Here is a 576,716-nt window from a genome sequence, read left to right as displayed (position 1 = left end):
TCACTCCAATGTACCCATTCTTTCCTGTCAGCCCTGAAAATCATTTTCCCTTGATGCCTATCCAATTTCCTTTCCAAAGTTTTTAATGGTTTTACTTCTAACAACCCCAGAAGTACTTGGTTCCGGACATGACCAGAATTGGATCTCCCCAAATTGTCTTCTTTCTTTGGCTTGGCTTCGCAGACGAAGATTTATGGAGGGGGTAAAAGTCCACGTCAGCTGCAGGCTCGATTGTGGCTGACAAGTCCGATGCGGGTATAGAAAGGTTCAACAAAATCTTTCTGTTCTTTTCCTAGCTTTATGAAGTCCAGAATTCCATAAAATACGCTCTCACGAGATCTTGCTACTTCCAAAGATTGATGGGTAGTCACAGAGATTGGTGGCAGACACAGCGTGGCAGCGCAAGTATTTGGTGAAAATACTTTGCAGTTTCATGCGCATGCATACACTTCAGACAGATAACTTAAAAAAGGTTTTCAATGAGACCTTGATTCCATTTGTAAGATTTTGTTCCGATTTAAGAGTTGAATGTGATTTTCACAAAGATTTATGCCAGTGCAAACCAAAACTTAATGCTTAAGCATAAAACAAATGTGCTCACATATTTTGCATTAAACGTAATTAATGGTTTATTTGAAATACTCAGAGTAAACCATTACTTAATGTAACTGGTGCACATCTTTTTGGTACCAGTAAACATATCCTCATGCTTGTAAGCAATCCATTTACCTGCTTACAATACAAAAATTAGTCTACCTTAAAGTAGATTGAAGGAAAAATTTCTCTTGTAAAGATGCAGTTTTAAAGCTGCCCGTTTCTCTCAATTTCCCTCACCATTCATGCTACAGGAAGCAGTACTGTTTCATTTTCTAGGGAGGGGAAAGGAAATAATGCAAGACAGAGAAAATTGTTACCTTGACAAAACAAGTATAGTAAAAACCTTAGTTTCCGACACCTCTAGGGATTGGTATGTGATTTTTTTTTGCCAGTTGTTTGAGGATGCCAGCTGACTAACAGACATACAGAACAGTAACTGGCTGTTTTGGCCCACAAGCCAGTGCCGCCCAATTTACACCCAATTAACCTACACCTCGAGATGTTTTGAACGGTGGGAGGAAACCGGAACACTCCCCTCCCCACCACGGAAAACCAATGCAGACACGGGGAGAACGCACAAACTCCTTACAGACACCACGGGAGATTGAATTCCAGATACCAGGGATTTTAGTGTATGGAAATGAGTGCAGAAAATAACTTTGTGATATTAACTGCAAGCTCAAATCTACAGAAGATTAGCCATGCGACCTTTCGTCAACCAGGTTGAACTATTAATTTGGATAAAATCATCATTTTGTGTTGTGTGATGTTTAATTTCCCAATAATTACTGATGTTCAAACTGAATAAAGTAAGAAATTCAGATAATAATTTTTCTGATAAATGTTGAAAACTCAGTGATTTGTACAATGATTCAAAACTTTCTTTTAAAAGATTATGTTAAAGATCAATATTAAGTGCTATGAAAAAAAAACTAGTAAATGGAGCCTAATTTTGAGCCTGATGCTCTTTGTCAGTATCTTTCCCCACCTTCTGAATGATCTTTTATCGACTGACTCCAATGCTCACCTGCTGATCCTGATATGTAGGCTACCAGGTTGGTTGTAAGGCTTTCAAAAAGTATGAGGCATTAAGTCATTAGATTGGCAAAGGAACAGCATCGAGAGACTGGGTTGCACAGTGACAGAGAGACATGCAATGTTTGAGAAAACTTTGGGGAAAATAGAGGAGAATAAGGTGGGAGATGCATTCATGAAGAAAACAGAATTAAGGATGAGAATAGCGAAAAGCTAAATTATTCTTCCTTCTCATATTGAGCAATGCCACAGGAGATCTTTGGCTGAGTTACAACGTGCAGGAAGTGATTAAACAGTAAAATCGACTGTGTTGTTAATGAGAGAATAGCTTACCGATTGCTAGATGGAACTGAGTGTTGTTGATAGTGAGTATTCTGCAATTCACAGTTGGCTAAACAAGGGCACCAGCAGCAAAAGACATCATTTTTGCTTCTCAGTTTGTCCAGACCATGCTTAGATTCATCAGTAGAGATCGAGTACTGACTTGGGAGACATATCAGTTACGGTGGTTAAAAGAGATCCATATCCGAAATTATTTTTGAAGTCAAATGACCATGCTGAAATATGTGATCCATGTGAACATATAATAAACTTTGACTAAAGCATTTATATTAGCCATTCACCCTATGAAGCATCTTCCAAACCCACCAACTCTACCAGATAGGATAAGGGCAGCAAAAGCATGGGGACACCACAACCTGAAAGTCGCCCTTCAAGCCACATACAGCAGCGACTCTGAAATACAACGTCATGCCTTCACTGTTCCTTTGTCAAAAAACCTACAACACCCTCACAGCACTGTGGGAATATCTGCACCTCAATGACAGCAGCCTTTCAAGAAGACAGCTCACCACCACCTTCCCATGGGCAATTAAATGCTGATTCAGCGCCAAATCTGAGACTCAGAATTCTGATAATCAAAGTACACAGTGGTCCTTTTTCCAATTGCAAAACATTTTTTACTGAAATGAAACATGGGTGTCCTTCACTTTGATAATGGAAATGAACCGTGCACTCTGCCCCAACTTCCAAGTCAGGAGTGCGCATCATTCTCCGTGTACTGCTTTGTTAGGAGCACTGTGAAGAAACTTGGAGCGTGCTATCCTGGGAGCGTCCACGATAGGTATTCGCAGAACTTGGACTTCCTGGTGCGGTGCTTACCAATGAAGGCAAATTACTTAGTTTCATTATTTGGCAGCCTACCTCCTGCAATCCACCAGCCTCCTTGTTAACTCCAACCCCACCCCATTACCATGATTTCCAGTCCAGCTTCTGACGTAATGAATTGGAATCTCAGAACTGGATGAAATATGTCACAATCCTTCCTACATTCAAGATGCTCATTCCTTTTAATCCTGATATCCTTTCCTCCTTTTTTTTGAAGCCATTATACTGTCCTAGTGCCCACTCTACGATTTTTTGCAGTGCTGTTTCATCCTATTCCTCCACTCCTCAGTAACACACTCACGTTCCTGATTTTTCTCACCTGCAGACTCAACAACATAAATGTTAGTCTCCCGTTCACGCCCACCTCCAATATTTCGACGCCAAAGCCGCAACTCAAACCGCAGCCACAGCACACCACGAGCCCAACTGGGCAGGTAGTTGCCAACCCTATTCCCTCTCGCGAGAACCTGTTTCCAGAACGGATCTCACATTTCAGATTTCCATGAAGGGCCAATAACTGAACTAGTCTTCGGCACCTGATTGGTGTAATCATCTTCACCGGGTGCATCCGAATTTCAAAGATTCACTGTTTTAACATGACAGATGTCTGAAATAACAAACGTTTCCCTTTGAGTCAAATCTGAAATGGGGCATGGGGCATTCACCCTGGATATATTAAAAAGCTATTACTCACAAGTCTGCTACTTAAAGCAGCAATGTAATGATAGGGTCAAAATGCCAATATTTCCAAGAAACATATCAGCAGTAAAACCAAATATACTTCCCTTTAGTGTCAGCTTTATTGTAGGAAAATTTAAAAAAAAGTAGAGTACTTATGAATTCTATAGTCATGGAATCCCTTAAAGTCTTGTTTAGAGTTCAATGTTTTCAATTCATATCTTGAATTTTTATAGTAAACATTTATGTTGTGCATCATTTGAATGTTACTTCTCAAATGATAATAAAAAAATTACCCATTTTGAGATGAAAGAACCAGAAGTGTAGCAGCCCAGAGACAGCAGGGATGACCATCTAAATTTAATAAAAACAGAAGGTTAAAATACAAAACGCTACAAAATGAACACAAGAGGCAATTACTTATTTTAACTTTAAGTTTGCATTTAGCAGTTGCGGTTGAACCCTATAACATTAGTGGTTCTGAATGCAATGTTTTCAGTGTTGCTATGCATATTCACACAAGTAATAAAGAAACCCTGACTACAACCTTCAGCTCAGACCCAGCCCCCATTATGAATGTAAATACATGCAATATGCTGATGTAACTGCTCTTTTATGCCTGCAGAGCTACAAGCCATCAAGCTACTTTTTTTTAAATTAGATTTTCTCAAACAGCAAATAAATATTCTTTTAAAGGAGTGTTGAAGTGGTACAATCCATTTGAAATGTTCAAGATTCACATTAGGCCTGCAATTATAAACTCATCATTGCATTGAATTTTTCCATTGTGCAGTGAAGGCAAGGTTTGGAACCTACCTACCCTCAGTCTGCGGGAATGTTTAAATGCCTGAAGTGGCAGACCTTTCAGTTCAAAACTCAAGACACCAATGACATCAATCTTTGACTAGTTTTGTGAAAAAGCTGAGCTTAAATTTTTAAGATAAATGAACAGCACAACATTTTAAATGCTGAACTTTATCAATACAATGGCTCATTAGGAATACTTTGCCACTGAATAGACTTAAAAATATCAAATTAGAAATTCAGTGAAATTCTCTGCTATTAATCTCGAAGATCAACAATAAACCATTGACCATCCACATTCTAAGGCTTATGACTGATGTACAGATGTTGTGCTATTCTCCCTCTCCAAAAGCAGGATCAATACAACTGCACGATATTCATGCGCATGGTAGATTTCTCCTGCTATTAGTTTTCATCTTCCAGTCACTATGTGTCAGGCTTCAAATTACCTCATAAAGTTTATTTAGTATTCCATGAATACGTAACCAGTTGGCACAACGGTTTTTCATCATGTGTTTGAGATGGGAGTTCAAAAATCGATTGCACTGCCGCTACTTTTCACAAACGTTGCTCAATAGGTTGTAGAGTGTGCCATTCATGCATTATGATTTATGACCAGACTGCAAACAGTCACTGATATCCATCAGAGTTTGTGCAGGCTACGCTGTTGCAGTGAAGAGTTTCTCAAAATACAGCCAAAGAACATTTCATTCAAAAACAAATAGTCATTTGACTTCTTCCAACTTGCTGATGGGATAAAGGTGCTTTTTTTTAAAAAAAAATCGTGTTGGTTGATGCTTTTCTTTGTTAATGGTTTTGCTTTTTGATGGTTGTGAACCTTACACAGTAGGAGAAGGTAAACTTAAGTTCAAATATAAAAATAATTGTAATGGCTTTCACTGTTGCTGGTAATTTAATTCCATCTGTCAATAAAGTACAGAATCTAAAACAACCAATTCTTTTTAATGGACGATATGAACATTTGATATCAATTCCAAACCACAAATTACGTTGTATCTAAAGAGAATAAAAGAATGCTTCTTCCAACTTTTCCTCTCCATCTCCCATTTGTTCGGCTAAAATATACTTCTAATCAGCAGATGCAAAAATACTGAAGAGAGGGACCAAATTCAATAACGTAACAGCATTTCCAATTACAAGTGTCCTATATTATGTACTATTCAAGCCTTTCAGCTTTCTGTCACTGCGCCACTGTACGTATTAAAGTATATATTATAAAATGATGACAAGTGTGTACAGATTTCTGTAAATATTTTAGCTTTTGAGGGATGTGTACTGAAGCAATGCCCTGAGGTTACAAGGGAAAATAATAGTCTGGCTTAATTCACTCATCTTGAGGACATGATTGCAAACTAAAGGTACCTTTTGCAACTGATTTGATATTGCAGTTCAGAGGCCAGAAAATTACAGTTAATTATTTCATTGTTCACGAATGGTACTGTCACTGGAACATGAGTTGTCAGTCTACTTTTTTTTCCCCCACAAACAGCTCACAATTAGTTAAGTTCTTTAATCAGCCAATCATCCTGTGAGAAATGCATTAAACCTCCCTTATTGAGAATTGATGCTGAGCGTTGGTAACCTGCGAGGTTTGACTGAAATGGAGTGGGATCATGACAGTTACAGCTCGAGGTATAATGGGGTTATAGCTTGGGATTGAAGAAAGAAGACTCTCACATGAAGGGAGTGTAATTGACTCTGACTTTATTGGGCTGCAGTTCTGCTTTTTTCTTGGCAGCCGGACGCTCCACCACCGGGGCGTGGCTTGAGCAGGCCCGGATTCCAGCCCCGCCGCGATCCGCTGGCAGTGATTGGTCGATTCGACCGCTATTCCTGTGGCCTACGGGAGTGGATGTCTCATCCCGCGTGCTGCTTGCTCGATCGCCGTGTTCGACGGCCGTTTCCTGCGTACGCGGGCCACTACAACACAAGCCTGGATTTGTTGGCTGCAACGCTTGGCCCATCTTGACTTTCTCCATTTTTGGAGGATGAACTGGCATTACCACTGCCCCCTAACTGGCAGCCAATAAGCAAAAGCAGCCTCTTTGTTGCCACCAGGTCTCAGGTATTACTTTCCTAACAACTGGCTGAAAGGGCCTATATAATAGAGGAAGCTATTTAAAAATATTATATTAAAAAAAGCATATTAAAAGACTAAAAAAAAGTGAAATAAAAGGAGGAAATCACTTGCCTTTTCCCACAGGGCTGGCAACCCCATGAGGTTATCATTCCTATGTTAGCTCTTCATGATATAAAGGGGAGGGCAGGATGTGAAATACATCCAGAGCCACTTTTCAGCATCTCACTGATCTTCCACTGGGCTGAATGGTGAGCCTTATGTGCAGTGAATAGTCGGGGACATTGAAAAGCATGTGTGTTCTGGCTATTTTACAATAAACTTTAATATTCTTGGGAAGATAAATGTGAATCAAAATAATATGCGTGTTAAGGACAAAGCTTCTAGAGGCACAGAAAACTGAGAGTCTGTGGTTCTCTTCAGCGCATTTCTGCACTATCTATTCTGCATGAGACTATTTGAAAGATGAGAAATGTAGTTTATTATTTCCTAATGCATAAGGTTAGTGATGGCTAGATTTAGAACAGTACTGTTAAACATTTCACTCAGAACAGAATAATTATAAATAACAGTTCACATATTTCTAATATTATCAATAATGATGGTGACTTGATATAAAATGCTTTGTCTAAATAAATGCTTTAAAAACATGCACTGGATGACAATAAATCTAAATGTATTAACAAAGGTCATTAGGTTGAGTTTATTGTCATTTCGCTGCTCACAATAATTATCAAGGTGGATAACTGATCAGAAGTAGTATCAAAGGATCATAGATTAAACTATTTGAGCTGTTTGAATCATAATCATGTACAATCTCCCCCATGTCAGCAATAGTGTGGATCTCCCAATGTCCAACCATTTCAATTATCCATTCCCTTCTCTTGCTGACATATTTGTCCATGGTCCTCATGTACTGCCAGACTGAGACTACTTGCAAAATGGAGGAACAACACCTCATATTCTGTCTGGGCACCCACCAACAGATGGCATTAGCATCGATTTCTCTGGTGTCTATTAAAATCCACCCCCCATCCTCTTCTTTGTCCATCTGTCTCCTTTCCTTTCTCTCTTCCCTTTTCCCTTTGTCTCCTTTCACAGAGCTAAAATCAATTCTCACCTGTCCTCTTATCATTTTCTTTTGTTTGTTGGTCTGGACTTCTCCCCCTTCAATTTTTCCCCTTTCCTCTCATAGTCTTTATTCAGATGCCTGCCTGCTTTTTGCTTATACCTTGAGGAAGGGCTCAGGCCTGAAACGTCATATCTTTACTTCCTATGGATGCTGTGACACTGGCTGAGTTCCTCCAGCATTTAATGTATATTTTTAATACACTGAGGCAGGCTACACAATTCTGATAAAGTCTGGCTTTAAACATTTAAAAAAAAAGAAACTCATGCAAATTCAGAACTTGAAATTTTATTGTTTTTCTTTAGTGTAATAACACTCTTTCTAAAGGTCCACCTTTCATGGCCACTCATGTAAACTATTTTTTTCTGTTTCATTTCACAGTTAAACTTTCTAAAAAAAAACATCTTTTTTCTGCAAATCAAATTGATTTTCTAAATCTGTCTGTCTGCCCACCTGTTCTTCCCTGTAGAGTATATTGGATCATGTTGTCCCTCCAGTCAGTTTTTCACCAGTTTCATCTTCTTCCTCTCCTTATGAACCATTGTCCTTGATAGGTGCCTCTTGAATATCTCCTCTTTACCACATCGTTCACTCAGTAGAATACGCAAACATGCTCTCAACAGTAATGGGGCTTAATTGCCACACTATTAATATATTAATATTAATATATGGCGAGCTCTCCACTGGCCACCGAGACAGAGGTGCACCAAAGAAGAGGTACAAGGACTGCCTAAAGAAATCTCTTGGTGCCTGCCACATTGACCACCGCCAGTGGACTGATCTCGCCTCAAACCGTGCATCTTGGCGCCTCACAGTTCGGCGGGCAGCAATCTCCTTTGAAGAAGACCGCAGAGCCCACCTCACTGACAAAAGGCAAAGGAGGAAAAACCCAACACCCAACCCCAACCCACCAATTTTCCCTTGCAACCACTACAACCGTGTCTGCCTGTCCCGCATCGGACTTGTCAGCCACAAACGAGCCTGCAGCTGACGTGGACATTACCCCTCCACAAATCTTTGTCCGCGAAGCCAAGCCAAAGATTAAAAACCAACTTCTAACAATACAAGATTTAAGTAAAGAAACAAACTTAGAATGAAAAGGTAGCAATTCCAATGGAACTGTAACAAATGTTCTTTCTTCTTTGGCTTGGCTTCGCGGACGAAGATTTATGGAGGGGTAATGTCCACGTCAGCTGCAGGCTCGTTTGTGGCTGACAAGTCCGATGCGGGACAGGCAGACACGATTGCAGCGGTTGCAAGGGAAAATTGGTGGGTTGGGGTTGGGTGTTGGGTTTTTCCTCCTTTGCCTTTTGTCAGTGAGGTGGGCTCTGCGGTCTTCTTCAAAGGAGGTTGCTGCTCGCCAAACTGTGAGGCGCCAAGATGCACGGTTTGAGGCGTTATCAGCCCACTGGCGGTGGTCAATGTGGCAGGCACCAAGAGATTTCTTTAGGCAGTCCTTGTACCTTTTCTTTGGTGCACCTCTGTCACGGTGGCCAGTGGAGAGCTCGCCATATAACACGATCTTGGGAAGGCGATGGTCCTCCATTCTGGAGACGTGACCCATCCAGCGCAGCTGGATCTTCAGCAGCGTGGACTCGATGCTGTCGACCTCTGCCATCTCGAGTACTTCGACGTTAGGGGTGTAAGCGCTCCAATGGATGTTGAGGATGGAGCGGAGACAACGCTGGTGGAAGCGTTCTAGGAGCCGTAGGTGGTGCCGGTAGAGGACCCATGATTCGGAGCCGAACAGGAGTGTGGATATGACAACGGCTCTGTATACGCTTATCTTTGTGAGGTTTTTCAGTTGGTTGTTTTTCCAGACTCTTTTGTGTAGTCTTCCAAAGGCGCTATTTGCCTTGGCGAGTCTGTTGTCTATCTCATTGTCGATCCTTGCATCTGATGAAATGGTGCAGCCGAGATAGGTAAACTGGTTGACCGTTTTGAGTTTTGTGTGCCCGATGGAGATGTGGGGGGGCTGGTAGTCATGGTGGGGAGCTGGCTGATGGAGGACCTCAGTTTTCTTCAGGCTGACTTCCAGGCCAAACATTTTGGCAGTTTCCGCAAAGCAGGACGTCAAGCGCTGAAGAGCTGGCTCTGAATGGGCAACTAAAGCGGCATCATCTGCAAAGAGTAGTTCACGGACAAGTTTCTCTTGTGTCTTGGTGTGAGCTTGCAGGCGCCTCAGATTGAAGAGACTGCCATCCGTGCGGTACCGGATGTAAACAGCGTCTTCATTGTTGGGGTCTTTCATGGCTTGGTTCAGCATCATGCTGAAGAAGATTGAAAAGAGGGTTGGTGCGAGAACACAGCCTTGCTTCACGCCATTGTTAATGGAGAAGGGTTCAGAGAGCTCATTGCTGTATCTGACCCGACCTTGTTGGTTTTCGTGCAGTTGGATAATCATGTTGAGGAACTTTGGGGGACATCCGATGCGCTCTAGTATTTGCCAAAGCCCTTTCCTGCTCACGGTGTCGAAGGCTTTGGTGAGGTCAACAAAGGTGATGTAGAGTCCTTTGTTTTGTTCTCTGCACTTTTCTTGGAGCTGTCTGAGGGCAAAGACCATGTCAGTAGTTCCTCTGTTTGTGCGAAAGCCGAAATGTACTGAATTTATAACTCCCATGTTTTTTTTCAGGGGATATTCCATTTGTCCGGCAGGCGTATCATGTGGGAGCTTTATGTTATTAGGACTGACATTATTTGATAGTTTATTTTTCTGCAAATTATTCCTTTCCATTGTGTAGTCAATGTTTCAACTACTTTATCAACCCCATGCATACAAGATCTCACACATAAACCAATCTTGAACAGCTTCATAGAACTTGTGAAAGGTGCAGATAGGAATAAATGTAAGAAAACAACTTAACTAGGAAAGTAGTAGATTTAGAATTTAACCTTTAAACAGTATGCAAGCATACTGCAATCCAATATGTTATTGCCTTAAGGAATAAAATAAGAAAATCTGGTTTTTTTTAGGATTCAATTTGTTCTGCAATATTAACAGAGTGGAAAAGAGAGTTTGAATGAGGCTTTTAATAGACATTATTCAGATTGACCAATTATATAGGGCTTTAAAGACACTGATACAGAGTGAATGAGAAAAATTTGCATCTAGTAAATTGGTTTCTGACAGGACTGCAACAACCTTTCAAGTTGGTGATGCATGGAAATTAGAAAAATTTAGCAGGCAACCAGCTCCACCACAACGTTTTACCTTTATTTTGCAAATCATTCTTACATTCTAACTTGTTACACAGCTCACAAAATTGCAGGCCTTTTATAAATCTCTTGTTCTAAATCCTCGTTGGAGAAAAGGTGGACAGTGATTGTAATCAAAAACATAGATAGAATAAAATTCACTTCCAGTGCAATGTAATTGTTAATATCTATTTCATGATTATTTTGTAAAACCATTAACAAAACAATAATGTGACTCAGTATATCAGGATCAAAAGTCTGCTATACATTCCAAAAAAATCTCACTCAGGCCTACATCTTGTCACATGTCTGAGTGCAGATGTGAGAAGTTGTGACCATGGGCCAAATGCCATTGTCACAATCCACATAAAAAGCGAGTATCCTAATCCATGGATGCTCTGAAAGTATAACCTGGTATAAATATAGGACCACAAAGTTGTATTTAGTTAAAACTAAATGGAGATCAGCCATAAAATGGCAGCTTCAAGTCTCCAAAACAGCTGATAAGAGCCATATGTTATACCTGTATGAGAGTATTCAGTATTTGAGTCATCCCAGGGCTCAGGTCCAAAACATTGGTTATATATATATATTTGCCTCCTATGGCTGCTGCAAGACCTGCTGAGTTCCTTCAGAATTTCTGCGTTTTTATTCCAGTTATTGTGGTTTATTTGAGAACCAGTAACTCTAGTGGAAATATTAATCAGTATTGGAATTGAAATTTTGAGAAGCTTGGGGAAAATTTAAATTGCAATTCCTCGGGTAATAATCTTAATATTATACATATTGACATAGGAACGAATGGATCAGAAAGTTGCCTGTGTGTCTAAGAATGGTCTGGGACCCAGAATACTTGATGAGTACTTGGGACAAGGACATTACTACTAGGAGAAGAGAAAACTATCCCAACCAAAAAGGCCTCCAATTCGATTGGGCTGAGAAAATGCAAATTAACAGATGTGATCATGGGGCGATGGTGGTGGGGAGGTGGGAGGGGTGGAAGAACAGACAATTAATTACCTTGTGTAGTAAGACAAGAATAATGGGAAGTCAATAGAAAAGCGATCACAATTTGATAACATTTCAGATGTGCTTCAGGGGGGGATACACCTGTCAAAAACCAGTGCCTTCAATTTGAAGCCAATTATATAGGTTGAAATAATTCAGATGTCTGAACAACAAATGAAGCTTTAGATATTTAAAGAGATTAATAATGGTATTGAAGTAAAAGAGCACATACCAAAAAATGTAGCAAGCAAGAGAATTAGAAAAGTTAGAGAAAAGAATAATTAATAAAAAAGTCTTGTTACGAGCCCAGAGGACTCAAAACCCAGCAGCAATAGAAATTCACCAAGACAATGGTTACTTAAACAAAAGTTGCTTTTAATTTCTTTAAACATATTAACAAGATCAAACTTATAACTATTAACTTATTAACTTAACTTAACCCCCTTCTAATTCTAAGTGTATATGTATGTAATGTGTATATGATCAGGAAAGTTCTTTGTTTCACAGTCCAATCATTCACTGATATCAAGCAATTCTTATACAGTGCACAGAATTTAACATTGATGAATCTTCACCAGGCTCTGGTGCTTAAACTGGGCAGGAAGGTTCTTGTTGATTTCAGAGAGAGATTTGTTGCTCATTGGACACACACACAAACTTATTTCCTCCAATCAGTCACTTCAGTGTCTTGCTGAAGAAACTTGTCCCATTGTGGGTTTTGCAAATGATAACCTCTTCTTCCAGGTCAACACAGAGTTCCTCTTGTTTCCTTTATTTCAAGAGAAACACTCTAGTCAGCCATTTCCCCTTGTAAGAACCAAAAGGGTTTTGAACAGGCTGAACTCAGAACTCACAACCCATCTTCAATATGGGGTTTTTCAACAAGCCTGCCAGCTTGTCATGTTGCAGCCTCAAAAGTCACTGTAGAACAGACCTACCTCCCTCCCTCCCTCTCTCACTCACTCTCTCACTCACTCACTCTCTCACTCACTCTCTCACTCACTCACTCTCTCACTCACTCTCTCACTCACTCTCTCACTCACTCTCTCACTCACTCTCTCACTCACTCTCACTCACTCTCACTCACTCTCACTCACTCTCTCACTCACTCACTCTCTCACTCACTCTCTCACTCACTCACTCTCTCACTCACTCACTCTCTCACTCACTCACTCTCTTACTCACTCACTCTCTCACACTCACTCTCTCACTCTCTCACTCACTCTCTCACTCACTCTCTCACTCACTCTCTCACTCACTCTCTCTTTCAGAGAAGAATACTACTTTTTCTTTCCTCTCTCTGCTTGTAAAAACCAAAACCTCTCCCAAGGCTCCAAACCCAATCTTTGAAAGATCTTAGCAGTACTTCTGAGCCTGGACTCTGTTCCAATTTGCACCTTCTTTTGAAATTCTTTCCAAAGCATTTCCATTGTCTTTTGACAATGGAACTCCTTACAAAGAAATAGGCGTGCAGGTGGATGTGGTGGAAGAGGAGGTTCCATGCCATGGCAGGCTCAGAACTCAGAACTCAGTGACAGGCCACTCAGCATCAGGTATGGTGAAGACCCGGCAGGGATGGAAGTTGAAGTTAAGCATAGGTGGAGGAGGGGGCCCTTTGAAATGGGGAGCTGGAGTGGGGGGGGGGGGGCGTGGGGAAGAAGAGGGGAGGAAAGAACAGTGCTGTCTCTCCAACAGAGTGAAACAAGAAAGTTGCAGATGCTGCAATTGCAGTAAATACACAAAAGTGCTGGAAAAACTCAGCAAGTCCCGCAGCAACCATAGGGAGGCAGAGATACATAACCATTGTTTCTGGCCTGAGCCCTTCATCAAGGGATAAGCAAAAATCAAGCAGGTGCCTGAACAATAAGGTAGGGGAAGGAGGGATGAAGGGGCAGAGTAAGGAGCAACAGCCAAGAGGCCATAAGAGAGCATGGATAGGAGGGGAGGAGAGTAAAGGTGAGAATTCATCGGGACAGGGTCAGGGGGGAGTGGGGATATAGCTCTGTGATTAAAGAGCTGGAGGAAAAGAGAGAGAGGACAGGGATAGAGAGTCGCCATCCAGTCTCTCTGATGTAGAGGAAGCCTTAATGGTAGCACTGGATACAGTAGATGACCTCCTATCCATATCCAGCTATGGCCTGTTGGCTTGTGCCCCTTCTCTCCCTACCTGCCTGCATTTTGCTCTTTCCTCAGCGAAGTGCTCAGGTCCCAGACACTAGTTATATGTTTTTGCTTCCCATGGATGCTGCAGGACTTGCTGAGTTCCTCCAGCAATTTTGTGCATTTACTATGTCTCCACTATCCTGTCAAAACTCTTTTGCACTGTAGCGCGACGTATGACTCAAAGACTTGTTGATTCAAACCAAAGCTTTTATGATCAAAAGACATCGAGGTCGGCCAGTCCAGACTGAACTGGGTCTGGTTGGGAGCAGCCCTTTATGACCCGTCAGTAGGCATGGCTACGGCTCTCAGCCAATCACTACTACTATATGTAAATATATACAAATAGATACATTGGTGATAGTATCCTGTGCCATCACATGCACCCTCTCCAAAACCTCCACATCCCACTGCATCCAATTTAAGTAAATGACTCTTATACAAGGTTGTGTGTTGTTAGGAATATGCAAAGAAATTCCAGATTCCAGTGCATGTTTGTGAGAGGAGGGGCTTGCTCTGGTTTAGAAGCAAAAGATGAGCATATAGTTGCAGCAAGCAACAATCAGGATAGAAAATAATATGTTGATCTTAACTACAGGAGGGGTGGATTTCAAACATGAGAAGGTCTTGCTGATATTGTACAGGGTTTAAGTTAGGGCATACAGTATTTGGAATACTGTGGACAATCCTGACCTCTGGCTCTGAGAAAGAATTTACTGGCCTTGGAATCCATGAGATTTCTGAGTTGAGAAGATTGTTCTTTGCAGAGCAATTGAGGAAGATGGACTTATGGTCACTGGCATGTAGAAGAATGAGAGCAGATTGAATTGTGATGTGCAAGGCTCTGAGAGGGACTTACACAGTGGATACCAAGAAGTGGTTTCCTCTTGCTTGAGTTCAGGACAGGAAGGCATAGTGTTAAGATAAAGGGCAAGCCATCTTGGAATTGAAGAGTAATTTCTTTATATAAAGTGTTGCGAATTTTAGCAGTTCACCTCAGGGAGAGTCTGGCCATTGAACAGCAAGGCGATTAAAGGGGCATAGTGATTTAAAGAGAAAATGAACATGAGATACAAGACTAATCATGAATGTACTGAAAGTTGGAGCGAGCATGAAGAACTGTCGGATCTATTTCTGCCACTATTCAAGTTTTTCTATTTTTAGTCAAGAAGATTATGCTAAAAACATGGGGAAACTTTAATTATGGCAAGTCAGCATCTTTGGTGGTAACAGCTTTCCTTTCATATACTAGTAAAAATTATATGGAAAGGGCATAATTTTTAAACTGAATAACTCATTTATAATATGTCATTTACCTTTTAAGATCAACTTTATTCATCATCCGATTGTACAAGTACAACCCGACGAAACAGTTTTCTCCAGTCGTCAGTAGGCCTTTTCACACTGCTGTGTAAAATGGGGAACCCCAGGAAATTTTCCCAGGAATCCTCCCATGTACCCGTGGTATGAAAACGTCAGCGCAGGAAAATTATCCGGGTCCTCGGCACTAAGAGATAGGACCACAAACCCGAGTAATTCTCTTGGGTCACTGTCTCCCTGCAGTGCGAATCAGCACATGGCCAAGCAGGGAAAGCGTTGTGATGTCAGCGTCATACAGATGATCAAAATAAAGAATCATACAACAGTGGGCCACTTCGGAGACTACTCCGCCACCTCGCCATGGTGGCTCAATGCGGGATCAATGGCCGCCCTCATTATTCATAATCCCCCACACAGCTGGAACCGCTCTGCATTTCCCATTAAACGTTTGGACCACATCACCAAATCTGAATCTCATTCAACGCCAATTGGAGAACTGGGTAAAGAAAGGTTTGAAAGACACGTGCTCATGTGATGATGAAATGATCACCCTGTATCCAATTCACATATCAATGAAGGTCAGTTTGAATGAGCAATTTAAAGGTCCAATTCCAAGATCCTGAGAACTCTGGTTAGAGTAGCCTCTTTCTCCTGTGAGTGCATAACGCATCATCACTGAGACCGGAACCCCCCCCACCAAATTGCTGGGGAGGGCAAATTAAAGGGAATTTGGACCGCAGTGTGAAGGCCTGGGAGGTCATGCCTTCTTGGAATTTCACCTGGGTTTAAATACGGTCACCGCTCGCCTGTTGTGTGTAAAGGCCTACTGAAACACACAGAAAGCACCCATACAGACAAACAATGCATATGCACGGTACAAATATTAAAATAAATACATATTATTGCTATATAAATAGTTGAGTCACAGAGGGTTTGTATGAGCAGTTCAATAAACCAGCCATTGTAATTAATTGTTAAAAGTAATTCCCAAATTATTTTTCCTATGATTAGGTACATAAAATTATAATGGGCATATAGGTACAGTAAATGCAAACAGATTTTTTTTCACACTGAGGTTAAGTGAGATAAAAATTAGAGGACATGGGTTAAGGGTGAAAGGGGAAAAATTTAAAGGGAACAAAGAGAAGGGAGGGAGTATGGAATGAGCTGTCAGTTGAATTGGTAAACGTGGGCTAATTTTTGACATTTAAGAAAAATTGGACAGGTTCATGGATGGGAGGGGTATGGAGCGATATGGTTTGGGTGCAGGTCAGTTGGACAAGGGGCACAGATGAGTAAGATCGAAGGACTTCTTCCTCTTATATGGTTCCTATGATCGACAGTGACAAGATAGCGCAACGATGATACAGAGCTCATTATTGTTCTAAGTTTCTTTTTGTTACACTTTGGGGCATAATTTGTAAAGGACATGCATTAATTTTCACTAAAGTGAAATTAAATCGTTCCTTTGCATTGAGTTATAAATTATTTTTAGATAACAGTCCTTTCCGGGTCTTGAGCCCATGCCACCAATTACACTCCTATGACCAAATAACATCCTAATCCTGCACATGGGAGGAAAGAGGAGCACTTGGAGAAAACTGATGCGATCACGATGACTCAGAATAAACTCCTGACAGACAGTGGTGTACTTGAACTAGGTTGCTGGTACTCCAATAGGACTGTGCTAGCTGCTACTTCGCATGGTTTGGTATAATCTGGACAGTCAGCCTTTGACAAATTGTGCAGTATACTTCTATATATCTAATGTTGGTTTTATAACAGATGAAAAAAATGAAAACAAATCAAATATATAGGAATTATTTTTCTAAGATTTTAATATTGTTTTCCCAGATTTTGCTAACTTCTGTAAAAACACACATAAAGTAGTAGGAGTTTCTCTTAAAAAAAAACCTGAAGTTGCATTACAAGCCAATAATTTATAAAACACTTAAAAAAGGGTACATCTGCGAGATAATTTCTACCTAGCTTTGAGAAATCAAAATGCTGGAGATAATCCAAACAACTTCCTTCTACAAATAGCTGCTGACTGGGGAACATCAGGCAACTTCAGAAAGCAGGCCCAAGGAAACTGTGGTAACCTGCCTAAATGATTATCGACCAGTGGCCCTCACATCCACAGTGATGAAGCGTTTTGAAAGGCTGGTGCTGAAGCCTACCAGCTCCTGCCTGAGCAGTGATGTGGATCCGTTACAGTTCGCCTACTGGAGCAACAGGTCTACAGTGGATGCCATTTCACTGGCTCTACACAAAGCCCTGGAACACCTGGACAGCAAAAATGCAGGGTGCTCTTTATCGACAACATTTTGGCATTCAACACCATCATCACCTCAAAACTGATCAGCAAACTCCAAGATCTGGGGTTCAAAATTCCACTGTGTAATTGGATCCTGGACTTTCTCACCTCCAGACCCCAATCAGTGAGAATTGGTAAGCACATCTCCCTCCACAATCTTCATCAGCACCACAGGGCTGTGTCCTTAGCCCCCTGCTCTACTCACTGCACACCTATCACTGTGTGGCTCGGTACGACAATAATACTATTTATAAATTCGCTGATGATACTACAGTAGTGGGTTGTATATAAAGGGATGATGAGTCAACCTACAGGAGGGAGATTGAAAACTTGGCTGAATGGTGCACCAACAACTACCTTGCACTCAATGTCACCAAAAGCAAAAAGCTGATTATTGACTTCAGGAAGGGAAAACCAGAGGTGTACGATCCAGTGATCACTGGGGGATCAGAGGTGGAGGGGATCAGCAAATTTAAGATCTTGGGAATGACTATCTACAACATTAATATCAGCACACTAACAGGATTGTGAAGAAAACACGTCAGTCCCTCTACTTACTCAGGAATTTGTGGAGGTTTGGTATGGCATCAGAAACTCTGACAAATTTCTACACAGGTGTGGCGGAAAGTGTGCTGACTGGCTGCATCATGGTCTGGTATGGGGTCACCAATACCTCCGAGTGGAAACCCCTGCAAAAGGTAGTGGATGCAGCCCAGGATATCACAGGCAAAACCCTCCTCACCTTCAAGAACATCTAGAGGGAACGGTGCTGTCGGAGAGCAGCAGCAATCATCAAGAATCCACATCACCCAGCACACACTCTGTTCTTGCTGATACCTTCAGGAAAGAGGTATAAGTGAAGATTACTTATCAGCAAATCTACAAGAATCAGCTAATATTTATAAAACTAAATACAGGGAAAATTGAGGAAGAACTTAAAATGTAGCAGGGGAGGAACACAAGCTTCAGAAAGGTCTGAAAGATGTGAATAATATCAGAAGAATCAGGGTCCAGATAGTTGGGAAATGTGGTGACAGCAAATATCCAAGTATGATCATAATATCATAATGTTTATTGCCATATACATGGTACAGTGGTGTCACGGTTACTGGTAGTTACAGCATCAGTGACCTGCGTTCGAATCCAGCGCTGTCTGTTGGGAGTTTGTACATTCCCTTCGTGTCTGCGTGGGTTTCCTCCGGTTGCTCCGGTTTCCTCTCACCCTCCAAAAATGTACAGGGATTGTAGGTGAATCGGTGTATGGTGGGGGGGAGGGGGGGGGGCACAGGCTTGTGGAGAGGAAGGACCTGTTATCATGCAGTATGCCAAAATAAAGCACGTACACACAGAAATTTTTCCTTGCTGCAACTGAGCAGGTATTTCATAAAGAGAGATTAAAAACTCCAACATTATACATTAAATAACATTAAGAAGAGATAATAAATTCAAAAGATAGATAATAGATATTCAGTTACCACTGTGGAAGAAAAAATGTGCTATTTATAACATTACATTGTACTGTTGGAGCAGTCCATGATGAGTGTACCAAGGGGAGGTTCAAGAGTCCAATAGCCAAATAAACTATTCTTGAACCTGGAGGTGCTCATCTTCAGGCATTTATACATCTACACAAAGGTAGCAGGGAGAAGATGTGACATCCAGGATGATGGGTGAACACAAGAGTCTGCAAACGCTGTGATTGTAGTTAAAACACACCAAAATGCTAGAGGAGCTCAGCTGGTCTTTCAGCATCCATAGGAGGCAAAGATACATTGCTGACCTTTCAGGCCTGAGCCCTTCTTCAAGGAATAAACAGAATGAACAAAAAACAGGAAATGTCAGAATACAGACAGTGCTGGTTGAAGGAGGAATCCAGACCAACAAAAGGTATTACTTGGATATGATAAAGGGAGAGGTGAGAAAGGGGTCAGGGAAAAGGGAGAAGGTGATGGGGAAGAAGTGATGGGGTTGGGAGTGGGGCGGCAGGGGGAGTTTAATGAAAGCCAGAGAGTTGGAGGGTGCCCAGTTGAAAGATGAGGTGCCGTTCCTCCATTTTGCAGGTGGCCTCAGTCTGCCAGTGCATGAAACCATGGACAGACATGGCAGCAAGTCAATGGGATGGGGAATTGAAATGAGTGGCCACTACGAGATCCATGCTATTGCAGCGGGCAAAGTCAAGATGTTCAACAAAGCAATCTCCCAGTCTATGCCCAGTCTCTCTAATATAGAAGAGACCAGAATGGGAGCACTGGATGCAGTAGATAATCCTTGCAGATTCACAAGTGAGATGTTACTTCACTTGGAAGGACTATTTCGGGCTCCAAATGGGGGTGAAGGTGGAGGTGCAGGTGCAAATGGAGCATCTCCTGCGGTCACAGGGGTAGGTACCAAGGGAATGATCAGTGGGGTGGGAGGAGGGGACAAGGGAGTCATGGAGAGAGCGGTGCCTGCAGCAGATAGAGAGGGGACTATGCGTCTAGTCATGAGATCACGTAGTAGGTGGTGGAAATGGCAGAGGAGGATGTGTTGGATGCGGAGGCTGGTGGGGTGGTAGGTGAGAACAAGAGGAATCCTGTCTGTCCTTGTGCTGTGTGGTGGTGGAGGAGACTAGGGCAGATGTGCAAGTAATGGAGGATATGTGGGTGAGCGCTGAGTTGATGGTGGTAGAGGGAAAGCCACGATGTTTGAAGAAGGAGGACATCTCCGATGATCGGGCATGGATGTCCTCATTCTGGGTACAGAGGCAACAAAGGCGGAGGAATTGAGAGAATGGACTGAAATCCTTACAGGGGTCAGGGTGTGAGGAGGTGTAGTTGAGATAGCTGTGGGAGTTGGTGGGTTTGTAGAGGATATCTGTCAAAAATTTGTCTCGAGAGAGAAAGAGAGAGATTGTGTAAAGCGAGAGGAAAGGGAAAAAGGACCCCCTGGAAGATGGGGGTGCTTTATGATGTTGACTGCCTTCTTGAGGCAGCACCTCATGTAAATGTCTTCGTTGTATAGGAGGTCAGAGCCTGTTACAGTCCTGACTGTGTTTGCTACCTTCTGCTTCTCTGGGCACTCAAATGACCAAGCCAGTTGCAATGCAACAAGTCAGTGTGCTTCCACAGTGTTACAAGAGTATTTAACAATATGTCAAATCTACCTAACCTTCTTAGAATGTAGAGGCGTCAGTGTGTCTTCTTCAGAGTTGCTTTGATGTGCAGGCTCCAGGAGAATTGTTTTTTTAATATTTGGATTCCCAGGAACTTGAAAGTTCTAACTCTCTTCCACCTCCATCCTATCATGTGCACAGGTGCACGATTCCTCAGCCTTTCCCTCTTGAAGTCAACAATAAGCTCCTTGATGTTAAGATCAAGGTTGTTGTTCTGGAACCTCAATCTCCATTTTGATTCATCGTTTCCAGTTATTCAGCGAGCAACGCTGAGGTCGTCAGTGAAGTAGAGACTGTTTGCAGCAGAACAAGGCGACACAGTAACGAACATACCAGGAATATAGCAGGGGACCAAGCACCCAGCCCTGGTGCCCCTTGTTGGCAGTTAGCAAGGAAGAGCGGCTATTGCTGATCCACACGCATGATCTGATATGGAAGTCAAGGATTCAGATGGACGAACAGTATCCCAGATCCCTTAGTCACGTTATGTGGGTGTGGTAGCGTTGACAGCTGAACAGTGGGTCGATGGACAGCAGACTGACAGGGGTGTTCTTGTGGTCCAGGTGATCTAACACATGTAGAGGGCCAGTAGAAGGGTAAAATCAATACACAGAGAATATGTTGATACCATTTTGCCAAGCATCAATTTAATGTGAATGCAATACTTCAAAGATACATATTAAAATAGTATGAGAATGGTAATATTATCCTTTGAGAATGGGATTGTATGAAGAATAGCAACTAACCTGTGAATATTTATGATCAATCTACCTTTGGTATTTATTATCATTTTAATTTAATGCGCACTACTGTAGGTTTTTTTTTATTAAATACCTGTTCAGCTCCAGCAAATAAGAATTTCTGTGCATAAACTCATTATCATAAATTATACATCAAAGATGCAAAAATCAATTTCAACAGAAAACTTTGAAGTTCTACTTTAAATATGATGGGAACATAACTCCACATATTCACTGCCTTTTGCCATTTCTTAAACAAATGTATAAGAGATACACCAGGCAATTTGATTGTTGGCACAAATATCAAGTTATCAATGGCATTCAATCATTTTCCGATTCTGCTCAATACGACACTTCAGAAATAGGCAGTAAAATGCTTTGAGACATTCTGTGGTCCTGAATGCCTTTATATAAATACAAGAACTCCAACCCTCACCCACTCCCCCACCCCCCCACCCCACGTGATATTTTGACAACATACATTTTCTATCTATATGTTTTATATATCTCTGGTGCAAAGTAGCTCTGCAATTTAAATTCATTGGATTTTCCAATCAGCCTAGCTCGCTCCACCAGAAACAATAAAACAGTCTCCGCCGTTCTTCTGCTGACTAGCCATGCAGCAAAGCAGCTCCCAGCAACACACATCAGTGGGCCTCTTGGAGACCAAAGCTATTCCTGTAGTGTATGTACGCTCACTGCCTACAAAATGATTAATAAATCTGTAGGAGAGACAGAAAGCAAATATATTTGCCTCTTGTATTGTTAACTCATCCTATGTTTTATTGACAAAGAGTAAAGGCAACCATCAGCCTGAAATATGTTGACTATAATTTCAGATTTTTATAGGCATACTGTTTTCTATGCTTCCATCTCCATTAATAATGTGCAGTGTAAAAGCAAGATAAATCCATTTGAAAACTATGAATAGCCCCATTAAATTCTGCCTTTATTCTAATTTTTAAACAAAGCGGATGGTAGTTGCACAATACTGCAACTCTTTTCCTTTAGTCATGCTAAAGTAACTGTAGATTAATGAGGTTGTTTTTTCAAGCTGCATCCCCAGTTTTCCAGCGTGCACGTTTTTGTCCGAATATATTCGTAGTATTTTCTTTTGCCACCCTAAATGTCAGAAGCATCAAAACTCAAGCAACTGCAAAATTATGTACATAATCAAAGGAATCTCGAAGCTGGTATAACTTTTAAGATCCAGTGACATCTAGAGTGGAAATAAATTAGAGCTGCTGACAGGGATTCGAGGAAAAATCGCAGAAAATAAAACTCACACCCAGGTATCTGTTACAAGATTTTTTCCCCCCATCGTCTCTATTTAACGTCCAGCTTTCGCGGCCATGCAGAAAAAGAGGCAAATATAGTCGCAAATGTGCATTGAGGATGTCTGCACATAAATGTACGTCACTACAATAGATGCACCTGCATAGGTTAATATTAGAGACTCCTGATGATGTCAAACTAGGCAAAGGGTTAGGACAAAGAAAGGAGAGAACAAAGCAGCAAGATTAGGGGAATCAGTGTGGAACGAACCGAAGTATTTTGAGGTCGCACAAGTTGGAAGTAAAAATGAAGATTGAAAAACAGTTTAGAATAAAACAGTGGTTATGCAAAAAGCACAAATCCTAAGAGGTAGCAGAGAGATTGAAAGAGTTTTTACGAATGCAAATTGGATCCCTTCACCTGAAGGTGTTGAATACAGGTTCAACACAAGAGGTGTTGAATGCAGGTTATGTTGTTCCATGGCAAGCTGTAAAATTGAACTCAATAAATCCATTAATTAATGACCTCAGAAGTGAAAATGACTGATTTATTGTTAAAAAATCAAGTTCAGATTATGAAACTGGATATCTGGCAGTGCCTTGCACTTACGTATTTTAAAAACAAGTTCAGATTATGAAACTGGATATCTGGCAGTGCTTTGCACTTATGTATTTTTTCCTTAGTATTTACAGGCTAAAACAGGAAAGGGTAATCAGACCAGCTTGGTTGTATTTCCCACACTGCAAGAGCAAAGTGATTTTACACCTGAATTATTAGCATGCAGAGAACTAAACTGATTACCATGTTCAAATATATACTCAGTAACTATAGTCGATATAGAATGAAAATACAGAAAAAGGAATATAGTGCAATAGAAATCTTTCAAAAATTTACTGCAAGGAGTTAAAATTCCCAGAAGGAACAGCAAATTGGCCTGTTTCTCTCTTTAAGAAGTGTATAAGAACACCAGAGAAATCAATTTTAAAAGACTATCTGAATGTTTTCCATTACTTTGTGGGATGTGAATATAAAAGAGAACTACTCGCGCCAACACCAAGCTTCACAAAAGATAAACCGACCTTGGAGTAGGTGCAGCACCAGTTCACCAGAATGAAGCAAGATTGGAGGATCAGGAGTAATATTATTAAATTAGCACAATGGGTTTCATAAAGTTTTTGTACTCCCTCATTGCTGGGTTGAGATGAGTATCAGGTTCAGTGGGTTCACAGAGACAAGTCTGGACACAAGTGTTACAATCACATGTTACTTCTATTAACACATGGAAAGCAATCAACAATACAGAATTACTAATTCACGTCAGGGACGATACAGACATTCACCTCTGACAACGATAAACCTATATTCAACCCCACTCACTCACTATAAACAAGGACTCTTATACACGTTCTCGGTTCTCTGATCAATGGGGGTGCAGCTCTACTGCAAATATTCATCTATCCCAATACTACAGCTCAGCTCCAGTGTAGTGCACACCTTACCCACGACCCTTCCAGTGTCGTCCATGCTAGCGACCTGGCATGGAGCGGAGTCTGGGGCTTGGACCATGAGGCAGAGAGCACGACTGTGCTCTGCACTGATGCTAAATACAGTGCTAATCTGTGCTGCTAGCCAACGCTGACTCCAGGTGTCTTAAATTAGCCAACAGTGAGGTGTCCACTAATTAGTGGCCGGACAGAGTCCAACCTTGACTGACAGGTGATGTGACTTCTGAATAAGCTTCAGACGGGGTGGACACGTGACCACCTGCAAAACACACATTCCAGATAGGCAGGGAGACCATGGTTCCCCCATACACCACACTTTTGTGCAAGATTGAGGAGTGAAGCAATCAATGTGTTTAAAATACTGGCCCAGATTATGTGGGAAATTTCAGTATTTCCACATTTAACAATCAGTAACTTTGGGATATTAATGTGAGTATAGAAACCCTCAAGTTGCTGACAGCTGATTCGGTGTTTCTGAATATATTCCATCAATGCTTGGAGTCCAGTAGAGAAACTCATAAAACTGAGGCTTTGTTTTTGAAATCTGGACTAACATCTAGTGGCAGATTAGACCAAACACAAGGGCTGCTCTCTCAGTGGATGTGAAAGACTCCAAGCAAATTTGGATTAAAAAAATGTTATTGTAGAAAGATACAGAACAGGAAGCTCATAAACAGTGAGCCAGGCAACTTTTCTGCTTTCACATTAGTAGAGTAAGTTTCAGTAGGTGGAGTTATTCTGGGTATGAAAACATCACAAGGTACACAACATCTCCTCACTTGTCAGGAAAGTGCAACAGCAACTGCACGTCTTGAAAAGTCTGAAGTGGGAAAGGCTGCTGGCCACCATCATGTTAACCTCTTACAGGAGCTCTTTCGAGAGCACCCTGTTCGTCTGCATCCCAGTGTGTTGCTGCAGAGAATTGGATGGGTGATCAATCCACAGGACCATCAGAGTGGCAGAGACTCCCACTGGACTCCCACCCCACCATCGACATGACCTGCAAGGATTGTTGTCTGAAGAGGGCATGCAAAATCTTTGAGGACTCCTTCCACCGCCGTATACAGTACCTTTCAGCTGCTCCCATCGGGAAAGGGATACAGGAGTATCAGAGCCAGCACCCCCAGGCTGAGGAATAGCTTCTACCCACGGGCAGTGAGGATGCTGAATGATCAAAGGAACTGCTCACACTAACCATTCGAGACTCTTATATTCATGAAACAATATTTATTTATTAATTTGTATATATGAATATTTGTACTGCATATATTGTTTGACTGTATTTGTGTTTTGTCTGGTTGTGTGCCTGCGTGCCTTGCACCGAGGATTGGAGAGCACAATTTTGTTATGAAACGAGATGACAATAAACTTGAGTTGAGAGCCATACCTCGGTCATAAGATCTGAAAATGGAACGATGGTTTTGAAACGGTGGCACATAATTATTTTGCAGAGGGGGCCAGGGTTAAATCAGGCAGAGGTTCCATGTGCTACATTCATTTTGATGGACAGGAACAGTACTGAAGTGGATGGACAAGTTTCAGGCAACTTATATTTTCAGTTGGGGTGGGGGGGGGGGTGAAGGGGACTTGCTACTACTGCAATAAGGCCCTGTGTCGTGCCAACCTTGCTGATCAAGAGACAGCTTCAGAGGCCAAACTGTTTGTGCAGGGGCTGGGAGAGCAACAAGAGTATGAGGCAGGCCAGACAGAACTATGCTCTCAATTATCTATTTTGCAACACAACTTTAACAGATAAGAAATGGCATAAAGACCTTTACTTCACTCACACACTATAGGGTGAAAGTGAAGGTTAAGCCCCAGACCCTTAAATAATATGAGGAGGAAACAAATTATATCCTAAAAAACAAAGTTTTGCTGGCATAATATCTATCCTTATACCATCATGAAATAAGCAATTGTTCACCTGGTCTTGTTGACTGGAATCATACAAAGACTTGCATTCCAATGCAATTTTAGTACTTCCAGGCACCAATTAAAGTTCAAATGCACCAAATCTGCTACTCCATGCAGGACTTAAAAGAGTACTTATACAGATGTGAATGTACATTATTTTGCATAATGAAGGCTTCTATCAGAAAATCGGTAGTCTGCTTGGCCATGAATCACTGTCAACTGCAGTCGACTTGAACTCACTGATCAAACCCATCACACAGCAATAAATAGAGGCCTGGAACTGAATGTTTGCTATCTGATGCATATGGATCACAGTGAATGTGAACAGTTAGATCTGATTCTTAAATCAGCACAAGTAATTTGTGGAGCAGATTTCTGCACATCTGACAGTTTTACAAATGGACAATGATTTGAAGGGGCTGGGAAACAGCAGGCGAACATTACAATATGTTCAACCAAGTGAAAGAACATGGCCAGCATATATACGGTCAGTTCGAGTTTATTGTCAACATGCATGAAGCTGCAGTTAGAAAGTTTGTTTTTTGAGCCATCCAGCTGATCAATTCATACATAGTACAGCAGGAAAATACTGTACAGAGTGCAGATATACTAAAAGGGATCAGTTAGTATGTAATTTTACCAGTATGCTGTTCATTTGGGAGTCTGATAATGGCAGGAAAATAAACTGTCCTTGTATCTGTTGGTGCATGATCTTGCACTTGCATATCTTCTTCTGATAGGACAGAGAATGAAGAGAGTGTGGCCAGGGTGGAATGAGTCTTTTAACTTGTTGACTGCTTATCCAAGGCTGCAGAAGTAGAGATAGAATTGATGGAGAGGGGAGGTGGTGTTTGTGTGATGGTCTGAGCTCTATTCACAACTCTCTGTAGTTCCTTGTGGTCTCCGGTTGGTGTAATTATATACTATGCAGGGATGCACACTGACATGATACTTTCTTAAGGGATGCTAGTGACATGTAAAATTTCCTCATGCTTTTGAGGAAGTAAAGGTACTAGTGTACTTTCTTAGCCATTGCCTTGATGTGGGTTGGCCAGGGGAAGTCACTGGAGATGTTTACTCAGAGGAATTTAAAACTGATCACCTCAACCCTATTGATGTAGACGGGAGTGAGTTTCGTCCTTCTTCCAAAAGTCTATAACCAGCTCCTTAATCTTGCCAACATTGAAGAAGAGGTTGTTGTCCTAGCACAAGCCATTAGTCCCTCTCTCTATCTTCCTTCTAGTTCTGACTCAACATTGTTTGCGATCTGGCATATGATGGTGGTGTGATCCACACATTTATAGAGTTGGAAAAGTGTTTGGACACACACTCCTGGGTACTCAGGGAGTACAGAAGGGACTGAGTAGCCCTGTGGGGCCCTGATGTTGAGGATGATTATAGAAGAGATGTTGCCACCAGTCCTTGGATTGTGGGGTGTCGGCCAGGAATTCCAGGTCCATTTGCAGCGGTGGGGGTCGGGGGGGTGTGGGGGAGGGAGGTGTTGAGCCAACATTAACCTAGTTTGGGGTTGAGTTTATCCACCACTGTAATGTTGAAGTCAGAGCTATAGTTAATGAACAGTAATACAGATGCCCTTGTTATCCAAATGATCCACGCCTGAGTGTAGGACTTGGGAGATGCTATTATGGTGGTAGGTAAATTGGAGTGGGTGCAAGCTGGCTGGGAGACTAATGACAGTGAAACATCTCTCCATTTTTCTAACAACTTTCTCCCCCTGATCTTTAAGATACCCATTGTAATCACACTATCCCCATCTGCTCCTCGTTGTATGTGGACATTTCACACAAGTGTATAATGCAAAATGCCCATAAATGGAACTCAAATACACATTTCATACTTTACAAATAATACATTTTTTTGTTAGTTGGCACAGGTAAGCTGATGTCTAGGTTGCGAGCAGACTATTTTGCTGTAGTAGAGAGGGTTGTTTAAGACTGGGAACTTGTTAATTTTATGCCCTTCGTAATAACACACCAAAATGCTACAGGAACTCAGCCAATATTTTCAGTGTCCATAGGATATAAAAAATATATATTTGTCTCCTATAGATGCTGAACAGACCAGCTGAGCTCCTCCAGGATTTTGGTGCGTTTTTACTACAAACACAGCATCTGCAGACTTTTGTGTTTCACTCAATTTTATGCCCTTATTCCAGAATTTCTCTGGTTATGATTAGCTAGCTATGTGTTAATTGTGGACTGAACATGGGAATTTCATGGTCCATATCATTTAGTCTTTTAACAAATTAAATTATGCAGAAGGACTGTCACAATCTAAATATTTTATTTGAAGATATTTCCACCCAAATGAGATGGAATTGATGCAATGATTAACTTTAATTTGACAACAGTAACCTATTGTAAAGAAAAGCCAATTCAGGTATGAAAAGTTGGGGGGGAGAGGAGGTGAGGGGAAGGAGAGTGAGGGGTGTGTGTGTGTGTGTGTGTGTGTGTGTGTGTGTGTGTGTGTGTGTGTGTGTGTGTGTGTGTGTGTGTGTGTGTGTGTGTGTGGAGTGGATATGTATGGATACATACATGCTCATTGCTTGAATATCTAAAAAAATATGATAAAGTATGACATTTTGTGTATTTAAGTTCCATTTATTAGCATTTTGCATTGGACACGTTCATGTAATGTCGACATTCAAAGATGATGAAGGAAACCTTTTCATCTAATTGAAAGCAATCAAAGGAATTCAGTATCCATAAACTGTATCTGAAAGACAGTTTGTTTTCCTTCCACTCTTGCTAATTTAGCAGGTTGTGTTAGACAATTGCCAAAAATTGTCAAAGTGAGCAATGAGATCATCAAAAATGGTGAAGCTTGAATTATGATGAGAAGATTCTAATATCTTTCCAAATATAGACCAAACTGTTGTATGGAACTTATACCAATGCATGGACACAAAGATGAAAATCTACCAAATTTAATGGTTGTGAAGTTAAGAGAATGTGGTCATGTTACAACTCCATGGAATGTTTTTCAATCAACTTAGAAAATCATCGTTAAATTTAACTTATGAAATTAAAAAAATTAAATTTAGACATACAGCATGGTAACAGGCCATTTTGGCCCATGAGTCTGTACTGCCCTATTTACACCCAATTAATCTACAACCCCAGGACATTTCGAATGGTGGGAGGAAACTGGAGCTCCCAGGGAAAACTCATGCAGACACGGGGAGAGCATACAAACTCCTTACAGACTGTGTGGGATTCGAAACCTGGACCCGATCACTGGCACCATAAAGGCTTTTGTCCAACAAAGGGTTGTCTTCTGAGTCTTGGATTCCAATGTCTTTTTGAACAGTGGAGAGATCCTCGTCCCACTTCTGGACCTACTTTTATCTCACACTGTCCTTCCTTTTTGATTTTCATGCCTGAAACTTAAGCTAACATTGAACTTTTAGATGGCGTGTGTGCTAGTTCGCACTCATTGGAACTGTATTTTGACTCCCCAAAGTCATCGAGACAATTGAAAGGAAAGATTTTCATTCCTTCAATTCGGAAATAGAACTAGAAAAACAAATTTTCATCTCAGCACACTACCTGGTTTTTGACTGAAATGAGGATTAAAAAAGAGAATGATTTTAATGATTAGCATTCTATAGCATGGTTTGTGATTAATGATTTATTCTGGTGATCTTGAATAAAGTGATTTACAGAATACCATGCTACAATTTAAACAGAGAAAGAAATTATGACAGGTTGAAGTGTAAATATCTTCATTTAATGAAACCTACAATTTTTCAGTTTTTTTCCTGACTCACTAATTTAAAACATTTTATGGGCTTTTCCTTAATAAAATTGCTTGTTTTACATTCTATAAATTCATCATTCAGATGTCTTGTGAAGTCTCTGCAGGACAAATCTGGTCTTTATTAAAGATTTATTCTTTGCGAATACAAAAAAAGCACAAATGAAGCTTTGATTACCTTAATGTAAGTAAAGTTTATGAAATAATAGTTTATAACCTATTTAATGTGACAGAAACGATCTTCAATCTTTAAGTCCTTGATACGTGCGCAGACAAATTGGGTCTCCCTCCTTTGAGTTAGACTTGCTTTTTAAGCAACAGCAGGTTGTGAAACCCACACAGGTTTAATTTTACGAGAATGGGTTAAAATAGACTTAGCAGAAATTTAATATAAACTTAGATCATCCTCAATCCAAATGCAGGATGTGAAAAGAATGAAGGGAATTATTAAAAACATTAGATAATGAAGACAAAATACTGAAAATAGAGAAATAACAATGCTTTAAAAAACCATGAAAACAAAGTAAAACTTTCTCATTTAAAATGGTCAATTCCAGTTAAACACTATGCAGTGATCTATAAACCCTCCGTTCTCACCTCACTCAATAAAGAATGATAGCATGTATCAGTATGATGTCTTCCCCTCCAAAGGCATATAGAATATTATTGCAAAGGAGGCAAGTCCGCATGCTAAACGTGGAAGAATTGTGGAATGTGGGATCATGTTGTTTATTAGATAACGAGGAGGGCTTATTGAGCCCAGAATATTTAACGGCAGGTAGAAATTCCTTCATGCAGCACTTGTCCACAGGCTTTGACATTTTTCTGGCGACAAAGTGACAGCTGACAAAATCATTTGGGTCCGCAAATGGCCACTAGGCCACAGGTCATTTGTCTAAGAGAGCCCAGATCCTGGATTCATTACTTGAAACACTGCAAACGACACGGCCCTTCAGGCAAGCACTGCACACTCTACACTTGCTGCCACAAAATAAAAAAAAACATGCAATTTCCAGCAGCCCGAAGGAACATAGAAAATAAACTGCAGCTACATTAATTGCAAATTGGAGATGCTGCCAGTATTTTGTTTCAAGAAAGATGAAGTATAGTTGTTCTTCGTGTGCGACAAAGTGGAACTTAAACGACATTCAATGGCTATAAAGTTTAAATTAGAATGACAGAAATGTTGCATGCACATTATAATTTTCTTCCTATGGAGAATGCTGTCCACTATCTTAGCTATTTAAGAGTATTTTAGATTGATACACTTTTACATCATGAAACCATCCCAAACAATACTACATTAAACAGTTCAATATTCCAAATTTCAAATTGTCTACAGTACCTCTATTATCAAGAGTAACTGCTCTCTTTACATGTGAAGTGGTTTTTTGCTAGAGAAATGATGCTTTAGTACTCAGAAGGTTATGAAAAACTAAGTGGAGAAGGGCAAACTAATCAGTCTGCATGCCCTTTCACCTGCAGGACCACATGCAAGGCTAATACGTTCAGGCCCAGTCGCTTTACAAGTGACCCAAGATCCCATGCTGACAAAAGGCCTATCTTCCCTGAGCCTAAATGATTTAAGTTCTAATCAAACATCATTTATACTACATCTCATAGCTGTCTCTTGAGATCTACTCCCACGTGAGCTGTTGCCATGACAACTGGTGTCTCATTTCAAATGTGTCAGGTTATATTATTGTCTTCATGGTTCTCTGATAACCTGCATCTCTCCAACATGCTTTTCTCATTCCCAGGAGAAACACACAGCTACCCTTGAGTCTGCTTGTGTGTTTTTGTGTCATTTTATTTAGCTAGATATGAAAATGAGACACAGATGTTTTGTCTGCTATCTCGCTCCTGACTATTCTGCCGGTATAATCGGTCTGCTCAGCCGCTGCTGTGTTACACACTGACCACATCTACACGGCTAACTGCAAATGCTGTTTTACATACTGGAAAATCAGCTGTCAGCCGACCTGACAATTTGAAAACATTCAAAAGCAGTGTACTAAAATAACCACTTCTTCTAATAAATACTTGCTCAGAGAAAAATGCGTCAATTAATTTTTGGGATGGGAAATTAGCCTTTTTGTGTTTCAAAAACTGCAGTATCATTGCATTTCAATGTCACAGACACCACCAAATGCCGGTGAGGCAATGTTTCTTCATATCTCTCGCCGAGTTTGCATTTCTGAAGTAAATCATGAAAATCTACAGACACTGTGGTTGAAGTAAAGACACAAAATGTGGAGAAACTCAGCAGGTCAAACAGCTGTCCTTTATGTAGCAAAGGTAAAAATACATATCTGACGTTTGTGACTTGAGCCCTTTGACAAGGTATGAGGGAATGTTGGCTGATGTCTGAACAAGGGAGGGAGGGGACAGCAAATGATCAGGGGAGGGGTGGGAGTAATGGCTGGGTGGGTAAGGGGGGAAGGGAGGGGAGAACTGGAAAGACTGGAAAGGGGGAGTGGAAAGAAAAGGTGAGCAAGTTTTGCAGAAAGCAGAGAAGTGAACGTTAATGAAATCTGGCTGGAGAGTGCCCAGAGGGAAAATAGGGTGTTGTTCCTCCAGTTTGTGGTGATCAGGGTGGACAGACACACGAGTGTGAGAGTGTGACTCAGAATTGAAATGGTTGGCTACTGGGAGGTCGCTGTTGTGGAGGATGGAGTAGAGGTGCTGAGCGAAGCGACCTCCCAATCTGTGACCGGTCTCTCCAAGGTGGAATAGGCCACAAAGGCATTTCTGAAGAGAATATTTCATTTATTGAACTCAAATGAATGGAAAATAATTTGGAACAGCATTATGGACTGAAATGCAGATCGAAGCTACAAGAAGTACAATTTGACCAAATCTAAGTGCAAGATTGCACTCAATAAGCCCATAAAACTATCAAACCAGGAACTAAGGTTTACGTCTTGAGGGATGGAATTTAAAAGTAGATCAACTAGATGACTCTGACATCCATTAAAAAGTATTTGAAAGGACTTACCAGAACACTATCAGAATGATGAGGCAATACCTATTATCAGAATATGCACAGGACCAGCCTTGCTTTCCTTGAAAGGGCTGAAGGTCTCACTCTATATATCTTTAAAATGGTGACGATGCATCAGAGATGCACAGTGAGTGTTTACCACTTGTTAAAATTGGAGACTATTCAGTTACCAAGAAGTCATGTAGAAAATGCAGACTGAATTTGATAAATTAGGGTGGTGATGATGTAGAACTCACTGCCACAAGTACAGTAGTAGGGGTGAATGAGAGGCAGCAAAATAAACATGAGGGAAACAGCCCAGCACAGGAACAGGCTCTCCGGCCCCATGATGTGCCAAACATGATGTGTACATCAAACTAACATGCTCCTCCTTACACCTGATAGATAACCCTTCATTCATTTCACAATGATGTCTCTATGTAGACACCTTTTTAAAAGCACCTAATGTATCTGATTCCACCACTGCTTCTGACAGCCTCTTCACGAGCCTCACTGTGAAAAAAAATTGCGCTGCATATCTCCCTTAAACCCCCTGTAGAGCGCATCGAAAGAATCAAAGGCTTGTTGAACCAAGCCAAGGCTTTTATTAACTATCACATGTAGGTCAACCAGTCCAGAATGACCTGGTTTGGCTAGGAGCAACCCTTTAAGACCTGCCAGTAGGTGTGGCTACGCTCTCTGCCAATCACAATCATCCTACACTACAATCTATACATATACACATTGGAGATAGAATCTGTACTATATCACATTCACCCCTTCTTTGAGAACTGACCCCGGGGTGGATGGAGGGCTATAAAAAAAAAGAAAAAAGGGCCCGGTGGAAGTTTGGGGCTGTACCGGTCAGGGGGAAGGAGGTGGTCTTGATGAGGAGCTGAGCCTTGTCAGCATATTGTGGAACCCATTGGGCATAGTAGGAGAAGAAGCCCAGGCAGTGTCTGAGTGCCTTCTGGGTGTGGGGAGGAGGGGGGGCAAGTCCATGAGGGGATGCATGCAGTCAGGGTCTGACATTACCATCCTGTTCTCCACCACACAACCCAGAATTGCGAGTCGAGTGGTCCGGAAGACACACTTGTAGAAATTGTCGGTCAAGTTCAGCCGAGTTCCAGTCTGAAAAAATTTCTCAAGGTTGGCATCATGATCCTGCGTGTCATAGCCGCAGATGGTGACATTGTCCAGATACGGAAAAGTAGCTGTTAGCCCATTCTGGTCCACCCGCTGGAAAACCGTGACGCCATTCGTGACCCCAAAGGGTACCCTGAGGAATTGATACAGCTGCACATTCGCTTCGAAGGTCATGAAACGTCAGACTTCTCGGCGGATTGGGAGCTGGTGATAGGCCAAACGTAAGTCATTGGTGGAGAACACGTGGTATTGGGTGATCTGATTTTCCACATCCATGATCCGTGGGAGGGGGTACGCATCTAGTAGCGTGAAGCGGTTGATTGTCTGGCTGTAGTCAACCACCATCTGCGGCTTCTCCCCGTTTTTAACAACCACCACTGGGGCCCTCCAGGGACTCGAGCTAAGTTCGATAATGCCCTTGTCCAGCAGTCTGCGCACCTTGCTTGTGATGAATTTCCGGTCTTCATAACTATATTGCCGGCTTTTGGTGGCCACAGGCTTCCAGCCAGGGGTGAGGTTTGCAAAGAGCGCTGGCGGAGCAACTCGGAGGGTGGAGAGGCTACAGGTGAGGCCCTGGGGCACGGGGGCGGGTGGGTCGGGCTGTCGCTGGCAGGAGGCTTCCGGGGTGGAGTGGTTACAGACAGAGAGTGGAGCTTGAGGCCCCCCCCAAAGTGCAGGGAAACGGTTTGGAACTGGCACTGAAAATCCAGTCCCAGCATTACAGGGGCACACAGTTGGGGAAGGACTAATAGTTTGAAGTCTGTGAATGTGATGCCCTGGACTTTCAGGGTCACCACACAATATCCCTTTACCCCGGTCGATGTGCGATCTGGTCCCCAATTAAATCCTCTGGGCAGTGGGGAGAATAGCCAGTCCGCAATGGTGGGCCAGGTCTGGGCGGATAAAACTGTCAGTTGTCCCAGAGTCAAATAAGCAATTGGTACAGAGTCCGTGCACTTTAATCAATTCCATTGCATTTGTGAGGGGATGGGGGCAGTCTTGGTCTAGGGTTACTGATGCAGTGACTTGTAATCGGGACAGTGGAGTCCTACGTGATGACGTCACGCAATGTGTGCGTGGTGACATCACAGAAACAGTCAGGCCGGAGCAGTCAGTGTCGAGGAGTTGGTGCTGCTGCCTGCAGCCAGCTAGAGGTGTCGTCCAGCCAATGGTAAGTGCTGGGGGTCGCTGCTTGCTGTTGGCAGTGGGGCGGTCTGTTGGGCAGTCGCAGCAGTGGGTACCGGGTCAGTAGCATCATTCGCAGCAGCGTGTCCCTGGTCGGCAGTATCAGTAGCGGCAGTGGGTACCGGGTTGGTAGCGTCGGTCGCGGCGGCCGGTACCTGGTCAGCTGCCTCGGTGGTGGCGGGTCCCCAGTCAGCAGCGGCGGTAGCAGCGGCGGGTATGGAGTGTCCTTGATCAGCAGTGGTGGCAGGTCCCTGGTCGGCAGCATCAGTAGTGGTGGCAGTGGGCTCAGCGGTGATGGCGGTGTCGGACTCAGCAATGATGGCAGCGGCGGGTCCCTAGTTGGCAGTGGTGGCAGCAGTTGAAGTCGGGGCTGGGGCCTGGTCGGACGTTGCTTCATGAGGGACGATGAAGCAGGCCAACATCATTGCGGCGAGGGTGGGTTGTACCTTCCGCACTCAGCATCTGCCCCGTGATGTCAGGCGCTGCCACGTGGTGGAGCCCTCGCTTTCATTGGACGAGAGCTCTGAGGAAGAAATGTTTGAATGGGAGGGTGGTGGTTGGGCTTCACATGAGGCACTCTGTTTGACGGTGGCCATTTTGGAGCGACAGACTACAGCAAAGTGGCCATTTTTAAGGCACTTCTGGCACCTGGCTTTTCTCGCTGGGCAATGGACCCTGCTGTGATTGTGCCTCCCACAGAAATAACACTTCGGGGTCGGATCGGGAAGCGTAGCGGCAGCTGTCAGGCCATCGGTGTGCTGGGGGGGTAGTAGGGTTGAGGGAGGTCATCCTGCTCACATCAGAACATGGGGTCCAGCCCTGAGACTACGCGTACATACTTAAGACCGCATCCTCCATTGTCTATGCGATCCGGATATCCGAATCTGTACTATCACCCCCCACCCCCCACCCCCCACTCCCCACCCCCCACCCCCCACCCCCCACCCCCCACTCCCCACCCACCTTAAGCGTGTGTCCTCTCGTCTGCAATGATTTTACTCTGGGCGAAAGATTCTGACTGTCCACCCTAACAATGCATCTCATAATTTTATAAACTTCTATCAGTCTCCATTGCTTCAGAGAAAACAACCTCTCTCCATAACTCATGCCCTCTAAACCAGGCAACATCCTGGTAACTCTACTCTTTCCTATACCCTTTCCAAAGCCTCCACATTCTTTCAGTTATGGGCAACCAGAATTGAACACAGTATTCTAAGTGCAGCTGAACCAAAGTTCTTCTTAATTGCAACATGCTCACTTTTGTGCTCAGTGCCCCTCCCAGTAAAGGCAAACACACCATTGGCTTTCTTTACCACCTGACCTATTTGCCTGACCTCGTTCAATGAGCTATGGACCTGGAACCCCCAGATCCTTTTGCATATCAATGGCTTTAAGAGTTCTGCCATTAACTATATATGTTTTCCTTACATTTAACTCCCAAAGTGCAACACCTCAACACTTGTCTGGAATAAAGTTCCACCTGCCATTCCTCTGCACACATCACATCACAAAGAACAGGGGTTATGTTGACAAATCAATAAAAGAAGCTGGAGAGGAGTTTTGAATGGACCGCAAATGCAATGCAGTAGGTCAAATGACTAGCCTCTAGGATTAATTTATAGTGTAATTCCAAATTTACAATAACATTGTCATCTTAAGCACTTACAATAAATTGCAAGACTGTTCTTCAGTTACTCTTGACAGTTGCTTACAAGGTTAATATCAAGCCGAATATATTCTCAACAACCAAATAACTTCCTGTAAATAAGCATAAAATTCAAATGGTAGAACAATACTTCATTGTGCTGACCAGATAGCCCGAAGTTAGCATTAATTACCTTGAGTGTATATCAGTTAGAACACAAGCAGCAGAGGTAAAAACTTAGTTCATTTGCATAGGGAAAAAAAATCAAGCTGCTGAAACAAGAGCTTTGATTTGCTCCAATTAAAGATAATACCCATAATCCACCAGCTTCTGCTTCTCTGAAGTGAAATTTCATTTTCTAAAGATATAGAGGCAAGCTGAGTAGCTTTAGAAATCAAAACAAATGTCCAAATGTTTTTCAATAGTGCTAAAATATTGCAATAAAGATCTCCTGGACAGCAATTGCCCTTGGTTGCACGTGCACAATATTGGATGCTTTCTATAGTATGGCTCTATCGACTTCAGCTCAACTCAATTGCAGGAATGGAGTACAATACCCAGCTGTCATTCTACTGCATGCTTAGTGTAACTGACTAATTTCTAGATGCCAGCTTCTAGATATTGCCTTTATTTCATGTAACATTCCAAATCCAGAAACAGTCACAAAGAAGCATTTGCCACAACAACATCATCATCTTTTCGTATCTTGGGCCATCATCTACGTGCTCTATCTACCTTTCTGGTAAACTTGAATGATTCTCTCTTGGCTGCTCAGATGTGAGCATTTATGCCACTGTGCAAAAATAACATTATATAGGGTCCTCCATAATGTTTGGGACAAAGACACTTCCCCCCCATCTTTATTCCACAATTTTAAATTTGCAATCAAACAATTCACATGTAATTAAAGTGCACATTCCAGATTTTATTCAAGGTTATTTGTATACATTTTGGATTGACCATGTAGAAATGACAGGACTTTTTATACATAGTCCCCCTCATTTCAGGGTACCCTAATGTTTGGGACATTCAGCTTCACAGGTGTTTGTGAGGACTCAGCTATGTTTAATTGCTTCATTGGTGCAGGTATAAGAGAATTAGGCTTGTTTCAAAGCTTTTAATCAGCTTTGGGGTCTGTAGTTACCACTTTTCAACATGAGGACCACAGTTTTGCCAGTGGAAGTCAAAGAAACCATTATGAGGCTGAAAAACCACAGTAAGAGATTCATCCAAACCTGCACCAAAATCAACAGTTTGGAACATCATTAAGAAGAAAGAGCCTACTGGTGAGCTCAGGAATCACAAAAGGATTGCTAATTCCAAGGAAGACCTCCATTATTGATGTTAAAAGAATTCTCATCATCATGAAGAAAATTCCCAAACATATTCCTGACAGATCAGTAACTCTCTTCGGGAGGCAGGTGTGGATGTGTCAATGACGACTGTCTGCAGAAGACTTCATGAACAGAAATTCAGAGGTTGCACTGCAAGATGCAAACCATGGCAAAGGTGGTATGCTCCAGATCTTGGGCGGTTCTTCACGCCTCCACACTTTGCTCTCGCCATCACTCTGATACAGGTTAATTTTGGTCTCATCTGTCCACAAGATATTTGTCCAGAATTCTGCAGGCTCTTCTATATACTTCTTGGCAAACTGTAATCTCGCCATCCTTTCGGTGGCTAACTAGTAATTTGCATCTTGCCATGTGTCCTCTGTATTTCTGTTCATTAATTCTTCTGAGAACAGTAGTTTTTGGTATAGCCACATCTACCTCCTGAAGAGGTCTAGGACATTTTGCCACCCACATTTTGCCACCAGACATTTTGGCCTGCCGGCCCACTCACTGTCTGCTGGCCAACTTTGTCTCACCGCACTGCCTGAAATGCCAGCGTTGCAGAAACTCCCTCCCCCCAGGAAACCATTCTCCCTGGCAAACAAGGGGTTTTCATAGCTTATAATGGTGTATTTAAATCATTAAAAATGGTCAGGGAACAATCAAAAATAAGAGCATTTGGTAAATTATAATGATATATTTATTATATTTATTGTAAGTTTAATTACATATAATTGAGTATATTATTCATTGAATTAAAAATTATAAAATAATTAAAAACACTCGTTAAAACCCATCCAGTTGTTGTAAAATAGATTCTTTGCTCTGCACATCTGGTGTAACTCACTGCAACCACTGTGACTAGAACAACTATCACCATTCTCTCTCTGCAGTGTCGTTCACACAGCTTTTGACAAGAAATGGTGATAAAATGATTGAGAGTAAAACCCATCGTTAACCAAACAGAGTGGTCCATAGTCACAACCCTTAGTACAAGTGATAGGGTGCAGATAGGCATTACAAAAATAAACACATACACATACAAATAATTAATATCCAGCAATATATTATTAATGACAACTTCCATTAGATTTGTCACTGCCATTGCCACTAGGGGAGTGGTTTTCTGGGGGTGGGGGGAAGGGAGTTTCTGAAATGCCAGGGTTCAGGCCACGCTGCAATGCGCAGGAGTTGTCGGGCCAGCACCAAACTGCGGGTGCCAAAATGTCCGATTCTGCTCCTGAAGAATGTTTCTGATCTGTTAGACCTACATTTGGGGATTTTTCTTTATTATGATGAGAATTCTTCTGTCTTCAGCAGTGGAGGCCTTCCTTGGCCGACCAGTCCCTTAGCCATAACTGAGCTCACCAGTACACTCTTTCTTCTTAATGATGTTCCAAACAGTTGATTTTGGTCATCCTGATGTTTGGGAAATGTCACTTACTATTTTATTCTTGTTTTTCAGCTTCATAATGGCTTCCTTGACTTCATGTTGAAAAATGGCCACTGCAGACTCCAAAGGTGATCAAAAGCTTAGAAGCAAGCCCAGCTCTCTTATACCTGCACCAATGAAGCAATTAAACAGACCTGAGTACTCACAAAAATACCTATGAAGCCAAATGCCCCAAACATTATGGTGCCCAGAAATGAGGGGACTACATATATATAAGTGCTGTAATTTCTACATGGTTAATCCAAAATGTATACAAATAACCTTGAATAAAATCTGGAATGTGCTCTTTAATTACATGTGAATTGCTTGAATACAAATTTAAAACTGTGGAGCAAATAAAGAGTAAAAAAAAAGTGTCTTTGTACCAAACATTATGGAATGTTTGTGGGTGTTAGACCTAAGAATAGGGAAAACACAGACTTTATTTGAATAGCCTTCACTGCTAGAAAACTGAGATCCATTAGCTTTTGATTATTCCAACTGAATCAATAATTGCTCATAGGGCCACACTTAAATAAAGAAGCTAGAGTGACAATACTTCTTTGAAAGACTGTTGAGTTCAACTCAATTTTTAATGCATGCCCAATTCCCTAAATAATTTTAAAGTTTAAGTTTATTTCATTTGTTCATATATTCCATTTCTGTATTGATTAACCTCATTGTCAGTTGCAAAACTGAATAACCTAGTCCTCCTGAAAATGTCAATTTTGCTAATTTATCAGTTTACAGTAGCTCCATGCAACTGTTTTGGGACAATTGCTCTTTCCAATCTTCTTTGTCAGTTTCTCTGTAGGGCAAAGCTCTGCATTGTATGCATTGTGACAGATAATGTTATATTTTATATTATGTATAGATAAGTTTTGGAAGATTGATTTTGGGCTTTTTAGTTAGGTCACACACTTCAAAATAGATCCAATTTAAAATGCCAGCACTCTGCTCAAGCCAGATAGTCCAGGCTCTGAATGCCTTTGCAAAAAACTTTGAAGTATACCTATAGAGACTTCACAAGTAGGTGTTAATTGGGCATGCTGTGGAGTAATGGATTATTGATTTGGAAAGCAACAGATAAACTGACTCAGAAAATTGGATCTGGTGCCACTGTCTGAGTGCAGAGTGCTTTTCTAAGAGGGTCATGTGGTTTTCCCTGAGAGAGAGAGAGAGAGCGAGAGAGAGAGAGAGAGAGATAGAGAGAGAGAGAGAGAGAGAGAGGAAGATTTCAGTTCTACAGTTCAGCAACAGCAGCTGGGTCTGGAACAGGACAAGCTTGTGGAAAAACCCCATTTTGAGGATGGGTTGTGAGTTTGTAGTTCAGGCTGGTCAAAGTCCTTGTGGTCCATACAAGAGGAGAGGACTGGCTGCATAATGTTTCACCTGATATAAGGGAAAGAGAAAAGGAACTCTGTGGTGGCCTGAAATAAAGAGATTATCATCTGGAAAACACTGATGGGGCAAGTTTCTTCGGCAAGACACTGACGTGGCTGATCGGAAGGAATCAGTTTGTGTCCAATGAGCAACAAATCTCTCTCTCTCCGAAAACTGACAAGAACCTTCCTAAGCAGTAACCATTTACCTTTCAAGCACCAAAGCCTGGTGAAGATTCACAAATGTTAAATTCTGTGCACAATATAAGAATTGCCTGATACTGGTGAACTTGGAGGAGTGAGAAGTGAGATGGGACTGTAAATCAAAGAATTTTTCTGAACTTATACACACATTACATACACTTGTGCTTAGAATTAGAAGGGGGTTAAGTTAGGTTAAATTAAATTAATAGTAATAAGTTAGAGTTTGATCTGTTTTCATGTTTAAAGATAGTTAAAAGCAACTTTTCTTTAAGTAACCATTTGTTTTGGTAAATCTCTATTGCTGCTGGGTTTTGGGGTCCTCTGGGCCCATAACAGTATGCTTTTTATGGATTGTCATGCATGCTTTTTATACAGCCACTTCATTCTGGGACATTTTCTCCTTTTTTCCTGAATATGTGCAGGAAAAGCACAGAAACAGAACGGTGGTGTCATTTTAGCCCCTTTTTTTTAACCTCAAAGGGACCTAGTAAAATTCTTGGAATGCCTGCAGTGTAAACTGCACTTCAGGCATTCCGGGACCAACTCCACTAATTAATATGATGTTGCCATGATGTCTGATGACGTGATTTCAGTGCGAGATTTTAAAATTTGAAACCAACAGCCAGTCAGTTATCAGCATTGAGCAGCCAACTGTAAATCTGTTCTCAGCCAGTTATCAGCACCCAAATACCACGATATCTGCCAACTGGAGTGATTCTGAGATCCACGAGCTCCTCACTTTCTGTGTGGAGAATGAAATAAACTGGCACTTAACAGGCATGAACCGATATTAGATGGGATAGCTCAAAAGATGAGAGATGGGCTTTGCTTGGGATGAGCTGCAGGTGATTAGCAAGCTGAAATGCCTGCATAGGAAGCACCATCAGGTAAATGGCTACAATGGCCAGAGTGGTGGGGGGGTGGGGGGGGGCAGGGTGATTGGACTGGCTGCATTTTAAACTATGCTCTGCCATCTGGGGCACAGGCCATTCAGCACATCCAGTTGCACTACGGAGGAACACTGACCATCCATCATCCCCTGATGTGATTCTAGATGCGTCTCCCTCCTCCAGCATCAGTCTTGATGCCGCGGTCCTGAGTGGCATGGAAACCAAGCCCAGCAATACAGGACATGCACCTCAAGAGAAACCAGGTAAAAACTTATTTCTTCTCGTGATCAACAATTTTTGTCATGTGTTTTGTAAGTGTGTCTGCCCATGAAGAGCGGTCTTGTTAATATAGCTTGTGATCCATTGCTTTCCAGGGTGCCAGCCATATAAGAAGAGACCGAGACCTACCAAGGCACAGGTGGTGACCCAGGAAATGAGGGAGATGATGCTACACTCAATGGTCTGTGAGGATATCGAGATGGAGCGTATTCGGCAGGAGGCGCAGAGGGCTTGTGAGGAGCATATGAAGAGAGAGGCACAGGAGGAGGCGATGGCAGCATGTGAGGTGGACAGGCATACCCGGTCAAAGGAGATGGCAGGGTTTGGACAAATGTTCAAAGATTTCCAACAGGAAATGCAGAACCAGGCCTCACTCATGAGGGACATGATGACTCTAATGTCAACCTCTGCTTGACAGCGTCAACCTTCTGTGTCACTGCCACAAACTCCCATGTAACAGTACCACATTCATCAACCCCACAGCCAGTATTTCTATCAGACTTGACAGCAGAGTGACCTCATGCAACACTCAGACGAGGCATGAATCTTTTCAATCACCCTCGTCCTCCTCCCTCCTCCAGCTGCTGCAGTAATGTGACTTTTGCAAGTGGTCATCGATGATTGGTTATATTGCACAGCTGTAAATAGTTAAATGCAGTTGAATTAAAAGTTTTTATTTTTGTTTATCGTTTCCCTGTTCACTACTATTCTATGACAAGTGCGCTAGATACATCTAGTAAGAGCTGTCATTTACTAGCTTAATTGCTTACAGAAGGGACATAATTGCCTCACGGATTGCCTGGTGACTGTGTGCTTGTGCACCCGGGATGAGCCACCCGCGCAGGCTCCTCAGGGAGATCGGGTAGATCATTGTTCCACTCAGACAAGACGTGTTCCTTGTTGATCTCATGTGTATTGTGTAGAACACAACAGGCAGCAAGGTCTGATACAAAATGGTACAAATATCAAGTTGCTTAGCCAGGCACCTCCAGCGACCTTTGAGATGTCCGAATGCATTTTCCACCACCATCCTTGCCAAGTTCAAGTGCTGGTGGTAGCTATGCTGCTGTTGGTCAAGTGTGTTGCAGTTAGTGAACCCCTTCATCAACCACTTCCTTAGTGGGTAAGCTGGGTCCCCAATTAGATGCACGGGAATCTCTACGCCATTAACAGGTTTGGATTTCTATAGGCAGAACAATGTAGGTGTATATGTGACCTCTGAGAATGACACATAAATCACTGTACAGTGGGGTATATTAACGTACTTCACGTGGGAAGAGGTACCCCCTTTTTTTAGATGGGCAAGTCGGTTAAAACTTAAGCATCATGGGTGTGCCCAGGTCAAGCTTACATACACATCTACAAAGCTGGAACAACAAGAAGTCTGAGTTTAGAAAGACATATGAAACACATTATTTAATAAAGAAAAATAATTGTAACTCAGGGTGTGATCCTTACCAGTAGTTGTGGTCTACAACCGCCAGTAGAACAATGGAGTGCCAGTCTTTCCAATTGTAGTAGGCTAGTGGGTTCTCTGATGGGAATATGTGTGCCATTAATGGCACCAGCACACCATTCTGCAAGTCCGTCCATTGTCTCCTGAAGCCATGCACTATTCGACAGGTCAACAAAACGTTTAAATAGGGCCCTCTTCAATCCACCTGTAACTTGGTGTACCAAGACACAGACAGTGGCCACCCCGCCACCAAAAAAATACAACTGTAGGATTGATGTTAACATGGGGCAGCGTACCACCACAAAGCAACGGCAAGGCTCAGCCGAGGTTCCAGAGGTTGTCACCAGTTTGTTTTCTTGCACCTCTGGTGTGGCTCAACGTGTTCCAATACAAGGTCAAAAGTGCCCCAAGACATATGGAAATGAGCCCTCCACTCATCTTCATCAAAGTTATTTAAGACATTAGATTAGAACGTGGACCCTGATGGTATCAGTCTCCTCCACATTTTTCTATTTGACAGTAGCGCGAATTGACTCACAAGGAAATGCCTCTGTCTACGGCGTCTAAGGTCAGAGCATGTTTCTGCCGCTAACTGCTTCCTGCTTCTCTTCAAATTCTCCTCCGATGTATTTCCGATCGCACGAACACGTTGCTCTCACGGATTCTGCATCCATCTGCACATCCTGAAGTCAATGAATGATGCACAGGAAATTAGCCTGGGCTTGAAGAGTGCTGGACAAGTTCACGGCCAGCATATAGCACAAGCACATCAAGATCAGCCACCATTTTGTTTTGAAGGCTATGCCAGACACGTATGTTATACATTACAATTGATGTTGACGCAGTGGAGTTATACATCCTGCCTCTTTTGAAACTGCAATCCTGGCATGCTGTGCAAAAAGGCACACTGACCTGGAAAATTGCAGATATGGCTCGTTCCAGTGTGAACAACCAATGCCAGCATACTGGTGGGTGTTCATTACAGAAATATCGTGGGATTGTCATGTAAAAAAACATATCGGAGAAGTGATATGGTAACTTGCAAAGTCTATGTACTTCAACAGTGCTCTCTATAAGTAGGGAGTTCCAGGATTTTGACCTAGCCACAATCCATCAATATTGGTCTGTGCAGCGGAGATGAGGACATCCTTATGTTAAGGTTTCACATGGTGAAGAGTAATCATTTGCATGCTGAGATGAACGATCCTATACCATGCTGCTGTAAAGTATCTCACAGTGGAAAAATTACAGCCATTGTATGCTGGTAGTTGGTATTTTGAAAGGTAGGCTGTCCATCAAATGACCCACAGTTCTGGATTGTATAGTGCATTGTTGCCATTGCATGTATCCAGGCAAGGGGAGAACATATAATCAGTATCAGAACTTGGAATAGTGCAGGGATTTTGGAGAACTTGAGTTAACATTTCTAATTTTACCTATTCCATCTTTCTAAAGACATAGTTCAAAGGAAACAGAACACTCAAAACAACCCTTATAATTTTCAATTTTTAATGATTAGAAACTTTGAAAGCCAAACACATTCCCCAAATAGGTAGATCTTCACAAAATGACAGACCTCAGGTTGGGCATAACATACATTTACTATGCTATAACCAAATGAGTTTAACTTTATATTGACCATTGCATTGTCAAGTAATAATTTGGATAAATAGATATATTTCTTCATTAAACACCAGAGGAAAGTTTAAGGGAGACATCAAGGGTTAGTTTTTCTTTTAACATAGAGAGTCATGGAATGCATTTCCAGGAGCGATGGTGGATGCTGATACAAGAGGGATATTCAAAAGACGCTTAGACAGGAACATGGATGCAAGAAAGAGGGTCATGAAGTTCGAAGGTTTAATTTTTTGAGTAGCTAGATTGGCATGGCATCCGTGCTGCAATGCTCTATGTTCTAAGTCAATTCTTTTTCAAAGGTTATACATAATTTCACACTCTTCACCAAAATGCCCAATAGGAATGATTTTACAATCAAACTAAGGAGGAAACCAATATTCAGGTGGAAAAGTGCATCATATTTTACTGTGGAGATTTAAGAAGCATTTTCTTTGGCTATTCCATTCCAGGCAAGGTGAATTTTCTTTTACTCAATATGCAAAGACTGGGATGGCGCTGGACTGAAGCAAAATGCTTTATTGAGGCAGAAGAAAGCGAAATGTCGCAATCGGTCTCACTCTCTTCAGCTACTCAATGTTTAGTTGAGAATTGTGCCACAGGCCTACTCAAAAATTGTCCTTGCATCTTTTTAAATCAGGAAGTGATATCGTCATCAACTTCCTCATGTGCATTTCTATGTTAAATTTATAGCTGTGACAGAAAGACAATATTTATTTTTAAGTTTAAAAGAACAAATGTTATTAAAAATATACAGTAAATATCCTGACAAAAACTGGTCTGAAGGACACAAAATTGCTGATTGGAATAAGTTCCAGAATCGATACTAAATTAAACTGTCAATGTAATTATATACATTTCCTCATCACTAACATCAATTTTATTTAAAAATAGTTTACAGATACTTGACATCAATTAACAAGGTGTGATTAATGAAGTTATTCCTTCTTTCCTTAGCATTATTTGATCCTTGGTGAATTTAAATCGGTCATGATAGCTCTTAATTACAGCCAACAAAGAGGGGGAATTTCATTTCCAGAAGGACTTTATTTGCAAGAATTGACGTTTTGGAGTAGAAGGATGAAACTTACTTTCTGGAACTGCAGTAAAAACACAATGGTGGAGAAACTCAGCAGGTCAAACAGCATACTTTATATAGCAAAGATAAAGATGCATAACCAACGATTTGGGCTTGAGCCCTTCATCGAGGTATGAACAAAATGTAGACAGGCACCCGAAGAAAATTTCCAGAACTGCAGTTATTTTCTGTGAAGTAATCTTTCAGAGACAGGATACTGACTCAGCAACAATGAAGAGGAGGGGTAGTCCTTTTAAGGTAGTTTTGGTCAATAATGTCTTTCCACCTCCTGTTTTATAATTGACCCAAAAAGAACCAAAATCATTTACCTTGAAGCAAGGGTCATATATAACAGAACATTTCTAATTGAACTATAAATGTATATCAGCTGTTTACATAACAGAATGCAACCCATGCTTGGAGCTAATATTACATTATCAATAAATTTTGTTGCAAACAAAAATGGATGAAAATACCATTTAAAAACAACAGAAATGCATCATGAGAAAATATATAATTTATTAATTCAGTGAAGCAAGAGACCAGAATTCACTGCATCAAAAGAGACTGTTACATGCCCATTACATTCCCTTAAACTTTTACATGTTGTTGCTACAGTCAGGGAATCGAAATGGGTGGTGTCTTCCAAAGGTTGTAAAGAGTGTTAAAAGCAATTGCACATCTCTTGTCACACAAAGTAACAATCAGTGGAGAGACTGCATTTGGAAATGAATGTTAGAATGGTGAATGTAATGCAAAGACCAAAGGCAGGAAGTACAAAGACATTTAGAAAGTAGTTTAGCAGTTAAAAGTTGAAAGAGTGAGCCTTCACAAATGCAGAAGCAGACAGTGTGTTTGGCAGTAATTAAAATTGATCAGGCTGTTAAAAAAAAAGTAGTTAGACTGAAATGAGTAAGACTTAAGTTTATGAATCCACATTTTGCCATAGTCTAAAGCTTCTGTGCAGGAACTCATGGCATTGAGCAGAAATGGAGAAAAAGCCAAGCAGTGAAATTCTATTTTAAAGTAGCTTCCAGATGCATTGGATATATAAAAACTTCAGGATCTTCCCATTTAACCGTACATGTCCAAAGTTGTTGTCAGAGATGTCATAAATGCTGCTGACATTTAAAAAAAAGTATAAACAATAAATTCCATTCCAGAGCTTTAGGACAGAGATTCATTTGACTTTCATAAAGAAGTGATGTGAAAGACGCATAGTTAGACTGCAACTCCTTTTGGAAGGTCAAGACTTCAATTTCTTAATTCATGTCACTGCAAAGTGAGCTTTGCAAGCATATATAGCGTCATTTAAGAGCTCCTGCCCTTTAATAATATTAAGGCCAAAGTGCCTTGCCAAATTACAGAATAGAGACTATACCAATCATTGTGCAGAAGGAACCCAGTATATTTTTACATCAGTGCTGTACATACAATTGTATTTCAAGAGGTCTTTGGTCTTAATTATATTAGTGAACTTGATCAAACAGAATATAAAAAAGAATTACGAGTCTGAAATACCTGATAAAAAGAGGGATAAATCCGGGTCACAAGCTACGATAGTGCCAATTCAAGGTAAAGCTTATGAATGTAGACAGTAGAGTGCCTACTTTCGCATTCAAGATGAAGCACCAATTATTACCAAATTTAGTTAAAAGATTTTGATTACATTTTAAGGAACTCAATATGAAACACTTAAAAAGGCAGCACATAGAATAGTCTTACAATGGAGATGTTAAAATGTTCTTCTTCAATAAACTTGGATACCCAAGGTTGTGGTATTATGTGTTTCTCCTGCATTTTAAATAGCAGACAGTCATAACAGACACTTAAAAATCACAGCATGGTTTAGCACATTAGGAGCAAATTCAGTTCATTGTGTCCATGCTGGCTCCCAACCAAAGTAAATTGCTAAATCCAAATCCTGACCCCCCTCCCCCCACCACCTTCAATTCAGCTGTGTGAATTTTTCCTCATCATTTATTTATCTGGTTCCCCCTTGAAAGCCATCAAATCTCGAGGCAATGGTATTGCAAGTTTTCAGAGCATGCTGTCTAAAAAAAACTTTTTCTTCACATCACATCACAACAAGAATATATATATATAATATATATATAAATTTCTTATTTTTTTTTCTTTGGCTTGGCTTCGCGGACGAAGATTTATGGAGGGGTAAATGTCCACGTCAGCTGCAGGCTCGTTTGTGGCTGACAAGTCCGATGCGGGACAAGCAGACACGGTTGCAGCGGTTGCAGGGGAAAATTGATTGGTTGGGGTTGGGTGTTGGGTTTTTCCTCCTTTGTCTTTTGTCAGTGAGGTGGGCTCTGTGGTCTTCTTCAAAGGAGGTTGCTGCCCGTTGAAGTGTGAGGCGCCAAGATGCACGGTTTGAGGCGATATCAGCCCACAGGCGGTGGTCAATGTGGCAGGCACCAAGAGATTTCTTTAGGCAGTCCTTGTACCTCTTCTTTGGTGCACCTCTGTCACGGTGGCCAGTGGAGAGCTCGCCATATAACACGATCTTAGGAAGGCGATGGTCCTCCATTCAGGAGACGTGACCTACATAGTGCTGTTGGATCTTCAGCAGCATGGATTCGATGCTGTCGGCCTCTGCCATCTCAAGTAGTTCGATGTTAGGGATGAAGTCGCTCCAATGAATGTTGAGGATGGAGCAGAGACAATGCTGGTGGAAGCGTTCTATGAGCCGTAGGTGATGCCGGTAGAGGACCCATGATTCGGAGCCGAACAGGAGTGTAGGTATGACAACAGCTCTGTATACGCTAACTTTGAGAGGTTTTTCAGTTGGTTGTTTTTCCAGACTCTTTTGTGTAGTCTTCTAAAGGCGCTATTTGCCTTGGCGAGTCTGTTGTCTATCTCGTTGTCGATCCTTGCATCCGATGAAATGGTGCAGCCGAGATAGGTAAACTGGTTGACCGCTTTGAGTTTTGTATGCCCGATGGAGATGTGGGGGGGCTGGTAGTCATGGTGGGGAGCTGGCTGATGGAGGATCTCAGTTTTTTTCAGGCTGACTTCCAGGCCAAACATTTTGGCAGTTTCCGCAAAGCAGGACGTCAAGCGCTGAAGAGCTGGCTCTGAATGGGCAACTAAAGCGGCCTCATCTGCAAAGAGTAGTTCATGGACAAGTTGCTCTTGTGTCTTGGTGTGAGCTTGCAGACGCCTCAGATTGAAGAGACTGCCATCCGTGCAGTACCGGATGTAAACAGCGTCTTCATTGTTGAGGTCTTTCATGGCTTGGTTCAGCATTATGCTGAAGAAGATTGAAAAGAGGGTTGGTGCAAGAACGCAGCCTTGTTTCACGCCATTGTTAATGGAGAAGGGTTCAGAGAGCTCATTGCTGTATCTGACCCGACCTTGTTGGTTTTCGTGCAGTTGGATAACCATGTTGAGAAACTTTGGGGGGCATCCGAGGCGTTCTAGTATTAGCCAAAGCCCTTTCCTGCTCACGGTGTCAAAGGCTTTGGTGAGGTCAACAAAGGTGATGTAGAGTCCTTTGTTTTGTTCTCTGCACTTTTCTTGGAGCTGTCTGAGGGCAAAGACCATGTCAGTAGTTCCTCTGTTTGCGCAAAAGCTGCACTGTGATTCTGGGAGAACATTCTCAGCGACACTAGGTATTATTCTATTTAGGAGAATCCCAATGAAGATTTTACCTGCAATGGAGAGCAGTGTGATTCCCCTGTAGTTTGAGCAGTCTGATTTCTCGCCTTTGTTTTTGTACAGGGTGATGATGGTGGCATCACGAAGATCCTGAGGCAGTTTACCTTGGTCCCAACAAAGCTTGAAAAACTCATGCAGTTTGGCATGCAGAGTTTTGCCGCCAGCCTTCCAGACTTCTGGGGGGATTCCATCCATACCTGCTGCTTTGCCACTTTTCAGTTGTTCGATTGCCTTATATGTCTCATCCAGGGTGGGAACCTCATCCAGCTCTAGCCTTAGGGGCTGTTGAGGGAGCTGGAGCAGGGCGGAATCTTGGACTGAGCGGTTGGCACTGAAAAGAGATTGGAAGTGTTCTGACCATCGGTTGAGGATGGAGATCTTGTCGCTGAGGAGGACTTTGCCGTCTGAGCTGCGCAACGGGCTTTGGACTTGGGGTGAGGGGCCGTACACAGCCTTTAGAGCCTCGTAGAAACCCGTGAAGTCGCCAATGTCCGCACTGAGCTGGGCTCATTTGGCAAGGCTAGTCCACCACTCATTTTGGATCTCCTGGAGTTTGCGGTGAAGATGGATGCAAGCGCGACGGAAGGCTTGTTTCTTCTCTGGCCAGAATGGCTTTGTAAGGTGAGCCTGGTGGGCAGCTCGCTTCTTTGCCAGCAGCTCCTGGATTTCCTGGTCGTTTTCGTCGAACCAGTCCTTGTTTTTCCTGGAGGAGAAGCCCAGTACCTCTTCAGTGGATTGCAGTATGGTAGTCTTCAGCTGATCCCAGAGGGTTTCAGGGGACGAGTCCGTGAGGCGGATTGCATCCTCGAGCTTTGCTTTGAGGTTTGCCTGGAAGTTTCCTGTCTCACTTCGACTGACTGCAGGTTTCCAACATTGAACCTCTTTCTGGGGGCTTTACTGTTCCTGGACTTTGGCTTGAAGTGAAGGTTGAGCTTGCAGCGAACAAGCCGGTGATCAGTGTGGCATTCCGTGCTGGGCATGACCCTGGTGTGGAGCACATCTCGTTTGTCTCTTTCTCGCACCAGGACGTAGTCCAGGAGGTGCCAGTGTTTGGATCGGGGATGCATCCAGGTAGTCTTCAGGCTGTCCCTCAGCTGAAAAAGGGTGTTTGTAATGACAAGCCGCTGTTCTGCGCAGAGCTCCAACAGGAGGTGCCCGTTGTTGTTGCACTTGCCGACACCATGCTTGCCCAGGATTCCTGGCCAGGTTTCTGAGTCTTTGCCGACGCGAGCATTGAAGTCGCCAAGGATGACAACCTTGTCGGCTGTAGGGGTGCGTTGAATGAGGTTGCGCAGATCAATGTAGAACTTGTCCTTTTCTGCTGGTTCCGCCTGGAGGGTTGGAGCATAGACACTGATGAGGGTGATGCGACGCTTGTTTTGAAGGGGGAGTCGCATGGACATGATCTGATCCGAGTGGCCTGTCGGGAGGTTTTCGAGTTTGGAGGCAATGGAGTTCTTGACCATGAAGCCTACACCAGATAGGCGTCGTTCATCCATAGGCTTGCCAGACCAGTAGAGTGTGTAGCCTGCACCGTATTCTTGGAGGCTGCCTACATCTGCAAGGCGGACTTCACTGAGAGCGGCTATGACGATGTCGAGTCTGAGGAGTTCATGTGCGATGAGGGCAGACCGACTTTCAGGTCGGTGGCTCTCAGCCTTACCTAACATGGTTCTGATGTTCTAGCATGCTAGCTTGAGTTTGTGAGCATATTTTGAGGGGGAGGACGTGGAGGGGGAGGACGTGGACCTGTCCTCGGGCCTGCGCAAAGGAGCTTTTAGGTGGAGTGCAGTGTGCGCAGTACTGGCCCCACCCTTTACACCCATGGTTCGTGTGCCTCGGCAGAGCGAAGCAGGCGGAGGCCCTGGTCCGGGCAGAAGCGAAGGGGGAGGCGGTAGCCACGGCCTCGGCAGAGCGAAGCAGGCGGAGACCCCGGTCCAGGCAGAAAGAAGGAGGCGGTAGCCCCGGTCCAGGCACAGGGAAAGCAGCGGCGGCCCCGGCCCCGGTCCGGGCAGTATGGTCCGACCTAGGAGGGGAGGCAGGCCCCTCCAGCCCGAGTAAGAAACCTGCATAGGAGAAGGCCACTCCGATATAAAACCTACGACCCAAGGACCTCGCTGCCACGTCCCAGCTTGCTTGGCCACGGCACACGATATAAATATATATATATATATATATATATATATATACACATGGCCTTCGGTCATCAATCCCTCCATGAAGGCAAACAGCTTCCTACTATTAACGGTGTGCAGACTCATCAGTTTATGTACTTCTGATCTCTCTTCAGCTTTGTATGTTAAAAAAAAGACTCAACACCTCAAATCTATCCTTGCAATCAAGTCCCTCATCCCAGAACCATTCCAATACATCTTTCCTAGATTATAGATAATTTCTATAATGTTAACCAGAATTAAACACAGATTCCATTTGTGTCAGGACCAGTGATTTATAAAGGTTTGGTATGACATCCCTGTTTTTGTTCTTTTTATACACGATATTCTAGTGATAAAGTCCAGAAGACGCCCAGAAAATGTTCCTATCAGAAAATTCCAACAAATGAAATTTGGCCAACTAAACGATTTCCAAGTGGAGAATCAGCATATCAGAAGTTGAGCCAGTGACTTGATCAACAGAACTTCAAATTCACCACCTTATGATACCCTTGACTGGGTATATTAACAAGTTTCATTTGAGGATGTTATTCCTGTTAATGATGATGAAATTTAAAAAAAAAATGCAACTGGAGGTGATTGCTCCAAGTTGGCTTGATGAACTGCAGGAATTGAATAAAGCAACAAGAATCCCTGCCACTCCTATTCCACTATTCAACAAGATTATGGGTGATCTATACATCAGTCTATACCTCCTATAGCTTCCTACAAAGGATTAATTTTTAAAAATGCCAATCATTGAACCAGGACCATTTCATCAACTGTTTGTATAAAGGTGCTCCAAATTTCAACAATCCTCTTCAGAACTTTTCCCTCAATCCATTTCTGAAACATTTCACCAGAACTTTTCAATGCTAACTTCTTGCAGTTAAGAATTTCAATCCACCCCGTTGGTTTATTTGATACCGTGAAATCTTCAATCAAATCAATCTGAATTAGAGGGTATGAATTATAAGGAGAGATTGTACAAGCTTGAGATGTTTTCTCTGGAACGGGTGGCGGGGGTTGAGGGGAAGCCTGTAGAAGTTTATAATTTTATGAGAGGTAATGATACGGTAGAAACAATCTTTTTCCCAGGATAAAAATGTCAAAGACTAGAGGGCATGTATTTAAGGTGAAGAAGGGAGAAGAGAAGTTTAAAGGAAATGACTGGGGCAAGATTTTTTTTGCACATTAGAGTGTAGGAGTCTGGAAAGGGCTGCAAGGGGTAGTGGTGGAAGCAGACAGGATAGTTGCATTTAAGAGGCTTCTAGATAGAAACATTATCAGAATCAGAATCAGGATTTATTGTCATGAACAAGTCATGAAATTCAGTGTGTTTTGCAGCAGCGTCTTAGAGCAAACATTCATCTTACAACATTACTATATAAAAAAATAAAAGCGCACGAAAAGTAAGGCAGTGTTTTTAGTCCATTGATTATTCAGGAATCTGATGGTAGTGGGAAGTTAGTGTCCTTGTGTCGTTGAGTGTTTGTCTTTAGGCTCCTGTACCTTTTTCCCAATGGCACTAGAATGAAGAGGGCCTGGCCTGGGGGCTTGGGAGTCTTTGAGGATAGAGGCTGGATTTTTAAGACACTGCCTCATGTAGATGTCCTCAATGGAGTGAAGTCTGGTGCCTGTGATGTCAAGTTAACAGCCCTCTGGAGTTTATTTTTGTTCTGAGAGTTGGCACCTCTATATCAGGCAGCCAGCCATACAACCAGCCAGAATGCTCTCCACAGTACACCTGTAGTAGTTTATGAGATGATGGACCAAATCTCCTCAGACATCTCACAAAGTATAGCCACTGACAAGTCTTCTTTGTGATTGCATCAAAGTGGAGGCTCCAGGACAGAATCTCGGAGATGTTGACAAGCAGGAATTTGAAGTTTTTGACCCTCTCCACTACTGAGCCCTTGATGAAGACTGGGTCATGTATCCCTGACTTCTTCCTGAAGTCCACAATTATCTCCTTGGTTTTGCTAACATTGAACATAAGGTTGTTGTCATTACACCATTTAATGAGCTGATCTAACTCACTCTGCACGCTTCCTCATTGGCATTTGTGGTTCTGCCGACAACTATGGAGTTGTCGGCAAACTTGTAGATGGCATTGGAATTGTGCCTGGCCACACAGTCATGGGTATATAATGAGTAGAGCAGTGGGCTAAGCACACATCCTCGGGGTGCGCCTGTGTTGATAATCAGTGAGAAGACATTGTTTCCAATTTGTACTGACTGTGGTCTTCTGATGAGAAAGTCAAGGATCCAGTTGCAGAGAAGGGAATATGCCTTCTCTAAGACGTGCTTCTGAGTACTGTTCATGATTCCTCAAGTACAGTCTAACTGGATTTTTATTATCTGCATTTTGCTGCATTTTTATTATCTTTTGCTTCATCCATTTTGACAAAAAGGCCGGCATTTTATTAGCCACCTTTTGACACCCCACAATGATGCTTTACTGATTTGTCATCTTAGATCCCAAGTCTCTTTGGACCTTCAGTTCTCCAGGTTTTCAACATTTGGTAAAATCTAAAACCATAATCCCACGCACCCCTTTGAATTTTTCTTGGCTTGAAGATAATTGACACTTTATATTTGACAATAGCTAATTTTAAAGAATGTTGCCCTTCCACAGGTTCATTGACAAATTGTTAAAGATCAGATCCTTTCACTTTCCACACCCTCTCCAATGTCCCAAACCTTTAACTTGTATAAAATGCAGCTTTCATAAGCTTGATATGGTTGAGTTTTCACTGAAACCTCGACAAAAATTGGTTAAATTTGTATTAGTGGTTCAACAGTTGGTAAAGATTTCTCTCTCCCAGACGTAAAAGCAGAGGGCAGTGTTTTCCATTTCTGTTCCTCAACCAACATCACAAATTACAGCATAATGATAAACATGACTTTACTAGCGTTGAACTTGCAGAATTTCTGATCACTGGATTTTACTCAAAGAAACACCCAAAGCATTTTTGGGCTGTTGTTTCTGCACATATTCTGGATTAGAATAATACATTTTCCAGTGAACTTGCACTCCAGACCCATGCCTTACCCTCATTACGAATACATGAACCAGATGCAAAGGCATCAGGATTTCCAAACGTTGGATTATCAGGTTTACCATATTTGATTTTCTTTCTTTTTCAATCTTTTTTTTTAAAGGTTTCTACAATAAATACAGTACAAGGAATAAAAGAATGAAACTGAAAATACAATATCACATATATATCAAGATCAAACTTCAGAGAGTATAAACTTGGTCTCCTCTTCACTCTACTTAACCTACTCTATTTAAAAAAATCCATCTGAGCAGCTTATCCTGAGGGTTAAATATATTTTGTAGCTTTTGATTTATACCGCGAATTAAAAAACAAAGGTAAGACTATATCTCATCTGGAAGAGTGAGTACATCTAACCACATTAAAAACATTTACATCAAATGAAAATAAGACATAAAAGGTCACCATCTATCATCAAAATTTCACTGATGAATCAAATACATGATATCTAATATTTTTCTAATCTTAAACAGGACATAATATGAGAGAATCATTGAAACACTGATGGAGGACTAGAGTCTTTCTATTTGAATAAGATGGCTCTTCTAGCCAACAATGTAGAGAAGGCCACAACCTGTTGCATAGGGGATGTGTATAAGGCTGCCCTGCTGTACATCATGACACACATGTCATGTTGTCACCCCTCTATATATATGTGTGTCAGTAGCCATGTTAGCCAGATGGTATTAAAGAATGAGAAAAGCACCACGTCTCCAAGTCCTAATTGTGTAAGTACATACACAACAGTGGTGACGAGGAATGAAACAAACCCTACGTGTGCTCCATGCACCCACTGGGGGAAGGAAACAAAAAGGATAAAGGTAAAAGGTGACTACCTAATGAATTCCACGAGTTCCCGCCAAAAGATCAAAGTGTGCCAAGATGGTGTAGGGAAAGTTCAGAGAATTCTACGAAGCAGATGAAAGTTGGGGAAATTACGTAGAACGGTTTAACCACTACTGCATCGCCCATAATATTATTGAAGTCCTGGTAAACTGAAAATGTGCCCTATTCCTCAGCATAATGGGTGGTAAAACATTTGATCTCCTTAAAACTTTGCTGTCCCCGGGGGATCCAAGGACGAAGACAATACACTGAGTTATGCACAGCACTGGGGAATCACTTAAGCCTCAGACCACCAATTATGGCAGAAAGGCAATGATACTATGAATGAAAACAAATGCCAGGGAAGCAGTAGGTGAATACCTGGCAGTGTTGTGTAAACTGTCCAAGCACTGTTACTTCGAGCAGTTTCTGAACCAACCACTTCGAGACAGATTGATGATAGGGCTGGCAAATCTCCAGGCAAAGCAGAAATTACTGGCAATGGACAGCAAAGTAACACTCGAGATCGCTTCTGTGGCTCAGAAATGGCAGAGAAAAATTTGGATGTAGGCCAACAAGACCTTCTAGTCAGGAGGTTTTCCCACCAACAGGGCTTTGATTGCGGGAAGTACAACCATCGCCCTGAAAACTCTTTCTTCAAAATGTCCAAATGCCACCGTTGCAACAAAAAGGGACATATCAAAACTAGATGTCCGCCAGTTGAAGAAACAGTAAAATGTAGGTGGACTCAAAATTGTGATAAGCACCTAGCCGAGGTCAAAGCACTGGCAGAGAGAGAGAGAGAGAGAGAGAGAGAGAGAGAGAGAGAGAGAGAGAGAGAGAGAGAGAAAGGATGACAACAGCTCTGAAGACGACAAAACAATGGGTGAAGTCTTACACATCCAAGAGATAAACTGGAAAAGCACAGCAATCTATATTCAGCTGAAAATAAGCAACGAACCTCTGAAAATGGAGCTCAACAGGAAAAATCAAAAATGGTACTGTTATACGGAAACTAAAAACACAATTGATCAACTAAAAGAAATATTAATGTCAACAACTTCGACCCAAACAAGGAAGGTACTCTAGGTGTTGATGCTTCATCTGTAGGACTGGGAGCAGTATTATCCCAAATCATAGAGAAGGGTGAGCAACCAGGGGCATATGCTTCATGGACATTACCTGCAAGCGAACACAGTTACGCACAACTGGAAAAAGAAGGATTAGCAATAATGTTTGGTGCAAAAAGATTCCACAATATCTCTACAGAAGAACTTTTACCCTAATCACTGACAAGTTTGATTCTGGGCCCCCACAAAGGCGTACCAATATTAGCTGCAGCCAGAATTCAAAGATGGGCCATGCTACTAGCCACATACAACTACGAGGTAAAACATAAACTGAGAACCATCAACAGCCATGCGGATACCTTATCACACTTGCCACTACCAAAAACTGAACAAAAAGAAGAAATTATTAACTGGACAGCAGAAGCAGCAGCCATCAACCAAGAACAGCTACCACCAATGCCCATTACAGCTGAGATGATTGGCAAAGAAACTTGAACGGAGACAACATTATGCAAAGTCTTAATGGATGGCCAGAATCTGAGGCTATACCAGAAGACCTGAAAGCTTACTTCATATGTCACCATGAACTATCAGTTGAAGAAGGATGTACAATTATACCAGCCAAATGGCAAGCCACTATATTATCAGAGCTGCACCACAATCATCCAATAATGGTACAAATGAAAGCACTGGCCCAGATGCATGTTTGGTGGCCCTCCATAGGCAGAGACATTGAAACCACAGTGAGAGAAATCAAAATATGTCAGTCAATGCAGTCAAAAATGCCACAGGCCAACCCATGGAAATGAAATTCCAGACCCTGGCATCAGATTCACTTAGACCGTGGGGCCATTCATGGGAGAGACTTTCCTTATAGTGGTGGATGCACATTCCAAATGGCCAATAGTTTTGCATATGAAAACACCAAAGCCAATTCTATAATTGAACATCTATGGGCCATGTTTGCCACATATGGATTACCTCACGAATTGGTCATGGACAATGGACCCCAGTTTACAACAGAACCTTTTAAGAGATTTATGTATGACAACAATATCAGACATATTTTGTCGGCACCCTATCACCCAAGTACTAATGGGGAGGCAGAACACTTTGTGCACAATATTCAAAAAGGCCATGAAAACCAAGAAACTTCTATATGCCTCCTGGACTCAAGACTGCAGATTTCCTATTGGGGTAGAGAAACACACCTCATTCTACCACAAAACGCACCCTAGCCGAATTAAAGTTTGGCTGCAATCTGCGGACAAGACTGTCCACAGTTCACCCGGATCTGGGTCTCTGTTTAGAAAAATCCACATCACCACAAACTTTACCAAGAGCACTGGAGGTGGGCGAGAGAGTACTGGCACAAGATTACAGACAATACAAGGTGGTCAGGGTGATCCTATAAAAGTTGAGCCCCTACTCATACTCTGTTCTAGTGGGAGACAGACACATTGACCAATTGCGACCATTGTCGGACACTAAAGTCCACAAACTACCTCACGACCTGGAGGAGGTAGAACCAGACCTGCCATGGCCTGCCTCGGCAATCCAACCTCTTGGGCCGAGTGAGAGGGGTGGAGACGTGTAGCCCAGTAACTGCGACAAGCAGCCCAGCACGTAGAATGTCAGAGACCTGCAAAGGCTGGCAGTCGCCATTGACCTGACTATCTATGGGTCCCACCCAAGCAAATACTGGTCCAGCATGCCACACCAAGGTGGTCCAAGAGCAAAAGACAACCACCTGAGTGCTTTAAGGACTATGTTCCGTAATTATCATTGTTCCTTTCCATATAATAATCACTCAGTATATGTACTCTAATTCGCACTGGTAGTCATGGGCCCGATGTAGTAATGGTAGTTAGAGGGGGCCCATTCAACATTTATTACATGGTGCAGGGGGGGAAGAATGTTGTGTATAAGCCCACCATGCTATCCACATCATGATGTCATCCCCCTAAAAATGTATTTCTGTATGTTAGTAACCATGCTATTCTGAATGAGAAAAGCACCACGTCTCCGAGTCCTAATTGTGTACGTGCATACATAACAGCAGGTACAGAAAAAAAACTCCCTATGTCTGGTTCAATAACCCCAAAAAGAGCAGTTATTGGATTGGGTTGTAGCTCCATCTGAAATATAGTTGAAAAAATATATTAAAAATTTCTTTCTAATAGATTTCTAAAGATGGACAAGACCAAAACATATGCCAATGTAGCAATATCAGATTTGCATCTATCACAAGTAGGGTTAATATTACAAAAAATACAAGCCATCTTATCTTTGGTCATGTGAACGTGATGCACCACTTTGAATTGGATTAACAAAAGTCGAGCTCATATTGAAGATGTATTCACCAGTTTAAGAATCTTGTCCCATATATCTTCTGATAAGGGTCTGGCAAATTCCAATTCCCATGCCTTTTTAATCTTATCGTGAAGTACTGGACATAATTTCAATAATCGAATGTGCAGAATTTAAATAAAATATATAAAAAAGAGACATTAAACAACTTAAATAAATTTACAAAAGAAATATTATCTTTGATTTTACATGTAGAGAAGGATTGATCAATTATAGATGGTTGAAAAGAAATAATTAAGAGAGGTAGGACTAGATAAAACAAATTTTTTAAATTAAAAAAATCCTAAATTGGAACCAGATTTGCAATATATATTAGATATATCCTTATTGATCTTGGAAAAACTACATGGAAGAGAGGTACCTAATAAAGAGGCCACTGAATACTGCTGAATAGATTTCAATTCTAATTCTGTCCATAATGGATGATCCAATTTGTCAGAATAAAAAAAAACCCAAAAAGTTAGATAATGAACATTAACAGCCGAGTGATAAAATCTACAATTAGGTTGGGCCATACCTACATGGTTTTCAATTTTTGTAAATATAATTTACTAATTCTAGAGTTTTTGTTCTTCCAAATAAAGGAAGAAAAGTTTGGTCAATATTATATAAAAAAAAGGATTTTGGGATGAAAACTGGAATCGCTTGAAATAGATATAAAAACTTGGGTAATATTATCATTTTAACTGTATTAATGCGACCTATTAAAGATAATGATAAAAGAGACCATTTAGAAAAAGACAATCTCATGAAGAGAGGAGAAAAATTAAGTTGATATAAATCTTTAAATTGTTTAGTAATTTTAACCCCTAAGTATGTGAAATTATCTCCAACAATCTTTAATGGAACTTGAGTGCATTATGAGTGCATTAAGCTTTTATGAAGGTTTAATTTACATCCAGAGAGAGAGTGCTGAATTGAGAAAACACAGATAACATAGCTGGGACAGATCTTTCAGGATCTGAAATAGAAACTAATAGGTCATCTGCATACAAAGAAACCTTATGAGTTACTCCATTTCTGACAGTCCCTTCAACCTCATGAGTGTCTCTAAGGGCTACTGCCAGAGATTCCAAAGCTAGAACAAATAGCAAAGGGCTAAGGGGACATCCCTGTCTAGTTCCCCTAAACAGCCTAAATAAGGAGGATTTGTTATTATTAGTAACCACCACCATGATATAAAGCCCATACCAAAAGTAAATCTCCTTAATATTTCAAATAAATGGTTCCACTCCACTCTGTCAAAAGCCTTTTCAGCATCTAGAGAAACTACACATTCTGGAATTATATCTGAAGGGGAATAAATACTGTTCAATAATCTACAGATGTTAAAATGTGAATAGCAACCTTTAATAAATTCAATTTGATCTTTTGATTTAATAGAGAGATGTTTATTTTCCAACTGACCAGCCAAAATCTTAGAAAGAACCTTAAAATCTACATTCAGCAAATAAATTGACCAATAGGAAATACATTCAGTCAGATATTTATCTTTTTTTAGGAATCAATGAAATTGACACTTCATAAAAAATTGCCAGTAAGGTCCCAGGAAAAAAAAAACTCAGAATTTTCAAATATTTTACATAGTTGAGGGGGAAGTAAATCAGGAAATGATTTGGAAAATTCCATCATAAAGCCATCCGCCCTTGTCAGATTGAAGAGAAGAAATAGCTTGGGAGACTTCCAACTCTGAAATTGGAGCTTCCGACAAGTTTAGATCTTGTTGATATTTTGGGAATATTCAATTGTTGTAAAAATCTATCCATTGATATAGAATTATCACAAAATTCAGATTTGTATAAATCTGAATAGAATTCCTGAAACACTATTAATTTCAGCATGATCAAAAGTAAAATTTCTATCCTTCTTACATATCTTTACGATTTGACTTTTAGATGCTACTGCCTTCAGTTGACGAGTGAACAGCTTACCTGATTTCTCTCCATGTACATAAAATTGAGATTTAAGTTTAAGTAGTTGATTCTTGAATGGTTAAGTTAATAATAAATCATGCTGAGTTTGAAGTTCTACTCTTTCCTTATAAAGGTCCATACTAGATGTATAGAAGATTTTTTGAATCTCTTTAATTCTGTTTGTGAGTACTCTCAGTTCACTTTTAGTACATTACTAACTCCAGCAGAATAAGAAATTATTTACCCTCATTAAAAATGCTTTAAGTGCATCTCAAATGACCAGATTAACATTTCTTAAGTACAATTTGTCTGAGTAAAGAAAGAGATCTGATCTTTAATAAAGCTATTGAATTTCTCATCTTGAAGCAGAGTTGAATTCAACTGCCATTGTTGAATTCTGGAAGTGACACCGGAGATTTCTACAGAAAGCTTTAAAGGCACATGATCAGAAACAGCGATTGCTTTATATTCACCTTTCCTTATTAAAGGTACCAGTTGTGTATCAATAAAAAAATCTATTCAATAGCATTGATTTTCTTTTTTTTGCAGTTTGTTAGATCTTGGATCCAGTACATTGGCTGTCACAATTTAATATTATGCAGCAGATATGATGCTTCAAAATGATCTCATTGGCTTTAAGGTGTTTCAGGCAGCTGTTTTAAAACATGAGTGTCATGGTTTCCCATATTGAACTAGCAATATACTAACAGTAATATCTGAAAAGTTCAATTGTTCCTTTTATTGTCACATAATAATACATTAAAAATGTAATATACATGATGTATACCAACTTTTGACTGCCGTAAGGCAAACAAAGAGCTGCCATGAGCATTGCCAGGTGCCCCGAACAATAGGAGAAATAGAAGCAGAAGGGGCACTGAATGCTGATTAATTTGTCTTCGGCACTCACGCAACCTCTGTAACCACTCCACATGAAAAATTGGTGGAGTAAGAAATAAAGCTGGACCTGTTTTTTGCAAAATGTGAAACTATCGTGGAATTAAAAAAGATACACTTTGTTGTTTCCTTCAATACTTTTATCAGCTAGAATCTAATACCAACAATAGAGCCTTGACCATCTCTGAGGATATGCAAATCAATGCCTTAAACTTATCTCTACATTGACATGACTACCCTCAGGCAAAATGTAGCTAAGCATTGGTTTATTGCTTACTTGGCGAAATTAAAGCTGAAGTTAGTGTCCCTGGCTAGCAAGCTTGCATTTTATCTTCAAGAAAAAGGAGCATGAAGCATTATTGTAGTGTAAGCTCTGAGGAAAATAAATCCTTAATTCTATTTATGGTGCATGTCGGCAATGTGGTGTGGTGGTGGTGGTGGTGGAGATGGGGTAAGGAGGAAGAGAGAAAATCTGTTCATAGTAGTTTTCAGCAATAACCAAAATCTATATTTAATCCTCTGAAAAAACTTCAAACAAGGATAAGTTTACTCCAGTTTTAAGTTACAAGGATTTTAGATTGGGATCATGACAAAACCAGTTTGAACAGAGAATGAAGTTTACACAAAGATACTGGAGAAACTCAGCAAGTCATGCAGTTATTTATGTGGCAAAGATACATAACAAACATTTCAGGCCTGAGCCCTTCATCAAGGTACCTTGTGTGACTTGCATTTTTGCATAAACTACATTCACAGCGTCCATGGATATTCTTGTCTAATTCTGAACGTAGAAGGAAGGTTATGACTCTTTTGAAAAGCAAACTAAATTAGACAGATTTTTATCTTTTTTTAGTAGTTTCTGTTAAAGTAGACTGCATCTACTGTGATAAAAGTTGAAATATACAGTAGTGAATTTCTGACCCACTATGAATTAATGGTTTTAGAATTCTGTAACTTTAACATGCTTGAAAATTCATACAGTTCAGGAAGGACCCGTTTTGATCTTAGGCTGATAATGAATAAACTAATCTGAGCTTCAGGGTGCAATAACTGCGCTCAGTACACCTGGGACAGTGAAGGAATATTGGTCACATTGATGAAAACCATCCATTCACCTGTGGAATAGAACATAGAATTCAACAGCATAGAAACAGGCCCTTACTTCAGCCCATATCACTCCAAACCTATCCAAATGCCTTTTGAACATTGCAATTGCCCCAATTTTACCAGTTTGTTTTGCATCTCGTTCCATGCACTCAATAGCTCTGCATGAAGAAGGTCCCCTTTAAAATCTTTTTCCTATCACCTTAAATCTACACTCTCTAGCTTTGGGGATAAGTCTCTAACTATTTAACCACCATGCCCCTCATGATTTTATAAAGCTCTATGAGCACCCCCACCCCCGCCCCAACCTTCTATGCTCAAGGGAAACAAGTCATAGCATACCTAGTCTCCCCTGAGACTAAAACCCTAACACTCCTAGAAACATTCTCGTGAATTCTTTCCAGCTTAACTGCATCTTTCCTACAGCTGGTGTGCACAATATTCCAAGTGCAGTCTTACCAATGTTCTGTGCTGTTATAACATGACACCCCTACTCCTGCATTCAATGCCTTGACTGAAGGCAAACGTGCTAAATGCCTCCTTCTTCACCACCATGTCTACTAGTTTCACCACCTTCACGGGACTATCCATCTGCAACCCCGTCTCTGTTTCACAACACTCTCCAAGGCTGAATCATTCACTGTGTAAGTCTTTCCTTGGTCCAACCTACTAAAGTTCAACATCTCACACATATCCAAGATAAATTTCATCTGGCTTTCTTGGCCTGCTTTCCTAGTTCATTTAGCATACCTGGATGCTTCTCAAGGATGGGATAAAACCTGGGTATATTTATCTTGAAGAGCTGGATGACAAGTGAGAATCGAAACAGCACCAATCTGTAACCACGTATTCATGTATTGTTTATAGCTCTGTTGCCACGTTGGGGGGTTGGGTACTGTTGGCTATGACAGAAAGAAGCTTGGTAATGTTGATAGGGCCACAAACTCCGAAGCGAGTGCACATGCAATGAAATACAGAACTCTGAGTCTCCCTCAAAGATTGAGCCAGCTTTCCCCTGTGCAGTATTGAAATGGAGTGCAATGACTTGCCCTGACTTGCTGGGATTCCTCAGCCTTGGTGTTGAGCAGGTTATTTAGGTGGGCTCTTGGGTATGGAAGACGTGTGGTTTGCTCTCCACACCTGCATAAGGCCACAGTAAGCTGGTAGGTCGGCCCATAGCGGTGAAATAAGTAACATGTGGAGGCTATTGGCTGCTGTCACTGCTCTTCCAGGAACATAGTCAATCCAGAATTGTTGTCAAGTGCTGTGACCAGATTTTCACTGTTATAGCCACTGAACATTTTAAGCTTTGCTAACTGAATTGTAACTGAGATTTTAACAGCCCAATCACAACTATTGACAATCTTTCCCTGATCAATTCCCGAGAATTAGAATTGCACATGCCAAAATTTTAACTTTATACAACAACATTGCCAGTTTCTTCCTCAATCTCACGTACTTCACATTTTATTTCGCTTTCTCTGAAATGTTTAATAAGTTATCAAAGATCAGAGCCTTTAATTTTCTGAAACTGGTGATGAACATAGAACATTACAGCAAAGTACAGGCCCTTCAGTACTCGTTATGCCAACCCACATATTCCTGAAAAAAAGCACTAAATCCTCCCTACCCTCTATTTTCCTTCCATCCATGTGGCTGTCTATAAGTCTCTTAAATGCTCCCAATGTTTCAGCCTCCACCACCATTCCCAGCAAGGCATTCCACATACCCACAATGCTCTGTGTAAAAAAAACTTACTGCTGATGTCTCCCCTAAACTTTCCTTTGTACATAGGACCTCTGGTGTTTGCTATTCTTGCCCTGGGAAGCAGGGACTGGCTGCCCACCCTATCTATGCCTCTCATAATCTTGTAGATCTCTATTAAGTCTTCTCTCCTCCTTCTATGTTCCAAAGAGAAAAGTCCCAGCTCTGCTAACCTTGCCTCATTAGACATTTTTTCAATCCAGGCAACATCCTGGTAAATCTCCTCTGTATAGCTTCCACATCCTTCCTACAATGAGATGATCAGAACTGGACACAAATCTCACACGAAAGAAACCTTGACCTAAGCTTAGCACCAGCCCCAAAGAATGCTACTGATGAAGATTTAGTGGGGTTGGTGATGTGGAAGTTTACAGCTGGCAGACATGCAGCAGCAAGGATTGCTAAATGACCAAACATCAAATTGATAATGGAATTGGTGGATCTTCTTAAAAACTTAGAGATTATTAAGTCCCTGGAGCCGAATGCAGGTTGCCGTGGGGAGTGAGGGAAGAGGTAACCACGTATTCCTGTATTGTAGAGTTTCTATATGACCCATCTTATTTTGAACTCATTCCCCTATTAATGAAGCCTTGCAGCATCCCACAGGCCTTCTTAACCATCCTATCAACCTGTGTGGTCACCTTGAGGGAAGTATGGATTTGGACCCCCTAAGGTCATCCACACACCTAAGTAACCAACAATTATGCCTGCATTCAGCCTTTTGGTTTGTCCTTCCAAAATGAATCACCTCACACTTATCTGGATTGAACTCCATCTGCCACTTCTCTGCCCAACTCCATATCGTCTTGTAACCTTCGTCAACCTTTAGTTCCAGCCACAACTCCTCCATCCTTCGTGTCATCCGCAAACTTACTGGTCCATCCTTCTACCTCTTCATCCAGGTAATTTATAAAAATACAAAGAGCAGGGGTCCCAAAACAGATTCCACTAGTCACTGACCTTCAGGCAGAATACTTTATTTCAACTACGATTCTCTGCTTTCTACCTGCAATTAAAAAAAAAATCCACACAGCCAAGGTTCCATGGATCCCATGCTTTATGACTCTCTAATGAGTCTCTCATGGGGGACCTTGTCAAATGCTTTGCTAAAATCCACACCACATCTGCTCCCCTACTCTCATCAATTTCTTTTGTTACCTCCTCAAAAAAACCAAATTAGGTCTGTGAGGCACAACCTTCTCTTCACAAAGCCATGCTGACTATCCTTAAGTAGATTATACTTCTCCAAATGCTCAGAGATCCTATTAAGAATCATCTTCAAAGGTTTGCACACCACTGACATAATACTCAATGGACCATAATTCCCAGGATTCGCCCTAATGCCTTTTTTAAACAAGGGGACTACATTTGCTGTTTTCCCATCCTCCGGCTCCTCTCCTGTGGCCAAAGAGGATTCATAGCTACTGCTCCAGTTACCTCTTCCCTCACTTCCCACAGCAACCTGCATTCGGCTCCAGGGACTTAATAATCTCTATGTTTTTAAGAAGATCCACCAATTCCATTATCAATTTGATGTTTGGTCATTTAGCAATCCTTGCTGCTGCATGTCTGCCAGCTGTAAACTTCCACATCACCAACCCCACTAAATCTTCATCAGTAGCATTCTTTGGGGCTGGTGCTAAGCTTAGGTCAAGGTTTCTTTCATCAAATGCTGAGCCTCACAAACGAGATAATCGGAATTAGGGAATTTAGGTCAACCAGTCCTTCAAGTCTGTCCTGCCATTCATCAAGATTTTGATTGATCTTCTTCCTTCATACCACATCCCTACCTAATTGCTCTCTGCTTTGGACATCACCCTCTTCAGTGAAGTAATTTCTCCTAAATTTCAGTCCTTAATTTTTCTTTTGTCTCTGTTCTTGAATGCTCAGCTCAAGAGAGAGAGAGAGAGAAAAAAAATCATGCCTGCACCCATTTTGTAGAACGCTGAAAGAATTTTGGAAATGTTAAGGCTATTTTGCAATCAGACATGTCTTTCAAAAACGAGACAACATTTATTGAGAGGTGACTCAAAGTAATAGTTGGATAGACAGGGAGCATGATTATTTTTAGAATTGACACTATCATCTAAAACTGAACAAACAAGTAGATTGTCTCATTCTTTTATATTCTAGAATCTAGAGCAATGACTCCCAACCATTTATTTTTCACCCAGACACTGCTATGCTTGTTCTTTCAAGAAGAACGACTTTATGTGGGCTTAACACTTAACCAACATTATTTTCCTTGATCTACTGCAACCAACTTCCAGTGATAATGCCCATGACTCCCATTCTATAACAATTCCGGTCTCTGACCAAATATGCACATTGCCTGCTGGAAAATGTAATTCATAGTTACACACGTAATAACATATCTTTCCCCTTTAATAAAACGCAAAAACACAAACAGAAGACTATACCTACATAACAAAAGTATCAACATTCCGTGGCCAGTCTCTTTCCACTCAGCAGCTTTCAATCAGTCTCTGAGGTGGTTAACAGTCCTTTTTTTTTTCTCACCAAGATGTCCTTCATGTATCTTTTGGAGCATTTCCTTGTGTAGCAACATTGGAATCACAAACGTGTTCCCTTTGAAGACTCTATCTTTCACAACTGACAGTTCTACTCTGCATGCCCAGTAATCCCAAATACCCATTGGACAGTCATTATTAGATGCTGGCTATCCTTTCTGCATTGTAACTTTGAGCTTTTTCATTGTTTCTGTTGTTTTCCTGATCTGCTCTGTTCTATCTTGGGATACTGGAAGTGAGGTGAAAATCATGTTGACATAGGCCTGCTTGGTTGCTCTTTTTCTTTCTTGTCAACTACTCGCAACAGTTCATCAGCTGCAAACATGCATTTCCCTGGCATGTAGATCATTTTCACATCAGATTTCTGCAGCTTTATCAACATGCCCTGTACTCACATGGGGCAGTCATTCAGTGGTTTGGACACAATTGAGACCAGTGGTTTATGATCTGCCTCCACTTCAATAGCTTGTCCAAAAAAATGTATTGATGGAACCTTTCACATGCATAAATGCTGGCAAGAAGCTCTTTATCTATGCATAGTTGGCTTCTGCACTTGTTAAAGCTCTTGATGGATAAGCCACAGGTTGCCATCTATCCTCATGCTGCTGCAGTAGTACTGGTCCAAGGCCATGTTGGGATGCATCAGCCGAGATCCTGGTGTGCTTATCAGGATCATAAAATTTTTGTACAGACTCTTCTGTTAGGACTATTTTGAGTGCCTGGAAGCATTCCTTGTGCTCGTGTGGCCAGATCCATTCATTTCTCTGCTCAAGGAGTGATCTAAGAGTGCTGACACAGTTGACAGACAAGGGATGAACTTGCCCAGATAAGTCACCATACCCAAGAAATGTCTCACCTCCTCTTTGTTTTCTGACCTCACAACATTTTCAGTGGCTGATGTCTTTTTTGGATCAGGCTTCACTCACTGTTCTGATATGATATCTCCTATGAAGGTCAGTGTCTGTATGCCAAACTCACATTTCTCTTTATTTAATTTCAAATTGACATTCCGTGTCATGTCAAGCACTTATCTTATCACTGTGTATCATGTTCATCCTTGGTGGACTCCCATAATATGACATAATTCATCAAGGTCTCAACTCCAGGTATACTTTCAAAGATCACGTGAATGGTTTTATGGTTGACTTCAAGTGTGGACAAGATCCCATATGGTAGCCAAAGAAAGCAGTATCTTCCTTTTAGAGCATTGAAAGTGCATAGTCTCGAACTTACCTCCTCAAGCTTGATCTGCCAAAACCCCAATGATGCATTGAACTTGCTAAACGACTTGGCAACTGCAAACCAGGACATGATTTCCAAACATGTTGGCAATTTAAAATGCTCTATCTTGATGGCTTTATTGAGATCTCTTGGGTTCAAAAATTTTTCTTTTGCAAGATGACCCATGAGCTGACCCAATCTATAGCTTCTTCAATTTTCTGGATGACTTACATCCATTCCATGCATGCTAGTTCTTGTTTTAGTTTGTCTCTAAGAGGAAGCAGAGGTTTCCTGCATGCATAGACAACTGTCTCATCTAGGAGGATATTGCATATACCAGGCCAACATCCAAGCACTCAAAGACATGTTGTACTCTTCCATGAGTGTCGTGTGCTTATCTTTGGGCTGTGGACCACTATGAAAACACTTTTCACTAGGTCGTGCTCTTCACATCCACTCAGACCTAATATTGGCTGTACTCTCCTTTCTACAATCAATAACTGTGACTTTAGATGCCACTCTTTGTGTTTGAAGATCACCACACCCCCCCCCCCCCCCCCCTTTTACTGGAACATTCTCTGCAGTGTACCCTGTCACTTTTAATTTCACAGGATTAATCCTGCTCTTCACGGTGATGGTCTTGAAATTGTTCATAGATAACAGATTCACCTGATCTTAAATGGAATTACTGTCTCATTCACAGTGGATCACAGAATGATCCATTCCATTTTGCCAACAGTAGTCTGTAGTGAACCAATGAGTAACTCCTCCATTTCTTCATCCACTGTGTATACCGTTCTCTTGGTATCCCCTGCCTTGCAGCACTTTGCAAAATGATTCTTCTTCACACATTTATAGCAGGACTTTCCCAAGCCAGGGCATATCTTTGGAATATGTCTACCATCACACCTGCTGCATTTGCTGTTTGAGTTTATCACTTCACTTTGTTGTTGCTTTGGGAAACTCCTGGTGCTCTGCTTCTGTTTTCATTGCATGCACTGTTGTGTCTATCCTGTGCAGCTCCTCAACTGTTGTGTCAATCTTGTGCAGCTCCTTAGCTTGTGCATGCGTGGTCTCTGCTGCCCTACACATATTCACAGCCTTTTCCAGAGTTAAATCTTTTTCTTTAATTGTCAATTTTTAAAATTGGTTTTATAATAAATACGGTACAAGAAGGGGAAAAAAAAACAGAAGTGTGTGTATTTTGTGGCTTTTGATTCATAAAAGATGAAGGTGCGGACCCACTAGAAGCGAAGAAGCAGAGATGCAGCACTCCAACGGGGTCCAGACACCTAGCCAACTAGTTGGCTCTGAATGGGATTTGAACAGCCTGTTCACGGACCGACTGGGGTTTTATTTTAAATCCTACAACTGCAGGTCTGCACCCAACATGGGAGGGCCTATTAATTAGCAGCAGCCACGAGGGGCTGCAGACTCTGGGGAAGCGGAGGACTGGAGCAGGGCACCAGAGGATGGGAAGATCACACACAGTCTGACAGGAAGAAACCGAGGAGATGACCCACAGGGATGGTGACTATGGTGGTGGACCAGTGAGGGGCCTCTGGGGCTGATAAACAGTGCATGCAGTTGGGTGCTGGCAATTTGAGGTGAGCAACCCATGGCAACTGTGGGCTGTTGAAGACTGCTGTCAGGAGACTCGTGCCTGGCTGCGGACTGCTGGAGACGGGCTTGAGCTGGCTGGGTGGGTGCCAGGTATCGAAACTGGGTTGCAAGGAGGTGCCGAGGTTGCAAAAGGGTCCTTGACTGTGTCGGAGGTTCGGATCTGGAACTCGGGTTGCCAATAGTTTGGACTGAACTCTCTGTAGCTGCAGGGGCTGCGGAAGGGCTGAAGGTGAATCTAAAGACACTTAGTGACTCTGGGGGGGACTCTCCTTTGCTTCTCTCTCTCTGACTGACAATAAGTCAGACTGCAAGAGGCACTTAACCAATTCCTGCCGGTGGCGAATCTGTCTGCCTTGCAGCAGGCAAAACTAAATTTCATGTAAAATGACAGTTTTATTATTATAATATTAAACTGAATCTTGAATACCGTGAATCAAAAAACAAAAGCAAGACTATATCTCATCTGGAAGAGTCAGTACATCTAATCACATTAAAAACATTTACATCAAGTGAAAATAAGACATAAAAGGTTGCCATGCATCTTCAAATTTCACTGATGAATTAAATACATGATATCTAATATTTCTAAATTTAAACAGGACATAATATGAGAGAACCATTGAAACACTTTTGGATGTCTAGAGTCATTCCATTTGAATAAGATGGCTTTTCTAGCCAACAATGTAGAGAAGGCCATAACCCATTGTGCAGGTACAGAAAAACTCCCTATGTCTGGTTCAGTAACCCCAAAAAGGGCAGTTATAGGATTGGGTCGTAGCTCCACATGGAGTAGGGTAAATACCTCCATCTCTTTTTCAATTTTTGTAAAGGAAATTTACTAATTCTAGAGTTTTTGTTCTTCCAAATAAAGGAAGGAACATTTGAGTTAATATTATCAGAAAAAGACTTTGGGATGAAAACTGGAATCATTTGAAATAGATATAAAAACTTAGGTAATATTATCATCTTAAATGCATTAATGCGACTTATTAAAGATAATGATAAAGGAGACCATCTAGAAAAAGACAATCTCACATACTCAAAGAGTGGAGAAAAATGGAATTGATATAAATCTTTAAATTGTTTAGTAATTTTAACCCCTATGTATGTGAAATTATCTCTGACAATCTTTAATGGAACTTGAGTGCAGATAGGAATCTGCATATTAATTGGAAAAAAAAGACTTTTATGAAGGTTTAATTTACATCCAGAGAGAGAGAGAGAGAGAGAGAGAGAGAGAGAGAGAGAGAGAGAGAGAGAGAGAGAGAGCACTGAATTGAGAAAACACAGATAACATAGCTGGGATAGATCTTTCAGGATCTGAATTAGAAACTAATAGGTCATCTGCATACAAAGAAACCTTATGAGTTACTCCATTTCTGGCAATCATTTCAGCCTCATGAGTGTTGCCAGAGATTCTAAAGCTAGAATAAATAGCAAAGGGCTAAGGGGACATCCCTGTCTGTTTCCCCTGAACAGCCTAAATAAAGAGGATTTGTTATTATTTGTTACCACCATAGCCTCGGGGTGCTATAAATCAATTTATACCATGATATAAAGCCCATACCAAAATTAAATCTCCTTAATGTTTCACATAAATAGTTCCACTCCACTCTGTCAAAAGTCTTTTCAGCATCTAGAGAAACTACACATTCTGGAATTATATCTGAAGGTGACTACATACTGTATGGATTAACATTCTATGGATGTCAAAATGTCAATAGCAACCTTTAATAAATTCAGTTTGATCTTTGGATATAATAGAGGGATGTATATTTTCCAACCTACCGGCCAAAATCTTAGAAAGGACCTCAAAATCTACATTCAGCAAAGCAATTGGCCAATAGGAAGTACATTCAGTCAGATCCTTATCTTTTTTAGGAATCAATGAAATTGACACTTCATTAAAAAGTTGCCAGTAAGGTCCCACGAAAAAAAGAAACAACAGAATTTTCAAGTTCTTTACATAGTTGAGGGGGAAGTAAATCAGGAAATGATTTGAAAAATCCATCATAAAGCCATCCGGTCCTGGGGCCTTGTCAGATTGAAGATAAAAAATAGCTTGTTAAACGTTCAACTCTGAAATTGGAAATTCCAACAAGTATTAATCTTCTGGTGATATTTTGGGAATATTCAATTGTTGCAAGAATCTATCCACTGAAATAGAATTATCAGGAAATTGAGATTTGTATGAATCTGAATCAAATTCCTGGAACACTTTATTAATTTCAGCATGAACAAAAGTAAAGTTTCCATCCTTACATATATTTGTTATTGTCTTTTAGATGCAACTGCCTTCAGTTGCTTAGTGAACCACTTACCCGATTTATCACCATGTATATACAATTGAGATTTAAGTTTAAGTAGTTGATTCTCGATTGGGTAAGTTAATAATAAATCATGTTTATTTTGAAGTTCTACTCTTTCCTATAAATATCCATACTAGGTGTCATAGAACATCATTTTTTAAAATCTCTTTAATTCTGTTTGTGAGTATTCTCAGTTTACTTTTAGTACGTTTACTAAATCCAGCAGCATAATGAATTATTTGTCCTCATAAAAATGCTTTAAAGACATCCCAAATTACCAGATTGAGCATTCCTTCAGTAGAGTTTGACTGAAAAAAAAACCTGATCTTTAATAAAGCTAATGCATTTCTCATCCTGAAGCAGAGTGAAATTGAACTGCCATTGTTGAACTCCAAAAGTGACACTGGAGATTTGTCAAATTTTTTTTTTGCAACAAAGTCCTTTATCTGGGATTCCACAAACTATTCTGTCTTTAATGAATGAATTTTTCAAATCTTCAAATTCACAGGATTTACTCAGTATTGGTCAAAGCTAATACCTTGTTTCTGGTCACAGGAGAAAAACATTAATCTCTCAAATGTGACGTTTTTACTTGGAACACAATATTCCTCAAATTTGTCATCAGAATATCCCACTTGAAAGCTGTCTCAATTTGAAAACTGTTATAGATATCCAAGGCATCCTCACCCATCATGTGCAGAAACATAGATGCTTTCCATTTTCCATTGGTCTCTCCCATTCCACCAGCTTCTAAATAAATATTGAATCGCTAATTTGAAGTATTTCCAATTATCGGCTAGATTGCCAGCAAACTGCATCGGTGTGGGAGGACTTAAATTACAGGCATGCAAGCTTTTGAACTATTGTCTTCTCTTACCCACTCAGACACTTCTGACTCCATGTCATGCTTGTCCTTTCAAGAATGACTTTAAGTGGGTTTACCCAACTTTATTTTCCTTGAGCTGCTTCAACCGACTTCTCACGACAACGCCTGCGCCTCCTGTCATATACCACTTCCAGTTTCTGTACAACCGTGCACATTGCATGCTGGAAAATGTAGTAGACGCATAACACACACACCACCTTACTTACCATCCATTACAGACCACAGATACAAAAATGACCAGCCCAGCCTATTCAATCTTCCCTCATAGAGTGAACCCCTTACCTGAGGAACATGCCTTTGATGACTTTTCCACTGGCAGATTTATCCATTATTTTTAGATAAGGTAACTAAAATTGCATGTACACTCCAGCTGCTGCCTCTCTAAGGATCCATGCAATTACAGTACCTTTATTCAAGAAATCAAATTCTTGTAATCACAATCAACATGTCATTTGCCTTCCTACCTCTTGGTATATCTGCCATTAGCTTTATGAGTTGTGTATGATGACATATAGGGCACTTTAAAATTCACATTTCCCAATCCTCCACTCTGTATCAGTCGATTTTTCAATTTAATTCACCCAAGCAACTTCACATTTTTCGACATTTAGCATCACTTAGCTACATCTCCTCAAAGCCTCTTTATATGCCTTTCTCTATTCACAATCTCAGCTAGTTTTGCCTCAGTATCAAATTCTGTCATACTACTCAATTCATGTTAGTATGTTACTCCCCAAATTCCATATGCTCTAACCCTTTTTTCTTCAACATCCTGTGTGGGACCTTATTGAAATCCTTCTGAAGATCTAAATAAACCACATCCGCTTCTTCCACTGTATTCCCAAAGAAGTCCAGTGGAGTTATAAACCTGTTACTCTTACAAATGAATAGGCAACTGTGATAAATAAAAAAAAAAGACATAATTTTAATACAAAACTTCTGATCAATTTATTTATATAAATATACATCCTATTTTGATTGTCAGATCTAATTCTACTTTTGGATTACTTTAAATCAAGTAAAATCTTGGATGGAAGTTGACTATATTACTAACAGAAGTATGGGAGGCTGACTTCAAATGGCATCCAAGAGTCTACTCAAGGAATATTTTGGAGATTCTGGAGGGAGAGCTCAGCTGGAAGCACCTAAAGTATGAGATCAGAGTTGTGCTCAGAATACAATGTGGCCTGTGTGGGAAATGAGCTGTCAAGGCTCAAGACTCTGCATGTCTCATTAGTGAACCCATGTACAAGAAATCTCACGATATAGAGACAAAGGATTTTTGACAGGGGAGAGACAGTTCTAACAGTTCTACAGGTGATGAAAATAGGCTTCTGTACACTGAAAGAACGCAAGTTTCACCAATAGAAGTGGTGAACTCGTGCTAGCATTAAAGTGTTTTGTCTTCTTGCATAAAAAAACCATTTTATTAGTAATTAGATATTCTTTAACATTTACACAGTGCCATCTTCTGGATTATTAGCAGCATTGCAAGTGGTGTAGATATCCCATTCAAGACAACTGATAACAATAACTAAGAAGGATGCATTAATGTTTGATATTTTAAGTGTAATGCAGTCTCCAGGAGAACAAAAAATGAGAACTTGGAAAAAAATTTCCACAGGCATTCTTCTCCTTTTCACATGTTCATTGCCTTGATTGTACAGCCTTCTCTTGAACCAGTTCATAGCTTTTGCCAACAGGGCGATGCCTTTCAAAGTATCAACTGGGTAGGATTGGTTGCAGTCGAATGTTTCTGCAACTATTCCAATTCCCCTTCATCTTGTGAATATATCCAGGTCAACTGGAATCATGTGCTCACTAAAGAACAAAGCCTTAATTAATCTTCAGTTAACACTGGCAGCGTTGGTGTTCTCTTCCTTCCTGTTGGTATTAGCGCATTCAGCTGTCTGCTCAACACAAGTGATCCAGGATCATCCCTCGTTCACTCTTTTGATGGCTAATTTCCAGTAAGTGCTGCAGTTGAAATCTTAGAAAGTAAATCGTCACCATTTAGAATGATCATTCTGGAGGGGGAGGGTGAGCAGCCAGATGTCGTAGTCCACATGTGGACCAATGGCATCGATAGGAGTAGGGATGGGTTCTGAAGAGGAAATATCGGGAGTTAGGAAAGAAGTTAAAAACTAGGACCTCAAGAGTGGTAATTCAGGATTGCTGCCAGAGAAGATAGGAATAGGAAGATGAGGCAGACAAAGAGTAGGTGCAGGGGAAGGGGTTCAGATTTCTGGATAATTTCTTCTTGGGAAGGTCTGACCTGCACAAAAAGGTTGGGCTGAACCTGAACTGGAGAAACACCATCATCCTGGAGGGCAGGTTTGCTAGAGCAGTTGTGGGGGTGGGGGGAGGTGGGGTATCAGAACATGAGTACAGTGAGATTAGGATAGGACAAAAGCACGATGCTATGTGTCTTTGAGTTGGTGATGAAGGACAGGCAGGGGACAAAATATAAAGGTAGCCAGTTAGAGGGGTGGGGTTGAAATGTGTATTTCAACTCAAGGAGCATGAGCAATAAAGGGGATGAACTTAGAGGATGGATCAGTACGTGGAACTACAAGGGTGTGGCAATTACAGAGACTTGGCTGGAGGAAGGGCAGGATTGGCTGATGCAGGAACCAGGGTTTAGGTGTTTTAAAAGGAATAGAATGGGAGGTTGGGGGAAAGCAGAGTAGCATTACTGGTCAGGGATAGTATCATGGCTGAAGAAAGGGAGGCTGCTGCAGAGGGAGGGTCCACTGAGTCAGCGTGGGTGGAAGTCAGAAAAAGGAAGGGAGCTATCACTCTGCTGGGAGAAGTCTAAAGCCGCCCCCAAATAGCTGACAGGACACCAAGGAGGAGACAAGCAGGCAGATTTTGGAATAGTGCAGGAAATCTAGGGCTGTAGTTATGGGTGATAGTGACTTCCCTAATATCGACTGACATCTCCTGACTGAAAAAGTGATAGTTGGGGCTGAGTTTGTAAGGTGTGTTGACTGACTGATATGAGGAGAGGCCATCCTGGATCTGGTTCTGGGTAATGAACCCCGCGGACCTCTCGGTGGGGAAGCATTTTGGTGAGAGTGACCACAACTCCCTTAACTTCAGCAGTTATGGAAAAGGATAAAAACAGACAAAATAGGAAAGTGCTAAAATGGGGATGGGCTAATTATGAAGGGATGAGGCAGAAGCTAGTGACAGTAAATTGGAAACTGATGTTCAAGGGTGAAAGCACGGAAATAATGTGGAGGAAGTTTAGGGACCACTTGTGCAGTATTCAGGATAGGTTTGTCCCACTGGGACAAGGAAAAGATGGTAGGAAAAGGGAACCGTGGCTGACAAAACAGGTCAGGCATCTAATTAAGAAGAAAAAGGAAGCATGTTAGATATAGGAAGTAGGAAACAGGAAGGGCACATATGGTATATGGTAGCCAGGAAGAACTTAGGAGAGCTTGAAGGGGGCATGAGACGACGTTGACATGAAGGATTAAGGAAAACCCAAGGCATTCTATGTATATATGAAGAACAGAATGATAACAGAAATGAGGGTGGGGCCACTTATGGATAAAAGAGACAACATGTGCCTGAAGGCAGAGGAGGTTGGGGAGGTCCTGAATGAATACTTTGCATCAGTATTCACAGGAGAAAAGGATCTTGATCATGGTGAGTTCGAAATTGAACAGGCCTCTGTGTTGAAAAATGTGGAGATCAAGGAAGAGGTAGTGTTGAATTTTCTTAAAAAATATCAAGATTGTTAAGTCCCCTGGGCCAGACACGATATACCCAAGCTTGGTGAGGGAAGTGAGAGGAGATAGCAAGGGTAGTGGCTATAATCTTCGCATCCTCTTTGGACATGGGAAGAGCCGGAGGTTTGGAAAATGGCAAATGTAGTCACCTTGTTTAAAAAAGCTAATAGGGAGAATCCTGGGAATTATAGACCGGAGTCTTACACCAGTGGTGGGCAAACTATTGGAGAGGATTCTTAACGATAGGATTCTTGAGCATTTGGAGAAGTACAGTCTACTCAAGGATAGTGTGGCTTTGTGATGGTCATGCCTCAAAAGCCAAATTGAATTTTTTGAGGAGGTAATAAGAAATTATTGAGTATTTTAGCAAGGCATTTGACAAAGTCCCCCACGAAAGACTCATCCAGAAAGTCATGAGGCACGAGATCATTGAAACCTTGGCTGCATGGATAAAAAAAAATGGCTAGTAGGAAGAAAGCAGAGTAGTAGTGGAAGAAAAGTATTCTGTCTGGAAGTCACTGATTAATGGAATACCACAAGGATCTGTTTTGTGATCCCTACTCTGTGATTTTTATAAATGAGCTGGATGAAGAAGCGGAAGGATGGATCAATAAGTTTGCGGATGACACAAAGGTTGGAGGAGTTGCGAATGGAGCTGAAAGTTGAAGGTTAAAAGACGATATAGGATGCAGAGTTGGATAGAAAAGTGGCAGATGGATTTCAATCTGGATAAGTGTTAGGTGATGCATTTGGGAAGGACAAACCAGAAGGCTGAGTACAGGGTTAAAGGTCGGTTACTTAAGAGTGTAGATGAACAGAGTCCATGGGGTTCAAATCCATACATCCCTCAAGGTTGCCGTACAGGTTGATAGAATAGTTCAGAAGGCATATGGAATGCTGGGCTTCATTAATGGGGGAATTTAGTTCAGGAGTAGAGAGGTCATGTTGCAACTTCACAAACCTCTGGTAAGATCATACTTATTATGTTCAGTTCTAGTCACCTCATTACTGGAAGGATGTGGAAGCAATGGAGAGGGTGCAGAGGAGGTTTACTGGCATGTTCCATGGTTTGGGAAACAAGTCTTATGATGCAAGGTTAGTAGAGCTGGGACTTTTCTCTTTGGAGCAAAGAAGGACGAGAGGAGACTTAATAGAGGTCTACAAGATTATGAGAGGCACAGATATGGTGGACAGCCAGCACCAGTTTCCCAGGGCTGGTACAGCAAACACCAGTGGACACATGTACAAAGTAAAGGGAGGGAAGTCTAAGGGAGACATCAGGGTTAAGTTTTTTTTTTACACAGAGAGTTGTGGGTACCTGGAATGCCTTATTGGGGATGGTGGTGGAGGCTGAAACATTAGGGATGAAAGAAAAATAGAGATATTGGGGTAGAGAGGGTTTAGTCCTTTTTAAAGGAATATATTGGTCAGCACAACATTGAGGGCCCAAGGGCCTGTACTGTGCTGTAGTGTTCTATGAAAAACATCCAGCTTGATTTCTACTCAAGGAAAAATATTGTTCTGACAAAAACTGCACAGGACTGGATTAAATTGACATTTTTTAAGTGTTAAAACTGATATTTTTTCAAATTTAGCCTTATTTACATTGAAATAGGCATGAGCTGATATTTTCCCTTTACTGACTCAAACAGAATGCTCAATTTCCAACCAATTCTACACCCCTCCTCCCATGTGTGGTTACATTATTAATCAGTGTGGTTACAGAAGCAATGTTGGACTGGTCGCAAGAGCAGAACATTGTCTGTGTGAAATTTATTGGTTTGGAGAGAGGTACTGGAACTTGTTACCTGAAATTTTAACAGTTTCTCCTTCCATGGATGCTGTCCAACTGCTGAGGGTTTGCAGCATTTTCTGCTTGTAAATTGAGTTGAACGCTGATCTGCAGAATTTTAGTTTCTTGAACAGGTCCACAATTTTGTTCCATGATATCCCCATGAACTCAAAAAGCATTTTGTTCTTTCTCAGTATTTTTTTTGGGCATTTTCAAAATACCCTGATGTACCTCCTTTGACTACAAAGTGGACTTTAATGCATCTTACCACAATTAGTTTGCACACTTTAGTTAATCATTTAATATTCCATAGCTTTTGATATCTTTTGCTCTCACCTTACTCAAAGGCATCAGTAAACTTGGATATACATTTGGCAATTTCTTCATCTGTATTATTGATAAAAAAAAGTATAGATCTCTTGCGGGACTGCACAAGACACATCCTGTTGATTGGAGAGTGCACTCATTATTTCTGTGAATCAATTTCATACCCTGGTCAAAAGGTTGCATCCAATTCCATGTGCTTTTATTTCTCTTCCAGTATCTTACTGTGCGAAAATACAAGTCTGCTTTGTGGAAGTGCATACAAATAACATACAGCTCCCGATCAACACATTTCAACTAGATTGTTAGCCACGACTGCCCTTTGTAAATTTATGCTGGCTCTCTCTCGTCAATTCTGATTTGTTGAACTGCTCAGTCTGCTTATTGCCACAATGAACAGAAGGCATTTATCTATCCCACACCTTTAAACTACAATGTACCCAAGAAGGACAAATTTGAGATTAAATTTTTTTCACCACTTTGAGTTGAGCATACCAACCACAAATTGGAGAATAACACCTCATCTTCCATCTGGACACCCTCCAAAAAGATGGCATTAACTTTGATTTTATGTTAGGACCACCCCCTCTTTCCCTATATCTCCTTTCCTCTAGCTGTCTCTCTCTCCTACCCCCCCCCCCCCCGGCCTTTCCCTTGGTCTCCTTTCCTCCAGGTCTACATTCACAGAGCCACCCTGTTCCCCCGAGCAATTCTTACCTTTCCTCCCGTGGTGTGGGGTGATGGCTGTGTTGGGTCCTGGAGATTTGTCCATTGTGGCAATGAGCACTTTTTTTTGGAAAATTTTATTTAATTTCCACATATGCATTAGAACTTGTACATAAACCACCTTGTTCAAAACATTAAAGAGTAATACATAGTGATTTAAAAAAAATTAAGCCCCCTCTACCCCCGAAATCAGCCCGATAGAAAAGAAGGAAAAAAAAGGAAAAAGAGAACATCTGGATATTACTTTAGTAAAAATTTAATAAAACTATCAAATAAAATTAAACATATCTTAATTTTAGGAGTCAGAGATTTGGGTTGGATGATTACAACATAATTCCTACAATTTGAAAATATGGTTTCCAAATGTTTTGAAAAATTTCAAACGTATTACATAAATTATATGTAATCTTTTCAAGTGGTACACATCTATTTCAGTATGGCCATCTACTCCTTCCCAAATATGCAAGTTACTGCCACACATTTTCTAGCTACTGCAAGGGCTATTTTAATTTCAATTCTGTGTCAAAAAATATTTCCAATTTAAAAAAAATTGGGATCTTGAAGAAACTTAACTTTTGTAACTATTTCCAAAAATAAACCAAATTCTATCCAAGAGGGTCTTAGTTTTGAACATTCCCATGTCGAATGCAAAAAAAAGTACCTATTTCTTTATTGCATCTAAAACATTTATCTGAAAAATTAGAATGTAATCCATTTAATTTCTGTGGAGTAAGATATAGTTGATGTAAAAAATTATATTGTACTATTCTGTACTGAACATTAATTATATTAGTCATACTATCCTGACACAGACTGAGCACCTTGAGAAATCAGAATTGATGAAAGAGAGCCAGCATAAATTTATGGTCTACTACCTCTTTGATTGTTTAAACAAATAAATTGATCTTTTGTTTTATTTTTTTCTCCTCTGGTATTTTATCCTTTTATTTTACAAAGAATATCAATCTGAAGAAAGAATTTAGAACCTGCCATTAATTTATTTTGAGTTATAATACCCTGGATTACCACTGATCACTGATACTAAAAGAATAAATTAAACAAATATTTTCATGAACAATACACAGACCCGCACCAAAATGTGGGTATCGGACACGACCATGATTGCCCAGAAGGTTTGCTATTCAGGTACTTCATCAAGAACATGGATTAGTTGTTGATATTAATATTTTAAACTACCAAACATACCAAAAAATATGCAGGCATGTCCATTCTGAGCTTGGTAACTTTTTAATGCCATGATAGATAATCGTTGCCACACAATCTATCATATGCTTAACAAGTGTGAAATATAATTTCTTCAGATTGCTGGGAATTTTTCAGGAAGGAACTTCCTTGCCTGATTTTGTCCTGTATCCCACCTCCCCGATCCCTCAGCCTCTCTCTGAATTTATCTTGCTATGCAGCTCATTAAAAATATTTTCAGTGTGATTGGTTAAGGAGGTACAAAATTGCTTGCTCAGTTCGAATGGAAATGAATTGTTGCTACCACTGTCCATAAATCCAGTCTAAACTTCTGTTTGTCTCTAAATGACCTATTTTATACTTAAGAGTAAAACATGAATATCTTGTACCAAATATCTTCCATCCCCCATCCTCACTTTCATTCCCTCCTCAACACACATACACGTTTCATCTGCAAATTTAGCTTGTTAATACCTCTGCCCATCTAACTGGCAAGTTCCTGGTTGAATTCTTCACTTCTTCCAAATCACAAACCTCAGAGGATTTACTAGATGGTGGATTCAGAGTAAACACACTGGGATTGTTCTCTTTAGCGCACAGAGAAGGTTAAAGGCATTTTGATTTAGAAGCTTGCAAGATCATGAAGGGATTTGATACAATAAACAAGGGGAATCTCTTCTGATGGAAGGATAGTAAATCAAATGGCAGTTTTAAATTAACAGACAAGTGTAATATGAGCTTTTTCTTTTTGGTTATGAGCAAAAAATACACTCTCTGTGAAAATGGTGGAAGATTTCAATTGGGAATTAAATTTAAAAGAAAATCAGAGTTATGAAGTAGGGAAATCAGGAAGTGGCTACAACTCTTATAATGAGGTGACGCATATGTGATAGGTTGAATAGCTTGTAAGAATATATGATTCAAGAGTTCATCATTCATCTTTCTTCCCCTTAAACTGAGCTCAGAAATGTTAAGAGCATTGTGAGTTGGAGGATAGTCTATTGTTGTATTCTTGGTTAATAATTGACATTTGATGCAGCATTAATTTTATATTGTTTGTCCACTTTTTCAAAAACTTATTAGTTCTAGAAAACTGCCACAAACATACTAAAGTACTTTGCTACCTTTAGAGCTCAAGTAGGTCTGCCTCTGCAAATCTTAAAAGATTTATTTTCCATTGAGTTACAGTTGCCCTTTTAGTTCTGCCTTTTAAGAAAACTATAAAAATGTTGTACTCGAAAAGAAAAGTAGCTGAAAATGTACATAGCATAAAAACAAATGCAGATATACAGGTCAAGGATTCTAAATGTGACAATCATCTTTGAAGAATGCTTCTCAGTACATTACATCGTTCCTATTCTAATTGGCTGGGCATTTTTAAATGATGCTTTTTGCTGGCACATTCTCCTCCTGTTTTGAATTTTTACTCTTAAAAGATAAGGTTCTCTTTTAATTTGATTGTACTGTGACAGAAAATATAGAGATGTTTCTGGGAGATAAATTGGGAAAGGTTTGTTAGAATAGGTCACATGCAAGAGGAGAGGGCTGGCTGTCTAATGTTTCACTTGGAATAAGAGAAACAAAAAGGAACTCTATGGTGACCTGAAAGGAAGAGGTTATCATCTGGAGAACCGTGAAGGGGCAAGTTTCGTCGGCGAGACACTTAAATCTCTCTCTGAAAACCGACAAGAACCTTCCTGAGTGGTAGCCATTTACCTTTCAAGCACCAAAGTCTGGCGAACTTCATCGATGTTAAATTCTGTGCAAAGTACAAGAATTGCCTGCAACCAGTGTACTTGGAGGAATGACTGTTCTGAACTTACACACACATTATATACACGTACACTTAGAATTAGAAGGGGGTTAAGTAAGTCAATAGCGATAAGTTAAAGTTTCTGTTTTCATGCTTAAAGATAATTAAAAGCAACTTTTGTTTAAGTAACCATATGTCTTGGTGACTATCTATTGCTGCTGGGTTTTGGGGTCCTCTGGGCTGTGTTGGAAAATAACAATATCCTTTTCTGAGGTATTGGTTGAAAGCAGAGGGGGGCAAGGGAAGTGGGGAGTTCAGAGCTCATAGCCTGAGAAGTTAAAAAGTAGACTCATCAATGGTAAGTGTGTTTAAATTCAGGGTTGGTTAATGAGCCAGAACTGGAAATATTGCAGATATTTCAGAGAATTACTAGACTGGATGAGATGATGGAGATTAGCAGGTGGTGGTGGGCAATGGATAGATATGAAAACACATGCAATATTAAAACGGATACATCATTTAACTGGCAGCCAATTTTAATCAAAAAACGTTAGCTGAATGGATTTCATTGCATGTTAGAACACTTGATCACAAGTTTAGCATGGGCAAAATGAGGAGTCACCCATTCAAATCGTCCGATAAAGAAATAATGACATGGATTTGGGTTTCAGTATCTGACACACTGATGCATAATTGGAATTAAACAAACATAACAAGTGCTCTGTATCCATATTGCCAAACTGATACACTATTTGCAGTTTAGAAAAGGCTTAACACACCAATTGTATGTATAGAGACAAGTACATTTTTAAAATCATATCATTTAAAACTTTCAAGTCCCACTTAATCCACTCAAATGACTGTTTGTCCATATAAAGCATTGTCTATATTAATACACTGAATATTTATGTCTCTTGACAATTCTGTAAAAAACCATTCAAAACTACAAAATCAGCAAGGGTTGGCTTTATTTCATTGTGTAGGCATGTTTCCTTTTGATGCTCCCCAAAGTTACCCAGGTTCAATTTAATTAAAAAGGAGTCCAGTGCACTGTACCACATTTTTCCAATGTTGTGTAGTACATATCTTCTACCATTTGAAAAATTAAAAGCATTATGAATCCTGCTACAGTATTAGCAGTCAGACAAACAGAACTTTCAGAGAAGATATGAGTGCATTAGGCTCTCTATTAATGAATACCTAATTTAGGCTGATGTTTCACCTTTGAAATGAAGGTGTACCATACTGTTAGAATTACTCTCGGACGGAAAGTTACGAGACCTCATGAATCTGCTGATTCCATAGCACAATTCAGGAATTTCCTTTGACCTGGGAAGCAATTTTTCCTGAATTGGTAACATCAAGAATAAATCATAGAGTTAACCATTAATTCTATTTGCTGTTTTTGGTGAGACCTTGGCGTATTAGCTGACTTCAAAATGACAATAATATATAATCAGTTTACGATCAATAACAGACCAGAGAATGTGATAAATCTCCAAATATTTGCAAGTTACTTTTAATTTTATGACTTGGAGGGTGATTGCACAAGTAACCCAAGCCATAGAAATCAAGAACAACCCAGACCTGATCCACAGTTCACTGATCAGATCCCGGAACAGCAGAAATGTTGGCCCCAAGAGCCATTTTCTCACTGTACAGAGAGTGAACCTTACGGGAGATGTAATATTTTTATTCCATTTCAGTGCCATTATTCTTCAACATAAATTTCAACAGTTCTTTCCCTTTCTATGAAATTACTCAATTAAGAGAACCTATTTCAAAGGTCAGCTTTGCACAAGTTGTTTTATGTTCCTTTTCCACATACACAAACATAACTGATATAATTAATATTGATAAAGATTCCCCTTACTTTTCCCCCCCACAGATGCTATCTGGTCAGTTCACTGTTTTCAGCACTTGGTTTTATTTCAGACTTCCAGCATTTGTTACTTAAAAAAAAATCAACCCAACTCAAGGCACCTGCATAGGACTCACTGGCATACAAGAACCCTCCCCCCCCTCCCCCGCCATTTTTAGTGTGAAATTTTGGGAAAAAAGAGCTTTAGTATATTTACGGGTACCTGGTAAGTTGGCGAACGCTTCCTCCTGCAAGGCCTCTTGTAGACAACACACGCGTGTGTGCCTTCACTCACCTTGATGAAAACCCTCCAGCCTTACATGGCTAAGATGCCGAAGCCTCGTCACACATTAGCAACAGCACCAATACATCCTCCTGTCTGCTGCACGCTGAGGCCCAGGCCATGCCCCTCCCCCACAGTGAGTGATTGACAGGCGCACTGGGACTTGCAGGCACGTGAGGGTTGGAGGGAGAGAAGTCGGTCCAAGGGCAAGAGGCAGGGCCCACCATCGTGGGGAGCAGATGATCGATCTCTTGGTTTGAGGGAAGCGCTGGGCCTCAGTGATCAGGCTCCACGCTGAGCCCTTGGCTTGAGGAGTGCGGCTCCCTCCCCTGAGCAAACTGAATGAGGTGCGGGGAAGTAAGCGGGCTGTAGCCTCTGCGCCTCATTCAATTTGCTTGGGGGGGCGGGGCATGCTTGTTGAACAAATGCTCAGCAAGGAGCCTAATCATTGAGGCCCAGCGCTCCCCTCAAACATGTCAGTTGCGCCACTGATGGGGGCTGCCGAGGTTTGCCTTCTCACGGTGGAAGTGAGCAGCGGCAGCTCCGGAAAGCCTGGGCCACCCAAGGAAAGGTGGTCCGCGAAGCTGCGGGCCCACTTCCTGGACAGCTGCAGCACTTCCACTGGTTTTTTGAAACTGGGTGAGTAGTTTGAGCGCTTTGTATTTTGGTGCCCAAAATGGTGGCACCAAAATGTCACCTTCACATTTAGGACACAGCGTGATTTTTGAGGCGATTCTTTGGGGGGGGGGGGAAGGGGAGTGCTCTATATGCTGCCAAATACAGTAACTGAAGTTATTTATTTATCAGTATCGCAGGCAAGGACAACATTCATTGCGTATTCCTAGTTCCCTTTGGGAAGACACCTTTTACTGCTGCACTCTTTCTGGTGCTCTCGGATCTACACTTCCAGCATTTGGATCCAGTAATAATGAGAGAGATAATATATTTCTAAGATGAAGGATGAGGCAGGAGGGAACCTTGAGGTGGTGTTTCTGCGCATTTGTTTCCCTTTTCATTTCTGGTGGCGGATGTGGCTTTAAAAGGAGCTGCTAAGTAAGCTAGGTTTTAAAAAAAATCTACAGATCATTTTCTAGATGGTACACACTGCTGCCTCTGTGGATCAGTATTGGTGTGAATGAATGTTCACGGTGCTTGACGGGGTGCCAATCAAACAGGTTCTTTGATGGCTTTGAGCTCAACAGACATTGTCATTGCTGCTCTCATCTAGAGAAGTGTGTACTCCATAGTGCTCCTGACGTGTGCCTTGTAGATGGTGAAAAGATTTTGAGGTGATAAGAGCTGAGACATTCAATCATAGTGTAGCTACTTACCTGTTCTTTTAATCCAGTGGTTCTCAACCCTTTTCTTTCCACTCACATACCACTTGAAGTATTCTCTATGCCATAGGTGCTCTGTGGTTAGTAAGGGATTACTTAAGGTGGTACGCGGGTGGAAAGAAAGTTTGAAAACCACTGTTTTAATCGTACCTTATTGACTCGTTATGTGCACGGTTTCATCACTCCAGAGGAAATGGGCCAAATGACAATTTTTCTCAAGCACAATATTTCAGTAACAATTGGGTCTAGAACAGTGATTCTCAACCTTCCCTTCCCACTCACATCCCACCTTAAGTAATCCCTTACTGATCACAGACCACTTATGGCATTGGGATTTCTTAAAGTGATGTGTGAGTGGAAAGAAAAAGGTTGAGAACCACTGTTTTAGTCACAATATTTAAGTCCATTTCATTTGAGTTTTGAGTCAATGAGGACTCACCCGAGACTTAAATAGGGGTGGGGGGGAAATCAGCAATGGTAATGCCATTAAATATCAAAGGTAGAAAGTGTGACTTTATCTTTGAAGATTGTCAGCGCCTAGCATTTCTGTGGCCTGGCAGTAGATCAGTCCCAGTCTCACTCTACAAACTGATACACTGCCTCATTTGCTGAATAATTGCAAATGAAATTATACATTGTGCCACCATCAGCAAACATACCCTTGTGACCAAAAGATCATTACTGTTGCTGGAAATGCTTAGGCCAAGGAGGCTGTCCTAAGGAACTTCTACTGTGATATGTGGATCTGGAATGGTTGACCTAACACTTAGTGGGGGGGGGGGGGGGGTGTGTGTGCGTGCTACAACCATTCCCTCTAACTTCAGTGCTTCCCGAGTTTCTTTCTGCAGTCTTAATGTCAAAGGCAATTATATTCCTACTTCACCTTTAGAATGAGCTGTTTCGTCCTGCTTTGGTCAAAGAATGTGATGACGTTAGGTGTGCAAACTGGGCATCAGTGAGCATGTTATTGGAGGGTGGGTGCTTCTTGACAGCATTGTCAGTGGTGCTTTCCATCATTTTGCTGCTAATTGTGAGTAGTCTAGCTGGACAGAAAGCAGCATGATTGGATTTGACCTGCTTTTAGTGAACAAGACATGGAGCGTACCTGGGTAGTTTTCCATACTGCCAGCTGGTTACAAGTGTAAGTAATGATACAGCTTGTCCAGTCATATAATATTCATTACTACAGTTGGGGTGTTGCCTGGTCCCTGAGACTTTGACAACCTTCACAATTTCTTGATGTTAAGTGCTGGTGCTGTGTGAGTCAAATCGACTGAAGCTTTTGCAATAGTGGGGATCCAAGGACAAATCATGCACTTAGAACCAGGCTGCACATTGCTGCCCCTGCCATCTTTGAGGATGGAGATATTTTTTAGAGTGTCCTTTCAGTTTTTTTTTCCATATTTACTGCATAGAAGACTACAATTCTGGCCATTTAAGCCCGTGCTACCCAATTACACTCAAATTAACCTACAACCTCGTACGTTTTGTAATGTGGGAGGAAACCAGAGCACCCAGAGGAAATCCACACAGACCAGGGAGAATGTGCAAATTCCTTACAGACAGCACTGGATTCGAACCTGGGGCACTGGTGCTATAATACCGTAGCGCTAACTGCCACACTAACTGTCCCGTCCCACTCTTGGGTTAGCTGTTGTCTTATTGTCATAAATAAATGTGGCAGGAATGCAGAGGTAGACTCTGATAAAGTAGTTGCAGGATTTCTGAGCTTAGTCTATTGCACGCTGTCGCAATCTTTTGTTGCAGCTTCATCCAATTGGGAATTCAATTTTAGTAATCCTTCGTGCTGCTCCTTGATGTCTGCTTTCAATCCTCATAGAGGTTTACATTTGTGTTGTCTTTGATGATCCACAGCGCTTCATAAACTGGTAGATCGCTTATGAAACTGACCCATTTAGCATTATCATTGTTTCAGTACAATGGAAGGCATTTCTGATGTGAAGGGATATTTTCTCCACAAGATCCATGCAGTGGCCATTTAAAGAAATGGAGAGGCAACTGTCAGAGGTAGACTTGTGAGGGCACTGCTCTTTCTTTCTCAGTTTTGATGAAGGGTCTTTGCACTTCTTATACAAACATACCAAATTATGAAGGGGATAGATAAGATAGAGGCAGAAAAATTATTTTCCCTCGTAGGTGAGACCAGAATTAGGGGACACAGCGCCAAGATTCAGGGGAGTGTATTTAAAACAGAGATGAGGAAAAACTGTTTTCCTCAGAGAGTAATGAATCTGTGGAATTCTCTACCCAGGGAAGCAGTTGAGGCTACTTAATTAAACATATTTAAGGTTCAGTATAGATTTTTACATAAAAAAGGGAATTAAGGGATATGGGGAAAAGGTGGAGCAGGCTCTATGGCCTACTCCTGCTCGTATTTCTTATGTAAAACAGCAGATGCTGATAGACTGGCTGAGTTCTTCCAGCATTTCTGATTTTCTTTCCAGATTTCAGCATCTGAGAGTTTATATGTTTTCCAAGGTACGCTCCAGTAAGCTTATCCTTTTGCTGGTTTGCTCAGTATATGCTAGACTCTTAGCCGTGTTCTTCGGGTCTCTGCCAGCTGCAACATCAGACTTAGCTGTGCGAAGTCTCCAGCCAGAGTAAATCTGTGTTCTTTGTACATTCAGCACTCCTTCCAGCTGTCATTGAGCATCACCAATTCATCAGCAGAGGGAGGATACATGTGGTAATTTGGACGGGGTTCCCTTGCCTGTTACAATGAGACATCTTCAGATCTGTTTTCATTGTTGTGGACTTCCAGGACTATTCCTTTTCGCTCCCACTGGTGGGTCAGGACAGCTCAGGGACAATAATGGAAGAGTCTGGCATAATGCAAGGGGTGATTTGGTCAGTAAAACTATGCCGGGCCATTGCTTAACTAGTCTGTGGGACAACTATCCCAACTTAGACACTAGGTTTATGAGGACTTTGCAAAACAGAATGGAATGAGGGCAATTTAACTGTTTCTGAATTTATTACAAACGATGAGAAGCTGGAGCATCCACAAGCCAGTCAATGTATTGGGTCAAAACTCTTCCTCAATAAAGGGTTCCAACACGGAATGTTTATTAGAGTCTTAATAAAAGTTCTCACCCAAAATGTTGACAGACCATTTCTGCTCATGGTTGCTGCCGATCTGCTGTGTTTCCTCCAGATTCTCTTTTGAGACTTTTACGCAGCCTCTTTTTCTGGGATATTCTTGGCTTTTTTACGCTACACCTGCTGTCCAAAAAGCAATGACATGGAATGGCGGGGTCATTCTGGCTTTACCGGCAGCAGGCCCGGTGTCAGCTCCGGAATGCCGTCATTGTTGGCATTCCGGGACCAACTCGGGTAAGGAATATGACGTTATGTTGACGCGTAATTTGTGCAACGTATTAGCAAGAAATTTGAAAACTTTAAAGCAACAATAATGATTCAGCATTTAACTGTCACAATGTCTGTGAATTGGTTGGGATGGGAAATAAAGAGATCTGCGAGCACCTTTCCCTCTGTGCTGAGGATGAAATTAAGCGCCACATGACGGGAACTGTAAAGGTTGGCCCTTTGTTCGAAAGCTTAGAGACCGTGGCTTTGCTCGGGACAAGTCACAGGTGATAAACAAGCTGGAAAATTTGCAGAAGAAATACCACCAGGTAAACGAGCACAATGGCAGTAGTGGTAGAGGGCATTTGGACTGGCCATATTTTAATCTGGGCTATTCCACCTGGGGCACACGTCACTCAGGAAACCCGGTTGCTCTTCTAAGCAAAAGGGAGGATCCATCTTCCCCTGAGACCATTCCAGGTGAGTCTCCCTCCTCCAGCAGCAGTCCTGATGCCAGACTCCCTAGCAGCATGGATATAGAGGGCCAGCAATAAAAAGAACCTGTGCCTCATGAAGAACCAGGTAAAAACTTAATTCTCTTCATGATTAACATTTTTTTATAAGTGTGTTTGCCCACAGAGAGCATCCTCACTAATGTCGCTTGTGTTCTATGGTTCTCTAGGATGCCAGCCATGGCGGAAAAAGCAGAAGCCTACCAAAGCCCAGGTGGGACCAGGGAGATGAAGGAGATGTTGCTGGCTATGGACTGCGAGGATGCAGAGTGGGAACATCTTTGATTGGATGTGCGGAGGACCCATGAGGAGTGGCCAAGGAGACAGGTGCAGGAGGTGGAGATGACAGCACACGAGTCTAATATACGTGAGCGGGCTGAGGAAATGAATGGGTTCAGCAACATATTTCAGGACTTTCAGCATGAGCTGTGGAACCAGGCATCACTTAAGTGGGAAACGTTTGGTCTCGTTGTCTTCTACACGACAGTACCCTGCTCCCACTGTACTGCAACAAACACCCGCATGACAGTACCTCACTCCTGCACCCCAGAAACAATATTTTACTCCGGCACCACAGAAGGATGACAGCATGCAACACACAGACAAGGCATACAAATCATTTCAAACACCTTCTTCCTCCAGCTGCTGGGGTGATGTGACAGTTACTAGTTTAGAACATGGTTTTCGGTGGACAGTTGCAACTAGTTGAATGAATCCTTTTTAGTGTTGTTTACGCTTCCTATTCATGACAATTATCTGACATATGCAATATACATTTACTAAAAGTTGTTAGTTGCTTGCTCAAATTGGTTGCAGAATGGACATAATTGCTTCACAGATAGCCTGGTGACTGTGTGCTCCTCAGGGAGATCGGATCAGTGTTCCTCTCTTGCAAGAAGTGTTCCTTGTTGATTTCACATATATTGTGTAGAACACAACAAGCAACAATAATGTCTGATGCAAGAATGGTACAAGTATCAAGTTGCTTGGCTAGGCACCTCCAGCGGCCTTTGAGATGTCCGAAAGCATTTTCTACCACCACCCTTGCCGAGCTCAAACAGTAGTTAAAGCATCACTGATGTTGATTGAGGGCAAGGTGGTTAGTGAACCCCTTTATCAACCACTTCCTGAGGGGGTAAGCTGGGTCTTATCAGCTTAGATGCACAGGGATTTCCACTCCATTAATAGTTTTGGATTTCACTGGGCAGAGCAATGTAGATTTATAAGTACTTAATGCAATCTCTGAAATTAAAATCAGTCAGTTCCCTAATGTTTTCTAGTGGCTGTTTTACAATAATAGGATACAACCTGACCCTTGGACTTGACATAAGTCTCATTTGAAGTGGAGTCAGTCAGTCATTCCTTCAGTTTAACATTCATATATTTCATTATCATTGTATTCTATATGGTTAATGACAAAAAACCACGATTGATTGATCCACACATACATTGCTGTACAATGGAGTATATAGACTTACTTCACATGGGAAGAGGTATCCGCCTTGATCTTCGGCTTTTCTGTAGATGGGAGAGTTGGCTAAAACTCGAGCATCATGCATGCAACCAGGCCAACAACCCACATTCACATCTGTGAAGCTGGAACAACAAAAGTCTGTGTTTAGATCGACATATGAAATACATTAATTGTTAAAGACAAATAATTCTAACTCAGGCTGTGATCCTTACCATTGATTGTGGTCCACAACAGCTTGAAGAACAATGGAGTGCCACCCTTTTCAAATGTAGTAGTAATGCATCATCAGGTGGAGGTGGGGGGTGTCTAATGGGAATATTTGTGCCATCAATGGCACCAGCACACATTGGAAAGCCCTGCTCTGCAAATCCATCCATGGCCTTCTAAAGACCTGCACCACTTGACAGGTAAGAAAATGTTTAAATAGAACCTTCTTTAATACTCCAGTAACTCGGCAGACCAACACACAGGCAGTGGCCACACTGACACCAAAAATCCATCTTATGGATTGGTATTCGCATAGGGTAGCATACCACCACACTGCAACGGCGAACCTAAGCTGAGGTCTCAAAGGCTGTCGCTAGTTTGTTGCCTTGTGCCTCAGTTGTGGATCAACGAGTTCCAATACAAAGTCAAAAACGGCCTGAGACATACGAAAATGACACCACCACTCATCTTGTTGAGGACATCAGAACATGGGCTCATGTGGTCTCTCTCCTCCACATTTCTATCCGAGACCAGCGTGAATTGACTACCAAGAACTAAACGTCTCCATCTATGGAATCTAAGGTCCACGCGCCTTTCTGCCTCAAACATCTTTCCGATTCTCTTCAATTTCTCCTCCAATGTATTTCTGATCGCAAGAACATATTATTCGCTTGAATTCTGCATCCACCTGTGCTTCATAAAGTTGTGTACCATGTGCAGGAAATTAGCCTGTGTTTTAAAAGTGGTATACATATTCACAGCTAGTAGTATAAGCATCAAGATCTACCACCATTTTTGTGTAGAAAGTTATGTCTGACGCATACGTTATACATCACACCAGATGTCGACGCCGTTGAGTTACACAACCTGCCTTTTTTGCTCCCAGAATGCCGGCTTACTTTGCAAAATGACACACTGACCTGACATTATGCCAGCTTTGTTTGGTGCTGTGTAAATGACCAAAGTTGGCTTAATCCTGGGTCTTTCTTACAGCAATATCGTGGGATTTCCATGTGAAAAAACCCACCATTGTTTACTCAAGATTTGAGTATCTCGAATTTTTGTGCTTCTAAATCTAGTGCCTTGGTCAATGTTCAGTGATGTATCTGGTTTTATTACTTGCTTGGTTTAATTTATAAATTATGGAACAACTGAACCGCAGATCGGCTCCAGGGACTAAATGAACTTAAGTTGTGATATTCACAAGTCTTCATTTGTAAGTAAACAGGAATGTTGCTTTGAAATTAGCACATTCTTGGACTATGTTATGGACTTTCATTACACACAACTTCAACTTTGTTAAGTACCGAATATTAAACGTGAAAAATATACGTTTGTCAGAGGGTTCTCTATTTATAGTTGTTGTACAATTATTTTGTCAATCTAAATTTTGGATTAGTGCATTCAAATAGTTAGAATTTGCAATCCTGCATAGGCAGTTCAACAACTAATGCAGCTTAATCCAGCTTAAGTTTAAGAGATTAATATTATTTGAATTGCATCTGTAATTTACAAAACAATAATCACGCAAGGCAAGAGTTTAACTAATTAAAGAGCTATGCTAACAATCAAAAATAGGGCAAAGGAAAAAAAACCATTCTTAGTTGAGAAGAGCATTACTTCATGCATATACTTCGAGTTCATGACATTCAGACAAGATCTGTTTTACGGATGCAATGAGGCTAAAGTTATGCACATAACTAAAATATCAATGATTAAGTTACAGAATATCCAATCAGAAAAAAAGGATAGAAATAGTTAAGAGAGGAAATGTTGCAATTATAACTTTTATGGGGTGAAGTTATAAAATGTGTCAGAATCTAAAACAATAACCAAAATAGATCTCAATGCACAATTTAAGCAGGCATTTGTCTGAAGAACTAAATTCGACACAAGTACAAGCAGTCCAACTGCACAAGGACCTTGCCACTTAAGTTTTAAAGACGAAGTATGACATCTCAGAATATTATAGAAGCCAAAGTTATTTTAATGCACAAGTTACTTGAAATAACACGAAATAATCAAAATACTCTAAAATGCATCACACATTAACTTAACGTCTTCATAAATCACTGAACGTCTTTATGACGGCAAAAATATAAATTCAGGATTAAAAATATTAGTGGAACGAAGAACCATACCACCAACTTATCCAGGCTTCTTCTCAAAATATTTCCTGCATTTAAAAAAAAATCAAAGCAAAATATTTTATGCCTTTAATGAGCAAAAAAAAGCACTAATTTTCTACAAAAGTGGTCTTTTTTTTTCCTTGAACCTATAATGTTCATTGCTAGCTACTCATTTCCATTGTCAGAAATTCAATAATCGAACTGTTAGTCTTTGTGCATTTAAGACAGTCTGTATTTCAAACAGAAAATTAGTGCACTCACTGGTGTCCCCAGCAGGACTAATGTCAAGTAAAAGAATGATCAATCAGCGCTCAAACACAATGAAGTGTTCTTAACATTTCAGCAACAATTCTCAATGTGTTTGCAACCACCTCCACACAGCACCGTGATTGCATCCTTTCCATTTTGACCCTTGCTTTTTCACCCCTAACGTCAAACCCAAATCATTTTTTTCTGATTCTCCCTTGCAGCGAGGACTGACAAGTGAGAACGAAGCCCTTGAAAATCATCCTCTCCAATTCCCTTCATACGCATCAGCCAGACAAGCCTCGGTGATTTCTAGCTACAAACTGAGAAATTACCATTTGAAAAAAGTGCCATCAGACAGTCTTGTCTCGAGGGTGAAAATTAAAATCTTCTACCTTGCAAGATCCGTAGGGAATTCATATTCACGGAATTTCAACCCTCATCATCAGAGGAGTTTGCCATAGAACTGACATCTTTTCATTTCATCAGGTTTATGCTAATTTTAATAGTACATGCCCAACTTTAATATAGAAACAGGTTGAGCAGTGCAGCATGGCACACAATTCAATGGTTTGAAAGTATTGTTAATGTAACATAAGCTTAAACAATTAATTTTGAAGTATGAAAAGGAACTTGTTTGCTATTTGAATTGTGTTTTAAATCAAACTCTTGGAAATTGTAATCCATGTATGATAAAGTAATATTTTAAAGCATTTTTAAAATGTTATTCTTATAGAATGTAAAGGTGACTAATTTTGAGCATAAACAATGTTATAATACTCCTGAGGAATTTGGTCCTCATGTTAGAAATGAGAAGTCACATTAGAAAAAAAAATCTTGAATTCCCAGCATAGTTTAATGAATGTTTTATGCAAGAATTCTAAAATTATAGATACAGCTAATTTAGAGCATACACCATTTTTAAGTGTTCAGACAGATTTAACATTCTTGCCCTTTATTCAAATGGTACCAACGTCGAAGTACTCGAGATGGCAGAGGCCGACAGCATCGAATCCACGCTGCTGAAGATCCAACTGCGCTGGGTAGGTCACATCTCCAGAATGGAGGACCATCGCCTTCCCAAGATCGTGTTCTATGGCGAGCTCTCTACTGGCCACCGAGACAGAGGTGCACCAAAGAAGAGGTACAAGGACTGCCTAGAGAAATCTCTTGGTGCCTGCCACATTGACCACCGCCAGTGGGCTGATCTCGCCTCAAACCGCGCATCTTGGCGCCTCACAGTTCGGCGGGCAGCAACCTCCTTGGAAGAAGACCGCAGAGCCCACCTCACTGACAAAAGACAAAGGAGGAAAAACCCAACACCCAACCCCAACCCACCAATTTTCCCTTGCAACCGTGCCTGCCTGTCCCGCATCGGACTTGTCAGCCACAAACGAGCCTGCAACTGACGTGGACATTACCCCTCCATAAATCTTCGTCCACAGAAGACACATTGTGCAGTCCAACCAAATAAAAGTGAGACCCGCCTGACTAAGTTGATGTACTAGTAATGACGTGATGTTTATGTGACAATTAGAAAGTAACTTAGTTCTATGACCAAATTATAAGCCATATGTGGACATAACAGATGTATGAAGGGAGAAACTCTCACTTCAGAAATTGCACAAATGTAAAAACTTCATCTTAACCTCAACGTTAGAGATTTAGATCTTATTTATTCTAAGATCCTCTTGCTTAATGACTTATTTGAAATTACTGGCTTTAACAAATTACACTGAACTATTATACTGTCTATTTCATCTATTCTTGGAATATTTATTATTTTATAAGAATGAAAATTAGCTGCCAATATATTTGCATTATCTTTGACACATATAAAATTCTGTTTATGATCTGTAACATGTAATTCTACTAAACACAATCCATTGGAGCCGATTTTGAGCAATATTATTTTCCTGCTACATCACTGTACCTCATCAGTTTCATCTCTAGTTTGCAATATGCACTGAAACACACCTAAATGACAAATAACGGAAGATTTTGGAGTAATATTCCAATAAGATTTTTTTTCCCTCAAACTTAAAACATAGGCATAAAATTGCATCAGATATAAAACTATCTTTGTGGTGGACTCACTGGCAGCAAGCCAACATTTCACAATATTTTAGTAATCTCCTTATCATTCCATACATGTCAATGGCAGTAGTGGAGCTGTGCGGCTGAAGAACCAGTACATGCGGTGGGCCGTTGGGAGACTCGAGAGGAGGAACCCACGGAAGCTTAAGGCTGCTGTCAGGAGACTCGTGCTGGGCTGTGGACTGCTGCAGACTGACTCCAACTGGCTGGAAGGGTACCAGGTATCGGAACCGAGATGCGAGGAGGTGCCAGGGACGCTGAAGGGTTCCCGAACACGTCGGAGGTTCAGATCTGGAGCTCGGGTTGCCAATGGTTTGGACTGGAGTCTGTGCGGCCGAGGAGGGGGGGGCCGCAGAAGCGCTGGAGGTGAATCTACGGACAGTCAGTGACTTGGGGGGGGGGCTCTCTTTTGCTTCTCTCTCTCTCTCTGACTGTAAGAGGCGCTCGAGCAATCCTTGCCGGTGGCGAATCGGTCTGTCTTGCAGCAGGCAAAATTAAATTTCATGTAATATGACACTGTTTTATTACTTGATAAGGTGAATCTTGAAATATTGATTTACAGTCTTTTCTTGCAGCTATCGAAATATGTAAAATTGAGTGGGAACCAAAGACACACAGACAACAAACAAGGTTTGAAGGGTTTTTGCTGACTGTTGAAAACAGGAGGAGGAAAAATAAAAAGTAAAGTTTTTTCAGAACTGCTACATTTTTTTGGATAGATTCAATGAATGTTATATTATGGTTACTTCTAAGTGACGTATCTTTATGTAAACTGACAGTCATAATACCTCTAATAATGTACACATTTTCATGAAGAACAGAAAGTGTCCATCCATAAGAGTCACTGACTCTTGGCAGTTCTGAAGCCATATTCTTCACTATTACTTCTTCTTTCTTTGGCTTGGCTTCGCGGATGAAGATTTATGGGGGGTATGTCCACGTCGGCTGCAGGTTCGTTTGTGGCTGACAAGTCCGATGCAGGACAGGCAGACACGGTTGCAGGTGGAAAATTGGTGGGTTGGGGTTGGAGGTTGGGTTTTTCTTCCTTTGTCCTTTGACTACTTACACTCACATGTAAACTCATATAGAAGCTTTACTTTATACTTGTAGATTACCTGTTTATATTTCCAGACATTTTCAATCACTCGCATTTGCTCATAAATTAAAGTGGAAGAAAAAAATGAATGTAATCCACAACAAATACAAATATGTTAAACACATTTCTATGTTCAAATTTGGAATACTTTTGTGAAATTATTGTGTTCCTATTTAAAAGAGAAAGTTTACCTCAAAAGAGATTCTTGTACGTGTTAAATTTTGTACACAAATGTTTCTAATCTTATTTAATTCAAGTGGAACGTTGGTGTGACCTGTCTTCAAAGATGGCAAAAGAAGGTACCTTTTCTTGGACAGAACTTAAAAATGCCCCAGCTCATCACTAACTGAGAGGCAATCTGAAAACAGACTGCTCCTGTGAAATAGGATTAACCTATAACCATTATTCCACTTAAGCACACTTTAACTGTAATGATAAAAAAAATATAACATTTTGTCTGCATCCAATCTGACAATGTGTCATTTCCTCTCCTTTTCCTCAAGGACATGGGGAAGTTGTATCAAGCTCGTAAAACACTTGTTTGTTTCTGTTATTATTTTCCAAGCTTTAGTTATTTGTTCATTTTAGATGTTGTGGATACATCTACAAAGAACTTGCAGGTTATCAGATTTAATTAGACTTGTCCTGCATGCCAAGAAACAGTATTTTGTATTATTATACCATACAAATCCTAAAAGAAGCAAAAAGAATAATGAGAGAAGTGTCAGGTAACTTTACAACACGAGTTATAGTAATGTTGCATTTTTCATTATTACTCAGCTCATTAGTTAATGATTTTTTTTTGAAAAGGGGAGTGGAAAAAGCAGAACCATTCCAATGAAGGATATTAAACAGGAAAATAATATTTTATTTGAATCATATTTTACAAACTACGACTGTGACCATCTGCGCTATGCATCACATTGAAATTGCCCCGCATTAAAAATTCACCATCAAGTGAATTTTCAAGGGATTTGCAGTAATTAGATGACAAAATGCTGGGAAATCTCAGCCGCACTGAAGATGTTACTCCGGGGTCAAAGACTCAACACTTTCAGCTGGGTAATTTGTAAGTGTCAATCACGCTCAGCCATCAGAGAACAGATCTAACGGCTGAATTCTAAGTAACTTCACAACATAGCCTTCAGCTATGAAGCCTGCTTTTGAAGTACAAGGGTATTTATTACAGAGGCCAAATTTGAAACAAGGCACATATAAAAAAAGAAAAGCACATTATTGTACTGGTGTGGATTTTGAAGCACATTGCTCATCACCAAGAGAAGCAACCATTACATTCATCTTTTACAATCGTTAACATCGCCTCAAAAACATGAGAGCAGTAAACACATCTTAATGTTGGTAAACAGACCCTCGCCCTAAGACCAGGATCATTATCTACATGACAAGAAGCTTACAACATGTTATTTTAAGTGGCTCACTAACACATCTGTTGTTTGGTATGATACTAAGTTCTCTTACACGGCATCAAATTTGAACACGTAATTAGCTGCGAAAAGCAAAATAGAGTATTTGTGATAGCAACCACAATTCCTTATCACAAATTAATGATGCTCATTTCAAATTGACATCTCCATTAAAAGGGTAACTGCATTTTCCCTTTTCAGGTCAAATGGAACCAGACTAAACTGACATATCCTAAAGCTACAGTACATCAAATGTGTTATGCAAAACAAAAAGTTAGTGTGGGTCAAAGACTATGTAAATAACATTGCAGCACCTACAGGAGAAATCTTATCCTCTTTGCAACACATTGCCATTACATTTTTCTAGCTGTAAAAGAGTTAAAGGAAAGAAATCACGCAAACGTTCAACTCAGAATCTACTTGAAAATATTAAAACTGCCTTCATTGTCAACAAACTGCTCAAAATACAATTCACATTCTAACTTAAGACTTAAAGGTTAAGTGGATCAAAATGCCAATTTATAGCTTTTTCTGTAGATCAGTTTGCAAAAGTTTAATTTTGCTCACACATTATTGGTTTCTTCTCCGTTTTGGCTTTTTCACCATTTCTTAATATTTTCTTGAATCACCGGTTTAGTTCTCCTTCCCAATTTTTGTTCTGGCTTATTTATTTTCATTCTCAGCAGACTATTCTTCGACTTTTGAGAGACAATGAAGGACCGATGTGCCAGAGAGTGTCAAGACTGAATGTGGCATTTCATTATAACTCCCATCCTACTGTCTCCTTGTTTTTGCTAGACTCAATTGCTACTAACATTATAGCAGTCATTTAATATTTTAAGGAGGAAAACACATTTACAATCATTCTATATGTAGGCCATGCGCTTACACAACTCACCAGTTTCAAGCCTATTCAGTGTTGCTCTGGCTGCCAAGAGGTTAATAAAACTAGGCTAAATAGAGTGCCCGGCTTGACATATTTCCCTGCGAAGAAAAGACCTGCATCTGTCTTTTACATTTTCACAGCAGCATAGCTGAGATCAGAAACTTGGTGCCTCAAGGATTAAATCTATCGTGTATCTGCTTTTCTAAAGAACTCTAAAATATGTTACTTTGGAAGGTCAGCATTTTAAAATAATGGAGGTAATTTCTTCCTGGGAGTCTCCTTACCAAAACAATGGAGAAAATAAATTCCACACAACATCACATACCCACAAATGGATGATTCTAATCTAGGTCTCAAATTGAACATTGTTTTTAAATTGTTGAAATAGAGATATCAAGTTGTGTAAACAATAAAGCTGCAGGCAAAATCTTATCAGTTGACCTTTGCTTATCAATATTTTCATTTGATTATTTACTGATGAATTCCTTTATTTTTGCAAAGAAGTTATTAAACAGAAATCCTATATAATTCACAGAGGTAACAATCATATAAAAATAGCGTGGATAAGCAGGTAAGAGGAAAAGTTGAGAAAATGATCGTTTGAAAGATATGATATGCCCTAGGAGAGCATGGTGAAAGAGTTTAGGGAAGGGAATTAAAGTTAAAATATGGAGATATTGTTTGGAAAAGCTTTTTGCTACTGCAGATATGTCACCAGCAGTCTTCTGGACTTGTTTGCTTAAAATATCTTTATAGCTGACGAATCTTGTCACTTTAATAAGAATTCTCCCATAATTTAATTTCCTCACAAGACAAGGTAAATAATCTGCTTGTAGGTCATTTCCAATGTTTTTTAGAGGCTGCTGAACACTGGAGTTTGCGGCCATACAAGGGCTCTGCTTTTGCCTACTAATAGACACCGCAATTCAAAACTAATTCATGTGTGAAGTTGCTGCGATTCCCGTCAGCACTCGCAGATTGTTTCACAGAGCATAAGTTGTTTTTACAAATAAAAACACAGCAGATATCGGCATAAGAAAATAGTCGCAGAAATAAATTCTGTTCCAGAAATGAAGTTCAATCATAATTTGCTTTATCTAGTTATTTCCAGTTAAGTCAAAAGCCAATATTTTAAAGAAAATGATTAAGCTGACTATAGATTCATAAATAACTGCTTAAATACTTAAAACAAGTTCAAGTTTGTGTCCTTAAATTGTGACAAATTTAAATGAACTCTACTAACACCTTTCAAAATTCAGTAACCTTAAATGTATTTTTCAAGCAGAGTTGAACCATACCCTCATACAGCTTGTTCAGAATGACTTAAAATGCAAAATAATTCATGAATTCTCACATCTCTTTTTTAATTGCCTCACTTTTGTAGGTGTATTTTCACCATTCTTTTTAAATATGCAGAGAACCATTTGTCATGAATGAGTAATTACTCTGCATTATCTATGAAAATATATAAGTATGAGCAGGAGCCAGTGAATAATGAACACTTATTTTATTCAAGTGTACAATGAGTTTAATGTACGTGGAGGATCCACATTTGAAAGCAAAATACAGCAATTTCTAAAATCGTAAGAGTGCAAACAAGCTTGTTGTACACAAGCCTATGTACAATTGGTATTTGTGAGGTGAATTGTGCATATGCTTCAAGAAATAACGAATAAATAACTTTCAAAAAAAAACAACCCGACTCCCAGGATCTAATATTTTGTTTATGAAAAATAATCAAAATTCCATCTAGAAATTCTACCCAGAACATATTAAATGAATGTTTCTAAAAACAATATTTATGAGTATAAAAATAAAGTATTGAAAGATTGTGAATTGAGCAGAAGCAAAATCACATTAATATATTCACCTTTACCTGTGCTGTACACCCTAATAACCATTATTTGCCCAACAACAAAAAAATTGGAATAACTTTAATTGTGAAAAACAATTTACATTTCATTGCACGACACCTAAAATTATTAATTCAATCAATTTCCTAAAAATACAATTCAAGTTAAATTGACTGGCATTAGTTTTCTTCCAATAAACACTCAATTTACATTGAAAAAAACAAATTGGTCTCTACAAGTTCACAGCAGACCAAGGCTTTACCGAGTGTGGCTTACCACTGTACTTTATTGGAACGCTGATCTTGTTGACACAGACACAGCCAAGGGCCAAATCTCTGAGTGGCAACATGCCCTTGATGTAGCATATCAGGTGACACAGAACAAACCTTCCCACCAGCGTCCTCTGGAGGTGACTGGATTGACGCTTGATGCCTGTGGGAGAGAAACTCGTAAATTTATCTACTCAAGACCTGTCGGATTTGAGGGGCTGCTGCTGCTCTCCCCATCTACACAGCTATAACCGGAACTGATTCCAGTGGTATTTCTTGTTCTGCACATTCTAGGGCGAATAGGATGGTAAATTCTTTTGTTTGATTTTGCATGCGTTAGTTTAATGCGTCAATCATTTTTGCTTTGATTAATTTTTTAAAGATATTAATAATGTAAAATGAGTTACTTCACATTTATGTTTCTAACTTAAATGTAATGACAGCCTTGTCTGAAGCTAACTCTCCATCTCCAATTTTTGCCTTCTGTTAAAGCCCATGAGGGGCAGGATCTCTGCGTTACTCAGTTCAAGGTAAAGTTGCTGTACAAACCTTGCCAGCAAACTCAACACTGTCCAATTTTGTGGCATTCAAAATGTTTCAACAAAGCAAAAATAAACCAATCAACTAATAAAAATTTCAAACCACTTTTAAAAGAATTGAAAATAAAAGCACAAAAAAACCCCTCATCAACACTCAAATTCCTACAATTCCATTCAAATGAATGGGTTTAAGGGTTCTGCCACAGATCCATCATGGTGCCAGGTTTAAGGGCAGGTTTCTAGTCTAAGTGACAGGGTTGAGCAAGCTACTGCTTGATTGTTGAACTCCCTCTGAAGATCAGTATCTAAAATCACTGGAAGAACTTAGTTGGAAAGTTTGTGACTTCTACACAGAGTTGAATTGTTTATTAAAATGTGTACTGAGGAAAAGTTTTGTTTTGCAAGGAAGTCACCTGTACTTTTTAATACATAGAGTAATAACAAAAATACACGGTGGAGTATTACAAGTCCAAGAGTGCCAGGTATAGTATTCTAAAGAGGAAGTGGAGGGTAGTTAAAACAGTGCAAAAGCATCATCTTTTATCAGTGCAATATCCATTTAAGAAAGTGATGGCATCAGAAAAAAAAACTGTCCTTGAATCTGGAGGTTCATGCTTTCATGCACCTTCTGTCCGATGGATACATGGGAGGGGGTGGGTGGGGAACAGAGAAAAGTACAATGGTGGGATGGCAGCTTCACCAAGACAATGGGAAGTATAGACTGGGTTGATGGAAGGGAGGTTGGTTTGGGTCATTGCCTGAGTTGCATTCCTGACTCCGCAGTTTCTTGCAGTCTTGGGCAGAGCAATTCCCGTACCAAGTTGTGATGCATCTGGGCAGGATAATTTCTTCAAGGCATCTGGAAGAAATGGCAATATACCACAGGGATGTGCCAAGTTTCATTAGGCTTTTGAGAAGATAGTCATTGATGTGCTTTCTTGGTTGATGTAGTTGAAGCAGATTAGATAATTAGTGATATTTATCTCTAAGAAATTCCCAAAACTTGCTGCTACTTTAGAATTAAAAAAAAAATTACACAGGTAACAGGGCAATTCAGCCCTACGAGTCCATGCCGCCAAATTTTTATACCTCATTTACCTATATACTGGTATGTTTTTGAAGGGTGGGAGGTAACCACAGCCACCGGAGAAAACCCACGCAGAAGTGAACGTACAAACTCCTTACAGACAACGCATGATTCAAACCCAGGTCTGGTCCTGATCGCTGGCACTGTAAATGCTTTGCACTAACCGCTTCACCAACCATGCTGCATTATTCATGTAAACAACAAATCTTCAGATGCTGGGGTCTAGTACAGTACAAAAAAGTGCAGAAGAAACTCAGCATGTCCTGCAATATTCACAAATTGCATCCACGGCTGTCGACATTTTAGGCTTCAGACTTTCTTCTGAATTATTCAGATTTTTGACTGGAATTCTCTGCAATAGTAAGCTGCTCATGTTTCCTGACAGCAACAAGTGTCAACAAAACAAAATCACCAGAATTTACTGGCAAAGTCTAGAGAAAGAAGATCAGCTAAGATTTAGCTGAAAGAAGTCTTAATAGCAGGCCACGTCACACACCAGGCTCTATCCACTAACAAATATGTCAAACAATTTGACTGTGAATGACTCAAATATTCAAACTGAACTCTATTGCTGGAATCCTAAGTGTGTCCAATTATGGACCGTCTTGACAAACGTTAGTTGATTCAAAACGTCTACTTTTGCTGAGTAATGCACGGTAATTTAAATGGATAAATGCTGGTGAAGCAAAGCGGTTGGTGTTTATCAGCAAAGTTTGAGCTAATACAGTTAGGTTATTGCAAAAAGAGAAATATATGTAGCGGCAGCTACACTCTACTGAAAGCTCAGTGAGCAGAACTGATTTATTGCAGGCTGCTGGGCTGGACTTGTACTCCCAGCCCGGACCTGGCTGAGAATCGCGCTGGGGGGCGCTAACATCACCCGGGCGTCACGCGGTCCCCCAGCGCGGGCTTCTGTGCCCGGTGCTGAGAAGAAGGGGAAACCCCCAACGGCGCCATTTTGGCTGGTTGCCCCGCCACATGGATTACAAGCGGGGCTGGTTCTCCTGCCTAGTGGTGTGCCGCCACATATAGTTAATCTGAAGATCAGCTAAAAACCAACTGAATGATGAAATATACTCTGTGGACTAACAATTCTCGCCTTTATGTTTATCTAGTTATCTTCTTCCTGAACCAGAGGGTGAAAATTAACAATCAAGCAACTCTATAAAAGAGCCATGTGATGTAAAACTGCAAGCCACGCAAGTGTAGCTGCGAGCTACTCTAAAGAAGTCACACACATGTAGTGTAGTCAGGTGAAGTCCTGAGTTTCATTAGGGCTCAGGCCCAACTTTTATACTTGCGCTGTTCCCGTCGTGGCCCCCCGCCCCCCGGCTGATGTCACAACATGCATAACAAAAGCGGGTTTCCCGTGTGTGGGTACTTTGCTGCGTAACAATGCCCTTCTTCCCGTGTGCTAGCCCTGTCTGTTGGATGTACAGCAAGGCCAACACAACTTTGGGGTCGCTGGCCTTTAAGCTGCTCTTGCTGTTCATCCGCCAGTTCGATTGCCACCACGGCAGGCCACCACATTATCCACCCCCCCCCCCCCGCCACAGAACCGACAGTATGTTATCATCCTTGGTGTCTGGAGGCAAAGTCTCTGCTGTCTTCGGTGGCCTGCCTCTTCAGTGTGATGTTGGTGGGTGTGCCAGGTCCAGGTGTGCTGGCTTCAGCCTGTCTGTGGTGAAGACCTCCGTCTTGCCTCTGAACTCCAGCTCGAACTTGGCCCCATTGTTGCGGATGTCCTGGAATGGACTCTCATATGCCCTCTGAAGCAGTGGACGATGTTGACCCCTGCGAATGAAAACATACTCTCTGTCCTGCAGGTCTTTGGGTACGCTGGTCCTTGCGTGTCCGTGCCTGGAAGGTGGAATTGGGGTCAGATTGCTGACTCTTTCCCTTAGCCTGCTGAGGAAGGCTGCAAAGTTGTCCTGCTGTCTGCCTGGGGATGGTACAAATTCTCCTGGGACCACCAGTGGAGCTCTGTAGACGAGTTTGGCCGAAGCGGTTTTGAGGTCCTCCTTGGGTGCCGTGCGGATGCCCAACAGCGCCCATGGTAGTTCGTCTACCCAATTGGAGTCTGGTCATGAGTGCGATTTTGAGATGCCTGTGGAGACGCTCCATCAACCCATTGGACTGTGGGTGGTAAGCTGTTGTGCGATGCAGCTGGGCACCCCACAGGCTGGCGAGGTCGGACCACAGACAGGACATGAACTGGGCTCCTCTGTCGGACGTGATGTGGAACGGTAACCCAAACTATGCCACCCAGGATGAGATGAAGGTCCTGGCGCATAAGGCTGTGGGCGTGTCTGCCAGTAGGATTGCTTCTGGCCACCTGGTGAAGCGGTCGATCATCGAGAACAGATAGCAGAAACCCTGGAATACCGGCAAGGGCCCTACTACGTCTATGTTGATGTGGTCGAACATTTGTTCTGTGGGCTCGGAGTGATGAGGTGGGGATTTTGAACCCTCTCCAACATCATCACATCTTTTCTTAAATGAGCTCAAAACTGCTTATGAGGTTTCACCAGTGCCTTATAAAACCTAAACATCATATCCCTGCTCTTATGTTCTATTCCTTCTTCATCACCACCTCAACATGCAAGTTTACCTTTATAGGCTTTTTCAGGTGCATTCTACGCTAAGAATGCGCCTGAAGAAGCAGAAGCAGCCCTTTAAATTGCCGTTCAGGTGGCAGCATTTAAAGCGCAATGCTGGCCACCTGAAAGACACAGCTGCACAGGATGCAGCTCTGACCACCCTCTGGCTCCTGCCCAGTGTCAGCTGTGATCAGCAGCCTGATCCTTTAACATCCACTTTCAGCCAGTTGCATTCAGGTAGCTGGGGGAGCCACTGAGCTGAGCTGATTATCCCTCTCGGAGGAGGGTTACGTAGCTCGCCTCAAGAGCACCTCCTGCACATTCAGGTGGCCTCAAAACAGCCACATATTGCCTAAACATGTGGCTTTACATGCGGGGCAATTGGCCACCTGGAAGTGCCTTATGCTACCTTGCATGAGGACTCCCAGGTCCCCTTGCATCTGGGCATTTTCAATTTTCTTCCTATTTAAAAAAAATAGTTTGCCTGATTATCTTTTTCTACCAACATACATGACTACAGTTTTCAAAATTATATAACATTATAAATCTTCCAGGGCCTCTGCAATTTCTGCACAAGCATTGCAGAAGGTCTGAGGGAATACCTTGCCAGGCCATGGGGATTAATCCACCTTTATTCATTTGAAGACAGCGAGCACCTCCTCTTAAATTTGTATTGGTTCCATGTGCTTATTGCGTGTTTTCCTAACTTCCCAAGACTCTGTCCCAATTTCCTGAGTAAGACGTCGTCCAAACCCAAGATTACCAAAATCAGGTGTTTGGAACATCATTAAGAAAGAGTGCACCAGTAAGCTTAGTAATCGCCAAGGGACGATCATTCACTTCAATCCTGATACCAAATTCATTTTTTAATGATACTGTGGCGATGTGTTGCACATAGAGTTAGGACAAACAGATGTACTCAGTCGAAGCTAGTAGTTCAAAACTGGTTTAACCAGCATTCACTTGACTGGCCTTTTCGCACTTCTGGTTCTCGGCGCTCTCTCTGGAAGTGACATCACCCACGCAAACAAAGAATCTTCATGCGCGCGCTTTGCTCCACTAAGGAGAGTGGTAAAGCCTGACGCCATTTTGAGAGGATCTCCTCAGGTTTTCCGTTTTCGGCAGGTCGACTGCGTACTTAGTTGGCCGCCACAATATCCTTAATAATTGAGTTGTGCGAGTTCTGCTGATGACAGAAGAATTCTCATCATGATGAAGAAAAATCCCAAATGCCTGTCTGACAGATCAGAAACACTCTTTCGGAGGCAGGTGTGGATGTGTCAATGACTAATGTCCGGAGACTACATGAATAGAAATAGAGGTTACACTGCAAGATGCAAACCACTACTTCGCCATATAAACAAGATGGCCAGATTATAGTTTGCCAAGAAGAATTTAAAAGAGCCTGTAGAATTCTTGAAAAAGGTCTTGTGGACAGTTGAGACCGAGATGAACCTGTCAGAGGCATAAAGGAACTGCCCAAGATCCAGAGCATACCAACTTATCTGTGAAACATAGTGGTGGTGGAGTTATGGTCTGGGCACGAATGGGTTCCACAGGCATTGGTGCACATCTTTATTGGTGATTTAACTCTGATGGCATAGCAAATTTGAGCAAATGCCTCGAATCTAATTGAATGGTGCTTCATCCAACAGCAATGCAAAGATTCCCAACATACTGCTAAAGCAACAAAGGTTTTCAAAGCTAAAAACTGGAAAATATTTGAATGGTCAAGTCAGTCACCTGATTCAAATGCAATTGAGCATTCCTTCCATATACTGAAGAGAAAACTTTAGGGGACAAGCCCCAGGAACAAGCAGGAGCTCAAGGTGGCTGCAGTAGAGACCTGGCAGAGCAACACCAAAAAAGATATTCAGCACCTGGTGATGTCTATGAATAACAGACTTCAAGCAGTCATTGCATGAAAGGGATCTTCTTCTTCTGGCTATCCATCCCATAGAATGATGATGGTTCCTTTCACTCAGTTTGTGGGGTTTGAATATGAGGACACCCCACTCCTCAGAAAGGAACAGTGTGTGCATGAATGGATTTAGGTGAGTAGGCTTGCACAGGTCCAGACCCACCCTCTCACCATCCCCACCCAGATCCAGCAGCTTGGTGAGGTGGCCGGGAGGAATTCTGTTGCAATGAATGGCCAGACCAAGCTTCAATGCAAGGGATGCCCTTTCCGTGCTTCATGGCATGTGTTTGCTAGATGGCTGGTGGCCCTACAAGAGGATTAATCCGCCCTTCGACAGGTCTTGTTTTTCATTCTGCAGGGTATCTATCCACCCTACTCACCAGGCAAGCCTGATAGGGGAGACGATTTATTTGCCGGCCTCCCGATCATGTGACAGGTAGTACTGAGTTATATGGTACCAGTAGCACTCAGATGAGTGACCTGATGAATGAAATAGATATGCAACAAAGTACTAAACATGACTACTTAAATATGCTATGTTCCAAATATTATGGTGAAATGAGGGGACAATGTATAAAAAGTGCTGTAATTTCTACATGGTCAAACCAAAATATTCACAAATACCCTTTAATAAAATCTGGAATGTGCACTTTAGACACATATGAACTGTTTGATTACAGATTTTAAACTGTAGAGCACATTAGCAAATAAAGGAGAAAAATGCCTTTGTCTCACTTTGTTTTTGACTGTATCTGAAGAAGGCCTTAGGATTTTCATTCACCTTGGCTGTCAAAGCAACCTCATGTCTTTTTTTTTTAAAGCCCTTCTGATTTCCTTCTTAAGTTTCTTTAAAATTGCATTTTAAAAATATTCCTCATGTACTTCATTTGCACCTTGTTCCCTATATCTGCTATGTACCTCTCTCTTCTTAGCCAGATTCCCAATGTTCTTCGAAAACCAAAGTCTTTATGCCTGTTAACTTTGCCTTTAATCCTTACATGAACATACAAAATCTGTATGTTTCTGTAAGGATTAAAGGCACATTCTTGTTAGAAAACAACCCACTGCCATCAATACTTTGTATATCCTTTCTCATTTCCTCAAAATTAGCCTTTCTCCAATTTAGAATCTCAATGCAAGGATCTGACCAATCCTTATCCATAATTATCTTGAAACTAATGGGATTTTAATCACTGGGTCTAAAATGTTCCCCTTCAAATACTTCTGTCACCTGTTCTGTCTCATTCCCTAAAAGGAGATCTAGTATTGCACTCTCTTGAACATTAATATAATGATTTAGAAAACTTCCCTAAACACATCTGACAAACTCTATGCCATCCAGCCCTTTTACTGTATGGGAATCTCAGCAATTTGAGGAAAGTTAAAATCACCTACAATCACAACTTTATGTTTTCTGTAGCTGACTGCTATCTCTCTGCAAATTTACTCCTCCAATTCTTGCTCATTATGGCACTTTGTAATTTGATGGGGCTCCCCCTTAGCCTTACCCCCTCAATGCCCAGTAACAGAAGGACTTGACTGTGGCTCTTCCCCACAGTGCACTCACGATGGCAGCACCAAGCCTCAGTGTCTCTCTCAGCATGTTTTTCTGCAGCCTGTAATGTGCCAGACAGTGGCATCCCTGCACCAACTATACACTGAAAGACTAATACGGTTTTGCAAAGACCAAAGTGCTTCTTTAAACGATTCATATGTTTTCCAGCAGTTCTGGATGTCTGACTTGGTGTGCATCCCTGGAAACAGTCTGTAAATTAGAGTCTTCTGTCATACTGCTACTGAGGATTGACCTTGACAAGGACCCTTGTCTTCTTCTCAACATGCTCTGAGATAATCTGCATTTTTCAAAGAGGTGAGTGACTCTCTTCACTCTACCAGTCATATTGGGTACGATGCACATTGTGGCCGATGTACCAGATGTAAAGGAAAGATCTGATTGGGAGGGCTCTTCTTACTGCCAGCCAGGAGTTCTAATGCTTGTTTTGTTAGCACAGGTAATGAGGCATTCCACCAGATAATCTGCACGGTCCACTCTGGGAACCACTCCACCATATTCCACGCGTCCTCATCTCTCACCGTCTGCACAACCTTCAATGCTGAACTCTGCCTGATGGGCTTGTGGTCAAAAGGAGGTTGCCTGGAAAAACTTTTCCATTATTTAGATGATGTGGGAAAGTCAAGCTAACTGGAACATTGCACAACAATGGGATCTGGTCCATCCTTTGTAACACCTGGGACAGGTCCAACCTCAGTACACAATGGCAATTGGTGCCCTCATACTTCAGTTATAACCATATAACAATTACAGCACAGAAACAGGCCAGTTCAACCTTTATTATCTATGCTGAACATCTTCTCTCACCTAGTCCCATTGACCTGCACCCAGCCATAACCCTCCACACCTCTCATCCATATATCTATCCAACCTTATCTTAAATATTAAATTCAAACCCACATCTACCACTTTGGCCAGAAGTTCATTCCACACTCCCACCATCCTCTGAGTTAAGAAATTCCCCCTCATGTTTCCCCAAAACTTTTTCCCCTTCAATCTCAATTCATGTCCTCTTGATTGAATCTTCCCCACTCTCAATGGAAAAAGCCTGTCCACATCGACTCTATCTGTCCCCCTCATAATTTTAAATACCTCTATCAAATCACCCCTCAAACTATTACGCTCTAGGGAATAAAGTCCCAGCCTGCTCAACCTTTCCCTGTAAGTCAAACCCTGAAACCCAGGCAACATTCTTGTAAATCTCCTCTACACTCTCTCTATTCTGTTTATATCTTTCCTACAATTCAGTGACGAAAACTGCACACAAAATATTCCAAATTTAGCCTCACCAATGCCTTATACAACACCAACATGCCATCCCAACTCCTGTATTCAGTTCTCTGATTTATGAAGCCAAATGCTTTCTTCACCACCCTATCTACTTGTGACTCAGCTTTCATGGAATTATGTACCAGAATTCCTAAATCCCTTTGTTCTACTGCGCCCCTCGATTGTCCACCATTTATTGTGTATAACCTTTGCTGATGAGTCCTACCAAAATGTAGCATCTCACATTTATCAGAATTAAACTCCATCTGCCATTTTTCCGCCCACCCTTCTAACTGTCCTATTATCCAGTGCAAGTTTTGATAACCTTCTTCACTGTCCACACCACCACCACCATCTGCATACTTACTGCACAGCCTGATGCAGTCACACACGAAGGTGCTCATCAGGATGAGGGCCATGTTTTTAAAGCCCTTGCCCCCATTGTTTGGTGACTTGTACGTGCCGATCCTTCGGACCCTTTCCATTTTGCTTCGCCATATGAACTTGAATGCTGGTCTTATGACCACCAGTGCATAGGTGCAGGGGATGAGCCACACCTGTGGGAAGAATGTGGTGATCAGATGCAGCAGAACTGAGAGCACCTTGCACCTGACCACATTCTTCTGTTATTGAGGAAGCACTGTGCACACAGACCCAATTTCTGGTGGACTTTAGTGATTTGCTCCAACCAATTTTTGTTGTATGCCTAGGCCCCTTCAAACTAGATCATCAACATTTTCAGGTAGTCAGATCTAAGACCTTGAAGGGGATGGTGGATTGATCAGACCAGTTACCGAAGAGGACTTCCTTTCTCTTCTTCCAGTTTACCCTGGTACCCAACGCAGATTTAAAATGGCGGACCAATCGTGCGTCCAAACAGTAGACAATAACAACATCATCCCTGTGAAGGGTGGTCTTGACCTGAGTGGCTCCACTTTCTGGCATCATCACTCCTTCTATCCCCTTATCTTTCCCTTTGGATTCAGTAAAGAGCTCTACACAGCACACATATAAGACTGGAGAGAGCGGGCAACCCTGCCTCACTTCAGTCTTGATGGGGAAGCTGGTTCTCACCCATTGATTTGGATCTGTCATGCTCATATGGCAGACAATGACCATTGTAGTCTTCTCTAGCAGTGGGAATTTCTGCCCAGTGGACTATGACGTCCTAAAAGGTACATCAGGGTAATCTGCATACCTCTATTTACACCTTCAGAATGGTAAACACCATAATGGAAATGTATTTTTTGCAAATTTCTGAGTTTGTTATGCAAGATGTCAATCATCAACAAGCAGAGATTCTGTACCATGCATTTTATGTAAATAGAGCACTCGTATTACAATGAATGAAGATGCAAATGTTTATTGGTGCACAAAGTTAGTGGCAATCACAGAAGTGAGTCACTTGCATTGCACTGGGGTTTGTGCTTTTGTAATCTCTTTAGGCAAAGCTTCTCTTTTGGTAATTTGTTGGCTGTACTGGCAATCCTTCCTTTCACTTGGCTTTAAGAGACAAAGTTGTGATGCAAAGCAGGGCCATTGCCCAAGAGCTTACTTTTTTCTTGGTCCTCTTGCTTGTGCAGGTTTTCAGGCTGCTTTCTCCTTGCCGTTCTTGCTCTGGCACTTTCTGCTGTCTTCACTTTGTAAGGCTGAGTGACGCATAACAGTGAAGTCTCCAAACGCTGCTTGCAGTATCCTACAGAGCAACTCCTGAATGATGTAGGCATCTAAATCTCATCCTGAGTATACTTTCTAGTACTATATTTATATGGCTCTTATTGCGTCGGAACTCAGCTGCTGAAATTGGGAAAAAAAAACACTGCGTAGGTATTGCCAGATACAGAAGTTAGTCTTTGACCCAAGATCCACTCTCCCAGTATTGCTGACTACTGAAAATGTCTGGGAGTCTGGTTTTCCTGATGATGATGTCTTGAGTGTTTCACAGAAACACAACCTTCACCTTGAGGAATTCTTCATGAGATCCACAAGCAACAACCTGGAAAACAAGAAAGTTGATCTAAATGTACCATTGACAATGGAGGGTTTGTGGGATGTGGCATCTCTGAAAACTGTAGAAGTGCATATTAGCTTTTTACTTCCAACCCCAGGGCTTGTCAACAATCAGCCTGCAAAAACCATGATCCATGGAGTAATCTAAGCAGTGTCATTGCTAAAGAACTCATGCAGCAAGTACCTCAGGAGCTAAAGGCTGGAGAAAACATTCCGAGTTATTGAAGCATTTTTTGGGCTAAGGTGTATTCTGTAATCAGGTTTCTGGATGTCAGTTTAAGCACATCAAAATTTTTCAATGTACTGAAAATGTTCCATGTGACTGTAATGTCCAGTTTTACATTCCAATTTATATTGACCCAGGTGCTTGGTACAAAGAAAGTCAGGAACATTGACTAAAATAACATACAAGTTCTGTATTTGTCCCGATATCATGATTGGTCTTATTTCCCCTAGAAAAGCATGCAAGTGTGATCTACTTTGAGCAAAATCAAATAATGCTTTGCAAGTCCCTATTCTAAGTGATGATAAATCAACCAGTGTCAGAAAAAAATATATTGATATACTGTATATTTAACTCACACACACAGTAAAGACTTTTCAGCGCCATCCCTGAATTTACTCTTCCAATATATGTTTGCTTTTGTTCCATAAATTGAATACAGAACTTAGTTATTGAAATATGGCCTGAATGACTCGTGGGTGACTTTAGGGTAATTTCAGGTTTGCTGAAGTTGGCCACTTCAGGATTATCATCAATTTTATTTTTGAAGGCATGCTGATGTAAAGACAGGGAATAACTGATCATTTATAAAGGAATTAATTATTTGGAGGTTTTTCCCTGATAAAATGTGGAGGAGTACAATCACTTCCTTGAACAGCACTTTTCTGTTTAGATATTCAAATAAATGTTTTGTTTTTTCTGCAGAATTTACTTTAGGTTTATTTCACAGCCTGTATGTGCATCACTGGTTTTCCTTTTGAGCTTCTTTTGCTAAACTTTCTTTTTACCTGTTCAATGACCTTGGCCCAAATTTTCTGAGAATCACCAGGATATGCTGGTGAGCCACAATTTATAAGATGAGTTCCACAGATAATTTCCCAGCTGTGTTCTGCTGCTGGGCATACCCAGGGCCGGATTAAGGCCAATTGATGCCCTAAGGACAGCCTAACAATGGTTCCCTCTCGATTTTTTCATTGTCTAAATGAATTTTCGAGGTGCTTTATGACGATCAGTGTTATTCATGACTGTCTTGCCTAAGCAATGTGAACTGCAGATTACAGTATTCAACAGTTTACAACACTCAATAGTGATATCAAGGCACAGACCATCACATACCTCTATTGGCAATGGCTGCCTCACTATCGCACTAACTCATGGAAGAGCGAGCCATTGAGGTTGCTCTGTGTGACAGTTGCCAGATTCCAATTTTGTTGCATTTCCAAGTTTGAAATATATCATTAACCTCTTCAACATTATAAATATATTGATAGTTATTTTATTATTAATATTTTTGTTGCAGATATAGATCTTTTTTTGTGTGATCCTAGTTCAGCAGCACCGCGTGCTTATTTAGCTTAATGGTTAATCCAGACCTGGACATTCCATGAAGACCACCAGTTGAAAGAGAGCTTGGTCAGATTCCTCTGAATTTACCTTGGGGAAATCTGCCAAGGTAGACCGAATTTGATCTAAACATCCACTTGTTTGGGAGACGATTACCAACATTGTGGAGAAGAGATATGACAAGTTACATTTCAAAAAGTAATTTTGCTTTGTTTCATGATTTTAATTATTTGAAAGTTTTCTGCTTTTTGTTGATATTTCTTTCTTTTGAAGAATTTAATAACTATTTAAATTATTTAATTTCTAAAGCACGGCAGATTTTAATGTCAGTGCCACTGAGAAATGTTGACAAATCTGTTGACAAAGCTGGGTGAGACTTTGCTAACTAATAGGCTTCTACGGTAATGTAGCAGAACTTTTTCTGGCCAACCCATGTTTTTCCGTTATTCCATTTGAATTGCTGCCACTGCTCAGGGCGATGTCGGTCTGTTTACCTAGGGTTTAGTATTCCAGGCGTGGGGAAGTTTTGCCTTGGAAAATGGTGAATGTGTGTGGCTGTCCTGGGCAGCAGTTCCCACCAAGAACTATCTGGCCTTTTAAGTATCATGTTGAATTGATACTCAATATAAATAATGAGAAGTTATTCTCATGTATATGAGCACAGTGTAGATAAGAAGTGAAATTCTTGCTTGTTGCAGTTAGGCAAGTATGGAAAATATGCTAACAAATGATGAGTACAAATTAAATGACTGCACAAGAGAAAAAAACTTTTAAATGATTAATATTCACAGTTACAGTTAGTGCAAAAAAAATCTGAAAAATTTAACTCCATCTTTACCAAGATATAGCATGAACTTTATGAAAATGTATCCAAATAGTGTACACAAGTCAAAGATTTTGGAATTGGGGGACTAAAAATTGGCGATTTTTCATTAAAACATTTATACATACAGCACAGTAACAAGCCCAAATACTCCAATTAACCCACAATCCCTGAATGCTTTTTTTTAAAAAGGGTGGGAGGAAACCAGAGCACCTGGAGACAACCCACACAGACGCAGGGAGAATATATAAACTCCTTACAGAGAGTGCTGAATTTGAACATTGGTTACTGGCGCTGTAACAGCACTGTGCTAACCTTGCTGCCCTTATGCTAATTACGTTGCCTTTCTGTGACGATGGAAGAGAACTGTATTGGAAATAGCACCATATAGCACCACAAAAAAATGACCTGTTGAAATATTGGGAAGAGTGAAATATATGCATTAATGCGCACAGACACGTGTGTGTGTGTGTCCAAAATCCGGCAAGTGGGGAGAGAGGCGGGCAGGCGAAGGACCGGCAGCACGAGTTGGGTGGGCGAGGGGTGTGGGGGGAAACGGAAGGGTGACTGGAAGGGGGTGGGGGCAGATACGGCAGCACAATTCGGGTGGGCTTAAGTACCTGTGTGTGTGTGTGTATATGTGTGTGTGTGTGTATATATATATATATCTTAATATCGGCGTATGTGTGTGTGTATATATATCTGTGTGTGTGTGTGTGTGTGTGTGTGTATATATATATCTCTGTGTGTGTGTGTGTGTATATATCTCTGAGTGTGTGTGTGTATATATATATATATCTGCGTGTGTGTGTGTGTGAGCGTGTATATATATATCTGTGTGTGTGTATATCGGCGCGTGTGTGTGTATGTGTGTGAGTGTGTATATATATATCTCTGCGTGTGTGTATATGTGTGTTTGTATGCATATGTGTGTACATATATCTATATATGTATGTGTATATATATTTTGTGTGTGTGCATGTATGTATGTATGTATAAATACACACTCACAGATTATAGAACAAACACAAAAAACATGTTTGTAGGGAAACAAACTTCCATAGTTGGAAAATGCTTGGAGCTATCATTAAGGAATAGCAAGATACCCAAATAGAAATTGTTTCAACAGGCAGTTGCAGCATGGATTCAGGATGGGGAGGTATTGTTTAATGTACTGAAGTTCTCTGAGGATATAACAAGTACAGTAGATAGGGTGGAGCAGATATATATATGATATATTTGGATTTCCAGGAGGTGTTTAATAAGGTGCTGCACAAAATACTTTGTTATAAGATAAGAATGGACAGAGTTGGGGTAATGTATTTGCATGGATAGAAGACAAATATTTGGATAATGGATGCTTCTCTTGTTGGCAATCAGTGTTTCGTGGAGTGCTGCAGGGATAGGCCCACAACTGTTCACAAAATTATGAATGATTTGGAGGAGGGGACCATGAGTAGAAAATACAAGTTTGCCAATGTCATTAAATGGGGAGGAAAAGCGAATTGTGCAGAGCACACAGAGGGTCTGCAGATATATGGATGGGTTTAGTGAGTAGGCAAAGATCTGGCAGCTGAAGTAAAACTTTGGTAAATGTGAGGTCATCACCATGGAAGGAAATATAATAAATTGAACTGCAGTACTGTTACAGTGAATAATTATAGCATGCTGTTGCAGCGAGACTTGGGAGTGTTTGCACATGAATTGTAAAAGATTCGCTTAGAAGTCCAGCAGGTGATCAAGAGGGCAAATTAGATGTTGCTCTTCATTGATGGAGGGACTGAATTTAAGAGCAGGGAGGTTTCTGCTGCAACCAAACAGGGTACTGGGGAAGCCACACCTGGAGTATTTTGTGCAGTTGTGGTCTTCTTATTTGAGAAAGCTTTTTAGAGGCAATATAAAGGAGAACCACCAGACTGATGCCAGAAACCAGGAGTACCCTGGGACTGTACTCTTGGGAATCTTATAGAAAAGTGCAAAATTATGAATGGATATGTATTACATGAATAAACATAAAAGCAGGGAGGTTGCTTTGTTTCCACTGGCAGGTGAGACTACAACTAGCATATATGGCCTCAAGGTTCGGGGGGAAGATTTCAGAATCAGAATTTATTGTCATAAACATGTTATTAAATTCGGTGTCTTGCAGCAGCACAGTCCAAACATTCCTATGAAAAAAAGTGCACACAAAGTCAGGCCGTGTCTTTGGTTTATTGATTATTCAGGAATCTGATGGCAGCGGAGAAGAAACTGTCCTTGAGCCGCTGAGTGCTCGTCTTTAGGCTCCTGTACCTTTTCCCCCAATGGTAGCAGAGTGAAGAGGGCATGGCCTGGGTGTGGGGGTCTTTAAGGATAGAGGCTGCTTTTTTAAGACACCACCTCATGCAGATGTCCTTGATGGAAAGAACTCTGGTGCCTGTGTGTTGCAGGCCAAATTAACAACTCTCTCGAGTTTATTCTTGTCCTGAGAGTTGGCACCTCCATACAAGGCAGTGATGCCACCAGCCAGAATGCTCTCCATGGTATACCCGTAGAAGTTCACAAGTCTTCAGAGATGTACCAAATCGCCTCAGACACTTCACAAAGTATAGCTTCTTTGCGATTCTATCAATGTGGAGGCTCAAGGACAGATCCTCGGAGTTGTTGACACCCAGGAATTTGAAGTTCTTGACCCTCTCCACCACTGAGCCCTTGATGAGGATGGGTCATGTTCTCCTGACTTCCTCCTGAAGTCCACAATCATCTCCTTGGTTTTGCTGAAATTGAGTGCAAGGTTGTTGTCAATACATAATTTAATGAGCTGATCTATCTCCTTCCTGTCGCTTCCTCATTGCCCTTTGTGGTTTTGCTGACAACTATGGTGTCATCAGCAAACTTGTAGATGGCTTGGAATTGTGCCTGGCCATTGGGTGTATAACAAGTGGAGCAGTCGGCTAAACACGCATCCTTGGGGTGCGCCTGGGCTGATAATCAGTGAGGAGGATATATTGTTTCCCATTTGTGCTGATTGTGGTCTTCTGATGAGAAAGTCAAGGATCCAGTTGCGGGATTGCGGTGGGGGGGGGGAAGGGTACAGAGGCCTAGAGTTTGTAGCTTCTTGACCAGCATTGAGGTGATAATGGTATTGCAGGCTGAGCTGTAGTTGATGAAGAGCAGCTGTATGTATGAATTGCCATTTTTGAGCTGATCCAGAGCTGAATGGAGAGCCAGCGATATTACATCTGCTGTGGAGTGATTGTGACAATTGGGGAATTGCAGTGGGTCGATAATTTTGCTTAGTTACGTGTAAATTCTGGCCTTTCAAAGCATTTAATCACAGTAGAAGTTGGTGCTACTGCGCGGTAGTCATTGAGGCAGCTCCCACTACTCTTCTTTGGTACCGGGATGATTGATGCCCTTTTGAAGCAGATGGGAACCTCTGACTGCTGTAATGAGAGGTTGAAAATGTCCATGAACTCTCGGACATTAAGATGGAGATGAAGAAGAAGATTAGTGAGCTGGGTCTCAAGATTACACATTATATCTCACTTCTTTGCACCAACTTTGAAGGTAATGTTCTTGAGTCTTAATTTACTTTGGGACTTCCATCCTCAAGTAGCTGCAATCTGTTGAGACTGCTTAATGTTTATAAAGGTAAGTTTTAGTTGGTAAGATTTTCAGAGATCCAAGTTGATGACAATGAGTCAGAAAGCAGGATGGAGATCAAGAATCTGGTTGTGTGGTGCCAGAACATCAATCTTGCTTTCAATTTCAATAAGATTCCACCTGCACTGAATTCACCCATTGTTATTGAATGAAGATCTACCAGGACCAATGCCTGAAGAGGGCGCACAAAATCAGTGAACTGGTGCGGACTCGAAAGGCCAACATGGCCTGTTTCCACTCCTTACATGGTTACATGGTTATAAGTGCCTCTTCCGGACAGTAGTGTATCTGTAGAATTCCCTACCCTATAAATCAATCAAGGCATTCTCATCGTATGCATTTAAGACACATATCGATAGATTTTTAAAAAGTTGGGGATTAAAGGGTCAAGACCATAAGACATAGGAGCAGAAATAGGCTATTCAGCACACCAAGAATGTCTGACATTTAACCATGATCCATTTTCCCACTCAGACCCACTGCCACCTTCTCTCCTTAACCTTTGATGCCCTGGCTAATCAATATTGGTAACCTATTAATCATTGCTTTCAATACAACCAATGACCTGGCCTCCTCAACCACCTGTAGCAACAAATTCCAAAGATTTAATACCCTCAAAAATTCCTGAAGAAATTCCTCTGCAACTCTGTTCTAAGCGAATGTCCTACAATCCTGAAGTTGTGGCCTTTTGTCCTAAACTCTCCCACCATGGGAAAAAACTTTTCTACATCAATTCTGTCCATGCCATTATAGGAAAAACAGGTGAATAAGTGAAACTAAGTCTATGGCCAGATCAGCCATGTTCTTATTGAATGATGGAGCAAGTTTCTCAGGCCAGGTGGTCTTACTCCCATTCCTTGTGTTTACATATATTCATAATAAATTTTGATAGATGGGGTTATATATTATTAAAATAAAGTCATCAATAAATCCTTATTGGAGGAAAGAATTCTATGTTCACATGAATTATTTAAATTGATTTTTAGTTTGTGTAGAGGTTATCTCAACATTTTTAGAGCGTCAGCAGTCAGGATCAGAGTCCGAACCCTGCACTGTAAGGAGTTGTGCGTTCTCCCTGTTCTCCCAGGGGCTCCGGTTTCCTCCCACCATTCGAAATGTACCAGGGGTGCATGTTAATTGGGTGTGATTTGGGCGGCACAGACACGTGGGCCGAAATGGCCTATTTCCATGCTGTATGTCCAACATTTTAAAAATTAAACTTTAGTTAAATCTTTAATCTGATTTCAATGTCAGGTATGTATCAACCCAACAACTCCGATTATGCAAAACATTCTTCAGAAAAAAAAAATCAAATCAAATATAACATCAGTACATTTGTGTGCTTAAAAATTGAGGACCACCAAGCAAATGCCCCAACCATAAACGAACTACAAGAGTAAACTTGAAATGGATGCAAGTTTGTCTTTGGAGATGTTCAAAAATATACAAACTTTTGGCAGTCTTGATATCTGAAAAGCCAAAGGACATTTCTATGGGCCAATCATGTCAGAGCTGGCATCATAAACCAATTTTATTGTCAGTGTAAAACCACAAGTCAAACGGGGAAGAGTGACCATAACTCCCTGAGCTTTAGTACATCCATGGAAAAGGATAAAAATAGACAAAAAGGCAAAGTGTTTAATTGGGGAAGGTCTAATTACGATGGGTTGAGGCTGGAACTAGCGAGAGTAAATTGAAAACAAATGTTCAAGGGTGAAAGCACAGAACTAATGTGGAAGAAGTTTAGGGACCACTTATGCTGGATTCAGTTAGATTTGTCCCATTGGGACAGGGAAAAGATGGTACAAAAAGGGAAGTGTGGTTGACGAAGCAGGTGAAGCAGCAAGTCAAGAGGAAGGAAGGATACATTAGATATATGAAGCAGGAAACAGGAAGGGCTCAAGAGAAGTACATGGTAGCCAGGAAGGAGCTTAAGAAAGGATTTTGGAGAGCTTGAAGGGGGCATGAGAAGGCTTTGGCAAGTAGGATTAAGGAGAATCTCAAGACATTCTATGTATATGCAAAGAACAGAAGGATGACGAGAATGAAGGTGGGGTCTCTAAAGGTAAAGGAGGTAACATGTTGGGGAGGTCCTAAAGGAATGCTTTGCTTCAGTGTTCAGGGTGAGGTCTGAATAAAACACGCTTATGTGCCAGAGAATGTGGAGATTAAGAAAGAGGAACTGACGGATATTCTTAAAAACATCAAGATTGATAGGATCTTGGGGGCAGGAAGTGAGATTCTTGGACAGGATGGAATAAAAATAAGAGGGATACAGAGTAGAGGTGGTTTTTTTAAAGGAATACATGGGTTAGCACAACATCAAGGGCTGAAGGGCCTGTACTATGCTGTAGTATTCTATGTTCCATCTCACCAGCTTTGGCCTGTCAATCACATTACAAGTACACAATCTGCGACAGAGTATTGTGAGGTGGTTTGGGAGGAATTGCTAGAGCAGCTTGCACACAAACATTTTTAAACACAGAACATTTGCAGGACTTTTGCAGAATGGTTTTTTGCAGGAGGCACAAAAGTATCAATGTACAGCTTGCCTGGGAGAGCAGGTGATTTTTGCAGGCAGAGGTAGACAGTTTTGCTCTGAAAGAGGGAGGGAGTGAAACAGAGAGGAGAGACACAGAAATCAGTTCCAGAGGGACAAGCTGGCAAATTTTAGAAGGTTGCCTGGTCAAAGGAGAAGATTGGCAATCTGAAAGGTGACCTGAAAGAAAGGAGATCATCTGGAGAACCGTGAAGGGGGCAAGTTTCGTCAGCAAGACTGATTGAGAAATAATCAGTTGCGGATGTCCTGGAAGAGGAATCTCTCTCTGAAAACCAGCAAGAACCCTCCTGAGTTAATGCTAACTTCTGTGCACAGAACAAGAATAGCCTGCAACCAGTGAGATTGGACTGTAATCCAAATAACTTTTCTAATCTTAAATATACATTACATACAAAAGCAAAGCATAACAAAAATAGTGTACAAGAAATAGAAGATAAAGATACAGAGAAGAGAAAGAAGATGGCTTCCAAGAAGGAGAAAGTAAGAACTGGAAAAAAAAAGAAGTAAAAAAGTCGCTAGAGAAGAGAGAAGAAGGCCTTATCTGCAGAAAGGAACAGGTCGCTGTGGTGACGAGGAACGCCCGACCTTCGAAGTCAGTACCTGTCCTACAGAGTCACGCCCCACCAGCTGGTGCACTACAAAAATGGCTCTCGAAGCCAAAAAGTGCACAATCAGAGGAGAAAGAGGACACCAGAGGGAGGGGGGCTCAGCAGAGGAGCGGGCTGCCACAGACCGAGCAGCTGAGGGATGCCCGACACCAGGGCTCTCAGTTGGAGGATAAGAAAGACAGCAGGAGAGGGTGCGATGAAACAGATGTGGAAGACAGATGGAGGGAAGATCGACAAGAAGACCAACGTCAGGAAGCACAACAGACGAGCAGCCCAGGAGGGGAGGAACAGCAAGAAGGGGCCCAGCAAGAAGAGGCCCAATAAAGTGATACATCAGGAAAAACAGAAGAGACACAGACACAAAGAAGAGAAGACACAAACACAGATACAGACAAAGAAGACCAAGATCTTCACAGAGAAATAGAAGGTAAAACTGATGGACAAAGAGAAATAAAACTGATGAACAGAATATAGATAAAGTCTTTTTTGAAGAACAAATGAGATCACTAAAAGAATGGTTATCATTAGAATTTAATGCAATTAAAAGGAAAATGAAAAGAATAGAAGATAAAATGCAAAGGTTAGAACTGGTAATGACAGAAATAGGGAAAAGAGTACAGAATGTGGAAGAGCAGGAAACGGCCATAGAAGTGGAAGTGAATGACTTAAGAGAAAAATTGGAAGAAAGTGACAAAAAAAATTAAAGAGACACAAGAGTTGTTATCTCAGAAAATTATAGTCGGCAAAACAACATAAAAATAGTGGGCCTGAAGGAAGGTGAAGAAGGCACAGACATGAAGGAATTTATAAAAGGATGGATCCCGAATGTCCTGCGAATGACAGAAATGCAGGAAGAAATGGAAATAGAAAGGGCACACAGAGCATTAGCTCCAAAACCACAGACAAATCAAAAACCAAGATCCATCTTAGTAAAATTTTTGAGATACACGACAAGAGAAAATATTCTGGAACGGGCAAGGAATAAAATTAGAGAAGATAATAAACCATTGGAATACAAGGGTCAAAAAATATTTTTTTACCAACACATAAGTTTTGAACTCTTAAAGAGGAGGAAAGAATTCAATACAGCGAAATCAACTTTATGGAAAAAAGGTTACAAATTCATATTAAGACATCCAGCCGTGCTTAAAATATTTTTACCCTGGGAACAAAACAGACTGTTCTCAGATCCAGAGAAAGCACAAGAATTCGCAGAACGTTTGCAGGACAGAAGAGATGAAGAGATGTAACAAGAATGAAGAATGGCGATAAAGTATATATAAAGATGTAAAAACAATGTATATGTAAAGAACTAAAGAGGGAAAAGAGAAGGGAAGGAAGGGAGTAAGGGGGAAAAAAAGAGAGCTTTTCCTGGCAAGGGGTATGGGGCAACTCAGAGGGGGGGGGGTAAACTTTTGGGGTTAAGGTAAAGTATTAGTGGATGTGGGAACTGCGGGGGTACTTTATGTCTTAAATGTATTGTCGTACATTAAGTGTAATAAGAGAAAACTAAGATGAAAATGGGGAAAAGGGGGGTGGAGGTGGCAAAGAGGTGGAAAAGAGATGTATGCAAGATATAAGATGGCCATGTTGAACTATATGACTATAAACATTAATGGAATACATAACCAAAAAGGAAGAGGCTACTAAATTTATTGAAGAAGGAAAAAAATAGATATAGCATTTGTGCAGGAAATGCATCTAAATCACACATGTCAAACTCAGGCCCGCAGGCCGAATTTGGCCCGTGATATAATTATATTTGGCCCGCAAGATCATAACAAATATGTATTAGAGCTGGCCCGCTGGCCGCTGCGCCAGTATAGCGCATGCACAGCTAATACTACAAATCCCAGAATGCTTTGCAAATGCGTTGGCGCCAGCCCGCTAATCGCCCCCACCTCCTCTGTTTCCTTTCATTAGCATCTGCGACCTGTCGCCCAACTCACATGTAATAAACCCCTTACAAAAAATGGCCAAATGAAAGACAGAAAACAGGACCTTTCAAGACAGGTGGGAGGCAAACTCTGACCCCAGAGTTTGATGAACTTGCATCTAAGAAGAGATGCCAAGTATCTGGTTTAGACCCAGGTGCATCAGAGTAAATCACAGTGTAGCAAGCTAAGCTTGGATTCATATTTTCTTTGGTTAACTTTAGACTGTTCATAGTTGAAAGATTAGATTTTCATTGAAGCAAGTTGTTATTTTTTTGACTTGTTGGCTTGTGAAAAAAATATATTTAAAAGGAGCTTAAAGGCTATAGAGAAATATTATTTATTGAATATTTTATTTCTCATTTGTTAATGCTTCTTCTGGAAAGAGTTTAACCAAAACTATTATTAAACATTTATTTTAATAAGAAAAAGTTTAACATTACATATGTTGAAAGAAGAGAAAACATGCAGATTTTCAATAAATATTTAGTTTGGCCCACGACTAAATGAAGTGGAACATAACAAACTAAAGAGAGACTGGGGAGGTCATGGAACGGCAGCATCCTATAATTCAAAAGCTAGAGGTGTAGCCATACTAGTTAACACAAATGTACAAATCAAAATAGAGGAGGAAATAATAGATCAGGCAGAGAGGTATGCCATGATAAAGTGTCATATATACTCAGAATTTTGGAATTTGTTCAATATATACGCACCTAACGAGGAGGATCAAAAGTTTATGCAGGTTTTTTTTGAAGATTATAGACACACAAGGAAATATATTGATAGGAGGGGATTTTAACCTTAATTTGGACCCAATGTTAGATAAAACTAGATAAAAGACAAGTAAAAAGAATAAAGTAGCCAAATTTATGGTTAAATCAATACAGGAAATGAAACTTATGGATATATGGAGGAGACATAGAAACATAGAAGATAGGAGCAGGAGTAGGTCATTCGACCCTTCGAGCCTGCTCCGCCATTCAACGAGATCATGGCTGATCTTAAAGTTCAGTACCCCGTTCCTGCCTTCTCTTCGTAACCTTTAATACCCTTATACTGAATAAATATATCTAATTCCCTCTTAAATATATTTAATGAACCTGCCTCTACTGCCCTCTGTGGCAATGAATTCCACAGATTCACCACCCTCTGGGTAAAGAAATTCCTCCTCATCTCGGTCCTAAATGGTTTGCATATTATCCTCAACCCATGGCCCCGGGTTCTGGATTTTCCCATCATTGGAAACATCCCATCTGCATCCACTCTGTCCAGTCCTGCCAGAATTTTATATGTCTCTATGAGATCCCCTCTCAATCTTCTAAACTCCAATGAGTACAATCCCAATTTGCGCAATCTTTCCTCATAAGTCATTCCTGCCATTCCAGGTATCAGCCTGGTGAATCGCCTCTGCACTCCCTCCATTGCAAGCACATCCTTCCTTAGATAAGGTGACCAAAACTGCACACAATACTCCAGGTGTGGTCTCACCAAGGCCCTGTATAGCTGCAGTAAGGTATCCTTGTTCCTATACTCAAACCCTCTTGATATGAAGGCCAACATACCATTTGCCTTTTTAACCGCCTGCTGTACCTGCATGCTCGCCTTCAGAGATTGGTGTACAAGTACCCCTAGGTCTCTCTGCACTTCCCCATCTCTTAATCTATTGCCATTCAAATAGTAATCTGCCCTCCGGTTTGTATTACCAAAGTGGATAACCTCACATTTATTCACATTGTAGTGCATTTGCCATGTATCTGCCCAGTCCCTCAATTTATCCAAATCACACTGGAGCTTCCTGATCCCCTCTTCCGTGCACACAACCCCACCTAGCTTAGTGTCATCTGCAAATTTGGAGATATTATATCCAATCCCCTCATCCAGATCATTAATGTAAATTGTGAACAGCTGGGGTCCCAGTACAGATCCCTGTGGCACCCCACAGGTCACCGCCTGCCACTCAGAAAACGAGCCATTTATCCCAACTCTCTGTCTTCTACCTGCCAGCCAGTTCTCAATCCACAACACCCAAGAGAGAAGGAATTTTCATATTATTCGAGTAGACACAAAACTTACTCAAGGATTGATATGTTTTTGTTGTCAGCCCATATTCAAGGGAGAGTTAGGAAAACTGAGTATAAAGCTAGACTACTATCAGATCATTCACCCCTATTATTAGCAATAGAACTGGAGAACATCCCACCAAGAACATATTGATGGAGGTTAAACTCCATGCTACTTAAAAGACAGGAATTTAGGGAGTTTATTGAATGCCAAATTAAAACATATTTTGAAATAAACACAGGATCAGTGAAAGACAAATTTATACTATGGGACGCAATGAAAGGCTTCATTAGAAGGCAGATAATAAGTTATGTGACTAAGATGAAAAAGGATTACAATTGGGAAATAGAGCAGTTGGAAAGGGAGAGAGTACAGTAAAGGAATTAGTAAAAAGGAATGATATAATGAAAAGGAGAGAATTGGCGAACAAAAAAATTAAATACGAAACATTACAAACGTACAAGGTGGAGAAGAAAATAATGAAAACAAAGGAAAAGTATTATCAACAGGGAGAAAAAAAACACATAAAATATTAGCCTGGCAACTTAAAACAGAACAAGCTAAAAGAACAATACTGGCATCAAGGAAAAAGGACAAACAAATTACATATAATCCAACAGAGATTAATGAATGTTTTAAGGAATTTTTAGCTAAAATTGAACAGCCGAAATTGTAAGAGGAGGAACAAAACAAACTAATAAAACCATTTGAAATAGAGGAAGTACAGGATATATTAAAAAAGCTGCTGAACAATAAAACACCAGGAGAGGATGGATTTCCAATAGAATTTTTAAAAACATTTAAAGAGTTATTAATTCCTCCTCTCCTGGAAGTAATGAGCCAGAAAGAAGAAACACAAAACTTTCCAGATTCATGTAACACAGCAATAATTACAGTAATACTAAAGATGGGGAAGGATCCATTAACACCAGCATCATATAGGCCAATATCTCTACTTAACTCAGACTATAAGATAATAGCGAAATTATTAGCAAACAGATTGGCCGATTATGTACCTAAAATAGTAAAACAAGATCAAACTGGATTTATTAAGAAAAGACGAACAGCGACAATGTCTGCTAACTTATTAATCTAATCCATGCAGTTCAAGGAAATAAGAAACCATCAGTGGCTGTTGCTCTAGACGCAGAAAAAACCTTTGATAGAGTAGAGTGGAATTACTTATTTAAAGTATTACAGAAGTTCAATCTACCAGAAAAATATATAAATTGGATTAAAGCATTGTATAATGAACCATTGGTGAAGGTTAACAGTAGATGGATATGTATCGAGTCATTTTAAATTAAGTAGGTCAACTAGACAGGGATGTCCACTATCCCCCTCATTGTTTGCCTTAGCAATAGAACCTTTGGCAGAAGTGATAAGAATAGAAAATAAAATAAAAGGGATAAAAATAAAGGAGAAGGAGTATAAAATCAGCTTATTTGCAGATGACATCATAGTATACCTAACAGAACCAGAGGTATCAGTAAAAGAATTACATAAGAAATTGAAGGAATATGGAGAAATATCAGGGTACAAGATCAATGCAAATAAAAGTGAAGTGATGCCAATGAGTAACGCGGATTATACAGAATTTAAAAAAGAATCACCATTTAAATGGCAAGCACAAGCAATCCGATACCTAGGGATCAGGTTGGATAATAACTTAAGCCCCTTGTACAAACTAAATTATTAGCCACTAAGAAAGGAATTGCAGGAAGATTTAGAACATTGGAAAGAATTACTGCTAATGTTGATAGGGAGGGTAAACTGCATTAAAATGAACATGTTCCCAAGGATACAGTACTTATTTCAAACATTTCCAATTCTCTTAACAGAAAAATTATTTAAGGAACTAAAGAGAATAATAAGGAAATTCTTGTGGAAAGGGAGGAATCCAAGGGTAGCATTAGATAAATTAGTAGAGATGTATAATCAAGGTGGTTTACAGTTACCAAAATTTAGAAATTATTATAGAGCCACACAATTGAGGTATTTATCAGATTTTTACCAGACAAGGGAAAAACCAGACTGGAATAAGATAGAACTAGATAAAATAGGGGAAAAGTACCAGAACATATACTTTATAAGTGGGATGAAAAGCTGGTGCAATATAAACACTCACCAGTACTGCATCATTTACTTAATACATGGAAGAAGATCCACTTAGAAAAAAAAAAGATCAAATACCAAAATTACTATTGACGCAAAATCCGCTAATCCCTTTTTCAATAGACAACCTTTCCTTTAGAGAATGGGAGAGAAAAGGAATCAAAAGAATAGAAAACTGTTGTTTGGGGAAATAATTTATTAACATTTGAACAGATGAAGTACAAATATGGAATAACTCATGGTACAATGTTTGCATATCATCAATTGAAAGCTTGTTTAAAGGATAAATTGGGAAACAGCTTGAGATTACCTGAAGGAAGCAGCTTTGAATACGTGATTACAGACACAATGATAATCAAAAGATTTATAACCAGCATGTACATTAAGCTGCAAGATAAGGAAAATGAAATAAACTATAAACCTAAGCAGAAGTGGGAAAAGGATCTAAACATAAAGATAAAAAATGAAGTATGGCAAAAGCTATGCTCTGGAACTATGAAGAATACAATAAACACAAGGTTATGCATGATACAGTATAATTGGTAACACAGGGTATATATCACTCCTCAAAAATTAAAAAAAATAGGATTCAGTATTATCAGATAGATGTTTTCGCTGTAAGAAGGAAATGGGAACAATATTACATGCAACTTGGGCATGTATGAAAGTAAATACGTTTTGGGAAGAATTAAATCAGATACCAAATAAAATTACAAAAAATTACATACCAAAAAAAACAGAGATATTTCTTTTAAGTAACATGAGAAGTAGAGAATTAGGCCTCAATATGGATAAAGTCCAAAAAAAAAATTCATTATGATAGCCTTAGCGATAGAACAATGTATAATGTCAACTTGGAAAATGGAAGAGAACATGAGTATACAGCAATGGTACATGGAAATGAATAAATGTATTCCATTGGAAAAAATAACAGTCACAATGTTTGAAACCACCTTGATTATACATCTCTACTAATTTATCTAATGCTACCCTTGGAAAAAATAAAGTCACAATGTTTGAACAAATTTGGGAACCATACATGGAACATATCAGAGAGAGCTTGCCTACGACCTCCATCCCCTAAAATGAGAATGAAAATGATAAGAAGGCAAAACGACTAGATTCAGTGTGGAATAAATAGATGACGCATTTTTCTTGTTTATTTTCCTTTGTGTGAAAATATTGTTTTATTGTATATGTTGAATATTTAAGGGTTTTTGAAGGGGGGTGGGTAGAGGGGAAGGTGGGGGTGAAAGGGGAGAAAAGACCACTGTGTAAATTTAATGAGATGCGTTTGTACATATTTTGGTTAATATGATTCACAGTGTGAAAAATAAAAAAATATTAAAAAGTTAAAAATTTTCTTCCAGCAATATGCACTTTGTTCAACTGCAGAATGATTTTGAGATAAAATACAAAAAAAAACACTTACTTTCAAAAGGATAAACAGTGGCTAGTTTTTTTTCATGTCATCCATAAATTCATCGAGGATTTCTACCAGTTTCTTCTTACTTGGAGAATCTATTGTGAATGAACGCACAGAAATAATAAAGGGAATTTAATAGAAGATATGAATTTGAGGACAATCGATATACAATAATTAGATTTGATTAGCCCCGTTTCTTGAATCTCATTTGCTCAGCAGTAATAAATAGGGCATTCATACAATAGACTGGGAAATTGGATTTGGGGAGAAGTAATAGTGGGATACCTAGAAATAGAACAGTAAGCAGCAAAGCATGAACTGTCTATCATTTACATCATTAACATCAACAATAGACTGGCATGCTTCTGCAGATGAGCAACTGATTAAACCAATGGTTATTAATGCTAGGGCACAGTGATAGATTTAAATTCTGAGGTGAAGGAAAGAAATGAAAATTAAATACATGCAGCTTGGTGTCCCATTGTTTAAAGGCAGCTTCAGTATGTGGGTCATTTTCATGAAATTCTTATGAGAAAGGCATTATTTGGTTATGTTCTTATTCTTACATTACAAAATTATGCAGGGTTTTTGTATGCAGTCATCAAGATGTCTCATTTGGAGTAACTTTGTGAATAATCTTAAATATAAAGATTCAGCTAATTTATAAATGACACCAAGTCTCCCAGTTACATTTTCAATCAGTACATATTATTACGTTATTTTTTCATATATTTAATAATAACTGAATCTCTAAAAGAAGTAGACAAATTAACAAAAGTTGAGGCCACTACTGAAACATGACCATCGAAAAGGTTGCAGAGGGTGAAGCAAAACAGATAAAACAACTCTTTGCAGGTTGAAAATATAGTGCAAAAATCATACAATGTATAATTTTCTTATTAGATGAGATACTATATTAATTACACTAAAATAAAGGGGCTGTATTGAAAAATCATTCTTAGTTTTATTTTTCAACTTATAGCTTGTATTCTCTCATTTCACTTGACAAAGTCAATTCTGCAAAGAACAATGCAAAACAATAGTTTTTAATACAAACCTCCCAGTTCTAGCATTCAAAACCAACAAGCATTGCTACTCTTGAACAATCAGTAATTATTTGTGCATGAACAAGACAAAAGCAATTCCCAGCATGCTGTTTTGATAAAGGAACCATGTGTCAGAAGAGAGGCAGCTAGTACGGTGCTCAAGAAAAATTTAATCGGACTTTGTTATTATTTTGTGAATTAAAGGTTTACTTTCAGAAGCAGGGTAGCTTTATAGTACATGCAGCTTCTTTTTAAAGAGAAAAGATTGAGATGTTAGTTTAAAACCAGAGGAAGAAATCTTAAATTATTCAGGAAACAATTATGGCTTTAAAGATAGGGAACTACCTGAGCATATAATTTGGGAAAACAGTGTTTTCTGATGTTTAAAAGCCATAAACAATTAATGATGAAAATTAAATGTTTCACTGACTTAGAACCTCAACAGCCTGAAAAATAAAACAAAATGACTCGCAGAAACATGAATAAAGATTGAGGAAAATATCTTAAGGATAGCAAAGGCAAGAGTCATTCATAGAATCAAAAGGATGAGAATTAGGAAAGAAACAGGAAATCCCAGCAGCAACTGTTCAGTGAAGTTGAATATTTTGCATAATGTTTTGATGCTCAAGCCATTTATAAAACTGGACTAAACAATCAAAATCGATGTTTTTACAATGAATTAAAAGCCATTTAAATAAAATATTGTTGAAACTATATTTCATTGAACCAATTCATTGGTTCAATGCAGCTCTTCTCTTGACACAAGTGGCTGGTCGTCTTGCAAGAACTGGTGCAGTCTTTGGTCTTTGACAGTTACGACAACTCAAAATCAATGTTGAAGATATCACAATCGTTACAAATATTAGAGAGACGATTCTTTCCATGCTTCTGAAAGTTGTAGTCCAACACTATATTCTGCCATATAATTCACAATGTAACCATGTTATCTTTTTAATTCTTAGTCCCTTGCTACTCACAAAGCATTAAGCAAAATACAATAGAAAAGTTAACAATGCATATTAAAATTGATACTGTCACTTCTCAAGTTATCAGTTCAAAGTTCATAATTTTTTTTCTCGAAACTTTATTTATTAATTTTAACATATGAAGAAAGTAAGTAATTCACGTACAGAAAAAATACAAAATAAATTTAAAAAATACAAAATAAAGAAGTTCATAAATTTAATGTTTTTGCACATACAAGTGTTGTCAAAATGTCCAGTTAGATAATATTGACTGTCAGGGGAAAGTTGCCATAGCAATCGGATAGGAGCATTTAGAGACGCACACAAAGTAAAAGTTTGGAATAAAAAAAAATCCATACAAAATTTTGCACATTTAATTATGGAATTTAGAAAGATCAGATTTTTGATATGCCCTATATACCTTCGGACATGGATAGCATTTGTTTGAAGATCATACATCCAACTCGACAGAGTTTCTGAAATAATTCAAATTTTTATAAACAAGTCATCCATAAACATAGGGGTGTATATTCCACTGTCCTGATATCACATTTGACTGTGCCCTGAACGATGCAGTTTATTTCATTGTGGTCCTAACTACACTCTTATGCTTGGAAGCTGGCTCACAATTCATTGGTTCAATGCAGCTCTTCTCCTGACACAAGTGGCTGGTCGTCTTGCAAGAACTGGTGCAGTCTTTGGTCTTTGACAGTTACGACAACTCAAAATCAATGTTGAAGATATCACAATCGTTACAAATATTAGAGAGACGATTCTTTCCATGCTTCTGAAAGGCTCTGATGTTGTTTTACACTTCTTTAAACAATACTTTCAAGTGAACCTGACCTAAAAACAGTACTTTTGAGAAGTAATATATTGGAGTCATGCATTCATACACCATGGGAACAGTGACCAATCTTGACATGGGAACCAAGCTTCATTGCCATGTGTTCGGCACATAATCATAGAAAACTTACAGCACAATACAGGCCCTTTGCCCTACAAAGTTGAGCTTAACCTGTCCCTACCGTAGAAATTACAATGCTTTTTCTAACCTCCATGCATCTATCCAAAAGTCTCTTAAAGGACCCTAATGCATTCTCCACCACTACCATTGCCGCCAGCCTATTCCACACACCCACCACTGTCTGGGTAAAGAAAACCACCCCTGACATCTCCTCTGCACCTACTCTTCAGCACTTTAAACCAACGTCCTCTTGTGGTAACCATTTCAGCCCTGGGGAAAAAAAAGCCTCTGACTATTGTTAGGTCTGCTTTGTTCATGAATGAGTGAGACAAACACCAGACTGAGTCGAAATCAGGGTTCTTTGTTCTTTATTACCGGATTGTAACACTTGCGACTAAACATGTTAGTCGGAGAATGCATTCTGCCGTTATCAGCAAAATGGTGATTTTTTATACCCTTGGATATGCGCTTAGAACATCATCATATCATTACTTGTCCAATGACTAAAACTGTTGCTATCCTTTCCCTGCTAGCTTCCTGCCTCTCAATCCATCAATGTCTCTCTTATCTTGTAAGTACAAGGATGCATTCACATCTTGTTACAGCCCTGTACATTCCCATCTCATGATGTTTTACCTAACAGGAGTACAAGGACACCTCCCCTTCTTGTTACTGCCCTGTACAGGGTAACTCCCTACACATTCCCATCTCATGATGTTTTACCTTACACTATCTACACCAGAGGTCTTCAAACTGCTCCCCTAAACTCACATTCCACTTTAAGTAATCCCCTTGCCATCAGTGCTCTGTGATTAGTAAGGGATTGCTTAAGATAGTATGTGAGTGGGAAGGGAAGGTTGAGAATCATTGCTCGAGACCCAACTGTTACTGAAATATTTTGCTTGAGGAAAATTGTCATTGGCCCATTTCCTTTGAAGTTCTGAAACCGTACACATAACAAGTCTATTAGATATGATTAAAACAGTGGTTCTCAACCATTTTTCTTTCCATTCACATACCACCTTAAGCAATCCCTTCCTAATCACAGAACACTTATGACATAGGGATTGCTTAATGTGGAATATGAGTTAAGGGGGGCAGTTTGCAAACCAATGATCTACACGTTCAATGCTTCTCATCATCTTGAACACCTCTATCAGGTCACCCCTCATCTTCTGCCGCTCCAAGGAGAAAATGCTGAGTTCAAGCAATCTGTTTTCATAAGGCATACTCCCTAAACCAAGCAACATCCTTGTAAATCTCCTCTGCACCTTTCTATGACTTCCACATCCTTCTGGTAGTGAGGTGACCAGAATTGCACACAGTACTCCCAAGTGGGGTCTGACTAGGATCCTATATAGCTGCAACATTACCTCTCGGCTCCTAAATTCAATTCCACAATTAATGAAGGCCAATACACTGAATGTCTTCTTAACCACAGAATCAACCTGCGCAGCTGTTTGAGCATCCAATGGACTTAGATCCTCAAGATCCCTCTGATCCTCCACACTGCCTTACCATTAATACTATATTCTGGATTCATATTTGACGTACCAAAATGAACCACCACACCTATCTGGGTTGAACTCCATCTGCCACCTCTCAGCCAAGTTTTGCATCCTATCAATGTCCTGCGCAACGTCTGACAACCCTCCACACTATCGACAACACGCTCAACCTTTGTGTCATCAGTAAACTTACTATCTCTCCATTTCCTAAATCAAATAATTTATAAAAATCACCAAGAGTAAGGGTCCCAGAACAGATCCCTGAGGAACACCACTGGTCACCGACCTCCATGCAGAATATGACTTATCTACAACCACACTTTGCCTTCTGTGGGCAAGCCAGTTCCGGATCCACAAAGCAATGTCCCCTTGGATCCCAAGCCTCCTAACTTTCTCAATGATCCTTGCATGGGGTACCTTATCAAATGCCTTGCTGAAATCTACATACACTGCAGCTACTGCTCTTCCTTCATCAATGTGTTCAGTCACATCCTCAAAAAATTCAATTAGGTTTGTAAGGCATGACCTGCCCTTGACAAAGCCATAGTGACCATTCCTAATCAGATTATATCTCTCCAAATGTTCATAAATCCTGCCTCTTAGGATCTTCTCTATCAACTTACCAACCAGTGAAGACTCTATAAATTCCTGGGCTATCTCTACTCCCTTTCTTGAATAAAGGAACAACATCCAATCCTCCGGTACCTCTCCCATTCCCATTGATGATTCAAAGATCATCGCCAAAGGTTCAGCAATCTCCTTCCTCCTTCACTTCCCACTGTAGCCTGGGGTACATCTCATCTGAAAATTTATCCAACATGATGTTTCCAAAAGGTACAGCACATCCTTTCTCTTAATATCTACACCCTCAAGCTTTTCAATCTGCTGCAAGTCATCACTACAATCACCAAGATTCTTTTCAAATACTGAATATTGAAGTCAAATATTCATTATGTACCTCTGCTATTTCCCTCGGTTCCATTCACACTTTCTCACCGTCACACTAGATAGATCCCATTCTTTCACTTCTTATCCTCTTGGTCTTCACATACTTGTAGAATGCCTTGGGCCTTATGGCCCCTTCTGGCTCTCCTAATTTCCTCTCCTTCCTGTTAGTCTTAGAAGATTATAAGACATTACAAATCTCTAACCTTATTTAGCTCTATGAATCCTTTGTAAGCTTTTCCTCTTGACTAGATTTTTTTTAAAAAAAAAGAGCCTTTGAACACCACAGTTCCTGTACCTTACCATAACTTCCTTGTCTAATTTGAATCTAACTATGAAGAACTTCACACAAATATCGCCTGAACATTTGCCACATTTCTTCTGTACCTTTCCCTGAGAACATCTGTTGCTAATTTAAGCTTCCAATTTCCTGCCTGATAGCCTCATCATTTCCCTTACTTCAATTATCTAATCTCTCCAAACCTATTGTAAAAGAGATAGAATTATGCTCACTATCTCCAAAATGCTCTCCCACTGAGAGATCTGACACCTGATCAGGTTCATTTCCAAATATTATTGTGTCAAGAAACCTTTCTGAACACACCTAAAAACTCCACATTATCTAAACCCCTTGCTCTATAGACCAGTGGTTCTCAATCTTTTTCTTTCCACTCAGTATTCCTTATGCCATAGGTGCTCTGTGAGGGATTGCTTAAGGTGGTATGTGGGTGGAAAGAAAAAGTTTGAAAACCACTGTTTTAATTGTACCTAATTGACTCGTTATGGTCACCTTTTCATAACTCCAAAAGAAATGGGCCAATGACAATTTTTCTCAAGCAAAATATTTCAGTAACAATTGGGCATAGAGCAGTGATTCTCAACCTTCCCTTCCCACTCACATCCCACCTTATGCAATCCTTTACTAATCACAGAGCACCAAAAGCATAAGGATTACTTAAAGTGGTGAGTGAGTGGAAAGGAAAAGGTTGAGAACAAATGCTCTAGGGAGATGCCAATCGATAGCTGGGAATTTAAAATCTCCAATCACAACAAAACTTATTACTACACCTTTATAAAGTCTGTTTCCCTATCTGCTCCTCGATATTAAAAAAAAACACCCAGTAAAGTTATTGACCCCTTCCTATTCCTAACTTCTACCCACAGAGAGACTTTGCAGACAATCCCTCCAGGACATCCACCTTTCCTGCTGCCTTGACACTATCTCTGATAGCCATGTCCCCATTTCTTTTGCCCCCCACCCTGTCCTTTCTGAAACATCTTAAACCCGGCACTTGAAGTAACCAATCCTATCCCTGAGCCATCCAATTCTCCAAAATGGCCACCACATCATAGCTCCTAATATTAATCCACATTCTAAGCTCATCCGCTTTGTTCACACTACTCCTTGTCTGTCTGAATGTTTCCCTTCTCTATCACCTGACTATCTTCCCTCACACACCATGTTCAAGCTTTCTCTATTTGTGAGCCTACCTCCTCTTCCCCAGTCTCTTCCGTTTGGTTCCCACCCCCTAACAATTCTAGTTATAAACTCTCCCCAATAGCCTTAATAAACCTTCCCACCACAGGATATTGATCCCCCTGGAATTCAAGGGCAACCTATCCTTTTTGTACAGGTCCCATCTGCCCCAAAAGAGATCCCAATGGTCTAGAAATCTAAATCCCTGGCCCCTGCTCCAATCCCTCAGCCACATATTTATCCTCCACCTCATTCTATTCCTTTTCTCACTGTCGCTTGGCACAGGCAGTAATCACCTTTGCGGTCCGGCTTCCTAACTCTTATAATCTTTTTTCAGGACATCTTCCCTTTCTCTGCCAATGTCATTGGTATCAATATGTACGACCTCTGGATGTTCTCCCTCCCACTGCAGGACATCTTAGACGAGATGTGAAACATCCTGGAATTTGGCACCTGGGAGGCAAACCACCATCCGAATTTCCTTCCTGTGTCCACAGAATCGCTTGTCTGACGTCCTAACTATAGAGTTGTCTATCATTACCGCCCTCCTCTTCCTTTCCCAACCATTCTGAGCCACAGAGTCAGATTCTGTGAGAGCACTGCCACTGTTGCTTACCACAGGTAGGCGGTTCCCTCAACAGAATTCAAACAGGAGAACATTGTCAAGGGAAATAGCCACAGGGGTACTCTCCAGTCTCCATCTCTTACCCTTCTCCCTCCTGACTGTGACCCACTTGTCTGAGTGTGATCCATGGTGTGACTACCTGCCTATAACTCCTCTCTATCACCTCCTCACTCTCCCCGACCAGACAAAGGTCATCAAGCTGCAACTCCAGTTCACCTACCGGGTCGCTTAGGAGCTGCAGCTCAACACACCAGATGTAGATATGGCTGTACAGGAGGCTGGAACACTGGCCTCACACTCATACTTCCAGTCCACAACTTAACACCTGTAAACCTACTCTCCTTGATACTGGTGAAACCCATTGAGCCCTAATACCCTTCTACCCTCACACTCTGAGGCCCGCCCTGAAATATGCCACCGACCCACAGAAGACTATGGCGGCGAGAAGGCCGCAGCGCCCACGACCCTCGTCACACACGACGATTGATGCCCAGTACCTTACGCCTGCTCATTTCTTTAAAAGCTATATCCCTTTAAACCATTTCAATCCATAATGTCCAAATGTATTAATGTTACAATTGCCCCTGCTTCTAGAGGAATAGATACAAGAGCAGGGATGTGATGTTGAGAATGAAAAAGGCAATGTTGAGGCCTCACGGAGGACAAGGTACAGTTTTGGGCTCCTTATTTAAAACAGGACGTGCTGGTACTGGGGAGGATCCAGAGAGATTTACAGGAATGATTCCTGGAATTAAGCAATTAGCATATGAGGAACATTTGACAGCTCTTGGACTGTATTCCTCAAAGTTCAGAAGGATGAGGGGGACCTCGTAGAAGCATTTTCAATGTTGAAAGGCCTGGACAGAGGTAGAAGTGGCAAAGTTGTTTTCCATAGCAAAGGAGTCTTGGACAAGAGGGCACAACTTCAGGATTTAAAGGCACCCATTTGAAACAGAGATGTGGAGGAATTTTTTTAGGTAGAGAATTTGAACCGCTAGAATTTGATACCACAGGCAGCTGTGGAGTCCAGTTCGTTGGGTGTATTTAAGGAAGAGATTCAGGGCTATCTGAATAGTCAGGGTATCAAAGGTTATGGGGAAAGGGCAGGCCCTCTTACCTTAGATTTTACTCAAGTTTTAGACATATACTGTACCTTTTCTGCACCCCTCATGATTTTATAAACCTATAGGCTCCTCTTATGCCCCAGGGAGAAATATACCTACCTATCCAATTTCGCCTTGTATTTCAGCCTACCAGCCCCAGTAACTCTCCCATGAATCTCTTTTGCATCCTTTCCAGCTTAGTGATCTTTCCAATAGCTGTTTGACCAAAACTGTACACAATACTCCACGTGCGGTCTCACTAATGTCTGATACAATTGGCCCAAATTTCCTAGTACATCTTGATCCTATTGTAATCTCAGATTACCTTCAATTTTGGTATTTACAAATATTCCAGTCCTCCAAAAATGTATCTAACTAAAATGGTGCATATCACACATTAAGCTTTACAAAGACATGTCTGTCAGATGACCAGGACTGGGAACTGAATATATTACATTACAAGGTCCAGAGGAAAAGGAAAATAGTCAAGGGAGATGTTGACTTGCTGATTAAAAGAAAGCTATTTCAATTGCAATGACAAAACAAGGAGTAAATAGGAAGCAAAGATTAGGATAGCCTAATACCCATGGTTAGGAAATTAAGAGTTAATAATTAAGAGCTGAATTTAAAAAAATCTGTTGGTGGGGGAGTCTGCATCAAATTGTAAACTGAAGCTCATGATTGACATAATTGATTGATTTTCCTTTTAAGAAGAGGGAAATGTAGAGAGAACAAGTGTCTGTTGTTGATAATGGAATTCCAGAAGGAATTTCGAAGAAACCCTCAGAAGACTGGTAGCTAAACTAGAAGCTCAATGAAATCAAAATTTTGAAGACATGACTGAAGAATATGTACACCAGATGAGACTGAGTGAAGTGGGAACATATTCAAGTCAAAGAATATAGCCAGTTTTAAAGTAACATCAAAGCTGCTGGAGAAACTCAGCAGGTCAAGCAACAATGGGAGAAAAAGTTAATGTTTTGGGCCAGAATCATTCAACACCCATCCTCAACCCAGAGTTCCTTTGGCCAACTGTGTCTTGCTCCAGATTCTAGCCTCTGCAGACTCCTCTGAGTCACCAATTTTAAAGTGCTCACTTTTAAATGATAAACTTTGGTAAACTCTTGGCATTGTTGCTTTAGGGGCAACAACACACTGCATTTAAAAATCAACAAATATTCATGAATCAGAAAGGCACACATCTTAGTTTGTTGATGACACGAGCATTGCTGGAGATCATGAAAAGAGCAAAGTAAAATGAACACAAAAGGAAACAAGTAAAATTGTGGCAAAAAAAGGTACCAATAGAGGCCAATGCAAAAATCTTTTGAACCAAAATGGTTAAAGTACACTATTTTCTAAATTGTTGAAAATTAGGGACAGTGGAGTCCAAAGAAAATGCACCAAATGCCCTTAGATCATCAAATGGTATGGATTACACAAAAATTCAATACTCATGGTAACCTTTATACAGGTCACTGAATATTAAATTTACAAGGTGAGAGGGGTCATATTACAATAACAAACAGTCTCAGGTGATAGACAGAACAAACTAAGCAGCCTCTGCGTAGAATAAAATTATAGAAATTAGTGACATAGGGGATGTGGCCACTCACCCATGTCACCAAACCGAACTTTGGGTGAAACCTATTTCCCAGCCCTTGGTCCACAACACTGCACATCACGAGTTTCAGGACGCAGATCCGGGTGCTTTTTAAAATCTGGTGAAGATTTCTACGACCATGACCTCTTTCAGGCAATGAAGTCCATTTTCTCAATGCATCTTCAATTAACTTACACCTCTGGTGACTGGCCCATAGGAGTAATCCTCTACTGTTCACCATATCTAGATCTCTCGATTAAAAAAAAAGTTGCCACTCAGTCCTTCTACTTGGACACCACCACCATCACCCTCTCCCTCCCCAATGAAAGAAAACAACCCAAACCTGAACACTATCAAGTCCTATCTGTGATTTGCTAGCTCTGGCATACTCCAAGTCTCTAAATATGCCTTTTATTATCTACAGCTTCTCCATACATTCAAATATCCTTTATGTAATGTGATGATCAGAAATGCACCCATTGCTTCAACTCAAACCTGTGCTTTGTAATGTTCTGGCATGTGATCTCTACTCTTTACTTCTTCTTCTTTCTTCTTTGGCTTGGCTTCGCGGACGAAGATTTATGGAGGGGGTAAAAAGTCCACGTCAGCTGCAGGCTCGTTTGTGGCTGATCAGTCCGATGCGGGACAGGCAGACACGATTGCAGCGGTTGCAAGGGAAAATTGGTTGGTTGGGGTTGGGTGTTGGGTTTTTCCTCCTTTGCCTTTTGTCAGTGAGGTGGGCTCTGCGGTCTTCTTCAAAGGAGGCTGCTGCCCGCCAAACTGTGAGGCGCCAAGATGCACGGTTTGAGGCGTTATCAGCCCACTGGCGGTGGTCAATGTGGCAGGCACCAAGAGATTTCTTTAGGCAGTCCTTGTACCTTTTCTTTGGTGCACCTCTGTCACGGTGGCCAGTGGAGAGCTCGCCATATAACACGATCTTGGGAAGGCGATGGTCCTCCATTCTGGAGACGTGACCCATCCAGCGCAGCTGGATCTTCAGCAGCGTGGACTCGATGCTGTCGACCTCTGCCATCTCGAGTACCTCGACGTTAGGGGTGTGAGCGCTCCAATGGATGTTGAGGATGGAGCGGAGACAACGCTGGTGGAAGCGTTCTAGGAGCCGTAGGTGGTGCCGGTAGAGGACCCATGATTCGGAGCCGAACAGGAGTGTGGGTATGACAACGGCTCTGTATACGCTTATCTTTGTGAGGTTTTTCAGTTGGTTGTTTTTCCAGACTCTTTTGTGTAGTCTTCCAAAGGCGCTATTTGCCTTGGCGAGTCTGTTGTCTATCTCATTGTCGATCCTTGCATCTGATGAAATGGTGCAGCCGAGATAGGTAAACTGGTTGACCGTTTTGAGTTTTGTGTGCCCGATGGAGATGTGGGGGGGCTGGTAGTCATGGTGGGGAGCTGGCTGATGGAGGACCTCAGTTTTCTTCAGGCTGACTTCCAGGCCAAACATTTTGGCAGTTTCCGCAAAGCAGGACGTCAAGCGCTGAAGAGCTGGCTCTGAATGGGCAACTAAAGCGGCATCATCTGCAAAGAGTAGTTCACGGACAAGTTTCTCTTGTGTCTTGGTGTGAGCTTGCAGGCGCCTCAGATTGAAGAGACTGCCATCCGTGCGGTACCGGATGTAAACAGCGTCTTCATTGTTGGGGTCTTTCATGGCTTGGTTCAGCATCATGCTGAAGAAGATTGAAAAGAGGGTTGGTGCGAGAACACAGCCTTGCTTCACGCCATTGTTAATGGAGAAGGGTTCAGAGAGCTCATTGCTGTATCTGACCCGACCTTGTTGGTTTTCGTGCAGTTGGATAATCATGTTGAGGAACTTTGGGGGACATCCGATGCGCTCTAGTATTTGCCAAAGCCCTTTCCTGCTCACGGTGTCGAAGGCTTTGGTGACTCTTTACTTCTACAACTGAGGAAATGGCCCATGATCACCTTACATATCTGTCCTGCCATCTCCATGGTTTTGTGAAGATTCACTCCATGTTGCCCACGTTATTTATCATTTCCTTTGCTGTTTTTGCCCTTCCCATTGCATTAACTCACACTTTTCTGGATCGAACTCTCTACTTGACTGGTCCATTGATATCTTTTAATAATAATCTCAGACACTATCATTGTTGAACCTATTTATGGACCTCATGTCCAAATCAATATGAAAAAAAAAAGAAGGGATCTAGTATTGAATCCCATAAAACCCCACTACCCTTAAATCACAAAAAATCCTGTTGTCCACAAACAATAGCCTTTTAAGATTTAACAACCCTTGAAAAGTTTAATTTTGGTTCTGATTTTATTACATTGGTTAAATTGTTGTACTTACAACCATCCACCACAATTCTTACTAATTTACAGTAATCTCAGCCTTTCAAGGACACCCATTAAGTCCTTTTATTATTTGATCTGGCGACTGAATAATTGGCAATTGCATTTTGCGAGGGCAAGGACACCTTGGGGATACGGAGAAAAGGGATTGAACGCAAGGTCTCCCTTTATGTAGATGATCTTCTACTTTTCACCTCAGATTCAGTTGCCTCCCTCCCCCATATGATGGATTACTTTGACAATTCAGTCAATTTTCAGGATACAAATTGAATGTGCTTAAAAGTGAACTTCTTCCATTAAAGTCTTCTGCAGTACAGTATTGTATGATGGTTCTCCTTTTAAGAATGTTAAAAGCCAATTTACCTATCTTGGTATTACATTTACAAAGAATTACAAACATCTTTTTTAAAGGAGAATTATCTTGCTATGCTTAAACAAGTAAAGCATATTTGACAAGTGAAGCATATTTGACCCAATGGTCACCTTTGTGTACAACTTTAGTTGGCTGTATAAATTCTGTCAAAATCTTTGCTACTTCCTCCTTTTCAGGGTCTCGGCTGTGATTTATCCACATTGTCTAATCTTCATTATATGAAGAGCATTATTTCACATGCAAGTTAATTTCAGAAATAGGTTCAAGTCCTTATCCACAGGACTATGATAGGGTGGAGATAAGCCTGATGATTCTGGTTTTATTTGATTCTTTATGGAAATAACGGGACTTCAGTGACTTGACAAACTAGCTTCACTTTTTGACTTCGATTTATCAAAGGACACATTCTTTAAAAATAAATTCTGCAATTTAATGTAAAAGTCGCAGCAGAGGAAGAGAATGACAAACAAATGATTTCCATGCAAAAGAAAACCAACTCCTTATGACTTTCAACTTGTGCCTCCAATTTCTCCTTCTAAAAAGTCCAAGATTTTGATACAACGATATAATTCCACAAAAACGGTACTACGAGCAGTTCAGCCAAGCCCTTGGATATGTTGTGTACAATTAAATAACTATTTCTAGGGCTAAGAATCTAAACTGATTCACTCTTCTTCCATTATCATTCAAAACTCTGATCTATCAAGTCAGGCACATAATCTTTCATACAATGCTTGAATTTCTCCTTACATTGGAAACAATATTTAACGTATTATAGCTACATAAATCTGTGGTATGGACATATAAGAGAAAGCAGATTCTGGTTTCTGAAACAAAAACAATTGTTCTCAACCCTTTCAGCAGGTTGAGAAAAGAGACAGTAGACATTTCAGGTCAAGAGCCTGCCTCAGGACAGGATGTATAAGGAAGATAGCCAGGATAAAGAGGGAAGGATGAAACAGGGGCTGGAACTTGATAGGGGAGAGATGATAGGCAGCTGAAACCACAAAGGAGTGGAGATAGGAAGGGTAAGCCAAGGGAGAAAACAAAAACAAGAGGATCGTTTTGTGATGATGGCCACATGGAGCTAGAAGAGGATGGTGATGAATCTAGGTGTCGAGGTAATGGTTGGGGGGTGGGGGGGGGGGGGGAATGAAATTATGGGTTACCTGAAATTGGAAAATTTAATGTACACTCCATTGAGTTGTAGGCTAATGGTACATACAGGATGACTCCAATTATCCAAATTCCTCAGTTATCCAAAATCTGTTCAGCTCTGAAAATTGTTTTGGATAATTGAGGATTTCAGAAAAATTAGAAATCCCGGAAAATTTTGGAGCCGAACTGACGTCACTGGTTGAAAAAAACTTGGAATTTTGGAAAAACCTCTGAACAGAATTTAGTTTTTGGCGTGGGATTTATCTTATTTTGTTCAGGTTTTTTTTTTTGGTGAGAATTAAGCATTGCTTAAACGCTGTTACAAGTGATCTGCTGTTGCTATTGGGCTGTTTTAAAAAAAATGACAAGTTCTCCGAAATAGGCCCAGCCCCGACCATTTCAGATAATTGAAGTTGTACTGTAGTTATTGATTACTATTCTGCATTAGTTGAATAGGCTCAATGCCAAGATGAAAAGCTATTTAGCTTCTTTCAACGTAATCCAGAGCTGCTGCAGTCATTAACTTCACGTATTGTTGTATCTGTATTGTATCAAACTTCTGTATTGTATTGTATCTGTATTGTATCAAACTTCTGTATTGTATTGTATTGTATCTGTATTGTATCAAACTTTTTCACCATTAGTTTTTCAGCTGGATTCACTTCTGTTCACTTACTGATCTGGCCAAACTGCTAATGACCTCACTTGGCACATGGAAGTGATCCCAATGCCAGCCAATGCAGTACTTCTTCCTCTGATATATTTGCTCTCACAGCTACATTCTTTGCTTCAACAATTTTTTATTTTGCTCTATGGTAGAAGCATAGAAGAAACAGAAGTAGGTTGCTTGTAGGTCACTGAGACTTTCAAGGCTGCTCTAATTTGTCATACGTCATAAATGATTGTCTATCTTAATACAATATTCTGCTTTCTCCCTGCCACTTGCTCACGCCTAGAAATTTTGTTCTTAAAAGGTTCAAAAATATGGCCTAATGCCATAGATAATTCTTCATGTTTATCAATGAGTGAAGGAATTTTTTGTCACCTTAGTTCTAAGTGTCCTATCCTTTATCAGCGACTGTAACCTCTGGTTCTAGATCATACAATCAGCTTACATCCAGCTTGTTGGATTAAAGCTCTTAATGTTCCAATACCATCTCTTCTCCTCCTTCTTCAGGCTGATGAATTGAGCCCGAGTTGATCCATTCTCTCCTCAAATGATGTTCTTGATATCCCATTGGTTGTTTGGGTAAATATTGCTAAGCAAGTAAATATTCTCCTGGAAAGAATCAGAGGGCCATAGAGCATAGAAAAAAAGCCCCTTTACCCCACCAAGACTCTGTTTTGTGTCCCTGCTCTGCTTAATGATTCCTTTGTTCTGTCAAGACCATTCATAGACACAAACTTTTCTCCTCCCAGGATAAAGTTCTTGGATTTACCTGCACTTATTTACTTGGCAAATCTCTTCCAACTTGCAGTGCTTGTATCTGGTGCTTCTTCAGATAAAAATGTCACTCCCAATTAATGTGTACCAAATTTAACTGTGCTTGTAGCCTATTTGCAACAGAATAATTTTTGGTAGCTACCCAAATATTTACTTTCCAAACAACTTTCTTGCAAATTGTGGTCAAAGCTCAGAGCCAAGATGTAAGCTTACAGATATGCTTATGCTGTGAACTGCAATAATCCAATGAAAATCAAGCAATGACTGAATAGCAAGAAGTTTGTAGTTGATTGAGAATCTGGCTTTTCCCCAGGATCTGTGCTTCGGTCTGGGATGCTTAGGTAGTTGGGTGTTTTAGAAATCAGTGAATTTGGAGGAGAGTGAATACGGTGAATATAACTGCCAACAAGATAGACCTAATTTGCACTCAGATATCTGATGTGGAAAAACCCTGGCAATATCTCTCAGCTGTGCCCTTTTTCTTGGGGTTGGAGCCTTGAGACCACTCACCATTCCAAAAAAAAGGCACAGATGGAAGCTAATATCAAGGGCTTTCCTGTCTGTCATCTGTGAAACAAAGGAGGTGACTACCTCAACACGGGAAACGCTGAATGGAATGCATCAAGGGGTCCACCTACTGAACATAGTGGGAAGTGCAGCACACACATTTCAGGACAGCGACTTGGTGTACATTTGTGTCAGTAAACTTCTAACAAGTCATTGGCAGACAACCAAAAGGACAATCACGGGCAGAGTTTCAAGTCATGTTAGCTCCTTATGTGACACAGACAAATCAAACAACATACATTACAACCGACTCATAACAATTTTCTCCTGATATGTAGCCATTGTTAACTGAGTCCCAAAGGCTGCCTGTTAACCATCCTCTCATCCTGTTGGTCTCACTAAAATGGTGCATTTGCAGCTACCATTCTGAACAACTGATTCATAGACAAAAGTTCAAATTCTACCATGGAAGCTACGAGATTTAAATTCAAACAATTAAATAAATCTAGAATGAAAGCTAGTCTTGGAAATTGTCATCTGGTTCAGCATTGATCTTCAATGAAGGAAATCTGTCACCTCTGTGCCCTTTGTCATATGTGGAATTCCATAGCCTCTAATGTAGTTAATTCTTAACTGTCCCTTCAGTTCCAGAGTTAAAGGCCAGTTATAGCTAAACAAAAATGAAACAGCAGCAAATGACCAGGAAGGACAAGAAGAAAAGTTAAAAGTGATGTAAACAAAATTGAGGTTAACTTTGTTCGTTTACCACAACAGTGCAAAAACTTTGCCGCTCTACGAAGAGTTTTTTAAAAAAAACCATTGCTGTTTAAATTTACATACATTACTATTGTTGATCTCCCAAATTTTTCCTCTTTAAGAGGTAAAATTAAGCTCTGCTTGAATATGTTAACATTGCTACCACTCTTGAAATTGAATGTAGAAATTTGAGCAAATACAAAGCTTTTCACTTAAACGGATTTCATAAGTTTCAAACACAGTCTATTTGATTTTGTATTATACTCGCATGTCTAATTATAAACAATGTTTTAATCACTCTGACCTGTTGCATCGAATCAGCTATGAGACTAATTTCACAGATTTAAAAATACAATTTTCTTCAATGCAATTAAAAACCTAACAGATGTAAAAATTACAGTAGATGCAAATGGTTTAATTAAATAAGCAGCTGACATTTAATCATTTTAAGTTAACTGGAGAAAACACAAGATGTGAACCATGGTATGACAAACAGCAAACATATTGTACTTGACCTGTTGCAAGATACTGTGCAGTTTGTAATTTAAAAAAAAACATCTTGAGCTGCAGCAGTGATGATAATGTGTAAATGTTAAAAATATCAAAGTATAAACTAATTTGACAGACAGTTTTGAAGAAGTGTATTTTGTGGCAGTTAATAATGTAAATTTATTGCACGTTACTCTTTTCTATTTACTTTCCATTTTTGCTTCAAATGATCTTTCTTTTTTTAATTAATGTTTTTATTTTTCACACTATGAACCATATTGACCAAAATACACATAAACATTTCCCTCTTGAATATACACAGTCATTTTCTCCCCCTTTTCCCACTTCAAATTATTTTTCTGATATTACAAAGGCATCTAAGAGAATCAAATATTTCTGTAACTATCAAAAGTTAATGTTTCTTGCTGTGTTGCCATAATTTTGTGATTTTAACTATAAACCATATTTTCTTTTTAATTTTACTATACTTGGGGATCAACAGGTCATTTTATTCATAGCATTCTTCCATCCAAGCTATTCCATCTTGTCATTTATTTTTCCATTCTGCAAGTTTATTTATGACTTTTTGTAAAATACTACAATCCTTAATGGATAATTTGGTGGTGTTCACAAATTTAGATATATTGATTTTTGAGTCCAAATCATTAATACAGTAAGAAAAAACCCGGTTTCTGACACCAAGAGGGATTGCAGATGTCGGTTATGTAATTTTTCTAGATACACGAGACACACTCTTACAATGCCTAACTAATACAACTGCATTAAGAACAAACAATTTAAAAGACAAAAGACAGTGCAAAATGAAAAGTTATTTGAAAAAAAAAATCAGTATAGCTGGCCTTAACTGAGTAAAGTTCATTTTAATCAGGTAATTCCTGTAACTTAGAAAATTTAAATTTAACTTCAAACCCCAGTAGCTGGTGCTGCAACAATGTTGCACTAACCATGTTGCTGTGATAATTAACCCCCATTTCTCAAGTTTGCAGATAAAGCCTAATAACCTTAATATAATAATAAAGACTCTTACTATGCACAGGGATAGGGAAATACTTTGGGAGAGTCACCCCAGCAGCGAGTGGCATCAGCCAGCTCTTCATCCTGGACAACACCATGTTATTCAAACGCAACTTAGTTTAATGGCTGCTGAGGACAGGGCACTCTGCCGGCTGAATGTTTGCTCCCATCTTCACCAAGGGGTTGTTCATTGCTTTGGAGAACATTTACAATATTAGACTTATATTTAAATATTTATTTGTTCTTGTAAATATAAACCTGTTTATTTATGTCCTTTTCTTCCCGGTTGCTTTAATTCTGGATATTGGGGATTTTACAATACAAATAATGACGAGCAGTGGTCCTACCACCTAAACTTGTGAATAATGAATCTGTGGAATTCTCTGCCCAATAAAGCAGGAGAGGCTCCCTTATTAAATGTATTTTAGACACATTTCTATACATTTTTGAAATAATAGTGCTTATGGGGAACAGATAAGTGGAGCTGGGTCCATGGCCAGATCAACCATGATCTTGTTGATTGTCAGAGCATGCTGGGTAGAACATAGGGCCCACTCCTACACCTGTTTATGATGTTTGAAAACAATTACCCACCTTTATCTAGTGCAAAAAGCTACCAGTTACACTCACATGCTAATTGCTGTTCTTGTAATTAAATGTCTCCAGTTCATGATTCATTCATCTATAGTGAGGGACTTTATCAAAGGCCTTTGAAAAGTCTAGATAAAACTACATCTCCTGAATTATAACCATCTACACTTGCAGTTTATTTAGTGGTGGCTTCTGCAACACTTCAAAGATCAATGTAAACAACAACCATTACTCCAATTTTTTTCCAAGCTTCTAGACTCTGTAGATGTTTCATTGCACATCTATGCTCTCTCTCATTTTAACTCATCTAAACACTCTGACGTCAGGTCTGTCTTCAGCCAAATTCACTGTCAGGGTGAGGCAAAATTTAAACACACAATATTCTTCACAGACAGCCTTAAACTCAATGGTATGAACATAGAATGTACTCAATTTTATCTCTAAATTTTCCCTCCTCCTTCCTTAATGGTTTGACTCTCTACCTGTCTCTCCATCTCCAACACCATCTCCTCTTTATAAATGTCACTTTACTCAAGTCTTGACTAAGTGACTCATCTTGAAATGCTGACTTACTATTTCTACCCATGAATGCTGTCCGATCTGCTGAGTTCCTCCAGCAATTCTTTGCTGCTCAAGATTCTAGCATCTGCTGTTGTTGTGTTCCATCATTATATTTATTGATTGCCTCAAGAAGGACATGGAATAGTCAAGGGACCTTGGGTGTAAATTCAGGTTTTAAAACTCAAGCAGCCGAGCACTAATGGTGAAATAAAGTGTTCAAATGTACAAAAAGGTAGAATTCAAGACAAAACTGAGTATGTGCAAGATTACAAGGAGAGTTAACAGACCAATAGGAATTTAACATCTAAGGTAATGATACATAAACAAAGCTAGAATGATGGGTTGATCAGGTAATTTTTTCTGTCCCACGAGTCCATGCCACCCAAATACCCAATTAACCTACAACTCAATACTTATTGAGGGGTGGGAGGAAACCAGAGCACCTGGAGGAAATTCACACAGACTCGAGGAGCACACACAAACTCCTTACAGACAGTACTGGATACAAATCTGGGTCGCTGGCTCTGTAATAGAATTACACTAATTGGTAAGCTAACCATTTTGCCCAATAGTTCTGGCAAGGTCAGGCAGAATTTTAGATGCACATAAATTAACAGTGATTGAAGGAGAAAAGTCAATTAGGAGAACAAATGAACTCAACCATGGCGGTGAGATGGGGTGTTCAGAAATGGGTTACAGAGAGTAAGAATACAAAAATGAATATAGTGCTGAGTTGTAAATAGGCAGTCTTTCTGATGGAGAGGTGTCTTTAGGATCTTGGCCGAGGATCACAAAAGATGCTAATGCTTTGGACCTCAGAATGAATATTTAATTCAATGAGATGGTGGCTGTACAGGGAGAGAGCATTAGTAGCATGAGCCTTAAGCTTGTGGACAGTGTCAGATGACTGTTCATTCCAATGTTTAACTGGAGGAAGTTGATGTTCATCTTTATGCTCACACTTGTGTTTATAGGGAAAAAGCGGATGGTTGAGCGTATTGATGTTGAGAATGCAAGTTCTACATAAAGAAAAATGGACACCATCTTGAAATGTTTTATGGATTATTCAGTTCTACGAAATTTAAGTAGAATGAGAAGATAAGCATTAGACAACTGGGTTGAACAAAATAAGAAGCACCAATTTATTAAAATGTAGCAAAAGCTATTTTCAAATAAACAACTCATAAATGCATCACGAGTTAATCTTAGCAGACCCAAAGAAGTGGGATAGAATTTTTAATCAGCAAGGATGTACTGCAGCCAAGTTTACAAAGGGAAGCTAAAGAAATAGAGACTTTAAAAAAAAGTTCAGTTAATGCTGTTGAAATGTATAATAAATTAAATATTTTTGTGTAGCTCCTTGCCCATTTTAAAGATTCTATAATCTGGATAAAACTGGACAGAAAGTAAACCTGTTTAATAGTGCAACATTTACCACATGAATGGATATCGCTGCCATCCCCAAATAAAAATTAACAATCAAGATCAATTATTAAAACAGAACTATGCTGTTGTCATAATTAAAACAATTCTGTGCTTTTGAAAGGTCTAAATTATTTGCACAAAAGATGTGGATCTTTGACCCATAACTTGAGCAACTTAATCAGTCTCAAACTAGGCCTGCTGCCACACAGAAACATCATACCAGCAACACCCATGTCTATCAGTTCTGTTGAGAGAAGCTCATCTCTGTGTTGTCTCAAGCAAGCTATTTTTTTTGAGGAAAGCAACAATGTACAAAGTTGGCTGGAGATTTCGATCCTCATAAGTGGCAACACCCTTCTCAAATTTAGAACAATGACACCAGGAAAAATATTATAAGTAGGGAACAAAGACAGAAGACTAATTAAATTGGTGGCCCAGAATTTTCTTGATTGATGCAGCCAAACACTTGCACTAGTAATTAAACCAAATCTGATTAATATATCCCACAAGCGCAGAAGGCCTAAAACCCAGATTCTGCAAATAATAACATTCAGGAGAAAAGGGTCGCAATAAACATAAATTCTCAAAGTTATGTTTGTGTGTGGCATCTTACGTTCTTTCTTTTTGAAAATCAATGTTAAATGGCTACTTCCAGCATCTTCAAGTCACATACATTTTTGGAGCAGTCATCCAAAGAGGTACTCAAGTTATTCCAGTAAAATGCTGCTTTTGGGTTGAGTTAATGGACACCTACAGCAAGTAGAACACAAGACCACTGGAACTTCATGAGTCAGATGATACAAGGTCCTTATCCCTGACTTGTGAAAACCTTTTATGCTCAAGATTGACATGTTATGATATGATCATAATTTTTGTGCATATTTCTGGGGAACTTCAACAAGAGAGCTACAAGAAGCAAACGTGAAGAGTAACAAAATTACCATAATGGAATGCAATAAATACAGAATATAAGTGAATAAAAGAAATGAAATATACCTTTTACCTTAACATAAAATTATATTATAGTAAATAGTGAGCAGAGATAGAATAGGAATGTTTAGATATAACCAGTTGAGAAAGCTAGGCATAATAATACAGACTTAGACAATGTTTTCTCCACACAATATAAAAAAAGTACCAGGCAAAACTAAATTATGGCTTTTTCAGGACAGGACGACAGACAAGCAATGCTTTGCAATCACAGTCCATTGATTGTGACTTGGTGTGTTGTTTCAACGTGGTGGATATAATGAACATGAAATGAGAATCATCTAAATTTGCAAAGCCTTTGCTGACCGGTTTATACACATTCCATCAAGCTATGAACAAAGATATTTAAAGTTCTTTTTCTGTTTAATTCTCCTCTACTCTTCCACAAAATATAAAAAATAGATTTGACTACTAATTTTATCTTTCAATATGATCAAGACTAATCTTCACTTCCTGTACCTATTTCTTTCCGTACTGAAGTCAGATTCTGAAGTTCATTCAGTGAAACAGCAACTGAAATGGGCTGGATAATATACATTATATACACTATAAGATATCACTGAAATGACATACAGGGCTATCTATTCTGGAGGTGAAGATAGAATTATGGACTGTGCAATTTTATATCTCATTCTCATGTCTATTTATCCTTTTAGCTTTTTGACAGAAATGCTAGGACATTATCCAGTTCCAAAGTGCTGTAATTCTAATTTACACCTAAATCTACCCTCATTTTGGAGATGCACTGAGAACATGTCTGCTTGGATTGTAATCAGCAAGGTACAAAGTAAATTTTGTCCGCAGGTTCGGATGAACCTTGGGTTGTTTCTTGTCAGCACAACTTAATGCTGAAGATTAACATCAAATTTGTTACATTGACAGTGGTAAAGGATTTAGTAAAATATTATTTTCCAGGCAAGATTACTGCTATGCATGGTGGACACATCAAATAGCCTAGAAATACTAAAGCAATCAAAACTATGCATGAATACTGAATCTCACGCTGAGGTCCAATTACAACCCTTGGAGACTAGGAATTAGCATGAAGAAATTCAGTACGTTTGAACAAGATTTGTCTCAGGAAATCAGCATGCTGTTCAAGAAAACCCCTGGAGTGAAACATAGTACAACAAAACACCTTGCAGGATGAGGGATGCAACAGAAACCCAGAAAAATGTCCAAGAATTTTTAAAAAATCTTCCAAAAGCAAAGGATGGGAAAATATTTCATAGCAGAGGTGCTCAGTGGCAAGTGAGTAAGTAAGGAACAAAGAACAAACAGATTTTTTTACTTTCTTGAAGTGATACAAATATATTCAACACTTGCCATGAGAGAAACCTTCTGGCAACTGGATATTATCGTTAGTAATCCAATTACAACAGACCAAAGTGTGGAAAATCAATTGCACGTGAACACAAAACCAATGATATACATCAACATAATGACAAACTATAACAGGAAAGCAACCTTTATGAAACTATATTAGAGTCTATGCTCATTTCCAGAAATTAAATGGAAATATTTTTGGTAATTTAAAACAATAAAAAAAATCTAAACGAAAAATGTTCCATCGATCATTTTATCTGTTCATGGATAAATGTCACACATCACATGTTTTGACTGACGGGGGATTCCTGTGATGTTTACCCATTGTTACTCAAAAGCAAGATACAAACCAGAAAGCATGCTTTTGCAACCAAGAATAGAGTAGCAAAATAAAAAAAAATTACATATAGAAAATTTTGGAGATATTGTCAGAAGTGTTTTTTGAATCATGGGGCCCAATATTCAGAGTATAAGTGTCTTTGGATTTTGCTGTCATATTCAGCACGAAAAATAAAATTTCTGGATGTCAGAGATACATTTTTCAACACAAAACTATTGATGTTATTTATGTTTCAGCAATCTAATACAGGCTGCATTTTAGAGCTTTATCCACTATTGAAATTCTCTGACGAAGTGACAAACAGGATGGATAAGGGAGATGCAGTGGATGTTGTGTATTTGGATTTTCAGAAGACATTTGATAAGGTGCCGCAAATGAGGGTTCTTAACAAGATAGGAGTCCATGGTATATCAGGAAACATACTAGTGTGGGTAGAGCATTGATTGATTGGCAGGAAGCAGAGAGTTGGAATACAAGGATTATATTCTGATTGGGTGCTAGTTGCTAGTGGTGTTCCACAGGGGTCGGTATTGGATATGTTGAATATTCAAGATTTGAATTCAGGAATGAATGGCTTTGTGGCCATGTTTGCAGACATTATGAAGGTATGTGGAGGAAACACAGGGGCTGCAAAAAGACGATGAGTAGAATGGGAAAATGATATACAACGTTGAAAAGTGCAGTCATGCATTTTGATAGAAAAAAAATAAACAAGCAAGCTATTTTTTCCAAATGGGGAGAAAATTGAAAATGCCAGATGCAAAGGGGCCTGGGAGTCCTCATGCAGGATAACCTGAAGGTGAACTTGCAGGATGAGTTGGTGGTGAAGAAGGCACATGCAATGCTGGCATTCATTTCAAGGGAAATAGAAAAGCAGGGATGCGATGTTGAGGTTTTAAAAGGCATTGATGAGACCTCACATTGAGTATTGGGAGCTTTGGGCTCCTCATTTAAGAAATGACGTTGGGAGAGGGTTCAAAGGAAGTTCACTAGGATGATTCAGAGAATGAAAGAATTATTATTCAAGGAGTTTTGACAGATCTTGGCCTGTATTCGTTGGAATTTTAAAGGACAAGGGGAAATCTCATTGAATGATTTTGAACGATGAAAGGCATGGATGGAGTAGATGTAGAAACGTTGTTCCAATGGTGGGAGAGTCTAGGACAAGAGAGCACAACTTCAGGATTGAAAGGCGTGCACTCTGAACAGAAATGTATAGGAATTTCTTCAGCCAAAGGATGGTAAATCTGTGGAATTTGTTGCCTCAGGCAATTGTGGAGGCCAGGTCATTGGGTGTATTTAAGGCAGAGATTAATTATCTGATTGTACAAGTACAACCGAACAAAAAAGTGTCCTCTGGTCTTCGGTCCAAAAGCATGTAGACATGCGACTAGATATAACCAACCGCAAATAAATAATATATATGCAGGACAAATATTATATTGATAAAAAATATTGTTTTGGATAAATGAGAGTCTCAGATGGTGAGTGTGAGCAGTTCCTTGGTTCATTCAGCAGTCTCATTGCCCATGGGAAGAAGCTGGTGGTGCTGGCTCTGATACTCCTGCATCTCTTCCCCAGTGGGAGCAGCTGAGGTTGTGTGTGCTGGTGAATAATTTTGCATGTCCTCTTCAGGCAACAATCGCAGTTGATCACATTGTTTGGGGGAGGCGATGGGTGGGGGGGGGGGAAAGGGAAGACTCCAGTAATCCTCTCTGCCAGTTTTATGGCCCTGTGGATTGTCCTCTGATCCATTTCTCTGCAGCAACCATGCCACTGTGATGCAGTCGGCCAGGACTCTCTTACTAGAGCTCCTGTAGAAGGTTGACATACTGGTGGCCGGTAGCTTTGCCTGATTCAGTTTTCTCAGGAAGTGCAGTCGCTGTTGTGCTTTTCTGACAAGTGAGGAGATAGGTGTGTCCACGATAGGTCAATAGTTAAGTGTACTCTAAGAAACTTGGTGCTCTCCACTCTCTCTACTACAGAGTTGCTGATGTGTGGTGGAGGGTGATCGTTCCTGGTCCTCCTTTAGTCCATGATCATTTTCTTCATCTTGTTCATGTTAAGACTCAGGATGTTATTCTCACACTATTTAACAAGATTTTCCACCTTCATCTCTGTAGTGCGATTCATCGTCGTTGCTGGAGGCCAACTATTGTTGTGTCATCTGCAAACTTGATGACACTGTTGGAGCTGGATCTGGTGATGCAGTCATGGGTCAGTAGCGTGAATAGGAGCAGGCTGAGCACACAGCCCTGAGGTGTGCCAGTGCTCAGCGTGACCATGCTTGATATTTTGCTACCCACCCTGACAGACTGTGGTATTTCCATTAGGAAGTCCAGGATTCAGTTACAGAGAGGAGTGTTGAGTCCCAGTGAGGACAGCTTCTTCACCAGCCTCCGGGGATTGATCATATTTAACACTGAGCTGAAGTCAACAAACAATAGCCTGGTGTATGAAGCATTGTTCTACAGGTAGGCCAGGACAGTAAAATGTCAAGACTATACCATCATCTGTAGAACAGTTTTTCTATAGGCAAATTGAAATGGATCCAGGGTGGTGAGCTTTTTTAAAAATAAATTCTTGATTAGTCATGGCATCAAAGGTTATGGGTAGAAGGCAGGACAGTGAAGCTGAGTAGGAAAATGGATCAACTCATGATTAAATGGCAGAGCAGACTCAATGAGCTAAATAGCCTATTTCAGCTCTCAAGTCTTAATGTCTAACCAGAGAAAATTAGAGAATGGAAAAAAAGCATTCATAAAATAGACTTGCTAACAAAGACTCTAAAATGACTGTTAGCGATGTTGACTGAGAGTTAATGTTGTACCAAATCACAAATCTCTTGAACCCTCATTCTTTATTTATATGAATCGTAATTATTAGAGTCATATACAGTATCCAGTCAATCAGCCCATCCAGTCCTTGTTGAGTATCAAGTACCGATCTACACTGATCCCATTTACAAGCTCCTGGTCAATGCCTTGAATTCAAGCACACGCCAAGATACTTAAATATTGTGAGAGTCTATTATGGGCAGTGCATTCCAAGCTTCATCTTGTTGTTTGAATGAAAATAAAATCATTTTTTTTATCCCCTTCAATCAGACCCTATCCATCCAGTCCACATAACGGAGAAACTTGTCCCAGAAAATATCCAAGTGAATCTCCTCTGCACTCTTACATCAATCACATCCTTTTTATACTGCGGCACCAAAATCCCAGATGTGGTGTCATCAATGTATTTTAAAATTCATCTCTAATTATTTTGTATTCCACGTCCTATCTAAGAAACCCATTTACCTCCCAATTGATTTGTGCCACTTCTTTTAGTGATCACATAAATATTTCTAAACTGTTTCTAAAAAACTGAAATAAGGAAAATTATGATGTTAAAATCTCAGTTTAAGGAAAAAATGTACTAGATACACAGCAGGATTTGATTTTAAATAAGCTTATTTGAGCTATTTCAGTTATGATCTTATTTTATGTTTATGCCCCCAGTAAAGCTCGGGCTATGCTTTGCACATTTGCAGTTTTGACCACCAGCAGGGTGGTTATAAGTCAAAATGAAGACTTCATTGGTAAAAAATCTAATGCATTCCAAGGGCATTTTGTTCTTGAATTCAGTACTTGGAAGATTGCTTTTCCTTTTCTACTAAATGATTAGAATTTAAAGGTTTTCTTTTTTTTTTAAGCCCATCTGGCATTGTACCTTTTTATTGATCATTTACTTAGCCTAACTTAACTTTCCCCATTATTTGTCCTAATTCCCCTCTAAAATCTGACATCCATTTTTGTTAAATCTCATGGGACATCTTCTACAGTAAAATTGCAACATAAATGCAAGTTGCTATTCTACATTAACAGGGATATGAATCAACCAAAGAAGATTAGAAAGGTTATCATGCAGTCATTTTCATAAACTTTCAATCCCTTTACATGTCAAGAACTTGGGCAAGTGAAACTACTGACTTTATATCAATTGTGCCAACATACTTTTAAGTACCAATTCTCCTTGTGCACAAGGAGGAGATAGATTATGCTGAGGCTTTATTGTCATCACAGGGAGTGCAGTGATAATTTTTTAGGTGTCAGAGCTCACCAAAAATGTCAACAAGGAGGTGCTGGAGTGGAGCCCTGATGAACTATGGCACCACTGCACCCCTGGTCATCACACAATCCTAGATTATGAATCCCTCATTTTCCTGAAGAATGAATTGTCATTGTTTTAAAGTTCCATTTGAAAATTAATTCTGAAATTTGGATTAAAGATGCACTTTAATGAAATAAAAAGATGTTAAAGTTACAGCACAAATAGGGTTTTAGAAGGCTACACGATGAGAAAAACATTAAAATGATTTGATTTAAAATTGAAAATATTTTGTCATTTTCACCACTGAAAATTTTTTTACATCTTTTGAAACTCAAGAGAAAATACTTAATGGCACAAAACAAAAACTAACTGCTCAATCATCCACACAATTTCAGCAATGAACCAGGCCACGTGATAGGCTTTAAAAAAAAATGCTGTGTTTGGAACAGATATAAAAATTGTACAAAATAAATATATAATTTAAAATAATCATTCTGGAGGAGAAATAATTTACATCACCAAATTAAAGTAAAAGAATGAGAAAATTAGTAATTGTACTGACTCACTTTTTCCCTCCTAATTTACAGATTGGGTATCCCATTTGGAATGACAGGGCTTCTGGTGAAATGCTGGGAATTCCCAGCATGGATGGGCTTTCCAGTGGACTCCACATGGAGATTGGGTCACCTAGCTCTGGCCAGAAAGGGTAAAAACATACAGTTGGTCCCATACAAGTGTTGCAGAATTACACACATTCATCAAATACCCAGGATTTGAGTGACAGATTCCCACATATATACGGGCTTGTTTATGTTCAGTTGAGCATTTAGAAAAACAAAGCTCCTTGGCGGAATGGCAGAAAAGATGTTGATATGTTTCCTGGGTGGGAGAATCTTTCCCAAAAGACTGGAAGGAAACTGTCAGATATGGGAACAATGTCTTCCAGTTGGCATGTGTCATGATAATGAGTATGTATGAGATGTATTCACCTGACCGGAAGTCACATGGTATGAGAGAGAGAGAAGAGCGCGAAATGGAGGAACAATGAAAACTGGAGAATAAAGACACGGAGATGTTTAACCGGTAAAACGTGCGTTATTAGTGTTATTAGTTGAGGAACTTTGGGGGACATCCGATGCGCTCTAGTATTTGCCAAAGCCCTTTCCTGCTCACGGTGTCGAAGGCTTTGGTGAGGTCAACAAAGGTGATGTAGACTCCTTTGTTTTGTTCTCTGCATTTTTCTTGGAGCTGTCTGAGGGCAAAGACCATCCAGCGCAGCTGGATGGGTCACATCTCCAGAATGGAGGACAATCGCCTTCCCAAGATCGTGTTATATGGCGAGCTCTCCACTGGCCACCGTGACAGAGGTGCACCAAAGAAAAGGTACAAGGACTGCCTAAAGAAATCTCTTGGTGCCTGCCACATTGACCACCGCCAGTGGGCTGATAACGCCTCAAACCGTGCATCTTGGCGCCTCACAGTTTGGCGGGCAGCAACCTCCTTTGAAGAAGACCGCAGAGCCTACCTCACTGACAAAAGGCAAAGGAGGAAAAACCCAACACCCAACCCCAACCAACCAATTTTCCCCTGCAACCGCTGCAATCGTGTCTGCCTGTCCCGCATCGGACTTGTCAGCCACAAACGAGCCTGCAGCTGACGTGGACTTTTTACCCCCTCCATAAATCTTCGTCCGCGAAGCCAAGCCAAAGAAAAGTGTTATTAACTTTACATTTCGGGCCACAAATGTGACATTGGCGACGAGGATGGGATTCGAACTCACGCGTGCATAGCACATAACTTGGGTCACAGATCAGCTGCTTACAGCGTGCAACCTCTCCTTCAGATTTCACTCCAACCACACATCCATTTTCCATTACTATCTCTTCAACAGGCTTGTTCAACATATAGGTCCCACCATAAATGGCACTTAACCTGGCAAAACCCTGAGGCAACTCTCCAAGTCCATAAAGTGGATAAAGGTAGGGACTTTTCGCATAGCGAGCTAGTGATTCACTATAAAGTTTAATCCTCTTTATTGTCTCATGGCATGACTGGTCAAGGTAATCATCCGTTCGATACAAGGCAAGGGCATGACCTGTGAAATCCATAACATCCTTCCCAAGATTATATTTCTCATACACATTCTTCATTGTTGTTTTTTTGGGGTCCAAAACATCCCAAGTTGAAGGATAATTTTCATCATAAAGAAAAATATGCTGTAAAAGTTTCCTATATCTATTTTTTTCCAAAATCCCCAGCAAACTGGAGGTGAAGGCTTCGGTTTCAGTGGATGGGACTTTGTAAATTTTGCTTTTTTTGTAAACATAGCTGCCTTCAACAACCTTAAAATCAAGATAACGGGTGACCTCTGTTTCCACATTGATAACACTCCACATCATGTGTCGATGCATATCTTCGCTGGTTATGGCGATGCGAGAGCCTCTTAACTTGCTGGCTTGAGTTGACCTTCAGGGTCATGGTATGAAATTGCCCCTCAACAGCCTCTAATGCAGCAGCAATGGCTAAAGCATCGGTGAGCTTCAACTCACTCCCTTTTTCCAGTAGACGTCTCCTGAGCTTGTCTGATCTGCAGTGCTGCACGACTTGATCCAATAATTGGTTGTCCAAATCAGCTGCCACGTAATTGCATCCAACAGCCAGCTGGCGCAATCTCGTCACGTACTGAGCAATTGTTTGTCCATCTTCTTGTTTCGTTCTCCGAAACAAATGGCGTTGAAATGTAGCATTCGGTGTCACTACACAGTGTGCATTCAATGCATCGACCGCTTTCTGGTATTCATCCTTCCTTCCTGTATTCAAAAGTGTCTTAAAAGTTTCTTGAACTGCGGGCCCTGCGGTGAAAAGAAGTAACACCCTCCTCTGCGCTTTTTGTTCCACCGTACCGCTATCGAGAAATAGGCCACGACTGTCGGCGTAGGCTTCAAATTCTTCCATATACAGCTCTTTAATGACACCAGTTGAATCAGCCAAATGGATGTCAAGCTTTAGCATGACTCTTTCTGCTCATCTTGTAAGATGTCCTCCTTCTTGCTATCGTCGCTACTCGGTTGTTCACTCTCAGCGTCGGAAACTGCCTAAACGATACGAAGACTTTGTGCCGCATTATCACAAAAGGGAAAGTTTGTGATGGTTGGAATGATAAAAGAACATTGGGACAGTGATTTGATCATATATCATAAAGTGCGTGTATGTATGAGTGCTGTATGAAGTACATTTTGTTTAGTTGAGTTATTGTATTACAGTTAGATACGACATGTTCATGTTACATTGTGTGTAGAAGGAGTTTGAACTTGTTTGTTTGTTTGTTAGACATTGTTTGTTGGTTCCGAGGGATATTGATAAGGTGACGGTGTTTACATTTCAACATTAAGGTGCAAAGTTTATTTCTGGTAAAAGGAGGGATGTCATGATAATGAATATGTATGAGATGTATTCACCTGACCGGAAGTCACATGGTATGAGAGAGAGAGAAGAGCGCGAAATGGAGGAACAATGAAAACTGGAGAATAAAGACACGGAGATGTTTAACCGGTAAAACGTGCGTTATTAGTGTTATTAACTTCACATTTCGGGCCACAAATGTGACAGCATGAATCTCTGAAATTCTCTAACCTGGAGAGGTATGGAGGCTGGACCATTAGAGAATTGAGAGCAATGGGGAACTGGCTCTGAGGAATATCCAAACAAAAAAAAATTGGTCATGGGATTCCAGTTTATGTGGGTTAAATAGGCTAAATAGACTTTGGCAGGGAACTAACCTGAAAAATTAGTCCTATTTTTCCTTCCAGGGAAGCTGTATATCTAGCATTTCTGTTTCCTAACTGGTAGAGCCATATTTATTTTACAGAGCTGCTTTCAGGAACTGTTTGTGATACAATTTGTCTTGAATGCAAGTGAAATACCTGTATTGCCATGTGATAAGACCACGATAACCTGGTCGACTGCTGAAGTATCCACTTATTTTTAATGATTGAGTGTCACGGTGGGCGTAGTGATTATTAGGAGTGGACCGGAGTTCGAACCCTACACTGATTTAAAGGAGTTTGTATGTTCTCCCCATGTCTCTGTGGGTTTTCTCCAGGGGCTCCAGTTTCCTCCTACCATTCAAAAACATATTGGGGGGCTGCAGGTTAATGAGATGTAAATTGGGTGGCACAGACTTGTGGGCCTGCTATCGTGCTGTATGTCTAAATTAAAAAAAAATAATCACATGAAGATGACTGGAAATATCAATATCTCCATCTCTTTCAAGCAGTACAACTTTTCTAATTTACAGGAAATAGCTGAACGATGTGCGGAACTGACAAACACAATATTAGATCTATGTACAGTATTTCCTTATAAGCTTCATGCTGAAACCAAATTATGCAAAATATGTAGCTAAATAATACTTTGGAAATCAAACAAATATTAGTCTCTAAAAAATAATTCATTTTCAATCAAATTGAAATATTTCATTGCCAAACCATCCATTCCAAGTTCACCACAACATAAACTGCATACATTATCGTTTACTATTCCAATACCAGATTGTAATCATGTTAACTCTATGCTATACAAGAGCCTTGTTACTTTCAATTTTACAGTCCCATCAACATAGATCATATGTTTGCTTGTGTGATATCATACACAATTTGATTCCAGGCAACTGTGTTTCCTGGCATTTCTGGGGAGGAGTGAAGGAATCATTGGGAAGTCACTGATTTGAATAAAATAAGTAGGAAAAAACAACAAATGGAAATTCAACTCAGCTCCCAGTGCCAAAAAAGACATAGAATATCAATATTAGGTGGGAACTAATTAGAAATATTCTTTATGTTCCCAGATCACCGAAACAATTGTGCACATACCTAAAAAGTCATTCCTTCAGGAGGCTTAAAAGAAATAGCCTGCACCCACATGAACTGATTCTATTTTCTTCCTTTCATATTACCTCAAACTCCCCATCTTCAAAACTGCCCCATCATTCCATCCCCACCTCCAATTCTCCTCCCACTCACTTACACATGGAGCAATTTACAGTTATCTATATTTGGCATGCAAGAAAAATGCATCTAGTGACAAGGAAATTAACAGATGTAAGGATTAAACAAAGGTCACTGAAGCTGTGAAGCTGGAAGACTAACTGTGTTACTGTCAAAACTCTAGAATAAAAAATAGCCAATCTTGTTATCGAGCTTGCAATATTAACTACAAAGAAGCTGAAGAGAATGGACAGGAGTAGGTGAGTGTGGAGTAAAGGGAATACTTTAGGGATAAATAAGATGGAATCTATTATCTGAAAATCGGTTTCCAATTAAAACAAGTTGAAAACTCACTATTCTATCTACAGTAGAATTCCATTTATCCAAAATCAGATTCTCTGAAATCCTCATTTATCCAGAATTATTTTAAAATTTCAGATAAATGAGGATATCTGAAACAAATCAGAAATCTTCCTTCATCCAAAATTTTTCTGGAACCAACTGACCTTGCAGGTTGAAAAACAATCACCCAATATGAAAATAGAATGGCGATTGTCCTCGTTTCAGGTAACTCCCTCCCCTCTCTCTTTCCATTTCTTCTTTACCTTCTCTGATTGACTTTTCTCCCCAACTCTCCCTCTCAAACAGCATGCCACTGTTTCCCCGCTGTAAGAAGTCAGAAGAATTCCTTGTTCTGGCATCATCAAGGACAGCGACCTCCCAGGCAGGAGCAGGGACATTGGGCTCCTGGGCGGGAACGGGGACGTTGGGCTCAGTGGCATTCCCTCCCCCTTTTGGCACAGTGGAGCTCCCCAACGCCAACTCTGAACCCTTCTTGGTGTGCGTGTGTGGTAGGCCTAGCAGTGGAAGATTTGGAGTTGGGACTCGGGTGTGGGGGGTTGGGATCTCTGGTGGCCGGGGAGACAGGAGCTTGCTGACTTGCCAGTGAGTGTTCCACCGGGTCTGGAAGCCTTCCCTTCGATGGTAGCCAGCATATTTTTTGGTAAGAATTAAACATTATTTTAATGCTTAAAAAGCCTTCCCTTATTCTTTGTTGTTGCTTAACCACTGTTACAAAAGATTTGCTGTTGCTACTGGGCTGTTATAAAAAAATGACCAATTCTCCAAAAAAAATGTTTATCCGACATAGGCCAGGTCCCGACCATTTCAGATAATTGGAGTTGTACTGTATGTCAAGATTAGCCTTAAAGCACCACTGTCTATAGATATTTTAGCTTTGGCATTGCAAAAAATAATGCAAGTGCATAAACTTATTCATGCTGAAAGAATACTAAGCATTCTGGAATATTTTTCAATTTAAAAGGCACTATATAATTGATAGCTGACCAGGAAAAAAATCTCTATAATTTTTTGACTCTTACAACATTTTATTCAATATATCCTTAACCTTTGTGGCTGCATTTTCTCAGACCCAAGTTATATCTGCCAAACTACTCGTAATTAATCTGAGTGCTTACAATACTGCATCCTCTCCTTCATTTAACAGTGAAATCATTGGAAAGAACCACACTGTTCCTGAATAAATACACATCATAAATAAGTTATTGTTATAATTTTACCATTTAAAATTGCTACTGCTTATAAAAGTGAGTAAGACCATTAAACTGGTTCATGTTTCACAATATTTCAGATTGCATGGCTGTGACTAAAGAGCAATTGAAACCCTGCGGGCAACACATTTTATTTTCTCCGTTTGGGGCCTCATCAAATCTTGCTGTTAATACAGTTCTCCAGATGAAAGAAATACACATCATCTGATCAACAGTGCATCAGATTTGCTGTTGGCAAAATAACCTAGTGAGAACTCATTTCTCCCTGGTCAGGGTACTGGGAATTGCAAAAATACTAATAAGCAAGGATCAGAGCTTTATTTTTTCCAGGTGAAAACACTAAGGGAGCAAAAAGGTGCAGAAAATTACACCTTTTCCATTTTAAAATTAATTTAGAACAATAATTGCCCTAAAAGCTGATGTTATCGTTCATAATTGTACCTTAAATTTTTTTTATAATTTTTATCCAGAAATCTTTATACTAGTTCTGAATAATAGCACAAATATAATTCATCAATTTATGACAAAAATACAAATTAATCAAGCTTCATATCATTTCACGTATTTAAGTAAAAATAAATTTTGGTAAACAACATGCTATTTTGCAAAGAAAAAAAAATCCAAAAGCTGTTGAAATGCACTGAATGATAAAGTCAATGTTGTGCATTAGACACATGGACATTTTAACGCAGGTTGGAAAAAGGCAAAACCATCATGTGACTTGGCAATAAGGAAGCTCACCTTTTCTTGCATTACTATATGTACCAACCAGAGGCTATTTAATATTCACTTGCAAATATTTCAGATGACTAAATGACAACACTGTCTATGCTAATGCAATATTTGAATATATGTCTATAAATATCTGGAAGTCGTTGCAGTACTGTTTCACGGCTATTTGCCATGACAATCACGCTCACTTCTAGCACTTATCTGGCAGGTTTATCACTTGCTCTGCAACACTAGAAAGTAACGATGAATAAAATCTGAACAATTCGCCTGGGGAACACACATCAAAAAGAATTTTTGTTCTGGCAATAAATAGCTACTGATAAATCATTTTTGAAGGAATTGAAAAAAAAAGTTGTATAGTCAGACAAACCACTACCATCTGATTAGATGGCTGCCAAAGGGGCTGAAATGTTTGGACCCTGGTGCGTTAATAGGCTGAATTGAGCAAGATTTGGCTTACACCATTCACCCATATTTATATGACTTGGATGCAAGGGTTGAGCTCCCACATCTGGAAAAAACTACATATTTGCAGTATATAATAAATACTAACCAAATAGGAAGAAAAAAACCTGCAAGGAAGACAAAGGGACAAATCAAAGTTGAGAGAGGAATACGAAGTATATGAAGTATTATTTTGGGCAAACATGGATACTAAAAAAAAAATCCAGGCATTTTTTCCACCTGAAACAACACAGGTTTCTGAAGTACCGATGACAAATGGTATATTGCCTTGAATATCAAAGAGATTAGAACAGAGGAAATAGGAAGTCTTGCTGGTATTGTACAGGGCTTTAGTGAGATCGTCCCTGATGTATGAAATGTAGTTGGGGTTTCCACAAAAAAAATAAAGCATGGAGTCGCTGCCATGATGGCACCAAGTAGACTTCAATACCGGAAAAGTTCCTCAACAGGGAATCAATGACAGAGCAGGCAGAGCTCACAGATTAGGGACCAGAAAAACAACATGACATTTCAATGGAATAAAGCAAGATCCTGGACACAGACTGTTGCTGTCCTGTGTGTTGGAATATATAGAAATAGAGACTCAGAAAAAGGGACTAGCAATTTACAAATGAGATAGAGAAATTTCTTCACTCAGCCAGCTGTGAATCTTTGGAATTATCCGTGGCAGAGAGATCCAGAAACTTGATGGTTGAGTACACTCAAGGCCAGGATCTTGGAAAAGGGAATCAAGGGCAAGGTTAAGCCGGACAGGAAAGCAAATGCTAGATGGAAGAACAGCTATAATTTTATTGGATGATGAAGTAGGTTCAAGGAGATCATGGCTTTCTGTTCCTGAGAATAGATGTCACCTAGGCTAGCATTAGACAATGGTAATCTCCAACAGGAAGTCTGTGTTATATGCAATACTTCGAAAATCTCACAGATACCATATAGGACAATTGTGTTTAAGACTATCCCTGGAATTTTAACATAAAATGCCAGTTTTGAATAAGATAACCTCGCCAAATCTGGCACTTACCACTGACCAGTGGATGCTGTAAAAAGCAAATCACAATATTTTAATAACAAATAATCATTTCAAAGTTTCAATTTTATTTGGATATTTTAAAATAATCCACTGTTGGCTCCTGTAACAGCCTGTTTAAAGCTGGGTTAATGGAACCTGCAGAGGAGTGCTGAGACTCCACAGATAACTAATGAGGCTTGCGTGAGAATGCTTTGGAGTTGGCAGGAAGATGGCGGCGGTGTTGCAAATTCATCGTCAAGGTAAGAATTTTATATGCTTGGTATAGGACGACTCTGATTTTAAGGTGAAACTTTTAAGTTTCAACGATAGTCCTAGACAACAGCATAAACAGTAGTCAATGTATATTCACCATGAAATAATCAAATGACAACATTTTACCATTTGTTAATTCACAATACATACCCAAGATAAAAATCTTGCTGAAGCAGAATATTGAAAAAAACCAGAACATGCTGGAAATACTCAGCAAGTCAGGCAAGAGTCGATGGTCTATTGAAAGGTCACCTTATTTGTCACTTTTAGAAAAATAAACCCAAAACGTTTCCCCATACCTGTGGTGCTACATAAAAACAACATAACAACCACAAACAACATAGGAACAGAAGCACCAGGTCCCGAAGAGGCCGCTGCAAGTGACTGCTGCCCCACCATCTTGGGCCCTTAGCCACCACTATCTCCCCGCAGGTCAGTGAAATATCACATAATTAAACTCTCTCTCTTACACACACACACCTCCAATTACACACAACTACTTAAAATATATATAAAAAAAGAACCACATTGATTTTCAGAGGCTGAGTCAAGGTTACAGAAGAGACAGGTCGAAATATGTTTTTAGGTGTTAAAATGTCTACTAGAGACCATTCACCCGATCCGAAGAGGCTGCTGCAGGCTAACTACTGCACCACCATCAAGGCCAGGTTCCCCGGAATATGCTGGACCCTGAATGTTAAATTGTTCTTTTTTAAAGGGAAAACCACTCTCACTTCGCCGTCTCTCGGGGTCGAAGCCACAGCATCTCCCCCACGAGGCCCCAGCAATCCTGGACATGCATCTTCAGGACCCCCGAAATGGGCCCACGACTCTGCTCTTGCTTGGCATTCCCCAAATTTCAATGTCCAACACCCTGCGTTGTTCCAGTCTCCATCCTTGTCTGCTGAAAGATTGAGTAGGGCACCTACATGAGGTGGGGGGGGGAGGGGGGGCATGGCCCAGTCTGGAGATGCTGCTGCAGGCTACAGGCACGCTGCCATCTTGGACATCTTGAAACATCTGGTTGCATTGTACCAAACCATATAGTTTGTGTGCTCATTCCTCTAACCTTCTGCAACTCTGCAGGTGCAGGTCAGTGTGAACTCTAGCCTCACTGCTATAGATGTCCCAGTGAAGCAGAGTGGCAAGTTGTTAATTGGACTCAAATGAGAGACCCAAAGATTCGCCATGACCCCGTCAATGTTTTCTTAACTGTTTCTAATTATTTCTGACAATCCAAGTCAATCAAAGATAATTGAGAGATTTAAGTACACAAAATATGGAGAAATAATTAAAAAAAAAATTAAAAGTGGACATTTACTCAAAACAGTTAAGTTGTAGAATATAGTTTAAAGCACTTAGTTGCATAAATAAAAAAGTATTGAATTCTTACTTGCACTAACATTTTTAATCCAAGGCAATGATTGGGATCATACAGCTGAAGGGGGAAATCAGTTGGACCATCCAGCCTTTCAGCTCAGCCTGACTGTGCTCCATTTCTGGAGTCTTGGCAAGGCACTGTGGTTTGTTTACTCCATTTTTTTTCCCTCTCTCTACAGATGCTGCTTGCCATGGAACACTACCAAACCAGCTCAAGTAACTCAACTTTGATGCTGTACCCAATGCAATATTGCAAACTGCAAAACAAATGGCTATTGACAGTATCTGAAACAAGACATGTTAAATTCACATGACTGAATAAAGTCATTGATACATTATAAGGGAGGAGAAATTGTGTTTTCTTCTTTGCACTAAAAACAAAATCACATTGTGTCATTTTTAACTTTTTCTCATTTCCACGAACGTTTCAGTGCCTGGTAGTGTAACATTTTTATCTTGTGTGTTAATGCTTTACCAATGCTGTGAGCAACAGCACGCTCCACAATCATTTCCAGATTTCACCTGGCAGGAGACCACATATGTCTGTTGGCAGCAAAGGACTGAAAGGTTGGCAGCACACCACAAGAACAAGTCAATAGTAATTTAGCTCTGCCTTCAGGACGTTTCTTTGTGGCAACCGTCTGAATCCCTGGAGTCTAAGGACTGAAAGCTTGAGTCAATATTGTTATGTAATACACAAAAGCTAAAAGAAAAATACAGGAGTCTAATCTTACATCAAGAGTCATGAAATTGGCTCCACTGTCACAAAATATAGCCCATTCATTTAATTCCCTGCAAAACAACAAGTCAGCTATCAGTAAAACCTTTTTACTCGATTACCTAAACTTTGATTGTTGATTATTAACAGTAAAAGGAAAAAGTTTATTTTGATATAGAGGCATTTTAGCTGGAATCTTTCCTTTTCCACCTATCTCATAACCAATTTTATTCCATATTTCAATTAAATGTTTCAAAATTGGTGGATCCTTACCAATTAACAATTTTATCTAACTCTATACTTGCCCAAATAGAAGGTTTATTTAAATCAAAGATTGCATTAATAAATTTCAATTGTGCAGCTTTATAATAATTCTGAAAATGTGGAAGTTGTAAACCACCTAATTCAAATTTCCATGTTAATTTCTCCAAAGGTACCCTATTCATTTTCCCTTTTCATAAAAATTTCCTTACAATTGAATTAAGATCTTTTTAAAAAAATTCATTTTACTGTTAATAATCATTTTTTAAAGATATGAACTCAATTGGGGATTTAAAAAGTTGAAGATTGTTTTAGAGCAGGGAAGTATGTATCTTTTAATCGGAAGAAAGAGAAATTTCAAATTCCTAGTCATTCTTTTTTTTGTTATTATCAGGTAAAAACTTATTATTGGGAAAATTAGGTCAGTTTAAAATTTCCTAGACAATCTGCTTTGGAATTATTCTTTGGCTTGGCTTCGCGGACGAAGATTTATGGAGGGGGTAAAAGTCCACGTCAGCTGCAGGCTCGTTTGTGGCTGACAAGTCCGATGCGGGACAGGCAGACACGGTTGCAGCGGCTGCAGGGGAAAATTGGTTGGTTGGGGTTGGGTGTTGGGTTTTTCCTCCTTTGCAACAAATAAGTTTATTTCTGAAATGTAAAAGTTATTACAAAATAAAATGTCTAAATTAAATGTTCATAAGTAAGAATAAATTGGGAATTTGACTTAAATAGGAAGATAGATCAAAATGTTTGGACAAATTTGCATAAGGATAATATGACTAAGGTTATAAATGTAAGATATAGATTGGTACAATATAATTTTGTTTTTACATCACTTATATTTAACCCTTCAAAAATTAAAGAAATTTGATTCAATTTCTTCAGATTTGTGTTTGAGATGTGGACAAAAGAGGTACTTTTTTTCATTTGACTTGGACCTGTTCTACAGTTAAGACTTATTGGATACAAGTTAAATTGTTTTTGGAGCAAGTATTAAAAGTGAGTCTACCATTTGATCCAATGTTGTTTTCACTAGGTGTCATTAAGTCGATAGCTTTAGGACTAAGATTGACTATGTATCAAATTGAATTTTTACATTTAGCTTTGGCCGTTTCTAAAAAATGTTTGGTCATCACATGGAAATCTGATTTAGTTTTAGGAATGCAAAGATGGCATACTGAAATGAAATCCTGTATTCCTTTAGAAAAGATAACGCATAATTGAAGGATAAATATCATTTTTTTGTAAAAGTATGAGCCCATATTTAAAAATTCTTGGTTGCTCCAGTGGGTGTCTTGGTTTCCACAGCTAAAAAGTTGATTATTGTTGTATTTAAGTGATAAACTCCTTTCTTTGTAGGTGGATGTGGGAGGTTGGGAGGGGGTTATTCAACTATATATCTGTATGAATATATTATAATTGGATAACCAATTGAAGAACATGGTTATCCAACTGCACGAAAACCAACAAGGTCAGGTCAGATACAGCAATGAGCTCTCTGAACCCTTCTCCATTAACAATGGCGTGAAGCAAGGCTGTGTTCTCGCACCAACCCTCTTTTCAATCTTCTTCAGCATAATGCTGAACCAAGCCATGAAAGACCTCAACAATGAAGACGCTGTTTACATCCGGTACCACACGGATGGCAGTCTCTTCAATCTGAGGCGCCTGCAAGCTCATACAAAGACACAAGAGCAACTTGTCCGTGAACTACTCTTTGCAGACGATGCCGCTTTAGTTGCCTATTCAGAGCCAGCTCTTCAGCGCTTGACGTCCTGTTTTGTGGAAACTGCCAAAATGTTTGGCCTGGAAATCAGCCTGAAGAAAACTGAGGTCCTCCATCACGCAGCTCCCCACCATGACTACCAGCCCCCCACATCTCCATCAGGCACACAAAACTCAAAACGGTCAACCAGTTTACCTATTTCGGCTGCACCATTTCATCGGATGCAAGGATCGACAGACTCGCCAAGGCAAATAACGCCTTTGGAAGACTACACAAAAGAATCTGGAAAAACAACCAACTGAAAAACCTCACAAAGATTAGCGTATACAGAGCCGCTGTCATATCCACACTCTTGTTCGGCTCCGAATCATGGGTCCTCTACCTGCATCACCTACGGCTCCTAGAATGCTTCCACCAGCGTTGTCTCCGCTCCATCCTCAACATTCATTGGAGCAACTTCATCTCCAACATCGAAGTACTCAAGATGGCAGAGGCCGACAGCATCGAATCCACGCTGTTGAAGATCCAACTGCGCTGGGTAGGTCACGTCTCCAGAATGGAGGACCATCGCCTTCCCAAGATCGTGTTATATGGCGAGCTCTCCACTGGCCACCGTGACAGAGGTGCACCAAAGAAGAGGTACAAGGACTGCCTAAAGAAATCTCTTGGTGCCTGCCACATTGACCACCGCCAGTGGGGTGATATCGCCTCAAACCGTGCATCTTGGCGCCTCACAGTTCGGCAGGCAGCAACCTCCTTTGAAGAAGACCGCAGAGCCCACCTCACTGACAAAAGACAAAGGAGGAAAAACCCAACACCCAACCAACCAAGTTTCCCTTGCAACCGCTGCAACCGTGTCTGCCTGTCCCGCATCAGACTTATCAGCCACAAACGAGCCTGCAGCTGACGTGGACATTACCCCTCCATAAATCTTCGTCCGCGAAGCCAAGCCAAAGAAAAGAAATATCATAATTAATGTTAAATGCTTTAAAATTTATAAATAAAATATAAAAAACTTTGATTGTTGATGATTTATTTGATAAAGAACTTACTGACCAAACACCCATTTCATACGTCTATAGTCTTTAAAAAAAAAGGCTGAACTATTCTTGAGCTTCAAGTCTTTCATCATAACAACCCTCTAATTCTTGTGCTCTTCTATATACATCCATTATGGCTTGAATTTCTGCCTTGTCTGACTAACATGAGTCACAATATCGAAAGGTGTAATCTGCTTAGATGACAATTTCTTCACATCCTACATTCTATAAAAGTAGCATTAAAATTTAACTTGCTGATCGGCACCAAGCAGGTCTATTTACATGTCAGGATTTATTTCATATTCAGTTGAAAATAGTTCTGCATTTTCACCATAATCTCTCAGATCCCAAAATCTAAAATTCAAACTTCTGAAACCACAGTTCTTGATGGCAAACAATTCAAACATTCATATCCTACAAGGAAGACAAATTTCTCTTCATCTCACTTTCATGTGGCTGACCACTTTCATCCTCTCAGGAGCTAACTGGACAAGACCCTTCAGAACCTTAACAATTCAATGAGATCACCTTTCATTCTAAACTGCACGCAGAATATATTTACAGTGTTGAAGACGTCCAATTTACAAACAACCCGTAGTTATGAACCAGCAAGCCGACCGGAAGTAGAATGGTGTCAACTTCTGGTTCGAGCATGGTTGAGTATAATTTAAATTTCTTAGAGTCTCTCCCCCCCCCTCACCCCCACTATTCGCTCCGACATGGACACCTCCGCCCGCTCTGACGCAGCCTCAACTCTGCACATTCTGACGCAGCCTCAACCCTGCCCACTCTGGGACAAGGGGCACCTCAGGGGGGGGGGGGGGGGGGGGGTGTGGGGCGACATTTGGGGTTAAGGGAATTTTAGATGTGGGAATAGTGGAAATATTTTATGTTTTAGAAGTGTTGTCTTACAGCGTGTGCAAAAAAAGAAAACAGAAATGGATAAGGAGGAAAGGTGGTGATGAGGAAGCGGAAATGAAAGGCAAACAAAGTTTGAAATGGCCATGTTGAACTATATGGCTATAAATATTAACGGAATACATAACCAAATCAAAAGGAAGAGGCTGTTAAATTTACTGAAGAAAGAAAAAATTGATATAGCATTCGTGCAGGAAACGCATCTAACTGAAGTGGAACACAAGAAATTAGGGAGAGACTGGGTAGGGCACGTAACGGCAGCATCATATAACTCAAAAGCCAGAGGTGTAGCTATATTAATCAATAAAAATGTACCAATCAAAATAGAGGAGGAAATAATAGATGCAACAGGGAGGTATGTAATGATAAAGTGTCAGATATATTCAGAATTTTGGAATTTGCTCAATGTATATGCATCTAATGAAGAGGATCAAAAATTTATGCAAGATATCTTTTTGAAGATTGCAAATACGCAGGGGAATATACTGAGAGAAGGGGACTTTAACCTTAATTTGGACTCAAAGGTGGATAAAACTGGAAAAAAGACTAGAAGAAAGAACAAAGTAACCAAATTTATGGTTAAAGCAATGCAGGAAATGCAACTTTTGGATATATGGAGGAGACAACACCCAAAGGAGAAGGAATACTCATATTATTCGGGTAGATATAAAACATATTCAAGGATAGACCTATTCCTGTTGTCAGCCCACATTCAAGGGAGAGTTAGGAAAACGGAATATAAAGCTAGATTGTTATCGGATCACTCACCCCTGTTATTAGCAATAGAGCTGGAGGACATCCCACTGAGAACGTATAGATGGAGATTAAACTCCATGCTACTTAAAAGACAGGATTTTAGAGAATTCATTGAGCGACAAATTAAAATGTACTTTGAAATAAATACGGAACCAGTGAAAGATAAATTTATACTATGGGATGCAATGAAAGCATTCATCAGAGGACAGATAATAAGTTATGTAACTAAGATGAAGAAGGACTCCAATCGGGAAATAGAACAGCTGGAAAGGGAAATAGCAAGTACAGAAAAAGAATTAGCAATAAGGGAAGATACAACAAAAAGAAGAGAATTGGCGGATGAAAAATTAAAATATGAAACACTACAAACATATAAGGTGGATAAGAACAGAATGAAGACAAAACAGAAGTATTATGAGCAAGGAGAAAAAAATGCATAAAATAGTAGCTTGGCAGCTTAAGACAGAACAAACTAAAAGAACGGTATTGGCATCAAGGAAAAAAGACAAACAAATTACATATAACCCAACGGAGATCAATGAAAACTTCAAGAAATTCTACGAGCAACTATATCAAACGGAGAATGAAGGGAAAGAAGACAACATAGATGAGTTTCTAGCTAAAATTGAACTACTGAAATTGCAAGAAGAGAGCAAAAATAAATTAATAAAACCATTTGAAATAGAGGAAATACAGGATATATTAAAAAAACCACTGAACAATAAAATGCCGGGAGAGGATGGACTCCCAATAGAATTCTATAAAACATTTAAAAACTTATTAATTCCTCCTCTCCTGGAAGTAATGAACCAGATTGAAGAAACACAAAACATGTCAGATTCATGCAAAACACCAATAATTACAGTAATACCAAAGATGGGGAAAGATCCACTAACTCCAGCATCGTATAGACCAATATCTCTAATTAACACAGATTATAAGATAATAGCTAAACTATTAGCAAACAGATTAGCCGACTGTGTACCAAAAATAGTAAAACTAGATCAAACTGGATTTATTAAGATGAACAACGGACTGTATCTGTAAGTTCATTAACTTAATCCATGCAGTACAAGGAAACAAGACGTCAACAGTGGCGGATGCCTTAGATGCAGAGAAAGCCTTTGACAGAGTAGAATGGAATTATTTATTCAAAGTACTACAGAGGTTCAACCTACCAGAAAAATATATTAATTGGATTAAAGCATGATAAGGGACCATTGCTGAAGGTGACAGTAAATGGATATATATCAAACCAAATTAAATTAAGCAGATCAACTAGGCAGGGATGTCCACTATCTCCCTCACTGTTCGCGTTAGCTATAGAACCACTGGCAGAACTAATAAGAACAGAAAATAAAATAAGAGGGATAAAAATAAAAGAAAAGGAATATAAAATCAGTCTATTTGCAGATGACGTCATAGTATACTTAACAGAACCAGAAATATCAATAAAAGAATTACATAACAAATTGAAGGAATATGGAGAAGTATCAGGGTACAAGATCAACACAAATAAAAGTGAAGCAATGCCAATTAATAATGCGGATTTCACAAAGTTTAAGAAAGAATCACCATTTAGATGGCAAACACAAGCAATTCGATACCTAGGAATACAACTAGATAATAATCTAGGCCATCTATACAAACTAAATTATCAGCCATTAATGAAGAAATTACAAGATGACTTAGAAAGACTTACTACTAACACTGATAGGAAGGGTAAATTGTATTAAAATGAATATCTTCCCAAGGATACAATACCTATTTCAATCATTACCAATTCACCTAACAGAGAAATTCTTCAAGGAGCTAAAGAAAATAATAAGGAAATTCTTATGGAAAGGGGGGAAACCAAGGATAGCGCTAGATAAATTAACAGAATGGTACAAAAAGGGGGCTTACAGCTACCAAACTTTAACAATTATTATAGAGCAGCACAATTAAGATACCTATCAGATTTTTATCAAACAAGGGAAAAACCAGATTGGTCCAGATTAGAGCTAGATAAAATAGGGGAGAAGGTACCTGAACATATACTATATAAGTGGGATGAAAAGCTGGTGCAACATAGGAATTCACCAGTACTGCACCATCTGCTCAACATTTGGAAGAAGATTCACGTAGAAAGGAATAAAACAAATTATCAACCACCAAAACTAATATTGACGCAAAATCAACTAATCCCTTTCACAATAGATAACCTTTCCTTTAGCGAATGGGAGAGAAAAGGGATCAAAAGAATAGAAAATTTTGTTTTTCAGGAAATAAATTATTATCTTTTGAACAAATGAAGGACAAATATAATATAACTCACGGTACAATGTTTGCATACCACATACTGAAAACCTACTTGAAGGACAAATTGGGAAACAAGCTGAGGTTACCAGAAGGAAGCAATTTTGAATATGTGATTACAGACACAATGATAATTAAAAGATTTATAACAAACATGTACATCAAACTGCAAGAGAAAGAGAACGAGGAAACAAGCTGTAAACCCAAACAAAAATGGGAACAAGATCTAAACATAAAGATAAAGAATGAAACATGGGAAAAGCTATGCTCTGGAACTATGAGAAATACAATAAACACGAGATTACGAATGATTGGTTACACAGGCTTAACACCACGCCCCAAAAGTTAAATAAATGGGACCCAACAGTATCAGACAGATGCTTTCGCTGTAAGAAGGAAACAGGAACAACAGTACATGCAATTTGGGCATGTGAGAAAGTGGAAAAGTTTTGGGAAGATCTAAACCAGGTATTAAATAAAATCACAAAAAGCAACATCCCAAAAAATCCAGAGATCTTTCTTCTAAGTAATATTAGAAGTAAAGAACTTGGACTCGATTTGGATGGAGCACGAAAAAGATTTATTATGATAGCCTTAGCTGTAGCAAAAAAATGTATTATGTCAACCTGGAAATTAGAAGATAGCCTGAGAATACAGCAATGGTACATAGAAATTAATAAATGTATTCCACTGGAAAAATTAACATATAATTTAAGAAATAACATCACAGTATTCAAACAAATTTGGGAACCGTACATGGAACACAACAGAGAAGTCCTACCGCAGACCTCCACCGCCTAAAATGACAGAAGGAGAAGAAGACAAAATGAACTGACCCAGTATGTAAAAGTTGAAGATACAAATTTCTTGTCTATTTTCATTGTGTGATGACTTTGTTTAATGGGTTTAATGTATCATATATGTTGAACGTTGAGTGAGTGGGGAGGGGGGTGTGAAGGAGGGAGGGAAGGGAGGGGGGAAAAAGGGGAGAAAATGACACTGTGTATATTCAAGAGGGAAATCTTTGTGTGTATTTTGGTCAGTATGGTTCATGGTATGAAAAATAAAAAAAATTAAAAAAAAAACCCTGCTCACTCTGATGCAGCTGTAACCCCATTCACTGACACAGCTGCTGCCGTCAAACCCCGCCTTCCCAGCTAGACAAATGTAGTGAGCAAGCGGGGGGGGGGGGGGGGGGGGGGGAGAGCGTGAGCGAGTGGGAGGCAGTGAGTGAGAGGGAGGGAGGGAGGGAGGGAAAAAAAACACAAAAAATCCACAAAAGCCATTCCCACTATAATTTTACCTACAGTGCATGAAACAGGTTAGGCCAAACAAAGAAGGGAGTAATAGTTAATACTTCAGGACCTTATGAGCATGTGTAATTACTTTTATTATTATGTACAGTAGAGTAATGTTACTTGTATTTTTATTATGTTTAAGATGTTTGTGTTGGGAAGTGTTTTATATACATAGAAATGAAAAATATACCCTAAATATGCTGCATACTAAGAGAAGAATTTGCTTAACTGACACTAAATAAGGACCGTATGCACTTGTTCGAACAAATACAAATTCGAGTTAAAGACAGACATTGGGAACAGAACTCTTATTTAACCTGGGGACTGCCTGTAATCTCTTCAATTATCTCTCATAACACAATGACCTCTTCCAAGGATCAATATAGTTAAAAGTTAAACTTTGCTACACAGCTTGTAAGGCAATTATATACTCTCTTTCTCAAGATCAAAACTGTTTGTATTATTCCAAGTGTAGTCTCATCAAAGCCCTAGACAGTTCTAGCAAGCCTTTGCTTCTCTGGAAGATTATGACCAAATGTTCCATTTGTGGGAGATGAACTCAAGGAATACTTTCTCGATTTCTACATCAATCAGTTAGAAGCCCAAGATGTTGACCATCAATTCCAGCAGATTTGTCAGTATACAGTCCTTTTATTTTGCATGGTTCTTCTTCCTCCAGTCTCCTCAGGCCACAAGATGCATATGCCAAATGTCCAGCATTACAAGACGGGCAAAGACACAATATTAAATTGATTCAATAAGATTATGATTATATTAAACCAAAACTCAACTGCTCAGCGGGGCACTGCAAACTAGACAGTATTGCACATTATGTAAAAAACTCTTACTTCTGCACTTTATTGATTTTCTCTCTATATTCCACAGTTTGTTTACATATGTTATCTGATAGTTTTTTATTTGTTTACATGTTTACACTGTGTACAGTTTATTTTTGCACTATCAATTAGTGGTAACTCTGTTGCGCCTACAGGAAAAAGGAATCTCAGAGTTGTATGCGATGTCATGTATGGACTCTGACAAAAATTTTGAATCTGAAATGTGCAAGGCCACATGGGAGCAGGAGATACGATGAAATTTTTTTTTGTTTTGACATCATTAGTGCAGGTGATAAATGTATTAATTTGCCCTGGTGTTAATTGGGCATGTTAATGGTGATTAATTAATAGCCTTTGGCTGCCAGTTACTTTGGAGATAGTGTTAACCTAAGCAACAAGAATGGCTTTGGACACCACCAAACAATTATGGACTGTATCTTATCAACCATTATTATCTTTCAAAAATAATGTTATTCTATTATTGTTCAACTGAGTGATTGATTACAATACCTTTCTCTGAGAAAATTGTTCCAAAGCTGCAAATCTTTGTAATTTTTGTTTGTTTAGTATTAATTTGCAATTAAATTTGTTTACCATAGTAATGTTCAGCTGTTTTTCTGCGTAATGCCTCCACTGTATCGTTAGAGTCAGCCCATTCCAGTACTAAACGTCGACCATACAAGTGAGTACTATGGCAAAGGGCATTGAAAGCTTTCTGTAGAAGAAAATGAAAAAAAAACTGAATATTCTTGGTTTACTATAAATATATATTTATACCAATTGCAGTTGCTCCTATTAACATAAACCTTACAAATAACAAACAGCAATTAAATAATAAACTATTGACTTATTAATGTATATTTAATGCATTACATGAATAATCAATTTTTTAAGAGTGGCACTCACAGAACTAGTGTTTTCATGGTACAAATTTTTTTCCAAAATTGAAAATGAAACATGTTGGAAATGCAGGCCCCAGAGACACAAAAAGTTCCCTTAAAAATGACAAATCAATGTTAAGTGAAAGAGAAAATACATGAAATGAAATAAAGAATGTTACAAAATTCAACCCCCAGAATTAGCTGCCACTGTTGAGTACAACAGGATGTCAATTGAAGCCAAATTGATACATTGTCTAATACTTTTGGTAGCTCAAGAAAAAAGACATGTCTGAAATATCCTTGATCCCTGCAAATTTGTACGTGGACCAGCCATTGTTTTCGGGAAATAATGTCAGTAACCAAAAGCGATTCAGTAGAGAACAGAAACCAACTTGAATCAGGTTCACAATACTGAGCTGGAATCTAAACAGAGAAATCCTCTTCAAGTTGTGTAGAAGCAGCCTTTACACGTACGGTGAAGGGTTTGACCTGCAGATTGTATGGGCCACTAATGAATGAAAATTAATGAAAATCTTGGAATTGGAGTTTGCAAGCATCTTCACCCAGAAGTATCAAGTGAATAATCTATATCAAACCTTCCCAAGACTCAATCATTGCAAAACTCTGAATCAAATTGGTGGAAAACATTTCACTTTTCTCAAATAAAACTGGATAATTGCAATTGTATTGCTGAAGACTTATTCTCCAGAAATAATTGCTTCCCTAGCCTACCTACTGCAATATAACTACACCAGCAGTGTCTGCCAAACATTGTGGATAATTGCCAATGTATATCCTTTACTCAAAGGTGAAGTCCAAACCAGTCAATCATTACCCCATCTGTCTACTTTGAATGATCAAAATGAATAGAGTGTACTATCACTCCCTAGCAATACTGTTGGGAGCTATCAAGACAACATACTCCAAAGCTCATTACTAAAATGGACAAAAGGAAAAAAAATTCAAGTGGTGTGCGCTGACATCCCATGATATTGGAGAAGCTTGCCACCTATCAGCCAGAAGAAAAAATGAAGTCATTCGAGGGAAAAACTGACCACTGGTCTGTAATGATAGGTCAATCCTCTCAGTCATTGCAACAGTGCTTAAAACAAATTTTTAGGAAGCTCCTCAGGGAAATGTTCCAAACCCGACCATTTTCTGTATTTTCAGCCATATTTCTCTGCCTCAAGGTCATAAGTCCAAATGCCCACAGCTGATTAGCACTCTGCTAATCATCTCAGTACTTTGGATTATGAAGCCCATTACCACCAATTAATTTCCAGATCTGAAAATAATAGGTTGATAGGTAGCCAGTTAGGAACCCATCATACAAGTGCGGGCAAACACTATATCAGGCTGTTGAGAAATTGAGACACATCTGCAGGTTCAGAATTGCTTAACACACAAGATTTCAAAATTAAACCAACATTAAGATTTAGAGTTCAAACTTTAAGGCTAATAAAGACAAACTTCAAAGAGCACACTTGTAGTTAGGCTTCTGAGGCAGAGAAAATGGTTATATCTGCAAGTCGAAATAAAAAGCGAATTGTCTGAAATTTCTCCAGAGATACACGAACCACTCTTAAATAAAATCCAAGCCAGAAGTTTATCAGCAATAAAAACTCAACCACCTCGAAATTTGCTGGAAAGTTGATCAGATATAGAAGAGTGAGGCAACCACCTCTTCGTTCTTTGGTTTTCATTTGAAAATTCAGTGGCACATCAGAGCAAGATATGGATTGCTTCTGAATCTAGTATAATTTTGTTACATTTATATTAAGACTGAACTCAGTGGAAATTAATCTTGTATTAAATGCAGCCAAATGAATGTGATTCTTGGTTACAACCGCAATCTTCTTCAGCCTGTGTCATGCTTTATTTCATGTTTTTCTTTAAATCATTGCGTCCACAACATGATTCCAATAATTGAAAGTTAGCTCTATTCTAACTCAATTTTTTGAGGGGAAAAATATCTCTTCTTTGGCCAAGCCAATTTGGAATTCAAACTGTGTATTAATCTATCTTCCAGTCCCTCTGACGTAGAGGAGGTCATAACGGGAGTACTGGATGCAGTAGATATTCACAAGTGTTGCTTCATTTGGAAGGACTGTTTGGGGCCCTGAAAGAAGAGAGAGAGGAGATGTGGGCACATGTGCAGCATTTCCAACAGTCACAGGGTTAAGTACCAAGGGAGTGATTTTTAGCAAGAGATAGCAGGTTGAGGGAGTCACAGAGGGTCCGGTCCCTGTAGAAGGCAGAGAGGGGAAGATATGTCTGCTGGCGGGATCATGTTGTTGGTGGAGGAAATAGCAGAGGATAATAGACTAGATATGGAGGCCGGGGGTGGTAAGTGAGGACAAGGGGAATCCTGCCCTTGTTATGCCTAAGGGTTGAGTGCAGGAAAGGGCTGAGTTGATGGTGGTAGGGGAGAGGACATCTCAGATGATCTGGAATGAAAGACCCAATCATGGGAGATGAAATGGAGGAATTGAGAGAAAGGAATGGAATCCTTAGAGAGGTCAGGGTGTTGTTGAGGTAGCTGTGGGAATTCGTGAGTTTTTAGAAGATGTCCGTTGAGAGTTTGTCTTGTGAGATGGAGACAGATCGAGTCAAAGTAGAAAATATTGAGGGTGAAAACAAGTTCTGCCAGGTGAAGGAGGGTGTTGTTGTGAAAGAAACAAAGCGTTTTGAGGCCTTTGGAATGTGGAAATAGAGATGTGTGGAGATTGGATCTCCATAATAGTTTAAGCATTTTTAAAAAATCACTTGAATTGTTTTGAATCATTTTAGTTATCTTGGATCAAAGCTGTTGAAAAAAAACAATTGAATGAAGATCTACCGGCACCAATTATATGGTTATGGAAAGGTCATTGACAGCAGCAAGGTGTTGAATATTTAGGGATGATCAGTAAAAGCTGACCTGGCAATGATATTTGTTGCTCCCTTGTTACTGTCCCATTGTTATTGAACATTTTGCTGTTTCCAGGATTGGGATTAGGATGTGCTGTTTGCAAATTATTGCTCATGGCCGATCAACCAAACCATAAAGTCACCAATGATGTGCAGTTGGAGGAGCAATGCAAGAGATGAGTATGGGGCAAAATCCAGCCCATAGAAGGGATGAGTATGGGGCAAAATCCAGCCCATAGAAGGGATGAGTATGGGGCAAAATCCAGCCCATAGAAGGGATGAGCATGGAGAAAAATCCAGCCTATAGAAGGGATGAGCATGGGGAAAAATCCAGCCCATAGAAGGGATGAGTATGGGGCAAAATCCAGCCCATAGAAGGGATGAGTATGGGACAAAATCCAGCCCATAGAAGGGATGAGTATGGGGCAAAATCCAGCCCATAGAAGGGATGAGTATGGGGCAAAATCCAGCCCATAGAAGGGATGAGTATGGGGCAAAATCCAACCCATAAAAGGGATGAGCATGGGGCAAAATCCAGCCCATAAAAGGGATGAGCATGGGGCAAAATCCAGCCCATAAAAGGGATGAGCATGGGGCAAAATCCAGCCCATAAAAGGGATGAGCATGGGGCAAAATCCAGCCCATAAAAGGGATGAGCATGGGGCAAAATCCAGCCCATAAAAGGGATGAGTATGGGGCAAAATCCAGCCCATAGAAGGGATGAGTATGGGGCAAAATCCAGCCCATAGAAGGGATGAGTATGGGGCAAAATCCAGCCCATAGAAGGGATGAGCATGGGGAAAAATCCAGCCCATAGAAGGGATGAGTATGGGGCAAAATCCAGCCCATAGAAGGGATGAGTATGGGGCAAAATCCAGCCCATAGAAGGGATGAGTATGGGGCAAAATCCAGCCCATAGAAGGGATGAGTATGGGGCAAAATCCAGCCCATAGAAGGGATGAGTATGGGGCAAAATCCAGCCCATAGAAGAGATGAGTATGCGGCAAAATCCAGCCCATAGAAGGGATGAGTATGGGGGAAAATCCAGCCCATAGAAGGGATATGGGGCAAAATCCAGCCCATAGAAGGGATGAGCATGGGGCAAAATCCAGCCCATAAAAGGGATGAGCATGGGGAAAAATCCAGCCCATAGAAGGGATGAGTATGGGGCAAAATCCAGCCCATAGAAGGGATGAGTATGGGGCAAAATCCAGCCCATAGAAGGGATGAGAATGGGGCAAAATCCAGCCCATAGAAGGGATGAGTATGGGGCAAAATCCAGCCCACAGAAGGGATGAGTATGGGGCAAAATCCAGCCCATAGAAGGGATGAGTGTGGGGCAAAATCCAGGCTATAAAAGGGATGAGTATGGGGCAAAATCCAGGCTATAAAAGGGATGAGTATGGGGCAAAATCCAGCCCATAGAAGGGATGTGTATGGGGCAAAATCCAGCCCATAGAAGGAATGAGTATGGGGCAAAATCCAGCCCATAAAAGGGATGAGCATGGGGCAAAATCCAGCCCATAGAAGGGATGAGTATGGGGCAAAATCCAGCCCATAAAAGGGATGAGCATGGGGAAAAATCCAGCCCATAAAAGGGATGAGTATGGGGCAAAATCCAGCTCATAAAAGGGATGAGCATGGGGCAAAATCCAGCCCATAAAAGGGATGAGTATGGGGCAAAATCCAGCCCATAGAAGGGATGAGTATGGGGCAAAATCCAGCCCATAGAAGGGATGAGTATGGGGCAAAATCCAGCCCATAGAAGGGATGAGTATGGGGCAAAATCCAGCCCATAGAAGGGATGAGTATGGGGCAAATTCCAGCCCATAGAAGGGATGAGTATCGGGCAAAATCCAGCCTATAAAAGGGATGAGTATGGGGCAAAATCCAGCCCAAGCAAGGAATAAGTATGAGGCAAAATCTAGCCCATAAAATGGATGAGTATGGGGAAAAATCCAGCCCATAAAAGGGATGAGTATGAGGCAAAATCCAGCCCATAAAAGTATCTGAGATAATCGTTTTGAAATGAACAATTACAGTAAGCTATGGGTCTTGAAGGATCAGTCTTGCAATTAACTAATTATCCCAAAGTCACAAAAGTAAACACTTGGTACAAGACCAGTTTAATCAATTCTTCTGATGATTTGTACTTAGCTAAAAGATTATCTTACTAAATACTGTACCTTTGCTTCTTGTTTAGTGAGAAATTCAACAAATCCAAAGCCCCTGTGAATGCTAGTTCCTCCCATTTTCTTTGGCAACCGCACACTCTTTATTTCTCCAAAAGTACTAAAACAGAAAGAAAACATATTGATGGATACAATACAGTATGTACACGTCATTAGCCACATCCAAAACAAAACATTGCAACTAAATGCTGCAGATTCAATTCTGAATTCCAGGCAAAATTACTAACTTCACTTTGCATATTTTAGGAAAGTACACAAACTCATTTAGTAAATATGGAATGCACATGCCAGATTGAAAAATGTTGATTTCTGAGATCAAGCTTTAACATATTTTACTTCTACTGGTTCAAGAAAATTCCAGTCTTGTTTTTGTAATTGTTTTAATGATCAGTTTGTTCACTATAAAGTTGAAACATGTTAATGAAACCAAAAATTCTGTAGACATAGTAATAAATAAACCTTCACTAACTCAAATTAACTAATTTGCAGAGTTTTCCATGAAAGTAAATTGTAAACACTATTGTTGCTGTCCAAACCATTGGACTCCCTCTCCAATATTCTATCCTTAAAGTATTTAAACTTTCGATTTGACTATCTGGATCCATCTATCAATTTCATCTACTTTATCTCCTTTACCTCAGTTGTTACAATTTAAAATAGTCCTCAGCTGTTCTGAGTACATGATACGCAGGAGACAAACCTTCCTGGCCTGAAAAGGCATTTTGTTTGCTGAGATCGAAGATCCAAAAGATTTTCCCTTAAATCACTTCAGCTATTGTGATAAAAAGTCTTTTTTGTTGACATTGAACAGGGATAAAAAAATAAAGATAAGGGCAGATGTGGTATGTTGCAGATGGTCAATGACTGAAGAGGAACAGTGGAAAGATATTTCGATAAGGGAGAATAAAAAGCAAGTGGCAATTAGAATTTAAAGGTTCAAAACTTCAATCATAGTGTAATTGCAATGCACAAGGAATATGTGTGAGATTGAACCATCTGTAGTCCACCTCTGAAGATGGGCTCAAAACTAGTTAACATGATTGTGACATAAGCCAATCACGATACTCAATTTTAAGATTATTTTGTGCAGTCTCAAGACTCCGCATAGAAAAATGTAGTAGAGTCAGAGGCACAGATATTAAACATTAACACAAGAGTGAAGTTAAACACTTTTCTGGTATTGGTATTGAGTGACTAGATTTATTCTTGGCCCATTCATTTGGTTAAATCTTGTCTTCACGATCTACATTGAATCAGACACCGAAATGTTCAATAACAAAGGAACAGTAACAAGGGAGCAACAAATATTGCCAAGTCAGCTTTTAGAGATCATCCCTAAATATTCTTGAAAAGGTGATGAGGACCTCTCTTGACCAACTGAAATATTTGTAGTTAAGGATATTTCATATTGCCATTAGATGGAATTCCAGCATTGTGATCCAACGATGATAAAAGTTTGAATGTTAAGTCAATGTTTAGACTTTTGGACAACTCCACCCTCCCGCCGCCATGCTTCTGTGATTGGAGGTTCTACTGTATGTTCCTCACAACTGTTGTCAAGGATGTCTTGGTGGATTGCTGTAATTCATTCTGTAGATGGCACCCACTGCAGCTAACTGATATTACTGGACAGCAATGAATGTTCACATAAATGAGGAGGGTACAGATCAAGCTGTTTGCAGGATATTAAGTGTTTGAGGCTGCAGTTATCCAGTTAAATAAGAACTTCCTTCACACCCTGAATTGATATCTTGTAAATGTGGAAGATCTTTCTTATGTTGGAATTGAAATCAGCACTGAACAATATGCAAGAATTCTGCATAAGAACAAGTTGACTTCTTGCAATCACAACCACCTATGTTTTTTTTTACATATAACTGATGTTATTTCCCCCCACCCCCCCCCCCCCGGCATCGGCAATTATCACACCTACCTTCCAGAGTGACCGTTCACACACTAAAACAACTAAAACAGCAAAAATTTGAATCTCACCACGAGTTTACACTAAATACCTGAAGTGCGGAATTTTTGTTTGACGTGGGATGCCACTGTCTCGATGTCAGCTGTGACATATCACCTACACAGCATTGTGCGTCATCAATAACGTCCCATTGTCAAACACCTACTGTTGTGTTTAGACTACAGGCATTCCATGAAATTCTCCAGGAGTCCAGGAGGTAAAATATTGGAATGATATTTTACCTTCAGGATCTTTTAAACTGACTCCATTCCAAATTTTGGAAAATCTTTTCAGGAATACAATGGCTGTGTAAAAAAACACATAACTGAGTTTACAAATCCAAGGGCATCTGACAGCTGAGAGTCTCTTACTTGAAATTCTCTGGCCCACTTACTTCTGCAAAGCATCTTAATCATCCCCAGAGTTAGGACTGTTCTACCTTCTACTGGTGACATTATGATCCATCGAGCAATGGTGGACTTGCCCTAAATCCTGATCAATGTATTATGATCTTATATTTGAACAAAATTAATCATGCACAATTTTAACATAATTATGCTTTATGCACAGCACACATTGAGCCCTTCAGCCCCTGTTGTTGTCGTGCTGACCTATACAAGGGATTGTGGGAAAGGGCTAGCAATAAAGAGCAAAAGCCGACAATTTTTAAACAGGGTGGGAAAGTTTGTAATGCTATAGCATACAATTTATACAGCGTGGGAAAGTTTGTAACGCTATAGCAGACAATTTATATAGTTTGGGAAAGTCAGTAGCGCTATTGCGTACAATTTATAAATACTGTGGGGAAAAAGTAATGGCGGACTTGCCCTCACATAATGCTGTGTGGCAGAGAAAGGGATCTATGCACAGCTGCATGCACGGTGCATTCATGGAGGGGTTTCTCTGCTGCATGGGAGCTTCCCCCCCCCAGTCTTTATAAATTGTGCAATATAGCACTACCAACTTTCCCACACTGTTTAAAAATTGCCCACTATTGCTATTTATTTCCTCTCTCTCTCCTGCTGTGACTTTCCCATGGCAAAGCTTATACCTTCATTTTAATCTTTTCTTCTTTCACGTTCCTGCACTCACAAAACCTTGGGTCATTTCTATCCCAGAATGCAATTGCCCATTTTACCTTTGCATGGTTGGCAGAGAAAGGGATCTATGCACAGCTGCAGGCACAGAACATTCATGGAGGGGTTTCTCTGCTGCATGGCATTCTGGGAAGGCAGGTCCGCCATTGCTTTTTCCTCACAGTCTTTATAAATTGTGCACTATAGAGCTACTAACTTTCCCACACTTTAAAAATTGTCTACTATTGCTATTTATTTCCTCTCTCTCTCCTACTGCAACTTTCCCACGGCAAAACTTATGCCTTCATTTTAATCTTTTCTTTCTTCACGTTCCTGTACTCATGCAAAAACTTGAGTCACTTCAATCCCAAAATGCAATTGCCCATTTCATACTCGCATGATTACAATGCAGATTGCACTTGGGATTGAGGCCGTCAATCCCCGGCGTGAGACGACTTCATTCAATGCCAGTGTTGAGTTGATTTTGCTTTCACACTCGACTCTTTAAAGGCTGATTGGCCGTTAATTCCCAGGATCACTTGCAAGTGTGAAAGGGGCTAGAGTTACATAACATCACTTTCCAACGTTTCAGGCTTGAGCCCTTTGTCAAGGTATAGAAAGCTGGTCTATGAGGTTTAATTTCATTAATAAAAATCACATTTAATGCATTTCAATGAACAGTACACACTTAGATTTAAAACAGCTCAGCAGGATTTCATGGAATGCATCAAGTAATTATTCTGCACTGACAAAGAAAAGCAACATTCAAATGGCAGAAAACTGACAAACCAGCTAAAATAACAAACATGGAAACATGGACCAACAAAAACCATGCTTGCTGGAGAAAAATTGACACACATCATTTGATTTTATGCCTTTGCATTGCTCAGAGCTTTACAACTAATTTAAATATCAATGGTAATCTACAAATAAACAAACATGGAATTAACTGCTTTTGCACAAAACAAGCACCAGACATTTCAGAAAATCATTAAGAAAGGTGCATTGGAGTGATTATTCACAAAATAATGACCTCCTTAATTATACCTTTAACAATTTAAATTTCTTCTCTTCCATAACATTCCTTAGAGATTAGATTATTTGGGCACACTGCATCTGTGAGAATCTTATCCTTTCCTGTGAGAATCTCATCCTTTCCTGTGAGAATCTCATCCTTTCCTGTGAGAATCTCATCCTTTCCTGTGAGAATCTCATCCTTTCCTGTGAGAATCTCATCCTTTCCTGTGAGAGTCTCATCCTTTCCTGGAAGAGTCTCATCCTTTCCTGTGAGAGTCTCATCCTTTCCTGCGAGAGTCTCATCCTTTCCTGCGAGAGTCTCATCCTTTCCTGCGAGAATCTCATCCTTTCCTGCGAGAATCTCATCCTTTCCTGGGAGAATCTCATCCTTTCCTGGGAGAATCTCATCCTTTCCTGGGAGAATATCATCCTTTCCTGGGAGAATCTCATCCTTTCCTGGGAGAATCTCATCCTTTCCTGGGAGAATCTCATCCTTTCCTGCGAGAATCTCATCCTTTCCTGCGAGAATCTCATCCTTTCCTGCGAGAATCTCATCCTTACCTGCGAGAATCTCATCCTTTCCTGCGAGAATCTCATCCTTTCCTGCGAGAATCTCATCCTTTCCTGCGAGAATCTCATCCTTTCCTGCGAGAATCTCATCCTTTCCTGGGAGAATCTCATCCTTTCCTGCGAGAATCTCATCCTTTCCTGGGAGAATCTCATCCTTTCCTGTGAGAATCTCATCCTTTCCTGTGAGAATCTCATCCTTTCCTGTGAGAGTCTCATCCTTTCCTGGAAGAGTCTCATCCTTTCCTGTGAGAGTCTCATCCTTTCCTGTGAGAGTCTCATCCTTTCCTGCGAGAGTCTCATCCTTTCCTGCGAGAGTCTCATCCTTTCCTGCGAGAGTCTCATCCTTTCCTGCGAGAGTCTCATCCTTTCCTGCGAGAGTCTCATACTTTCCTGCGAGAATCTCATCCTTTCCTGGGAGAATCTCATCCTTTCCTGGGAGAATCTCATCCTTTTCTGGGAGAATCTCATCCTTTCCTGGGAGAATCTCATCCTTTCCTGGGAGAATCTCATCCTTTCCTGCGAGAATCTCATCCTTTCCTGGGAGAATCTCATCCTTTCCTGCGAGAATCTCATCCTTTCCTGCGAGAATCTCATCCTTTCCTGCGAGAATCTCATCCTTTCCTGCGAGAATTTCATCCTTTCCTGCGAGAATCTTATCCTTTCCTGCGAGAATCTCATCCTTTCCTGTGAGAATCTCATCCTTTCCCGTGAGAATCTCATCCTTTCCCGTAAGAATCTCATCCTTTCCTGTGAGAATCTCATCCTTTCCTGTGAGAATCTCATCCTTTCCTGTGAGAATCTCATCTTTTCCTGTGAGAATCTCATCCTTTCCTGTGATACCTTCTCAGGCCCAAAACATTCGTTATCCATCTTTGCCTCTGATGCACACAGCATGACCTGCTGAGTTTCTCCAGCATTTTTTGAGTATTATTAACTACAGTCGTAGAATCTGCAGACTTTCTCGCTCTAATTATCTTTTTCTGATCTGCAACGATTGTTATGGCTATGTGCAATACACTTTAATTTTTCAGGACCCCGTTTTTTTCCCATGCTTAACAATCCAAAAATAACTACATTTTGCACGTTAGACCTAAAATGAAGCATTAGCCTAGAATTTGCTGTAATGACTATCTTAATAAGCAATAGAGAGACTGAAACCATATACAGTGTTAACCAAGTGCACACAGCATGATCAAGAATTTTATCTGCTTCTTTTCTTGAAACGCTACAGTGTGCAAATTTGGTATTATGGAAACTACAAATGAATCTGCACGTTCTCTTTTAAAAATTCTGTCCACGCAGTATTCAAGGAGGAAAATTTAAGTTAAGCTAAAACGTTATGCGTAAACTCTCATGACTGTGCAGGCACCTTGAACAATCATTCAAAAATAAGCTGAATGTCCCTTAACTGCAACATCTGTGTAACGACAGAACCGATTTATTACATCTAATGGAAGATGCGAGAAGGGTGGCTGAAACAGAGGTTAAAGGTGACATCAAAACAGCTGCAGAACAGATGCAAACACAGTAAATCCACTTTGTTCTGCAGCCTTTTCATGACCTTTAATACAATGAAAATTCAAATGTTAGGCTTCAAGAGATGCCTGCCATTATGAAATTGGCACTGCTATACTGAAGGAACAAAGCATTAGTCATGTAGCTTTAAGCTAAGTCCACCATCAACCACAGGGATTACAAGTATATGCAGAGAAAACCCACTACAATGAATCTGAAGTATACACAGATACTTTGAAATGGTAATTGTAGAAAAAAAAGTTATTGCTTTTGTCCATGGACTCTTTAGCTTAATTGTAAACAGTGAATTATATTTAATCAAATTGACGTGCTAAATAGTGATTAAAATGGAGACATCTGAATATGCTATATTAACATATTACAATTTAAGGAATTCAAAGGTGTAGACCAGTCACTTAGCACCTGCTGCAATCACATTGCAGCCACCGTACTCGTGGTAGCGATCTACGCATGCGCGAGCTCCAGTTGGACAGGCAGTTAGTTCAATGGAGCCCAGGAGCGGTATGGTCACCATGTATCAAGCTCCCACTAATTTGTATATAATAGTAAATAGTTATTGTTATAGCTTCTCGAGTCAGGTCATTACTACCACCACCTTGACAAACGTGGTGTCAGAAGTGGGATTGTGAGCGCCCTGAGCAACTTGCAAGTGGGGAACCAGAACCACATTGCAGCAGTTGGCCATGGTGGATGGATTCAGATAAGCTGACCCACTCATCTTCGAGGGTAATGTTGCCGAGAACTGGTGTATTTCCGAACAAGAGAACGATGTGTTTTTATCGTGGCAGCACATAGTGACATGCCTGCCCACACCAGAGCTACATTTTATTAAATTTGTCGGTCTGTAAGTCATGGAGAAGGATAGATCATTCGTTTACGCAAGTGAAGTGCGTGAAGGGGAGCTGATTCTCAGTCCGGCAGAATCAAGAGAGGACCCTGATTGCTTGAAAAAGAAATTTAGAAAAATGTGCAATCCACAGATGAATATAACGATGCAAAGGCACAAATTTATTGCAAGAGATCAAAAGCCTAGCAATTGGTCAGTTCATATGTCAGCGATTTAAAGATAAGAGCAAAGACCTGTAACTTTGGAATGCTCTGCAAGGAACTAATCAGAGACAGGCTGGTCTGTGGCATTTGTAATGACAGCATGAGGAAGGTACTTCTGCGTGACAGTGACTTAACACAAATGTCACCTCTACCTGTCTGACTTATGAAAAGACCAAGGAGAATGGCAAGAAGTTTGCCTCTCCACGGCAGCATACCATAAGCACTGATTCAATCCAAGCAAGGTCTGCAAAGAAACAATGGCTGGAGACCAGGAGGAAGAGCCGGCCAGACAAACCACATGTCCATTACAGAGTGCAACAACTGCAGAGGTGGAAATGTGCCCAGCTATCAGCCAGCAGTATTGAGCTTGCAGAAGAGGAACCATTTTAAAAGATGCTGCATATCCAGACAGATCAATACTAGGCCCAGACCTAGCAGAACGATTGACCAACTAGAGCCTAAACAGGATGAAAGCATCATAGAAAAAAAACATATTTTGTCGATGGGCTGACATTGCAGATGGCAGTGAACTCAATGGAGACACAGATTAGGGGAAACAATGAAGTTTCCGTAACCATAAAGGTCAATGGCAAGGTATGGAAATGAAGGTTGACACAGGAGCCAAGTGCAAGGACACATAGGAAAAGACATTCAGTCGATTAAGAAAAGGGGGAACAAATCAAGCCATGGGTCAAGTCCTCAAGTCTCGTGGCATATGGGGGCAACGAGATCAAAACCATTGGCATGGTGAAGCTGCAGTGCTACCAACGAGGACAGTTACATTTACAGATGTTCTTCATTGTCCACAAAGATGTTATGTCTTTGCTTGGCCTAAATGTATATATGGATATGGAACTTGTCTCGTTTAGTAGAGTTATTCACCAAGTATGCCACTCCAAAGATGATCTGTTGCAGAAAATTTTCTATGAACACAGTGCTCTTCTCAGAAGTGCTTGGAAAGCTGCAAGTAGGCTTGACCCCAGAAGTAAGACCTATGGTGCATCGCATACCTGTGCCCATGAAGGACAAAGTCAGAGCCGAGCTGGACATAATGTAGGAGTTGGGGGCAGTTACTCTGGTTTCAGAGCCAAGCGAATGGGTGTCCTCCATGGTAGCTGCCAACAAGGACGGGCAAGAAATCCGGATCTGCATTAACCCATGGGATCTCAACGTGGCCTTGAATAGACCACACCATCCAATGCACAAGAACTCCTTTTGATGGATCATGCTCGAACATAAATCATTATTACTGACCACATTCAGCACTGGTTTTGGTTGGTACAGATTTCTGCAGATGTCATTTGGAATTAATTCAGCCAGTGAAGTGTTCCAGAAATCCATGGAATAGATTTTTGTCGGATACCCCTGTGTCATCATTGTCGATGGCATACTTGTGGGGGGAAAGAATGCAGAATATGATGCCAATTTAAAGAAAGTGCTCGATCGTGCCAGAAAGATGATCCTGAGGCTCAGCCCCCTCATGTGCAGGTTCCAGCTGAACCAGGTCAGCTACACTGGCCATGATTTTACTAGCGAAGGCCTGAAAGCAGACCCCCACCCCCCCCCCCGAAGATGATCAGTGAGATGCCAGTGTCAGGGGACATTACAGCCCTAGAAGTTTCTTGCTTTCATCCCGAACTCGTGAACTCATGGCTCCATTAAGACAGCTTATGCACAAGGATGTGAAGTGGACTTGACACGAGCAGTAGCAGAATGCTTTTGCCCACCATGCCCAACAAGCCATGCCCACCAGCTTTGTCGTATTACAATATCTGAAAGCCAGTAATACTGACCTGTGATGCCTCGCAGTATGGGCTCAGTGTGGTATGCTTGCAAGATTGAAAACCAGTGGCCGATGGTTAGAGGTCACTCATCAATGCAGAGACCAGGCAAGTGTAAATTAAAAAAAAAATTGTTGGTGGTGGATTTCGCAGGTTCCAAGTTTAATGACTATATCTATGGTAAGCCAGTGACCATATCCTTGGTCACAATATTGAAGAAGCCCATACATGCAGCACCAGCGAGGTTACAGAGGATGAGAGGATGATGCTCAGGCTTCAAAAATAAATTACCCTGGTATTCAAGTGCGGAAAAGAGATGCACTTAGTCGTCATGCTGTCTCAGGCCACCAGAGGCTCTACTGTCCAACAGGTTGAGAAGGAGGCCAATTTTGACATAATGAGAGTCACTCACATACCATCGTCTCGCCTGGAGGAGCCAAGGAGACACACAGCAGAGGACGGCACTTTAAAGACCATTGGCATTTTCATCAAGGGTAATTGGCCGAACAAGAAGCACAGTCTGCCCCCAGCAGTGGACCCCATACTTCCCGTTCCATGACAAGCTGCTCATCGAGGAAGGGATCGTTATGAAAGGCCAGAGAGCTGTGACTCCCAACTCAGTGCAGAAAATATACGTCAACATCCTGTCTAGAGGGCATTCAGGCGTAGAGGCAACAAAATGGAAGGCGAGGGACATAGTTTTTCCCTGGCTTGGGATGACTGAGAACATCGACCAAGAGGTGCAAGCTTAGGGTGTGAAACAGCACTAAGCCACACCGGCAAAAGGAACCATTACAGATTCATACGGCTCCAGACATACCTTGGTCAACTGTGGCAACTGACATTTTCGAGTAGCAATGTCAGCAATACCTCGTGTTGGTGGATTCGTATTCAGGGTGGTACAAAATAGATTTGTTACATGATACAACTTCCACAAGTCATAACCAAGTTGAAAAGGCACTTCTCAGTGCATGGAGTACCACACACCCCGCGGTCAAACATGGCAGACTGTTTATGAGCCAGAATACTGAGGACTTGGCAGCAGAGTGGAATTTCACTCACAAGACCAGCAGCCTGGAATATCCACAGTCTAATGGGTTGGATGAGAGAACTGGAAGAAGTGCAAAACAGCTCATGGAAAAGTCCTACAGGGAGAAAACAGACATATTCCTCAATCTGCTTAAGCTGAGGAACATCCCTCCTGACACCCGTTTGGGTCTCCGGCACAGAGACCAATGTTGAGACAGATGTGCATGACCTTACCTGCGGCAAGGAGGCTTCTGGAGCGTCAAATGAGAAATCAACAGATCAAAGCCTAGTTATTGAGCAAAACACGGTCGCACAAGGAGTGCTAAGACAAGGCGACCTGACTGAGCCTTTGACAAAGACAAGTCGTCAGGATGCAATCTCCACAGGACTATGACCAGATTGGCATGGTAGAAGAAAGCCACCAGGTGCCGAGGTCATACCTGGTCCAATCAGAAAGGAAAGTGTACAGGAAAAACCAACGACACATCCTTCCTGTAAGGGAGCCGGTCCCAGTTCAATGCAATTCTGACAAGACTGTTTGAGTGAACTGGCATGGACTTGAAGGGCCAGGGTGGCCTGTTTCCATGCCATAAACTGTTCTATGGTTATACAACACGGGATGTGAACATAAAGACAGTGGTGCTCCCTCAGTAGCCACTCCTGAGATAATAGACAGTGCACATTCTCATGCTGAGTTACCACAGGACACTACCACCACAGAGGGCTATTACAGGACGCGCTCTGGCCCTATCTGTAAACTGAACCCCAAGTACTGATCCATGTCTCCCAGCTAAAGTTGGTAGACAATTTATTTTCATGGGTGTTCATGTTGGCAGCAGTAGAGCAGCTGCTCCTCGGGGCAGACTTCCTCTGCGCGCACAGCCTGCTGTGGACCTGAAAGGACGGAGACTGCTCCACACAGACTTTCCAAACTGTCTCCCTCAAGGACACCAGGCTCCCGACTCCTCACCTCAGCTCAGTGCAGTTATCCATGGATGAATACACCAAGATCCTCGCAGAATTCCCAGCAGTGATTACCACCCAGTACACCACAGAGATGTCCCGGCACAGCTTGAGTCACCACATCCTTATGCAAGGCCCACCACTCCACGCACAAGCAAGATGACTCCCCCCCCCCCCCCCCACCCCAAGAAGCTCAAACTAGCAAAGGAGGAATTCAAAAAGATGCAAGAAGTCGGCATAGTACGGCAGTCAGAAAGTCCAAGGTCACTGGGGATTGGAGACCGGGCAACGAGTACCGTCGTCTTGATAAGGCCACCATGTCAGATAGTCACCATGTTAGATCCAAGACTTTGTGGCCAATCTGCACAGGGCAAAGATCTTCTCAAAAGTGGACCTCGTACGGGGATACCATCAGATCCCAGTACACCATCCCCAAGACCATCATCATCACACCGTTCAGCCTGTTCGAGTTCTTGCACATGCTGTTCAGGCTGAAGAATGCCATGCAAACCTTCAGGTGGTTGATGGATGAGGTGGGCTGGGACATGGATGACACCTTTGTTTATCTGGATGACATCCTCGTGGTGAGCAAAGACCGGCAAGTATACGGTGCACCTCCACAACCTCTGCACCCGGCTGAATGAGTTTGGACTGACTATCACCTCAGCCAAATGCCAGATCGGGCTGGAGATTATAGACTTCCTGGGCCATAGGATACCCAAGGAAGGGGCCACACCACTGCCCAGCAAGGTGGCGACCATCCAAAAGTTTCCTAGGCCCAGCATGACCAGGGAATTGCAAGAGTTCGTTGGGTAGGTCAACTTTTATTGCAGATTCATCCCCTCAGCTGCCAGAATCATGCGACCCTTGTTCGCCCGGATAACGGGTAAGGCCAAGGACTTAACATGGGACAAAGCCAGGGAAGCCTTTGAGAAGGACAAGGAAGCCCTGGTGGGTGCCGCTCTTTCAGCACACCCCAGGGCAGCACTCCAATGGCCCTGATGGTAGACACCTCAATCAGCCGTGTTCTGGAGCAGCAGATCGAAGGGAGCTGGCGACCACTGGCTTTCTTCAGCAAGCATCTGAGGCCTCTGGAACTGAAATACAGTGCTTTCGACAGTGACCCACTGGTGCTGTACTCAGCCATCCACCACTTGTTACTTCCTCAAACACAGGACATTCACAGCCTTCACCGATCACAAACTCTTCACCTTCGCCCTGGTCAAAACCTTGGACTCCTGGTCAGCTTACCAACAGCGAGATGTGCGACACATCTCAGGCAAGGAGAATGTGGTCCAGACAGAACATGCAGTGCTATCAAAGGGAGTGGACTTCGTGGCACTGGTGAAGACGTAGCAAGATAATGAGGAGATGCTCCTGTACAGGACAGCAACAACAGGACATCCCAATTGGTACAGGTAACACCACCTCCTGTGCGACATGGCCACCGGACAGGTCAGATCTATCAATCAAGTGGCTAGGAGATGACAGGTTTTTGATTCCATCCATGGGCTGGCTCACCCATCCATCTGGACCACGGTCCCACTAATGGCCAGCAAATAAGTGTGGCATGGTCTCCAGAAACAGGTAAGGGGGTGGGCAAAGGTGTGCATGCAGTGCCAAACAGCCAAGGTGCAGCGCCATACCAGAGACTCATCACCGCACTTTGAGTCCATGGAGCGAAGGTTTTACCATGTCCACGTGGACATTGTGCGACCCTACCAGTATCCCGGGGTTCCGCTACCTGTTCACAATGGTCGATCATTTTACCAGGTGGCCAGAACCAGACCCGATGAAGGACACCTCCACAACCTTGTGTGCCAGGGCCCTCATCTCCTCCTGGTTGGCACAGTTCAGCATACCCTCCCACGTTACATCGGACAGAGGGGCGCAATTCACCTCCAGTTTATGATCACCAGCATGTGGGGCACTCAACTACACCACCCCAGAGCCTATCACCCACAATCAAACGGGATGGTGGAGCGTTTCCACTGGCACCTCCAGTCCGCACTCATGGCCAGACTTCAAGGACCCAACTGAGTAGACGAGCTACCACAGACACTGCTAGGAACCTGCACGGCGCCGAGCTCGTCTATGGAACCCCATTGGTGGACCCTGGGAATTTGCACCAATTCCGGACAACCAACCAGATGATACAGCAGGACTCCCCTGCAAGCTACAGGAACGAGTCGGCAACCTGGCCCTGACTCCACCAACCAGGCACAGACAAGTGAGGACCAACATACCCAAAGACCTGAAGGGCTGTGAGTATGTTTTCATTCGCAGGGGTCCACACTGCCCACCACTAGAGGCTGTACAAGGGCCCATTCTGGGTTATACGCAACAATGGCACCACGTTCAAAATGGAGTTTGGAAGCTAGATGGAGGTCTTCATTATGGATAGGTTAAAGCTGGTACACCTGGACCCAGCTTGCCCAGTCGAGGAGCCAGCACCATGGAGGAGAGCCAGACCACCAAAGCCCACAGAGACTTTGCCTGCAGGCACTCAAGACAATATCTGGGGGAGGGGGTTGGGTCATGTAATTGGGCCAGCGCTCCGGGCGCAACCAGGGGTCAGAAGAGCGCGCAGTGGCACGGGCCCCAGCAAGCGAATCGGCGGTCAGGAGGCTAAGGCAGCATAGGGGGCCAGCATCTCCAACATGGCGCTGGCCCCACTGCATAGCCAACAAAATAAGTTAAGCGCGCAGGGAAGAGGCATTGTCACGTAAGAAAGTACCTGCACGCAAGAGACCCACTATTGTTATGTGGGTGGTGATGTTAGCCAACAGAGGGAACACAAACAATATAAAAGTCGGGCTTTCAGCCCCAACAAAGCTATACCTGATTACACTCGTGTGTGTGTGTGTCTGTGTGTGTGTGTGTGTGTGTGTGTGTGTGTGTGTGTGTGTGTGTGTGTGTCTTTGCTTCGAGTAGTGCATGGCTACACTACTGTCTTGTAAATTTGGAATCACACCTACCCATCTTTTACAATAGAATTAACATTAACATGAAGTCCAAACTAAATCATTTATCAAAATATTTCTCTTGTTATAGGCTGCTAGAAGATCTTAAAATAATTTCCAAATGACAAAACCCTCACAGTGAAACAAGACCCTGAATGACTGAGCATGGAGGAATTGTCATGAAGCACAAAGGCAATTTATTTCATTTGAAACCCATTCTGAGTTTATAGCCTTATTACAATTTAAGTTTCTTTTTCTTTTCCACAATATTCCTCAGAGATTATTTGGAATCATAGCATCTGTGAGAATCTTCTATTTTCCATTCCTGCAGTACTGTTCTTATCTAAATAATCAGCTCAAATTCTCATACAGGTTACTTCAGGAGACCAAAACTCAATCTTGCAACAAAAGCCATAAAACTCTCATGTTAATCATTTTGCATCATGTGAACTACTTCTTTTACCTCCTTAAAACTCCATAATTTGCAATTATAATGACAGTAAAACACCTGATATTGGGCACTTGTGGGGATTGGTAAATGCCAGACATGTGTATTTTCTGGTTGCTTGAAATTTACATTTACAATGGATAACTGATATACCTGCAGTAAGAATAAATAGTTTAAAAGACAATTATAAAACAGTAAAAGTCCTAAAATATGGACAGCTCGGGGATCACATCGGTCCAGATTTTCCATATTCTCAGGCAGTACTTCTAAAATTCAAATTTAAGGAGGAATACAGAAGAGATGAATAGGTAAATTTTGATAGTTTATTCAAAAGCAAATACAGCAAGCTTCATTTATCAAAATGAGCATTTTTAAAGAAAAAAAGTCAACAAACTTTTTTCACTACAAAAACGTGTGTCATGATTGAAACTATGTCTAAAAATGAACATTGTAAAATAAAAACACAGTAGACAAATGCATTTCCTTGTGATATTACCTGTGCACCTGTGGCACAAACACACCCACACACACACCCCTGCTAAATTTAAAAACCTCGAGAGCCCGGATTCTCAGGTGATTCCAATTTCTGGCATCTGGATTTTTGGACTTTTACTGCATATTGTACTTATACAGAAGAAACCACCTAAAAGCATTTTAATTTATTTTCAGTGTCATTCTTTGAAAACATTTAACATCTCTGCATCTGCAGATTCCTCCCCCTCCATGGAGCTGCTGGAAAGATGAATGATAACATTATAGATAATTAACACCACCTCCTCCAAGCCTCTGACTGGGATAACTCTTATTAAGCAGGGATAAGGAAACAGTAAGAGTTACTCCAACAGTGACTGGCACCAACTAGCTTTCTATTCTGGGCAACGCCACTGCTGTTTCACACAACTTTATTCAAACAGCTGCTACGAGCAAAGCACAACCAAGTCATTCCTCTAACTGAATATTTGGTCCCATCTTCACCAAAACTTTATATTTTACTTCGGAGAACATTTACAATTTTAAACATGCATAATCTTTGGCTTTTTAAAATTTTATTTTCCTCAATATTTTGCTGGTTGCTTGAGGCTGTCTGGGTTTTACTGTATTACCAATTACAATGTTTCCACTTTCAAGAAATTGTAGAATATCAACAATGCATTGGTGGAAAGTATAACATCACACTCCAGCAGCATCCCGCACAATAATATTTTTTGTGCAAGATTGTTCAGGTTTACTCCGTTGAGGGAATGATTGATAGGTTTCAACTGGAACTGCTAATTGAAGAAAAGAATTTCAGGATTAAAAATTAACAACATTAATATTTGAGCTATAAACAGACTATAAACTCAAAATCTTCTTTCTTTGGCTTGGCTTTGCGGACGAAGATTTATGGAGGGGGTAAAAGTCCACGTCAGCTGCAGGCTTGTTTGTGGCTGACAAGTCCGATGCAAGACAGGCAGACACGGTTGCAGCGGCTGCAGGGGAAAATTGGTTGGTTGGGGTTGGGTGTTGGGTTTTTCCTCCTTTGCCTTTTGTCAGTGAGGTGGGCTCTGCGGTCTTCTTCAAAGGAAGTTGCTGCCCGCCAAACTGTGAGGCGCCAAGATGCACGGTTTGAGGCGATATCAGCCCACTGGCGGTGGTCAATGTGGCAGGCACCAAGAGATTTCTTTAGGCAGTCCTTGTACCTTTTCTTTGGTGCACCTCTGTCACGGTGGCCAGTGGAGAGCTCGCCATATAACACGATCTTGGGAAGTCGATGGTCCTCCATTCTGGAGACGTGACCCATCCAGCGCAGCTGGATCTTCAGCAGCGTGGACTCGATGCTGTCGACCTCTGCCATCTCGAGTACTTCGACGTTAGGGATGAAAGCGCTCCAATGAATGTTGAGGATGGAGCGGAGACAACGCTGGTGGAAGCGTTCTAGGAGTCGTAGGTGATGCCGGTAGAGGACCCATGATTCGGAGCTGAACAGGAGTGTGGGTATGACAACGGCTCTGTATACGCTTATCTTTGTGAGGTTTTTCAGTTGGTTGTTTTTCCAGACTCTTTTGTGTAGTCTTCCAAAGGCACTATTTGCCTTGGCGAGTCTGTTGTCTATCTCATTGTCGATCCTTGCATCTGATGAAATGGTGCAGCCGAGATAGGTAAACTGGTTGACCGTTTTGAGTTTTGTGTGCCCGATGGAGATGTGGGGGGGCTGGTAGTCATGGTGGGGAGCTGGCCTCTTTTCAATCTTCAGCATGATGCTGAACCAAGCCATGAAAGACCCCAACAATGAAGACGCTGTTTACATCCGGTACCGCACGGATGGCAGTCTCTTCAATCTGAGGCGCCTGCAAGCTCACACCAAGACACAAGAGAAACTTGTCCGTGAACTACTCTTTGCAGACGATGCCGCTTTAGTTGCCTATTCAGAGCCAGCTCTTCAGCGCTTGACGTCCTGCTTTGCGGAAACTGCCAAAATGTTTGGCCTGGAAGTCAGCCTGAAGAAAACTGAGGTCCTCCAAACTCAAAATATCCATGCTAGAAATGGCTGACTGTATTGAGTTGCAGCAAAGGAAGTTCATTTTACTGACTGGGAACTCTGTTCCTTGAAAATAATTTTAAAATTAATTTTAATACTTCGTTTAAAATTTCTGTAGCAAGAGTTCCATTCTTCAACACAGCACCTCTCCTGTGAGACAGCTAAAGATGGTTTTCTAATTTAAAGGTGTTAGATAAAGGGAAGTTGTTAATTTTCAAGGTAGAATTTCTTTTGCTGTTTTCATCCAAACACATTTGCTACAGCAATATTTGTATTAATTATAAGATTGCAGAAGTTAAAGATTCAAAGATATGTCATCATATCTCATTAACTCTTGGTCACTAACATTTGGATATAAAAAGGCAATTTTCCAATTTAAATTATTTGTAATTTGTTAAATAAATGGTTCTTTTTCAGGTCTTACTTGTGGAATAGAAGAGTGTAAAGCTGGTACTGTTAAACAGAGATTCCCCGAAGATTATAGTAACATAGGAGGACTTGAAACAAGCTATCTAATCACTTGGGTCTGCTTTGCTGATGGGGATCAATGATCTAACACTACTTGCTACTTTTAATCTATATTCTTGAACACCTCATTGTCAACTATATCTTATTAAACAGAGATGTTTATCGAGCATCAATTAAAATTTGTGGAAGAATGTTTCAAATTTCACCCTGTGCCTGTTGTATTTCACAATTTCAATCCTGAAAAGCATGACTTTATGCTCTCCAGCCTGAGACCAAGTCCAAGCAAAAATAAATTCTCACCATCTAATCTATCTATTTCTCTTAATGTTGTGAGCACTTGTTTTTTTTTGACAATTCTTTTCTGCACACCTTTGTGATATTTCAATTATCCACCTTGACTGGTTCTTTTCCAACCACCATTTCTTCTCTATTTTTTTAATGTTAAAAAGTTGATAGATGCACGTTATTGACACAAAAATTCATCCAGAACACGTTTCCCTCCCATATCCCTACTCTGTTAGAATTTCTTTCATTTTACTGAAATGATTGAATTTGGAAATAAAAGAGCTGACTCCTATCTCTAAGTCAACAAAAATACACTTAAAAGAATGGTTTCTGAATGAGGAGAATTTTCAAAGCATAAGTGAGGAGATCTGTAAGGTTACCATGAGTTCTTATCAAGCTCAAAGAAGGAAGCCTGGAATTGTTGCCCCTCAGTGACAATAGAGACTCTACTGATGTTATTTTGCTTTTTGTTAATTGCAACGAGACTCATCAAATGTTAGCTTCCTTGGCATGCTCAGCATATTATCCTGTCTACAACATGTACTGGGACAAAGTAGTTATAATTTTCGTGAACCCCACATTGCTACCATCAACATCTTTTCTTCAGGAAATTGAACAAACATACACATTTTTTTTTGTAATTCTGGTCTCAAAAGGAAGCAGTACAAATATATCGTTTGTCACAAGCCAATGTTGATAACTCCATTGGCATTAAAATTCTAACTTAGTACTTTCTTTGATTTATAATCCTCAAACTGAGCAAAGGCTAAATTAGCACTGTAATTCAGAGAGAGTTAGCCTCTTGCCTTCATGCTAAGATTCAGTCTTGATAGCAAAGGCTACATTAAAGCTCTATTTGAATATCTACCAAAGTGTTAAATATGTCACTTATCTGAACAATATCATCAGTTGAATAGTGCAATGAGGTATGCCACAAAGGTTGCAATATTAATCAGTGGGTAACAGAGAGAAAATAAAACAGACGTGAATGTAATTTCTACATTGAAAGGTATAGTTGCATCTTTACGATACAGTAGTATAGATAATGGAAAATCAGCTTTGTAGAAATCACAAATCACTACCAAATATTTGAGATACAGAATGAAAGCTCACTCTCACAAAATGTCGGAGAGGAAAAAAATAAGCAAAAAGTTCAAGTTTATTTATTATCCGATTGTATCAGTTCTCTGGTCCACAGGGCAAAACAGTGAAAACACATGCAAATAGAACCCATATACACATGTTGAAATAAATATTGTTAATAAATAGTAGAGTCACAGGGAGTTGTTTAAGCAGTTCAACAGCCATTCAGCAGTCTCATGGGAAGAAGCTGATCCTCAGCCTGAAGGTTCTGGCTCGAATACAGTGAAACCCCAATTTTACATGCCATGATTATAATGGGAATTTGGATAGAACGCGATGAGTCATTGGATGTGGGCATCGGGTTGAACGTGTTGATAGCAAAGGCTACATTAAAGCTCTATTTGAGTGGGAGCAGGAATGGGAACGTCGGGCTCCTGGATTGATTTAAAAAAAACATACTGAATAACTGGGATGGTCCAAATAGAGGAGAAATACAAATGATGTAGTTATGCAAATTAACCAGGGGAATGCAGCGAAACCCTGATTTAGCGTGACCCTGCTTTTTACACAGTGAGATTTTATGGACCCTAACGATCGCATTTTACCTCTTCCCCGGCGGGAAGAGCTGGAAGATGCTGTATGCGGGATGGTAGGAGTCCACGCGGATTTTTCGAGCCCTCTTTAAACAACAATCCTGGTAAATCACATCACTTTGGAGGGAGATGCCAGTGATCCTCTCTGCTGATTTTATGGTTCTGTGGATTATCCTGCTCTGCAGCAACTGCGATGAAGCCGGCCAGGACACTCAAGAGAACTCTGCAGAAAGTTGACAGAAAAGTGGCTGGGAACCTTGCCTGTCTCAGCCTTCTGAGGAGGACAGTTGCTGTTGCGCCTTTGTAACAAATGAGAAGTCTAGGATAGGTCATTTCTTAAGTGGACTCCGAGGAACTTGGTGCTCTTCACTCTTTCCACAATTGAACTATTAATGTGTGACGGAGGGCGATTTTCCCTGATCCTCCTAAAGTTCAAAATCATCTCTTTTTTTCTTGTCCACATTGATACACAGTTTGTTATTCACCATTTTTAAAGATTTTCCACCTCTTTTCTGCATCAGGACCATTGTTGTTGCTGATAAGGCCAACTACTGTTGTATCATTTGCAAATATGATGACTATTGGAAATGGATATGGCATTGCAGTCGTGGGTCACTGAGCCAGTGCTCAGTGTGAAGGTGCCTGACATTCGGCTACCAATCTGGATAGTCTTAACATTTGAAAGTCTAGAATCCAGTTACAAAGAGAGAGAGAGAGAGATGATGAGTCCCAATGAGGAACACCTTCTCCACCAGCCTCTGTATTAAAAGCCAAGCTGGCATACAAGGTGATATTCTCCAGGTGGGTCAGAATGAAATGGAGGGAGAAGGCTAGTTCATTGTCAGTGAAATGATTCAATCTGCAGGTGAAATGAAATGGGTTCAATGTCTCTGGAGGGTGTGATTTGATACGTTCCATCATCAGACGCTCAAAGCATTTCATAACGGTGGAGTTAAGTGCCACTGGTCGGTAGTTGTTTAGGCCAGTCTCTGTCAATCTCTTTGATACTGGGATGGTAGCTGTCTTTAAACCAGTAGGGACAATGGACGAGTGCAATGACATGTTAAAGATCTCTGTAATGACCTACATCAGTTGGTTTGCACAGTCCAGGTACCTTTTGTGGGTTCACCATGGATAGGATTCTCCATACCTCAGCTGCAAGGGGAAATGGAGTTTACTTTGACATCAGGCTGTTCTTCTTGTTGAACTCTGCGTCAAAGATGTTCCGTGTGTCCTGAGGGAAGAATTATCATGGTTGGCTTGTAAAGTTGTCTTGTGATCCATTATGGTTTTGATACCTTGCCACAAGGGCCTTGTGTCACTGGTATCACACAGCTGACTATGGACCCACTGTGCGCAAACCTGCTTTGCCTTCTGGATTGCACAGGAGAGTTCAGCCCCGGCTGACCATAGTGCCAACTCATTTCCTGTCCTGAAGGCTGCATCTCAAGCTCTGAGAAATTCATAGAACTCTGCATCCAACTATGGTTTCTGGTTAGCCCTAGTTGTGTAATGTATGATCTCTGTGACATTCTCGATGCACTTGCTAATGTAGCCTGTCACTGAGTTCCTGCACTCGTCGATATTTACATGGCTGTTGTAGGTGGCTGTCACAAAGCATTCCTGTAGTACTGCTATGCCATACACCTCCCCCCCCCAAAAAAAAAACCCTGGCCACGTTCTGATCTCCTTGAAAAGTAACTTTCCAAATTTCAAAAAAAATGTGAAAGAAACACAAATTTTGTTAATTTTTGTCAAAGAATTGCATTATGGAAAATGGCAATACAGACTGTTTGCTAGGAAAGCAATCCTTCATAACATGGGGTGTACTGAATTCTAGGATTTCCTTCAATCTAATTTGACTCGTGTTGGAGAAAAACCTTTTTCTCAGTTTTTTTTTAATAACAAGGGCAATGTGATTTTGCAACTAACTGCCAAAGGGTGGAGGAAACAGATGGTATGGATGCAAATTGGGTTACATAAATAAAAGAAAAGAAGTCAAGTATTGTTTCACAGGCAGTGCTTTGGGGCATTATAAACAGAAAAATATGAAAATACCAGGTGCGTTCTTGTTCTTTGATATTGCTCACCATAGGATCCAAGCAGTTGATGGAGTTCCAGAAATGCGAAGCCAGCACATAAATCTGGACCATGACAATTTTTAACAAGACTGGATATTTATTTGTTTGAGTTCATGAACAGTGCTTACAATACCATAGATAAACTCCTTAATGTATTAACATTCAGTGTCATTTATATAGCACTTCTGATGGATTAAAAAGACTCGACTTAGGTAAAATGTTACACCACGCCACATCAGGGGCATGAGGAGAGATCATCAAATCTTTGGCCAAAGAGAAGGATTTTAGGGAGGAGAAAGGTTAAGAGCGTTAAGGAGGTTACTCAAGAACTTAAGTGTATTAACAGTGCATAACATGCACATTGAGATAATGGTGAAGGAAATCTGGAATGATGACAAAAGAGAAGAGAAGCCCATGAAGAAATTTTAAACACAAGAACAAATTCAAGATAGAAGCAAATTAAGTCACCTTGTGCAAGAGTGTTGGTGAATGAATCTCCATGTGATTCAGGATTATAGATAATAGATTTGAATATTGTATACAGAGGATGGATGGTTCATTTGAAGTAAGATGCTTCATTTAAACTATTTTGCTTTAATAAATGTAATCTTGCTTTTCAATATTTTCTGTTATGTATCTATTAACTTAATTTTTACTACTGTACATTAAAGGTTAATAATTTTCAAAGTAGATTTATTTCCAATCAATCTAATCTTCTCTTCCAAATCTAATTTCAAACTTTCTATGTTTTCAATTCCATCTTCTATTGAACAACGAGTCAATAGTCCAAATTCTTTTGAATAAGTAGCCTTCTATTGACTAACGAGTGAGTCAATAATCTTAATTTCCTTTGACTAAATATTGCAATATCTTCCTTTATAATCGCTTGGACAACATTGCTTTGACTCATTAAATAGTCCATTCAAAAGTAACTGAGTTTTTCACTGTTTAGTAGAACTTTATGCATTAAAAACTTTGATAAAACAATTAAAACATACTTAAAAAAATGATAAAATTGACAATAAAACATTAATATGTTAATATGCTCAAAAGAATGGTCAAAGGAATTATCTGGACCGTCTTCATGGTCCCCTGGTTCTAGAGTATAAAGCAAAGCTCAATGGATTCCTTCCATGTTTCGTTCTTTAACTCTATGTTTAAATCTTTTTCCCAACTTTGTTTCGGTTTATACTTTGTTTCATCCTCTTCCTTGTATTGCAATTTGATGTACATATTGGCAATAATTTTTTAAATTATCATGTGTCTCTGATTAAATATTCATAGCTATTACTTTCTGGGAATCTCAAGCTATTTCCCAGTTTATCTTTTAAATAAGTTTTCAATTGGTAATATGTAAACATTGTACCTTGTGTTATTCCATATTTATCTTTTAATTGCTCAAATGTTAATAAATTATTTCCCAAAAAGCAATCTTCAATTTTCTTGATTCCTTTTCTATTTCATTCCTTGAAAAATAAATTATCCTATTGTAAAAGGGATTAATGGGTTTTGTGTCAATAACATTTTTGGTATTTGATCATTTATCTTTTTTTCTTCTAAGGGTATTCTTTTCTATAATTTAAGTATGTGATGTAGAACTGGTGAATTGTTGTATTGCTCCAATTTTTCATCCATTTATAACATACATGTTCTGGATATTTTCTCCCAATTTGTCTAATTCTATCTTTGTCCAGTCCGGTTTTTCTCCTCTCTGATAAAAATCTGATAAGTACTTTAACTGTGCTGCCCTGCAGTAATTTTTGAAGTTTGGTAGCTGTACCCCGCCACCCCCCCCCCTGTTTGTCACTCCATGTTAATTTTTCTAGCACTATTCTTGATTTCTTACCTTTCCATAAAAAATTCCTTACTATTTTATTCTGTTTTGCAAAATATTTTTCTGTCAGGGGAATTGGTAACATTTGGAATAGATATTGCACTTGTGGGAACCCATTCATCTTAATACAGTTTACTCTTCCCATTAAAGTTAACGGTAGTTCTTTCCAATTCTCTAAATCTTCCTGTATTTTTTTAAATTAATGGCTCATAGTTTAATTTGTATAAATATTTTAGGATGTTATCTATTCTGATACTAAGGCAACGTATTGCCTGTGATTGCCATTTAAAAAGGGTTTCTTTTTTAAATTCTGAATAATCAGGTTTGTTCATTGGCATCACTTCGCTTTTATTGGTGTTAATCTTGTACCCTGATATCTCTCCATACTCTTCTAGTTTCATAGGAAGTTTTTTTATTGACTTATCTGGTTCTGTTAAATATACTATGACGACATCTGCAAATAGGCTGATTTTATATGAATGTCTATTTTTAATGAAACCTATTTGATCCAAGTTTATTATACCTGGTAAGACATTCTCCAATTGATACGCTAAAACTTTAGATAAAATCTTAACATCCACATTTAGTAAGGAGATCGGTTTGTGAGATGCACAATCCTCTGAGTTTTTGCCCTTTTTTTAAGAGCACTGCTTCATTAAAAGGAGGAGGTAATTTTCTGTCTCGGAGAGAGTCACTTAATACCAAGTTTAAATGTGGGACTAGTTGTTTAGAAAAAGGTTGGTAAAACTCAACTGGATAACCATCCAGCCCCGAACCTTTAGACGGTTGTAATCAGTACTTTATGCAATTTTTCTTGTGAAAGTGGAGCTTCTAGATGTTCTTTATTTTCCTGAAAAATTATCGGTATATTTAAATGGTTTAAAAATACATTTTTAAATTGTACTCACTATTAAATTTAGAGAAATATAAATTAGTATAGAAATCTTAAAAATATTATTTATTTTAGATTGATTAGTAGTGGTAGTACCATCAGGGAGATGCATCTTTTTAATTTCCTTATTAGCTGACACGACTTTCAATTGGTTAGCCAACAGTTTACCAAACCTCTCTCCATGAATATAAAATGGTCCTTTAGTTCTTAAAATCCATTGTTCAATCAGGTGTGTAGAAAGAAGGTCAAATTTAGATTTTAGTTTGGTTCTTCTTCTGAATAGCTCCAAGTCACTATTTTGGGCAAGGTTTAAATCAATTTGCTTCATCTGATTAATCAAATCTAATCGTTCTTCCCTAGCCCTTTTGTTTTTATTGGCTGTGAAATAAATGATTTGGCCATGGCATCCCAGACCACTAAATTTGAAACAACTGAGGTTGAGTTAACATCAAATAAAAACTGAATTTGGTTCTCTTAAAAAATGTCAAAAACTCTTTATTATTAAATAATAGGATATTAAGCTGCCATTTTTTTTCTAATACTTGGAGTATTTGGGAATTCCAAACTTAAAGAGACTGGAGCATGATCTGAGATGACTATACTTTGATACTCATAAGCTTTAACCAAGTTAATTAGCTGGTTGCCTATTTAAAAAAAAAATCAATCCTGGTTTATGAATGATTGAGAAAAAAAGAGTAATCCCCAGAGGTAACATTAAAAAAAAAATCTCCATTCCTCAGACACTCCCATATTAGATAAAAAAGAGTGCACTGATAAAGCCGATTTCAAGAGATTAGCTTTATTTCCCAAGGAACAGTCTAAAATTGTGTTCAAACAACAATTTAAATCTCTACCTAAAATGAGTGAGTATTGGGAAAGGTCTGGTAAAAGATGTTGGGCCATCCACATTTGGAGCACAAATATTGGCTAAAACCAGCGGTTTATCCTGTAGTGTCCTAGTAAGAATAATATAGCGTCTCATTTTATCCATTATAATATTATGCAGTATAAATGTCACATTTGGTTGTATTAAAATGAAGATGCTCCTAATTTTGGCTTCAGAGGTTGAGTGATAACATTGATCCTCCCTTTTAAACATTGGTCTGTCTTTATCTATCTTTTGAATATGTGTTTCTTGGAAATATGTAACAACTGGCTTTAAATTTTTATTGTGTCCTAAAATCCTTCTACGTTTATGGGTCTGTTAAGACCTTTCATGTTTCATGAGATATTTTTAACGTGCCATCTTTAACAATGTATTTTAAGTTATATCAAACTAGCTGAAAGCACTGGAGCATGCTTCCTCTTCACCCCTGAGCCACAGTGCAGAACCTCCGCCGCAGTATACAACGGAAGAAAGTCAATTATTGAATGTGATCTGGTTCCATACCAACCCAAATGAAACCTCCTACCCCTTATATGAAGGTCACAGGAAAAAAATAGTGACCAGCTCAAAAAAATCTATTGAAACCTCTGATTCCACTGTTGATTTTCTTGCTCCTAATTAATCGAATGGTTCATTCCAATAAGGATAAGAGTTAGCCAAAACATTGATAGCACACAAGTGAGATCTAAAAAGCATTCCAATGCACACGATCTTCACAATCACCATTTATACCATAAAATATTCAGTTTAACTTTAGTTTAAAAGATAACATTTATATACATAATTTGAGAAGAGAAAAAGCAAATTCAATCAGACCAACTGACAATCTTTTCCAACCGTCCTCTATACTATAGTTATAAACCAATGTAGCGAGTAAAACTCATGTGACAAGAGAATGCAACATGCATGCGCAGAAAGGACAAAAGTTTAACAGTTACAAAAACCCAGACCGATAGTAATATTCCTGACTCAAGATTAATAATGTCTAACTTCAAATTAATTAAAGACATTTAATACTTGAAACAAAACCATTTCTCAATAACTTCTATCATGTTAAACAATGTTTTCTTTATTTTCCCCTCTTTTTGTGTCTACTAGTTTAAAGAGCGGTTTCCACAATTTCCCGTTCAATTCGTTCATCATAAAGCAGTGGTAGACAGTCCTGGGGTCTCACTTTTAAGAAAAAGCTCATGCTTCTTCTAGTTAACTCAAGAAAATTTTTGAGTTCCATGCCTTATTGAGTCTCACTGGATAAAGAAGGGTAGGTTTAAAACCTTTCCTGCACAGTTCCGACATTACTTCGTTATAAACTTTACTGAGTGCGACAACTTCTTGGCATTAATCTTATGGACAATGAACACGTGTTCCTTGATAAGTTAAATCTTTTTTTGAATGTGCCAACCTCAAAATTATTTCTTTCTTCTGAAAATGGTAAAATCGAATAATAACGGATCTGGGGGCTCCTGAGGTATCTTTGGTTGAGATGGAATGGTGTGCTATTTCAAGCAGAGTCTTCTTCAAAAAGGTCTGTAAGCCAGCTTGTGAAAAATTTTAATGGTGGTTTGTCCTTCTCAATCCCTTCCTTCAGACGTAAAATGTGGATATTATTCCGGCAACTCTGACTTTACAGATTAATTACATGTTGCTTTAGCTTGTTATTATCAGCAATCAGTCTCTCATTGTTGTTGTTCAGGCTTATACAGCTGTTCATTTAAAGCAGGCCAATCTTGCTCCAAAATAGTCAAACATTGTTCAAATGAGGTATAGATTTTTTTTTCTTGTTTCTTTTTCTTTGGCTTGGCTTCGCAGACGAAGATTTATGGAGGGGTAATGTCCACGTCAGCTGCAGGCTCGTTGGTGGTTGACAAGTCCGATGCGGGACAGGCAGACACGGTTGCAGCGGTTGCAAGGGAAAATTGGTGGGTTGGGGTTGGGCTTTTCCTCCTTTGTCTTTTGTCAGTGAGGTGGGCTCTGCGGTCTTCTTCAAAGGAGGTTGCTGCCCGGTGAACTGTGAGGCGCCAAGATGCACGGTTGGAGGCGAGATCAGCCCATTGGCGGTGGTCAATGTGGCAGGCACCAAGAGCTTTCTTTAGGCAGTCCTTGTACCTCTTCTTTGGTGCACCTCTGTCTCGGTGGCTAGTGGAGAGCTTGCCATAGAACACGATCTTGGGAAGGCAATGGTCCTCCATTCTGGAGACGTGACCTACCCAGCGCAGTTGGATCTTCAGCAGCGTGGATTCGATGCTGTCGGCCTCTGCCATCTCGAGTACTTCGATGTTGGAGATGAAGTCGCTCCAATGAATGTTGAGGATGGAGCGGAGACAATGCTGGTGGAAGCATTCTAGGAGCCGGATGTGATACTGGTAGAGGACCCATGATTCGGAGCCGAACAGGAGTGTTGATTACAGAACCAGGTCTAACTACTTCCCTATCTCTTTGGCCCACATTTTTAAAGCAATATTTATATTCACAGACTGTTTTGAAATCATTCTAGAGACCATACTCAACGTAAAAGGAGTGTCTTTCTCAGGCTCCATTTCTTCCTAGTAAATTTTAATTTTGACCCAGCTTTTATACATTGGATAAAACTTTTATATACATCTCCCATGGCCTCAATACATACCACTTCCCAGCAATCCAAGTTTTCTAAACTACTGTTATGAGCCCAAAGGACCCCAAAACCTAGCAGCAATAGATATTCACCACGAAAAATGGTAACTTAAACAAAAATTGTTCTTAATTATCTTTAAATATGAAAACAGAATTAAACTTTAATTTATCTCTATTAACTTAACTAACCCAAATTAACCCTCTTCTAATTCTAAGCGCCAGTGTATAATGCGTGTGTGTGAATTTAAGAAAAGTTCTTTGGTTCACAGTTCAATCTCACCTCTCCTTCCTCCAAGCTCTTTGGTTGCAGGCAATTCTTATACTTTGCACAGAATTTAACATGTATAAAGTTCACCAGGGTTTTGTGCTCGAAAGGTAAATATTTACCACTCAGGAAGGTTCTCGTAGGGCCTCCAGAGAGAGACTTGCTGCTCCAGGATTTCCACAATGGAGGCACTACCACTAATCACCTCAATGCCTTGCTGATGAAACTTGCCCCATCAGGGTTCTCCGGATGATAACCTCTTTCTTTCAGGCAATCACAGAGTTCCTTTCTGTTCCTCTCATTCCAAGAGAAACATCAGACAGATAGCACTTCTAGCCATCTGCCACTCTGGAGCCTTTCCTCAAGTCCAAGAAGCTTCCTGGCTTGCACTGTTCAGCTGCCTTCAGTGTCACACACAGCAGCCAAGAGAGCTTGCTCCACTTCTCTCCAACGGAGACTACTAGAAAGCCCACGTGACTCTCTCACTTGCCACAAAACCCACACCTTCTTCAGCAAACCACAGGAGTTATCCTTCTTGGTCAAGCTGTTGCCTTTAGGTAAACAAAACCCAGGATTGATCTTTCTGTGAGCACTAAAGATACGTGCAAACAGCCAGAGTGTCTCCATTCCAAAACAATGGTCTATTCATTTTATGACATCATTTCAATTAGCACCTATTTGTGAAATGTACATAGCATTCTCCAAAGTTTCTGTAAAGTCCACAGAATATGATTTCTTCAGTATTTCAAAGAAGATGCTTTAAAATGAGCGTATGTATGTAACCTACTCTAATTTTACCAAATATCTCCCAAATATATATATTCCATTACACTACATCGATTCATGAAACAAGGCTGTCCTCTGAGCCCATTGCTTTTTGATTTAGCACTGAAAACACTTGCTATTGCTCTGCATGCAAATCCTGATTTTACTGGTTTGTTGTCAGGAATTACAGAACATAGGTTATCTCTTTATGCGGGTGACCTTTTATTGTTCATTTCCAATCCCTAGTTATCCATACTGAATATACTGCATTGCTTTCTCGTTTTAGCAGATTTTCTGGTTATAAGATCAATCTTCATAAGACTAAATTACTGCCATTGAAGGGTGCATCGGAACTTTATTCTAAATATTCATTCAAAATAGTGAATGATCAATTTAAATACTTGGGCATTATAATAACTAAGAATTTAAAAAAATATTTTTAAAGAAAACTTTGCACTTTTAGTCAACCAAACTAAATCAATTCCTACTGGATGGCCACCACTTTCATTGACCATGATTGGTCATATTAATTCAGTTAAAATGAATATTTACCAAAATTTTAATAACTCTTTCAATGACTGCCAATATTCTTAATTTTTTTTGGCAATTTCAAATCAAATATTATGTCATATGTATTGCAAAACAAGAAACCTAGATTGAAAATAACAGCCCTACCTAATTTCTGTTTTTACTACTGGGCTATAAACTGAAGAAATATGTTGCTCTTGTTGCAATGTGAGAAGACAGATGAATATCCTAATTGGATTGCGATGGAGTTAAAATCCCTCAGAAGGACCTTCCTATGGGTGATATTGGGGTCATCTTTATCTATCTTTATTCAAAACTTGACAAAAAATTTAATAGATTCAGAAAATTTTTTGGACTTACAGGATTTATAGTTACAAGCCCTATAATATAGAATTAATTTCAACCAGCTATTTAGATGCAGGTTTTCAAGAATATAACTTTTTTAAGGTATTAATAGTTTTAAACATCTTTTATTCAACATTTTATATCTCTTCAACAATTGGGGATGACATTTAACCTATCAAATAGACATTTATTTCAGATACTATCAAATTCGACATTTTGTTTGCTCTAAGCTTTTAACATTTCCTACTCTTCCTGACCCAAAATTTAATCGATGAACTCTTCGAGTTACAATTTACTCATAAAGGCATGATATCTGCTTTCTATTATAAGCTATTGAATATGAAAGCAATTTCTTTAAGTGGAATTAGAATTGAATGGGAGATCTCTTTCTCAGAAGAATGGACTTCAATTTTGGGCCTGATTTATGATTCATTATCGTACACTAGGCATAGTCTTATTCAATTCCAAGTTGCTACATCATGTACATGTCTCCAAAGTCAAACTTGCTTGAATTTGTTCTGATATTAGCTCATTTTGTGACAAATGTAAAATATTTGATGCCTCTTTGCTACATATGTTTGGTCTTGTCCTAATTTGCAAAAATATTGGACCAGCATTTTTAGAACTTTTTCAACCTTATTTAGGATCACTTTAGATTCATGTGCGGTAATTGCACTATTTGGTTTTTCTAAAGATATAAATATTATTTTACCTTCTAATCAAAGACAGGCTATAGCTTTCTCCACTCTCTTAGCAAGAAGAGCAATTCTGTTAAAATGGAAAGATGGGTTCCCACCTACATATAATCAATAGCTTTTAGATATTATGTCATTTTTAAATCTGGAGAAAATTAGACATAATGTCATGAAAATCAAGATTTCTTTTGATAAAACTTGGGGCCCATTTATAGCTCACTTCCATAATTTAACTAATTCTGTGAAATGACGAAGGTCACTGGGCGAGTCTGTTTGGTTCCTCTGAGACGGCTTGTTTGGATTTTACATTCAAAATGAATTTTAACCTTGATTGCTGTGGGTTTGAATATTTTTCTTTTTTTCTTTTCATTTCTTCTTACTTATCTGATAATATTGTATGTATTACCATTTATTGGATTTAGAATTAAGTAGCATTGCTTCTGTACCATATGTTATTAATGTAAATCTGCAAAAGTTTTATTGGAATTGATTTACTGCTTTTTGTTTTTCTGATAAAACTCAATAAAAATAATTTTAAAAAAGGAATTAGCTGTTACTAGGAGACATACTCATGGAATTCGTAAACAATATTTCCCGGCTGGTTTCTTGCAATATGTTTGCAAATCATTTTAAGTATTTTAATCCTTACAAGTTTCATGTACCTCCTTCTTGATGGTATTAGTAAGAAGAGGGCATGGCCTGAGTGGTGAGGGTTCTTGATGAGAGGCTACTTTCTTGTAGATGTTCTTCATGGAGTGAAGACTGATGCCCATGATGGCAATGGCTGAGTTCACAACTCTTCATAGCCTTTTCCTGTCCTGTGTATTGGCACCTCCATACCAGATAATGATGTTACCTGTCAGAATACTCTCCACAGTACACCTGTAGAAATTTGCAAGTCTTTGGTGACAGACCAAATTCCCTCAAACTTCAAATGAAGTCGAGCCGCAAACAAGCATTTTTCATGATTGAATCAACTTGAATGCCTGAGGATAGATCTTCAGAGATATTGACACCCAGAAATTTGAATTTCTTTACCCTTTCCACTGCTGACTTCTCAATGACTAGTTTGTGTTCTCCTGATTTCCCCTTCCTGAAGCACACAATCAGTTCCTTAGTTTTAATAATGTTGACCGCAAGGTTCTTGTGACACCACTCAACTCGCTGATCCATCTCACTCTTGAATGCTTCCTCATTGCTGTCTGTGATACTGTCGATGAGTGTGAGTCATCGGCTGTGCCCAGTTACACAGTCATGGGTGTAGAATGGGCTAAGCACGATCTTTGAAGTAAACCTGTGCAATCCCCTGTGCATTGTTACTTATTCACATGGACTGTTCTTTTCCAATGAAAGTCTAGGGACCAGTTATAGATGGAGCTGCAGAGGCCCAGGTTTTGAAGCTTGCTGACCAGTACTAAGGGTAAGATGGTGTTGAAGCCTGAGCTGTAATCGATGTACATGTTGCTGTTGGTTAGTTGATCCAGGGCTGAGTCGAGTCAGTGAGATTGCATCTGCTGTGGAGCAATTGTGGTGAAAGGCAAAATGCAGTAGGTCCAGTTCTTTACTTAGGTACGAGTTAATTATGGCATGACCAATGCTAGAAGCATTTCATCACTGAGTGCTACTGGGTGATAGTCTTTGAGGCAGTTCACTCTGCACTTCCTGGGAATCAGGATGATTGATGTCCTTTTAGAGCAGGTGGAAACCTTTGACTGCAGCAGTGAGTGATTGAAAATGCCCGTGAACACTCTAGCTGGTTGGCACAGGTTCTCAGTACCCTGCTAGGTATGCCATCGGGGCCTGATGCCTGGTGAGAATTCATCCTCTTGAAAGATGTTCTGACGATAGCCTCAGAGATAGATATCCCAGGGTTGCCAGCTTCTGCAGGGATTCTCATTGGTACCAGTGAATTCCCCTTTTCAAAGCAAGCACAAAAGCTGTTCAGCTCAGCGAGGAGTGAAGCATCAAAGCCATTTATGATGTTTGGTTTCACCTTGTAGGATGTAATGGCCTGCAAGCCCTGCCATAGCTAGTGAGTATCTGACAGTTTCTGCTCCCCGTTTCTCGAATTCTGGAAACATCTTCCAACATCCAGCTTATATTTTCCTTCAGAAATGTATACCTTTCAATCAGGTCACCACTCATTCTTCTAAACTCCAATGAGAATTTTGACTTCATAGGTCAACCCTTTCATACCAGGAACTAATCAAACACATCGTCTCTGCACTGTCTCCAATTAAAGTATACAATTCTTTCATGTGAAGGAAAAAACACAATGATCCTGTACATTTGCATGTAAAGTCTTCTACATTTATTCTCATACTTCTTGCAATATATACGAAACTACCATTACTTTCCTTATTACTTGCTGAACAGTGATTATTTTGTTTTAATATTTTGTAAACAAGATCCATTTTCACAACTTCTCAAACCAGTGTCATAAGGCTGACATTCCTGGAGAGATGTGGAAGCTTTGAAGTTGATATCTGCTGTATTCTTCTTTTAAAGTACCTTGATTGATTTTAATAAAGAGCTTACAATAATATAAAAGAGTAAGATTATACGAATAGCTACACATAAATAATAAAAAAGTCAGTATATCAAAACAAATGTATATTATAAAACAGATCCATAATTCATATTCAAGATAGTTTTTTCTTAAAAAGGAACGAATAGTAAAAAAGGGAAAAGCCGATAGGAGAAAGGGAAAAAATGATAGGAGAAAAGGAAAAAACGATAGGAGAAAGGAAAAAGACGATAGGAGAAGAGGAAAAGACGATAGGAGAAAGGGAAAAGATGATAGGAGAAAGGGAAAAGTCGAAAGGAGAAAGGGAAAAGACAATAGGAGAAAGAGAAAAGACGATAGGTGAAAGGAAAAAGACGATATGAAAAACACGATAGGAAAAGGGAAAAGATGATAGGAAAAAGGGAAATGACTATAGGAAAAAGGGAAAAGAGGATAGGAAAAAGGGAAAAGAGGATAGGAAAAAGGGAAAAGAAGATAGGAAAAAGGGAAAAGATGATAGGAAAAAGGGAAAAGTCGATAGGAAAAAGGGAAATGACGATAGGAAAACTAGAAACGGGTAAACAACGATAGGAGATAGGGAAAAGATGATAGGAGAAAGGTAAAAGACGATAGGAAAAAGGGAAAAGTCGATAGGTAAAAGGGAAAAGTCGATAGGAAAAAGGGAAAAGTCGATAGGAAAGAGGGAAAAGTTGATGGGAAAGATGGAAAAGTCAATATGAAATAGGGAAAAGTCAATAGGAAAAAGGGAAAAGTTGATAGCAAAAGGGGAAAAGACGATCGGAAAAATGGAAAAGATGATAGGAGAAAAAGAAAAGTCGATAAGAGGAAGGGAAAAGACGATATGAAAAAGGAAAAAGACGATAGGAAGGAAAAGACGATAGGAAAGAGGGAATACACGATAGGAGAAAGGGAAATGTCGATAGGAAAAATGGAAACGTCGATAGGAAAAAGGGAAAAGTCAATAGGAAAAAGGGAAAAGTCAATAGGAAAAAGGGAAAAGACAGGAAAAAGGGAAAAGACGATAGGAAAAAGGGAAAAGATGATAGGAAAAAGGGAAAAGATGATAGGAAAAAGGGAAAAGACGATAGAAAAAGGAAAAAGACAATAGGAGAAAGGGAAAAGTCGATAGGAGAAAGAGAAAAGACGATATGAAAAACACGATAGGAAAAGGGAAAAAACGATAGGAAAAAGGGAAAGACGATAGGAAAAAGGGAAAGACGATAGGAAAAAGGGAAAGACGATAGGAAAAAGGGAAAGACGATAGGAAAAAGGGAAAGACGATAGGAATAAGGGAAAAGACGATAGGAAAAAGGGAAATGACGATAGGAAAACTGGAAACGGGTAAACAACGATAGGAGATAGGGAAAAGATGATAGGAGAAAGGTAAAAGAAGATAGGAAAAAAGGGAAAAGAAGATAGGCAAAGAGGAAAAGACGATAGAAAAAACATAAAAGAAGATCGGAGAAAGGGAAAAGTCGAAAGGAAAAATGGAAAAGACGATAGGAAATAGGGAAAAGACGATAGGAAAAAGGGAAAGACAATAGGAAAAAGACGATAGGAAAAAGGGAAATTACTATAGGAAAAGGGAAAAGACGAAAGGATGGAAAAGATGATAGGAAAAAGGAAATACACGATAGGAGAAAGGGAAAAGTCGATAGGAAAAAGGGATAAGACGATAGGAAAAAGGGAAAAGACGAAAGGAAAAAGGGAAAAGACAATAGGAAAAAGAATAGGAGAAAGGGAAAAGTTGATAGGAGAAAGGGAAAAGACAATATGAAAAACACGATAGGAAAAGGGAAAAGACGATAGGACAAAGGGAAAAGACGATAGGACAAAGGGAAAAGACGATAGGAAAAAGGGAAAAGACGATAGGAAAAAAGGAAATGACTATAGGAAAAAGGGAAAAGAGGATAGGAAAAAGGGAGAAGAGGGTAGGAAAAAGGGAAAAGTCGATAGGAGAAATGAAAAGATGATAGGAAGGAAAAGACGATAGGAAGGAAAAGACGAAAGGAAAAAGAGAAAAGATGATATGAAAAAGACGATAGGAAAAAGGGAAAAGAAGATAGGCAAGGGGGAAAAGATGAGAGGAAAAAGGGAAAAGACTATAGGAAGGAAAAGACTATAGGAAGGAAAAGACAATAGGAAAAAGGGAAAAGACAATAGGAGAAAGTGAAAACACGATAGGAAAAAGGGAAATGGGGAAACGACAATAGGAGATAGGGAAAAGATGATAGGAGAAAGGGAAAAGACGATAGGAGAAAGGGAAAAGACGATAGGAAGGAAAAAACAATAGGAAAAAGGGAAAAGACTATAGGAAAAAGGGAAAAGATGATAGGAAAAAGGAAAAAGACGATAGAAAAAAGGGAAAAGACGATAGGATAAAAGGGTAATGATGATAGGAAAAAGGGAAAAGTCGATAGGATAAAAGGAAAAGTCGATATGAAATAGGGAAAAGTCGATAGCAAAAAGGGAAAAGACGATAGGAAAAAGGGAAAAGACAATAGCAAAAAGGAAAAAGACGATAGGAGGAAAGGAAAAGTTGATAAGAGAAAGGGAAAAGACGATATGAAAAAGGGAAAAGACGATAGGATGGAAAAGATGATAGGAAAAAGGAAATACACGATAGGAGAATGGGAAAAGTCGATAGAAAAAAGGGAAAAGTCGATAGGAAAAAGGGAAAAGTCGATAGGAAAAAGGGAAAAGTCGATAGGAAAAAGGGTAAAGACGATAGCCAAAAGGAAAAAGACGATAGGAAAAAGGGAAAAGACGATAGGAAAAAAGGAAACAGGGAAACGACGATAGGAGATAGGGAAAAGATGATAGGAGAAAGGGAAATGTCGATAGGAGAAAGGGAAATGTCGATAGGAAAAAGGGAAAATTCCATAGGAAAAAAGGAAAATTCCATAGGAAAAAGGGAAAAGATGACAGGAAGGAAAAGACAATAGGAAAAAGGGAAAATACTATAGGAAAAAGGGAAAAGACGATAGGAAAAAGGGAAAAGATGATAGGAAAAAGGGAAAAGACGATAGGAAAAAGGGAAAAGACGATAGGAAAAAGGGTAATGATGATAGGAAAAAGGGAAAAGTCGATAGGATAAAAGGAAAAGTCGATATGAAATAGGGAAAAGTCGATAGCAAAAAGGGAAAAGACGATAGGAAAAAGGGAAAAGACAATAGCAAAAAGGAAAAAGACGATAGGAGTAAAGGAAAAGTTGATAAGAGAAAGGGAAAAGACAATATGAAAAAGGGAAAAGACGATAGGATGGAAAAGACGATAGGAAAAAGGAAATACGCGATAGGAGAATGGGAAAAGTCGATAGGAAAAAGGGAAAAGTCGATAGGAAAAAGGGAAAAGATGATAGCCAAAAGGAAAAAGACGATAGGAAAAAGGGAAAAGACGATAGGAAAAAGGGAAAAGACGATAGGAAAAAGGGAAAAGACGATAGGAAAAAGGGTAAAGATGATAGGAAAAAGGGAAAAGTCGATAGCAAAAAGGGAAAAGACGATAGGAAAAAGGGAAAAGACGTTAGGAAAAAGGGAAAAGTCGATAGGATAAAAGGAAAGTCGATATGAAATAGGGAAAAGTCGATAGCAAAAAGGGAAAAGACGATAGGAAAAAGGGAAAAGACAATAGCAAAAAGGAAAAAGACGATAGGAGTAAAGGAAAAGTTGATAAGAGAAAGGGAAAAGACGATATGAAAAAGGGAAAAGACGATAGGATGGAAAAGACGATAGGAAAAAGGAAATACATGATAGGAGAATGGGAAAAGTCGATAGGAAAAAGGGAAAAGTCGATAGGAAAAAGGGTAAAGACGATAGCCAAAAGGAAAAAGACGATAGGAAAAAGGGAAAAGACGATAGGAAAAAAGGAAACGGGGAAACGACGATAGGAGAGAGGGAAAAGATGATAGGAGAAAGGGAAATGTCGATAGGAGAAAGGGAAATGTCGATAGGAAAAAGGGAAATGTCGATAGGAAAAAGGGAAAATTCGATAGGAAAAAGGGAAAATTCGATAGGAAAAAGGGAAAATTCGATAGGAAAAAGGGAAAAGACGATAGGAAGGAAAATACAATAGGAGAAAGGGAAAAGACTATAGGAAAAATGGAAAAGACGATAGGAAAAAGGGAAAAGACGATAGGAAAAAGGGAAAAGATGATAGGAAAAAGGGAAAAGACGATAGGAAAAAGGGAAAAGATGATAGGAAAAAGGGTAATGATGATAGGAAAAAGGGAAGAGTCGATAGGATAATAGGAAGAGTCGATATGAAATAGGGAAAAGTCGATAGCAAAAAGGGAAAAGACGATAGGAAAAAGGGAAAAGACGATAGCAAAAAGGAAAAAGACGATAGGAGTAAAGGAAAAGTTGATAAGAGAAAGGGAAAAGACAATATGAAAAAGGGAAAAGACGATAGGATGGAAAAGACGATAGGAAAAAGGAAATACACGATAGGAGAATGGGAAAAGTCGATAGGAAAAAGGGAAAAGTCGATAGGAAAAAGGATAAAGACGATAGCCAAAAGGAAAAAGACGATAGGAAAAAGGGAAAAGACGATAGGAAAAAAGGAACCGGGGAAACGACGATAGGAGAGAGGGAAAAGATGATAGGAGAAAGGGAAATGTCGATAGGAGAAAGGGAAATGTCGATAGGAGAAAGGGAAATGTCGATAGGAGAAAGGGAAATGTCGATAGGAAAAAGGGAAAATTCGATAGGAAAAAGGGAAAATTCGATAGGAAAAAGGGAAAATTCGATAGGAAAAAGGGAAAATTCGATAGGAAAAAGGGAAAATTCGATAGGAAAAAGGGAAAATTCGATAGGAAAAAGGGAAAAGATGATAGGAAGGAAAATACAATAGGAGAAAGGGAAAAGACTATAGGAAAAATGGAAAAGACGATAGGAAAAAGGGAAAAGACGATAGGAAAAAGGGAAAAGACGATAGGAAAAAGGGAAAAGACGATAGGAAAAAGGAAAAAGACGATAGGAAAAAGGGTAATGATGATAGGAAAAAGGGAAAAGTCGATAGGATAATAGGAAGAGTCGATATGAAATAGGGAAATGTCGATAGCAAAAAGGGAAAAGACGATAGGAAAAAGGGAAAAGACAATAGCAAAAAGGAAAAAGACGATAGGAGTAAAGGAAAAGTTGATAAGAGAAAGGGAAAAGACGATATGAAAAAGGGAAAGACGATAGGATGGAAAAGACGATAGGAAAAAGGAAATACACGATAGGAGAATGGGAAAAGACGATAGGAAAGAGGGAAAAGACGATAGGAAAAAGGGAAAAGACGATAGGAAAAAGGGTAATGATGATAGGAAAAAGGGAAAAGTCGATAGGATAAAAGGAAAAATCGATATGAAATAGGGAAAAGTCGATAGGAAAAAGGGAAAAGACGATAGGAAAAAGGGAAAAGTCGATAGGAAAAAGGGAAAAGTCGATAGGATAATAGGAAGAGTCGATATGAAATAGGGAAATGTCGATAGCAAAAAGGGAAAAGACGATAGGAAAAAGGGAAAAGACAATAGCAAAAAGGAAAAAGACGATAGGAGTAAAGGAAAAGTTGATAAGAGAAAGGGAAAAGACGATATGAAAAAGGGAAAGACGATAGGATGGAAAAGACGATAGGAAAAAGGAAATACACGATAGGAGAATGGGAAAAGACGATAGGAAAGAGGGAAAAGACGATAGGAAAAAGGGAAAAGACGATAGGAAAAAGGGTAATGATGATAGGAAAAAGGGAAAAGTCGATAGGATAAAAGGAAAAATCGATATGAAATAGGGAAAAGTCGATAGGAAAAAGGGAAAAGACGATAGGAAAAAGGGAAAAGTCGATAGGATAAAAGGAAAAGTCGATACGAAATAGGGAAAAGTCGATAGCAAAAAGGGAAGACGATAGGAAAAAGGGAAAAGACAATAGCAAAAAGGAAAAAGACGATGGGAGTAAAGGAAAAGTTGATAAGAGAAAGGGAAAAGACGATATGAAAAAGGGAAAAGACGATAGGATGGAAAAGACGATAGGAAAAAGGAAATACACGATAGGAGAATGGGAAAACTCGATAGGAAAAAGGGAAAAGTCGATAGGAAAAAGGGTAAAGACGATAGCCAAAAGGAAAAAGACGATAGGAAAAAGGGAAAAGACGATAGGAAAAAGGGAAAAGACGATAGGAAAAAGGGTAATGATGATAGGAAAAAGGGAAAAGTCGATAGGATAAAAGGAAAAATCGATATGAAATAGGGAAAAGTCGATAGGAAAAAGGGAAAAGACGATAGGAAAAAGGGAAAAGTCGATAGGATAAAAGGAAAAGTCGATATGAAATAGGGAAAAGTCGATAGCAAAAAGGGAAAAGACGATAGGAAAAAGGGAAAAGACAATAGCAAAAAGGAAAAAGACAATAGGAGTAAAGGAAAAGTTGATAAGAGAAAGGGAAAAGACAATAAAAAAAGGGAAAAGACGATAGGATGGAAAAGACGATAGGAAAAAGGAAATACACGATAGGAGAATGGGAAAACTCAATAGGAAAAAGGGAAAAGTCGATAGGAAAAAGGGTAAAGACGATAGCCAAAAGGAAAAAGACGATAGGAAAAAGGGAAAAGACGATAGGAAAAAAGGAAACGGGGAAACGACGATAGGAGAGAGGGAAAAGATGATAGGAGAAAGGGAAATGTCGATAGGAGAAAGGGAAATGTCGATAGGAGAAAGGGAAATGTCGATAGGAGAAAGGGAAATGTCGATAGGAAAAAGGGAAAATTCGATAGGAAAAAGGGAAAATTCGATAGGAAAAAGGGAAAAGTTGATAGGAAAAAGGGAAAAGATGATAGCAAAAAGGAAAAAGACGATAGGAAAAAGGGAAAAGACGATAGGAAAAAAGGAAAAGGGGAAACGGCGATAGGATATAGGGAAAAGATGATAGGAGAAAGGGAAAGGATGACAGGAGAAAGGGAAAAGTCGATAGGAAAAAGGGAAAAGACGATCTGAGAAAGGGAAAAGTCAACATGAAACAGGGAAAAGTCAATAGCAAAAAGGGAAAAGTCAATAGGAGAAAGGGAAAAGACGACTGGAAAAAGGGAAACGACGATAGGAAAAAAGGAAAAGACGATAGGAAAAAGGGAAATGACGATAGGAAAACTAGAAACGGGTAAACAACGATAGGAGATAGGGAAAAGATGATAGGAGAAAGGTAAAAGACGATAGGAAAAAGGGAAAAGTCGATAGGTAAAAGGGAAAAGTCGATAGGAAAAAGGGAAAAGTCGATAGGAAAGAGGGAAAAGTTGATGGGAAAGATGGAAAAGTCAATATGAAATAGGGAAAAGTCAATAGGAAAAAGGGAAAAGTTGATAGCAAAAGGGGAAAAGACGATCGGAAAAATGGAAAAGATGATAGGAGAAAAAGAAAAGTCGATAAGAGGAAGGGAAAAGACGATATGAAAAAGGAAAAAGACGATAGGAAGGAAAAGACGATAGGAAAGAGGGAATACACGATAGGAGAAAGGGAAATGTCGATAGGAAAAATGGAAACGTCGATAGGAAAAAGGGAAAAGTCAATAGGAAAAAGGGAAAAGTCAATAGGAAAAAGGGAAAAGACAGGAAAAAGGGAAAAGACGATAGGAAAAAGGGAAAAGATGATAGGAAAAAGGGAAAAGATGATAGGAAAAAGGGAAAAGACGATAGAAAAAGGAAAAAGACAATAGGAGAAAGGGAAAAGTCGATAGGAGAAAGAGAAAAGACGATATGAAAAACACGATAGGAAAAGGGAAAAAACGATAGGAAAAAGGGAAAGACGATAGGAAAAAGGGAAAGACGATAGGAAAAAGGGAAAGACGATAGGAAAAAGGGAAAGACGATAGGAAAAAGGGAAAGACGATAGGAATAAGGGAAAAGACGATAGGAAAAAGGGAAATGACGATAGGAAAACTGGAAACGGGTAAACAACGATAGGAGATAGGGAAAAGATGATAGGAGAAAGGTAAAAGAAGATAGGAAAAAAGGGAAAAGAAGATAGGCAAAGAGGAAAAGACGATAGAAAAAACATAAAAGAAGATCGGAGAAAGGGAAAAGTCGAAAGGAAAAATGGAAAAGACGATAGGAAATAGGGAAAAGACGATAGGAAAAAGGGAAAGACAATAGGAAAAAGACGATAGGAAAAAGGGAAATTACTATAGGAAAAGGGAAAAGACGAAAGGATGGAAAAGATGATAGGAAAAAGGAAATACACGATAGGAGAAAGGGAAAAGTCGATAGGAAAAAGGGATAAGACGATAGGAAAAAGGGAAAAGACGAAAGGAAAAAGGGAAAAGACAATAGGAAAAAGAATAGGAGAAAGGGAAAAGTTGATAGGAGAAAGGGAAAAGACAATATGAAAAACACGATAGGAAAAGGGAAAAGACGATAGGACAAAGGGAAAAGACGATAGGACAAAGGGAAAAGACGATAGGAAAAAGGGAAAAGACGATAGGAAAAAAGGAAATGACTATAGGAAAAAGGGAAAAGAGGATAGGAAAAAGGGAGAAGAGGGTAGGAAAAAGGGAAAAGTCGATAGGAGAAATGAAAAGATGATAGGAAGGAAAAGACGATAGGAAGGAAAAGACGAAAGGAAAAAGAGAAAAGATGATATGAAAAAGACGATAGGAAAAAGGGAAAAGAAGATAGGCAAGGGGGAAAAGATGAGAGGAAAAAGGGAAAAGACTATAGGAAGGAAAAGACTATAGGAAGGAAAAGACAATAGGAAAAAGGGAAAAGACAATAGGAGAAAGTGAAAACACGATAGGAAAAAGGGAAATGGGGAAACGACAATAGGAGATAGGGAAAAGATGATAGGAGAAAGGGAAAAGACGATAGGAGAAAGGGAAAAGACGATAGGAAGGAAAAAACAATAGGAAAAAGGGAAAAGACTATAGGAAAAAGGGAAAAGATGATAGGAAAAAGGAAAAAGACGATAGAAAAAAGGGAAAAGACGATAGGATAAAAGGGTAATGATGATAGGAAAAAGGGAAAAGTCGATAGGATAAAAGGAAAAGTCGATATGAAATAGGGAAAAGTCGATAGCAAAAAGGGAAAAGACGATAGGAAAAAGGGAAAAGACAATAGCAAAAAGGAAAAAGACGATAGGAGGAAAGGAAAAGTTGATAAGAGAAAGGGAAAAGACGATATGAAAAAGGGAAAAGACGATAGGATGGAAAAGATGATAGGAAAAAGGAAATACACGATAGGAGAATGGGAAAAGTCGATAGAAAAAAGGGAAAAGTCGATAGGAAAAAGGGAAAAGTCGATAGGAAAAAGGGAAAAGTCGATAGGAAAAAGGGTAAAGACGATAGCCAAAAGGAAAAAGACGATAGGAAAAAGGGAAAAGACGATAGGAAAAAAGGAAACAGGGAAACGACGATAGGAGATAGGGAAAAGATGATAGGAGAAAGGGAAATGTCGATAGGAGAAAGGGAAATGTCGATAGGAAAAAGGGAAAATTCCATAGGAAAAAAGGAAAATTCCATAGGAAAAAGGGAAAAGATGACAGGAAGGAAAAGACAATAGGAAAAAGGGAAAATACTATAGGAAAAAGGGAAAAGACGATAGGAAAAAGGGAAAAGATGATAGGAAAAAGGGAAAAGACGATAGGAAAAAGGGAAAAGACGATAGGAAAAAGGGTAATGATGATAGGAAAAAGGGAAAAGTCGATAGGATAAAAGGAAAAGTCGATATGAAATAGGGAAAAGTCGATAGCAAAAAGGGAAAAGACGATAGGAAAAAGGGAAAAGACAATAGCAAAAAGGAAAAAGACGATAGGAGTAAAGGAAAAGTTGATAAGAGAAAGGGAAAAGACAATATGAAAAAGGGAAAAGACGATAGGATGGAAAAGACGATAGGAAAAAGGAAATACGCGATAGGAGAATGGGAAAAGTCGATAGGAAAAAGGGAAAAGTCGATAGGAAAAAGGGAAAAGATGATAGCCAAAAGGAAAAAGACGATAGGAAAAAGGGAAAAGACGATAGGAAAAAGGGAAAAGACGATAGGAAAAAGGGAAAAGACGATAGGAAAAAGGGTAAAGATGATAGGAAAAAGGGAAAAGTCGATAGCAAAAAGGGAAAAGACGATAGGAAAAAGGGAAAAGACGTTAGGAAAAAGGGAAAAGTCGATAGGATAAAAGGAAAGTCGATATGAAATAGGGAAAAGTCGATAGCAAAAAGGGAAAAGACGATAGGAAAAAGGGAAAAGACAATAGCAAAAAGGAAAAAGACGATAGGAGTAAAGGAAAAGTTGATAAGAGAAAGGGAAAAGACGATATGAAAAAGGGAAAAGACGATAGGATGGAAAAGACGATAGGAAAAAGGAAATACATGATAGGAGAATGGGAAAAGTCGATAGGAAAAAGGGAAAAGTCGATAGGAAAAAGGGTAAAGACGATAGCCAAAAGGAAAAAGACGATAGGAAAAAGGGAAAAGACGATAGGAAAAAAGGAAACGGGGAAACGACGATAGGAGAGAGGGAAAAGATGATAGGAGAAAGGGAAATGTCGATAGGAGAAAGGGAAATGTCGATAGGAAAAAGGGAAATGTCGATAGGAAAAAGGGAAAATTCGATAGGAAAAAGGGAAAATTCGATAGGAAAAAGGGAAAATTCGATAGGAAAAAGGGAAAAGACGATAGGAAGGAAAATACAATAGGAGAAAGGGAAAAGACTATAGGAAAAATGGAAAAGACGATAGGAAAAAGGGAAAAGACGATAGGAAAAAGGGAAAAGATGATAGGAAAAAGGGAAAAGACGATAGGAAAAAGGGAAAAGATGATAGGAAAAAGGGTAATGATGATAGGAAAAAGGGAAGAGTCGATAGGATAATAGGAAGAGTCGATATGAAATAGGGAAAAGTCGATAGCAAAAAGGGAAAAGACGATAGGAAAAAGGGAAAAGACGATAGCAAAAAGGAAAAAGACGATAGGAGTAAAGGAAAAGTTGATAAGAGAAAGGGAAAAGACAATATGAAAAAGGGAAAAGACGATAGGATGGAAAAGACGATAGGAAAAAGGAAATACACGATAGGAGAATGGGAAAAGTCGATAGGAAAAAGGGAAAAGTCGATAGGAAAAAGGATAAAGACGATAGCCAAAAGGAAAAAGACGATAGGAAAAAGGGAAAAGACGATAGGAAAAAAGGAACCGGGGAAACGACGATAGGAGAGAGGGAAAAGATGATAGGAGAAAGGGAAATGTCGATAGGAGAAAGGGAAATGTCGATAGGAGAAAGGGAAATGTCGATAGGAGAAAGGGAAATGTCGATAGGAAAAAGGGAAAATTCGATAGGAAAAAGGGAAAATTCGATAGGAAAAAGGGAAAATTCGATAGGAAAAAGGGAAAATTCGATAGGAAAAAGGGAAAATTCGATAGGAAAAAGGGAAAATTCGATAGGAAAAAGGGAAAAGACGATAGGAAGGAAAATACAATAGGAGAAAGGGAAAAGACTATAGGAAAAATGGAAAAGACGATAGGAAAAAGGGAAAAGACGATAGGAAAAAGGGAAAAGACGATAGGAAAAAGGGAAAAGACGATAGGAAAAAGGAAAAAGACGATAGGAAAAAGGGTAATGATGATAGGAAAAAGGGAAAAGTCGATAGGATAATAGGAAGAGTCGATATGAAATAGGGAAATGTCGATAGCAAAAAGGGAAAAGACGATAGGAAAAAGGGAAAAGACAATAGCAAAAAGGAAAAAGACGATAGGAGTAAAGGAAAAGTTGATAAGAGAAAGGGAAAAGACGATATGAAAAAGGGAAAGACGATAGGATGGAAAAGACGATAGGAAAAAGGAAATACACGATAGGAGAATGGGAAAAGACGATAGGAAAGAGGGAAAAGACGATAGGAAAAAGGGAAAAGACGATAGGAAAAAGGGTAATGATGATAGGAAAAAGGGAAAAGTCGATAGGATAAAAGGAAAAATCGATATGAAATAGGGAAAAGTCGATAGGAAAAAGGGAAAAGACGATAGGAAAAAGGGAAAAGTCGATAGGAAAAAGGGAAAAGTCGATAGGATAATAGGAAGAGTCGATATGAAATAGGGAAATGTCGATAGCAAAAAGGGAAAAGACGATAGGAAAAAGGGAAAAGACAATAGCAAAAAGGAAAAAGACGATAGGAGTAAAGGAAAAGTTGATAAGAGAAAGGGAAAAGACGATATGAAAAAGGGAAAGACGATAGGATGGAAAAGACGATAGGAAAAAGGAAATACACGATAGGAGAATGGGAAAAGACGATAGGAAAGAGGGAAAAGACGATAGGAAAAAGGGAAAAGACGATAGGAAAAAGGGTAATGATGATAGGAAAAAGGGAAAAGTCGATAGGATAAAAGGAAAAATCGATATGAAATAGGGAAAAGTCGATAGGAAAAAGGGAAAAGACGATAGGAAAAAGGGAAAAGTCGATAGGATAAAAGGAAAAGTCGATACGAAATAGGGAAAAGTCGATAGCAAAAAGGGAAGACGATAGGAAAAAGGGAAAAGACAATAGCAAAAAGGAAAAAGACGATGGGAGTAAAGGAAAAGTTGATAAGAGAAAGGGAAAAGACGATATGAAAAAGGGAAAAGACGATAGGATGGAAAAGACGATAGGAAAAAGGAAATACACGATAGGAGAATGGGAAAACTCGATAGGAAAAAGGGAAAAGTCGATAGGAAAAAGGGTAAAGACGATAGCCAAAAGGAAAAAGACGATAGGAAAAAGGGAAAAGACGATAGGAAAAAGGGAAAAGACGATAGGAAAAAGGGTAATGATGATAGGAAAAAGGGAAAAGTCGATAGGATAAAAGGAAAAATCGATATGAAATAGGGAAAAGTCGATAGGAAAAAGGGAAAAGACGATAGGAAAAAGGGAAAAGTCGATAGGATAAAAGGAAAAGTCGATATGAAATAGGGAAAAGTCGATAGCAAAAAGGGAAAAGACGATAGGAAAAAGGGAAAAGACAATAGCAAAAAGGAAAAAGACAATAGGAGTAAAGGAAAAGTTGATAAGAGAAAGGGAAAAGACAATAAAAAAAGGGAAAAGACGATAGGATGGAAAAGACGATAGGAAAAAGGAAATACACGATAGGAGAATGGGAAAACTCAATAGGAAAAAGGGAAAAGTCGATAGGAAAAAGGGTAAAGACGATAGCCAAAAGGAAAAAGACGATAGGAAAAAGGGAAAAGACGATAGGAAAAAAGGAAACGGGGAAACGACGATAGGAGAGAGGGAAAAGATGATAGGAGAAAGGGAAATGTCGATAGGAGAAAGGGAAATGTCGATAGGAGAAAGGGAAATGTCGATAGGAGAAAGGGAAATGTCGATAGGAAAAAGGGAAAATTCGATAGGAAAAAGGGAAAATTCGATAGGAAAAAGGGAAAAGTTGATAGGAAAAAGGGAAAAGATGATAGCAAAAAGGAAAAAGACGATAGGAAAAAGGGAAAAGACGATAGGAAAAAAGGAAAAGGGGAAACGGCGATAGGATATAGGGAAAAGATGATAGGAGAAAGGGAAAGGATGACAGGAGAAAGGGAAAAGTCGATAGGAAAAAGGGAAAAGACGATCTGAGAAAGGGAAAAGTCAACATGAAACAGGGAAAAGTCAATAGCAAAAAGGGAAAAGTCAATAGGAGAAAGGGAAAAGACGACTGGAAAAAGGGAAACGACGATAGGAAAAAAGGAAAAGACGATAGGAAAAAGGGAAAAGATGATAGGAAAAAGACGATAGGAAAAAGGGAAAAGACGATAGGAAAAAGGGAAAAGACGATAGGAAAAAGGGAAAAGACGATAGGAAAAAGGGTAATGATGATAGGAAAAAGGGAAAAGTCGATAGGATAAAAGGAAGAGTCGATATGAAATAAGGAAAAGTCGATAGCAAAAAGGGAAAAGACGATAGGAAAAAGGGAAAGTTGATAAGAGAAAGGGAAAAGACAATATGAAAAAGGGAAAAGACGATAGGAAAAAGGGTAATGATGATAGGAAAAAGGGAAAAGTCGATAGGATAATAGGAAGAGTCGATATGAAATAGGGAAAAGTCGATAGCAAAAAGGGAAAAGACAATATGAAAAAGGGAAAAGACGATAGGATGGAAAAGACGATAGGAAAAAGGATATACGCGATAAGAGAATGGGAAAAGTCGATAGGAAAAAGGGAAAAGTTGATAGGAAAAAGAGAAAAGATGATAGCCAAAAGGAAAAAGACGATAGGAAAAAGGGAAAAGACGATAGGAAAAAAGGAAATGGGGAAACGGCGATAGGATATAGGGAAAAGATGATAGGAGAAAGGGAAAAGACGTTAGGAAAAAGGGAAAAGTCGATAGGATAAAAGGAAAGTCGATATGAAATAGGGAAAAGTTGATAGCAAAAAGGGAAAAGACGATAGGAAAAAGGGAAAAGACAATAGCAAAAAGGAAAAAGACGATAGGAGTAAAGGAAAAGTTGATAAGAGAAAGGGAAAAGACGATATGAAAAAGGGAAAAGACGATAGGATGGAAAAGACGATAGGAAAAAGGAAATACATGATAGGAGAATGGGAAAAGTCGATAGGAAAAAGGGAAAAGTCGATAGGAAAAAGGGTAAAGACGATAGCCAAAAGGAAAAAGACGATAGGAAAAAGGGAAAAGACGATAGGAAAAAAGGAAACGGGGAAACGACGATAGGAGAGAGGGAAAAGATGATAGGAGAAAGGGAAATGTCGATAGGAGAAAGGGAAATGTCGATAGGAAAAAGGGAAATGTCGATAGGAAAAAGGGAAAATTCGATAGGAAAAAGGGAAAATTCGATAGGAAAAAGGGAAAATTCGATAGGAAAAAGGGAAAATTCGATAGGAAAAAGGGAAAATTCGATAGGAAAAAGGGAAAAGACGATAGGAAGGAAAATACAATAGGAGAAAGGGAAAAGACTATAGGAAAAATGGAAAAGACGATAGGAAAAAGGGAAAAGTCGATAGGAAAAAGGGAAAAGATGATAGGAAAAAGGGAAAAGACGATAGGAAAAAGGGAAAAGATGATAGGAAAAAGGGTAATGATGATAGGAAAAAGGGAAGAGTCGATAGGATAATAGGAAGAGTCGATATGAAATAGGGAAAAGTCGATAGCAAAAAGGGAAAAGACGATAGGAAAAAGGGAAAAGACGATAGCAAAAAGGAAAAAGACGATAGGAGTAAAGGAAAAGTTGATAAGAGAAAGGGAAAAGACAATATGAAAAAGGGAAAAGACGATAGGATGGAAAAGACGATAGGAAAAAGGAAATACACGATAGGAGAATGGGAAAAGTCGATAGGAAAAAGGGAAAAGTCGATAGGAAAAAGGATAAAGACGATAGCCAAAAGGAAAAAGACGATAGGAAAAAGGGAAAAGACGATAGGAAAAAAGGAACCGGGGAAACGACGATAGGAGAGAGGGAAAAGATGATAGGAGAAAGGGAAATGTCGATAGGAGAAAGGGAAATGTCGATAGGAGAAAGGGAAATGTCGATAGGAGAAAGGGAAATGTCGATAGGAGAAAGGGAAATGTCGATAGGAAAAAGGGAAAATTCGATAGGAAAAAGGGAAAATTCGATAGGAAAAAGGGAAAATTCGATAGGAAAAAGGGAAAATTCGATAGGAAAAAGGGAAAATTCGATAGGAAAAAGGGAAAAGACGATAGGAAGGAAAATACAATAGGAGAAAGGGAAAAGACTATAGGAAAAATGGAAAAGACGATAGGAAAAAGGGAAAAGACGATAGGAAAAAGGGAAAAGACGATAGGAAAAAGGGAAAAGACGATAGGAAAAAGGAAAAAGACGATAGGAAAAAGGGTAATGATGATAGGAAAAAGGGAAAAGTCGATAGGATAATAGGAAGAGTCGATATGAAATAGGGAAATGTCGATAGCAAAAAGGGAAAAGACGATAGGAAAAAGGGAAAAGACAATAGCAAAAAGGAAAAAGACGATAGGAGTAAAGGAAAAGTTGATAAGAGAAAGGGAAAAGACGATATGAAAAAGGGAAAGACGATAGGATGGAAAAGACGATAGGAAAAAGGAAATACACGATAGGAGAATGGGAAAAGACGATAGGAAAGAGGGAAAAGACGATAGGAAAAAGGGAAAAGACGATAGGAAAAAGGGTAATGATGATAGGAAAAAGGGAAAAGTCGATAGGATAAAAGGAAAAATCGATATGAAATAGGGAAAAGTCGATAGGAAAAAGGGAAAAGACGATAGGAAAAAGGGAAAAGTCGATAGGATAAAAGGAAAAGTCGATACGAAATAGGGAAAAGTCGATAGCAAAAAGGGAAGACGATAGGAAAAAGGGAAAAGACAATAGCAAAAAGGAAAAAGACGATGGGAGTAAAGGAAAAGTTGATAAGAGAAAGGGAAAAGACGATATGAAAAAGGGAAAAGACGATAGGATGGAAAAGACGATAGGAAAAAGGAAATACACGATAGGAGAATGGGAAAACTCGATAGGAAAAAGGGAAAAGTCGATAGGAAAAAGGGTAAAGACGATAGCCAAAAGGAAAAAGACGATAGGAAAAAGGGAAAAGACGATAGGAAAAAGGGTAATGATGATAGGAAAAAGGGAAAAGTCGATAGGATAAAAGGAAAAATCGATATGAAATAGGGAAAAGTCGATAGGAAAAAGGGAAAAGACGATAGGAAAAAGGGAAAAGTCGATAGGATAAAAGGAAAAGTCGATATGAAATAGGGAAAAGTCGATAGCAAAAAGGGAAAAGACGATAGGAAAAAGGGAAAAGACAATAGCAAAAAGGAAAAAGACGATAGGAGTAAAGGAAAAGTTGATAAGAGAAAGGGAAAAGACAATATGAAAAAGGGAAAAGACGATAGGATGGAAAAGACGATAGGAAAAAGGAAATACACGATAGGAGAATGGGAAAACTCAATAGGAAAAAGGGAAAAGTCGATAGGAAAAAGGGTAAAGACGATAGCCAAAAGGAAAAAGACGATAGGAAAAAGGGAAAAGACGATAGGAAAAAAGGAAACGGGGAAATGACGATAGGAGAGAGGGAAAAGATGATAGGAGAAAGGGAAATGTCGATAGGAGAAAGGGAAATGTCGATAGGAGAAAGGGAAATGTCGATAGGAGAAAGGGAAATGTCGATAGGAAAAAGGGAAAATTCGATAGGAAAAAGGGAAAATTCGATAGGAAAAAGGGAAAAGTTGATAGGAAAAAGGGAAAAGATGATAGCCAAAAGGAAAAAGACGATAGGAAAAAGGGAAAAGACGATAGGAAAAAAGGAAAAGGGGAAACGGCGATAGGATATAGGGAAAAGATGATAGGAGAAAGGGAAAGGATGACAGGAGAAAGGGAAAAGTCGATAGGAAAAAGGGAAAAGACGATCTGAGAAAGGGAAAAGTCAACATGAAACAGGGAAAAGTCAATAGCAAAAAGGGAAAAGTCAATAGGAGAAAGGGAAAAGACGACTGGAAAAAGGGAAACGACGATAGGAAAAAAGGAAAAGACGATAGGAAAAAGGGAAAAGATGATAGGAAAAAGACGATAGGAAAAAGGGAAAAGACGATAGGAAAAAGGGAAAAGACGATAGGAAAAAGGGAAAAGACGATAGGAAAAAGGGTAATGATGATAGGAAAAAGGGAAAAGTCGATAGGATAAAAGGAAGAGTCGATATGAAATAAGGAAAAGTCGATAGCAAAAAGGGAAAAGACGATAGGAAAAAGGGAAAGTTGATAAGAGAAAGGGAAAAGACAATATGAAAAAGGGAAAAGACGATAGGAAAAAGGGTAATGATGATAGGAAAAAGGGAAAAGTCGATAGGATAATAGGAAGAGTCGATATGAAATAGGGAAAAGTCGATAGCAAAAAGGGAAAAGACAATATGAAAAAGGGAAAAGACGATAGGATGGAAAAGACGATAGGAAAAAGGATATACGCGATAAGAGAATGGGAAAAGTCGATAGGAAAAAGGGAAAAGTTGATAGGAAAAAGAGAAAAGATGATAGCCAAAAGGAAAAAGACGATAGGAAAAAGGGAAAAGACGATAGGAAAAAAGGAAATGGGGAAACGGCGATAGGATATAGGGAAAAGATGATAGGAGAAAGGGAAAGGATGACAGGAGAAAGGGAAAAGTCGATAGGAAAAAGGGAAAAGACGATCTGAGAAAGGGAAAAAGTCAACATGAAACAGGGAAAAGTCAATAGCAAAAAGGGAAAAGTCAATAGGAGAAAGGGAAAAGACGACTGGAAAAAGGGAAACGACGATAGGAAAAAAGGATAAGACGATAGGAAAAAGGGAAAAGATGATAGGAAAAAGACGATAGGAAAAAGGGAAAAGACGATAGGAAAAAGGGAAAAGATGATAGGAAAAAGGGAAAAGACGATAGGAAAAAGGGTAATGATGATAGGAAAAAGGGAAAAGTCGATAGTATAAAAGGAAAAGTCGATATGAAATAGGGAAAAGTCGATAGGAGAAAGGGAAAAGACGATTGGAAAAGGGAAACGACGATAGGAAAAAAGGAAAAGACGATAGGAAAAAGGGAAAAGATGATAGGAAAAAGGGAAAATACGATAGGAAAAAGGGAAAAGATGATAGAAAAAACAGAAAAGAAAATTGGAGAAAGGGAAAAGTTGGAAGGAACAATGGAAAAGATGATAGGAAAAAGGGAAAAGACGATAGGAAAAAGGGAAAGACGATAGGAAAAAGACGATAGGAAAAAGGGAAATGACTATAGGAAAAAGGGAAAAGACGAAAGGATGGAAAAGACGATACGAAAAAGGAAATACATGATAGGAGAAAGGGAAAAGTCGATAGGAAAAAGGGAAAAGTCGATAGGAAAAAGGGATAAGACAATAGGAAAAAGACAATAGGAGAAAGGGAAAAGTTGATAGGAGAAAGGGAAATGACGATATGAAAAACACGATAGGAAAAGGGAAAAGACAATAGCAAAAAGGAAAAAGACGATAGGAGTAAAGGAAAAGTTGATAAGAGAAAGGGAAAAGACGATATGAAAAAGGGAAAAGACGATAGGATGGAAAAGACGATAGGAAAAAGGAAATACACGACAGGAGAATGGGAAAAGTCGATAGGAAAAAGGGAAAAGTCGATAGGAAAAAAGGAAAAGTCGATAGGAAAAAGGGAAAAGATGATAGCCAAAAGGAAAAAGATGATAGGAAAAAGGGAAAAGACGATAGGAAAAAAGGAAACGGGGAAACGACGATAGGAGATAGGGAAAATACGATAGGAGAAAGGGAAAAGACGATAGGAGAAAGGGAAAAGTCGATATGAAAAATGGAAAAGACGATCTGAGAAAGGGAAAAGTCTACATGAAATAGGGAAAAGTCAATAGCAAAAAGGGAAATGTCAATAGGAGAAAGGGAAAAGACTATTGGAAAAAGGGAAACGACGATAGGAAAAAAGGAAAAGACGATAGGAAAAAGGGAAAAGATGATAGGAAAAAGACGATAGGAAAAAGGGAAAAGATGATAGGAAAAAGACGATAGGAAAAAGGGAAAAGACGATAGGAAAAAGGGAAAAGACGATAGGAAAAAGGGAAAAGACGATAGGAAAAAGGGAAAAGACGATAGGAAAAAGGGAAAAGACGATAGGAAAAAGGGTAATGATGATAGGAAAAAGGGAAAAGTCGATAGGAAAAAGGGAAAAGGCGATCTGAGAAAGGGAAAAGTCAACATGAAACAGGGAAAAGTCAATAGCAAAAAGGGAAAAGTCAATAGGAGAAAGGGAAAAGACGACTGGAAAAAGGGAAACGACGATAGAAAAAAAGGATAAGACGATAGGAAAAAGGGAAAAGATGATAGGAAAAAGACGATAGGAAAAAGGGAAAAGACGATAGGAAAAAGGGAAAAGACGATAGGAAAAAGGGAAAAGACGATAGGAAAAAGGGAAAACACGATAGGAAAAGGAAAAGACGATAGGAAAAAGGGTAATGATGATAGGAAAAAGGGAAAAGTCGATAGTATAAAAGGAAAAGTCGATTTGAAATAGGGAAAAGTCGATAGCAAAAAGGGAAAAGACGATAGGAAAAAGGGAAAAGACGATAGGAAAAAGGGAAAAGACGATAGGAAAAAGGGAAAAGTCGATAGGATAAAAGGAAAGTCGATATGAAATAGGGAAAAGTCGATAGCAAAAAGGGAAAAGACGATAGGAAAAAGGGAAAAGACAATAGCAAAAAGGAAAAAGACGATAGGAGTAAAGGAAAAGTTGATAAGAGAAAGGGAAAAGACGATATGAAAAAGGGAAAAGACGATAGGATGGAAAAGACGATAGGAAAAAGGAAATACATGATAGGAGAATGGGAAAACTCGATAGGAAAAAGGGAAAAGTCGATAGGAAAAAGGGATAAGACAATAGGAAAAAGACAATAGGAGAAAGGGAAAAGTTGATAGGAGAAAGGGAAATGACGATATGAAAAACACGATAGGAAAAGGGAAAAGACAATAGCAAAAAGGAAAAAGACGATAGAAGTAAAGGAAAAGTTGATAAGAGGAAGTGAAAAGACGATATGAAAAAGGGAAAAGACGATAGGATGGAAAAGAAGATAGGAAAAAGGAAATACACGACAGGAGAATGGGAAAAGTCGATAGGAAAAAGGGAAATGTCGATAGCAAAAAGGGAAAAGACGATAGGAAAAAGGGAAAAGACAATAGCAAAAAGGAAAAAGACGATAGGAGTAAAGGAAAAGTTGATAAGAGAAAGGGAAAAGACGATATGAAAAAGGGAAAGACGATAGGATGGAAAAGACGATAGGAAAAAGGAAATACACGATAGGAGAATGGGAAAAGACGATAGGAAAGAGGGAAAAGACGATAGGAAAAAGGGAAAAGACGATAGGAAAAAGGGTAATGATGATAGGAAAAAGGGAAAAGTCGATAGGATAAAAGGAAAAATCGATATGAAATAGGGAAAAGTCGATAGGAAAAAGGGAAAAGACGATAGGAAAAAGGGAAAAGTCGATAGGATAAAAGGAAAAGTCGATACGAAATAGGGAAAAGTCGATAGCAAAAAGGGAAGACGATAGGAAAAAGGGAAAAGACAATAGCAAAAAGGAAAAAGACGATGGGAGTAAAGGAAAAGTTGATAAGAGAAAGGGAAAAGACGATATGAAAAAGGGAAAAGACGATAGGATGGAAAAGACGATAGGAAAAAGGAAATACACGATAGGAGAATGGGAAAACTCGATAGGAAAAAGGGAAAAGTCGATAGGAAAAAGGGTAAAGACGATAGCCAAAAGGAAAAAGACGATAGGAAAAAGGGAAAAGACGATAGGAAAAAGGGTAATGATGATAGGAAAAAGGGAAAAGTCGATAGGATAAAAGGAAAAATCGATATGAAATAGGGAAAAGTCGATAGGAAAAAGGGAAAAGACGATAGGAAAAAGGGAAAAGTCGATAGGATAAAAGGAAAAGTCGATATGAAATAGGGAAAAGTCGATAGCAAAAAGGGAAAAGACGATAGGAAAAAGGGAAAAGACAATAGCAAAAAGGAAAAAGACGATAGGAGTAAAGGAAAAGTTGATAAGAGAAAGGGAAAAGACAATATGAAAAAGGGAAAAGACGATAGGATGGAAAAGACGATAGGAAAAAGGAAATACACGATAGGAGAATGGGAAAACTCAATAGGAAAAAGGGAAAAGTCGATAGGAAAAAGGGTAAAGACGATAGCCAAAAGGAAAAAGACGATAGGAAAAAGGGAAAAGACGATAGGAAAAAAGGAAACGGGGAAATGACGATAGGAGAGAGGGAAAAGATGATAGGAGAAAGGGAAATGTCGATAGGAGAAAGGGAAATGTCGATAGGAGAAAGGGAAATGTCGATAGGAGAAAGGGAAATGTCGATAGGAAAAAGGGAAAATTCGATAGGAAAAAGGGAAAATTCGATAGGAAAAAGGGAAAAGTTGATAGGAAAAAGGGAAAAGATGATAGCCAAAAGGAAAAAGACGATAGGAAAAAGGGAAAAGACGATAGGAAAAAAGGAAAAGGGGAAACGGCGATAGGATATAGGGAAAAGATGATAGGAGAAAGGGAAAGGATGACAGGAGAAAGGGAAAAGTCGATAGGAAAAAGGGAAAAGACGATCTGAGAAAGGGAAAAGTCAACATGAAACAGGGAAAAGTCAATAGCAAAAAGGGAAAAGTCAATAGGAGAAAGGGAAAAGACGACTGGAAAAAGGGAAACGACGATAGGAAAAAAGGAAAAGACGATAGGAAAAAGGGAAAAGATGATAGGAAAAAGACGATAGGAAAAAGGGAAAAGACGATAGGAAAAAGGGAAAAGACGATAGGAAAAAGGGAAAAGACGATAGGAAAAAGGGTAATGATGATAGGAAAAAGGGAAAAGTCGATAGGATAAAAGGAAGAGTCGATATGAAATAAGGAAAAGTCGATAGCAAAAAGGGAAAAGACGATAGGAAAAAGGGAAAGTTGATAAGAGAAAGGGAAAAGACAATATGAAAAAGGGAAAAGACGATAGGAAAAAGGGTAATGATGATAGGAAAAAGGGAAAAGTCGATAGGATAATAGGAAGAGTCGATATGAAATAGGGAAAAGTCGATAGCAAAAAGGGAAAAGACAATATGAAAAAGGGAAAAGACGATAGGATGGAAAAGACGATAGGAAAAAGGATATACGCGATAAGAGAATGGGAAAAGTCGATAGGAAAAAGGGAAAAGTTGATAGGAAAAAGAGAAAAGATGATAGCCAAAAGGAAAAAGACGATAGGAAAAAGGGAAAAGACGATAGGAAAAAAGGAAATGGGGAAACGGCGATAGGATATAGGGAAAAGATGATAGGAGAAAGGGAAAGGATGACAGGAGAAAGGGAAAAGTCGATAGGAAAAAGGGAAAAGACGATCTGAGAAAGGGAAAAAGTCAACATGAAACAGGGAAAAGTCAATAGCAAAAAGGGAAAAGTCAATAGGAGAAAGGGAAAAGACGACTGGAAAAAGGGAAACGACGATAGGAAAAAAGGATAAGACGATAGGAAAAAGGGAAAAGATGATAGGAAAAAGACGATAGGAAAAAGGGAAAAGACGATAGGAAAAAGGGAAAAGATGATAGGAAAAAGGGAAAAGACGATAGGAAAAAGGGTAATGATGATAGGAAAAAGGGAAAAGTCGATAGTATAAAAGGAAAAGTCGATATGAAATAGGGAAAAGTCGATAGGAGAAAGGGAAAAGACGATTGGAAAAGGGAAACGACGATAGGAAAAAAGGAAAAGACGATAGGAAAAAGGGAAAAGATGATAGGAAAAAGGGAAAATACGATAGGAAAAAGGGAAAAGATGATAGAAAAAACAGAAAAGAAAATTGGAGAAAGGGAAAAGTTGGAAGGAACAATGGAAAAGATGATAGGAAAAAGGGAAAAGACGATAGGAAAAAGGGAAAGACGATAGGAAAAAGACGATAGGAAAAAGGGAAATGACTATAGGAAAAAGGGAAAAGACGAAAGGATGGAAAAGACGATACGAAAAAGGAAATACATGATAGGAGAAAGGGAAAAGTCGATAGGAAAAAGGGAAAAGTCGATAGGAAAAAGGGATAAGACAATAGGAAAAAGACAATAGGAGAAAGGGAAAAGTTGATAGGAGAAAGGGAAATGACGATATGAAAAACACGATAGGAAAAGGGAAAAGACAATAGCAAAAAGGAAAAAGACGATAGGAGTAAAGGAAAAGTTGATAAGAGAAAGGGAAAAGACGATATGAAAAAGGGAAAAGACGATAGGATGGAAAAGACGATAGGAAAAAGGAAATACACGACAGGAGAATGGGAAAAGTCGATAGGAAAAAGGGAAAAGTCGATAGGAAAAAAGGAAAAGTCGATAGGAAAAAGGGAAAAGATGATAGCCAAAAGGAAAAAGATGATAGGAAAAAGGGAAAAGACGATAGGAAAAAAGGAAACGGGGAAACGACGATAGGAGATAGGGAAAATACGATAGGAGAAAGGGAAAAGACGATAGGAGAAAGGGAAAAGTCGATATGAAAAATGGAAAAGACGATCTGAGAAAGGGAAAAGTCTACATGAAATAGGGAAAAGTCAATAGCAAAAAGGGAAATGTCAATAGGAGAAAGGGAAAAGACTATTGGAAAAAGGGAAACGACGATAGGAAAAAAGGAAAAGACGATAGGAAAAAGGGAAAAGATGATAGGAAAAAGACGATAGGAAAAAGGGAAAAGATGATAGGAAAAAGACGATAGGAAAAAGGGAAAAGACGATAGGAAAAAGGGAAAAGACGATAGGAAAAAGGGAAAAGACGATAGGAAAAAGGGAAAAGACGATAGGAAAAAGGGAAAAGACGATAGGAAAAAGGGTAATGATGATAGGAAAAAGGGAAAAGTCGATAGGAAAAAGGGAAAAGGCGATCTGAGAAAGGGAAAAGTCAACATGAAACAGGGAAAAGTCAATAGCAAAAAGGGAAAAGTCAATAGGAGAAAGGGAAAAGACGACTGGAAAAAGGGAAACGACGATAGAAAAAAAGGATAAGACGATAGGAAAAAGGGAAAAGATGATAGGAAAAAGACGATAGGAAAAAGGGAAAAGACGATAGGAAAAAGGGAAAAGACGATAGGAAAAAGGGAAAAGACGATAGGAAAAAGGGAAAACACGATAGGAAAAGGAAAAGACGATAGGAAAAAGGGTAATGATGATAGGAAAAAGGGAAAAGTCGATAGTATAAAAGGAAAAGTCGATTTGAAATAGGGAAAAGTCGATAGCAAAAAGGGAAAAGACGATAGGAAAAAGGGAAAAGACGATAGGAAAAAGGGAAAAGACGATAGGAAAAAGGGAAAAGTCGATAGGATAAAAGGAAAGTCGATATGAAATAGGGAAAAGTCGATAGCAAAAAGGGAAAAGACGATAGGAAAAAGGGAAAAGACAATAGCAAAAAGGAAAAAGACGATAGGAGTAAAGGAAAAGTTGATAAGAGAAAGGGAAAAGACGATATGAAAAAGGGAAAAGACGATAGGATGGAAAAGACGATAGGAAAAAGGAAATACATGATAGGAGAATGGGAAAACTCGATAGGAAAAAGGGAAAAGTCGATAGGAAAAAGGGATAAGACAATAGGAAAAAGACAATAGGAGAAAGGGAAAAGTTGATAGGAGAAAGGGAAATGACGATATGAAAAACACGATAGGAAAAGGGAAAAGACAATAGCAAAAAGGAAAAAGACGATAGAAGTAAAGGAAAAGTTGATAAGAGGAAGTGAAAAGACGATATGAAAAAGGGAAAAGACGATAGGATGGAAAAGAAGATAGGAAAAAGGAAATACACGACAGGAGAATGGGAAAAGTCGATAGGAAAAAGGGAAAAGTCGATAGGAAAAAAGGAAAAGTCGATAGGAAAAAGGGAAAAGATGATAGCCAAAAGGAAAAAGACGATAGGAAAAAGGGAAAAGACGATAGGAAAAAAGGAAACGGGGAAACGACGATAGGAGATAGGGAAAATACGATAGGAGAAAGGGAAAAGACGATAGAAAAAGCAGAAAAGAAGATTGGAGAAAGGGAAAAGTCGGAAGGAAAAATGGAAAGATGATAGGAAAAATAAAAAAAGACGATAGGAAAAAGGGAAAAGACGATAGGAAAAAGGGAAATGGGGAAACGACGATAGGAGATAGGGAAAAGATGATAGGAGAAAGGGAAACGTCGATAGGAAAAAGGGAAAATTCGATAGGAAAAAGGGAAAATTCGATAGGAAGGAAAAGACAATAGGAAAAAGAGAAAAGACTATAGGAAAAAGGGAAAAGACGATAGGAAAAAGGGAAAATTCGATAGGAAAAAGGGAAAATTCGATAGGAAAAAGGGAAAAGACGATAGGAAGGAAAATACAATAGGAGAAAGGGAAAAGACTATAGGAAAAATGGAAAAGACGATAGGAAAAAGGGAAAAGACGATAGGAAAAAGGGAAAAGACGATAGGAAAAAGGGAAAAGACGATAGGAAAAAGGAAAAAGACGATAGGAAAAAGGGTAATGATGATAGGAAAAAGGGAAAAGTCGATAGGATAATAGGAAGAGTCGATATGAAATAGGGAAATGTCGATAGCAAAAAGGGAAAAGACGATAGGAAAAAGGGAAAAGACAATAGCAAAAAGGAAAAAGACGATAGGAGTAAAGGAAAAGTTGATAAGAGAAAGGGAAAAGACGATATGAAAAAGGGAAAGACGATAGGATGGAAAAGACGATAGGAAAAAGGAAATACACGATAGGAGAATGGGAAAAGACGATAGGAAAGAGGGAAAAGACGATAGGAAAAAGGGAAAAGACGATAGGAAAAAGGGTAATGATGATAGGAAAAAGGGAAAAGTCGATAGGATAAAAGGAAAAATCGATATGAAATAGGGAAAAGTCGATAGGAAAAAGGGAAAAGACGATAGGAAAAAGGGAAAAGTCGATAGGATAAAAGGAAAAGTCGATACGAAATAGGGAAAAGTCGATAGCAAAAAGGGAAGACGATAGGAAAAAGGGAAAAGACAATAGCAAAAAGGAAAAAGACGATGGGAGTAAAGGAAAAGTTGATAAGAGAAAGGGAAAAGACGATATGAAAAAGGGAAAAGACGATAGGATGGAAAAGACGATAGGAAAAAGGAAATACACGATAGGAGAATGGGAAAACTCGATAGGAAAAAGGGAAAAGTCGATAGGAAAAAGGGTAAAGACGATAGCAAAAAGGAAAAAGACGATAGGAAAAAGGGAAAAGACGATAGGAAAAAGGGAAAAGACGATAGGAAAAAGGGTAATGATGATAGGAAAAAGGGAAAAGTCGATAGGATAAAAGGAAAAATCGATATGAAATAGGGAAAAGTCGATAGGAAAAAGGGAAAAGACGATAGGAAAAAGGGAAAAGTCGATAGGATAAAAGGAAAAGTCGATATGAAATAGGGAAAAGTCGATAGCAAAAAGGGAAAAGACGATAGGAAAAAGGGAAAAGACAATAGCAAAAAGGAAAAAGACGATAGGAGTAAAGGAAAAGTTGATAAGAGAAAGGGAAAAGACAATATGAAAAAGGGAAAAGACGATAGGATGGAAAAGACGATAGGAAAAAGGAAATACACGATAGGAGAATGGGAAAACTCAATAGGAAAAAGGGAAAAGTCGATAGGAAAAAGGGTAAAGACGATAGCCAAAAGGAAAAAGACGATAGGAAAAAGGGAAAAGACGATAGGAAAAAAGGAAACGGGGAAACGACGATAGGAGAGAGGGAAAAGATGATAGGAGAAAGGGAAATGTCGATAGGAGAAAGGGAAATGTCGATAGGAGAAAGGGAAATGTCGATAGGAGAAAGGGAAATGTCGATAGGAAAAAGGGAAAATTCGATAGGAAAAAGGGAAAATTCGATAGGAAAAAGGGAAAAGTTGATAGGAAAAAGGGAAAAGATGATAGCCAAAAGGAAAAAGACGATAGGAAAAAGGGAAAAGACGATAGGAAAAAAGGAAATGGGGAAACGGCGATAGGATATAGGGAAAAGATGATAGGAGAAAGGGAAAGGATGACAGGAGAAAGGGAAAAGTCGATAGGAAAAAGGGAAAAGACGATCTGAGAAAGGGAAAAGTCAACATGAAACAGGGAAAAGTCAATAGCAAAAAGGGAAAAGTCAATAGGAGAAAGGGAAAAGACGACTGGAAAAAGGGAAACGACGATAGGAAAAAAGGAAAAGACGATAGGAAAAAGGGAAAAGATGATAGGAAAAAGACGATAGGAAAAAGGGAAAAGACGATAGGAAAAAGGGAAAAGACGATAGGAAAAAGGGAAAAGACGATAGGAAAAAGGGTAATGATGATAGGAAAAAGGGAAAAGTCGATAGGATAAAAGGAAGAGTCGATATGAAATAAGGAAAAGTCGATAGCAAAAAGGGAAAAGACGATAGGAAAAAGGGAAAGTTGATAAGAGAAAGGGAAAAGACAATATGAAAAGGGAAAAGACGATAGGAAAAAGGGTAATGATGATAGGAAAAAGGGAAAAGTCGATAGGATAATAGGAAGAGTCGATATGAAATAGGGAAAAGTCGATAGCAAAAAGGGAAAAGACAATATGAAAAAGGGAAAAGACGATAGGATGGAAAAGACGATAGGAAAAAGGATATACGCGATAGGAGAATGGGAAAAGTCGATAGGAAAAAGGGAAAAGTTGATAGGAAAAAGAGAAAAGATGATAGCCAAAAGGAAAAAGACGATAGGAAAAAGGGAAAAGACGATAGGAAAAAAGGAAATGGGGAAACGGCGATAGGATATAGGGAAAAGATGATAGGAGAAAGGGAAAGGATGACAGGAGAAAGGGAAAAGTCGATAGGAAAAAGGGAAAAGACGATCTGAGAAAGGGAAAAAGTCAACATGAAACAGGGAAAAGTCAATAGCAAAAAGGGAAAAGTCAATAGGAGAAAGGGAAAAGACGACTGGAAAAAGGGAAACGACGATAGGAAAAAAGGATAAGACGATAGGAAAAAGGGAAAAGATGATAGGAAAAAGACGATAGGAAAAAGGGAAAATACGATAGGAAAAAGGGAAAAGACGATAGGAAAAAGGGAAAAGACGATAGGAAAAAGGGTAATGATGATAGGAAAAAGGGAAAAGTCGATAGTATAAAAGGAAAAGTCGATATGAAATAGGGAAAAGTCGATAGGAGAAAGGGAAAAGACGATTGGAAAAGGGAAATGACGATAGGAAAAAAGGAAAAGACGATAGGAAAAAGGGAAAAGATGATAGGAAAAAGGGAAAATACGATAGGAAAAAGGGAAAAGATGATAGAAAAAACAGAAAAGAAAATTGGAGAAAGGGAAAAGTTGGAAGGAACAATGGAAAAGATGATAGGAAAAAGGGAAAAGACGATAGGAAAAAGGGAAAGACGATAGGAAAAAGACGATAGGAAAAAGGGAAATGACTATAGGAAAAAGGGAAAAGACGAAAGGATGGAAAAGACGATACGAAAAAGGAAATACATGATAGGAGAAAGGGAAAAGTCGATAGGAAAAAGGGAAAAGTCGATAGGAAAAAGGGATAAGACAATAGGAAAAAGACAATAGGAGAAAGGGAAAAGTTGATAGGAGAAAGGGAAATGACGATATGAAAAACACGATAGGAAAAGGGAAAAGACAATAGCAAAAAGGAAAAAGACGATAGGAGTAAAGGAAAAGTTGATAAGAGAAAGGGAAAAGACGATATGAAAAAGGGAAAAGACGATAGGATGGAAAAGACGATAGGAAAAAGGAAATACACGACAGGAGAATGGGAAAAGTCGATAGGAAAAAGGGAAAAGTCGATAGGAAAAAAGGAAAAGTCGATAGGAAAAAGGGAAAAGATGATAGCCAAAAGGAAAAAGACGATAGGAAAAAGGGAAAAGACGATAGGAAAAAAGGAAACGGGGAAACGACGATAGGAGATAGGGAAAATACGATAAAAGAAAGGGAAAAGACGATAGGAGAAAGGGAAAAGTCGATATGAAAAATGGAAAAGACGATCTGAGAAAGGGAAAAGTCTACATGAAATAGGGAAAAGTCAATAGCAAAAAGGGAAATGTCAATAGGAGAAAGGGAAAAGACTATTGGAAAAAGGGAAACGACGATAGGAAAAAAGGAAAAGACGATAGGAAAAAGGGAAAAGATGATAGGAAAAAGACGATAGGAAAAAGGGAAAAGACGATAGGAAAAAGGGAAAAGACGATAGGAAAAAGGGAAAAGACGATAGGAAAAAGGGAAAAGACGATAGGAAAAAGGGAAAAGACGATAGGAAAAAGGGTAATGATGATAGGAAAAAGGGAAAAGTCGATAGGAAAAAGGGAAAAGGCGATCTGAGAAAGGGAAAAGTCAACATGAAACAGGGAAAAGTCAATAGCAAAAAGGGAAAAGTCAATAGGAGAAAGGGAAAAGACGACTGGAAAAAGGGAAACGACGATAGAAAAAAAGGATAAGACGATAGGAAAAAGGGAAAAGATGATAGGAAAAAGACGATAGGAAAAAGGGAAAAGACGATAGGAAAAAGGGAAAAGACGATAGGAAAAAGGGAAAAGACGATAGGAAAAAGGGAAAACACGATAGGAAAAGGAAAAGACGATAGGAAAAAGGGTAATGATGATAGGAAAAAGGGAAAAGTCGATAGTATAAAAGGAAAAGTCGATTTGAAATAGGGAAAAGTCGATAGCAAAAAGGGAAAAGACGATAGGAAAAAGGGAAAAGACGATAGGAAAAAGGGAAAAGACGATAGGAAAAAGGGAAAAGTCGATAGGATAAAAGGAAAGTCGATATGAAATAGGGAAAAGTCGATAGCAAAAAGGGAAAAGACGATAGGAAAAAGGGAAAAGACAATAGCAAAAAGGAAAAAGACGATAGGAGTAAAGGAAAAGTTGATAAGAGAAAGGGAAAAGACGATATGAAAAAGGGAAAAGACGATAGGATGGAAAAGACGATAGGAAAAAGGAAATACATGATAGGAGAATGGGAAAACTCGATAGGAAAAAGGGAAAAGTCGATAGGAAAAAGGGATAAGACAATAGGAAAAAGACAATAGGAGAAAGGGAAAAGTTGATAGGAGAAAGGGAAATGACGATATGAAAAACACGATAGGAAAAGGGAAAAGACAATAGCAAAAAGGAAAAAGACGATAGGAGTAAAGGAAAAGTTGATAAGAGGAAGTGAAAAGACGATATGAAAAAGGGAAAAGACGATAGGATGGAAAAGAAGATAGGAAAAAGGAAATACATGACAGGAGAATGGGAAAAGTCGATAGGAAAAAGGGAAAAGTCGATAGGAAAAAAGGAAAAGTCGATAGGAAAAAGGGAAAAGATGATAGCCAAAAGGAAAAAGACGATAGGAAAAAGGGAAAAGACGATAGGAAAAAAGGAAACGGGGAAACGACGATAGGAGATAGGGAAAATACGATAGGAGAAAGGGAAAAGACGATAGAAAAAGCAGAAAAGAAGATTGGAGAAAGGGAAAAGTCGGAGGGAAAAATGGAAAGATGATAGGAAAAATAAAAAAAGACGATAGGAAAAAGGGAAAAGACGATAGGAAAAAGGGAAATGGGGAAACGACGATAGGAGATAGGGAAAAGATGATAGGAGAAAGGGAAACGTCGATAGGAAAAAGGGAAAATTCGATAGGAAAAAGGGAAAATTCGATAGGAAGGAAAAGACAATAGGAAAAAGAGAAAAGACTATAGGAAAAAGGGAAAAGACGATAGGAAAAAGGGAAAAGACAATAGCAAAAAGGAAAAAGACGATAGGAGGAAAGGAAAAGTTGATAAGAGAAAGGGAAAAGACGATATGAAAAAGGGAAAATACGATAGGATGGAAAAGATGATAGGAAAAAGGAAATACATGATAGGAGAATGGGAAAAGTCGATAGGAAAAAGGGAAAAGTCGATAGGAAAAAGGGAAAAGTCGATAGGAAAAAGGGAAAAGTCGATAGGAAAAAGGGAAAAGTCGATAGGAAAAAGGGAAAAGTCGATAGGAAAAAGGGTAAAGACGATAGCCAAAAGGAAAAACACGATAGGAAGGAAAATACAATAGGAGAAAGGGAAAAGACTATAGGAGAAAGGGAAAAGACTATAGGAAAAAGGGAAAAGACGATAGGAAAAAGGGAAAAGACGATAGGAAAAAGGGAAAAGACGATAGGAAAAAGGGAAAAGACGATAGGAAAAAGGGAAAAGACGATAGGAAAAAGGGAAAAGACGATAGGAAAAAGGGAAAAGACGATAGGAAAAAGGGTAATGATGATAGGAAAAAGGGAAAAGTCGATAGGATAAAAGTAAGAGTCGATATGAAATAAGGAAAAGTCGATAGCAAAAAGGGAAAAGACGATAGGAAAAAGGGAAAGTTGATAAGAGAAATGGAAAAGACAATATGAAAAAGGGAAAAGACGATAGGAAAAAGGGAAAAGACGATAGGAGAAAGGGAAAAGACAATAGCAAAAAGGAAAAAGACGATAGGAGGAAAGGAAAAGTTGTTAAGAGAAAGGGAAAAGACGATATGAAAAAGGGAAAATACGATAGGATGGAAAAGATGATAGGAAAAAGGAAATACATGATAGGAGAATGGGAAAAGTCGATAGGAAAAAGGAAATACGCGATAGGAGAATGGGAAAAGTCGATAGGAAAAAGGGAAAAGTTGATAGGAAAAAGAGAAAAGATGATAGCCAAAAGGAAAAAGACGATAGGAAAAAGGGAAAAGACGATAGGAAAAAAGGAAATGGGGAAACAGCGATAGGATATAGGGAAAAGATGATAGGAGAAAGGGAAAGGATGACAGGAGAAAGGGAAAAGTCGATAGGAAAAAGGGAAAAGACGATCTGAGAAAGGGAAAAGTCAACATGAAACAGGGAAAAGTCAATAGCAAAAAGGGAAAAGTCAATAGGAGAAAGGGAAAAGACGACTGGAAAAAGGGAAACGACGATAGGAAAAAAGGATAAGACGATGGGAAAAAGGGAAAAGACGATCTGAGAAAGGGAAAAGTCAACATGAAACAGGGAAAAGTCAATAGCAAAAAGGGAAAAGTCAATAGGAGAAAGGGAAAAGACGACTGGAAAAAGGGAAACGACGATAGGAAAAAAGGATAAGACGATGGGAAAAAGGGAAAAGATGATAGGAAAAAGACGATAGGAAAAAGGGAAAAGACGATAGGAAAAAGGGAAAAGACGATAGGAAAAAGGGAAAAGACGATAGGAAAAAGGGAAAAGACGATAGGAAAAAGGGAAAAGACGATAGGAAAAAGGGAAAAGACGATAGGAAAAAGGGAAAAGACGATAGGAAAAAGGGTAATGATGATAGGAAAAAGGGAAAAGTCGATAAGATAAAAGGAAGAGTCGATATGAAATAAGGAAAAGTCGATAGGAAAAAGGGAAAAGACGATAGGAAAAAGGGAAAGTTGATAAGAGAAAAGGAAAAGACAATATGAAAAAGGGAAAAGACGATAGGAAAAAGGGTAATGATGATAGGAAAAAGGGAAAAGTCGATAGGATAATAGGAAGAGTCGATATGAAATAGGGAAAAGTCGATAGCAAAAAGGGAAAAGACGATAGGAAAAGGGAAAGACGATAGGAAAAAGACGATAGGAAAAAGGGAAATGACTATAGGAAAAAGGGAAAAGACGAAAGGATGGAAAAGACGATACGAAAAAGGAAATACATGATAGGAGAAAGGGAAAAGTCGATAGGAAAAAGGGAAAAGTCGATAGGAAAAAGGGATAAGATAATAGGAAAAAGACAATAGGAGAAAGGGAAAAGTTGATAGGAGAAAGGGAAATGACGATATGAAAAACACGATAGGAAAAGGGAAAAGACAATAGCAAAAAGGAAAAAGACGATAGGAGTAAAGGAAAAGTTGATAAGAGAAAGGGAAAAGACAATATGAAAAAGGGAAAAGACGATAGGATGGAAAAGATGATAGGAAAAAGGAAATACATGATAGGAGAATGGGAAAAGTCGATAGGAAAATGGGAAAATTCGATAGGAAAAAGGGAAAAGTTGATAGGAAAAAGGGAAAAGTCGATAGGAAAAAGGGAAAAGTCGATAGGAAAAAGGGAAAAGTCGATAGGAAAAAGGGTAAAGACGATAGCCAAAAGGAAAAAGACGATAGGAAGGAAAATACAATAGGAGAAAGGGAAAAGACGATAGGAAAAAGGGAAAAGACGATAGGAAAAAGGGAAAAGACGATAGGAAAAAGGGAAAAGACGATAGGAAAAAGGGAAAAGACGATAGGAAAAAGGGAAAAGACGATAGCCAAAAGGAAAAAGACGAAAGGAAGGAAAATACAATAGGAGAAAGGGAAAAGACTATAGGAAAAAGGGAAAAGACGATAGGAAAAGGGAAAAGACGATAGGAAAAAGGGAAAAGACGATAGGAAAAAGGGAAAAGACGATAGGAAAAAGGGAAAAGACGATAGGAAAAAGGGAAAAGACGATAGGAAAAAGGGAAAAGACGATAGGAAAAAGGGAAAAGACGATAGGAAAAAGGGAAAAGACGATAGGAAAAAGGGTAATGATGATAGGAAAAAGGGAAAAGTCGATAAGATAAAAGGAAGAGTCGATATGAAATAAGGAAAAGTCGATAGGAAAAAGGGAAAAGACGATAGGAAAAAGGGAAAGTTGATAAGAGAAAAGGAAAAGACAATATGAAAAAGGGAAAAGACGATAGGAAAAAGGGTAATGATGATAGGAAAAAGGGAAAAGTCGATAGGATAATAGGAAGAGTCGATATGAAATAGGGAAAAGTCGATAGCAAAAAGGGAAAATACGATAGGAAAAGGGAAAGACGATAGGAAAAAGACGATAGGAAAAAGGGAAATGACTATAGGAAAAAGGGAAAAGACGAAAGGATGGAAAAGACGATACGAAAAAGGAAATACATGATAGGAGAAAGGGAAAAGTCGATAGGAAAAAGGGAAAAGTCGATAGGAAAAAGGGATAAGATAATAGGAAAAAGACAATAGGAGAAAGGGAAAAGTTGATAGGAGAAAGGGAAATGACGATATGAAAAACACGATAGGAAAAGGGAAAAGACAATAGCAAAAAGGAAAAAGACGATAGGAGTAAAGGAAAAGTTGATAAGAGAAAGGGAAAAGACGATATGAAAAAGGGAAAAGACGATAGGATGGAAAAGACGATAGGAAAAAGGAAATACACGACAGGAGAATGGGAAAAGTCGATAGGAAAAAAGGAAAAGTCGATAGGAAAAAGGGAAAAGATGATAGCCAAAAGGAAAAAGACGATAGGAAAAAGGGAAAATTCGATAGGAAAAAGGGAAAATTCGATAGGAAGGAAAAGACAATAGGAAAAAGAGAAAAGACTATAGGAAAAAGGGAAAAGACGATAGGAAAAAGGGAAAAGACAATAGCAAAAAGGAAAAAGACGATAGGAGGAAAGGAAAAGTTGATAAGAGAAAGGGAAAAGACGATATGAAAAAGGGAAAATACGATAGGATGGAAAAGATGATAGGAAAAAGGAAATACATGATAGGAGAATGGGAAAAGTCGATAGGAAAAAGGGAAAAGTCGATAGGAAAAAGGGAAAAGTCGATAGGAAAAAGGGAAAAGTCGATAGGAAAAAGGGAAAAGTCGATAGGAAAAAGGGAAAAGTCGATAGGAAAAAGGGTAAAGACGATAGCCAAAAGGAAAAACACGATAGGAAGGAAAATACAATAGGAGAAAGGGAAAAGACTATAGGAGAAAGGGAAAAGACTATAGAAAAAGGGAAAAGACGATAGGAAAAAGGGAAAAGACGATAGGAAAAAGGGAAAAGACGATAGGAAAAAGGGAAAAGACGATAGGAAAAAGGGAAAAGACGATAGGAAAAAGGGTAATGATGATAGGAAAAAGGGAAAAGTCGATAGGATAAAAGTAAGAGTCGATATGAAATAAGGAAAAGTCGATAGCAAAAAGGGAAAAGACGATAGGAAAAAGGGAAAGTTGATAAGAGAAATGGAAAAGACAATATGAAAAAGGGAAAAGACGATAGGAAAAAGGGAAAAGACGATAGGAAAAAGGGAAAAGACAATAGCAAAAAGGAAAAAGACGATAGGAGGAAAGGAAAAGTTGATAAGAGAAAGGGAAAAGACGATATGAAAAAGGGAAAATACGATAGGATGGAAAAGATGATAGGAAAAAGGAAATACATGATAGGAGAATGGGAAAAGTCGATAGGAAAAAGGGAAAAGTCGATAGGAAAAAGGGAAAAGTCGAAAGGAAAAGGGGAAAAGTCGATAGGAAAAAGGGTAAAGACGATAGCCAAAAGGAAAAACACGATAGGAAGTAAAATACAATAGGAGAAAGGGAAAAGACTATAGGAGAAAGGGAAAAGACTATAGGAAAAAGGGAAAAGACGATAGGAAAAAGGGAAAAGACGATAGGAAAAAGGGAAAAGACGATAGGAAAAAGGGAAAAGACGATAGGAAAAAGGGAAAAGACGATAGGAAAAAGGGTAATGATGATAGGAAAAAGGGAAAAGTCAATAGGATAAAAGGAAGAGTCGATATGAAATAAGGAAAAGTCGATAGCAAAAAGGGAAAAGACGATAGGAAAAAGGGAAAGTTGATAAGAGAAAGGGAAAAGACAATATGAAAAAGGGAAAAGACGATAGGATGGAAAAGACGATAGGAAAAAGGAAATACGCGATAGGAGAATGGGAAAAGTCGATAGGAAAAAGGGAAAAGTTGATAGGAAAAAGAGAAAAGATGATAGCCAAAAGGAAAAAGACGATAGGAAAAAGGGAAAAGACGATAGGAAAAAAGGAAATGGGGAAACAGCGATAGGATATAGGGAAAAGATGATAGGAGAAAGGGAAAGGATGACAGGAGAAAGGGAAAAGTCGATAGGAAAAAGGGAAAAGACGATCTGAGAAAGGGAAAAGTCAACATGAAACAGGGAAAAGTCAATAGCAAAAAGGGAAAAGTCAATAGGAGAAAGGGAAAAGACGACTGGAAAAAGGGAAACGACGATAGGAAAAAAGGATAAGACGATGGGAAAAAGGGAAAAGATGATAGGAAAAAGACGATAGGAAAAAGGGAAAAGACGATAGGAAAAAGGGAAAAGACGATAGGAAAAAGGGAAAAGACGATAGGAAAAAGGGAAAAGACGATAGGAAAAAGGGAAAAGACGATAGGAAAAAGGGAAAAGACGATAGGAAAAAGGGTAATGATGATAGGAAAAAGGGAAAAGTCGATAAGATAAAAGGAAGAGTCGATATGAAATAAGGAAAAGTCGATAGGAAAAAGGGAAAAGACGATAGGAAAAAGGGAAAGTTGATAAGAGAAAAGGAAAAGACAATATGAAAAAGGGAAAAGACGATAGGAAAAAGGGTAATGATGATAGGAAAAAGGGAAAAGTCGATAGGATAATAGGAAGAGTCGATATGAAATAGGGAAAAGTCGATAGCAAAAAGGGAAAAGACGATAGGAAAAGGGAAAGACGATAGGAAAAAGACGATAGGAAAAAGGGAAATGACTATAGGAAAAAGGGAAAAGACGAAAGGATGGAAAAGACGATACGAAAAAGGAAATACATGATAGGAGAAAGGGAAAAGTCGATAGGAAAAAGGGAAAAGTCGATAGGAAAAAGGGATAAGATAATAGGAAAAAGACAATAGGAGAAAGGGAAAAGTTGATAGGAGAAAGGGAAATGACGATATGAAAAACACGATAGGAAAAGGGAAAAGACAATAGCAAAAAGGAAAAAGACGATAGGAGTAAAGGAAAAGTTGATAAGAGAAAGGGAAAAGACAATATGAAAAAGGGAAAAGACGATAGGATGGAAAAGATGATAGGAAAAAGGAAATACATGATAGGAGAATGGGAAAAGTCGATAGGAAAATGGGAAAATTCGATAGGAAAAAGGGAAAAGTCGATAGGAAAAAGGGAAAAGTCGATAGGAAAAAGGGAAAAGTCGATAGGAAAAAGGGAAAAGTCGATAGGAAAAAGGGTAAAGACGATAGCCAAAAGGAAAAAGACGATAGGAAGGAAAATACAATAGGAGAAAGGGAAAAGACTATAGGAAAAAGGGAAAAGACGATAGGAAAAAGGGAAAAGACGATAGGAAAAAGGGAAAAGACGATAGGAAAAAGGGAAAAGACGATAGGAAAAAGGGAAAAGACGATAGCCAAAAGGAAAAAGACGAAAGGAAGGAAAATACAATAGGAGAAAGGGAAAAGACTATAGGAAAAAGGGAAAAGACGATAGGAAAAGGGAAAAGACGATAGGAAAAATGGAAAAGACGATAGGAAAAAGGGAAAAGACGATAGGAAAAAGGGAAAAGACGATAGGAAAAAGGGAAAAGACGATAGGAAAAAGGGTAATGATGATAGGAAAAAGGGAAAAGTCGATAAGATAAAAGGAAGAGTCGATATGAAATAAGGAAAAGTCGATAGGAAAAAGGGAAAAGACGATAGGAAAAAGGGAAAGTTGATAAGAGAAAAGGAAAAGACAATATGAAAAAGGGAAAAGACGATAGGAAAAAGGGTAATGATGATAGGAAAAAGGGAAAAGTCGATAGGATAATAGGAAGAGTCGATATGAAATAGGGAAAAGTCGATAGCAAAAAGGGAAAATACGATAGGAAAAGGGAAAGACGATAGGAAAAAGACGATAGGAAAAAGGGAAATGACTATAGGAAAAAGGGAAAAGACGAAAGGATGGAAAAGACGATACGAAAAAGGAAATACATGATAGGAGAAAGGGAAAAGTCGATAGGAAAAAGGGAAAAGTCGATAGGAAAAAGGGATAAGATAATAGGAAAAAGACAATAGGAGAAAGGGAAAAGTTGATAGGAGAAAGGGAAATGACGATATGAAAAACACGATAGGAAAAGGGAAAAGACAATAGCAAAAAGGAAAAAGACGATAGGAGTAAAGGAAAAGTTGATAAGAGAAAGGGAAAAGACGATATGAAAAAGGGAAAAGACGATAGGATGGAAAAGACGATAGGAAAAAGGAAATACACGACAGGAGAATGGGAAAAGTCGATAGGAAAAAAGGAAAAGTCGATAGGAAAAAGGGAAAAGATGATAGCCAAAAGGAAAAAGACGATAGGAAAAAGGGAAAAGACGATAGTAAAAAAGGAATCGGGGAAACGACGATAGGAGATAGGGAAAATACGATAGGAGAAAGGGAAAAGTCGATATGAAAAATGGAAAAGATGATCTGAGAAAGGGAAAAGTCAACATGAAATAGGGAAAAGTCAATAGCAAAAAGGGAAATGTCAATAGGAGAAAGGGAAAAGATGATAGGAAAAAGGGAAAAGACGATAGAAAAAACAGAAAAGAAGATTGGAGAAAGGGAAAAGTCGGAAGGAAAAATGGAAAAGATGATAGGAAAAATAAAAAAGAGGATAGGAAAAAGGGAAAAGACGATAGGAAAAAGGGAAATGGGGAAACGTCAATAGGAAAAAGGGAAAATTCGATAGGAAAAAGGGAAAATTCGATAGGAAGGAAAAGACAATAGGAAAAAGAGAAAAGACTATAGGAAAAAGGGAAAAGACGATAGGAAAAAGGGAAAAGACAATAGCAAAAAGGAAAAAGACGATAGGAGGAAAGGAAAAGTTGATAAGAGAAAGGGAAAAGACGATAAGAAAAAGGGAAAAGACAATATGAAAAAGGGAAAATACGATAGGATGGAAAAGATGATAGGAAAAAGGAAATACATGATAGGAGAATGGGAAAAGTCGATAGGAAAAAGGGAAAAGTCGATAGGAAAAAGGGAAAAGTCGATAGGAAAAAGGGAAAAGTCGATAGGAAAAAGGGTAAAGACGATAGCCAAAAGGAAAAAGACGATAGGAAGGAAAATACAATAGGAGAAAGGGAAAAGACTATAGGAGAAAGGGAAATGACTATAGGAAAAAGGGAAAAGACGATAGGAAAAAGGGAAAAGACGATAGGAAAAAGGGAAAAGACGATAGGAAAAAGGGAAAAGACGATAGGAAAAAGGGTAATGATGATAGGAAAAAGGGAAAAGTCGATAGGATAAAAGGAAGAGTCGATATGAAATAAGGAAAAGTCGATAGCAAAAAGGGAAAAGACGATAGGAAAAAGGGAAAAGACAATAGCAAAAAGAAAAAAGACGATAGGAGTAAAGGAAAAGTTGATAAGAGAAAGGGAAAAGACGATATGAAAAAGGGAAAAGACGATAGGATGGAAAAGACGATAGGAAAAAGGAAATACATGATAGGAGAATGGGAAAACTCGATAGGAAAAAGGGAAAAGTCGATAGGAAAAAGGGATAAGACAATAGGAAAAAGACAATAGGAGAAAGGGAAAAGTTGATAGGAGAAAGGGAAATGACGATATGAAAAACACGATAGGAAAAGGGAAAAGACAATAGCAAAAAGGAAAAAGACGATAGGAGATAGGGAAAATACGATAGGAGAAAGGGAAAAGTCAATAGGAGAAAGGGAAAAGACGACTGGAAAAAGGGAAACGACGATAGGAAAAAAGGATAAGACGATGGGAAAAAGGGAAAAGATGATAGGAAAAAGACGATAGGAAAAAGGGAAAAGACGATAGGAAAAAGGGAAAAGACGATAGGAAAAAGGGAAAAGACGATAGGAAAAAGGGAAAAGACGATAGAAAAAAGGGAAAAGACGATAGGAAAAAGGGAAAAGACGATAGGAAAAAGGGAAAAGACGATAGGAAAAAGGGTAATGATGATAGGAAAAAGGGAAAAGTCGATAAGATAAAAGGAAGAGTCGATATGAAATAAGGAAAAGTCGATAGGAAAAAGGGAAAAGACGATAGGAAAAAGGGAAAGTTGATAAGAGAAAAGGAAAAGACAATATGAAAAAGGGAAAAGACGATAGGAAAAAGGGTAATGATGATAGGAAAAAGGGAAAAGTCGATAGGATAATAGGAAGAGTCGATATGAAATAGGGAAAAGTCGATAGCAAAAAGGGAAAAGACGATAGGAAAAGGGAAAGACGATAGGAAAAAGACGATAGGAAAAAGGGAAATGACTATAGGAAAAAGGGAAAAGACGAAAGGATGGAAAAGACGATACGAAAAAGGAAATACATGATAGGAGAAAGGGAAAAGTCGATAGGAAAAAGGGAAAAGTCGATAGGAAAAAGGGATAAGATAATAGGAAAAAGACAATAGGAGAAAGGGAAAAGTTGATAGGATAAAGGGAAATGACGATATGAAAAACACGATAGGAAAAGGGAAAAGACAATAGCAAAAAGGAAAAAGACGATAGGAGTAAAGGAAAAGTTGATAAGAGAAAGGGAAAAGACAATATGAAAAAGGGAAAAGACGATAGGATGGAAAAGATGATAGGAAAAAGGAAATACATGATAGGAGAATGGGAAAAGTCGATAGGAAAATGGGAAAATTCGATAGGAAAAAGGGAAAAGTCGATAGGAAAAAGGGAAAAGTCGATAGGAAAAAGGGAAAAGTCGATAGGAAAAAGGGAAAAGTCGATAGGAAAAAGGGTAAAGACGATAGCCAAAAGGAAAAAGACGATAGGAAGGAAAATACAATAGGAGAAAGGGAAAAGACTATAGGAAAAAGGGAAAAGACGATAGGAAAAAGGGAAAAGATGATAGGAAAAAGGGAAAAGACGATAGGAAAAAGGGAAAAGACGATAGGAAAAAGGGAAAAGACGATAGGAAAAAGGGAAAAGACGATAGCCAAAAGGAAAAAGACGAAAGGAAGGAAAATACAATAGGAGAAAGGGAAAAGACTATAGGAAAAAGGGAAAAGACGATAGGAAAAGGGAAAAGACGATAGGAAAAATGGAAAAGACGATAGGAAAAAGGGAAAAGACGATAGGAAAAAGGGAAAAGACGATAGGAAAAAGGGAAAAGACGATAGGAAAAAGGGAAAAGACGATAGGAAAAAGGGAAAAGACGATAGGAAAAAGGGTAATGATGATAGGAAAAAGGGAAAAGTCGATAAGATAAAAGGAAGAGTCGATATGAAATAAGGAAAAGTCGATAGGAAAAAGGGAAAAGACGATAGGAAAAAGGGATAAGATAATAGGAAAAAGACAATAGGAGAAAGGGAAAAGTTGATAGGAGAAAGGGAAATGACGATATGAAAAACACGATAGGAAAAGGGAAAAGACAATAGCAAAAAGGAAAAAGACGATAGGAGTAAAGGAAAAGTTGATAAGAGAAAGGGAAAAGACGATATGAAAAAGGGAAAAGACGATAGGATGGAAAAGACGATAGGAAAAAGGAAATACACGACAGGAGAATGGGAAAAGTCGATAGGAAAAAGGGAAAAGTCGATAGGAAAAAAGGAAAAGTCGATAGGAAAAAGGGAAAAGATGATAGCCAAAAGGAAAAAGACGATAGGAAAAAGGGAAAAGACGATAGGAAAAAAGGAATCGGGGAAACGACGATAGGAGATAGGGAAAATACGATAGGAGAAAGGGAAAAGTCGATATGAAAAATGGAAAAGATGATCTGAGAAAGGGAAAAGTCAACATGAAATAGGGAAAAGTCAATAGCAAAAAGGGAAATGTCAATAGGAGAAAGGGAAAAGATGATAGGAAAAAGGGAAAAGACGATAGAAAAAACAGAAAAGAAGATTGGAGAAAGGGAAAAGTCGGAAGGAAAAATGGAAAAGATGATAGGAAAAATAAAAAAGAGGATAGGAAAAAGGGAAAAGACGATAGGAAAAAGGGAAATGGGGAAACGTCAATAGGAAAAAGGGAAAATTCGATAGGAAAAAGGGAAAATTCGATAGGAAGGAAAAGACAATAGGAAAAAGAGAAAAGACTATAGGAAAAAGGGAAAAGACGATAGGAAAAAGGGAAAAGACAATAGCAAAAAGGAAAAAGACGATAGGAGGAAAGGAAAAGTTGATAAGAGAAAGGGAAAAGACGATATGAAAAAGGGAAAAGACAATATCAAAAAGGGAAAATACGATAGGATGGAAAAGATGATAGGAAAAAGGAAATACATGATAGGAGAATGGGAAAAGTCGATAGGAAAAAGGGAAAAGTCGATAGGAAAAAGGGAAAAGTCGATAGGAAAAAGGGAAAAGTCGATAGGAAAAAGGGAAAAGTCGATAGGAAAAAGGGTAAAGACGATAGCCAAAAGGAAAAAGACGATAGGAAGGAAAATACAATAGGAGAAAGGGAAAAGACTATAGGAGAAAGGGAAAAGACTATAGGAAAAAGGGAAAAGACGATAGGAAAAAGGGAAAAGACGATAGGAAAAAGGGAAAAGACGATAGGAAAAAGGGAAAAGACGATAGGAAAAAGGGTAATGATGATAGGAAAAAGGGAAAAGTCGATAGGATAAAAGGAAGAGTCGATATGAAATAAGGAAAAGTCGATAGCAAAAAGGGAAAAGACGATAGGAAAAAGGGAAAAGACAATAGCAAAAAGGAAAAAGACGATAGGAGTAAAGGAAAAGTTGATAAGAGAAAGGGAAAAGACGATATGAAAAAGGGAAAAGACGATAGGATGGAAAAGACGATAGGAAAAAGGAAATACATGATAGGAGAATGGGAAAACTCGATAGGAAAAAGGGAAAAGTCGATAGGAAAAAGGGATAAGACAATAGGAAAAAGACAATAGGAGAAAGGGAAAAGTTGATAGGAGAAAGGGAAATGACGATATGAAAAACACAATAGGAAAAGGGAAAAGACAATAGCAAAAAGGAAAAAGACGATAGGAGATAGGGAAAATACGATAGGAGAAAGGGAAAAGACGATAGAAAAAGCAGAAAAGAAGATTGGAGAAAGGGAAAAGTCGGAAGGAAAAATGGAAAGATGATAGGAAAAATAAAAAAGACGATAGGAAAAAGGGAAAAGACGATAGGAAAAAGGGAAATGGGGAAACGACGATAGGAGATAGGGAAAAGATGATAGGAGAAAGGGAAACGTCGATAGGAAAAAGGGAAAATTCGATAGGAAAAAGGGAAAAGACGATAGGAAAAAGGGAAAAGACAATAGCAAAAAGGAAAAAGACGATAGGAGGAAAGGAAAAGTTGATAAGAGAAAGGGAAAAGACGATATGAAAAAGGGAAAATACGATAGGATGGAAAAGATGATAGGAAAAAGGAAATACATGATAGGAGAATGGGAAAAGTCGATAGGAAAAAGGGAAAAGTCGATAGGAAAAAGGGAAAAGTCGATAGGAAAAAGGGAAAAGTCGATAGGAAAAAGGGAAAAGTCGATAGGAAAAAGGGAAAAGTCGATAGGAAAAGGGGAAAAGTCGATAGGAAAAAGGGTAAAGACGATAGCCAAAAGGAAAAACACGATAGGAAGGAAAATACAATAGGAGAAAGGGAAAAGACTATAGGAGAAAGGGAAAAGACTATAGGAAAAAGGGAAAAGACGATAGGAAAAAGGGAAAAGACGATAGGAAAAAGGGAAAAGACGATAGGAAAAAGGGAAAAGACAATAGCAAAAAGGAAAAAGACGATAGGAGGAAAGGAAAAGTTGATAAGAGAAAGGGAAAAGACGATATGAAAAAGGGAAAATACGATAGGATGGAAAAGATGATAGGAAAAAGGAAATACATGATAGGAGAATGGGAAAAGTCGATAGGAAAAAGGGAAAAGTCGATAGGAAAAAGGGAAAAGTCGATAGGAAAAAGGGAAAAGTCGATAGGAAAAGGGGAAAAGTCGATAGGAAAAAGGGTAAAGACGATAGCCAAAAGGAAAAACACGATAGGAAGGAAAATACAATAGGAGAAAGGGAAAAGACTATAGGAGAAAGGGAAAAGACTATAGGAAAAAGGGAAAAGACGATAGGAAAAAGGGAAAAGACGATAGGAAAAAGGGAAAAGACGATAGGAAAAAGGGAAAAGACGATAGGAAAAAGGGAAAAGACGATAGGAAAAAGGGTAATGATGATAGGAAAAAGGGAAAAGTCGATAGGATAAAAGGAAGAGTCGATATGAAATAAGGAAAAGTCGATAGCAAAAAGGGAAAAGACGATAGGAAAAAGGGAAAGTTGATAAGAGAAAGGGAAAAGACAATATGAAAAAGGGAAAAGACGATAGGATGGAAAAGACGATAGGAAAAAGGAAATACGCGATAGGAGAATGGGAAAAGTCGATAGGAAAAAGAGAAAAGATGATAGCCAAAAGGAAAAAGACGATAGGAAAAAGGGAAAAGACGATAGGAAAAAAGGAAAAGTCGATAGGATATAGGGAAAAGATGATAGGAGAAAGGGAAAGGATGACAGGAGAAAGGGAAAAGTCGATAGGAAAAAGGGAAAAGACGATCTGAGAAAGGGAAAAGTCAACATGAAACAGGGAAAAGTCAATAGCAAATAGGGAAAAGTCAATAGGAGAAAGGGAAAAGACGACTGGAAAAAGGGAAACGACGATAGGAAAAAAGGATAAGACGATGGGAAAAAGGGAAAAGATGATAGGAAAAAGACGATAGGAAAAAGGGAAAAGACGATAGGAAAAAGGGAAAAGACGATAGGAAAAAGGGAAAAGACGATAGGAAAAAGGGTAATGATGATAGGAAAAAGGGAAAAGTCGATAGTATAAAAGGAAAAGTCGATATGAAATAGGGAAAAGTCGATAGGAGAAAGGGAAAAGACGATTGGAAAAGGGAAACGACGATAGGAAAAAAGGAAAAGACGATAGGAAAAAGGGAAAAGATGATAGGAAAAAGGGAAAATACGATAGGAAAAAGGGAAAAGATGATAGAAAAAACAGAAAAGAAAATTGGAGAAAGGGAAAAGTTGGAAGGAACAATGGAAAAGATGATAGGAAAAAGGGAAAAGACGATAGGAAAAAGGGAAAGACGATAGGAAAAAGACGATAGGAAAAAGGGAAATGACTATAGGAAAAAGGGAAAAGACGAAAGGATGGAAAAGACGATACGAAAAAGGAAATACATGATAGGAGAAAGGGAAAAGTCGATAGGAAAAAGGGAAAAGTCGATAGGAAAAAGGGATAAGACAATAGGAAAAAGACAATAGGAGAAAGGGAAAAGTTGATAGGAGAAAGGGAAATGACGATATGAAAAACACGATAGGAAAAGGGAAAAGACAATTGCAAAAAGGAAAAAGACGATAGGAGTAAAGGAAAAGTTGATAAGAGAAAGGGAAAAGACGATATGAAAAAGGGAAAAGACGATAGGATGGAAAAGACGATAGGAAAAAGGAAATACACGACAGGAGAATGGGAAAAGTCGATAGGAAAAAGGGAAAAGTCGATAGGAAAAAAGGAAAAGTCGATAGGAAAAAGGGAAAAGATGATAGCCAAAAGGAAAAAGATGATAGGAAAAAGGGAAAAGACGATAGGAAAAAAGGAAACGGGGAAACGACGATAGGAGATAGGGAAAATACGATAGGAGAAAGGGAAAAGACGATAGGAGAAAGGGAAAAGTCGATATGAAAAATGGAAAAGACGATCTGAGAAAGGGAAAAGTCAACATGAAATAGGGAAAAGTCAATAGCAAAAAGGGAAATGTCAATAGCAGAAAGGGAAAAGATGATAGGAAAAAGGAAAAAGACGATAGAAAAAACAGAAAAGAAGATTGGAGAAAGGGAAAAGTCGGAAGGAAAAATGGAAAAGATGATAGGAAAAATAAAAAAGAGGATAGGAAAAAGGGAAAAGACGATAGGAAAAAGGGAAATGGGGAAACGTCGATAGGAAAAAGGGAAAATTCGATCGGAAAAAGGGAAAATTCGATAGGAAGGAAAAGACAATAGGAAAAAGAGAAAAGACTATAGGAAAAAGGGAAAAGACGATAGGAAAAAGGGAAAAGACAATAGCAAAAAGGAAAAAGACGATACGAGGAAAGGAAAAGTTGATAAGAGAAAGGGAAAAGACGATATGAAAAAGGGAAAATACGATAGGATGGAAAAGATGATAGGAAAAGGAAATACATGATAGGAGAATGGGAAAAGTCGATAGGAAAATGGGAAAAGTCGATAGGAAAAAGGGAAAAGTCGATAGGAAAAAGGGAAAAGTCGATAGGAAAAAGGGAAAAGTCGATAGGAAAAAGGGAAAAGTCGATAGGAAAAAGGGTAAAGACGATAGCCAAAAGGAAAAAGATGATAGGAAGGAAAATACAATAGGAGAAAGGGAAAAGACTATAGGAAAAAGGGAAAAGACGATAGGAAAAAGGGAAAAGACGATAGGAAAAAGGGAAAAGACGATAGGAAAAAGGGAAAAGACGATAGGAAAAAGGGAAAAGACGATAGGAAAAAGGGAAAAGACGATAGCCAAAAGGAAAAAGACGAAAGGAAGGAAAATACAATAGGAGAAAGGGAAAAGACTATAGGAAAAAGGGAAAAGACAATAGGAAAAAGGGAAAAGACGATAGGAAAAATGGAAAAGACGATAGGAAAAAGGGAAAAGACGATAGGAAAAAGGGAAAAGACGATAGGAAAAAGGGAAAAGACGATAGGAAAAAGGGAAAAGACGATAGGAAAAAGGGAAAAGACGATAGGAAAAAGGGTAATGATGATAGGAAAAAGGGAAAAGTCGATAAGATAAAAGGAAGAGTCGATATGAAATAAGGAAAAGTCGATAGGAAAAAGGGAAAAGACGATAGGAAAAAGGGAAAGTTGATAAGAGAAAAGGAAAAGACAATATGAAAAAGGGAAAAGACGATAGGAAAAAGGGTAATGATGATAGGAAAAAGGGAAAAGTCGATAGGATAATAGGAAGAGTCGATATGAAATAGGGAAAAGTCGATAGCAAAAAGGGAAAAGACGATAGGAAAAAGGGAAAGACGATAGGAAAAAGACGATAGGAAAAAGGGAAATGACTATAGGAAAAAGGGAAAAGACGAAAGGATGGAAAAGACGATACGAAAAAGGAAATACATGATAGGAGAAAGGGAAAAGTCGATAGGAAAAAGGGAAAAGTCGATAGGAAAAAGGGATAAGACAATAGGAAAAAGACAATAGGAGAAAGGGAAAAGTTGATAGGAGAAAGGGAAATGACGATATGAAAAACACGATAGGAAAAGGGAAAAGACAATAGCAAAAAGGAAAAAGACGATAGGAGTAAAGGAAAAGTTGATAAGAGAAAGGGAAAAGACGATATGAAAAAGGGAAAAGACGATAGGATGGAAAAGACGATAGGAAAAAGGAAATACACGACAGGAGAATGGGAAAAGTCGATAGGAAAAAGGGAAAAGTCGATAGGAAAAAAGGAAAAGTCGATAGGAAAAAGGGAAAAGATGATAGCCAAAAGGAAAAAGACGATAGGAAAAAGGGAAAAGACGAAAGGAAAAAAGGAATCGGGGAAACGACGATAGGAGATAGGGAAAATACTATAGGAGAAAGGGAAAAGTCGATATGAAAAATGGAAACGGGGAAACGACGATAGGAGATAGGGAAAAGATATAGGAGAAAGGGAAAAGACGATAGGAGAAAGGGAAAAGTCGATAGGAAAAATGGAAAAGACGATCTGAGAAAGGGAAAAGTCAACATGATATAGGGAAAAGTCAATAGCAAAAAGGGAAAAGTCAATAGGAGAAAGGGAAAAGACGATTGGAAAAAGGGAAACGACTATAGGAAAAAAGGAAAAGACGATAGGAAAAAGGGAAAAGACGATAGAAAAAACAGAAAAGAAGATTGGAGAAAGGGAAAAGTCGGAAGGCAAAATGGAAAAGATGATAGGAAAAAGGGAAAAGACGATAGGAAAAAGGGAAAGACGATAGGAAAAAGGGAAAGACGATAGGAAAAAGGGAAATGACTATAGGAAAAAGGGAAAAGACGAAAGGATGGAAAAGACGATAGGAAAAAGGAAATACACGATAGGAGAAAGGGAAAAGTCGATAGGAAAAAGGGAAAAGTCGATAGGAAAAAGGGATAAGACAATAGGAAAAAGGGAAAAGTTGATAGGAGAAAGAGAAAAGACGATATGAAAAACACGATAGGAAAAGGGAAAAGACAATAGGAAAATGACAATAGGAGAAAGGGAAAAGTTGATAGGAGAAAGGGAAAAGACGATGTGAAAAACACGATAGGAAAAGGGAAAAGACGATAGGACAAAGGGAAAAGACGATAGGAAAAAGGGAAAAGACGATAGGAAAAAGGGAAAAGACAATAGCAAAAAGGAAAAAGACGATAGGAGTAAAGGAAAAGTTGATAAGAGAAAGGGAAAAGACGATATGAAAAAGGGAAAAGACGATAGGATGGAAAAGACGATAGGAAAAAGGAAATACACGATAGGAGAATGGGAAAAGTCGATAGGAAAAAGGGAAAAGTCGATAGGAAAAAGGGAAAAGATGATAGCCAAAAGGAAAAAGACGATAGGAAAAAGGGAAAAGACGATAGGGAAAAAGGAAACGGGGAAACAACGATAGGAGATAGGGAAAAGATGATAGGAGAAAGGGAAAAGACGATAGGAGAAAGGGAAAAGTCGATAGGAAAAATGGAAAAGACGATCGGAGAAAGGGAAAAGTCAACATGAAATAGGGAAAAGTCAATAGCAAAAAGGGAAAAGACGATAGGAAAAAGGGAAAAGACGATAGGAAAAAGGAAAAAGACGATAGAAAAAACAGAAAAGAAGATTGGAGAAAGGGAAAAGTCGGAAGGAAAAATGGAAAAGATGATAGGAAAAAGGGAAAAGGCGATAGGAAAAAGGGAAAAGACGATAGGAAAAAGGGAAAAGACGATAGGAAAAATGGAAAAGACGATAGGAAAAAGGGAAATGGGTAAATGACGATAGGAGATAGGGAAAAGACGATAGGAAAAAGGGAAATGGGGAAACGACGATAGGAGATAGGGAAAAGACGATAGGAGAAAGGGAAAGGACATTAGGAAAAAGGGAAAAGACGATAGGAAATGGGAAATGATGATAGGAAAAAGGGAAAAGTCGATAGGATAAAGGGAAAAGATGACAGCAAAAAGGGAAAAGACAATAGGAAAAAGCGAAATGAAGATAGGAAAAAGACGATAGGAGAAAGCTAAAAGTCAATAGGAAAATGGGAAATGATGATAGGAAAAAGTCGATAGGTAAAGGGAAAAGACGATAGGAAAAAGGGAAAAGTCGATGGGAAAAAGGAAAAGATGACAGAAAAAAGGAAAAGATCAAAGAATAAAGGATGATAGAAAAAAGGAAGATAGAAAAAAGGAAATTAATAAGAGAAGGAAAACTAAAGGGAAAAAAAACTCAGTAACTCCCCCAATAGCGTTTCCAGATGCTTCAAGTATTAAAAGAAAAACGAAGGGAGCAAGAAAAAAAAGAAAAGGAATATGGAAAAGACACGTCAGACAATTCAATAACATTGAAGTAAAATTATAAAATAAGAAAATGAGCCATAAATGACGGATATCTGCCATTTTGTGTGATCCCTAGTAGAGCTGTTGTTTTACTCATATAGATTAGTAACAAAGCATTAACTTACTGCAGCTCCACCGCAAATTCTGTGCAAATTACTCATTGAGCCTCGTTAGAACTGGAGCTGAAACAGTGAACCTGTGAGGAATGACTTGATTTTTAAGGTAATTAACCGTGCTTTAATCAGGAAGTGCATTGCTGCAACTTGCAAGTCCAGTATCGAATGATGGAACAAGGAAATGTTAAGCTACATTCCCCTGTAGAAAATAATTTGTAACTTGAGAAACAAATAGAGTACCTTTCGTAAGATCTGGCAGCCATATATGCACTACATTGGCGCATGGCAGTTTCCTTGTTCCTTGCTGCAGCTTCCTCTCCCTTGCACTGATCCTGATCAAGGAAAGCCAGGAATGAATATTGGCCCAGAGGCCGCCCACTGAGCTGCGACAATCCCTGTGCCTTTCTTATTATTTATTTTCCTGTTAAAAATTTGTTGTTGTTGGTTGAAGTTTTAGTGAGTCATCTTGTTTTATGTGTGGGGGGAGGGGAGTTGGTAGAAACATGGGCTAGTATATATAATCATAAAGAAAATGTATATATGTATATTTGAATGTGAACTGCCGTTGTTAGCAGGACACTGTATATGGCTGTACAAGCTTTTATGAAAATATAAATAAAATAATCAAAAAAGTTTGTTTGAAAGAATTTAGTTGAAGAACATTTTGAAATATTTAACACTTGTTACTTTTTAAACATATTTTAGAAATGCTTATGGGATTTTAATTTTTTGATTTTATTTTTACACCAATTTTACATACTCAATGTCATGGCCATTCAAAGACGGTTAGGCTTGAGAGCTAACTTGAACAAAGTATTCCTCGATAAGCTGCCAAAGTTTTCTTTCACAATTTGTGTAAGTAATTCTTGCAAGCCCACATGAACAGAGAAAAATTAATCCATTTTCCCCACTAGGTCCATCTGCCCGACATTCCTCACCCCTCCTTGATTGACAGATCACCTTTGGGCCTGTCTCATTCCTCCCTGTCCTCTTTAGACTGGGTAACTTCCCTCGCCAAACTCAGTTCTGATGCAGGGCCTTGATCGAAAAGGTCCAAAATCCATGACCCTCTACAGCTGCTAACAAGGCGCAAGAGTTCCTCTAGCAGTTTGGTTTTGGCTGGAGGAATAATATTGCACACACCACAGTGCAAGGCTTCACAATTTGGATCAAAATGGCTTTCACTGCAAATTTGCACTGACGTGTGAAGATAAATGTATTTGATCACATGCACAAATACAGCACAAATAACTGGTTGCTGGGAGCAACTTCTAGCTGACAAAATCATCAATTTACTCTACAAACACACTACAGAATTTTGAGAACCTCTGTTAATTCTCTTATTTTTTTTCTTCAATTAAAGAATCTGTTTCACTTATGCCATTCCAGCAAATATTTTCCATATCCTTCCTATGGGATTAACAGATTTCCTGAAGCCTCATACCCAAATATGGACATTTCAAACTCTGTGGAGCTAACTGAAAGGCTATCTCAAGGAGCCAAGTCAAAACAATTGATTAAATTATGTCACGCTCTGCCACCATTATTAAGGCAAAGCTGTTCTAAATCAACTGACTATTTAACTATTGCTTTAAGAGATTCTAACATGCTGAATGAGTTTAAAACTTTAAATTCTTAAGAGACACTGTATTATCTTCGGTGTATATCTCAATTGATAGCTGGATCACAAAGGGAAAAAGCCATATTTGTCAGATGGAAGATGGCAGAATTTGCTTCAATAACAAAACACTTTACAATAGCTTGGGTAGGGATGGGTCTAGACTAATGGTAATAGTAATATAATTGACTGAAGAACTTGGAGAGGAGATTTTTTTAGTCAGAAGAGATTATTCTCAACCCTAAAATGTGAGCTGTAGATTCAAATGGCACGCTGGAGCTGGTCTTCATCCTCCAATAAAATTTATTATGTCCACTTGAAGCCTACGGTCTTTCTCAAACAATATTCATGCTTGGAGTATTACAATAACGCTAAACGTCACACACCAAATGTGACCTCTTCATGAGGGCATAATACATAGCAAAAAATATGTAGAGTATCCTAACACATGCAGAGGTGCTAATTGCTTCTGGGTCAGATTTCCAATTCCAAAATGATCACATAGATCTGCAGCATTATTTCAAGCCCATTACTTTGTCTTTCCCGGCTGAAATTAAGAGCATTACAACTGATAGTCCTCTTGGTTCCGTAAATTAATGTACCATCTTTATTTAAAATTTGTTTTAAAATTGTTGAAAACTAACTTAACAACTATTGTGAAAATTTGAAAAGGTAGCAATTATGGCCATACAAACCTTCAAAACATGAACATTGAACTCATAACTTGCTTCAAGACTTCTTTTCAAAACCTCAAAAATTATAAACATAAGAAACCAACAGATTAAATTCATTTTGCAGGGTTATTGTGCCCTCTGGTGATTAAACCAAGAAGTGTATTTGTTCAATCTGTGGCAAGAAAGAGTAATGTCTAGAACTGGGTTTTTAACCTAAAATTGTGCGCGAGCAAGATAATTTGTTAAGCATCTAGCCCAATTAAAAGAGACATTGGTAAAATTCGCTTTCAAGAACTGCTGAGATGATTTTCTCCTATCCTGCCTTAAAACATGATTGGTACAACCAACAATGTCAATAACTTACAAAGACCACATCTCCCCTGTCCTTTAGAGAAACATGAAATGTACAGCATCGAAATGTGGGCCTCAAGGTCAGCCTTGTCCTCGAAGATCATGATGTCTCAGTATGATCATTTCATTTGCCCATGATGGGCCAATATTACAAGACTCCTTTCCAATCTAAGTAATCTGTCCAAATGCCTTCCTCTACCACCATCTCTGGAATTTACCCCTTCCATCTCTTAAATTTTTCCCCTTCTCATCTTAAACCTGTACCCAAAAGGTCAGAACTCTCCTGTCCTGGGAAAATTATTCTGACCATTTATCCCATCTATGCCTCTCATACTTTTGAAAACCTCCATAAGGTAACACCTTGGCCTCTTATATTTCAGTGAGAATTAACCCAGACTATCCAATCTCTTCAAGGGAAATTCCAGGAACCTCTTCTTATACTCAGAGCCTAAGCTTATGAAGGCAAGTGAACCAAATGCCCTTCCTGTCCACCTCTACCAGGAAGCCCAATTCTCCTCATGCACCGTACCTTTAAATTGTCCAGTGGCTTTCTTGCTTGTATTATAACCCATGAATTATTTCTATTGTCCTACAGTTTATAGGCCATGTGCATTGTTCAGGACATGCTCTTCCCTTTATGCTCTATGTAATCAGTGGATAGCCAATCTATTCATGACCACTGATCTCTCTAAGCTTGATTGGTCTCCTTAAAGTACCACTGGCCTCCAACTGAGCCAACCAAACAGCAATCTTTTCAGGATTATTTTAGAAGGGGGGAAAATTCAAAATTCAAGAAAGAAAGGGGGTGGGTGGGGGTAGGAGCAGGAAAAAAGGAGATAGCTGAAGGATGAGTAAGGAGAGATTGTTGGATATCTTTCAAAAATTTTCAGTGTTCCAGTTTGCAAAAGAATATTGAGAAAAAAGAACTAGAGAAAATAAGCTACAGGTGCACAACACTTCAGAAATCATTCATGGAAGCCAAAATGTGTTGAACTTTGGTAATTGGATAAAGTTTACATAAGTACTTGCCAACAGAAGTGTTGTAGTAGTGTTTTCAGATTCAACTTTTAACCATCAATATGAAGGATTATTTCACTGTGATGTGCATACTGATTTTTGCATTTCCCTGTTACAAAAATTACTACATCAGAAATATTTTGTTGCCCGATCAATAGCCCTCATTCACACTGGCACTTTAACCTAGTAATTAACTGCTAATCTATCAGTTAACATGCCAGTGTGAACAATCGTGAACCGGATCAGGTGTCAGATCGCGCCGGGGATCATCACTGATTCGTTTTGAATTGGCATACCAGTTGGCCCAGTGTAAAATGGACAGAGAGAATGCAGGACTTCACCACTGGAGGACAGGCACCCGTTGCTCTGGGATGCCAGGTGATGAGTGTGAAAGGGCGCAGAGAACCTGTTATCATTGGTCCAGTGTGAATGGCAAAAATGCTATTTTGAACCAGTTCGTTGAACTGCTAATTTACTGGTTAGCCAATGTGAAAAGGGCTAATATTTTGGATTGTCATGAGGCCTCCAATTCATTATATAAACTCAAGCCCCTTTCACACTGGCACTTGAACACAGTAATTATCCAGCAACTTACCAGTTCACCTGCCAGTGTGAATGCTCCCATCCCGGTATGAGGTGGGGGGGGGGGGGGGGTCCCTAAATCAACCTGGGAATTAATCGCTTGGGAAAGTATCAAAGCCAATCTGTTTCAAATTGGCTGCAATGTGAATGGGCGACCTGATATGGCCAGTCCAGTTAGTGACACACTGATGATGTTCTTGTGTGTGTGCAGGAATGTGAAAGAAGCAAAAGATTTTTTTCCAAATAAGCAGCACTGATTTAAAAAGGTATAAACTTTGTATTCAATTTACTAAATTCGCAATCCTGATCAATGTATTATCTTGTGTACAAACAAAATTAATCATGCCTAAATGAAACATAATTAAGCATTGTGTACAGCAGAGTATGAGCCCTTCAGCCCATGATGTTGTGCTGATCAATATAAACCTACTACAGTATCAGAAAATCATAGCAGGAATAAAACACACATAATAAAAGAGCATGAGAAAATTGTATTGCATGCACAATTTTAAAAAAAGTGCGTAAAATTTATAAAGGAGCATGGGAAAATTGTAGCGGGAATAAAACACAAGAATAAAAGAACGTGGGAAAATACACGCGCAATTTAATTAAACAACTGAATTACAGTATACTTCAAAAGTTCTGTTTTAGCTTATGGCATAAATGCAGACAACTAAATTTGAGATTCAGTCATCTTTGTTATTTTTTTTCTTCAATTATTTTATCTGCTCCATGTCCTCCTGTTCGATGTGCGTGTTGGGTGGTGGGGTTGCATATGTTGGGGTGTGTGTGGAGGGGTTGTGTGTGTGGGGGAATATGTGTGCCAATATTTTTTCCAAAAAAAATAGAGCCTATGGCAAGCACTGAAATTGTGACCCCCCCCCCTCCCCCCACCAACTCCGGTGGGGCTGTGGTGTGGGAGGCAGTGATTGGAGAGGGGGACTGATCCACTTGTGCCTCCAGCAGGCCCAAGGTTCCAAAAGCAGTGCAGTTAGCCCCTGCCTGCCTATGGGCTATGAAGCTTTTCTCCCCCAGAGTCATGTCCTGAGTGTCCCTGTACCCAGGACGTGCAGCTGGCTGATTACTCCCCCGGCAACACTGTCATGTTCAACAGCTTCTCCAACCTAGCCAGGTGCCAGGCTACCGTCATTGCCATCTTCGACTTTGCCTCCTGTGGCCGCAGAGACTACAGTTTTAACAATATCTATAAGCCAACCCTGACCAAAAACTTCCTGGTACGTTTCTGTGCATCCCTCATGGCACCACCTCGCCCCCTCCCCTCCCCCCATTGTGGGGACGGGAACTCCTGTGACCCCCTGCACTGACGGGAAATCACTGTGACGTGTGGGAAAATATTTGAGAGTGATAGGCTGGAGTGAAGAGTATAGAACATTCAATGCTTGCGAGAATGTAATATGGCACACCACCGGAGGCCAAGTCCCCCTTTGCTCCACGATACTGGGTAAGCAATATGAAAGGGTCTTGGTCCAGTGTGAATGGCCCTACCAGTATTTCAAAATGGGTCGTTCACACACAAATTTGGCAGGTTGCCAATGTGAAAGGGGATTCAAGTTCTTTCTTTCCTCTCTCTCAGTGGTAGATATAGGCCAAGAAATTAAATTTTGTTAACTTCGGAAACAGACTACATATAATTTCATTTACCAGTGTTCAATGTTACAATTTTGTCCTGATAATGAGGAACACGTAAAACAGTTCCTTACCTGAAAAGCTCCCATATTTCTTTTACTTTAGCCTGGAATGGAATATTTCGAATCAGAATTTTGGAGACCTTCTGTTCCTTTGATTTTTGGAGCTTTCTCTCTTGATTCACAGGCCTGCACGCAAGAAATTTTGGTTTGTTTCTAATTGCTAAAAACTTGAATATTCCACATTGAAAAAAACAACTAAAAAACAGCAACACTCAATATGTGGAAAACATTATACACAATTTCTAAACATGACTCATAATTCATTTATAAATTATTCAATAAAAAGCAAAAGATTCAAGTGAAAACATGGTAGGTACTTTTCCCCCCAATCTTTGCATGGTTTCACAGATTTCAGTGTCTTTATGACCAGTCGATTTGTATCAACTATTATTCTCTTACTTAATGTTGGGGTTTCAACAGAGAGGATTTGATAAACTTATACTGTGCCCTTCCCCAATGACACTAACTTTCTCATGTCACTAACTCAAATTAATAGCTGTATCTAGAATATGCATAAATGGTGTTTTTATAATCAGAAACCCAGTTTGCATTGGATTCAATGATATAGCAGTGTGGTGTAAAGTACTCGTCTACTGAGAGAACAACAAAATACGTTATACTTGCCAAAGTGCTATGAGTTTTTAAAAATCAACTGGAATAGTTAGAATTGACAGTTACTCAACTGTAATTGTGGATTTTAAATAGCCTGAACAAAATACATCTTCTGCTCTTTCCTTCCCTCTCACATACTTAGCCATTAACTGAAGTTTTTTTTTGTGTAAGGGATTTAACATTTATAACCTTGGTTTATTGCACATTTAATAGTGACCTATCGTGGTCACGTTTCCTCACTTGTCAGGAAGGCGCAACAGCGACTTCACTTCCTGAGAAGTTTGAAGCAGGCAAGGCTACAGACCAGCATTATGTCGACCTTTTATAGGAGCTCTAGTGAGAGCATCCTAGCCGGCTGCATCACAGTGTGGTACGGTTATTACAAAGAAATGGATCAGAGGTCAATACACAGTGGCAGAGAGGATCACTCCCTCCCCTTCCATCGATGTGATCTACTGGGATTGTTGTGTGAAGAGGGCACACTAAATTATTGAGGATCCCTTCCACCCTGCACACAGCATCTTTCAGCTGCTCCTGTCGGGGAAGAACCAGAAACACGAGGTTGAGGAACAGCTTCTTCCCAAGGGCAGTGAGAATGCTGAATGATCAAAGGAACTGCTCACACTGACCATGCAAGACTCTCATTTGTATAAAACAATATTTATTTATTTGTAGAGATAAAATACTTGTCCTGCATATGATTTGCTTGTCTGTACGTGTGTTATATCTGATTGCGTGTCTGCATGTTTTGCACCGAGGATGGGAGAACACTATTTCATCAGGTTGTACTTGTGCAATTAGATGACAATAAACTTGATTTTTCATTACAAAATCTACAGTTTTGCAACATACAAATAAAGTGGAATTCTGTTGTCAAGATATCCAGGTCCAACTGTGACCTACACCAGGTAATATATGGTTTTATTGGAACTTTAATTCATCCATCATTTGAGCAATGCTAAGCAGAATAAGAGGCATATACATATACACTGCTATGAACTCAATGATGAACAAAGTTAAAGAAAACCATTTTTAAGTAATGTTTCATTGATATATTTTCTTGAAAATGCACAACTTAGTTATATGGCACAATCCATCATTCTGTCAAATATTTTTGAAAATAGCAGTGCAGCCGTTGTCTCATTACTTCATAATTTCAAAACATTTGCACCATTCTGCCAGCCAGCAATGACAGAAGTTAACTAATCACACTTTTAAAATCATTGACGAAACTTATTTAGGCATTACATATACAATTTCTGCCTTTAAGGAGACCAAATAATTTCTCAGGTTGGTGACCAGGTGACTTTGAAGCAATACTGCCGTATCCTTATTTGCTAAGATCAAAATTCAGAAAACATCACAAGGCCCTAATGTAGAAAATGTGGATGCATTTGAACTAACTCTTTTGAAAATAAAATCTTTATACTTTCTCAAATTAATTTGAGTTAGTGTCATGAGAAAGTTAGTGACATTTTGTTGCAACATTACCACATTATGAAAACTTTCATGTTTTGTCAATTTCAAGTTATTTTTATAATGTTTCTAGGGCTACAAAAACTGCGAAATAAAAATTAAATACAAGAAAACCAAATAAAGTGATAAGTGTGAACTTTAAGCTTTTTTTTTAAAATTAGCTTGATTTAATAATGCAAAGGATAGTGCAGTTTTCAAATATACAACTTTATAATGTTGACTTGACAAGGAGAAGAGATAGTTCTGTGTTGCTTTATTAAACAGCTATTGATATAGCAATGGTAAAGTTAGATGTGGTACATTTCAAATCTGATCGCCTATATTCTTAAAGTGATTGTTAAATGCAATAGATTTGTTGATAATTGAAGTTTGTTTACATTTCTCTTTTTTGAGAACAGTTTACACTACCAATAAGTAGAAATTCTGCCTGGCTTGCAGGAAAAACAATCTCAAGGTTGTATGTGATGTAGTGTATGTACTCTTGACAAATTTGAGGTCTCTAATGCCTTTAGGTTAACACATTTGGCTTTAAAGGTTTTCTTTCCGGTTTCACCAAGAGAACAATGCAGCTCAATTGATCACATTTATGCTCATCCATAAGTTTATGAACAGAAGTTCAAATTAGAATTCTTCAAATAGACAGTTTTTCCATTGGACTTTTTTTGGGAAACTGAGCTAGAGACTTTGTTTGACAGTGGTTAAAAAAAGTTTCTGAAGGAACAAAAGTTAAAAGTACATTCTTCCTTTACCATGAGAGTTGCTTTGGAATGGGGAATATAACTTCAGCAGTGTATTGTGAAAATAATTTTCCAAATTTTATTTTTATGAGAAATAAAAAATGTTTCAGTAAAAACACAAATTTAAAACATGGATCCATAAATTATGGAATTGTCCTTAAATTAGGACATACAACAGATTCACATGACATGAATTGTATTGGCCAATGCACACTTGCAACACGTTGTACTTGTGAGTGAAATGGGGAACAACGAGGAATTAAAATGGGAAATGCTCAAAGTGAAAGTAAAATAACAATGTGTACTTTTCTGTATGAAAGCAGCCTACAGCTCTAACTTGTGGAAAGCACAACCTGAAAATTTTTGCTCTAATTCCATCTGCTTGTCAAGATACAGTTGAAAACATGTTCCATGGAAATTACTCATCTTATTTTAAAAAGGAGGTATTTTAAAATATAATGGGTCACTGTTGTGGGGAGATTTAACGAGTCATCTGGTTAATTTTTCACATTTACCTTTTTGGGGCTCCCATAATTTAACTATCAGAGCAAATGTGAATGCAAGAACTGGAAATTTGTGAAAGGTGTATTGATACGCTTAATGTCAAATTTGCTCTTTGTATTCTTTGGCTTGGCTTCGCGGACGAAGATTTATGGAGGGGGTAAAACTTGTATTAACAAGTTTATTTCTCAATTACATCAATGAACAAAATGTCAGATCAATTCAAAAATAGTCAGTGCTCCATCCCCCACCCTCAGATATAGATCAAGTTGCAGATGATTTCTTCTTTAAAGCATCGTTGAAACAAGTTTTCATTCTACAAAAGTTGCAGGTTAATCAAACTGAAAGTATGCAAAAACGCCAAATGGTGAGAGGATAACTTGTGCATTGACAATAACTGAAATTGCATAATTAATTTTTGCTCGTACAACAACATGAAAAATTTAATAAAATTCTAATTATTCAGAAATCCAGATGACCTTATATCTGGCAAAGTCACTCACTCGTCTGCAATGTGAGCAGGGGCTCAGAATGTTGGTGGAGGGGTGGGGTGGGTTGTATTAGAGATGAGAAAACAGAGTGGAGCATGGGACCTGGGACTGGTCTGTGAGGTGGGTGTACAGCTGGAGCTGAGGTGGGAGTCCAGAACACTGGGGTCAAGAAAGATGGATGTGCAGCCAGTGCCAAGGTGAGGGGTGCTTGCACATTTCCAGTCGTTTTAGATTCATTTAATTTCTTTTCTATGCCATTGGAAGAGTATTAAGATTAGCATCTAAGAGCATGAAACATCTACTTTGACCACATCTGCTCCCCCAAGGTGCCAGATTATCGGAGTTTCAGTGTACCAACAGTGATGGAAAATTTATAATGTCAAGAGAAAGACCACCATTGGCTATCTTTCCACAGCAGTGCCACAAAGTGCCACTATGTCTGCAAAAACAAGATACTGATGGAAAGTTAAAAACCAATTATATTAATGGTTTGAGATTATTTCTGAAATAACAGTTGCAAAATGAACTCAAGATACTGTTCTTACAGCAAGCCTACTATGGAAACCCAGTCAACGTAAAGCTAGAATGCCAGTCTCTTATTTACCCTTTCCATTCTTTATTTCATACTTAACGATCAACATTGAATAATACAAGTATACGGAGTACAAATCCTGAGTATTGAATGACACCAAAAATTTTACATGGGTTTAGTCACAACAAAATAAACATTAAATAAAAACTTACTTTGTAGCTCTGTCTGATATCTTCAACTCCAGTTGGTGATCATCCAACATAGTATGCTAGGGTTTCAAAACAAAAGTAGATACTATACTAAACATGAAATTAAGAAAACTCAAAATATGTTTCAGTAGTTGAGAGCTATTGTGAAATCCTTGCACTGAAATTTTGAGAATTGATGACAATACTGGGAAAGATAAGGAAATAGTGAAATATTATCAAATTTAAAGTATAGCTCAGAAATCACATCAACCATTAGTGTTGAGATGTATTTAATTGCATATTAACATTACAGTATCAACAATAAAAACTGGCTACGTTATTTGCTTCTGAGACGGAGTGCATAATCTGAAAAGCTGTTCTTAATTGCACATGGGAGATAAAGCATGTATGAAAATAAATGACAATTTAAGAGGTTAAAAGTTTGAAAATAACCTAATGAGGTTATGTTTATTTTTGTGAATTACGCATCAATGAAGTTCAACTTTACTCAAACATCAGCCGCCCACGAGCACACTAATTCAGTTCTTATTTTACCCAACTCATTAAAAAATATTTTCTTGGATTAACTGATTTAAATCAGGATTTTAAATAAAGATGGAAAATTAAGTTTGACCATCCAAAATGCATCACTAATCTGGATTGGACGTCAACTGCCACTTTTCCACCGAACTGGATCCTGTTTGCATCCTGTTAAAGCCAACAACCACCTTCTACATTGCCACACCTCCAACTTTCATGTCATCTGCAAACTTACTGTGATCGGGTGATTTCATCGCCCAGGTAATTTATAAAATTCACCAAGAGCAGGGGTGAAATCAGATCTCGGCCAAACTCCACTAGTCACTGAATGTGTTCCATCTACTATAACACTCTGCTATCTGTAGGCAAGCCAATTCTGAATCCACATAGTCAAGGTTCCATGGATCTCACGACTTTCTGAATTAGTCTACCATGTGGGACCTGGTCAAATTACTTACTAAAATCCAGCTACACAATATCAACTTCCCTACCTTCACCAATCTCTTGTTACCTCCACAAAAAATTTAATGAGACTTGTAAGGCATGACTTATGCCTCAAAAAGCCATGCTCACCGTCCTTGAGATTAGACCTGCTCTAAATGCTCATAAATTCTGTCCCTAAGAATCTTCTCCAATAGTTTGCTCACCAAGTAAGGTCCACTGGCCTATAATTACCTTTTTTTTTTAAAAAGGGACCACATTTGCCATTCTACGATCCTCCAGTACCTCCCCTGTGACCAGTGAAATATGCAAAGATCACTTTCAATGCCCAAGCAATCTTTTCCCTCGCTTCCTGTAGTAACCTGGGGTAGGACTTGCTTGGCCCTGGGGACATCAATCCTAATGTTATGGAGAAGATCCAGTACTACCCCATTCTTAACTTTAACATGCTCCAGCACATAGGGTTGTTTCACATTGACTAAGATTCCTCTCTCTGGTGAACACTGAAGCAAAGTACTCTCTGCCTCCAGACACCTTGCCCCCTTTATAGTGAGCTGCCCTACCATCACTCTCGTCATCTTTCTGCTCTTCATGTATGCATTCATAGATTGTATGCATAGAGCTCCTTAGGGTTTTCCTTAATCCTATTTGCCAAGGCCTTCTTGCGCAGCCCTCTGGCTCTTCCAAGTTCTTTCTTCCTGGCTACTTTTGCTTCCCAGACCTTCTGTAGGTTTCCTTCTTCTTGCTAACTCGCTGCCTCACCTTTTAGTCAACCACGGCTCCATAATCCGACTATCTTTTCCATTTCAATAGGACAAACCTATCCAGAAACATGTTCAAGTGCTCCCAAAATATTCTCCACAGTACTTCTGTGCTTTCCCCACCCCTATACCCCTGAGAACATCTGCGCCCAATTTACTCTCCCCAGTGCCTGCTTAATCCCATCCTAATTACCCCTTTCCCAATTAAACACTTTTCCATTTTATCTACTCCTATCTTTACTCTATTGTTTTGCTAAAAGACAGGGTATTGTGGTCACTTTCACAAAAATGCTCCACCACTGACGTGGTTTATTACCCCATACTAAATCCAGTATGGCCTCTCCCCTCGTCCTCAGGAATTCTTCTTGGACACACCTGACAAATTAATGGCAGCATTCTTAGCATTGTGGAAGAACAGAGGGACCTCGGGGTTCAAATCAATTTAAAAAAAATTTTTTTTTAGACACAGCACGGTAACAGGTGCTTTTGGCCCATGAGCCCGTGCCACCCAATTGACCTACAACACCTGGTCTGTTTGGAATAGATGAGAGGAAACTGGAGCCCCTGGGGAAAACCCACACAAATGGGGAGAATGTACAAAGTCCTTACAGACAGGGCAGGATTCAGAATTGCACTAACTGTGCTGCCCTCAACTTGCTGGGCAGAGTGAAGGGGTAATCAAGAAGGCTTATGGTATGCTGGCCTTCATTAGTCAAGGAATTGAATTAAATGCCGCAGCTCTATAAAACTCTGGTTAGACGATACTTTGAATATTGTGCTCAGTTCTGTTTGCCTCATTACAGGAAGTATGTGGAAGCAATGGAGACGGTGCAGAGGAGATTTACCAGGATGTTGCCTAAATGGGTAAAGTTGCCTTATGAGGCAAGGTTAACAGAGGTAGGGCTTTTCTCTTTGAAATGAAGAAGGATGAGAGGCAACTTATTATAGGTCGACAAAATCATGAGAGATAGAGATATGATGAACAGCCAGCACCTTTTTTCCTGGGGCGAGACTTGCAAACAGCTGAGGATATCTATACAAGGTGAGGGGAGAAAGTTTACAGAGGGCAATGAGTACCTGGAATGCATTGCCAGAGGTGGTGGAGGTGACTGGTACAATAGGGACATTTAAGACTCTTGTATAGGCCCACAGATGCAAGAAAAATAGAAAGTTATGGGTGTGAGATAGGGAATGTTTCGTTTGTTGAGTAGTTTTGTATAGATTGGAACAACATTGTGGGCCCAAGGGTCTGTACTGTTCTATGTTATTGGAAGCAAATACACTTTGCTGAACGTTTATTTCAGTTTTGCTTAATGTATTTATTTTTATGATATTTTCAGTTACTTTTAAATACTTTTTTAATTTTATAAATTACTAAAGTTGCAGTTGGAAGTGTTTGAATGTTTTTGACATTTAAAAACTATAAAAGGTGGAGGGAGGACTTTGAAAGCTTTCCAAGTTCCTGTGGCACTTGAGCGTTGGATTTCTTCATCATATCTTGGGAGATCACTCTGCTGGAGTCCAGGCAAGCAAGATGGGTAACCTACACCCAGTTTAGTGTGACGAAGGGTGACAAAACTAAGCAACAGATCAGTGCAAGTAAAATCTGAGTCATCATTGCTCCACGTTTTCCAATTCAAGAATGCTGATACATCCACATGCCTACCCTGATGTTCTCTGATAATAAAATGCTTATTCTTCTTCCCAAATCCCTTGACTCTTTGAATTACTTAACTCTTTTCAACCCTTAAAATCTTGGAATGTGTGGATCGATTATGGCAATGGATCTTGACTAGCATATGCAGATTTTTTCATTTTACACTAATGGAAATGTTGATGCCAGACTCTGTGCAACTGCATTCAATCAGCTCTTCCTCACATCATACTTCTTTAAAATAGTATAAATAATCCTAAATGATTTTTGCTGAAAGACTGTAAATGTAAGATGGCATTTAACCAAATGTGCAAGTGAGAATTACTGAAGTATGCTGTTAAAAGCAAATCATCATGGGGTGCCAGACTCTGATAGTTTAATGTATGGGATTTTATGGTTTTGTAATTGTGTAGGCATGCATGTTCAGGTTAGTAGAAGTAATTGTAACAAAGCTTCATGCATCGCTTAAATAAATGCTCAATCTGTAATATTTGTTTGAATGGGAAAGACACCTGCAAGTTATTATCGACATCTTTGTTCTTATGCTCCTGTGTTACAAAAGAAATGTTCTCTTGCTGTGTCATTATAGTTGTTGCCACTCATCCTCATTCTCCTCCACCACTAAGTTCTAAATATTACAATGTCTCCCATGCCCAGGCATCCAAAAGGAAATGTAAATTTCTTCAACAAAAATGTGTAAGCAGTAGAATTTAGAATAAGCCATGAGTTACCATGAACTAGTATATTCATCCAACACATGGAGGAAATCTGAACTCGTGCCATTTATAACTTGCAGGTGTCTTTCCCATTCAAACAAATATTACAGATTGAGCATTTATGTAAGCGATGCATGAAGCTTTGTTACAATTACTTCTACTAACCTGAACATGCATGCCTACACAATTACAAAACAATAAAATCCCATACATTAAACTATCAGAGTCTGGCGCCCCATGATGGTTTGCTTTTAACAGCATACTTCAGTAATTCTCACTTGCACATTTGGTTAAATGCCATCTTACATTTACAGTCTTTCAGCAAAAATCATTTAGGATTATTTATACTATTTTAATGTAAAACTTGAATTTCTAAGGCATTAAAACAATGTTAAAATCCAATCCAATTAAGTGAAGCAATAAATATAGAAATTATATTCCACCAAAACAATGCAAATCTGGATACCTGCAGCAGTTTTACAGCTTTATTGGCATATTCTGGTTTTGAGTATTCCACAAATCCATATCCCATTGACAAAAGCGAACCTGCAAAACCAGAAAAAACAATCAGATACATTCCATCATTTCAAATCGATTATTCACAACACAGTTGCTCATCAACTGCATCACCAAGGATTCCTTAGCATATACAAGTCATGCACTGTATAATAGATCTACGAGAAAAATGCATAACTCAGCTGGTCTTTTATTCAGCTAGAGTCACAAATATGCAGAAACTCAAGAAAATGAAGGGAAAATTATTTTTATTATCATTATACTAAGGTAAATAATGGAAGTACATACAATACAAAATTACCATATATTTCAGTATACGTCGAGTCATGAAACCCCCAAAAAACTCAAAAAATGGGGGTAGACATATACAGGATATACTTTTGAGACCTTAAATTATGCTCAAAATCCAAACCACGCTGTTCCAGCGTACAAGTTTGCCTGTGCAAAAGCATCTCAGTGAACAAGTTGACCCATGAAAAACCAAAAGAATTCCTGACTGAGATTTTCATTGAGATTTTTATTAGCACCCTTCAAAATCGCTATCTTTATCTGAAAACAGCAACATATTTAGAACCCTTTCATCCATCCATACTTTTTCATGAAAATGTAGAAAAATATCTGCAGGGAATTTCATTTTCAGATTAATTTTGCTTTTGAAGATTACTATGGGTCTTAACTTTGTCCCGTTGACTATGCACGATAACACCACAGTAAACCTGATCCTTCTAGGCCTGTATTTCTGATTTGCAGTTTTAACATCTTTCCGTTTCACTGTTCTTTTACCTATCATGTCTAAATCCATAGGGGTTTTGTCTATGTTTCCGATATTTTGCAATTCAAATTGGAGTTTCTGCCAGTTATGAATAATAAACTGGAGTAAATTTACAACTTTTGGTAGTGTCTGAGCAATTTTTGTTTTTTGGCGTTAATACCAGATTTTTCCTGTTCATGAAATGATTGCCTCCATGTCATTACTGAGGTCTGGGTGCGACTTGGACCACTGCAGTGCAAATGTTCTTATTTTATTACAGATGACTATGTATCAATCTTGCCTCTGTTCATGTACCCATTCTGCAATGTGATTTTCCTTTTCTCAAAGAACATTGTGTTTTTGGGTATTTTTCTCTTCTTTTTTCCTCCAATCTCTTACTAATTTCTCAGGTACATCAATTTTTCTCGCAGCAGCGCAGTTGTTGGTTTTCTTGGCCATTTCGATCACTTTCAACTTAAAGCTCACTTCATATTTTTGTCACTTGTTGTGTCGATGGACCCTCCATGATAGCAAGCACCTCCAGCCAATGCCAGCAGATCAATCGGCGCTGTACGGGGGGGGGGTCAACGTTTACGTTGGTCAATGGCCCATCTCAGGCACGGTGAGCTTTGAGGGTCGACTTATAAGCCAATCAATGGGGCACCTCAGGCAGCCAGAAAATGGGGTTTTACTTGTACGCCGAAATATATGGTAGTTAAAACAGCTAATGGATATAAAATACTGAAGCTTGCAAGATTAAAGAGATTTTTTTTAAACAAACCACAGGATAATCTACCTTAATCATTTAAAATCTTTTCAGCACTAAAAAAGCATCTACAGAATTTATAGAAGCAGTAATTCACACGAGTGCAGGAGAGTACAGTCAAACTATGCTCCAATAAATGGATCTTAAGCAATTATAATGTATAACTAATTATGAATCCAAATTGGCATTAAACAATATGGGACACAATTCTTTATTTTAAAGCTGGCTTTTACTTTAACTGAAAAAGCACTTTTAATAAACAATTATATTATGATAATAATTAGCTAACCATCTGCTTTAAATTCACACCATTGCAAAGACCTTTAAAGCACATTATTGGCAATTCAAGTGAAGCAACCTTCTTAAGCAATAGGATAAAAAGAATTACACCAGTTTGTGATAGACAACTTCTTAATAATAAAAATATTTGTTTTCAATAAAATAGTCAAAATGTTTACACTAAAAATTGAAATAGACAACTATTCACCTGTCCGGCTCTTCTTCTTTGAGATACTGCAACTTTTTAATGATCCACATTTGCTAAATGTCTTGAAAAGAAACAGATTAAATAATGATGAAATCATAAAATTGTTATAAAAATGTGAAATAAATTCTAATGGATACAAATATTGATATAATCAAGCTCACTATAGGACTGGCTGCATGCCCTCACCTTTACCGTACCAATATAAGCACTACATAGGTTGCAGTGAATGAAACACCTAACACTGCAAAGCATTTTCATTATCTAAATGGTAAGTCAGGAGTGGGATAGATACTCTCACTTGTCTGGATGAATACAACACAAGCAACATTTAACAATACTCTGAACCAAGCAAACCACCTGTGTGACAATTAATTAATGCCTTCCACACTCTGGTAATAGCATATTATCTGCAAACTGCACTGCAATTACTCACCAAAACTATTCCAACCACACCTCCCAAATCCTTTAACCCCTACTGGAAGGTCAAGACAAAACGAGATAATACCATCTACAAGCTCACTGTGAAGACGCACACTTGCCATTACTTCTTTCTTACAGATTCCAAATCCTGGAATCCCTAACACAATATCTTTATCTAAAATATTGCATTATTTCAAGAGAGATTAGAAATAGGTAATAATTACTATTCTTGCCAGCTATGCTCACTTCCTACAAAATGAATTTAGGTTTGGCAAATTAAGTGCAAAGCAATCTGTCACAGTGATATCACATAATTTAATTTTTTGTCACTTAAATTTCTTGCTGAATCCAAATTATTTGTGGTCTTTTGTTGCTCAAATTCTATTGATTCATTTCTCATCTGCACCAAGAGGTACTCATTTATTATTTTGTTGATTTGAAAAGAGAATATACGTCAAAAACAATGTCGACTCATTCATACAGTTGTTTTGAAAGACTATTAATGGCATAGAAAAAGTCATGTCCAACAGAAGCTGGACTTGCAAGTGTTCTTGCCTGTGAAATTATATTTTACAACTGTAAAAGATGTGGCAACAAATTTATTTTTCCTTGGCAGCAGATGAAACCACTTGCTGTTCAAACACAGTTCGGACAAAAGTACTTTTGCATGCTGTGATGGAGTTTGAGGTTTATAAATGAATTGCAGGATGAACAATAGGATGTAAATTGTAGATTTATGTTCAGGATTAGACTGGATCTTTGGATTTGAAGTTGGTATTTTCACAGATGATCATAAATTTTAAGCTGTATATTGAGGACACAGAGGAGTACCCCATCAAGCATTATTGTATAACCCACTGGTGAAACGTGTGTGGTAAAGATCTTGGTTTTGCTTACAACAAAAGTAATTATATATCTCCAGTAAATTTCACCGCCATTATTTTTAAGTGTATTTAGATGAATGAGAGTATGAAGATGAAATTTATCACACATCAGTGAGGTTCCACAGCATAAATTAAAGCTTTAAAGATTTGTGGTGCTGTTGCCAGAAGTCAAAGCAATTCTAGTGGTAAAAAGAAAAAGCCTAGTACTTACCTGGAGGTATTTATAATCTTTACAGGCTTTATAATCTTATTTTCCTTACTATGTGCAATCTGAATAAAGCCACCCCCCCCCCCCACCATCGACTCCTGTAGCACGTATCGTTAAGAAATATGCGCTCAATTTTGCAAGAGTGATCTCTGAAAAGTCTACACGATTATAATCATAGATGCATGAGTTTATTTGTCTTTTTGCCATTACATTGATGTGAGGGTGTGATTTCACTCCTGAATTTCAACAAATGCAAACAATGCAAATGGAGCTTTGGCTGTGATGCACCTAGAAATCACAAGAAAAAGATTTGATACGACCAAAGGGGATCTTCTAGAAGCAGACCAATGTTACATGTGGAAACTTGTTTTATTCAAGTTCTTCTCAAGTTGTAAAGAAGCAAATATTTTAAATATTAAAATTCAACAAAGAGAAGCTGATTACAAAAAGCGACAGCTGAGTCTTCATTGCTGATAACAGCTCCAAAAATGAAATGACATCTTGTCATACACAAGTACCATACATAGAGAAAAATCGAACTTGCTGTAGCTACGTAGGTAAGGTGTACCAACTACTTCACAGATTAAATGATCACAACATGCCAACATAGTAAAAGAGATAATATTCACAAATGCAGCTAGTTCAAGGAAAAAAAGTGGAATTTCATTTGTGCAGACATTTGGTCGTCTCGTAGTTTATAGTTAGGGTAGTACAGGGAGGTTCAAGAGCCCAATAGCTGTTGGAAAAACTGTTCTTGAACCTGGAGGTGTCGGATCTCAAGTTTCTGTACCTTCTGTCTGAAGATAGCAGCGAAAAGAGTTTGTGACCAGGATAATGGGGATCATTAATGACACTGGCTGCCTTCTGAGGCTATGTCTTATATAGATATCTTCAACAGATGGGAGGTTGGTGCCCTTGATGGACTTAGCCAGGTTTGCATCTTCCAAACTCAAGTTTCCAAACCAGCTTGCAATGCAATTAGTCAGTACACTTTACACAGTATACCTGTAGAATTTTATAAAATATTTGACGACATGCCGAATCATGTCAAACGAGCAAAAATGATCAGTTATGATGCCAGCATCTTAAAGTAGGAATGCACTGACCCACTCATTTCATAGTAGTCCAAGCAGAAACTAAGCTGCTTGAAACTCTGACTCTGAAACTCAAACTAATCATTCCCCCCCCCCCACCCACCCACCCAATACCACCTCCCCAAAACCTAGTGGATGAATGTACAGTTCTGCCACAGAATTTCCACTGTTCTAACATCTCAGGTGACACAGGCAATTCTATGCCATGGAGTCCAGAAAAAATGTCTGAAAGTAATTGTAATGAGAAAATTTAGAATTCAGATTATATTCCAAAGCTTCTTCTTCTTTGGCTTGGCTTCGCGGACGAAGATTTATGGAGGGGGTAAATGTCCACGTCAGCTGCAGGCTCGTTTGTGGCTGACAAGTCCGATGCGGGACAGGCAGACACGGTTGCAGGGGAAAATTGTCAGTGAGGTGGGCTCTGCGATCTTCTTCAAAGGAGGTTGCTGCCCGCCGAACTGTGAGGCGGCAAGATGCACGGTTTGAGGCGATTTCAGCCCACTGGCGGTGGTCAATGTGGCAGGCACCAAGAGATTTCTTTAGGCAGTCCTTGTACCTCTTCTTTGGTGCACCTCTGTCACGGTGGCCAGTGGAGAGCTCGCCATATAACACGATCTTGGGAAGGCGATGGTCCTCCATTCTGGAGATGTGACCCACCCAGCGCAGCTGGATCTTCAGCAGCGTGGACGCGATGCTGTCGACCTCTGCCATCTCGAGTACTTCGACGTTAGGGATGAAAGCGCTCCAATGAATGTTGAGGAGGGAGCGGAGACAACGCTGGTGGAAGCGTTCTAGGAGCCGTAGGTGATGCCGGTAGAGGACCCATGATTCGGAGCCAAACAGGAGTGTGGGTATGACAACGGCTCTGTATACGCTTATCTTTGTGAGGTTTTTCAGCTGGTTGTTTTTCCAGACTCTTTTGTGTAGTCTTCCAAAGGCGCTATTTGCCTTGGCGAGTCTGTTGTCTATCTCGTTGTCGATCCTTGCATCTGATGAAATGGTGCAGCCGAGATAGGTAAACTGGTTGACCGTTTTGAGTTTTGTGTGCCCGATGGAGATGTGGGGGGGCTGGTAGTCATGGTGGGGAGCTGGCTGATGGAGGACCTCAGTTTTCTTCAGGCTGACTTCCAGGCCAAACATTTTGGCCAGAATCACAGTGCGGCTTTCGCGCAAACAGAGGAACTACTGACTGTTAACTATCAAGTGTCCAAGATATGCCAATGGCAAACAAATAACCAAAGAGGGATTCATCATGAACATTTAATTCTGTGGAATTACATATTAGGTTCAGTAAGTGGTGCCTGATCTGAGCATTTGCAGCAATTCTTTTTTTCTATTTCAGATCTCTAATGTCTACAGTTTTTAAAACAACTATTTGGAAAAAAAAAGGAGAGAGGTCCTGGAAACAAGGTAGGGACAGTTGGTTGGATGAAGATTGTAAAGAAAAAAGATTGAGCTCATGCACCTTTCATGAACACGAATTTTAAACTGCATCAAATGACTTTTCCATTTTTATGATGTTAGGAGTAGGCAAAGAGCTTTATATTAATCATACATCCTGTAATAACGCAGGGAAAGGGAGAGATTTGTTAATTCAGTAAATGAACAAACCTCAATTGACAGCCAACCAGATATTAGCAAGAATATTTATCCAAATTTATTAACAGAAAATTGTATATTTTGTAAAAACTACATTATGCGACATAAACGTCAAACATGCATAGCAAGATTATGATTTATAACAATGATAAAAGATCACATAAATTAAAGCAAAGAGTAAAGGACTAGGCTGAGGTGAATCACAAATGGTGTATTAAGGACTGAAATTGAATAGGTGGCTGAGAGCAATGAAAATAATAGAATTTACATTACAAATTATCTGAAGAAATTCAATACTTAGTGTAGCAAAAGATTATTGTACACTGGTCCTAAAGCAACACAAAAAGCATCAGAAAATGAGAAAATGGTAAAATAAAAGACCAGGAAGGTTAAAGAAGTTAATATAATATTAATTTCATTGGCTGGTTAATACGTTAACATTTAAACATAAATAGAGCATAACAAACTAGAGCTTGCTTGGCTTATCTTTTTTTCATGCAGTTTGCACAGCCATTTCAAAGCTACAGATGGTGTATGTTATCATTATTAACTTGTTCAGGCAGCATAACAAGTGCTTTCCACTTTAATATTGACTTAGAAAACGTTTGGAGTTAAGTTGCGGTTTGTTTTGTATCGCAAAGGTTAAGGAAAAAAATGGGACAAATGAATGACATCATTGTTTGTACTACATTTTAATTTGTCTGAACCTTTGGTAATATCATTACCGAAGGTGTACAAAATTGCTTCCACATCCACAATAAAGTCCATGGCGACTAGAAATTTACATGGGCAAGTTTTCAGGTAACGATCACTTTGAATTAAAAAAATATCAAATCAAGGAATTTCCAGCATAATTTAAAAAAAATTGATACAGCAGTTACAGGCCATTCTGGCCCACACCACCCTGATACACCAATTAACCTACCAAGCCCATACGTCTTTGGAGGGTGGAAGGACACCATCACACCCAGAGGAAACCCATGCAGATCATGGGGAGAAAGTGGAAACTTTCTACAGAGAGCACTGGATTTGAACACGAGTCACTGGCACTGTAATACCATTGCACTAATCACTATGCTACCATTGCTATTCCTCTTCGGGGCAGACTCTAGGGGCATAAAATACCATTGCACTAATCACTATGCTACCATTGCTATTCCTTTTCGGGGCAGACTCTAGGGACATAAATTCAGAATGATAAAATTATGAATGGCCAAGACAAATTGAGTACGAAGGACATATATTCCCTACCAAAGGGATCAATAATCAAGAATATTGCTACAGCAGAGAGAAAATGTTTTAAGTCACCTTGGTGGAGGTTCTGAAACTCAGCCATAGAATGGTGGAAAGAAAAGCCATCATTATATTTTAAAAAGTACTGGCTGAACATCCTATGCATGTAAACCAAGACTACAAAGACCTGGACCTCAGATTAGTAGCATTTCAGCTACACAGGACAGTCACTGCAGCAAACAAAAGTTGCTTTGGAAACTGACCAGTCAACATATTATACTCAGTAAAAACATACAGTTACAAGACAGATCAGTCAGTGCAGAGCAAAGACAAATTCACTTAACTATTTTTGGCTCTTTCAGAGTCTGATAACAGCAGGAAAGAAATGGTCCTTGAAACAGGTGGTGTGTGATCTCATACTTTTGAATCTTCTTCCCGACAGGAGGGGGCTGAAGAGAGTATGGCCGAGATGGGATATGTCTTTTAAAAATTTGGCTGCTTTTTCATGGCAGCAGGAATTACAGATTCTGCAGTTTCTTTCGGCCTTAGGTGTAGCAGTTTCCTAAACCATGCAATCAAGCACTCTGATACTTACAATGATGCACCTGTTGTAGTTGTTAAGAGATATTGGTGCTGTCGTGCTTATGTGGCCATTGCATCCGTACAAAATTGGCTGGCCAAATAGAAGACAGGGCTGTGTTTGAAGGCTGTTATTTCGGCTGGAGGTCTAAGATCAGTGGCATTTCAAAGAAATTGCTGTTGAGACCCTCTTGTTTTTAATACAGTCCATATAAATGACTTGGATGAAAAAGTAGGAGAATCAGTTAGTAAGTTTGCAGATGATACAAAGATTGATGGAGTTGTGAACGGAATAGAGGGCTAATAGAAAATATGGCAGAATATAGATCAGTTACAGATTATGGGCAGAGAAGTTGTAGATTAAGCTTAATCCAGATAAGTGTTGAATTCTGGGATGTCAAATGTAAGGGGAATGGCAGATATCTTAAAAGGGATCTGGGAGGTTCAGGTCCGTAGCTCAGAAAGTAGCCATGCGTGTAGACCGGGTAGTAAAGAAGGAGTATGGGATGCTTGGCTTCATTGGACAGGGCACTAAGCATAGAAATAAGGAAGCCATGCTGAAGCAATACAAAACTTTGGTCAGGCCACACTCGAGATACTGTGTGCAATTCTGGTCACATCCTTAAAGAAAGGATATTGAAGCTTTGGAACAGATACAAAAGAGCTTTAACGGGATGTTGCTTTTTTCATTGGTATCTCTGGAACAATTTTAATTTGTTTTGGCAACGATATAGCTACCAGGATTTCAACAAAGTATGATGATGGGCCTTGGTTTGATCTAGGGATAGCAGAGGAAGACTTCATGATGCCATCTGTTGTGATACTGCCCCTGAAGGAAATCCAGCGCATCATCTGATGCATCAGGATCTCACTAATATCTTTTGCTCTCAATTGAAGTCACGGAAGCCCTATTGGATCCATGCACTCAATCTCCTTGAAAGCAATATGGATCGCAAGAAATCCAAAAGGAATTCAGAAAAGACAAATTTATGTTTCCTAACTTGTACTAGATCATACACAAACATAACCCTTATGCTTGCTAATCTACTGTAGTATTTGATCCAGTAATCTTCATTATTTTCAGGATTTAAATTTACAGTTGAAACTAAAATTGGTGGTATCTGGTATCTGGCTCTATGGAGATAGGTAGATGCCAGATAAGTGTACTTTCTGGTTGCTTGCTTTACTCTTACAAGGTCTAACTAATGCACCTGCATTAAGAATAAACAATTTAAAAGACAAAAATACCCAACTGTACTTATACTGACCAAACTTCACTTTTTGAATATATAAATCTTAAAGCATTTTACTTTATTTTCAGTCACATTCTCCATGCCCTTCCACTTCTGGCCTCCAAAGCATCTCCAATTTTTAAGATGTAAACTTTTGAATCCCCACGTTACGTGCCTCCATCTCTCTGTTTTGAGATTATCTCTAAAGCACCAGATATTACATTTAAATTCCATACGGTGTGCTGTTTATCCACAATATCAAAAAGATTACTGGGTTTGGAAAATTTCAACATGTTGAATGTGAGCACAAACTTTATTTTGATGATGATATATTAATTGGCAGAATGTAAAGTAGCAAGAGACAGGAAATCCTGTGAGAATTAAATCTACAAATGATTATTCAATTAGATAAAGCTTAACAAGTTGATTTAGTATGTGATAGCTAATCCAGTCAAACATGTAAAATTCAGCATGCCAACTCAGGGAGAATAAGGAATAGGAAGTATCTAAAGGATTTTAAGTACAGTATCTAAGCATTTATTGTTTGCTCTGCATTTAATGGATTCGTTAATAGACATTGCATTCATTTTATTTTGAAAATTCACAGATATTTAAATCTCTTTCTGCCTTTACATTATACCATCCCAAATATTCTTGTATGAAGAGAAACCTAATTAATACAGCATTTTAAATGATCACAAAAGGGGATTATAGAATATTAAGTATTTGAGAGATGCATACTGTAAAAATATGGCATAAAATTGTACTATAAATATCAAGTGATAGTGACCAATCATCATTTTTTAATGCAGTTGGTTGAGATCAATATTGGCCTGAACATCTGCTGTTCTTCATGTCATGGAATCTTTTATGTCCATCTGAAGGTGAAGATGGGACTTTGGTTTAATGTCACTTTTGAAAAATGGCATCCTTACAAGTATATTATTCACAGCACTGCACGGGAATGTCATCATTAATATTGGGTTCAAGGAAAAAAATATACAAAGGAAAATTGTCAGAATTGGGGAAGTGTTCCCTCGATGCTTGGCTGGTACCTGTTATTATTCTGAATGTTAAAATATATTTTACTTCAGGAGGAAGATATTTGTAGAAACACATATTTTGTCATGATATCCATCATGAAACAATGGAGCAAAACACCAAATATTTCTTATAATTGTTTTGATCTTTAATGTTTTAATACATAAACATAATGTCAAATATGTATCATAGATAAGTATTATTAATAATTTCCATTATATACTATTTAAAATTATGAAAGGAATAGATAGACTAGACATAAACAGACTCTTTCCCCTGAGGGCAGGGGAGGTTGGAACAAGAGGTCACGAGTTAAGGGTAAGGGGGCAACACTTTAGGAGAAATATTAGAGGTGGCTTTTTCACTCAGCGAGTGGTGGAAGAATGGAATGAACTTGAGTGCTGAACACTTATTTCTGCTATACTTAAATATCCCACTAGGTGGAAAATTACTACTTCATTCCACATTGTTCAGTTATTGAACAATTATGATAAACATCAAAAGGCTTTCATTTCCTTCTTGATTTTCATCAACGTATAACACATTGCACTCAAGTGATCCCATTGAAATGTAAAAAAAATTTGTTGAGAATAGGCAGAGTGGATACTTCCCTTGGCTCAGGTATACAGAATCAAAAGCTGAGAAATGCAACTTAGAGCTGAAAGAAAATGTTCAGCTAGTCAGTGCTAGTGGGTAGACAGAGAGACTGAGGTGCCCTTTTTATGAGGGCCTGATCTTGGTGGTTGACCATCCCGAATTAAATTATTATTTACAGTTCTCCATGACCACTCTTATCTGGTCCTGACTCAGAGCAACAATGCACTTAAACCTGTGCACTCAGAGTCCAGCAACACGATCTGAGCAGCAAAAGGGCTCCACCAGCTCTGCCCTAAATATACACAACTAGGAAAGTTTCCTTTTTAACTATGTCAGCATTGAAGACATTGAGTAATTATTAATAATGATATTCAGAAGTATTTTAAAGATTTAAAAATGAAATAAGCTTTAAAATGAAAACTTAAAAGTCTTATTTTAAAAAACTGAAATCAGCGAGTAGCTACAAACACTTCAAAGTGAATCTTAAACCGCTCCTTAACCTCCTCATCCAAAGCTACAGAAATCATAGCACAGCAGCAGAAAGACAATTCATTTGCACAATGCCAAGAAATGCCAGCACGGCTCAGCTTCAGCAGAGACAGAATGAACTGACAAATATGCTCTTCCAAACCTACAAGTCCCACACAATCATGTTTGAGAGTGCAGGAGCCGAAGTCTGGGCCTTTTTTCCATTTAAATGACTGAAGTTTGGCACATCTTTTAACTCTCCCTGCAACAGGCTGAAGTTCCTACCTACTTTAAGGCCACTATAAAGCAGTGGCAAAGTACAACACAATGACAGACCTTAATGACTTCTGCCTGGTGGCTCTGACACACACCATCATCAAGTGCTTAGAGGCTGGACATAGCTCATATTAACACCAGCCATGACCCACTTAACTTCGCCTCCAGGCACAATAGATTCATGGCAGATGTCAACTCTCTGGGCCTCAACTTAGCACAAGAACATATGGACTTCAAATATACCCTTGTCAGACAACTTCATTGCTCCTCCTTCAACAACATAGCCCCAAACAAACTAATCTCCAAATTCTGGGACCTTTGTCTCAGCAGTCCCCTTGGCAACTGGATCCTTGACTGCCATTGATTATCAAAAGCGGCAAAACCTATACCACTAACTTGGCCTTTGAAAACTTGGAAGAACACATACCTTCTTCAAAGATTCTTCAGTCGTTGAAAAGTTTAAATTTTTGACAAACAATGTGCATCCTGGAATGCTTTCATTCTCTTCCTCACTTGAATAATTTTCATTTGTCGCCAGGTCACCTTGATCTTCTACAAAAATTTTAAAAAAAAAGCCCAAGTTAAATTTAACATTTTCTTTTTATTATTGTCTATAATTCTGCCAGAATAAAATACATGGAGTGGATGTAGCCATGCTTTGTTTTCTTTTGTACTGAATTGTTTGAATCGAGTTTTAACATCTTAGCTGATCCCTTCAAAATAAGCTACTGGCCTCAGATTTTTCTCCTCAGACAAGAGGAAAAATCACTAATCTAAAGCTGTAGAACCGTGCTAGATTTAGCTGTACGCACCGATATTTCTTTCCATTGCAGGTTTCGAAAGAGTCATGTGCCCTACAATTGGGATCGAGATGTTTTTGGAAGGTATTCGCTGTGGTGGGTGTGGGGACAAATACGGACTTTGGGTACGAATATGTACATGGTCGGCTTTGTTTATTGGACTTTGTAAGTCTATGCAAACTAAATTAAAATTAAATAAAGATTTAGCTGTACAAAGCATGCATAATTTAAAAAAAAAATTATTTTCCATTCAATGACTGCAAAAATCACAGCTCTTTTAGCAATCTAGGACAAAGTTTGGAAGGGAGAGGAATTTGCACGAAAAGACACCGTCATATACTGCTGTTTAGTCTTGTCAGTAGCAACAAACACAAAAGTGCATAATGTTCCATGTGTCAGCTTTGCACAATATTTACTGTATTTTTACTCGTATAACACATGGAAAATCTTAAACTGTGTAAAAATAATCTTGTATGGCGCACATGTATATACCACGTAGGTGTAATACTCTACATTCTAACTCACACGAGCAATTTGCATTTACTTGGGACAGGACACAATACACATTCCATGGTCTCACTATCAGCCACAGTTAATCTCCTGCAATTTACAACCCATTCAACTTCCCCCAGAGGTTATTATATGGATGACATCCTCCTGCAAGGTCCATCTACGACCATTATCTCAGAGGCACCTGATATATTAATCTCCTCCCTCAGGAGTTCGGAAGCAGGCCATCTTGGCCTCTCTAGTCCGTAGTGATCTATGTGATCTCCTCTAGTCCCACCTACCTGCATTTTGCCCGTAACCCTCCAATTCCCTCTCATCCATATTCCTATCCAACTTTTCCTTAAATTATAAAATTGACTTTGTTGCGACCATCTCTTCTGGAAGATCATTCCACTCAGCCACCACTCTCTGAGTGAAGAAGTTCCCCCTCAAGCTACTTCTAAACTTTTGCCCCCTAACTCTTAACTCATGTCCTCTTGTTTGAATCTCACCGCCCCTCAAGGGAAAGAGCCTATTCACATCTACTCTAACTATCCCTCTCATAATTTTAAATACCTCTATTAAATCCCCCCTCAACCTTCTAAGCTCCAATGAATAAAGACCTAATCTACTCAATCTTTCTTTGTAATCTAGATTCTGAAATCCAGACAACATTTTAGTAAATCTCCTCTGCATCCTCTCTACCTTATTGATATCCTTCCTATAATTTGGTGACCAGAACTGTACACAGTATTCTAAATTCAGCCTCAACAATGCCTTGAATAGTCTCAACATCACTTCCCAACTCCCGTATTCTATGCTTTGACTTATGAAGGCCAGCATACTAAAAACTTTTTCACCACTCTATCCACATGAGATTCCACCTTCAAAGAATGATGAACCGTTATTCCTAGATCTTTCTGTTCTTTTGCATTCCTCAATGCCCTCCTGTTTACTGCATGTGTCCTGTTTTGATTATTTTTTCCAAAATGAAGCACTTCACACTTCTCAGTATTAAACTCTATCTGCCACTTTTCAGCCCACTCTTCTAAGCCGTCCAAATCCTTCTGCAATCTCTGAAAACCTTCTTCACTACCCACTACATCTTTGTATCATCTGCATATTTACAAATCCATCATCCAAAATGATTAATGTAAATGACAAGGGACCCAATACCGACCTCTGATGCACACCACTTGTTACCGACCTCCATCCTGACGGACAGTTGTCCACCATGACTCTCTGGCATCTACCTTCCAGTCACTGTTGAACTCATTTGACCATCTCAAAATTAATACCTCGTGCCTGAACTTTCCTTACTTACCTTCCATGTGAAACCTCATCAAAGGCCTTACTGAAATCCATATAGACAACATGTACTGCTTTACCCTCATCAACATTCCTAGTCACCTCCTCAAAAAATTCAACAAGATTTGTCAAACATGACCTTTCCCTTACAAACCCATGTTGAGTATTCCCGATCAGACCTGGTCTCTCTAGATACATACATTATCTCAAAGAATACTTTCCATTAGCTTACCGACCACCCACGTCAAATTTACAGGCCTATAATTGCCAGGCTTTCTCCTTGGACACTGTTTAAACAAAGGAACTACATGGATGATATACCAATCCTCCGGCACTATGCCCCTCTTAGAATACCATGGCACTCAGGCCAAAGAGATATTCCCGAGACTGCCATGATCAAAATTTTGAATTTTGCCATTTTTATGTACCCAATTCCCACATTCGTCTGTAAATTGTACACGTTTCATTGCCTCTATTACTTTCCCATGCCCACTATAAATTGTGCACATTTTTTCAATATATAAAAAAAAATTAATGTATAGCGTGCACACATAATGTGCATTATAGGCATAAAAATGGTAAATAAGGCAGTTTTGAGAATGCCTTGATGATAATCATGGAAGGGATAAAGTGACCATTTATCTATTTTGGAGCTTCTTCCTTGAATGTGGATGAATGCAGTGCAATATACATTCAGCCACATACTTAACTAGCTTTAACTAGCTCGTGATCCTCAAGCCTGGCTCTTTGTAACACAAGACACCTTAAAATATTCTACATGAATAGTAATTAATATTTCCATCTATAAAATATCAACATTTATGTCCAAAGATTGTTGAAAAAAGCAAAACTGCCAGTAAACCTCTAAGGCCAGAACATTATTCAAATAAATATGAAATTTGGATTTATAAGGAAGGCATAATGGTCAGAATTGTTGTAATCTCTGTAATGAGGCCTCCTTGATTGGCTGATAAATACATTTGGAATATTAACTACAGTTTGCTTATACTGAATGTGACACAGTCAAATATTATCTTTGTGCTCCAACACAATCTGCTGGAGGAACTTATCAAGTCAATCAGTATCGATGGGAGAGAAAAAATGGATTCAAGTTTCAAGCCAAAACTCTTCATTAGGTCTATTTCTTTTCCTTACTGATTTTGCTTGACACATTGAGATCCTCCAACAGATTGAGTTTGGCTTCAGATTCCAGCATTTGCAATCTTCCATATTACATTTGCTCTGACTGATGCAATTTTTTACAAATGTCAGTATGCGCTAGTTAAGTTTTATCATGAGTCAGTGTCAGGTATCAATTGAGGTCATTCTTTTTCAGGTTAGTTGGAATTACTTCATTGCAAGTTCAGCGGTGCCCAATGGGGCATAGCTGTGTTTAAATTAATAGTGCATATCTACTGGTATCTTATTCAGAATAAAGTGGAAGACATCAAATTGCTGCATTGAATTTTGTACAAAAAAAAACAAATATGCCAAGAATTATAACCACATTTAAGTACAATTACTTCTTACAAAACAACTTGCATCTTTAATGTATAACAATGCCTCAAGAAATTTCACATGGTTTAAACTATTAAATATTGCTGAATCAAAGAGAATGATATTCAGAATGATGATCAATGCAATGTTGAATTAGAAAAAGGGATAAGAGGACATAATATTGTATAATAAAGACAGGATAAAATACTTGAAAATGTCATTGCATGAGCTGCAAATCTTTTTAGGTTAGAAGTCAAAAGTCAGCCAGCAAGTTGTATTAGTATGGCATTTCCCTTCAGGAATGTTCCTTGAGGCACTTACAATCAAATATCACCTCACAAACTGCATTGACAGACAAGTTCAAAATCCTAATAAATACAGGCAAGTCAATAGACTGCCCAATTTCTCTTTTCTCCCATGTCCACTATCAAAAAATAACAAATGCACATTTAACCTATTGCATTGCCAATTTCTCTGAATCAATTATTTGTAGACAGGACATTTTGAGTCTGCCACATGATCTTTAATTTGAGCCATCTAATATTCCCTGGCAGACAACTTTTAAATGTTGACCAAAAGCTCACAAATTATTCATCCTACCAGTGAGACTAAACCCCGTGTTTGCCTTCAGCAAGAATGACTTCAAGGAAATTGGCCAATGAGAAGGGCGAGCACCACACAAGCAGTGACCAAAATGATCATTATGCTACCAAATATTATGTATGGATTCTTCAGGACTCGTTTGAAATAGGTGTAACTTCTTACCATCCGCTGTTGAATAAGTCACTGATAAGCTAACAACTGACTACAATCAATTCCCACAATTTTGTGAGGACTGTAGACTTCCACAAAATCAGGATATTATTGGCCACCACATTGCTTGGCCAGTAATGCAGGTGGAAATGATTGCTTGTCCTCAAAACCCAGCTGGTATGCAAATTTATATATCTGTGCCCATTTGGGGAAGTTGTATGCTTAGCCCCTCAGTAAATATAGAGAAACAGATAGGAAGTTATCTCAAACTGCTCAGGTTGTAATTTGCTAAGTCAGAAAACTTGGCACATTACAGCCCTTTGGACTTAACAGTGAATTCAACATTTCCAGATCACCAGCCTTTGCACATTCTATCAGAACTGGCCAATTTTGATTAAAGGTATGAATCTGAAATGAAGACTTTGTTCTTCAATCCAAAAATGGTACCTAAATTGCTGAAACTATTCTTTTTTTTATTTCGTATTTCCAGGATTTGTATTGGTTATTTCAGTATTTTTGTTTTGCTTCATTTCTCTCCCCCCTTTCATTCATATATGTGCATCTGCAACTTATCCCAGCACATCATTTACCTCAAACAGACCTTCAGCTCCTTCTCTCAGCTAGGATAACCATTAGTCCCTATTTCCTGCTCTCCATGCTATCAATAAAATCCCATTGTTCTCTTTCTCCCTCTACCTTCTCTACAACCCAAGTCACAGTTGATTTTGAAATCTTCTTAGTTCACCTGAAATTTCAATTACTCGAAATCTTAAATATTCCTCTCCCCTCAGATCCTCGTGATCCACTGAATGTTTGCAAAATGTCCTGCTTTCCTTTCAATCATTTAGCTACATGTCAAGAGCAGTGATTAAGCCAGTTAAGACTGTAAACAGGTAAGAAAGAGCAGAAGTAAGCCATGTTGTTTCCGCAAGCTGATCTGATATTCAGAAAGATACATTAAGCTGCAAGATAAGGAAAATGATGAAATAAGCTATAAACCCAAACAAAAGTGGGAAAAGGATTTAAACATAAAGATAAAGAATGAATAATGGGAAAAGTTATGTTCTGGAACTATGAAGAATATAATAAACACAAGGTTACACATGATACAGTATAATTAGTTACACAGGTTATATGTCACGCCCCAAAAGTTAAAAAAATGGGATCCAACATTATCAGATAGATGTTTTCGCTGTAAGAAGGAAATGGGAACAACAATGAATGCAATTTGGGCATGTGAGAAAGTGAAAATGTTTTGGGAAGATCTAAATCAGATATTAAATAAAATCACAAAAAATAACATACCAAAAAATTCAGAGATCTTTCTTCTAAGTAATATAAGAAGTAAGGAATTAGGCCTCAAATTGGATAAAGTGCAAAAAAGATTTATTATGATAGCCTTTAGCAGTAGCAAAAAAAATCTATAATGTTAACTTGGAAAATGGAAGAGAGCCTGAGAATACAGCAATGGTACATGGAAATGAATAAATGTATTCCATTGGAAAAAAAAACGCATAATTTAAAAAATAAAGACATTATTTGAACAAATTTGGGAACCATACATGGAACATAACAGAGAGGGTTTGCCTCGGACCTCCACCCCCTAAAATGATAAGAAGACAAAACGACTTGATCCAGTGTGTAAAAGTAGATGACACATTTTTCTTGTTTATTTTTCATTGTGTGATGACATTGTTTAATGGTTTTATTGTATTGTATACGTTGAATATTTATTGGTTTTGGAGGGAGGTGGGAAGGTAGGGGGGAAAAAAGGGAGAAAATGCCACTGTGTATATTTAATGAGAAACGTTTGAATATATTTTGGTTGATATGGTTCACAGTGTGAAAAATAAAAAAATATTAAAAAAAAAGAAAGATCATAGGTGGTCCAATATTGACCTCAGGTTCACTTTCTGCTGGTTTCTCATTAATCTCTTTAAACCAAAAATCTGTCTTTCTCAACCTTGGGTATATTTAATAGATTGCCGCTACTGTTCTTGGGGGCAAGCAAATTGCAAACACTTGCCACCTTAGAGAAATTCATCATCTTCACCTTAAATCATAAACTCTTTATTCTGAACATGGTTCCCTTTTTTTTTCCTGATTCCTCATTTGTTAACATCCTCTAGCATCAACCCTGTCAAATTCCCCTCAGAATTTTACTGCAATAAGACCTCCTCTCATTATTTTAAACTCCAATGAAGAGTCAATGAATAGACAGCCCCTTCATTCCACAAATCAATCAAAGTGAATCTTTGCTGAATCACCCTCAATATCTTTCCTTAAATGCAATATTCTAGGTGTCATCCCACAGCAAGACTTCCCTACTTTTACATTTCACCATTTCTTTGCCACTTAGCGCCAATTTGCTTTTCTAATTGCTGCACCTGGTGCCAACTTTGTGTTTTCCTGCAGGTATTCAGGTTTTACAGTTAAGCAATCGATTCCAAATGGCTGTTCTGCTTCTCTGCTCTAAATGACCCAAGTTTGCATTTAAAAAAAAAGGGACATTTCCTGTTAATCATCAATACAAAAATGCATTCAGAGCAATGTCATGAATTTAATTTTTTTAAAAGTCTATTTCAATTAAGGCGGTGTGCTGATTGACTTGACAATTCAATTTCTTAGGAGGTATCATTACAATCAGAAAACTGAACACTGGTCGATATCCAACATGCTTATTTTAATTAAAATATTCACTTTCTTAAATATACACACAAGAAAATATTTGATGCCACAATCTTCCCAAGTAACTTTCCAAGCTTGCCACACATATCAAAATCACATTTACACATCACATTCTAATATTGTTAAAAAATTTGCAGATATAAAAGGTTGACTGGAATAATCAAATGTTTTTAATTTCTTTCATGCCAAAGAAAATTTAAAATATTTCATCTCCTTAAATTTAGTAAGGTTCTGTCAACTCAGGGGAAATTAATAAATCACTGACAGTTAATCCATCAGCAAAAAGATTTAAATGCACCTCCATCTGTGGCTTGTACGATAAAATGCAGTCACGCAAAGCAAAAAGCAGTTACATTATTCTTGAGCTACAAAATTCTGACTCTTTTTGCATTCAAAGCACATCCTGCACAACAAAAGCTATTATCAGTGAACTGCAGCCTTCACTAAGCATTCCCCTGAAGTTCATTATCACAGGGCCTGGGTCTCGGCACAGTAAGATAATAGCTCCCTGGTGACTAGTAGCCAGATTGGCATTGCTGCTTTCATTCTCAAAGCTCAAGGCTCACCTCCCCCAAAGGCCACTGTTGCAGCCTTATACAGAGTATGAAAAAAAAACATGGAAGTTCAAAATGAGTCATGTCCTTGAAGAAGAAAGAAGAGTGCTGGGATTAGTATTAGCCTGCTAGTAATATAATACAATCATATGTAGGGCTTACACAGTATGCATGTTGTTGTATTGGGCAACATGTACCATTTTCCTCCTTCATTTTTTTTCTGATGGCCTCAAAAAGATATTTTTGATGCTTTTATGAAGAAATTGTGAAGCAATGTTTATTTGTCTAAAAATTGTAACACTTTAAAACTGCTTTAATATTGCATGCTTTCCAGAGTCAGGAATGAAAGTAGTAGCCAAAATTGAAAACAGCAATAAATTAACAGAGAAAGAATAGATTGAAGAATATTGTTGCAATTTATGGACTTAGTCATGTACTATTCCATGACAAATATTTTTTTCTTATTACAAATACCCTTTGAAATTGACACAGAATGAAACATTTTAGACTAAAAGAAAAACAACCCAGATCCTGGAAATTTGAAATAAAAACAGAAAATGATGGAAATATTCCACAAGCCTGGCAACATTATTGCCCCAAAATGATAACTCTATTCCTCACTCTTCAGGCCGATTTTATACTCTATCATATTGAATTAATTGCAATGCAAATTTATTTTTTCCTCAGCGTACATCCTAGATCACATTATCTCCTTCCTATCTTCTGATGTTAACTGTTGAGAAACAGGATCAAAATAACTTAAAAAAAAAGCTGCTGAAAAGTTGTATGCTGCGCAATACTTTTGCAGGATGAAAGATATGAGAATTTTAAAAGTCATTGCAAAAAGAGAAAAAAAAATTCACTATCAGGTCAAAATTATTCATTTTTTTGTTAACCAGTGCAAATAAAAATACATTTAATGCAGTGTTACTTTTAATCATGAAAATTATTGCCAATTTTTCTTTAAATAGCTCTTTAGCTTTGAACGTATACTTCAATGGGTATGACTATTTCATGTAAAATCTTTCCACATCAGCCAAAACATACAAAAGTATTGACAACAGTTCTTATGGCTGATCTTACAATCTAGAGCATTTAACGCGCCTTTGCTCTGAATATTAATCAATATAGTTACAATTCACTGTGATTATTTACACCAGATCTTGGAAGCACAATCCAAAAAAAAAACTGAGCTCATGAGAGAAATAGGGTATCAATGTGTCATCATTAGGAACAGAATCGAGCTACATCCAGAGAAAAATATTTGCAAGTATGTCCCTACACTAAGGGCCATAAGCTCAGAAATATGCAGTCTAAATGAAATGGTGAAAGGTGAGCATTAAAATGTAATCTTAACAAGAGCCACTAAAGAATAAAACAAAAAAAGCTGTTCATTATTTTAGCACGACATAATGACATTTGCTTCATCCCTAAAGCTTTAAAATAGCCTTTCATATTTATTCATATGATCATTGAATTGATGTAAATTATTGGTGAGAAAATAATGTGACCAATTTTAATAATATCATAATTCATGTACCCACTTACTACATGTAATTGAGTGTTCACTATTAGGGTTAGGGACGTGGACTTTTACCCCCTCCATAAATCTTCGTCCGCGAAGCCAAGCCAAAGAAGAAAAGATTAAAATGTTTACATGATTTCGGGTAATATTACTCAATGGCTTGCAGGAATGAGAATTGCTTCTGATTAAAATATTCAAAAGTGGAAAAATTAATCTACAGTGATAAACAAAATAGATATTTAGGGAAGGTAAAACACTATCATAACTTTATTTTGTCAATCAGGTTGCATAATTAATTATCAAACCACAAGGAACTTCTGTATCTCATTTAAAATGAATCAAGTTGGACTGCTTGTTCATTTATGAGAAGAGGATGCAGCTTGATATGCCAGTATTTTTTGTCCATCCTTATTTACCTCAAAGCTGTGGAAGCAGTTAAAAGTCAAGCACACTGAATCCACAGTCACATATATGCTGGACCCAGGAAGGACAGGATTCTTTCCCTGAAGAATGCAAGAAAACTTTTCCCATGTTTCTGGAACTATGAGAAATACAATAAACACGAGGTTACGCATGATACAATATAATTGGTTACACAGGCTATACACCACACCCCAAAAGTTAAATAAATGGGACCCAAAGTATCAGATAGATAGATGTTTTCGCTGTAAGAAGGAAACGGGAACAACAGTGCATGCAATTTGGGCATGTGAGAAAGTGGAAAAGTTTTGGGAAGATCTAAATCAAGTATTAAATAAAATCACAAAAAGCAACATCCCAAAAAATCCAGAGATCTTTCTTCTAAGTAATATAAGTAAAGAACTTGACCTCGATTTGGATGGAGCACAAAAAAGATTTATTATGATACCCTTAGCTGTTGCAAAAAAATGTATGATGTCAACCAGAAATTAGAAGATAGCCTGAGAGTACACCAATGGTACATAGAAATTAATAAATGTATTCCATTGGAAAAAATAACATATGTTTTAAGAAATAACATCACAGTATTTGAACTAATTTGGGAACCGTACATGGAACACAACAGAGAAGTCCTACCGCGGACCTCCACCACCTAAAATGACAGAATGAGAAGACGACGAAATGAACTGACCCAGTATGTAAAAGTAGATGACACAATTTTCTTGTTTATTTTCATTGTGTGATGACATTGTTTAATGGGTTTAATGTATCGTATATGTTGAACGTTGAGTGGGTGGGGAGGGGGGGAAGGGGAGAAAATGACACTGTGTATATTCAAGAGGGAAAGGTTTATGTGTATTTTGGTCAATATGGTTCATAGTGTGAAAAATAAAAAATAAAAATAAAAAAACTTTAAAAAAAAGGAATGCAAGAAAACAGGGTGGGTTTATGATACTCTATTAGTTTCATGCTCATCATTCCTGGAAAGATTTTCTTTTAAATTTTCAAATACTTGAATTTAAATTATCTAGTTATTTGTTCATACTAGCGCACCTAACAACAAAATAGATTTTATTTTATAAACAGATACTTGCAAGAATAACAATATGGTACTGGCTCCAAAAGAGAGTCACAAGTTCAATGATTCAATCTTCTGACATATTCTCAATCTTCCAAAAATGAAATTTGCCAAACTTGTTTTAAGTATTTTTAAAAATTATCAATGATTTAACCAATCCCTTTGGCCACCTGTTATTACTTTAATGTCTGTCACATTTCTCCCTCAATAATACTTCTGTGAAGCACTGAAATTTTTATGAAATTAAGCTGCTGTTACAATGTTTTTAAGTGTAAACAGAAAGTTTAATCAGGAATATAACTGAAGTCAACAGTGTGCATGATAAAAGAAAATACAAGGATGCGGTGGGTGATGAAAAGCCTGGGGAAACTGGAGATTTTAAAGGAGCACTTAAGGACAGAGAGATAACAAATAAGAAGGGTGCCAAAAAGTAATTTCAGCTTGATGGGTGGTATAAGTGGATTGTGGGCCTCCCAGTCTGAAACCTAGTCAGAAGTGGCATTTCGTAACAATTAAGGTTGGACTCAGGCCAACCATCAATGTACACCTTACCTTTGGCTCATTTAAATGATTCAGCATCATCAATGGTCAGACGCCCAGCTCATCAGAGTATAAAACATTGATGCATGCCACATTTCTCATTCTTTTGGTCCATGCCAGGTCACGACTGTGGACATTGCTGATTTGAGCCATAGAACTTCAATAGATCAGTGCTTGCAGTGAGTCGAACCCCCAGTAATGAAGGGAATCAGGAGTGTGTTTGAAAGTCCCTGTCTGTGAAGTGTGTACACGTGCAGGAGAGTGTGGTAGGGTAAGCAGCCACTTGAGTTCCTTGAGCCCAATGTATCTGCTTACACACGTATAGTTTTTGCCTCATACCATGTAGAAGATATGGTACTGGAATGCAACCTGGGTCCAATGTGAATGTCATATGTTTTCAATCTTTTTATTAACATTTCATTATACACCTAGCATAAGGAGAATAGAAATACAGTACAACTCTAATTATCCAAAATCAGATTCTCCAAAATCCTCATTTATACAAAACAAATCAGAAATCTTGTTATCCAGAATTTTTTCAGAGCCAAATTTCACAGGATGAAAAAAAATTCACGCGACATGAAATTAGAATGACATTGTCCTTGTTTCAGGTAATTCTGTCCCCTCTCTCTTTCCATTTCTTTTTTTATCCACCCCTATTGACTTTTCTCTTCAATTCACCCTCTCAAACTGCATACCACTGTCTCCCATTAGACGGGTAGAGGGAGGAACAGGTTGAGGGGAGAGGCAGTAGAGGGGCGTGTATAGGATGGGGTGGGTAGAGGCAGAGCGAGTGGAGTGAGGGGTGAGTAGAGGTTGGGTAAAGGACTGGTCAGGTAGAGGGATGGTGGGTCGAGGGTGAATAGAGGCCTAGAGCCTGAGGAGTGAGCAGGAAATGCTGAGTCCTGATGCAGGCCAAAATGGACACAGCCTGTGAATGCTGACTACATCTCCACAGGGACCAAATAGGTTTCCCTCAGGTCAAGCAAAGGGTGAACTTGAGCTACCTACTCCTGACCTGTAACATTATCCTCCTAAAGTTATATCCTAAAGTTTAACATTACATATGTTGAAAGAAGAGAAAACATGCAGATGTTGTTGAAAATTTTCAATAAATATTTAGTTCGGCCCTCGGTTTAGTCCAAGTTTTTAATTTTGGCCCTCCGTGAATTTGAGTTTGACACCCCTGGGTTAGAAGAATCTCTTGTCCTGGTGTCATCAAAGAGAGAGGCCTCCTGGGCGGGAACGTGACCTTGGGCTCAGAGGCATTCCCTCCCCTTCCTCACTCCTTCCCTCCCACCCTCTTGGCACAGCAGAGCTCCCGACTTCAACCCATTCTCTCAGCCTACTATCGCACACCGGACTCCCCGGTGAGCATGTGCGGCAGGCATAGGGGAGGATACACAGTTGGGACTCAGGCGTTGGGGTCAGGAGCTCCAGTGACCGGGGCAGTCATGAGCCCGCCGACTCACCAGTGAGTGTTCCACCGGCCCTGGAAACCTTCCCGGGAATCATTGGGTTCACATTGATGATCAGCAGTTGGGACATGTCGGGGATCGGCTGCGGCCAGCATTTTTTAGGAGAGAATTAAACATTGCTTTAATGCTTGAAAGGCTTTCCCTTGTTGTTTAAACATTGATACAAGTGATTTGCTTTTGCTGTTTTTTAAAACATGACCAGTTCTTCAAAACAAAAACATTTATCCGACATCGGCCCGGTCCCAATCATTTTGGATAATCACAGTTGTACTGTAACGATTAAAATGGTATGTCCAAGTCTACACAGTGCAAGTATATAAATTCCAAAGAATGAAAATGTGACATTAGAGAAATAATTCTCCTAACAAAGAAAACAGAGATATAAAGAAATAATTATATTATATATAAAAACTACTAAAACATTTTTAAAACAACTTAGCGGCCTACTCTGATAATCTGTTGAATTTAAAACATAGCTCCAGCCCACACCTATAGGTAACAAAAAAATGGCAAGAATTATATTACATCTGGTAAGAATTAATTCATGGAATAATGCCAGTTACATTGTATGAAAATAATCAATAAATGGACTCTGATGTGAATGTCTGTAGAGCTATGAAGTAGATTTTATATTCCGACCCCAGGTTCTGTTACTAGTAGGTTGCCTCCTGTTGGTGAGTAGGTGCATGACAACACATGTACCCACAGATCACCCACACTAATTAGCAGTCCAGGTAGTAGCCTCCCCCAAGTGCATTCTTGGAATGAATGCACTGAAAATTCAGTCACTGCATACCAGCAAAGGAAAATTCACATTTGAGGTCTCCCGGGTAACTTTTGTCAGTGGGTCAGCCAAATAGACTCCCCTTGTGATTTTCCCCACAACCAGGTAGTCAGGTGCTGGGAGGTGAAAGTCCAGTCTGACTTGTTCGCAAGAAAATCAACATGTGGCACGTGACAATAGATTATCACAAGTTCAAAAATATTCTCCTTCTTTCCTCTCCCTCCCCCCTCCCCCCTCCCCCTTTGGCCATTCCCTAGATGGTCACATTGGTCGAAGATATCCTGGCATGCCACGGTGGATTTTGCCAATGCATTCCCCATCCCCTTAAACCCGACTCCCAGGATCATTCTGCCTTTACCTGGAGTGGCACGATACATTTTTTGTTGCCGACCTCATCGTCTCACCATCTGTCATGGGTTACTAGCCTGCGATCAAAAAAATATTCTTCTCCCTGACATTGATCCAGGGCCCCACGGAGGAGACAGTGAAGCAGATACTGGACTCCCGTATCTACACTCTACGCTTGTGGGTGGGTAATCAATCAGGAGAAAATACATGGTTCCAGCTAGACTATTCTCTGCTTAGGAATCCAGAGGCACTCAGGCTAGAGGGATATCCTGAAATCAACACAAATATTAAATACAGCAGGGCTCACCAACAAGGCTGAAACCCAGAGTTTTGTTGGTCTTTTAGGCTACTGGAGGCAGCACATCCCCCATTTCTCCAAGCTGCTATGCCTGTTATATGCTATCTCCAGGAAAAAGACCACATTTCACTGGGGTCCTGAGTAGCAGCTAGCATTCGATATGCTGAAACAAACTGTAGAGCAGGCACTGCTGCTAGCCTCCCGACAGACCAGAGACCAGAGGTCGAGCCTCTGGCAGAAATTAATGGTCAGAGTTCCACTCGGCTTCTGGACAAAGACCCTCCCCAAGCTCATCTCCCACTATACCCGCTTTGAAAGCCAGCTCCTGCGGTGTAATGGGAGACACGGGCACACGAGCTCCTGATAGACATGAACAGATGCCACATGGTCATCATTACCACATTCCAGTCATACACCCTCATGCTACGGCAACATTTCCTTTTACTGTTAGGCATCCACACTCTGGACCGCAACAAGTAAGCCTTTTTATTGGCCAAGTATCCATCACTGTTGGTGCCAACTTCCACGTCAAACCAGCACATGGCGTAGAGCACCAGAGACCACTAGTGTACACATAGGCACAGCGCCTCTCGCTGGACAAACTCCTCCAATCCAAGTCCAAGTTTGCTGCCATAGAGGAGTTGGGTATCGTCTGCCTTTCAAACAGCCCCTAGGCATCCCACTGCACATGGTCCAGAAGAACCTTGGCGGTTGGCATCTATGTGGTGACCACAGACAATTCAATGACATCACAGTCCCAGATAGATACCCCATCCCACACATCCAGGACTTTGCTACAAAGTTCCAGGGTTGCCAAATATTTTTAAAGGTGGACCTCATGAAGGGGTACCATCAGATTCTGGTGCATCCTAATGGTATCCCATCAATGGCCATTATTATACCTTCTGGCCCTTTCTACTTCCTCTCGATGCCATTCGGACTGAAGAACGCACCCCAGACATTTCAGCATCTCATGGACATGGTTGGTAGGGACCTCGATTTCATCTTCATCTATCTGGATGACATTCTCATCACCAGCCCCGACACCAGCACACACAGGACGCACCTGAATCATCTTTTCGACAGGTTGCTGCAGTTCAGGTTCAGGGTGAACCTGGATAAGTGCTAATTCATCCAAGAAACAATTGATTTCCTTGAACACCATATCACCCATGAGGGGGCCACACCACTGCCAGATAAGGTAGAAGCCACCCAGCGATTCCCCAGGCCAAGCATGATCAAAGGCCTACAGGAATTCCTAGGGATGGTGAACTTTTATCATCGTTTCCTCCTGGGAGCAGCTACCCTCACGCAACCCCTATTCAATCTCATTAAACTCGGCCACAAGGCGCTCCAGTGGGCACGTGAAACCGTTGAAGCATTCCAGGCAACTAATGTAGTACTAGTGGAGGGCATAGCTTTGGCTCATCCTGATTCTTCCTCCCCCAGCCCTTACAACAGACGCATCGGATAAAACAGTCGGCATGGTGCTGGAACAGTGGGTCGATGAACAGTGGCATCTCCTGGCATTCTTCAGCGAACATCTCCGGACACCAGAACTCAAATACAACGCATTTGACCATGAGCTGTTGGCCTTGTTCCTGGCAATACGACATTTTCGTTACGTTAGAAGAAGGGTTTTTGTCGCCTACACAGCAAGGTCTCAGACCCACGGTCGACAAGACCGCAATGACACCTCTCCTACATTTCGGAGTATACAGCAGACATTTGCCACATCCCAGACAATTCCAACGTTGTGGCCGATGCGCTGTCCAGGCCAGCTATCTCCGCCATTTCAGGAGGATTCGATATTACTCAACTAACCAAAGACCAAGTGGAGGATGTGGACATCCAGGCCTACCGGACTGCCATCACCAACCTGAAGGTTAGCAATTCCTGTCCTTCAACAGGGAGCCCGACTTTACTGTGCAACATATCCACAGGTTTCCCCAGACCCATCCTACCTACGACCTGGCGACAGGGGTGTCGACCAAATTCACAGCCTTCTGCGTCCTTCCATAATGTCCACGGTCCTCCTGCTGTCTGACAAGTTCATGTGGCACGGCCTCCGCTGAGATGTAACCCTGTGGGCTAAGACTTACTTGGACGCCAGCGCACCAAAGTGTAGACATAGACCCCTCTCTAGAGTTTTGATCCAGCGCAACGCTGATTTGACCATGTGCACATGGACATTGTCGGCCCGCTCCCCGTGAGCCGAAGTATGCAGTATTTATTCACAATAATCGACTGTTTTACTCATGTTCCTATTTCATTATAAGCCACTGTTGTCTGGGATACTTTACTCAGTTCCTTAACCATATAACCCTGTTGGCCGGAAGTAATACCCCTGCCCACATGCAACACAGAGACTTGCACCAGAGTTTTCTTGTCCAATTGAGTCACATGCTTTGGAGTCCCGGCCAACAACACCTCAGGCCATAGTGCCCTGCTCACATCCTCGTTCTGGTCTAACCTAGTCAAGCTCTGCAGCAGCCAGTTACACCATACCAGGCCTCCCATCCTCAGGCAAATGAACTTGTCGAACATTTTCACCACCATCTGAAAGCAGCCCTGAAAAACTGACTAATAAGCCCGAATTGGATGGACGGACTCCGATAGGAGCTGTTAGGAATTCGCCCAGCACCAAAAGAAGATCTGCTAGCGTCGTCCGCTGAGATGGTGTACCATCCCAAGGGATATTCACTTTAACCCTCCTGGCCCACAGCCCAATGCTCCAGACGTCCTCCAGCACTTGAGGGAACAAATGGGTAAGCCGAAACTTCCGCCACCTTCCTGACTCAGCTCTCCACCCTGCCACATCCCTGCGAATCTGCAGTCCGTTGACTTCATTTTCGTTTGCAGAGGACAACAATGAAGGTCCATTCAAGGTGTTACAGCGCGACGGTGTCATTTTCATCCTGGATATCGGCTGGCTGCAGGACATGTTTGCCATTGACCACCTCAAGGTGGAGCATTTGGACTCAGACCAGCCTGTCCCGGATTCCTGGGTCAGACATAGAGGCCAGTACTGTGACTTGCTCAAAGGGTGGCAGCGATTCTTGGGTGGTGGGGGGGGGTGTGAAGTGGGCCGAATCGCCACACCAGTCAGTTGAGACAAGATGGCAGGGGCCCCCATTCCCTTCTCAGGAAAAGCCAGTGTTTGGCGACATGTGTTGCCTGGGAGATGTCGTCACTTCCTGGTTGTGCATCGCTGGGCAAGCAGCAACTCCGCAACGCGTTGACGTCACTCCCTTAGACTAGTGCTCCTCAGACAGGAAGTGAGTCATCCCCTTAATGCAGCGCAAGAGATTCAAGTTCAGTTACTGGTTCATCCTCGTGTTGTGGGGCGTGCTTCATTTCAATGGTGCTGCCGTGAGCGGCCACTACGTGTTTGAACAATGCAAATTAAGAGGAGATATATAGATGGTATAAAAAATAGATTTTGCTGTTTGTTGTGATTGGTGAATGATTTGACTTCCAAGGGGTGGAATGTTTTTGTGGATTGCAGGTGGTCACGTGACCTACTTTTCTGAAGTCTGGTCAGAAGTTGCATCACCTGCCAATCAAGGTTGGACTATGGCCACCCATTTAGTGCACGCCTTGCCATTGGCTCATTTAAATGATTCAGCGTTATCATTGGCCAGGAGCCCAGCTCAGAACAACATAAACATCAATGCATGTCACTTTTCTCTCTCTGCCTCTTGGTCCAAGTCCTGTACATTGCTCCACATTAGGTTCTAATGTGGACATCGTTGGAGGAGTCACAGGTAAGCTGTGCACTGCACTTAGTTGAACCATAGTACTGTGGTGATAGATCAATCTTTGCAGAGAGCCGCCCACTTGTTGGTACAGGGAATCAGAAGGTGTTTGAACGTCCCTGACCATGAAGTGTGTACACGTGCAGACAGTGTGGTAAAAATGATATTAGAGCCCCTTGTGCCTGCCTAAACCTCTATAGTTTTTCATCTCATACAGCGTAGACAATAGGTGGTCATTGGTATCGGAGTCCAACCAGGGTCCAATGTGAATGTTTATAGCTATTAAGTAGTAATTAAGGATCGTTTGACATCTTCCCTTGTTTGTTTCCTGTGTATTCAATAAAATGACCTTTGAAGTAGCACTTGTGTCCAGACTCATCACTCTGTGAACCCACTGAATCTGATACTTTCCCAAAAACAATTGTTGCTAATTGTGCAGTAATTCCAATCAACGATGGCCATGACCCCAAAGCAGAATGTGCAAAAAGAATATTGATATTTTAAAGTGCCAGAGGTTAGAAAGTTTGCAATGGAAAGATCAAACTGAAATTAATCTTATTCTCATGTTGTAGGCAAGTAGAATTCAAGCCTCCTGAGCACTTAGTATAAAAATGTGCTCTAAAAATGGTGTCTTGGCCTGGAATGAACCTTCTTGTTTTCATTCATGATTTGGAATTACGTGAATAATGATAATTTATTTTGATTATAGTTTTGTGTCAAATGGTTTATGGATTAACTAAAGAATTGAAAGCTTTCTAAAGTTTTGAGAAAGCAATGAAAAAACTGTTGTTACAATTACGACTTCTTCTTTCTTCTTTGGCTTGGCTTCGCGGACGAAGGTTTATGGAGGGGGTAAAAGTCCACGTCAGCTGCAGGCTCGTTTGTGGCTGACAAGTCCGATGCGGGACAGGCAGACACGGTTGCAGCGACTATATGCTCACTAATATTGCAGAAATTAATTGCTTCTTGTTTCCTTTATAAATTAACAAAATTAAACTTCAAAATTTAACTTAATGGAACAATTACATCATATATGGATGACAAAATACATATTCACACCAATTTTCTTGTATTGCAGGGAGTAGCTGCTAATATTTCAATTTTAACTCATATTAAACTGCAAAGTACTAATGAATTTAATGTTCATTTAGACATACTTTGAATCATGGATTATCTTCTATATATACAAAATTCAGGAATGGCATTTCAAACACAAAACAGTTACCTGGTGTCATTTATGAAAATCTGAAAGTTATAGATATAGGGAACCACCATCGATATTAAATAATTTTCTTTCAGAAACCTAGTTCATTAGTCTTCAAATAACCTTGAGCTCAATATGCTTTTCAAGTCATTATCTTTCACAAAAGTAAAATACCAGGCCATTTCTGATTTAGCCATTATTTTGTGTAAAGTAATATGATCTATTCCAAAGTCATTCCAGGAATTAGGGAAGCTTTAAAGCTTGACTCATTTACCTTCTGCACTCACGTACAAGGGTTAAACAGAGGCATTCAGTAAACAGGCTCTTACATTTTGATTTTTAACAGTGAAATAATTTATAATATGGTGAAATTAGAACCAAAACTAAAGCGTAATTATGCAAAAATAATAATATTCACATTATTTTTGTTCCAATTTTACCAATTAGAATTATGCCTAAACAGAAGCAGTAGTTTCCCTTGCGGAAAGCAAGTACAAATGTATATAGAGAGATCAGGTTGCTGTGAATTAATTGGCCAGAAATTGTTGGTTAATATAAACAGTTCTGAATGCAGAGTCAAATGCAAAAATCATGAACTCAATGGATGATAGTTGGCACCCTGGCTGTCAGGATACTTGACCACAGACTCCCCGTAGCAGAGTTTGAATTGTGCAAATTAAGCTGGGGAAAATAACTCTCAGCTCCTACATCAGATGGTTTAAAGTTTTTAATTAAATATTTTTGAGTGATTTTAATTTTTTTTAATTATTAAAATCGTTAAAATACTGAGTACTTACTGTGCTTCAGTTATACTAGTGCTAAAATGTACCTGACTATGAGAGACAACTAGAGATAATTAAAACACCTGACACCTTCAGCAGCTGTCAAAATTACAGCAGCGGTTTTGCCAACTATCATAGCTTTCACTGGCGAGCTTCCTCATTACTGACATTCATGCCAAATTCTTCAAGTCCAAGTCAACAAGAGACATCCTGCATATCTGCACCAAACAGTTCAGGAGTGGAATTGTGCACAGGCAGCCAATCAAAGCCGCAAGAATTATACTTTTACACCAAACCATGCCTTTGAAATTCAAAGGTAACATGGTTATTGTTTCAAGTAAAAACATGCACATGTATTGCAGATAATAATAAGGTGAATGAGAAAGAAAATGAGAGAGAGAACAACAGCGAGTAACAGATTTTGGAGTTGGGGGGACAGAATGGCAGTCACACAGCTTGTCGAGCTGCAGCCTCAGAGCAACAGAGATTTTGGTTCAATCCTGGCCAAGGGTGCTGACTGTACACATTCTACCTAAGACACAAATGGGTTTCCTCCCACACCCAAGCACGTCAGTGAGGTCAAAAAAAAGGAAAAGAACCAAGCACTTGCACGAGGCACACAGCAGGAATCAAGGAGGCATAACCCCCTTGAGGGGGAGTTTGGGGGAAGTGCCCCACCAGATGTAGAAGTTTTGAAAATGCACACACACAAAGTTTCAAGCCATTTAAAAAAACTAATAATTTCAAACAAAATCAATTTTTTTTGAGAGCACAGTATGTCAGACAGATACTACCATCTGTATCCAGACTCCAAGCCCCGTCCATATCACCAGACAGTACCTGCTTGACCTATGCTCAAACCAGTGCCTGGTTCTCCTGACCTCAAGCAGTACTTGACCATAACCAGCACCCTGCATGACAAGGAGTGCCCTTGCCCAAGTAGTAACTACTATCCTGCGCCCAACCCCCAGGCAGCGCCCCCGCCCAACCCCCAGGCAGCGCCCCCGCCCAACCCCCAGGCAGCGCCCCCGCCCAACCCCCAGGCAGCGCCCCCGCCCAACCCCCAGGCAGCGCCCCCGCCCAACCCCCAGGCAGCGCCCCCGCCCAACCCCCAGGCAGCGCCCCCGCCCAACCCCCAGGCAGCGCCCCCGCCCAACCCCCAGGCAGCGCCCCCGCCCAACCCCCAGGCAGCGCCCCCGCCCAAACCCCAGGCAGCGCCCCCACCCAACCCCCAGGCAGCCCCCCCACCCAACCCCCAGGCAGCCCCCCCACCCAACCCCCAGGCAGCACCCCTTTCCCAATCTGTATCCAATCCCCACGCAGTAACTACCACCCCTCATCACATCTCTAAATAGTGCCATCTCATCCTGAGCCCAGCACACAAAGGCAGTGGATTCTGCAACCCTCGCCTCCTCTTCTCTCCCCAATCTTCCACGGGACAGTCCTCTTCTCCCTCACTGCACCATCCATTCACAGGCCAGTTCCCCAGTGCCAAAAAGTGGGCTCAGGATTTTCTCCTCACAAACCATTGCAGCCTGAGTTTCAGTTCAGGCGGCCTAAAAATGCAGCAGTTACCTGAACAGAGCCACTACTCCTGATGCCTTGGAGGCTGATACTGGGCGACAACCATGTGTTGACTCACTGTGCTCGCTTGTCCCAGCCCCTCAGACACGCCTGCATATGCACAGCCCACCTCTCTTGCAGAACGCCATTCATGCGTCATCGAATTCAACAACGATGAGGGAGAAACGAGCAAGCATGTGATTGGATGAACAGTCACAGTAGAGGCAACAGTGTTGGCAAGCGAAGGGGTGAAAAAAGCAGAAATTATTTTTAAAATGTGGAAATCCATGGAAACATGGAAAATTCACATGCCTGCACACCCAAAAGGCATGTGGGGTTGGTAGGTTAATTGGTAAATTGTCCTGGTGTGCAAGAGAATGGCAAAATCTGAGAGAGATGAAGAAATGTGGAAAAAAAAGTTGGATCAGTCTTGAAACAACAAGGCCGGCATGGTTAGTGCAGTGGTTAGCACAACACCATGAGGGCGCCAGAATCCGGGTTCAAATCTGGCACTGTCTGCAAGGAGTTTGTGCATTTTCCTCGAGTCTGCATGGGTTTCCTCCGGGTGTTCCAGTTTCCTCCCACATTCCAAAGACGTACAGGGTTAGTAGGTTAATTGGCCACATGGGTGTATTTGGGCAGCGCAGGCAGGTGGGTGGGAAGGGTCAGTTACCATCCTGTTTCTATCTCTTCGTTAAAATTAAGTGGCTGATTGATGGTCAAGGTAGAAACTCAAAAAGAAAGGCAAGTGAGATGAGATAGATGCATGCGAGCGAGAGAAAGAAAGTTAAAGACAGGAAAATCGTAAAAAAGTGCTATGGAATGGTGAATGGCAAAAGAGAATGGAGAAAGTGCAAGGACGAAGAGTAGAAAACACATTTCTACCATGACCAGAACTTTACCAGTTTACCAATATTCACTAGCATACTGTGAGCATCCAGTTACTTTTCTTAACTACCTTTGATACTCGGCTTCTTTTCTGCAACTGGAGAACAGAACACGTCCATCGGGGCCCATTCCAGGTAAAGTGGAACATGTTGGAACTGAATATGGTAAATGAGAGGTATTTTAGTTGAGCAGCACTGAATAAACAAATCAAAATTTTCTACAAGGTGGACCCTTTGTTATGGATTTACTTTGATAGCATTTTAAAAATATCCTTTCTCAATAGTTAAATACAATTTATTTTATGCATGCCAAAATAGGCATACCTGCCAAAGAAGCATATGCTTAAATCACAAAATTATAAGTGGTGCATCAGAACTTGTAATTTTGCTATTAGCAAATACAACTGAAAATATGAATGCTCTTAACCAAGTCTTTCCCTGGGAAATAAAATTAAGAGATTAGTCCAAACTGATAATATTTAAAATCCTCTATGTACCAATAAAAACTCTGAAGTGATGTATTAAAAAAAAACACATCACTTGCAATTGAAATAAGCCTTGGTTCAACTTGCTTTTGCTGTGCTTCTGTGCCCGACTGCTCATCCCATTTTATTTTCTTTAACTCAGCCTTGGCATATCTTTCAAATTTTATCTCTCAATACATTTGCCCCAACCAATCTCTGTGGTATGGTGTTCTATCTTTTCAATACACTGAATTACACAAAAAATTGCATTTCCCTCTGTACCTGGAGAGTTTTTTTTAATATTTTATTTAAAAATTTCCACATATGTAATTAGCCATTACACAGTAAAAAGTGTTTAAATTGAACAAATTTAAAAGATACCCAAGAGCATAATCCCCTCCCCCCACCCCCATACACAATGGAACAACACATTTTGAGAACATTTTAATTTTAAGGATGAACATTTAACACAGGTTTTAAGAGGCTGGAAGAACATTTCCACACATTTAGACCTAAAATTTGTGTATGTGGGCTCTAAATTTGCAAAACAAAATTATTTCTCAAACGGTATGTAATTTACTCTAAAGGAATACAGCTTTGAATTTCTGCATTCCATCTTCACAATATAAAGGTTAAATGTGGAAATATAAATTGGGAGGCTTACAACTTCCTAACTTTAAGAATTATTATCAAGTGGCTCAAATGAGATTACTTGGCTCTCTCTTTGAAGGAGTAGAAAAACCAGCATGGGTCAAAACAGTTAGATAAAGTAGTAGGAGAGAGACTAGCAGAGGAACTGGTTTATAAAAATGGGATTCAAAACTATTAATTAGGGCTAAAGAGACACCACTGTTGAAACATTTAATTACTGTTTGGGATTAGATAAAAGACAAAAATCAGAATAAAAGGATGCCCTTGATTCAAAACCAGTTTGTACCTTTTTCAAAGGATAACCCATTTTTAATTATCTGGACTAGTAAGGGTATTAAAAATATCGGTTTATTATGAGCAAGGTCAATTGATATCATTTGAACAACTGAGGAATATATATGGAATACCTAGCAACACTTTGTTCTGTTATTTCCAATTGAAAGCATATTTAAGGGAAAAGTTAGGTTTAGAAATGCAATTACCTATTTGTAGTGAGGTGGAAGCTCATATTAGGGGAGGAAATACCAAAAAAAAACCTTTTGTAAAATATCTTTTATTGCATAAAGGAACTAATAAATTGGAAGTGTTTAATAAATCTAGACAGAAATGGGAGCTGGATCTGAATATTATAATTGATGAGCAAAGATGGCCTTAGATCTGTCAAAATAGTATGATAAATACTATTAATGTAAGATACAGATTAGTTCAATTTAATTTTTTATGTCTGCTATTTTTGACACCACAAAAACAGAATTGAATGAAATCAGATATATAAGGAACATAGGAAGTAGGAACAGGAGTAGGCCAAAAATGGCCCATCGAGCCTGCTCCGCCATTCAATACGATCATGGCTGATCTAATTTATGACCTAACTCCATCTACCTGCCTTCTCCCCATATCCCCTAATTCCTCTATCATGTAAAAATTTATCTAACCGAATTTTAAATATGTCTAATGAAGCAGCCTCAACCACTTCCCTGGATAGAGAATTCCAAACATTCACTACTCTCTGGGTAAAACTATTTTTTCCCTCATCTCTGTCCTAAATCTACTCCCCGGAATCTTGAGACTGTGTCCTCTCGTTTTAGTTTCCCCGGCCAGCTCGAAAAACCTTCCTACATCATCTATCCTATCCGTACCCTTCGAGCGAATACAATCCTAGACGATTTAATCTTTCTTCATAAGTCAACCCTTTCATCCCAGGGATCAACCTAGTAAACCTCCTCTGGACCGTCTCCAAAGCCAGTATATCCTTCCTCAAATATGGAGACCAGAACTGGATACAGTACTCCAGGTGCGGTCTCACCAGTACCTTATACAGTTGCAACATTACCTCCCTACTCCTGAATTCAATTCCTCTAGCGATGAAGGCCAACATTCCATTTGCCCTCTTAATAACCTGCTGCACCTGCAACCTAACTTTTTGCGATTCATGCACAAGCACTCCCAAGTCCCTCTGAACAACAGCATGCTGTAGTTTTTCATCTGCCAGACCTTTGCCCACTCATCCAGCTTAACTATATCCCTCTGCATACTCTCCACATCCTCATTACAATTTGCTCTTCCACTCAATTTGGTGTCATCCGCAAACTTGGCTACACCACATTTTGTCCCCTCCTCCAAGTCATCAATGTAAATGATGAACAGTTGTGGGCCTAGCACCGACCCCTGCGGCTCCCCACTTACCACTCTCTGCCAACCTGAAAAACTCCCACCTATCCTGACTCTCTGCCTCCTGTCAGAAAACCAATTTTCGATCCATGCCAATATACTTCCCCGGACTCCAGTTTCCTGTAACTTACTGAGAAGTCTCTTGTGCGGTACCTTATCAAAGGCTTTCTGGAAATCCAAATATACAACATCAACCTGTTCCCCTCTATCCACCGCACCATTATATCCTCAAAGAATCCTAACAAGTTTGTCAAACAAGATCTTCCCTTTCGAAAACCATGCTGCATCTGCCTGATTAAACCCTTACGTTCCAAAAGTTTCACTATTTCATCTTTAATGACGGCTTCAAACATTTTTCCAACTACAGAAGTCAAGCTAATTGGCCGATAATTTCCAGTCTTCTGCCTACATCCCTTCTTAAAAGTGGCGTGACATTTGCTGTCTTCCAGTCTGCCGGGACCTGCCCAGAATCCAAGGAATTTTGGTATATGACCACCAATGTATCAACTATAACTTCTGCCATTTCCTTCAGAACCCTTGGATGCATATCATCAGGACTAGGTGATTTGTCTGGCTTTAGTCCCATTAGTTTCTCCATCACTACTTCCTTAGTAACAACTATTTTATCAAGGCCCTCCCCAACATTCGCATCCTTAACTCCACACTCGGCCATTTCCTCAATTTTTTTGCTACCAGTTTTCCTTTCTCATCCTCCAAGGGTCCAAGGGTCCTATGTTAACTCTGGCCACCCTCTTCCGTTTTATATATTTATAAAATTTTTCCTTTCTGTTTTTATATTTTGTGCCAATTTACTGTCATAATCCTTTTTCCCATTTCTTATTACCCGCTTTGTAACCCCTTGTTGTCTCTTAATGTTATCCCAATCTTCCAGTTTCCCACTGCTCTTTGCAGCTTTGTACACCTGCACCTTCAATTTTATACTCTCCTTTATTTCCTTTGTTAACCATGGTTGGTCAATGTTTTTGGTGTCGTGAAGAAGTGGGCACTTTCTTGTAGTCAACTTGGTCATGTTCAAAGCTAAAACCTTTTTGGATGGATCTACGAAACTTCTTAGAACAAGTTAAAAGTACAGTATTTTCATTAAACCCAGAATTATTTCTACTGGAAAATATGGAAGGAACTAATTTGGAACATCTGCCCAAGTTAGCTAATATTGAGTTCACTATTATTGGTGAGAAGAGTATGACTCAGTTAATTTATAAGTGGAATAAAAATTTATTAATGGTTCATAAAAATCCACCTATTTTGAGATATTTATTTGAATTATAGAGTAGGTTGAATGATGAGATAGGTACACAAGGGAAATTATTGCAAAATAAGATGCCCAGTTAGATATCCATAGAGATTAAAATGTGTAAGACACCTTTATATCAAAATAAACTTTTTCCCTTCATCTTTAATAATCAAGTTTTTGAAAATAAGGTATCAAAAAGGAATTAAAACTGTTCAAGATTGTAATGAAGCTGGTTATTTTATTTCATTTCAAAGAATGAAGGAGAAATATGAAATTCCAAAGAAGACTTTTTGCTTATTATGAAATTAAAGCCTTATTATTGGAAAATTTTCAATACACTGAATTATACAAAAATTGTATTTCCCTCTGCACTTAGAGTGTTTTGAATATTTAATTTAAAAATTTCTACATGTCATTACACCAAAAAAAGTCTTTAAATTGAAGAATTTCTCATTTTTTACATAATGGTCATTTTCTCTCTCTCTCTTTTTCATTTTAAGGATGAACATTAACACAGGTTTTAAGAGGCTGGAAGAGCACTTATACATATTTAAACCTTAAATTTGTGTAAATGGGTTACCAGGACAGTCAAATTTTGAAATTTTACTTATGGAAGGTAATAATTTTTTTTCCTGAAATGTCTAAATTATTGCGAAATAAGATGCCCAGTTAAATATACATAAATAGAGATTAAAATGGGAAAGTGATTTGGGTATTGTAATTGAGCAAGATGATTGGAGATCTAAATGTAAGGATAGTACGACGAAGATTATTAATGTTTGGTATAGGTTGGTTCATTATAATTTTTTACATCAATTATATTTAACTCCTCAGAAATTAAAGAGATACCAATTTGATTTCTTCAGATTTATGTTTTCGATGTTCTAAAGATATAGGTGCGTTTATACATTCGACTTGGTTCTATGATAAAGTTAAGGTTTTTTGGACACTACTTAAGGAACTTTTAGAGAAGGTGTTAAAGATTCAATTACCTATGGATCATACATTATTTTTATTGGGTAATGTTAAAAAGTTTAGTTTTGAGATTAACTAAGTATCAGATTGCGTTTTTAAGAGCAGCAATGGATGTAGCATGGAAATGTGTAACTATTATTTGGAAAGATGAGATTGACTTTGAATTACAGAGATGGCATATAGAGTTGAGGTCATGCATTCTAATGGAAAAAATAATGTATAGAGATGTAGAGCCCTTATTTGGACTATATGGGGTTAAAATGTGAATTCCCTGGTGCCTGTTGTGATGGTGAGGCTTCGATCCATGGTGACTTAATGTATGATTTTGCTTAATGGCTGAAACCTCTATTTTTTTTTTCCTACTTTGGTGTCTATTGGAGGAGGGAAGGATTTGGTGGCGAGGGGAGGGGGGTTGGGAGTATTTGTATTGTAATTGGAAAATTTTAAATAAAGTATTAAAAAAAAATAAAAGGAACAAGATGCAAATTAAAATTGTCAATATATCAAATAAAATTTGTTACAATAGCATTGGCAGTAGCAAGGAAATGTACTGCAGTGACATGGGCTCATATTTTGATTTAGGAAGGTCTATCTTGTAACTGCATTCTCCCTTAAATAGAAACACAACTTGCCCAATACATTATTATTTTATAGATCTCTATTATGTCCGGGCAGTATGGACCGACCTAAGAGGGGAGGCAGACCCCTCCAGCCCGAGTAAGAAACCTGCATAGGAGAAGACCACTCTGATATAAAACCTACGACCCAAGGACCTCGCTGCCACGTCCCAGCTTGCTTGGCCACGGCACACGAACCATGGGTGTAAAGGGTGGGGCCAGTACTGCGCACACTGCACTCCACCTAAAAGCTCCTTTGCGCAGGCCAGAGGACAGGTCCACGTCCTCCCCCTCCACGTCCTCCCCCTCCACGTCCTCCCCCTCCACGTCCTCCCCCTCAAAAGATGCTCACAAACTCAAGCTAGCATGCTGGAACATCAGAACTGACTCCCACCGACCTGAACGTCGGTCTGCCCTCATTGCACATGAACTCCTTAGACTTGACATCGACATAGCCGCTCTCAGTGAAGTCCGCCTGGCAGATGGAGGCAACCTCCAAGAACGCGGCGCGAGCTACACACTCTAATGGTCTGGCAAGCCTTCGGATGAACGACGCCTATCTGGTGTAGGCTTCATGGTCAAGAACTTCATTGCCTCCAAACTCGAAAACCTTCCGAAAGGCCACTCGGACCGAATCATGTCCATGCAAATCCCCCTTCAAAACAAGCGTTGCATCACCCTCATCAGTGTCTATGCTCCAACCCTCCAGGCGGAACCAGCAGAAAAGGACAAGATCTACACTGACCTGCGCAACCTCATCCAACGCACCCCTACAGCCGACAAGGTTGTCATCCTTGGCGACTTCAACGCTCGCATCGGCAAAGACTCAGAAACCTGGTCAGGAATCCTGGGCAAGCATGGCGTCGGCAAGTGCAACGACAATGGGTGCCGCCTGTTGGAGCTCTGCGCAGAACAGCGGCTTGTCATTACAAACACCCTTTTTCAGCAGAGGGACAGCCTTAAGACTACCTGGATGCAACACCGATCCAAACACTGGCACCTCCTGGACTACATCCTGGTGCGAGAAAGTGACAAACGAGATGTGCTCCACACCAGGGTCATGCCCAGCGCGGAATGCCACACTGACCACTGGCTGGTTCGCTGCAAGCTCAACCTTCACTTCAAGCCAAAGCCCAGGAACAGTAAAGCCCCCAGAAAGAGTTTCAGTGTTGGAAACCTGCAGTCAGACGAAGCGAGAGGAAACTTCCAGGCAAACCTCAAAGCAAAGCTCGACGATGCAATCCGCCTCACAGACCCGTCCCCTGAAACCCTCTGGGTTCAGTTGAAGACTACCATACTGCAATCCACTGAAGAGGTACTGGGCTTCTCCTCCAGGAAAAACAAGGACTGGTTCGACGAAAACAGCCAGGAAATCCAGGAGCTGCTGGCAAAGAAGTGAGCTGCCTACCAGGCTCACCTTACAAAGCCGTCCTGTCCAGAGAAGAAACAAACCTTCCGTCGCGCATGCAGCCATCTTCAGCGCAAACTCCAGGAGATTCAAAATGAGTGGTGGACTAGCCTCGCCAAGCGAACCCAGCTCAGCGCGGACATTGGCGACTTCAGGGGTTTCTACGAGGCTCTAAAGGCTGTGTACGGCCCCTCACCCCAAGTCCAAAGCCCGCTGTGCAGCTCAAACGGCAGAGTCCTCCTCAGCGACAAGATCTCCATCCTCAACTGATGGTCAGAACACTTCCAATCTCTTTTCAGTGCCAACCGCTCAGTCCAAGATTCCGCCCTGCTCCAGCTCCCTCAACAGCCCCTAAGGCTAGAGCTGGATGAGGTCCTCACCCAGGATGAGACATATAAGGCAATCGAACAACTGAAAAGTGGCAAAGCAGCAGGTATGGATGGAATCCCCCCAGAGGTCTGGAAGGCTGGCGGCAAAACTCTGCATGTCAAACTGCATGAGTTTTTCAAGCTTTGTTGGGACCAAGGAAAACTGCCTCAGGACCTTCGTGATGCCACCATCATCACCCTGTACAAAAACAAAGGCAAGAAATCAGACTGCTAAAACTACAGGGGAATCACGCTGCTCTCCATTGCAGGCAAAATCTTCGCTAGGATTCTCCTAAATAGAATAATACCTAGTATCGCCGAGAATATTCTCCCAGAATTACAGTGCGGCTTTCGCGCAAACAGAGGAACTACTGACATGGTCTTTGCCCTCAGACAGCTCCAAGAAAAGTGCAGAGAACAAAACAAAGGACTATACATCACCTTTGTTGACCTCACCAAAGCCTTCGACACCGTGAGCAGGAAAGGGCTTTGGCAAATACTAGAGCGCATCGGATGCCCCCCAAAGTTCCTCAACGTGATTATCCAACTGCACGAAAAACAGCAAGGTCGGGTCAGATACAGCAATGAGCTCTCTGAACCCTACTCCATTAACAATGGCGTGAAGCAAGGCTGCGTTCTCGCACCAACCCTCTTTTCAATCTTCTTCAGCATGATGCTGAACCAAGCCATGAAAGACCTCAACAATGAAGATGCTGTTTACATCCGGTACCGCACGGATGGCAGTCTTTTCAATCTGAGGCGCCTGCAAGCTCACACCACGACACAAGAGAAACTTGTCCATGAACTACTCTTTGCAGATGATGCCGCTTTAGTTGCCCATTCAGAGCCAGCTCTTCAGCGCTTGATGTCCTGTTTTGCGGAAACTGCCAAAATGTTTGGCCTGGAAGTCAGCCTGAAGAAAACTGAGCTCCTCACCATGACTACCAGCCCCCCCACATCTCGATCGGGCACACAAAACTCAAAACGGTCAACCAGTTTATCTATCTCAGCTGCACCATTTCATCAGATGCAAGGATCGACAACGAGATAGACAACATACTCGCCAAGGCAAATAGCGCCTTTGGAAGACTACACAAAAGAGTCTGGAAAAACAACCAACTGAAAAACCTCACAAAGATAAGCGTATACAGAGCCGTTGTCATACCCACACTCCTGTTCGGCTCCGAATCATGGGTCCTCTACCGGCATCACCTACGGCTCCTAGAACGCTTCCACCAGCGTTGTCTCCGCTCCATCCTCAACATTCATTGGAGCGCTTTCATCCCTAACGTCGAAGTACTCGAGCTGGGTGGGTCACGTCTCCAGAATGGAGGACCATCGCCTTCCCAAGATCGTGTTACATGGCGAGCTCTCCACTGGCCACCGTGACAGAGGTGCACCAAAGAAAAGGTACAAGGACTGCCTAAAGAAATCTCTTGGTGCCTGCCACATTGACCACTGCCAGTGGGCTGATATCGCCTCAAACCGTGCATCTTGGCGCCTCACGGTTTGGCGGGCAGCAACCTCCTTTGAAGAAGACCGCAGAGCCCACCTCACTGACAAAAGGCAAAGGAGGAAAAACCCAACACCCAACCCCAACTAACCAATTTTCCCCTGCAACCGCTGCAACCGTGTCTGCCTGTCCCGCATCGGACTTGTCAGCCACAAACGAGCCTGCAGCTGACGTGGACATTTACCCCCTCCATAAATCTTCGTCCGCGAAGCCAAGCCAAAGAAAATTATGTCATCCTAATCTTACCTTCTTTTTTCCCCTAAAGGAAACATCCTAATCTGTTAAAACTTCCAATCTCTGAATTCTTGCAAATTATCCTTATAAATCTTATTTTAATGTTTTCTCCAGTGCTTCAAAGGTCTTTATACTACACACCTTTCCCAGATTCACAATTCTCTCTGCAGTTTACCACAATTCCAAAAGTTTAAAATTACATCACTAAATTTGAGTTTTATACCTACAAAAAAACAATGTTTTGTCAGAATTTATAATTCCTTTGACAATTTATAATGCTGCTTTTAATAATTTATTCACCTATATCCCTTGACCTCAATTCTGCTTTTGAAAATTTCCCCAAAGTACAGGCAATGCCTCTGCTTCGCCAACCAAAGTGGAATGTCTGGCACTTATTCACATTTAAATTAATTTTCCAGTTAACTGCCGAATCTGCAAGTTTCTAATATCTTGAATATTACGCACTATAATTCTCTTGCTAATCTTACCACCTACCATCTCTGAAGGAACGGAAACAATTGTTGCCCAATTCCAACAGAACACATTTAAATATAGCCCCTTTCACACTTGTATCCTATCCCAGGAATTAACGGCCAATTGGCAGAATAAGGGTCAAGTGTGAAACTAAATTACTCTGAATGTTGGCATGAAATTATGTCATTTCATGCTGGGGATTAATAGCCTTGACCCCTACTGCAATCCCTGGCGTCTACAGATGCCGGTGTTCCAATTAGCCAAGTGTGAAACTGAGAATTACATTGTAGGACAGAAATTATGCAAGTTTTTGCACGTGCAGGAACATGAAGGAAAGAAAAGATTAAAATGAAGGTATGAACTTTGCTAAGGGGAGAGTCGCAGCGGGAGAAATGCTAGCAATAAATAGTAATACCGGACAATTTCTAAACAGCATTGGAAAGTTGGTTGTGCTATAGTGCATAATTTATAAAGACCTTGGGGAAAAAAGCGATGGTGGTCCTGCCCTCCCAGAATTCCATACGGCAGAGATACCCTTCCATGAGTGTTCCATGCATGCAACCATCCAGACAACCCTTTCTCTGCCACACAGAATTCTGAGAAGGTAGATCCACCATTGCTTTTCTCCATGGACTTTATAAATTGTGCACGATAGTGCTACCAACTTTCGCATGTTGTTTAGAAATTGTCCACTACTGCTATTTATTGCTAGAACTTTCCAATAGTCCCTTATAAAAGTTTATATAGGTTGGCACAAAAACAGAAGGGGCTGAAGGGCTCATAGTGTGCTGTACATAGAGATTAATAATGTTATAATTAAGCATGATTCATTTTATTTAAATATAAGATCATAATACATTGATCAGGATTTAGGACACATCCACCATTGCTCAATGCATCATGATATCACTGGTAGAAGGTAGAACACTCCTATCCCCGGGGATGGCTCGTGGTGAGTATGAAAGTGTGCAGTGTCCTAGTTAAGAGTGGCCAAGGGTGAGCAGCTAAAATGTCATTCTTAACTGGCCGATTTACTGGGACACACGTGTAAAAAGGGCTACTGTTTGCATAAAAGAGTAAAACAAACAAGACAACTCAGCTTTCGCATAATGCATGCTCATACTCTCAATGAATAAAATACAGCTCCCATGACATTTTAAACTTAAGGTTCTCTCTCGATTTGTTACTTTCAGTAGATTACAAATTATTTAAATTATTACAGGTACAAATATTTAATAACCCCTGAAAATTTCGATTTGCAACTCACATCTCTAACTTGGTTTCTGTTGTTTACCAACTGATTTGAAACTTTACCAATAACTTTAAACCTTATACAAAGTTGCTTTGAAATCAGTAACAAAAACAAATTGGTATTCATCTGATCCTTGCGAAGAACATACAATACCTTGGAATATGCAAGTTTTGTAAAAGCCTGTTTAGCCTCCGTTGGCTCTAGAAATTCCACCATTGCAGTTACTCCAGCGGGGGGAAGCAAAACTCTTCCAAGATCTCCATATTTCTTAAATACATTCTCCAAATCATGCACTTGGGTGCCTGCAGGAATATTCTTTACAAGGATGACTGTTTTACTTCTTGGTCCAGCAGCCTACAGTGTGCAAAATGCAAGCTATTAAAGTAAATACCACAACAGAAAACAAAATTGTTTGCAACTTTATTTAAAAAGCAAGAAATAAAAACAGAAAATGCTGGAGGTGAACATGCTTTAAGTCTTTTATCTATGGAGGCGTTGGAATGATCAACCTTTGGGTTCAAGACCCTGTATCTGGACTCTAAGCCTCCACAATGATGTTCAACCTGTTGAGTTTTTCCAGTGGTTTATACTTTACTCCAGATTCCAGCATCGGCAGACTCTAGCTTGTCCTAGACCACAGGATGGAGATAAGAAAATCAAGATAGCACAAATGCTAAAAAAAAACTGCAGTTGCTGGAAGTCTGAAATAAAATGTTGGAAGCACTTAGCAAGTCAAAGCATCTGTGAGGAGAGAAATATTATGTTTCAAGTCGGAGACTCCTCAAAATCCATTTTTCAATGAACTTTATAATTTTCATCCAAAGATTGTATGCTTGTTTTCTCCAGCTACAATAATTGTGATTTTTTTTTGAGATGTGGAACCCCTCTTTGCACTAGACCACTGGTTCTCAACCTTTTTCTTTCCACTCGCATAAACCCTATTCCATCGGTGCTCTGTGATTAGTAAGGGATTGCTTAAGGTGAGAAGGGAAGATTGAAAAAAAATAATTGTTGCTGAAATATTTTGCTTGAGAAAAATTGTCATTGGCCCATTTCCTTTGGAGTTATGAAACCGTGCACATAACGAGTCAATTAGGTATGATTAAAACAGTGGTTTTCAAACTTTTTATTTCCAACCACTTACCACCTTAAGCAATCCCTTGTTAATTATAGACCACCTATGGCATAGGGAATACTTAAAGTGGTATGTGAGTGAAAAAAGGTTGAGAACTACTGCACTAGACTTTTACTTAAAAATAGGAACTTTATCAAGTACATTTAGAAATGTTAAAACCAGGAGGAGTCACGTGATGGAATAGTGGCCGGTCATGGAATTCCAGCCCTCTCCGGAAAAGTTGAAAAAAAATGCACAAAACACAAAGGTACAAGAGTAAAAATTAAAACAAAGTAAAAATAAAGGTGAGAAGAAAATGGCAGCGAAGAGAGAAAGGTCGAAAACAACGGGAAGAAGAGAAGATGAAAGAACGTCGGAAGAAGAAGGTGAAGGCCTTACCTGTCCGAGGAGGCCCGCCGCGGAGAGAGAAGCCCGCTCCCTCAGGTCAGTGGAAGTCCCGGGCTCAGGACTACAAAAATGGCTCGCGGAGCAGAGTAAAAGTGCGCAACCGCGCATGCGCGAGGAGTCACGCATGCGCGATGCGCATGAAAAAAAATACTGACGGGAGGGGGGAACAGCTGCGGAGTCGATCTCCACAGCTGAGAGTGACAGCTGCAACACAGCAACAGGTGCAGAACATAGAAAATAACGACAACAAGAAAAAAGAGGGTAAAAAGAAAACAAGGAAACAACCGATGGTCAACCCAGAGGAAGAAGAAGAACAGAGAGAAATGGAAGAAGAGAAAGGCAAGACAATGGATATATCTTTTTTTAAAGAATATATGGAATCAGTGAAAGAATGGCAATTACAAGAATTTAATGAGATAAAAAGAAGAATTAAGAGTGCAGAAGAAAAAAATGAATAAAATAGAAATGGTCATATCAGAGATCGGAAAAAGAGTGGATAGTGTGGAAGAACGAGAAATAATCATAGAAATGGAAGTAGAGGACTTAAAAGAGAAATTAGAAGAATCTAATAAAAAAGTTAAAGAGGCACATGAGCTGTTAGCTCAGAAGATAGATATAATAGAAAACTATAATAGAAGAAATAATATAAAGATAATGGGCCTTAAGGAAGATTAAGAAGGCAAGAATATGAGAGAATTTATAAAAGATTGGATCCCCAGGGTCCTAGGAAGACCAGAATTACAGGAAGAAATGGAAATAGAGAGGGCACATAGAACATTAGCCCCGAAACCACAACCGCAGCAAAAACCAAGATCCATTTTAGTAAAATTCTTAAGATATACAACAAGAGAAAATATATTGGAGAAAGCAATGAAGAAAATAAGAGAAAACAAAAAGCCACTGGAATACAAAGGTCAAAATTTTTTTTTATATCCAGACATAAGTTTTGAACTCCTGAAGAAGAGGAAGGAGTTCAATACAGCAAAAGGATATAAATTTATGTTAAAGTACCCAGCGGTACTTAAAAGAGTTATTCCAGGGCAACAAAACAGACTATTCTCGGATCCAGAGGAAGCACGAAAATTTGCAGAACAGCTACAAAACAAGCAGAGATGAAGACATGTAATGAGAGTAAAAATGACCACGAACTATATGTATGTGTGTATCTTCTTCAGCATGATGCTGAACCAAGCCATGAAAGACCCCAACAATGAAGACGCTGTTTACATCCGGTACCGCACGGATGGCAGTCTCTTCAATCTGAGGCGCCTGCAAGCTCACACCAAGACTCAAGAGAAACTTGTCCGTGAACTACTCTTTGCAGATGATGCCGCTTTAGTTGCCCATTCAGAGCCAGCTCTTCAGCGCTTGACGTCCTGCTTTGCGGAAACTGCCAAAATGTTTGGCCTGGAAGTCAGCCTGAAGAAAACTGAGGTCCTCCATCAGCCAGCTCCCCACCATGACTACCAGCCCCCCCACATCTCCATCGGGCACACAAAACTCAAAACGGTCAACCAGTTTACCTATCTCGGCTGCACCATTTCATCAGATGCAAGGATCGACAATGAGATAGACAACAGACTCGCCAAGGCAAATAGCGCCTTTGGAAGACTACACAAAAGAGTCTGGGAAAACAACCAACTGAAAAACCTCACAAAGATAAGCGTATACAGAGCCGTTGTCATATCCACACTCCTGTTCGGCTCCGAATCATGGGTCCTCTACCGGCACCACCTACGGCTCCTAGAACGCTTCCACCAGCGTTGTCTCCGCTCCATCCTCAACATCCATTGGAGCGCTCACACCCCTAACGTCGAGGTACTCGAGATGGCAGAGGTCGACAGCATCGAGTCCACGCTGCTGAAGATCCAGCTGCGCTGGATGGGTCACGTCTCCAGAATGGAGGACCATCGCCTTCCCAAGATCGTATTATATGGCGAGCTCTCCACTGGCCACCGTGACAGAGGTGCACCAAAGAAAAGGTACAAGGACTGCCTAAAGAAATCTCTTGGTGCCTGCCACATTGACCACCGCCAGTGGGCTGATAACGCCTCAAACCGTGCATCTTGGCGCCTCACAGTTTGGCGGGCAGCAGCCTCCTTTGAAGAAGACCGCAGAGCCCACCTCACTGACAAAAGGCAAAGGAGGAAAAACCCAACACCCAACCCCAACCAACCAATTTTCCCTTGCAACCGCTGCAATCGTGTCTGCCTGTCCCGCATCGGACTGGTCAGCCACAAACGAGCCTGCAGCTGACGTGGACTTTTTACCCCCTCCATAAATCTTCGTCCGCGAAGCCAAGCCAAAGAAAAGAAAAAAAAAAATATATATATATCTATTTTCTTATATATATATATATATATATATATATGTGTATGTATATATGTGTATACATGAGTGTATCCATATTTAGAGGAAAATATATAGAGTATCTTCTTCTTTGGCTTGGCTTCGCGGACGAAGATTTATGGAGGGGGTAAAAAGTCCACGTCAGCTGCAGGCTCGTTTGTGGCTGACAAGTCCGATGTGGGACAGGCAGACACGATTGCAGCGGTTGCAAGGGAAAATTGGTTGGTTGGGGTTGGGTGTTGGGTTTTTCCTCCTTTGCCTTTTGTCAGTGAGGTGGGCTCTGCGGTCTTCTTCAAAGGAGGTTGCTGCCCGCCAAACTGTGAGGCGCCAAGATGCACGGTTTGAGGCGTTATCAGCCCACTGGCGGTGGTCAATGTGGCAGGCGCCAAGATATTTCTTTAGGCAGTCCTTGTACCTTTTCTTTGGTGCACCTCTGTCACGGTGGCCAGTGGAGAGCTCGCCATATAACACGATCTTGGGAAGGCGATGGTCCTCCATTCTGGAGACGTGACCCACCCAGCGCAGCTGGATCTTCAGCAGCGTGGACTCGATGCTGTCGACCTCTGCCATCTCGAGTACTTCGACGTTAGGGGTGTAAGCGCTCCAATGGATGTTGAGGATGGAGCGGAGACAACGCTGGTGGAAGCGTTCTAGGAGCCGTAGGTGGTGCCGGTAGAGGACCCATAATTCGGAGCCGAACAGGAGTGTGGGTATGACAACGGCTCTGTATACGCTTATCTTTGTGAGGTTTTTCAGTGGTTGTTTTTCCAGACTCTTTTGTGTAGTCTTCCAAAGGCGCTATTTGCCTTGGCGAGTCTGTTGTCTATCTCATTGTCGATCCTTGCATCTGATGAAATGGTGCAGCCGAGATAGGTAAACTGGTTGACCGTTTTGAGTTTTGTGTGCCCGATGGAGATGTGGGGGGGCTGGTAGTCATGGTGGGGAGCTGGCTGATGGAGGACCTCAGTTTTCTTCAGGCTGACTTCCAGGCCAAACATTTTGGCAGTTTCCGCAAAGCAGGACGTCAAGTGCTGAAGAGCTGGCTCTGAATGGGCAACTAAAGCGGCATCATCTGCAAAGAGTAGTTCACGGACAAGTTTCTCTTGTGTCTTGGTGTGAGCTTGCAGGCGCCTCAGATTGAAGAGACTGCCATCCGTGCGGTACCGGATGTAAACAGCGTCTTCATTGTTGGGGTCTTTCATGGCTTGGTTCAGCATCATGCTGAAGAAGATTGAAAAGAGGGTTGGTGCGAGAACACAGCCTTGCTTCACGCCATTGTTAATGGAGAAGGGTTCAGAGAGCTCATTGCTGTATCTGACCCGACCTTGTTGGTTTTCGTGCAGTTGGATAATCATGTTGAGGAACTTTGGGGGACATCCGATGCGCTCTAGTATTTGCCAAAGCCCTTTCCTGCTCACGGTGTCGAAGGCTTTGGTGAGGTCAACAAAGGTGATGTAGAGTCCTTTGTTTTGTTCTCTGCACTTTTCTTGGAGCTGTCTGAGGGCAAAGACCATGTCAGTGGTTCCTGTTTGCGCGAAAGCCGCACTGTGATTCTGGGAGAATATTCTCGGCGACACTAGGTATTATTCTATACCTAATAATACCTAATAATATATAGAGTATAGATAAGAATTAATAAGGGAATAGAGGGAATAAGGAGGGAATTAAAAGAGTGACCTTTGTTATATATGAAAATTGAAATCTTTTCCGGGGGGGGGGGGGGGCTGGGTGGGGAGGAGTTACGGTCACTGCAAAATCAGTTGAAGCTTGCTAGTGAATTCGCAAATCCAAATGGAGAGGGGAGATGTGGTTGGCCGACAAGGGATAAACGGCAACTCAGGAGGGGGAGGGGAGAATGGGGTTAAAGAAGTTTTAAATAGGAGAATAAGGAAAATGCTTGATGTTTTAGAAATGTTGTCTTATAAAGTGTTCAAAACAAGAAAGCAGAAATGGATAAGAAGGAAAGGTGATAATGGAGAAACGGAAAGGGAAGATAAACAAAGTATGAAATGGCTACGTTGAACTATATGACTTTAAATATTAACGGAATACATAACCAAATCAAAAGGAAGAAACTGCTAAATTTACTGAAAAAAGAAAAAATTGATATAGCATTTGTGCAAGAAACACATTTAACTGAATTGGAGCACAAGAAATTAAAGAGAGATTGGGTAGGACACGTAACAGCAGCGTCGTATAATTCAAAAGCAAGAGGAGTAGCTATATTAATTAGTAAAAGTGTGCCAATTAAAATAGAAGAGGAAATAATAGATCCAGCAGGGAGATATGTAATGATAAAATGTCAAATATATTTGGAGTTTTGGAATCTACTCAATGTATATTCACCTAACGAAGAAGATCAAAAGTTTATGCAAGATATTTTTTTGAAGATAGCAGATACGCAAGGGAACATATTAATAGGAGGGGATTTCAACCTGAATTTGGATTCAAATATGGACAAAACTGGGAAAAAAATTAACAGAAAGAACAAGGTAACCAAATTTATAATTAAATCGATGAAAGAAATGCAACTTTTGGATATATGGAGGAAACAACACCCAAATGAAAAGGAATATTCATATTACTTGGGTAGACATAAAACATACTCAAGAATAGACCTATTTTTGTTATCAGCTTGTATGCAAGATAGAGTAAGAAAAACAGAATATAAAGCTAGAATATTATCGGACCATTCACCCTTGATATTGACAATAGAGTTAGAGGACATCCCTCCAAGAATGTATAGATGGAGATTAAACTCCATGCTACTCAAAAGGCAGGATTTTAGAGAATTCATTGAAAGACAAATTAAAATGTACTTTGAAATAAATACGGAATCAGTGAAAGATAAGTTTATACTATGGGATGTAATGAAAGCGTTCATTAAAGGGCAAATAATAAGTTATGTAACCAAGATGAAGAAGGACTATAATCAGGAAACAGAGCAGTTGGAAAGGGAAATAGTAAATATAGAAAAAGAATTAGCAATGAAGGAAGATACAACTAAAAGAAGAGAATTGGCAGATAAAAAAATAAAATATGAAAACACTACAAACATATAAGGTGGAGAAGAACATAATGAAGACAAAACAGAAATATTATGAATTAAGGGAAAAAACACACAAAATTCTAGCATGGCAGCTTAAGACAGAACAAGCTAAGAAAATGGTATTGGCATCAAGGAAAAAAGACTAACAAATCACATATAATCCAACGGAGATCAATGAAAACTTTAGAGAATTCTATGAACAATTATACCAAACTGAAAACAAAGGGAAAGAAGGCAAAATAGATGAATTTTTAACTAAAATTGAACTACCAAAATTACAAATAGAGGAACAAAATAAATTAACAGAACCATTTGAAATAGTAGAAATACAAGAGATAATAAAAAAACTACCAAATAATAAAACACCAGGAGAGGATGGATTCCCAATAGAATTCTATAAAACATTTAAAGATTTATTAATTCCTCCCCTCCTGGAAGTAATCAACCAGATTGACAAAACACAAAGCTTACCAGATTCATGTAAAACAGCAATAATTACAGTAATACCAAAGCAAGGGAAAGATCCACTCGCACCAGCGTTATATAGACCAATATCATTACTTAACACAGATTATAAGATAATAGCTAAACTATTAGCAAACAGATTAGCAGATTATGTACCTAAAATGGTAAATCTAGACCAAACTGGATTTATTAAAAAAAGACGGACAACATTTGTAAATTTATTAACTTAATTCATGCAGTAGAAGGGAGTAAAGCACCAACAGTAGCAGTTGCTTTAGACGCAGAGAAGGCCTTTAACAGAGTAGAATGGAATTATTTATTCAAAGTATTGCAAAAATTCAGTTTACCAGAGAAGTATATTAATTGGATTAAAGCATTATATAAGGGGCCATTAGCGAAAGTGACAGTAAATGGATATATATCAAAGCAATTTAATTTAAGCAGATCAACAAGGCAGGGATGCCCACTATCACCCTTATTGTTCACGTTAGCTATAGAACCACTAGCAGAATTGATAAGAACAGAAAATAATATAAAAGGGATAAAATAAAAGACAAGGAATATAAAATCAGTTTATTTGTGGATGATGTTATAGTATACTTAACAGAACCAGAACTATCAATAAAAGAATTATATAAGAAATTGAAGGAATATGGAGAAGTGTCGGGTTACAAGATTAACGTAAATAAAAGTGAAGCAACGCCAATGAATAATGCGGATTTCTTAAAATTTAAGAAGGAATCACCATTCAGATGGCAAATGCAAGCAATAAGATACCTAGGTATACAAATAAATAAAAATCTCGGCCATCTATATAAACTCAATTATTATCCACTAACGAAAAAATTACAGGGCGATTTAGAGCATTGGAAAGATTTACCACTAACATTAATAGGAAGGATAAACTGTATTAAAATGAACATTTTTCCAAGGATATTATACCTATTTCAGGCATTGCCAATACACTTGACAGAGAAATTCTTCAAGGAGTTTAAGAAAATAATAAGGAAATTTTTATGGAAAGGGGGGAAACAGAGGATAGCACTAGATAAATTAACAGAATGGTATAAACAAGGAGGCTTACAACTGCCAAACTTTAAAAATTATTATAGAGCCGCACAATTAAGATACCTATCAGATTTTTACCAAACAAGGGAAAAGCCAGATTGGACTAGATTAGAACTAGATAAGATAGGGGAAAAGATACCTGAACACATAAATGGGATGAAAAATTGGTACAACGTAGGAGTTCTCCAGTATTACGTCATCTGCTCAATATTTGGAAGAAGATTCATGTAGAAAGGAATAAAACAAATTACCAATTACCAAAACTAATAATGACGCAAAATCAGTTACTCCCTTTTACAATAGTTAACCTTTCCTTTAGAGAATGGGAGAAAAAAGGGATCAAAAGAATAGAAAATTGTTTTTCAGGAAATAGATTATTATCCTTTGAACAAATGAAAGATAAATATAATATAACTCAAGATACAGTGTTGGCATATTACCAATTGAGATCCTACTTGAAGGACAAATTAGGAAGCAGTCTGAGTTTACCAGAGGGAAGTAACTTTGAATATGTGATTACAGATACAATGATAATCAAAAGATTTATAACAAATATGTATATTAAATTGCAAGAAAAGGAGAATGAGGAAACAAATGGTAAAACTAAACAAAAATGGGAACAAGATTTAAATATAAAGATAAAGAAGGAAACATGGGAGAAGTTATGCTCTGGAACGATGAGAAATACAATAAATACGAGGTTACGTATGATACAATATAACTGGATACACAGACTATACATTACACCTCAAAAGTTAAATAAATGGGACCCAACAGTATCTGACAGATGTTTTCGTTGTAAAAAAGAAATGGGAACAACAATTCATGCAATCTGGACATGTGGGAAAGTAGAAAAATTTTGGGAAGATCTAAACCAGATATTAAATAAAATTACAGAAAACAATACATCAAAAAACCCAGAGATCTTCCTCCTAAGTAACATAAAAAACAAAGAATTTGGACTTGATTTGGATGGTGCACAAAAAAGATTTGTTAAGATAGCTCTAGCCGTAGCAAAAAAATGTATTATGTCAACCTGGAAATTGGAAGATAATTTGAGAATACAACAATGGTATATAGAAATGAATAAATGTATTCCATTAGAAAAAATAACATATAGTTTAAGAAATAATATTGAAATATTTGAACAAATATGGGAGCCATACATGAAACACAATAGAGAAAACCTACCGGGGACATTTACCACCTAAATTAAAGAAAGGAGAAGGAAATGAAAAGAATTTACTCAGTGGAATTTCTTGTTTATTTTTATTGAATGACAACATTGTTTGACTGGTTTAATGTATCTTAGATTTTGTACTTTAAATGAATGGGGGAGGAGGTAGGGAGGGTTGGATGGGAGGAGGGAGGGGGGGAAGAAAATGACACTGTATATATTTGAAAAGGAAAATGTATGTATCTTGGTCAATGTGGTTTATGGTGTGAAAAATTAAAAAAAATTAAAAAAAGAAATGTTAAAACCCTAAAATATTTTCCCATGTAGTCTGAATGAGATAGAGATTGGGTAAGCTTACACAACTGAACTAGTTAAATGTGCATCCCGGATTTACAGGGATAATAAATATTTTTATTTGTAAAAATAGAGAAAAGTACAATTTTTCTCTCTGTGAAATACAATTAAAGTGACAATTTCACATACCCAGTTCTATAACCAATGGGCTTGAATACTTCTGATACAACTCCATCAAATCAGGAACAAACATTTGGTGGAGCAAATGGGAGAGATCAAACGTAAACTTGCTGTGTATAACACTGAACTCCAAGCCTCACCTCGATGAACCTGATCCCTTTTTGGGACCAGATATTTAAAATCTCATTAGAAGAACAGGAAGGACTCAATGCCCTCTTCACTCAGATGGAGATAGGGAGGCATTGAAGAATCCTTTGCCCCAGAGTTATCAAGGAGAACGGTCTCCCGGGCAGGAGCGGGGACCTTGGTGGGGAGGTGTTGGTGATTGCCAGTGGCATTTGGGAGGGGGAGTGCGCGCAGGCAAAGACTGGGTGTATCGGGCTCCAACAATGAGAACCAAGACATGAAGCCGGAACAGCCCTTTTAACTCAACTTTTAAGTTTGAACTTTGAACAAGTTTCCCTCCCCCCTCCCCCCCCACCCCCATGTTAAAGTTCACATTAAAAATATCAAGAAAAGAATGACACCAGAGTTGAAACAACTTATTAAATGTTAGAACAAGGTAATAATTGCAAACAGAACCTTCTCAAAGGGTTAACTTGTTCTTGAAATTTAACACAACATTCAACTGATTTAAAAAAAATTAGACTATACATTTTCCACAAAATAGAATTATATTATTAACCAAAGAATGGCTTTAAATTTTTGTGCTTTTTCAACAACTACATTTGATTTTTTTTAAAATGGACTGCTGCACAAGATATAAATTATCACGCTTTGTCAACCTGCAAAAATTTTTTTTTTCATTTTAATGCAATACTCAAAGTTATAAAGTGTCTGAAGCATCAGCTGCATTTGGATGGTCTTACCTGACTGAATGAGTCCAAGCTAACTCCATTGTCAACCAAAAATTGCCTGGTCTCTTGCACAATCTGTGTCTCACCCAGCGCCACACGGACTGCGACACTGCCTTTTCCTTCCTTCAAAATGTTAAAACAAAATAAATTGGATGAGATCTACTTGAACTCATCACCTTGCACTCAATGTCACCAAAACCAAGGGGCTGACTGTTGGCCTTCAGGAGGGGAAAACCAAAGGTGAGAAAATCAGAGGTGGAGAGGGTGAGCAAATTTAAATTTAAATTCCTGGAATCCCACCATAAGAATGTCATCGTGAAGACAGCTGGTCACCGCCTCTACTTTCTCAGTTTTCAGAGGTTTGGTACGTCATTGAAAACCTCGGGAAGTTTCAGTGGAAAGTGTGCTGACTGGCTGCATCATGGGCTGGTATAGGCTGCCAGTATCTCTGAGCAGAAAGCCCTACATGGAACACTGTGGCCAGAGAGCAGCAGGACCAATCATCCACACCACCAAGGAAATACTCTATACTCTCTGCATCCATCAGTAAAGAGGTATAGGTGCCAGAAGACTCAACACCATGCTGAGGAACAGATGCTACTTCCCCACCATCAGACACAACAAACTCAGTGAAGCATTTAAGAACTCTTTCTTTGTTCATCATTTATTATTGAATGTTTATTTTCTGTTTTGCATAGTTTGTTTACATTTCTCTCTTCTGTATTCATATCTTTTCTTGAGTGTGTTTTTTTTGCATTACCTACAAGTAGAAATTCTGGACCACAGAAAAAACCCTCAGGGTCAGAATACGTGTATTCTGACAATAAATCTGAACCTTGAAAAGAGGAGCAGAGGTTCATTATCTCCATTGAGCATGCTGTGCCACTGAATAAAATCAAACCTATTAGCACTGGCCTTCATGCAACTTTCTCGCTTGCTCTCAACTACAGAGGAGTCAATCTTGAATATATTCAGTAAGTCAGCCTTCGCAACATTCTGAGATAGAAAACCAAGGATTTATGATCCTTTGATAGAAGAAATTCCTCTGCACTTCTATTTCCACCACCAGAGTTAATGTTTCAAGCTGATTACCTGTTATCAGATTATGGGTCATTAACTTTAAAGTTTAACTCTGTTTTCTCCAGAGATGCTGCTGGACTGGCTGAGTATTTCCTGTTTTATTTCAGGTTTTAAAGTATTTGCAGTTTTTTTGGCTTTTCAATTAAATAGGCAGCTCTGCCACAAATTTTGTTCGCTCAGCGCCTTCTCGTATAAAGATCTCAGAATCTTCTATTTTTGATAAAAATGACTTTTCATTCTTCTAAAGTAATTATAAATCTAATGCGCTCAATCTTTTCCCATAGTGCAATCCCTTCATGAGAGGAATTAGCCTAATGAATCTTCTCTGAATTGTTTCCAGTAGATCAGAGTACCAAAGTATAGTGCCCCAACTGTGGTCTCACCAAGGTAGTGTATTTATATTTCAATTCCAAGCTCCTGTTTGTCTAATCATTTCCTTGTGGCAGACTCAAGACCAAAGAAGTCCGTTCTGCACACCAATGTACTGGGATCCAAGAGTATTGTGATGGGATATGCAGGTGGACTTGGTGGTTTCTCACAGAGCAGAATCTTTGTAATATTGTATGTCTGCTCCTCCTGTTGACTGCACCCCTTTTCCACATACTTGTGTTGAAGAATCCAAAAAATGTTCCCAAATGGTGCTTCTTCATTTTGAAATGTAACAGGGAAGGGATCCTCATGCCAGCATGCACATTATTTTTCAATGACTTGTGTATATCCTTGAAAGGTTTTCTCTGACTTCCTGAAACATCATCATAGTAGAACTTGCAGGAAGTCCTTGTTTTGGTTATCTCGTAAGAGAATCTGAATAATGTGTCCTGGACACAAGTAATTGCTTCAATTTGATGCTGGAAACATTGGGCTGATATGTCTATCTTAGCAATTATTCTGCTGTACCTGCATTCCTATGCCCTGGAAAATTACTTTAAATTTCTTTAATCTTGATCAATGACTTTGAGAAGCAGATCAACTTAACCCACAAACTGTGTGCTCAATGCCATTGGCCCAACATTCACCTAAACCAGACATTCTCAAAAGGGGGAGGAAACACAGACTAAAATCATAATTTAAAAAAATGTAATCAGCGGGAGAGAAGAAAGGAAGAAGCCAACAAATCCTGACTGCTTCACAGGGAAGGGGACCCATAAATTTTGAGCAGAATTCGAAGGTGGCTGTTGGCAAAAAAATGGCTGAGAATGGCTGGCCAAGACAATTAATTCAATTTCTATACCTTCATCTCAGAACAGCTGAATGTCCAACCAATGCCATAACTGCATCTCTGACTACGGACCTACCAACTCAACCACATCCTCATCCTCTTCCAGACACGTCTGTCCATGGCCTCATGAACTGCCAGACTGAGAACACCTGCAAATTGGAGGAACACCTCATCTTCCCACTGGGCACTCTCCCAACCAGATGGAATTGATGTAGACTTTCCTGGCTTTTGCTGAACATCCCCTCACTTCCTTCCCCTTTGCCTTTCCCCAGCTCTGCCTCTCCCTTTTCCCTGTCTCCTTTTACACAGACAATCAATTCTCACCTCTCCCCTCATCACATCCAATTAACACCTTTTGTTGGTCTGGATTCCTTCCCCAGCCAGCAATGTCTGCATTCTGAGATTTCCTGCTTATTCCATGAAGGGCGTAGGCCCAAAATGTCAGCAATGCATCTTAATCTTCTATGGACACTGAAAGTCCAGCTGAGTTGCTCCAGCATTTCTGTGCGTTTTTACACCCTCACTATCTCTTCTTTCAACCATTGGATGAACCATCTGCACCTCTGCCCACCTCAAAGAGTCGCATCTGCTGATGCCCCATCTCCTAAGGCAGCTAACTCTGAGCATGAATTTTCATACCTCCCACAACCCCACCTCTAATCCTGCAGGGTTCAACTCCATTATGGTCCATGAAAAGCAGAAAAATTTATAACCTATTTTTGAGGAAGAAGTCTCCAGAGTTTTCAAAACAGATCCCAAGAGCATAGATGTCTGGGCTTCCAGCAATTATTCAAACAATTTGAGTGTGAATTTTCTCTACTCAAATTTTAGTTGAATAATATTGAGTTAATCCTATTATCTGCCTAATTTTTAACATCATACTCTGGGGAAAAAAGGTTTCTTTGAATAGACTTTTCATTAACCTATCTTGTACTTTTAGGCAAATTTGAATTAATGGTTGAGCATACTACAACATGGAAAGTGCAAATAAAAATGGCCAAAAGAGCAAAGGACAAAGGATGCTTCTAATCAATAGTTTCCTTCCCCACTGTTCCTGCTAATGTCACAACTGATAAAGACTTGTATCCAGGAATCCTTGTAATAATCATAGCTAACGAAAAGCTGAGTACGCAATCTGAAATTAAATAGCCATGGAGTTTAAGAAAGCAAAAGGTGGCACACGATCAAACTCACGCATTTCGCTTGGAGTTTAAACCCACTATATGATCAAAATCACTTTTCACCAAATTGTTTTCCTAGATTTCGTAACCATATAAGATTCCTACGTCACCCTCTGACAACATAGGCTCAAGGTGAAGCCCTAGAAACCATGGAACAATCAGGCTTGTCCACATTCATGCAGAAGTTTCTACTTTCCTAACAACTATATTGGAAGAAGCTGCACAGAACTCCCAAATTCTGTACCATTAAGTGTGACAGTGACACAAAATTCAGAAGCATTGCAACTATGACAATTTGAAAACAAGAAATGGATAAAGGTAGATATAATTGTTTCATTTAAATAATAACAAACAAATTTGTTAAGAGAAAAACAGTAAATGAACTTTTTTTTTTAAATTGTGAATCACAGAAAGATAAGACACAAAAACAGGCCCTTCAGATCACTGGGCCTACATGGACCATCAACCACTCATTCCACACTAATCCTGCACTAATATTATTTTTATTCCTCCTGCATTCTCATTAACCTCTCCCAAATTCCAGCACTTGTGTAAACAATCAGGATAACTTACAATGACCAATTAACCCATCAGGCTGCACTTGGGTCAAGGGAGAATATGTCAACTAAGGTATTAATGGAAAGAGTCTACAAGAGTATCAGCAGAATGCTGTAGGATATAAATGCTAAATGGTAAAACTGGCCAATTCCTGTTCCTATGTATTTAATGTTCTTTGTACATCTATTTTAGCCTTAGGCAATAATAGTAGGTTTAAGTGCATTCTGAAGGAATAGCCCCTATTTCGAGGTTATTACAAGAATTTTGTTGGAGGCTTACCATGAGCTCTGCAAACAGCACAAAAGTCACCAATGGAAAATATTATTTCCATTAAACCCGATGTTGCAAGGTTATTTTATCAATACTTCATGTTCTCATTTTCAGTGCTTGTTAAGATTTTTTTTTTGTTTTGTTACATTGCATTGAATGCAGAAGACCTTATTTGTGCTTTGTGGCTGCTACATGTTTTGCCAGCCAATTTTATCTATTTTCAATTTAAGCAAAGTCAGTATTCCAGATTTGGCCACGGTAAATTCATAATGGGGTTCATCAACATGGAGAGATTAACAACTGCACAAACAGATTTAACAAATAACAGATTTGTACACATTTCTACCAACAAACATTTCCCTCTTGAAATGCTTTCTCATAGGAACCAAGTGGAGGACCCATTAGGCTCTCCACTTAAAATGTATGTATGTGCATATGTGAGAAGGGAGGTGAGAGGTTCAGGGGAGAATGAGGAGAAAATAGTGCTGAGAGGGGGACCAGCTTTCTCTTACTATCGTATGATAGAGAGAAGACAAAAATCAGCAAAAAACAAAGTTTTACAGGGCTTTTTTAAAAATCTTTGGACCAATAAAGGATGAAAGCTGATTTTTATAAAGGTACACAAGATTATGCAGGCCTTAGACAGGGTGGACAGCCAGCACATTTTCCCTGGGGCACCAATAGCAAAATTGCAGACACCTGTTAAAGGTAAGTGAAGTAAAGTTTACGGGAGATGTCAGAGGCAAGTTGTTTTTTATATAAACAGAGTTGAGGGTGGCTGGAATATATTACTGTAGTGGAGGCTGGAGACAAAAGAGACAATCAAAAGAAAAGTAGGTTATATGTGTAAGGCAATGAAAAATGTAATTGATATGGAGTAGGTTTATATAGGCTGGCACCACATTGTGGGCTGAAGGGCAGTAATGTTCCATGTTCTGAATGGAGTTTAGATCCAAATTGTTACAATTGTGTTTAAATGAAAAGACTAGAGACTACTTTTAAAAAAAGTAAAATGAAAGGAAGAGATCCTCTCATTCAACGGCATTGAAATTCCCAAAAGAGCCCTCATCTTGATATGCTGTTTGAATTATTCAATGGTTACAGCACAGAAGAGTTACATTTTTGAAAGATGCACCTTTTAATTTTTTTTTCCCCCTGGTGAAAGCACAAATTGATTGAATGCAAACAATTAATTAAAACTATTAGTTCCATTCAAATAAAATGACTTACATGATCTAGCACTTGACTTTTGGTGGCATTATATTTTGCTGCTATTGCATCAGCAACAGTATTAATTCCAATAAACAAGGTATTCCAGTTGTGTGAGCTGAAAGGTAAAGAGGATCATAAATTTGCACCAATTTCACATTGTATATTGAGATTATTTACAGGTATATTCAATTTTTTTTTAAAAAGGAAATCCTATCTCTTGAAACAAAGAGTCTCAGAAAAGAATGGAACATAATCTGCTGAAAATCATCTGCAAATAGCTGCCCTTGTAAATGGTGAAAAGGCTAGTGCTAAAATAGCTGAAGATGGATGGGTTGCCCTGAGGAATTCCACGAGTGCAATCTGGGCTGAGATGCCTGGGTCGAAAAAGCCCTTAATGTCCACCAACTTCAATACTCGTCATGAAGGTGGCACCTTCAGTTACATGAGAGCAACAGGAGAGATTCATCTCAAATCCATATTTCATTTCTATGTTCATGTTTACATCAAGGGCTATAAGGAAGTCTGGAATAAGAAGTCCTGGCAAAACACAAACTAAACAATTATTAATGAAGGAATTATCGGCAAGTTGATCTCATAAAAATGGTTTTTAAAAAACTTTGATAGTAGATCAATTGGATAGTATTAGCTAAAGTGAATGTGCTTTTTTTTGTGGATAGGATGTAACAGAGAAATTTCCCACTTTGTAGGTTAGGTACGAGTGTCATAACTTCAATTAAACTTGGCCAGGACTATAGCCAGGATGCCATCCTGTCCTAAAGCCTTGGTTATATCTGGACCCAGCTGCTTCAGTATTAGATGCACTGAATTGGACTGGCTGCACTTGTGAGGACATCATTAGGATAACCAGATCATCATTACTCAGCCCTGCTGAAGATGATTGCAGCTGGCCAGGTGCTGTAATCTCAACTGAGATGCCTGCTACGCATAAAAAAAAGGGACCGATTTTGCATGCCTAATGTTTTGTAAACTGCCTTCTCTTCAAGTACATCACATTTGTAATATAAAGTCTAATAATTTTATGTCCTCTGACACATGCACCACTCTAGGTACATCAAAAGTGGTGAATTTTTAAACAATCAACTTGAAATGTCTAAAAATTACAAAAGGAAAAACAACACACACACAAGTGTTGGAGAAACTCAGCAGGTCAAACAGTGCCTTTATGCAGCAAAAGTCAAGATATAGCACCAACCTTTTGGGCTTGAGCCCTTCATCAAAGTGAGGCAAGGAAATTTCCTACATGGGCATGGTCTCTAAAATACAATTGGAAGACAAAGCAGCTTTAGAATTTTAAATCTAGTTTAAGTGCATCAATATCAAACCTGTTACTTCTGGCCTTTTCTTGAGCTGCTTTCTTTTTCTTGAATGCAGAGGAACCTGAGGAATTATCATCATTTTCATCTTTCTCCTCTTTTATAATTGATGGCAAAATATGCATCATCCGGCCCTGAATAAAAACAGGTCGTCACTTTTCTAGCCATTTATCTTTTAGTTACAAATTGTTAATGTTCTGTACAGGGTCATTTCTTTTGAAATATATTTTGGACACTAGACAAGCATGCTTTAAAAAGAATATATTTTGAGCTCAATAAATGCAACCAGATTGCAGAGTGACAATATACTGATGTACCACTATACTTCTCCTTTGGCTTGGTTTCGCGGATGAAGATTTATGGAGGGGTATGTCCACGTCTGCTGCAGGCTCGTTGGTGACTGACAAGTCCGATGCGGGACAGGCAGGCAGGGTTGCAGCGGAAAATTGGTGGGTTGGGGTTGGGTGTTAGGTTTTTCCTCCTTTTGTCTTTTGTCAGTGAAGTGGGCTCTGCAGTCTTCTTCAAAGGAGGTTGCTGCCCGCCGAACTGTGAGGCCCCAAGACGCACGGTTGGAGGCGAGATCAGCCCACTGGCGGTGGTCAATGTGGCTGGCCCCAAGAGATTTCTTTAAGCAGTCCTTGTACCTCTTCTTGGGTCCACCTCTGTCTCGGTGGCCAGTGGAGAGCTCGCCATAGAACACGATCTTGGGAAGGCGATGGTCCTCCATTCTGGAGATGTGACCCACCCAGCGCAGTTGGGTCTTCAGCAGCGTGGATTCGATGCTTGCGGACTCTGCCAGCTCGAGTACTTCGATGTTGGTGATGAAGTCATTCCAATGAATGACTATACTAATGTCATCACAAACATGTTATGAACTTTAAGAATAATATGAACATTTTATTTAAAACATTGTTACAAGGTAAAGAATTTTAATTGGATTAACTTAGAAGTAGTGAATTTCTGGACTTGCATCACAGGCCTTTTAAAAAAAAACCATCCAATACCATATAAAATGCAAGAATCTTTTGAAGTTCTTCACCCTACTCATGTGAACTAATGCAACAATCCTGGAAATTTCCCAACATTATATGTGTATTTCTAAAATTCTACTTAAAAGACCTAGAGGAATATTAGAAATATGTAATCACAGCTTATACAATGAAAATTTTGTTGCACCATTCCAAGTTCCTGGTTATTGTCAAAGTATATCTGCTACAATGAGAAGGGTTCATTTTACAAATAGTCCAGCAAGTTAAGTCTACCATACGTACAGCAGCACAAATAGCAAAAGCTCTTAGACTGTGTACTGTTATAGTGTGTACAAACTTAAATTTAGACATACAGCATGGTAAAAGGTCATTTTGCTCCATGAACCCCGTGCTGCCCGATGACACACAAATGACCTACACCCTGGTATATTTTTCAACAGTTGGAGGAAACATTCACGGGGAGAAAGTACAAACTCCTTACAGACAGTGAGAGATTTGAACCCCTGTCCCAGTCATTGGTGTGCTAACCATGCTGCCCCTGTAGTGTTACAGTGCAACAACATAGCAAAAGTAATGTGAGAGCACTATTGTAAGGTTCTTTCAAGAGCCTGAGAGGTGCGATTTTGAACCTGTTGGTGCACAAATTCATGCTCTTGAATTTTTCCTTGACCAATCAGAGAAGAAAGCGTGGGATGGATCCTTTACTATATGGGCTGCTTTTCCAAGAAAGTGGGAAGTGTAACTGGAATTGATAAGAGTGGAGGGAGGTTTGTGTGATGTCTGAGCTGCATTAACCACCTTCTTCCGAACTTGGGTGGAGCCATTTCTGTACCACACTGTGATGCTTTTGATGTTGAAGTTGATAAGCGACACGGGAGACAGCTGAATTTCCTTAGCCTTCTAAGAAAGTAGAGGTGTTGGTGTGCTTTCTTGTCCACAGATGGACTTGGTCAAGTTACTGGAAATACTTACTCCCAAGTACCCGAAGCTACCAACCTTCTCCACTTCAGTGCCTTTGATGTGGGTAGGGAACTGGGATCTACCCCCTCCCCTTAAGTCTTTGATCAGCTCCTTTATCTCCAACTCATCTCCATAATAGAATAAGTACACTGAAGTGGAAATAGTTTTTGCCAATTCATATCCTTCTCAAACCGACATTTACCTAATAAACCTCCACAAATGCCAATTGTGAGCTGGCATAATTCAAGCCACATTTTAATTTAGAGGTCAGGAGGACACAAGCATGTTTCTCAGTTCTGTAACAATTAAACATTATCTATTTATTTTGGGTAGGAAGAAAAAATGAAAGAAAACAGTGAATCTGTTATGAATTATCAAGAAAAGCACATTTTCAAAAATGAACAACAATTTGCATTCTCAAAGAATGTATCTTGTAACACGTGAGCCTCTTTAGATGCAAGAACTAACACTGAATAGAGATGGGATCAGATAAAGGAAGCTATATATTTCTTTTTTTTAAACTTTATTTAAGATTTTATAACATGAATAACATATAGGATTACATAAAAAAAATTAAGAAAATAATAAAATTACAATACAATATCAATAATCTAAATAAACTATACCCTCCCCAATAATTATTACACATTAATAACCCAACTCAAATTAGTCCAACCCCCCTTTCCCCCCCAAAATAAAGAGTGAAGAATTAATAAAGTTAACAATATGAGAAAAAAAACCCACTTACAAAAAAAAACAAAAACATAACCGATTAAAATACTAACAAAAAAAAGTAATTAATACTAAGATATCAGACTTAAAAAACATATTTAAATCAAACTTAAATGCATATATTTAACAAACGGAGTTAAGATGAAACATATATTTAACTCAAACTTAATATAAAAAATTAGTAAAGTTAGTAACATTATCTATCAAAAATTCTTAAACAATAATCAATTCTTAAAAAAAAAATTGTAGGATGAAAAAAAGATGAAAAAAAAAACTTTCTCTATAGAGATAAACCTTCACCAAATATCAACTAACTTCACATCTATCATCATATTAGTCACATAAACCACTATCTTAAAACAAAATTCAAATCTCATTAAGCATTGTACAATTCAATTTTAGTACTCTTCCACCATTTTTCCCTTTTACTCTTGAATAGTTATCCAATAAAAGGTCCAATACCACATTTAAATATCCCCAATCATTACGTTAAAATTCAGATATCCAAATAATAAAAACACATCTACAACGAAATCTATATCTTCAACAAATGGAAAGCTATATATTTCTTAACGAAAAAATGTCATTTGTCACTAACATCTTATACAACGCTTTTTTCTTTATGACATTACAAAATTAAATCATAATTGTACATTTTGTTCTATGTCTGGATTAAATGATCAATGTAATTGGAAATGTGCAGAATGGTTCTAAATAAAAACATACCTGAAATACAACACCATCTAATTCAGCGAAGGCCTGTACAGCATGTTCAGGTATCATAAAGGTAATGAACGCATATCCTTTTGGTGCCTTCATTAGTTTGTCCACAGGAAAGTGAATTTCTGATAATGGACCTGTCGATATTTGATAATGTATTGATAATGTATTTTATGTAATTATTTTAATAGAACTAAATTTAAATATCTGTCTTTTTAATGCTCAAAAAGAACGATTTTTAAAATAAAGCAATAGTTACAACTGCAGGATGCTGTGAGTTTTGAAGAATCCAAATTCCAAGTCATCATTCAGTTTTGTAAAAATCATACAACTCACAAGATCCTTGAAATTCTGAGCAATTCAATTGCATATTTTACTGGCTTAAATTCATGTGTTCAGCCAACAAGTCACTCCATAAATTGCAGCTAAAAACTCACTATTTCTGTGATGTCATGAGCACAGTGAAATTGTAACTGAGCACCAGAATAGCAGGCATTTGCTTATTATAGGGGTTCAATTTTATTTATCTTATTTTATTCACTTAGTTGCTAACATTCCAGCTTGAAAAAGAAAGACCTGATAAATTGTGCAATTATGCAAATTTGGGCCCCTGTACCGCTACAATTTGTAGCAATGACATGAAATGAGGTGGATTAGTTCCACTTCCTCGCTTGCCTGGGCAAGACTCAGGGGCTAATCAAACTGACCTTCCATATCTTGAAAGCACCCAGCCAAGCAAACCTCAGGAAGTACACTGAAAAGGCTTGCCTCCAAACATTGTTGACAGCTTTTGATAAGAGGCAAAGCCCACAGTGAAAATATGCCTTGTGTCAAAGCATTCAAGATCATTATTTTTTCCCCCACACGTTAAAGCTTCCTTCTAAAAGATTAGTTTTAAAATGAAAGCATATCAAAATGCAACAAAACAAATCATGAAAATAAAAAAAAAGCTACTAATCTCTGGGCCAGCATTCATCCAAATTATTGTTTTGCACCTCTCATCATTCCCTGCCAGATAAGGGTTTTGGGCCTCAGTTCCATGATTGCCCTGAAGATGGATCAGGCAGCAAGCAGAGACCCCCCCAAGGCTCCATACTCTAGCATACAAAATATTTAAAAACACATCGACTTCTTCTTAAAAAAAATTGCAAATATAAAAACCTGCTGACTTTATCTTTAAAAAAAAATAAGGTCAGTGACTCCCTTTCAAACAGCAGCAGTTCTGTAATTCATTCTGCTTTGTTTTGTGGTGAATATATTTAACATCCAAATTATGTTTTCCAGGAAAGCATTCAAAGTTATGAATGACAGTGCAATTAATTTTACTCTAATTTGCAAAGCAACAGGTCCATGAGTAGAAGAGGTCAGCTGTACCTACATCTAACTTCATTGGGAAGTTGCTCAGGTCCGATTCACTAACATGCACCCTGCAGCTTTACTGATGCTCTGACCCAAACTTTTTTTCAACCACTTTCTGTTATGATTGCGATTTGCTCTTCATCTTTTCCTTTCTTATCACAGCTTCTCTATCCTCAATTCCCAAAGGACCTTCCTGCGATTCTCAACAGGAAAACAATGAAAGCTCCATGTAGGTCTGGAGAAAAGGCAGGCAACGAAACACTTATTGTAACTTCTGGCCTACTGAAAACATTGGAGAGATCTTAGAACAAAAAAAATGAAATTTATAGATTTTGAGTTGTCAAAGCAACACTAATGATCCAAAAGATCCTTTCTAATTTTAGCTAAACTATTTGATGTATAATTAATACAATTTTACAAACAAATGTACAAAGTTTGATATTTAAATATTTATCACTGATTAGTTCCAAGGTGGAAGAAATATTAGACACTTACCATACTTAGAAAAGAGTTTTTCTAAATCATCCTCCGTACAAGTATATGGTAAGTTTCGAACAAATAATCTTCCTGAATCAGAGATATCCTCTTCCACTTCGCCTACTTTCTTTTGCCGTTTTAGCCATTTTTGGTTGTAGTCTTTCTTAACTGGATTAGTTCTTTGTTTATTATTCACTCTAAACAGTTCAATATATCTTTTACCTTTAAACAAAGCAGGAAGTATTTTTGGATCAGCAAGTATTTACATTTTCCCCCAGACATTAAATCCTTATTTGACAAGGATGGATTACAGCAGGGTTTCCCAACCAGGGGTGCGAGGTAGCATTCCAGGGGGTGTGAGATAACATTTCAGTTTTTTTTTAACAAATCCATACTCCTTCAGTTTGGAGATATGTCAGATGATGAAGAGCTAAAGGAAGATCTTATTGAACTGTGCACAAATCGTGTTCTTGAAATGCAGTTTGAAAGCATAACTTTGGAACAATATTGGTGCTCGGCAATGGACTTGTTTCCAAGACATTGTGAAAAAGCACTAACTGTGCTCATCCCATTCGTGACGACAAACTTATGCGAGTCTGGATTTAGTGCCCTTTTGTCAATCAAGACAAAATCTAGAAAGCACTTGGGTGCACAGGCAGACGTGCGGATTGTTATCAGCAACAAAGTGCCACGTTTTGAAAAACTCTTCAGCAATAAACAGGAACAAAAGAGTCATTAAATTTAAATGGGCTTATGAACATTTGAATATTAACCATATAACCATTTACGGAGTTCTTTAATTTTTTGAAAGAAATTTCATGCATGGATGAAAATTTAATTTTTTGTAGGGTTTATGCAACTTTTAATTTGTTGTAATATTTTTTTCTTTTCCATATGTTTTATTTTTGTTTATGTATTATTAAAAATTGATTATACAAACTTGTTTTGGTCACCTTCACCTTTATTCTTAAATAAATTATTACTTTAAGAGGTGCAAGAACATATTAAAATTTTTTAGGGGTGCGGGGCATAAAAAAGGTTGGGAACCACTGGATTACAGGATTGCTTTTCAAAGATCTCTTACCCATGTAATCCCTATTTCTCTTCAAAGCCTGTTCAAGATCCTCTTCTGAATGGAAATCTACAAATATATACCCTGCAAAAGAAGTTCCACAAAACTGAATTTAGCAAATGTAGAATCATTTTTATCAATTTGATGTATATGGTCAAACTCAAAATCAAGATGTTCATATTCAAGTAAAATTGAGATGAAGCTGAAGGAGAAAAAAATGTAAAGTTTAGTCAAATGGGTGTTTTTTTTATTAGTTTCTTAAAAGGTTGAGTATCCAGCAAAATCTGCTGGCTATCTTCCTCATGCCATTCCAATGAATGCACCGAATAGACAACCAAACTACCCTCGAAGAACTTCTTTTGTTCTTTAAAGACACGTTTGAAGACAATTTGAACACCATTTTCCCCCCAAACTAAAAGGAATTTGTTGAGATCAAAATGTAAATAAGATGTGACCACGTGCAAGCAATGAAAATCAGTAGGATTTGTGAAAAGGCCAATAAAAGGATTCTGTGAGTTAAAGGTAATGAAGCCAAATGATTTGGAAATCAAAAAAAGGCAACTTGTTGCTGAATCAGTAATCTACAGATCTCGAGTAATGATACATGTTCAAAACTCATGTTGAAGCATCTGGGGACTTTAAACTGTAGAACAAGCTGTCTAGAATAAAAATACTCCAGAAATTTATCACAATTGAAATTACTGGATTGTCACATAAATTTATCTGGCTTACTAACATACTTCAGGAAAAGGTTAACATGACCTTTCATAATAGTCTTCAACCACAGTTCCTAAACTTTCCATCACTCTTTAGCCAGTGCAATTCAATCTACCTTATTTCAAAAATCAGAATTTATTGTTGTGAACATGTGCCATCAAATTCCTCGTTTAAGCCGCAGAATTACAGGTGCAAATATTATTACAAATTACATTTTTAAAATAAATAAATTAGTGAAAAAAGAAGAAATAAAAAGTGAGATTTTGTCTGGCTTCATTGGCCATTCAGAAATCTGATGGCAGGGAGAGCAAAGCTGCTTTTGTACTGTTAGATGTCTGAGTTTTCAGGCTCCTGATGGTAGCAGAGAGAAGATGGCATAGCCTGGGTAATGAGAGTCCTTGAGTGGAATCCTTACTGGATTCTTGAGTCACTGCCTCTTATTGGTGTCCTGAATGGAGTGAAGACTAATGACCATGATGGTACTGGCCAAGTTCACAACTCTCTGTACTCTTTTCCTGCCTTCTATACCAGACAGTGATGCAACCAGTCAAAATGCTCTCCACGGTCATGAAGCATAGTGGCTAACGAGCCATCTTCATGATTGCATCGACATGAAAGCCACAGGATAGATCTTCAGAGATGCTGAAACCCAGGAATTTGAAGTTCTTTACCCTTCCCACTCCTGACGGAGGACTGTTTTGTGTTCTCCTGGTCTCCCCTTCCTGAAGTGCACAATCTGTTCCTTAGTTTTGCTAACATTGAGTGCAAGGTTGTTGTGACAACACTCAACTAGCTCTCTATCTTACTCCTGTATCCTTTCTCATGCCGACTGTGATTCTGCCTGTGTGTGAATTGGCAACATTAAAGGCAATGGGTTGAAACTACTTTGCAGCTACCAAATGTCAGATTTATTGTCAGAATACATGACATCACATGCAATCAAGATTCTTTCCTGCGAGTGAGGCAGAATTACCACCTAATGGTCGTGCAAAAACTGTACTCAAGAAGGCATGTATACATGTAACAAATGAAGAAATGTAAACAAACTGACTGCAATAAAGAGAGAAAAAATAACAGGGCATTTGTGCTTCAATGGAGAAAACTCCCCAGCTCCTGCCAATAAAATACATCATTAATCTGGTCAATTACTTCTCCATTTCTTTATTTTTGATCATTAGATGGAATCTAATCAATGACCTTATCAGGTTAAAGCTAGTCATCAATAAGCTACGCAACATTATAAAGTCACCCTTAGTCATCAGTAAACACTGATGCTAAAATTTGGGTTCTGCCACAATTACTGAGATTCCAAATTTATTACAGCCCTAGTCTATGCAGAGACAAATGATCTGACCACCAGAGATTAGATGAGACTAACAATAAATCATGAAATGAATAAAAAACAGAAGTCAGAAGGAAACCCTCCACCTCAAACCAAGCAAAAGGTATATGGTTTCAATTGGTGACAGTGTATCATCCCAGCCATAACACATACATTAAAAAAATACAAGAAATAGAAGCAGTAGGGACACTTGGGTGTTTGAAGCTTTTCTACCTTTCAAAGAAGATCTTGTCAAATCCTTTGCCTCAAGTTGCTTACCAAGCCAATCACTGGATACTCATCACCTCTCCTGTGTGTCCAAAAATCTATCACACAGCTCTGAACAATAACCAAGCCTCCCCCATGTTCAGAGAAAGAAGGCTTCAAGATTTACATTACTTACATAACAGCATACTGATTTCACAGCACCTCAAGACTAAACTGAATTAGAAAAATCAAAAATACTTCAGGTCTAGGGAATGAATACAAAATGTTTCTCCTTAGCTCAGTCTCATGTAACCAACCCTTATTTTGAGACTGCAACACAATTAGTCATCGAGGAGAATGTGAAGAATTTGCAACAGACCTGTTGTGTTTCCATTTGCATTTTTGATTATTCGAATAGCTGCAAGTTGTAAAGGAGAAAAGAATTCTTGTACTTGTTTCTGGAAAGCGATCAGAAAACCAATAAATGCACGTTAAAAACTGACTATGTATACTGCTAATATTTTGGAATTAACTATGGTTCTGTTAATTCAGTTTTGGTACTGCATTCAAATATTATCAAAAATAGTTTATTTCCCCCCCCCCCCCCCCCCACCGCACTCCCATTAGTTTTTCTATCTCTATTCCTTCCCTTTTGCTCTGTCTAATTGTACATTTGTCACCCATCAGAAATTAATGTTTTTTTCTTTTGCTCGTGTCCAATTTTGTTCCCATCAGTAATTTAACCTTCCAAGTTGTAAATTTACAAACACAAGAACTTTCTGCAAAGCTTCTATCAACCAGATTAATAGGCATTTTATTTTCTGCATCAATATCTGTTCATAAAAAATGAAAACAATTGCCACCAGCTATAAATAGAAGATAAAACAATTTTCAGCTTTAGATAGAATTATTTTCCTTGCCTCTGTTCAATACGGGAAAAGTGAACTCTCAAGAGTTACACAAGGGATTATTAATCAATGTCACATGAAATACAAAGTAATTATACCTCTTTCACATTAAAGTGAGCACCTCGGAGCTTCAAGGTATATGGTGTAGTAGCTTCATACTTGGGGGCTTGTTTCTGAAAATAATCATCTGACATTAATGTCCATATGAAAGAACCATAAATTTATTCATATTTCCTTTAATTTTTCATACCATATTTCTATTTGTAAAGCAGCTTTAAGTTTTGCAATAAAAAAGTGGGAATTAAAAATATATTGTATTAAGAGTTTGTTTCATTTATTATAATTATCTATTGAACATTGATATTACATTTCCAGTCTCTAGAATCAGAAATATACTAAAACCACCCCGGAATCCAGTATCTAAAGGGATTGGTAAGTGAATTTTCTGGTTGCTTGAGATTGCTTGTTGTGTGGTTGGCAAAATGACCGCTAGGGTACCAATAATAAACGTGTTTTTTCCTATTTATTTTCCTTGATTTTTTTTTTTGTCAGTCACTTGAATTCTGGATAATGGAGATTCTACTGTATTTAAAGTCTTCAAACAATGCAGGTGACACAGACACCCATGGGAATACCATCAATCATTTAACTGAGGAAAGAACCCCAAAAGTGTCTCTCAACAAACATAAATGAAAGTACTAAGAAATACAAAAGATTGAAACATTTTCAAACCTCCAATTCCTTTTTCTCTCTTCCTTCTGATGCTAATTTCTCCACATTTCTGCCTAGATCTTTTTCATCATCAATTGTGTGTAATAATCTGTTTCCTTCAGAAGATAATTGAACTTCTTCATCGGTCTCAGATCCTTCATTAACAATTTCAGCATTCTCATCTTCTGTCTTAACTACTTTTGATCTTAAATAATCCATGTCCGATATTGTTTTCTCCAATGCAAGTTTTTTCTTTTCTGCACCTAGAAGTTAAAATAATAGATGACTTTCTCACGGATCATGGCCAATACTATTTTATTTCCAAAAAATGTCAAGTAAAATCAGAACCAGAACTCCTTCCATTGAACATTAGATGAAACTTGGTTCTTGCTCAGTAGTATACAAGAGAGGCTGTAGATGCTTGAAAACTGGAGGGACACCCAAAATTCAGCAGGTCATGCAGCATCCTTGGAGGGTAAAAGATAGTCAATGTTTTAGTTAGAAACCTTTCATCAGAAATAGTAAGAAACAGAAAGATGCCCAAGTTACAGGGTAGGGGTAGGGCAAGTGGGGGAGGAGCACAGGTTGGCAGCTTATAGGTGAATACAGGAGGGAGAGAGAAAAGGAAAAAAATGCAAGAAGCTAGAAGATGACAGGAGGAAAAGGCAGAGGAAGATGATTGGAAGGTAAAGGGGTGGGGAGCTGAGAAAAGTAGATATGGATGAAAGGCAGGTAGAGAGGTCAAGTGACAGGAAAGAGAAAGAAAGAAGAATTAGGTCAGAGAGATAGGGAAAAGCTCGTGGAAGTTTGGGGAGGGGGGGTGCGTGATGTGGAAAACAAGGAGGGTGGTTACCAGAACGTGTAGAATTCCATATTAACATGGTCTTATGAAAGACTACGAGATGGAACACAAGGTATCATTTCTCTAATTTGTGAGTGGCCTTACAGGCAGACATGTCAGTGGAGAAATGGCAAGTGAAATTAATGGGATTGGTCACTTGGAAATCCTGGCTGTTGTGATGGACGGAGCTAAAGTGTTTAATGAAGCCATCCCCTAATTTGCATTGTGTCTCCAATATAGAAGTGGCCAGACCCGGAGCACTGGATGCTCTAAATCTCCCCGCAGATTTGCAGGTTAAGTGTTGCTTCACTTTGAAGGACTATTTGGGGCCCTGAACATTGAATGTTGAGGGTTTCTAAACAAACATTGAAAACTTTTTAAAAGTTTAAAAATAAATACTGTATTTTATGGCAAATAAGACCCACTCCCCACCCCCCCCCAAAAAAAAAAGGTTCAAAGATATTCCCCGGGTCTCATATGCAAAGGTGAAATCAAGGTGATCTAGGCAAGTAACGCCAACAGTGATCATTGTCTCTGCGTGGCTCACTAGCATCACCGCCATCTAGTGTTGGAGGAAGGGGAAGGTTGTTGGATGGGGGGGATGGGGGAGAGAGTGGGGCAGTGAGAGTTAGTGGAGGGCTGTTGGGAGACTCTCCTGATGGCCCACTGTTGATGCCCCCCCACTGGTCCCACCACCCTGCTTCCCCCCCGACCCCAGAAGGGAGCAGGGCAGTGGGAGCAGCGTGTGGACCAACGGCGGGCTGCCGGGAGAGAGCAGGCAGTGGGAGCAGCATGGGGACCGACGGCAGCAGTTTGTTTTTATAAAATATTTTCTGCTCTAACAATATTATTATTAAAAATGGTTTTCCTGTTGTCACAGTTGCATGTTTTGCCCAAGTATTTTTTTCTGCTATACCGTAGCTACACATTTCAATAACGTTAAATGCTTACCTGTAAATACATTAAAAAAAAGTCTTAATATTCCCTGCTGAAATGTGGAAGGGGGGGGGGGGGGTCTTGTATGCCATCAAATTGGGTAACTTATATTAATCAAATTAAAACAAAATTCCAAAACTCTTGAAAACAAAAAAAACTTCAGACTTCACAAGTTTAAATTAACAAGCCATTTATAAAAATATTTAGCTACTGAGCGATCTGAAATTTTTTTTTATTTTACCAATTTTTTAAGACATTTACAGTAATTCCTTTCCATTTCTCTCAACAAGAGTACCCCATATCTTCTTTGTAGCATGCAGAACACATGGGAAGTTTACACTAGAGTGTCCAGCAATTTGTGCAAGCTTCCCCCTTTTGCACCAGACTCCATGAGACTTTAGTATCCACCTGCAGCCAACTTCCTCATCAAAAATTGCTGTCAGCAATTTCCACAGTTGCACTGGTTCAGAAATTGATAATTATTGGCAGTTAAGCAGAGTAAAGATGCCAAATACTGACTTTTAATATCATCAAACAGAATTTGGGTCAATGCTATCTCCATAAACTAATAAATTACTAAAGTACAAACTAAAGGTATTTACCTTTCGTTTCCTCGATATCTTCCTCCTCACTAGTTTCTTCAGAATCTTCTGAATCAAAGTTTAGGTAATCATCTACCTTCTTTGACTCTTCAGTTTTTCCTGACAATGTGTCATTAGTCCAGGTTGGTGCATTGGAACGTTTCTGATGTACCGCAAGAAATTCTTCAAACTTGCTATCTTTCTTCAGCTTTAAAAAAAAAACAAGCCAAGTCACATTTCCAGCACATTGATTTTCCTTCCAATAACTTGGTACACAACCAATTTCAAAACAACATAAAATTTCAACTCACAGATTCTAGCTCATCAATGGCAAGTTTCTTTTTAGTAACCTGTAGTAGTAAATTAGAGTGTTAGTTTTTTTCATACATTCAGTTACTTAAACAATTATCAAATTTTGTGGCTTTTAATTTGCCCTCCAAACTGTCAATCAGCAACAACCACGGAAAAAGTACAAAGCTGAACTACAACCAAGAGATGTCAGCAAGGCACTTACTGTAAAACCCCCTGGTACCTGGCACACTATGGGGATGGGCAAATGTCGGATAAGTGTATTTTCCAGATGCTTGAGATTGCCTCTTGTGCGATTGGCAAACTGATGACAAGGCATGTCAATTTTAAATTTCTGTATTTTTACCTCTTTATTTTCCTTTTTTTTCCCCAGTTACTGAGGCCATTGGTTCCCTGAATTCCAGATAACAGGGGTTTTACTGTACATGGAATACAATTAAACATTAAGTTTACTTTGGTATTAAGTTCATCCATTCAGTTCTTCCCTCATTTATTCCTTAAATTTTAACTACTTGTCCAATTGTTTGACTTTTCGCCTTTTTTGCACTTATCAGCTTGTATTTCCAGAACTTGAGAGAAAACACTAAAACATAATCATGCAATTAATAGAGTGAGGTATCACGACATGTCCAAAGATAATTATTTCTTTAACCAACGACGATGATTTCTGAACAGACATTTAAATGTCAATAAACGCTACATAATTTTATCTTCTGAATTTCCAGTGGTCTGGTCCCATAAATGAAATATTACACTAAGGTTGGCAACAATGTCACTCAAACTCATTAGTTTAGATTTTCTTCCATCTTTGAAAGGATCTTACTATCAAAATATGGTTAGCAGCAAGAGAGGGGATTCATTCAGATGCATCGCAAGTGCCTTGTAATGCTTAATATTTTTAATCATTAGAAGGGAACAGAACAGTTGAAACCATAAAATAAGCAGGGTTGCTACAGTGGAGACACAAGGGATTCCAGGTGCTGGAAGCTGGAGCAAAAAACTACTAGAGGAATTCAATGGGTCAGGCGATACTTTACAGATAGAATGATAGTCAAACATCTTGAATCAGGACCTATTACCATTCATAAAACTGCACACAGCTTGCAATGTTTTAAGAATGTACAACAACTACACAGTTAGAGTATTAAAGTCAACCCAAATGGTAGAAATTTAGCTCTACAAAAATGTTCCCACTTGTCAGTTTCAGTCTAGAATTTTTAATAAGAACTGTGTAACAAATTTCTGTTTTAAGAGCTGAATTCTTTTTATAAACAGCATTACTTCTCCTAAATGTTTGTAGGCCAATGTGAACAGAAATCCTCTGGATGACAAAAGTAAAAGTAAATTCATGCAAATTTGCTCAAAAATTTAAGTAATTTATAAATGAAAGCACATCAGTCAAATGTTTCAGTTTGATTGAAGCCTTGTAAAAATCACCAACAAATTCACCCAGCTTATGATCTCCAGGCGATTTAACAAGAAACAAATCAATTAGTTTTTTTTATTGGCAATCAATAGCCCCTTTCACACTGGCACTTGAACCCAGCAATTTACCAGGTCACCTGCCAATGTGAATGCTCCCAACCCAGTATGGGGGGGGGGGGGAATTCAAAGTGACCAGGGAATTAACCACCAAGGGAGATCATCTATTTCGAATCGGCTCCAATGTGAACGGGCAATCCAGTATGCCCAGTCCCATTAGTGACGCGCTGATGTCGTTTTTGCATGCGTGGGAGGCAGGGAAGGAAAGAGCAATAAAGTGAGATCACAGCAGAGAACACTGTTAACTAGTATATGGAAAGAATGCAGAATTAGAACAACAAAAGGAACTTGTTGGAATGACTACAAACAGTCCACATTTGTGGTATGGAATAAATAAAAAAAATCCTCATTACTTCTAACATTTCTGATGGTTGGGTGGTGTTTTTTCAAAAAAATACACATTTTTCATTGCTGGTGCAATTTTCCCACACTCGTATGTGTTTTATTCCCACTACCACTTTCCCATGCGCTATAAATTCTGTGTGTATGTTTCATTGTCAGTGCGACTTTCCCACGCTCATGCATTTTATTTCTGCTACCACTTTCCCACGCTCAGTATGAACTGTGTGAGAGCGAGTGTGCATGCACGAGTGAGCATGGGTGTGCAAGTTATTTCCGGTACCATTTTTCCCCATGCCTGTCTTTTGTAAATAAATGATTCACTCCAAAACTGCAGAGTCCTTGCTTTTGAGGCCCATCGAATCTGTTTTCTCACTCATTATATACATATCCCCCCCCCCCCCCCCCCACCGCAACCTGGAGAGTGAGGGGCTGGAGGGAGGTGTGGTTAATCTCCTTATAGAACAAAGCATTCACTGCCTCTGAGTATACAATACATCACTTGGGTCGCCATCGCTGGAGGTTGGGCTCCCCCTTACCTCCATGATACCAGGTTGGTAATGTGAAAAGACGCACGGATCCGGATTTTCTTGGTTCAGTGTAAATGGCCCTATTGGTATTTCAAAATGGGTTATTCATATGCCAATTCAGCGGGTTGCCAATGTGAAAAGGCCTACTGGTTCCACCTTAGATGTAAAACCATTCTTTATGCCCAAAATAATACAGCTTTGCTGAATTACACTTAGTAATTTATCAGATTTTAAAATACTTTAAACTTTATTAATATCATAACAATAAATTGATTTACAATCACATGTGAATGAATTTATACAAGTATGGTTTTCAGTAGAGTTGTCTACCTTTCCTTTGTTTTGATCTTGTTGGTCTTTTGTCATTTTTGGATTTTCCTCACTTGAACTTTTCTGTGAGTGTTTACTCCATGGTCTGGGCAATCCTGGATCCCCAAATGATTTGCAGAACTCCACCTATAATAAGTAGTTTGTGTATTGGGGTTAGCTCAAAGATACATCAGTGAAAATTCTCTTCACACCTTTTAATTGCAAATTTGAAATTTAGCAGAGGCCAAATTCTGACCAAAGTTATAAATGTGAACAAAAACAGTTTCTGTTTCGTTCAATACATCCCAAAACTTCATTCTTGCTCCCAATATGTAGGCACAAAGCAATTACTCCATCCAGCAAAGACCAGTAGGTACATCACTGGCCATCTCACCCAACTTTTGGTGAAAATTTAGGTAATTTTTAAAAAATACTTTGAATAATTGAAGTATCATTTTTATTACAACAATGTACAGCAATCTTTCTTTCATACTAATGTAAGCCACTAAAAATGCCTTTCAGACATTTCTAAAGCAAGAGAAATAAAGCCCATTCAATCTTATTTTCCGAATAGATTTTTAACCAGAGAGAGGAGAGAGAAAAAACGCCATGAAGGACAGGAACTGAATTATGGTCACCTTCTCATACTGTGCATTTCTCCTTCCTGATCATTAAAATCTTTATCATCTAAAGTTTGGCATCCAACACAGTCATCCCCTCAAAATTCCAAGACCTGGGACTCAACACACCACTGTGTAAATGGATCCTGGATTTCCTCACCTTCAGACCACAATCAATGAGGATTGGCAAGAACATCTCCTCCACAATTTCCATCAGTACTGGAGTACCACAGGGTTGTGTTCTTAGACTCCTGCTCTACTTGCTATAAGCCCATGACTGTGTGGCTTGGTACAACAACAACACCATCAACAAATACATTGACAATACCAAGGTAGTGGATTGTATAAAAGGGGGCAATGAGTTAGCATGGGAGGGGGAAAGACTGAAAATCTAGCCCAATGGTGCACAAACAACAACCTCACACTCAAGATCACCAAAACCAAGGAGCTGATTGTTGACTTCAGGAAAGGAAAACCAGAGGAATACAATCCAGTGATCATTGGGGGATCAGAGTTGGATAAGATGAGCAAATTTACGTTCTTGGAAGTCCCTATCTTGGAGGATCTTTCCTGGACCCAACACACTAATGGTATTGTGAAGAATGCACGTCAGCAGCCCCTCTACTTCCTAGGAGCTTGTGGAGGTTTGGTATGACATTGGGAACCCTGGCAAATTTTCACAGATGAGTGATGGAAAGTGCGCTGACCGGTTGCATCATGATCTGGAAGGGGACACCAGTAATCTGAGAATAAACCCCTGCAGACGGTAGTGGACACCGCCCAGGATATCACACGCAAAACCCTCCCAACCATCGAGGACATCTGCAGGGAACGTTGCTGTCGGAGAGCAGCAGCAATCATCAAGGATCCACCTCACCCTGCACATACACTGCTGCCATCAGAAAAGAGCCAGAAGACTCACACCACCACGTTCAGGAACAGCTGCTACCCCTCCACCATCAGACTCAACGACAAACTCAGAGACTCATTTCTCGACTCTTACTTTTTCACTTTATTGTGCAATTCCCAAGTGGTCAATTCTGCCTCGACGGAGGAAAAATAATCTTAGGTTTGTAACCTGTACTCTGATAATGAACCTGAATAACCACTGATTACTGCAGAATAAATCTTCAATTAAAGTGACAACCACACTATATTATTCATAAAAATAATATTGCAGAGCGTGATTGTAACATTACGAGCTGCAATGCTTCTGCAAGTTCGTATCATCCACTGCCCCTCGTGAATTTATGTACTATTTCACCACGAAGCACTCCAACATTCTCCATATTTTCCAACCAGCATCACAGTGGGTCAACTAGTAGAGCAACTACCTGACAGCTCCAACAGCATTCATTGCTGAATTTCTGTGCTGTCAAGAGTTTGCATGTTTTCCATGACCACGTGGGTTTTCTCCAGGTACTATGGCTTCCTCCCACATCCCAAGTGGGTTTGTGGGCAAACTGACCATTACACATTGTCCCGAGTTGTTGGTGCATGGTAGAATTGGGGGGAGGGGAGAAAGAGGGGTACAGGGGAAAAGAATAAAATGGGCGCTTGATAGTTGGCTAAATAATTCAATGAATATTTTTCATTGAAAGTGTCCATGTAACAGTATTCTTATTTATTTGGAACAACTAAATATCTCATGGGGAGCAATATGCAAAGGATTAACCTTGCTCTTCATTTATATGCTGACCTTCATTGGGTGCACACCAAAGTCCCTGGTGCATACAAGGCTGCCCCTCTCCCTCATCTTAAATACTTGGATCACTTATCAGTCTTGCTAACACTACATACAGGCCATTAGCAAAACAAACAAAGCCCGTTTACAGGGAGATCAAGACATGTCCAAGGTGAGTGGTTGGGGGGTGGTGGGAGATGGTGGTGGTTCTTCAGCTCACTAATTGACTGGGTGCATTCAGAGCTTGTGATGCTGCCTTTGGGACAGGAGACAAGATGGCAAGAGCCAGGGCAGAATTCCCCCAAGCAATCTGAAGTCAAACTGTGGTATGCACAGAAAATCCACAGACAGCTATGCAAAACTAGGCGCACAAAGCAAAGGGTCAAGACCATAAAAGATCACGTCAGCTTTGCAAGTCAAAGACAACAGTGCCTTCCTTCCAGACAGACTGAACATCTTCTATGCACAATTTGACAAGAACAGGCTGACAATGAAGAAAGCTCCATGCACCCCTAATGAACCAGCCACCTGAATTATGGCGGCCAAGATGAGGAGATCCCTATCCAAGGTGAACTCACAAAAGGTAGTGGGACCAGACAACATACAGAACCAGATAGGGTACTGAAGGACTGTGCAGACCAACTGACCGAGGTCCTTATAGATATCTTCAACATGTCACTACAGCAGTCCATCGTCCCATGGGATTCAAGACAGTCACCATCATCCAGGTACCAAAGAGGGTAACAGTAACAGGTCTCAATGACTCGTTAGAATCCACTTAAGTAGTGGCCTATCGTGGACACACATCTCATTTGTCAGAAAGGCACAACAGTGCCTGCATTTCCTGAGAAAAATGAAGTGGGCAAAACTCCCGACTACCTTCCTGTCAACTTTCTACATGAGCACTATTGAGAGGATCTTGACTGGCCGCATCATAGTGTGGTTCGGTTGCTGGAGAGGAGGTCAATCCACCAGAGAATAGGAGTGGCAGAGAAGATCATTGGGGTCTTCCTCCCTCTCCCTCCCCCATTGACGTGATCTACTGGGATCGTTGTCTGAAGAGAGCTTGGAAAATTGTTAAGGACTCCTATCATCCTGCACACATCATCTACCAGCTACTCTGTCAGGAAAGAAATACAGAAGTATCAGAGGCAGAACCACAAGCTTCTTCCCAAGGGCAGTGAAGCTCCTGATTGACTGATGAACTGCTCATACAATCACTTCAAGACTCCACTGTTTTTTTAACTGTATACATTTTAATATATGTACTGCATACAAATGTATGTGCTATGTCTATTCAAGAGTTTGCATGTTTTTACACTGAGGACTGAAGAACAATGTTTCGTCTGATGACAGCATTGACAAGTTTCTGGACAACTTCCATCATGTAAGCCAACAAACATAATTATTAAAAAAGCCAAGAGTTTTTCCAAAGAGAGGAGCTACACGGTAGGACCAGAAATCAGAGAAAAAAGTAACAGGTCTTGCTGCTGACCTAAAAACTCTTGCCATAAAAATCTACCAGTCTCTGTGGTGTACATTTCATCTTTACCAAGTAAAGGTTAATTTCAAAATGACATCAGCTATGGATGATCTTGGATGCAAATATACAATCATTAATGTTTTTTAGATTGTAATGTTGGGGGGGGGGTGAGTCATAATTATTACCCGTGTGGTTGTTCACACTGGGCGCCTTTTTAGACTGCAAGCACCTGAGTGTACAAGCTGTCACAACCCTTCTAACTTTGCTCTCTCTTTTCTATAGAATGCAATAACATAATTAAACAATTATATTTTTGCATACCACTTTTTGAAAAACAGCTGTGATTTGTCAAAAATTATATTTCACTTTCAGTTCTGACAAGATATTCTATAATACCTGTTAATACAATGGATTAACACCAGGAAGGAAAAGTATGCTTGATAAGAGTTGTCAAGAGTGGCCATGAATTGACAGTGACATTGATTAATCAGTTAAATCGTTCAGTTACATCTTTTCCAGATGTTAAGATAATCAAACAATTCACTACATGACTAACTTTTGCATATCAAAGGAAATTAGTAAAGTCAAACTCCCAATATGAAGTGTGAAGTCATTAAAAATTATTCTCTAAAGGCACCTTTTGTAAAGGCTTTGCTATCCGGTAATGCATAATCCTGAATACAAATAATTGCACTCAAAAGGCCACATCAGCTATGCAAGATGAAAGACATCAATGCAACAAACAAGTCTAGGCATATTCAAAATACCATTTTTCTCAACAATCTCCCAATTTTTTAATGAATTGACCAAAAAATGTCAAACCCAATAAATGGTTGATGCTCAGAAAATCACCTTCAAGGATTGAAAGGCTTTATAAACCATTAAGCTAGGAAAAACATGAAATAGTGTTTTAAGCTAATAAGGTTCAAGAATACTTACTGCAACCTTGGAAGTGTCAATATAGGTCTTATTGAAATGTTTGAAAGCAGCTTGTGCGGCTTCTTCTGTTTTGAAGCCAACAAAACCAAATTTTCGAAATTTTCCATCCTTTGTAAATTTTAATATACAATCTGTTAATGTTCCAAAGGCACCAAATAGAGATTTAAAGCGCTCTTCTTTCATCTGGGAAATGAAAAATAACAAACATCTCAAAATCAAATAAGATGCATTTGTATCTACTGATACCCCAGTCAGAGATGAAATGCAGATGCCAGCTGGATGACTTCAGTGCAGCTCTAGTCACCGAGATGTAGGAACGACGAGACTGTGCAAGAGAGGGGGCAGAGGACGGACAGCAGGATGTTGCCTGAAGAAGAATAATTCTCTGAGGAAGTTCAACAGGGACATAATTTTATAAATCAGATAAACTGCAGGAAATGATGCCCCATTATCAGAGGTAGACAAAACTATAGGACATTGGTTTAGGATGAGAGAAGAGATTCAGTGAGGATATAGGAGAGGGACTTACTTCACCTTCTTCCATGTAGCAAGTGCATGGAATGTACTGTGTGAGGGAGTGGTGATTTGAATTATGTGAACTACAGGGTTATGAATCAAATGCTCAGCAATGGGGTGAATACAGAGGGTGCATACTGGCTGGCACAGATAAGTGGAGTGGAATGGCTTGTTTCCATGTTGCACAAATCTATGATTCTAGTTTCAAGAGAAACCATGAACACGGTTCTCAACAGCAATGCAGATGTTAAAATATTTACCCAGAAGAGAAGCAATGATGGTGATATTGTAGAATAAAGAACATTTCCAATATCTTTCAAAACCACAAAGGCTTTGCCCTAAATTGACAAAACCTTAACCCTGGGAAAGCAGCATTACTCCAATGCTTGCAATATTCTCCAAAGGTTCTGAGAAAACATTCCAAATGTAAAACTTTTTTTAACACTAATTAATAATGGCACAAAATAGTACAAAGCAAACTAAAAGTAAAAATTGCTCAGTGGGCACATTCCAGCTATCATTTGGATCAGGGCAATGTTCACTTTATCTAGTGGCATCAGCAATGGTAATAAAATAACGTGGAACAATGAACTGCATTACTTGTATCCACTGAATACTCGCAAGTCGGCCGTGGAATGTTGATAAATTTAGCGGATTCGCCCAAAGCTGCCTTGTGTGATGTCCAGTGACTTCTATTTGCCATGAGGTTTATATTGATACCTCATTCAGAAAGTGGTGAAATTCCAAGACTCAGTGTCAATATCGAGAGTCAGTTTACTGGAGCCAATGAGTAGGGCACGGGCAGTGGGTATGGCCAGATAGAGGACGAAGGCAGGGGTCAGAGTATGGGTACATTTGTGGTTGGAGCCAGTATCCAGAGTGTTGCCTGATGAATGCCAAAATATACAAGGTGGAACTTAGTTGTAATGACAACAGACAGATTCACTGGTGTTTGTCATCATGTGGTAGCTGCAATTTTTGTTACCTAAAAGAATTTATCCCTTTCCTTCACAAATAACAAGGACATAATGTACAAGTGCTCTGTTCACAGGAACAGTACTCATTTGTTTAGCATACCAAGTTGTGAACAACAAATCCATGGGTGTTACATTATGGTAAACTTACAATTTCTACTTTCTAGATTTCTTATTCTTAAGTACCTAATTCAGTTTTGGGTTCTATTTTTCACATAATTATTGGTGTAAATTTGAAGAGTGAAGAACCTGGCAGCCACTGGATAAGAACTACTGTAGAATTGAAGATCAATTAGGCTGCAAGAAGCTGTTGCTGGGCAGAAAAGCAATAACTGAGGTAAAGGTATCCTCATAGTTCTGATTTTTTAAAATTTAGACATATACCACGGTTACAGGTCATTTCGGCCCAGGAATCCATGCCGCCCAATTTACACCCTATTAACCTACACCCCCGATACTTTTTCAAAGGTAGGAGGAAACCAGGGCCCCCGGAGAAAACCCACACAAACACGGGGAGAACATACAAACTCCTTATAGACGGTGCGGGACTCAAACCCTGGTCCAGTCCCGATCACTGGCACTGTAAAAGCTTTGTGCTAACTGCTACGCCAACTGTGCCAGTACGTCAACCGATGTTACAAAGTTTTTCCCCCCAGAGATCATTTTAAAATTACAACTCCAACTTTGAACAAGCACAGCAAAATTATTATTCAAGCTACTGTACACTCTATGACAATTCCAATAGGTGCTTAGTTGGCCTCTAAATCTATCCTCCATAAACTTAAAAGTCATCCAATACTCTCCTGCCTATGCTTTAAATAACATTTGTCAATTCACCAATCACCTCCATCCATACTGTTAGTTCTCAATTTCAACATTCTCATCCTGCTTTTAAAACCCCTTGAGGATGTGGTCTGACTTTACCTGTGGGCTTAAACAGACTTAACATTCCCCAGAGACTCCTGCACTCTATCTTGGGCCAGTGGCTTCTGGAATTCTCTTCTCAAGCCCCCATTTCCTGAGATCTGGCTCTTGACCGAGCAGTAAGCAAAATACACATAGTGGAGAAACATAGTTTCTCATAGTGGAGAAACATAGTTCTCAGTCATATCAGATTAGAAACAGCATGTCCAACACCATCACACTGAGCACAGGGGGTCCCCACGGCTGTGCGCTCAGCCCACTTCTGTTTACTCTGCTGACAAACAACTGTGCAGCAAGATACAGTTCTAATCACATCATCAAGTTTGCTGATGACATGACTGTGGTAGGGCTCATCAGTCAGTTTACAGAAAGGAGGCGCAATCACTAATGGATTGGTGTAGAGACAACAACTTACACCTGAATGTCAACAAAAAGGAGATGGTGTTCGACTTTAGGAGAGCCCCGGGGGGGGCGGGGGGTGGGGGTGGGGGTGGAACACTCCACTGACCATCGATGACTCCACCATTGAGGTAGTCAAGAGTACCAAATTCTTTGGCGTGCACCTGGCGGAGGATCTCTCCTGGTCCCTCAATACCAGATCCATTGCCAAGAAGGCCCAACAACACCTTTACTTCCTGCAGAGGTTGAGGAAAGTTCAGCTTCCACCCTCACTATGTTCTACAGGGATGCATTGAGAGCATCCTATGCAACTGCATCACTGCTTAGTTCGGGAACTGTACCATCTCAGAACGGAAGTCCCTGCAGTAGATAGAAAGGACTGCTGAGGGTTTTATTGAGGTCTCTCTCCCAGCCACAATCGACAATTATTAACAGCCATTGTTTGGGGAAAGCCATAAACATCGTGAAGGACTCCACACACCCCTCTCCTGCAATCCGTTCTCCCTCCTGCCATCCAGGAAGAGGTACCGAAGTGCTCGGGGCCCTCACGACCAGATTGCCAGACAGCATTTTGCTCCCAAGCTGTGAGGTTTCTGAACTCAGAGGACACAGGGCTAGCATATGTGACATGATATTCATAAGTGAAATTACTGAGTAATTCAGTCACGTAAATAACCAGCTCCACGATCCGGAGGAACGCTCTCTCCTTTTCACTGTACTTCTTTGGCTTGGTTTCGCGGACGAAGATTTATGGAGGGGGTAAATGTCCACATCAACTGCAGGCTCGTTGGTGACTGACAAGTCCGATGCGGGACAGGCAGACACGGTTGCAAGGGAAAATTGGTTGGTTGGGGTTGGGTTTTTGTACACGGCAGGGTTTATGGTATGATCGACAAATAAACGCGACTTGACTCTGCCCTGAATGAGTCTCCGCCTGCTTGCCTCGTATCAAATCTCCTCTCAATCGCCCTGGGATGTCCCGGTCACGCTGTTGGCGCTACGACAATGCAAACAGCGGGGCAAGCAGTTTGCAAGAAGGCAAAGATAACCTTTCATCGGGGATCGATGATCTTCTGCCTTCCGTGGATGGTGCCTGAGCTCAAGCCAGCATTTCGCGTGTTTCTGCAGTCTCTCGTGTCCACCAGAGCAATGCCACCCTTCACGGCGTTAAAAACAAGATAGCCTTCAGATGCAGGGGTCGACCTGGGCCGAAACGCTGGCCACCCCTGACTTCGCACGGGTGCTGCCCGACCTGTTGAGTTTCCGCAGCTCGCTTGTGTATCGCGATGCAAACCTTCGGCAGGGATACCCCGCGACCCTCCCCGGACTACAACACCTACCCCGTTCGGGAGGTTCTTGACGATCAGCCGCGACATCGTGCCAGCGCCCGCTCAAGGTGCCCACCACCACGCGCCGGACGGCTCGCCTCCCAGAATGCCCCACGCGCGGCCGGCGGCTCGCTTCCCAGAATGCCCCACGCGCGGCCGGCGGCTCGCTTCCCAGAATGCCCCACGCTCGGCGGACGGCGAGGGACGCCCTTCGACCGAGTCGGTTGCTTCCCCTTCGCGCATGCGTCTCAGCGCAATGCTGAGCGGTGCATGGCAGAGCTGAGCCTGCTTCATCCGACCAAAAAAGAAAGTTACATAATCATCCTCAATGAGCTGTTACTCTTGTTCGTCAGCGGTGCGGCGAACAGAGAATCTGATTTGGAAGAGAATGCAGAAACATAAAATCCTCCCATCACATATCAGGAACAAAACTTGGGTTCACATCACATTCCCTCCTGCAACATATTAACTTGACATATGCAAGGTAGGCAACAGATCTCAGTGTGTCGTCCCCCCCAGCCCCACCCCCCCCAAACCCCCTTACCATTCAATGCAAAACAACAAAAATAAGTGCGGTATGTGAAAATAAAACGTAAAATATTGGAGATAACAATAGGTTAAACAGCAACTTGAGAGAGTGAGAAGCAAAGTTTCAAGTTAGCGGTGAAAGCTGGGAAAATTTAGTAAACAGATTAAAAGCAAAAGTATCTTTCTTTAGTTTGATTACTTTTTGGAACCATGCCACAGAATGTTGTCATCTTGGTACCAGACAGTGGCTTTGTCTTAGTGACTTACAACCAAAGTATTTTAGGGGATGTCGGAGCGGCGGCGACCAGGCGGCTTGAGCTCAGTGAGCAGACTAGTTTATCGCAGGCTGCTGGGCTGTACTTATACGTCACCCGGGCGTCACGTGATCCCTCAGTGCGGGCTTCTGAGCCCCGTGCTGGGAGGAAGGGAACACCCCCGACGGCGCCATTTTGGCCGGCTGCCCCGCCACATGGCTTACAAGCGAGGCCGGTTCGCCTGCCTCGTAGTGAGTCGCCACAATGTAATCATTTGCTGTTCTAATGTCTGAATCATGATGGCCAATTTGCAGGCATCCTGACACATTGTATTTATTACCAATTCATTCTTTTTACATCATTGACGAGGGATACATTTTGGTCAGAACATGTTCTAATAACACCAATTTCTTCATTATCATCTTTCCATTCCTATTGTCCTCTTATTTACCCCGTATTTCAAAGTATGAAGAACTTTGTTGACCAACACTGCTGAATCCAAAATGGCTTGTATCCTTAACAGTTCCAAGACATTCAAATATATTCCTTGGTGATAAATTAGACAAGCAATGGAATTCGCCAAAGGATACCACAGGAGAGGATTGCTGGGACCCTGACAGAGATCTTCGTATCCTCATTAGCCATGGGGATGCCATACTGGAAACTGCCAGTGTTGTTCCTTTAGTTAAGAAGGGCAATGGGGATAGTCCATGAAATTATAGGCGGGCAAACTTTACATCAGTGGTAGGGATGTTATTGGAGAACTTTGTTTTGGGACAGGATTTACTTGCATTTGGATAAGCATTGCTTTTATGTTAGGGACAGTCTTCATGGCTTTGTGAGGGGGAGATCCTATCTCACAAGTTTGAGTGATTTTATTTTGAGAAGGTGACTGTTATGAGCCCAGAGAACCCCAAAACCCAGCAGCAATAGATATTCACCAAGACAAATGGCTACTTAAACAAAAATTACTTTTAATTATCTTTAAACATGAAAACAGGATCAAACAACTTATTAGTATTAACTTAACCTAACAACCCCTTCTAATTCTAAGCACATGTGTATGTAATGTGTATATTAAGTTCAGAAAAGTTATTTGATTCACAGTCCAATCTCACTTCTCCAAGTTCACTGCAGGAAATTCTAAAACTGTGCAGAGAATTTAACATTCATGAATTTCACCAGGCTTTGGAGCTTGAAAGTTAAATGGTTACCGCTCAGTAAGGTTCTTGTCGGTTTTCATTATTCACCACAGACTAGGACCTTGGCAGTTGTGAGGATAATTTTGGATGGACTGAAGCATTACAATATGTTGAAATTAAATAAGACAATCTGTTGGAGCTTTTGAAAAGTATGAAGCCAAGGCCAGGTGAGATTTACTCAAGACAACAGTAGGAAATGAGGGAGGAGATAGCTGAACCACTGATGATGATCTTGGCATCATCAGATGTACTGGAGGATTGGAGAATTGCAAATGTTGTTCCCTTGTTCAAGAAAGGGAGCAAAGATTACCCAGGAAGTTATAGAGCAGTGAGTCTTATTTCACTGGTGGGCAATCCTAAAAGACAGGATTTACAAGCAATTAGAGAGGCATAATCTGATCAGGGATAGTCAACATGGTTTCATCAGGGGAAGGTCATGTCATGTTTGAATTCTTTGAGGACATAACAAAGAACATTGATGAAGGCAGAGCAGTGGACGTAGTGTATATGGATTTCAGTAAGGCATTTGATAAGGTTCACCAGACAAGGCTCATTTAGAACGCAAGGAGGCATAGAATCCATGGAGGCCTTGCTTTGTGGATACAGAATTGCCATAGCCCAGGGAAAGCGGAGGATGGTTGTTGATGGTTAGTTTTCTCCATGAAGGTTGGTGATCAGTGATGTTCCACAGGAATCTGTTCTGGGATCCCTCCTCTTTGTGATTTTCATAATTGAACTGGATGAGGAAGTGGAAGGGTGGATTAGTAAATTCACAGATGACACTAAGTTGTTGTTGATAGTCTAGAACAGTGGTTTTTAAACTTTTTTTATTTCACTCACCTTAAGCAATCCCTATGCCATAGGTGCTCTGTGATTAGTAAGGGATTGCTTAAGGTGGTATGTGACTGGGAAGAAAAAGTTTGAGAACCACTGTTTTAATTGTACTGAATTGACTTGTTATGTGCACGGTTTCATTTCTCCAAAGGAAATGGGCCAATGACAATTTTCCTCAAGCAAATTATTTCAGTAACAATTGAGTCTAGAGCAGTGATTCTCAACCTTTCCCCCCCCCCCCCCCCCCACTCACATACTAGTTAAAGAAATCCCTTACTAATCATAGAGCATCTATGGCATCGGGGTTACTTAAAATGGTATGTGAGTGGAAAGAAAAAGTTTGAAAGCCACTAGTCTAGAGGGTTGCCAAAAATTACAAAGGGACATTGATAGGATAAAGAACTGAGCTGAAAAATGGCAGATGGAGTTTAACCCAGAAAGGTAGGAGGTGGTTCATTTTGGTTGGTCAAATTTAAAGACAGAATACAATGTTAAAGTTAATACAATGTGAACAAACTGAGAGATCTTGGGATCTGTGACCATAGGACACATAAAGATGCTGCATAGGTTGATAGTGTTGTTCAGAAGGCTTATGGTGTGTTGGCCTTCATTAACCGTGGAAATGAGTTCAAGAATCATGAGGTAATGTTGCAGCTGCAGTATAAGTTCTGGTCACCTCATTACAGGAAAGATGTGGATGCTATAGAGAGATTTACAAGGATGTAGCCAGGATTGGAGGGCGTGCGTGCCTTATGAGGATAGGTTGAATAAGTAACCTATGAGTAACAATAATGTCAGATTTCAGATTGACATCACATACAACCAGGAGATTCTTTTTTTTCTCTGCAGGCTCGGCAGAATTGCCACTTACTGGTAGTGCAAAAAAACTGTACACAGCAATCCATGTAAACAAATAAGGAACTGTAAATGGATAGCAAATGTACACAAACTCCAATACAGAGAGAAAAAAACGTCTCTGTGTAAGACTGATTATTAACAGTTACAGAGGGAGGTGGAACAAGGGAGCAGCCAATGGTGAGACATGCTATCAGCCTATGACTGATTTCCTCTGGCAAAGCTGAGTAAATCATTGTTAAATGATTGGAATTTCTCAGTGTGGTTCTCCTGATGTTTCATGAAATGCACCACTTGCAAACTTCCGCTAGGTGGGAGCAGACACCAACAAATTAAGTGCACAGAACAGGATAACAATTCTCCTCTCCAGTACTCCTCAACTTACAATGGGGCCCTGTTCCAGCAAACCCATTGTAAGTCTAAAAAGAATACCGGACCTACCATTTTTTATAATTAAATTTTGAATACCTTTACTCCACACTGAAAAAAACCATTAATGTACACAGCTGAAAGCACACTGGGCATGAAGAATGTTTGAAGCATTGAACTAAAATTAATTTGCTTGATGGTGGAGTAGTGTACCGCATATTACAAGCACGAAAACAGATCGATATTCGAAATTGAAAGTATGGATTCAAACTGTCATAACTTCAAAAAATCATAAGTCTGGCATCTTAATTCGACTGAATTTTGATATTTTTCAAGTTTTAGTTACTATAATTTTGTTATTGGATTTCAAACTAAATGCAGAAAATAACATAAAGGCTCCCCATATATTCATTGGGAATTATATAAAATAGACAAATTTGACAGTGTATTGAAAAATTAAATGTGAACATGTTATGTTATCCAAACTTAGCCTATCTCTCACTGAGAATTTAGGGGGAACTTGCATTAAATTATCAATTTATTTCACATTGTTGAGCTTTATTCACCCAGCCACAAACTCACCAGCAGGTGATAAATCCTTGTGAAGATATTAATAAAAAGTATCAAAAAATAAATCAACTTTCATGCTTCTTTTCTCTGTAAACTGCAGTTTTGTGTCTGAGAGGTTTGTTTTTTTTTCACTCAAATGTACTTGAATGATTTAAATAAACAATTTGTGACTTAAATAGCTGCATCACATTCTTTTGTTGTCTTTTATTGTTGTAAATATGTTATTAGCATGAATCTATTGTCCAGCAGTTTTTAGTTTTCCAAATTAGCAGGCATGTGGTAGAAGATTGAGATTAGAGTTCCAGTCGAAGATTATTATATGGAGGAGAACTTATTGCAGAAGTAGTCGTGAATTGGCAGAGATATTACCGCCCCTGCCCAGCTCTTTTTAAATGAATTTTCGTGAGGTGTCTTCCAATAGATGTTAGGCATTTATTAAATGTATGCTTGGAGTATAACCTTTTATGGAATTGAATTGAATGTAAGCCATATAGTCAAATTCCTTTTTGCAATGTTAATTTCTATTAACAATGCTACAATTGGTAGAGCTGCAGTTGTACAAATTCAGCGACCCATGTTCAAACATGATCTCCGATGCTGTCTGTTTTGAGCTTGCATTCTGTGACCCCATGGGTTTCACCTGCATTGTGGTGGACTGATGTAGCAGCGAGCAAGCACAAACTCAGAAAAGACTACAACAGGTTTTATTCCAGTAAAAGTCTGAACACCAGTTCATGCCTTAGTGGTTCCCTGTATGACTGGCTCAGGAGGGGCCAGCTCAGGTTTATATTCAGGTTGGCTGATGGACAGCCAGCCAGGTGGAGTCAGTCCCTTAGGTGGTCTTCCTGCAGGTACGAAGATCGCCCCCTGCAGTAGGCTGGTGGTCAGATCACCACCTGGGTGCTCTGCTTTCTTTTCACATCCCAAAGGCATATTAGTTGATTGGTTATTTACCAATGTAAATTACTCCATGTGTGCAGCTAAGTGATAGAATTTGGGGGGAATTGATGGGAATGTGGGGAGAATAAAATTGAATAAACGTAAATTATGCTTGGTGGGTTTAAGGACCTGTTTCCATGCTGTATTCCTCTAAATGAGAAAGAAAAGTTCATAAGAGTGGCTGACAAACATTTTATGTAGCTATCAAGATACATCGATGAGACTGCTTTCTACACCTTGCCTTAGAATAACAAAGTAGCTAATTAGCTGTAAAGTTATTTTGGACATCTTATTGTTGCGAGAAGCGATGTATAATGGAAATCTCTCTTTCATTCAATAAGTACTTTCTTGAAAGGTACGGCACAGTTGGTGTAGCGGTTAGCACAATGTCTTTATAGCGCCAGCGATCCTGCACTGACTGTAAGGAGTTTGAATATTTTCCCTGTGTCTGCATAGGTTTTCTATGGGGGGGGGGGGGGCGGGTCTGGTTCCCTCCCACCTTTCAAAACGTTCTGGGGGTGTAGGCTAATGGGGTATAAATTGGGCGACACAGACTCATATGCCAAAATTGCCTGGTACCACAGTGTGTCTAAATTTAAAAAAAACAATCACAAGAACCTATGTAGAGCTATAGAACCGACAGCGACAAAAGGAAATCTCACTTGAGTCAATAGCCTGAAAGTAACAAATAAGTTTAAAGGCCCAAAAAGAATGTATTCTGAGAGGCAGGTAGTATTTATCACAGGATATCAAAAGAGTATAGTATTTACTAAATCTAAACACACTCTACAAGAAGAATATAGAACAACAGCATCAGTGGGAGCAAATGAAAGCTTGGCATTTCGCACTGAAGCCCGTTACCAAACTGGAGAAATGTAAGAGAAGCCAGTGTAAAGAGGAAAGGGTGGAATAAGGTCCCATGGTGAGATTAGTAAACCAGGTGGAAGTGAAACATGAGAGACAGAGGCAATACAACTGGCAGATGACGAGGAAAAAAAAGGGGTCAAGTGGAGGATGATGAGTTATATAGAGTAGAGTGGGAGATTAGAAGACAAAGATTGCAGTTCTGGAATCTGAAATGTGGGGAGAATGGTGGTATGAAGAGAGATTAGATGGAAACAACAGACGGACCAAGAGCAGAAAAATCGTGTTATGGAATTGTGTTACTATTAATTTTTAGTTATAAAATAGAACCATTGAAAGCTACAGCACAGAAAATGGGCCATTTGACCCTTCTAGTCTGTGCCTACCATTATTCAGCTAATCTCAATAGCCTGCTCCCATTCCATAGCCCTTCAAATCTCTCCCATCCATGTATCTATCCAATGTATTCTTAAACCCCAAGATCGAGTGCACTCCCACCACTCTCAGAATGAAGAAGTTCCCCCTAAAACTTTCCCCTTCAGCTAACGCCATGTCCTCTTATATTTATCTTTCCTAATCCTAATCTAAGTGTACAGGGCCTATTCATAACTACTCTGTCTATACCCCTCATAATTTTGTAAACCTCTATCAAATCTCCCCTCATTCTTCTTTGTTCCATGGAATAAAGTCTTAATCTGTTTAATCTTTCCCTGTAACTCAACTCCTGAAGACCCAGCAACATCCTAGTAAATCTTCTCTGCACTCCTTCAATCTTACTGGTATCCTTCCTGTAGCTAGGTGACCAGAACGACACACAATATTCTAATATTGGCCTCAACAATGTCTTAAATAACTTCAACATAACTCCTATATTCAATACTTTGATATATAAAGGCTAAGATGCTAAAATGTTTTCTTTACAACCCTGTCCACCTGCAATGCCACCTTCAGGGAACAATCTACCTGTATTCCCAGGTCTCTTTGCTCCTCCACACTCCTCAGTGCTCTACCATTACAGTGTACATCCTTCCTTAATTTGCTCTTCCTGTCTGCATTAAACTCCATCATCCATTTACTGGCCCATTCTCCCAGTTGGTCCAGATCAATCTGCAAGCTTTGAAAATCTTTCTCAAGTCCACCACACCTCCTCTCTTTGTGTCATCAGCAAACTTGCTGATCCAATTTATAACATTATCATTCGGATCAATGATATAGACAAGAAAAAAATGGTCCCAACACAGATCCCTGAGGCCTCCAGTCTGAGAAGCAACTATCCACTACCATTCAGCCAATTTTGAATCCAGTTTACAACCACTCAATGGATACCTAGTTTCTTAACCTTCTAAACTAACTTCCCATGATGGACCTTGTCGAAGGCCATGTAGACAACATTTACAGCCTTTCCTTCATCTACCTTCTTGGTAACATTCTCAAAGAACTCTGCAAGACTTGTTAAACAGAACCTACCACGCACAAAGCCACGCTGACTGTCCTTAATCAGCCTATAGATGTCCAAATACCTATATATCCTATCTCTCAGAACTCTTTCCAATAACGACAGACTCACTGGTCTATAGTTGCCTGGTTTACTTTTGGTGCCTTTCTTAAACAGCGGGACAACATGAGCTATTCTTCAATCTTACGGCACCTCTTCCGTGGCTAAGGACATTTTAAATATATCCGTCAGGGCCCCCGCAATTTCAACCCTTGTCTCCCTCAAGGTCCAAGGGAATATCATGTCTGGCCCAGGGGATTTGTCTACCTTTATTCACTGTAAGTCAGCAATCACCTCCTCCTCCTTAATCTCCATAGGTTTCATTTGTTTCTCTTCCATCCAAATGCACTATGCCAGCTTCCTGAGTAAATACTGATGCAAAAAAAAAACCTATTTAAGATATGTCCCCATTTTCTGAGGATCCACACATAGTTGACCACTCTGATCCTCTAGGGGACCAATTTTGTCCCTTGTTATCCTCTTACTCTTAATATACTTGTAGAAACCCTTCGGATTTACCTTCACATTATCTGCCAAAGCATCCTCTTTTTGCCTTCCTGATTTCCTTTATTAGTATACGCTTGGGTACTCTGCAAGTACCTCATTTGCTCCTTGTTGCACCTCTCTCTTCTTCTTAATCATATCACCAATATCCCTTGAAAATCAAGGTTCCCTATGCCTGTTTATTTTGCCTTTGAAGGCCTTCCACTTGCTGGATACATCCTTGTCAGAAAACAGTTTATTCTAATCGACACTTCCGAGATCCTTTCTCACTTGCACAAAATATATATTTTTTAGTAAAGGAATTGTGGTCTGGACAGGGGCATACTTTTTATTGGCTTGGCTTCGCGGACGAAGATTTATGGAGGGGTAATGTCTACGTCAGCTGCAGGCTCGTTTGTGGCTGACAAGTCCGATGCGGGACAGGCAGACACGGTTGCAACGGTTGCAAGGGAAAATTGGTTGGTTGGGGTTGGGTGTTGGGTTTTTCCTCCTTTGTCTTTTGTCAGTGAGGTGGGCTCTGTGGTCTTCTTCAAAGGAGGTTGCTGCCCGCCGAACTGTGAGGCGCCAAGAAGCACGGTTTGAGGCGATATCAGCCCACTGGCAGTGGTCAATGTGGCAGGCACCAAGAGATTTCTTTAGGCAGTCCTTGTACCTCTTCTTTGGTGCACCTCTGTCTCGGTGGCCAGTGGAGAGCTCGCCATATAACACAATCTTGGGAAGGCGATGGTCCTCCATTCTGGAGACGTGACCTACCCAGCGTAGTTTGATCTTCAGCAGCGTGGATTCGATGCTGTCGGCCTCTGCCATCTCGAGTACTTCGATGTTGGAGATGAAGTCGCTCCAATGAATGTTGAGGATGGAGCGGAGACAACGCTGGTGGAAGCGTTCTAGGAGCCATATGTGATGCTGGTAGAGGACCCATGATTCGGAGCCGAACAGGAGTGTCTGTATGACAATGGCTCTGTATACGCTAATCTTTGTGAGGTTTTTCAGTTGGTTGTTTTTCCAGACTCTTTTGTGTAGTCTTCCAAAGGCGCTATTTGCCTTGGCGAGTCTGTTGTCTATCTCATTGTCGATCCTTGCATCCGATGAAATGGTGCAGCTGAGATAGGTTAACTGGTTGACCATTTTGAGTTTTGAGCATACTTACAATACAATATAATACAGACACACAATTACACTCAGAGAGAAGCCATTTTCAGAGATGTAAAATTTGGTAAACAGGGTAATAAAACCAGAAGTGATTGTTCATTGAAATATCTAGAACAATGGTGGCGTGCTCAAGGAGGATATCTAGTTAAGCAAAAGACTCTATGTTGTTAGAATGGAAACTCAGAAGCATCTGTGCAAAGAAGCTGGCTTTTGGTTCCGTGATCTGTGTACAAAAAAGACATCTGTGGTTTCAGAAGACAATTCGAAACCATATCAACTCATACTTTTGGAAGTGAACAAACTTCAAAGCAGCCATGATGTCATGTAGGGTTGAAGACTGTTGAAAAGCTGCATTTTAATATTGCACCTAGAAACATCTGATCAGAAATGCAGTAGCCTCCAGTTGGAGAGGTACTGTTCCTCCATTCTTTTTACCATGGGAGTCCTGAATCCTCCATGCAAGAGAGGGAAATCATTCGTATGAAGAAACAATTCTCTGAAAACAACTCTACACGAATGTTGTGAGTTTTGAGAAGCCTGAGGCCTGACACCTACTCCATAATTGCTTTTTGAACAATAATTTAAAGAATCTGAGGTTCAGCACAAAACTGACTGACTGACTGCCCTAGTGACCAGCTTCTCTCCCTCCCACCCTCGCGTGCCTGTCATTCAATCCCACGGTGGGAGGGGGGTGTGGCCTAAGCCTTGGCATGTGATGGGCAGGAGGATGTGTTGCTGCTGTTGGTCATGTGTGAGGAGGCTTTGGCATCTCAGCCTTGCAAGTCTGAGGGTTTCCATCGAAGTGAGTGAAGATAAATACACTAAAACAAATTTTTACTAAAATCTCACGCTAAAAATGGGGGGTGGGGTGGTGTTCCTATTTGCCACTGGGTCCTATATGCCAATAAATATAGTACCTTGAAAGTTACTTTAATTACATTGTAGCAGGGAAATGTATGGTAGATTTAAAGGCACAAAATTGGGATCCAAATTTTTGTCTTTAGTTTCAGTATCACATCTATCATTTTTCATCACTGCTTACATATTTTTAAAAAAATGTTGTGGTCATAATGATAGCATTTTTTGCATTAGAAATCTAAGGGCAGAGGTTACACTTTATAGATGTATGCTATGAATCTGTTCTTAGAAATGGTAAAGAATGGGAATGAGTGGGTTTGATGATTTTTATGCACTGCATTGTTGGCCTTGCAGAGGAGGTAAACAATCATGTTTTGCCGGGAATCAGAAGACTGAACATCTGCTGAGAAAGAAGATGGAACAATGGACCAGTGCTGAAGACTTAACCCTTGGTTCAAGGTTCCTTTTATTGCCATGTAATAATATAGAAAAATATAATATGTAATATACTAACATACTTCAACTTTTCTTTGCCATAAGGCAAACAAAGTCACCATGACCATTGGGCAGTGCCCTTAACAATAGAGAAAGCAAAAGAAAGTCCCTTCCGAGACTGAGTGTGCATGGATTTGCCTTCATTGCTCCCGCAGCCTCTGCAGTCGCACAGACTCCTGTTTAAACTAATGACAGCCTGAGCTCCAGATACAAATCTCCAATAAGATCAGGAAGAGGTCAGTGACCAAAGTCCTTGGGAGCCCTTCTTGCCCTCAGTACCTTCTCGAATCCCAGTTCAGAATCAGAATTTATCATCATGAACATGTCACAGAATTTGTTGTTTTGCAGCATAATCATGGTGCAAACATTTATATAAATCACATTAGAAAATAAATATATAAGAAAAAGTGAGGTAGTGTCTACGGTTCATTGTTTATTCAGAAATCTGATGACAGAGGGGAAGAAGCTTTCCTTCTTCTGCTGAGTGGTAGCAAAGTGAAGGGGGCATGGCCTAGGTGGTGGGGATTCTTGAAGATAGAAACTGCTTTCTTATGACACTGCCTCTTGACGGTGTCCTCGATGGAGTGAAGATTGCTGCCCGTCATGTTGCAGGCCATGTTAACAACCCTTTGGAGACATTTTTCTTGTCCTGAGCATAGGCATACTAGGCAGTGATGCAACCAGCCAGAATGCTCTCCACCGTACTCCTGTAGAAGTCTCCGAGAGTCTTCGGTGACATATTGAATCTCCTCAAACTCCTCACAAAGTTCTGATACCTGGTGCCCAAGAGCCAGTGTCCAGGATCCCGCAGACTGTGTGGGTCCTTCAGCCTCTGAGCCCCTCACTGGTCTGCTACTGTGGTCATCTTCCCTATAGAGTCATCTCCCAAGCTACAAGATGCAGTGCCCTCCACAATGTTTGGGACAAAGACACTTTTTTTCCCCTTTATTTGCCCCTGTGCTCCACAGTTTTAAATTTTAATCAAATAATTTGCATATACATTCCACATTTTATTCAAGGTTATTGTATACATTTTGGTTTGACCATGTAGAGCACACATGTCAAACTCTGGCCCACGGGCCAAATTTGGCCCACGATATAATTATATTTGGCCCACAAGATCATTTCAAAAATGTATTAGAGGTGGCCCACTGGGCGCCGCGCCAGTATAGCGCATGCACGGTAATACAACAAATCCCAGAATGCATTGGTGTCAGCCCGCTAATCGCCCCCACCTCCTCTGTTTACGTTGCAGGGTCTCACCGTGGACTCTGGTTTTGGGGCCTGGCCGGTGTCAGGGGAAGCCAAGGCTGCTTCCCAGCACCCGGAACCGGAGGCCTTGGGCCTGACCTCGCCAGGACCATTGCCCACTCCCCCTCCCTGCCGCAGGCCGACCTGCGACTCACGATGACGGGGCCGCTGATCCCTCGAGATGCCGCCCTGCAGCGAGAGCCGATGCCCCCGCACTGTCGTGTCCCCCTGCCCGCCCCCCCACCGCAGCGCAGCCTGGCCGGTGTCAGGGGAAGCCAAGGCTGCTTCCCAGCACCCGGAACCAGAGGCCTTGGGCCTGACCTCGCCAGGACCGTTGCCCACTCCCCCTCCCTGCCGCAGGCCGACCTGCGACTCACGATGACGGGGCCGCTGATCCCTCGAGATGCCGCCCTGCAGCGAGAGCCGATGTCCCCGCACTGTCGTTGTCCAACCCGATCACCCGCAAACCCCCGCCCTTCCGCACACAGGCCTGAGTAAGTATTATGAACTTTAATCTCAGGATAAAACGATCTTCCAATAGTTTCATGTCACAGTGATAAATATATTCCTGGTTAAAAATGGTCCTGGACCTGGATACAAGCTCATTAGGCATAAAACTTGAAAAGTGCGTAAATCAAAGGATATCTGTACCAATGGAAAAAGGGCATGGCAAATAACCCTGCTAGAGTTCATGCCCACAATCAGTCACCCATTTGATTGTTTCAGGAATCATGTTATTCTCCCACATTCTCAATAGCCCTCAGATTTTACTATTCGACAGCACACTAGCAACATTTGACAAATCCTCTATAGAGAAATATTATTTATTGAATATTTTATTTCTCATTTGTTAATACTTCTGGAAAGAGTTTATCCAAAACTATTATTAAACATTTATTTTAATAAGAAAAAGTTTAACATTACATATGTTGAAAGAAGAGAAAACATGCAGATGTTGTTGAAAATTTTCAATAAATATTTAGTTCGGCCCTCGACTTAGTCCAAGTTTTTAATTTTGGCCCTCTGTGAATTTGAGTTTGACACCCCTGATGTAGAGGTTACTCATTTTTTATACTCAGTTCCAACCATTTCAGGGCACCCTAATGTTTGGGACATTTGGCTTCACAGGTGTTTGTGAGAACTCAAGTATGTTTTGTTGCATCATTGGTGCAGGTATAAGAGAGCAAGACTTGCTTCTAAGCTTTTGATCACCGTTGGAGTTTGTAGCTGCCATTTTTATACATGAGGGCCAGAGTTGTACCAGTAAAAGTCAAAGAAGTCAATATGAGACTGAAATACAAGAATAAAACAGTAATCGATATTGCCCAAACCTTAGAATTACCAAAATCAACAGTTTGAAACATCATTAGGAAGGGGGTGGGGGGGTGGGGGGGGGGGGAACATCACATGATGTAGTGGAGAAAGGAGGCGGCCTCTCAAAGCTCCCAGGTAATTATAAAATAAAAGGAAAATAAAATAACATAGTAATTTAAACAGAAAGAAAAGGAAGATTATATCTTTATTATGAAGATGCCAAAAAAGAATCAACATTTGTCAGTGATTTTGAGCTCCCAACAGAAAAGGGCCTACCTACAAGAAGAAGCCAGGGGCTGTGGTTTGTTCTGCCTTCTGTGTAGACAACCTGACGCATGGGAAGAATGATAGATTGGAGTCAGGAGATGTTGTAGAAGAAGAAAAAAAAGAAATAGGGCATGCGCACAGTGAAGGAGAACTGGAAGAAACAAGAAGAAGGAGCTATCTTTCAAAATGGCGATTTGGAGATTGATCAAAGTACAGAAGAAGAGGATGAACTGGCAAATGTTAAACCAGTGAGTCAAGTTTAAAAAGTTAAAGTACCAACTAAAAGGAAATATACTAATGAAGACTTTTATCAAAAGAACAGAATACTATTAAGAAACTGGATAATATTTTAAAAGTAGTGACCAGACTAGAAACAGAAAATGGTGTTTTAAATGAAAGAGTAACAGAAGTAGAAGAAAAAAATGATGAAACTACAGAAAGAGTGGTTAAAGTGGAAAAAGAATTAAACGAATGGGCTACAGTAAAAGCAAAATTATTGGAAAAGATAGATTTTTAAGAAAATTTTACATAATAATGTTAAAATAGTGGGTCCCAAAGAGTGTGTGGAGGGGGTAAATCCTATTGGCTTCTTTCAAGAATAGTTACCAAATGTCCTGGGAGTACAAAATGTTGGAGCAAAGATAGAAATTGAGAAAGTATATAGATCTCCTTATTTACGTTCAGGAATGAATCCAAAACCACGCTCTATATTAATTAGATGTATGAAATTTAATGATTGTGGAAAAATATCAAGAGCTGCAGCAAAAAAGGTTAAGAAGAGAGAAGGAAAACCACGAGAAGTTGAAGGTGAAAAATTTTTTTTCAAAAACCCTGATACAAATGTTGCGCTAATGCGTAGAAAGGAATTTAATCCACTGAAGAATACCCTTTGGAAAAAAGGATACAAATTTGTGCTGCGTCAACCAGCTAATTTGAAAATTACGATACCAGAATGACAAAATAAGTTTTTAGCTGATATTGAAACAGCAAAGAATTTTTGTGAACAAATTACCAACTTTGAAGTAAATTGAAAGAAAATGAGAGAATGTGACAGCCCTTCGCATCTCCCCCACGGGGCCTCACAAAATGAAGGACGAACGCGACGATCCAGCAGGCTGCACGATGCCCGCAGCGCTGCCCTCCAATTGGCCACAACCAAAAGAGCTTAACTGGCCTATCAGGGAAAGTGGATCAGTGCTGAGAGCGTTTTGACCATGCCCATCAGCTTGAGAATAAAAGGAGGGCTGTGAGCCCAATAAAGCTGAGTGTGTTAACTGCACTCAACTGGGGTTCGCGTCGTTCTTTCTGGGAACAGCGTGTTCTTTCCAAGCCAACCTGCATACAGCCATAACCTCTCCTGCGCTATAAGCTCTGCAGAGCCATAGCTTGTAGCAGGTAGCTACAAGAATTTCTTTAAACCTGATTCTTTAAATCTAAATTATGATATTATTTCTTCCTGTGTATTTGTTTTTGTTTAATATCAATCCTTTTGAAAAAAGATTAATTTTTAAAAAATTGTTTTGCCTGGGAGTTCGGGAGGCAGGCCTCCAGAATCCATGCATATGTGTTTGTTAGTGGGTTTTTCCCACTACCTGTAAAATAGAGGAAGGTGGTGTAATTTATTTTATTCACACTAAAGGGAGGGTTTCTCACTTTTTCCCTTATTTTATAATTTTTTTTCTTGAAATTTCATTTTTTGGGTTAAGTATTGGTATTGAGTCCTCTGTTTGAAAGAAGTGAGTGAGAATGGTTTTTGAAAGGAATGTGTCGAGGATAGAAGGAAAGGGGTGAAATGTAATAACAATAATAAGGGTTTTTTTTGTATGGAATATAACTAAAGATTTTAAGTAATGTTAAAGTTTTGTGTTTTTTTATATTTTTGAAATTCACACGGAGATTATTTTAGATCTGGTAAAGGGAACAAGATCCCTTTTGTTCTGATACTAATCGTAAGATTTTTTTCTATTCTTAATAATAATAATTTTTTTTGCAAAGTGTTGTTAGTAGTGGGTCCAATTTTGTGAGACGGAGAATAACTTTTGAAAGGAGTGAGGATTGGGGGTTGGGTGGGAAACTGGGTGGTAGAATAGATTTGGGTTTTAAAGTCAGCATGTAATATGGTTTATATAATGATACTGTAAATTAATTATGAATATAGATGAGTATGATATGAAATTATGATGATGTGTCTATATTGTACAATAAATTTTGAATATATACGAGTGTGAGTTGGAATCTATGATTTCTATGTCTCTATTGTATAATGAACTTTGAATATAGATGAAGGTATGACTTAAAATTTCAAAAATAAAATTTTCCAAAAAGAAAGGAAGAAAGGGTGCACTGGTGAAGCTCAGTAATCACAGGGGTATTCCAAGGAAGAGTGGTACTAGAAGGAATTCCCATTATAATATGAAAAATCCTCAAATGTATGTCTGACAGCTAAGAAACACTCTTCAGGAGGCAGGACAATAGACAATAGGGGCTGGAGTAGGCCATTCGACCCATCGAGCCAGCACCACCATTCATTTCGATCATGGTTGATCTTCCACTATCAGTACCCTGTCCCTACCTTCTCCCCATAACCTTTAATTCCCCTGTGCACAAGAACATTATCTAGCTCTCTCTTGAACTTATCCACCGCTACCACCCTCTGTGGCAAAGCATTCCACAGACCACCAACTCTCTGGGTAAAATAAAATCTCATCCCTGTCCTAAAGGGCGTTCCCTGTATTTTTAAACTATGGCCTCTTGTCCTAGTTTTCCCCAACATCGGGAACATGTAATCAGTTTCTATTGTGTCCAATCCCTTAATAACCTTATATTCCTCAATCATATCTCCTCTCATCCTTCTAAATTCTTTTGGTATACGTCAATACCGCCATCCCGGGAACTAACCTTGTGAATCTACGCTGCACTCTCTGAATAGCAAGAATGTCCTTCCTCAAATTAGGAGACCAAAACTGGACTCAATACTCCAGATGTGGTCTCACCAGAGCCCCGTACAACTACAAAAGGACATCTTTACTCTTACACTCTATTCTCCTTTTTATGAAGGCCAACATGCCATTTCCCTTTTTCACAGCTTGTTGAACCTGCATGCTACCTTTTAGTGACTGATGTACAAGTGCACCTAGATCACGTTGCACTACTCCACTTCCTAACTTGACTCCTTTTAAATAATAATCTGCCACCAAAGTGGATAACCTGATATTTATCCACATTCAACTGGAGTGGAGGTATCAATGACTATGGTCCTCAGAAGACTTCATGAACAGAATATGTTTGAATATAATTTCAAAATTGGGAAGCACAGGGGCAAATAAAGGAAAATTAAGTGTCACAAACATTATGGAGGGCACTGTATTTGGTGCCCTCTCACAAATGATCATTTCTGTGAACATATGTAGGTTGCTATAACCTACCAAATGCCCAATTGACTTTACATTTTGTTCAACTCACCACATAGCAGTCATTTAGTCACTAACTTTCATGAACAGTCTGGTATCTAATATTCTTTTGCTCCAGTTAATCTCAACACAGACAGCACACACATCTCACAGTTTACACAAATTGCAAAATATTTGACCATTAGAGCCTCATCAAGCAAACATATTTCACTAAAAAAAACATCTTTTGATTTGCAAGACCAGGTGACATACAATTCGAGGCATTAGAAGGCGAATGGAGAGAAACATACATAAATGCTATAATCCCTGTGGAACAGGCGCTTATTTGAATGGCTATGTGTTACACTATGGTTAGAGATAGAGATAAAGTTGGCATACAATGATGAATGCTCTTTATCACATTGCACCACCTCTTCTATTTCCACTAATTTGTAAAATGATGTAAGGATGTGCCGAACTATTATCCATATCCTTACCTACCCCACGCTAGAAATGTGCTTTGCCCTTTTCAATTTTCACATTTCCAAGTGCTTCATCAACTACTGAGAAGGTATGATGAAGACACACCAACATTGAAACTTGTAGCCACCAACACAGACAGGTACTGGTATTTAATTTAACACCTAGACTAAACAAAACGAAGAGAGACACTGATCATGAATGACTTGCGGCCAAGACAGAAGACAAGCTGGTGTAGTAGGTTGCAGCTAACCATAGAAATTCTGTTACTGTGGACTCAAAAGAAGACTTGAGTGGACCAAACTAAGTTTAGAAATAGCAATTATGCATGAATGAAAATGACAGTGCCTTATAAAATCTGTCATAAAGACTGAATTCAGTATAAAGCCAACAATTTCACAAACTGACTGCTGCTGTCCATGTCATTATTGGCCTGCCCGCAGTTGGCCTCTAGCCAAAGAAGAAGAAAACAATACTCAGGGCCATTTGCAGTCTCTATAACTGAACACCAACACTCTTCCACCAGGTGTGGCCAAGTTGGATTACATTAAAATACTGTGATAGACACGGAGTGGAAAGCATAAGGATGATTGTGTGACTCCTACTTTTAAATTTATAAACTTTATAAATTGATTTCAATTTACCAGTGAAATGGTGGTGTTTGTGTGTCTCCAATTCAGTTGCCCAATCTCTATTTAATAGTTCAATATCAGAGCCGGTGCTACCATACTCTAAACTACCTCATACATGGTTCATAGGTTCAAGAAAATAAATTTCATGGTTGACACCCCTGGTGAATGTAACTATCTGCCACTAGGCTTCTTCCTGACTTTCTCTTTTATAAGACAACAAAGAAACAGGCTCTTTGGCCCATTTTGTCCATGTTAAACTATTATTCTGCCTTTGATCTCGTGAATAATATTTTTGGATAATTATATTTCAATGCTTGCTCCAAACATATGTAAGTCCCTTTTATGGATGATCCAACAGTTAGACCAAATTGCTCATGCAAAAGCCAAATGTCACCAAAAGGCCTTCAGCACAACACTGCAATATTGGCAATTTTAAATGACTATGGAAAAAAAAACAAATTCTTAAAAATCACAACAGCCAGAAGAAATCAATGAACAACAAAGCCAGTAGGTTGATGATCCCAGTAAATAGTGTTAAAGTCATCCCGCGCTGTAATAAAACAAACAGAACACAGCAATTAAGCGAACAACGGTTTACTTTGTTCACCTTTGATAATGCTAGAAAGAGTGAAGTGTACAAAGAAAGAGTTCAGTAACACATTCTCTATACTGAGCCCCAACTCAAAGCATAAGGAATGTTCATCACACTTTTATACACCTTTGAGCAAGGGTTTACGTAAGACCCTACAAGTTTCACATGAGTTTCACACAGCTAGTGTTTTCTTGTTTTTTTACAAAACATGTTCCCTTGTGGTGTCTATAGAAGGCTGGAAGATGTCAGGGTTTCCTTTACTCAAGGCGTATTTACATTCTTGTGGTGTTAATTACTAACTCACTACCACACAGAGAAAGTCATGCTTACAAAGCAATTATATTCCTACCATCTTACAGGCAACTACCGTATTTTCTCACCTAATTCAATAATTCTTTGTTAAGCATATTTGTTGAAGTTATTCTTTCACATTCAGCACTTTTATCATCTCATGATAACTAATATAATTGTTAGAATATGGTTTATGTTACCCCTAACTATTAAAGAAAAAAGCAAATAAAGCAAAATGAAACTCTGCTATGATCTGTCATGATAACCACTTCTAACAAGTTAGTTTTAAGACATGAATGAATCAAAGAATCACAAAAACAACACCACCAGTAGGGTGATGGATAGGACACATAATCCCTGGACAAATGTAATCTGCCATCCCTTAAAATGCCACCAAGATGATCCCGGGGGGTTGTAATTGTGGAATTGTCTTGCTATTGACTGCACTTGATGTATCCGTTCTCTAATGTGGTCTGCTAAGAGAGTGATATTCTCCAAAGCATCAGGGAAATGCATACAGTATTTGTTTTCCCACTACTGCACATGTTCCTCCTTTTTCTGTTAAAGTTAAGTCTAAAGCTAAAGGCCAAATGGCTACTATTTCATTGGTGAGTTGGCGAATTTGGGCCTGTGTGTTTTCCTCAATCTTTGCAGTTTCATTGACAAGCTTTTCTGGGGCAGCAGCCAAGCTACTCGATTTTTGGGCTGCCACAGCAACACCATAAGTGGGAAAGGGAATCATAAAGAACCTTTCAGTCTCAGAAATAGCCTTTTTTTAAATTCTTACTTAAATTAAAGGATGATCAGTAATACCATATCCTCAAAATGTTGTATTGCTGGGACAAGATAAGTTAAATAGTAACACCCCTGTCAATAGTATGGTCGACATGGATATGCTTTTTGTCCATCACAAAGGCAGGTTCCATTCAAGGTTGCTTCCCCTGTTTAAAAAAAAGCCAAATTGATTACTTTCTTTAGTGCCATGATCTATTCCAGTCTTCTTTTTATTTCCCCCAACACAAACAGATGCCTCCCTTGGTGAACTTGCTTAGCATAAAATTCAGGGGCTGTGTGGATAGGTTGTAGTTGGGCTTATACCAATTAGTAAATGACATCTAGCAGATTGACATCTTTTTGTTGGAAAAACCATCAGAATCCAGTTGTAGTGGCATTCCCATGGTAAATGTTCTGTATTGTTAAAGGGTATTGCTGCCACAGGATCCCCTTGACTAGTATGGGTTGGAATATGGGTACAGGTCCAACAGGGGGATAAATTCATAGTTTGAACATCTGTTAATAAGTTTTGATATGCTTTATGTATTGCTATGTTTAGCTATCTGATTTAAATTCTCTTTCACTCTCATCAGGTTATTCATTATAAGGGAGCCCAAAACAAAACCCAAAAAACCCATAAGTATGATAATTGCCCATTTCCACTTGGGAGCCTGGTCAGGGCTCTTACTTATCCTTGGATACGTCACACTGTCGTTTTTTAGGGTCATTCTTTTTACAGTCAGTGTGGTGTATCCACTGAGGTTCCCCTCAACCTTTACTGCCGTGGGTGTCTCCTGGCTGAATTCTGTGATCCGGTCCCTCTGGATTGTTTTCTTTCCTCTGAGTGTTATGTACCTGTGAATGTAAGGTCTCAACAATTTAATTAGCATTATTCCTTGTCCCTTTCATATGAAAAATGTAAGAGGAGCTCAAAACTTATCTGGAGCAGATATGCCATATCAAGTGAATGCCATATAATATGAAGCTTCAATGTTAACTTCCAAACTTGAACTTGAAAACCAAAATGATTTTTCTGCTGAGATTAGTCCTGTGCTTCTTTCTTTTCTTTGGCTTGGTTTCGCGGATGAAGATTTATGGAGGGGTAATGACCACGTCAGCTGCAGGCTCGTTTGTGGCTGACAAGTCCGATGCGGGACAGGCAGACACGGTTGCAGCGGTTGCAGGGGAAAATTGGTTGCTTGGGGTTGGGTGTTGGGTTTTTCCTCCTTTGTCTTTTGTCAGTGAGGTGGGCTCTGCGGTCTTCTTCAAAGGAGGTTGCTGCCCGCCGAACTGTGAGGCGCCAAGATGCATGGTTTGAGGCGATATCAGCCCACTGGCGGTGGTCAATGTGGCAGGCACCAAGAGATTTCTTTAGACAGTCCTTGTGCCTCTTCTTTGGTGCACCTCTGTCACGGTGGCCAGTGGAGAGCTGTGATTAAACATCATATCACACCAAGGCTGTGTCAGTACTGGCAGTGGATTACTGCCAATGAGCCTGGCCATCTCGTTAAGCTGTTATTTGTTTCATCTTGTATTTGTGTTTGTGAGTTCTTAGACAACACATGGATGAAGGAAAAGGTTCTTTACTTTAAAGTTGTTATGAGCAGCACCATGAGGCCATGAGGCTGTAAGTCTCTATTATAGGTCCAGCATACTGTGTGTCTCTTACTCTGTGTCAGCCCTTGGTGGCACACAAGTATAATCAAACAGTAAGGCATTGTTAGTTGCTTGCAACCACGATCTCTATCATTACATCTCCCTTTCTTAAAACAAAAGTAGCTTACTTTTAACTAATATGTTTTCTTTGTAAAATTCTGCAATTTTAACTATAACGCCAAGAACTTACATTTTCATTATTATCAACATTGTTAACATTTTTAAATTTGTTTTGTGTGTTCACATTTACATGCACTAAAACTTGAAGAGCGAATAAGATAGCATTACTTCATTCCATAACAGGAGTCCTTAAATTTGCTCAATGTGTCTCTTAGGAGGATTTGTGTGTCTTGACGATCTCCTGATTGATTGTCCTTGAATTTGAGTGTTTTCCTCAGAGGATGTCTTCTCAGATGCGCATTCAAGTGTTCAACAGTATCCATCTTTCCATCTACTGTTACTGGTCCCATTTGAAGGTCTCGACAATTTCTTCACAGAACAGCAACTTCATCTGTCTGAATAGTGTATGATCTTGGTTGGACTTCAGTAAAAACAGTTCCTTTCTGAGTCCATAAGTTTGTTTTGTCTTTTAGCCTTACTTGGTCACTACTGTAGAGTTCTGGTAGGTTTTTTTGTTCCTCTGTCAAAGTTATACTTTTGATTTTTCTTGCTGTTGTTCTTTGAACTTCCTCACTTTCTCCCCCCCCCCCCTTTTATTTTTAGGAGGTTCTCCTGAATGGGTAGGTTTGATCTTTGCCTATGTCCCTTAAGGAGTTGTGCTGGTGACATACCACACTCGAACAGTGTTGTGCGCTATACTAGCATGCTCTGGTAGAAGTCTGTTCTACTGTCTTTTGCCTTATTCATCACTCTTTTCATTGTCTGTACTGATATTTCCACTAGACCATTGGACTGTGGAAAACGAGGACTTGACGTGGTGTGCACAAAGTCCCACTCTTTGGAAAAGTATCGGAACCTTAAATTACAAAACTTGGGTCCATTGTCTGTGAAGACCTCCCTTGCCACGCCATGTCAGAAGAATATGGCTTTCATACCTATTATTACAGCATCTGCAACGGAGGTGTTCAGTTTACACACCTCCGGATACAGGGATTAATTGTCTATGACTACCAGATAGTCCTTCCCTTGACATTCGAATAGGTCAGCGCCTACCTTCTGGTAAGGTCTGTATGGTGCTGGGTGTGGCTTTAGTGGTTCTGCAGGATTGCTTGTTTGATATTTCCTGCATATTGTACAGTTTGACACTTTATGTGTTATATCATTGTTGACTCTTGGCCTCTCATGCTCAAAAATCGTGGCCAGCTAATATATTAATAGCATAGAATTTGACATTTTGGTGCCCGCAGTTTGATGCGGCATATTTTGGCACTCGCATTTTGGTGACAGACATTTTGGCGCTGGACATTTTGGCCCAGCTCCCTGCCCCACTCAGCGTCTGCTGGCATTGCAGAACACCCGGCATTGCAGAAGCTCCCTCCTGCCCAGGAAACATCTCCCCCGGCAAACAAGGGCTTTTTGTACCTTATAGCAATATATTTAAATTATTAACAACAGTCGGGGAAACAATCAAAAACAAGAGCCTTTGGTCATTCTGCATCCGTGGGGAAAGGAAAGGAATATTTTGGGATATATTGTTCTAATTTATTGTACAAATAATCAACTGTTATACAAATAATCATACAATATACAAACATTTATTAAATTAATTATGTATTCCATTATTTGTAATTAAACATAATAAATATATTGTTATAATTTACCAAAAGCCCTTGTTTTTGATTGTTCCTTGACTGTTTTTAATAATTTAAATGTATTGCTATAAGCTGTGAAAAGCCCTTGTTTTCCGGGGGAGCAGTTTCCTGGGGGGAGGGAGCTGTGGGCTTAAAATGGATGTTTGTTGTTAATCTATCCCTTGAGATGGAGACAGATCCAGAAGAGTTTTAGAGGCATCAGAGATGGACCAAGTGAAAGTAAGAGCAGTGTGAATTTTGGAAGTAATGAAATGCTTCAATTTTGTAATATAAAGTAGAAATGTTTAAATTCTACAATCAAAAAAGGTTTAGAAAAATTATTGAAATCCACTAAATTATAGAAAATTGTGTCATACTTGTCAGCTACAACAAAAAAAAGCATATAAATTTGCAATCACAATCTTTATTAGGCTATATTTGTTCATATGTGCATGTGAAGGGTATTGGCAATAAAGGCACGACACACGTAACATTGAGATAGCTCCTTTTTTTGACAGTGCTTTATCAGTGATGCTCAGTTTCCTGCTCAGAAATTATGATGCTATGTATGGACATAAATTGGATCAGAAAGTTCCTCATTAAATTAGCATATGAAATTGCAGACTCACACAGGAGTCCATATGCAGGATGGGCAAGTGGTTTGGTTTGGAAGTTAAATGTCAAAGACAAGCAGGTGTGCAGGAGGGATGGAAGATTTCAGTTTATTCACTTCTTCTCTTGCTTGGCAAAATCAAATATCAACATATTCTTGATACTCTAATTTGAAATTTGTCTTTGAAGTCCCCAAACCAACTGAATACTGGTCCAACATTAAATTGATAAACTATTCAATCCCCATAAGATCCATAGCATTGATCCATAATCTTGGGTGGGGTGGGAGGGGGGGAATTAGGAATTAATTTTGTTCAAGCCATCCTCTCTGAAAATCCTATCCTCAACACTTCTCTGTTAAGTATCAAGGCCATTATGTAGATTTTATATTGATGATCACTCATTATTTTTTCCAAGGAATTATTTAATCTAAAAATAAATTATTTAATGTAATATGGCTTAGTAGTAAGGAAAGGAAAGGAAACAAAAGAACATGATTTGCAATGTAAGTTGTTTTCAGTGCAAAATACTGAAATGGAATACAGTAATTCATCCTGAACCAAATATATTTCTCTTCATGGCATGTTTTTAGATTAAAGAAGACATAGTTCTCTGCTTTTTCCTATTAGTGAATATTTGCTACTGTGAGAAAGGCTTCTCAGCAGAACAAAATGTAATCACTCTGATGAGATGATATATTATTCCATATTGAGTTCAGAAAGTCAAATGAAGGGGATAATTTTGGTGATTGAAAAATAATTGGAAGAAAAAATGTAATTAGAATGATGTTTGGATTAACCTGGCAGGTGGGGAAGTTCAGGCAGAAAATTTGTTTACTGTACAAAGATCAGATTCAAATCATGGAAGCTTAAGCATATTAGGAAGATGAGTCAATTGGCCTTTCCTTATTCTTGACTTTTTATATTGTTACCTATAATTTGTGATTGCTTAATCTTAATTTTTAAGCCTAATCTTTGTCCGTTGCATTTAGATAATCCACAATTCATTGAACCATTAGGCCATCTTTTACTTTTGCGCAGGGATGGATAAATAGCCATAGAAACTAAAAGTAGCATGAGTAATTTGACATAATATTTGTAATTGAGAAGATTGTTTTGTTCGATTTTCAAAAGTAAATTATGCTCGACAGATACTGATTATCACGCAGCTAAACAGCACCAAATCTCTGTAAATTGAGAAGCAAGCTAGTGAAAAATGACTGAACAAAGAAAAAGCAGCAGTCTAATTGCAAGAATCAGAATAAAAACAACAGAATAAAACCAGTAATGTTGGGATTACTCGATCACATTCTGGAGACAATGTTTCAAATCAATAAATTTTCATTGGAATTAGGAAAAGACTGTTTTTTAAGATGTAATGAGGAAAGCAATGGGAAAATGGATGAAAGAGAGAGATCTGTGATAAATTGCAAAATAGATGAAATTAAGTATAACAAAAATGTAAAGAAGGTGAAAAAAGACATGAAGAGAATATAGGTTACAAGCAGCAATGATTGGACCCTAAATGGAAAGATCAGTGCGTTAATTCCTCATCACATGTAAGCTAAGTTTGGTGAACTGGACAATGGAAGGCGAGAAAGTGATGGGAGACTGAACCAGAATCTTCCAACAAGAATGGCCTTTGCATAATGCTGAAAGGCAAGGGAGAGGTATGCAACTGACTGGAGGTGCTCGAAACAGTCGAGATGTTCTACCGAAGGTCAATTCTTGTTGAGTTGAACAAGAGGATAATGGAAACTCTAGCCTGCCCCTGAAACGAAGGAGAATGGATACGACCAGAATTGTAGAACATGGAAAAGATAAATGTCTAAGGTCCTGTTAACCATATTTTGTGGGGAAAAAAAAATTGCTAATATATTTTGATTTCAGAGTACATACATGACATCACATACAACCCCGAGATTCTTTTGTTCCTGTGGGGGAGGCAGAGTTACCACTTATTGATTATGCAAAAAAACTGTACTCAACATACACATGTAAACAAATAAAGAAATGTAAACAAACTGACTATCATACAGGGAGAACAAAATCTTCAAAGTGCAAAAGTAAGAGTCCTTAAATGAGTTTGTTGTTGAGGAGTCTGATGATGGAGGGGTAGCAGTTGTTCCTGAACCTGGTGATGCAAGACTTGTGGCACCTTCCTCTTTCCTGCTGGTAGCAATGAGAACAGAGCATGTGCTGGATGATGTGGATCCTTGATGATTGCCACTGCTCTCCAATGGTAGCTTTCCCTTTTGATGCTCTCAATGGTGGGGAGAGTTTTGATGTCCTGGGTTGTCCTTTTGCTGGGCTTTACACTCAGGGGTATTGGTGTCCCATTCAAGACCCTGATGTAACCAGTCAGTACACTTTCCACCATACATCTGTAGAAATTTGCCAAGGTTTCTGATGTCATAAACCTCTGCAACTCCCGAGGAAGTAGAGGCGCTGAAGCACTTACTTCACGATGCCATTAGTGTATTGGGTCTAGGAAATATCCTATGAGATGTTCCTCCCAAGAAGTTAAATTTGCTCACCCTCTCCACCTCTGATCCCCCAACGATCACTGGATCATATATCATTATGAAAAACCATTAGTAAAATTATATTATTAGTAGCGTGACAGATGGGAAAGTTGAGGCAAATATAAATGTAAAAGCAAGCAAATTCATTTGTCAGGGCAGGAAGCAAGGTGGTGAGCGAAGGAGGACTGTCTGCATTTATTTCACTTCACTTGTAAATCTGCGGGGGTCATAGACTGTATCTGCATCTATATTGGAGAGACTGGATGCAGACTGAGAGATCATTTCATTTAGCATTTTGTCCATATTCGGGAGGAGCTCCCAGAGGCCAACCATTTTAATTCCATGCCTCAATCCCACACCAATGTCTGCCCATGGTTACACTGCCAAACTGAGGCCACCAGCAAATTAGAGGAACAATACCTAATATTCGGTCTTGACATTCTCCAACCATTTGGCATTAATATCTTCTTGGCTTTCCATCACACACCTCCCTTGTATCTGTATGTGTGTCTCTCTCTCTCTCTCTCTCTCTCTCTCTCTCTCTCTCTCCTTTCCTATCCCTCTGTCTTCTTTCATTCAGCTCCTCACTCCCTTCCTTCTCCATTCAGAGAACTTCCCCTCAATATTATCACTTCTTAGCTGTTTTCTCTTCTGCCCTCCAACCCATATCCACCTGTTGGCCTGTGCTCTGACCCCCGCCCCTTGGTCCTTCCTCCCCTTACCTTTTTATTTGGTATCCATTTTATTTTTGCTCATCCCTTAATGAAGGCCTCAGGCCCAAAATGTTGGTTATATACCTTTGTTTCCTATGGACGCTGCATGACCTGCTATGTTTCTGTAGCACTTCAATTATATACTGTCTGACAAACAATCTCATTGATCCATTCATCTCCACTGCAAATTATTAGTTATTTTGATTTTGGTACAAGTCTGAAAAATTAGAAGATAAACTTGTTTTCAAACCCTTTTATGTCAGACAAATAATTCCCAAACAAGATAATGCCTTTGTAATCCAACTATAATTGTTAAACAAATTATCGTGGAGTAAAAGAGTAAACAGTTTTAAAAGATTGCTCTTTGTGGAAATACATTATGACATGTTGCATCTAAATCACTTTATGGTAATTGTGTTAACTCAGTGAGAGGCTGTATTTTTTATTGTGAACTAATTGGGAGACTTCAGCATGCATTAGGTACTGTATAATAATTGAACGTTTGAGCTCTTCCTGCAGGATGGAGTTGAAATATTTTCATTCCCATTTTTAATATTTGTATGGGGCATGTGAGCGTAGTGTTCTAAAAAAGGCAATAATCTGATTCAGCAAAATTGAAAGGTTGGTGTTGTGTTCACCAGGGAAAGTCATATCCTGTGAGTGAACAATAAAACACTTCTTGATGACTGACCAAGTGAATCTGATGGACTGTAAAGAGTGTCAGTTTCTGGTACTCACTAGTTAAATCAGCTAAAGCAAAGTCTACCAAGGAATAAGATCAAGAGATACAAATGGAGATTGTTGGAAAGTAATGTGTATCTATTCAGGAAAGTTCTTTGCTTCACAGTCCAATCTCTCTTCTCCAAGTTCTCTGGTATCATGAAATTCTCATACTGTGCACAGATTTCAACATTTATGAATCTTCACCAGGCTCTTGTGTTTTAAGTTAAATGGTTACCGCTCAAAAAGACTCTTGTTGGTTTCAAAGATAAATTTGTTGCTTGTTGGACGCACACATACTAATTTCCTCCAATCAGTCACATCAGTGTCTTGCTGAAGAAACTTGCCCCATCATGGGTGTTCCAAATGATAATCTCTTCTTCTCTCTCTCTCTCTCTCTCTGCCTCCTTTTTAAGTCTTTCCAAGGCAGTTCCATTGTCTCTACAAAATCAATCGGTGCCTCAATGTCTAGTTTCAGAAAAACTCTTGCATTTTAAATCAGATGTCTTTTGTGAAGTGTTACTCTGCTTGTGAAGTGACCTACACTAAACCCCCACAATCTATCTCTTTTAAAGACATTTTTATCCATAACCATTCTATTATAACCTCAACAGTACATTGATGTGAATTTATAGATATGATTGACATTATGAGTGTAAAGCAACTTGAACTCATCTTATTTGTAAATAATTTTTTTTCTACACATGGCATGTCTAATGACAATGTATAGAAATGATAAGGGCCACAGTGGTTTTAACGGTGTATTGTATTGAGAGAACAATGTAAAATGTACTTTGATGAGAATGTCTCAATATGACCAACACCATGAATGTAAAAAGTCTTGAATGGTTTTCTTGTTTTGCAAATAATTTATTGTGAATAAAGTATAAAGCAGCAGTGAGATACAAGCATGTTATTGATAAGGACATTTTATAAATAACAAGGATGTATCTGATCAAGAAATTGTGATTTGAAGTCTTCCTGATCACCCTTTTTCTTCCAAACAACATTTTGACTGTTTGGTTCTGGATTTGCTCTTGCAGCCTGGATTGGTTCCTATGGCTAGTGGTGTGCCTCAGGGATCTGTGCTTGATTTATTGTTGATTTTCAGCCATATCAATGATCTGGATAATGTGGTAAATTGGACCAACAAGTTTGCAGATGGCACAAAGGTTGGAGGGGTTGTGGACAACAAGGAAGATCTGGAGCAGCTGGAAAAATGATCTGAAAAATGTCAGATGGAGTTTCATGCAAATTAGTGTGAGGTCTTGCATTTTGGAAGGACAAACCAAGAAAGGACATACACAGTAAATGGTAGGACACTGAGGAGTGTGGTAGAACAGAAAGATCTGGGAATACAGATACATATTTCCCTGAAAGTAGTGTCAAAGGGAGATAGGGTTGTACAGAGAGCTTTTGGCATATTGGCCTTCATAAATCAAAGTATTGAGTATAGGACTTGGGATGTTAAAGATGTATAACATATTGGTGAGGACAAATTTAGAGTATAGTGTGCATTTTTTGTCACCTAACTTCAGGAAAGATATCAATAACATTGAAAGAGTTCAGAGAAGATTTACTAGGATGTTGCCCGGACTTCAGAACTGAGTTGCAGGGAAAGATTAAACGGGTTAGGAATTTATTCCCTGGAGCATAGAAGAATGAGGGGAGATTTGATAGCAGTATTTAAAATTATGAGGGAGATATACAGAGTAAATATAGGTAGGCTTTTTCCACTGAAGTTGGGTGAGATACAAACCAGAGGACATGGGTTAAGGGTGAAAGGGGTGAAGTTTTATTCACAGAGAGAGTAGTGGGAGTGTGGATCGAGCTGTCATCTGAAGTGGTGAATATGGGCTCAATTTTAACATCAAAAGAATTTGGATACCTACATGGATGGTAGAGGTATGGAAAGCTCTGGAGTAGGTGGAGGTCAGGTGTAGGCAAAAAAAGTTTTGGCACAGATTAGAAGGGCCAAAGGGGCCTGTTTCTGTGCTGTAATGTTTATGGTTATAACCTCATACGCTCATTAGCCTACAACAATTTAACCTCATTATAACAGGGCGGGGCCATGTTTGGAAAGAAAGTGTGTGAGTGAGAGAACCTGTGTGAATCAGGAGAAAGGAACATGAGGACCTGTTTCTGTGCTGTAATTTTCAATGGAAGGTTTCCAGCATCTGCAGTCTTGTGTGTCTTTGTATCCCTAGCAACCATTTTGCTTCATGGAATTGAATGGGCATGCAGTTTCTACCTATGTTTGTAGTGACAGAAGTTCAGCACCAAATTCCTTGTTGTAAGTGATGGGGAGTTGCAGCTGTATATGATATCAATTGGCTGAATGACATAAAGTACAAATTATCAAACTACAGAAAAGAAAATGGTGAACTGCATTATTAATATGTTTATCAGTCATACAGAATTAAATAGGTCCTTTGACCCAACTAGTCCATGCTGACCAATATGGTGCAATATTCTGAGCCAATCCTTTTGCCTGCGCTCGGACCATATCCCTCCAATCCCTTCTATTTAAACCTGTCCAAATACCTTTTGAATATTTTATTGTGCCCACTGTAGAGCGTGTCGAAAGAACCAAAGACTTCTTGATCCAAACCAAGGCTTTTATTAACTAAAAGATTGAAGCATATCACAATAGGTCAACCAGTCCAGAATGACCTGGTCTGGCTAGGAGCAATCCTTTAAGACCTGCCAGTAGATGTGGCTATTCTCTCAGCCAATCACAGTCATCCTACACTATCATCTGTACATATACACATTGGTGATAGAATCTGTACTATCACACTCACTTCTACAGTTTCTTCTGGAAGCTCATTCCAGATGCAGACCACTTTCTTACGAAAAAAAAGATGCCTCTCAAGTCCCTCCTAAATCTTTCCCCTTTCACCTTAGACCTTTGCCTTCTAGTTCTAGAATCAACTATTTTGAAGGGGAAAATAAAACTGAGCATTCGCTTTAACTGTGCGCCTCATGATTTTGTAAACCTCTATAAGGTTACAAACTCAGCTGCCTCCACTCTAAGGAGTAAAGACCCAACCTGGCAATCCTCTTCCTATAATTTACCCCCTTTCCTTGAGCTCTTTCTTTCTGTACTATTTATGTTATCTGCCATAAGGCCAATGCTTGAACATATTTCAGAATTAGCCATTACACTGCTCAGTGAGATTTATCGGTCCAGAGATAATGGAATGTTCTATACAGATACAGATTTCTCTTTTTCCTATCTATTTATTCAGTGGAATTGCTGCTTTCTACAAAATTCATTTAAATATTTCTTGTTAACGCTATTATAGCACCAGCAACCTTGGTTCGAATCTGTAAGGAGTTTGTCCATTCTTCCCATGTCTGCATGGGTTTCCTCCGGGTGCTCCGGTTTCCTCCCATCCTTCAAAACATATGGGGGATGTAAGTTAATTTTGGTGTTTGGGTGGCACAGGTTCATGGGCCAGAAGGGCCTGTTGCCATGCTGTATTTTAAATTTAAATTGAATTTTAAAATGATTTATGTGCAAAAATATGTTACAAATATTGCATTCATATCATCAGATGTGATTGATACAATGGTCTCAACCCATTTGTATACTACATAGCTTCTCAAGTAAGGCTGATTTCTTATTTTGTTGTTGCTATTTCATCTTTAGCCTCTCTTGATAAGTAATGAATGCTCTTGCAATGGATTTCCAGGTAGACACATCAGTAACAGATGGATTGATGAAGCTGAAGGTAATCAAATCTTTCCGTCATGTGGCTATTCTTACTAGCTGTCATGTTCCCACTCTGGTAGGTGTGTTCTCCAGGCCTGGTTCAATTGAACTACTCTCAGACATTGAAGTTCCATATTCAGGGTAGATTTCATTACCTTACTTTCTTAACACTGTTTTATTAATGCTGTTCAACAAAAAAAAAGTGTTAATTCATCTGTTGTGTGTGGAGGAAGCGTGGCTACCCTGCCTATTGCTGGTGGTCATGTGGCCTCCCCGTCTGAAATTCATTCGGAAGTCACGTTACCTGTCAGTCTGTGGTGTGCTTTTTGTTTCTCTCTCAAGTTACATTGTAGACAGAGTTACGGTTTGCAGGTGGAGCATCAGTTAAGATTGGGGTCCGACCACTGGTCAGTGGACACCTTGCCATAGGCTGGTTCAAATGACTGGGCATCCTTATTGGCTAAAGCCCCAACACAGAGGACATTCGCTCTCTCTGCCTTGTGGTGATAACCCCGGACATCACTCTATGCCAGGTCGTTACTGTAGACTTCGCTTGGAAGAGTCATGGGTAAGGTTCACACTGCACTGAAGCTGAGCTGTATTGTTATAGCTCAAATTGCTATAGATCAAGACTGGCAGTAGAGCTGCCACTCTCAGCTGATCAGGGTGTGGTGAATGTCTGCCAAGCTGCCTGTCTGTACTGACATTGGCTGTGCATTATCTCTACTGTTAAGGACACTCCCCTTGGATATAACTGTATATGCACCTATTGTCTTTCATTATTGTACCATGAGTTTCTGCTAATAAAAGCCATGATTATTGTTTGACCACATCGTCTTTGTCTACTTCATCAACTGGCACTTCACAGGGGTCCAAGAGTCTGTTTATACCCCTATGTGTACAGTAGTACCAGATCCACCTCTCAACTGATCAGTAGTCTAAAAGTGTGCGTATACCCCTGCAGGTACAGTGGTACAGAATTGACCTCCTCTCAATCGGGTCTGGGGAGGAGAAGGTCTGTGTAATCCCTGTTTATAGGATGCAAATATCTGCATCGTCTGTGTAAACTAATAGTTGTGTACTGTTTAACATTCTCCCCTGTTGATTCTTATTACGATTTTTTCCACTCTCCCTTATAAATAGTGTACATATATTCCCACACTTATAAATTGTGCATGAATGTTCCCACGTTCTTATAAATTGTGCACGTATGTTCCCACACTCTCTTATAAATTGTTGTGTTAATAATGTTACATTTGATTGCAAACCCTTGTGTCCTGACTCATCTCTCTTTGAACCCACCGAACCTAACATTTTCTCAACAAAACACCATCAATTGAGGGAAGGTGATACATTGTAATCAGCAGAAGGTTTCCTTGCTCATGTTGGACCTTATGCTGTCAGAGAACAGTTTTCCAACTCTCTGGTAGGCCTATTGTGCAAGGAAGATGAATGAATCTGGAACATTGAAAACCTTGTCTGGCCATTAGGACCTCTCTCCCAATTTTGGCATCAGATTAGAGAAGAGTTCAATCTTTGCTCTGTCATTCTTCATTGATCCAGTTGGATGTTAAATGACCCATCAGGCTCATTTTTTATTGTACATTGTACAATAACAAGCTATTTCTGAGATCATATACGAGTCTACAAAAATGCTGTGGATCAATGGCCACATATAGACTTGATTTAGTATGGTCAAATTTCCTTTTTAGAGAATATTATTGAACTAGTGAATAATTAAACTGTCTTTCCTTATGAGAAGCTGATTAACTACTATGCATGTTCTATAAAATGCATTGAATAGTGATATTGAAGTTAACTTTCATATAAATTGTTGCAAGAAATTAGGCTCTCACATTCTATGGACTAGAATACTCAAACGCATATCAGTAATGCAGACTCGGTTAAAAAAACATTTTGCTGCGGATTCTCGTTATTGGCAATAAAGATATGACAATAATTCAACCAATTAAAAAAAATGAGTGGAGGCATAATTACCACGGTCATCGATGACTTCTCCTTCTAATTATATAAATTTTGATACATTTCACACTATCCATTTTTACCTTGATCCATATGTGGGACAGGGTTAGAAAGTAATTTATTGCCCTTTTAAAACTAAAATGCTTTAATTTGATCTATTCATCTCATAATCTGAATTTTTTAATCCAAATTCTTAACACAGGACGCCTGTTCCTTTGACCTCAGTTATGAGCCTGTGGAGGCAGTGAACTATCTGTTAGGTTCCGTGAAAATTTAATGAATCCTTGGCTGTTGAACTACATTGTAAGCACATTTATTCCTCTTGATCTTATCTCCTTAATTAAGAGGCTACCAGATCTACCTCTTTAACGTCGGATGGAAAATTATACTGCACGTTCAAAGCAAACAGCACAAGGGATCGAAGCAATTGCCTGTTACTCTTTAATTTTCTTCAGAAGCTTCCTGAAAACAATAAATATTAAATGGATTTTTCAGCCTACACAGAACCCAAGGGATGTTTCACTCGAATATCCCAGTGTTGGGTGATGATATTCAAGTAGATATTACAAGAAGTTAGCCACAATCAATTGTCAGTATTGAAATATTTATGTTAGGACAGAGTGTATGAGTGGTGGTGGTGGTGCGGACATGATTGCTGTGGTAAGATAGTCTCATGGTCCCATCTTTGTAAATCTTACGGCTCTGTTCCTTCCAAAATGAACTAAGTTAATATGAATGGAAATGTCATATCACAGTGAGACATAAAAAGAAATCATAAGAATAATTGTCAGCAAACCATTTCTTATATAGAGTTCAATTACTTTAGTGTTGAAGTAGAAATCGTTTCATTAAATATCCAAAGCCAAACAATTGTTGGCTCTGTCAAATAACACTCATGCATTTGCAAAGTATAAAACAAAAGGTATAAATGAAGCCTTTCTATGTTGTATAAGGCCTTCTCTGGACGTTCTACTGAATAATATTGACTGTTACAAGAAGTTCACTGGACAGGCTTGAAAAAAGATAAGTTTGCTTCCATTAGTAATTTGGTAGTAATTCAAGTACGGCTCCTAGAACGCTTCCATCAGCGCTGTCTCCGCTCCATCCTCAACATTCATTGGAGTGACTTCATCACCAACATCGGAGTACTTGAGCTGGCAGAGTCCCCAAGCATCGAATCCACGCTGCTGAAGACCCAACTGCGCTGGGTGGGTCACATCTCCAGAATGGAGGACCATCGCCTTCCCAAGATCGTGTTCTATGGCGAGCTCTCCACTGGCCACCGTGACAGAGGTGCACCAAAGAAGAGGTACAAGGACTGTTTAAAGAAATCTCTTGGGGCCCGCCACATTGACCACTGCCAGTGGGCTGATCTCGCCTCCAACCAAGCATCTTGGCGCCTCACAGTTCGGCGGGCAGCAACCTCCTTTGAAGAAGACCGCAGAGCCCACCTCACTGACAAAAGACAAAGGAGGAAAAACCCAACACCAACCCCAACCCACCAATTTTCCCTTGCAACCGTGCCTGCCTGTCCCGCATTGGACTTGTCAGTCACCAATGAGCCTGCAGCAGACGTGGACATACCCCTCCATAAATCTTCTTCCGCGAAGCCAAGCCAAAGAAGAAAAGAGAAGTATGTAACCCAATTCTGAGGTAATTGAATTTTATTTTCTAAGTTCTGCACCATCACAGCTGTCATAGCCTTAATTTTTATCCAATTGTTATCACAAAAAAATGTCAAGTAATAATAATAATATAGTGCCATTTTATTTATAAGCCTTACCAGGATTTCTTCTTTCTAGATTGCTGCTTCTTTGATCAACTAACTCAGAATGCATATTAAGGCCTGAATGATACATCTCTTCTGTTTTTAAAAACAGCAACCTCAAGTTTGTTTAAAATTACATGCTACTAAAATGTATCTTGCATTCAGCAATGGAACAGTATGACATTCACCTGTTTTTACTTTCTCCGTGTATTGCTCTATTTCCTGTATCAGGTAATCTCATTAAAAGGAGCAACAGGTGTTTCACTAACATGTCCATTGTTATTGCTTCCCATTCTCAGAAGCACAGGTGGATATCAGTGACACTTGCTTTATTAATTTCCATATCACAGGCCTAAATCTGAAGTGTGGGTAAGATCATCTTACTGAAACACGTAACATAGGACTGAGGACTCCTGTCAGGGCTGCAGGACAGTCACTTGCTGCAAACGAGGGTTCTGATCCTGAAGTGTTTCGTTAGTGAGTCAAGAGGATTGCATTATGCCACAGGTAAAGATAGCTTATCTATTAATGAAGACACTGACTTAATTAAGTCTGATGTGCCGGACAGATAATAGAAGCAAAGTGCCCTCAATCAGGTAATTACTCTACAAGTATCAAATTGTTAACATTGATACATCAATCACTGTTTAGGAATGGACATATTTTGTTCTGGAATGAGCTGACATCATTAGTGTACCTACAGTGAAGGAAAGCTCCTGCATTAATTTGAATGGAGTCATCAAGATTGTTCTGAACAATAGACAATAAATGGCAAAAGCTGTAATTTTATGCAGAATTCTAGTGTTTCAGAACTTTTTCCAATTCCTCCCACCAACATGCATATTTCAAAATCAGTTTACTTCAATTGACACTAGAATTAAAATAATAAATCCCTTGAGAAAGCAGAACTGTGGATGCAAAGTTGACCCCAATCAGTGTAGATTGACATTACCAGCTCCTTGCTGATCAATCAGTATGGGAGCACCTCAAGGCTGCGTGCTTAGTCCCATGGTGGATCTGGAATGAATACATTCAACGTAGCTGGGATAGTGAAGCACAAATCTGTAACCTTTGTCATATAAAGCCTTCGTAACTGGATTGAACTCCTTCCTTTTCTTCAGAAGAGCTGGACTCAAATCTGCATTAGAAGAAGATCTTATCACCCTCAAAACACAAAGGTCCATGTTTTCTAGCTCTTTGCATTGCCAGACCAAGTATCTCTCTATCTTGATAATTAAGAAATCTAATCAAGGTCTCTGGTTTGGTCCTGGTTTTGGTTGGAGAGCTCTATGTGCTCTTTCAATCATCATTTTCTCTTCAAAATTATCTCGCCCAAACATTTTGGGTATCCAGTCCTGGAAAAAAACAAATTATATCTTTGCCTTCTTTACCTTCAGACATCCCAACAATTTTAAGATGATTCCTTCTACTATTAGTTCTTCAAAATATCAACCTTCTCCAATAATTTTTCATTCATAGAAACCAAAGCATTAACAGAATCTTCAATGGCATTCGCTCTTTCTGCAATACGTTGAACTTCTTCACGATCATCTTGCATTCTTTCTTCTAATTTATCAACCCTTTTTGAAACGTTGTTTATTGATTTGGCCAAGTCAATTTTAACTTGTATTTCTCCAGTTAGAAATGTAAAATTATTTTCCATTGCTTTCGTGAGTTTATCAATTTTATTCTCAATTTTGTCCATTTTATTTCTTAAAAACTTAGCCTTGCCTTTAAATTCTTCTTCTATAACTTGCACCTTCCTCTTCACTTGTCAAGTTGTTAGAGTAATCTTCTATGTCAGGAAAATTTTCTTCAGCAGGTGCAATGCTGGACTGGTCTTTTAAAAATGTTGGAGATATTTTTCCTTGTCTTTTTTTCATCTCCAGTGCGCATGTGTGGTGCAGATCTAGTTTTCCCGATGGCGCCATCTTTGCGGAGAGCTGCAGAGGTAGCTCCTTGAGATACTCCCTCACCGGGGCTGTCTCCAGCGGTTCCAGAAGATACTTCAATGTCCAGCTTCACAGATACGGTAGGATCACGTTCCTTTTCCTTCCTTTCTTTGCATTTCTCTTTCAGGGTGATTTTCGAGTACTTTTCTTTTCTTGGAAGCATCATTTTCATTTCTGTAGCAACTTTAAAATAACTTTAACAATATAAATTTTACTCAATTAACACTTGTTTTGATAAAATCCCCAGGAGTCGTGAGGGTGCGCTGCATTCCCTACCGCATCACATGACCTCCCCCAGTCCCAGAGTCTATTGTCCTCTGCACTCATGATTGCATAGCCAAGTTCAGCTCCAACACAATCTATGAATTCACTGACGACACCACTGTTCATGGCCAGACAAAGGTTAATGATACGTCAGAATATATGATTGAAGTCAAAAATCTGGTTGTGTGGTGTCAAAACGACAATCTAGCTCATGACATCAACAAGACCAAGAAGCTTATCATGTACAATAGGAAGGAGAGGCAGAAGGACCATGCATCTGTAATCATTAACTGGACACTGACGGAGAGAGTTAATCCCTCCAAGTTTCTGTGTGTCCACACATACGAGGATCTCTCATGTACCCTACATATTGAAACAACCGTGAAGAAGGCACACCAACACCTTTAGTTTGAAAGAAGGATGTGGAGATTTGGCATGTTGTCAAATACTCTATTCAATTACTACAGGTATACTGTGGAAAGTACACTGATGTGGCCTGGTTTGGAAACCCAAGTATTCAGGAATGCAGAAAGTAACAAAGCTGACCGAGACTTTCATGGCCACTGGCCTCCAATTCAGTCAGTGACTATGATATCTAAAAACATGTTTGAAATATGATATATATCAGCCATTCTTAACAGGGGCCCTACACATTTAAGTAAAAGCCTTTTCTTTTCAGCTCGCATAACATAAATATTTCTTATGTAGTCCATAGGAGAGAAGTACAGAGGAAACCAAAAATTCAACTGTTTCACAGCGAAGGGGGCCCATCAACTTTCAGTAGAGTCCTAAGGGGGCCACAGTTAAAAAAAGGTTGAGAATGGCTGATATAATATATTTATATATTATATATAAAATATGCCTTGGACTCAATGTCTCCTCACTGCAATAATCGGTTAGAAGATGCAGACGGGGGTGTAGCCAGGTTCTAAATTTAGGAGGAATGAGCACATTAAAAAAATGCCATTACACATACCAGATGGCGAGTCAGTGGTTGAATGGCGGGCTGCTCTGTTTTTTCAGTGGCATTGTGGGTGGGGGTGGAGTGGGTGGGGGGGAGAGGAATGACTCCCCTGAGTCTGTCGGAATGCAAATAAAGTCAACAAACTTCCACAAGAGAGAACCAAAGATTAGTTTCATACTTAAACGTATGTGAATTGTGAATAAAAGATGGGAATCCACAACCCACAGGTGTCTTTATAATCTTACAGTGTGCACAACACTTTTGTGAAATGAATGATAATCTTAACTCAAATGGAACATGGAGAAAAGCTTTGGGAAGAAAAGAGGAATGCCTTCAAAACTGAGTTGAGCCTAATTCAATAACTGATTATATAAATCAAAAAAATTCAATGTTGTGCTGACACTGATATCAGTTCTGCATTGGGTGACAGGAGCTGTTGATCGCTCAAACCTGCCGGGCTGCACCTCCTGTCGACTTGCTCCGAGGATTCCGTTGAGCTGGAAGCCCTTCTAGGGCTTCGGCTGGTCTGCGAGCATAAATAAACAAGGCCATGCAGGGCAAAAGTCATTGAATAAAGCATAGAGTTCATTTGAAGGCAAATAAAAGTTTTTGTTAGTTTACTACAACACTTGACTTTTTTTACTTACTGAGTGAAGGAGGGGTTAGATTAGTTTTAGTTGATTCTTTTCTTTTTGATAAATTGATTTATGGGGTTTAATTATGATTATCCTAGATGATATCTTTTTTTTTAGATACTATATTAAGGTATAATGAGATTTGTTATAATATTATTTAACTGATTTTATGTATAATCATTTTATCAAACTTACATTTAACAATTAAGGATGCAATTTAAAATGTGTCATATTATGCATTTATTTAAATATGAGCTATGTATATGTTATCATATTGCTTTGCTATATTAATAACCTCTATATGCATTATAGAATGCATTATATATGCATTATACGAAAACCAACAAGGTCGGGTCAACGAAAACCAACAAGGTCGGGTCAGATACAGCAATGAGCTCTCTGAACCCTTCTCCATTAACAATGGCGTGAAGCAAGGCTGTGTTCTCGCACCAACCCTCTTTTCAATCTTCTTCAGCATGATGCTGAACCAGGCCATGAAAGACCCCAACAATGAAGACGCTGTTTACATCTGGTACCGCACAGATGGCAGTCTCTTCAATCTGAGGCGCCTGCAAGCTCACACCAAGACACAAGAGAAACTTGTCCGTGAACTACTCTTTGCAGACGATGCCGCTTTAGTTGCCCATTCAGATCCAGCTCTTCAGCGCTTGACGTCCTGCTTTGCGGAAACTGCCAAAATGTTTTGCCTGGAAGTCAGCCTGAAGAAAACTGAGGTCCTCCATCAGCCAGCTCCCCACCATGCTTACCAGCCCCCCCACATCTCCATCGGGCACACAAAACTCAAAACGGTCAACCAGTTTACCTATCTCGGCTGCACCATTTCATCAGATGCAAGGATCGACAATGAGATTGACAACAGACTCGCCAAGGCAAATAGCGCCTTTGGAAGACTACACAAAAGAGTCTGGAAAAACAACCAACTGAAAAACCACACAAAGATAAGCGTATACAGAGCCGTTGTCATACCCACACTCCTGTTCGGCTCCGAATCATGGGTCCTCTACCGGCACCACCTACGGCTCCTAGAACGCTTCCACCAGCGTTGTCTCCGCTCCATCCTCAACATCCATTGGAGCGCTTACATCCCTAACGTCGAAGTACTCGAGATGGCAGAGGTCGACAGCATCGAGTCCACGCTGCTGAAGATCCAGCTGCGATGGATGGGTCACGTCTCCAGAATGGAGGACCATCGCCTTCCCAAGATCGTGTTATATGGCGAGCTCTCCACTGGCCACCGTGACAGAGGTGCACCAAAGAAAAGGTACAAGGACTGCCTAAAGAAATCTCTTGGTGCCTGCCACATTGACCACCGCCAGTGGGCTGATAACGCCTCAAACCGTGCATCTTGGCGCCTCACAGTTTGGCGGGCAGCAACCTCCTTTGAAGAAGACCGCAGAGCCCACCTCACTGACAAAAGGCTAAGGAGGAAAAACCCAACACCCAACCCCAACCAACCAATTTTCCCCTGCAACCGCTGCAATCGTGTCTGCCTGTCCCGCATCGGACTTGTCAGCCACAAACGAGCCTGCAGCTGACGTGGACTTTTTTACCCCCTCCATAAATCTTCGTCCGCGAAGCCAAGCCAAAGAAGAAATATGCATTATTATGTTTAACTCAATAAAAATATTTTGAAAAGAAAGAGGGTGTGGCAACCATGCTTTGGAGCACATTTTAAGCAAGTGGATGTCAGTTTTTCCTTCCACCCCGACTCCTGTGATGGCTGGTGGCCCACCATCACCTGCACAAGCACATCACAGGAGCGGTGGCCCACCACCACAAGCACATCACAGGAGCAGTGGCCCACCAGCACAAGCACATCACAGGACCCGTGGCCCACCACCACAAGCACATCACAGGAGCGGTGGCCCACCAGCACAAGCACATCACAGGAGCGGTGGCCCACCACCACAAGCACATCACAGGAGCGGTGGCCCACCAGCACAAGCACATCACAGGACCGGTGGCCCACCAGCACAAGCACATCACAGGACCGGTGGCCCACCAGCACAAGCACATCACAGGAGTGGTGGCCCACCACCACAAGCACATCACAGGACCGGTGGCCCACCAGCACAAGCACATCACAGGAGCGGTGGCCCACCAGCACAAGCACATCACAGGACCGGTGGCCCACCACCACAAGCACATCACAGGAGCGGTGGCCCACCAGCACAAGCACATCACAGGAGCGGGAGCCCACCAGCACAAGCACATCACAGGACCGGAGGTCCACCAGCACAAGCACATCACAGGAGTGGTGGCCCACCACCACAAGCACATCACAGGAGCAGTGGCCCACCAGCACAAGCACATCACAGGAGTGGTGGCCCACCAGCACAAGCACATCACAGAACCGGTGGCCCACCAGCACAAGCACATCACAGGAGCGGTGGCCCACCAGCACAAGCACATCACAGGAGTGGTGGCCCACCACCACAAGCACATCACAGGAGCGGTGGCCCACCAGCACAAGCACATCACAGGAGCGGTGGCCCACCAGCACAAGCACATCACAGGAGCGGTGGCCCACCAGCACAAGCACATCACAGGACCGGTGGCCCACCAGCACAAGCACATCACAGGAGCGGTGGCCCACCAGCACAAGCACATCACAGGAGCGGTGGCCCACCAGCACAAGCACATCACAGGAGCGGTGGCCCACCAGCACAAGCACATCACAGGAGCGGTGGCCCACCAGCACAAGCACATCACAGGACCGGTGGCCCACCAGCACAAGCACATCACAGGAGCGGTGGCCCACCAGCACAAGCACATCACAGGACCGGTGGCCCACCAGCACAAGCACATCACAGGAGTGGTGGCCCACCACCACAAGCACATCACAGGAGCGGTGGCCCACCAGCACAAGCACATCACAGGACCGGTGGCCCACCACCACAAGCACATCACAGGAGCGGTGGCCCACCACCACAAGCACATCACAGGAGCGGTGGCCCACCAGCACAAGCACATCACAGGAGCGGTGGCCCACCAGCACAAGCACATCACAGGACCGGTGGCTCACCACCACAAGCACATCACAGGACCGGTGGCCAACCAGCACAAGCACATCACAGGAGCGGTGGTCCACCAGCACAAGCACATCACAGGACCGGTGGCCCACCACCACAAGCACATCACAGGACCGGAGGTCCACCAGCACAAGCACATCACAGGAGTGGTGGCCCACCACCACAAGCACATCACAGGAGCGGTGGCCCACCAGCACAAGCACATCACAGGAGTGGTGGCCCACCAGCACAAGCACATCACAGGACCGGTGGCCCACCATCACAAGCACATCACAGGACCAGTGGCCCACCAGCACAAGCACATCACAGGAGTGGTGGCCCACCACCACAAGCACATCACAGGAGCGGTGGCCCACCAGCACAAGCACATCACAGGAGCGGTGGCCCACCAGCACAAGCACATCACAGGAGCGGTGGCCCACCAGCACAAGCACATCACAGGAGCGGTGGCCCACCACCACAAGCACATCACAGGAGCGGTGGCCCACCAGCACAAGCACATCACAGGAGCGGTGGCCCACCACCACAAGCACATCACAGGAGCGGTGGCCCACCAGCACAAGCACATCACAGGACCCGTGGCCCACCACCACAAGCACATCACAGGAGCGGTGGCCCACCACCACAAGCACATCACAGTACCGGTGGCCCACCACCACAAGCACATCACAGGACCGGTGGCCCACCAGCACAAGCACATCACAGGAGCGGTGGTCCACCAGCACAAGCACATCACAGGAGTGGTGGCCCACCACCACAAGCACATCACAGGACCGGTGGCCCACCAGCACAAGCACATCACAGGAGTGGTGGCCCACCAGTGCATCATAGCAGTGATGAGCACACAGTTCAAAAAGGCACCACTATCGAAGAATGTGCTAAGGGGGAGCGGCCACTGTACACCCTCCCCCCCCCCCCCCCTCGCTTAGCTTCGCCACTGGATACAGAAGCCTGAAGACCAGCACCTCTAGATTCAAGAACAGCTTTATTCCAACAGCCATCAGGGTCTTGAACTCCCTGTATTTCCCTCACCTTAATCATAAACTACTCTGGGACCTCCAAACAATCTGTCTGCACGGTTGAAGGAAGCATCACTCTTTCCTTGCACTAACTCCACTGTGAATATTTATTTATCTGTACTTTTATATTTATTCCCTCTTTTTCAGTCTTGGCCGATTGTGGTAATTTAATTTATAATACTGTTGTTGATGTAGATTATGGACCTGTGTGGCTGCAGCAAGTAAGATATTTGGTATAGAATACACTATAAGAGGGTTGTTTGTAGTGAATCAAACTATTTTTCCCTGTTGCACTGCATTTATAAACATTTCAGATTTCAAAGCCTTTCCGTGCAATATGAATGACCCCCAGCAATCTGCACTCAAACATCAGTATTGCAGAATGTTTAAAAAATCTATATTTTTGGTGGTGTCAAAGTGACTGCCCAAAGAACTGAAAAATACAGAATTTTAGAAAAATCCGTGGCTAAATAGGAGCATAAAAATAAGGAATGAATTGAAACGTATGTTGGCATCCTGACTTTGATGACTTTTCAAAGGCTCATTTTGTATTTTAGAATTCAGGATTTCATTGAGTTCAACTCTATGCCAATTCTTGAAAAGAGCTATTCCATTAGTTTCCTTTCCATGCCTTTGATAATATAGTGCGGTATGGTAGCTCCAAAGCAATATAGAAGATCATCAAAATGGCTGAGAAGGTCACTGGTGTTCCCCCTTTCCTCTATTGATGATCTTCACCTGCAGTCTTGCTTAAATAGGAATTAAATAAATATTGAGGATCTTTTCCATCCATTCTTTCCATCACATAGATCTTTGGTCTACTGTCATCAAGAAGGAGGTACAGGTGCATCAAAATCATGACTGCCAGGCTGGGAAATAGCTTCTTACCATAGGCCGTGAGAACGATGAGCAGTATCCTGTATCCAAAATATTTATATATATTTATTTTAAATTATATCCTTATGTATCTATATATTTATATATGATTATTATGTGTTATTGTGTGCACAATTGTCCAGAGAAATGCTGCTTTACCTGGATATATCTGTAGAGTTGTATGATAATGAACTTGAATTTTTTGCAGGTGTTTCTTGATTCTGGAGTTTCCATTATAAGGTTTTTAGGCATTCTTGATCAAGTCGGCTGCGCCCACACTACGGATCCCAGGATGCCGGCTAATAAGGTCGGCATGGACATTTTGGCTCTTAAATGCCTGAGCCCTTGTTATAGCGTCAAATACAACATGAACTGCATCAATTTTATATATTTTCTTACATTTTTAAAAAAAAAACCTCAGTCATATGTGCATGAAAAGATCTCCTTATCTTCCTATTTTGCTAATCATGTTGAATCTGTGTTCTCTGATTACCGAGCCTTTGCCAATAGCAACAATTGCTGCCTGTTCTTTTTGAACAATGATATTATTTTTATTTTATTTCCTTTTGAAAATAGATCAACAGGTTAAAGAGGCAAAATTGAAAGTGCTACTGTAATTTCAGATGGCTGATCTGAAACTTGTGTAAAATGATTTTGCTCAGTTTTGTGAAACAATCATCACTTTTTAAATTTAAATTAAGACGTGCTTTGGTCCTCTTTACGGTCCATCAATCTGAAATCATTTTGCTTTGCCTTAAATGATCTTTGCTATGCAAGAAGTAAGAGACAAATTTTCCAGGATTTTTCAGTATAAAACCCATTTCATGTATATTTTCATTATTCCACTGATTTGGAATTTTCTCTGATCTAAAAATCAATGACATTCACAATGTCATCTTAATGGCACTAAATAAATTCTCAATTATTTATCCTTGTCACAATCTTTCATGAGTTCAGGTTAATGAATTCATCATCAATAAGAGGAAAAATAATAATTGTCAAAAGTAAAAAAGACAAAGGTTATCCCCACCTAAATTATCCATTTACCTCTGTTCAGTCACTCATCACCTGCCAGAAACTATTTATGCTTGTTGCTTCTTTACTCTCTGGTGTCAGAAGAAGCTGATAAGAATAAAAATAATTCTAGCCTAATTAAACACAGAAGCATCAAGACAGTTTTTTTTTCTTAACCCTTACTGTGTATTTTAACCATAATTCTATATCATAACCATGACTGAACATGCCAACCATTCAATGCTATGGCAAATTCTATGGGCATATGTCCCTCTATTCAATTTTGTCTAACTAAATTTAGAAATTTGATCAACATGTCATTAAAGAACAGTAGTTTTAATGGAGGATTTTCACTTTCACATTGATCTGGAAGGTTGCAAAGTGTTGGCCTCTAAAAATATATATTTTTGAACAAACAAGTAGTAGTTCATAATAAATTTAGAACTGTGTAGTGATCCAGATTAAATTAGCAGACGACAATATATGTCTCTTTATCAATTAGTAATTGTACTATGGTGAGTTCAATGTCCTTCCCAAAATCAAAAAGCACAGAACAATCATGACCTTATTTACAAGTTTCTTTGGCTTGGCTTCGCGGACGAAGATTTATGGAGGGGGTAAAAAGTCCATGTCAGCTGCAGGCTCGTTTGTGGCTGACAAGTCCGATGCGGGACAGGCAGACACGATTGCAGCGGTTGCAGGGGAAAATTGGTTGGCTGATAAAAATGACATTGTCCACAGTAAACTTGGCAAATCTACAAAATAATTAGAATGACAATAGAGAAATGAGAAGGATTCATGAGAGAATTTGTGGTATTACTTTACAGGTACTCCTTGATTTGCAACCTATGTGACATTTCCATCTGCACATATGACTGAGGTTTTTAAAAAAAAATATAAAATTTATGCAGTTTATGTGGTATTTGACAAGCTATAACAGGGCTCAGGCATATAAGAGCCAAAATGTGCATGATGACTTTGTTAGTCAGCATCCCGGGATCCATAGTGTGGGCGCAGCCATCTTGATTCCTCTGTTAATGCACGAGTCTTCATTTGGTGCATGCGCGGTGGGTTCGCATATTGGAGTTCAGTTGGTGCATGCGCGAGAGTTAAGAGAATGAATTCAATGTCATTAGGGCACTTAACTCTCATGCATGCGCTAACCAAACTCCAATATGTGAACCCACCAAGCATGCACCTCCTGAAGACTTGCACATGTGCACGGGAACCAATATCGCCGCACTCAGCCTACAGACCCTGGGATGCCAACTAACGAGGTAAGTATGCAATTCCAACATTCGTCCATTCTGAGATATAACCATTCATATAGAACAGAACACAGATGTATGGTGGGGAGTAGCTGTAGTTTAAATCTTTAAGGGGTGAGTCCTATAGCTGCAAGAAAATACAGCTGAAAAGGTACAGAACAAAATGGGATTAAATGAAAAGGAATATAACAGGTCAGAAATATGTAATTCCTGGAATACAAGGAAAAGTAACAAAATAGATCGTAAAAACTACAAAAATGGTCACAGACAAAACCCTCCTCACTATTGAATATATTGACAGGAAACACTGCCATCAGAGGGCAGCAGCAATCATCAAAGACCCTCACTACCCAGCGCACGGTTTGTTCTCGCTGCTGCTATCAGGAAAGAGGAACAGGTGCCACAAGATTCGCACCACCAGGTTTAGAAACAGCTGCTACCTCTCCACCATCAGATTCCTCAACAAGAAATACATCAGAAAATCATTTCAGGACTCTCACTTCTACACTTTATTGATTTCCTTTTTGTTCTCTCTCTATTGCACAGTCAGTTTTTTTTACATTCATGATATGTTAACAATTCTTTTATTTATTTATGCTGTGTACAGTTTATTTTTGCACAACCAATTAGGGCTAATTCTGCTGCGCCTTCAGGAAAAAGGAATCTCAGGGTTGTATGTGATGTCATGTATGTGCAGGTAGACCCCTACTTATGATGGAGTTCCATTCCAGGACTCACATCATAAGATGAAATTATCGTAAATCAGGGTCAACCTATACTGGTAGTAATTTGCTCTGTCCCTACCAGGAAGCCAACATCCCTGCTGCTGCCGGCAGGAGGCTGACATCCCCACTGCTGCCAGCGGGAAGCTGACGTCCCTGCTGCTGCCAGCGGGAGGCTGACATCCCTGCTGCTGCCAGGAGCTCGAGGTGATGCCGGTAACTAGGGGCAGCGGCATCACCTCGCAACTTACGTTGTGATTTGGAACGCATGTCCAGATTCCATCACTTCCTCTCTCCCTCTTCAATCTCTCTTCTTCCCCAGCGACGGCAATCTGCACGTGTTCCAAATCACCAGTGTTGGGTTAATCAAAGCACGATACAGATAGACCCTATCTCACCTTAAATTCAAAACAGATTCTGATCATCGAAACTTCAAATATCATAAGTTGTAATATTGTAAGTCGAGGCCTATCTGAACTCTGACAATAAATCTGAAATCTGGAAATCTGTAAATAAGCTTTCAAGGGATACTAAAATATGTTAATTTTCATCATTTTTGGAAAAAGAGGGTATTCAGAAACAACAGTCTACAATGTATTTACTAAACCAGGAGCAAAATAGTCTTTGCAAGTTAACTTGTTTCTGACTTTGGGGTGTGCGGAAATCAGAGACAAGCTGCACTCAGCATCACATTCCCTTTCAAGCATTTGACACCAAGCTGGAATCAAGAGGTACATGCAAAAAAGTGTTTTTTTTTTAATTTTAATTCATCTTAATAGTTTCAATTATATATTATTTTAATGTATTCAATGCATTTTTTATTTTAATACCTTGGAAAATTTTATGAATTCTTCATATCTAACTTGTCTTGAAAAGCATCTGAAACAAACAAACAAAAAAAATAAATACAGTGTAATTGCTTTTGAGCAAACTCTCAGAGGCTTTTCAGGAGTGAAAAAATAAAATACTGCATGCAGATGGTGGTAAAAATTTGGTGCTTATTTCCACAGATAGCAATTGATGCTGGTCAATTAGAACACAGTGACATTGAGACAAGCACTGTTGTAATAAGACAATTATTTTCCAGTATTTTTGTGTAAACTAATCCTGCTTTCCTTAAAGTTGTTAATGTGCTAATGTGGAATTAGAAACAAGACTGACCTCCATTATCAAGAAGTGTTGACCCTTATTGATATGATAGATATGTTGTTTATTGGATCCGTATAAAGTAATCTGTTGAATCCATAGTCTGAGGCATAATTTCACATAATCATTGTTTAAAATAATTAAAGGAATGGATTGGTTGTCTTGATCTCTGTCCCTTTCAAATGAGTCATAACACTCTCTGTCCAAAATCTATGAGTAGGGTGAACAGTGATGGTTTCATGTGGAGAATAATGACTGGCTTTGGGGCATTTGTCATCCTGTTGTATCATCTTCCTCATTAAACTTGTATGTGATAATTCTCAAAAGATTCATCAAAGTTCTCGAGTGCCTGCTAGTTTACTGCATTTGACTGACTTATTTTAAGATCATTTTACCAAGGAAGTGTTAAAAAATAACATTTCCTAAGTATACTGTTCATCATCAGGTGACATTTCCTGTCCTTGGCTTGGGTGTTCAGAGCTGGCAATCAAACTGGACCAATATGAAACTGAGTAAATAAGATCATTGTTACATTTCCAAGAAATGTTTGGTAAGTGGCAGTAGATCCTGAGAGATGGATTGTTCCTTCAGTTTAAGTGAATGTATTTATCAATAGAAACTGAAAATTATACAATGAAATTTACCTTTGCTAATTTGGCATGTTCTGGCAATTTCTATCAAAAACGTTTTTACACAGTTGCTGCATTCCAGGAAATTATTCCCATTTTCCCAGAATGCATGCTGTGTAAAAAGATCAGAACGGGGATGAGGGTACCATTCCTGTTCTGATATTTTACCTTCTAGACCCCTAGTAAGTTTCCTGCAATGCCTGCAGTCTAAAATGAACTGCAAGCATTCTGTAAACAATGGCCTAATGAATAGGATGTAGCCACAGTGGCGTTGCAAGTCCCACCTGTTTACTTACTGCACTTCTGATATGCTATCTGAAATCATGTAAAGAAATGGAGATTTGGAGTTATGGTCATTCGTGTGTGAATGACCAAATGCCGAGATGTTGGATATTCTTCAGACCTGTAAAATCGTGCAAAGTCTATCTAAAAAACAGAAAAAAAACACTGTATATGCCAGGAACAATTCCCAGAACATGCCAGTACAATAATTTTATTCTGACTTTGCCACCAGGACAGCTTTCTGTTTCATTATAAATCTATTGGCAATGGAGGCTCTTGTTTGGGGGAAGATTTGAAAAAAAAACTGTGCTTATTGTCTAAAATTGGCAACATTGAGTTATTTTAGATTAACTTCAGAAAGCGATCCAGTCACTGGATAAATTTGTTCTTGTTTAAAATCTTTCAGGTCTTTATAGTTCCAAGCGGCGCACAGTATTTTCAAATCAAATATGATGCATTCAAATGTACTGTGATATTAACATTTATCAAATAAAGCTTCGCTATATATGGCTTTAAAAAAATCTTAATGTAACTTGAACCTTTCAATTACCAGCATTCATGTCACTTGTACAGGAGCACAAACTGCACAAGATCCCAAAAAAGGTGAAAGAATGTAATTGTAAATTTAATGCCACAGATGTGAACCACCATAGTTACTGTAAAGACAATTCTACTGATAGAGACATAAAGGTGCTGGAGAAACTCAGTCGATTATGAATAACTTATAGGAAGTCAAAAGTAAGCACTGTTTCAGGCTAAACCCTTCATCAATCAATATATGAGCAAAAAGGAGGCAAGTGTCTGAACAAATAGGTGGAGGGAGGAGCAGAGGAGAAGAGAGGAGAGAGGATGGGGCAGGGGGAGGAGCACAGGTGAACAGGTAAGAAGTCATAGGTGAATATAGATAGGAGAGTAGAAGAGAAAATAGCTGAGGTGATTGTGGAAAGTGGTAGCTCTCTGATCGGAGTGGGAAGTGAAGGGAAGGGGTGGCAAATGTAGTGTTTGGGAGTTGATGATCCTCCTGACCACTAGAGGGCATTGGAGATGGAATGTCCCACCTCAGGTTAGATGCACTAAATGGATGTGTCCCATGAGATTGTGATTAGATAATAAAGTACAAGTACTATAATACAAAAAGAACCCAAGTTTCTTTATCACAATAGAAGAAACATCATGGTACAAAGAGTGGGTATCAATGGGGTATCAGTAAGAGACATGGAAAGTGTGAAGTAGCCTGATGCTGTGAATTGGACTGGAAATGTCCACTGTGAGTAGTGGTTGTTCAAACAATGATTTATGCTGATTCTGCAAGCCATTGGACTAAATTGCAAACCAGATGCATGGAAGATTGCACTGTTATTTACAATAGCGAGACCATAAGCTCTAAAGGTTTATAACACTTTTGTTTATGCCGAGGCAGATGACCAGGGCAAGTTCGACAAGGTTATTGAGATGTTTGATGAACACTAATCACCAAATAAAAATGAAACATTCAAGAGGTATGTGTTTTGCTCGTGCATGCAGCAGCAGGCAGAGAGCGTTGATACCTTTTTAATGGACTTAAAATTGAAAGCAGGAACATGCAATTTTGTATCGCTGCAAGATTCAATGATCCATGATCAAATTGTGTTGGAATTATTGACAAGAAAATGAATGAGAGGTTGCTATGAGAAATGGACCACACCAACGAATTAGCTCTGTAGCATACAAAAATGTTCGGTGACAGTGCAAGGGCTTGTGAAAATGAAGGCACAGCCATAGCCACAGTGTCTGGATACACATAAGTAGAGGACGAGATATAGGAAGTTACAAAAAGGCAGAGAGACATACAATTGTAAACATTTTGGTCCTCAACATGCACCAAAAAGATGCCCAGCCTATGGAAAAGTCTTTAACAAATGCAAAGGGCAGAATCATTAGGCAGACCAATGTTTTCCAAAGGGAATCAATAGAGAAGTGAAAGTATGAACACAATAGAAGAAACTGCCCTCACTGTTGCATTCATCCTGGGCATGGTAGCACAGGAGAGTTTCAAACCAACAAACACTGAACAGTCAAGCATGAACACAGTTGAACAGGACAAGTGAACAGTGCCATTGCATCAAACGGAGCAGATATTCCTTTCAAGCTGGACACAGGGGCAAAGGCCAATTTGATCTGTGAGCACATCATCAAGGCAATGAAGATAAAGCCACACATCCTTCCAAATTCTGTTCTGCTCAAAGCCTACAATGGATAGCTCAGTGACACGAAAGGTAGATGTAGACTCAAGATTAAAGTTAAATGTATAAAGAGGACCACTTCATGTTTGTAGCAGTCGCAGATGGACATGACTCACTGCTTGGTGACAAAGTATGTGAAAACTTAGGCCTAGTCAAGAGGGTGTACCACTTTAACAGTGCCAATGCACAGAACAGCATAGAGGAAATTTCTAGACATCTTCAAGGGGTTTGGAGTTCCAACATTCACCTATAAGATACAGTTAAAGGAGGATGTTTAGTGGGCTGGGTCAATCCCACACATAACAGGTCGAATCACTGTCGCGAACAGCCAGCACAGCAGGGCACAAGGGGCAGAAGCAAGGGAATATTTGCCCACCGGGCAGAAGTTCCAGGCTGCAGGACCACATTGCCAGGGGAATGGCCAGGCCTCACAGCAGAATTATGACATCACTCCCATGAGCCTGTCGCCTCCCCTAAAAAGGAACGTGTGTGGTTTGAATAAACGGCAGTTACTGGTTTACTTGCTTGATGTGGACAACATTTATTTCAGCAACTCTGCCTTTAGCAGTGCTACAGATGCACAGCAAGTAGTGCATGCCCCAAGGCAGGTTCCAGTGCCACTGAAAGAAAAGCTCAAACAGGAACTCGACTGAATGATGTCACTAGGGGTCAAAAAGGAAGTAGAGAAGCCCAGAGAATGGGTGAATTTAATGGTGTGTTTCAAAAAGAACAGACACCTACATGTGCACATGGACCCAAAAGAATTGAATGCCAATATAAAGAGGGAACATTATCAGATTCCAACCAGGGATGAAATTGCAAGCGAGATGGCTGGTGGAAAGTTTTTCACTAAATTGGATGATCCCAGGGCTTCTGGCAATTAAAACTGCATGAAGATATCACAAAATACTGAACATTCAATACACCATTTGGCCGATACTCCAGTTCAATAATGCCTTTGGGTTCTCCTCAACACCTAAAGTGTTCCACAGGACAATGGACCACATCATTGAGGGGATAAATGGGGTACGCATGTACATGGTTGACAAGATCCTATGGGGATCCACACAAGAACAACACAACAAGAGGCTCATCAAAGTGCTACAACACATCCAGAAGTACGGATTACAGCTAAACAGTGCAAAATGTCAGTTTGTTGTGAAGGAAATCATCTTTTTGGGAGATAAGTTGACAGAAGCAGGTGTGGAGGCAGACAAGAGGAAGATGAAAGCAATTTTAGAGATGCCCAGACCCACTGACAAAGAAGGTATATTGAGAATGCTGGGAATTATCAATTTCATTGGTAAATTCATACCAAACCTGTCTTCCAAAATAATGTACCTGAGGGAGTTGTTGCATGACAAATGTGAATTCAAGTGGACAGCCAACCACGAAGAGGAATGAGGATGAATGAAGATCATTCTAACTACAGAACTGGTGCTTTTGATGTTCTTTGACATATCCAGAAGGATAAAAATATCTACGGAAGCTTCAAAAGATGGAATAGGTGCCAGACCACTTCAGGTTGTGGGAGAAAATTAAGGGCCAGTTGCATACGCATCAAGAGCGAGGACCACATCAGAATATGCGCAGATAGAGAAAGAGTGCCTACGTCTGCGCTATGGACTGAATAAATTCAACAGCCATATGTATGGTCTACCAAGATTCATGGCAGAGACAGACCACAAGCCATTAATAGCCATAATCAAGAAAAATCTCAGTGAGATGTTGCCGTGAATCCAAAGACTGATGATGAAGTTACAACGTTATGACTTTGAATTGGTGAACACACCAGGGAAACTTTTTGTGCTGGCTGATGCATTGTGAAGGACACAGTAAGAGTTCCATAGAGATAGATGTAAATCCACATGAACATGATCACTGAATCTCTTCCCGTATCTGACATTAAATCCAAGCAGATCGCAGTTGAAACAGGAAAGGACATAGTTCTAAGAAGGTCATCAAGAATTTGAAAGAAGGTTGGGCAAGATGTGAATGTCAGCAATACTACAACATCAGAGCAGAGCTGAGTGCTGTTAATGGGTTTCTACTCAAACAAAGCAGAATTATCAGTCCTCCATCACTGCAACAAGGCATGCTGAAAAGAGGGCATGAGGGGCACCTTGGAATGGAAAAATGCAAGAGGAGGACCAGAACTGCTGTTTATTGGCCAAGGATAAATGGTAACATCAACAGAATGGTCTCAAGCTGTGAGACCTATCTGAAAAATCACGCAAACCAACCAAATGAACCCATGATCATAACTGACTTACCAGAGGAGCCATGGCAGAAAGTTGGGACTGATCTGTTCCACCTGGATGGAAAGAATTACCTGCTGGTTGTTGACTATCTATCAAACTCTCCTGAGGTGGTGCTGCTTCCCAACATGTCTACTGCCTGAGTAATCAGATACATGAAATCAAACTTTGCAAGACTTGGAATTCCTCAAATTGTCTACAGCAGTGATTCTCAACCTTTTTCTTTCCACTTTATACCACTTTAAGTAATCCCTATGCCATCAGTGCTCTGTGATTAGTGGGAAGGGAAAGTTTAGAATCACTGCTCTAGTTCCAATTGTTATTGAAATATTTTGCTTGAAAAAAATTGTCATTGGCCCATTTCCTTTGGAGTTATGAAACCATGCACATCACAAGCCAATGAGGTACGATTAAAACAGTGGTTTTCAAACTTTCTCTTACCACCTTAAGCAATCCCTTACTAATCACAGAGCACTAATGGCATAGGGACTACTTAAAGTGGTATGTAAGTGGAAACAAAAAGGTTGAGAACCTCTGGTTTACAGTGACAATGGACCATGCTACAGTTGTAGAGAATTCCAGAACTTTGCAGAAGAGTATGTTTTCTGATATGTGACTTCATGTCCTCCACATCCCCAGTCAAATGATAAAGAAGAGAAAGGAGATTATATAGTTAAACTGCTGCTTAAGCCCCCCCCCCCCACACAAGACAGTGGCTCAGATCCTTATCTAGCTCTGTTGAGTTAATGACCTTCACCACTTGAACATGGCAGGTCACCTGCTGAGTTCCTGGTGGGATGTAGACTATATGCCACACTTCCCTACTCTGTAGACTGAAACATAAACAGAGATATCAAATGGAAACAAAAGCCTCTGCAAAGGAGACAAAAAGCAAACATTGTCAAAACAGAGGATGATCAAATACTGAAGAGGAATCAAAAGAGTCTGCTGAAACTACAAGTGATGCTGCAAGAGCAGACAAATGCAGAAGATCTAGCCTGCATAGCCATAGAGGCAACAACACCAGTGCTAGACAGAAGTAGTCCAGCAGAGCTGACACATGCACCTGTGTTGAGAAGATCCACATGCTTTATCAAAGCACCCAATAGGCTGAATCTCTAAAAGAAAAAGAACTGCACACTTAAAAACACACGTGTTTAACTTTAAACTGAAATGAATACTGTATTACCATGTAATGTTGCTAGATTGAACATCTTAAGGAATGGGGATGTGGTGATTGGGTGTTGGTGATCCTCCAGACCACCAGAGGGTATCAGAGATGGAATGTTCCACCTCAGGTTAGATGCACAAAATGGATGTGTCACACGAGGTTGTGAGTCGATAATAAAATATAAGTAAATCAAAAGAAACCAAGTTTCTTTATCACAATAGAAGAAACATCACTGTCAACTGAAGGAAAGAGGACAACAAGGATAGAGAAAGAGAGAGATTCAAGGGAGGGGTTTACAGAAACAGGAGAAGTTGATGTTAGTGCCATCTTGTTGGAAAGTGCCCAGGCAGAATATTGGGTGTTGTCCCTCCAATTTGCAGGTTGCATCAGTTTGGCAGTGAATGAGACAATGGACGGATATGTTGGTGTGGGAATGGTGTATGGAGTTAAACTAGTTGGCCACTTGGAGGTCCTTTAGATGCTATATGACCTTTTGAGTGTAACCAGCATCTATAGACTTGTTTAACTCTCCACTAAGAATTTCCCATCTTTTTTTTGTTAACTTTGTAATAACTGGTATAAGTGAGTCAATTAAAGAATTAAATTGTGAAATTTTAAAAAAATATGAAAAAGGTAGGCTGACTGATTAAAAATGTCAGATATACTCATGGGTTCGGTCAATTCTATACTGAGGAGTGAAGGTAATGTTTCAGGTCAATGAATTTTCTGACAATAGGTCAGAAACAAGAAATATTAATTCTGTTTTTCGATGCACAGTTGCTGCAATGCACTTTGATTGCTTCTAGTAATTTCAGGCTTTCATTCTGATTTCTCACCTTAAGTGGGTTATGTTTTATTTAATCTTAACTGGGCTCTTTGAATCTCATTTTCATGGATTCCCTGTACATATATCATATAGAGAAAAGGAAGGAAGAAAGAATTGTATTTGTATTGCACGTTTCATGAATCTTTTGGAATGTCCCAAAGTGCTTTCCAGCCAATGAAGTATTTTTGAAGTGTATTTACTTAGGATAGGAGGAAATGCAGGTGCCAATTTGTCCTTAACACATTTCCACAAATGACAAAATGATAACGGCCTCTTCATCTATTTAGTAGTGCAGAGTAAGAGATTAACGGGGGCTGGAACTGTCAAGTCAGGTTTATTGTCATCTGATTGTACACGTACAACCTGACGAAACAGCGTTCTCCGGTCCTCAGTGCAAAAACACACAAACATATAACCAGAAATTACTCACAGACAAAAAAATACATTTGCAGTACAAATATTTCATCTATACAAATAAATTAATAAATATTGTTTCGTGAATATGAGAGTCTCAGATGGTCAGTATCAACAGTTCCTTTGATCATTCAGCCTTCTCACTGCCCATGGGAAGAAACTGTTCCTCAGCCTGGTGGTACTGGCTCTGATACTCCTGGATCTCTTCCCCGATGGGTGCACCCTGTTTGCAGGGTGAGAGGGTTTCTCATTGATTTTCCATGCCCTCTTTAGCCAACAATCCCAGTAAATCATGTCAATGGAGGGTGGGGGGAGGGGAATAGGGAGACTCCAGTCATTGTCTCTGCCAATCTAATAGTCCTCTGGATTGACCTCCAATCTATATCTCTGCAGCAACTGTACCACACTGTGATGCAGCTAGCCAGGAAGCTCCCAATAGAGCTCCTATAGAAGGTTGACATTATGGTGGATGGTAGCCTTGCCTACTTGAGCCTTCTCAGGAAGTGTAGTCACTGTTGCGCCTTCCTGACAAGTGAGATGTTGAACGTCCATGATAGGTCACTAGTTAAGTGAACTCAAAGGAACTGTAGATAACATCATTGCTGTTCTTTGAAGTCTTTCCATGGGATCATTTATGTCTCCCTGAGTAAGTAGACAACATCTTGATTTAACATTTAATCTGAAAGTTGCCACTGTTACAAATGCAATGAGATTCATAAGATTAGAAACCAAAGTATTAGTAAAACAACCAAAGAATATTGAAGGAATCAAATAATGGAGAGGATCTTGATTAAAAAAAAAAGGTCCTCACTGTGGTTGGATGTGATTAAGTTTGCCTTTAAATATGTCTTCATTTCATGTTTATTGAAAATCAACTGTTGGATGCAGTTATAATGGATTCCAAGTTATGTAAGCTCATTGAGCTGTTGTAAGTGTTAATATTTATATAATTTGGAAGCATAGAATCCAGAACCAAACTCAGGATGTAACCCAAAGACATAGCCAAATGTCAAAATAGACCTGATCGATGGCACAGTGCTAGGTTTGACCTAGAGTGGGATCTGAGGCTGAACTAAGAATGATAGTTGGACTTAATATCGTTGATTATTCTGGAGTTGACTGATGGTGGGAACCTAACTTTGGCTGAGAGTGGAATCCTATTTTTGGTGGAGAAGGGAATTCTAGACGATAGAATTTGGGATCCTGGCATTGGCCAGGTGTAGGATCTGAGCATTGATCAAAAGAGTTATCCTCGTCTTGACTGTGAGTGACATCTAGATTTGTAAGAAGGTGGTATCTTGCACTTAAGTGAGAGTGTAACCTTGGTCATAACTAAGATTGGGTTCCTGGGCTAAAATGAGAGTTTAAGTCTGGCCTTGAACAAAATTGAGATCCAGGATTTGAACAGGATTGTGAGAGTGCATCCTGAAATTGAATAAGAGTAGAATCCTAGATCTGACCAAAAAATGGAATCCTAAACCAATGGGGCTTTGGATATAACTGAAAAAGGATCATAAACTGGTGAAGTTTTAGATATGACCAAAGGTGATGTAATAAGTTTGATCGAGGAGCAATCCTTGGCTTTACTGATGGTTACTGAATGGAAAGATCCTACATTTGACTGGTTGTAGAATACTAAGCTTGACTGAGTATGCAACCCCCTTCAACTCAAGCAAGTATGGGATCCTAGATTTGACCAAGGATGGGATACAGGGATCAAAGTAATCCTGAATTATACTGAACTTGACTGTGTGATCCTCATCTTATCCACAGGTTGGATACTAGATTTGATCCAAAAATAATCATAGGTTCATTTTGATAGAATGCGGGACTCTTGACTTGACCAGAATAAGATCCTGGACATGAATGGGAGAAAATGCTTATGTTTGACTGAGCATGGAATGCTAATTTGATCGAGAGAAGAATCCTGGGCTTCACTGTGAAGCCCAGCAAAGGAAGTGTTTTACCCTTATTCTATGTGCCTTTCAGTAGGAAACCAAGCAAAAAAGTACCATTAATTTTCAAATGACAGTTCTTGGGCTATTCAAAATTTAGCTTAGTTACAATGGCCACCATTTATGTACATGTCTGCATGATCTGCCACATAGGAAGTGTTATACAAATACAATTTTATTTTTAAATTGATTATCTATTTGCTAGGATACCTCAATAATGAGTGAGTGAATTATTCAAATTTCACTCATGATTAGTTTTAGCTGCCATATATTTTGGGGCAAATTATCAGTAGATAGTAAATCTGTTTGCACCAGGTGCAATTTTTTTTTATAACAAAGACATTTATATTCTTAACCTGTACTTTTAATGGTCTGAATAACGACTTATTGTTAAAATTCTTCACACTATCTCAAAATCTGCAGCTTAGCCAATGGTTAAGGGAGATTGAAATTCAATAAAAGAACCAACTCATCAAATTAACCCCCACAGCAAAACCCTTCTGTCATGTATTGCAGTTAGATCCACTCAAAGTCAACCTCATTGCCTGCTAGTAGAACAGAAAATTGTTTGTTCTCAGATATGCAATGTTATAATCATAATATAATCCTCTGCATGACAATCTTCTTCTCCGATTGATGCTTACAATATTAAAACAATGACTCCAGTGTATCATGTTTAATGCTGAATGTTTGTAATGTAAACCATGTCACCATTATTATTGTAACCAGAGCAATAAGTGTGAAAAGGATTTCTGCAGAACATGTGGTTAAGACAAAAAAAATACTTCGGCAAAATAGCACAATCAACAGGATATGCAACATTTCAGACCAAATGATAGAAGACATTGAAGAAGAATACTTCAGATTATCTTCAACATTGGCATGAATTTTCCTGCAACATTGAACATGAGTTACTTCTCAGTGATAGTGGAGTTTGCTTCAGAATTTTGTTTGTGAGAACTCAGTTCCTTATCTTTTCATGGACTTGTTGGCATCCGTTGTGTGTGAAGCAGGATAAATGAGCTGCAGAGTTTGAAAATATAAACGTCTTTTCCATAACTGCTCTTCGCTCAAGATTTCACAGCTGGTAAAGAGAGCAGTAAGTATTAACCCAAGTATGGAGTACAATGAACTTACTGTTCGCCAAGTTGAATCCTAATTGATTTTCATCTCTTTACAATCAGGGTATTTCACCCTGATAGATGTGAAAATCTTCCTCATCATTGTGGAAAAATATCATGTGTTAAGAAATGGGGCTGACTGGTAGTAAGTGACAATTTGCTCATCCCTGGTTGCTGCAAAGACTGAAACAGGCAAAGCTACCGGCCACCAATATGTCAACCTTCTATCTGGGCTTTTGTATGAGCATGCTGGCCAGCTGCATCACAGTGTGTTATGGTTGCTGCAGAGAAATGGATCAGAGGTCAATCCACACGACTATAAGACTGGCAGAGAGGATTACTGGAGTCTCCCTCCCCGCAATCGAAATGATCTACCAAGATTGTTGTCTGAAGACGATGTGCAAAATCATTGAGGACCCCTTCAACCCTGCACAAATTATCTTTCAGCTGCCCGCATTGGGAAAGAGATACTGTAGCGGCACCATGGCAGCTCTACAACTCCAAGGAGACATCGAACCGGCCATGGGACGACAGTGTGTGATGACGTCAGCGCATGTCGAGAACGTGATTCTGGCTTTTAAAAGGTTGCTCAGGTGATAAAGAGTAAATCTGTTTGGTTCACTCTAGAAACACCTTATATGGTTATTTCATCATGTCCACTGTGATTCTCGTGACCACGATACAGGAGTATCAGAGCTAGCACCACCAAGCTGAGGAACAGCTTCTTCCCACAGGCAGTGAAAATGCTGAATGACCAAATGAACTGCTCACACTAACCATCTGAGATTCTCATATGTACAAAACAATATTTATTAATTTATTTGTATGGACGAAATACTTGTCCAGCTTATGTATTGTATATGTGTTATATCTGGTTGTGTGTCTGTATATTTTGTACCGAGGACCAGAAAACACAATTTCCCTGGGTTGTGAAATCAGATTACAATAAACGACTTTATTTACCACCATCATCCCCTCAAAATTGATCAATAAACTTCAAGTCCTAGGACTCAATACTCCACTGTGTAATTGGACCCTTGGTTTCCTCACCACCAGGCCACAATAAGTGAGGATTGTTAAGAACATCTCTACGATCTCCAGCAGTATCGGAGCACCACAGGGCTGTGTTCTTAGCCCCCTGCTCTTTTCACTTTTCACCTATGACTGTGTAGCTCAGTATGACAATAACACCATCTACAAATTCATTGATGATACCACAGTAGTGGGTTGTTTAAAAAGAGTGATGAGTCAGCGTACAGGAGGGGGGTTGAAACCTTGGCTGAATGGTGCACCAACAACAACCTTGCACTCAATGTCATAAAAACCAAGGGAAAATCAGAGATTTTTGTATGATCCAGTGATCATTAGGGCACCACAGGTAGAGAGGGTGAGCAAATTTAAGATCTTGGGAGTCACTATCTCGAAGGATCTTTCCTGGACGCAATGCACCAATGGCATTATGAAGAAAGAACATCAGCACCTCTACTTCCTCAGGAGTTTGCAGAGTTTTGGTATTACACCAGAAACGCTGGCAAATTTCTAGAAATGTGTAGTGGAAAGTGTGCTGACCAACTGCATCTCAGTCTGGTGTGGGGCCACCAATATACTGGAGCATAAAGCCCTGCAAAAGATAGTGGATGCAGCCCAGGACCTCACAGGCAAAACCCTCCCCACTATTGAGAATATCTACGGGGAACACTGCTGTCGGAGAGCAGCAGCAATAATCAAGAATCCACTCCATCCAGCACATGCTCTGTTCTAGCTGCTACCATTGGGAATGAGATATAGGTGCCACAGGACTCACACCACCAGGTTCAGCGACAGCTGCTACCCCTCCACCATCAGACTCTTCAATAAAGAACTGCATCGCCGAATCATTTAAGGACTCTTATTTTTGCACTTTATTGATTTTGTTCCCTCTCCGTATTGCACAGACTGTTTACATTTCTTTATTTGTTTACATGTGCATGTTGTGTACAGTTTTTATTTGCATTACCCATAAGTGGTAATTCTCCCTCACCAAACAGGAGAAATAATCTCAGGGTTGTATGTGATGTCATGTATATACTCTGACAATAAATCTGCGAGATTCGGGCTTTACAGAGAACTATAGATTCTTATTGTGGAATAGCCACTACTACGAAGGTCAGCCTTACATGAATAGTGCTGCCCTACCAGGATCTGATCTTGTCAGCCCTGTATAATCTTTATTCTTACATCTGTAGACTAGGAAAATGACATTTAATTAAATATAAACAATTATACCAAGTGAAGCTTTTTTTTAAGGTTAATTCAACTTTATTGTCATTGTGCCAAGTAAAATACAAGCCAATGAAATACAATTAGCATCCAACCAGAGTTAAAAAAAATAAGGCTATATACAAATGACTACATGCAAATAAAAACAAGTGCATTCAGCAAGCAAACAATTATAAAAGTACTGACAGTACAATGTGAGTGCAGTACCACTCAGTGCTGTGATTTAAGGTTCAGCAGGGTCACAGCTTCGGGGTAAAAAGTTCTTCTTGAGCCTGCTGGTTCGAGAGCGAAGGCTTCTGTGGAACCTATTGGATGGAAGGAGAATAATTTGGGTGTGATGCTTCCTTGCTGCTGCTCTTCACCCTGCCCAAACAGCGTTCTTGATAGATGTTCTCAATGGTGGGCAATTGAATGATGATGACATTTTTCACCTCCTGCCGAAGTGTTCTACGGTCCAATACTAGACAATTGTCACACCACACTGAGATGTCATAGGTAAGAAATCTCTCAATGGTACATAAACTCAACATAAACTTTTAACCATAAACTCAAAATATAGGGTCAACAGAGCTCTTTAGATGTACTAGTTGTATGATTTCTACTTTGTGCCAATATCAGTTTTCCAATACAAAATGTCTGTGTGACCCCCACATATCTAACCCAAGGAAACTCCCATTGGTTTTGGTTCAGTATCTTACCTCAGGACCTATCTCCGTGTAATAAAGTTGACACACGTGAATTAGGTTCATTTTGATGTGGCTAGTAAAATTTATGTTTCAATAAAATGCAGACTCTTATAAATGCAAAATATTAACTACAATGAGAAGAGTACATTTAAAATAAGGGACCTTTACAAAGTTATAGCAATTCCATATAATGAGCAAAAAAAAAGGTTTATTACAGTTGCACCAAATAAAGATGATTTGAGGATTTGTAATTGTTAACAAACCAGTGCAGGAAATGAATGGGACCTGGATGTGTATCCACTCCAACCAATCCTATACTTGAAGTAAATGTTCTTTAGTTGTCATAATGGATACATTTTCTTATAGTAAAGTTCATCCTTTCTGAATTCAGATGGGAATGTTTTTGAGTGAAAATTAAATGGTTTCTATGATCAGAGGGTATGAAACTTCAACTTACTCTTTAAACCTATTGAAATACATTGTAGTGTATTAGAATCAAATGTAATTATCCTATATATCAAACATAGTACATAGAACAGAACATCACAATAACAGGCCCTTCAGCCCACAGTGTTGATACTCATCATGATACCAATTTAAACTGCACATCTGCCTGTTCAAAATCCACATCTGTCTATTCCATGCTTATTTGTATGTATGTCTAAATGCCACTTAAACATCGCTATTTTGTTTGCTTTCGCCACTTGCCTTGCAGCATATTCGAGGCACCTGTATACAAAATGCCTCTCTTGTAATGCTCTTTGAAACATTTTCCCTCTCACCTCAAAACTCTGCCCTCTTTGACACTTCTATCCTGGAAAATCATTTTCTGACTATCTATTATGTCTATTGATCTCATAATTACCATATGGCAGTAATCGTCGCTTGGTGATCTCACCCAAGCCTGTGGTAACTTCTTACCTCTTGGTGTTTACATCAGGTACAGAAAATATTTGGAAGTGACGCAAAGAAGTACACTTTACATTTGAAAATGAGTTACATATTAGCAAATTAATTTTGAATAAATGATCTTTTAATAGAGCAAATGAATGAATCCATATATAAATGTCCACACATGTTCAAATCTTTAATGTAAATTTTTAAAAATTAAAAATAATAAATCAAAAAGATTTTTGAAACTGAGCAGATTGATGGATGAAGCAGGAAGAGATAAATTACATCAGCTGACAACGTGAATTTTTTTCCTCATTTAACATGCAGAAAAACAATTCTGATACAACATGATCAGAGGGAAATGGAGGACAAATTCAGCATATTCTCCAGCACCATCATGCTTTAATAATGTAAACATGGAAGGTAGACATTAAAGTGCTAATTAAGTAACAGTGCTGTTTTGTCATTGAGTTCTCTAAAGTGCACAAGGGATACTTTCAGGATACTGTATTCAAATAACCATCAAGCCTCCACTGCTTCACTGGGCAGAGAATTCTACAGATTCATCACTCCTCACATCTGTCCTAAACTTACTCCCTTGAATCTTGAGGCTATGTTATTATGTTCTTAGTTTTATGTGACTTAATTAGATATGTGCCAGATTCATTTTTTTTCGTATAGTAAGTCCATCCTAATATTGTGATCTCAGGTACTGTTTAATTTTAAGAATTAAATTCGGTGCAATATATATGCACGGTGTAAATCTGAACCCTTTCAAGAAAATATTGTCAGATTACTTTGTTCAATCACCCATTAAATATTAATTTCAGTATTCATTTCCTTGGCTTTTTATTAAAAATTCCATCAAGAGGTTGGAAGCTATCATCTTGCCACAAACTTCTGTTGTTGAAAGCTACTGGTGTGTTAATTTATTTTTAAAGGTCATAGAAATCTGTGGTTATTTCCACAAAAGCTTTGAGGAGCAAGATCCAGCTGATGGCCCAAGATAACATGGCAGAGGAACACTCAAAGTTCAACGAGTCAATCAGTAGTCAATTAAAAGAAATCTGCTTGAAACCTAGTCAAGAATTTTAGATTGAAATGCTGATAAGATGTTGTCAAGCATATATTGCTAGTCCTGTTGCTCTAAGGTATAGGAGCGGGCCTTCTCCTAGAAGAGCAATAGTTTTACTCAAAATGGCTTTCCAGAGCAATTCCAGTGACAATCTGTAATACATTCAGACAGGGTAATTCTACGGTGCATCTGAATAATTGGTGAGAAATCTCAGGGACATGGTGAATTTCCTCAGGCTTCTAAGAAAGTTCAGACATTGTTGTGCTTTCTTGGTTATCATGGATGCAAAGGATGGTGTTATAAGCTCACATTTTATTTACTAATCACACTTTAAGGGTTAACACAAGCTTAAAACATTTCATAACAATACCTTTTCACAGCAAAACCATCCACAGCTTGTGGTCAGTCAAAAGGCACCATCAAGTAGGAGCCATAAACAAAGTTAATGGTTTGAACGATCAAAAGAACAATGGTTGCTATTTCAGGAAGAAAGAACTGATGGCACATATACAAATCATATTGTAATGAGTCATGTTTTTGGGAAATTGAAACAAAAAAGATTTCAGTATTGCTCAAGCAAGTCATGTGATTGAGACACTTGATGAACCAAGATTGATTAATAAATAATCAGAGATCGCAAGAGACAGAAATGAAGTAACTTTGTGTGAGAAGGACACTTCTGTTGTTTCTCTTTGTCGGGGAAAACAGTGATCTAATGTCTACATTGTAATGGACCTTTTTGATTGACTCATATCTGGGTAATGAAAGCAAGATGATTCTTGCATTTGGATAATGACCGTTGGAATGGTCATTTCATCTGACCCTTGCCTGAGTTCTTGGAAGTCACAAGTTTTGTTTCCCCTATGCAATCATTCATATGAAAGAACACTTCCCTGGAAGCAACTTGGCAAGGATTTGTGAATTTTGAGCAGTTTGATGACACAGTGTCTCATCTACTTCATAATTACTTCTGAAAACCAGTTTAAAAGTTCTGAATTTCAACACTGGATTTCTAACGGTGAACTTTTGGAATTGACTTTCAATCTTTCAATAATTGTGCCTAAACTGTAATGGACGCGCGCACACACACACACACACACACACACACACACACACACACACAAGTATATTTGTGCATAGTTGGGGTTAAGTTTAGATTTAAGTAAGATATTATATTATTAGTAATTATTAATAAAAATATTGTTTTAAAAATAACATTGTCTTGGTGAATTTCTATTGCTGCTAGCCCTTAATGTAACAATAGACTGTTGGTGATATATACTCCTAAGATCCTGATACTTTCCACCATTTCCACCTCATTACTGTTGATATATACAGGGACACGTGGTTCTCTTGATTATCTGAAGTCAATGACTGGCTATATATTTTGTTAATATTGAGGGAGAGACTGTTATCTTGATACAATACCACAAAATTCCCTATCTCCTTCCTATACCCCATCTTGTCATTGCTTGAGATCTGGCCTACAGTGGTGGTGTTGTCAGCAAGCGTGTAGATGGAGTTAGAGCAATATTTTGCCACACAGTCATGAGGGTATGGAGAATTGTAAGGGAATGAGTATATAGTCTTGTGGAATATGGGTATTATCACGGAGGAGGTGTTGCACCGTCCTCACCACTTGATATTTTCAGTTGTAGAGGAGGGTGTTAAGGCATTGGTCTTCAAATTTTTGGATGTGTTTAAACAGATTTCAGATTTATTGTCAGAGTATGTGCATGATATCACATACAAACCTGAGATTATTTTTCCTGCAGGTGAGAAAGAATTATCACTTATTGGTAATGAACTCAACGTACACATGTAAAAACATAAACAAATGTAAACAAAATGTGCAATACAGAGAGAAAAAAATCAATAAAGTGCACAAGTAAGAGACAAATAAGTCTCTGATTGAGTTTGTTGTTGAGGAGTCTGATGGTGGGGGCGGTGGGGGGTGGTAGCAGCTGTTCCTGAACCTGGTGGTGTGGGTCTTGTGGCACCTATACCTTTTTCCTGAAGGTATCAGCGAGAACAGAGCGTGGGCTGGCTGGTGTGGATCCTTGACGATTGCTGCTGCTCTCTGATGGCAGAGTTCCCTGAAGATGTTCTCAATGGTGGGGAGGGTTTTGCTTGTGATGTCTTGGGCTATGTCTACTACCTTTTGCAGGGCTTTATGCTCAGGGGTATTGGTGTCCCCATACTAGATTGTGATATTGCCGGTCAGCACACTTTCCACCACACATCTGTGTGCCCGGGTTTCCGAAGGGCTTTCTTCACAATGCCATTAGTGTGTTGGGTCCAGGAAAGGTTCTCTGAGATAGTGACTCCCAAGAACTTAAATATGTTTACTGTGTCCACTTCTGATTCCATAATTATCACTGGATTATACAAAAATCTCTGGTTTTCCATTTCTGAATTCAACAATCAGCTACTTGGTTTTTGTGACATTGAGTGCAAGGATTTTTTTGGTGCATCATTCAGCCAAGTTTTCAATTTCCCTCCTGTACGTTGACATCACCCTTTTTTTTATACAACTCACTACCATGGTATCTTCCGCGAATTTATAGATGGTGGTGTTGTCATACCGAGCCACACAGACATAGGTGTGTAGTGAGTAGAACAGCGGACTAAGAAAGCAGCCCTGTGGTGCTCTGGTACGGATGAAGATTGTGGAGGAGATGTTCTTACCAATACTCATTGGTTGGGGTCTGAAGGTGAGGAAATCCAGGATCTAATTACACAGTGGGGTATTGAAGCCCATGTCTTGGGGTTTGCTGATAAAAAAACAAGGAAGTCTGCAGACGCTGTGATTGTAGTGCAATACATAAAAGTTCTGGGTGATTTTGTTTGTGACTATGATGTTGAAGATGGCACTGTAGTCAATAAATGGCAGTTGTTATGAGTGTCCATATTATCCAGGTGTTCCAGGGCAGAGTTCAGGGCCATAGAGATGGCATCTGCTGAATAACTTTTGCAATGGTGGGCAAATTGTAGTGAATCGTGGCTGGCTGGGAAGCTGGAGTTGATATGGGCCATGACCAGTCTTTTTTACATTTAAATTTTACATTGTAATATACTTTTAAAAATTTAGACATACAGTCTTCCACCTCTTGAGCCTGTGCCACCCTATTTTACCTATGGACCTACAACCCCTGTATGTTTTGAAAGGTCAGAGGAAAGTGGAGCAACTGGAGGAAACTCATACAAACACAGGGAGCAAGTACAAGCTCCTTACAGACCGCGCCAGATTTGAACCTCATTCACTGGCACTGAAACAGTAATAATGATAACTGCATGATGATGGATGTGAGAATCACAGGGTGATAATCATTTACCCATGTTTTCCTACTTTGGCACTGGGATAATAATCGACTTCTTAAAGCAGGTGAGAACTTGTAGCAGGGAGAGATTGAAACAGTCCACGAATACTCTCGCCAGCTGGTTTGCACAGGTTTTCAGGACATAGCCAGGGACTCTATCTGGACCAGTTGCTTTTCATAAGTTCACTCTTAGGAATGCAGATCTGATGTCAGTGACAATGATGCTGGGTACAGGTGCACATGAGGTTGTTGAGGGAGGGTAATGTTTACTCACTGACCTGCTCATAATGAGTGGAGAATTAATTCACTATTTGCTGAGGCAATAAAATGAAGTGGAATTCAATGTCAGCTCTGCTCAGTGGTAGCTATACCACACTGAAATCAGAATAACTTGGCATCAAGCCACTCTCAGGGACATTTTTTATGCTAACAATTTAAACTCTTTTTTGGAAGAATAAATTTTAGTGCAAGTAAAATTAAAAGGTATCTGAAAAGTGTATGGATGAAGTTTTCACGGTTAATATTTGCAAAATTTCTCAATTTTCTTTCTCACAAACACAAACTATTGCTTTTCTTTGTTCTGAGGTTGCATTCAACATATGTTGATTATGTGCTAACCTACAAAAGAGCAGTGACTGCCCTGTGAAAGGTTTTTGGCATACTTTGCTGCCACTTCCCAGATTTCTTACCTTGCTGCCACGATTTATGTTGTGCAATAATGCAGTTCTGTTTAGGTTGTCTCAATTTGATGAATACATCCAAAATTTAGTTGGAAGTCCTGAGCCCTACAATGCAATTGTTTTCTGCAGAAACATTATCTGGTTCCAAGCATATGCTTGTTGCATGTGTGCAATTTTTTCTTTTTGTTGTCCACAACATTCTCTACACTGCAAGGAAACTTCTTTCCCAAACAAAAATCACACATGGCTATCTCTCCATCACTTGACTTGGGCTTTTTAAATGAAATGACAATGTGTTCAAAATAATTATTGCAGAAAGCAAATTCATATTGTTGTACTGCAGGAAAATAAAATAAAAATATTCAAATAGTGCAGCATTTTTTCTCATTTAACCTGAAAAACTACTGAAAGAAGTAAAACTTCCATGATTTCAAAAGATTAATGGACAGTTCTTTCAATTCAGTTTGAAAACCACCCTGTTGCATGTCATCGTGCAAAGAAAATCAGAACTTAACTCTACAATATTTTTATGAACTCCATATTAATTACAAGCCTGTTTCCCCACACATGAAATCAACAGAAGTAACATATGTTGGGTATTGAAAGAAGGAAAAAGAGTTAGAACATTTCATGCATAGTTTAGAAACCTTTTAAATTGGACATTTGTAAAAGGAAGATCAACCATTGCAATATTTTAAGTGGAAAGTTTATGGCCATTGGCCAATAGCACATTAATAAAACACATTCATTAACTGTGGTTACATTTTTTTTATTGTGTTTCCCTATATTCAATTTCATTCTCATTTTAATGATACCTCATTCAGCTTGGAAGGCAGAACAGTTTGGAAGCAACTTTTCCATAATCTGTGGAACATGTTCATTCTGTCATTTAAGAGAAGGTTGGATGTGTACGTGGAGGAGAGGCGGTTGGAGGGTTATTGGTGGAGAGCGGGAGGTTTGAGCTAGTGGAGTTGTTCTAGTGAACCGGTGCGGACTTGAAAGGTCAACCTGGCCTGTTTCCACTCCGTAAATGGTTATATGGTTATGATTATATGGTTATGTCGAGAGAACTAATTGGTCTGTCCTCCTTTCCCTACCATCTTTCTCTAACTCCTCACTCTTCTTTCCCTTGGTATCTGAGATCAGCACTCCATTTCACAGTTTGACTAAGAAATGTTGACTCTGGTCCAGTCAAAGGAGTTTAAATGTTAAATTAAGTGGAGATTTAAATGATGATCTCCTGCCTCAAGTATCCAGTTGGCAAATCAATGCCACTTCAAAATAGTTTCTCCAGTTTATTGACAACCATTAGATTTGCTTAACATTTCAGAAAGAAAGGCAGTTTCACCTGATAGACTCAAATTTAATTCAAAGAAAGGATAAATTCCATCTTGAACACTGATATGAAACTATTAATTACTTACAGCAAACTAAATAAAACAACATTCCAACAAGAGAAATTCCATTCAATGAATCATCCTTCATAATTTCAGCATTCTTTCTACAAATAATAAATCAGTCAAAGTTCTGACAGTACTAAAACATGGAAGATTGCAGACATCATGATCGAAATAAAAACACAATACAGGTCAAACAGCGTACTTTACATGGCAAAGATAAAGATACATAACCAACATTACGGCTTGAGCACTTCATCAAGGTATGAGCAGGTGACTGAATAAAATGGTGGAGTGGAAGGGCAGGTGTAGGAACAAAGACCCACAGGCAAGAGGTAAACATAGATAAATGAGGGAGGGCACAACAGAAAATGGGGAGGATGGCATAAACATCAGCCTCTGGTTTCTACTAGCCCACTCCCTGTTATACCTCTTTTCCCTGAGCCTTCTTTCCTCCAGCTCCCTACCTCTTCCCTCTTCTTTCATAGAGCCATCCACCCCTCTCTCTGTTTGCTGGTGGATCGTCCCTCCCTTAACTACCTATTACATCCTGTTTGTGTTCCTCCCCCTGTGCCTCCCTTCACCCACCATTTTGTTTGGACATCTTCCTACATTTTGAACATACCTTGATGAAGGGATCAATTCCAAAACATTGGTTTTGCATCTTTATCTTTATTATTTAAAATACACTTTTTGACCTGCCGAGCTTCTTCAGTCGGTATTTATGATATTGGATATTCTCGCTCTTTTTTCTGGAATTGGTGAAACAATGATGTACAATAAAATTCCCATTATCTGGAATTCAATAAATTGGCAGCCTCAAGCAACTGGCAAAAAATTTGCAGAAAATAAAGATAAAAATTGCAAAAGTTTCCTAGGGGTTAGTTCACCAATCTATCACCACCCAATCTCAAGCAACCTGCAAATTCACTTACCTCCAATCCCCATAGGTGCCGCATACCAAGTGTTTTACTGTATTTCTATTTTATTTCTGACCATTAGATTTTTATTCACAATTTACCACATCTATTTTTCGTCCCATGGGCTTTGTTACTTTTAGATATTTTTATTGTTCCCTGATTTGACCTTTAATATCCTCCATTTCCTGATCAGAAATCATTCAATTTGTAAACATACTCCCAGTATTCAAACTACCTCATGCTCCTCCTAATTTCATCTTTCCTCTGCTTGTGTATTGTAATCCTGCATTTTCTCTTGACAGCTGGTGATTGACATGCTCTGTAACCCCAGCATTCTTTTCTCTTTTTCATTTTGATTTCACTTTTCAAAATATCAGGAAACGTACAAGTAAAATTTAATGAATCATAAATGGCCTTGGACAATGTAAAGAAGAAAAGTATCCAGAGGTTCATGGTGGCTCAGTGGCTATTAATGGCTTACCTGACAAAGGTTGGAACAAAACTTTTGATTTGAATTATAAAGATGGAGAGACGGATTCTGAAATACTTATTATATTTATTTACCTATTCGTTCTAAAGTTTCCATCTTCTAGTCAGAAGGCTGATTTCATATTAATATGGGGTATTTGTCACCACAATAATCTTTGGAAATTATCAGTGTGACATTGTCTGTCACATTTCATGGTCAACTTGTTTCGTTCTGACACAACTGAATTTAACTTACAAAACCAAACACGGTCTCTTTTTACCAACTGTGAGAATTTCTTTTACAAATTGTGAAGCCCTTATGTCTAAAAACATTAGCTACTTGGCCAAGCATATTTGGCTGGTGGCTAAAGCCTATATATGAATCAAATTCAAGGTGACATAATAGACATCTGTGTTACATCAATTTAATGAGATATAGCACCAGATTTGCATCAGCCCCATTAAATATCCTGGACTCAGCTAAAAGTTTAGAAAGTACAGTACTTTTCAAATGCTGGCAAATGGCTTTGATTATCATGTGAGGTATAATATTGCAAGTGGTCTTTATATTAACTTTCATATGAACAATTTTCACAGTTCATGAGCCCCCTTTTGTGTACGTGTGGTTATGACATCAAAGTCTGCATACATTTTTCAGTGGAAAGCTTGTAAAACCTACATTGACCAAAATAGGAATGTATCTATAACAGTACATTAGTCTTACCTTCAATATTTTGATGACAGCATACTACCCTTCTACCAGTCCCTAACCCCATCGCTCCGAATTGAGCTTAACTGCTCTTGAATTACTTGCTTCTAAATCTCTGTCATTTGAATGAGTCATTCTGTACCACAGATCTGTGTGTGTGTAGGAATCGTTAATGGAAGCAAGTGAGAAATGAGATAGCGGATTCAAAATATGACTGTGGTTGTCTCTTGAAGTAGAAATGTATCCAAATGAAGTGCACATTGCAGTGCAGATTCTTTCTTGATAACCTTTCCTCTGCTCATCACAAAGTATTGTTTCCATATTCATAAGCAAGTCCCTGTTTCTGATCAGCTAATGGGTGATTTTAAACTTAGGAGGTTATAAATAATAATAAACAAAGATCACACAGAAACACTGAAATCACCAAATGAGAGAGCACCTAGTGAAGTGATTAATGTTTTAGTGGATGAGAATTCAAGCCGGAATTTCAGTTTAAGATTTTAAGGACAAGGAAATGAAACAAGGAATCATAAAAAAATGACAATAACACTGAAGAATTGTGAGAACTCAGCTGATTCATTTATGTTTTAAAAATTAGGAAAATTGCAATTTTCAGCTTAGGCATGTTTCATACAAAAATGTGTTGAGTTTTTAAATGCTCTCTGAAGTGGCCGATATAAGCCAGGTAGATGCATTAATTTTCTTAGAGTAACTATTGAAAAACCAATATCCCAAGAAGGTGAACTGACAGGGAGCTGCTTCTAACCAATCCACTAGAGTTCAGATTTATTCAGAGTACATACATGACATCACATACAACCCTGAGATTCTTCTTCCTGTGGGCGAGGCAGAATTACAGGTCGAGTACCTCTTATCTGAAAGCTGAAAAGATCCAAACATCGACATTTTTTTTAGTGCTGACATGATGTCACAAGTTGAAAAAAATTCAATACCTGACTTTCCCATGCGGGGCTCTGACACTCTGTTGGCGTCAGTTTGATTGCAATAACAGTGGGAAAAAAAAGAAATCTTTGCTGCTGGCCAGGAAGATGCCAAATGGAGCTGGGTCCAAGTCTTCAACATCTGCTGCAGCCTGAGTCGGCGATGAAAACTCCATTCTCTAAATCAGGTGCGGTGCCATCTGCATCGAAGATGTCCCCTCGGGCTCCCAGGCAGGAGCAGGGACCGTAGTCATGGACCGACAGTGGCAGTTGTCGGGGACCGGCGGCAGCGGTGGTGGTGGGAAGGTGTTGGGGAGGTCATCTGCTTTTGTAAGTAGAGATCAAGTTTTGTTTGGTAAGTACGAAACATTGTTTCGTGTGACTTTTCCACGTGTGGCATCATGTTGGCGCTCAAAAAAGCCTACTGTTGTTTGCTGTTGTTTAACCGCTGATGTTTTGGTATTTTGCTGATGCTACTGTGCTGGTTAGATTTTTGTTCCAAAATCAGAAAAAAAAAACCTGACACCTGCAGTAACTGGATACAGATGCAGAGTGCACTCATAAAGAAATCCATTATGACAGAAGTGACTGTAGATTTCAAAATGTTAATGTTTCTTCCAGTTTGCTGGTCATTTATGGAAAGCCCTCTTACGAACATTACCACACTAAGAAAAGTTGTATAAGGGATATTATCAAATCTAATTTTATCTCTAGTATGCTCAGCTTACTGTGAAAAAGTAGCTTATGTAAAACCTTCATTGACCAAAATAGGAATGTATCTATAACAGTACATTAGTCTTACCTTCAATCTAAAATTGAAATCTAAAAATTTCTACATCTAAAAATAAAATCTGAATTTGCTGAAAATCCAAAATAAATATATACATGCTAGAAATGCACAGCAGATCAGGCTGCATCTGATGCCTAACAGTTTTCAAGACATACGTCGAGTACTGATCAGAAACGGATGCAATAGTCACATCATTGGTAATACCATATACTGTAAGATGATATGGAGCAAGGTGACTGTGTGCATAAAGGAATAAGCATTAGTGCACTTCCAGCAATAGATTTGCCAATAAGAAAAATTTGGTTCCAAGTGTTTAACAACTTGCGGGCATAAAAAGGATGCATTTTATTGGGCAGTGCATTAAAGCTAAAACGTCACAGTTCGAAGCATAGGATTTTTATTCATTCCATTTCATGCACTGAATTATTTATCCAGCTGCTATATTTGTGCTTATAATTCTATGTGGGGCTAAAAACCTGCTCACCACACCATTTGCTCATTTACCTGTAATGCGGCTGTGAATCTGATGACTGGCTAGACTGGGTGTGACCCATTATTGTGAGGGATAGAAGAAAAATGGCACCACAAATTTTTGGAAAGACTTTAATAAACCATGGAACATAAAACCTTCATAAACGTGTAACTGGGTCCTGACAGAAACCTTGTCAAAACTTTACATTTTAAATAATATGTTCTCTGAGAACATTCTAATTCAAGCTTCAAAATCCTCTTCTCAAATCTACCTTTTGTTTCTTCTTTAAGCCCTTCCTTAAAACCTGCCTTTGGTTAAAATGATCTTTCAGCTTGATTACATTTGGGGTAATGACTTTTGGGATATTATTCCCTTCAATGAAGGCACGGTTATTGATAAATAGTCTGCTTCATTAAATCTATAGAGGAATATCATTAAACTCAGGCATTACAAATGTTTCCAGTTGTTCAATGGTAGTAATTTGTTTAGTGACAAAGGCATCAAAATTTGGGCCATAGGAAGGAGCGGAAAGAAATGCTAAAAAGCTGGTTGTTCTGTGCAGATCAAAAACAGAAAATACTGGAAACTCTCGGCAGGTTCCGTCACCTCTCTTATGGGTGAAAACCATCATGAAATGCAAATGTTACCTTCCTCTCCCTGACTAGAGCATTTTAAGTTATTTATTTTGGATTTATAAATTCACACATTTTTAATTGATAAATGTCGTTAACTCTCACAGAAAAATGTCTTCTGTATTCCAATATTTATTTTTGTCTTTCGATTAAATTACACCATTGCTTAATATCCCATGTGATGCACAAATAGAAGTAAAAGTGACATTTTTAATTCTTTCATGTTTTCTCCACAATGAATCAAATCATGAGACAGACCAATATCCAAGGCTTCTTTATCGAAAGGAGAGATGAAGGGTGCACTGGAGTGTTGAACCGAGACTGAGAGCTGAACTTCAAACACAAATGAGGGACCATGAACCTGACTTCAGAGTGTAAATTACATCAATTGTTCTTTGTAAAAATGCTACAGCTTTGTGCAGGAAAATAAACTTGTCATTCACCTGCACATGGCATTGGATTCAATAAGTCATTGTTAAGACTTCCCATTTAATTGTTGGTGAATTATGATGGTTGCTTTGAAAAGGTGATCACTGTCTTTTGAAAAATGCAGTGAAGTGCGTCGTTTGGTTCAGACTGAGAAAGGTATCATAACCTTGAAACACTGAATCATCAGTTCATGAATCTAAATTGAATGAGTGGAATAAATAGTACATCCAAAATGCCAATCTTAACTATCCAATTTAAAGAGTCCAATGAACTAATTTTTGATATGAAGAATTAATTTTAGAATCCATGAGAGAAAAAAAAAATGAAAGCTTGAACTTATCTGACCACACTGGAAAACTTATTATGTGGTTTTCTAATTATGTATTTTATTCTATGTAGTTATGAAATCATCTATCATTTGGCTGACATGGAATTCAAAATGGCAAATCATCATTTGCGACCAAGACACCTGGATTTTGGCATCAGTTTCATATTTTACAAGGCTCTCACAAGATTAAAGAACACAAGTATGCTGCTAGTAGATTAAAAAGGAAGATGAACTGAAAATGTTAACAAGGGTAGGTAGCCAATTGTATTCATTGTGAAAGTATTTTGATGACAGTATTTCCAACTGAATCAGACATTTTTTTTAGCCTCAATCCAGGGAGAGGTCACTGGTCTTATATATATATTTTCATTATAACCTGAAGGTTAATATGCATCTATACTGCAGAATTCAAATTATACCAATCTTTCCTATTAAAATATCCCCAAACATAAAATAACCATGAATTAGTGTAAACAATCAACGGCTGAGTTTGCAGATATATGCCTCATAATGTTTCATTTTCTTTACTTAGAGTCCACTGATTTGATTTGTGGTTATTCTGATGTTCACCAGAATTATGTAAGAAATTCTGGGCCAAAAATTATTTTGGAATTTTAGATCAATATTGAGGCACTGTTGCAATGCCAATCGTGCTATTATTTGAATAAATCAGTGTAAAAAATATTCTTTATCAGAGGAGCCAAGGGATAGGGCTATCCTTGGTTTTCAGGTCAACATTTATTCTTGAACTAGCTGGAGAGAAACTCATTTGATGTATGAGAAAGTAAAATGTATGAAAAGCAGTTGTCCCACTTACATCCAGAACCAGGACCACAATTCAAAAGTAATACAATTGCACATGAACAATTAATAATTTGTGTGAATCGATTATATATAATTCACAAATTAAGATGATATGTAAGGGATTTTATAAAGATTACTTTGTTCAACAGATTGTGCAGCTCATATAAACTACCAAGGCTTAATGAGAACACTTCCTGTCAGATGGTATTTTGAAAGCAAATGCAGGCATACTAAAACTTGAAGTTACATCTTGAATTTATTTGGTGATGATTAGGAGTATGATTTTGTTCCATTCATTTTTCTACAATCTACTTTCTAGAATTAGTTTCAAGTAAAAATACCTCGCTGTACATGAAACATTTTCAAATTTAGAAATGAACTAATGTATTGAAAATATTCATTTTTTTCTCTTTTTAATTTATGAGGCAGTCTGATACTGTTCTACCGCACTGGTTTTAAGCCACACTTCATCTCTGTAGTTTTGCAATTTAATCCTGTAGGAGTTGCAGCTGCAGTTCTGTTATATATTTATCCCTCACTTCATCCCATGTGTCTGTGTAAGCAATATTTTCTCATAACTTCCTTTCTTCATGCTTCACTGTATCTGACTGCTTGAAAAATCCATGAGCATGGATTGAATTGGCTTTTCCCAGTCTGCGGTCTGCCTCAGAAACCTGTCAGGTGACTTCCAGCACTCAGACATGCAAAAACACACCTTATCAATTCGGTACAGAGTATGCTACCAAGACCGAACACATGTTCATCACTGGATATGTTGGTGTTCTAAGAAATAGAAACATTAAAACGACAGCCCTCTCAAATATGCTTGAATGTAAAATTCTTGCAGAAGACATCAGACACTCTCTCTTAATATATAACTTTACCATGACTGCTGCTCCTTTGTAGACATTTACCTGCTTCCTAATCATATCGGTGGTTCGAATCCAGAGGCCGACGGGGTGACTTGATGGCCTGTGCTGTTACGGAGGTTAGGGGAGTGCAGGAGGTAGAGGAGGTGACGTGATATCTCGGAAGGGTCTCTCTTTTGCTTTTCTTTATCTTCTTGGATTAGTGGTGCTTATTTTTTGGCCAAGCAAAGTAAACAAATATTATGTATTTATGTACATGACAATAAGGGAACCTTGATATCTTAACAAAACATTCTAAGGAGCAATGCAACCCTTATAAGGATTAAATCACCATGAGAGACTCACTTAGGAAAAACACTAGAAGATCCAGGACAAAACTTAAAGAAGCAGGGTGATTTAAAGGGGCAACAAAACTCCCAAAATGCAAGAGGGACTGGAAATATTTAATGACCAAGGTGTAAAAAAGGTAAGTTTCGTGGGAAGGAGGGGTTCAGTGTGTTGTCTTCTGAGAAAAAAGTCATATCTTTCTCAAGGGATTAATGATGAATGTAATGCTCTGTGTTCAAAATTTAGTTCAATTCACTTAATAACAGTAGACACACACACACACACGCACACACGCACACGCACACACGCACACACGCACGCACGCACACACACACACACACACACACACACACACACACAAAACTTTATTCTACATTTCTGAAAATCTGGTTATGCATGCCTCTTCAATGTTTTATGTGCATTGAGTAATAATTGTTGCATGCATGCTCATGGTACATGATAGCAATGAATTATTTGTTGATTATGTGATTAATAATGGGCAAATTAAGCCAAATAAAACAATCCTTAATAACCTTTTTGCCTCCCTGTGTTCCACTTGGTCTCCATCCCACTTGACCATTTTCAGTTTGTCTTTAACTTCCTCAAAGCATGACTTGAGCTTCCTAGCTCCTTAGCCTGCACTCTTTGAGGGAAGGGGGAACATTGTCTCCCAGTCTCAGCCTTGGATGCTTGCACTGCCCGCAGATATAGCACATCGGGTGGTCGCTGACGGCAGCAGAGGTCAGCTCAGGACGGGAGGGGGCTTGCGATCCCTCCTCCCAAGAGAGCGGTGCCCGCGCTCCCCATGAGGCTGCCGTGTGCTAGCTGGAGAATGAATCAGCATTGTAGATGGCCACTTCCAGAGTGTTTGCCAGTTCAGTGGTTTGAGGTAGGCTCAGTTGTCTCTGTTCAAGAAACCTCTGCCTCACATAGTCGAAGCAGATGCCTGTTACACAGGAGTTTCTGATCAGCAGCTGAGTGTGCTGTTCTTCACTCACAGCCTGACATTTGCAGTCCCTTGCAAGCTCCTGCAGGGCCCTGACAAAGTCATTGAATGTTCCGCCAAGTTGCTGCCTGCGCAAGTGGAGTACGTGCAGTGCATAGACTTCATTCACCTGTACCTTGCACTGGTCTTTGAGAATGTCCATGGCACTTCTGTAAGTCTGGCAGTCCCGGACTATCCGGTAGACTCGGTGCCCAATGTATGATAATAGCAGGCGGAGCTTGCCTTCATCATCCTGGATCACAGCTGCAGAGGCTGTGAGGAATTTTTTGAAGCAGCGGCGCCAGAGCGCAAATTTGTCAGCTGCTCCAGAGCGCAAATTTGTCAGCTGCTCCGGGTCGATTTCTAGGTGATCCAACTTCAAGCATTTGTCCATGTTCCGAGGAAAACAAAATCTTGCTGATAAAATTGATGGACGATCAATTGTACAAAGATTGAAGTTAATGGAACTGAAGGCTTTTATTAGCAAGAGATGGACAGCATCCCTTATGTTACTCACTCACTCTGACCCGGACTCGAACTGGGGGTTAGGCTTGTGGCATGTCAGCCTTTATGGGGAAGAAAGGGGAGGAGTCACAAGCCGGCCAGTGAGAGCAGGGTCAAACAGAAAAGGTCATGACTAATAGGATCTCACCACAGTCAGGTTTCCAGAGTCTGTCCCTGTTAATTTGAGCAGAAGCAAATTTGATAAATGTGTTGGACATTGTTACTGCAGGAATGACTGCAGCCTTTCCCAATGTAAGTGGAAATCCAAGAGGTGGTCTCGTGCATTACATGTTAGATAAAGAAAAATAATTAAGATCAAAAACTTTCCAACTCATGCTACATGTTGCTGGTTTACATAAAAATTGGATCACAACTTGTCATTCCTAAACATTAATGTTTTGTCGATTGGTTATCCAAGTGCACTAGTACTGGAACGAATGACCTCATCCAAGTAATAACGTTAATGGATTAATTAATTTATCAGAGTCACTTTTGGGCAGAGGTTGTATTTTATTACAGGTGGTGAACTTTTAAAAAAAATCAATGTCTACTACCTAACCTACTGGAATTTTATAACAAAGATTAACAAGCAGCATCTTAAATAAAACCATTTGGATATAATAATTCGATGCAACACTAAAATGAAGAAACAAGAAGCTCATAAGAAAGGAAATCTGGTCCTGAAACTTGATCTTGTTCATTGCTTAAGTTCTGCACACATATCGAGTTTATTGTTAAATGTTCATTTTCCACAACTGAAAATAAAGACATTCTTAGATTTGATTCTATAAATGCTGCAACGATATTGATTGTATTGCATCGAGTGCATTTTGAAGCATTTAACGCGGCAGAAAAGTTTTGAGGTTATTCAATTGTTAATGCAGTGCAGACATTCACATTTTGGAAGCTCACGTAATAGCTCAATTCTTGATGCCTTATTCACTCTTTAGTTAATCATTGTTTAATATTTAAGTACAGCAATCTGAATTTGACAGCTGAAAGACAAGTACATTTGTTAATACCCAGTATGTAAATTTGCAAACATTTCCACATAAGACATTTGGTAGCCTGTAAAGGGCAAGGGCAGGAATCTCAGTTGTTACTTGCTATTATCCAGTGGTAGAAAGTCTTTATTTGTGTGGAGATTCACGCATGGAAAAAAAACAATTATCCTTCTATTCTTGAGCTGCTGTCATACTTAATGATTTAATCCATGACTATTAATGCTAAATCCGACATTTCTGAGTATTGAGTACCTGTTGAGTATTGAACTTTTTTTCCCGTATTTTCACAGGTTACATTTTTATGGTTAGCCCTACATATATTGGGAACCAGAATGCATTTCCTTGAACTCATTCAAATTCTTTGAATCAAGAAGGACTTGGTCTTTTTAGCAATGTTTCCACACTTCTTCACCTCAATCATTAGTACCCATGTAATATGTCAATAGGGTTTTCCCCTTATCCTTTTCCAATTCATATGTTTATCTTAAACACTTCATTGATATTTGTTGCAGCTAATCCACATGATTTTAAGTTTGACATCGCAACTTCTCTCCGGATAAGGAAACAAATGTCTCTTGAATCCTGTAATGGATATTCAGAGGGAAATCTGGCTGGGCTTTGTCATTGTTGAGGAATTATCTATGTAATACAATAAAAGACACTCTTTTCCAAATATATCAACTATAAATAAGATACGGAATGGATTCAATGAATTTGGTAGCATCCAAGTACTTGTAACTGGGTAACCTGCAAGAACTCATACGACATTGAGTAAACTGAGACTTGAATAGGCAGTACCTTTGGGCCGGTGTCATTGGAAGAAGGGTTACATGCAGTGAACTAACACACAAACCCCCATAAAACCTAATGAATACTTCCACTGGCTACAGCCCACATTTGTGGTATAGCCGAGGGGGGTGGGGGGGCAGGGGGGAGTGTTTGACTTTTTCAACTTTCTCATTCTATTTTGGAAAATTTGAGAAAAAGATTTTGTGGTCTGCAAAGAAGGAACCACCCTTGCTTTAAAGGTTCCATTATTTTCATGTGATACTACATTTAGAATGTAGCATGCATGAAATTCTTTAACTTTGCCTACCGTAAGAAAGACAGAGTTGCCACTTTGTCCAGTGCCCCTTACAGAATTGAGGTCCCAGCAAGGAACAAACTTGCGACCCATGGTTTACAAGACCAGTGCTCTAACTACTGACCTATCGGAGGCAAGGAGCTATCGAAGATAGGTGGCCGGAGATTTTTGACAGGCCCAACCAAGGACACTTCCAATGTCCAGCATTCTATTTTGTTCATGAGTGTTCTGTCATCTCAGAAGAGGGCATAAAACAACTGCATTAATCAGTCAATCAGACTAAACATTTTTGTACCAAGTCCAAAACAGAAAGTATAAAAAGAAAATTTGTATTGATTTAAATAATATATAAACATAAGAAATATAGATTGTAAAATACAGATGGGATTAAGGCAAAAAAAAGTGAAAACAGTGCATCAGATCTTGCAGGGAACTGCTGCAAATTCTATGACTATGTTGCCAAGTTTAGGATTTTCACATGAACACAGAGGCGTGAACATGCTATCTACTCTTGACCAGCGATTCATTGACTACAGTTTAGCGTTCAATGCCTCGTGCAATTCTAGAGCAGAGAATGAACCAACAACAATTTCTAACATCGAGGTTGCACAAGAGCAGGGTGAAGTAGGAGATAATTGCCAATTTTGCTGATTTAAGAGGGGACACTGCAGATGTTGGAATCCAAAGCAAAACATAATCTGCTGGAGGAACTCAATGGGTCAGGCAGCATCAACGGGAGAAAAAGAATAGTCGACATTTTGGGCCGCAACCTTTCATCAAGACTTGATGAAGGGTTATGGCCCATATAACCATATAACAATTACAGTACGGAAACAGGCCATCACGGCCCTTCTAGTCCGCACCAATTGATGTGAAACTCCACTAATTCCACCTACCTGCTCCCTGCCCATAACCGTCCTACCCCCTCACATCCATGTACTCATCCAACCTCCTCTTAAATGACAACATTGACCCTGCTGCAACCACCTCCTTCCGGAAGGTCATTCCACTCAGCCACCCCTCTCTGAATGAAGAAGCTTCCTCTCATGTTACTTCTAAAGTTTTGCCCCCTAACCCTTAACTCATGACCCCTTGCCCCTACCCTCAGGGGAAAGAGCCTATTCACATCTACTCTGTCTATCCCCCTCATAATTTTAAATACCTCTATCAGATTCACCCCCCCTCAACTTTCTATGCTCCAATGAATAAAGACCCAGTCTAATCAATCTTTCTCCATATTCTAGATACTGCAACCCAGTCACCAAAACATCTTCTTTTCCAAATGCCAAGCAGCTATGATTTCCAGCATGCAGGGCTTGACATGGAGTCTCCTAGAAGTGAAAATGAACCTGAGCTAAATGCTGTGAACGCACCTGAAGGAAAAATTCCAGGAATTAAACTTCTTAAAAATTTGCTTTGAACACTTCTATTTCCTATTTCTAATATTGCTGATAATGGAATTAAAAGTTGCACTTTGACCTGCAGTTAAGAATCCTTAATTGGCCAATGAAAATGTGTTTGAGTGAAGATGGGAAAGCAGGGCACGTGAAGATGGACAGGTTGGATGATCATTGTCAGGTGTTGGACGGGACAGTTCCAACTGGAGGCAGGAGCTGGTGTGATAAAGCCTCGGAGAATACATTGGGCCAGATTAGCAATCATGGAAAGAAGCTGCCAAGAAGGTTGAGTTTCCTCAGGTAAATGTTGAGGTAATGTGGCCCTGCTGCACACGAAGCACCAAATGAAACAGTAGTAAATATCCAATTATCCTTCTGAAGTTCAGAGCTGTGCCAACAATGGTGAGTAATTTGTGGTTCCTTGGTACTCAGTGCCACTGCAGATTTTACAACGGGGCAGAGCTACAACTGTTTAACATTGATCAGAACAAGAACTTTATAGCCCCTAGACTTTGTGTCTCACTGAAGGGAACATTGGACCACCAGTTGTGTAAGCCATCTCTATTTTAAGCCTGAATGAGCTTGATTTAAAATGTGCCCTGAGGAAATAATTTGCCCAGCATCCTTCCTCACCATTCTATTCAACTGGCACTTTTCACTCTTGATTTTTAGACTGTAGTCTCAGGCTTGGGGGAATAAAAACTATTGCAAAATAATGGTGAATTTCTCTATCAGGGATGTCTCAAAAACCTACAAAGAGCCTCTACTGCAAAAGCAAGGCTTTATGCCAATCTCAATCAAAACTCCAGACAGAAACCTATTTCAAATCTTTTAAAGAATGATCATTTTTACTTTCCCAGCCATTTTGTTATCAAAATGCCTTTCACAATTTCTGTGAGTGGGTGCAGAGACATAAAGAATCATTAGTACTGTGCACATTTGCCAGTACCTCTCTGTGCCAGCGCCAGAAAGTTTGGGATTTACGTGCATGCGTGTACACATGAATGCAAGAGTCCTGAAGTTCCTGCAACTGGCATGTATCTTTCATGGATTCCAGTTATAGAATGAGAAGTTATGGCATTTCTCCAACACTTAATCCAGCACAATCCGCTCTCAGTCTGCACAGGAGTTTCTCCCATTAATTTCACTGGAGATGGATAAATGAGAGGGATTAGGTTGAGTATTTGAAGTGCTGAATATTTTAAAATTACTTGAGTTTACTCGAATATGTTTTCCAGTGTTTTGAAAGGTTTATGTTTTGATTAAGTTGATTCACTCTACATTTTAATTGGTCTTTCATGACTTTCCATTTAAATAAATATTTGGTATGTCAGAAACATACAAAAAAAATTGTGTTTTCAGTTTTGAAACTGGCTAAGACGAAATAGGTGTGGCATTGTTAGCTATCAAAACAGATGAACAGAGGGCTGATAAGTTTGTAAAATTTAACCCATTTTTGTCTTTTAACTCATGGTCCAATGGTGTCTTAGAATCCTCAGTCACTAAAAGGAACCAAGAAGTAATGGATCTGTGCTCCTCCCATGGGATTACTGGAGCCCAGTGATGATGGTAACTGAGTGAGATCCTTTTGCTCTTGCATGATGAAACTGCCCGAATTGGCCATGGACGCGCCAACCAACTGCAGACCATGTGAACACTATGATCCACTGATTACAGACAGTGGTGGATTAACTACCACCCGGCCCTAGGCTGAGCTTTAGAAAGCCCCACCCCCTGTGGGGGCGTAGCCAGGTTTTAATGTTAGGGGGAGCGAGAGCACATAAACAAGGCTCCACAGTCACATCTGTGCGCATACACATTTCGCAGCCAATGCAAAACGCTCACTCTCTTTCTCTCTCTCTCTCTCTCTCTCTCTCTCTCTTTCTCTCGCTCTTAAATTGGCAGCCACAGCCAGGAAACCTTTGCTTCTGCCAACCACGAAGTGGTAGAGGAAGCTCTGTGGTGTGTGTGTGTGTGTGTGTGTGTGTGTATTTGTTTATCCTTCAGATGAGTCATGGCATTGGGAGAGCCTTTCTGATCCCTCCTGTCTTTCACTTGGTGGTGCTGACTCTCTCCCCTTTATCCCTCCCCCTCCAGTGAGCTCAGAGACCATCTGCCTTATTAGCATTTTCCACTTCCCAACTCCCTCCCTGTATTCACCAGTGCCACTGCCCCAAGCAGGACAACAGAGCATTGGGACAGAGAGGGAAGGAGAGAGAGCAAAGCATACAACCACTCCCTGCACACAGGCAGGACTCTACATTTAAATGACCACATCCCATTTGAATGGAATGAGTCTCTAATAATTTCAAATATCAAAGCGATGACTGGGTTTAAAATTAGCTATTATTTAATAAAATCACACATCTTTTTCATTTTAAATCATTTTATAATGAAAATGCATTTTGTTCATTATTTTACCTACATCCCCAATGTTAAAACAACCTCTTTTTAAATAAAGTTATTTTAATGTAGAAATTAAAATTATTGGGATTGGCCTACTACCGCATATGCGCACTGGATTCCAGTGTGCGTGTGCAATAGGATGAGGGGACAGGGGAGGGTTTGGATCAGGACTCAGGTGTCGGAAGCTCTGTTGTAGGGCGAGAGGAGGGTTCAGACTCAGGCGTTGGGAGCTCCGGTGTAGGCTGAGGGGAAAGTTTGAACTCGGGCATCAGGAGCTCCAGTGTATGCTAAGTGAAGTGTTCTGAGGCAGGCGATGGGATCTCCGTCACTGGAGCTCCTGACACTATACTTCAAACACTCCCCTTCGGCTACCACACACCGGAGCACCCAACACTTGAAGCCTACCTGATCTGCAGGGCACAATTTTCAAATGGGAAGATGGAAGATCGCACACGTCAGCTCCGAGAAACCACCACACGCATCACCCTGGCAACGGCGCAACATTGACTGTGGCCCACCCACAGTCTCTTGTTTCACCAGTGCAGACCCACAGTAAGTGGAAAACAATAAACTGAGACCAGGCTACTCTTAACTGAGTTGGTGCTGAAGCCTAGGGGCTCGGACCCCCTTATCTCTGGGCCCCTAGGCTTAAGCCTACTCAGCCTAATGGTTAATCCACCACTGATTACAGACTTCACTGTGTGGAAGGCTGATTATCCTGAAGTTTTCTGGGAGATTTTCATGGGCTTGAGGCTCAGCTACAGGGTGGGGCGAGGTTGGGCAAGTTAGATATTGCAAGCATAATGATGAAATAACAACTGAACCAGCAGGTGATCAGCTGTTTTATCTAATACCTTTTGCATCTGTCATGCCAGAGGGTGACATGAAGGGAGGACTTAGTATGAGGAGATGGTTCATTGTTAGCAAGATCAACCGTTTTATTGTGTTGAACTTTGAAACCAATATTAAAAGTCTCCCATACCATTACTAACAACACATTACTGGATAAAAACTCACTGCAAATCTGAAATAAACCAGAAAATGCCAGAATTGCACAACAGACCTGCCAGATGCTGACAAATCTATTGTGTACTTCCTGCATTTTCTGTTTTTGTTGCCATAATAAAGGATATTTATACATAAATTATCTTTTTTTCCCTCCTCTTGGGACTAGTTAATGCAAACTAACAAAATAGAATAAAACCAGGTGGCCAACCCACTCCTTTCACAGTTTGTGTGAAACAGGCTGGCTTCCCTTTGCAAGAACAATTTGCTTGTTTAAAAAGAATGATGCATAAGGAGGGGAAAAGTTTGACACAGTCATTCTGAAATTCCACAGAGCTTCTCTCAGGGTCCTGCTGTGACCCTTGAAGACACAGCATGTGCAGCGGTTTTTCAGCTGCTTGATGCAATTCCTCTGGGGGTTACGGTGGTTAGTTTATAATGTGAAACTAGGCAAAACCCCAGGGAATTATCGGGCCAGTAAGTCAAGTGGATTTCCTAAGTAGTGTATTTTCTTTACAATAGAACAAAAAAATAAACAATAATTGAAGAAGTACGAAAGAAGAACCAGGGTTTAAATATTGCCTTTCTGGATTTTAGAGTATCACAAAGAATCTCACATGCCTGTTTGAAGTGCAGCAATGCTCTACTGTGGGATGGCAGAGTAACCAATGGAAGTTTGTGACAGAAAATGTAGTGATGTAATAAGCAGGTAACCGTTTGTTGAAGGAAAAAATGAATAGGAAGATCTCAATATGCTATTCAAAATACTCTTCATCATTGAGTTATGATTGACAATCACCAATTGGACAATTGAAAATTGATGTCAAGTTACGTCATTTATTTTGATTTTAGAACACATGTATACGTACATGTATTGGTTATGGAGGCCAGGTCATTGAGTGTATTTAAGGGAGAGATTACACAGAAAGTCACACATAAATATCCATTGGCAGTGCCAATCAAATCGTGGATTTATTGGATGGGTGAGAAATGCACAACTTATATTTAAATTGAATCTAAACATTTGCTCTCTTTTGACAATCGGAAGCACTACACGAATATATTTCCAAGAAAGAAAACAACAGAAACTCGTATGTAAGCAGCAAGACATTACTGTCAGCGGGGCCAGCACATGCACAAAGGAGCACACACGGTGGGGGGGGGAGTTTAAATATAGGTTACTCCTCACGAGTGGTCAGATGGAGATCTGAGGAGGGTGAGTTAGTTACTGACGATTTCTGTTGACTGTTTAATAACATTGAACAATGTTCAAGCAAACTTTAAACATCATTAAAGAAAGTTAAGCATCCTAAAAGAACATTAAAGATTGTTGAACATTGTTAAGCATCATTAAGACATTGAATATCATTGAACAACATTAAATTTTTAAACCAATATTTTGTTATGAAGAATCAACCACTTAGAACATTACTTAAAGACTTTTCATAGACCAATAAAGGTTATAAGTTTTGTGTGTTAGAAATAAAGGTTTTAAATACAAAAAAATAACTGACTACTAAAAAGCATACAACTCCTTTTATACAAAAGTTATAAGTTGGCATTGTTTTTAAGGCATTTATATGACATTGGCTGAGCCAGTCTCAATTGTTGAAGGTGGCAATTTTTTTTCTGCTCATGCAAATTCAGGCAAGACTCAATTTGCGTCATGCAAGTTTTCTACCAAACTGATCACGTGTACTAGATTTCTCCTCTTCACAGAGCAAAACAGGAGACAAGACCAGAGCCCCTTGGCTTCCAGGCTTCCAGATATGACACAATGCTTTATATATCTCTTCCATTGTTGGAAAGCTGTCCAAAACCACCAGGGGGCATTGGCGCTTCACTTTAGAAAGTCAATGACTTGTAGTTCATTCCTAGGATGGAGATAGCCGTTCTGTTCACCAGGAAACCACAAATAAGATGGTCAGTTTAATAGAAATATGGATCACATATTGAATAGTCCTGCAGATGCATTTATAATGAGCAACAGGTGCAGATTTTAACTCTTCATTGTCAAGGAGAACATTAATATATTTTGCAAAGTATTTATCTGAGCACTTACTCCCATATTTTGATATTTAATCTGTACATGTAAAAATATATTAATGATTTAAAATTTGCATTCTTGGGCTTAGTGAGTGAAATAACAATCATTTGCTTGATAGCTTGTGTGGAAGCCATTATCCTTTTTCTTTTCTCAAATTGTAGGTTATGGTGGAGGTGAATTCCACTTTCAATTTCAGACACATCCATACCATTTCTTTTATTCCCTCCAGGCTATTTTTAAACTCAGCAGCTGAGTTGTTTGCTTGGATTAGGCAGGAGTTTCATTTAGTAAAGCCCCAACAGCCCTTTCAACAACCTAATGAGTTGCACAAACTCAGCTGAAGCTGCTGTAATGAAGGGTTCAAAAATAAAATTCAATATTGAACTTCCTGTGGGGCTGCCTTTTCGTTTTCCAGCTAGTATTTGCTGGGTTTTGATTGGACATGCTCTCAGGGCTGACAGCTAAATGGTTGCATTCAAATAGGAAATAAATATCTTGCGCTCTGAATAAAATCAAATCTAAATAAATATTCATCTTTGGTGTTCATTGCCAAGCTGCAGAACTATTCATAAATGTGAAATGTTGCTTGGAACCACAGAAAGTAACTTAGCCAAGAGGAGATCCTTACTTTAAAAAAAAACACAGTTAATAAGCAGATGACTATTGTAAATTAAAAGTTCCTTTGTATATAAAATGTGGAGTATCCCTCTCCCCATATGGACTGCTTCATAACTGCCCAGGAGTTTAAACTTCCCTTATCAATTTTAACCTCTCATAGGTCATGAATATTTTCTTGCAGATCAAAGTTCCACTGCATACATAAGAACTTCAGAGGCCATGACAGGACAGATATTGAGACAGTTCAATGAAAAGATGAATTTCAAATGAGAGAACATATATTCAAGAATAAGGGGTGTGTCATTTAACATTATACATTTATTGTAATTTTTATTGCGCAATGTACATATGTGTCAAAATTCTTACCTGCTGCAGAAACAGGTATTTTGTTAAAAAAAATTAGTATACAATAGAATTCAACATAATTAAGTTCTTGAAGAGTGCAGTAAAATTTCACACGGGGAAGTGAATCTGTGGAATTTACTTACCCCTCATGATTGTAGAGTCTAGATAACTGGGATTATTTAAAGAGGAAGCAGATATCTTTTTGAAATATCAGACAATTGAAGGTCATGGGGACTGGTTCAGAAGTGGAGATGAGGCCTAGGGCAGATCAGCCATGGTCACTTCGAATGGTTTTACTCCCATTTTAAGATGTTCTTATGTTTTCATGGACAACATAAATTAAAAAAAAAAATAAAGGAAACATTTGTGAATGATTGCTGATTTACAATGAATGCACAGCACAGATCCAGACTTTTCAGCCATCTGGCCCTTATCAGGACTCATGATCCTTCCAAATTGATCCTACCATGCGCATCAGTCAGCATAAATTTCTATTCCTTTCACCCCATTGATAAATCAAATGGGAGTTTGAAGGCATTGTTAGAAGTAGATCAAGCATATCTCAGATCGTTATGCGTAGGGAGACAAATTCTTTGCAGATGCAGCACTTTCCACCTGTGCATTCTCTGTGACTCACCTTGGTACAAGTTGCCTGTTTGATCAACCACCCCCTCCTCCTTAACTCCTCTTCTCTAATCTTCCACTCAGAGAGTCTGATCCTTCCTGGTTGTAGAGCTCGTTGAAAGAATCAAAGACTTGTTGATCCAAACCAAGGCTTTTATTAGCAAAAGACAGCAGCTCTTCACAGGTGGCCGACCAGTCCGGAATGATCCGACCTGGCTAGGGACACAACCCTTTACGGCCCAGACAATAGGCGTGGCTTAGCTCTCAGCCAATCGCTGTAAGCACAGTCCAGATACAGTAACTATATACACTATGTACATTGGTGATAGATCTGTACTATCACACTGGTATTCTAGGATTTTAAACTGGAACCTGAGCTTCTCACATATTTTGAACCCTTTCTGAGTTTCTAATCTCGCATCTATCCTTATTAATGTGATAGTCCCAGAGACATGATACAAATATATGGGTTCAGCTTGTCATGAACATGGACAATAGTCCACACTATCTCTAGGCTATTCCGTTGCCTCCATGCTATCATTTTGCGTGTAGGATTACCATACTTGGGGTGAGTTCCTAATGCCTCCAGTTAGACATTAGTAAGATCAAAATCACCATCATCGGCTCACATCACAAAATTTCTGCACTTATTGATTTCTGGAGGCTCTCTGAACACTGCTTTATGTTGGAACACTGTTTGAATTTTCACATCCACTGTTCCTTAGCTGTGCTTGTGCTTCAATATCCTTTCCATCTTCTGTCCATGATCTACCCTCTACCTTCCCACTCAAGCATGCCAACCACCTCCTAAGTCAGCAAACCCAATGATTTCTGGATTTGCACATTTTGGCTTATCCAAGAATCTGCTCCCCACTCCCCTTTACCCATTTTTTTTTCACACCCTGCTGATTCATACGATCCCTATTGACTTGCAGTTCCTAGAATGTCAATGTAACATTTGTAAACTTGGAATAAAATCATCCCACCATAGTGTCATATACCTCCAAGCCACGTCTCTCAAAAAAAAACACCACACACAGTTCTAGAGTTCTGATCCCAGAGATTGCAGTTGTCCAGATGCATCTTTAAGGCCTCCCCCACCAAAAACAAAATATAAAAAGTGAATTAATGTGTGTTAGCAATTGAAATGCGATGTAGACTCTTCTCTTTGTCTATGACTTTAACTTTGTTGCTTTATCAAATTATTCGATTTCAGGTCTTCTTCCTTGGTTCTATGCCAGTCCTTTCATAACAAAACTCTAAAGATAGCAAAAACAATGCAGGTTATGGCTAATCTTCTTTGGCTTGGCTTCGCGGACGAAGATTTATGGAGGGGGTAAAAGTCCACGTCAGCTGCAGGCTCGTTTGTGGCTGACAAGTCCGATGCGGGACAGGCAGACACGGTTGCAGCGGCTGCAGGGGAAAATTGGTGGGTTGGGCTTGGGTGTTGGTTTTTTCCTCCTTTGCCTTTTGTCTGTGGTCTTCTTCAAAGGAGGTTGCTGCCCGCCGAACTGTGAGGCGCCAAGATGCACAGTTTGGGGCGAGATCAGCCCACTGGCGGTGGTCAATGGGGCAGGCACCAAGAGATTTCTTTAGGCAGTCCTTGTACCTTTTCTTTGGTGCACCTCTGTCACGGTAGCCAGTGGAGAGCTCGCCATAGAACACGATCTTGGGAAGGCGATGGTCCTCCATTCTGGAGACGTGACCCACCCAGCGCAGCTGGATCTTCAGCAGCGTGGCCTCGATGCTGTCGACCTCTGCCATCTCAAGTACTTCGACGTTAAGGATGAAAGCGCTCCAATGGATGTTGAGGATGGAGCGGAGACAATGCTGGTGGAAGCGTTCTGCTAATATAAGGGAGGGAAATAGGTAAAACTTGGTGTAAGTTTTGTATGCAAGAATGACGCATCTGTGATGTAGAAGAATTCCATTGAAGAATGTTTGGATATCCTTGGCCTCTGAAGGTAGAGTCCTACCAATCTTTAAAGTTGTGGAAGGGCAAATGGATCACATGCTAATCTACAGTCATGATATGGAGGTGCAGGAGGCAAGTCCTATTGGATAGAAGGACAAATCTGTATATTTTGATTATTATTTTGGGCTTTGACTCCTATAATCTTTGAGATTTCCTTATAATTGTAGAGGATGTCTGATCGCGTAATTCTCATCATCCTCAGTATGCAGTCCTACGGAAGGGGACACAGTGAGCCAGAAGAATCCATTGTTCTTAGATATTAGGGTGTCACAGTTAGCATACTGGTTAGACCAACACTATTATAGCACCAGTGACCCAGGCTCGACTTTGGGACTCCCTGTGAAGAGTTTGTATATTCTCTCTGTGACCTGCGTGGCTATCGTCTGGGTGCTCCAGTTTCCACCCACCCTATAAAATGTACGGAGTTTGTACATTAATTGGCACATTTGGTTGGCAAGGCTTGGAGGGCCAGTTATCACGCTAGATCCCCAAATTAAAAATTAAAATTAAAAAAAATGTATTTATTTCATTGCAGGAGCATTTTGCTCAGTACGGAAACACAACATTAAGAATTATATAAAAAGGCAGTACCTGGAAATGAAACAAAATCCATGATGAATATATATGCCAGATCTGTGAAATATGATCCCCTTACGAAACTGCAAGTTGAAACGAAACATAAAATGATTTCCGTTCCTTTGACAGGGAGAGTTAAAACAAACCTTGTCTGATCAGCAGTGATATATCTGTTTTTATTTCTAAGCAGACCTAACACAGAGATGTGAAAATTGGTATGGAACGATGTCTGCAAATTTCATTTGTTTAACAGAGTGCAAGAAATGCCAGGAAGGAGTGTACCATCATCTGCGTCCTTTCTCATCACCATCACTCCCATCCTTCATCATCTTCCCATAGTGGCCGTCAGAAAATTAGATGTGCCTAGGTTTCATCCAATCCCAACTGCCTGCAGCTCAGACGAGGCTTCCAAAATCAGGGCTTGCTCATTACAACAGCTGCATCAGGGCCTGCATGTTCCCCTTAACCTACAGAATACAGCAGTACAGTATCCATTGATACTTCCTTGGTCAAGTAATTAAAAATATATGGTCTTAACTTTGGTTCAGTACGTCATGCTTGCTTTTAATTGCTTGCTAACATTTTGCCTTCCTTCCAACTCTAGTTAGAACTCGAGGCAAGGGAATCCATTGGCAACCATCATCAAAACACACTCCAGGAATGAAAACACCTGAAATAAACTAACATCTTTAAATAGCTACTCTATTTATAGTCCTGTGGATGGCCAAAGTCCAGATTTATCACTATTCCACAAAAATGCTGTGCCAGAGTTCATTACAGGACTATTGTACTCCCACTGACAGCAGATTGCAAAGGTGGAAGATTGCCAAAAATCGGTTCCAGACCAATGCAAATCAACAAGATTCAAAGAAATTGGCAGACAACATCAATATGCTCTAGTACAGCAGACCCAGCAGGTACATCTGCAGAATTAAAATGTGCCTCTTTGGCACCAGATGTTGCTAATGCAACTACAAAATCTGCTTTGAATCTTTTGGACTGAGCCACAGGACTGTATTTAACAGCACATTCTAATGTAGACATTAGTAGAGACCTGACAGTAAATTGTTCTTTTACATTTTCCTTTTAATCGCTACAGATTCACCGAAAAGATGCTGTAAAACCACCCATTCTGTTCTTTCTGCTTGGCTTTCCTCACTTTTTATCACGCATCATATCTTTTCGTAATTAACTGGCTAAAGCAAATGCTACTTTATAATTAGTAGAATTTGCTCATCATCGTTCAAGCACAACGAGCAAAGGATATTATATAAATAAATATTAATTGAGAGAAAATCCATAAGATATTTCTCTTCAGAGATTTTGTCAGAAGCATGGTTGCCCAAGAAATAAAAATGAAGCGCCAGCATTAGCTTACAATTGTACATTGTGTATCAGCTGAAGGTGGTTCTTTGATGAGCTGCAGAATACAATGCTATTCCTCATAAGCAAAAGCTTAATTAAAGAGGTGTCATAAAGGAGAGAGGGAGAGACAGGCAGAGACAGAGACACAGAATAGGTGAGAGAGAAAAAAAGAGAGAGGGAGCGAGGGGAGAGAGAGAAAGAGTGAGAGAGAGCGAGGGGAGAGGGGGAAGGTGGGGGGGGGGGTGGAGAGAGAACAGGTAAAATAGTTTGTATCCTTCAAGCCTGAACATGGGAAAGTTGAATTTGGAGGATGTGGAGCTGCACGCAGAAACAGTGAATGAGATAGAACACCGAAACGTGTCTTTAGGTGATCCCATTGGAATGAAGGAGTCCAGATAGGGGAAGGCAAATAATCAGGTCTCGAGGAAACAAAAACCTGTTTGCAAGAGCAGATGAAGTGAGGCAGTGGGAAGTCAAAGTGTATTGCACGGAGGAAATAGGTTGACCTGGTGATTGTCCAAAATTTAATACTCAAGTACAGTTTCAAGGTTGGAAGCTATCCAGCTCAGTCTCTGGCTGTTGTCAGGTATGTAACTGAGTCAGCAACTGGGAAACAATTTTGTGGTAAGGAACAAAAGCATTGGTTTCTGTTCCTAAGCCACAACTGGAAATATATCATCACTGAGTTCTGGAAAATGGATATGTTGCCTGACAAGTTAGAGGCAGCAAAAAGGTTCAAGATTCAAGATTCCATTATTGTCATATAATAAAAACAGTGCAATATTATATGGAATTTGCTTTAGTCTGCTGTAAGGTAGACAGATTTGCCTTCAGCAGAAATTGCCTGAACACCTCTAACAGTCAGAAAAATAGAAGCAAAAGAGAGTTCCCTCAGAGCCCCCTAGTGTCCATGGATTAGCTTCCAACACTGTCATAACCCCCACAGCCAGAGTCCAGTCTAAACCATCAGCAGCCCAAACTCCAGATCCAAAACACTGACATGATCAAGAAACTTCCAGTGCCTTCAGCACCTTCTCACATCCCGGTTCCAATAGCTGGTACCCTTTCAGCCAGTGTCCAGCAGCCCACCGTCTGGTGTGAATGCCTTGACTGCAGTCAATGTCAGTCCACAGGCTGCGCAGGATCATTGCCTTGGGTGATCAACAGCCCGATGACTGAGTGTTCTTCAGCTGCAGAACCCCTCACTGATCTGCCACCAAAGTCACCATCCTGTGGATCATCTTGTCTGCTTCTCCTTCTCAAACAGGGGATGTTCTCCCTGTTTTCTGTGGCTCTGTGCCGGTCCTCTGCTTCCCCGGAGGTTGAGAGTCCAATGACCATTAAAACCTTTCCATACTTTTGGATGTTGATGTAATATTTTTGGGTCGAAGCATTTCATCCAATAGATTAATGGCTGCTCTATGTTGAAAGGTGAACAGCTGAGGTGCCTGTGATTAGTTTCTGATCCATTGATCTGGTAAGGCCTCTAAAGTGCCATTGGGTTCACTGTGTCACTTTACATTGCAGAATCAGAAGCATATTTTGACATTTAACATTAGTGTGCAGCTTCTGCCGTTGGATATTCAGGCACTAAGGCTGTGGAATAGCAGGAGATCTCGCTATCAGACCATGGAATGGTAAATGTGTGGCCTCAGTAGGATTACAGCAATAGAGAGGGTAGTTGAGTTCTGTCTTATTGAGACCAAGGAAATAAGAAGGGGATCTTCTCTGTTATGAGAAATCCACAATCTTCTTCTGATAGGTTTCAAAGACACAAGGTGTGTAAAGACCAGATGTTGGTTGCAAAGAGATGTTATTGACAAATGATATAGTTGGGAATGGACTGATTTATTTTATTATGTTTATGGATAGCAACACAAAAATATACTGTCAAAAAGGGAAAGAGATGTAAACTGCTTGCCAATAATTGTTTCTCATACATTTCCAGGGAAGTCCATTAAGTGAAGTATTTCCGTAATCTTAGCAGATTAAAGAGTGGCATTTGATTTTTTTGGCTGTGGGTAGGAACATGATAACTGCATTTAACAAAACCAGACTGTCAGAGGAATCTGGAAAGGATGTAGATGGAATGCCTTTCAAACTCCACTTTGCAGCAGCTGTTACAAAGTACTAAGTTGACTCTAAAATATGCCACCGTGTATGCTTTGCGGTGCATAAGATATTTACAGCTAGGGTAGTTTAGAGGGGGAATATTTCTGAACAAGAGGGAGAGAGAATAACTTTTTAGTGTGATTCATGGCTTCTCTGATGATCGACTGCAATTTCTATTCAGTATTCATTATAAACTGATTGTACTGTCCATGATTTCAAGGTCCTCCAACAACCATCTGAAAATCTAAATAACATGGAACTTCAGCATGTTTTCTCTTTTTCTCTTTAGGGAACATCTAAGTGTATGATTACACTTATTGTAAACAATGCACACATCTTTTTCATTATTTACATGTGTATATCTCAAAACAGAATGTTTTTCAAACCATAATAATTGTCACAATATTTGAAAATATTCCTTTACAAGATAGTGTTATGAGCCCAGAGGACCCTAAAACACAGCAGCAATAGATATTCAACAAGACAAATGGTTACTTAAACAAAAGTTGCTTTTATTTATCTTTAAACATGAAAATAGAATCAGACTTTAACTTAACTAACCTAACTTAACCCCCTTCTAATTCTAAGCGCACATAAGTTCAGAAAAGTTCTTTGGTTCACAGTCCAATCTCACTTCTCATTCCTCCAAGTTCACTGGTTGCAGAAAATTCTTATACTGTGGACATAATTTAACATTTATAAAGTTCACCAGGCTTTGGTGCTTAGTTACCGCTCAGGAAGGTTCTTGTTGGTTTTCAGAGAGAGATTTGTTGTTCAAGGACATCCAGAACTGATGTACTTCCATCGGTCACTTCAGTGTCTTGCTGATGAAACTTGCCCCTTCAGGGTTATCCAGATAATAACTTCTTTCTTTCAGGTCTCCACAGAGTTCCTTTTTGTTTCTCTTATTCCAAGTGAAACATTAGACAGCCAGTCCTCTCCTCTTGCATGAACCACAAGGGCTTTGACCAGGCCATCTTCCAAATGGGGCTTTCCACAAGCTTTCCTGCTTGTCCTGTTCCAGTCACAGCTTCTGTTGTTAACTGTAGAAGTGATCTCTGTCTGTCTTTCTCTCTGAGAGAAAGCCTGTTTGACCCTCTCTGCTTGCAAAACCACCTGACCCTCTTAGAACATCTATAGACAATCTGCGGCTCCAACAAGATCTTTCATCTGTTGCCTTTTGTAAACAAAAATCCATTAGTGAAGTCTCTTGAGCACTCTCCAAAGCTCTTGCAAATGCTGCGGAGCTGATATATCTAGCATCGGGCAGAGCTCCAGTATTTTAAATACGATCTGTTTTAAAGTGTTTGTATGTAACTTACTCTAACAGGCCTTTCCCAATTTATCTCCCAAAAACATATCTGTATATTCTGTCACAATAGTAAACTTCTAATTCTGGAACTCAAAAAAAAAAGTTTGTTTACAGTTCAAAGTAGCACATTTTGCAAAATTGCCATGCATTTAGCACAGTAGAATAATTTATGGTTTAAGTTTATAAATCCAGATAATTTTAGCTTGATTGATTTTTAGAGAACTGCATGTTGAGGGAAATAATTCTCCAGAGAGGAATGCATCACCAGAGATAATCCTAATGGTTGTGCTAAAACAACAAAAAGCAGACAAATAACACATAATACATCACCAAAAAAAATAGTGAAGGTACCTGTTGTTGCTGTGAAAATACATTTAGATTTTGTCTAAGTAGAAATTTTCCGTATGGTTCAAAATAATTTTATATTTAGAGAACAACTGGCTCTCCATCATGCATTACTAAGTTTTTTAACTTATCCAATCAGGTGACATCTCACTATTGATTGGTCATCTAATGCAGTAGCAGAATACTGAAGTCCAACATTGCTAAAAATTGTAGTTTGACTTGAATATTTTTCATTGGTCTCTGGGGCTTCATTTCAGGGCATTATTTGTTGCAAAAAGCTGAACTCTATTAAGAAAAGCATATTTCTCCAATATGTTTTTCATTCAGTTGTTCATTAATATGTTTTCCATTAATTGCTTCTGGTAAACTGGACAATTTCTTGGACTGTTTTGTTCTTAAATTTTAAAGTCCTTCATATTTTTAACTCTTTATTTCCTGTATAACATGACACTGCCTGAATTTGTTTGCTATATGGGTTCTGATTCGGTAAAGGTGTTAAATGTACATGTTAAAAGATTTTTCACATGAAAACTGGATAGCAATGAATTATTACAAAAGAAATTTGACGTTAGCTGGACTCTTGAAGTTCTTCTTCTTGCTGAGAGATGTTGCCATCTCTTGGAGAGTCTCAAACTTCAGCCGTGGGACCATGGCTTATATTACCCAAAAGTTGTTTACTTCAGATCTTATCTCTTTGAACAAATGATTTAATTATCTTCAAGGTCTCCTGACAGTCTGCACCAACAAAAGAAAACTGCATCTCTGGGCCTCATGGTGGAAGTTGGATAATGTCTACTGATTCACATGCATCCCTGGGCCCCATGGTGGAATTTAGGTGTGTCTACTAAATACCCTGGGCCTCATGGTGTAAATTAGATTATGTCTTCCTATTCAACTGCATCCCTGAGCCCCATGGTGGAATTTAGATTAATGAAGATCTACCGGGACCAATGCCTGAAGAGGGTGCACAAAATCAGTGAACCGGTGCGGACTCGAAAGGCCAACATGGCCTGTTTCCACTCCGTAAATGGTTATATGGTTATATGGTTAAATTTCTATAGCTTCCAATTGCATTTACCTACACTACCATTTTTTTACTGTGCTCTGCAATAATATTGCCATTCTATTTGTAAGATTCAACACATACTTTATGTAGACTGCGAACTAGCATGTCTTCAGCAATTTTACCATTCTGGATAATGTTTTTTTACTTTAAAAGCCACTGTCCTTGTTGCGATGTTGGTAAAATAGCTTCATGAGTCATGGAATGGGTGGATTGATTTCTCTTCAGATTTTTATTCCATTTCATTTTTAATTTAAGTGCTGAAAATGAAGAAGTTTTAAAGTCTTTCTAGATACTACAAAGATTGCATTATAATTCACAAAATATTTTAATCTTATACAATAGAAATGAATATTTGAGGATGTTTTTCTCAATGATGAATGACAAGCAAAACTGGTTGAATAATACAGCAATAATGTGCACAGAACTCTACTGAGATCTACTTCTTCTACAAACAGGAAGAAAACTATTGTAGCATCTACTGTTCATTTCAAGAAACAGAAATGTGAATTCACTTTTATTTTTAAATGTATTTTTAAATGGAATGTTCCTTTATTTCAGATACCGTTTGCAGAATTATCTAAGCATTCTCAAACATTTAAAGAAGAAACATTTTTTTTAGTTCTCAAGCATGAACAATTGGCAAATAGGTGTGCATGTGTGAAATAATATTTATGTACTATTCGATATTATGTAAAGTTGGAGACACCTTAATTGAAAACAACTTGTGGAAGAGCTGCCTAATGAATCAGAGGCGGGCTTTCTTCCCTCCATTTATTTAGATAACTGCCTGAAAGTTGTTACTCTTCTATCACTGACCTCATGGTTATAAGATCCAGACTTGCAGATTCTAACAGAGAAACAAACCTAACCTTCATCCTTGATATAATGTTTGAACACAAAATAGCTAAAAAGAACACACACACACACACACACACACACACACGCACGCATGCACGCACGCGCGCACACACACACACACACACACACACACACACACACACACACACCACACACACACACACACACACACACACACACACACATATATATGTATATATGCTTTGGTGTATTTTATATATATAATATACATCTCATACTGCCCGGAATCCTGGGCAAGCATGGTGTCGGCAAGTGCAACGACAACGGGCGCCTCCTGTTGGAGCTCTGCGCAGAACAGCGGCTTGTCATTACAAAAACCCTTTTTCAGCAGAGGGACAGCCTGAAAACTACCTGGATGCATCCCCGATCCAAACACTGGCACCTCCTGGACTACGTCCTGATGCGAGAAAGAGACAAACGAGATGTGCTCCACACCAGGGTCATGCCCAGTGCGGAATGCCACACTGACCACCGGCTGGTTCGCTGCAAGCTCAACCTTCACTTCAAGCCAAAGTCCAGGAACAATAAAGCCCCCAGAAGAGGTTCAATGTTGGAAACCTGCAGTCAGATGAAATGAGAGGAAACTTCCAGGCAAACCTCAAAGCAAAGCTCGAGGATGCAATCCGCCTCACGGACTCATCCCCTGAAACCCTCTGGGATCAGCTGAAGACTACCATACTGCAATCCACTGAAGAGGTACTGGGCTTCTCCTCCAGGAAAAACAAGGATCGGTTCGAAGAAAACGACCAGGAAATCCAGGAGCTGCTGGCAAAGAAGCGAACTGCCCACCAAGCTCACCTTGCAAAGCCGTCCTGGCCAGAGAAGAAACGAGCCTTCTGTCGCACATGCAGCCATCTTCAGCGCAAACTCCGAGAGATCCAAAATGAGTGGTGGACTAGCCTCGCCAAACAGACCCAGCTCAGCACGGACATTGGCGACTTCATGGGTTTTTACGAGGCTCTAAAGGCTCTGTACGGCCCCTCACCCCAAGTCCAAAGCCCGCTGCGCAGCTCAGACGGCAAAGTCCTCCTCAGCAACAAGATCTCCATCCTCAACCGATAGTCAGAACACTTCCAATCTCTTTTCAGTGCCAACCGCTCAGTCGAAGAATCCGCCCTGCTCCAGCTCCATCAACAGCCCCTAAGGCTAGAGCTGGATCAGGTCCGCACCTGGGAAGAGACATATAAGGCAATTGAACAACTGAAAAGTGGCAAAGCAGCAGGTATGGATGGGATCCCCCCCCCAGAGGTCTGGAAGGCTAGTGGCAAAACTCTGCATGCTAAACTGCATGAGTTTTTCAAGCTCTGCTGGGACCAAATAAAGCTGCCTCAGGACCTTCGTGATGCCATCATCATCACCCTGTACAAAAACAAAGGGGAGAAATCAGACTGCTCAAACTACAGGGGAATCACGCTGCTCTCCATTGCAGGCAAAATCTTCGCTAGGATTCTCCTAAATAGAATAATACCTAGTGTCGCCGAAAATGTTCTCCTAGAATCACAGTGCGGCTTTCGCGCAAACAGAGGAACTACTGACATGGTCTTTGCCCTCAGACAGCTCCAAGAAAAGTGCAGAGAACAAAACAAAGGACTCTACATCACCTTTGTTGACCTCACCAAAGCCTTCGACACCGTGAGCAGGAAAGGGCTTTGGCAAATACTAGAGCGCCTCAGATGCCCCCCAAAGTTACTCAACATGGTGGTTATCTCATATATTTTGGCATGTTAGACAACCTTCAGATAAGATGGGTCTCCAATTTCAGCCTGAATTTCATGGTTTTATCAGGGGTATAAGACAAAGCCCCCCCATCAAAGAAAATGTGTATGTTGGCTGAGCTGGTGTTGCATTGACTGAGTTGTTGGGCATGGCCGGAAAGTGGGTGTTATCATGGAGCCTCCAGCAAAATGAAGAAAATATGAAGCAAGTTTGAAGTCAAAAGTCATTGAGTGGCCGAGGAATCGACCAACTGTGCTTCTCCAAGGACATTTGACATAACTGAGAAGATGGTAAAAGTGTGGAGAAAGAAGGAAAATGCCAAAGAAACAATGTTCAATGAGAAGAGGAATCACTTGTTGGCTAGAGTTGGAAAATCACGTTGCAGAATGGGTACTTGTACAGAGGCAGGATTGCTCCATAGATTCAAGAAATAAAATCAAAGCTTACACACTGAAGTAGGAAAAGTTAAACCCCCCAAAAAAGTAGAGATTTTAAAGGTACATTAGGCTGGTGCAACCATTTCATGAACAGGAAAAACCTGGTATTAACGACAAAAAACAAAAATTGTTCAGAAACTACCAAAAGGCCTTGATCATAAAGTTATCAGTTTTCATCAGTTTATTATATGTCAGTAGCAGAAGCATCAGTTTCCATTGTCAAATATTGAAAACATGGATGAAACCCCCATAAATTTTGACATGATAGGTAATAAAATGGTGGAATGTAAAGGTATGATAACTGTGCAAGCCAGAAGTACAGGCCTTGAAAGGACCAGGTTTACGGTGGTATTAACGTGCATGGCTGATGGTACGAAGTTAAACCTCATGGTCATCTTCAAGTGCAAAATGAAACCTAAAATAAAATTCCAACCTCGTGTTTTTGAACATTTTCATGAAAAAGGATGGATGGTTAAAAATAATGTAAAACTATGGATAGTCAATGTGTGGAACAGGTGGCCAGGTGTTATATGCAAGGACCGGAGTTTGTTGGTCTGGGATATGTTTCACACTAACGCTAAACACTAAAAATAGATTACCACTGTGATTGCTGTTATACCAGGTGGTTTGACTTCTCTTTTTCAACCACTAGATGTCTGCTTGAACAATTAGATGACGAGTGCTGAAAAATCCTTTACAATGCGTGCTGCATCACTTGATGTGCTGTGTGCTTTTGCGATCAAACCGTAGGATATCATAAAAGTAGAGACTGTAATAAAATGTTTCAGAAAGTGCAGTATCTCTCGTGCAATGGATGGTACGGAGGATGATTTATTGTGGTACATTGACGGAAGCTGAGTCATCAGATTCAGGCTGGGACCCACATGATGACAGTGTAAACAATAAGACTCCGGATGTGCTTGCCGAGTTCTTTGCCTCAAATGATAAAGCTAGTTGTTTTGAAGGATTTTAGATATTTTTACAATTAAATTTTCTTTCTAATATACTGGTAGCTTAAAAAATTGTTGTAGGATGGGGTCTGAGTGGGTTGTGGAACCAATCGAATAGTATTTTGAGTAGAATATTTTAAGGTCACATTTTTGGATCTGGTCTATAAGACGACCCCTGTCTTTGGGTGCTTCAAGGGTCATCGTATACAATGAAATATATGGTGTGTGTGTGTGTGTGTGTGTGTGTGTGTGTGTGTGTGTGTGTGTGTGTGTGTGTGTGTGTGTGTGTGTGTGTGTGTGTGTGTGTGTGTGTGTGTGTGTGTGTGTGTGTGTGTGTGTGTGTGTAATTTGTTACAGAGTATATAGATATGTTTTTGGGAAATAAATTGGGAAAGGGTTGTTAGACTATGTTACATACAAACACTTTAAAACAGATCTTATTTGAAATACTGGAGCTCTGCTAATGCTAGACATATTGGCTCCACAGCATTCGCAAGAGCTTTGGAGAGTGCCCAAGAGACTTCACTAATGGATTGTTCTTTACAAAAGGCAACAGATGAAAGATCTTGTTGGAGTTACAGATTGTCTGGAGTTGTTCTAAGAGGGTCATGTGGTTTTGCAAGCAGAGAGAGTCACATAGGCTTTCTCTCAGTCAGAGAGAGAGAGAGAGAGAGAGAGAGAGAGAGAGAGAGTGGATGTCCTGGAACAACAAATCTCTCTCTGAAAACCGACAAGAACCTGCTTGAGCGGTAACCATTTACCTTTCAAGCACCAAAGCCTGGTGAACTTCATAAATGTAAAATTCTGTCCACAGTATAAGAATTGTCTGCAACCAGTGAACTTGGAGGGATGAGAAGTGAGATTGGACTGTGAACCAAAGAACTTTTCTGAACTTACACACACATTATATACATGTGCTCTTAGAATGAGAAGGGGGTTAAGTAAGTCAATAGTGATAAGTTAAAGTCTGATTCTATTTTCATGTTTAAAGATAAATTAAAGCAACATTTGTCTTGGTGAATATCTATTGCTGCTGGGTTTTGGGGTCTTCTGGGCTCATAACAATATACATCATAATAATGTACAAATTTTTTATTATATAGGCATAGCACCACACCTTTACTTATGCAGACTAAAATACATACACACAACCATTAGATATATGTATGTACATTGACTGATCTTTAGTGTGTCAGCACAGGAAGAGGAGTTTTGATTGAAAAATCAACAAATTGGAAAACGTTTCATCAACCAATCAAGTGCATGATGGGAAGCTGGCTTATGGAACCAAAGGTTGGTTGAAGTGTATTAGCAAAACTGACTAAGCTTTTACACCTTTCTTTTCAAAAACACTGCTACTTTTATGCAGACGCATGCATGGTACTGAAGTGTCTTTGGAATTCAAAGCAGGTGGGCATATTTCTTTACATCAAATTTTAAATAGATTTAGTAGCTTACTCTAAAATAATCTGTGGTTGATCATTGGCTTATCATGCAAATTAACTGGGGGGGGGGGGTGTGTGGCAAGATGGCATAGAGTCTAGACATGTGATCTCGACCTCTCTGGCCGGACTTTTAAGTACCCGTTTTTAACCCTTTGTTTTCAAGTTTAAACTTTTTTAAATTTTAGTTTAAAGTATTAAGGAACTGTTATGGCCATTAATGGTAAGAAGATTAAACCTCAAGTGCAGAAGAAGTTACATTTTCGAAGTGTTGAAGATTTGGGGCCTAAACAACTTGCTACAGCTTCAGGTTTAACTTCCTTAGTGCCTAAACCACAAAGACTGCCTGTGGGAACTGAAAAAAAAAATGTCTAATACTCACCAAGTGAAGGATGGCACTGGAATTACTAATTCTCTGGAAGAAGGTGTGTGTTCCTAAGAAGTGGATCCCGATTCTGAAAGCCTTTCGATTTTAATGGAGGGAGCACGCAGGAAGACGACTCCATTGTCTGAAGTGCTGCAGGCAGCATTCCAACCTGAAGATATCGCTTTCCTCCATGATTTTGTGGAAAAACAACGAGCTGCGGGGGGAGACCAGCATCGACCCACTGAGGAAGTCGGGGTGCCATTGCTGGGAGTCCAGACCTGCAGTAAAACCATTAAAATGCCTTTTGTTGAGTTACAGCAGGAGCTGCAGTTACCTGGTTCTGCCACTACTTCAGAGAAAGCAGGGCTGAGCTTTTCTGAGCTACAATGTAAGCAGTTAAATGCTGTCATCCAGCCTATAATGTATGAGCTGGCTCAAATGAATGTTAGTATAAGTTCAGAATTGAATACAGTTAAAGCACGTGTGGAAGCATCTTGTGAAGATTTTAAAAAAATTCAGTCTGCTTTTTTGGAATGTAAACAGCAAGTTGCTTCTAATACAGAAAAGTGTTGAAGGTTGAAAAATCCATTATAGAATTGCGAGAACGTGAGAAGGAGTTAGAGAGGAAAATAGACTACTTGGAGAATCAAAGTAGAAGGAATAATGTGAAAATTGTTGGTTTGCCAGAAGGTATGGAAGGACAAGATCCTCTTCATTTTTTTAAAGACTGGATCCCACAAGTACTAGGGCAAGAATTTTTTTCTGGAGGCTTGGTACTGGAAAGAGCTCATAGAGCTTTAAGAAGAACACATTTACATGGTCAACCACCGAGACCTGTAATAATTCAATGTTTGAATTATTTGGACAGAGAAGCAATACTTCGACTAGCAGTGCAAAATGCGAGACAACGACAAACTCCATTATTGATTCAGAATAGCAGAGGTCATTCAACATCGATGTCGATTTAATACAGTTAAAGAAGTTTTGTGGTGTAAAGGTTATAAGTCTACTTTTCACTATCCGGCAGTGTTGGTGTTTTATGGAGACTATCAATCTCAGTTTTTTGAGAATGATTGTGAAGCAATGATTTTTACTGATTCATTGCCAGATATAAGAGGACAAAGACGCAGTCCACCATTGTCTCCTAAAGAAAAATCTGGTTGTTCTGGAAACGGAAGAAATGGCAGAAATGGGAAAAACGGGAATGGAAAGAGTCCAACTTCATTTGAAATGGGATCTCTGAGTTTGGAATCTCTTGGATGAATAGAAGAATTTTCTTATTCTTATTTTACTTTTTTATGTTATTATGATATTTTGATGTTATTCTTTGTTCAGCTGGGGAGGGAGAGATTTGCTCTAAGTTTTATTAGTCATCAGCCACTGGTGGGTGATCCACACCCAAATTTTGTTTAGGGATTACGACCTTTTGGTAGTTTTTTTTGGGGGGGGTGTTAATTATTTTTTTATTTTATTTATTTTCATTTTATTTAGCTTTTAATTTGTGATTTCTTTCTCCTAATGGAGGGCCTATGTACATTGATTTGAGTTTTCATATAAATATATTATTGGCCTTTAGTAATATTAGTAGATATGTCAAAGTTGAGGTTTGCTACTTTTAATGTTCGAGGTTTAAACAGTCCGATTAAGCATAAGCGAATTTTGGCGTATATTAAGAAAATGAAAATTGTTGTTGCTTTTTTACAAGAAACACATTTGAATGTCAAAGAAAGTATGAAATTGAAGAGGGACTGGGTTGGGCATGTAAATTCTTCTTCATTTAATTCCAGGGCTAAAGGAGTAGCAATTTTGATACATAAAAATTAATCTTTTGAATTACAATCAATGGAGGAAAAGGCAGGATATATTCTTAAATTGAATTGTAAGATTTTTAGTGAATTTTGGACTTTACTTAATATTTATGCCCCAAATGTAGATGATGAAATATTTATTTCAGATGCATTTTTATATCTGGGTCAGGCTAATGATAATGTTTTGGTTGGTGGTGATTTTAATTGTGTTTTGGAACCTTTATTAGATAAATCTCCGAAGAAAGTTAAGAAATCTAAAATGGCAGTTCAGGTTCAAGCGCTGATGAAAGATCTTAATTTAGTAGATATTTGGAGATGTCTTAATCCGACAGAGAAGGATTTCTCCTTTTATTCATCTAGATATGAATCGTTTTCAAGGATTGACTTTTTTTTAGTATCGGCACATTTACAAGGGAAAATACAACAAGCAGAATACAAAAGTAGGGTGATTTCAGATCATTGTTTGTTATACTTTACATATGCAACCTCTGAGAAAATTCAAGTGGCCTAGAGGTCATTAAAAAATATGGAATTTATTGATTTTTTGAAAAAAAATTTTTTTTGAAAGAAAATTCTAATTCTGTTCAAAGTAAGTTTGTATTATGGGATGCTATGAAAGCCTATTTGAGAGGACAAATAATTAGTTATACTTCTAAAATAAAAAAAAGAATCGATTAAATCAGAGTCTTGATTTAGAGAAACAGATCGATGAGTTAGAAAAAGGATTTCAGAAAGATGCTACAGAAGATCAGAAAATAGAACTATCTAGGTTGAAACTTTTGCAATCTTATCAATTTGAATGTATGATTAATAGGACTAAACAACGGTATTACGAATGGGGAGAGAAAGCACGTAAGGTATTGGTGTGGCAATTAAAGAAAGAACAGGTTTCGAGGACTATTAATGCTGTTAGACAGAATTCGCTTATCACTTATAAACCTCGTGAGATTAATGATGAATTTTGTTCATTTTATAAAAAGTTATATACATCTGAAGGAAAACAAGAAAATGGATTGATTGATCTTCTTTTAATCATAGTTGAATTTACCGACATTAGAGGATGCAGATATACAGGAGTTGGAAGCACCATTTACTGATTCGGAAATTAAAATGGCTATGATGGAAATGTCGAACGGTAAATCGCCTGGTGACGATGGATTTTTGGTTGAATTTTATAACATTTTTTATGATGATTTTTCTACAGTGTTTGGAGATATAACGTCAAGTTGGAGAACATTATGAATTACCTGAATCTTGTTCTAGTGCTTTAATTACAGTAATCCCAAAAAAGATAGAGATCCTTTGAAAGTATCTTCATATAGACCAATTTCATTGTTAAATGTAGATTATAAAATAATAGCTAAAATTTTAGCGAATAGATTGGCTAAACTTTTACCTAAGTTGATTCATATGGATCAGACAGGTTTCATAAAGAATAGATATGCCTCAGATAATATCCTAAGTGTGATTAGTTTGATTAATAGATTTCGACAATCTTTAGATCACCCGATGGTGATATCCTTAGATTTCTGGAGAAATTTAAGTTTGATCCTATCTTTATTAGTTGGATTAAGGCTTTATATAGTAAACTGGTAGCTAGAGTATTGACGAATGTCTTGATTTCGGAACCGTTTAAATTGACTCGATCAACTCGTCAAGGTTGTCCTTTATCACCAGCTTTGTTTGCGTTAGTGATTGAACCTTTAGCACAGCTGATAAGACAAAATACATAGATACAGGGTATGAAAGTTTTAGGTGAGGAGTATAAAATTAATTTATTTGCCGATGATGCATTTAACAAATCCAGCTCAATCACTTTTGCACTTGAAGGAGTGTCTGATACAATATGGATGTCTTTCTGGATATAAAGTTAATTGAGGTTACAGCAGCATAATGTGCCTATATTAAAACATTTAATAAAGTTATGTATAAAGAAAAAGAAAATGATAGGTTCTAAGGGTGAATTATCGGCTTTGACTCCATTGTATAATAATCAACTTATTTCTTTTTCAATACACAATCGAAGTTTATTACATTGGAGATTTAAAGGTGTGGAAAATTTGGGAGATTGTTTTAAATAAGGTAAATTTTTATCTTTTCATCAGATGAGGGACAGTTATGGTATTGATAAGAACTCTTAGTTTCTTTATTATCAAATTTGATCATTGGTAAAACATGTGTTTGGTAGAGATATGATTTTACCTGAAATGACTAAATTTGAGACTTCTCTTATGAAGGTACAAGAGAAAGGTTATATTTCATCTATGTATCAAATATTACAGGATGGTATGGATAAAAAGGGTTGGGATAAATCCAAAAGTAAATGGGAAGTGGATATTGGTTTTATTTTTTCCGAGGATGATCGGTTAGATATCTGTTATGATAGTGTAACTAGACTGATAAATGCACACTATGCAATGATTAATTATAATTTTTTTACATCAATTATACTTAACACCTGAAAAACGAAAAAGATATGGTTTTCATGAATCAGATTTGTGTTTTAGATGTGGTAATTCTGTTGGAACTTTTTTTCATGCTGTCTGATCATCCAATCTTTTTGGAAGAAAATTCAATTGTTTTTAGAATACCTGTGTAAGATTAAAATACCTTTAGATTCGACAGTATTTTTATTGGGCAGTTTGCCACCTCTGAAAGGTCTGGGATTAGATAAATTTCAACTTGCTTTTGTATATTTAGCATTATCTGTAGCGAAAAAATGTATTGCTAGTACGTGGGAAGATACGAACATGATTGATATTAATAGATGGCATAATGAGATTAAATATTGTTTAATAATGGAAAAAATTACATATGTTTCATGTGATAACTATAGTTTTTTTAATTAATAAGTGGTTGTTATATTCAGAATATTTACATTTTGATTTACATTGATTAGATCTCAATATGTATGTTTAATTTCTCCTTAATTTTTTTTTCTTTCTTTATGGCTCTCCTTAGGAGAGTTGGCTGAGGGGGAGGTGGGTTCTTTTCTTTTTTTTTCTATAAAATATAACGTTCATGTTTATTGTTAATTGTTGTATATGTTATTTACTATTTGTATTTTGAATGAATAAATAAAGTTTAAAAAAATATCATGCCAATTAACTTCGAACAACCTTTGGCTCTATAAATCAGCTTCTCATCATAAATGTGAGTTTTAGGGAACAATTTTTTTTTTGCAATTTATTTGGGTGGCAATGATTCTTCAAAATGGCCTGGATGAAGTATTGAGGATAAATGGTGATAATATTCATGTCTTCTCCAAGATGCAATTTTGGAGGGAAAATATAGCTAACTTGGTCACAGTCCCTGCAGCTGCCTGCTACCACTCACAATGAGCGAGTATCACGTACTGGTCTTAATTCCTCTTCCTTCTTTTGGGAGTGTTGTGCGCTGTTAGACAGAATCAGACACACACAAGGCAAAGACTGTACAACAGGCTTTAATCCACAAAGACTTCCACAGAGCCAGGCTGGCTGTGGCTGCAGCAACTATGTGTGAGGCCGGCACAGGCTTATATCCTGGAGGGTGATTGACACCCGACCGAGTGGGTCTTGATCCATTCAGGCTGACTGATTGACAGCCGGCCAGGTGTTGTCCTGTCCCCTTACACTCCTGCAGGTACAGAGGTTTTCCCCCTGCAGTCAGCCGGTGTTGTACCACCACAGGGAGGAACCAGTGGTGATTTTGATTTGATGTACCACTTAATGATTTACTCAACAGTCATGCTTAGTTGTCATTTAACACGGTGAAGAAGAGCTCTAAATCAAATCAAAACACTTTCTGGAACACTGGCAAATGTTTATCAACACCATACAATATTTATTTTGGAGGTTCTCTGTGGAATTTATCAACAATGAGTAAGTACACCAACTTTCTGTTATTGGATTCTTGTAAAGGAAGCAGGACAAAGCAAGCATTTGAGATTCTACTTAGTCTGGAGGTCAAAGATCTGATGGGTAACTTTTCCCCATGGGAGATTCAATACAATGTTTATGTATAATTTGAAAGATGATGTTCTGGATGCAGAAGATTCTTTGAAGGTTTCGCAAGGTGGAGTCCCTAGATTGTGGGGTAGGGGAGGGAATGGAATCACTGGATCAGGATTATGAATTGGTCATTTAAGATGAGGTAAAGGAAGATTCTTTTTTATAGACCAATGTTGACTAATAAGAAGTGATAAGATTGGGTGATGTGGAGTGGCTGAGCGAGGGTATTTTTGGAATTCATATTTACAAGTGCCAAGTGGATATGGTAATGACAAAACTAACAAACTACAGGGTTTTGAACCAAAAGCTTCAGAACTTTTAGTCGACACATTAGTATCCTTTGAATAAGATGCCACATGATATTACAGAAACTTGGATTCTGTATTATTAGAAAGATGTTGGAAATAGAGCTCAGAGTTTCCAAGATATTGCCTATTTGACAAAGTATAAATATGAAATTTGACTTGAAATCTGGGACAAGAAAAATAGAGGGATATTTAACTTATAAAATAAACTCAATAAGTCATTTGATGATTGTGTTTAAAAATTTGATGAGATAAGATTAGAATAATAATGGACAGGATGAATATTGTAGAAGAAGGCAACATTGATTTTGTTTAATGAAAAAGGATTAGCATAATGAGTAGGAATGGCAGTTTTATGCAGAGAGTTATTTATCTGTACAATATGATAAGTGATTAAAATAACATTTAGATTAGTGTTTACAAATTAGTTGGATACATAGTGGAGAAATACTAAATTCTGGGAAAGTAGATAATTATCTTTTCAAAGGTGGGTGACAAAATATAGCCATCTATAAAGCCTAATATTACAAACTAAGCTGTATATTTTGAGAGATCTATGCACTAGTGTTACATGTCAGAGACCAGCAGCAATAGAAATTCACCAAGGTAATGGTATCATGAAAACAATAAATGTTATAATCACTATTAATTACATGACATTTCTTACTTAACTTTAATTTATGCGCATGCATGAATGTGTGTGTGTGAGGTTCAAAAAGTGTAACAGTTTAGGCATGATTGTAAAAAATAAACTTTAAAAGTTCAGTCACTTTTGTGTCGAAACTCGAATTCTTTAAATTGTTGGTCAAAAGTAATTATGGAGTAGGTATGAGGCAATAGGCTTCTCAAAACTCACAAAATTTTTGTAGAGTTGTTTTCAGAGAATTGTTTCTTCATACAAAAGATTTCCCTCTCTGACAAGGAGGTATCAGAATTTACATTTTCTTCCTCGATGATTTCAAAAACCACAGCAAGGGTTACATAAAGTGGCCATGTAAAAATGGACACCGTGAAACTGTCCTCTTTCCAAAGAGACAGCTGAAGTGAGTGGCTTTTCCTTCCCACAAATTTTGTGCATCTCCCATGATTAAGAGAATACAACATGAACATTTCCTCTTTGACCAGAGGCTACTGTATTTCTGTTCAGATTAAAACTAGAGTAATATTAAAGATGCCTCCTTGAAGTGTCAAAATCACATAACATGACCTCACATGTCTTTGAAGTTTCTTCAAACCACTTCAAAAGTATGAATCATGAGCAAAGGGCTCCGGCCTGTCTGCGCAGATCACTGAAGCAAGAAGTTGCTTGTTTGAAAAGATGCCATTTCTCACCAAACACTATTGTCTTAGGTTTAACGAAGAATCACTTCAGTTTTTATGGCTGTTTACACAGCTTTAGCCAACAATGGAATAGCAGACATTTCCACTTTCAAAATGGTTTACGTGTGTAAAGGTCTGTGGTGTCTGTTTCCCTGAAGCAACCACAAAATCTCTTTTAATAACTAAAGGTGTATAATACAATTCCATCACAACTAGGGATAAACTAATGAGCAAGACAACCAATCAAGTCATTGAAGGTAGGAAACAGAAGCAGAAGTAGGTCACTACATCCTTTGAACATAAACCAGTATTTGACAAGTGCAAGTTTTGTCATGGCAGTTAAAAAAGGAACAATTATCCAGGATTATACCAGCAATTAGAAAGAAATCGGGTATTACTTTTAGCCAAAAGGAAATTAATGAGGAATTTTTTAATTTCTATAAAAAATTATATACTTCGGAATGTAAAGATGTAACTGAAGATGTTATAGATTCTTTTTTGAAAAATATTAAATTGCCACAATTGAATCAAGAAGACAGACAAGAGTTAGATAAATCCTTTACAGAAAATGAAATAGAAATGGCGATAAGAGATATGCCAAATGGAAAGGCACCTGGTGAAGATGGGTTTTCTATAGAGTTTTATAAAACTTTTTATGCTGATATATCTCTTATTTATAAGGATGTATTACAACAAATTTATAATACTTTTCAATTACCTGAGTCTTGCTCTAATGCAATAATTACAGTTATACCAAAAAAAGATAAAGATCCTTTACAGGTTTCTTCTTATAGACCAATATCGCTGTTAAATGTAGACTATAAAATTGTAGCTAAAGTTATGGCTAATCGATTAGCTCAATATTTGCCTAAAATAATACATAATGACCAAACGGGATTTATAAAAAATAGATATGCATCAGATAACATTTTGCATTTAATAACTTTGATAAACAAATCTAAATCTCAGATGAATTATCCAATAGTGGTTTCATTGGATGCAGAGAAGGCTTTTGATAGAGTGGAATGGAAGTTTTTGTTTAAAGTACTTGAGAAATTTTGTTTTGGTTCTTAATTTATTGGATTGATAAAGGCTTTATATAATAGACCGAAGGCTAGAATTGCTGTCAATGGGTGGATTTCAGAATCTTTTAATTTAACAAGGTCTACTAGACAAGGATGCTTTATTCGCTATAGTTATTGAACCTTTGGCACAATTAATATGCCAAAACGAAAATGTTAAAGGTATGAGGAATATAAGATTAATTTATTTGCTGATGATGTTTTATTATACTTGGTGAATCCGGGTATTTCTTTACCAGCAATTCAAGAATGTTAAGAAAATTATGGTCAATTATCTGGTTATAAAGTAAATTGGGCCAAAAGTGAAATTCTATCAATTTGTAAAGATGATTATTCAATATATAAAAGTATTACCAATTTGAAGTGGACTACACAAATTAAATATTTAGGAATTAATGTTAATATGGAATTTCAAGATTTATATTCAATTAATTATCTTCCTTTAATAAAAAGGATTAAATTAGATTTGATTAGGTGGAAGGATTTACCTTTGGGTTTATTAGGGAGGATTAATACTATAAAAATGAATATCTTTCCTCGAATACAATATTTGTTTCAATCAATTCCTTATTTTTTAAACAAAAGTTTTTTTAAGGATTTATATAAAGCAATTAGAGATTTCTTATGGAAGGGAAAATTTCTGAGGGTAGCAATGAGAAAGTTCATGTGGGATTTCCAATTTGGAGGTTTAAGATTACCGAATTTTCAGCATTATTATGAAGCAGCTCAATTTAAATTTCTTAGTGCATTAATGAATATGGATGATCCGCCCAGCTGGGCAAAGGTAGAAATGGCGGTTATTTTAGAAAAATTTCCTCATGAGTTTTTGTTTCGATGGAATAAAAATTTATTATGAACTTATGATGTACCAATATTGAAGCATTTATTGAATCTATGGACAAGTAAACTTAACAAATTGGGGCTCAAAAATAAATGGTCTGGACGATTGCCATTATATAATAATCAACTTGTTCCTTTTACAGTCTCCAATATCACCTTGAAACAATGGGAAAGGAAGGGAATAAAAAATTTATCTGATTGTTTTTCTGAGGGATGTTTTTGTTCCTTTGATGAATTACAAAGGAAATTTGGTATTAGTGGAAATTCTGTATTTGTGTATTATCAATTAAGATCTTTTGTAAAACAGATATGTAGTCGTCATATGATTTTACAGCCTGATTCTAATTTTGAGGAATATGTACTTTCAATACCAAAAAAGGGATATATATCTGATTTGTATTGTATTTTACAAGAAAATGAAAGTAAAAAAGATTCGGATAAAGATAAGTTGAAATGGGAAAAAGATTTAGGTTTTACAATAGCTGAAGAAGCCTGGATGGAAATTTGCCAGAATAGTATTCGGAAATTGATTAATGCTAGATTAGCGATGATTAATTATAATTTTATACATCAGTTATATTTAACAGCGGAGAAGCTAAAAAAGTTTGGCCTTAGTAAGTTGGATTGCTGTTTTCGTTGTGACCAGACGGCTAATACCTTTTTGCACACTGTCTGGCTTTGTGATCGATTGCAACAGTTTTGGAAAGGTATTCAAACTATACTTAATAGTTTATATAATATCTGCCTTGTCATCTCGAGTACTTCGACGTTAGGGATGTAAGCGCTCCAATGGATGTTGAGGATAGAGCGGAGACAACGCTGGTGGAAGCGTTCTAGGAGCCGTAGGTGGTGCCGGTAGAGGACCCATGATTCGGAGCCGAACAGGAGTGTGGGTATGACAACGGCTCTGTATACGCTTATCTTTGTGAGGTTTTTCAGTTGGTTGTTTTCCCAGACTCTTTTGTGTAGTCTTCCAAAGGCGCTATTTGCCTTGGCGAGTCTGTTGTCTATCTCATTGTCGATCCTTGCATCTGATGAAATGGTGCAGCCGAGATAGGTAAACTGGTTGACCGTTTTGAGTTTTGTGTGCCCGATGGAGATGTGGGGGGGGCTGGTAATCATGGTGGGGAGCTGGCTGATGGAGGACCTCAGTTTTCTTCAGGCTGACTTCCAGGCCAAACATTTTGGCAGTTTCCGCAAAGCAGGACGTCAAGCGCTGAAGAGCTGGCTCTGAATGGGCAACTAAAGCGGCATCGTCTGCAAAGAGTAGTTCACGGACAAGTTTCTCTTGTGTCTTGGTGTGAGCTTGCAGGCGCCTCAGATTGAAGAGACTGCCATCCGTGCGGTACCGGATGTAAACAGATGGCAGAGGTCGACAGCATCGAGTCCATGCTGCTGAAGATCCAGCTGCGCTGGATGGGTCACGTCTCCAGAATGGAGGACCATCGCCTTCCCAAGATCGTGTTATACGGCGAGCTCTCCACTGGCCACCGTGACAGAGGTGCACCAAAGAAAAGGTACAAGGACTGCCTAAAGAAATCTCTTGGTGCCTGCCACATTGACCACCGCCAGTGGGCTGATAACGCCTCAAACCGTGCAGACCTAAATAAAAATCAAAAATTTGTAATATTGTAAAATTATGCAGAGTTTTTGGCGCCTCACAGTTTGGCGGGCAGCAACCTCCTTTGAAGAAGACCGCAGAGCCCACCTCACTGACAAAAGGCAAAGGAGGAAAAACCCAACACCCAACCCCAACCAACCAATTTTCCCCTGCAACTGCTGCAATCGTGTCTGCCTGTCCCGCATCGGACTTGTCAGCCACAAACGAGCCTGCAGCTGACGTGGACTTTTTACCCCCTCCATAAATCTTCGTCCGCGAAGCCAAGCCAAAGAAAGAATATCTGTCTTGTATTAGATCCTGATATATTTTTATTAGGGAATATGCAATCACTAATTGATTTAGGTTTAAAGGATTATCAGATTTCCTTTATCTATTTAGCTTTAGCTGTGGCCAAGAAATGTATAGCACTTACTTGGAAAGACAGAAATATATTAACTTTAGATAGGTGGCATTTGGAGATGAAATCCTGTTTGACCATGGAAAGGATATCTTTTTCAATTCAGGATAGGATGTCTTTTTATAGGTTAAAGTGGACTCCGTTTGTTAAATACATGCCTTTAAGTTTGCTTTAAATATGTTTTTAAGTGTGATATTTTAGTATTGATAACTTTTTTTCTGTTAGTATCTTTACTTGTTATGTTTTATCTTTTTTTTGTAAGTGGGCTTTTTTTTCTTATATATAATATTGTTCACTTTATTAACTCTTCACTCTTTATTTTGGGGGGGTTAGACTAATTTTAAGTTAGGTTATTAATGTTGTTTAATAATTATTGGGGGGGTTAGTTTATTTAGTTTACTGTTGTGGTACTGTAATTTTATTATCTTACTTTTATTCTTTTTAAATGTAATCTTCTATTTTATTCATGTTATAAAATCTTAAATAAAGTTAAAAAGAAGAAAAAATAAAACCAATATCCGCTTCCCATCTACTTTTAGATCTATCCCAACCCTTTTTATCCATACCATCCTGTAATATTTGATACATAGATCAAATATAACCCTTATCCGGTACCTTCATAAGAAAAGTCTCAAATTTAGTCATTTTAGGTAAAATCATATCTCTACCAAACATACATTTTACCAAAGATCGAATTTGATAATAAAGAAATAAAGAATTCTTATCAATACCAAAATCTTCCCTCATCTGATTAAAAGATAAAAACTTACCCTCTTTAAAACAATCTCCCAAATTTTCCACACCTTTAAATCTCCAATGCAATAAACTTTGATTGTGTATTGAAAAAGAAATAAGTTGATTATTATACAATGGAGTCAAAGCCAATAATTTACCCCTAGAACCTATCATTTTATTTTTCTTTATCCATAACTTCATTAAATGTTTTAATATAGGCACATTATATTGTTGTAACAAATTTATATTCCACCTAAACAAAAATTGATGTATTTCAAATTCAGAAATACCTGCCATCTCAATTTTAGCGCAACTAGGAGGCCGTACCAAATCCATCAATGAACTAATAAATTTAAGTTGGGCTGCCTTATAATAATTTTGAAAATGTGGTAAACGTAATCCCCCTAACTCATATTTCCAAGTTAATTTATTCAAAGCTACTCTCGAAAATTTACCCCTCCATAAAAACTCCCTAACTATTTTATTTAAATCTTGAAAAAAAAATTAATCAAGTAAATACAGAATAGACTGAAACAAATATTGTATATGTGGAAAGATATTCATCTTAATTGCATTTATCCTTCCCATTAAATTAATAGGTAAATCTTTCCATTTAATCAAATTAGTTTTAATTTTTCATTTACGGAGCATAATTTAATTTATATAAAGATTGACAATTAACATTCAAAATTATACCCAGATATTTAATTCAATCAGTCTACTTCAAATTAATAATATTCTTATAAACTGAATAATCTCCTTCACTTACCGGTAATATTTCACTTTTTTCCCAATTAACTTTATATCCAGAAAGACATCCATATTGTATTAAACATTCCTTCAAATGCAAAAATGACTGAGCTGGATTTGTTAAATACACCAATACGTCATCAGGAAATAAATTAATTTTATATTCCTCATCTAAAACTTTCATACATTGTACCTGTGTATTTTGTTTTATCAACTGTGCTAAAGGTTCAATCACTAACGCAAACAAAGCTTGTGATATAGGACAACCTTGATGAGTTGATCGAGTTAACTTAAAAGATTCTGAAATCAAACCATTCATCAATACTCTAGCTACCATTTTACTATATAGAGCCCTAATCCAACCAATAAAAGAAAGACCAAACTTAAATTTCTCCAAAACTTTAAACAAAAAATTCCATTCAACTCTAACAAATGCTTTTTCTGCATTTAAGGATATCACCATCGGATGATCTAAAGATTGTCGAAATCTATTAATCAAACTAATCATTCACAAAATATTATCTGAAGCATATCTATTCTTTATAAAACCTGTTTGATCAATATGTATCAACTTTGGTAAAAATTTAGCCAATCTATTCGCAAATACTGCAGCTATTATTTTATAATCTACATTTAACAATGAAATTGGTCTATATGAAGACACCTTCAAAGGATCTCTATCATTTTTAGGAATTACTGTAATTAAAGCACTAGAACAAGACTCAGGTCAATCATAATATTCTCCAACTTGACATAATACATCCCCAAACACTGTGGATAAATCATCATAAAAAAAATTTAAAATTCAACTGAAAATCCATCATCACCAGGCGATTTACTGCTCAGCATTTTCAGCATAGCCATTTTAATTTCCGAATCAGTAAATGGTTCTTCTAACTCCTGCGTATCTCCATCCTCTAATATCGGTAAATTCAACTGTGATAAAAAAAATCAATTGATCCAGTTTCATGTTTTCCTTCAGATGTATATAACTTTTTATAAAATGAATAAAATTTATCATTAATCTCATAAGTGATAAGAGAATTCCATCTAACAGCATTTTATGCTTGATATCTGTGCTTTCTTTAATTGCCACACCAATACCTTATGTGCTTTCTCCTCCCATTTGTAATACCATTGTTTAGTCCTATTAATCACACATTTAAATTAATAAGATTGCAAGGTATTATATTTCAATTTCAACCTAGATAATTCTATTTTCTGATCTTCTGTAGCATCTTTCAAAAATCCCTTTTCTAACTCATCGATCTGTTTCTCTAATTCAAGACACTGATTTAATTGATTCTTTTTTTTATTTTAGAACTATAACTAATTATTTGTCCTCTCAAATAGGCTTTTTATAGCATCCCATAATACAAACTTACTTTGAACAGAATTAGAATTTTCTTTCAAAAAAAAATTAATTTGTTTTTTAAAAAAATCAATAAATTCTGTATTTTTTAACAACATTGTATTCAATCTCCAACGATAAGCTATTTGAATTTTTTCAGAAGTTTCATATGTAAAATGTAACAGAGAATGATCTGAAATCACCAGACTTTTATATTCCGCTTGTTGTATTTTCCCTTGGAAATGTGTCGATACTAAAAATAAATCAATCCTTGAAAACAATTCATGTCTAGATGAATAAAAGGAAAAATCTTTCTCTGTCAGATTAAGACATCTCCAAATATCTACTAAATTAAGATCTTTCATCAACGCTTGGACCTGGATTGCCATCTTTGATTTTTTAACTTTCTTCAGAGATTTATCTAATAAAGGTTCCAAAACACAATTAAAATCACCACCAACTAAAATATTATCATTAGTTTGACCCAAACATAAAAATGCATCTTAAATAAATACTTCATCATCTGCACTTGGAGCATAAATATTAAGTAAAGTCCAAAATTCACTAGAAATCTTACATTTCAATTTAAGAATACATCCTGCCTTTTCCTCCACTGATTGTAATTCAGAAGATAAACTTTTATGATTCAAAATTGCTACACTTTTAGCTCTAGAATTAAATGAAGAAAAATATACATGTCCAACCCAATCCCTTTTTAATTTCACACTTTCCTTCACATTCAAATGTGTTTCTTGTAAAAAGGCAATATCAATTTTCATTTTCTTAATATACGCCAAGACTCGCTTACATTTAATCGGACTATTTAATCCTCGAACATTAAAAGTAGCAAACCTCAACTTTGACCTATCTACTATTATTGCTAAATACCAATAATATCTTTATATAAAAACTCAAATCAACATATATAGGCCCTCGAATTAAAAAAAGTCACAAATTAAAAACTAAGAAAAAAGTAAACAAAATAAAAAAAACAATAAAAAAATCCCTCCCCCAAAAAAACTACCAAAAGGTAGTAATCCCCTAAACAAAAATTGGTTGTGGATCACCCACTAGTGGTTGATGACTAGTAAAGAATTTAGTGCAAATCTCCCCCTCCCCAGCCAAACAGTCAGTAACATCCAAGTATCATAACAACAAAAGAAAGAATTAAATAAGAAAATTCTTCTTTTCATCCAAAAGACTCCAGTCTCGAAGATCCCATTTCGGAAGGAGGTGGACCCTTTCCATTCCCATTTTTCCCATTTCTGCCATTTCTTCCGTTTCCAGAACTACCAAATTTTTCTTTAGGAGATAATGGTGAGCTATGTCTTTGTCCTCTTATATCCGTCATTGAGTCAGCAAAAATCATTGCTTCAAAATCAGTTTCAAAAAACCAAAATTGATAGTCTCCGTAACACACCTTCAACACTGCAGGGTAATAAAAAGTAGACTTATAACCGTTACGCCACAAAACCTCTTTAACTGGATTAAATCGACGTCGATGTTGAATGACATCTTGACTCAGATCAGGATAAAAAAAGACTACTATTCTGAATCAATAATGGGGTTTGTCGTTGTCTCGCATTTTGTACTGGAAGTCTTCTCTATCCAAATAACTCAGACATAGAATTATTACCGGTCTCGGGGGTTGACCAGCTGAGGGTATTCTTCTTAAAGCTCTATGGGCTCTTTCCAGTGCCAATCCCCCAGAGAAAAATTCTTGCCCTAATATTTGCGGAATCCAGTCTTTAAAGAAATGAAGAGGGTCTTGTCCTTCTATACCTTCTGGCAAACCAACAATTTTCACATTATTCCTTCTACTTTGATTTTCCAAATAATCTATTTTTCTTTCTAGCTCCTTCTCATGATCTCCTAATTCTATGACTGATTTTTCCACCTTCAACACTTTTTCTGTGTTAGAAATCACTTGTTGTTTACATTCCAAAAAAGCAGTCTGAAATATTTTTAATTCTTCAAAAGATGCATCCACACGTGTCTTAACCATATTTAATTCTGAACTTATACCAGCATTCATTTGATCATCTCATTCATTAGAGATGTCAACACAGGTTGAATAACTGCATTTAATTGCATACATTGTGAATCTGTAAATCTCAGCTCTGCTCTCTCTGACATGGTGGCGGAACAAGATAACTGCAGCTCCTGCTGCAATTCAACAAAAGGCATTTTAAAAGATTTAATGCTGGTCTGGACTCCCAGCAACGGCATCCTGACTTCTTCAGGGGGTCGCCACTGGCCTCCCCCTCATCCTGTTGTCTTCTCATCCATTTGCGAAGAAAAATGACTTCTTCAGATTGTAATGCTGCCTGATGCATTTTCTTTTCAGCCTCCACAGGTAATCCTTGGGATTTAGGCAATGAAGAAATTGAGCCTAGGGCTGTTTCAAGTCATCTAGGCCCCAAATCTTTAGCACTTCGAAAATGTATTTTCTTTTGAACTTGAGATTTAGTCTTTTTAACCATTAGTGGCCATAATAATTCCTTAATACTTTAAACTAAAATTTAAAAGTTTAAACTTGGAAACAAAAGGTTAAAAAACGGGAATTTAAAAGTCTGGCCAGAGAGGTCGCGATTGCACGTCTAGACTCTATGCTGTCTTACCACGCCCCCCCACCCCCTTTCTGACTTGAATATACAGTAACACCCCTGATATCCAGCACCTATGGGGATTCGTAGGCACCGGATCAGTGTATTTTCTGGTTGTTTGAGACATACCCTATGAATGTCTATCTAATACATCTGCATTAAGAATAAACAGTTAAAAAGACAAAAATACTAAACTGTACTTTCACTGAACAAACTTCACTTGCATGAATATATAAACCTTAAAGCACTTTATTTAATTTTTAGTCACATTCTTTAAAAACATTTAATCATTGTTGCATCTGCAGGTTTCACCCCCTCCACAGAGCTGTCTGAAGGATGAACAATAGCATCATAGATAATTAATTCTTCCCCCCACCCAAAAATTGATAAATAAAGCCTCTTACTAAGGAGGGATAAGGAGACCTATTAAAAGGGCCACCCCAGCAGGTGAGCATTATCAACCAACTCTTCATCCTGGGCGACACCATTGTTGTTGCACACAACTTTATGCAAACTGCTGATATGAGCAAAGCATGGCCAAGGCCCTCTGCTGGCCGAGTATTTGCTCCCATCTTCACCAAAGTTTTATGTGCTACTTCAGAGAACATTTAATTTTAAACTTGCTTATTTTTTTACCTATGATTTTGTTCTTATTTATTTTAATTTTTTAAAATGAATTTTCCTTGATTTTTTTTGCCGGTTGCTTGAATTCTGAATGCCAGGGATTTTACTGTATTTGTTCATAGCCATTTTGGGTAGAGAATTCCAAACATTTGGCATCTTTGGGTGAAGAAACCTCCTCACAACTATCCAGAGTGGCTGGCTACCTCCTTATTTTGAGATTGTAACCCTCCCTAGCTCCAAATGATTATGCCATTTGTCAAAACCTGTCAGAAGTTTGTACATTTCCATGAAATCACCTCAAGAACACAAGAAAATAGGAGGCTTCCAGTCTTTTCACGCTTTCTCCACCATTCAATATGATCATGGCTGATCAATGCTGACACTTCTGTGCTATTTCACCATAACCATCAATTTCTTGACTTTGGAAGACAGAAATCTACCTGTATCCAACTTGAACATATGTAATGATCTGTCTTTCTGCATTCCATCTGTTCCAGAGATTTAATACCCTCTGAGAGAATTGATCTCAATTTTAAATGTTTGGCCCTTATTTAGTAGTTTTGTCCCCTTATTCATGACTCTCACACTCTGGTGAAAATGCTAATACTTCTCCACTTGAGGATTAAACCCTCGTTTGTTGTTTAATATCTCTTCACATGACAATCCCCTGTTCCCTGGAATCTATCTAGTGAACAAATTCTTATTTTCAAAACAGTTCACGTATACCCTGTCAATTTTCAATGAAATAAAATACAAATTCATATGAAAAATCACAGCATAAAAATCGCAGTTACCTGAGGATTGCATATTTCATATTCCTCCAATACTTAGAAGAATATTCAATCTGTCATGCACCTTAGATATTCCACTGCCTGAGCTTGGATTTGCTTGTAATCCAGCATTGTGTCTACAGTCTGGATCATCGATTAAATTCACTGTGGAAATCTGCCAACTATTCTTCAACATCACTTCCTAAACCAAAGACCTTTATCATCTACTCAAGGACAAAATTGACAGGAATAATGGAATATAACCACCTGCGAGTTTTCCTCCAAGTTGTGCACCACCCCGACTTGGCCATACTGGACATCATCATTCTGACTTCATTGGTTCATTAAGTTTGTAGTCTGGGAATGCCTTCCACCCAACCTACTGCAAGGCTGTTAGGATGCAGCTCACCATGCTCTGGATGGGGAATAAATGTTGAGCAAAGAATTAATAAAATGCATTAGTGTGGGTAGTATAATATGGAATGGGTGTTTTTAAAAGAGGATGTCAACATCACGACATCTAAAAAATGTGAATCTTCAACTTATTCTTAAAACAGTCCTGATGCATGGAACCAAAAACATTTTGGATATTCCCTGAGAGTGAGCCTGAAAGTGAATGAAATCTAAGTAGAATCCATCAATCTGAATCATTAAATACTTGATGACAGAAGTTATGTGATCGACTTTAAACTTTACTCTTTCATATACTTGCCAAAATATCATGATATTTCCCAATGAGAATTATAAATTGAACCAATAAATTTTTTTTGATGAGTGAAGAAGTTTTAAAAATTGTGATTTCATTTCTGGAAAGTGTACATCCATAATCATTCTGCTTTAGTAATAGATATGTGCTTTCTGTTTCATGACACCTGTGAATTTTTTTTCCTTTTAAAAATTTTAACATGACCTTCACAATGTAAAATAAACAACGTGAGTTATGGATCCTTGGAACATTTCGTAGTTCACATTATAAATGAAGATAAGCACTTAACAGATTTTACATAATTGTAAAAGCCCATCAACTATTCCAATGTCTGATATGAAAGGCTTATCACTTAAAATAACAATCTTCTAATCCATCTCAAGCAACTCCATTTGCGTGGGACTCTAGGAAAAATATGTGGATGTTTGATATATTCACTGGCACAAAATTGACAAATGTGTAAAAATATGGGATGGAATTCAAAATACAGATGGAGATTTGTGTTCAATGCTGAAAAACAAAAGGAATTAAAGAAGTACCACATAAACCTCAAGAAGGCTGCATTGGCAGAATATTTATAGTTGGACAAGAACTATAGAAAGTCTAAATGCTATCTCAAGGGCCAATCAAATCACCGATTAGTCGTTCAAACAGAAATTATACTGTTGCTCTGGACTTTGGAATCTCATTTGGCCAGACAGATATATATTTCAACTGGAATTTTATTTTTGGTAATAATTTTAAAAATGTATATATAATCAATAAAAATCTTAAGTTTTTACCTGGTGTTCAAAGCAAATAAAATTTATGCTCACCGGAAAATCAAGAGATTCATTTGAAGCTGTCCAAATGAAGGAACATTGGTAAGCTTACTTGTTGATAAGCTTTGAAAAACTCTGCATAATTTTACAATATTACAAATTTTTGATTTTTATTTAGGTCTGTGATTTTGTTTCTGTTCTCAATGTTAGAAATATTGATTCCATGAAATATTATTATGCTACTTAAAGTATTTAATCTCAATCTGAGGCACCTGTAAAGTATAAATGTTATGTAATTTCAATTTCAATATGAATAAGATCTTTTAATGTTTTAAGAGGTGTATTTATGGGCAACATTCAGTTTATATAAAATACACAATTTATCAGTGTGGTGATATTTACAACATAAAATTTCATGATTCATCTTTTGACATATAAATATGTCAGCTTTTATATGAGTGAGGAAACATTGGAATTGCTATGACTTAAAAAGGTTAAGGAATCAAAATGATTTATGAGAATAAAAAACAAAGGATTGCTCTATGATGGGTCAGCATGATCTTTTGATGAGGTGGGTTTTAACTGAGAGGTACAATCGCCAAGGCAAATAGCGCCTTTGGAAGACTACACAAAAGAGTCTGGTAAAACCTCACAAAGATTAGCGTAAACAGAGCTGTTGTCATGCCCACACTCCTGTTTGGCTCCGAATCATGGGTCCTCCACCGGCATCACCTACGGCTCCTAGAACGCTTCCACCAGCGTTGTCTCCGCTCCATCCTCAACATTCATTGGAGCGACTTCATCCCTAACATCGAAGTACTCGAGATGGCAGAGGCCAACAGCGTCGAAACCATGCTGCTGAAGATCCAACTGCGCTGGGTAGGTCACGTCTCCAGAATGGAGGACCAACGCCTTCCTAAGATCGTGTTCTATGGCGAGCTCTCCAGTGGCCACTGAGACAGAGGTGCAGCAAAGAAGAGGTACGAGGACTGCCTAGAGAAATCTCTTGGTGCCTGCCACATTGACCACCGCCAGTGGGCTGATCTTGCCTCAAACCGTGCATCTTGGCGCCTCACAGTTCGGCGGGCAGCAACCTCCTTTGAAGAAGACCGCAGAGCCCACCTCACTGACAAAAGACAAAGGAGGAAAAACCCAACACCCAACCCCAACCAACCAATTTTTCCTTGCAACCGCTGCAACCGTGTCTGCCTGTCCCGCATCGGATTTGTCAGCCACAAACGAGCCTGCAGCTGACATGGACATTACCCCTCCATAAATCTTTGTCTGCGAAGCCAAGCCAAAGAAAAAAGACAATATTTAGATATAAAACATGAAAATGTGTAAACATCGTGAATGAAGTAAAAATACAATGCTGGGCGACATTTTTCCATACCTTGATGAAGGGCTCACGCCTGAAACGTCGGTTAAGGATTTTTATCTTTGCTAAATAAAGGACATGGTTTGACCTGCTGAGTTTCTCCAGCTTTGTGTTCTTACTTGGGTACAATATTTAACTTTATTCCTTCGCCTTCTTTTACTTCTTCCACGACACTGTCTGTACCTTGCAAAGCCAGTCTTTTGTGGGGGCTTCGACATAGCATGTTTGGAAATTAGTGCCCTTTAAATTATGCTTCTTCCTGTTCGATACAATGTAATTCAAGAAGGGGTTGGACAAGTAAAAGTAGAAATTATTTTACTATCTCTTTTGTGACATTAAAGAGTTTTGTATGGTACCTTAATACTGTTTGCAAAAGTCACTTAAAGATGTAGATTTTATTCATGATGTTATAGCAACGACATAACAACCCAGGGTAACAACAATTTTTGAGTTCCAGATGATCTATTGCAAGTTCCTGCAATGGCTGGCATTTAGTACAGTTTACATCATCTCAGCAGCCAGCTTTTAAAAGAATATTAAATAATATAATCAACACACTTCCAGGTACAGGAATATTGCCATCAAATTTAAAAAAATCAACCTACAGTTATTTTTATTTCCTTTTATGTGTCTTATGGTTCTTCAGGTAATGTCAGTTCAATTTATTGATATAACTGACATATTCCCGTTCAAAGTGGACAAATTCTAGTAAATGGGTGAAGGGGATGGGGTAGATTTGGAAATGAGATGAGAGAACTTGAAGCTGAAATTGCAATCACATTCCCACTCGCAGTTCAGCCACTAGTACTTATGTTGGGACCTACTATATATGCACCCCATGCTATCAGCTGTTAAATTCATGCAGTCAAATTTGCGAAGATTTCATTGGGTGAACCTGGGGATGTTCTTTACTGTTTGTAGTGCTATGACATTCATGGCATGAGATACTACTGTCAGAGATAACATTTAATGTAGGTATTCAAATAAATTTAGGCATTGAGCTAACAAGACGTATCTATTAACTTATTCATGTAAATTTTCTTTATTTTTTTTAAGAATTAATAATAACATTGGATTTTTAAAGACCATTCAAAATGTTAATTTGCCATTTAACAAGAAATGGTAATTTAATTGCAGAATTAACTGCTCACCTATTATAAACGGAAGCTTCCTGATGACAATTTTGGAAAATGCTGATTAATCTCTTCGATTCATCTTTAACAATTTAACAGGCACTGAAAAATCTTCCAAGACGTGCATCAAAATAATCAAAACAAGTATGAAAGGGAAGAGTGGCAAAACACACCCCTCAATTAGATTTAAGACGGATTAATACAGAATAATATAATTTTTAGTTTGAATTGGGAAATAATTTTCTCTTAATTTTTTTTCAATCATTCTACATTAACAATTACATTTCTCCAATTTTTGTGGCATTTTAAAATTAAAAAAAAATGTGCTGTTTTTAACCCTTATTAGATGTTGTCTAAGAAACAGGTTTCTTACAATTCATCACTGATTTGTGTTAAATTAGCAATCTTAAATAGAGCAGGAAATCCAAGTATCACACTGAGCATTGCAAGATGCACTTCTAATTGATAAGTGAACTTTATGTGAACTCTGAGTGTTTGATTATGATGCTAGATACAAAAAGCAGCAAAGTGCTTCATATCTATTTAACCAAGTAACTCTGGAAGCGAACCGACCCCGTTTTTACTGCCGCACTGGCGAGGTAACTGCAGAAGATGGCGCCGTCAGGGCTTGGTCATCGCCTTGTGGCTTAGGCCACAGCTCGCGTCCCAGGCAACGGGATGACGCCACCACTGCTGAGCGGGGCGGAACTCCCGTGGGCCTTAAAGGGGTGTGAGCAAAATTCAAATGAACAGTTCAACTGGAAACCCCACCGAGTTCAGTGGTGTGTTTTCTGTGTTGTAGCAGCTACGACATTGGTGATCCCGCAGAGCCCAGACGTTATCTGGACTCCCAACATGGATTTGTCAGAGATCAGCGCTGCCTCCGTGAAACTCCCCCCCTTTTGGACCTATTGACCCTGCACGTGGTTCGGGCAGGAGGAGACAGAGTTTCACCTTCGGCAAATCACCTAGGACAACACCATGTTATACCATGTGGTGAGCACCCTCGATAAGGAAACTCCAGCCAAAGTGGGTGACCTGATCCACAATCCTCCAGAGGAGGGCAAGTACATCACCTATAAAGCCCTCCTCTTCAGCACCTTCGGTCTCTCCCGTCGGTAGCACGTGACCAGGCTGATGCACCTCGACGGCCTGCGGGACAGAGCCCCATCCACCTTAATGGTGCACTGGCAAGCCTTCCTTGAACAGATGCCAGAGGATCCAACTCCTACTAACGGACAAGGACTTCTCGGACCCCCGCAAGGTCGCAGCCCACGCCGACGTGTTGTGGCAAACTAAATGAGAGAATGAGGCCGTCATGAACCAGGTCGCCCGCCCTGGACCCAGCCGACCACAGCCCGCCCCAGACAGAAGATGGAGGAGCACCAATCCACCTGATGTTTCTATCACCAATGCTGCGGAGCCCAAGCCCACAAGTGTCGCCAACCCTGCTCATACCAGAGAAACGACCAGGCCAGCCACTGCTGATGGCTGCGATGACTGGCCACATGACCAGCCTCTTACATGTAGTGGACAAGACCAATGGAGGGCGTTTCCTGATGGACACCTGAGCAGAGTTGAGCATGCTACCCCTGACCACCCTTGAATCCCACCTGAGAGCACAAGATCCCATCCTGCTTGGCATTCAAACGGTTCCAAAAGAAGACTTCCAGACATCATCCATGGAACTCATCTACGGTGCACTGCTGTCACTACCAGGGGAGTTTTTCGGAGCAGGCACTATATCCTGAGGTGAGGCCCCAGTCATTCTCATGGACCTCCGCAACAGATTCGCCTCACTGGCACCCCCACCACTGACACACTACAGCAAGCACCCGGCGAACGTTCCCAAAGAGCTGGCCTCAGTGGAGTTCGTGTTTGTCCGGCCTGGCCCACACTTGACTCCCTGCAGCACTCGTACAAGGGCCCGTACAAAGTCCTCCATCGATCGGGAAAGACTTTAACTCTGGACACTGGGGACAGGGAAGAACTGTTCACTGTCGACTGACTGAAGCCAGCGCACGTGGACTTAGACCAACCAGTGCAGACGGAGCGTTCGGCCACCCAAGCGGTGGGATGCGTAAGCCGGTTCTGGAGGGGAGGGGATTGTGTGGCAGCGCACATCTCTGTAAGCGAACCGGCCCCGTTTGTACCGCCACGCTGGCAGGGCAGCTGCAGAAGATGGTGCCATCGGGACTTGCTCATCACCTCATGGCTTAGGCCACACCTTGCATCCCGGGCAATGGGATGGCATCACCACTGCATGGGGGAAGAACTCCCGTGGCCCTTAAAGGGGCGTGCACAAATTCAAATAAACAGTTCTACTGGAAACACCACAGAGTTCAGTGGTGTGCTTTCTGTGTTGTAGCAACTGCCACATAACATCCATATTGGAACCATCGGCCAAAGACATCACCAATTTTTGTTCACCTGATGATTGCTTCTGTGCATTGGTGAGAGTTGCTGATAAGGAATGCCCAATAGATGCATTTTTATGAATTTTATCTGGATTTATACATCCACTCTGTTTTGAGCATTCAGTACATGAAGTCTAAGAGATTATAGATCCACATAATCTGTTTCACCACCACAAAGAAGCTTCCCTCTGTTTGTATTTTGTTGATTCACCTTGCGGTTCAGTATTTTTAAGAATATTTCTTGATGTTCTATCTGAAATAGCAGAACAACATTTTATCTTCATTAAAATACATTGTATCTATCAATAAATATAATTACCCTTTGTTTTTCATATTAAACTTGCCTAAGTACCACTTGTGGAAGACCAGTTGGCTGTCTTTCTGAAATATTCATGAATTTCTATTACCCTTGTGGGATGGGCAAGTGATATTCTTCAATGTTGAAGAAGGCCATACAGTCCATTGAGCCTGCACAAGATCTTTTGAGGAGTGACCTGGTTAGTTCCATTTCTCTGCTCTTCTTCCCTCAAAGATATTGGAACAGTGGCATTCTTTATCCTGATTTCACAACTTTCCATTTTTCTAGTTTCGTGTTGGTTAACCTTCAGTTGCATTGTGCTTTTATTGCACTTTACTGCTCCAAATAAAGACATTTTCAATGAAAGAACCAAAGGGAAATTTGGGATTTAAAAAAAATAGCTCATTCTTTTCAAATGATTTTCTATGCCTCAGAGATATTGACATCACAAGCTGTCAGAAAGCCACCTGGAAGTCTGAGGATGAGGTCTTAGTTCCCATTACTTGCAGTCTGACTGTGCTTCATGGAATGTACATTGCAAGGATGCTGGTTGTGCACTGGAAATTTTGCGGCTGCAAAAATATTGAGGTGACCACGAGGCTAGCGTTGAAAACATCATCAATATGTAGGGCGGGATGGCTGAAATCTACCGATTCATTCATTTTTTTTTTCATGACCTGAAAGAAATCTATTTGGCCCATCAAGTCTATCCAGAACTGAGAAGAATTTGGTCAACTCTATCCTCTAATTATTCACACCTAACCTATTTTTTTTCCCATGTCATTCTTCTCCAAATTCTGCTACCACCCATATCCAGGATGGGAAATTTATGGTGGTGAATAATAATCAACATATTTTCAGGATGTGACTGGAAATTGAAGCACCAAGAAAACATCTCAGTCACAGGGAGAAATGAGAAAGCTCCACATTGACAGTACTGCAGGTGAGGATTGAATTCAGGTTGCTGTTACTTGTAGAACGAACCACTGCACTACTGTTTCTCTCTCCACAATGTTTTGTTGTCCCAATTTCTCCCAAATGGACTGTCATGCGGAGCATAATGAACCAATTTGAGAGAGGAGCTGTGAAGCCTTGGAAGGATTTGCAGGAAAGCGTGAGAATTCTAAAACTATGGTGTGAGTTAATTTCATGCAGTATGGGTTGGCTGAACAGTGGGAGACCAGCGAGGACAGAATTTGACGTAACAATGGGCAGACATGAGGGAATCAGCAGGAGGTGAGCAGCAACTGATTCCAGAGGAGGAAGCAGGTGGTCATAGCAATGGAACTGGTATATTGTTGGAAGAACACCTCAAATCATGATGCAATATTGTTAATTATTTGGACGTGAGGCAACACTTTGACAATTTAGAGACAGTTGAAGCAATGGGGAGAGTTTGCATTTTGGCAGCTGGGATCTTTGCACATGATTGTGGAGCTTAATGTTGTCATTTCAAAAGTCCTGTATAGACCTCCCCTTGGCGCCTAGTGTTACTACAGCACAATGTTATCTGCCATTAGTCCAAGTTTGAGAGTTGTCCAGGCCCTGCTGTCAGCTGGCACAGGTTACTCAGATGTATGCTGACACCAGCCTCATATGTTCATCGACTTCAATTCGGTGGGTAATACGATCATTCCCCAAAGGCTAGTGGAGAAGCTGTCCTCACTAGGACTCAACTGTAACTGGATACTGGACTTCCTAATGGAAAGATCACAATCTGTCTTAGTTGGTAGCAGAATGCTGATCATTGGAACTCCTCGGGGCTGTGTGCTCAACCTGATCCTGTTCAAGCTACTGACCCGTGACTGCATTGCCAAATCCATCTCCAAAAGTGTCATCGAATTTTCAGGTGACATGATAGTAGCTGGCTTCATCAGGAACAATGATGAGTCGCACTACAGAGAAGAGGAAGAAAATCTCATGACAGGGTGTGAGAGTAATAACCTTAGTCTCAAAGTGGACAAGACAAAGGAGTTCATTATGGACTTAAGGAGGACAAGGAATGACCACCCTCCATTACACATCAACAACTCCATAGTGCAGAGAGTAGAGAGCACCAAGTTCCATGGCGTCCACTTAACTAGTGTCCATTCGTGGACACACAACTTCTCACTTGTCAGAAAGGCACAACAGTGACAGCACTTCCTGAGAAGACTGAGGTGGGCAAGACTACCAGCCACCATCATTATCAAGCTTTTATAGGGACTCTATTGATAGCACGGCAGAGTGTAACAGTTGCTGCAGAGAAATGGTTCGCAGAACAATCCACAGGATCATAGAGTGGCAGAGAGGATCACTGGATTCTCCCTCCCCCACCAATCCCTTTCCATTGACATGATCTACCGGGATCATTGTCTTTAGAGGGTACTTTTCACCCCGCACACAGCATCTTTCAGCTGCTCTCAAAAGGAAAGAGATGCAGAAGTATCAGAACCGGCAACCACCAAGCTGAGAAACAGGGAGTGAGAAATCTGAACGACCAAAGGAATTGCTCACACTAACCAAATCATATTAACAAAAGAATATTTATTTATTTATATACATAAATGGTTGTTCTTCATATGTATTGTTTGACTGCATGTGTGCTATGTCTGATGGTGTATCTGGGTGTTTTGCACTGAGGGCCGGAGAACGCTCTTTCGTCGGGTTGTACTTGTGCAACCAGATGATAATAATCTTGACTTGATATTTGAGGAATTGTGAACAAAGCCAGATATGTAGGAGTATAAGCAAATAATCTCAGAACCTGAGAGGAGTAAAACATGAAAGTTGGCAGACGCAGTGATTGTGGTAAAAACACAATGCTGGAGAAACTGAGCAGATCACACAACATACTTTACACCCCAAAGATACAGATACATAACCAATGTTTCAGTCCTGAGCCCTTTATCAAGGCAAGAATAAAATGTAGACAAGCTTCTGAATAAAATGGTAAGCGGGTCAGAGTTAGGTGCACAGGCCCACAGGCAGGAGGTAATAGTGGTTAAGGGAGGGAGAGTACTAGAGCAAATAGAGAGGGAGAATAGCTTTCTGAATGGAGAGGCAAGGGGTTGGAGAGCTGGACGAAAGGAGACAGAGGAAATGGGATCAAGGTAGAATGGGGAGTGAACGTACTTTCTAATATTTTAGGCCAGTTATAGTTCTCCCAGCTGAGGCCCAGAATGTTGAGCATTTAACCCCACACTCTTGAAACACGAGCTCAAAAATCCAGACTGGTGCAAATATGTAACATATGAAACATTGAAGATACCAATTTTCACAGAGGATGTTAAACTAAGTCATCTACTCATTGAGATGGAGGTAAAGAATGCCATCATATTATCTTGCAGAAATGCCAGGAACTTAATTGCTTGCTTTAGCACATTTTTGTTCCTCAATTTGCATCACTAAATCACATTATCTATTGAAGAAACATCTTCACTGCACTTTGATACATTCAATCATCAACTATTCATGGAATCATGCACTGTATAAAAATTGGTTGCTGCAGTTCCCTGTATAAATGGTGACCAGATTTCATAAGGACTTGGTTGGTTATAAAGCATTTCAGGGCACATTGACAAGCTGTATAAATACGTGTCTGGCTTTCATTTCTACCAACTATGCAGTTTGTTCATTGATTTGGAATTGGCAAAGGGCTCATTATTGTGCATGTTGTGAATGTTTCTTTTCCTCAGAGTACTGCTAATTGAGTTTCATTCACTGGAATCTTTTTTTTCATTCAATGTGTCCCAGTAGTTCTTTACTGAGCTACCAGTTCAAGTAAAACTTAAGATGCACCTTTCTTAGAGAACCATAGTTCACAGGACAAAGTCAAACTATCTGAAGCTATTCAGAAACAAACCAGCCAATTATATATTTTTCTGCATTTATAAGTTTAAATCTGAAAAATGCAAAGTACTGATTTAATTTTTTTTCATAATTATATGGTGATTGTGATAATGAATGTTGTCAAAGGTTTTCATTAATTTCTTATAAAATCAAAAGATAAGTTTGAAACCCCACTAAACATTATGCAGCCACCTAAGGAGTAGTTTATGTGACCGTTTAATCAATTAGCATTTCTCTCATTTATTTTACAATGGGATAAGTTAAGCCTTCTCTTGATCTTAACTTTGATAAATGTGTACTTTTGAACTTAAGCATTATTCATTTATTTAACCTTTCCCTGCTGTAATGTGAATGAACCACAAACATATGCCACGCAATGTCAAAGAACTGCTTTGACTTATGTACAGCAAATTATATTTCAAAATCTGAGATCCAGGGAATACAGTGTAATTTGAACGTTTCTGCATTGGTGTATGGAAACATTATTACTGTTCAAAATAAACCAATAGCGAATACAATTTGACAGTTGGGGCTATACAAACTATTTTGCACATGAAGATGGTGATGGTGAACACTAAATCTTTTCATTTGAAGCATGCTTTCTTTGGGAAACAGTTCAAATTCTGCCAGCTTCACTGTCAGAATTACATCCTTTGATCAGCAGACAGCATTCTTAAAGTGCTAAGAGTTTCATACATGTTCCCATGATCAAAGACAGCTGTTAGTGTTACCTGCCAAAAGAACGGGTAGATTTGGGAAATGGAGCAGTAAAAATTGACCTGATATTGTTCTTGCTTGTGCTTGACTTTGTTATTGAACTGTAGACATTGCTGTAACAAAATACACGAGATTATCATTGAGGTGTTCCACGACACTAAGGCTGTTGCCATCGTTTTCTGCTCTCCAGTAAAGGCACATTTTCAATAATGTGGCATTCTTTGGACACGCCTTACGGTGTTAGGATTCAAAACTTTATGTTCCCTGAAACTTTTTCGGCAGTAAACTAGAAGAAAAATGAAGTCACCTCTGATGAGAGCTCAGAGAAGCCACAGGAGAGGAGAAAGAAGGGGAAACTGCTGTTTCGATGCAAATAGGTGTAAACAGTACCACATGGCTGCATCTGAAGGCTATTTACTCCCATTATTTGGGATATTCATATGGTGAATGAAGTGTAAAATCCTGGTTCACTAGCTTAGTGTGTACCCTTTGCTGATTTAAAGTGCTGCAGTAACCGTTAACCTCGCAGCTGTTTCAGATCCCCTGATAATAAAGCTGCTCAACCACGCAGATCAATGACTGCACGGAGCTGGGGAAGTACAGTGGTGCAGTTAGTAGAACTGCTGCCTCACAACTCCAGTGACATGGGTTTACTCTTAATCTCTGGTGTGTAAAACCCCTAGTATCTTGCACCTCTGGGCATTAGTAGATGCCAGATAAGAATATCTTCCGGTTGCTTGAGACAATGCTGAACTCATATAGCTGCATTAAGAATAAACAGTTTAAAATACAAAATATACTGTATTGTACTTACACTGAACAAACTATACAAACCTTAAAGCTTTTTATTTTATTTTCAGTCACATTCTTTGAATACATTTAACCGTCACGGCATCTGCAGGTTCCTCCCCCTCGATGGAGCTGCCCAAAAGATAAACAATAACATTATAGATAATTAACACCGCCTCCCCCAAGTTTACAGATTAAGCCACTGACTGGGGTGACTCTTTCTAATCAGGGATAAGGAGACACTTTAAGAGAGTCACCCCAACGGTGAGTGGCATCAACCAGTTCTTCATCCTGGACAACACCACTTTATTCAGGCACAATTTTATTCATACTTTATTTAAACACCTGCTACAAGTAAAGCACGGGCATGACATTCCATTGGCTGTTCTTTGAAGAAGGGCTCAGACCTGAAATGTCAGCAATATATCTTTGTGTCCATTGGATGCTGAAAGATTGGGTGAGTTCCTCTAGCATTTGCATGTGTTTTTACTCTCCTGTCTGAATATCTGCTCCCATCTTCACCAAAGTGTTATTGTAACAAATGTGTTACTTCTACATTTTTATACTTAAGTAGTTTTACCTATTATATTTATTTTAATTTAAAAAGTTACTTTCCTCGATTACGTTTTTTCTTTTGCCGGTGGTTGAGACTGCTGGTTGCTTGAATTCCAAGTACCAGGGTTTTACTGTATCTAGAGTCAGCATGTTCCTCCCGTGAGGCTCGACAGGATTAATTGTTCTCTGTTATTCAACTCTAAAATGTAGATGAAAGTAGAATTTGGAGGGGTTAATGAGACACGTCTCTTGTGCTTGTCAGAGGGTAGGTCACTTGTTGGTAGTTTTACAGCAAGTTAGTTGGATTTTTGTTTTAAGTCTCTACCAAGAGACTTGAATCCACTATTTTCTGACTCAAAGTTTGTTGCATTTTCCACTGAGCCATGGCAGGCAACAGAAATATTAGCATAAGAGAAATCAACAAACAAGAGGCAAGAGACTGGTCTGTGCTTGTTTGAGGCAGAATATTATTTCACAGCCTATTTTTCACTTATAATTCAAGGAGGTTCCGAAGCAACAAACAAGTCAATATTTTCACAGTAGAGAAGGAGGAGGCATTAGAAGGGAAATCTCTTTCACTTAAAGTGACTTGCAAGTCCTTGGGGAAAATTTGCCTTTTTTTTAAACCATATGGTAAATAGATGGAATAACATGAAAGGATAACAGCAAGTGACATGTAACATTCCTCTATTCTGTATCAGGCAAGTCTTGGGATCCTTTGGTTCTTTTGAGAAGAATGATCCAACCAGCAATAATGATCCTGTCCACATGGCAGAATGTGTTCTTACCATGAACAACTTTTTTTGATAACTGTCACTTTCTACAAATCAAGGGTGCAGCCATGGGCCCCAGCTGCACCTTTCTTCTCATTGGCTACCTGGAATGGTCCTCATTTCAAACCTTTTCTGGTTCGGCTTCCCTTTAAGTCTTTCTCCTCTATATTGACGAAAGTATTGTTGGTGGAGAATTTGTCAATTTTATTGTGTTCTCTATGAGCTTCCTCTCTGCCCCCAAATTCATGCGGACCATTTCTGACACCTCTGTCTACATCTCAGGAGGCAGACATTTTACAGCTACCTAGGCAACACCTCTTTCCCCCTTATCTTTTGGATGGAACCATTCTCCTCCCCCCAACACATCCACCCCATACCTTTTGGATGGAACCATGCTCCTCCCCCCAACACATCCCCCCTTACCTTCTGTGTTGATATAATCACAACACTGGGCTGCATCCCCACCAGCCTACTGCGGGGGAGGTTGGTGACCTCCATACCTGCAGTAAAACCACCTGGGAGGCTGACTCCACCTGGCCGGCTATCAATCATCAACCTGTATATAGACTTGAACCGGCTCCTCATGGGCCAGTCACACGTGGAGCCATCAGGATTACTACTGGTGTATAACAGAGTTTAAGTTGATTAAAGCCTTTAGTGCAGTCTTTTCTGTTTTATGCCTGCTTGTTGCACCACAATTTAATTCACTTAAAATTTCAAGACAATGGAGAAGTTCCTCACCATCGGGTCTGGAAATTGACCCCCAACACCTAGATACCTCAGAATGCTTCGAGATCTGGAAGCATGCTATTGAGGCAATCATCCAGACATAGGCTGAGGTGATTAACACGAACCAAAAGAAACTCATGGTACTGAGCACAAAACTGGGCCCCTGTGCTTTCCAGGCCATCAGAGACTGCTCGGTCTATGAACCTCTGATGGCCAACCTGGAAAGCATGTACAGGCCCCCTACAAACATGCTATAAGTCTGGTACCTGCTCAGCATCATGGTGCAGCAGCCAGGTGAGATGGCAGTCACCTAACGTGAGCTAGCTCGCCCGTGCCTGACCAAGACCAGGCCAACCAAAGATGAGATGGAGCAACTCATCCAAGATGCCCACGTGCGAGTGTTTTGATAAGGGCCACGTGGCAGAGACTCCAGTAAGAAAATACTGTCACCCTTACCAGAATTCACACTCTGAAAGCTGCAGCCCACCATGAAGAAGTTTTCAATGCCCAACTCCCCAAATCTCCAGCCTGACCAATGCTGACGACTGAGGGCCCCTACGGGGAGGAGACGATCACCGCTGCCAATGCAACCTGCCACTGCAAGTACTGTGGGTCCTGGTGTGGGTTGAACAGATGCTCCCCAAAGAGCTGCCCAGCGAGGAACTTGCATTGGTCCTGATGCATTAAGAAAGGCCACCTCACTAAAGTGTGCCTCTCCAGACCCATCAGGAGCACTGAGGCCCTCCACAATCAGCGGGGAGCACCTCCGGCCACCACCACCACATGCAAAGACCAGGCAATCCCATTACCAGGCCCGCCACTTGTGCCCGCAACGCCGACATAACTTCCAGTCTGGCCACCCGTCCGCACCACGGCAGTGTGCTCAGCACAGGTGCCGCCATCTTCCTCCACCAGACTTCTGCCCACACCAAAGATGTCACGTCCACCCACACCAATGACATCACTTCCAGCTTCACTTCCAGTCAGGTCACCAATTCCAGGCGCCGCCATCATGGACCAGCCAGCTCCCAACCGCGCCAACTCACTCACCTCACCGATGGGATGACATAGTCAACATGCAGGATCGCGTACCCGATGTATCCCATACCCCAGAGCAAAGCCACTGGCCACTATTCGCCGCAACCATTAGGGAGCAGTGACACAGACCCCAAGATGGTCCTAGCATTGACCACGCTAAAGAAGGGCATTCCCCATGGACTCAGGGACTCGATGATGGACATTGCTGTCAATGGGAAGGTAACAAAATGCCTGTTTGATAGCAGCAGTGCTGAGAGCTTTGTGCACCCGAACATGGCCTGGATGCTGAAATTAAAGGTATACCCCACTAACTTCTCGATCGCCTTCGCTTCCCAGGACCATGTGCTCTCAGACTCTGCTCAGCAGATCTAGCAGTGGGTGGAGAAACATATCAAGGGCTCAGGCTCCTGGTCATGCCCCAGCTCTGTGCTCCAGTCATCTCCAAAGTCTCACCCTCACCTTCAGTGGCCCACTCTGTTCACACACCATCCACAGCACAAACCCTAGTGATGCTCCCAGTCCACCGGCAGCCACTCCATCTTACGGATGCCACCTCCATCCATCTTCAACTATCTTATGCCAGATTGTAGGCTTATAGCTGCCAAGAGCAGGTGCTATTTTGCAGTCGACAGAACCTTTATCAAGGCAGAGGTGTGACGGCTTCTGGCAGCAGGTGTCATAGAGCCCAGAACCACTCCCTGGAGAGTCCAGGTCATGGTTGTAAAAGGGGGCAGCAAACTGAGGGTGGTCATCAACAATAGCCAGACTATCAACCGGTACACCCAGTTGGATGCCTACCCCCTACCCTGAATAGCCGACATGGTCAGCGAGATTGCCCACTATTAGGTCTGCTCCACGATTGACTTAAAGTTGGCCTACCACCAAGTCTCCATCTATGCCTGAGATAAACCTTATACTGCCTTTGAGGCAGATGAGTGCCTCTAAAGTTCTGCTGGGTTCCATTTGGGACCACAAATGGGGTCTCCATGTTCCAGCGGAAGATCAGCACAATCTAAGAATGACCTTCCCATACTTGGACAATGTCACCATCTGTGGCCATGACCAGCAGGACCAAAATAACAACCAGGAGAGATTTCTCCAGATGGCTGAGGAGCTGAACCTCACTAACAATAAAGGGAAATGCATGTTGCACCACCCGTCTCGCCATCCTAGGGTACATCATGGAAAATGGTGTCATCGGTCCTGACCTGAACGCTTGTGCCCCCTAATGGAACTGCCCCTTCCTCTCATGCTCAAGCCCTCCGCAGGTGCCTAGGGCTCTTCACTTACTCCCAGTGGCACCCCCTCTTCTTGGACAAGGTCTGCTCACTGGCCCAAGCCATGACCTTTACCCTCCCCCCCCCGAGGTGAAAGCGGCATTCGCCCACATCAGACAAGACATCGCCAATACCACAATGCATGCTGTGGACAAGGAAACCCCATTCCAGATGGAGTACGATGCCTATGATGTTGCCCTCGCGGCTGCCCTCAACCAACGGGGCTGACCCATGGCCTTCTTCTCCAGGACCTTCCACATTTCCAAGCTTGGACACTCTGCCATTGAAAAGAAGGCCCAGGCAATCATGGAAGCAGTCTGCCACTGGCTTCTCTGCCTGGCAGGCAGAATATTCACCCTTCTCACTGACCAAAGGGCAGTGGCATTCGTGTTCAGCACCACCCACAGGGATAAGATCAAGAATGATGAGATCTGGCGCTGGAGAGTTGAGCTGGCCCCATTTAACTATGACACCCAGGACAGACCAGGGAGGTTCAATGACTCCCCGACGACCTATGCCAGATCTGTGCCAGTGTGCAGTCTGGCCAACTGCAGGCACTGCACAACACCCTTTGCCACCTGGGCGCCATGTGCTTGTATCATTTTATTAAGTCCCGGAACCTCACCGGACAAGAAGTCCGAACCGTGACCAAATCATGCAAGGTCTGTGCGGAGTATAAACCATGCTTCTTCCGCCCGCCACAGGCCTATGTCGTCAAGGCCACTCAGCCCTGTGAGCATCTCAGTGTCGATTACAAGGGCCACCTGCCATCCACAAACAAGAACGTCTACTCCCGTTTTCCCTTCGCCATCCCTTGCCCTGACACCTCCACCACCTCCGTTATCAGAACAATGACACAGATCTTTATCATTTTTCCATACCCGGCACTCATCCACAGTTATTGGGATCTGGCTTCATGAGTAAGGAGCTTCACCAGTACCTGTTAGCATGAGGCATTGCAGCTAGTTACATGACTAGCTACAACCCCAGGAGCAACAGGCAGGTGTCGTGTGAAGACGAGGTGATCTGGAAGACGTCCTCCTGGCCCTGAGGTCCAAAGGCTGGTCCATCAACTACTGGCAAGAAGCCCTCCATGCCATATGGTCGCTCTAATGCATGGCTACCAATCAGACCTCTCACGAACGCCTTTCCTCGTTCCCTAGGAAATCAGCGACTGGCGTCTAACATGGCTAACGTCTCTGGGATCGATGCTCCTCCGCAAGCACGTGCGGACCCAAACCTCTGACCCCCGGTTGAGCAGGTGCTCCTTCTCCATTTGAACCCGAACTATGCCTACATCAGGTATCCCAATGGACAGCATCTCAACCAGGGATCTGGCACCAGTAGGGGCCCTGCTCCGCCCACCACTAGAACCCTGCCCAACCTCCCCTCTTCGATACCTTTAGCTCACTCAGGATTCACCGGGAGCCTAGCTCCTTCCCCTACCTTTCCAGAGGGCCCTATTCCTCACGGACCAGTCCCACACATACACCCCCTAACTGCCAGACACTGCCGGTTGCCCCGGCTACCCTGAACCCAGCCGACCCTCAGGCAACCTCGCCCTTGCTAACAATTGACCAGGAGCTGATCTTGCAACAGTCACAGAGGCACAGATGGCTGCTGGACCACCTGAATTTGTATATACTACCAGGCACCGAGACAACCCCCACCACCACTGGACTTATTTTAAGAAAGGGGTGAATGTGGTGATACAACCACAGCACTGGGCCGCGTGCCCACCAGTCTACTGCAGGGGGTGACCTCTATACCTGCAGAAATACCACCTAGGAGGCAGACTCTACCTGGCTGGCTGTCAATCATCGACCTGTATATAGATGAGCCGGCCCCTCTTGGGTCCATGAAGCCATCGAGATTACTACTGGTATACAACAGAGTTTAAGTGGATTAAAGCCTACAGTAGTCTTTTCTGTGTTTTGTGTCTGCTTGCTGCATCACAGCACACAGCACCTTTTTGTTCAGAACCATGCTCCTCCCACCACACTTTAGCCCCCCCCCCACATACCTTTTTGTTTGGACACCTGCCAACATTTTTCCATACCTTCATGAAGGGCTCAAGCCCAAAACATCAGTTCTGTATCTTTAGCTTTGCTATATCAAGGACAGTGTTTGACCTGCTGAGTTTCACAGTATTATGTTTTTACTTCGACCATGATGTCCATGAAGAACAATGTGCTCTATTTTGAGTCTGGCAGGATCAAGGAAACTCTACCTCTGTTCTAACTGGGGGGAGGCAGGGTGCGGTGATACAACCACTACACTGGCCACACTCCTCCCAGCATACTGCAGAGGAAAACCACTGTACCTGCAGGTCGGTAACCTGGGAGGCTGGCCTCACCTCTGGATATCAATCACCACCCCATTTAAAGACTTGAGCTGGCCTCTTTGGAGAGCCAGACGCGAGGATCCAGCAAAGGTACTGAGATTCATGTGTACAAGTTTAAGCTAATTAAAGCGTGTTGTACAGTATGTGGACTTAGTGTCAGAATTATTTGCACAGCAGCGCTCACACAGGGTGGGAGCACAAGTGTGGGAAATGGAATAGATGTGGGAGAGGGCTCTGTCAACCACAGTAGAGGGGAAGCCATTTTCCTTAAAAAAAAAGGATATTTCTGTTGTCCTGGAGTTGAAAGCCAAATCGCGAGAACAGATGCAGCAGAGATGGAGAAATAGAGAGAATGGGGTGGCATCCTTGCAAGAGACAGGATGGGACGAGCTAAGTAGCTGAGGGAGTTTGTGTGTAAACAGCGAAGCAGAACATCTAGAGCAGACTCAGGTTTCCTTACAACATAATGGTATACACATTGAATTTTTCCACTTCTGGTAACTTTCACTCCTTCAACTCCTTTCTCTCTCCCGATTCACCCAAGTCCTGCCTTCTGCTACCTATCACCAACACAGTCCACCTTCTGGATCTCCTTTCCCCCTTCTGCCATGCCCAATTGGCTCCATTGCCCTTATCTGGTTCCACTTAGAAAATCATCACATCCTTTACTTAGCAAATTCCAGCACCTTCCATTTATCACCTTCTAGCCTCTCTCTCTTCCTTTCACCCACCAGGAGCTATATACCAAAACTAGCCCTCCCTCAAACCCCTTTCCTATCTGATCCATCTGCCCATTATCTGGTTCCACCCATCACCTGCTTGTATGAACTTGGTCTCCAACCAAAGATGGATTAAAAATTTAAGGATAATGATCATTTTAAATAGTTAAAGAAGTGATCATTTCTGAACAACTTCTTTAACCCTGAAAAATACAGGCCCAAATATCTCAAAACGGTTTAATAAAATATTTTGTTTCTTTTTTTGTTCTTTTCTTAGTTATTACCTCTCATTTCAAGTCTGAGTGACAATTACTATTTTGATGCTATTCACTAATTTAATGTTAATTATGTTACTGTTCTTCTTACTTTGTCTTCTTTAGGCGCAGTGGCAATTCATCAATTTGATTGTTGGAAAACACCTCTGCTGTTTATATTCAAAGATTGCCCAGGTTCACTGCAAAGGTTCAGTTGCCTAATTGTTAGATATCTGAGTGTCACTCTATGTGCAGTGACTGGCAAAACCCTCATTATGATGAGGATTAACACGAGCAAACTCAATGAACAGATTATGGACTTCAGGAGGGGGAATGATGGAATGAGCAGGTGACCTGATTCAAACAGCCAGAAAGTGTTTAACTGGCCATTGGAGCAAGCAGACAAATGATTGGTGGAGGAGTGAGCAGGTGACCCATTTCAAACAGCCGGAAAGTGTTTAACAGGCCATTGGAGCAAGCAGACAGATGATTGGTGGAGGAGTGAGCAGGTGATCCATTTCAAACAGCCAGAAAGTGTTTAACAGGCCATTGGAGCAAGCAGACAGATGATTGGTGGAGGAGTGAGCAGGTGACCCATTTCAAACAGCCAGAAAGTGTTTCGCTGGCCATTGGAGCAGGCAGACAGATGATTGGTGGAGGAATGAGCAGGTGACCCATTTCAAACAGCCAGAAAGTGTTTAACAGGCCATTGGAGGAAGCAGACAGATGATTGGTGGAGGAGTGAGCAGGTGACCTGTTTCAAACAGCCAGAAAGTGTTTCACAGGACATTGGAGCAAGCAGACAGATGATTGGTGGAAGAGTAAGCAGGTGACCTGTTTCAAACAGCCAGAAAGTGAGGAAGTGGTTGTTGTCTGAAGCAGAGTGTTAAGACTTTGGCAAGAGGTGAGGGTTTATCATGGTTAAGTATATTGTTCAACAATTATTAGTATTACTAGATTAGGTATTATGACTCTTGGGTTGTATTCTGCCAGATGTGGGATCTCTGGGAAACTCTGAGTTTCTTAATGCTCACATTTGTGCCAAGTGCACTGAGGTGCAGCTCTTAAGAGACTGGGTTAAGAAACTGGAACCGCAGCTTCATGACCTATGGCTCATTAAGGAGAGAGGAGGTGATAGATTGGAGCCACGGGGAATGTATTGTGAATACTCTGTGGATATTGCCCTCAGTAACTGGTTCAATGTTCTGAATATTATTGGGGCGGGTGAACTGACAGAGATGACCATTGGGACCAAGTCTTTAGCACTGAGCATGGCTCTGTAGTGGAAAGGGCCAAGAGGCATACAATAGTGATAGGAGATTCCATTGTGAGGAGAACAGACAGGAGATTCTGTGAGTCCAATAAAGACACCCAGATAGCATGTTGCCTCCCAGGTGCCAGAGTATAGGTTGTCTCAAATTGGATCCAGAACATTGAGGGGAGAAGATGAATGGCCAGAAGTCTTGGTATGTGTTGGTACCAATTACATAGGCAAGATAAATCAGGATGTCCTGAAGAGGAATATAGGGAAGAAGCTGGGAAGCAGGGCCTTCAGGTTAGTAATCTTGGGATTTGTGCCTATGCTATGTGCTAGTGAGGGGGGGGGGGGAGAAAGTGAGATCAGGTAGATAAATGTGTGGCTGAGGAAACTGGTGTAAGGATCATTGGGATCTCTTTTGGGGAAGGTATGACTGACACAGAAAGGATGGGTGACATCTGAATTCAAAGGGACCAATGTCTGGTGGGCAGGTTGAGAGGGGCTTAAACTAATTTGGCAGGAGGATGGGAACCAGAGTCCTAGAATGGGCAAACAGCAGTAAATTGAAGATGGTGAGCAGCAAGGATGACAGGCAGGTGATGAGACAAAATAATAGCTAAAGGGATGACCGACACGGTACATTTAAAAAAAAAACTGGTCTAAAGGTATTATTACTTAAATGCACTCACCATTAAAACAAGGTGGATGATCTTGCTGCATAGCTACAGATTGGAGGGTATGATGCCCATTACTGAGTTGTGGGCTAAAGGATGAATGTCACTGGGAGCTGAGTTTCCAAGGGTATATGGTGTCTTGGAAGGATAGGCAGGGAGGTGAAGGGGGTATTAAATCAATGGAAAGAAGGGCTATAGGATCAGAAGAGATGGAGTCCTTATGGATTGTGTTAAGGAGTAGTAAAGGTAAAAGGACACCTCAAACAGCTGTTGGGATGTGGATTACAAAACACAACTGGAAATGGGCAAGGTGTATCAGAAGGACAGCATTATGATAATTGTGAGGGATTTTAACATGAAAGTAGAATGGGAATGAGATTGGTACGGGATCTTGGGGGAAAATGTGTGTGGAATGCCTATGGGATGGCTTTATGCTGCAGGTTTGTTGTTGAATCCACCAGGGGATCAGCTGTTCTGGATTGGGTGCTATGTAATGAACCAGGGATGATTAGAGAGCTGAAGGCAAAGGATCCCTGAGGATACAGAGATCGCAATATGATTGAGTTCACTTTGAAATTTGAAAAGGTGATGCTAAAGTCTGATGGGTCGGTATTTCAGTGGAGCAAAGGGAATTGCAGTCACATGAGAGAGGAACTGGCCAAAGTCGATTGGGGGGGGGGGGGGGGGGAAGAATGGGGAAACACTTTAATGGGGTAGATAGCAGATCAACAATAGCTGGAGTTTATGCAAGAAATGAGGAAAGTGCAGGACAGGCACATACCAAACAGAAAGAAAATTGTAAGTGGGAAAATGGGACAATTGTGGCTGACAAGGGAAGTTAAAGCCAAAGTAAATGCAAAAGAGACGGAAAACAAGGAAACAAAAATAAGTGGGAAGATAGAGGATGGGGAAACTTTTTAAAAACTTAGAAGACATATAAGAAGTTGATTAGGAAGGAAAAGATGAATTACAAAAGGATATTAGCAGGCAATATGTAAGAGGATGCTTAGAAACTTTTTTAAAAATACATAGAGTAAAAGGGAGGCCAAAGTAGACATCGGACTGATAGAAAGTGATGCTGGAGAAATTGTAATGGGAGACAAGGAGATGGCAGAGGAATTGAATATTTTGGATCAGTCTTCACTGTGGAGACAACTGTAACTTACCGGGCTCTCTCAGAAGGGAAGTGAGTGCAGTCAAGATCATGAGAGAAGGTACTTGGGAAGCTAAATGATCTAAGGATAGACAAGTCTCCTGGACCGATGGAATGCACCCTCGGGTTTTGAAGGTGGTTGCTGTAGAGATTGTGGAGGCATTGGGAATGATCTTCCATGAATCAGTGGAGTCTGGCATTGTTCCAGTTGGACTGGAGGATCACAATTTTCACTCCACTGTTTAAGAAGGCAGCGAGGCAGCGCTGTCGTCAGTGGTTGGGAAGCTGTTGGAGATAATTGTCAAGATGAGGTTATGGAATACCTGGAGGTGCATGAAAAGATATGGCAATAGGTTGTCAGGTATTGTTTTTTAAAAAGACATCACAGTAGGATAGTCAAGAGATTCAGTGAATGTTGTGTATTTGGACTTTCAAAAGGCCTTCAACAAGGTGTCACACAAGTCTGCTAACCAAGATGAGAGTCCATTGAATTATAGGAAGGATACTCGCATGGCTAGAACATTGGCTTGTCAGCAGGAAGCAGAAGTTGGAGTAAAGGGATCCTATTCTGATTGGTTACCAGTTACCAGTGGTGTTCTGAACAGTTCAGTGTTGGGGCCACTTCTTTTTCTGTTGTATATAATGATTTGGATTATGGAATAGATGGCTTTGTGTCTAAATTTGCAGATGATACCATAGATGGTGGGGTAGGTGATGCAGAGGATGATGAAAGGCTGCAGAGAGACTTGGATAGATTAGGAGAATGGGTAAAGGAGTGACATGAAATACAATGTTGGAAAGTGTACAGTCATGCACTTTGATAGAAGAAATAGATGGGCAGACTATTATTTAGATGGGGGCAAAATTCTGAGATGCAAAGGGACTTGGGAGTCTTTGAGCCGGATACCCTAAAGATTAACCTCCAGGTTGAGTTGGTGGTGAAGATGGAAAATGCAATGATGCCATTCATTTCTAGAGGGATAGCATACAATAACATGGATGTAATGTTGAGACTCTATAAAGCTCTGGAAGTACTTCACTTAGAGCACTGTGTACAGTTTTGGGTGACATATTTGAAAAAAAGATGTGTTGGCATTGTGACGGTTTAGAGAAGATTTACTAGAATGACACCAGGAATGAAAAGATTAGTATATGATGAACAGTTGTCAGCTCTTGGACGTTGGAGTACAGAAGAATGACGGGGGAACTGCATAGACATTTTGAATGCTGAAAGGCCTGGACAGAGTAGATGTGGTAAGGATGTTTCCCGTGGTAAGGATGTTTCCCGTGGTAAGGATGTTTCCCGTGGTAAGGATGTTTCCCGTGGTAAGGATGTTTCCCGTGGTAAGGATGTTTCCCGTGGTAAGGATGTTTCCCGTGGTAAGGATGTTTCCCGTGGTAAGGATGTTTCCCGTGGTAAGGATGTTTCCCGTGGTAAGGATGTTTCCCGTGGTAAGGATGTTTCCCGTGGTAAGGATGTTTCCCGTGGTAAGGATGTTTCCCGTGGTAAGGATGTTTCCCGTGGTAAGGATGTTTCCCGTGGTAAGGATGTTTCCCGTGGTAAGGATGTTTCCCGTGGTAAGGATGTTTCCCGTGGTAAGGATGTTTCCCGTGGTAAGGATGTTTCCCGTGGTAAGGATGTTTCCCGTGGTAAGGATGTTTCCCGTGGTAAGGATGTTTCCCGTGGTAAGGATGTTTCCCGTGGTAAGGATGTTTCCCGTGGTAAGGATGTTTCCCGTGGTAAGGATGTTTCCCGTGGTAAGGATGTTTCCCGTGGTAAGGATGTTTCCCGTGGTAAGGATGTTTCCCGTGGTAAGGATGTTTCCCGTGGTAAGGATGTTTCCCGTGGTAAGGATGTTTCCCGTGGTAAGGATGTTTCCCGTGGTAAGGATGTTTCCCGTGGTAAGGATGTTTCCCGTGGTAAGGATGTTTCCCGTGGTAAGGATGTTTCCCGTGGTAAGGATGTTTCCCGTGGTAAGGATGTTTCCCGTGGTAAGGATGTTTCCCGTGGTAAGGATGTTTCCCGTGGTAAGGATGTTTCCCGTGGTAAGGATGTTTCCCGTGGTAAGGATGTTTCCCGTGGTAAGGATGTTTCCCGTGGTAAGGATGTTTCCCGTGGTAAGGATGTTTCCCGTGGTAAGGATGTTTCCCGTGGTAAGGATGTTTCCCGTGGTAAGGATGTTTCCCGTGGTAAGGATGTTTCCCGTGGTAAGGATGTTTCCCGTGGTAAGGATGTTTCCCGTGGTAAGGGATTGTAGAACAAGAGGACATAAATTCAGGATAAAAGAGCATCTAAATTGATGCAGAAAAAATTTCTTTAATCAGAGGATCATGTCTATGGAACTTGTTACCACATGCAGCAGTGGAAGCAAGGTTGTTTAGCATATTTAAGGTAGAGATTGACAGGTATTTGATTAGTCCAGCCATCATGTGTTACGGGGCAGAGAGGGTGGGTGGATGGATCAGATGGATAGAATGACAGGCCAAATGGGCCTGCTTCTGTTCCTTTATCTTGTGATTTTTGTAAAATCAGAAGAACACATTAGTGATCATTGAGGGGTCAGCAGTGGAAAGGGTTAAGAAATTCAAATTCCTTGCTGTCAACATTTCTGAATGTCTACTGGGACCTCCATGTCAGTGGAATCCTGAAGAAGGCTCACCTATGGTTATACCATGGGGAGTTTTGGTATGCAATCAAGGACTCTTGCATGTTTTTACAGGTGTACCGTGAAGAGCATTCTGACTGGTTGTATCACTGTCTGGTACGGTGGTACCAATGAACATGACAGGAAAGGCCTCCAGAGAGTTGTGAACTTGGCCAGTACCAGCCTCTTATAGATGTCCATTAAATCCACAAGAGGTGGTATCTCAAGAAAGCAGCCTCTATCCTTACCATCCAGGCCATGCCTTCATCTCACTGCTACCATCAGGAAAGAGGTACAGGTGCCTGAAGATGAACACCCAGTGTTACAAAAACAGCTTCTGTTTAGATTTGAGATAAAGCTGATTTCTCTCATTGTGACAAACATTATAGCCTGAATATGCCTGGGATTGTCTGATCTTCGAAGCTCTGCAGACTCCAGGACTGGTCAGTACTTGGAGGGGAGACCGCCTAGGAACACTAGGTTTCTGTGAGGGCACTGGACAAAGTAGAGACTGTCTGCCTTACAGTAGACAAAAGTTAAAGAATTTCATATATGTTTACATTCTAAAATGTATTATATGACAATAATGGAACCTTTCCTTTTCATTGGTTCACTCACTATTAAGATGGAATCACAAAGTGCTGGAGGTTTTGACTGTTTAAAGCAACTTGCACTTTGTTTTGGGGATGGTCATGTTGGTTGAAAGTTACTAAAAAAAACATGCATGGCAGCTTTGAGAAATGCTCTTTCACCCTGTCAGTATTTGAACCACCCTGGAAAAGTAGCATAAAAGGGCATTTGAATTGGTTTGGCAGAATTGTGTTGTAGTGATGGAGCAGGAAAGGAAACAATGGAATGCTTTTGGATAACAACACTTCTTACTGTGATAGCAGCGGGTGTCCATGACATTCCTTCCACCTAGAGATCATGGGCTTAAGTGAGGAAATTTTTCTGAATTGTGGCAAGCATGAAGAAATATTCATTTGATCAATCAAAAACTCCCTGAAGGTTGTTAATTTTATGCGGTAGCCCTGGAAGAAATATTCAGAGACCCACTTTGACTTGGAATTGCAAACACGAGGGTTTGAGAAAATTATTCTTCCTGAAATCAAAATATTCTTTGATATTTTTCACACGTGGAGGACAGAATTTGAGTGCAATGCACAAATCCAAAGAAATTTCTAGCTTTAATAGGAAAACAAAAGCTGGAAGATGGTGAAGAAGCAACTCAGGATGTGTGTGAATTGTAACTGTCAGTATAACCAAGGGTTCCACAAAAGAAAGCTGCATACTGTTTTTGATTAAGTATGTAACATGTGTAGAAAGAGCAAAGAGTTTGAAAAGTAATTTTGCAAAAAGGAATCCTTTTCTTATGAACAGTTGATGAAGAACCAAGAGCAACTTTTATTTTGTCAGTGAAATCAGTCCTAATGAATCATGTGTTGAATATAATTTGGAGTCAGGCAACTGTTGGAATTAAGTAGACATTGAAATCCTATATAATGTAACTATTTCACTTATTCAAGATAATAACCAAATATTTAAAGTTTTCAAAGGTGGAATAATTTACATCAGCTGTTAATGTTCACAGTGGAGCTCATCCACTGGGTCCTTTGGCTTGGCTTCGCGGATGAAGATTTATGGAGGGGGTAAAAGTCCACGTCAGCTGCAGGCTCGTTTGTGGCTGACAAGTCCGATGCGGGAGAGGCAGACACGGTTGCAGCGGCTGCAGGGGAAAATTGGTTGGTTGGGGTTGGGTTTTTCCTCCTTTGCCTTTTGTCAGTGAGGTGGGCTCTGTGGTCTTCTTCAAAGGAGGTTGCTGCCCGCCAAACTGTGAGGCGCCAAGATGCACGGTTTGAGGCGATATCAGCCCACTGGCGGTGGTCAATGTCGCAGGCACCAAGAGATTTCTTTAGGCAGTCCTTGTACCTTTTCTTTGGTGCACCTCTGTCACGGTGGCCAGTGGAGAGCTCGCCATATAACATGATCTTGGGAAGGCGATGGTCCTCCATTCTGGAGACGTGACCCACCCAGCGCAGCTGGATCTTCAGCAGCGTGGACTCGATGCTGTCGACCTCTGCCATCTCGAGTACTTCGACGTTAGGGATGAAAGCGCTCCAATGGATGTTGAGGATGGAGCGGAGACAACGCTGGTGGAAGCGTTCTAGGAGCCGTAGGTGATGCTGGTAGAGGACCCATGATTCGGAGCCGAACAGGAGTGTGTGTATGACAACGGCTCTGTATACGCTTATCTTTGTGAGGTTTTTCAGTTGGTTGTTTTTCCAGACTCTTTTGTGTAGTCTTCCAAAGGCGCTATTTGCCTTGGCGAGTCTGTTGTCTATCTCATTGTCGATCCTTGCATCTGATGAAATGGTGCAGCCGAGATAGGTAAACTGGTTGACCGTTTTGAGTTTTGTGTGCCTGATGGAGATGTGGGAGGGCTGGTAGTCATGGTGGGGAGCTGGCTGATGGAGGACCTCAGTTTTCTTCAGGCTGACTTCCAGGCCAAACATTTTGGCAGTTTCCGCAAAGCAGGACGTCAAGTGCTGAAGAGCTGGCTCTGAATGGGCAACTAAAGCGGCATCGTCTGCAAAGAGTAGTTCATGGACAAGTTTCTCTTGTGTCTTGGTGTGACCAACAAGGTCGGGTCAGATACAGCAATGAGCTCTCTGAACCCTTCTCCATTAACAATGGCGTGAAGCAAGGCTGTGTTCTCGCACCAACCCTCTTTTCAATCTTCTTCAGCATGATGCTGAACCAAGCCATGAAAGACCCCAACAATGAAGATGCTGTTTACATCTGGTACCGCACGGATGGCAGTCTCTTCAATCTGAGGCGCCTGCAAGCCACTGGGTCCAATTTGTAAACAAATGCACAAGTTGGACTATGAACATAGTCATTGACCTCTGCTGGGCAGAAATCTAGGTTTGAGCATGGATGTTATTAAGTGTAAATGCAATGGTACAATTGAGAACAACCTGCACTGGAGCCATGATGTGTGATGATCCTGTCGGATGTATATCAAGTATCAAGGGGGGAAAAATAGAAGAATGGACCTTTTCTACTGGAATTATTTGGAGTGGTGGTTTGATAGCCACTTGATCCACTCAAAATAACTCGTGCAGATAGAAGAGATTACCCCAGGTTAATATGGGGGTTTTGCACAGAATAATGCTGTTGTTATAGGGAATAGCTTTGCATCCTTTAGACAGGTACAAAACATTATTTTTAATAAAATGATATACAATTGCAAATCAATTTTTAGATTTGTACAGATATCCATTATTAACATTCCTGAAGGAATTTTCAAAATATTTTGTTAAGTGAAAATATACTTGTACAATTTAACAAAAAGCTAAATTACTGGTAACCTCAGTTTATTTTACTCAGCCAGATGATAATTGTCTTTAGTTTGTTTCCATATGCCTCATCTATATTTCATCCTACACTTTTTACTTCTACATTATCTTAATGTTTACCCAGTATCACTTTTCTTTCTTATTGACATTTACAGTCTTAAAATATCTTCACTTTCAAACTCTGCAGTTCCCTAATTCCTATCAATATTGCAGCATATCTAATGCAGCAAAGTATTAAAACCAATCACTATAAACAAATCACAACATTTCACACAATCTTGCATCTTTCACATTTTTACAACACTTGCAAGGTCATTTCATTCATTCCCTACTTGGAGTTTAAATTTATTTTCAATCCAGCACTGCATCTTTAGTATAGACCATTCCAGTGGTTCTCAACCTTTTTCTTTCCACTCACGTACCACTTTAAGTAGTCCCTATGCCATCTGTGATTTGTAATGGATTGCTTAAAGTGGTATGTGGTGGGAAGGGAAGATTGAGAACCACTGCTCTAGACCCAAATGTTACTGAAATATTTTGCTTGAGAAAAATTGTTATTGGCCCATTTCTTTTGGAGTTATGAAACTGTGCACATCACGAATCAATTAGGTACAATTAAAACAGTGGTTTTCCGAACTTTTTCTTTCCACCCACATACCTCCTTAAGCAATTCCTTACTGATCATAGAACACCTACGGCATAGGGAATACCTATGTGAGTGGAAAGAAAAAGGGTTGAGAACCTCTGATTTACACCATCAACTATACTTGGCCTTTAATTCTTCACCATAACCCCATTTATAGTTTTCTTCCACCACAAGGAAATTAAAAAAAAAGATTTAATTTCTTTGCAACCAAGCATAGTTTGCATAAAAAAGTGGATGAAAGAAAGTACAATCAACTGTTACCATAGGACTAACCCTGAACAATTATCCTCCACTTTTTATTAAAATTTGATCCATCACTTGACCATAAATCCCACAGTGCATTGTGGAAGCATTTGAAATTTTATAGGAATCACTGGCATCCCAGTTAATTGGTTGTGCAGTATCCTGGGATAGGAAACCATTTGTGCTGCTTCCATCGGACGCTGTTTTTCCACTGAACACAACTCATCCCTGGGGACTGGAGAGCCTACCTTTGAATGGAATGGATGGGAGTTGTCCCCTTCCCACGGGTTTAATCAGCATGCCGCCATCTGCTGATGCTGGGGATAAGAGAGGAGGGGTAGAAGGTGCCAATCTCTGGGATGATTTGACATCATTTGATGCTGGTGTGCTGATTGTTTTCCTTTCCCACTAGACCCCTAACTGGTTAATTCCCCATTAATTATTGGGACAAGGTGCCAGTGGAAAAGGGATGATGTGATAGCATAAGTATATCTACAAAAATGCAGAAAATGTATTCTAGTTACCAAGATAAATGTTCTAATTAATAAAAGATGAGAACTGTTGCATAATGTCTCACTGTCAAAAAACGCTGAAGCATTTGTTTATATTCTAATTGCAACTGATAAAAATGCAGGAGATTTGTGTATATTTATACTTGAGGGTTCTTGTGTTCAATGTAATAGCGATCACCATTCACCTTTCTTGATCTGATCAAGCATAACTTGCTCCCACCCCTTTCTTTAGTTGGTGTCTGTGCTGGATATTTGATACAATTTTAACGCTACAAAATTGTACATCTGAATTATATTTCAGATGGTTAAATTGAATTTCAACAGTTAAAGTGTGGCTATGCTTATTAGGATTTTTGATTTAATGTTGTTTCTATAGGTAAGCTGTTTCAATGGCATTACAGTCACAACTGGGTTAAGTTTCAAGTGTGAAACTACAAACTTTGATCCTCTTCCACTGTTGTTGGAACCAGCTAAACGCGTGTCATTATGAAATGTCATGGAGAGGTCTAGGAAGGGCAGGATCAGAAAAAAAACATCCCATTTAGACTTCATCCATCTCCTTTCTTTCTTTCGCTGTCCCTCCAGTTTTGATGATGTTAAGTCAATCACAGCAGTCAATCAGGTTCAACAATTAGATTTGCGCAATAGATGAATGGGGAAAACTCCAGCCTGTGTGTATAATAACATGATTGAAAGGGAATCGTACAAGGAAATTAAATAATTTCATCCATTTTAATACCTTTAAAGCATTGGTTAATTTTATCAACTTCCTTCTTCAAACCTAATTTTCATTAACAGATCTTGACTTTCAATTCTGTTCTTGTGATCATTTAAATTATTTCCCTTCTCCTAAATCATCAATTCCTAATTACATAAGAGTCGGCGTTGGCCTTCAGTGGACACTATGTTCCGTTTAGTTCTGCGTACAAAGTGTTTATTACGAGGTCAAAAGGCAATGCAGCTTGCAATTTGGCTCCTTTGACTAAGCAGACTCATCTGTTCCATGATTAATAATTACTTTTAAAGGCTGAAAATCATTAATGTGTTTTGACAGCTACTTCTTTCATCTTGTATAATTGAATCTGATGTTTGCCCTAGGATCATCAAATACATCCTATATCTTTTAATTGTTTGCATTCAAGTATGATTTCAGTCAGTTTATAATTTTCAGTTGGATCAATGATTATTTTAAAATGTATTGGTTTTCTAATTGAAATGATTACATCATTTGGAAGAAAAAGATACTAACATTTATTTTCAGTAAAAGAATATTAAACTGTTTCTCCAGGTTTGGAACATTCTAATTAATGACTACACTGAAATTTGAGTCAATTAAAGGCTTCCTGTGTACAACTGTTCAGTGCAATACTCGTGTATTTTCTGCCACTAATTAAAAGCACAGGCTCGGGACGCCGTATCAAAAGTAACTATGTTATCATTAATCCAGAGTAATTAGCTCAGAAACCCTGACCTTTAAGTTGCTCGAGATATGGTGGAACCTTCAAGGACTGATTTTTTAATTTTTATTTTCAATGTTGATGTTCACACTTTTTTAACCTTTGTTTAAACCTCTTGAAACAGACCCAATTCGATTGTACCTCTTGTAATACTCAGAACAGCAATAATTTTGACCAGCTGTTTCTGCCAGATAACAGATGATTCATCAAACTTTTATCAGATCATAGTGAGAAATAAATAAAGTTATAGTGAGTGCAGTGTAATGCCATGAATAAACTCTGAAGTAATGCAATGCTAAATGTTCAATGGAATTAGTATAGATGAGTTTTTAAAAAAAAAAGTCAATATGGATGTGGTAGATTGAAGGGCCTGTATCTACTGTACAATTCTATGACTGTAATCTTATTGAATGACATGTAATAAATTCAGAAATTGTAATCTATCCAATTTCCATCAGGGCCTTTGATAAAGTACCAAATGATGAACAAATGATCAAGGTAAGAGTGAGGCAGAAGTAATAGAACAGATGGAACATGCAGCCAAGGGTTGGATAAAGGTTAACTTCTCAGTGAGGCAGAAGATAGGATGTGGGGGGTCTCAGTACAAGGATTTTTCCTGGAACTAGCATTGTTCAAAATATATATCTTAACAATTTATACATAAGAATTATTATTATAATTTCTAAATTTGCAGATCACAATATACTTTGATGAGACGTCTATGTGGCTGAAGTGGAGCCACATTTAATCTGAGGCTGCCCTTAATAATCAACAAGATGTTCTTGCTCTTGGCTTGAAACTACTCCTCCAGTCCAATGGAAGGAGCAGTGTCACAAACTAACAACCTTCTTAATTTTGTTAAGGACTAGAAAGACTTTTACATTAACAAATGAACAGTAATGGAAAATTCACCAGACAATGGTAAATTCAAAATAAGTTATTAAACTATAATAACATGACATTTCTTACTTATCTCTAACTTAAACTGTAAATTTAACCCCATGATGCACAAATGTAAATGTATGCGTGTTAACGTACCAAGCTCTGAAAAGTCCATTTTTAAAACTTCAGCATCATTTTAGTCTTGCTTGAAGGTCTTAAATTTTCAGTTCAGAAATAATTCTAAAGCCCTTTTAAACATCATATCTTCAGATCTTTTTAAACTTGCCCATCTTGATCAGGTATCTTTCAGAGAGATTCTTCAAACAGGAGTGACCACCTGTTGGGCACAAATGAGAAGTGGTCTTGCTTATTTAAAAAAAAACAACGTGTTGTATTTCGTGTGAATAGGATAATACAAGCCCTGTCTTTCTAGAGGATCAAATTTTCTTCTCCAGTTTTCTTGGGAGTCAGAATTTTCTTCCCCAATGAGGCTGCCCTCGTTATTTTCAAAAGAGCAGTCAGAAAAGTGGTTTTCATTTTGAAATCCACTTATTTTCTGTATTCCCCTTTTATTACAGGTAATAAATAACAGCATCTATTCTGGTTACTGTAATTCTAGCCTGTCTTTCACAAGGTTCCAACTCCTGTATGTGCCACACAGGGTCTTGGCTTTCTGAAACCGATTCAAAATGTCTGAATTTGATAATACATCCATTGCAAATCTCATGTCACATGGTATGTGACATCATTTCTGCATTTGAAGTTCATAATGTCTTTTCACACAAATGTGCTGAAAGCATCCAAGTCCCTTTTCTCATAGAATCCAAGTAATTCACTTTTCTGGTTCTGGGCTGACTGCTTTTATGGACCCAGAGGACCCCAAAACCCAGCAGCAATGGATATTCACCAAGGCCAATGGTGACTTAAACTAAAACTGCTTTTAATTATCTTTAAACATCACACTTTAACTTATCATGATTGGCTTAACTAACCTAACTTAGCCCCTTTCTAATTCAAAGCACATGTGTATGTAATGTGTGTGTAAGTTCAGAAAAATTTGTTGAAGTCCGCTGGTTGCAGGCAATTCTTATAGTGTGCACAGAATTTAACATGTATAAAGTTCACCAGGCTTTGGTGCTTGAAAGGTAAATGGTTACTGCTCAGAAAAGTTCTTGTTGATTTTCAGAGAGATTCATTGAATGCTGACACCCACAATTGATTTACTTCCATCAGCCACTTCAGTGTCTTGCCAAAGAAACCTGCCCCCCTCAGGGTTCTCCAGATGATAACCTCTTTCTTTCAGGTCACCACAGAGTGCCTTTTTATTTCTCTTATTCCAAGAGAAACATTAGACAGCCAGTTCTCTCCTCTTGCATGAACCCCAAGGGCTTTGACCAAGCTGAACTAAGTGCTTGCAACCCATCTTCCAAATGGGGGTTTTTGACGAGCTTGTCCTGTTCCAGTCCCTGTTGCTTCTGACTGAAATCTCTCGCTCTCTCATACCATCATAAATCCTTTCATCTCTTGCTCCAATTTTAATCAGCAGCCATTTTGTTGATTCTGAAGCCAGCTAACTGCTGCAAAGAACCATGTGTGTTTAAATGCTAATATGTTGTCTGTGTCCTTGTAACCACCCAAAAATAACTTATTAAACTACATCTAGATAAAATATAGTTTTGACATTAAACAAAGGATTAATATTAACACAGATCTGTTACATATGCCCGATTGTGTGAGCCTACTGGCTGAAAAACCATAAGAGATGAACTGCACCCACTTGTGAGCAGACATCATTTTCCTCAACCCTCTCACTAAGCAACCATGCAGGGGAATGGGAATGCAATCAGACTGCACCACTCCTGTGTCAACCCTCAATCAAGGAGGAGTTATACATTCCTTTTGCTGTCACTATTCTTGGAGTTTTAGGGCATCTGAGCTGGTTCTGTACACGATTAAGGGACGTGAATGGGAACAATGAGAAGAGATGCCACAGCTTCCACAGTAGAGAAGCAATTAAATTTGGTTCTTGGCATCCTATTTTAGCAAAAGGCAGAAATCTGAATTCTAATCAAATATGTTCACACTCGTCGACGCACCGAGAACTTGGATCTGCACATAGACTGTTTATTACAAGGTCAAAGGCCAATCCAACTTGTAATTTCTTATATATGCACACAATAAGAAGAATCTGTGGTTAGAGGATAATTGGACACTTGTGGAACCTATGGCCAGACATTTGGAGAGATGACAGATTGATACTCTGGTCTGGGGCTATTTGGAACATGAGGGAATATTTGGGGTCTTGGAGGTGAGGGAATGGGCAAGCTCAATGATAAGATGCATTACTTACCTAGCAGAGGTCCTTGTCTAGTAAGACATAACTATCTAATTCTGGTGATAATGCCTGTGAACAACATGGAACATTGAATTAAAAATGAAACAAATGTGGAAATGACTGGCCAATTTTTCAGAATAAATAGAAATTAACCCAAAAGAGGTAATAGAGGCAAAATCACTTTCAATTATGTTTTACCCTAAAAAGAAATATAAGTGGATAAGAAGCAAAAGGATCTGAGATGCAGCTCAACATGGCTGGTACAGCCACTGCCTAACAGCTCCTGTGACCTGCTTTGCCGTAAGGGGTTCCTCCAGGTGGTCCGTTTTCCATCCACTTTCCAAAGAATGCACCCATTGGTAGAATGATTAACCATTTTAAATTGCCCTTGGGATGTAGATGAGAAGTAGAATCTCAAGTCGAGTTTATTATCATCTGATTGCACAAGTACAACCCAATGAAACAATGTTTTTTGGTGCTCGGTTCAAAGCACAACCAGCTATAACACACTTACAGAGAGACAATATATAATGTGGACTAGTATTCAAATATACAAACAAATATTGTTTTGTAAATATGAGTGTCTCAGATAGTTATCATGAGTACCTCTCTGGTCATTCAGCATTTTCACTGCCTGTGGGAAGAAACTGTTCCTTACCCTGGTGGTCCTGGCTCTGACACTCCTGCATCTCTCTGCTGGTGAGAGCAGCTGAAAGATGCTGCGTGGGGTGGAAGTGGACCTCAATGATATCGCGTGCCCACTTCGGACAGCGATCCCAGTGGATTACATCGATGAGGAGGAGGAAGATCCTCTCTGTCACTCTTATAGTCCTTTGGATTGACCTCGTTAAAGTTGTTATATTTTATATTATATAAATATGTTTTAAAGGAGATAAATTGTGTGGGGTTTTTAGTTGGATCACACACAGATACAAACACTTCAGAACTGATCTCATTTAAAATGCCAGATCTCTGCTCAAGCCAGATAGTCCAGGCTCTGAGTGCCTTTGCACAAACTTAGAAGAATGTCTATAATGACTTCACAAAAAAGTAGGTGTTAATTGGACATGCTATGGAGTAATGGATTATTGTTTTGGAAACCAATGGATGAACAAACTCAAAAGATTGGGTCCGGTTCTGCAGTCTGAGTGCAGTTTGCTGTTCCAAGAGGGTCATGTGGTTTTTCTCTGTGCAAGAGAGAATTCAGTTCTACAGTTGAGTAGGAACAGCTGGGACTGGAACATGATAAGCTGGCAAGCTTGTGGAAAAACCCCATTTTGAAGATGGGTTGTGAGTTCTGTGGTGACCTGAAAGGAGGAGGTTATCATCTGGGGGTGGGGGGGTGGGGGGCAGTTTCTTTGGCAAGACACTGAAGTGGCTGATTGGAAGGAATCAGTTTTGGGAGTTCAACAAGCAACAAATCTTTCTGAAAACCATCAAGAACTTTCCTGAGTGCTAACCATACACCTTTCAAGCACCAATGCCTGGTGAAGATTCAAAAATGGTAAATTCTGTGCATAGTATAAGAATTATCTGATACTGGTGAACTTGGAGGAGTGAGAAGTGAGATTGGACTGTGAATCAAAGAACTTTTCTGAACTTACACATACATGACATACAAATATGCTTAGAATTAGAAGGGAATTAAGTTAGGTTAAGTTAAATTAATAGTAATAAGTTGAAATTTGATCTGTTTTCATGTTTAAAGATAATTAAAATCAACTTTTGTTTAAGTAACCATTTGTCTTGGTGAATATCTACTGTTGCAGGATTTTGTGTCCTCTTGGCTCAATAACAACCTCCAATTAATTTCTCAGCAGGAGGATGGTCAGGACACTCTGGATAGAACTCCTAGAGAAGGTTGACATGACGATGGCCAGTAGCCTTGCCCGCCTCAGTCTTCTCAGGAAATGCAGTGGCTGTTGTACCTTTCAGACAAGTGAGGAGATGTTATGTGCCCACAATAGGTCACTAGTTAGTGAATTTCGAGGAACTTGGTGCTCCCCACTACACAATTATTGATGAGTAGTGGAGGATGGTCATTTCTAGTTCAAGATTTCCTTCACCGTGTCCATGTTGAGATTCAGGTTATTACTCTCTAGGGGTGTTTCTGGGAATAAAATGGATTTGTGTAGGATTAATAGAAACATGGGTGTGTGAGGATGGACTTAAAGGGGCTGTTTCCTGGCTGCATCTCAAAGACACTCTGACTAATAAAACAAACAAAACACCTGAGTTTATTTTCAGAGGGATAGAATTATGAATTGGAGAAGTACGCTGAATTTAAACTCACATGTGACCTTTAATTTCTGCAGATAAGTCAGGATAACAGTATAGCTGTCAAGCATGTTAAAAAGAAAAAGCCAAGCAGGATCCCAACAGAAGATTTGATTGAGTGGGCAGAGAATGAATACCTCTATTTAAGGTAGGGACCATCAAAGGTCGGACTCGGGGTCAGAGGAGGCAGTGAGTCAGCGCCTGGTGTCATGTGAGAGGAGGAGGAGCCAGAGGACAGCATCAGAGAGGTGAGTAGAATAAATAGCAGGACTTACCGGGGCTCAGACTTAGAAAGGTCAAACTCGTGGTCGGAGGAGGCAGTGAGTCAGCGCCTGGTGTCGTGTGAGAGGAGGAGGAGCCAGGAGTTAATTGGGGTTAATTGGTAAGGGCTAATAAAAGGAGTAGAAAGGGAGGGAGCGGCCAGCGAGGAGTGGCGCAGTGAGTGAGTGGCCCAGTGAAGGAATGGGGACTTGGGACTTTGGCGAGCAAGGGCTGAGAAGGAGCTCCTTGTGTGGAAAGGAATCTTTGAAACAACATATTTATAGTAAGAAAGGAGGAAATGGAGTCATTTGGGGTAGTTAAGTGCTCCAGTTGTGGGATGTGGGAAATCAGAGACACCACAGCTGTTCCTGACGACTATACCTGCAAAAGGTGCATCCAATTGCATACAATGAGTGACCGTGTTAGGGAGCTTGAGCTGCAGTTGGATGAACTGAGGAGCATAAGGGAAGCAGAGGCAGTAATTGAGAAAAGTTACAGGGAGACAGTCATCCCTAGAAGGCAGGAGTCAGGGAATTGGGTGACTGTGAGGAAAGGAGGGAGAGTGCCTGTGCAGAGTACCCCTGTGGAAGTGCCACTCAGCAACATGTATTTAGCATTGGATACTGCTGGGGGGAACAGCCTAACAGGGACGAGTCGTGGGGGTCAAGTCTCTGGCACAGGGGCTGCCCCTGAGGTTCAGAAGGGAAGGAGGGATAAGAACAGGATACTTGTAGTTGGGGACTCATTAGTCAGAGGAACAGATAGAAGGTTTGTGGGACGAGATCGGGGATCCAAGTTGGCCTGTTGCCTCCCTGGTGCCAGGGTCAGGGATATCTCTGATCGAGTTCATAGCATTCTGCAAAGGGAAGGAGAACAGCTAGAAGTCGTGGTCCATGTGGGGACCAATGACTTAGTTAGAAGTGGGGATGAGGTCCTGAAACAGGATTATGTGGAATTAGGTAGGAAGTTAAAAAACAGGACCTCCAAGGTAGTAATCTCTGGATTGCTGCCGGTGTCACGCGCTAGTGAGGGTAGAAATAGGAGGATGTGGAGGATGAATGTGTGGCTAAAGAGATGGTTCAGGGGGCAAGGGATAAGATTTCTGGATCATTGGGATCTCTTCTGGGGAAAGTCGGACCTGTACAAAAGGGACAGACTCCACTTGAACTGGAGGGGGACCAATGTGCTGGCAAGCAGATTTGCTAGAGCTGTGCGGGAAGGTTTAAACTAGTTTGGCGGGGGGAGGGGGGGTGGGGAACAGAGTGTGAGAGCAGTGTCAAGGGAGCATGGACACCTAGATAGGAATAATAATGATAACAAAGGTAGGATGGAGATTAGGGTAAAAGGTAGAAAAGAGAATATAGGTGAGGGCCATTCTCTGAAATGCATATATTTTAATGCAAGAAGCATAGTGAACAAGGTAGATGAGCTTACAGCATGGACAGATACTTGGGGTCATGATGTTGTGGCAATTAGTGAGACCTGGCTACAGGAGGGGCAGGACTGGCAACTTAATATTCCAGGATACATTTGTTTTAGATGTGATAGAACAGGGGGTAAAAAAGGGGGAGGAGTTGCTCTGCTTGTTAAGGAGGACATTACTGCCGTGAGGTGGCAGGATGGTCTGGAGGGATAGCCCAGTGAGGCTGTTTGGGTGGAACTGAGGGGTGAAGGAGGCATGAGGGCACTAATAGGAGTGTATTACAGACCACCAAAAGGGCCAAGAAAATTAGAGGAACAAATTTGTAGGGAGATAACGTATATGTGTGAGAATCATAAGGTAGTGATCATGGGAGATTTTAACTTCCCTCACATTGATTGGGATACCCATACAGTTAGAGGGCTGGATGGGCTAGAGTTCATTAAATGTGTTCAAAGAAAGGATTTAAAAAATTAGGTAAGGAATTTAGAAGAAATCTTTATGCCTTGGATGATGAGAAATTTGCTGAAAGAATGAGTAGTTGAGTGGAGCTCTCTACTTCCTCAGGAGTTTGCAGAGGTTTAATATGGCATGAGAATCCCTGGCAAATTTCTATAGATGAGTGATGGAAAGTGTGCTGACTGGCTGCATCTCAGACTGGTATAAGGATACTAAAACTCTAGAATGGAAAGCCCTGCAAAAGGTAGTGGACAAAGTGCAGGACACCATAGGCAAAACCCTCCCTACTATCAGGAACATCTACAGGCAACACTGCCATTGGAGAACAGCAGCAATCATCACGGATCCACACCACCCAGCACACCCTCTGTTCTCACTGCTACCACCAAGAAGGAGGTATAGGTGCCACAAATCTCGCACCACCAGGATCAGGAACAGCTGCTACCCCGCCACCACCAGAATCCTCAACAACAAACTTCATCAGAAACTCTTACTTTCAGATTCTTACTTTTGCAATGTATTGATTTTTTAAAAAATTCTCTGTATTTCACAATCAGTTTGTTTACATTTCTTTATTTGTTTACATGTATATTTATCTTCTAAAGTACACTGTTTTGCACTACTAATAATGTCAGGAGTGTATGTGATTTCATATATGTACTCTGACAATAAATCTGAACTTTGAGATGAACACTGGAAATGAGGACGGATGAATAGAAGATTATACATGTGGAATTAGATGAGGAAGGATGTGAGAAAGCACAAGTGGAGTTTAAAAACTGGCTTAGACCAAATGAAACTGTTTTTTGCATTTCATGTGCAATACAATGTAATATATTTGTAAAAGCCCAAAATATAGTCCAACATCACCAACAGATTAATACAACCTGGGTATTTAAACTATTATGCATGGCACAACTTTGATCATTGAAAAGCATAAAATGCCCAGGAGAAAGTAGTGACCCTAATTAGCAAGGTATGTTGGACTTAGAAAATAGCTACTCCCTTGAGCAGTTTTATCCCTTTGCCTTTGCTGCTGTTGCTACACTGGTACAATCATTGAAAAAGAAGCTTAGCTTCTTTTCATTTAGCCCATTTTATATGTATTTCTTCCAATGTTTGAGAACAGCCTTTTATTCTTGTGCAAATGCAATTTCAGGTGGCTTTCTATACCTGATTCCTATCTTGAGGTCAGTGGTTCTCAACCTTTTTCTTTCCACCCACATACCACTTTATGCCATGAGTGCTCTGTGATTAGTAAGGGATTGCTTAAGGTGGTATGTGGGTGGAAAGAAAAAAAATTGAAAACCACTGTTTTAATCGTACCTAATTGACTGGTTATGTGCACTGTTTCATAACTCCAAAGGAAATGGGCCAATAACAATTTTTCTCAAGCAAAATATTTCAGGAACATTTGGTCTAGAGCAGTGATTCTCAACCTTCCCTTCCCACTCTCATACCACCTTCAGCAATCCCTTACTAATCATAGAGCATCGATGGCATAGGTATTCCTTTGTGGTATGTGAGTGGGAAAAAATGGTTGAGAACCACTGGTCTAGTTATTCAATATAAAGCATCAGTACCAAGAGTGCAGAGCTGTTCTGAGGAAAATAACGAAACACGGTCAATTTTTTTTCCAATAAAATGGAAGATTACTCATAGATTTCTTGAAGAGATCACCAGGGGTGCAGTGCTTATTGTTTACGTGCTGGAACTTATCAAAAATGGTGACTAGGAGGCACGGGAGCTACGCCCCTGAGGTGCCTGGAATGGCCCCATGAGCTTCCCCCAAGGTGCCGGAATGGCGCTGCACCCCTGGAGATAACTGAAAAGCTTTTAAATGCTCAGAGCTGATGGTAAAATTGATTTATCGGATACTGCTGTCGATGAAATAATATTAAATGTCAGCCCACAAAATATATCAAGGTGAAATTTTTCCTGTTGCTTTCACTAAATATGAAGAGTACCACAACACTGCTCAGCCTCTGGAAATCCATTTCCCAGACTTTTCTGCCCATTGAACATTAAATAGTTCACAGCTCCAGCAGCCGGGATTCAATCTTCACTTCCAGTACTATCCGCATGGAGGTGGGTTGTTATCTCTGAGACCGTGTGAGTTTTCCTTGGATGCTTTGGTTTCCTCACATATCTCAAGTACGCGATGATTGGTAGGTTAATTGACCACTAACTTGAGTGTAGCTGGATGGCAGGGAAGCAGAGTGAAGTTGCTGGGTATGTCATGGGGAAATAAATGGAGGGATCGGTTTGCTGTGATTGATCTGAGAGACGGCATAGATTTTATAGTCTGGCTTCTTTCTATGTCAGAAGAAAATATCTCCCAATGATTATAAATGCTACTTTAATATCAAACATATTCATTTAAAAAAAAATGATCAGAGATGTGTCTTCCCGATCATATTGGAGTCTTGTATCTAGAGCTCAGGTTTCCAATGGATAGAACGGGAGTCTGTGTGGCTGCAGACTGGAAATTAATCCACAGGCACTCAATAGGTGATTTCACATTCCAGCACTTGGGTCGCTCTCCTGAGGCCATGGTGAGATGACTGGGGCCATGGTGAGAGACTGGATCGTGTGGGCAGAATGCACCTTTTAAATAGCAGCCTAACCTACCTGTTAACTAGTTTGCCTGGCGATTTAAGGGGGATCCCGCCCCTTCAGTGACATGGTGAGTGGCGTATCACTCAGGCACAGGCAGCCCTACAGGGAATCCCTTTTTGTTTAATGTTCTCCTAATCACTCCCCCTCCCATCTGTTGCCCACATCCCCTGCTCCTGGCTGTCAATCACCCACTGCTCCTGGCCATCATTTGCACCTCCCCCAGCGATGTGTTGCTGCTGAGAATGGGGTGGGGTGGGGGCGGGTTGATGCCGTGATGAATCTCTCCGGTTCGTGGAAATGCCTCAACACGGAAGTGTGGGAGCAATGGCTGTCTTCCTTACCCATAATCACCCACACCGCCAGAACCACTCTGCTAGTGCCAAAGTGATTTCGCCATTTCCCCTTTCAAATTTCCGGAGGAGGAGACCTGCGTAAGTGAGGTAGGTCTGGAACCTGGTTGGGTTTGACTGGGATGACCCAGTTGGACCCTTTCAAATAGCCATGTTCCTGGGTCGTCAATCAAGAAAATTGCCCAGATAACCCCATTTTACATGGCAATTTGAAGGGGCCTAGTGACTCTGAAGGAACTCTCTTTTGCTTCTCTTTCTCCTTTATTTTTAGTAGAGCCTGGCAACACAAATAATGACTCTTTGCTTTACAGCTGGCAGAAGGAAATTTTGTGTAATATTACGTTCTATACTACAATAAAAGAATCTTGAATCTTCAATTTTTGCCTAGTTGCTTTACAATTAAAAGTTTCACTCCCACAACCAACACTCCCATAGACAAACTGTGGGCAAAGTTAAATATGAAAATTTGTTTGCTGCAGCATTCACTTCTGACTGACTTGCCAAGGCCTTGTACCATTTATCCTTTCAGCTCTGCACTGAACTTCTTGTCACATTGCTTCATGTTCTGAGGTTGCTGGCAAGCAGCCAGCATACCAATAAGCAAGTTATTGTGCTCCAAACTGCACTTTTCCTTTGGATTCATTTGCTTGTTGAGCGTAAGTACCCCCTGCTGCAATGTGTCCTGGAGATTCAGGCTCAGTTGTGTGCTCAGTTTTTATAAGTTCATTTTCAAGGCTGCAGGCAAGCTATGTTTTTAAAATCAAGCCAACCTTTGCTCTTTTACACTATGTCATTCCCTGACCTGTTTTGAGAACCTATGTATCAACCATAATGTTTTTTGGCAGTTTGCAATGAACTTACACAAAACAATATTTTAAGCAAGATTTTATTTATGGAATTCCAAAATTTCATATCATCTCTGTATGTTCAGAGGTTTTTTTTTCTATCTCCTTCATGAGAAATCACTGCCAGATTTGCTGATAAATTGCATTCATATTGTCCCAGTGCTGTGAGACTTCAAGGTACTCTGGCTGGTTCTACTAGACTTGATCATAGCCACTTTGCCTTGATCTTTTCAATAACAGTCCTTTTGTTTGCTGTGAGAAAAGACAGTGAGGAAACATAGCTTACATTTATTTTTGGTTAATATATTGTTAAGAATGCTGTTTCAGCCAATAGAATAAAAGGGAAATAAATTAGAAAATGTACAGTAAACAGTCTACTCAAAAATCAAGTGGAATTATCTCTCAAAATATTGGAATATATTCTTTCTAAAATGTACCTAGGCAGATTAGGTCCTTGAGTGGTTGTAACAGAGAAGGCTTCTTAATTTACTATTCTTTGTGTTGTGAAGGTCCACTCACAGTAGGAAGTTATGGGCTTTACCTGGTAATTCTGAAAAAATGGTGATAAGTGTTCAACTCAGCATGGAGGCGAACTTGGAGATAATTGTGTTTTGATGTGTTCACATCTTTAACCCTGCTACATTTTTAAGTTTGGTATGAGTATAATTTAATTCCAGATACCAAAGGTTTATTAATCATAGGAAAACTTTTGTTCAAACTGGTATAATTGGTACTAAGTGTGGTATGTTACATGTTGTAATCCTAGTGAATATGAAAACCACTGCAACCGTGCCTGCCTGACCCGCATCGGACTTGTCAGTCACCAACGAGCCTGCAGCAGACGTGGACATACCCCTCCATAAATCTTTGAAGCCAAGCCAAAGAAGAAAGTGAATATATAACTGCACAACAACAGTGTCGCATTTGTTTACAAATATCATTGTTTAATTAAGATGCAAAGTTATGTTTCCATTGCACGTGTATTTGCTTAACAAGCAGAAAAGTAAAATTCACTTGCTTATTTATCTTCCAATAGTTCACTAATTACTCTGAGGAAACAGCAAACCAGTCATCAGGAAAACACCAGAAAATGTTGCAAACACCTCGCTAATTAGTCAGCATTTATGGGAAACAGATCAACAAGGGAGCCAGCACAATTTTGGATAAAAAAATGGGACAAAATTTGATAAAGGGACATTGTAACATTCATTCTTTAATAGCTGTCATATTTTAATCTCTTCCTTTTTTTTGTATATTACCATTTGAAAATTATATTAGGCAACATATTTATATGAGCAAGCTTTAGAATGTTTGAAATCAGTGGGTTGACAGATCTAGCTTGCTTTACTAACTTAATCTGCATAATAAGTGCTTTAAGTCTTCACTGTGACCTTTTCTATTGCTTTACTTGAAAAGGTTTACAATTTTAGAATTTCTAATGCAGCTTCATGAAAGATGATTGAAGCCTCAAGGTATCTAATGTTTTAAGGCCATTGGTTTCCACGTCCATCGTCTTTGTTTTGATTGCTGCTCTGCCCATTTGGCAGAAGGTTTATGTGATTCTCCTGAAAGAATACAAAAGCAACATATGCTATGAGGTATGATTTAATAAAATATTTTTTGGGAGGGGAAATGAACGTAAAAGAAAACGGTGAAACATGTGGTTGTATTTACAGACCTCAAGTGTTTCATAGACTTTAAAGGTACGTCTTCTGCAGCCAGGGTTAAGGCAACCTTTTTCTTTTCACTATATGCAAAACATAAGCTGTAATATACTGTACGTTTCAACATTGTGTAGGAATTAAGCTTGTTGAACTCTTAAATAAGAGGGAATAACAACAATCCAAATATCCCAAATTCATTTATCACACAAGAGGTTTCAGTGAGCCATATAATCAACTATGCTTCCACAAGTTGTCGTGTGAACTATTCAGGCTGTACATAACAATCTTAACTATTTGTTTCTTTTGGATACCATCGACACTTGGTGCACCATTCCATAAGCAAAGTCTGTGGGGAACGACATTTTTTTACTCACAACATTCTTTTTTTTTCAAATGCTCTGATGTTGAAAATGGGTTCAACTGGAATGCAGCAAAATTATCTCCATTGCCAGAACTCTTGGAGGCCACAGAGAAAGTCATCACCTGACCTATTATATTGAAATATTGTTCTGGCATTATAACCCCCTAAATCTCCACCTTTTTACTTAAAGGCAGCAACAAGTAGCAAGCCTGATCAGATAATTCGGGATCCTTTATGACGTCAATGAACCTTCATTGAGCAGCCTTGAAGTACAACCACATCCTTTTTAAAAAGGAAGGTCTGCACTGTATGAAGCGCTCAAGGTTTAGCCCTATATTTATACTCCAAACTCTTGCAACTAAGATTAACATTTCATTTGCTTCCTAATTTTTGTTTGTGCTGCACCTCCATGTTCGGTTTATGTACAAGGACTTTGAGATTCCTCTGTTTATTCTCTCCAGTTTTGTTGTGTTCCTTTTAGGCAATATTCTGCTTTCGCTTTCTACAAGAATAGATAAAACTTCACATTTCTCACACTACCTAAGATTTCCCTACTCACTAAGCCGATCTCTGTCCCCTTGCAAACCCTGTTTTCTCCTCCAAAATGGTTTCCCATCTCCTATTTGGTCCTTTCATCTAACTATTAATATGTAATACACAGATTCCATGGCACCTTACTAGTTTCAGCTTGTCAACCAGAAAATCACCAATTGACCCTTGATCTCTATCTTCAGTGAATTAGCTAAAACATTACACACAACTTCAACTCCTATTGTACGGAGTAGCCCATTGCAAACAATGTCATCAAATGCCTTTTGAAAATCAAAACACACTTCCTCCACTGATTATTTTCAAAATGGCCTGCTGCCACTTCCTTAATGATACATGCCAGCATTTTTCTAATCATCGATATTTAACCAGTTATCACAACTTGCTTTCTTTCTCCTTCCTATTTTGAACAGAGATGTTACAGGTGTGCTTTGTCAATCTGCTGGAACCTTATTAGTATCACATTGCACAGAATCAGGCCATTCAGTTCACCATGGCCATGCTGACAAGGAAATATCTACTCATTCCAATCCTGTTTACTAGCATTTGGTCGACAGTCTATTGTGCCTTAGCAATTCTATTCTTTATCTTTGTCTTTCTTTAATCTTTTCAAGAAGTCCATTCCAATTTGCAAACACCCACTTGTGTGGGAAAAAAATTGTTCTCAACCTCTTTTCTCTAACCTTAAATCTATGCCTTCTGATCTTAAATTGTGGCCTATCTATGCCTTTTATAATTTTGTATACCACACCCATCTAGAATATGCAGGGATCCATGCTTATAGCTAAATGATAAAAATGGTGGCGCTGCCAGAGCTGCTTAAATAGCCTGATTAAGGAGCCAACAGTGTTTTATCTAAATCTTACAACCTTGGAGATCTGTACCCAAGATGGCAGCACCTGTGCTGTGCAGTGTACCACAAGTAACAGTGGGCATCAAAAACAGGGAGAACAACCCACTCAATGGGAAGGAGAAGCTTAGGAGGCAACCACTGCAGCGGACCAGCAAGGGGTTCAGTGACTGAAGGACCCATGCAGGCTGAAGGGGGTTAGCAATTTGCAGTCGAAGGACTCGCACAGGCTGCAGGAGACTGGTTCATGGGAATCAGGTATCGAATGGGATTCAAGAAGCTGCTGTGGGCAAGATTGGTTCCTGAAGGGCCTCGGGAGCTGCTTTTATTTTTGAAAATTTTATTTATCATTGAATCAATAAAGAAAAAAAATTCAATAATATAACATCATTTAGTCATACATGGTGATATAATAAAAAAGAACTTTTATTTTTTTCCCCAACCCCTCTCTCCCAAAAAAAAGGAAAGAAAAGGAAAAAACACCTATTGCTACGAATATAGTATTGTCAGTCTATACATATTCATTGTATACATTTTTATTGATTATTATTATAATGAGAGGGGAGTGTGTGGAAGAGGTGGATGGAAATTTATTCATAAAATCCATATATGGTTTCCAAATATTATAAAAAAACTCAACTCTATTCCTTAAACTATATGTTATTTTTAAGGAAAACAATTTTGCATTTCATTATGCCATCTTCTTAATAATACTTCATTTTCAATTTTCCATGTTATTGCTATAAACTTCTTCACAGTCCCTATTGCTATACTTAAAACTTTTTCTTAACATTTATCCAATTTCAACTTTACATCCTTTTCATATATATATTCCCAAGTAAAAATATCTTTATCTTCATAATTTGTCCTAGTAAAACATTCAAATCATTCCAAAACCTTTCCACTTTTTCAGAAGACCATACCGCATGTAAAAAAAAGTCCCTATTTATTTAGTACATCGAAAACACTTAGCAGAATTATTAGGGTTATGTCCATTTATTTTTTGTGGAGTATAATATAATTGATGGAGAAAATTATATTGAACCATTTGGTATCTGGCATTAACTGTATTCGTAACACTCTCTTGACACAATTTTGACCAGACTTCCTCTTGAATTTGTATATTTAAATCTTTCTCCTATGAATTTTTGATTTATATAAATCTTTTTTCTTTACAGTCTCTTGTAATTTTATATACATATTAATAAAAAATTTCTTGACCATAAATGTATCTGTTATATCTTCAAACTGACTTTGTTTGGAAGCCTCAAATCTGTTCCCAATTTCTCTTTTAAATAGAATCTTTGCGTATTATCAGTTAAAATTGTATTATTTTGTATATCCTATTTATCTTTTAATTGCTCAAAAGTTTTTAAAAAATGATCTTCAGAAACAATCTTTTATCCTCTCTATAACCTTTACTAAACCAATGATCAAATAAAGAATTATTCAATGGAAAAGGAAGAAGTGGAATTTGTTTTACCAACATTTTTGGTCATTGATAATTTCTAAGTCCTCTCTCCATATGAATTCCATTCCATATTTTAAAAATGTTTTAAAATGAATGTCTCATTTATTCCTTAAAGCAACTCATTATTCCATTTATATAAAATTTGTTCTGGGATGGATTCTCTAACGTTATTCATTTCAATCTGTACCCAAGCAACTTTTTCACCCCTTTGATAACAGGAGGACAAGAATCTCAAATGAACTGTTCTGAAATAGTCCATCCTGATCAAATTTGCACATTAATTTTTTCCAAACCAACTCTTGACATCTTGGCTTTCCAAATAAATTCTCATATTATTTTATTCAAACTTTGAAAAAATTATTCAGGTACATGAATGGGCAAAGATAGAAATAAATATTGTATTATCGGAAAGATATTCATTTTAATACAATTCACCCATTCTATTAACATTATTAGTAAATCTTTCAACCTTCTCAAGACTTCTTCCCTATATTTTAATAATGGTAAAAATTCAACTTAAATTATTTATATTTCTCTGTCGGAGTTGCGGCCAAGACCACATCCGCGTATACGATTGTGCAAAAGCTAGACTCGTACTCCCAACTGGTTCCCCCAAAATATTATACTGTCTCTTATTGTCTCAGATCCATTCAATCTCTGCCAATTAACATTTTAAACTTATTTATAGATCTTCTGGGTAAGAATTTTCCTCTCAAATATTCTCTCTCTCTCTCTCTCTCTCTCTCTCTCTCTCTCTCTTTCAAAGCATATATTTATTTTTTTCTTTTATATCTTCTACTGTAATCTTTCTATTCTCTCTCACTTCAAACATAACTCACTTGTCTCTCTTTCTCAGGCAATGAATCTGCAAACACTTTTGCTTCATTAGGTTCCACTAGAAATCTATTTTTTTCCATCAGGAACAAAAACTTTCAGTACTGCCAGATACCTTAAAACAAAAGCATAACCTTTTTTTCCATAACACATTTTTAACAGCATTAAATTTTTTTTTTCAACATATCAAAACTTGTGTCAGGGTAAAAGAAGATCTTATTTTCATTATAAATAAATAGCAATTGTTTCTCTTTCGCTTGTTTTTCTGCCAGTTCCAAGATTTTTTTCCTTCACTTCATAATGAAGAAATGTGACCAGTATTGAACGTGGGTTTTGATCTGGCTACGGTTTTGGTCACAGTGCTCTATGGGCTCTTTCGATCTCAATGTCTTCTTGAAATTCGGTTATCCCCTGTAATGGTATGATTGTATATATTCATTTCAAATATATTCTCAACTGGCAGTAGAATGGTCAACTAATCTGTAAAGGCAGATCGTCGAATTGAAATCGTGCTGTGTGAGGATTCACGAACCAGGAGCAGTAGACCAAAATCGTGGTTATGACAATAGATTCAGTTTCACTCTCCTGCCTGTTCTTTATAACCTTTGGTTTTTCCACAGTCTGGAAACTGGTCTCTCTCAACCTCAAGAATACTTAGATTCTGCATCTGCAGCTTTAAAAGATGGAAATTCCAATGCTTCTAAACTCAGAGAGAATAAATTCCTCCTCACTTTTTTTAAAATGGACTTAATGGTCTAAACTTAATTGGCTTTATTCTTTCATTTAAACCGTGAACAAAAACCTTTAAAGGACAATCTGAGACCAAACAAGTTCACTTTATTATAAATGGGATTTATTTGAAGGTTTGATGTAGATCGATATTCCTAATGTTTACAGTGACGATCGTGTCGTGTCACATGCCTAGTTTTAGGAATCAGAAACCTCATGAAGGAGATAACCAGCTTGTTTAAAAATAGCTTACAGTTGTTTTGACTTCTGTGCCATATGTGAACCTGGGAATTGGGAATTGTGTGGTTTTTTTCTAAAATCAACATAAATTATGCACTAATAAATGCTACAGTGAAAGATCACATTTCCCAAATGAATAAATTAAATTGGTAACAGGACATTATTGGTAATAATTGGTAATTGGTAATAATTGGTAATAATTCTTTATTTGATCATTGCTATAATAAAGGCTCAAGGACAAATTCATAGAGAGCATTTGGGATGATTCCTCGGATGAGGAGCTAAACAGTGAGCATGCTATTTCAGATCTGGCATTGCTTTGTGAGAAAGGTTGAATTTATGCTCTCATAACAAAGGATAACCCAGGATAAAGTGATCATAGCATGGTAATTCAGCATGCCTCAGATCCTAGTGTTGTGAGATCACTTGGCATATTTTGCTGTTGAGGATCTAAATAGTACTTTGAAGTTGCCCCTCATTTTTATGTCAGCCTGGAGCAGCTCTCACCGTACCCTTCTGCACTCCTCTTTCAGCCAGGGTTGATCCACACTATTGATGGTAATGGCATTATTAGCAGAATGATGGATATGCTCAGCCACAACGTTACAGATCAACAGAAAGGCATGAGGGAAGTAGATGGAATTTTACAATAATCCAGTAGTGTTGTCACCAGAGAATCATAGAACATTGCAGCACATAAAATTGGCCCTTTAGCCCTATTAGTCTCTGCTGAGCTATTATTCTGCCGAATCCTTCTTGCCTGGATCCTCCTTAAACCTCCCATCCATTCATCTGTCCAAATTTTTCTTTAATATTAAAACTGAGCTTGCATTCACCACCTCAGCTGGCAGCTCAATCCACACTCCCACCACTCTCTGTGTGAGGAAGTTTCCCCTATCACCCTCAACCCACGTTCTCTGGTTTATATCTCACTTACTCACTGTGGAAAAACCTACTTGTGTTTACTCTATCTACACCTCTCATAATTTTGTATACCTCTTCCTTCATTCTTCTATTCTCCAGGGAATAAAGTCCTAACCTGTTTAACCTTTCCCTGAAACAGTTCTTGAAGTTCTAGCCACGGGTGGGGGGGGGGGGGGGGGGCGTGGCAAGATGGCGTAGAGTCCAGTTGTGTAATCTCGACCTCTCTGGCCAGACTTTTAAATACCTGCTTTTTAACTCTTTGTTTTCAAGTTTAAACTTTTTAAATTTTAGTTTAAAGTATTAAGGAATTATTATGGCCACTAATGGTAAAAAGATTAAACCTCAAGTTCAGAAGAAGTTACATTTTCGAAGTGCTGAAAATTTGGGGCCTAGATGACTTGATACAGCCCCAGGCTCAATCTCTTCATTGTCTAAACCTCAAAGATTGCGTGTGGGGGCTGAAAAAAAAGTCTATTGCTCACCAAGTGAAGGATGGCGCTGGAATTACCCATTCTCTGGAAGAAGGTGCGTGTTCCCAAGAAGTGGACCCCGATTTGGAAAGCCTTTCGATTTCAACGGAGGGAGCACACAGGAAGACAACTCCATTGTTGGAAATGCATCAGGTAGCATTTCAATCTGAAGAAATCATTTTTTTCTCGAATTGATGAGAAAGCAACGAGATATGGGGGGAGACCAGCGGCGACCCCCTGAAGAAGTCGGAGTGCTGTCGCTGGGAGTCCAGACCCGCAGTAAAACTTTTAAAATGCCTTCTGTTGAGTTGCAACAGGAGCTGCAGTTACCTTGTTCTGCCAATATGTCAGAGAGAGCAGAGCTGAGTTTTACCAATTCACAGTGTATGCAATTGAATGTTATTGTTCAAGCTGTTATAAAACCTGAAATAGATTTGTTGACATCTCAAATGAATGAAAAGGTTCAAATGAATGCTGGTATAAGTTCAGAATTAAATGTGGTTAAGATACGTGTGGATGGATCTTGTAAAGATTTTTTTAAAATTCAGACTGCTTTTTTGGACTGTAAACAACAAGTGACTTCTAACACAGAAAAAGTGTTGAAGGTGGAAAAATCAATCATAGAACTAGGAGAACATGAGAAGGAGCTAGAAAGAAAAATAGATTACTTGGAGAATCAAAGCAGAAGGAATAATGTGAAAATTGTTGGTTTGCCAGAAGGTATAGAAGGACAAGATCCTCTTCGTTTCTTTAAAGACTGGATTCCACAAATATTAGGGCAAGAATTTTTCTCTGGGGGATTGGTACTGGAAAGAGCCCATAGAGCTTTAAGAAGAACACCCTCAGCTAGTCAACCATCGAGAACGGTAATAATTCGATGTTTGAGGTATTTGGACAGAGAAACAATACTTCAAATTGCAGTCCAAAATGTGAGACAATGACAAACCCCATTATTGATTTAGAATAGCAGAGTCTTTTTTTTATCTTGATTTGAGTCGACGTTGATTTAATCCAGTTAAAGAAGTTTTGTGGCGTAAAGGTTATAAGTCTACTTTTCGTTATCCTGCAGTATTGAAGGTGTTTTATGGAGACTATCAATTTCAGTTTTTTGAAACTGATCATGAAGCAATGATTTTTGATGATTCATTGCCAGATATAAGAGGACAAAGATGTAGTCCACCATTATCTCCTAAAGAAAAATCTGGTTGTTCTGGAAATGGAAGAAATGGTAAAAATGGGAATGGAAAGAGTCTACCTCCTTCTGAAATGGGATCTCCAAGATTGGAATCTTTTGGATGAAAAGAAGAATTTTCTTATTCTATTTTTTTCTTTTGTTATTATGATACTTTGATGTTATTGATTGTTTGGCGGGGGAGGGAGAGATTTGCACTAAGTTCTTTACTAGTCATCAGCCACTGGTGGGTGACCCACACCCAATTTTTGTTTAGGGGATTACTACCTTTGGTAGTTTTTATTTGGGGGGGGGGGGGTTTCTTTCTTTTTCCTTTATTATTTTTTTAAATTTCATTTTTGTTAGTTTTTAATTTGTGATTTTTTTTCTATTGCAGGGCCTATATATATTCATTTGAGTTTTTATATAAAGATATTATTGGTATTTAGTAATAATAGTAGATAGGTCAAAGTTGAGGTTTGCTACTTTTAATGTTCGAGGATTAAATAGTCGGATTAAATGTAAGCGAGTCTTGGCGTATATTAAGAAAATGAAAATTGATATTGCTTTTTTACAAGAAACACATTTGAATGTGAAGGAAAGTGTGAAAATAAAAAGGGACTGGGTTGGGCATGTATATTCTTCTTCATTTAATTCTAGAGCTAAAGGTGTAGCAATTTTGATGCATAAAAATTTATCTTTTGAATTACAATCAATGGAGGAAAAGGCAGGATGTATTCTTAAATTGAATTGTAAGATTATTAGTGAATTTTGGACTTTACTTAATATTTATGCCCCAAATGCAGAAGATGAAATATTTATTTCAGATGCATTTTTATGTTTGTGTCAGGCTAATGATAATATTTTAGTTGGTGGTGATTTTAATTGTATTTTGGAACCTTTATTAGATAAATCACCGAAGAAAGTTAAAAAATCCAAGATGGCAATTCAGGTCCAAGCGTTGATGAAAGATCTTAATTTAGTAGATATTTGGAGACGTCTTAATCCGACAGAGAAAGATTTTTTTCCTTTTATTCATCTAGACATGAATCGTTTTCAAGGATTGAGTTCTTTTTAGTATCGGCATATTTACAAGGGAAAATACAACAAGCGGAATATAAAAGTAGGGTGATTTCAGATCATTCTCTGTTATATTTTACATATGAAACTTCTGAGAAAACTCAAATAGCTTATCATTGGAGATTTAATACAATGTTGTTAAAAATATGGAATTTATAGATTTTTTGTAAAAACAAATTAATTTTTTTTGAAAGAAAATTCTAATTCTGTTCAAAGTAAGTTTGTATTATGGGATGCAATGAAAACCTATTTGAGAGGACAAATAATTAGTTATACTTCTAAAATAAAAAAGAATCGATAAAATCAGAATCTTGAATTAGAGAAACAGATCGATGAGTTAGAAAAGGGATATCAGAAAGATGCTACAGAAGATCAGAAAATAGAATTATCTAGGTTGAAATTGGAATATAATACTTTGCAATCTTATCAATTTGAATGTGTGATTAATAGGACTAAATAATGGTATTACGAATGGGGAGAGAAAGCACATAAGATATTGGCATGCCAATTAAAGAAAGAATGGATATCAAGGACTATTAATGCTGTTAGATGGAATTTTCTTATTACTTATAAACCTCGTGAGATTAATGATAAATTTTGTTCATTTTATAAAAAGTTATATACATCTGAAGGAAAACAAGAAACTGGATCGATTGATCTTTTTTTATCACAGTTGAATATACTGATATTAGAGGATGGAGATATACCGGAGTTAGAAGAACCATTTACTGATTCGGAAATTAAAATGGCTATGCTGGAAATGCCGAATGGTAAATTATCTGGTGATGATGGATTTTCAGTTGAATTTTATAAAAATGTTTATGATGATTTATCTACAGTGTTTCGGGATGTATTATGTCAAGTTGGAGAACATTATGAATTAACTGAGTCTTGTTCTAGTGCTTTAATTACAGTAATTCCTAAAAAAAGATAGAGATCCTTTGTAAGTATCTTCATATAGACCAGGGGTGTCAAACTCAAATTCACGGAGGGCCAAAATTAAAAACTTGGACTAAGTCAAGGGCCGAACTAAATATTTATTGAAAATTTTCAACAACATCTGCATGTTTTCTCTTCTTTCAACATATGTAATATTAAACTTTTTCTTATTAAAATAAATGTTTAATAATAGTTTTGGATAAACTCTTTCATTGTCATTGTCATTGGCCCATTTCCTTTAGCGTCTGAAACCGTGCACATGACGAGTCAATGAGAGATGATTAAAGCAGTGGTCTTCAAACTTTTTCTTTCCACCCACAGACCACCTTAAGCAATCCCTTACTAATCACAGAGCACCAATGGCACAGGGACGCGAGTGGAAAGAAAAAGGTTGAGAACTGTTGTATTGTGGTAACTCCACATCTGATTAGGTTAATTGTTAGGCAAGTGGTCAGAGAAGGACCCCCCCCCCCACCCCAAGAAAGGCTTAAATCACAGGAACAAAATAAGCTTCCGTCTCACTGCTCCCAATCTTACACACAGTCCTGATGCGGAATGTGGGGTCGCAGCTCCACGTTCACCCGAGTTCAGGTGCTGTCTGTGTGGAGTTTGTACACTCTCCCCTTGTGTTGGACCAACAGGTCGGTCGCCTGACGAAGGCACCCGAACCCCCCGTTGAAACGCCGGCGTCCGGGGCAGTGGAGGAATTGGCTGAGAAGAGCGCGTTGCTCCCACCTATATGTAGAGTAGATGCCCAACCCCTCCTCTTGGCTCTGCCCCTGTCAGCCCCAATATAAATCCTGTTTACCCATCTTACCCCAGAATGACCTGAAGGTCTCTGTAAATACTGGCCAATAGATGTAAGCTAATAAAAGCGAGTTTCTGCTCCTCACAAGGCTCCGAGTACTAGAGATCATGTTACAATTTTATTAGCTTATTTTTGGAGTTGGGATGGAAACCCTATTGAAGTCCAGCATGCTCCAGGTTGATCCCCTGTTCCAGAGGCCACAGAAGAATTCACCTACTGGTTGGATTAAAACAGTGGTTTTTAAACTTTTTCTTTTCACTCACATACCTCTTTAAGTATTCCCTCTGCCATAGGTGCTCTGTGATTAGTAAGGCATTAAGGTATGTGAGTGGAAAGAAAAAGTTTGAAAACCACTGTTTCAATCGTACCTCATTGACTTGTTATGTGCACGGTTTCATCACTCCAAAGGAAATGGGTCAATGACAATTTTTCTCAAGCAAAATATTTCAGTCACAATTGGGTCTAGAGCAGTGATTCTCAACCTTCCCTTCCCGCTCACATTACCACCTTAAGCAATCCCTTACTAATCACAGAGCACCGATGGCACAGGCATTACTTAAGGTGGAATGCGAGTGGAGAAAAAAAAAGTTTGAAATGCCATTGATTTAGCCCATACTGGCCATCCAAGGAATCTTTGGGCTCGACAACGAAGCTTTGGACCTGCACAATAAAGGAAGAGAATTGTAATTCTGGTGCAGGCACTGGTCTATTTGCAGAACTTGTGATACCAATCTAAATAAATTTAATTGAATCTTTATTATCTTAGTTGTTGGAATTGGAGAAAGGGGTGCAAATATCTGTTCCCGTAAATTTAAATGACTGTGCTAGGACTTTGTGTTTCAAGGGAAATATTGATGACCAGAAATGCCTTTAAATTAAGAAAAATTATTTCTAAGCTGATGAAAAGTGCTCTGCGTGGGAAATTATCATGACAGAGTGAAATGCCCAGGAATACTTCCTTGGTTGGGAGTCCTGCTCAAGAAAAAAAGTTTTGAAGAATTGGAAGGTTTCTATGAGGCAAAAGAAACATGAAACAGCAATATTGTTGATAGACATATATCAGCAGACAACAATTAATAATGAGTGAATTAGAAGAAATAATCACAGTATTTGGAGTTAATCATGAAGGAATTATAGGGGACAAAATGCAGAGGAAGAAAGGGTTGATGCTAAAGCTGCCTTAAAGGGTTTGTGGAACTAGGAGAATGAATACTGGGATCACAACATGCAAAATGCAAACTTTAGTACTGGAAGGGATGCTCTAGCAAGAGAAGGGGACACTGTTTATTGATGTCCACAAGTACGCAGTGGATTGTGGTAGTAAATACAGTAAGTCCTCGTACAAAAGATGGTTTTACAATTTTTTGTGAAAATGCCATTAAGTCTTTCACGTACTCAAATCCAATCTACAAAGCCATTTTTCATGTGATGGAAAACATGCTACTCTCTCGTTCTAGAAATACACTGTTTCAAAATGCCTATAATGCATTTTGCCCAGCCTTAATGGTTTATGAAATTTTGCTTGATGAATTATTTTTATGCAACAAAGGGATTTTGTAAGTTGTGTAATAATTTGGACCCCCTAGTTCATGATCTTCTCTCCTGTAGACAAGCAAGGGAATGATTGATTGGGAAGTTGAGCCCCCTGTCACTCTGGAATCTGACCAGCATTATAAGTCTTTATGAGGGCCCAGCTTTGGCAGGAAAGGAGTAATTCTGCCTGGCACGCAAGAAAAAGGTTGTATGTGATGTCATGTATGTACTCGGACAATAAATCTGAAATCTGATCTGGATCTGAAAGGAACGTCACTTCAAAAATGCGTTTGAGGAGTCATAATCTGCAGATGAGCAAAATATGTTAATTCTATCTCTTTCAGGATCTGAGGTGCTCAGGTAATTGCCCACACATAACCTTCACCATATGAAAGATAAGAGCATAGATGGCGATTGATGGCAGTCCATCTTCAGAAGTCATGAAGCTAGTTGCAAAAGGAGAGTGAACCTGGAAGTGTTTGCAAATTAGTTATGAGATTGCTTCAAGTGAGAGTATGGTTGAGAATAGTAGGACAAGGGATACCTTTGAATCCTGAGCCTAGATCTTAAATGCCCCATTTCTCTGGTAGATTGAACTAATGTCCCAGGCACTGGAACAAGATGCTGTCTGAACTTTTGAATTCCTCCAGCAATTTTTGCCAGCTCAAGATTTCTGTATCTGCAGCTTTGTGTTTCTTTGTGGAAAAGGATGGTCACTTTAATTACAAGGAAATGCACAAAAAATTCAAAATCATAAACAGAGATTTAAGACCAGAAAAACAATGAGTGCTATTAGGTTCATCAGTTGAAGCTGTGATGGAGTAAATGATTCAACAATTAATTCAGGTTATTTGTGGAAATGAACCCATCCTGAATCAGGGGTGAAACATGAAAGTCAACCTGGTCTTGAACCAGAGCAGAACCGACTCCTCAACAGTGATGTGTGAATCAAGATTTGGTTGTCAACCAGACTCTGAAATAATTAAGGAAATGGGTGGATGTGATGCTGCCATTGGTTGTAACCATGGCAGCTGGGAGTAATAATTTACTGGAAATAATTTTCTGGCTGTGAGCTTTGATCTGAGTACAAGAGAAGGAAACTTTAAAAAGAACACATTAGCATTTTAGGAATGGCATTAATATGATCCAACAAAGACAGCAAGGAAAAGAGAAATGAGAAAATCTGGAAATTAAATTTGGAAATGCAGTTAGTATTACATCACCAAGTTGTGACAGGGTTTAAGTTACATAACGCAACAAAACCAACGGTCGGAGCTAGCAAACTTCACTCCCAAATGGGCTGAATGCTTATTATGCCAAATTTGACCACTAGAACAAGGAAGAACTGCTGCCCACCCCTTCTTCCCTTGACCTTCCTCTACTGTCAGTTTCCAAAGATGATGTCTTTAGGAGAACGAATCCAAGGAAAGCAAGTGTACTCGACAGAGTACCTGGTCGAGTACTGAAAACCTGTGGCAACCACTAGCTCCTGTATTAATGGATAACTTTAACATCTCTCTCTGACAGGGCATGGTATCCACCTGTTTCAAACAGGTGTCAATCATACCTTTGTCCAAGAAGAGTGGTAACCTGCTTCAATGAACATCAATCAGTGGTACAAACATACACCTTGATCAAGTGTTTTGAGGGACTGGTGTTGAAGCACATCAGCTCTTGTCTGAGTGCATTAGCGATAGGTTCTAATTTGCCTACTGCAGCAACAGGTGCCATCTCACTGGCTCCACACAAAAACCCTGAAACACCGGGACAGAAAAGATGCAAACATCAGGATGCTCTTTATTAACTACATCTCAGCATTCAACGCCCATTTTCCCCTCAAAACTCATCAGCCAACTCCAAGGCCTGGGCCTCAATACCCCACTGTGCAATTGGATCCTGGATTTCCTTATTTCCGGACCACAACTAATGTGGATTGGCAAGAACATCTCCTCCGCAACCTCCATCAGTAGTGGAGCATCAGGAGGTTGCATACTTAGCTCCATGTTCTAATTGCTCTACACCTCTGTCTGTGTGGCTCGGTGTGACAATAACACCATCTACAAATTTTCTGATGATACCACGGTCGTGGGTTGTATAAAAAGGGATGATGAGTCAGCCTATAGGAGGAAGACTGAAAATTTGACTGAGAGATGTGCCAACAACCTCGCACTCAATATCACCAAGACCAAGCAGCTGATTGTAGGGAAGGGACCTTTAATTGCCTTGTTTGGCTCCATTGGCGATCCGATGATACCTTTTTTGGTATCTCAAGCGGCTTTAGCTTTTAGTACGCTGATAACCAGACGAGGGGTTTTAATGAAGTGGAAAGATGAACTTCCACCGACTCATGGGAAGTGGCTACATGATGTAATGGCATATTTAAGTTTGGTAAAAAATTGGATAGAATATCAAAGATAAAAAAGTTCCAGTTTGAAAAGATATGGGGTTCATTCATAGATTATAATCATGGTTGGCAGTTTTAGGTGGTTTGGTTGCTCCAGCGATGCTCCTTCTGGCTTCTGGAGGGAGTGATCTGATCCATTTTTATTGTTATTTCTCTTCTCTTTATTTGCTTTTATAAGTAACCTTGATTAGAGGGAAATTAGTATTAATTTATTTTTTCCCCTTTTTTTTCTTTTTCTTGTTTTCTTAAAATAAGCTGATTAATTAGGGTTTATATAAGATGGTCCTAGACCATAACATTATTTGATATTTTATTGTTATGAGCAGATTGATTATAATGTAATTCATGTGATTTTAATTTTAAATATGAACAATATTAATCAATAATTAATAATGAAAATTGGAAATTATTAATTAGTGCATTTTACCAGTTATATATGTTTATATTATGATATTTTCTTTTTGTTATATTAAATGCAACATGTATATTGAATGCAATACAAATATCTTAAAAAGAAAAAAGAATGAAAGTAAAACCAGAGGTGTGTGAAACAAAGATCATTAGGGGATCAGAGCTGGAGAGTGTGGGCAAATTTAAATTCCTGGGAGTATCTTTCTTGGAGGACATTTCTTGGATCAATCACACTAATGTCATTGTGAAGAAAGCATGTCAGGGCCTCTACTTCCTCAGGAGTTTATGGAGGTTCAGTTTGAGATTGGAAACCTTGGCAAACATATACAGATGCTTAGTGAAATGTGTGCTGACCAGCTCCATTGCAGTCTGGTATGACTGCACCAATACATTTGAGCAGAAAACTCTGAAAAAAGGTAAAGGACACAGCTCAGTACATCACAGGCAAAACTCTCCCCACCATCGATAACATCCATATGGAAGGCTGCGATCAGAGAGCAGCAGAAATGATCTAAGATCCACACACACCCAGGTTATGCTCTGTTCTCACTGCTATCATTTGGAAAGAGGTATAGGTGCCACAAGACTTGTACTTCCAGGTTCAGGAATAGCTGTGACCCCACAACCATCAGCCTTCTGAAGGACAGACTCATTCAGAGACTCGTTTAAGTTCTCTCACTTTGCACATTATTTATTAGCGAATATTTATTTCTGCATTTGCACAGTAAGTTTGTTTTCATTTCTTACTTTTGTTTACATTTCCTTCTTCTTAAGTATAGATTACAGTTACCAGTAATTAGAAATTCTGTCTGGTCTGCAGGAAAAAGAATCTCATGATTGTATGTGATGTCACTATGAACTCTGATGATAAATTTGAACTTTGATATGAGTTTCTGACTAGACCTATCCATCGTCTACTAATATATGGCACGAGGGATGGAAGGTGACTATTATATTCATCAGTTATTTATGATTATAAACCTCATGGAAAATAGGTATTTTGATGCTAATTAATATTTGTACATGTGTGGAGAGTGCAAAACTGGCAGTGTGCATGTGTTTAATCTGATAACATGCTTGAAATATTTTGTTGTAATTAGGAAAGATTTGAAGGACTGTGGCATTCCCCAAACATGGATTTAAAAATAACACTATTAGTGTTGGAATAGCTGTAAAATAACTATCAGAACTAATTGGATTGCTCTATTTTGTCTTATAGCAGGTGAAGGACCATTTACCATCAGAAGCTTGCAACATAAGTGCATGCAACAAGGTAACCATATTGAAAGATGATAACATTAGCTTGTGACTAAGGAGAACACAGCTGAGTTACCCAGTCATACCAATGGATGAATAGGAGGTAGAATGCTGGGACAGCAGTCGGGAAAAATCCTCAGCTTGTCAATTAAAATGGGCCTGAGACTAAATACATATCAAGTGCTGGGGAACAGCATAAAATTTGTCTCAATTTAATCATTTCTACTGGAAATGTTTTGCCTCTGACAATATTGTGTGCAGGAAATTCAAATAGTAAAACTGACTTTAAGCACATGCTTTACTCTTCTTTGTTGAGCCAGACCAGAGGGCAAGAAGCCTCCAGACCTATAACTCCCTTAGACTAAACAAATTAGCTGGCCATTCTATTTCTTGTTTGTGAGATATAATTGGAGCATATATTGGAATGGTCTGTAAATTATTCTAAGTCAAGACGACTGTTACCTTATGAGGTTTTGGATTCCATTCAATGCAACCTTTTGATTTAGCCCTTTAATTTATTCCCAGTCAATACAATGATCCATTGCCAAGTAGAACCATGGAAAACTGCAGGACGGGAAACAGGCCAGTCAACCCTTCTAGTCTGTGCCAAAGCATCATTCCGCTCGTCCCACTGACCTGCACCCATTCCATAACCCTCCAGACCTCTCCCATCCATATACACATCCAATTTATTCTTAAAACTTAAAAGTGAGCCCACATTCAGCTCATTCCACACTTCCACCATTCTCTGAGTGAAGAGGTTCCCCCTAATGTTCTACCTAAATCTTTCCCCTTTCACCCTAAAGCCATGTCCTCTTGTATTTATCTCTCCTAATCTAATTGAAAAGAATCTACTTGCATTTACTCTGTCTATACCCCTCGTAATTTTGTAAACCTCTATTAAGTCTTCCTCATTCTTCTAGTCTGCAAGGAACAAAGTCCTAACCTGTTTAATCTTTCCCTGTAACTCAATTCCTGAAGATCTGGTAACATCCTAGTAAATCTTTTCTGCACTCTTTCAATCTTACTGATACCCTTCCTGTAGTTAGGTGACCAGAACTGCACATAAATCTCGAAATTTGGCCTCACCAATGTCTTAAACAATCTCACCATAACATCCCAACTCCTGTACTCAATACTTTGATTTATGAAGGTCAAGATGCCAAAATCTTTCTTTACAACCCTTTTTTTCTGTGATGCCATTTTCAGGGAATTATGTATTCCTTTGTTCCTCTGAACTCCTCAGTGCCCTACCATTTACTTTGCATGTCCTGCCTTGGTTTGTCCTTCCAAAACACAACAACTTATGCTTGTCTGCATTCAATTCTGTGAAGAGTGGTGGAATGTGATTAAACTAGCACCACTGTGAGAAGTAGTGGAACGTGATTAGATTAGCACTTGAGACAGTTAGCTAATAGTTTGTGTATCAGAATCTTCAAGGACAATGAATTGGCTGGTTTAAACTGGCAAAATAACCTAGGGTAACCTGCAGTCACTACTGTGCTTGCTTAATGAAAATATAAATATTAACCTGGACACCCCCAGTAACAAGGCTGCCTGATTAACATAACATGCCATGGATGAACAAGGAGGAACCCTGTAGAATTGGGGAGGATGGGAAGAGAAATGGGAAGGCTGTGAAATATTGGGGTCCCGATTGGAAGGAGCTGTAAGGGGAGGTGTCTTTGCTAAGTGTGGAATTGTACAAAAGAGTGATGATTTTAAATCTCCAGTGGGTCTTGGGACTAAGAGACACCCGGCTCTGCAGACCTGAAATAAAACAGAACTTGTTCTCCAAGACTTTGTCTCCTGATAAGTGATTGTGATTGTGATTGTGAACATGTTATATTTCACAAATTCCATCTGCCATTTTCTGTCCCATTTTTTTCCAGTTAGACCAGAGCCCTCTGCAAGCTTTGATATCCTTCCTCGCTGTCCACAACGCCTCCAATCTTAGTGTCATCAGCAAACTTGCTCATACAATTGACTACATTACCATCCAGATCACTGAAAAACAAACAACCATGGTCCCAGTACAGATCCCTGAGATACACCACTAATCACAGGCCTCCAGTCCCATCCACTATCACTCTCTGTCTTCTCCCATTCAGCCGATTTCGAATCCATTTTGCAACCTCTCCATTGGTACCTAGTGTCTGAACCTTCTAAACTAACCTCCCATGTGGGATCTTGTCAAAAGCCTTACTAACATCCACACCCTTTCCTTCATCTACTTTCTTGGTAACCTCCTCAAAATACTCTAAGATTTGTTAAACACGACCTACCTCACACAAAGCCGTGCTGACTTTCCTTAATCAGTCCTTGGCTGTCCAAATTCTTGTAAATCCGATCTCTCAGAACACCATCCTATAATCTACATTCTACTGATGCCAGGCTCACTGGTCTGTAATATCATGGTTTAATTTTGAAAGCTTTTTTAAACAACAGAACAACACAAGCTACCCTCCAATCGTCTGGCACCTCACCTGTGGCTAAGGACATTTTAAATATTTCTTCCAGGGCCCCTGCAATTTCTGCAGTAGTCTCCCTCAAGTTCCGAGGGAATATCATGTCAGTAGTCGGATAAGAAGTACATGCAGATGTAAGTCAGTGGTCAACTTGATTCTACGACTGATTCTTTCTCCTGACTCCTTCAGGTTTTTACTATTGCGAGGAAGTTGATCATGTTTCCTTTCATCTCTTTTCTATCAATCATGGTTCTATTTTTGTACCTTTAGTTCAAATAAAATCATCCTTAATCTTCTAAAAATTCTATTGCCCAGGTTTTATGGTAATAAATCAATCATATCTGCATCAAACTTACCTGATTTTATCCATTTTACATTATCCATGCTCTATATCGATAAAACTCTGTATTTAATTTGTTAAAAAACAATCCAAAATATTTTGATCAACCATTCAAGAGACCAGCATTTTTCTAATCTGATCTAGTTCTAGAACAAGTGTAGTGGAACACAAAAGTCTGCAGATGCTGTGATTGTAAACAAAACCCAGAAATGCTGCAGGTATTCCGCAGGTCTTGCTGTATCCGAAGGAGGTAAATATATCTTTACCTCCTATGGAGGTGGCGAGACCTGCTGAGTTCCTCCAAAATTTCTGGTTTTTTTTTAAATAGAACAAGTGTAAAACTTTCACACTTTTACACAATGCATTTCTGTTTGAGATGTAACAACACGAATAGTCCAAAAAAACTGCATTATAATTTATCAAATTTATAGCATATATAATGTACTCAATGAGTAACTGTTAACCCTAATCTTCAATTAGTTCTGAGCAAAATCTTCCTTCACTCTCTGGCTGCAAAGGAGGAAAGAATATTGTCATTTTTCATAACTTATAATTTTCAAAATGCAGTATTATTTATTTACTGGTCAATTCTTGGTTTTCTCTTCTGACTCCAAGGCCAACTTAATTTTTGATGATTTTCCTTTCTCCAGACATTCTATGACCAGCTGAGTATTTCCAGCATTTTCTATTTTTACATCAGAAATAAATAACTATATTAAATGTTACAATTAATCATACAAGCCTACAATCTGAAGTCAAATGGCACTAGTGTGTAATCTGTTTTGGATAATTACTTTACACTCCATTTACACTCCTAAAGGTTTCATCGAGCTTCATACCAAACACTGCACATGTACATCAGAATAATAATGTAATTGTAAATCATTTCTAGTTCAGTCTTAGTCTCACAGGAATTCATACATTGCCAGATGAAGACAAGGAATTGATGGGAGACTTGGAGCAATGTTCCTACAAAATAATGGCAGAATTTTCAATAAATACAAAGAATGAAATTCATAATTAGTAAGACAGTCTCCAAAGGATTTATGAAGTAAACAATAGTCACTCATTGAAGTTTACACTGAATTAACCTTGCTTTGTAATCCAATTTCAGGTAACTGAACATCACCCGCCATCTTCATTTTCCACTTCCTCCCGGTCTAGCCATGGTGTCATCCCTTGTTCACCTTTTCCACTTCAATCCCAGAATATAAACCCATCATCCTCCATTTGGTTCCATCATCCCTTCTTTATCTGGTTTAACTAATCACCTGGTGATAGAGCTTTTGTCTCTGTTCTTCCCTGTCCCTTTCTCTCCCCTAGTTCCATGTGCAGATTATTTTGCCTTTTCTAATGTCTACCAGCTTGCACCTCAACACTCCCCCTCCCCTCTTCCACCTGGCTTCATCTGTGCATCATCCAGCTCCTCATCTGGTTCCACCTGTCACTTTCCATCCTCTGTCACATCTTACAGTATCACATCTACATACAGGCTATCCTTGCTCTGTACTCTTAGACCTGATCCAGGAGCTTTGACCCAATATATCAACTATACCTTTGCCTCCAAGGAATTTGGTCAACCACAGCAGCTTTGCTTCAGATTCCAGCATCTTTTGTCTCCAATCAATTTTGTAGTTAAATGCTAAGTCAGGAGAGGGCAGTGTTTTCAATGAATCTTGGAATACAGACCAGAAACATGCATAAAATATATTATACCAATATCATTGAAAAACAATTCAGATAATGATGATCCTATTGCTGTTTGTGGGTAATTTATGTAAACACTGTTTGCAATTATTACTGCTTTACATAAATGACCACACTATAATTGGCTGAGTCATGACAAGTGCTCAATTGATGTAAGTCATTCACATTATCAGAAGCTCAGCAGTTGCTGCAAAAGGATAAGCTTCAGAAGGCAAATGGTACATTTCAGGTATAGAATCAGTCGTGCTTTTTTACACAATAAATCAGCGAAATTCAAAATAGCGATTTCTTTTTTGGCCGTTCACACTGGACCAATGTTAACTGGTTCTCAGTGTCATTTCACATTTCTCCACCTGGCATTGCAGAGCAAAGGGGTGCCTATCCTCTAGCACTGACGTCCTTCATACCCTCTGTGGTGGTACACCACCGGCCTACTGCAGGGGGCTACCTCTGTACCTGCAGGAGTGTAAGGGGATAGGACAACACCTGGCCGGTTGTCAATCAGTCGGCCTGAATGGATCAAGCCCCACCCAATCGGGTGTCAATCACCCTCTGGGATATAAGCCTGCGCCGGCCTCCCGAGGCCTCGCTCAGAGTTGCTGCAACCACAGCCAACTATGTACACACAATATTTACAGGCTGAGACAATTCAGCAGCCACTGGGGTCTCTGTGACCGTCGTAGGACTGGCTCCTGGTCACTGGTCAGAGGGGAAGTGGGGGGGCTGGCCACAAGGGTGTGTGTGGCTGGTGTGTTGCGCGGAGGGGTGGCCAGGGGGGCTGGGGTCGACGTATGTGGGTGTATTGGATGGGTGGGGGGGGGGGCGTTCGTCTCCTAAGGCTGAAATGGCTCCTGGTGGTCAAGGAGGCCCTGTGTGCCCCATAGCTGCATGGGGATGGGGGTGTATGCCCGGTCAGCTTCGTCCTGGGTTGGAGGGTGGCATGATGTGGTGGGTGCTTCTGCTGGTGCCAAGTCCCTGGTTGACATGGTATCCTCCCTGCCACTGCCATAGAGGTGTCCAGACAAGGAATGGCGAAAGGGAAGCATGAGTACTCGTCCACTACCGTGAGGAAGTAGACGTTTCGGTTCGTGGAAGGCAGGGACCCTTTGAAGTCCATGCTGAGACTTTACAATGTGGGTCTGTGGGGGAGGCACAGAAGAAGCAGGGTTTAGACCGCACAGACCCGACAGGCCTCGGTCATGTCCTTGACGTCCCTGATGGTGTATAGCAGATTTCGGGATTTAACAAAATGGTACAACCAGGTGATGCCCGAATGGCAGAGGGACTCATGCAATGCCTGCAACCTGTCATCATGCATAGATGCGCAGGTGTGAGAGAGTGCATCAGGGGAGTTGTTAAACTTCCCAGGGCAGTATTGGATGTCATAGCTGTAGGTTGCCAGCTCGACTCTCCAGTGCAGGATCTTGTCATTCTTTATCTTGCTCTTGTGGGAAGTGTTAAACATGAACGCCATGGCCCGCTAGTTCGTGAGGAGTGTGAATCTCCTGCTGGCCAGGTAGTGGCGCCAATGGTGGACTGCTTCCACAATCGCCCGGGGCCTCCGTTTCAAAGGTGGAGTGCCCTAGCTCGGAGCCGTGGATGGTCCTGGAAAAGAAGGCGACAGGGTGCCCCTCCTTGATTGAGGGTAGCAGCGAGGGCCAGCTTGGAGGCATCGCTCTCCACCTGGAAGGGGAAGTCCTCATCCACAGCCTGCAGTCTGTGATGTCTTGCCTGATGCAGTGAAGGCTGCCTGTGCCTCAGGTGTGAGGGGAAATGTTGTGGCTTGGGCCAGTGGGCGGACCTTGTCCAAGAAGTGAAGGACCCTCTGCGAGTAATGAGAAAAGGCCCAGGCACCTGCGGAGGGCCTTTAGCTTGATGGGGGGGGTGGGGGGAAAGAGGTAACTCCATTAATGGGTGCATCCTTTCCAGATCTGGGCCGACGACTCCATGGGTCATGATGTACCCCAGGATGGCAAGGCGGGTGGTGCTGAACACATATTTCTCATTTTTTTAAGTGAGGTTCAGCTCCGCGGCCGTCTGGAGGAATTTTTCCAGGTTAGCATCGTGGTCCTGCTGGTCACGGCCACAGATAGTGACATTATCCAGATATGGGAACATCGCCTTTACCTTATGCTGGTCTACCATGCGACTCATCTCCTGCTGGAAGAAGTAGACCCCGATCGTGACCCCAAAAGGAACCCGGTGGAACTGGTACACCCTGCATACACATTCCTTCAAGGGAATATTAAAATAACGCACAAATGCATGAAGTGATTTAAATGGACCTGATCAGTCCCTGTGAACGCTTCATATAAAATATAGGTGTTGATATTTACATCTTGTCATAAGATTAAATAAAAACAGGTCTGTAGTCACACAGGTTTTAGTCTTTTGAGAGAGGCTGCTGTGATGGATTATGTTCTTGTCCAGAAAACTACAAAAGAAAATTTAAGAAGTGAAATGATAGATTGTTACTGAAGTAAAAATTATTGAAAATGTATTGGTTGCAAGATGTTCAGGAATCAGATGACATTTGGAAAAGGATCTTGATGGCAGGTACAAAAGCGAGCACTCAGCGGCACAAGGTCAGCTTCTTCCCTGCTGCCATCAGATACCTGGAAGGTACATAACCAAAAAGTCGCTGCTCTACTTTGACTGTACATGCACTATTTTTATTTATTGTTGTCAGGTGATTTATATGAAGGTTTGCACTTATGACGCTGCCACAAAACAACAAATTTTGTGACTTGTTCATGACAATAGATTCTGATTTATCTTTCCTATTGAATTGTTGGATGTTAGATAATAACTATAGAAAAAGAGGCAGATTAACACATTTGTTTTCCTATTCTTTCCTTTTATCAACAAAGCTGGAACTATTGCTGAATGCGGATATGACAGGCTGGAGAGAAATTGAGGCAATTAACAAGAGGATTGGCATGTGGAGTATAAAATATAGAAAGGGATGGAAGCTTCTGCGGATAGAGTGTAACTAAATAAGAGGAAGAAGATTCCTGTGAAACAGAACTCTCTGATGCAGGCAAGTTGGGCTAAATAGCTGAGTTTTTGTGCTATAATGAATTATATGAAACCTGGAGTGAGCATGCAAAGGGGAAACATGCTTCTCATATCTTTGAGAACCACAGACTGCTTTTTGAAGGCCATAAGGTTTTGCTTCAGCCTGTCTTTAATCTGCTTGAGAGGTACCAGGTCGCTCATAAATCCCACTGAGCTTTTGGGAGAATTGCTCATTTTCTCAGTGATAAAGTCCTGGCGCCCAAATCTGAGGTGAAATGAACCAGCGGGGTCAGCTGACTTTAATTATTTTAGCTACTGTGCTCCAAAGAAGTATACCATAACTCTGTACAGGGTGACGGAGAGACATTTTTCATCTTGCATTGGCATTTTTGCTTTTTTGTTTGTAAATTGTTTTTTTTCTGTACATTTTGCAGGGCTCTCTTGCCAAAGATCCTTGATGAAAATATTACACTTCAGTAGACCGAGAGCAAAAATAGACCATTAATCATTCAGGTCACAAAACTGCAAATATCAAAGTTCGTAAGGAAAAAAAAAAGAATTTTAATGGTGTTAAACCTGCATTTACACAATAAGAACATATATTTAAGCTGCTAAAGTTACTGAACAACTCTTTTTTAACCAGATAACTTGCATTTATGAATTTTGTTTGTATGGTTTCCAGTGTATTTTTTTGTACTTTGGTCTTTCCATGGCTCCTGACTGCCTGACCCTAAATTGACCCCAGTGATCTTGATTAAATCCTTACAAAATTCCTGATAAACTCTTGGGTAGAGAAAGCGAATTATTTACCCTACTCATTCAGAGACAGAGGATAATAAGCATCTTGGGACAGGGTGCAGTCAATCTTACAATCTTGTGAAACTATTTTAAGTGAGGTTTCCAAGTCTTATTCAACATACCTCTGGGAGTTTTCTGTATTTGTATTAATAATCAGACTGCAATAATAATCAAACATCAAGGGAGGAATTTATTTATCCTCTTTTGCATCTACTAAAAACACATCAGACAGTACATATTGAAATTCAGAAGTGGAGATTAATGTGAATCGGTGAGTGAATTATTATTCCAGAGAGGTTTGCTTTTTCAGTCATAGTGGGAAATAATTTGGCAAGCAAGATTTTGTCAAATACCCTGAAGCAGATATTCCCAATCGCAGGCATCATGGCGAATCCATAATTGGCTAAAGTGACGACGCCAAAGCATCCCAGCCACTGAATGCAGAAAGGTGCTGAAGTAAAGAAATCAGGAAAAACCTGGGGTTTGATCAACTCCGCAAAGAGGTGGAACTCAACGTGAGAAAGTGGGTTTGGTGACAGCAGAGACCAGAAAGGAGGGGAGGGGAAGGGTAATTCCATATAAAAATTTTTAAGTGTAATGCATGAATGGGATAGTCAGTCAGATGTCCCGGTTTGAAATATCCTCCAAGAAAATATCCTCGTGTGTGAAGCTAAGAATATTTTTGTGATATTTCACTAGCCAACATTCAGGTTTGCTTCCAACCATTACAATTGATTAAACTACAAACAAACTTAATGGTTAAAAAATGTTAATGAGCTGTGGATATTCTTTCAAGTGCTACAGGTTTGAATTGCAGTGTCAATTATTTGCAATAGGATTGGAAATCTACAGTGGGTTAATGGGACTTTCTTAGGACGTAATGTGCTCGGGGACAGAGCATGTGGCATCAAAGATGATTATTGTCCAAAAATGCACAACCGATCCTTCCTACAGTTGCAGTTGCCACTCAGCAAGAAATCAAATGGGAAAAGCAGCCTTAAATTTACTCTACATTACTGACAATTTTTGTCATAGTGTTTTGCAGCACATAAGTAGCCCTTCAGCCCAACTTGTCCATGCCAGCGAAGTTGCTTAGCCAAGCTCGTTCCATTTGCCTATGTTTGGGATATATCCTCTCAATTTTTCCATTCTATGTACCTGCCTAAACTTTGTTTCTGATTAATTTGGAGCAGATTTGTTGGGCCAAGAGATTACATTTTTCTGAATTAAAGGGATAGAAATCTGAAATTAACTTAAATTTTCAATTTAAATTTAGACATACAGCACAGTAACAGGCCATTTAGGCCCATGAGTCATTTAGGCCCCTGGTACTTTTCGAATGGTGGGGGGAAGCCGGAAGCTCCAGCGAAAACCCACACAGACATGGGGAGAACGTACAAACTCCTTACAGACAGTGCAGGATTCGAACCCCGGTCCTGTTCACTGTAAAGGCATTGTGCCCAGCGCTACGCCAAATGTGCCACCCTGTATTAATAATAGTATTAATTCTTGTCATAGCTCCACCTCTTTAGGTGAGGTGACCATTGAGTGGAGTCTTTGTGCAGCTTGGAGTGCAGAGTGAAGAGAGGCAAAGTCAGAGACCTGGAGCAGGCACCCATTTCAAACTAAGTTCACTGACATCCTTGTGCTTGGAGGGCAAACCTGCACACACATCTCGGAAAATCACAAAGGCAAATCCAGCCACCCAGGCAAATCCAAATGTCTTTGACCCTTGCTCAAGATCAGTTGTTGCTTCTGTGTTGAAAGAGAAAGAAGATGGGAAGCTTTAAACAAAATGAAGTACAAGCTGCTTCCAGGGCTAAAACATTTCAATTTAAAAAATCATAGAGTATGTAAATACACAAAAATGCAGGGAGGCAGGACACTGTGACCTGTTGAGTTTGTCCAGCAAATTTGTGTATTTACTACAATCACAGTGTCCGCAGACTTTTGTGTTTCATCACCAGGTATTTATACCCTTGGACTTGTGAGTTCTGCAGTTTGATGCTACTCTTTGATGTATTTTCCAGCAATGTCAAGATAGATAGCCTAAAAAAAATTCTAGGAGTGTAAAGATAGAAATAAACTATTGTAACAACATGACAATGTTGACAACGTGACAACATGGAGGGACGATTAATGCAGTGGTCAGCACATCACCATTACTGCGCCAATGGTCTAGATTCAAATCCCGCACTCTCTGTAAGGAGTTTGCATGTTCTCCCTGTATCTGTGTGGGTTTCCTCCAGGTGCTCCGGTTTCTACCTACCATTCAAAAACGCACCAGGATTTGTCGGTCAATGGATGTAGTTGGGTTGCGTGGGCTCGCGGCTTGAAAGGAAATGTCTAAATTTAGTTTTTTAAAAATTGAAAATAAATAGAATGATAGGAATTATAAAGCTTTTTGATACTTCTCAGCTAACTCAACTCTGCTGAAGAAACCCTGATAGAAAGCTCCTTTTGCTTGTAGACTTGTAGATAGCATTAGTTTGGGCCAAGTCCCCAATGTGAATGTGAGTCAAACAAAGCAATGTGGATGTTTTCACAGTCTTGAGTTGTCTCGATTGAGATGGGGCTCTGTACCTGATGCTAAAGCTATTCAGTATCATTGGGCTAGACCTAATAACACTCAATTCTGAACCATACTGATAAATTCTTCTTGAAATATTGAAGGAATTGAGGATAACTCTATCTCCAGCTCACCACCACTTACCCCGAATGTGTCAATTTACATTCATTGTGCAGGCACACACAAAGTAAATCCAACCTCTAGCTTGAAGGAGCAGAGAGCTTCAAAAGGTTCGGGACAAGACACCAGTTAATACTTTTTTGGGGGAAAGTAGTGAAAATAGGAAGAAGTAAATGAAATTCAGTAACAGGCTAAGGGGGAAAAAAATCATAAATCTGTGTGCTTTGAATTTGTTAGTTTAATGTCACTCTATGGTATATTTCTCCGCAATGTCAAGAAACGTTGTCTATAAGAGTGTGCAAAACTGGTAACAAACTTATTTCATTGAACATTTGTTAGTACTCAATTATCACTTCTTCCTGGCTTGGCACCTCACTGATAGCCCAGAAAATCTGTAGGTCACCTTTCAACAATCAAGCTCAGTATTAGAAATACACTGCATTGTGCTCAGGGGAAGTTCCCTTGATAATTCTCCATCAGTGAGAACCCAATATCGTTGTCCACATTATATCTGTAACAGAACATAGTTTTTTAGCATGTCTTTTTGCCTTAAATAAATCACTTGAAGTAACTCTTCAGGCCACCAGTTGAAGTCTCTGAAAAACCTGTGTATGTTAAATAAATCAAATGTACGTTGACTTCTAAACTTCTTCCAGATGTATTGTGGATGCTAAGAATTTGACAATTTAATGATGCTTTGTTGAATAGTGATCCAATAATTAAACATTTAGATTCGGCAAGCTCTGTACCTTTTACCTCTCCCTCCAAGCATTTTAATGGCGCCACTCCAGATAGTAAAAAGAAATAGGGCAAATTGTCTACAAGGCAGATTTCCGGAGTGTCTACATGTTCAGGTACCGTTTCCTCAATACAGCAGGAGGGATTGCGTGCCTGAAGCAATTTCTCTCCAATCAGTGAGCATGAGCTGCCAAGGAAAAGGATACCTCCGCCATTTAATTTCCTCAGATTTCAGATTTTCGATTTATTGTCAGAATCCATACATGACATCAAATACAACCCTGAGATTCTTTTTTTTCCTGAGGGCGAGGCAGAATGGCCACTTATTGGTAGTGCAAAAAAAAAACAATACACAGTGTATACATATAAACAAATAAAGAATTGTAAAAAGATAATGAATGTAAACAAACTGTGCAATACAGAGAGAATTAAAAAAAACTAATGAAGTACATAAGAGTCTTTAAGTAAGTACCTGATTTAATTTGTTGTTGAAGAATCTGATGGTGGAGGGGTAGCAGCTGTTCCTCAACCTGGTGGTGTGAGGCTTGTGGAACCTAGACCTCTTGATGGCTGCAGTGACAACAGAACTTGTGCTGGGTGGTGTAGACCCTTGCTGATTGCTGTAGCTCTCTGTAGGCAGCGTTCCCTGTAGATGTTCTCGATAGTGGGAATGTTTTTGCTGGTGTTGTCCTGGCCTGTGTCCACTACCTATTGGAGAGATTTATGCTAAATGGTATTGGTGTCCCAGTATCAGAAAAATGAATATGTACCTAAGATGATAAATATCTTCAAACTGCAAATAAAAAGGATCTCCTGATCCTGCACTCCAGTCTGATCCTGAAGCATCAAGAAAATGAATGACTATTTCATTGAGGAAGAATAAAATGATGCCTTTTAATGATTTCCCTCATCGCATAATTACTGAGTATCATTAAGAAATGTCATGAGAGAATTTTGAGCATCAAATGGATTAAATGGAGGCTTACCAGGAATAAAATAAATTAAGTATTATCGAGCAGTACAGTCAGGCTCTGAAAAGAACCATATTTTATTTGATGGTTTTTTTTGTGGATTCTGATTGTAGAACATAAACAAATGATTATATTAGAGGACATTGGCAGCAGAGACCTTTCTTTGTAGCATATTGCACATTCCTCAGTTTATCCATATTCACTTCTTTTGGGTACATATTTTTGATTTATGAATGTATTTTTCACTATTAATTGCCCACTCTATTGAATCCATAAACATTCACTGTAAGAAAATGCCCTTGATGCATTTGACTCTGCCTTTTTGATTTAGGAAATAAAATGTTTTTCAATAATGCATTCTTTTTGGAAGTTGAGGAAAGGTTGTATTTCCTAATTAATGTGGAAAACTCAAATTATTTTAGGTTTGTTTTCAGATCATTGTTTTTTCATACAAATGATTTCCCTCTCTTGCATGGAGGGTTTCAGAAATTGTGTTTTCTTCCAGTGGCCATGACAAAATGGACATTGTGAAACTGTCCTCTCTCTTCAAATAGACAACTGAAGTTCCTCTGCCTTAACATTGATTTGTGCATCTTCCATGGAGTAGGGAATACCACAAGAACAGTGCCTCTCTCACTAGAGGCTACTGCATTTCTGACTTCAGATGGTTTTTGGTGTAATATTAAAGATGTTGAAATCACATGTCATCACTGCTGTCTTTGAGGTTTTTTTCAAACCACTTCAAAATTATAATTCAAAAGAAAATGACTCCTCTCTGTCTACTGGCCATTGAATCAAAAGTCCTCTTTGTGTACACAGGTGCTTCTCCTTAGTAAACATTATTGTTCCAGCAATTGAATGAACCATTTAATTCTATCTCTTTCTGCTCTGTTTTCCAGATATTGCATCTCTAAAAATGGCTTCTCTCTGTGTGTAATTGTATGTGTCTGTGTGTCCCTGTCAATCCCACAAAATCCCTTTACTAAGAAGTATATATAATTTCAACCAAAGATTAATAATAACAGTTCTGTCACTCTGTGTGTGTGTGTGTGTGTGTGTGTGTGTGTGAAAATACACACACTGAACAAACTTCACATGCATGAGTATATAAACCTTAAAGCATTTTACTTTATTTTCACTCACATTCTTTGACAAAATTTAACTGCCGCTGCAACTGGAGGTTCCTTCCCCTCTATGGAGCATCCAAAATTAACAATAACATTATAACATTATAGATAATTATACCCCACCCCCCAAAAAAAAATTATAGATAAAACCTCTTACTGGGTTAACTCTGGGATAAGGAGATACATTGAGAGAGTCACTCCTGAGGCGAGCGGAATCCTGGGCAACATCATTTTATTCAAACCGCTGCTATGAGCAATGTACGACTAAGGCCCTCCACTGGCTGAATATTTTCTCCCATCTTCTCGAAGATTTATATGTTACTATAGAAAACATGTACCCTTAAACTTGCATATTTTTACCTATAATTTTATTCTTACTTATTTTAATTTTTAAATTTTATTTTCCTCAATTTTTCCCCATGGTTTGTTGAGGCTGCCGGTTGCTTGAATTCCAGATACCAGGGGGATACTAGTTATTCAGAGATTATAACTTCCAAATTTTTCTTCACCTGTCTGAAGTTGTCCAGCCATTATTCTAAAATAGTATCCCTCAGTTCTAGACTTCTCATTGCAAAGAGCTACAAAACCCCTTAACAGATTTTGTAAAGTATGATGACATACCCTTTCATTTATCCAACAAGAGAATATTGGACCAGTCTGCTCAATTCTTCCTCATACAGCAAACCTGCCATCCTTCGAACCTGGTGGATAAAACTTTGTTTCTCTTGCTCCCTCCATCTTTTACTACCTCTATCTTTCTCGCTTATCCTTCCTCCTTCACTCCCTCTGACCTTCATTCCCTCCATCTGTCTTAGGAGGCCTTAACTGTATACAATACTTTTGCATCAATTATCCTGACTTCCTCACTCATGTAATCAAACCTTTATTATAGATTGCAGCAGTTTGTCCATCGCCTGCATTAGACTAACAGATTATTAATTTCCTGTTTTATCTAATCCCTTGTTTGATATATAGTTGCGTTACAATTCCAGAATCCATTGACTGATGGAAGATGACTATCAGCACTTCTATCTCTAAAGCCATCTTCTAAAGCTATTTCCACATTTCTTCATTTTTGTTTCTAATATACATGATTCATGTTTTTGAACAGATACTATTCAATCATAATCCTGGCTTCCTGATATGAAATCCAATGATGCAATGAGTGCACAGCTATCTAAACTTTAAGTTTAGAAAACTAACCAACATCACATCAAGTTACTTCCCTAGATTGGTTCTGTTAGACTTTTGTGTACTTTGCTGGGGAGTGACCTTGACATTTTTTAAAAATAAATGTACAATTAATTTTACTTAATACTCATTTGTAAAACAATATAAATCCTTCTCGGTACAGAAATCTATTTGACAGATTTATTTTTTTAGATCTTTATTACCCTTTGTTGAGAGTCAACAGAAAATGAAGTTAAACATTTTTCATAGTGGAATTGAGAACATTTGTTTATAACTGGCTTCCAAATACATAAACGAAGCCATCTTTGTGGAAAGACCATCATCTAAATAATTTTCTGACTGAAGTCGTGTGCATTCATTGGTTTGACATCATCAGTAAATGGATTTTTACATTTGTCATTTATAAGCACACAAAAGTTGTCAAATATCTTCACAATATATTAATAGATGTATAGGAGCTGAGCATTATGTATACTGATTGGGTTTAGTCTGATTGTTTTCATTAACATGTGTGGTTTATAACAGCATAAAGTCTCTAGAATGAAAAATTGACATTATGATCTGTTCTTACACAAATTAGTGGATGGGTGGGTTTTACTACAGTAGCAGATTTTCAATGTTTCATCAGTGCTCTCTGCTTCGTCAATGTGGCTCATCCTGAAGTGGCCCAGTCTCGCTAGATTCGATGTAGTTCACGCAAACCCACGAGAAAGCAAGAAGAAAATGCTTGGAAGGTGCTCAGACAGTTTTGGATGATAAACTGCTTCTGAGCAGAGAAGAGATAGATTGATATTACAGAAAAACTTAAATGAGAAGTGGACATAAGTAATTTACAGTGGAGAATGTGAAATTTATATTACTTAAACCAATGATTCTGGACTATAAATCATAGGGAGACTGTAAAACAAACCATTGGGCTCCAACATTAGTGATGTCAAGAAGTTTTGCAGCATTATCAAATAAAAGGCTTGGTCAGGAATTTACACTGTACCTTTTCAAAATCACTGTCAAATCCACTTTTCAAAAAAAAAGTTTTGAAAAAACATTGTTCTGATACTTGGAGCCAAAATAATTTTTGAAAATTTATAATGATAGGTCACTGGAGTTCAAAATATTAATTGCAATGAATAATTGTAAATATTACATGAATTTTATTGAGATCTGCACAAAATGCAACTGTTCTCTCAGTTTTAGCAGAAATATTTTGCAATGTAACAGTGGTAAAATATTCTTATTGAAAATATATATAGTTTTCTTCTAGCTGAAATGAAGCAGATTGACATTCCTATGACACTGGATATTCCTTATGGCATTAACAACAATTTCCTCACCGAAAGAAAGAAAGAATTCTGAGGGCAGTGATACTATTTCATATTTTATGCTCTCTTTATACATTTCCCTGTTAGGAATGATGAACTAGGAATTGTATGCAGCAAATAGTCCTAATGCTGAGGTTGAGCCACTGTAAAAAAAAAGGTCAGAATTGTCAAAAAGATGTTTCAACGTTAGAACAGCTGAGACCCAGCAGAAAAGAACGAACTTGATAAACACATATTCCTGACGAGACCTCAGTCATTTTTATGTGGAGCAATCATACAAGGGGCCGTCATCCCACAAAGTCATGTTCCAATGGGAAACCAGGCAACAATAGCACAATGGTAGTGCTATTTGGAGAAAGGGCCAACAGAGAATCACAGCTTCCACGTTCGCTCAAAAGGAACAGCAGGAAGGAGGCCCTCTACATCATGGAGTGGCACGAGTCATATAAGAAGAATCTGGGAGGAAATGGTAATCATAATCTCTCGGAGAAGTGAGAATCCCTCTGATGGAGCAATGCTGAAGAAACTTTCATGTCTTCACTGAATGCATCACATTCCTGTTTACACCTGCAGAGTGGAGATGTTCACCAGAAAGATGCTTCAGAAAAAGGCCCAGGTTTTTTAGGCAAGATGCTACTCATCAAGAGATAAAAATATTGTATCAAGCACTGAAATAGTTGGAGCAGGATTCATTCACTAATGTGTGGGAATCAATGCAGGCAGAGCTATGAGGGAATTTTATGAAACCACCATCAGCATATTCTTTTGAAGATCCACAACAAGTTGGATATTCGGAGAGTGGTGATCTTGTCTGTTAGTTGAAGGGGTCCTGGTTCCTCATGGAGTACTTATGGACAGGTGAGAAGATGGCTGCGTATACACATGGAAAATCAATAACACTGGCAAGTCCCAATACATGCCTTTTTCTTCATTGAAAACAAAGTACTATTACCCAAGAGGAAAGGTTAACATCAAATTGGGAGAAGTGGCAGATACCTTCTGCAGCTTTTGGAATGATCTTGTGAATAGAAAATTGTGGCATTATCTGCTGGGAGGGAGGTCTTCCCACTGGATGTCGGATAGCTCAGTGGTAACAACCTTGGGCCCTGCAAGTAAATTGTTCACCAAAGAGATCCAGGTGGAATATTGTCATGAGGTCATGCATGCTCATGAGCCTGAAGACTCTGTGGGTCCTTGAGCACCAATTTTTGTTGATACAGGCAGAGATGGAGGTTCAAGAATCAAGAGATTCAAGGTTCAGTCTATTGTCCTTATAATAAAACAGTGTCATATTACATGAATTTGCTTTTGCCTGCTGTAAAGCAGACAGATTTGCCATTGGCAGAAATTGCCAGAAGCGCCTCTTACAGTCAGAGAAAGAGAAGTAAAAATGAGTTTACCTAGAGTCACCGAGTATCTGTAGATTCACTTCCAGTGCTTCCACAGCCACACAGAGTCCAGTCCAAACCATTGCCCACCCACGGTCGAATCTGCACCTGGTATTGGGAGGTCAGGTGGACTCGTGAATCGTTATGACTTTACTCAGAGATATTTGCTAGCTCAACTTACTCAAATTCAAAATTGATGTTTTTATCCTGATTTGTGCTAACAAAATGGGACCAAAATGATCCAATATCCCAGCAACAGCATGGATTTCCTCTCTGACACTTTGTATATATTTGGAATGTCTTGGGTGGGGTGCTTTAGAGGAAGCAGCCATTGTTTATATCTCACTCAGCAATCACAACTATAATGAGTGAAAGTGTCAGAGTTTCGGGTGACTGATCCTTTAAGCGAGTGTTCACTGAAATTTGTATCTCCTATCAAACCTGGTAAGATGATATCAGTAGATAACATTTCAAAATCTTCACCAGCCAGACCCAAGATCTGATTTTGTAATCGAAAATCATGAATAATTTAAACATATAAAATGAGATAACATTGACTTTGCACTTTTTCTTAGTGGTCTGTAAGCAGCTGATAAGACAACTGGCATGAGTTGGGTTTTAAAGAAGTGCATAGTGACACAGAGCATTCTGTGGTCCAATGTCAGTCCACTGCTGGTCACCAGTAGTTTCTGCATGCAGTTAAGTTCTGCTGATATTGCTTTAAGAAGAAGCATTATGGCTGTGACCAATGTTTAAAGCTAGCAGTGAATGGAAAGTATACGTCTTATCAGTGCGGCCATGCAGGGACAGAGATAAAAGAGTAGGGACTTGAGTGGCAGCAAAGCCAGGATGAAAGGATCTCTCGATCAGAAGAGAAAAGTGCATCACCGAAAAACATGGGAGTGCTCCAGAGGGAAGTGTTTTAAGTCCTTCAAATAAGCCCCTTATCAGATGATGTTTTGCATTTACAAGGTGCAAGTGTACTTCTGCATTTAAAGGAATGATGTGTCAGGTCAGAATTATCAAGGTATTCTGTAGGCCAGGAGTAGTGTCCTCCACTCAAGTTTCATAGCCAAATATTAAAAACAATCAGAGCTTTACCTGGAGGCCACCATAGAAACAGTACATAATAGTGAATAAATTACGTATCAACAAGACAAATATTAACATAAAAAAGTGAGGGTACAACTAATGTTTTGACTTATTTGATGGCTGTAAAGAATGAATTGAATTAATGCAACTATTATTTGTTAGTTACAGACCATTGAGAAAATTGTTTGGATTAACACTTAAATGTGCATTCCATCTGCATTAAAAGGAACAACAAAACACTCAAGATTGTGCATGAGGGTCTGACATCTACAATAATAAATTCCAATGTTTTTTTATCAAATGCAGCATATCAAGGGAAAATTATTAATTATGGCAGAAAAAAAAAGTAACATATTTTCTAAACAGTGGTTCTCAACCTTTTTACCCCACTTGCATACCACCTTAAGGAATCCCATACTAACCGCTGAGCTCTTTTGGCATTTCCATGGTTAGTAAAGGATTCGTTAAGGTGGTATGTGAATGGAGAGAAGGAAAGTTGAGAACCACTGATCTAAACAGTATGAGATTGGAGAACTCCGAGAAACAATTTACAGGTAAAAATCATAGACTGTTATAATTCCTTGCAAAGGGAATTGAGTAGTAGGGAGGTTATGAGTCAGTTATATAGGGAATTGGTGAGTCTACCTCTAGACAGGTGCTCTAGACAGTTTTGGTTTCCCCTTTAAGGAAAGATGTAATTGCTTTGGAAGCAGTTCAGAGAATGAATAGTTGGGTTGCCACTTGAACGTTGGGCTTGTGTCTACTGGGATTTTGAAGTGCGAGGGTTGTCATGCCTGAAATATGCAGATCCCTGAGAGATCTGCAGAAAATGTACTGTAAACAAGCAGGATTTTTCCTAAGTATTGTGAGCCTTTTGGAATTCCCTTCCTCAAAAGATAGCACAGTGATTCTCAACCTTTTTTTCCCCCACTCACCTACCACCTTAAATAGGGTGCCACAGGTCTTCTGCGGTTAGTAAGGGATTAACTAAGGTGCTGGGTGAGTGGGGAAAAAGAAGGTTGATAGAGAAGAGAGTTTTTCAATACTTTTCTTTTAATGCAGCGATTGATAGATTCCGGAATGAAAAGTGTTTGGGACAACTAGACTGTGGAACTGTTCAGACCAGCCATGATATTATTAAATGTCGGAGTAGGCTTGAGGGATTGAGTGTGATCGATGCTGTCTTCTAATTAAGATGCTTGTACTGTATGTATGTTTCACAAGGGAGGCTCTGAGGAAACAATTTCTTTTCTCAGAGGGTTGTGAATCTTTGAAGTGTGGATGCTGGATAACTAAGTATCATCATGAGATGAATGGGTATTTAAATAATAGGGATGTCAAAGGAAAATGGAACCAATGAAGCCAATAATCAATCATCTCTAATCTATCATGTATTGCCCATGAGTTACTTGGGGCTCGTTGCTGCTCCAAACAGCACTCCTTCACAAGGCTGGTTGTAGTTTCCTGAAGGAATCATCAGAAAATATTCCATCACCAAATTCATTAATATCTGGAAAGGACCCATTGCTGCCTATAAATGAGGCAAACTAAGAGGCAGCCTACTGAGAGTTTTCAGTAACAGAAAAAAAATCACAGTACTTGCTGAAGGCTTTTTCCTCAATGCCTTCTTTTCATTTCCTGTAAATAATGTGGTCGCTGTGGCTGCAGAGAACATGCCATTTATAAAAACTGCATGCCCTCTCTAGCTCATTAAAGCTAACTTTGTCCATTTGATTTCTCCAGTCTGTACATCGATGAAAATTCACCATGATTATTGCTGTAGCCTTCTGTCAAGCTTCCATTATACCTGTGGTTACTGTTCAGGGACCTGCGCATGACTTGCGTAACTAACGCTTTGCCTTTATTATTACCATGCAGTCGCAGGGAGTCATTGCCAAGGTCAGTTCGAACCTAAGTTGCTGGAGTAGTGAGGCAGCAACTCCACGAGTACATCTTTGCCTCATATCCCTTGTCTCACAATTTAATTTCTAATGCACTTAAATTCCCAAGTTGAGCAACTCACTAGAATCAAGCATGGTTCACGTGTAGATCATCTCGGTGGTAAATCTCCCATTTTCCCCAATCCTGGTGTCAGTGTGCCACATCGACTTCTATCCCACCAATTACTGAATCAAGGATTCATTTCCTTAATCTTGTTTTTTCCGTGCAGATTTGCAAGTGGTGAAGGTAATAAACTGGTAATTATTACCTTTTGAGGTTTTTCCCAGCTCCACATACTGACAGTGCAAAACATGTTTTGGTGTTAGCTCAGGATCATACTGACAAGTAGAAGTTTCCACATTTTTCTGTCATGATAGTTCACCTGTCCTCCCTTCCTTTTTGTATTAATTAACCACTTGCATTACTTTATGCAATTATTTTCCTTTTGATGTACTGTCATTACCTTGGTACAAGATCTGTTTTATTTTAAACCTGAGAGATAGCATAGAACAGTGGTTCTCAACCTTTTTCATTCCACTCACATACCACTTTAAGTATTCCCTATGCCATAGGTGCTTTGTGATTAGTAAGGGATTGCTTAAGGTGGTATATAGTTGAACAGAAAAAGTTTGAAAACCACTGTTTTAATCGTACCTCATTGACTTGTTATGTGCACGGTTTCATCACTCCAAAGGAAATGAGCCAAAGATCATTTTTCTCAAGCAAAATATTTCAGTAACAATTGGGTCAAGAGCAGTGATTCTCAACCTTCCCCTCCCAGTCACATACCACCTTAAGCAATCCCTTACTAATCACAGAGCACCTATGGCATAGGGATTACTTAAAGTGGTATGTGACTGGAAAGAAAAAGGTTGAGAACCACTGGAATAGATCTTAATTACCAGATACTCACCAAAGAGCTAGCTTCATCACCCAAATCCTAGTATTCACCAGTCATTTACCTGACTTGCCTCAACATTTCACTTCAATGCCTATGTCAGTGTTGGCCTGCTCCTACCAGCCACACTCATGGTCGTCCCTACCCACCGAGTCCCTTTATTAAGCAAAACCAAACTCTGAGCACTGAGCGCATCTTAAAAATGAGGCTCGAAGACATCACTGTTGCTTTTTAGAACCTCACTTTTAAGCACCTAAAATTAGATTATCCTCCAGAAGAATAATTCTCATAGAACTGACCCCTTTCTTGCTCTTTCAGAATCTGTCACTAGGCAAAATCTAGTCCTAGTACTGATTGCCTGCAGGAAATTCAATACCCATCAGTTCTATTTTAACCAGTGATACAGAACCAACACATCACTAATCATTCTTTTTGTATTATAAAATTATAATCATGATGGATTGTGGAAGATCTCAACTATCATTTGGGGAAGCACAGTTGGCACAACGCTGTTACAGTGCCAGTGATCGGGACCTGGGTTTGAATGCCATGCTGCCTTAAAGGAGTGTCTATGTTCTCCCAGTGTCTGCATGGGTTTTCCACGAGTGCTCCAGTTTCCTCCCTCCATTCGAAACATACTGGGGTTGTAGGTCAATTAGGTGTCATTGGACAGCATGGGCTCGTGGGGCGAAAGGACCTGTATGTCTAGATTTTTAAAAAATTGCATTAAAATAATTTGTGAACTGAATTAAGAGTTTGGTGGAGTATTAATATTTGGGGTAGAGTGATGGAGGATGTTAGGTCAAGATGAGAAAGGGGATCCATGGTCTGAAATGTGAAATTTGCTAAAATGGAGAGTTGGTGATGGCAAATCTGTGGACTCAGAAGACCAAAATTCATTTTCACAGATCAATGACTTGGTGGGTGTGAGGGAATGGGGGACAGCTCAGGGCTGTTCTGCTTGGCAGATTAGTGACTGGAAGTACAAAGGGCAGGTTGTTGACAGAATGGATTAAGCCAGGGCCATGTATTTGTTGGAGTGAGGTACGAATGGAAGAAAGCCAAAGGGCGGACTAGGTAACCAATACTTAAGGGGGTCTAAGTGAGGTCTTACAAGGCCTGTTTCTATGTGGACAGTCTTTGCACGTTGTGCGAGTTGTCCCATATGCTTTATATCAGTGATCTTCACGGTTTACTTTTTTAAATTTAAAGTTGAATATCTTGACACACAATGTCATAGAACCCTAGTTATCAAATTCACATATCATACCTGACCTCAAGTAAAGTATGAGGGGTGATACTTGCAGGTCAGCTCTTAAAGTGACACCCATTTTTTTGTCAGGATGTAAAGAATACTATGAAGCTATTTTGAAGATGGGCAAGGAGATCCATCAGTTTTGTCCTGACATTTTCTGGGGTTGGGCTTGAAGAATGTCTAATAGGACATGCTGCCAGAGAGGAACGTATGCCAGTAGAACACAACTGTAATCCATGGGTGGTAGTGCTAAAATTATTGACTTCAATGTGACCATACAGGATTTTAAGTGCAGCCACCTGGGGATAAGATTTCTAGGCACTTGTTAAGTCAAGCTACCTATTGACTCGCCATTCCACATACTTGCTAAAGGTGGCAGCAAACCACTCTGTTTGATCCAGAAAACATTTTTATGCAGATAACCATTGCATGGCACAGAAAGATTTACTAAAAGCCTTTTTTTTTCCCCAGTTAAAATCATGAATTTTATTGAAAAAAGATGTCAATTCTATCTTTGGTAAGCTACATTTGAAACGATTTGGCATTAGTGGCAAAATGCTGTTGAATAACACATTTGTTTTGTTTTGTGTTTATATGACCTAAGTGAGACCCAAGAGTGTTGTGTACAGATCATCACATGTTGAATGTAATAATAGCTTAACCTCTCAAAACAAAAGAAATGAAAACCAATAACAACTTGCTTGTTTTCTGGCATAGATAAACTTGAAGATAACCCAGGGATAAAGGATCTTGTGACCAGGTACAAGGCTCAAGGTTCCTTTTATTGTGTAATAATACAATAAAATGTAATGTACCGTACATGATATACTTCAATTTTTGTCTGTATAAAGCAAACAGAGTCACCATGAACATTCAGATCAGATACAATTTATTGTCACGTATTAAAGGTGAAATGTAATATTACACAATTGCCTTTAGTCTGCCATAGGTGTAATGGATTTGTGTTAATTTTTAGTTACAAAATATATATTTCTTAGTAAAGTAAGTTATAGAGTTAATAATATCTCTCAATGTTATTTTGTGGGAATGGTTTCAGGGACATAAAGGCCACACATTTGCATTTTAAAAACACAGAGAGAGAGAGAGAGAGAGAGAGAGAGAGAGAGAGAGAGAGAGAGAGATTCTTTCAAGATGGCAGCTGACAGCATCGCAGAGACAGACGTCTGTTGTGACTACAGTTGAAACAGAGGGATGAAAGATTTTTGTGATGGTTTTTGAGATTCTGAGAACAATTGGCTGCTTACTTAAGAAGCATTTGCCTGGTCAATCCTAGACTAATCAGAAGCAGGAGAGAAACATCAAACAAAGACAATTACTTTGATTTTTAAATTTGGGAAGACAAAGATTAAATTATGCTTTTTAGCATGAAGATGTGAAAAGGTTCAGAAGGACTTAAAAGGCCGTTATGATGTCATACATTTCATGTGACATGAAAGATCTGTATTTCTCAAAACAGACATTTTTGGATCAGATGAAGAAGGGAAAGCCATCCTGTATAAGCGGGATTGAGAAAAGCAGCCACAAATTCCTTTAACAGAAGGAAGGCTGCCTGTGTTCGCCATAATAAAAGGTGGAACATTTTAAAAGTGGTAGTTTAAAATATGTAGTCACCCTGACCACCTATAAGAAAAGAGGGGAGCCTCATGAAAAGAAAGGAATCATCGTGCAAAACAGACTCCGTAAATCTGAGGCAAGAAAAGAGGGAGTTTGTGAAATCACTTGTATGAAGAAACATTGCTCTGAAAATAGTTCTACAAAAAAAGTTGTGAGTTTTAAAGAGGTCTGAAACATGATGTTTCAAAATGCTTCATAATTACTTCTGAACTGCAATTTAAAAATCTTCAAGTTCAACATATGAGT

The 576,716-nt window shown here is 39.6% G+C and overlaps 1 protein-coding gene and 1 long non-coding RNA gene across 6 annotated transcripts; both read right to left on the bottom strand.

The window, feature by feature from the left end:
• Positions 1-101,828: 101,828 nt before the first annotated feature.
• On the bottom strand, positions 101,829-369,303 carry rbm19 (RNA binding motif protein 19). Of its 5 annotated transcripts, none has more exons than XM_069933162.1 (25): positions 369,192-369,303; positions 365,039-365,221; positions 360,334-360,459; positions 357,595-357,633; positions 357,305-357,491; positions 354,947-355,188; positions 354,313-354,387; positions 353,686-353,764; positions 351,074-351,145; positions 350,008-350,211; positions 348,160-348,290; positions 344,762-344,886; positions 343,437-343,533; positions 337,911-338,021; positions 327,091-327,291; positions 316,127-316,211; positions 293,729-293,853; positions 283,671-283,731; positions 281,617-281,696; positions 277,063-277,118; positions 272,514-272,627; positions 184,103-184,208; positions 178,720-178,840; positions 130,206-130,294; positions 101,829-102,621 (listed from the first exon to the last, which is right to left on the bottom strand). In XM_069933162.1, exons 1-24 carry the CDS (start codon positions 369,225-369,227, stop codon positions 130,227-130,229), a joined length of 2,724 nt encoding a protein of 907 aa, XP_069789263.1. In that variant the 5' UTR covers positions 369,228-369,303; the 3' UTR covers positions 101,829-102,621; positions 130,206-130,226. The 5 variants fall into 5 exon arrangements, 4 of the variants coding, with proteins under 4 accessions (XP_069789263.1, XP_069789262.1, XP_069789266.1 ...); XM_069933161.1 differs by lacking the exon at positions 101,829-102,621 and adding an exon at positions 112,747-113,443; XM_069933165.1 differs by lacking the exon at positions 101,829-102,621 and adding an exon at positions 118,127-118,603.
• Positions 369,304-501,788: 132,485 nt separating this feature from the next.
• LOC138760003 (uncharacterized) lies at positions 501,789-511,155 on the bottom strand. The gene is made up of 3 exons (XR_011355317.1): positions 510,918-511,155; positions 503,162-503,248; positions 501,789-502,440 (listed from the first exon to the last, which is right to left on the bottom strand). It is a non-coding gene; the product is annotated as an uncharacterized lncRNA (long non-coding RNA).
• Positions 511,156-576,716: the final 65,561 nt, after the last annotated feature.

This window comes from Narcine bancroftii, chromosome 4 (genome assembly GCF_036971445.1).
Source record: "Narcine bancroftii isolate sNarBan1 chromosome 4, sNarBan1.hap1, whole genome shotgun sequence".
Lineage (NCBI taxonomy): Eukaryota > Metazoa > Chordata > Chondrichthyes > Torpediniformes > Narcinidae > Narcine > Narcine bancroftii.
The sequence above is the reverse complement of the archived record's forward strand: the minus strand, read 5'-3'. Positions and strand labels throughout refer to the sequence as shown.

Bases quoted from the DNA above. Each gene is read 5' to 3' on its own strand.
- rbm19 (XM_069933162.1), bottom strand. From the start codon at position 369,227: ATGTCGCGGCTGATCGTCAAGAACCTCCCGAACGGG. The intron at 353,765-354,312 runs GTATAATTACTT...ATCGCTTTCCAG, and splicing joins CTCACTTTAATGTGAAAGAG to AAACAAGTACAAGAATTCTT. The intron at 272,628-277,062 runs GTAAGTTTTTAT...TCTTGCGTGCAG, and splicing joins ATATCAGACAGAGCTACAAA to GCCTGTGAATCAAGAGAGAA.